This window comes from Perca fluviatilis, chromosome 8, assembly GCF_010015445.1.
Source record: "Perca fluviatilis chromosome 8, GENO_Pfluv_1.0, whole genome shotgun sequence".
Classification (NCBI taxonomy): Eukaryota; Metazoa; Chordata; class Actinopteri; order Perciformes; family Percidae; genus Perca; species Perca fluviatilis.
In genome coordinates, this window is record NC_053119.1 from 15,081,760 (window position 1) to 15,658,475 (window position 576,716).

A 576,716-nucleotide genomic window follows, 5' to 3' on the forward strand; every position below is an offset into this window, starting at 1 on the left:
AAGTGCACGCACACTCAGCCCTTTAATTAAGGCCTAAAGCCACCTCCACATAGAGAGCATTCTTTTAATCAGGTTCAGACTCTGAGCTTCTCATCTGTGTCCTTCACAAAAGAGAATAGTTGTCGTTATAAATGGAAAGCTAGGAGAACAGGATCCCTGCAACGAAAGCGGAGCCAGATTACCTATCTTTATCTTTTTTTTTTACTTCTTTGGACGTTTGCAAATCAAGGGACATCATGACAATTATAGCCTGGCTGGCTGTGCTGAACAGGGTTACACAATTAAAATTATGTATCTGCACACTTTAATGTCTGATCGTATGCCAGTAGTCAGGTTAAAGCTTTGGGTCCCAACCTTTTTGCCATATTGAAGCAAAGTCATCTCACAGCCCCCTTGTCATAGGTTGCATACTTCAATGGGCTGTGAGCATTTCAAGCAAAGACTTACGTTTTTATTAAAGACTATTTAGAGGCCTACACAGGTAAAACAATCCCAGTATTTCACAGGAAAAAAAGCTAAGATAAGAGACATAATTCCACAAAAAAATGTAATGCCACGACTCCTTAGATTAATCTACTAACTCATTTTGTGGGTGATCTTAACCCCCAGGTTGGGAGCAGGTTAAAGATTGTATAGTCCCTGTAATCCACATCTGACATCTAGGACGGCAGATACACACTACTGGACCAATATACGTATATATTAATAATAACATATACTGCAGAGTGCCCGGAGGTTAACGAGATTGAATCTTGTGTTGGGTTGTAAAGATAAATGTCAGTTTTGCAGTTAACTTTACAAATGTCACAAGAATATATTCTGCTCAGGAGGCATATAATTTAAAAGGGCACATGGGCATAAATACATAGACTGTCAAAGCTGGCCAACAGTCTTTAATGCCAGAAACAGTTTTTCAGTTTCCATTCAATCATCCGAACACTTCAAGGTCTCACTAATACCTGCAGGCTTTCATTTTTAAACCTCTGCCATAGCACTATATAGGCCTAATATTCCAGGTTGGATTTTTGTCTTGTTTAGCACTTTTTAAAATGTCCTTACCCAACATGCATGGTATTTTATGATCCAGCGTTTCCCCTAGTGTATTGCAAGCCTGGTGGCCCATCGGGCTTAAGTTGCCCCCCACCAGGCATACGCTACTGGGAATTATTTTTTGAATTATTATTATTTATTTTTTAAGATTTTGGTCCATGATTCTATCATCACAGCAACTATTGGGCTCTACAGCCGGGCCCTCAAAAAAAAAAAAGACAGTTGCCACCAGGCTAAACAACTTTTCTGGTGGAAACCCTGTGATCTACAACTGGTTCTCAGCTTGTCTCTACATGATAGGCTATATAGCCTATATAAAGTTATGTTACTGTAAATTAAACATGACCATATTGAATATAACACATACCGTGTGTTAATGATGGGTTCAGCAGTTCATTTCGGGGGTCTTTGTCAGTTCACTGTGGCCACAAATAAAAGTCCACTTTGTAAAAAGAAACAAAATTAAGGTCAACATCACCTCGCATTAAACACCCCCAAAAAAAAAAACAATTAAGGCGAAATGCTACTTTACCCCTATAACCAAGATTAAGAGCTCTTGCGGTTCATAGAGGACAGGCAATGAGCCTTCCTCTTCCCTCCTCCCCTATCCTCGTCCTCATCTTCCTCCTCCTTCAATCAGGCTTTAAATTAGAGAACTCAGGACTTGAGTTGCTCCCGATGTGAGCCCCAATGAGCTCCTGAGTTTTCACGTCTCTTTTCAGCGGATTTTCTCATTCAAAGCGAGAAGGCCAGTGTGTAGAGATGCTTCAGCAGACAAGCCTGATGATGCTGTCACTCATTCATACGGGACAATTTACTTCTTAAAAAATAACCCTAAAGTTCGACAACTACGAAAGAGTTTTCACTGGATTTTCTTTTCCGTCTAAATTATAATATTTTGGTCTTCTGAGATCCGCCTTCCCCCGGACAGTTCGTCTCCACTGCGCCGCCATGTGTGCGCTGTTGCCGGCGTGGCTGTGCCTGCTGCTCGGCCTCCTGCCGCTGGAGATCCAGTCCCGGGCTTTGACTCTGCAGAACCTCACTCACAGTCACAGACATAGGTAGGCTACCACCGCCTAACTCAACATTTACTCACGTAACGAAACGACTGTTAAAGATGTAGCCTAATGTCGCTCGCTTTGGCAAAGTGTGATTTAGGGAGGTTATTTTCTACAGTGAAACAGAAATTAAACTGAAATGTTTTTATCTTTGGTTATTATGCAATGAATGGATGGAATTATATAAGGAAAAAATGTCCAACAAAATATCAAGATATTGCTATTTTAAACCCATTAGACACTTCTAGTAAATATATATGTCACCTAATGGTAAGTAATAACAACTTTAACTTATTAGTTCTATTACTTTATTGTCCCTCAGTGGCCCATTCATAGCCATACAACAGGCCCTAGATTATTGTTTTGCTATGTTCCAAAAACATATTTTTCAATTTTTTTTTGTAATTAAAGAAAATGTGAAGCAATGTTAAACGTTTAAGTAATAGAAAATCAAGCCAAATCAATTTCATTTTTTAAATATCATATAGCCCCAAATCACATATTTGTCTGCTTTTACAATCTGAATTACATCCTCCTTAAACCTTCTATTATGAGTAGCAAAACCTCCACCAAATCATTAAGCCTTTATTTCACAACATATTTTTTATCTGTTTAGTGCTGAAACAATTAGTTAATTAATCAATTATTCAATCAACACAAACAATTTTGATAAGTCATTCATCAAAGCAAAAACACAAAACCTCTTCAATGTAACGATTCACTTTTATGTTATTGTAAATTGAGTGTCTTTGGGTTTTGGACTTTTGGTCGAACAAAACAAGACACAGAATAGGCTATGGAAACTTGCAATAGGCATTTGTCACTATTTTTAGACTAAATTATCAATCGATTACTTAATCAAGACAAAAAATGAACAGGTTCATCAATTATAAAAAGAACAAAAAAACATTTAACATCTGTGTCTTGCCTTCTGGCAGTCATTAATGTGAGAAAAAATGAGGCAATTCCTCTCAGCAGCAGGAGGTGAGACAAAGGTGAGGGTGATTTAGTGGGACAAGGACACATGTAGGCTATACTGAGGGGCCAAACAGCCAACAAGCCACACTCTGAGTAAGGTAAACTAGAACAACACACTCAACAGCAGTTTGTAGGTTGTGACAGTTGTGGTTGTCTTCTTGTGACCTATTAGTGCTTTAAGTAATCCCGGGCTAAAGAGGAGAGGGGATCTCAGTGATTCCACACTGATACTGATAACATAATACTGTGGCTGGCACTTAACAAAATGTCTTGTGAGAAAAAAGATAAAAGGGCAGAGAAAGAAAAAGGAAAGGATCCTGTTTTAGTTTAGAAAAGACAGAGAGAAAAAGACGAGGAATAAATAATGAGTAGAACCAGTAACAATAACTGTTAGTGAAACAGTAGGGATCTGGGAGGGACAAAACTTTTTCCTTGCGCAAAGTATTTTGGAGGAGTTACGTGTGTGTGTGTGTGTGTGTGTGTGTTTGTGCGTGTGTGTGTGTGTGTGTGTGTGTGTGTTGTGTGTGTGTGTGTGTGTGTGTGTGTGTGTGTGTGTGTGTGTGTGTGTGTGTGCATGTGTGTTCAGTTCCTCTGTGAAGAACCCCATGCTGCGCTCTAACTTGGGAGGAATGTGGGAGAAGCTCCTTTTGCCCTCAGACTCTCTACAGGTTCATAACCTGGACCACCATATAACACACAAGAGAGAGAAAAAGTACAGATAGAAAAGTACAGAAACAAATGCCTGTTCACCTGAACTCACACAGTACTGTTATCATGCAGTGTTGTGACAAATGTATAACCTCAAACCTTAAAACAGACATTTTCTAGCCATGCTAGCTGCGTGTTTCTATTGATGCCAACGTTGGCCACTTTGGTGCCAACGGCCTTTCCCTCTAGGGACAACTGTGTTTTAAACCTCACCACAGGTGGCATTTAAACCATGAATGTGTGTAGGAGAGAGATAAAGACAGCGGAAAGTGCACCTTAATTTCATTTGTTGCCAGGCAGTTACGTCTGCCCGTGTGTGCCTACTAATGCCCTACCAACCAACCAACATTATGCCTGTGTGTGTGTGTGTGTGCACGCACACCTGTGTGACTTTTGTCCAGTACTGCCAGAATTCAGCATTCATTAGAGACAATTCAAAGTTAATAGAGTTGGGCGATCTCAGAGGTTTCCAGTCACTGGTATAACACAACAGTGAGTTGGTCAGGGAGTGTTTGAATGAACAAATGAGTCTTTGTGTGTGTGTGTGTGTGTGTGTATGTGTGTGTGTGTGTGTGTGTGTGTGTGTGTGTGTGTGTGTGTGTGTGTGTGTGTGTGTGTCTGTGTGTGTGTGTGTGTCTGTGTGTGTGTGTGTGTGTAGTGAAAGCCCAAGGTGTCCGGCCAGAAGAGTGATCAGAATACCAGTCAGGATTACTTACAGGATAAAGATCATATGTTATTCTGGCCCACTTTTCACACCAAACAAACACAAACATTATCCGTCCCTCTCCCTTTATTCTTCACTGGATGGGGAAGTGTGTGTGTGTGTGTGTGTGTGTGTGTGTGTGTGTGTGTGTGTGTGTGTGTGTGTGTGTGTGTGTGTGTGTGTGTGTGTGTGGCGTGCGCACACACAATATGTTTCCATCCAAATGCCACTTATATTTCAAACAAACCCTTTAACATTACCAAAAACTTCAACAGCAGGGTTTCTGCAGGGTTCACCAAGTTAACTTTGCAGTACTTTCTAAGATCTTTTTAATTCCATGTAGAATGTAGTTTAATACCTGATTATTTATTATTATGTCACATTTTTCAGTATTTCCCAGTTTCTAATTATATAAATAATCAAATGAATGCAATCCAGATACGCTGCCATTTAAGTAGAAGAAGAAGCAGAAACTGAATTCAGTGCTTTTCAAGACTTGACATGACCTTCAAATACTACATATGTAACTACATTCCTAACACAGTTGTGGTAAACTTGTTTTTATTATTTATTTATTTATTTTTATTTTTGTTTTGCAAAAACAGTGTAAAGATATTTCATACATAAATCTTGTTATTCATATTTCAGATCCTTCACACTAGGACAAAACAGACAAGAAATGCCAAAAACATAAACATAAATAAAAATAAAACAAAAATAAAGACACAAAACTACAAAACAAACAAATCAAACAACATAGTAAATGCACTCAGATAACACTTTTGTCGTAATCCCCAACATTAATGTAAAAATTTATAAAATCGAATTTGAGACTGCCATATCTTCAAAAAGTCTTTAGTCTTATAATAAATGCTGTCCATAACATAGTAGCTTGAGAGTTCATTCCACATCAAAGCAAGCTCTATGTGCATACTTTCTTATTTATTCCACTTGTCAGACATATTCATTCCCAAAAGACATAAACGAGATGAAAGGGGAACAGATACATTTAAACACAGAGATATCAGCTTGGTAACAAATTTCCAAAATAACGAAAGTTGTTCACATGAACAAAGCACATGAAAAAAAGTACTTTTATATTTCTTACAATGCCAGCAGAGGAATGATATTTCACTGTTAATTTTATTTAATTTCTCTGGGGTATAATAAACCCTGTGCATAATCTTAAATAGTGCTAATTTATGCTTTAAATTATAAGCGCATTTATGTACTTTCCTGCAAATAAAAGACCAATCTTCTTGCTATATTTCCATATGAAGATCTTGTTTTTGTCTTAGATAGGTAAGCTATTGTTTACAGAAGTTTTATGTCCTTAGGTATGCCCCGAATTCCTGTGTTGATTCAACCACTTATTTCTGTCAGCATTGAAAAAGGGCAACAGAGTGAACAGATTACTGCATTATAATTCTGGCTTTTTATACAATCCTACACTAGGTGAAAGCTGAGCACCAAGTGCTCTTTGTCTCATGCTACTTTACATGATTTGTACTAAGTATTGCGTAATTTCTGATCGGTCACATACAACAGACCGGCTCTCTCTAGCAGCTGAACTCTTGAACGTCTGAGAAAGAGCGAGGAATGAATGAAAAAGAAAAAAAGGTATTGTGATGACGTGAGACAAAAACACTCAAGAGGAGTGGTGGTGTAGGAGCCTCTTACCACCATCTACATTGTGCTCTGTCGTTTTTCACTTTCTTGCACTCACCCTTCCCCTGTTGTAAGATTTGTCAGCTCAGATACTGTTACATATTATCTTTTAGGGGGCATTTTAGACTGTTGGTCTAACACTTCAATGATTGACTAAGAGACATGTAAAAGAAATAGCTCGTCGCTCTTTAACTGTATTTGCGGGTGAAGATGAGTAAGCAGTACTTAGTTGTCGCAAGTGTTTAAAGGAACACTTACAAGTGACGATTTAGGAGCTATGCTTGTACTCAGATGAGAGGATCAACGTCAATTTTATCAGTGTGTTGGTATAATATTCTTAAGCTCATTGCTGGCCCTGAGTCACACATAACACTGGCCCTCATGGTGGCAAAGTCTCATATTAATGTCTGTTTTTTTAATGTAATGTTGTTGTTTTTTATCGAAGCAAATTAATATTATTGATGAAAAAGACGCTTTTGTTTTTCCAGGTACACTTTAACAGTATTAACGGATACACAACATGATGTTCACGAAAATGCTTCATTTAAGCTGAGTGTTTTAAATATACCATATTAGCTTTCTGTAGATATGTATCCCCAAATAGGCACTAAAAGGTCACATATAGGCAATAAGACCATAAGTGAAATGAGAAGAAGAAGGTACACTTTATAAATCCTGCAAAGGGAAATTAAATGTCTACACTCTGTTGTATGTATATATATATATATATATATATATATATATATATATATATATATATATATATATATATCACACAGGCCCAAATACACATATGCACAAACAGGAACTGTACACATGCATTATGTATTATGGAGAGATGCTAAGCAGTTGGGGGTTGTGCCTTGTTCAAGGGCACCTCAGCAATGCCTAGGAGGCAAACTTCTCCAGCTACCAGTCCACACTCTGTACTTAGTCCATGCAGGGATTTGAACCAGCGACCCAAGCCATCTCCCCACAGACTGAGCTACTGCCGCCCCAGATACAGAGGTCGTGCGGCTGGATAAGCGAGCTATAGAAGTTGACTTCCACCTGTTCACCACCCTCTGTCAATCTCTCCTTCTATCTTTCCTTCTCACTTTCTCTTTCAACCCACTCTTTCTCTGTTTCATTCCTTGAAAAAAAGAGACCACAGGTTGAGGACATTCCTACACTACAAGCCTGACTTCCTGTGAGGCATTTCATCTTGTTGAAGCGATTCAGTTTCAGTCAGAAACACAAGCAGGCGATATGCGCATGACTGCCCAGCACCATATGTAAACATGCTGTGTGGCTGTGTGTGTGTGTGTGTGTGTGTGTTGTGCTGTACTGCTTTTGTATTGCATCTAAACATGTTCTCTCTGTTTCTCTGTATCTCAGGTTGAGTTTACCCAGAACCGCTAAATACCCAAAGTCTTCTAACACCGCCATCATGCCTACTGTGTCTGATCTCTCTGTTGCTGTTGACAACCACATCACAGAGGGAGACAGACATATCATCTGGAGGGCCCTGCTGCACAAAGAGCCCCCACCGAGGTTGGCTGACCCGTTGCCTGACCAGAGAGACAGTGTGCTATGGGAAGCGCCGGTGTGGCAGCGTGGGTCACGGGGTCGTCGTCATGCCAACAGTGGCGGTGGAAGGGGTCACAGCCATCTGATGAGGGTGGGGTGTGTCCTTGGCACCTGTCAAGTTCAGAACCTCAGCCACCGTCTCTACCAGCTGATTGGACAAAGCGGGAGGGAAGACTCCTCCCCCATTAACCCTCACAGTCCTCACAGCTACGGCTAACACCACACCTGGAGGTTACCGCTAAGTTAGCCAGGTCCTTTGTTGCATTAGTGACACAATTAGGGCCCATAATAAGCCTTTGATGTCAGTCTTTGCAACCATGTCTCATAGAAATTACCTCTGCATAATCCTACTAAATTGTTTTTCTAATATATATATAAATTGTTGTGATGAAAAACGTAATCTGTGCAGCAGTGTTTTTCTCCCAAAACATATTTGCTGTTCAAAATTAGGAATACATGCAGGTCATTTCAAGGAGACAGGGTTAGTCCTTGATGTATCATCTAAACTCAGCTGCTTAGTAGCAAAAATGGCCATTATGGTTTATTCATATCATTTATGGTCTTATTTTTGTAGTTTTGACCATCACTCTCATCGGTACTAATAACATTGCACCAATCAAATACACTGCTGAGATCTGGGAATGTGGCAACATTACTAAAAAGAAGTCGCCACAGTTTATAGGCCAACTTCCTGGTTCAATATTTTTTTATTATCACCACCATTTCAGGTGTGCTCACTTTTGGGTTTACGAGCAAATAAAGTAGTTTAGAGAATCTGGCTATATTTTTTGTTCGTTTGATTATTTGACTGAGAAAGAACATTGAGTTTCTTGCCCCATTAGACTCAGATGTAGTGATGTTACCATGTTCCCAGATCTAAGCATTTATTCTGGTGAGTACGATGTTGTTATAAGCCAGCGCAGACGGGAGATTTCCAGCGTTATCGGCCATTACCGCCAGTTTACTGCAGTGAAGCTAGAGTCCTAGGTGTTTTGGCATGTAGGCTATACAAAAACAACCATGTAGAGCAGTGGTGTCAAACTAATTTTAGTTCATGAGCCACATAACCCTAATTTGATCTAAGTGGGCCAGACCAGTAAACCACTCCAGAAAGATCAGAAACTTTTTTGCCACAGTTTCTTGTCAGCTTGATGATGGCAAATGCAAGTTGCTTCTGCTACAACAGCGTTCTAAGGCCATTGTAGGAAAAAATAATTTTGTGGACCCAGGAGAGAGGGGTAATATTCAGAGAAAAAAACTCAGAATTTCTAAGATTAAAGTCGTAAATTTACGGAAAAAGAACTCAGATATTCTCTGAGATTAAAGTGGTACATTTGGAATTGGAATTAATTACTTCTCTGCGATTTTCACACTTTGCAAAGTCATACAGTCGGCCTGATTGGACCCTTTGGCAGGCCGGTTCTGGCCCACGGGCGGTATGTTTGACACCCCTGATGTAGACACTATCTATGTGCAAAACTGTGAATGAGAGAAGCCTCTTTCAAACTGGCCTTACTGACTAATGTCTACTATCGTCATCAGTGGTGATCCTGCTGATCTTAATTTACTTGAGCTCAGAGCTAATCCACCTTGTCTCTCAAAAGCACCTTCATGTCCTCAGCAAACAAGTAGCTTTACTTCAGTGAGAACAGAAACCAAGAATAACCTCGAATCAGACCTCGTTAACCCTTCACCCAAAAACCCAAATAGCCAAAATAACCACAAACCCTAATCTATGATCTGTTGTGACGCTTCTTGACAAATAGCTTGTGTCTTAACAAGGATAACTATACTGTAGTGTGTTTTTAACTGTAAACTGTAAATCAACGATGCATAATTTTGATTTTTGTCACTATAAAGTCTGTTTTTGAGCCTTAACTGCTTTAATTTTTTGTAAAGGCCTTGTAATGTTTCGCCTTTCACTTTCACCAAATTAAGCATCACTGTGAATGTTGACTATCAAAGTGTTATTTAAAGCTTTATAGTCTTCTGTTTTTCTATGTGTGTCAGCATAACAGTGTCAGTAGTTCCATTTTAGAAAAAAGCATGAGAGCACTTTATTCATCTTTACATTCAGTATGACTTGTGTAAAAATGTGTTATTTAACTTAAACTCAATGAGACCGTTTTGCTGTAAATATCCCACTTCACCAAATCTAAATGTTCAAGTGTCCTTTTGTAAACCATCTGTGTTGGTTCCAGCTAATACTTTGTTTTTACAATAGCATCAATGTGTAATAAAACTCCAGTCAAACCTGCACGTGTATTTTTGTGCAAGTGTGGCTTTTTTTTTAAATGTTAATACCCATTTTTTGGTTTATGATTGAAAGATATGTGTCACACCATGTTAGTGATGATGAGCACACACACACACACACACACACACATATTAGAAAGAGAGTGCATGGATAGGGAAAATAAAAAGTCCAAACCACTGCCACTGAAGAGTGGATCAAGTATCGTTATATAACGCCCCTCGTCATGAACAGGTGGCACTCATCAGGATCACATATTATCAGAATCAGGTTCATGGCATCACAAAGGAGACAGATTTAAAAAAGAATCAAAGCAGTAGAGGCCAGGATATCGGATCTCTTAGTCCCTAGTATGGGACAAGCTCCAAAAACACTGGATCCTGTATTTCCCATAATGCAACTTGATAGCATTTTTCATTAAATCCAACTCCCTTGTGAATGCCCACATATTTCAAACTCCACACCTGCAGTTTGTTTCACAGGCTTTTCTGTTATAAATGGCTGCGTTTCAGTAGTCGTTCAACATGCCCTCGTTCACTTCCCCTCGGGGAATCCCTGCTGCCATCAGAAGTGTCGTACCGTTTGTCAGAAAACTGAAGTGAACTTTGTGAGCTCAACCCTCGGAGGGCTGAGGGAGTGAGTGAAAGATGGTTCACTCCAGAAGTATGTATCACCCACAATGCATTGGAATTTTGCATTTGTTGCAAGAATATACATCCATGGTTGTGGCAGTAATGTACAACCGGTAAAACTCAGGATGCTGACCACCAAAGAAGAAGATACATAAATTGAATGAATAAATCTGGGTTTGTTAGCAGATAGTTTCTTTAGAAAACCTAATTGACAGCTTGATATTTTACTAAAAAATGTAATGTCAGTTATTATATATATATATATATATATAAATAAAACAAGTAGAAAATGTAGGTAAACACAGAAGTAATGTAAGTACTACATATATACCTAGTATTCTAGGTAGAGCTCATTGTAAATGATCTGACATGTTATAGAACACTTTTTCGATGACACTATAAGTTTGTGAGAGGGACTGATGCCAAACAGCGCGTCTGGTAGCTACGACTGGCAGGAATCAACAAATTGTGCGTACTGACTGTCGACTGAGGCTTATTTGAACACTCAGGTCAACTTTACCTCGGGTACAACAAACAGAACAGATGTCTTCCTAATCAGTCACAACCACTGCAGAGGTCTATGTGTTTGGTCTAACTTACGCAGAACCAGGACATTTGATACTGAGAAATAATTACCATCACGGTCAGACCCTGTTGTCTGTGTTATGTAATGTGATCAATAACCAGAAATAAAAATGTATCAATGGAAGCTTATTTGGTTTCTTCTTTCTGTGTGTAGATACAGGTATAGATGACAGATGTACTGTATAAACTGCCACAAGAATGCAGGTTTTGGGAAAGAAAATAGATCTGTAAATTTCGGTAAATGTGCTTTCTTTTAAATAATAAATATATTATATGATTAGAGATAAACAACTTAACTGCGGAACAAAGAACTACTGAGTCATGCTTCATCAGTCCAAACAGGTAATCTGCTGAGTATCGAAAAACTCTTCCTGGGATGGACACACATACATGCACATACAAACAAAGACATACGCACACAAGGCCAAGGTTCAACACAGGGTAGCCCATTAGATGAGGTTTGGTTAAAGTGTGACTGGACATTGGTGTACACTTTATGCTGACTTACAGTGCAGGTTGAAAGCATTACCTTTAAAACCGGTAGCATATATACAGGCAGGAGGAACGAAACACCACAACACAGACATTCATCTGTCAGCCATGCGTGTCATCAACATCGTACGTGTGGCCTTAATAAATACCGTGGCTATGCTTTCAATATTATCCTTTTTACTTTCTTTTAATCTATTTTAACTACTTTTAATACATAATTTTATTTTGAAAGCACATATGTTATTTATCTTTGTCAAACCTAAAAGTGTTGTCTGCAATGTCTGTTATTGCAAATGCAGGGTCCAGACCCGTCTCTGGCATATCGGCCAAATTTGGAGACGGATAAAACCAAAGAAAAGGAAGACTACAGAAACTTCAAGGTAAGCATTCAAAGCTCTCCTTCTGATGATGACACTTATTTATTGCTGCATTCATTTATGGCCAGAGGGGGGAATTCAGAGGTGAGAAATGCATGGTGTTACATGTATGGAAGGGTTATAATTATGCAAAAACACTATTGGCCACATATGTAATAGAAAAATAAAAAATAAAATCTCATTTAGAAGTGTTTGAGAAAATTGGTAAAATGTTCCTGATATCTGGACTAGAGACTGACCGATAGGCTATATCTTCTGCTAAGGAGAGGAAAGAATGAAGGAAGGAAGGAAGGAAGGAAGGAAGGAAGGAAGGAATCTAATTTACAATTAAATGCAGTATATAAATAAGTTTCTCAAAAACGGTGCATCTCAGGAGGTGATCTATGATTACTTCTCCCAATTCTCTCAGTCATAATGAGGGTTAGAGCAGGGGTGCAAAGCTGTGTCTGTTTCAATCAGCAGAGCGTTATCTCCTATTTGCCCTGTAGTGCTCTCTCTATTATAAGTAAACACCAGTAACATAGATTACTAAATCTCCGTGCTCTCTCTATTATAAGTAAACACCAGTACTAGATTACTAAATCTCTCATTTTCACTGATTATGTATTCTGTTGTGGATTTTTTTTAACATCCGGTTTTCCTTCATTCCTATTATAGTTTGTAGTAATAAAATATATGAAAATCCAATTTGTATTTACAAATCTTATGGACTGCTTTTCTGCAAATTATCTGCAAATGGGCTAAACTATTGGTGTGTCAGTGTAAATGCTACCAGTATGAAAAGTTTACATTTGTTGCTATGTAGCAACTGAAATCTTCACATTGTTTCATGCTCTGTGATATAAAAAAAAAAAAAAGTCACAAGGATATACTTTAAACCATAGAGGTCATTGCCAAAATACATTTCTGCCATTAAAGATTTCATGCAGTTACTCATTAGCATTTTATTAACCTGAGATGCTGTAAATGTATTGTTGTGTTGCATACGTGTGTTTCAGAGTGGAAGTCTAATTGACCGTGTGTTCAACACATACAAGCTGATGCACACCAATCAGACGCTGGACTTTGTGAAAAAAAAGGTGAGTAAATACAGGGGGACATGTGGTGGACTTGGTGAACTTGTCTTGCACTAAATCAAGGGTGTCAAACATGCGGTCCGTGGGCCAGAACCGGCCCGCCAAAGGGTCCAATCAGGCCCACTGGATGACTTGTGTGCAAATTTCAAAGAATTAATTCATTACAATTCCAAATTTAACACTTTAATCTCAGAAAATATATCAGAGTTCTTTTTCCGTAAATTTACGACTTTAATCTTAGAAATTCTGTAGTTTTTTCTCAGAATATTACCCCTCTCTCCCGTGTCTGTAACATTATTTTTTTTACTACAATGGCCTTAGAATGCTGTCGTAGCAGAAGCAACTTGTGTTTGCCAACATTAAACTGGCAAAACACTCTGTGTCAGATACAGTTTCTGATCTTTCTGGATTGGTTTACTAGTGTGGCCCACTTGAGATCAAATAAGGGATGTGTGGCCCATGAACTGAAATGAGTTTGACACCACTATACTGAATCGTACTGATTTTGTACTTTCTTTGAATTTTGTGAATGTCTGTTTTGCTCTGGATGACCAAGTCGTCATGTCCGACTGAGCAAACACACCAAAGGCAAAGAGCCACAAGATGTTGTTTGGACTAAAGGTTGTTTGATTAACCTCATTTCCACTTATCCAAAGGTAACACACAGACACTGTCCTGATTTATGTATGTGACCCAGCTACAGAAGCTTTCCATGACACTGCAAATTAATTGCAGACAAACCTGGTCCCTTTATGGCTGAAAATTCAACAAGACAGCAATATTTCAAAAAGTTGTTTTGCCCAGAGGTGTTTAGGGGCTTTTTTAGCAAGTTTGAGAAAGAAAGCCTCCTCAGTAATGCTATGACTCGTACCTTCCTGCAGCACTCTGTATGGGCCGGCTGCAACCATGACCATAAGAGGATGATGGACGCCATCATGTCTCTAGACCAGCTGGTGGACGAGTCCGATCCTGATGTGGACTTCCCCAATTCCTTCCACGCCTTCCAGACTGCTGAGGGCATCCGCCAAGCACACCCAGACAAAGGTACCATACAAGGAGAGAGACAGAAATACACACACTGTGTACAAGTACGCATAAATAAATATCTGTATTCACTATCTCTCCTAAGACTGGTTCCAGTTGGTGGGTCTGATCCATGATGTTGGGAAGACAATGGCTCTTTGGGATGAACCCCAGGTACGACACATTGTCTGGTATTACAGTTCCATCAAGGTTGCTAAACTTTGAACTGGGTTCAATTTCCTACCTTAAAGTGACTATATGTAACTTATAATGTTTCTGAAGCTCTGTCATTTTTCATACAATGGTCTTAAATGACCTGTAACAGCAAACGACACTAACAGTGAAAAGAACGCCATTTTTATATAGTTTTTAGTATTTTTTTTTTGCAGGGTGGTAAGGGAAGACTCATGAATATTCATTAGGGATCTCATCCCTGATTGACTAACCTAACCACACATTATTATTTTTATTATAAAAAAAAAAAATCTTCTTTTCTTTCTTAAAAAAAAAAAAAAAAAAAAAAAAAAAAAAAATAATATTAAAAAAAAAAAAAAATTTTTTTCTTTATAAAAAAAAAAAAAAAAAAAAAAAAAAAAAAAAAAATTAAAAAAAAAAAAAAAAAAAAAAAAAAAAAAAAAAAAAAAAAAAAAAAAAAAAAAAAAAAAAAAAAAAAAAAAAAAAAAAAAAAAATAAAAAAAAAAAAAAAAAAAAAAAAAAAAAAAAAAAAAAAAAAAAAAAAAAAAAAAAAAAAAAAAAAAAAAAAAAAAAAAAAAAAAAAAAAAAAAAAAAAAAAAAAAAAAAAAAAAAAAAAAAAAAAAAAAAAAAAAAAAAAAAAAAAAAAAAAAAAAAAAAAAAAAAAAAAAAAAAAAAAATAAAAAAAACACTTTTTTTTTTATTTTGTGTTCTTCCCAGTTTTTGTTTTTGTCTTTCCAATACTGCTATTGCTATTTCTATGACCCCTCTTCAATCCTTTTTGTCTTTTCATTCAAGGCATGCTTGAACTGTGTTTGATAAGAGATTATCATTATTACAAGAATAACTTGACATCTTTCATTTTATAAAATATATATGAAGCGAAATAATTCATTCTTATAGCAGGCTTTGTGTGTGTGTGTGTGTGTTTGCTCCCAGTGGGCTGTAGTAGGTGACACCTTCCCAGTGGGCTGCAAGTTTCAAAACTCCATTGTGTTCAGAGACAATACCTTTATGGATAACCCAGATGAGAAAACTACCAGCTACAAGTTGGTATTTTCATGTTACATTAACAAAGTATGTGATTGAAGGTCTACCCCTAACCCTAAAGAGATGTACTTCAGGTTTTCCACAAGTTCCACACTTTTTCTGTGTCAGTTTTTTTGCCATCTACAATGTAAATATACCTATGAATTGTTTGCATTTAAAACATTTAAATTGTCCTCTCAGTATGTGTAGTCCACAGTCCATCACTTTTAATAAATGAAACAAAAATACAATGCAATTACCATTTAAAATACTCTGCTCTACTATCCCGGTTTATTTCAGCACTACAATTATCAACACATTTAGGGTAGTTGTTTGATGTACAGGGAATTTGTCCCATTACATAATTAGTTTTTTTTTGGCTCTTTAGTACAGAATACGGGATCTATGAATCAAACTGTGGACTCGACAAAGTCCTCATGTCCTGGGGCCATGACGGTAAGAGACGTCATCACATTCAGCCACACACAAAGTACCTGTTTATCTGCGGTACTGTACCTGACCGCTTTCCTCGTTGTCTTCAGAGTATCTCTACAGAGTTATGAAGTTTAACAACTGCTCCATCCCAGAGCAGGTCAGTAAATGAGTACATTAAATGATTGTTTAAGTTATGTTTTGGGCAATTACGAAAATTGGAGCAAAAGCAGAAAGTGTGCAATGATTTTCTCTCCTCACCTGCTCAGTTCTGGATCTACTCTTTTTCTGTCCGTCTGTCTTCAGGGGTTGTACATGATTCGCTTTCATTCGTTCTACCCCTGGCACTCCCACGGAGACTACATGCACCTGTGCAATGACAAAGACCTGCGCATGCTGCCCTGGGTCCAAGAGTTCAAGTGAGCATCTTCCTCTCTTCATGTGCACTTTATCCCACTCGATGCTTTGACCTGAAGCTGCATCTTCCATCCTGTCCACAGCAAATTTGACCTGTACACAAAGAGCACCGAGCTCCCCGACGTCGACAAGCTGAAGCCGTACTACCAGTCTCTGATCGACAAGTACTGTCCTGGAATACTGAAGTGGTGAAACAAACAACGTTGAATTCAACTTCAACACTATATAATAGAGGGTGATTACATTTGTGGATAAATATAGAATGATTTGTCATGTTGCTCTATAATAACACTAAAGCTGGATTTAGTATCTCCTGTACACACATATTTCTTATATGTATTGATCTATACTGACAATTCAAATTACATTTATACTGTATAACTCACAATTTTTACACATTTTCAGATTAAAATGTACAGAAAAGTGTTTATTTCATTGTATTTTATTATATGAAAAAAAAAACATTTTAAAAATACATTGTGTGATGTTTCATTTCTAACACAAACAAAAGTGCACTTGTTTTAGTTCAGTAGATACAGCAAGAGGCAGACCACAGTAATGGAACACATATACACACACGCACGTCGTCTTATATTTTAAATTCATATTTCTCTTTTTTTTCCTTTTTTTTAAACATCTGATAAGATGTGGTGAATTAAGCGATTGGTTTCTGATGTAGACAACTGATTTATGAAATATATACTGCAGTGAGGTGTGGCTTGGAGAAGGCAAATAAAGTTATAATTGGCTGATCCAAAATTACAACTATGCACAGAACAACTTCTTTGGTCATTTTGGTGACATTATATAAAAGGCAGGTGGTGATAACAGTCTATAACGGGATTACCTTCATCTTTTTCAAAACTTATCATTCCTGTCTCCCTCCTCCTCTTTTACCTAGTCCTCTTCGTCGTCACAGGCATCTTCTTTCTCCTCTCCTCCGCCCTCCTCCACCTCATCTTCACTGTCCTGTCCATCTTCTTTCTTCTCCTCCTCCTCCGCTGTCTGTTGTTCATCCGACTTCCCACAATGGTCTGAAGAGTCGTCAGGTACATTATCTCTGTGATCGTTCCCAGCGGCCATATAAGTGAGTGGGGTCCTTTCGGTGTGTTTATTCCTGTTTTGCAATCCCTGGAGCAGACAGAGGGTGACGCTGGAGGCAATGAGAGTCCAGATAAGTATGTGGGTAGGAACACCTCTGACCTGAGAGCGCACCCACCTCACCGTCTGGGCAACAGTGGTGTTGGGCATACGACGTGGAGGCGATTTGTCCTACAAATATAGATGAATATCAATAAATATTCAACAGAAGAATGAAAAGACATTTCCTACCCACATCCGTCTCTTGTTTTCCATCATTTCTAATATTATGTTTTTACATTAAATTTACCTTGAGTCCATGCTGATTGAGCATGCTCTCCAGGAAAGTGCTGCCCAGGTGCACTGTGGGATAAAATTCCTCATCATAGACCCTCCTCCACCAACGCTTTGGGTAGGAACTGCCAACAAAAAACAGCCAAACAGTAAATATCCTGATGTTTTGAGGACATGGTTGCACAGGAAAAATTAAGTGAACTTCTAAATGCCTACCTTAAACTCGCTTAACTAAAAATCGTTGTATAAACATGATAAATAAATCATGTTTATTGTTGTTGTAATGTTATTAGCTGTTTATTGAGTTTGAATTTGGCAGTAAGGTTTCAACGTGATCTAAGTGACATCTTTCAGTGCACACAGGTTACCTTAAAGCCAAGAACAATCAGATTTCTTTACACACACACACAGAGAGAGAGAGAGAGAGAGAGAGAGAGAGAGAGAGAGAGAGAGAGAGAGAGAGAGAGAGAGAGAGAGAGAGAGAGAGAGAGAGAGAGAGAGAGAGAGACAGAGAGAGAGAGACAGAGAGAGAGAGAACTGACCCGTCAGCCTTCGGTTCAGTAAACCAGTATCTGTAGCGGTGGGCACGGAGGTAGGTGGGAGGCTGCTGGTAGAACGGATACTGTGATACATCGGTCTGGATCAACTCTATCACTGCAGGACATAAAACAAAGCTTTCAGAGATCTGCTCGTTCTTATAAAAACAAACACTGCCTTCTTTTAATAATTTAACATTGAAACATTTTCTCTTCTGTGCTCTATGGGTTCGAAACATTTAGGTACATGTAGCCCTGGTCCAAGAACAGTTTGTTCTGTGTCCCAAACTAACACCCCGACAGAGATACCGTAAGTTGTTTTCATCAAAGTAAAGACGGCGCAGCAGTGTTTTGATAGTACCACTTGGGGGCACCAAATAGATGCTTTTAAATTCTACACATAGTGGCTTTTACAAACAGTGAGAAACATGTATTTAAAAACAACTCTGACCAGACATTAGTGTGAGCACCGCTGCAATGATCTGGGACTGGATTCATTTCTTATCACAACTCAGTCAGTGAGTAGTCACATAAAGGAAACACAGCTGGAAAATAAATTGTTGACACTCTTGAGGATGCATACCATCTCTTTTGCCCTGCAGCAGGCTGTATATGAGGCTGGTGAACCATGGAGCCTGCGTTTGATCCCCGAGGGCAGCAAACCACATTTGCCAGTCCAACCTGGGCTGGTGGGGTGTCAGCACAGCAGGTGCTGCACTTAGGTTGCCTGGCTTATACATGAACTCAATCTCCTAAAAGAAGAAAAAAGAAACGTACTGATAGGAATAACTTATTACAGTGTAGCAGGACAGTCAGTCTGCAAAATTATTAATAATGAAATTGTTCAGTAGCGCCTCCACGGTATTAGTGTACAGTTACAGACGTGCCTGGTGGAATTTAGGGGTTTATACAGCATGTTTAAAGAACATTAGCATAGCACGCCCGTCATCATTAACAGGCATATTTAGATCCGGTTCAAACCATCGTCCATGATAACTCTTTTCTCTCACCGTCCACGAGACTCCATCGTTGCTTCCCTCGATGACAACCTCTGGCCGCCCACTGACCCCGGTCATCCTTCTGAACAGGCCGTATGAGTTGACCAGTTGGTAGCGATCCACCATATCATAGGCCTGACGCACTCCCGGCCACAACCTGGCATGAGAGTCAAACTCTATATAGCTGAATGGCACCTGGAACAGGAAAAAAAACATAGTCAACATAAAGAGTGATAGCAACCAGGTTTGAAGAAATATTTCTGATCAATTATAACGTTAAACTACATGACACATTAGCTTTATAATATGAAGTTCAATCATTACTGTATTTCTAACAGCACCTACCAGACTTATAGTGAACATAGCGACAGTGGCAGCAGCAAACACAGTCCACTGGAGAGTTCCCCAAAACCTCTTCAGGAAACCGGAGACACATGCACACCTAGAGAAACCCATTACGTACGTTGTTTGTACAACATGCAATACAGAAAATGAACCATAATCAAGCACACACACTCTCTCTCTCTCTCTCTCTCACTCTCACACACACACACACACACAGTCACACCAACCTGAACATGGCTGTGACCATCTCCCAGGTGAGAGAGAGGACACCAATCCAGATCGAGGGGATAGTGACTGTCTTCAGAAACTGGTTAAACTGGTGGAATGTGAATGCTGCAAGGACAAAATTGTATATTAAAAAAAAGGAACTGCAATATGCAGTTGGTCCTATGGAAATACATGTACACACACACACACACACACACCTGTCCTGGAGGAGATGCTGTTCTTCGTTGTATCCAGCTTCAGGTCAAAGCATACAACTGATCCAAAGATCATGAGAGACCAGACTGCCAGCTCCAGCAGGTAACACAGCCACGACCGCAACTTGGAGTCTGACCACATCCAAGAGAGAGCAGGATGATACTCTGGTAAGTAAACTTTGGCATAATGGACAGACCACTCTGGTCCAAATTTAAGCTTTCACCGTGTGTTACTCTGTAGGCAGGATTCAGGGTTTTTTTAAGTTTAAAAATGAAAAACTTTTTCCAATCACACGTCAACTGATTTTGAAGGTGATGGTGGGTTTTTAATATGCTGGCGTACGCTGATGACAGCATATGACAAAAATATTGTCTGAGAAACAACACTGAGCCTATAGCTGTGCAAAGCTACTTATCAAATGTGTATCTGGATGATTACCTGCATACTTTATTATTCAAGCTGATTTTTAGACTTCATAAAGTATAGCCTGCATACGTATGCTGCAGTTATGTTTTTATCATACCATTGTTGCTGATCTTGTCGGCCTTGCGTAGCCAGAAGTGTACATGCTGATCGTCCAGAAGCGACAGACACAGGGCCAAAGTCAGCAGGTTGAAGAAATTGTAGTTGCCAGTCAAAATGATGAGCACTTGAAGCAACACCTACACAAGACAAACAAAAACTAATTAACCAATAATTTCTTCTATTGCACAAACCAAGCAGCTACTTGAGAGGGGTGAAAGTTTTTTTTTTTTTAACTAAAGCAAAGGGATTTACATGCACACCCTTGCTATTATATTTGCTAATTGTAGATCTCTGAGCCAGTTTGTGGAGATCACTTGAATTTCTACCCACCTGCAAGTAAAAAGCCCCAAGCCGGAGTCTGCGCAGTGGGCTAAAGAAAAGCAGGGGTGCAGCGATCTCTATTACGAAGGTCCCCACCACACTCAACTTATGCCACCAAACCGGCAACTGTAGGGCAAACCAGGCCAGCGGGGTGGGGATACACTGAGTCTCATAGTGATACGTCAGAGCTGTAACACACCGTAAAAAAAAGAATGTATTCAACTGAAAAATAGGACAAGATCCTGACAAAAGTTAATACAAAACCGTTACTTTAAATGCGCTGATGTCAGTTACAGCGGCTGAGATGTCACAAAAGTCAAATTGCAGTTTTCAAATTGTAGTGATGTCCTTTCTTAAGGGACGTACACCCTCAACTAAGGCTAGGATATTACATCGATATTGTGATAAAATATTTGATATCGTCTTAGATTTTGGATATCGTAATATGGCAAAAGTCTTTTCTTTTCATGGTTTTACAGGCTGCGTTACAGTAAATTGATATCATTTTCTAAACTTACCAGACTGTTCTAGCTGTTTTGCCTTTACCCACTTATTCATCATATCCACAGTACTGAGGGTTATTTGTCAAAAATCGAATTGGGTTAATATTTTGTGAAAGCACCAATACTCAACTCTAAAGTATTGTTGGGACATTGAGGTCAACATATACACACTACAATACACTTTAAAAAGGCACAACCTGCAGACTCTGAAACATACCTGTAAGGCCCCACCATGTGGGACAACGAGATGTGAGTTTCACCACACCAGAGGCAAACATGAGCCTAAAGAGCAACCAGCGGATCAGCCAGAAGGTCACGCGATCATGCGCTCTTACCCCTCGCGACCCTCGGATTAAGGTCAGTGGGGCAACAAGGATACAGAGGAACCCTGTCTCCAGAAGCAAGTTGTCCCTGGACAGTAGTAAGTAGAAAGAGCAACACGAAACAATGAAATGAATGGAAAGATTTGCAAGTAAGGGACAGACAGAGAGGACAAGAGGACCAGGGTTGTCATTCTAGTTTGTTGATGTATATGGTGTTGTTGCACAGCAGCAGAGACAAACATTACTATGTTACAAACAGTGGACTGAGGATGACATAAACCTATGGGCCAACCACCAAAACTATCTTGGGATCCTTTAACCACCTGCTATCCATAACACTACTGTGTTAATTACAAAACATTAAATATAAAAATCCACAGATCATTACTCACCATTGGAAGTAGAGAAAAACCTGGCCCACCTGAAACGTGAAACAAAAATGGCCAGTGAGAGAAGAGACACCATGACAGCAACCTGTGAAAGAAAACCAAGTGCAGTTGACACTGTAGACTCACCTGGTACATGGACAGGTACAAGGCCCACAGGCAGAAAAACACCACGCTGTCTCGCAGAGCCTCTACCAGCGTGGCAGCGAGGCTCAGGGCAGCACCTATGAGACACAGCAGCTCCATAGCGGTGTGCGTGTCCAAGCCGAGCCGAGGTCCCAGCCACAGCAGGGTGGGAGAGGACAGCAGCTGTTCCCCTAGTGACTTACCGCTGTAACGCAGCTGCCAACGAGCAGGCAACAGCCCATCATTACCATAGAGACCTAGAAATAGACATGGGCAGCAACAACGTGAATCAACATAAACAGCATTGTGTTTTATACACATCAAACAATAAGTGATCATTTGTGCACTGTATGGGAACATCTGCATTTGGCAATTTATTTATTTGTTTAATTCTTCATGTGCCGTATCCGTCAGTGGATCTATCACTACTATAGAGCACTGGTTCCCAACCTGGGGTGCTGACCCCCACTCAGAGTCGCCAAGGCCTTCTTGAGTATGCTTCTTTTTTTATTTATTTTTTAAATACACAGCTGGCCTTTATCTCAGCATTTCAATCATTTCTGTGAAAAAAAAAAACATTTTTAAAGTTTGGATTATCATGTTATTATATTATTATTTATATAACAGGATACGGGCACAGTCAAGCCCTGAACACTGAAGCTATATTCACAGAGCCTTCCCATCTGGCTAAACAGTCTCGTCATGCATTAAAAAAGTATGCAGTAAAATACCTAAAGAGATATTGCCAATGAACAATTGCCAAGCGTTAAGGGAGAAGAAGACAAAAGTCAAAAAGAAGCATATTAAAAAAGGCTTTATTGAAAAAACACAATACAGAGAATTGTATTAAAAGTTCATCTCGGATGCATTATTTACAGAAAGAAAAGTCTGCTCAAAATGTATGCAAATCGCTCGTTTTATTAACTAACTATGTGGGTTAATTAAAGAGTTTATCAGTTGTTCTGTATGGTTATTGTTATGCATTGAATATAACGAAACATCCATGAATTAGTCAGGGGTTGTCAGTTTACTCAATGATAGAAAAGGCCGGGGTCCCTGAAGGAAAAAGGTTGGAAGCCACCACTGCTAATAGAGTATGAATGTAATAAAGCAGACATACAATGTGTTTCAACATGTACGGTCTATTTTAAAAAGTGTGTTTGCGCGTCATAGCTTGATGTGATCTAGTTTCTGTATTTGCATTTAATTCAATATACTCTGAATATGCCATTCATTGGCAAATACATATTCCAAGTTTAAAAAGGTCTATAAACATTTTTTTTTGTTTAAAAAAAAAAACAAAAAAAACCATTACATTGTGGAAACCATGTACTGGAAATTGCTGTTGGCACTGTGACGTCGCGTGGGCGAGGTCTTTTAGACTTCTGCTGGGCGCCTAAAATAAAGCGTCGTTAACGTTATCTGTCCTGCGTGCAGCTTTACAACAGATTGGGTCTCTCTCCGCAGCTGTTCGTCAAGTTAGACAGGAGCATGTACACCTTTCTGCTGAAGCCCACATAAACTTCTTCTTCACCGCGGAAAGACAGAGCGCCAAGTTCCCAGCTAGTAGTAAGAGAAGTTAGCTAGCTTCCATAGAGTTAGCAGAGTTGTGGTCTCACCTGGTATCTGCATATAGAGGGACACAAAAGCAGCAAGATAGATGACCGCCATGCTCCAGAGGAACATGCGCCGTGGCAGGATGATTTCCCTCATGTCTGGGCCGAGCTGCTGGATGGGACAGTCGGTGCTTTCACTGCCGAGTTGCCGCTGTCTGCTCCTGTAGCGGCCGGGGAAGCGGACAGGATGGATTTAACTTAGCCTGGGGACGGGCCACGTCACGTAGCGATGAGTGGTTGATGAGAAGTTCCCCCAAACGGCCTCAAGATGTCACTGCAGTTGGTTTGAACGTTATGCTGCATTCAGGTAGCATCGGATAAAACATAGTACTGTAAACATACAACATACAGTACATGTATGTGTTAAATGCTGGTTGCCTTGATTAAGTCCGCTTACTGTAACACATATTGGGTTAATTTAGGGTGTATTGGTGTAAGTTTCCATTGCATATTCCCGTGGTTCAAATACAGCTGACAAAACCTAAACTGGGCATTGAATAGCAGTGGGCCTACAGTATTCTATCAATTTCTACTTTATTCCCGAAAGAAGAGTATGCTCACTTATCAAAGATGATGATCAAACACATGCATCTTGGTTTGACGGAGTTTATTTTGCAAGACATACCCGACATGCATACAGATTCATAGCCATAAAAACTGGGTCTGCATGCTGCTAGTCAGAAAGAAAAAGCATCTATGTACATTCAAGTTTTCGACACAAATATATTAAACTGATCACAAACAGATTAGAGTACCACTAATTCTCAGACACAGTGAGTCAAAATATCAGGAATCCATTGCACAGGCAAAATGAGCAGGTTCCATACATTTTATGTTACAAAAATACTAAAATCTGATTTTAAAGAACATTTATACAGTGTTTCTTTCCAGCATTGGACATGAATGTCAAGATGGACAGATCAGTAGCAAGATTAATATTCAGAACACGAGTGCCAAAGCAAAAGTGATGAAGCTTGACAATGGTATGTGAAATCTGACACTGACAGCAAGAAGCATCAACAAGAGGAACTGATCCTAGAGCTGCAAGTGAAGCAAGAGTTGCTTCAGTACACACTGCAAATTCAGTCAGAAGGAGCCCAAATACTTTATCCTCTGAAACATCCCTGGTGTTAGACCCCAAAGGGTCACATTATAACAATCACAGTAAATAAAAAGGCATACACATGATTTTGCTATTGCTGATTTGACCATTTTAAGATGAAGCAATACAAATTCTAATAGTTTCAATTTATAAAATATTCACTGGAATATAGGGTAATCACTGTTCTGAAAGGAAAATTCTTCTCCTACAAAAATACGTGCATAAACCAGTAATCCTGGCCTGTTTTGTTTTTTTATTATAGATGAAACATTATTTATTCTTATATCATTATTTTACACTTTATGAAGAAATTTGATTATCTATAGGAAACTGATTGTGAGCAATACTGTGACAGTAATTAGGAAAATAAAAAAATCTAATTTTGACATAAAACTGGACACCAACTAACATGATTTAAACAAAATGGCATCACAGGATTGTTTAGATTCTAGTTTCAAAATTTCCATTCTAATGAGAATTTTCTATTTTGAGGAAGAGCACCAGCTTTTGAAATTGTAATACTTCTGCAGTCATTATGTGGCCACTCTGAAATGAGCAGGCGGGCCTTTAATCTGCAAGTTACTCACAACAGAGCTTAACACTGAATGAGAATCTGACTGTTTATAAATTATTTGATGGTATACAACTGTGTCCCTTTTTGCTTGGCCATTTAATGAGCTGAGCTGTGAGCTATGGATGGAAAAATTAGTCATAACTGCCTCAAGCATCACTTGTGCCCACACAAAGGAATGGCCAATATACTGTAGCTCTGGGTGACCCCAAATATGGACGGATGTAACACATAGGCAAAAGTTAGATGCAGAGGGGTCCTTTGACGTTGAGCTACATTAGTATCTCCAGCACAAATGCTCTCTTTAAACATAGAAAAACACAGAGACACATCCTGTACTTCCATATTAATCCAGACTGCATGCTTTTGAGTGTGTGAGTACTTGTTCTTTATTACCTGTGTCCAAACCTTTGGATCTTTTACAGTTTTAAGGCAGACATAAATGACTCAAATTTGGACGGCTAGACTTAGCGAGCATATTTACTTAGATAGTGTGTCCTGCAGACAAAGTGAAGCTCTGTGTTACACTGTCATGTAGCCCCATCTATTCCGCTAGCGCAGGTCTGTCCGATATTTGTCATTGAGGGATTGGGCTCCTGGTCCGTTTCCCTGACACAGATGACGGCATCACCACTCACATTAATGAGACACTGAGCCTTGAGGAGGAACAAAGACAAGAAGATTAAACCATAAGGACATTAACTGTAAAGGTCTAAGGATGCAGAGGGTAATTCATTGTGCTTTCATGTAAAAATGGACTGTAACAGGTAAATACTTCAAGTGTGTGTGTGACTACCTGGTTCTTGTTTGGATTTTCCATTAACATACACTCTTTCATGCTGTAGGACACCACTGCATTGCCACCCAGGGCTGCTACATGGGCTCGAACCATCGCAAACACCTCTGCTATGAATGTATGGAGGAAGCCACTGACACCACCTTCCTGCAGAGGACAAACACATTTCATGTGTACAGGTATGTCTACACTTTGCCTAAAATCCTGGGGCCTATGCTTGTGTTCTTGCTGTCGTACCTCCCGTAATGAGGTTGTCTCTCTGATAAAAAACATGTTGATGATCCCAAGGTATTTAATGATGCGTGTCCCGGGGAGGAAGGAGAGCGGCGTCATCTTCACCACGGTGACTGGACTGCCCCTGAACGAGCGGTTGGAGCGCAACGAGCGGGAACGTCCCTCAGGCAGCGGACTGCAGTGCTCCAAAGATGAGACTGCAGGTTCAGAGAGAGCAAGTGGAGGTCCAAAAGAGCGAGACATGAAAAGAAAACAAGAGGAGGGGAGGTGGAAAAAAGACAAAAGGGAATGGAAATACCAGAAAACACTCAAAAATAGTGGAAAAATAAAAGCAGATATGAACTTTAAAGCAGAAAGAAATGTGAATGTGAAATGTACGTGCAAAAAAATGCAACCCTGATAGTGTTTTTACAGCAGGAGTTAACACGTGTGTGCTCTTATCTGCGAGTATGTCAGTTTTCTGTGTGTGTGTTAGAAACATGTGTGACTTGACATGCCGTGGTGTGGATGTGTGGTGCCAAGACAATCACTTGGAAAGCGTGCGCTGCCATGCATATCATGCAGTTGAAGCAAACAGACAAGACAGTTAAACAGTGTCTGCAGACAGACAGACAGACCTGGGCACAGCTGTGTATGTTTACAAGTGTGAATACATTATTTGCAGTACAGTGAAGTACATGAGAGAATATTGATTGGTTGAATCAGTTTGCATTTGTGAAAGAGGCTTGAGAAATGGAGACGGACAGAGACAGCTATGAGCTGAGCTGCGCACATGTACACGAGCCAGAGTGTGAAAGATGCTCCATTATCGTCTGCAAATTTACCTGATGTGGCTTACATCCATCAAACCAGGAACCTTCAGAGCCATACATTAGATTGTAGTTTACTATTATTGTGCACAGGACTGAAAATCACACCAGATCTAGCAGAAAAGCATTGCCCCCCGCCCACCCCACCTTGATTTGTATGTCTATCTTAATTTTGTATGTGTACAGAACATCCTCAAATCATGGGATGTCTTCTCAGCTTAAGAACATTCACGATTGCAAACGCAGAGAAAAAAAATCAAAGGAATTCTTACAGTAATTGTCATCAAATTACTGCAACATAAATCGCAACCTTATCAGATCATAGAAAGTACAAGCACACAATATATTTTTTTTTTTTTTCTTTTTTATTTTTTTTTTTTTTGGTTTGGGGGAGGGGTTTCAAAGCCAAGCTGCTGAGTGTGGATCCCTCTGAGGGGCGGGGCTTCAACGTTCACACTCTAGCTAAAAAGCTGGTGCTTGATTTAAGATGCTCCGCCCCCCAGCGGCATGCATGGAGGGGTGTGTGAGCGTATGCGAGCACAGGTGTGTGTGTGTGTGTGTGTGTGTGTGTGTGTGTGTGTGTGTGTGTGTGAGATCGCTTGTGAAACTGTGTTCTGTATTATTTGTGGGTATGATCACCAGAGTGTATTAGAGACTGTGTCCTCCTACTTGTCTTAACTGATCCTCGTCTTATGGTGTGAGCTTTCAGCCTAAGCAGCTCTAGCCAGGTGCTGCATCTGTCTGCAAAGGAACCGTAATCAACGGAGGCAGCTGGAGAGAACACACACACACACACACACACACACACACACACACACACAGACAGACAGACAGAGCCCACACCCGAACATACACAAACGCAGCAACAACAACAAGAAAAAAAAAAAAAAAAAAGTACACAAAAAATGAACAAACGAACAGAAAAGAACAAAAGTGGGTGAGGTTTGGAAGTGGTGCAGGATAACTGTCCGCGACAAAAGGATGGAAAGTCAAAACAGGGCAGTGTAGTAGTTTTGGGAGCAGGGAGAGATGGTTGAGGGGAAGGGGGCTCACCTCTGGATGAGACGTTGGTACTCTCTGGGACACCTGTCACACACATACAGACACAAGTCTACCTTTGTACTTGGCAGGGAGCGAAAAGGGTTCATGATCAATCCCTTGCCACAAGGCTTACACAGCATGTGTTACTTAGGTTTCACCTCCCAATCTAAATGTTTTTTACATCAAAATGCTATCCATCTATAGTCAGAACTTGATACAGATGGAGCTAGCTGCTTGCTCTTGTTATGGTGTTCATTTCATGTGAACGAAAAGTAAGCCACGCTACTTTAGGAGCTTGACATCTCATCTAGACATCACACGGTCATCTAGTCTCAAGTTCACATCAAAACAGAACACACTGGGCTATGACACATCACTGTTTATTTACCTGGTGAAAGAACCACAACCAGCTGATTTTGGCAGAGTTTTGCAGCTGGTGTGAGTAAAGAGACTGTACCTAAAGTTGTTAGTGGAGGAGATGGGCAATGCCTTTTAGTGAAGCAGAGAAGAGGAGGAGGTCAGGGAGCAATTAAAAAAAAGGTTAAAAGCTACCTGAGATTTTGGATGATGGCTGAGTGTTGGCGGATGACGCATCTGCACATAACTCCATGGGAAACTGCAGCTGCTCTTCAGTCTCACTTCCTCCTGAAAAGAAGCACATAGAATCACTCAGGGACTTTAGACTGATCTCAAATACAAAACACAACATTAAGTGTTATTTCTTAAATGTGTTACACTGTTTAGAGTACTGTGGTCTTTAAAAGGGATAGTTCTGTTCTCCTACTTCACTGCTACTGAGACAAACTCTTAAAATCCTTTTTATGTTTCTGAAAGCAGTTCATTAGCCTATCTTAGCTCAGAAGCTACATGACTGAAGGATCAAGTAGCAGCTCTGCTCAAAGATACAGCTTTAAATGTGTCCAAAGAGACAGTAGATGGCTTGTCTAATTAAACTAGATTTTGTAAATGACACATCACTCAAATTTGACTAGCAACAAATACAACACATTGCTTAAAAAAGCTGTTAACATTAGACTAACAAGTTTAATATAATAAAACCTCAGTGCTGTCAAATATGGGATTCCCTACATTTGAGCAGAGCTGCAACTGAAGCCACAGATCCAGAAATTGAGCAAAGCTATGGTGATGTAATAATGAGCTTCTGACTTTGGGTCAGTAGAATAATTGCCAAAAAGCATAAATAATCTCCTTTAACCAAACAGACCTTTGGTGGTGGGCTTGTCCGCTGGCTTTTCCTGAGCCTGGTCTTTGTCAAACGTCATGGCAACTGCTGTCACAGCAACCTGAGAGGCAGACAGGCAGAGATACAGTAGTAGATATGAGAAACTTTTTCATTTGACTCATCAATTCTGTTTTGTTTGCAGCGTCACAAATCAGAGCTGGCCCAAAACCTCTCACCTGTATAAGTTCTTCTTCTGGCACTGCTACAGTGAAGTTGAGCTGACACAGACAGCAGGGGATCATAGAGCGCAACTTGAAGTAGAAACTCTGAAACAAACACAATGAATGAACTCCTTTAAAACACAACCACTGCAAGAACCATTATAAACAGTGTGTAACATTCCCATTACAAAGGATAAGCATTGCAACACATAAGGTGTAATTACCAACTGTAGTGTATGCACTCTATAATGGCTTCTTACCTTTAGCAGATTCTCACATAGGTCAGTGAAGATCTTGTTCAAGCCTTGGTTAGTAAGACTGGCATTACTCAACCTAAAGACCCTCACCGATGTAAACATCTGCAAGACAGTAACAGAAACACATAGCATAAACAAACAAAAAAGGGGCTTAAAAGGTACTCTAAGCGATGTCACACGTTTTTTAGGCTACAACATTTTTTGTCACATACAGCAAACCTCTCCTCACTATCCGCAAGCTGCCGGTCCCCTGAACACACTGTAAAAAAAATAAACGCGGTCTCTGTAGACAGCCTAGGGTCCACACACACCAACAAAAACAAAGTGACCAAACTGGACCACAAAAACATAACCAACCGTGTCCCAGCGTTCAGCCAATAACGGACAAGAAGGATTTGGGGTGGGGGTTGGAGGTTGGGGGGGGGGAGGTTATTTCGCTTAACTATCTAACGGAAGGGAGGGGGATGGGACGGGATGAGGAGGAGCGAGGGGCGAGCTTGTCTCGTTTTGTTTGAAAATACTTTGAACGTCAACAAGAATAACGTCACCCAACATCGCTTAGAGCACCTTTAATTTCTTCCTTACTGGCAGATTTTTCGATATTTATGTTCAAATTGTAGTTATGCTGAAAATGTAGATGCCTCTACTGGTTAAAAAATACCATGTATGCACAGTGGCACAAAGGAGATGCATGAAAAAGACACCCCGAAATTGTGTTTGGTGAAGAAAACGGAAGGTTTGCTGTAAACTGTGAAGGAAGGAACACTGTATTATGAAGAGTAACCTGAACTCCTGACGTCCAGCTGTAAATCCCAGGCATGATCTCAGTGTTGCAGCTGTAGAAACCTGAAGATATGAAAGTGGAAATGGCAACACGGATGATGAAGCAGAGACATAATGACATCTGTAAGAGCCTCGACCCAATCAGGAGATAACTGACTGAGCATGTGCAGTGCATAATCATTGCTGTGGAGTGAGTAGATAGAGTATACCTGTGGGGGTAGGGGCATCAGTGAGGAGGGAGTGAATGTCCTCCACAGCATCAGTATCATCAATCTATGGAAATGACAGCAAATGGTTACACTTGTCCATGGAAATAGTTGCATATAAATGGGTTTCTTTTTATAGATACACACCTCCAGGACAAAGGCATCCTTCTTGCCATGGGAGAGGTCCAGTTCTGACAGCTCATCTGAGCTTTCTGAGTGGGAGCGGAAAAGTCTGGATCGTTGCCTTGGCTCAGGAATCGGAGAACCCACCACTTCCTCTGTCAGCTCCTGCAAGCAAATGGACACAAGACCTGAGCAGACGGGATGTCAAAGTGCACACCAGAACACCACAGCAGCCCACATCTGCATCTCACATGTACCCAGACTACAGCCAGTAGAAAGTCTATGTTAATAACACAACACATGCTCACACTCACTCAAGTACCCAATGAGTCGCAGCATCACACACACACACACACACACACACACACACACACACACACACACACACACACACACACACACACACACACACACACACACACACACACACACACACACACACACACACACACACACACACACACACACGGCTGATGTTAATTTGAATATGGATCTGAAGGGTAAGGAGTGGGCGAAAACACACACACACCATCAAAACATACACAGGTGAGTGTGAATGGGCAGGGTAGATGGCCATAATAAGAGCACATTAACACAGATACAATGAGTCTACAGTGGGTTGCCCTCGAGAGGTGACTCTGGAGTGGGTTACACATCCACCTGCTCCCAAACGTCCCCAGTTAAGAGCAGTTATACAGTTATAGTAAAAGTGGTGTAATATTGTGATTAATATAGTGAAATATTTGTCATGCTTTGCTGTGTCTCACAGCTAAAAGTTGCCGTGCTCAGTACCATGTTTATGCCGCAGAACACCTCAGGGTCCAGGGCAAATAATTTCTTTATGACCAGAGAGAGACAAGAGGGGTAAATTTATCATCATTCACAAGAACAGACTATATATAATGTATGATTACGTACATGATATTAACACTGCATGTGCCAGGCACAATTTTTAAGTATTTAATGACCATAAACTTATTCTGACATCTGACATCAAAGCCTTAAAAACAAATACAATTGACCTAAAATACAGGTAAATTAATTAATTCCAACACATCTGAACACTATTTTAAACTTTTTGGTTGAAACACATTCCCAAAGCTTTCTATTTACTTTTGTGTTAAAGGTTTTCACATTGACTATGCCATGGGCTGTAGGCTACCACCCATATGACACCCTGGCTACTGTAGTGTTGAAATTAAACACTAGTCCCCTACTAGGGGATCATTTGCAGACATAACCACAAAGCTGGTCTTTGATGGATTCATTTACGGTCCATGCATGTGTTGTGTATCTCACCACAGGGTTTATTTGATAGAGCTCTTTGTTCTTGGCTATTGTGTCATTAATCCTTTTCTGGATGGTGAGGATGTGGTGCTCATTGCTCAGGTCACCAGTAGTCTTCCCCGCAATCTGGATGCCCCCTGGTGCCGGCAAGGCTGTAAGGTACACTCCTGTAGCAGACTGAACACACACACACACACACACACATTTTAAGGAGTTGAAGCAAGCACATGTATGGTTGATTAAGCCTTTAACCTAAAATGTCAACGTACAGCCAGACCCAGGAGCATGTTCTCTCCGACACTGATCTGTATGTGTAAGCCAAACAGAGCGTTCATGCTCCGCAGCTTCAGCTTGTTCATCAGCTGAGTGTGCAGCTCGTACTCCATGAAAGGCAGCAGGTTGGAGATGGCCGTCGCATTCACTTCACCCTGGGCCTTCTTTTTTAGACGACACAGCCTAGAAGACATTTAACACTTGCATTAACTGACTTTGATCAATGTCTTTGATGTGAGGCTCCATTTTGGTACGTGTGTTGGTTTAGCCTACTGTACATGCTGCCACTGGGGAAATATTTTCAGATAACACGGATGTGATTGCTGAATCAGAGGGATTTAAGTTTACGTTTTAAGTACTCCAGCTTTTTTTTTTAAATCTCCCCTTTGCTATACATTTCACTGCCCTAAATCTTACCTATATTATTGTATAAATCCTGTTACTGTTGAAATGCCTCTGTTGCTATTGAACTTAGAGCTACATTTCTTTATGATCTGATTTAGCTTGATTTGCTGTGTTTCTTCTCAGTGTTGGCAATCATTTGAAAAGGACTTGAAGCCATTTAACTGTGAGGTGTTTTACCTGGCCTGGATAAGGCAGCCCTTCCCTGTGACAGCTGCTTCTTGTGGAAGGTTGATTGTTGTGAACAGCACATCAGGAACCTTGAAAAAACACAACAATTATTATGATAAATTCATACTAAACTGCATTCATACTTTTGGACAACCAAATGTATGTTTAACATGTAGGAGCAGTGTTTCCTCTATGTTGATTTGACCTTGGCAGCCCCCCACGGCAACATTTCTGCCTCCCACGGTATCAGAAATAGGGCTGCACTGTTGGAGTGCATGTCGGAGAATAGCACGGACACGCGCGTCACACCGCGAGTGGGCACACGAGTCACTCAGCAGAAAAAGGGAGAAAGGAAAAAGAGACGCTGTCCGGATGATAAGCCAGTTGAGATTGTGTGTGTACGTCCTTGAGAACTGTAAGTCGTATAACTTATATTGTCAGTTCATTTAAGCCTGGTCTTGCAAACTTAAGTTAACTGGTGATTTTCGTTGTTTGTATTCTTCACCTGCTAGCTAAATTGGACGTGGCTGTTGATTCGATATACAGTGCCTTGCGAAAGTATTCGGCCCCCTTGAACGTTTCGACCTTTTGCCACATTTCAGGCCTCAAACATAAAGATATAAAACTGTAATTTTTTGTGAAGAATCAACAACAAGTGGGTCCCAATTATGAAGTGGAACGAAATTCATTGGTTATTTCAAACTTTTTTAACAAATAAAAAACTGAAAAAGTGGGCGTGCAAAATTATTCAGCCCCTTTACTTTCGGTGCAGCAAACTCTCTCCGGAAGTTCAGTGAGGATCTCTGAGTGATCCAATGTTGACCTAAATGACTAATGATGATAAATAGAATCCAGCTGTGTGTAATCAAGTCTCCGTTATAAATGCACCTGCTCTGTGATAGTCTCAGAGGTCCGTGTAAAGCGCAGAGAGCATCATGAAGAACAAGGAACACACCAGGCAGGTCCGAGATACTGCTGTGGAGAAGTTTAAAGCGGTTGGATACAAAAAGATTTCCCAAGCTTTAAACATCCCAAGGAGCACTGTGCAAGCGATAATATTGAAATGGAAGGAGTGTCATACCACTGCAAATCTACGAAGACCGGCCATCCCTCTAAACTTTCAGCTCATACAATGAGAAGACTGATCAGAGATGCAGCCAAGAGGCCCATGATCACTCTGGATGAACTGCAGAGATCTACAGCTGAGGTGGGAGACTCTGTCCATAGGACAACAATCAGTGCGTATACTGCACAAATCTGGCCTTTATGGAAGAGTGGCAAGAAGAAAGCCATTTCTTAAAGATATCCATAAAAAGTGTTGTTTAAAGTTTGCCAAAAGCCACCTGGGAGACACACAAAACATGTGGAAGAAGGTGCTGTGGTCAGATGAAACCAAAATCGAACTTTTTGGCAACAATGCAAAACGTTATGTTTGGCGTAAAAAAGCAACACAGCTCATCACCCTGAACACACCATCCCCACTGTCAAACATGGTGGTGGCAGCATCATGGTTTGGGCCTGCTTTTCTTCAGCAGGGACAGGGAAGATGGTTAAAATTGATGGGAAGATGGATGGAGCCAAATACAGGACCATTCTGGAAGAAAACCTGATGGAGTCTGCAAAAGACCTGAGACTGGGACGAAGATTTGTCTTCCAACAAGACAATGATCCAAAACATAAAGCAAAATCTACAATGGAATGGTTCACAAATAAACATATCCAGGTGTTAGAATGGCCAAGTCAAAGTCCAGACCTGAATCCAATCGAGAATCTGTGGAAAGAACTGAAAACTGCTGTTCACAAACGCTCTCCATCCAACCTCACTGAGCTCGAGCTGTTTTGCAAGGAGGAATGGGCAAAAATGTCAGTCTCTCGATGTGCAAAACTGATAGAGACATACCCCAAGCGACTTACAGCTGTAATCGCAGCAAAAGGTGGCGCTACAAAGTATTAACTTAAGGGGGCTGAATAATTTTGCACGCCCAATATTTCAGTTTTTTATTTGTTTAAAAGGTTTGAAATATCCAATAAATTTCGTTCCACTTCATGATTGTGTCCCACTTGTTGTTGATTCTTCACAAAAAATTACAGTTTTATATCTTCATGTTTGAGGCCTGAAATGTGGCAAAAGGTCGAAAAGTTCAAGGGGGCCGAATACTTTCGCAAGGCACTGTAATAGCCATTGCTCAACGCCCTTGCTCACGTTTGTATTTGAGGTGCATTATTTACATGCTGAAGTAGTTAAACTGCATTAAGATAATGTAATTAATAGTGGGTTTATTGTTATGTGCTACAGAATGCTTAGCCTATATGTCAAGATCAAAGTTGGCCTATATTGAACTGTATTTTTTGAGTTACTATATATAGTAACTCAAAAAATACAGTTCAATCACAACTGAAAAAATGCCTCATTGTGTGTGTGAACAGAGGTGAATAAATATATTTGTTTGTGTTGCAGCGAAGTGTCAGCTCCGTTTGTGTGTGTGTGTGTGTGTGTGTGTGTGTGTGTGTGTGTGTGTGTGTGTGTGTGTGTGTGTGTGTGTGTGTGTGTGTGGGGGGGGGGGGGAGGAGTCTTTGATTTAGGCAAACAAGAACACATATATGAAACCTTTTGTCGCCTGCAGTGGTAACAGTAGGTGAGCTGGGCCGGAAAGGGCATGTTGAGCTCATCATACGGGATGTGGCAGAAGCCGCAGCTCGGGGGAGATGGCTCCTCGAACCTGGCGAACAACACACACCATCTGGTATCAGCCTCCATAGCTCAATCTAATCCGTGCTGACATAAACTGTACACATACAAGGATTTACAATCAGTTTGCTCAGTCTCTGAATCATAACAACCTGTGGTCTGAGATTCCGATGTCTAGGCAGCCTTCACGCATATACCGAGGATTCAGGATGGCTGCTGTGCCTGATGCTGACAGGATACACACCTCCTCACTGGGTTGAGGGGAGATGGACAGATCAAGGGAGAAAGGAAGGGGAGAGGACGAGATCAGGACGTGAAACCTTATGTTTATGAACATAAACATGGCATTTATGGCAGTTGGCAGGCAAAAAAAGATAAAAGGGTCATATTTTACCATGTGTGTATGTCCTACTACATACCAGATGCTAGTGCTCTCGCTGTACCCCACAACACCATGGCAACCAAGAGCTTTGGCATGAGATTTGATCTCCTGGCGAATCTCCTCCCACCAGGCGTCGCGAGTCTCTGGCTCATCTGGAAAACACAAAATTCTGAATCGGACAGCTTTCGCAAAAAAAATTCGAACTGGTTAAGTTATTTATCAAAACCCTCACTGAACACTGAAGTCTAGCTAATGATGAGTTAATGCTAACCCTAACAAACTGTTGTCAACGTAGTTAGATTTAAAAAAAAAAAATGAAATCTGGTAAATTTGTATCTAATCTGATTGCTTTCATTTACCAGAAAACAAACAGACATCAAACTGTACACTTTGTATTTGCGGATGATACATGAATTAAATGGTGTATCAAAGCAAGCCAAAACCAACTATCAGTTTGTGAAACAAAGTGACAATTAGAATGATGAAATGAGAGTTTGAGGATGATGATGAAGGCAAAGTCAATGGTTAGGTTAATTGTGTGTGTTCTCACTGGCATTCCTTCAATGCACATTATATAAAACATATTGTCTCTCTTCTTTATGTCTCCTTTCAGTCAGCCACACCAACAGAAAGGACACAGGTGAGAGATCCGGTCACCAGCTGTTAGGTATGTTTTGGCTGTGAAGGTTATAGAGAGAAAATCTTGCTGGCTGGTAAAAGAGTAATTACATAGAAGACCCTGAGCCTGATGTGTGTCCTACCCTGGTGACAAAGGTTTTAAATTCAAAGGGATTGAGCCTTCATCATACTTACTGTAGGCTAAACCATGGGTGTGTTTCAATAGTCTCATGAGTCATTGCTGCAATACCACGTTTTATTAACATTGTTCATGAGAGCCTAATCGCTGTCAGTTGTGAGTTTATTTCTCACTCATTTCTGGATCACTGAGCAAAGAACACGTGAAGGAAGCTACATTAGAGTATTGAGCCGCACCCCATGACTCCTTAAGAGGGCCACATGCTGATGGAAGCCCCCAAAAAATAGAAAAGAAACTGAGCTTCTGGGTGAGACAGGGGAATGGATGAGGGGAAAATAATGGGAGATCAACTGAAGAGATGAAGAATAATGACTGATGGCCAGGCATCAGGGCCACGAGGTTGGTTCCTTTAAACCAGAAGCAGTATGTCACACAGGCACAGGCTCACCACGTGCACGCTCATGACCATGTGCACGCTCATGGGCAGAGAAGGGCCATATTCATTCAACAGAGTCCATCAAATCTAGTCTAGTTTTTAAGTAAGAGAATACTGAGTGATATCAAACTTCTTCCATTCCCCAAGCTCATATCTTTCCTTCCATCCCTATTATCCATCCCAAATCCATTTATTTAATTTTCCTCAACTGCCACCCATCAAATCAACCTGCCTTCCATGCATCCATTCATCCATCCCTCCTTCTCTCTCTCTCTCTCTCTCTCTCTCAGTATGAATACGGCCCAGTGAGTCAGGGATGCACATGCCAGGTCAATGGCTCTTTGTCACACAGTAAACCTCCTAAACCTCCTCTGGTCTAGACAGGTTTGACCACGATGCTGATTCAGGAAGCGTTAGAACAGCGCTGGGCAGGGTTTACGATAGCCGGCATATGCCAGCTTTTACTTTCACATCTTACTCCGTGAATTAAGGATATATTTCAGCCAAAAAGATGTGGTGATTGTTGGAAAAGCGGGTGAGTTTTATTTGAGTTTAACTGAAGTGTGATTTACCATTAGTTAACAAGGCTTAGTTCGGTGAGTTCTGGGTGCATTCACACCAGTTGTTAGAGCTGTCCACTTGTAATCATATCACACAGATTGGATTTTAATACCAGGTGAAAACAGGGCTATAGAAACTTGAATTCAGAAGGTGTAAAGTTACGGTTGTATTTTTCTGTTTCATAAGGAAAATAGGTGTAGGAATATATGGTTTCTTGGCAGGTTGTGAATTTATAGACTCAAAAAAGGGTTGTCGATGCCGCCATCGCCACACACACACCTGATCAAATATATCAGCAGTCCCGGCTGCTGGGCTGACGGTGGCCAGTTGAAAAAATTAACATATCACCCAAACCTAATAGCAAGTCTATTTTTTTTATTTTATTGTTTAACAGTAGCCTATATACTCAATGCACAAAGTTTGTGAAGAGATAATTCTGCTGATTTCTTAAAATACACTTGTAGTTGGAACTTGGATCATATAGGGTTTGTATTTTTAGTGTGTTATTGATGTTTAAATGTAGTATATGGCTATTTAAAAAGTGTCCGGTATTTGTTCTATATGGCATATATTGGCTATAGACTATATTGGCTGTCCAAAAAAAATTAAAAAAGTCTAGCGTAAACCCTGGCGCTGGGACAATGTTAGGGAAGAGCTGTAGCTCTTCTGTGCAGCGGGATGAGCTGGGTGGGGTCAGGCCAGGCTGGATGGGGTGGGGTGGGGACACAGCGCATGCTCAACTCAGCTCAGCACACACTCACACAGATTAGAGAGGAGGAGAATGGCAGCTCACCGAATTGATCAATTTTCAGCAATACACTATCCAGCTAATGTTGAATTTGTTTGTGGATATTTAGGCTAGCTGGTCTATGTTAGTTTAATGTCAGTGTTGGGTGCATGCTAAGAGAGCACAGGTTTAACTTCACTGAGCTGCCATCACTCCTGTGGGTGAGAGCAGTAAAAGGGGGGAAATACCTGCAGTGACACTATTCCAGTCTAGCAGTTTGTATGAGCGTGTGTTACCCAAGGCTGGGCCAGAACACAACGTTAGTACAGGAAAGAGAGAAAAAGAAAAGAAGAGACAGTCTAACAAACAAGCACAGCACAACAGCAGCACTCCGCAGTCACTATGCAAAGACAGACAGCACTTCACAGTCGCTATGCAAAGACAAACTATATTCAGGCCTACTAACACAATCTCGAAAGACGAAGACTGACGAGGAAAAAAGAAGAATAGAGATGAGTAAAAGCTACAGATTGAGCCAAAAATTTTAAAAAGATTTAAGAAGAAGAGAAGCTATAAAAATACAAAAAGGGGCATGCAGTTGAAGTCTAATATTGTATACTTTCTACATTTAAAAAGGTGCCCTGTGGAGTTTTCTTTTAAACGACGGAGTTGTGTGTCCAGTAGGTCTAACACACCTTCTTCATAAAAGCCTTAAAAGTTTTAACATTTTAAATTGTTGCACGTTACTGCCACCAATGGTCAATGTATCGCATTTTCCGCATGCTAGCGCATGTGCGCCATTGTCCACAATATAAACAGAACATGGACAAACTTGTAAAAAACATTGCTCCACAGTGCTACTTGGGGTCAAAAGCTCCACACGGTACCTTTAATGTTTCTCTGTAGTTGATATAGTCAAGGCATAGCAACAGTGAACAGCGCTCTTTTCAGAATGGTTTTCCAAATTAAACCTGCAATTTGGATCAGGGAAAACAATGTGAAAATGATTCCATTTACACTAGTTTAGACATGAATTTTAATCATTGCATGTCTAGACTTTTTTGCAGGTTACTATAATAATTTTTGGGGTCTTATATTGGTTCCCCTGTCCATCTCTGAAAAGAACCCTGCTTATCCTAACACAGCCGACATTCATCAGCACTCCCCTCTCCCTAAATTCTCAGACATCCTTGAGTCAGAGCGGTCAAAGGGCAAAATGACTGAGGCTGCAGAGTGGACTCAGATAGTCCAACACCTTTAAACGACAGGTACTCGTTTAAAGAGCAAATGTCTTATTGTCATCAATATAAATCTCATTAAATAAAGTTTACAAAAGGAAATAAAACATAAAGGATTTCAACCCAGAGATGGAAGAAGCCTTTTTGGAAACTCAAGAGTATATATGAAACACCCCAGTACCTCACCACAGCAGCGCCACCTGCAGCCAAAAACACCAGACAACAGAAGCAGCAGGCAACAGACTGGAGCCATGCAACACTATTGCACCTCACCTCCAGGGAGCAGCACACAATTACACAGCGACTAGGGCACACGCACACACGCACGCACGCACGGCACAGACCATACATTACACAAAGCTAGTCAGTCAAACCACAAGGTGAAAGTTGCCCCTATCCATGAAACGTTTTGACATAACTGATCATAGCCTATGCTAACTTTATTTCCATCAAAAGGCTACAAAGCTGCAATCTATAAGTGTATCCAGGAACAGCTTTCACCTGCTTTAGGATTTTGTACATTACTAAAGTCTTTCAACATGATTTCTCTAAACAATCAAACAGGTTGGGACCATACATGGGAAAACTGTTCAACACAAATGCATAATGGGCAGCATTAACTAACAGCCAGTTTCAACAAGACCGGACACCCGCACAACATTGTAAGTCAATAGAGGAGCTCACTTATATCGTTCCACAGGACAATGAGCAAGCTACATTAGGACACTGTGTGTGTTTGTGTGCGCTGCACTCACCAGGGTTGTGTATACGGTCCAGTAGTTTGACAGAGCGGGCGCTGACCACTCCACCGACATGAAGCAGAAAACCAGGTGGGAAAGACGTCAAGGTGAAGAAGGGGAACTCCTGCCGGTAGAAAACAGCCAGGTCAATTACAGTAAGGAAAAACACTTTTCCAATGTATTTATGCTAATCATATTAAGTGGCCTCTCAATGATTCCAGCATTTTATTAGATTTTATGGTATTTTTCTTGACCTAAGGTCTAACGTCAGTGTTGACCGTTTCTATTGTCCCATGTCCTGTTTTGGCTAGGTGGAAAACATTTTACAAAATATTATTTTAGGAACTACATATCAGTACTTTGTATTACAGGACAATATTTTTTATATGGCTTCAAAAACAACAACTAATTATATGTAAAAACAGAGAAGTCAAATTTTTTGTAACAGCAGCTACAGGCACAATAATTAATATCTTCAAAACATATTAAAAACTGCACACTTTAGATTTAAGTATCTCTCTCTGGGCATATTGTAAAAATGTATTGATTAAAGACACCTGTTTTTCTATGTACATGTACTGTATCTCTAACTGACATGTGCAGACTTGAGTTATAATACTACTACAGTTTTACTTTGGAAAAGTGGCAGCATGCAGCAAGGATTGACTGTGATGGTGTCCCCCCCATGCAAAGTTAACCCCTGGCATTCCAGCCTACACTTGTAGACACAAACGTGAGAGCATTTCAAATAGATCTGGAAGTGATTGGGAAAATGTGTTTTCAGGAAAGCCTACATATTTTCACTGATTTAGTGATTCATTCAATCCTTACAAATCTATACAAATGCATTAATTAGGTTTGGAGTTGAAAGTGAAGAACAAACATACACACACAAGGCCCCGGCTGAGGATCAGGCCTCTGTTTTACATGCTTTTCTGTCAACTAACGTAATAGCTGGTCCTCTGCTTCCAGTCAAAAACTGTGAATGCAAATTCATGCAGTCACTCACAAGAGGAGCTGGAAATAATTGGACTACCTGTTAGCATCTTGATATTCATCCTTGGATGAAGTGATGACTACCCTACAGAAAATCTGAAGGGACGTTGTGATTTCCAACCATGCAGGTATATGTGATGAATGGCTTTCGTGGGGGGAAAAAATAAATCCGGTGGGACTACTGATACGTTTCTTTCTTGTCAAGTACTCCAGCAAGAAAGATAGCTACTAATTTGACTGACAGCTCCTCCCATTCGGAGCAAGGAGGCAAGAATGAGGTGATGAGGTGAGCGTGCTCATTCCAGTTCCAAATCAGACTCAGGAAAAGAAGTCAGAAAGGAGGGAGGTGTTTGACATGAGTATCCAGATGGCATACACACGCACAGTCACGCACCCCTTCAAACTTGAAGGGAACACAACTCCTAGCCTCCAGCCCTCTGCCTAACATGTCTGAACCTTTTAGAGTGCGGTGGGTGCCAAGCAAACACACAGCAGGGGTTACACAAGGACCCACTGCCATGTTGCTCAGCCCAGCCTGCCCCACTGAAATCTACAAACAGCAGAGGAGGGACTGGTTAGGAGTTGATTCAGACTTAGTGGTGGCCATCAGCTGGTCAGGATGTTAGGGGAAAGGTGGAAAAAAAAAAAAAAAAAAAAAAAAAAAAAAAAAAAAAAAGAGAGAGAGAGAGAGAGAGAGACTGATGGGACATACCCTGGCGTTTAATAATAACCCAGAGGAGGACGCTCCCTGAGTAGCAAAAATGGTCAAGAGGACAGAGAAAGGAACATTACTTGCTCTTACAAAGACCCACTCCCCATTAAACACTTATGTGTAAATTAGTGATCTTTCACAAAGAATGCAGCTGTGTGAATAGTATGCGACACAGAGTAACTGTCTGACCCTATGTGCAGACATCTGAGGCTGATATGCTGCTTGGACTTGTGTTGCCGCTTGAGGGTTTAAAAAAAAAAAAAAAAAAAAACTTTTGCAGTTATGCAGCAAGTCAGTTAGGGCCAGCCTGAAACAAAACACCATGTATGTGTATGTGAAATTCAGTGAAACTGCCCACTTTGACTTGTGTTTTGCAGTGCATTTCAGTCTCAAAGGTCTGCATATAGTGTGAGTAGGGAAACACATTTATAAGCATATGTGAGCGCTGAGTCATCGTACCCTCTGCTCGAGAGCCGTCTGCGTCTGCTGTCTGAGCAGGGTCTTCAGAGGCCCTGCCTCCTTCCCGACGCTGCCCCCACTGCCCATTCCTGACCACAGAAGAGAGTTTTGTCACTTTCAACACACAGGTCAATGGACTAAAGAGCCAGTCAAACAGTCAGTTGATTATTACATTGCAGTATTAATGTTATTATGACAAACCAAGTGAAAGCAACAGCTGGAATTGCACACAACACCTTAGATTGAGAACTGTCAATAAACCTGCTTTATCCTCATGCTAAGACTAGCCTACTCTTAACATGTTCTCTTATTCAGGCATAAATACTGGACCTATAATAAGGTTTGAGCATGCCTGATAAACAAACCACATGCTGGACTCAGGACTATCAGTCAGTACTGTTGCCTCATAATGAGCTCTGGGCAGATGCACCATGCATGTTGAGTTATTTGTTTCAGATAACACCAGTCAAGTCAATCTGAACAGTCCTGCTGTTGACCCAATATACAAGAAAGGCGCCAACACTATACTATTGGAAGGTTCTGTTACTTGATGACACAGCAGGCCTACTATACCAGAGGCTGCCAGCAGCAGGTCCTCAGTGAAGGACACGCTCTTTCTCAGCAAGACAGTGTCTGAGGGAATGGAGGAGGGAGGGGTGGGGTGGTGGCTCTAGGGGCAGAGCCATGACCACAGCCCACTGAGCCAGAGCCAACAAGGGACAGAGTGTCCGTGGAGAGGGTGGGGGAGCTGGGGCAGAGGAAGATCCCACGCGTGCTTCTCACTGTCTCCACTATCCAGCAGAAAAAAAGATGAAGGGTGCAAAGAGAAACACAGATATAGTGAGAATGGACAGGCAGTGAAATGAGGAGAGTGGTCAGAAGCACAACGACCAAGCAGGGGAAGAAGGATGTGACGGGGAGAAAGTGGACAGTAGCGTAGAGAGAAAGACTGAATTGCCATATTGTTTCACTTCATTCATTAAGCACGACACGGTGTTCATGTTAGCCGTTATGTTGTTGATGTTTTGTTTTGCTTTAACCGCTCACTCTGCAACGATTGTCGGCATTTATCATGGATTTAGCTAGCAAGCTTACAAAGTTCTGATTGGGTGACTGCTTCTCCAACTAGTGGGCAAATATCATCAGTGGGCACAACACCAGACTCATTTCAATCGCAGAACAAATCGGAGATGTAGGAGGCCATTCAGAGGTCTGGAAACCGAGCTACAGAAAGGAGGTATGCAAAGGATAAGGATAGGCAAGTTAACACAAATGAGGATATTGTAGGCAAAATGAGGGGCATGAAAAATGGAGAGAATATGAGAATAGATGAGAGAGAAGAGGAAATATGAAAAAGAAAAGTAGAGGAGTGGATGCAAAGAGGAGTGAGGCTGGCTTGGGGGCCTGCTGGTTCCCTCCTGAGGGGTCAAGGGAGCAGCAGGTTCTTCGTGCTATTCAGTTTTTATAGCTGAACTGCGTTAAAATGTGCTCAAGTTGTCCTTCAGGCAAAGTTTGACTAAACTTACCGTTTCCTCAATGATTAACGGCGATTAACGATAATGGCTGCTAATGAAGAAGTGACCTTAGATCAACAACAGCACCCTTATGAGACACAATGCTTCTATTAAAGACCACAACAACAGGGGGGCAAAACTAATACAGAGATCTGGTGTGTCTTCACACAATTAAGTACATTTCATACAAACTAAAGGCTCTCTTGAATATCTTTTTATAATAGTGTGAAAAATGAAGACACACCAGGCCACTGAGGACAAAGAGGAGGATGGGACACAGCAAAAAAATAAAATAAAAGATATATTTACAACATAATTTATAATAATGTTAAACTCAATGAAAAGAATTTATTAAATAAATGATCAAAAATTCAAAAACCACCACCAGAGTAGCACCACAATGAGGTGAGGGAGAAGGGAGGGATGAGAATGGCAGAAGGGGATGGGGCCAAGTGTTCTTACCCGTCTTGGGCGTCAAACTGAGGTCTGTGTCTGATGATGAGGACTGGCGGCTGCATGGCTTGGAGGGAGAGAAGGGGGGAGGAGAGGAGGAGGTGGTGGGAAGGGCTCTGAAAGGGGTTGGCGGGCCGGAGGACGAGGTCAGGTCCTCACCAAATACCGGCCTGCCAGGAGAACAGGACACACACACACACACACACACACACACACACGCACACACGTCAGTCGCCACCTCTGAGTGTGTGTGTGTGTCTTGTGTGTGTGTGTGTGTGTGTGTGTGTGTGTGTGTGTGTGTGTGTGTGTGTGTGTGTGTGTGTGCATATGTCGGAGTTGGTTAGCGATGCCTGCCATTGAGTGGGAAGGGGCTTGTTTTAATGTGCGATTTCTTAGCTTTGGGTGAGGTGCGTTTGAGGTGATACGGATGGCTGGAGAACAACAGAGCAAGAGTGGAAAGCAAAAATCAGATAAACACAAATGAAATGTACACACACACACACAAACACGCACACTAAACTGAATAAAGCAACATGCCAAAACACAAGGAGGTCAGATTCAACTGAGGATGACAAGCAGAAGCATGTGTCCCACTAGAGTGAAGCAAAGGTCAGAGGACTGTAGAGAGACCACAGGCCCTTGCAGAAGGATGCAACTGGGAACCTGACTGCCCAACCACTATTGTTGGAAAAGCATGACAGGTGGAGGGATTTGAGGCTAGTATCAACGTTGGATCTTTCTCTAACAAAGGTATAAGGGTCTGCCGTCCTTCTTTGTTTTGATGCCTCTGTCTACATAATGGCTTTATTGCTAATACATGGCTGTCAACCAACCAGACTCCAGCTGAAGTATATTCACTTTTCTCGTTCCATATAATCACTCTATACTTCTTTTCTTTCTCTTGTATCTATTTCCTTCCCTGCCTCTGCGTACCAGTGAAGATGAGTGTGGGAACAGAGACAGAGAAGTTCTGGGACAGTCTCTGGGAGCTGCAGGCCAAATGCACTGGGCTGTTGTGGGTGGAGCGGCATCCGTGGGTAAGGGGGGACCTGGGCCAGTCAGCACGCAGAGGGAAGAAGACAGACGACCGTTTGGACACAAGAAGTGAGAAACAATCCGAATGTAGCCAGAGAGCCAGAGAGGGAGAAAGACACGCACACAAGAACCAACACTACAACATTGCAATAGAGTGTAAAAGTATACAAAAAAGGAAAAAGTAGTTTGTTTTACACTCTCTATATGCCCCTGTTTTCCATTTAAAGGCATGTGAAAGCAGCAGGAAACTCATGCATAGCTCTCAGCTAAAGAGCTCAGTCTCACACAAACATGCACAACAGCAATGAAAAACAAGATAAAGACCTAAACAGGCACAGGGACAAGCTAACCTCTAGAGACATTTTTTAAAATGTATCTGAACAATAACCATCGACAGAAAGATGTGGTGGAGGAGGAGGAACCATTACAAAAATCACAAAAAAAGCACACGCACTGACACACAGATACACTGCATAAATGCAAAAAAAAGAGGCACACATGCAAATTGCTTCCAGTATTTGGATGAAATCACAAGCTAAACACTCAATAGCCAGGGTGGGGACAACAGAACAAAGTGAAGGAGCACACTTTTAGAGGCCGAGCAGAATGTGTGCTAGATATTCACTAAAAGACGCAGCACTAAAACATGCAGAGGCAGAACAGAAAGCCATGCAAGAGCGGTCTAAAAGAGCAGACAAGGGAGGACGGGGATTGAGGATGGCTGTGTGTGTACTGTACATGTGTGTGTCTCAGGATATGTTGTGTGCGGTTAGTTTTATGATGCAATACAAGTGACATAATAGACACAAACTACAAAAGGGGGAATCAAAGATTCTGAGACACACACAGGAGTAACTGCTAGACTACACACAGACTAACATTCAGTACATTTGGTCCAGACACTCGCCCTCTCATGGGCACACTGATCATCTTTCCCCATTCTCACATACTACAGTAGATTTGCAAGTGAAACTTGCACAGAAAAAGAGGCAGGGTCCATGCTTGTGTTGTTGGCTCATACTTACTCCTTTCCATCCTTAGAAGGGGAATTGCAGGCATTGGAAGCAGGGGCTGTGTTAGGGTGCATATGTGTGTTGGAGTTGGGGGCGCTTCCAGAGCTGAGTTTGTCCAGTGTGCAGGCAGTACCTATGGCCCGGACCACCAGGCCCGACTCTCCCTCCAGGTCAAAACACTGCAAGTAGCCCACCACCGCATTCCCACCCATCTCCAGTACCTTAAGCCCTATTTTCCTCTGCAGCTCTCCTAAATAGGGGATAACACACAGCCACATGAACAAGAGAGGTGGAGAACACGGAGGACTAAATTCCTCTTCCTCCACAATGACATGAAAAGAGGATCACCGTGAGTTTTCTTACCAGACATGAGAGAGATGAGCCTCTGACGGGCCTCATTGGAGGCCCGAGGACTTCTTATTCGGTCGATCCACTGGTACTCTGGATCTTCATTCACCACAAGTTCCTCCACAAACCCGTGCACCATTGCTGCCCTGTAGCACCGTGGAATGGATGTGGCTAACATACACAATTAGACAAACATCATCACAGAGTGAAAGGATTTTAGATTAAATGGGAACATTTTCTTCTAAACCTCTCTTCAGCTGTTATTCCATTTTAAGCACATATCCTTAAGTGACAATTCCTTGTTTACCGATCGCAGACACAATCGGCACTGACGCAGCTTGTAATCTTATTGATCTTGAAAATGACACATTTTCTGTTGGTGCACATAAGACTGAACAAGAGCAAGACCTTTGCGCCTAAAACATCAACATTATTATGTCCTCAAATTAAACATCATTCATGCATTGCTTCATAAGTAATTGCCCTATATACTGTCGATCTGCATTTTATGCACACAAATTGTGTCTTGTGATGGATGTTTAATCTGCAAACAAACTGTGAACCAAAAGTCAAGTCAGACGTACTGCAGAAGAACTTGACCCCACAGGAGGACTGTCTGAAGCGGTTCAAATCGTTGAAAAGCTCCACTTTGACTAGGACATTGATCTCCCCTCGAATACCTAACAAATAACAGAGAGAGAAATACATAATAATAAGGAATGGTACATAACAAGGGGGAAGTGCAATTATCATGGTCAGATTAGTTTATTCTTGTACCATGGATGGTATCATAGATGGGAAACCAGCCAGAGATGACAGAGGCAGCCTCACTGCACAGCAGCGGGTCAATGTCAATGTAAACTTTCCCTATGGCATCGTTAGCACTGTAAGTGTCGTGGTCCAACACGGTGACCTGCAATGGCTCATCCTGCAAGTCCTCATCATCAACCTACACAGCAAGAGCAGAGGGCAAGATGACAAAAGAGGGCAGAGACAAGAATGTAAGAAAGGTTGGGAATACTAAAATTCAATTAATTCACATTGTGCGATGTATTAAAACAATACTTCCACTGCCTGCCATGTTTAAAGAGAAGCTCACAGGCATTTTACCTCAAATTTGAACCATTCTGAGTTCCACTGTGGATTGAGGGATTTGGGAAAGACATCAGTTTTGAAAGTTGTGTTTCCAAACTTAACCTGGGAAATAAAAAAGGCACAAGACACATCTTTTAAATGCCTCATTTACTATTTTGAGTAATAATGATGTACCAACCATACTGAAACCACATGTAAAATGTATGTTGTAGATGTGAAGAAAGACTTGCTTTTCAAGCTTCACTCACCTCTACAAAAGCATCAGTAAGGTCACTGGCTCTGTCCATCACAGGCAAGTGGCGCCCTGCCACAATTTTTACCTTAAGTTTCCCAGGCATGATTCACTTTTAGGATGATCTGTGAACAAATTAATAACGATAATAAATGTATCAATGGCTTTTAAACGGACACCTGCTGTAATCAGTGAAGCAGTGAAGACTGAAGAGTGGGCCACTTAACGTTAACTACATGGGCATATGTTGTTGACAGTGTGGAGAGCCCCCTCCCTTATATAACTTACGTTACATGTTCATTACCGTTAGCTATTATGCTAGCTTCCCTCAGCTAAACTAGAATGTAGCTAACGCTTCTAGCTTAACTATAAATAGCCTATCGCCTTGGTTCAAAGTTATGGTTTAGCTATGTACACGACAGCAACTGTCAGTTAGCTAGATTATGTTAGCAAAGCAAGTCTAGAAAGAAAAGCCACTTAGGTTAACTGCATTGCAGTCAATCTCCTTAGCTCTACCTGATCGGCCATGTTTTTACAATTATAATGCAAAGCCAACGCCTATGTAACAACAATATCATTTTGCTGCTTCCAGTGCAAAAAGCATCATCCTTACCACTGCTACAATATCAACAAACAGCTGTCAAAGCGGCAGCGGGACACTAACGTTTCTACGTTACTGTTGAGTCGACAGCCCACCGCTCGTCTGACCTCCGTGTATCTCCCATAACACGATACGTTAACGTTGGTTTCCAGTACACCAGGCAGGAAAATGTCGTTCAGTTTAGAAATTTTCATCAGCTGATATTACGGCTAAATAGATACGGCTGTTCGAGTGACGTTAGGACAGACACATGTCACTGTTTAGCGCGTAAAGCTAACGGCTAGCCTGACTGATACAGTCAGTTCATGATGAATGAGTTTTCACGGGTTAGTATGTGCTGCCTTCAAGTAAACCTAGTAAAGTCGTTCTTCCATGTGAAACTCTACACTAACACTAATGGTCATGTCAGAAATAAAAGAAAATTAAAAATAAACCTTTTAACAACTACCCTCACTGGAAACATTAAAACAATATATACATATGAATAAAATAAGACCTGAGAGAAGATTTTGATCTCTTTCTCTGTATCTTACGTATCTACGTACACACAAAAATACAGTATTCCGAAATTAACTAAAGGCAGCATTCGGGTTTGTCTTCGACATGCGCAACGTTAACAACCTCTTCCAGGTGACACTGGTCGGAGGAAGCAAGTAGCCTACTCACCTTTTGTTATAAATATAATGTCTCTATGTTATGTTATGTTATGTAAAGTGTTATTGGTCAATAATATTATTGTTTACCTTTTGTTTCAATTTACTTTTTATTTACACTGTAACAGAAATGAATAAGTATGATGTTGTTGTTGTTTTACATTTTCCTTATCTTCATAAAATCCCACAATGCACTTATATTGTTTCAGTGCTTTCTAATGAGGTGCTGGCTGAGGCTTATTTGTCATGAAATACTCCAATGCTGAGCTATGCACCAGGTGGATTTGTATGAATTAAATCACAAAGCAAACAGCTTGTCACCTCTGTCCAGTGAGGGAAGTCAGGCCATAGGTTGGTATTTTTGGTCTATAAGCTATGAAGACAATGTCAAGTGTCATCCCCGTAACTATTAAGAGAGGGAGCCATCGCTCAAGATTAGGTTATAGGTTACATTAATGTATGACCATATGTGTTAATATAATGATGTCCTCTCACCTGGACACATTTTAAAAGTTAGAATTTTCCTTAAATAGCAAAATTACTAGCCCCTTGTTCGTTACAATATGTGAAATACTTAGAGAGGGTCAGGAGGATGGCAATGGAGTTGTGTTCCAAAAATAGATGCAAAGAAGTTGTGTTGCATGCTGTCTCATGCACCAGGAGACTACACTGAACCTGCCTCTATTTAAAACACGAAATGCTTTTGTTCATGTAGGCCCACAAAACATCATCACTCCCATAAAAGAGAAGCATGCCAGAGGAGGTTGACACCAACAAGGTCAACACTTTCCAACCCTTAAAGGATGGTAACAGCTATGTGCCATAAAGACGAAAGAAAGATACAATAAACATCGAACCAATAGTTTATTTTTGCATTATATTCAAACTATATTCAAATCATGTCACAAACACACACACACACACACACACACACACACACACACACACACACACACACACACACACACACACACACACACACACAAGCTATGGCCCAAAGTGATTTAGCCCTATGCAAACCCAAGAGATAGAAATGAAAATGTGTCCATCCTCTTAGAAATAAGAGAAATATTGGTTACATGGTCAGCACTGTCACTTTACATAAAAGAAATGTCCTTGGTTTGAATCTCAGCTGTGGTGTTTGTTTATGTTTGTTCCTACAATCCAAATGCATACATAAGTCAGGTGATCTGGGCCATAGTGCCTGCCTGTGTGCATGCTGGGACTCCAACATGTGACCCTGAAAAACAATTTGTGTGAATGTTGCAGGTTGAACCTTTGATGTTGTCGCTCAAGTCTGTGCAGTGGTCGTATTACACAGCTAGTGTACTTGTCCCAGTAGTAATTCATTTAGACACAACTGAAGCAGTGCTCTTCACAGTATCTCTTGTTGACTCTTACTCTTCTTGGCCTGAATTTTAGCAGATTGTATGTCAGATACACACATATTTAAATACTTATTACAATTTGTGACACTTCTATTAACACCAATCAAAGAGGATACAGGCGTTTCAAAAACATGGTCATCAGATGGGACACTAGCATCTTAAAGTTTTCACTCATCCTATTAAATATCGTAACATCTACTGGATGGATTGACACCCAATTTGGTACATACATTCATGGTTCCCAGATGCGTGCACTATGCTTGATGGGAACTTTTCTTTGCACCCTGGGCCTCTTACAGGAAGTGTTTCATAGTGACTGAGTGGTTGCACCACATTGTGTGGATGACGGACATAGCAGCACCAGAACGGTTACTGAATATAGCAACGTGACCTCTGCTTTGGAGCAACACAAACAAAAAAGAACAATCAAGCTATTTAAGTATAGAGCTATAGGGACTCATGTTGCCTAGACCCTGAAGCATACAAACATTACCACACAATTACAATGAGAAGCATACTCAAATACACTGTGAATATTGTATAAAAAGAAGTGTTTTGTTATTGTTATTTCTCTCACAGTCCAGGATTTGAATGACTAGGCAAATGTTTTATTTTAGTTTAAAACTAAGGAAATCACAGTTTCTAAAAGAGGTGATAATCTTGTCAGTCAGTACAGTTGTTGAGTTAACAAAGTTAATCGCGGCGACCGACCAATAAATCCTGACTGAGAGGTGGGCCGTGCCACAAGGCCAGATATTAGAGTAGTTAGAGCAGACATCTCACTTCGTCCTTATTTCAAGGCACCACAAATGTCTTCGTGACAAGATAACCGCTCCTGACTAGAGTCTTCTAGAGTCTAGTGTGTAACAAATATTGACATTCAGAGTACAAGTTGTATTTTTGTGAAGAACAGGATTTTATGATTATTATTTTTAAATCCAAACCAGATTTTTATGTAAGCAGAATGTGACTGTGCTGTTACACTCACTGTGTTATGGAAGTGGATAAGGAAGTGTTGACTTGAGGGAAAAAGTCCGAAGAAGATCTGAAAAGCTGCAAAGAGACAAGAAGCTGGATGTCAGTCATTTTCAATAGAAACCCATGGAGACCTGATACACAAAGAGGGAGCTATCATCTTTCTTTTTTCTTTTTAACCAGAAGATTTAGTGGGGTGATTCTTCTTGTTAATAGAAGATCTTTGGTGCAGGCCGACATATAACAACCAACTGCTGTTAAAGACCATTCTGATTTCTAACTATTGATGCATCTTCTGTTACTGGAGGCGTCATTTTCATTTTTTTCACTGGACTATTTTTTTCTTTTTCAAATCTAACAGCATCTTAATTGTTTCTTTCTCAAAGGTGCAACAATGTCTGATGAGTAAGTTCTGTCATCACACATTTTGAAAGTACATTTTACAGAGTGTTTATTGGCCTATGAAGCATTTTTGTCTCAGAATAATAACATTGTCTCTTGTTTGCTTGTGTATCTCTGATTTCTCTGGTCCAACACATTCCACATGGTCATCACAGTGATGTAAGTTAAAGACTGCATGTTGTACTATGCTTTCTAACAGTGTTTATTGTTTAATGTAGTTTAAACCCCTTGTCTTTATTCCTTTTCTCCTCAGCACACGCCAGCCCTCATGCCCCCCCAGGCAGTGGCAAAGGTAGTAATACCTAATTTAACTAACAAGGTGTTTATGAATAATAGTTCCTTTGTGCCAACCTGTCAAGTAGTTATGAGTTTGCATGTTTGAATGACTGAATCTTTCACTCGGTTTAACAGCTTCCCTGGAAGATAACAATATTACAAAGCAAATGGGTTACGATAAGATTGGATAAAAAAGTTTAAAAACACAAGTTAAATTGTATATAATCATGTTAACTATGATATGTACTGTATCATATTGGCACTGACTCATAAATTACAATTTCATTCTTTCCAAAGATCAGTAATACAAAGAAACAATGATACTAATGATTCAACTTTGACCTCTTGAATGATTTCATGGTGTATGGAGCATCGACTGAACAACTCTCTTGCTCATTCAATTTTAATTGTTGATGTGTTGCTTTCTTTGTGATCTTTTAAGGAACATACGATTAAATACTGTAGCCTAAATGTCAAGTAAACTAAAGGTTTGTAGTGATGTTTTGTCCAGTGTCATGGGCAAATGTATTTATGCATTTACAGGTTAAGGAGACATTGTTGATGACATAACATAGAGGCAGCATACATTTATACATTTTCATAGCTAAATACTGGGCATTGTAAGCTGCTGTTGTTAGTGAGATGCCAAGGTACGTAGTCAGTCAAAGTCACATTGTCAAGTCACATAAGTAAGTGAGCAGCTACTCCAAAAAGAGGTACCAATACTTGCACCAAACAAGGAACCTATATTAACTATTGCAGGTAAGGAATTTGCAATCTGACAAAATGTATAATATTTAAGTTTAAGTACAAGATAAGTTGTAATATGTCATATGTCATTATTTTAAAATTATTTTCAGCCCAAATGCAAGATTTCAGCCTCCCGCAAGCTATCATTGAAGGTAAATGTGTTAACTCATTCCTTTACACTATACACTCTACACCAATCTATTAATATGAGAGAGCATTTTTTTTCATGATGTAACAACTAAAAGGAAAAGGATAAGCCCTGATTATGCACCACAATTTGACGTTCTTCTTTCCATATTGACTTTGACTGGTCCAGATTCTCTTGCTGGCTCGTGCAACAGAAGAGCTGGAGGCAGAGAAGGCTGCAAAAGAGGAAGAAAAGGTCCGCTACCTGGGAGAGAAACTTCCACCGCTGCAGCTCATTGGTTTAAACATGGATGAACTGCAGGTGAGAGGGCTTATGTCCCTAAGACAAACAATGCAAGAATGATTATGCAAAAACAATAAGCATGTGTCTCACTTAAATATAGTGTGGATATTTGTTTGCTGTTGTTTTGTAGAAACTCTGTAAGCAGATGCATGAAAAGGTTGATATGGTGGATGAGGAGCGCTACGACTGTGAGGCCAAAGTCATCAAGAACAACAAAGATGTATGTCATGCGCTATGACACACCAGATTCACATGATAAACATTGAAGTAGAAGTACATCAAAAAAAAGAGTTATGTCTTTATTAAAGGTGCGCCTTGATACAACACGTATTTTTTTATTTTTTTTAAAAATTTAAAAAAAAAAAAAAGGAACTCTCAAAAATTTTTTGAAAAAAAAAATTTGTTTTGTTTTTTCAATTATTTAAGCCAATTCTAGCGTGGTATAGAAAGCCTGCAGGAAGACTCAGCTTGACTTCTGCCATTTCGTATTAATATTCAACGAGCTAAGCTGCTTGACTCTGATTGGCCAATGAGAGCCTGGCTATCAGTATCCTTTACCCAGCGCAACTGGGCGAGCTCATGAGGAGTAATGAGCTCAGGTAACACCACGTCAGGCTGACCAGCTTTTGTAATTGGCCTGATTTCTCCGCTTATTTCTTTTCAGTGGCTAGAGCTGACAGAGGAGGTAGCAGTTCATTTTCACATTCACGACGTAACACAAACACATATGGACCTAACATATTTTAAAAAATACAAGTAAAAACAGTTTTGTGTGGCAGGGCACCTTTAACAAAAAGTCACCAGCTAAGCTTTTCACCATCACCAGATCAACGAATTGAATCTGAAGATTCAGGACCTCGGAGGGAAGTTCAAGAAGCCAGCACTGAGGAAAGTGAGAGTGTCAGCAGATGAGATGCTGAAAGCTCTCTTTGGATCCAAAAACAAGGGCTCCATGGACCTAAGGGCAAATCTCAAGTCTGTAAAAAAAGAGGACATCAAGCAAGAGAAGGTACGGCTCCTCAAGCAGACATAGAGATATCCCCAAAAATTTGAATGATAAAAAGAAACTGCAAAAAACTTAAGGATCTGTGTGTGTGTGTGTGTGTGTGTGTGTGTGTGTGTGTGTGTGTGTGTGTGTGTGTGTGTGTGTGTGTGTGTGTGTGTGTGTGTGTGTGTGTGTGTGTGTGTGTGTTTGTTTTGATACCTTATAGGAGCTGACCATGGAGGTGGGTGACTGGCGTAAGAAACTGGAGGGTATGTCTGGTATGGAGGGCAGGAAGAAGATGTTTGATGCATGATGTTAGGGAGTAAGAACAGAACGAAAATGGGTATAATAAATAAAAATGAATACATAATGTTACAAAGAAATGCTGCCACTGTTTTGGCAAAAGTGTAATCATACATATGACTTTCAGGTCACTGTAGTTCTGATTCTGTTATCAAGTACACCATTTGTAAAATAACATTGTGAATACACAGTATGTTACTGCCTGATAATGCTGTAAAATAATACAATAAATCTGTACATATTGCCTCTCCTTTGTTTCCCTTACACAGAAAGTAAATGTAGCCTCTGCTCTAATACTGCAGCACAGAACATTTATGCAGCCAGTTGTTTTTAAATATTGTAAATAATCTTCGGGTACAATATTGAATTTCATTTGTAATTGTAATAGGCTTGACAAAGTGCTTTGACACAGTTATGAAAAGGGTATTGTAGCTGTTTTTCATGTACAGTGTCTCTGCTAAGCTATGCCAAGCTACAGTAAGATATATTTTATGTCAGAGCCGGGATATACTTAGCCTTTCCTCTTGACTGGAATGAATTCCTCTACAATAATAAAAGTAAACACCGTTATGCATGCTGTCCTTGGACCGAGAGTGTCAGCAAGATGATGGAGGGGTGACTGAATGGAGTCGACAGCTTCTGAGGAATTTATGAGCACTCGTGAGCGTCTGAAAATGCAGTATGTGCCTGTGTGGACGCCAGTGTACAGTACAGTCAGACTATTATTCCCACTGTCCTATAGAAAAAGATTAAATGGTCCTTGTGCACCACAGCTGTAGTCTCTCTCCTCAGACTTGTGTTTCTCTTAACGTGTCTTGTTGAGATAGAGATAATGCAGGTGTCCATTTTTCTTATCACACTCCTGATTGGAAGGTGGTACTTGTGTATGCTAAAGATGTGTTAGCGTATTCATCCCTAACACACCTTTAGGGAGGCAAATTATCTGCCATACATCAACTTAACACACCTTCCTTTAACTTTGACAACATCTACAACGACCTTCAGCTAATACCCAAGTGAAGAGAGAACACAACAACAACAACAACAACAACAACCTATTTTTACTATGATATTGTTATTGAGATGTTATTTTATTGTTTTTACTTTTTCATTTATCTGCTCTCACTGTCTTGTGAAGCACTTTGTAACATCTGTTTTGAAAAGTTATATATAAATACATGTATTTAAGGTCCAATATGTAATATATTTAATGTAATAAATCCAAAAATGACCCTCTTAGGTTTTATCCCAAAGATACTTCAATCACAAGGACTCTCACACTCGCCTGCTTACTTTCTCACTCTCTCGCAGTGTGTGAGCGCGCGTAAAACACCTTGGAATCCTGAGATGTGGTTGCTTGCTTGACTTTTAACTGGATTGGTTAATAGGATAGGAAGTACTTTACTCTCCTGCCCTCCCTCTCACCCCTCTCTTTTTGTGTGAGTGAGGATGGTGATGGAGTGGCTGGACACTATATTGCTTTAGAATTCTTAATTTTAAATTTTTTTATGTTTTTTTATTTATCTGCAAGGCACCATGATGAATGCCATCCAATTTCATTGTATCCTGTACAATGACTGAACAATGAATAAATAATTCTATTCTATTCTAATGGAAACGCATCACCTGACCGCTCATTTACCGCGAAACCCGGAGCGCAGGCCCGAGCCCGTGTAAAATGATAGAAATTAAGACCGAACCCAACCGAACCTGACCAAACCCGAAACCGAATCCTGGATTCGGTGCCAGGATTCAGCCGAATATTGGGGCCGAATCTCCTATTCCCTCTGTCATTAGTCAGAGATAATGTTGCATCTCAGTCGGCTCTGTCCGTTTCTTCCCTCCACAGCTGCAGTCTCATCTGAGGGATCAGACACTCTTTTATCCCAAAGATACTTCAATCACAAGGACTCTCACCCTCACCTGCTCACTTTCTCACTCTCTCGCACTGTGTGTGTGTGCGCGTGCGTGTGTCTGAGTAATAGATGGAAGTGGAGTTTAGTTTATCTGTGCTATCAGGGCCCTGCCTTTACACGCTCAAAATATTATAACATATAACACCTTGGAATCCTGATATGTGGTTGCTTGCTTGACTTTGTGCTTCCAAGGTGTTTTACTAATATTTTGATCTGATAGCACAGATAAACTAAACTCAACTTCCATCTATCACACACACACCATTCCTGATCATTACACACATTTTGATGTATTTTGTGTGCCTGTGTTGGCAACGCTCCGTGACTAGTAGAGGGACATGAGTATGAGTATGGGGGGAGTCATTGTGCCGAATGCTGCTATTGCATGCTACATCGGCACGCTGAACTATTATAAAGAACGCATAATGTAATGGAAATGAAGGCAAGAGAGATTTATTCTTTAGATTTTCAAGGCAGTGTTGAATGGAAAAAAAACTCGAGAGAAGGTACAGAAGCGAACAATAAGGCAGAGGTTAACTCCCAGCACAAAGAGAGGGATGAGGTATATCTAAAAACAACAAAGTAAGAGATGACAGAGTAGTATAAGAGGAAACACCAAACATTCTGGCCAAACCAAAAAAACACATTTACAAAGCTTCAATACTTTGTACAAACAAAAGAAAATGGGGGAGGGCGACATCACACATTTCTTGGCAGTGTTACAAATCAAAACCACCAGCAAAGTCTGGCATCAGACCAGAATTGTGTTGGGTTTATAGTGCCCTGAACGACAAGTGAAACAATTCAACATGTATTAATTTCAAAAGGCTAAGAAATGCACAACTTTGTTAAACCGGAATGTGAACAATCAGAAAAAAAAGCTGCCATTAGTCTTGTCTTAAATAACAATAAAACAATATGATATTAAAAATAAATAAAAAATAACACTATGATAAATAAAGATAATTCTCCAACCACTGCGTTTCCTATCATCCCACTGTTCGAATGGAAAGCTTCATAGACTGAGCCCAAAACAGGTTTTGAGATTTATCATAACAATTATTCTTCTGGAAAAACTATTCAATTCAGCAGGTAGAACAAGAAAAATGAGAGCTGTCTGCCCAGACATTCTTGACTAAAATGGCCCTTAATGCTATACTGTAGCATACATTTACACACACATTTTCAATAGCTTGTCATGTCAAAAACAAACCCTGTTTTTTCAACTTTTCTACACAGGAATAATGTAGAAGTCATTCTACTCAACTTTCAACTATTATCTTTGGTAAGAGGCAGTGTCAGAATAGGCAGAAATTCTCACAATAATGTGTCGTTTCAGTTTTCTGATATTTGATTATTAATTCATATGCCAAACTATCTGTGATGCAAAACACAAACATACCTGTCCGACCTAAATATAACTGACTGACCTTTTCTGACAAAACTACAGGATACAATCAAGAAAATCATTTTAATATACAATTATCTTTCCAGTTTAAGGCTTTTCCTGACTGTGTAAAAACAGCACTATGCGGCCCCAGCACCTGAATAACCGTCACAACAGAAGGCACATTTAATATTTAATACAACAAATAGGGAAGGGCACTCAACTGAGGTACATTTTCTGAAATCTCATCATCTCTAGAAATGACATTGAACTCAAATGAAAAAGAAATCCTACAAAACATTGATAAAATAAATATAAAGTTTTTCATAACTTACGTGACAAATAAGGCTGTGTTTTCCATATACACAATCTGCAGTGAAACACATATTGTATACTGTCACAAACAAAACAAACAATTATTTTTTTTCCCAGTTAGGACTCATGTGCAAGACTTGTGATCTTTATGATATATTAGGACACTTGTGTGTATACATCCTTGGAGTGTGTCAATAAATGTATGTTTTGTCTTTGGATCAGGTCAGGTCCTTGCAGCCAGTAGTGCAGAACATCAGTGACATGGTGCACAGCTGTATCTTCATTTGTAATATCATTTGTCAATGACACTCATTGACCAGTACCCTCACAGTAGTCAACAGTACATCCAGTGAAATAAACTCTGAGCATATCAGTAGTATCTCCTTAGCAACGATCGCCAATTCTGTCACTTTTTCTTCTTCAGAGAGCTGACGTGAATGAAGACAGTATCCAATCATATGTTACTGCCTCTGTCAGTCAGCAGGTATTACGGTTATGTAGCAGGAATCAGGCCCGGACCTTAAAGTGCTCTGGTTGCCATGGTTGTGACCGTGGCGTCCGTGGTCATGTTGCAGCGGGCAGGTGACAAGGTCAACTGTGGCTGTGCCTCACCTGCCGGTTCCACATGCCACGTTTGGAGTGATAGTGGTGGAAGAAGTTCCTTAAGTAGATCCTCTCCACTTCCAGTCCCGCCTGGAGAATCCTGGAGCAGAGAGCAGAGGAGAGTTTGTTTACTTACATTTCATTTTGTTGTGGTCACAAATATCGATACTAAATGAAACAATAATCCTACTCTCAATCAGAACTAATCAATTACAAAATAAGTATGCTACTTTGTTAAATGTATTTCTTTTTTTCTGTAACAGAGTAACAGCATATTTAACAGCTTCAGTTTCTACTTAATTTCTGGTTTTGAAATAACTGAAAGTGCACTATAAAAATGCAGGTGATGTAAAAGTTGAGTAAATGTAGGGACACATTGTGAAAAATGGGCAGTCACCTAAATGTACTGTAAAACAAATGGTAGGCTAATAAATCTTGCTGCATCATTCGTTATCATTAAGGTACCCAATTCGGAATCCACTTCTTAAGCGAAATAAAAAAATTAAAAACCCAAGTATACTCTCACATTAAGCATCATCTGTCTGCCTTCCAGAGCTTATTTTGTAATGTCTCCATCTGCTACAGTCAGTGTTTACCCACGCTTCCCAGAGTTATTTTAAACAATCAGGAACATGCATGAACTTGTTACACTCGGTCCATGCAAGTGGAGAGACCATTATCACATGTCAGTAACAGCAACATACTGAGTAGCAACAGCTACTTTAAAATGTTTGTAAAACTTTTTTTAATAAAATATAATGAAATTGCAAATAGAGGAAATAGACAAAAAAAACTGAGGAACAAACAAGTCTATCCATTGAGTAACATTTCGGAAGGGAGGACAAACCTGTCGAGGAGCTCCCAGTCTTCTCCTCCCCAGCGGTCCGTGAATTCCCTGGTGTTCATTCCTCCCACTGCGTCCAGATCGGACTTGTAGATCCCCAGCAGGCCAAAGCCATTGACCTCCCAGTAACCTGCAACACAGATGGTTATGGCCACATTTTCATTAAAATGTAATGTCGCTTACATCCACACTTCTCCTGAAAATGCAAAAAGTGCTTCAATTTAAGGGTTTACCATGATCAATGCCTTTGTTTTAATATATCAATGTCAGAAAAACATGACTTTTTATAAATCTACATCTGCCACTCGTTACAACCTGGTAAATCTGAGTGTGTGTGGCTGTAGGCAATAAACTGTTAATCCAACATGTCAATGCAAGAATGAAGACATGAGCTTGAAGGTTTCTGCGTAGATTCCCCCTATGGCTGGGGTCACATATCTTGCTCTTCTAACGACTGAATCTCCGAATTGACAAAGAAGCAGTGGAAGAGTGAGCTTCCTAAGACGGGTCAGTAGTAACACAAAGAAAAAGAAGGGGAGCCTTGATGCAGGAAAGTGAGAAAATGTGCAATAATCATCATTTATAATCAGCATAAATAGGCATGTGCAGGCAAAAACAACACAAAAAGGCTTGCAATGGCTACTAACTGGTTAAACCAAACCAACCATTGAATGGCTCTTTTCCTTTTTACTTTGTTTAAGACTAAATGCCAGAGCTGTCTTCTGTCGTGTGTCTTCACTGTCTGTCACCCCTTTTGCTGTACATCTAACAGGGATCCTACACTCCTACATGCTACACAAGAATTTCTCACTGATTTAACATCTTCTTAGTCATGTTACAGAACTCAAAATTGGGGTATTTGAGTAAATTACAACATTGTTCTAAGCTTCAAACTACTTCTATAAAAACACTCCATTAAAAGACTTCTGATAAATATGACTCAAGGATTAAAGTTTTAGCGCTACAACAAAAATGTTTATAGGGTACCCTAACCCTATAAACATTTTTGTTGTTACTAACCCTATAGTAACAACCTTCAAAAAGGAACTATGTTCACAAATAAAATAGAACTAAAGATGGGTGTATCTGCGCCTACCTCTGGCATCTAATGGCGTAGCCCCGCAGTCCAACCTCAGGACTATTGGAGCAAAGGCCATGTATCCCTCCACGCAGTGCTTCCTGATTGAATCGATGATAGAGGGAGGGAAGTGGATGTGGAGATCACAAAGAAACACAATGCTGTGGTCATCCTGAGGGAGAATAAGGAGGGAAAAGTATAAAAGAGATGTACGGTATTATTACTGTCTTTTCACATATCTGTCACTTCATCTTAAAGCTTTATTGCCAAGTGATGTAGCAATACTCACATTTATAAGGTTGATACCTGCTTGCAGACCGGCAGAGCGCTCAAAGTTTCCGCTTAGCTTTACATACTGGTACCTGATAAATTTCACAGGCATAATTATAGTACATAAATATCCTGTGTGATGAGCTTTAATAACCTCAGATTCAGTGTAAAAGTGAAACACACACACACACACACACACACACACCTGGGGAGTGAGGATTTCTGTAGAGCCTTCCTCACATCCATGTCAGTGCTGTTGAAGTCAGCGATGATGAGATTGAAGTTGGCGTCTCCAGTTTTTCTGAACAGTTGCTCCATGTCTACAATCAGCTGCTGCACCCACCGAGCCTGGTTTTTCACTGAGAATTGTGCAGACAAATGATCAGTTATTAAGGTAATGCATAAATAGACAAAAGGGGAATGGATGCTCCAAAAAAAAAAAAAAGATTTACTAAAAGTAGAACTATGACATTTTAACATTACAGATTAATCAACTAAATCAATGTGCAGACACATTTTTTCTTAATACAATTGTAAAAAAACATTTCACATTTTAAGATCGTGTCCCAGGAGGACTTTACTTGTTCCTAAAACATTTCAGGGACTGGCTGATTTGGATCCTTCCCAAAAAGTGTTTTTCAAAAAGTCCACTGAGATCTGAGTCTTTATAAAGCTCTGAATCTGACACAGATGGTTACATAACGGGACAAAAAAAAAAAAAAACATATCGGAGGCCTTTCTTTCTTTGATTAATGATGAAATACTGACTCTGTGGTTGAGAAGTGCCTATTGATGTCAATATTACACCTTCTACAGGAGAGTTGAAGAAGTAAATGCTGACATATTAATGTCGTCTGTCATCAATTATGGTGAAATGTTACACCTGAGTACATTGATAATGAATGTTTTTGTGAATAGCAATAATCCAACACACAAAAAGAAGCCCAGCATAGGACAAAGGAACCACATGAGTTGGTGAATGTAATGGCTGTGATGAGCTAGGTTAAAGGTGGATGTACCCGGTACTATGAAGTGGACAGTGGCAACAGGATTCCAGCGGAAGCCCACCGGGTTACACAGCACCAGCTGAGGTTTCGGCCGTTGGAAATTCAAGTCCTTGCTGCGTTGCCTGCTGTGGCGATTCAGAGTGTAGATGTAGTATGACAGGCGCAGCAGCTGGCCGTCCACATCTTTCAGCTCCAGCTCCAGAAGGTAGCGGCTGCCTTGGAACCCGTCCATGCGCTTCACCACGTTAACCACACGGGACAATGTAAACCGCCTGCAGGACAGAGAAAATCAAAAAACACAGTGAAATGTGCTTCAAAACAATTATGCAATCTATGCATATGAATGTACTTGCAAATAAAATATACTGGAAGTGTTATTGATTCCAAGATGTGACATACTCAATCAATAACTAGTGCCAAATGTTCATGACTGACATGCCGGCATTCATTTTTCAGTTAGGTCAGAGGTTTTCAACCTATTGGTCGGGCCCCGCCAAGCAGTTCCAAGATAAATTAAAGCCTTTGCAAGATGATAAACAGGAAAGGAGTTAGGGAAAAACATGTAATATGTGTATATTCTAAGGCTTCTCACTAAACTTTGTGTCTTTTCTAGACCTCTTTAGGTCAGTAAAATTATTCAAATTTATCAATTTGAGAAGGCCAGCTCACAGGATAACCAGAGAACTATGTTTTACTTTTTACCCATTTTAGATATTATGAAGAAAAAAAAAACTTGTGTTAAAATTAGGCTGATTCCTGCCATAAACGCATTTCATGATTCAGGTGATAAGTCACGGATGCATATATAAATACAGTACTTACCCGTGGTGCTTTTCATTGAGCTGGTCCATAAAAGCGTTGACCACGGGCAGAGCGTCACTGGAGTGGAGAAGCAGGTTGCCCGAGATGTTGCAGCGCAGGTCGATCCAGTCGGATCGACGTGCTTGAAAGTCCAAGTGGCTGACCTGGAAGGTCTGGCTCCAGTTGACCTCGGGGTCAAACACCGGCGCAGGGGTAAGGTCCTCGTCATCCGCACCTTCAAAGTCAACTCCTGGTCCCCACAGAGAGTCTCTTGCATCCTTGCGCCTGTAATGAACCTTGCCTTCTTCCCTCGCTTGGTCCTCCACTTCTTTCATATCCGACTGCTTTATGTCCATTTTGCCCTTAGCGCTCAACTTTTCTCTGTGGATACCATTTCCTAGATCCTGTAGAGGCATTTTCATCCCTATCTCATCATCCCTGAGGCGTTTTCGGGTACCTGGGTCCCTCTGATTTAGCCTCCCTACTGGGTGGCTCATGCCTCTCTTGGGAGTGGCAAAACGCTTGGTGGTGGCTGGCTGGAGCTCTCTGATTACAAAACTCCGCTGCTTGGCAACTGTGGGGTCTTCAGGCAAAGCAGCATTCCTCTCTAGAGGTTGACGCTTTGAGTGTTTGAGTCTCTGGATTTGGGTACGGTTAATTCCACGGGACCTCTGGATATAATGCTGTTTAGAATTGAGCTGCTCTGACAGGACTGCTGGTCGTTCTTTTGCTTTAAGCTGCTCTCTGTCCACTGGTCTCACAGCGGCCTCTAACGATTTGGGCTTTTGTCTCTTTGCTGGTCTTAACTTTCCTTTTGGTTTTATCTGTTCTGCTTCTTTAACCAGACCCTCTAGCTTCACCTCTGTCCGGTTTTGTTGCGGGGGCGGGTGATGGTTTGAGACTTGTGCTGACTGCGGAGGCTCAGCTGGTTTCTGTGGCTTTGGCTGAGGCTGAGGCACACTGTCTTTCCCTTGCCTCCTCTGCAACTCACCTGTGTGAGGCTGCAACTCATTTATGTGCAGTCTTGTGTCAGAGGTGTTCTTCAGCGTGTTATTAGTTTCTTGCGCGACTATGGAGAAGAGTTTGCGCCTGCGTCTCTGAGCATAATCATCATAATCATCACCATAGTCTGGGAAAAGGGCGTTGTGCACTTGGCCCGGCCTGGCTTCCTTTTCTCTTTGATAGGCTTCATTGTCAAACTCATCCTCCTCATCGAGCACAGATTTCCTCCTCTCGAAACCAAAATCTAACAGAAAAGGAGAGTGTTATGGAATGACTATACAAGTGACTTAATTTATTATTTATTTATAATTATTTTTAAAGAAAAGAAAAGCACAAAATACCTCGTCCAGTGTTTCCTATTCCCTGCATATCAGGACGGTCTAATCTCATGTATCTAGAGAAACCGAACCTGAAGGACAAAACACAATTATTAATTATGCAGAAGATTTAGAAGAAGTTAATTAGACTGATGTTACATTAATATCACAAATCAGTTTTCAGATGGGACTCTCACTCAAAAATAAAAAAACAAAACATTTTCATCTTCTGCTGTGAAAAGCTTCTCAGTAGATTGAAGGATACAGCTCCCTCTGATGGTAGTACTGTAAACATACTTCTAATTCTAGTCTGGCCTACTGTATGCAATTTCATTTAGTAGAGAATGTCACAATAAGTGTTAGGACATATGGACCTATAATTTATTTGTTTATCCCTGGTGTCTTACATCTTCATGTAGTAGGGGCTTTCGGGGTAGAAGCAGCTGCTCTCCGTCTCCATGTGTGTAAGTCGGGTGTAGTCATTGGGGTGGATGAAGGACATGTGGACCTGGGGAGATGAAATGAAACGCTGGTAAAGCTACAAGAGCTTGCTGATGAATCATGAGACCTTGTATAATATCCGACCCCCGTGCACAGGGATCCAACAGGTGTGTGCAGAGCTGAGATAAAAAGTGAACATCATGCATGTTTTTAGTTGGATGTATACCAGATTTCAGAATTGATGTGAAGTAAGATGAATATTAAAATAATTACAGCCTACTACCTTAGCTTAACAGGTACAAACAGCTAGCCTGGCTGTGTCCAAAGGTAGAAAAATCTTCTAACTATCTTCTAAAGGTCACTAATTAACACTTTTGGGGTTATTTAATCTGCACAAAAAACAATGTGTAAAAAACAATATGTTGTTTGTTGTTTTTTTTTGGGGGGGGGGGGGTTATGTGCAGACATGTGCGACATCCTGGAGTTTTGTTGTCACTAGGACGTTGCTGGGAAACCAACACTTCAGGAAGTCAGCACAAAGTTACAAATAATGAAACTGAGATTGTAGATTTAACTGAGTGAAATCAGAAGCTGTGCTACTAAATGTTTACTACATTGGCGCAGAATGTCTTGATCCTCTTTAAATTGTTCCTCAGAGGACATTATGTATGCTGGAATAATTTAGATTCTTGCTGATTAGAACACTGCTCAGCACAACAGGCCCAAATTTAAAAACAAAATAATAGAGGTCCATGAAAGATGGAAAAGCTTCCTGTGTCACTCTGGAGCAACATAAACAAGAACAATTGCTTATCCCAACACTGTATTCAGAGCCTGTTTTGTGTGAATGATGAGCTCTGAAGAATAATGTGGGTTGGAGCTCAACCAGCAGAAATGTAAGTGAAATAAACAAACTGCATAAATGCATACAAACTGAAGTCCTTGGTAGCGGAGGAGAGGAAAGTCTTTTATTGTGTAGCTGGGTTTGTACGAGCAGTCAGGCAGGACATCTTGTAGGAACTTGCTGTTTATCAAAGGCACTGCAAACAAAAACAACACACAGATGTGAGATAAGATTACATGTGCATTGAGTAGAAGGAAATAAGTTTCACAATACTTGCAGACGATGGTAGGAAACAGAGGATGAGGTGATTCATCTGCTGTGTTACAAAGAAATAGGGCAACAGAGAGAGGTCTCTCACCTTGGTAGAGCGTGTCTCGCGGGTCTTCCCTCAGCATGTCTGCTGCGACATTCTGCCGTTTTGTGGGGGTGTGCTGGTGGCTTGCAGCCGTCTGTGGTATGTGGGCTACGTCACTCATTAACAAAGCCGACTCGTCTGTGGGACAAAGCCACAGGACATTAGTAATGCAGTGCTCTGTATTTATTGTTCAACAAAACCACTGACTTGATATGCATATTTGAGCATCTTTGCAGAAAAATAACAGCAAACCATTTTGGATTATGGAACACTGTGATGGAGATTCACCCTGAACTCTAGACTAATAAAGACTCACTGAGTGATGTATTTTTTGAAGCAGCAGGAACAATGTGCGGGTTTTTGTGTACTTACTAACATAGAGGGAGATGTGATTGGATTCAATAACCCGGAAACTAAAGCCTTGGTCCAGGAGCTGCCACTGTGTGAAAACCAACACGAAGAACAGCATGTCTCTTCCACTTTATTACTCACATTGCACATGAACACGAGCACAGACCGGACATGAGAGTTGGAACCAATGAAGTGAGACAAAGAATGCAGAAGGGGACTTGTCTATGACGGCTGAGTCCAACTACTTACTGCCACCTCCACATGGTCAGTCCCTCTGCCGTTTTGCTTGTGGATGACTTCAAAAAAGTACCTCCTCTGAGCAGACAGCCTGTCAGACAGTAAAGGTTCATCAGTACTACATTATACTCACATCAGACAAAACCTAAACTGTTTCGCCAGAGAAATACAAACATGTGGCTTTAAGCACAGAATCTGTGTAGGTCCTGACTTGCTTCACTGCTCTTCCATTTTTCCCCCGTTAAACGTTTTTATTTGGTGGAGTTTTTCCTTATCTAAATCAAATTTGTGATATTGAGCTATTTAAATAAAATTTACTTGACCACATACAGTATAGGCTGCAGCAGCTCCCACGGTCAGCTAAAGATCTGTGCATCAGTCTCTTTGTTCTTAATTAAAAAAAATTAAATAACAATGCTTGCAACCTCAAAAGGTCCCCTCTTGAGGTTGATCAAGCAGATAGGTTATTATTTTTTATTATTAGGTTCATTGTTGGTAATATATAGTTTTTTTTATCTGACTATATTCCTGCAAATGTTGACTCATTTCATTGAAACCGAAACTACTGGCAACATACAACATTTCAACAACTATTCAAACGCACTTTTTAAAATCCAAATAAATCAGTACAATCTAGGTCAACAGACATGTACATAGACTAAGCGTTGATCATAATTGCTGATATTTACATTTTCTCGTGTTCATGTCAACTCTGGTCTACATTATGTAGCCAGCAAAACTTCCTGCCCAGTTACAGTAAACCATAGCCCACACATATTTGTATAGCTAGAAATGGTAGTCTAATTTTTTCCAGCAGTGTCATAAGGGAACGGTTGAGATTTACCGTCAACAACATATACATTTTTACATAGAAATGCTCATGCTTGGGTTCTTAGATTAGACCTTCCTACGTTTATGCATTGGTTTCATGTGATTAAAAGGGTACTCCTGCAATTAAGTTGTGCACTTCTATAAAAAGTAGGGGACTTGCAAGAGACAGATTAAAAAAAGAATTGACAATAATGGTGCAGCAGAGGTTGTGATATCCTGACTTTTAGTTCCTTGTATGAATCATTTTTGTTGTTGCTAAAGTTAGGACAGTTTGGGTTATTTTGACTGAGAGATGTTGCTCTGTTTTGTTTCATATGCGCTCCGTTCTTGGGTTTGAAGTGTAGGACAAAGGTGACATCCCATATAATGGTGCACCGATCAGAATTTCAACAGTCAATTTTCTTTTTGTTTATTTTGCTGAGGCAGATGCCACAGGCAGTTAAATCTGATCAAACCACACACACACACACACACACACACACACACACACACACACACACACACACACACACACACACACACACACACACACACACACACACACACACACACACACACACACACACACACACACACACACACACACACACACACACACACACACAGTCCTGATGTAGCATTGATGTTACAGAGAAATACTTAAGACTTTCAAGTTGGTCCAACAACTGAGTTTTTTCCGTCAGGCAAAGAGACAGTCTGAGAGCTAGGTTAATTACTGAACTATACTCAGTAAGATTTAATATTTATTTATTTGGCCAATGCACATTAATCAACATGTCTGTAAATGTGCCAGTGTTAGCCAGTCGGCTAATTGTCAACTGTACGATACTGTATGTTACTAATAACATCCAGTATACTGTATATATACTATATGTCTACCCACATTATTGACAGTAGATGTTAACTCACCAAACGGGTTTAGAGGTCTGACTGGCATACTTCTCAAACTCGCCCGGGGCTGTCCATTCTGTGCCAGTCTAGAAAAAGAAAGCCCACATGCAAACAAATATTACAGAGTATTAGGTATAAGGTCATGCAACTTGAGAAGATGACAGATGTGCGAACCTTTCCAACCCATGCCAATAACTGCAAGTTAAGGGGAGAGTCATCTGTGCTGAGCCACAATTCAGAGTTGTCATCAGAGCTCAAAGCAAACACAAACTCTCCTGAGAGACAAGAAGAAAAAAGGAGACAAGGAGATAAAGAGACCGATTGAGGGAGATGTATTGCATGCGTGCACTCAGTAACAGACAGGTAAAAAGTATTTGCTGTACCGTCAGCATATGGATGTAGATAACCAAATATCCTGAGCCCGTAGTTTGTCCACTGAGGAGAGACGGCCAGCTTCTGCACTGTAGTCCTGGACTGAAAGAGCGAGGAAAGGGAAACACTAAGAATCAGTTACAATGTTTACTCAAAGTGAGACTACAGCTTGAGCCCAAGGACATGAGGATCTAGCACTTGGATGTAGAATGCACCTCTGAGTGACAAACCGAGTGTGTGTGTGTGTGTGTGTGTGTGTGTGTGTGTGTGTGTGTGTGTGTGTGTGTGTGTGTGTGTGTGTGTGTTTGACTGTGGTTGTGTCAGAGTGTGTGCTGGGATGTCTTTGCACCATGAATGCCTGTACAACATTTCACAGTAATCCATCCAATAGTTGCTTGGAAAAGAAATGGTGGACCAAACCAACATTACCATTCCTAGAGCCATCAATTAACCATGATTAAATGGAAGCTTAGTGAACTGAGAACATAAGTGTTTGACTCACATGAGGATACAACGGGTAGTGCAGGTTCTTGCAGAGGTCAGCTGTAGAACTGCCACACCAGTCCTCAAAGACGTGCAGATTGGCCTGTCCCTTATACTGCAGGAAGTAAAGCGAGAGTGAGGACGATGTTAAGAACACACTGGTGTTTTTGCCGCAGTCAGTCAGCAGTGGGACAATTAACCATCTGGCCTCAGTACTTTGCAACCTAAAACCAACAAATACAGACCTCCTTAAATACCACTTGACAATACAATGGCAGGACTACTGGTTTCAACTGTCACCCGATTCCAAATATCCACCCCACTTCCTGTGTACAGACAAGTCTTATTTAAAAAGTCGGTTCACCAAAATTACAAAACATTACCTCTAGTGGTATCTAGCCAGGCACCTAGTTTTGGTTTTATTTATTTGCTCAGGTTTTAAAATACCCGGCTCCAAGATTTCTGGCCTTCTCCCAGTTCTATGGAGGTGAATGGAATTTCGTTTGTGGTGCTCAAAGCACAAAGTTACAATTCACTTCACAGAAATCCATTATTCTGGAATAATCCACAAATTTGATTGTGAAGGAATTTTATTAATGTCATTTTTCAGTTTGTTTGAATTAGGGTGGTGACAAAAACCTCAAATATCTCACAATCTCTGCAAATGATGAAACCCAAACTATTTGCAGAGCTGGAAACCACTAGAGGTTAAAGGAAATATGAGATATGAGACATATCACGCTCATTGTAAGATTCATACTTTCTCATCAATTCTCATGTTTGTCTGTCAGAATATACCTGTATTCACCTTCTGTCTGAAACGCTCCGTTTTAGCGTCTGTCTCCCTCCCGAAAAACCTCAATCTGCTCTGATTGATTTGCGAGAAAAATATGGCGCACCTTTGCAAAGATAGTTCTCAAGCGCTGGGTGGAGATACTCAGATGGGGGGGCGGTATATTCTAATGAGCCTGCATGTGACATAAGAAAAGGGAACCAAATCTGAATGGCTTGCTGAATCCCATGTCTTCCGATCTAGGTATCAGACAAAAAACTGACTGGAAAAACTGGAATGTCTTATTTCACAGTTTGTGGGTTGGAAGGCACTCCAGATACCCAAATGTATGTGCAAAAGCACTGAAAAAGAGAGTTTTTCATGATATGTCCCCTTTAATTGAGTAATTATGTTCCATTTGTTGTTATTTTGGTAAGTTGATCTTTTAAGTACGATATATGTATACAGAGGTAAAGGGGTGGATCACAGGAATTGTTTGACAATGGAAATAGCTGTGAAATTGCTTTTCCCCCCGCCTCCAATTGCTTCGATGAAAGTCTGCAGGAAACACACGCACGTAAAAGAAGGAGCAGTCGAGTTTCAGCAGGGGCCCAGATGTCCTGTAAACATACACCTCTGTGACATCTGTCAGAGAGCCATGTTATCGGATCTGTGTGTACCGATTGCAGCACGGGGGCAGAATAATGCAGGTACTGTAAGAGCCAAAGCCTCGGTATTACCAGTCCAATAGTTCATCAAATTTTGTTAGTGGTAAAGCTAAACACTCTGCTGTCATCAGCACAGTTAGTTAAAGGTTAGCGAGACCCAGGCTGTAAAATAATCACCCAAAGGCGCTTCACAGGCTCAGCGCTGCAATCATTCAACAAGCCTCTTTGCCTCTGTTTTCCCGTCTGTGATCAGAGGCCACTTGACTAAGAGTCCGAGGAGCCCATATGCTGTCAAGGTAAAAAAAAAAAAAAAATTAATTAATTAATTAATTAATTAATTAATTAAATAAATAATAATAAAAAAAAAAATATATATATATATATATATATATATATATATATATATATTTTTTTTTTTTTATATATAATTTCAACCATGGCTAGGCTGCACCCTTTTCTCTTACCTTCCCTTCCAAACAGCAGTTAAAGTTGAAGGTTAAAGTTGTGACATGTAATGGTCTTTTAAACTGTTATTGTTGTACCCCGTGGTTACAGCTTCACAGTTGTGAGGAATTTGAGCTTTTCTTTTTAAACTGAATATCTTTAGGTTTGGATTTGGACATTTGAAGACTTTTGAAAAACTGTGACGGTATTTCCACTACGTTTTTCAGCAGATGAATCAATAATGGCAGAACAACTATTCTGGAAATGAAAGTGAAAAAAACATTTATAGTAGAGCCAGACACAGCAAGAGCTTTCCCCAAACATGAAACATCAGGTGCAAGCAACTGGCCAAAGCACAGCGCTGCTTAATATAGTGGAAACGTGATGACAGAGCAATGGAGAAGCTGCAGACGCAGACTCTGCTGCAGGAAACATACTGTACACACAGCTAAATGAACAAGAGGTGGGAGGGAATTGGGCAGGCCTTGGCAGGTATAAAAAAGTTCAAAAGAGGTGGGACAGAGTGTTTAGGCATATGGGCACTGTGAACACACACAAACACACCTCTGCTTTCCAGGTTTGTGGAGTGAAGCTGGCCCTCCAAGCAACTGAATCCTCCACTGGGTTTGGTTGATGGTCCCTTCTGACCTGGAAAACGGAGTCTTATTATGGTGCACTACCTGCACAACCACACACACCCTTGTACCACCATGTAGCGTCCTTACCCTTTCGTCAAATATGGCTCTCCTCCAGCTGCTACCGTCAGCGTCAGGATTCATACCTGAGGAAGTAGGTGAAAACAAATCAGCTGACAGGCAAATATGCCTCAAATGTGCACAGATGTGGCAACAGTCACAAGGGCGATTTAAAGAGATGGATCAGCGTGTTTGAACACAACAAAACGCAGCTTCATAAATGATCACAGATGCTGTGTGGTGTTGCCAAGACAATTTTTCATGATGTTGGACAATAAAGTTGGTAATATTTGAAATTACACAAAAGTACTAGCCTATTTATTGCAGGAATGTTGTGTTGCATTACAATTTAATTATTTTTGCACTGATTGTATGTTGAATTCCATAAAGAAGAATATTTTTAGATAACTGTCAATATAATATGAAGTACCACAGATGTTCTGTGTAAATCTCTGTGTGAGCATTATCAGCAATATATTTACGTCTTTACATCTTACTTTTACTTTCCATGAATCATGCTGAATGCATTTGCACTGGAAACATGAGCCTACAGCAGGTGAGACAACAGGTCGATTTAAAGAGATAGATCAGTGTGTGTGTGTTTGAAAGAGAGTGTGGGGGGGGGGGAGAGATGGGGAGGTCAGATTGTAGTTTTACACTCAGAAGGAAGCCCCGTCTCACACTGGGTAATCAAACTTCCTGCCCTTATTTATTTACACCTCAGCTTACCTACCTTCTGTTGCATTGCACTCACACCCAAGTATAACATGGAAAGAAATCTCAACTAGGTGGAACAGGTTGTAAATCCAGCCCTGGCTTTCTACTTACTTTGCAATTCAAATGTATTTTAATACAGTAATAGCATGTGGCTCAACCACTTGATAACAGGTCACGTACTTTGGGTGTTACAAGAGTTCCAGATTTTCTTATACATGCCGTTTTATCCATTTATTGTGGGCTTGTGTTGCACGAACAATGGAGCCCAGTGTCCCAACGGAGTCCAACCCACTACCTGTTCCAATTCAATGCTGATGATCACTGAATGTAACTTATCTTACTTACAGCCTTCAATGCTATGGCACTCGTGTGTTGGCAAACTGTCTCTGGCACTCTGGCAGAGTAGAAGCAGACATTTTATTCCTTCTAACCTCTTCTGTCATCTTTCAAATTATAGGGTAGTGTCAGTGTGTATTTTAAAGGAGGAGTGTATATATTTTTTTTTATGAGCTTGTGGTGTCAGCGAGTGAATTAGGATTATAGTCCCTGTGGACTCTGCATCTGTCATTATCACCAGGGTGGAGCTTTCCAAACACACACCCTTGAGACATGTGGGCCAATTTTGGCAACACACGTAATTCTAGAGTGGTGGTTAAGAAAAGCAAGAGAGGAATATTTTTATCTTCATCTGCACTCATCCAGTCTTCCTACCTTCCCTTCTTCTTCTGTTGTTGCCTTTTTGTCACAATATTCACCACCGCATTTGTTTAATTCATTTGTTTTCTTATTCTGTCATCAAATTCAATCATTTCAAAATGAGTCAGTGCTTTGTCTGGTGAAATTCAAAGCTGAGATGTTTCAGTTGATAGAAAGAAAATTGCTGCAGGGCTTTACAGGCTTTCAGCCTTCAAAAGGGGGAAACAATGCCATTCTAAACAATGAAGAGACTGACGTTTCTTCCTGTGGCTATTGTATTTATGTGACATTTTGGTTTATTCTGTCTATTTTGGCACAGCTAATCTCCTGAAGTAGTCACATATATATTTCTACTGGACAATTTGTTAGAAGTTAGAGTTAGAAGGATTTTAGACAAACACTGTTGCACTTGTATGTAGAGTTCAGGGGAAGTAGCATACTGCAGACAGTGTAATGCCAAAGGTTTTTCACAGTAAGCATTAGAGACAGGCTGGTGTAAAGTACTTATTAACATTAACTCAACTACTACAGTTTCTTCTATAACAAAGGATTATTCAAAAATGTGGGAGAAGTGCCCAATAGAAGGGATCACCACATAAAAATATAACCTGCCCACACATGCAGCCATTTCTCCATTGGGACATTTATTAACTACAGCTCTTCATACGTTATCTATGTTCTTAAGTGCCTGTGTGGCCTACATGTGGGAAAAACAAGCCGTCCCTTAAAGGCCCATCTGCAGAGCCGAGCCTAACAGCACTCCTGTGGTAACCTGTAGCGACAGTCTTAATGTTTCAGATTCTTCTCTGCAGTTTGTAGGTGATGAACAGGTTTCTGCTCTGCGGCACAGGAGGAAACGGGAACAACTGGACTCACTGAGCCCAAGAGAACAGAATAAAGACTAGGAATTTTGTTCTTTTTTATACTGTAGTTTTATGACGAACCAATGGATTTACTTTCACTCCCTTTTATGCTCCTTTTGAGTTTTGTGTCTCATGGTTATATAAAAAGGTTCACACAGGCTAACTGTAGGATACTGGTGTGTGTGCACAAGGTACAGTAGAACAATGAGCTAGTGTTTAGTGTTTAGACCAGTGGTGAAAGTTAAAAGATGATGAAAGGATGATGCACTTAAGAAGAGTAATGCGTAAAACTGGGGTAGACAGGTTTTGTTTTGGCGTCACTTGGCAAAAATTCCATAAAAAAAAAACTTTCAGCATATTTTAATTCAAGTGGTCTGAGAGAAAACTAGACTTCTGCACCTCCTCTTGGTTTCCATGTTTTAGAAAATCTAGCCCGTGACCGGAGACTTGGGGCAATTACAGGTCATTTCAGAAAGAGGGCGTTCCTATTGGCTGTTCTACAAAAGTGAAGGGAATTTCAATCGAGGCAGTTCAAAACTGAAGCAACACTGCATGGTATCCTTTTAAAATAATATTATTAAAAAGAAGCTTATGTCACCTTACTGATACTTACTTGATATACAAACACTTCTGGTGCACTTTTTTCACACATTTGTCACCACAAACACTTGGAACATGCTGACTGCATATTCTTACGTGTCCAATCTGTCATACTTCTATTACACATTTAGATCTTGACATTGCTCTTTCAGCTCTGTGTGAAGGCTATATGGGGTTCTTCCCTTGACAGAAGTCCCACTGTGTTGAGGGGGCTACAGCCCAGGAATGTGTAGATAGACGAGCCCTGTAATGTAGGTCTCTTTAGGCATGCGTTTACACGTCAGGATTTGTTCAAAGTGTGTGTATTTTCATGTGTTGTTACTTCTCTCTCATAGCCAGACACGAACCTGACTATTTTCACTGTTTTCATCTCCATCCACGGCAGGGTGGTGACACCCTGATGTTATACTTGGGTGTGAGTGCAATGCAACAGAAGGTAGGTAAGCTGAGGTGTAAATAACGCAAAGGGCAGGAAGTTTGATTACCCAGTGTGAGACGGGGCTTCCTTCTGAGTGTAAAACTACAATCTGACCTCCCCATCTCTCCCCCCCCCCCACACTCTCTTTCAAACACACACACTGATCTATCTCTTTAAATCGACCTGTTGTCTCACCTGCTGTAGGCTCATGTTTCCAGTGCAAATGCATTCAGCATGATTCATGGAAAGTAAAAGTAAGATGTAAAGACGTAACTATATTGCTGATAATGCTCACACAGAGATTTAAACAGAACATCTGTGGTACTTCATATTACATTGACAGTTATCTAAAAATATTCTACTTTATGGAATTCAACATACAATCAGTGAAAAAATAATTAAATTGTAATGCAACACAACATTCCTGCAATAAATAGGCTAGTACTTTTGTGTAATTTCAAATTTTACCAACTTTATTGTCTAACATAATGGAAAATTGTCTTGGCAACACCACACAGCATCTGTGATCATTTATGAAGCTGCGTTTTGTTGTGTGGAAATTACCTGCATTTTTGTAGGATATTTTTGTTTTAATCGGTGCTCCTCTATATTTAGAAATGTAGTGGACAAATATAAGAAAACAGCTTTGTAAATGCAGTCCACAACACCACTATAAAAGTACAGCTTCAAAAGAGGTAATAAGATAAAAAGGAAATGAGTGAAAACAAAGCTGTCTCAATAAGTGAACATCTTAAGTAACATAAGGAAGTTATTGTTACACAGATTATTTGGATGTTGCACAAGTTTTACCTATAGTTGTGTGACTGCAGCCTAATCCTTCTGCATTCATCATGCTTTGTACTTGCTCACATTACATGTTGTTTATTAAATCTAAGTACACAGTCTAAAAATCTAAATGATGCATTACTTAAACAAATGTTTAACAGTGTGTACCACTGTCCGGACTGGCAACCGCATACTCACTGGTATCACTGCTCCATGCTTTTGCAGCAACCATCTCATGATAGACGGCCACTACTCCGACCAGCAGAATCGCCGCGAACAGAAGATATTTGCTGTTGCGCCTCAGTTTCTTCAAGGGAAAAAACGCCGCGATCATCTTGGCTCTGGGGCGAAAGCTCCTGCCGAGTAATTCATCGGTCGGGTCACCCGCTTTGTCATCAGGAGGGGACCGACCCTACCGCGAGCCCGTCCGTCCGCCACCCACCGCTGCTCCCAGTGGGTGTGCACTACCGGCGCCCTGGATATAATCCCCAGTGCGCGCGGCCCCTGGTGGCTCTCATGCCGTGAAAAATCCCACCATGACTTGAGGTAGCCGGTAATCTACACTGAGCACTCTCGATCATCTAAAAACATTCAAGAGGACTTCGTGCAGCTTCTTCTTACGTAGCGCTGCCGTCCTGAGTCTCCTGACCTCTGTTCCGGCTAGTTCAGCAATCAGAGTACATGAAGCCGCACAGACAACGAAGTGAACAGTGAAATCTCACACCAACTTTGCTCCACACAACTTCATGAGGGCAGACAAAAGATGCGTGAAAAGATCGGAAGAGAGACCGTTTTGCCTTCAAAATAAAAGCATGATTGTGTTATAGTGGCGAAAAAGAAATCATTTATGCGTGCACGCGCGTATAGTCATGATGAAATGTCATCAGTTCACTGTATATTACCGATACTACATATTATATTATATATTGTTTAGTTCACTGTTGAACACCTTTGCTTGTCCCTGGTGGTTTATTTTGAAATATGATACCGGAAACACTTTTTGTTTGTAGATAGCTTGCCACCACTCGCTTTGAGAGAGGAGTGAACATGCACTGCCAGCACCCATCGTTTATCATTGGATTTACCTGTGCCAGGTAGTAGTCACATTTACAAATACTTCCTTTAGTGATTTTTCCTTTAAGGTTTTTACCAACACGTTATATATATATATATATATATATATATATATATATATATATATATATATATATATATATATATATATATATATATATATATATATATATAATGCAGCCTTACATTCGTTCAAGTTTTATTCGTCATGCGTAACACAAAATAAAAACACTACGTTACATTTATGGAAATGAGGATTGTGTGTGAAAGGAAGAGGCAAGTTTATTCCACAGTAGCCTATTGCACAAATATCATGAGAAAAAGAATAAGATTGGGATGTGAGATATTGGAGTGAGATACATAGATACAGTATTAATTTATATAGGGCACAGGTGTCAAACTCAAGGCCCGCGGGCCAAATCCGGCCCCTTGCAGATTTAGATCCGGCCCGCACATCAATTTGGGTTCACAATGCATTTTGGCCCGCCTAGTTGTGCACCAAACCAAAAACACAGGAAAGTGTTTTTTAAACTGCAATTACCTGACATTCAGAGCAGAATTTGGCAGATTTGCCACCTCTGAGACTCAGAAATTCCACCAGAAGCAGCAGAGAGTTTTCATATTCAGGCTGTGAAACAGGTTGTATAATTGTTTTTGCTTGATTTAGGCCTACTAAATTCTGTGATGGCTAAGGAACTTTTGATGACTTTTGTAGGGCTTCATGTCAACAAAAGTGTCAGAAAAAGCAACAAATTTACAAAATGGTGACAAATGTCCGAGAAAGCCACAAATAAGTCAGAACATAAATAACAAAAATTAGGAAAAAAAGCTACCAAAATGTTTTTAAAAAAGTGACACGCAGTAACAAAAGCATGTCAATAAACTCTACATGTCTGGCCCTCAGTGTGATTCTCTTTTTCCAGTGTGGCTCTCTGCGTAAATGACTTTGACACCCGATATAGGGCAATGGAGGAATTGGGAGCTTCATTTGGATGATGTGCGCCGGCCCGTGCTCTTGCCTTTGATTCCCCATGTCAACTGCGCAGTCGTTGGACGAAGCGGGGGGAATCATCGAGATAACTTTCTGCATGAAAAAGAGGATTGTGCGTGGCCCAATAGCAGCAGTCATGTGGATAGCACATTTAAAGTAAACAGTAGCCTAAACAGCAGGTAAGCGGATATGTGATGTGGAGGCCAGGAGAGTTGCCAGTAATGAGCTGGGCTGCCTTCATCACTCTCTGTTGTGAGTTGTTGTTGTTGTGGGCAGAACAGTTTCCGTACCAGACCGTGATGCAGCCCATCAGCAAGCTCTATGTGGTGCACCTGCTGGTGTTCATGCCAAACTTCCTCAGTTTTCTCAGCAAATAGAGCCACTGGCGAGCTTTCTTGGGCACTGTGTGTGTGTGTGTGTGTGTATGTGTGTGTGTATGGTGTCCAGGAGAGCTCCTTGGTGATGTGCACACCGAGGAACTTGAAGCTGCTGACTCTTTTAACCTCTGCATCACCAATGTGGATGGGGAGGAGTACACCCCCCTGCTGTCTCCTGTAGTCCCCAATCATCTCTTTAGTTTTACTGACGTTGAGAGAGAGGTTGTTGTGCTGGCACCAGCTGTTTAGTGTCTTCATCTCCTTACTGTAGGCCATCTCATCGCTATCCGGAATGAGGCCCAGGATGGTCGTGTCATCAGCAAACTTAAAGACAGCATTTGAGCTGTCCTTAGCAGCACAGTTATAAGTGGAAAGGGAATACAAGAGGGGGCTGAGCACACAGCCCTGTGGTGTGCCTGTGTTGAGGATCAGCAAGGAGGAGTTGTGGCTGCCAAGTTTTTACCACCTTGGGCCTGCCCTTCAGGAATGGCAATATCCAGCTGCAGATGAAGGTATCCAGTCCAAGATCAAGTTTTGAGGGAATGATGGAGTTAAATGCTGAGCTGTATTCAATGTATTCAATTGTAAGTCGCTTTGGATAAAAGCGTCAGCTAATGTAATGTAAAAGAGCATTCTGACATATTTGCTATGTCCAGATGGGTAAGCGCAGTGTGTGTCACCAAAGTGATGGCATCATCCCTGGCCCTGTTTGGTTTATGCAAAGATTATTATATTAGATTTCCTCTCAAGCACTTTGTCCACTGGGCTGCTGTATTACTAGTTAATTTTATTAGCTAACTAGAATTACCGCCTTTAAGTTGTATGCCTCTGCCAACCAGTCAAGTTGTTTACATCCATGTCTGTCCAGACTAATATAACAGTGAAGACTTTGAAGGAATTTCATAAAAGGCATGAAGAGTAATTTTGGGGGAAAACTTGAATGCTTAACACACATCTTTAACCCGGCAGCACAGAAGATCTATACAATCAGTTTCAAGGTGGGCACTCAAGATTAGTGTCACTAATTTAGTATCCAAACAAATGTGAAATTTGGTCACAACCGTCCCTTCTGTTCCTGAGTTAAGGCGTTGACTAATGGCCAGAAAAGCATTTTGCAGAACATTATGATGTCACAGTGAAGTTGACCTTTGGGATATGAAATGTCATCCCTTCATAATTTTATCCTATAAGACATTTGTGTAAAATGTTGTCATAATTAGCGCAAGAATTCTTGAGTTATGGCCAAAAATGTGTTTTGTGAGGTCACAATGACCTTTGTTCACCAAAATCTAATCAGTTAATCGTGGAGTCCATGTGGACGTTTTTGCCACATTTGAAGAAATTCCCTCCAAAGGTTCCTGTGATATTGCTTTCACAAGACTGGGACGAACAGATGGACAACCTGAAAACATAACATCCATATGATTAAATAATTAGGCAATTAAATAATCAGACCAGATGGCCCACAAATAAACTCTAAAGGAATATAATGGTTATTTGTTGGCAGTTGTTTAAACCTGTTGGGTACCTCAATAGAAATCCCATTTTGTTGTTTTTTTCCATAATAACTGAAACATCTCTAATAAAAATGCCATTGTGGATTCACCTTTTAAGGATTGTGCGTTCACTCTACTCTCTTGTGGTGTATTCATCTACTGTCACGAAAGCAAACAAAGAACAAAGATGGCTCCTGCTGCTCTGGGGCAAAAAATAAAAAAAACAGACTCTCCCAGGTGAGTCCTCCCTTTCTAGTTAATAGTGTCTGTGTCACAAAACAAAATATAGAAGCACCAAAAGTAAGTTATTCCAAAAAGCAAACGTCTAGCCTACAATGAATCAAATACTGTAAATAGAAAATAAATAGCTCCTTCACTTTGTTTTATCATTTACCTGTAGAGAACAAGTGGTGCTGGGCAGTAATCGCACCGGAGATTACATCCGTAAACTGACACCGGCGTCCCTGTGAGAGAGCTGGAGGATCAGATCAGATGCTGTCTGTCCTTGGAACAGAAGGCTGTGACATCCTGACTGCTGCAGGTACACACTGGGTCGAATACTAATTAATACATTGTGCGAAAACCCATTTCACACTAGTGTCATTTTCAAAACGCACAAAAGCCTCTAAAATATAAATCCTTACATTACGATGCCATTTACTTTGTCCAAACAACAGTGCTTGAAACATTTCATTTTCAAAATTGTTATTGAATACATTTCTGTTGATCGACTAATCAATTAATCATTAACTAATTGTTCAAGCGGTCAACCTATCCAAAATGTATAAAATAAGTCATACAGTAAAATATGTAAAATATTACAATTTCAGGCTGTGCTTATACTCTAGATTCATTATATTATTACTTCATTATTTTAACCAGCAATCAAAACAAGTGCACAACCATGTGTATGAATAATAGGGTTGGGCATCGTTTAGATTTTAACGATTCTGATTCCAATCCCGATTCTTCCTTTCGATTCCGGTTCGTATCGATTCTCGATTCTTTGAGTGGTGGAGTTGAAACGTGTCACATGCTTATTTCACAAATAAGAGGAACGTTTTATTTTGACTCAAAGGTGGGTTGCAGTTTGACGGGGCTTTTTCAATGTAAAATAAAGCTACACTAGAGCACCGCTTACTGTGCTCCACGGCTGCAACACAACAAGCGCCTGGTCGCTACGGAAACCAAAACTTGGGCATGTTAAATTTGGAACCCATGATCAGATTTGAAACCAAATCCTCCAAACGATTCCGATGGAATCATAATTTTCTCGATGCCCATCCCTAATGAATAAGTTCCATATCATGGAGTAAAAGTTCAGCTGAATTATTTGCTCCTGTGAAATACCATCAGCTGGTTACTTATTATATTTGCCAAGTTCCCACAGTTCATCATAAGCAATGAAACATTTTTGTCCTCAGCACATTTGATTTATGAGCAGACGACAGGACAGGGGTAAAAAAATAAGTACTGCATGGTAACTGGAAACTGTGGAGAACAGAAGTAACAGTCACACACCATCAAGTTGTAGCTAGGTTTATTAGATCCCTCTGTAAGGGCAGACTAAGCAGTGACCCTTCCAAAAGACAAAGAAACTCAACACACAGCTCCGTTTTAAATTAGCCCCCTAGTTAAGTTTCTGCCCCTCTACAGGTGCCGTTGACTGACAATGTACAAGGCTCACATTCTGGCGTACCGTCTTGAACAGACAATCTGATGAGCCATATATGCACATGTTCATACATGTACTTTTTACAGTAAATTAAGACTAAAATGTAATTGTAACTTGAGTGTCTCCAGGAGAAGCTCATTAATGTCCTTTCTAGCTGCTTAAAAATGCACATATTCCAGTTAAGTAATTGGTTGTATTCATCATTTTGAGAATAATACAAGTCACAAGCACAACACTGAAGAAAAAAAACATAAAAAGTACAAAGTCAATATTTCCAAAGTAAAAGAAGAACAGTCCTGTACCCTGGGGGCTAGTGGGGAGCTCCATCTTAAGATGGAGAGAGAAACTCAAAGTTTGACAGCTATTCCAGGCTAAGGTCTTATTACTTCACCTATCCAGTGCTGCTACATACGTACTTTGGGACACAGTCACTCTAACATTCAGACACATATCTATGCACACAACCATCACAAATCCAGAAATTGATCAGTAGGCCCATGAGGAGTGTAAGATGGATAGCATGAAACATGAGGAGGGGTAGAGGACAGAGGGTAGTGCAAGGTGAATGGTCTAGCCCTTGACTGGTGAAATTCTGCACTTAACACTTGGATGCACTTTTTTTTCCCTACCCAAAACGCTGTGAAAAAATACATGCACAGTTCAAAGCTGTGGGTTGAAAGGGTTCAGGGGTGGGGTTGGTTGTGGCACACAACTCATTTATTAAAACCACGTCCCACAGTGCCGTCAGCTGGAGAAGTCCCACCCGCTCGGGTAGCTGCCACAGCAAAAAGCCCAGACACAAAGAAAGCCAGCGAAGACGCTCCCAAAGTCAGTGCTCTCATTGACACGCTCGGTCTCACATACACACACACACACCTTAAACACAAATGGCTGAAGTTACAAAAGTCTAAAGTTCAGATGATTTATCTATGCCTTTGCTTCGCACGCAACTTCCTTTTCTCCGTTCTCAACTTCCATCTCACCATCGCCGTTCTCCTTGCTCTCACTCTTCACCTTCTTTGCTTCTTTCTGTTGATGAGGAGAGAAAAACAACAAATCAGCATTTTTCCCTTCTCAGTTGGTCTCTTTGACAATCTAAAAGCATGCATAGCCTCCCCTCTTGTGGCGGTTTTAGAAAACACAATCCTTCACCTTTGAATCCCTCTCTGCAAATTTCTGGAACATGTTGGCGTAAATGCGTTTGTCCTTCTCATGCTGCTCCTTAATACGTTTCTGACAAAGACCCACCTGACAGAACAGAACGAAGGAGAGGTCAGACAACCATTTTTTCAGATATGGCACAGGTACAGACACAATATACAATACAATATAATACATGTCTTTAGATTTTTACTGCACTTTTACTGACCATATATATCATAGAGGTGGGCGATATGACCTAAGATTTAATCACGGTATTAGAAAATAAAAAAGGGAAATTCCACGCAATAAAGAATATTTGGATGTTTTTTTACGTTTACTGTTTTATTATTTCAAAGTTCCACCCCCATCTGAAATAAAGGTGCCACTTCTTTTGTGATCTGACTAAAATGTACCAGCCAAACTGGGAATTACATTACACTTAAAGAATATACATCTTCGAAGAAACCCAAAGCTGACATAACCTTTTACATCTTAACCCACATGAGGAAAATAACACTTTTCTTTTCGATATTTTGTCTTGCTGATGCAACTATAGGCTATACCACTGGATTCACACAGGAGAAGTATACACTACCGGTCAAAAGTTTTAGAACACCCCAATTTTTCTAGTTTATTGAAATTTTAGCAGTTCAAGTCCAATGAATAGCTTGAAATGGTACAAAGGTAAGTGGTGAACTGCCTGAGGTTTAAAAAAAAAAAAAAAAAAAAAAAAAGTAAGGTTACCCAAAACTGAAAAATGTACATTTCAGAATTTTACAAAAAGGCCTTTTTCAGGGAACAAGAAATGGGTAAACAATGTAAAGCTGTTCTGCAGCAATGGAGGTTGATCAAGCTTTGAAAGTTGGTGCTACCAATTCCCACAGGTGTTCCAACTTGTCTGGATTACTTACAACCCCCTCTGTTTGTAGTATTGTTGGAACACACTGTGGTACCATACCCTCGTGAGCATTATTTGAACAGTATTGTACTGCAGAAAGTAGTGTGTTGCCATACAAATGGCGGGAAAAAGGCAATTAACAATGGAAGAGAGACAGACCATCATAACACTTAAGAATGTTGGTCTTTCCTACAGAGAAATTGCGAAGAAAGAAACTGACAGGAAGAGGTCTGGCAGACCCAAAGCCACAACAGAATCAGAAGACAAGTTTCTGAGAGCCAACAGCTTGCGTGATAGGCGGCTCACAGGACAACAGCTTCAAGCACAGCTTAATAGTGGTCGTAATAAGCAAGTCTGTTTCAACTGTAAAGCGAAGACTTCGAGCTGCAGGTTCAATAGGTCGAGTTGCAGCAAGAAAGCCATTGCTAAGACGTCAGAATAAGAAAAAGAGGCTTGCCTGGGCCAAGAAACATCGTCAGTGGACTACTGAAGACTGGAAGAAGGTGTTATGGACTGATGAATCAAAATTTGAAATCTTCAGTTCATCACGCAGGATTTTTGTACGCTGTCGAGTAGGCGAAAGGATGTTTCCTCAGTGTGTGACATCAACTGTCAAACATGGAGGAGGAAGCGTGATGGTCTGGGGCTGTTTTGCTGGATCCAGGGCCAGTGATTTGTACAGAGTGAAAGGCACCCTGAACCAAAACGGCTACCACAGCATTTTGCAGCGCCATACAGTACCCTCTGGTATGCGCCTAGTTGGTCAGGGGTTCATCCTACAGCAAGATAATGACCCAAAACATAAGTCCAAGCTATGCCAGAACTACATTAGCAAAAAAGAACAAGATGGTAAGCTTAAAAACATGGAGTGGCCAGCACAGTCACCAGACTTAAACCCCATTGAGCTGGTTTGGGATGAACTGGACAGAAGAATGAAAGCAAAGCAACCTACAAGTGCCACACATTTATGGGAACTTCTGCAACAGAGTTGGGAAGAACTTTCTGAAGAATATTTGATTTCCATTGTAGAAAGAATGCCACGAGTGTGTTCAGCTGTTATTCCTGCCAAAGGGGGCTACTTTGAGGAGTCAAAAATTTAGAATACATTTTGGTTTATAAATTGATTCCATGATTTCTTTTTTAACTTAAATTGTTCATTTGTTCTATTCTTTCATTTCAGAGTACAATAAGACATAGAACTGCATGAATTTCAATAAAAACCTGGAAAAATTGCGGTGTTCTAAAACCTTTGACCAGTAGTGTATATGTCAATTATTGTGTGTCTGTTCACAATCTAATTATATAATTATTCAAAAACCAATAAAAGGTTAACTAGGAATAGTTTCACACTGGCCTTTGTTACTGTATAGAATGTTCCCACCTACTTAGTAATTATGAGTGGTAGTTTCACGCCCAGCAAATGAATGCAGCAGCAGTTTATTTGCCAGTTTTTGCAGTTTTTACATATGAACTTCTGACAATGTCATTCTCAAACCACATAAAGCATAAGTAATATTTGTAAAATAGACAATTCAGCATAAATTTTGCAGAGCTGACGGAGACGTATATGGTGAGGTCTGTGCCTTCTAGAACAATATGGGCTCAATCTGAGATTACATAATCTGAGATCACACATCAGTCTTTGTACTAGGGAGCTGGCACGCCGTTTGATGTCCGATCCAACTGATTCGGACATTTGCGTTCTCAAATACAGCTCTGCCAGGTAATGTCTAGATAATTACAGGTTTGCAGTGCATGTGTGAAAGGGGCTTAAGACAGCAACATGTGCCTGTTTCATTGTTGATGATAGCACAATAAATAAAGCTAGATCTCACAGCAAAATGAGTCCTGACTGTATTAAAAAAAAAAAAAAAAAAGAAAAAAAAAAAAGGACATTCATTTCTGTATTAACCTTTTTAGGATTTGTAACAAATTCGTCATGAAAGTAGTTGAAATCTTCCTTTAAGACACATACCTGGCTCTTGGCAGCCTTGTTGGCAGGATACAGCTGAACGACCTGCTGGAAGTCATCTCTTGCTCTGTCATATTCCTTCATACCAAACAGTGCCTCTCCCCTTCTGAACAAAGCCTTCTCATTAGACGGATCCAACTCCAGAGCCTATAATTAAGAACAGAGTATAGTAAAAGGTTTACAGTATGGCATGCAAACTCAGCAGGGGTGAAAAATGTTTGGGTTTTTGAAAATTGTTCTCCAAGTCTTGGCAATCACGGGGAAACAAAAATGAACAATGTTACTAACACCAGTGTTGCCACAGTTACTTTGAAAAAGTAACTTAATTACTTTACAGAGTACTTGATTTTAAAAGTAACGAAGTTAGATTACAAGTTACTTTATTAGTTACATTCAGCAACTGCCAACACCCCTACAGCCTCAACATAAAAATGACAACCGGTTTACTGTGAGGCGTTGCCAGTAGTAGGGATCTGGTTTATTATGGCACGAAAGAGAGCGAGTCAACCGTGTTTAAGGGCAGCATTTCCGCTACAACATAGGCCCAACCAACTTCTTCCAACTCTCCCCCACTTACTGGTTTTGCACCGAAGTCCAGCTTTTGTTGTTTGGGTGGTGGGGGGCCTCCTTCTCTCTGCTTCGCACCACCTGGTGGGACTTGCTCTGTAAGTTTGACTGCAGTGCTGCGACTCCAAATGTTTCTTCAAATTTGATGTAGTGTTTTTGTAGCTAGATAGCACTTTGTTGCCACCAGCACAGAGTGTACAACGAACCTTAATATTGCCGTCTTTAGCTGACACAAACTCCAAATAGTGACTGTATTTCCAGCTAGAAAGCGCGCATCTCTCTCCTCCCTCCATTGTTGTTTACGTTTGTGTCGCTGCGTGGTACACGTGACCTGTCCACATGATGAAAACGCGACTTGTCGCATACGTGACTTCACTCCCCGGAAGCAAGAAGAAAGCTAAAATATATATTTTTACTAAGGAAAATGACAAAAATAGTAACGCACAGTGACTTGGATAAGTAACTTTAATCTGATTACTGGTTTGGAAATAGTAACGAGTTAGTTACTATTTCCAAACCAGTAATCAGATTACTGAAAAAAGTGGTCAGATTAGAGTAACGCGTTATAAGTGGCATCGTTACCATACAAGTAACGCGTTACGTGGCATCACTGACTAACAATTAAAAACTACACCTCCTTCAATACTACCCAAATGCGCAAATAAGAATCTACGCATTATGTATTACATTTAGGCTGTTATATCATTATTTTGGCTCGTTCTTTCACGTTTAGCATATGTAGTAGAGAAGTAACAGTCAGGAAAGTAGCAGCATCTGCAACGTTGCGGATGCTGGCTGCCATAAAATACCAAAGAAGAAGAAGATAGTCAGGAAAGACAGCCTCTGATTTGTGGACACGCTCACCCCACAACATTCTGGGAGTCAAGATGACCGGGGCTAAAAGTAAAAAGATACCTTTTCATACAAAAAGATGAATAAATAACCGTTCAGTTGTGGATTTATTGTTCTGGAATTATTGTGCAAAGTCTCAGAAAAGACACTGCAGTTGCAGGCTGGATTACAAAGCTTCTGGAAGGCCTATGATCACACAGAAGCCCTTTGGAAAGGCTCAGATGTTCGCTTTCATGCAAAACAAACGGAACGATGCTACGTTGTTGTTAGGACAGCATTTGCCTTGCTAATATTGTCTTAGCATAAAGAAAATGGAACCATCAGGGGATAACTTTAACGGTAGTTAGTTGGCCAAAGAGCTCAATGTTGTAATCAATGGCAAAATGGTAACGTTAAACAAGTCCATGGAAATAACGTTAACACCTAACGTTAATGGGTAAGGCTAATAAGTATGAATTGAAAGATAGACAGAGACTCCTTACATTTTGGTTAGATGTGTAAAAAACAGATAGTAAATACCTTGTCACAATTTTCTAGGGCTTGGCTTGGCTCCTGTAGCTTAATGAAGCACATGGCCAAGTTCAGATGAGCCGCTAGCCGCAATGCTTTTGCGTTCTTCGTCGTTCCTGTGTACAGATTCATGTTCAGCCCGACAACAAACTTTATGTACTCATATAAAAGCTCTGGTCTTAAAAATTCTCTTTATAGCTATGTGCTTTATCAATACCCCACTGCTCACCTTAAAATACTGTGTTCCCTTCTCTTTGACCAGGCTGCTCTGTTCCAGCTTCTCGATCGTGTTCATCTCCCACGATTCCTTAGCCTAAAGAAAACAAAAACACACAATCACTTCTTAGAGGGGAAAATGTTGCTTAACACAACTGACATGTAATTGGCCAAATAAAACCAGGTTGTGTTAGCAACTCAGCAAGATTTGTTTACCTTCTCAAAGGCTGTCAGTTTGATTTTGTATTGCAGTGTTGCTCCGGCAGGAATGTTATACTTTGCAATGCCTGCATTCCCAAAGCCATATCTACAAATCAAAGATGCATAACATTAATAATCTCAGGTGTGGTATAAATGCTGTATTATTGGTTGCAGTTTATCTTAAAACAGCATTGGAGTGTGATGTAATATTTTCTCGAAGAGATTGGAGGATTGTGTAGCGGAAGTTATTACATTTTTTGTCATATCACAGTGTAGAACTTTTGTAGCGGATCGTGCTGGCCAAATTTCAGTCAATGAGTCCGAACACTGCAATTGTTATTGCCCAATTAAATTCAACACAACAGTTTGAGAGATGATCTGATAATGATCTGATAAAAGAAAAACGTAAAAAAAAACAAAAAAACACTGACTATCACAACACAAAACTGTAAGTATTGGTCTCAGTAGATGTCATCATACTTAGGCTTAATATTGAAGAGTGCCTCCTCTCCCTGCTCCATAGCCATAATAGCTTTCTCCACTCCAACTGGCAAGCCAAGACCCTCTCCATCTCCAATCTCAAACTTCAATTCTCTCTCGTCAAATACACGTCCCTCACAGATACCCTCCATAGTTACTGAAAGGGGTTGAAAAATGCTGGGGTTAGCTTGTGTTACAAATCAGACTCTTCATTTAGCCACAAACGTGTTAGCATGCATTAGATAGACAGTTGTAGGAAAGTGACAGCTGAGGACAAGCGATGCAATTTCAAATCTATTTTATATTGAAATCATTATTATAAATGCTGCATCATCAAGCAGGTACATTTCTTCAATGTTAGCAAAGAAAAAGCTGTGTCTGGATGTGTTACCGTCAACAGTAGCTCCTTCATTAGGCTTGGAATATCCCTGCCCTTTAGTGATAATGCGACGGATGATTCCTCCATCCTCTTCCTCAGTTATGTCCTCACCTCGAAATTCAAACAGTTCCACCTACAAGTGTGCAGATGTGTAAATTAATATGTTAATTTACACGGATCAGGGAATATAGTTTAAAGTACCGGTTATCACTGATGCTTACCTCAAAAACAAGAGTGGCATTGGGGGGTATCTTGGGTGGACTGCCTGCAGATCCATAAGCATACTCCGGCTTACAGATGAGCTGGCACAACTCCCCCACTTTCATTGTGGCTACGCCAATGTCCCATGCCTTTATTACTTGACCTAAACACAAAGAAGACTGATTACCAACACTGGCTGTGGAACTATGACAGGTGAATGTTCATGTGTCTGCTAGATATGAAACCAACCTTTGCCCAACTCAAAAGAAAACTTCTCTCCTCTGTCTCTGCTTGAGTCAAAATGAGTACCATCAAGAAGTGTGCCCACATAATGTACAAACACTTTGTCACCGGTCATAGGCAACTCTGTGCCTGTGCCTTCCCTTTTCACCAGCTGGAAGAAAACACAGCATGAAGGAGAGGAGAATTTATCAAAAAACAGTAGGGGATTAAAAAAAAAAGTAATCTTAGCAAAAGACATGCAAAGCTATAGATTTCTGCAGTCTGGTACTTTGCATCATAAGATGTAATCAAAGCTGTCAAATATTTCTGAAATAAGGTGAGGTAAACCCCTGTGAGTGTTTGAGTGACAGTGTGTGTGTGTGTGTGTGTGTGTGTGTGTGTGTGTATGTATCCATGGTTCCAGAGCCTTCTAGAAATGTGGACGGTTGAAATGGCTAATTATCCATGTTGTTGACACCCTAGCAAGAAGTTAACGTTAGCTATGAAACCAATGGTAGGAACAAGATAAATAGCGTTACGGGGTTGTCAACACGCTGTTTTTATTAACAGTGAACGCGACAGACTAGCTAACAACAGCTAACGTTAGCCTATCCGAATGCGTAGATAAACAACACGCAGCCAGCTAACCACTCAGCTAGCTGGATTAATATAGCTACAGTACCAAAACATAACTTAACGTTACCTTTAAAACACCCCCTTCTTTCTTTGGTGTGATGTCCTCTCCCTCCATTGGGATGGTGTGTTGTCCTTCACCTGTCTGCTCCTCTGCAGTCATTGTCACGTAGCAGATATCAGCTCCTACTCTTCTGAACTGCACCACAATTCCAACGAACACTGGCTAATAGTAGTGGTGGCTAAAGCTAACTAAGTACTTCTCAAACCACGCAAAGTGCAGCAAGAACGCTAGCTGGCTAACTAACGCTGGTTAAAGCTCTTCGTTAGCCGTACTTAACGTTATCTGTGAATGCTACTGAAAATAAAATACACGTTAACTTCACAGCTTCCAATTAGCTGAGACCGTGCTACCGTTGTGCACTAGACACACTTGTATATGAGCAAAATATGAGCTTTCGGTTGGGTTACTTCAAGTCCACGTTGTCTTGCAGTCTGGCATCTGACAAGCGCTTAAAGAAGGGCAGAGAATTTTCCAGACATTGAGGAGGAACCAGGGGATGAACCCGCGTTGATGGCGCTAGTTATAAGAAATACGCATCTCCCGGAAAGGCGGTGCACTTACAAAGAGCAGAGCAAATGCATAATTTACGACAGTGTGCCGTCACGTAGATAATTAATAGTTTACTTAGTTCAAATATTCTGTAATAACATAATAGTCCAGTTAAAGACAAAAACATGCAATATTTGTACATAGCCCCGTCCACGCAACCACATCATTATAGTAAAACAAGCACTCTTTGTTTTTTCTTGCTCGCTATTGGTCAGATTAGGTCCCTGCTGTCTGTTGGCGCGGTTGTTGAATAGCCAGGAGTTGAACGTAAAATCTCCTTTTTGAGGAGATCTGCGGGTAAGAAGCTGTTATATATCGATCATATCTTTAAATATTTCGATCAGCATGCAGTAGCTATAGGACTTCAACTAATAAGGAGGTTATAGTTAGCTAGCTACACATTTGAGACAGCTAACGTTAGCGATAAAGTTTTCGTTTCAAGATATGCAGTGACAACCTTTAATGTTAGCTAGATGCTTGACATAACATGTAGCTATAGATATAGACGAATTGGAAAAGCTCTAAGTGAAATGATGAATTACTCGTTGTGGTAAATTGAGGTAACGTTAATGTAATAAAATGAGGCCAACTGAATCAGAAATTCGTCAGGACTTTGATAAGATTGATTGATCATTCTGCACAAAAGCAGAATCCAATCATAAAGCAGAATTTGGCGCCTGTCTGGGTGCTTATTGTTAGACACAACATCACTATCAGGAGTTAAGGCTTGTAGCTAAAGTTAATACAATCCAGTCTAAACACACTGTGTGGGCTGCTCAGTTGATGCTCACGATGAACATACCTGAACTGAAATGTTTTATTGAGTTAACCCTGTGTCATCTTCCAGGAGAGGTTCACGAGCATGGAGAATGGCAGGGCCCAATTTCCATTTCCCTACCAACCCTATAACATCCAGGAGCAGTTTATGCAAGCCTTGTACAGTGCACTTGACCAGGGCAAAGTTGGAATCTTTGAAAGTCCTACTGGAACGGTGTGTATGCATAAGAGAAAGTACAGCAGAAGCCATTTGATTTTATTGCTAATTTTGTGTATATGCTTTAATCCAGGGTAAGTCTCTGAGTCTGATTTGTGGAGCGCTGAGCTGGCTCACAGACTATGAGGAGAAGAGGAGACAGGAGGCAGCTGCTCTGCTGCATGATGGAGAAGCAGTTCTTTCCACTTCTACTGCTCAGTCCTCCACCAGCAGCTCCTCAGCAGAGCCTGACTGGATCACTGATTTTGTTCAAAAAAAGGCAGAACGTGATTTGGTGTCAAAGTTAAAGGTAAGAATGTCAATGTATTTCAGATGTGACCTTGGCGTGGATCTCTGGGAATTTTGGCTTCGCACTTGCTCTGGCTTTGAATATTATTGGATGTTTTTTGTGTGTCAGGAGGAGGAATCGAAAAGAAAGAAGAGGGAAGAACGATTAGAAATGATCAGAAACAACGTTCAACTAAAGTATGCAATGAAAAGAAAAGTAAGTGATCTTACACAGGTATCAGAAATGTACGAAAAATTTACAATCACTGTAAGTCAAGTCTACAACTCAGTATATGAAAGTCTTTGTGTGTGTGTGTCTCCTGTAGAGCTGTGAAGATGAAGAGGCATTCAAATTACTCCAGCTCAGTAAAGAGGAACAAACAGACGCACAAGGAGATCAAGAGGATGAGGAGCTTATCATCGCAGAATATGAGAGTGATGACGAGTCAAAGACCAGGAGCAGGTGAGGGCAGCCATTGATTGGTTACCAATCATATCAAATGATACATCACAGTAGAGCTGGGCGATATGGAGAAAAATCAAATATCACAATTTTTTTGACCAAATACATCGCTATCAATATTGCGGGTTGACTATTGGTGCTTTCACAAAATATTTACACAATGACATATTAGATAAATAATCATCAATAAAGTGGATATAATGACTAAGTAGGTAAAGGCAAATAATAGAACAGCTAGAACAGTCTGGTAAATTTAGAAAATATGATCTTTTAAAACCAGGAAAAGACAACACTTGTGTCATTTTGGATATTACGATATCCAAAATGTAAGATGATATCTAGCCTCATATATTGATATCGATATATTGCCCAGCCCTACATCACAGTGACAGACAATGACAGAAGGGTGCGTTTGCTCTCATGCTCAGATTTTGTGCTGAAGATGACTCAGACGACGACCTGGTTGAAGAACATGTTACTAAGGTGTGTACTAAGAGTAGGGCTGGGTCCGAATTCAATACTTTTTAGGCAACAACTGAATTGCCTCTGATGTATTGAATATCGAGAAATGCCTTGTCATCCAATACCCAATTTCAATACCTAAGGAGTAAGTCTCATCAGCGTCATTTAGCCAATAAGCACACAGCATGCTTCTACCAAGATCTAATAATGTTTGGGATTGGCTGTCTAACGTTACATGTCCTAGAGACACGCAGGAAAAACTCTACGTTACACACAGAGGCTTACGTAGTAGGTGCTGGACAATAAATACAAAGATTTGTGCTGTAATGTTGTAATTTCTTTTTGTTTTATAAATTTTGTATCGAACAAAGTATCGTTTAGGAACCGATATCGAAGTCACGGTATTGGTATTGGTATCGGTACCGGTATCAAATACTTTTGAACGATACCCAGCCCTAACTAAGAGAAACATTTCACATTGTAACTGTAAGGATGAGTGTCCCACTGATATAAAACATAATAATAATGAGTGTCACACATTACCCTGAAGTGAGGCTTTACACTGTACATATACATGTTCTCAGATTTACTACTGCAGTCGCACTCACTCCCAGCTAGCCCAATTTGTCCATGAGGTTCAAAAGAGTCCCTTCAGCAAGGACATCAGTCTGGTCACCCTTGGCTCACGGCAGGTATGTGCACACACACACACACACACGGCTCAAGATTTTAATTAAAATGCTAAAATACAGGATGTTCAAAAACAGTACATTACATATAAATTTAGATCCACCTTACACAAGGCTTGGCATTAAACAGGAAGTGTTACTTGTATTCAGTCAGAAAAAACATGATAATTAAACATGACATCTGACAGTATAACATAACATAAAACTGTACTTTCCAGAATCTGTGTGTCAACGAGGAGGTGCGTCGCTTGGGCAGCATCCAGCGCATTAACGACCGCTGCATTGAGATGCAGAAAAACAAACATGGTGAGAGCCCCTCCCACACTAGCTCCAGAACTACTGATCTTACAGAATAAAATTTCCAGATAACTTCAAGCTTGTAAGAGATTTGCCACTTTCAAAATTTCATGTAACCTTTATTTGAATTAGGAAAGCTTCATCAATTAAAAACCTTTTTCAGGAGTGTGCTGATCCAAGATAGGCAGCAATAAAAATGTGTTACAGGCAGACAACATTAGGCAGACAACACAAAACATGCCACAAATCAGAATTAAACAGAAATGCCATTATAGAATTATGAATCATATTTCTATAAGATAATTCAAAAGCTGTCTAAAAACATAAAAATAAATAAGACCAGTTTTGCTTACAACGCTGCCTTTTCTGCCATTTTGTAGAAAAGCCGCATCATGAAGAGGGTGTCAAACGTAAGCGAGGCCAAGCAAAGAGTGTGTGTCCCTATTATAAAGCTTCAGCACTGCAGCAGATGAGGGACGATGTTCTGGGGACAGTCCACGATATAGAACAGATGTTGAAGCTGGGCAGAGAGACACATTCATGTCCTTACTATGCCACACGCCTCGCTGTTCCCTCCGCACAGGTAACACTGCCCTCTTTGTACTCAGTTCATCCATTCCTGTGTCTCATGACTCTGGAGAACATTTTTTCCTAAATTTCTTTAAAGTATTTTTATTTTGTCATTAACTTTTTATAAGCCGATTCACGTTTAAGTGTTAATCTGTATGGCCTATGTTTATTGTGTCTGCATAGTTGGTGGTGTTGCCCTATCAGATGTTGCTTCATGAAGCTACAAGGAAGGCAGCAGGGGTCCAGCTGAAGGGTCAGGTACTGTAGGATTAGATGTTATTTTTGATTCTATCTTTGTTTTTTCTGTTCAGCAATTGTCAGTATTATCATGGAAATCTGAAAACTGAGCGATGCATAAACACACTGTGACGCGCTCGACATTGTATTGCAATGATTTATTCCTCCACATGTAAAATACCGCTAGTACTGCAGTTACCAAATTTAAAGTTACTTTGTGAGTCGAAATAAGTGCGTTAGTGCGACGGCCAACAGAAAGTGTTCGCTCCCAGGCTTTACCCCCTCTCTGTCAAAGCCCCCAAAAAATATGTTATCACTTCCACTCAAACCGCGATGAAAACGCCCACCACCTACAATATAAGTGCACAATATAATAATCAATACATCATTTAAATGAGACCATAAACAACATACAATATGTGGCTCCTATAGCCCTAGTAATTTAATTATTATTATTATCATTTATTTTTTTTAAGATTATTTTTTGGCCATTTGTAGGCCTTTATTTGGATAGGACAGCTTAGACATGAAAGGGGAGAGAGAAGGGGAATGACCTGCAGCAAAGGGCCGCAGGTCGGAGTTGAACCTGCGGCCGCTGCGTCGAGGAGTATACCTCTATATATGGGTGCCCGCTCTACCAGGTGAGCTAACCAGGGGCCCAATTTAATTATTGAAAAAAAAAAAATGTCATGAGTAGTTTAACCTCTTTAACCCCTGGCACACAGCAATAATATTTCTGAACAAAAATGTAAATGATGATTGTGTGGTCAGTTTCAACAACTTGAAGTGAATTGATTTGTCATATTACTGATAGCAGAAATTTTATATATATATATATATATATATATATATAATTTTTTTTTTTACAGGTGGTGATCATAGATGAAGCTCACAATCTTAGTGACACACTTTCCTGTATACACAGTGCAGAGCTCAATGGAGCTCAGGTAAACCGATTCATACACATCATGTACAAAATGTAGGTTTAAACTACGCATGTTCTCTGCAATATACTGAGTTGTGAATCTTCTACAGCTTTGCCGTGTCCACTCGCAGCTCACCCAGTATGCTGACCGCTATAAGTGAGTATATACGCAGGGTCACACAATGCACTCATTCAGAAATTCAATATTGTCCTCCACCCTCCTGACTCTTGTTGTTTATGTTTTCACAACATCAGGAGCCGACTGAAGGCAAAGAACCTGATGTACATCAAACAGATTCTGTTTGTGATTGAGGGGCTTGTCCGGGTGCTGGGAGGTGAGTGTGTTCAGTTTTTGATTATTATTGCCAATCTGCAAGATGGGTAGGAGGGGAAATTGCTGGACAATTCCAATTATGATGTAAATGTTATCCTTGCAGGAAAGGTGGGGCAGAATCCACAGAGCCAGACTACACAAACAGGTTAGTGAATACAGTAATACACACACATAAACACACACTAATACACATCTAAGAAAACATTGTTTCTCTATCTTTAGGAACTGAAATGCTCTCCATCAACAACTTCCTCTTCAAGGCTCAGATCGACAATATCAACTTGTTTAAGGTAGTTGAAAGTATTAAAATTGCTTCTAAACACCATATCCATCCTGCAAACTCTGATTTTTTTCAATGTCATTTCACGTTAGTTACAAAGATACTTTGAGAAGAGCCTGATCAGCAGAAAAGTAAGCATTTAATATATATGTATTGATTTATGCCTCATATAAATATTGAGTGATCCGCTGTAAAATCTAATAAATCTCCCACGTGTATTCACTCTGCAGCTGGGTGGCTTCGTGGAGAAGTACGCAGGATCAGGTGTGAGTTTGCACACTCCGAGCAGTTCCAACAAGGAGAACCGACGCACTGAGGGCTTAAACCGCTACCTTCAAACGCTGCAGAGCAACCAGAGCCCTTTGCCAGGTCAGAGGGCTGTATTGCCACCCACATATTAAAATCATCATTGCAGACATGTGACATTACGGTAGCAACATGCCATCATTTATTGAAAGAAATGGGATCCTATTCAGAAAAAAAAACTTAATATCAGAAGAATTTGGTTATAATGGAACTACATGGTGGGGATGTGTGGAAATTCTCTTTCCCCTGAATAGACATTTTACTACTTTACACAGACTAAGCACTTTTGCAGACAGTACCCACAATATAACTACTACCATAAACATCTCCCTCATTCCCTTGATTGTAAAGTGCACAGGCAAGAGAATAGATGTCATGTATGTTGTTATCAAACTGGAAAACTAGCATGTTCAGAGTGTTTATGGTTAAGCTGGATCTAAGTTACATGTGCAGCTATGATTGTTCTTTTCAAACCATACCCCTCACATCCAGCCATTTCTTACACTCTGGCATTTTGCAATCAACACACACTGAACAATGTAGCATCCCTCTGGTTTTTTACCATGATTGATCTCTTCCGTAATGCTCCCATGTGTGCAGTTTCTTCAGCAGACCAGCAGGGGTCAGAGGCAGAGAAAGTGCTGTCTGCATCTCCCATGATGCAGGTGGAAGGTTTCTTCATGGCTCTCACCAACAGCAACACTGACGGCAGAGTGGTGGTGCACAGACAAGGTACCGTTTAAAAAAATAAATAAAACACAACTCCAAATAAAGAACAGTATGGAAATAAAAGCGATAGAAAATACCCCTTCTGTTTTAATGTCCAGGTACTTTGTCAGAGAGCAGTGTCAAGTTCCTGCTGTTGAATCCAGCGGTGCACTTTGCCCAGGTGCTGAAGCAGTGCAGAGCAGTCATCATCGCAGGAGGAACCATGCAGCCGGTAAGTTATATTAAATCCACTAAAAACAAACTAAGCCTTTGTTGTGGAAGAGTTGTATCATTCTGAAAGATGTAATATGTAGGTTTCAGACTTCAAACAAGAGCTACTGTTTTCTGCTGGAGTGGGAGAGGAGCGCATCACTGAGTTCTCCTGTGGTGAGTGGCCCATTTTTTTTTTTTTTTTTGTGGAGTTTCTCTTTTTGTGCTTTTTATAACGCACTCTCATTATTTTTTATCACTATTTCTCTCTGTGAATAATTTTTTGATGAATAATATACGTCTTGACAAAAACTCAAGTAACAGATTTTTAGCATGTGTGCTAATTTTCTCTTGGGTTATGCATGCAGATTGACTAGATATAAGAATTGTGTCAATGAACTCGCACCTGTTTCAAGTGATTGAGGTGACAGATTATTTCAGAACTGATGCAAATGATGCTACGTTGTGAACTAAGCCATGAATTAATTGTCCGTCCACTGTATACAAGCATTAAATCCTATATTAAGGATCAGTTGAACATTACATTTGCTGCCTGTTATCGCACAAGCTGTATTTTTGCTTATTGAACTAGGAAGATTGTTGTATCATAAGCCACCTGAACAACACTGTCTGGCACACAAAATGAAAGACCTGTACTATTAATTTGTTCTCAGATTTACAAGATCTGTGAAATTTGAACACAACTCAAATGATTGATGATGATGTTCCAATGTTCACTCTTTTTTATGCATAGACAAGAAAGTCTTAGTTATGTTGCATACTGCATAATGTGCTGTCAGAACAGAACTGTATTGTATATGAAATATTGTTTTTATTTGACCATGTAAAATAATTTTACATGATCAAATAGTTTTGTTATATTTAAATCAATATAACAACTTTTTCCCCGGTAACTTTGTCTGTAGGTCATGTTATTCCTCCCGAGAACATTCTTCCCCTCGTCTTGTGCAGCGGTCCATCCGGTCAGGAGCTTGATTTTACTTTCCAAAACAGAGACTCTCCACGCATGGTAACCGACTCACACATGCTGTTCTGTTAGGTTCTTGCTGTATTATCTTTGAATGTAGCTGCAAGCACTCCTGCTATTGTGTGCCTGTTGACAGATGGACGAGACAGGGCGCATTCTCTCCAACATTTGTAACGTGGTCCCAGGCGGGGTTGTGTGCTTCTTCCCTTCGTATGAGTACTCGAGGCGGATTGTTTCTCACTGGGAGGCCAGCGGTGCGCTGGCTCGTCTGGCCAACAAAAAGAAGGTACATCATCACACTAAAAAGCTGTCTTTATCCCACCTTAACTCAAGGGTGGCACAATATGTCAAGGGAATCATTCTTAAAGTGAATTTTCCGGACTGTCTCTAAGCTATCGCAATTACTTTCTCAGATCTTCCAGGAGCCAAAGAAAGCCAACCAGGTTGAGCAGGTGCTGAGCGAGTTCTCCCGCTGTATCCAGGTAAGATTCAGTGCTCAAACATCAGCCCTCATCACCAACATCAATAATACGTTCATTATGAGTGACTGCCTCTCCGAATGACACTCACGTGTTACTATTTGCATGTCTCTTCCTTTTGTCAGAGGTGTGCTGTGGACGCCGGCGGGCTCTCAGGAGCGTTGCTGTTCTCTGTGGTCGGAGGAAAAATGAGTGAGGGCATCAATTTCTCCGATGACCTGGGCAGGTGTGTGTAATTTGTGAGCACATTGACAGCCAGCAGTTGCATATCATATGGGTAGCGTATCGTCACTGTCAGGCGAAAACCTTGTTTGTACAAAACCGTAGCTTTTCAGGAAATGACAAAAGGCTTATTTGAAAACGTATCATCGAGCTAAAAAAACCACAGACAGATATGTTAGGGTGACCACTAGCATTGATTTATGAGGTTTTTGCCTGCCCAGTAAAGATATGGTACTAAATTCTTGTTTCTGTGTGCATGTGGTGGCAGGTGTGTGGTGATGGTGGGAATGCCATATCCCAACATCAAATCGCCAGAGCTGCAGGAAAAGATGTCCTATCTGGACAAACACCTGGTGAGAATCCTAACTGTCCACATAGCCACAAACCTGGCAAAACAAATACAAGGTCACAGGAGTGCTGAGATGAAGCTCATCGTCAATCTCGTCACATTTCTGTTTGTTTGTTAGATTCACAGTGGAGGGAGGAGCCCTGGCCAAGCACTAATAGAAAACCTCTGCATGAAGGCTGTCAATCAATCCATAGGTAATGATGCAATATTCTTGACTACAGATATGATAAAAAAAAAAATCAATTATTGATTTCATAGCAAGTAAGATAGTATAATCGTTGTTAATATATATTTGACTTAATTTTCCCAAAGGAAGAGCTATCCGTCACCGTGGCGACTATTCCTCCATTGTGCTGTGTGACAGACGTTACTCTCGACCTGCTACGCTCTCTAAACTTCCCGCGTGGATCAAAGATTGCACCACCACACACACAACTTTTGGCCCCGCTTTTGCTGCCTTACGGAAGGTGAGAAGCAAGTACACTCATGTACCCACACTCAAACCACTGTATCATGACTAAATCATATTTCATCTGTTGTCTGTATATTCTTCTTTCCTAGTTCTTCCTGGAGAAGAAGCAGAAGCAGGTGTAGTGTCGCTTGCAATGGGCTCAACGGACATTTCCCACGACAGAGGTTAGAAAGAACTTCGGGGCAAACCCAGTGCAACAGCGGCCACTGTGAAAGTGTAATGTGTTCTAATGACAAAATATTACTGAAAAATCATTAGAATGCCTCTGTAATACGTTCCTTATCACAAGAACGCTGCAGCCCTTTATATGCTGCTTTTGTGTTTACATTTTGAAGCCATCAAACCTCTGACTGCTCCTGGCTGGAGTTCAACGGTCAACCAGGGAGCCAGTTTTTCTTTTCTCTGTACGTTATTTTACATTTCAACTTGCCTATTTCTTTCTGTTCTGTGTTCTGTTTTGGCTTGCAAATCTCTCTGGTTTAGAGAAGTGAAGATGAATTAGAGAATAATGAATGCATAATGTATACGATGGCACACTGCAGACAAAGGCCAAAGGGGCATTTATCAGATTGACTCAGATGGATCAGTCCTGCAATGTCTTAGAATTCAGTCTGGAACCTGTTATAGATTTTTAAATTCAGTATGTTGAGATGAATTACTAAAGCAGAAACTACAAAGATATCAGACGCAGCACCATCTTAGGAATTTATGTGACTGATTTACCCTTGAAGAAGATATTAAATATTTAAAGCATTCAATGTTAAGTGTTATGTAATTCAAAAATTACTTTTATTTAATGGAAAGTGGTTAGTGAAATGGTTCCACAATTGTTAGAGTGTTCTAATATTATGAAAATATGTTTTACAATGAATATGATTATCAATAAATTGTTTGATTATTGGAGTTTTAGTGAGGTTTTGTTTAACTACAAACTAATGCACTTCTCATTATGAAGCCAATTATTGGCCATTTTACACTGCAAGAGAACTTATCACTTTTTATAATATTGTGAAGTGATTGGAGGAAAATGTAAGTCCTTTGTACACAAAACTATCGAAGGCTTTCATTATCAATGCTTTAAGTGTTCATTGTCCATGTTATGCCTCCCAGTCATCATCGTCTGTTGTCGCATGTGGCACAGGAAGTGGTGGGATGACATCTGATATCCTGGCAAATGCACCGCTGGTACCAGCGGGAGGATCACCCGACTCCCCCCCCGCTGGACCCTTACCAGATATGCCTACAACAAGGGAACAGGACACATCATTTTCTGTATGCAGTTGCAACCACCTGCTTCCGTATTTTCAATCTCATCTGACAAAAGGTTTTCCTCACCTTTCCTTCGCATGGCAAGTTTATTGAAGAGATCAGACATAAAGTCTCCACCAGTAGACGCTGCTCCCACTGCTGTGAGACAAACGACAGTTACTAAATAATCATACAATCTGTATTTTTATTTAATTAGTAATGGGAGCAGTGAAACGGTTTCACTCATTCCCAGTGCTGCGCTTCGAAATGGAGCACACAATTACAACAAGACTTGTTATCTAGTAAGTCAGGATAAGCAGCTCTCCAAATATGAAATGTTAGGTTGTGACCTGGCCAGCCAACCAGAAATGAAGGCAAAGATATGCCGACTGATATTAGGTCAGACAATTTAAAATATAATTAACCAAGTCAACCTTTTAATGAGAATGGTGTTTATAAAGCGAAGGTAACAAAGCCATGGACTGTGATGACAACCATATGAGATATATACACAAACCCTGACATGCAGTGTGATGCACTGTATAAACTCATGGGTGAATGCTAACTAGGGACTGGTGACGCTGAGCTTTGATTGCGTGACTTTCTCATCATTTTTAAAGCTGCATTGTGTAACAGTTTATAAAACACGAGGAGAACTGCATCCCCACTCAAACAATCTGGCACCTTGCTCTTGCTCCTTCTGTTTCTTCTTCTCCATCTTGCGTTTTTTAACGTTGCGTAACTTTGCTTTGCCGATGCCTCCGGCGTTGCGGATGGACTCCAGGAGGCTGGCACGGCCGTCTGACGGCTCAACCACCTTGTTGGGAGTACCAGACACAGGACCTGCAGACAGAGGAGACAGTCAGCGGTGGCAGGGCAATTTGGGTTTAAGCCCATTAATGTCAATCTTCAAGGTAGGAGCAGGTTTTCACCACTTTAATACACTGTCAAGCTCGATCATATTCCTCCAGTCTATAGTGTGTAGACAGTACTAGATTTGAGTTGCACACATGCCACAAACCTGAACTTGGCAACCGAGAGACTTCTGTGGGGCTGTCAACAGGAGGAGGTGGTGGAGGAGGGGGAGGAGGGGGAGCTCCTGCAGGAATGGTGGGAGTGAGGGCAGGCTCAGGAGGAGGAGGAGGAGGTGGTGGTGGAGGAGGTGAAATGTTAGGTTGGAGCGGAGATCCTGAAAGAGAAAGAGATGAAAAGTCTACAAACAGCTTCCAACACACCACAATGAGATTGTGAGGTGTGTGTGTGTGTGTGTGTGTACCATGTGCGTTGCTCTCCTCAGAGAAGGACGGCAGATCAGGGATGTTGTGTGTGGGTCCTGACGGGGCGAAGCCGGGCCCGAGGTCTGCACTGTAGGACAGGTCATCTGCGATGCCTGGCAGGTCAGGCAGGAAAGATGGCACATCTATCTCCGGTACCTGACCCAGGTCTGGCACATAGAAATAAGACTCTGCCGTCTGTTAGAGAGAAAACATTAGAGACAACCAATCATATAAAATAGTCAAATTAACAATGTTTTTTGGTTGGAAAACGGTGTTTGAGGTACCTGTCTGTCTAGTTGCTCTCTCTTCGTGATGGACAATGGTGCGTCAAACGGCTTCTCTTCTTTTTCGGTCTCTAGTGTTGTGTGTGTTTTTGTCACTGCTCCCGCCAGAGGATCAAGGAACACGTACTTCTTATATCTTTAAAAGCACACAAATCCAAAGATATTAAGAAAAGACTGAAATCCTAATCACAGCTATCCTCTGTGTCTATTTGTGTGTGGACTCACAGGTTCTCTGTAGTATTAAAGAGCAACAGGGAGCTGACAGATGAGATGTTGCGTGGCAGACTGCCCAGCCCCTCCTCTGTCTCATCCTCAGATTTCTTCTTCTTGCTCACACACACTGGGAAATACATTAACTTCTCCTGAAAGAAAGACATACAGACATAGAGTGAGAGGCAGATCTGTTAAATGTCAACTAAATCTTGAATAACGCAATTCACAAATGTCACCAAAGCGCTCCTGCACGCAGATACACAGGCGCGCACACACTACTACAATACCAAATTATATGGCTGGGGACATTGCTTCTGAGGGATATTGAATAATGCATTTCTGCACCAGAGAAAACTGCCAGCAGTGTTTTCATTTCTCCCTGTTCACCCTTTCTGACAAATACACACACAAAAAAACAACACATTTGCAAGACCAAGCAGACGCAGCAGAAAATATGCCGGTTTTCGTACATTTTCCTAAGATGGTAATGGACAAACTGTGGTGTTCACTATAAGTAATGCAGGAGCCTGTGCTGAGCCACACACACACACACACACACACACACACACACACACACACACACACACACACACACACACACACACACACACACACACACACACACACACACACACACACACACACACAACTTTTCATTAAGTAGTTGTCAGTTGGTTATTTAAATCGTAGGTGTGAAAGATTGAGACTGAAATGGGTGAAAGCTTATCAGTGCTGGTGGAGTGATGAATGACTTTTAATATGGATGCTGCTAATCCTGAGAAAACAGCTGTTCATGTAAGAAAATGATTAGTTAGAATAACAACAATATAGTAGAACATTTGGCATGCAGATAGGGACACAAACATGTGAAGCATACTTTATAACAGGCTTGTGTTATATTTTTTCCACAAAAAAATGTTTATCCAGACCAGGCCAAATAATTATTTGAAATACCAGTTTTAGTTTTTGTCAATCTGGAGGTCCGATGGGGAGGATTTACCAGTTTTTTTTTTAAGCCAGGCAGGTATTTATTTACATTCATATGTTTTAAAAAAAATATTCAGACATTATCAGATCAGAAGAACCTGGCCCGTTGATAATTATTATGGTGCAACCAAAACCTGTCTCTCAAAGCATGTGTGTGAATTCTGTGCAGTTTAGGGTAAAATTTGGTTGAAAAAGATTTTTTTTTTTTTTTTTTTTTTTTTTAAAGAGCCATCAATCTTTCTCCACTAATCCAAGTTTGGGTCTAGGCTAAGCAAAACAGCCTAGATGTCCTTCCCTGCCTCCCTGAAGGATCCTGAGGTGGTTCCATATCAGACAGGATATATAATACCTCCTCAGGGAGGTGTCCAGGGGACATCAAATTCTCCAATTACTTCAACTGGCTCCTTTCCAAAATGAAGGAGAAGCCCTTCCTATTCTCCTTCTGGATATCTGAGCTTTTAACCTTGCCCCTAAGGGTGAGCCCAGGCAGGCACCCTGCGAGGAGTCATGTAGGCTACCTCTATCAGTAATTTCATTCTTTTGGTCATTACTCAGGATCATAGGTAAGGGTTTGGATGTAGATTCAGTGACAGTGATTCTGGATTCTGGAGGAGCAAAGTGGACTCTGTCCTGGTCATGGGACAGAAGACAGAATGATGGGGTCATGGGAGTTTGCTCCTACAGTATATGGAGGGGTCGAGACTTAAGCTCCAAGTCCTCCTTTCCTCGTATGACCGGGGTGAGAGTTGTGTCATAATAATCAGCAGTAAGATTTTTGATTTGATTTGATTTATTTAATTGTAAGAGAGTGCCTTACACATGATAAAAGGACATCAAATACAATCGAGGATAAAAACACAATAAAGTCCAAGACTTATTTCCATTGTGGTCCTCAACACACATCAGGACAAGACAAGATACTCAATGACATAACATAAAAACATTTTTCTTAAATAAATAAAAATAGCAACTTGCCCTTTAATCTATTCCGCAACCCTCTCTAGTAACCAGACCTTGATGCTCTTTTTAAAAGAGTTCAGGCTGGAAATGACTTGAATATGACGATCTAACTTGTTCCACTGAACTGCCCCCATATAGGCAAATGTTCCTTTCCCTAACACTGTCTTAAATGTATAAGGACACAGGTCGGATATGCTGCCACGAGTATTAATATTGTGTGTGTCCTTTACCTTAGTGATAAGACACAACAAAAAAATTGGGACACTACCAAATAATATTTTCTGAATCATGGTCAGTCTTAACATAGTAACACGAGACTCCACAGGGAGCCAGTTGAGCTCAACAAATTGTGACCTACCTATGTGAGACCTATGGCCCAAATTCAGAATTACTCTTATTAATTTATTCTGTGCTGTTTGCAGCCTCCCTTTGAGTCTATTTGTTAGGCCTTCAAACCAGGAGGTACATGCAAATTCAAAGTGATTTAAAATGAAGGCATTAGCTAAGATGATCATTGTTGACCGTTCTAAAAATTTAGAATTTCTGGCTAAAAACTTTGTGAGCCCCGTGACTTTACTCAAAACCTTGATGGCCATATTCCTGCGATCCAAGTTGTTTTCTAGGATGCAACCCAGGTATTTTACTGACGTTTTTGCACTGATCACAACATTATGCAAATTGACCCTAAATTCCGAGCATCTATTCAATCTGTATTTTGAACCGAACAAGATGGCCTCTGTCTTACGAAAATGTAGTGACAGCATATTGTCAATCAGCCAGTTGTTTACAGAAGATAGCTCTGAGCTCAGGGTACTCTCTAGTGTAGATTGTTGTTTATGAGACATTAAGATAAAAGCTATGTAAATGGAAATTGATAATGCCTCTATTTATCCCTGTTTTGAACCTACAGTTTTAGCAGTGTCAGCTGTATAAAGCGGCCCTAACACTATCAGGCTAGCACACACTTTCTTCTCTTTTACATTAGTTATAGAACTATAGCTTGTGGGCTTCAAAACATCAGTTGTCCAACAATTTGTGAAACCATGGCACTCTTGAAAAGTCCCATTTCTTACTGTTGCATTAATTCCTTGTATAATCAGCATATTAATGTATTTATCTCACCTGCAAGGCCTTCTCATCAAAGGGTCGAAGTTTATTCTGTATCCTGTGTCGGGGGCGGGTTTGTGAGGAGGGGTCTGTAGCCTCAATAAAGATAGATGAGTAATCCCGAAGTCGATCTGGGGCCGGGTACTTAGCACTGGAGAAAACCTATTGACACAGAAAAGAGCTGATATAACTGACAGACACAGGACACATTATTGCTTTCAATGATTTTGTCACCTTTATTGTGACTCTATTGTGTATCATGGGTTCAACAATATAAAGCTGCCTGCCGAAGTGGAGGTGCTGCGTTACCTTGGTGGCCTTCTTACTGCCTTTGATCTTGTCGACACGGGCCTGAGCTAGTCTAATCCGGTCAGTGACGCTCTGCAGCTGGCTGCGGTTCTTCTCTACACTGTCAGACACCCTGGAAGCAACGCACACATACATACATACCAACATGAAAATGGACGTACACACATCCACACACAGAGGAAAACAAGTCTGAGACTGTATTACACACTTCAATATAGAGGAGTGACACCCTATTCCACATTTCCTTATATGCACTCTGCAGGGAGCTGAGTTTCTGGGGCGGGTTCTGGGCTTGCCTTCTGAAAATATCTGTAGAAATGGTCTCCAAGTAGAGTAATGCATCTGCTATCTGATGGACAGCCTCCTCTCTCCTCAAGTCTGGCTGGATGAGAGGCACAGAGTACACCTGGCCCTCCAGGCAGTGCTTCTGGGTCATCCTATAAGAAAAAAGTTTATAAATCAAAAACAAGGCTGATGATAGAGAAACTGGAAGGGAACGTCTGTTCATTTTGATAGTCAAAGGTTCAGTCAACTCTTTCAAAGCGATGCTTGTTGTTGGATCCAACACCATAAAACTGTCATAAAGTTATTTAGAGCCAGTATTGTGAACTAAAGCCTTAGCTCTTTACCAAACAACACTCCCTGGACCTCTTTTTTAATTAAATCTACAACATTTCAGACACATATTTGTTATAATGATACAGAGAAACAAGAATATGACCTTAAAAAATAAAATTCAAATTGTGTTAATAAAAAATCTAAACTGGGGATTAATAAACTTCAATAATACAAAGTTATATATAAGAGACAAAAACACATTATTCTTAAAAGAGTTCACCTTACAGTTAAACAGTTTTGTAAAACTCATCATTGCAAAAATGTGTTTTTATATTTGGAGAAATGTAGATTTGTAGGATATATACTGTGTAAAATGTTAACATGTACTTCCTTTAACTTATTGGTGATACAGAATTGATTTGGTAATAGCCATGCCCTCTGCCAATCAGTATGGTTAAAAATGTTTTCCCAAAAATGTTTTCCTCTAGAAGTAATTTTCCTCCTTTCATATAATGTATTACATGTATTGTTGGATTTAGTTTTCAAAATGTCAATAGCATTGATCATCAAAAAGATTCTATCCTCAGTGGTTCTTGAAATTGCAGATGACTTCTCATTATGGGACAGACCGTTAGGTAAGTTCTAACTTTAATTACAAAATTAAATCACCTGCTTGTTACAGAAAAGGATTTAGCAAAAAGGAATCGTCCATATAACAATCCTCGACCTCATCTGACTCTCACATGACGAGGCTGGAAACGTATGTAGGTTTTGGTTTCAATGTGTAAATTGGCTAAGTTGACCCCTAGCTGTACCGTTATATGGTCACATTAACATCTAAAAGCTAATAAACCCTCACTAAAGCTGTTTACAACAAAGATCTTCTAAATAAATAATCTGTATAGTGTGACGTTAACTTGACAGTCAAAAGAAAGACGCCGCTGTGTCCATGCTAAAGATAGAATCGCCGTGAGCCTTAAACCGAACAACACACATTTAATAATATGTAATACTGAAAAATGTAGTCTTATTAAAATGTTAGTCTCACCTGACCATGGGTGTTGTTTGCTTGGTAACGGTTACCGAGAATAATTCGCTAGGCTATCTTCCATAGACAGTATATAAGAAGCTATCTTCTGATTAGCAAAACAACAACGGTTCTGTACTTCCGCATCTCTGTGCGACACGCACGTGGCACGTGACCACGCCGAAGTTAGTGTTGCCTTCAAGTTCTCTCAGAAAGGTCTGGATGAACTGAGGTATTGGTATTGGTATGCACTGAGTGATAGTAGTCTTAGTAACATTGATATTCCACTTGAAGCTATTTTGTGTGACAACTTAAATTGTAAGAGTCACAAACATCATAGTCAAATAGTTATCATGTATGACAAAATTGTGAACTGTTTAATGAATGTCAGTAAATTATTCATCCAGGACAAAAGGAAGCTTAATATTAGACCTGGATGGAACGAATATGTGTCTGAACTTCATGTGGATGCTAAGGAAGCTTTTTGGAGCTGGGTGTCATCTGGAAAAGCTAGGTATGGCCCAGAGTTTGAACATAAGAAAAAGGCAAATGCCAGGTTTAAATATGCTGTACGGTTTATCAAAAGTAATGAGCAGATGATGAGGGCAAATTCTATGGCCAGAGAGTTTCAGCAGAATAATTTGTATGATTTCTGGAAGGAAGTAAAGGTTATCAATAATAGCAAGATGCCTTTGCCATCCAGTATTGATGGGATCTCTGGGGATGAAAATGTTGCGGAGCTGTGGGGGAAACATTTTAGAGAGATTTTTAACTGTGTTGAGAGTGTTGAATATCATGTTGATGATGTCATTAATAATGATGGCGTGGTTATTAGACGTGATGAAGTATGCCATGCTATTGAGAAATTGAACAAAGCGTGTGGTCTTGACCAAATAACAGCTGAACACCTGAAGTATGCAAGCCATAGAATCTCAGTGTTACTTGCTATATGTTTTTCTGGATTATTAGCGCATGGCATATTACCTGACTCTATGTTACCTGTACTGTTAGTGCCAGTTATTAAGGACAAAACCTGTAAGGTATCTAGCATAGAAAACTACAGGCCAATCGCTCTGGCGAGTGTACTCTCTAAAGTATTAGAACAAATTCTATTTGATAGACTACAAGAATATATAACAACCACTGACAATCAATTTGGTTTTAAAAAGAAACATGGCACAGATTTGTGCATATATGCACTGAAAGAACTTGTTTCCAAGTACAAAAGCCATGGATCAACAATGTTTTTATGTTTCCTTGATGCATCCAAAGCTTTTGACCGTGTTAATCACGGTAAACTGTTTATTAAATTACAAGAGCGAGGGGTCCCCCCGTACCTAATACGTATCTTGCATTATTGGTACTCCCATCAAACAATGCAAGCTAGATGGGGTAAGATTACATCAGATCCTTTCCCAGTTACCAATGGGGTTAGACAAGGTGGAATATTGTCGCCTGTTCTTTTTAATTTGTATATGGATGATCTTTCTAGGACATTAGAAGTGTGTAAAACTGGTTGTATGGTAGGAGATAGGCGTATTAATCATCTGATGTATGCAGATGATTTAATTGTTATGTCTCCTTATAGTGCTGGCCTACAACAACTGCTTAGTGTCTGTTCAAACTACGGACTACAGTATGACATCAAATTCAATGCAAAAAAGAGTGTTGTAATGATTGTCAGAACTAAGGAGGACAGGAAGCTTTCCGTCTTTTTATTTGACAGGGCAAGAGTTAAACGTAGTTACTAAAACAAAATACTTGGGTCACATTATTAGGGATGATTTTTGTGACGATGATGACATACAGCGCCAGTGCTGCAAATTATATGGACAGGCAAATATGTTGGCACGTAAATTTCATATGTGTACTGAAGAAGTTAAAACGTCTCTTTTTAGAGCATACTGTACTTCACTTTATACAGCTCACCTATGGTGCAGCTATAGTAAAGCAAAGATAAATAAGATAAAGGTGGCATACAATGATGCATTTAGAATTTTGTTGAAGTGTCCAAGATGGACCAGTGCTAGTCATTTGTTTGTGACGAGTAATGTTCCCACCTTCCATGCTGTGCTGAGGAATTTTATGTACAAATTTAGGTGCCGATTAACAGAGTCAAAGAATACAATTTGATCTGCCTTAACTAACCCTGTACTTAGTGATACCAGATTTACTTCCAAACTCTGGAAACACTGGCACAAGCATTTGCATATGTTTTAAGTATTGTGTGTCTTTATATGTATGTAGGTACTATGTATGTTTTGTATGTTCCTTCTATGTACTATGTGATAGACAGTATGTCTGTATGTTTTTATGGTGTGTGTATCCTTCTTGTAATATGTTATGTGTACTTTTATATCTGGACCTTGAGTCTGTAAATAAAGTTATATATATTGGCTAACGTTAACTTTAAAAAAATATATTATACAGTCAGATGCTCAATTGTCATTGAATTGTAGAAGTCAACAACTTAGTAACTGCCTGAGGAAGATCGTGCGACATGATCTAAACGATGATCAAATTCAATTTCAAATTATAATTGCTCTTTAAAATTGTAATTTTTTTTTTTTATCTCATTACAGATAGCCTAATACATGTCCTATTTTACTCCATTTAATGTAAAGCCTGAACTGCATCTTAGGTGAAAGGTGCTATAGAAATGTTTATTAATATTTTATTACGATTTTTATTATTAGCGTATCTAGGCTTTATAACTAGCCTATACACATGCTAGCCTATATCAATACAAACATCTACACTTGGTGGCCTATAATACACTACTATACAATAAGTCAGCTATCCCCAGAAAATAAAAAATACACTATTGTCAGATTTGTTTAATTTGCATCTGCAGATATGATGTAGAGTTAGTACCAGGCACAGGAGAGTGGAGTGGCTCAGATGTTGAACCTCCTTGTACCGCCTATAGGGTGTATGCTTGCGCTGTAGTTTTCACATTCATGTGCGTAATGACGCATCCGTCCTCTAGCGCCTCTTCCCCCCGTCTGTCACATCTGGATCTGGCTCCTCTCATCAGCACCACTCAGCGCAGTGGGTGAGAGAAAGAGAGAGAGAGAGAGAGGGAGGGAGGGAGGGAAACGACCGGAGAAGCGGAGGGTAGCTCGGTCGGTGCAGCTTCATCCACAACCGAGCAGAATCAAGGAGAGGAGAGCGAGAGCACATCTCACCTTCTCATCCGCATTCACGGATATTTTAGCATCTCCTCTTGTCCTCCATCCGTCAGTCCAGCTTCTTTTTTTTCTTCTGCTTGTCTTCCCTCCTCTTCTTGGGTATGATGATGAGCTCCAGCCTGCTGGAAAACCCGGTGCAGGCGATTCTGTACCTGCGGGAGCTCACCACCATCGTCCAGAACCAGCAGAGTCTCATTCAGACTCAGCGCTCCCGGATAGAGGAGCTGGACAGGCGGGTGGACGAGCTCATCGGCGAGAACAGGCACCTGCGGGACATCAGGGTACAACAGCAGCTTCCTTACCATCACCACCTTCACCATCACCCCGACCCCAGCTGCTTTCATCAACACCACCCCCCTCAGGACCCCCAGCTCAAGACTAGTGCAGGATCTCTGCCAGACCATGCGGCTGCACCAGCACAGGTCGACGCGGCTCCGGAGGTTCAGTCGTTGCCTCCCCAACCTATGGACCCGGGTGACATGCAGCTGGTTCCGGCAGACCCGTCTACTGTTTCCCCGGTTGAAAGTGACCCAGAAAACAGCGGAAGTTGCCAAAGCTGCCGCTCTTTGGTTCCGATGACCCCCACAACCCTTTGCCGATCCCTGGCTAAGAAATCAGAGTGAGTAGAGGTTATGTGGTTGTTTGCATATTTGTGGTGTCTGTCCTAAAATAGCCCTAGAAATAGAGAATATATATGGTAGGTTATTCAAGAGGGTTGGTATTTGCCCATTTTTAAAACCTTCTGATTTTTCTGCAGTAGCCTATCGATCTAGCGTAAATTAATTTCCTACCTTGGTTACAGTAGCCTAGCTGTCTTGAATCCTTCATATATAGTGTGTAGCATCCGTCAATGCAACTGTATAATTTGGGGCGTGCACGCGTGCGTGTGCGGGTCCTGCAGATTGAGAGGCGTTTAATTAATGAAGGCGCTTGCAAATTTCCAATTTTCAGCTGTGTGTCGGCTAAGGACTGTGCCAGAAGAGGAAGAGGTGGATTATTTAAATGAGAAACTGGATCACGATCACTGGATCATTACATAACAAACAGCTGTGGGCCTATATGTGTGTGTGTGTGTGTGTGTGTGTGTGTGTGTGTGTGTGTGTGTGTGTGAAAACACTACGTCACAGCTCGAGACAAGAGCAGCGATGATGACACACCGCGAGTCGCTGTCCGTGGTGCTGCTGGTTTCTCTATTAATTACTGCAGGGGATCTGTGAACTCTCCCGGGACCTCTGGGCCTCTGATGTTGCTGTGTTAGATGAGACACACGTGCACATACACACACACACACACACACACACACACACACACACACACACACACACACACACACACACACACACACACACACACACACACAAGTAGAAGACACACACCAGCACCCCCTGCTTGGCACCAGAACCTCATAGTACATCAGCACATCACCTAATGAGAGAAAACCCATCTTTCTCTATTTCTCCTCCTGTGTGTGTGTGTGTGTGTGTGTGTGTGCGTGTGTAGTTCCTAAGTCATATCCCCGCAGGAGTCCTGATTGGTCTCTCTGGGACTCCACACCCACTGATGGGAGCAACTCAGAACAGAGGAGGAGTTGAGAGGAGCAGAGGAGTGCAAAAGGGGCTACATGTATATTAAAAAAAGAGTTGTTGATATTGATCCAACAGTGAATGATTCGACTACCTTACCTAGCCTTACCTGGAACATGAGTTGTACCTTCTGGAGAGTTTACCCTGTGGCAACTGGAGTATTTGTTATTATTTAAAAGGAATCAGTGTAACACCACTATTTCGTAATTTAAATTAGTTTAACTGGTGAGAAAGAAATTACAATAAAGTAATTGTTATTATTTTATTGTAAGCCATCCAGTTGATCAGAGTTATTGTAATAAATGCTCTTCCTGCAGTTGCTGATTGTGTGTCCTTTAATACAACCTTACATCCTCACCTGGCCATTGATTATTAAGTCGCTCTGGATAAGACCAGTAGCTTAACACCTAATTTATAGTTTGCTTCTGGCAGGCCAGGCAAGTGAAGGGGAGATCAGGCAGTTTTCTTTGACCTGCAGATCAAGGCTACTTTTGGGCTACGTACGGTTGGATGTGAGTATGTTTGTGTGTCTTTCTTTGCATTGTTATCAGTGTTGTCACTGCACATGTATGTGTCCTATGACAGGAAAGGCAGGCTCCTCTCCTCTGCTCATTCTCTGTCTCTCTCCAGCTGAGGCTTCTATCTGTCCCACTTAGCCCATGGAGCGAACAGTAATCAGCCATTCTCAGGAGAGAGAAAGGCAGAGAGATGGAAAGTGGGAGAGATGCACGCTCAGTCGTTGTCTTTGATGGATCCCTTGGAGGTGTCTAGAGGAAGGAGCTTGAGGCTGACATAGGAGTGGACCACTGAAAGAGAAGGAGGCTGAGAGAGATGGGGGCAGAGAAAGTGGTGAAAAAAGAAAAGGGGGGATTTCAGTACACAGAGTGAGACAGGTACAGGGAGAGACCAAAACAGAGATGATAATAAGGGTGCATTTTGGGTAACTGGATCCTCAGTTTCTATCTTGCTGGCAGACAAATAGATAGGTTGGACATCAGAGGGACAGGCTGTGGCATCCTGTGGCGCAGTGGAAGGTGCACGCAATGTACTGGCAACGTTTTGAGTCCAAATGGAGCTGATCTTGTTTCATGTCAACCCTCTTTCCTTACTCTCTCTACTGGATACTGACTGATGAAAAGCACTGCGTTTAAAGTACTCTTACAAAACAGGAGAGAAGAGAGGGGTGGTGTGAGGAAGGACGGGGCACAGGGAGAGCGAATATGGGCCGACAGCAGGAGGCATGTACTGTTGAAATATTCACCTGTTCTCTTTGTAAGCGTTGTTGGAGCTTCTGTGTATGTCTTGTACACAGATGGATGGACCCACTAAGTGTGTGTGTGTGTGTGTGTGTGTGTGTGTGTGTGTGTGTGTGTGTGTGTGTGTGTGTGTGTGTGTGTGTGTGTGTGTGTGCGCGCGCTCAGGGACCGAAGCAACCTGGCCTTTTCCTCAGGGCTGAACTCTTTTGTATCAGCCTGACAAACAAAATTCAGATCTTATACAGGTGGTGTATTTCATTTTATTTGTTATCTGGCTCTGGTCCTGGTGTTTGAGAACTGGAGAAGGAAAGCAGGTACTGCACTCAACACCCCACTTGGGGCTCCAAGAAGGCTCTCAAAGTTCTAACACCAGGGTCAAGAACCACAGCAGAAGTGCTGCTAAATGGAGAACAAATGATTCATGTTCGAGGATGGATACCCGAATCGAGTCCCGACAGGACCCGACGGTACCCGACGGTACCTGACGGTACCTGACGGACCGGGCTGGGTTCGGACAGATATTTAGAAATGATGTTCGGGTTCGGGTCGGGCTCGGTCACATCAGCGCATTTTGAACATTTTAAATTTCAAAAAGCTTATTATGTAGGTGCGGCGCGCGCCTATGCTAACGTGCGCTTGTTGCCCTGTGTGCGCTGATGCCCTCATCTGTTGACATTTCCGAATTCCTACAGTTGCTTAATAAGAGCGGGCTTTCCACACAAACAAACGTATGTGTCATATGAGAAAAAAAAACGAGATTTTTAACTGTATGCTCGGACTCGGTCCCAACCTTCACGGGCCGGGCTCAGACAGAAAAATGCGGCCGATCCGCACTGTAATTCATGTATGTAGCCTACAGTATGTATGCGTATGTCAGTAGGCCTATAAGAGGTGTCAGTGGTTGGGTAGGTGTTACAGATGGACGAGTATCATTCATAGAAACCAACTGTGAGGAGTATTGATCAGAGATAATACAAACAAACAAAAAATCAATAAAATAACATCAGCGTCCCTTTAAGTCTGTGGAAGTTGCGGTGAAAAAATAGCTTTTTATAGCCCAGACTGTCACACCAAGCCTCGCACTGACTCTGACTGCCTGTCACTGTGGGTCTGTGTCATGAGCAATATGCTGAGCCCAGGTCAGAAGACTTGCTGTAGCGTAGCCATGAAAATTCACTGTCAACTGAATGCTTGCAGCCCATTGTGAAAGGATCTAAAGTGACCTGCACTCACACCCACTAAAATAAAAAATACCTCGAAGATATTCTTTAAAGTCATGATCATGCTTATTTTTATGTCTCTGGTGGTGAAAGGTGTCCTGCATCCAGAAGATCAAAGGGTCCATCACTGCAACAACTTAAACATGATGTGATGTTTTTGTTCTTTTCACTCTAAATTGCTTCAGATAAAAGCACCAGCTAAATGCCTAAAATATGAATGTAAATGTAAAATGTATGAGAGAGAAATGAGAGAGATGAACTTAAGAAGAGACAGAGCAGGAAACAGAGCTGGTGTAACCATCTGTCCAGATTGGGTTTGGGAATTCTGCGCAGTCACTACAGATCTGATGAGTTGGAGGTGAGGAGGCATGAACAAGCACATCCGGACACGCAAAAATATACTTTAAATACTCACACTAAATCTAAATGTTTTTCAGTCTTGAATTGACCTACATAGGGTATTTACCCCGGGATCAGTGCCAAATTGTAAACAGAACCCATGGAAATAATCCAGAATAAGTGTAATGGGAGTCTTTTCAGGGTCTTTTGGGTTGTTGGACTAAGATTAAACATAAGGAGGAATATGGAAACAAGGCAAACATCCAGCAACGGCCAATAATAACTGAATGACATGCTGTCCTTCCAATTCTGTCTGCTTCTCCTCTTTCCTCCCCCCGTTTGCTTACCTCTACTCCTCTCTTGTCTGCCCTTCAGGAGCGAGACCGTGCTGCATCAGTTTTGCTGCCCCGCCCCTGAACATCCAGAGGCTGACACCACTGGCTCATCCGGGTAAGACGAGTCACACACCAATCACAGACACTTTTAGTCCCACAATTTTTGTCTCTGCAGTTTTTGCTCCTACTGCTCCTAAAGTGTGCTCCTTCAACCATTGAAAACTTCCTGTCTCTGTATGCACACACACACACACACACACACACACACACACACACACACACACACACACACACACACACACACACACACACACACACACACACACACACACACACACACACACACACACACACTATCTGTACATGTGTGTCATCTAACTGAGTCATGTCCACACCCAGGCTTTTAATCATGCTCGTTAGTGCATGTACAGTTACTGTATGCCAGTGTGAATTGGGGTATTTATGGACATGTGAAGCCTGGAGTTACAGTGAGAGAGTTGAATGCTCCTTAACAACCTATAGATCTTCCAGCCTCAGGGGTGATTCACATATAGAGAGACAGAGAGAGGGGGTGAACTGATTTGCCACTGTAAAAGAGCCCATGGCAACCCAGTAATGATGCAAGGGCTGCCACTACCATAGTAACTGGAGAATAGAACTTTGAGGATCTAACTGTTTCCACTTTTTCCATCTGTTTCTGTGTGGGCAGCTTGTCTGTTTGTTGTATGTGTTTGTTCATAATTCTTTTTTGTGTGGGGTGTGTGAAGGCATAACTTTTTACTTGGGGATGTTTGTATGAGCAAAGCTCTGTTGTAAAAAATGTTTCTCAATGATTACTTTTTTCCCTCTGTCCTCTGAAATTTCTCCCATCGTTTAATCCTCTGTTCTGTTTCTAAATCCAGTCTTTCCCAGTTATGTCTACTTCTACTGTGTCTTCATCTACTGTTGTAGCTTTACCCCCTTGTGTTGTTTGTTTTTGTATGCATCACCACTTATTATCTATCTGTCTGTTTATTTCTCATCCCTCCTCATCAAGTCTCTCATACAGTGTTTATTAATATCACCATCTGTCTGTGTGGAATCCCTCTCTTTTCTCTGATCTGATGATTTAACTATCATCATCTACACCCACATAGTCCTGATTGGATGAGCTAATGGCACAGCAGCAGCAGACAACCACCTGAGATGATGAGATGTAGAGGAGCCGTGTAACACCGTAGCTCATTATTATTGTGTGTGCCTGACGGCTGCAAACCCGCCCCACCTCTAACTGTCATCCACTGAATCCGTCAGAGCACGCAAAACTCCCAGAGATGTCACGAGAACTGCCTCTAGTCTAACCTGCCGTGCCTTTTCTCGCCTGTGTGTGTGTGTGTGTGTGTGTGTGTGTGTGTGTGTGTGTGTGTGTGTGTGTGTGTATGTGTTGTCTGGCTGTACAGTACTATAAGTCTCTTAGGGACCTTGAGAAATGCGATTTGACAGATGTTCATTTATCTTCCACATGACGTCACACATGCTGGCAGAGCAGGAGTGTGTGCTTGGTATGTTTGTTGCCGCCCCGTATGTGAGCATGTGTGGGGGATGTTTGTGTGAAATAGAGAGAGAGAGAGAGAGAGAGAGAGAGAGAGAGAGAGAGAGAGAGAGAGCGAGAGAGAGAGAAAGGGTAAAGCGACCATATCATTATGGAGGCTTTTGCTGTCCAGATGCATTTATAGCTCAACTCTTGCTTTTAAATCCTCTAATGTATTCTAATGTACTCTAATGTATTCTGATGCCGTGCAGGGGCTTGGCAGTGTTTTCATAGAGTTTTTGATCGAGACAGCCTCCAGCATGCACACATCAACACAGTCTCTGTACTGTATATCTTCCTGTTTCCTCTCTGTTTCTTTCTCAGCCTCTGGTTCCCCTCTCTTCCCCTTTTTTTTCCTCTGTCTATTTTCTCTAACATTATCTCATGTAAAGACACGACCAAGCTTCTCTAGCCTTATCTCTGATTTTTTGCTGGGGAACGCAGAATATTTGCTCAAATCAAAGAAAACAAAGAGGAACTTTAGTGATGCACTCATTATTTAACCATGAACAGGCTTTTTAGTCCCCCCAGTCCTGTTTAGCACTAGTCCCCTTCGTGTAAAAAATGATTTGAGTAAGCATTATCTGGTAGGAGAAAGATTGCACAAGCACACAACATCACACACACACACACACACACACACACACACACACACACACACACACACACACACACACACACACACACACACACACACACACACACACACACACTCTCATAATTGCACACCATTATGAACCTTTTAGGGTGTAATCATACCTCAATGCTTATGTCAGTCTAGTCTGGCTATATAAAAGGTGCTGAATGGCAGTGTTTTGTATCTTTTAGAAGCAGTGTGATGCCACGATGTTGGCCACTACACTTTTTTATACACCAAAATAAACAAAGCTTAAGTTGTCCACAACAGATCTTTGGTAGTAATTTGCTAAAGTACGCCTTACATGGCATTCACAAATAATTATGTAATGTAATAGAATATTGTTCTCTCTGTGGACAGTACCTGGGATTATAAGTGAAGGATGGGATGCTCTGCCAGGGGCGTTGGGCACTGGGAGATAGCCTCCACAGTTGGTTTTGTTTTGAGTCAGATTCAGGCCGGATTCAAACATATCTTTTCTTTTTTTGCTTCCAGCTGCTCTAGAAATGATCGAAATCGAAATGATTTATTAAACATATGTTGAGTAAGATTTGTTTGATTTATTACCCTACATTTTCTGCAAGCCATGTATGACTTTGAGGATATGATAGTCTGTCTGTTATTGTCTCGCTTTGCTGCAAGTGTTACTGACTTATTCTCCTTTTATACTGTAATGATCCTAGCAGTAGAACATAGAAAATGGTATAAAACAGTATTCCATTTCTAAGTAGGAAACTCAAAGTTATACATTTCCACTGAAATGTTCACCATGGAAACATCCCGCTTAGTTGATGACCTGACACTGCGATAACAGCAGCGTTTTGAAGGTTAGGGGGAGGGCTGATAGCTTTCTGTTCTTATTTCCGTGGCAGTGGACAGATGCTGAGCCTGGAGGATGGGACGTCCTCTGGTGGTGGACAGAAAGTGGAGGGCACCAAGAGAGAGGGACCCAGTGAGTATGAGATCACCCTGGAGAATAAGAACAAACAGGTATGTCTTTTATTTTCCAAAATGTTGTGTGTGGGCCCGTAATTAGGCACATAGTGTGGGGTGGAGTAAATGCTGACTCTTCTACCTGTGTAAGCATGAGGAGGTTTGTAAAGGATGATCATTTGACGTTGTGTCTTGCATGACAAAAAAGATTCCCATTCAGATCTATTTCTGTCTGTGTTGACATGAAAAACAACACCAGCAATTTCACTGCCACAGCAACAGGAAAGTGAAAGATGCTAGGTTGTCATGGTAACAGCTAATAACTGCTTTTGGCGGCTGGAGATGTCTTTATTTCTCATACTAAATTGCGAGTGTGAGAGTGTGTGTTTTCTCCATATGTGTGTGTGTGTGTGTTTTCTCCGTGTGTGTGTGTGTGTGTGTGTGTGTGTGTGTGTGTGTGTGTGTACATGCACTTTTTGTGGGCGTGCTTGTGTGAGCACACACACACATACATACCCAGGCACATGTGTGGCTGTCCTCCTTTTTCTCCATCTCTGTCTCTTCTTCCCTCATCTTCCACTCCCCCTCCTTCGTCTCCCTTTTGCTGAAAATATAGGAGGGCAACATTTTGGAGAGACTGAGATTTTGGGATGAGCTGCTTTGCCAACAAACAGAAATAGGCTTGTGCGGGTGTTTACTTTCTATTCATTTTCTCAAAATCACCTTTGTCACAGTCCATCAATCCTCCTTACCATGGCCCTTCAGCCAGTATTAGCAGTTGAATGATGATAGATGATGTTTACTTTGGTTCTAATGCCATAAACCCTCACCGGTTTTAAAAGAGTGGACAGACAAGTAAAAAGGATACTTCTAAGGGAAAAAGTGTGAGTGTGCATTTCATGACTCAGACAATGCTCAAATTCTTTTAATCTTTTGTAGACATCGGCACAAAATGGCATCATGATATTTGCCTGCTGGATGAATAAATATTTTTCAATGGCTGCTGTGTGCTTTGCAATATGACTCTTGCAGTGTCTTCAGTGAGTTTGAGAGCCTTGTAAACATGTTTGATATTTAAACTCACTCCCCCTCACTCTCTTCCTATGCCCAGATAGAAGAGTTGGAGCAAAAATATGGAGGCCATCTCATAGCGAGGCGGGCAGCCCGTCGTATCCAGACGGCCTTCCGTCAGTACCAGCTCAGCAAAAACTTCCAGAAGATCCGTAACTCTCTGTCGGAGAGCAAGTTGCCCCGGCGGATCTCCCTGCGCCATCCCAGCCCTTCAGGCCGAAACCGGAACACAGCCCAGAGACACAGCTACAGTCTGCATCCTGGAGGAGGACAGATACCTTTACGCTCTAAAACTCCTCCTCCTCCCCCGTGTCGCTCCACCTCTCTGCCACCTTCTCCTGCGTCTGCCCCAGCAGCTGGTCGCTCTCCTGCCCCAGGTCCAGCCCCACCTCAAGCCCCTGGTCAAACACTCACACAGCTGGAGGACTGCTTCTCTGAACAGGTGAGTGTTTTTATTTCATGTTAAAGCTCCCATAAGTTGATATTAAGTAGGGATGCAAAATGGTCAAATCAAGAAATAGGGTTTCATTAACTTCATATAGTTTTTAGCCAAGCTAGCAGCATGGCTCTCAAAATGGCAAAGTCAGTCAGTTGTCCCACCCACCATTGTGGTCCAGACTGAAAAATCTTCCAAGAGAAAATAGAAGTTTGCTGTTTTTGAACTGAGAAGCACCTTGTTCAGCTGCACACTGAGGAAGATGCATGGTTTTAAGTAATCAGTGGATTGCCATGAAATTCTGTTCAGGCGTTCATGGTGCCCAGAGGACAAATCTTAATAAAATTGGTGATCTCTGCTGTTTCACCTAGTGCCATCGTCAGGTCACAATTTAAATTTGTCCACTCATACCATCACCCAGGCAAATACTTAGCAGCGTGACCTGGCCTTGTATCTACATTTAGACTGCACTACATTGGCTGCCCCCACTGGCTTGCTAGAAAGCCATGGTCTTCATACGATATGCAGCATGGGCCAGGGGTCAGACGCAGGCAGCTGCTAAGGTCTCAGCCTTGTACATGTGGTGCAAGCTCTACCAGGTGAGCTACTGGGACGCCCCTGTTAAAGTGTAATTTTTTCATCATCATATTTGTAGCTTCATTCCTTGGCCCAGTCAATTGATGATGCCCTTCATGGTTGGAGCTTGTCGGAAGGTGGAGACGGGAAGGGACTACTTATGGACCCCGGGGCCCTTTGTGCAGCTGCTGAGAGCGCTTGTCTGCCCCGCAGTGCCAGCTCACTGCTCATGGCCTTCAGGGATGTCACTGTTCACATTGACAGCAATAGCTCCTACACCATCTCCACCGCTACCACCACAACCACCACCTCTCTGGGCAATGCAGGCGGGGGAGAGCTGGGCAGCAGGAAGACTTCTGTGAGCGGGATGGCTGGGGGAGGAGATGGCCAGTTAGCAGAGGAGCCAGAGTTTCCTGCACCTCCTCCCAGTGAGGAGCTGGAAATGGCTGATCAAGGATCCAGGAGGGGCTCAGCAGTGACAGCTCTAGGAGGAGGAATGGAGGGGGAGAGCAGCTCAGACAGACTGGGGTCCACATCCACTTCTACCTCCACCTCAGCGCAGTCGAACCAGCAACCTGCTCAAATTTACACCCAGTACCAGCAGTACCATTACACTCATCCTCAGCAGATCCCTGGGGGGCCGAGCCCCGAGGCCCTGCAGGCTCTTGTCGTCTCTCTGCCCAGGGACCGCTGCCAGGATCCAGCCTCTTGCCGCTCGCCAACTCTATCCACAGACACACACCGCAAACGCCTCTACCGTATAGGACTCAACCTCTTCAATGTGTGAGTAGGCCAGCAGCACAACACACACACACACACACACACACACACACACACACAAAAGCACGCATACTGACACACACAGAAACTTGTAAAATATTTCTGCACCCTCTGGCTCAGGGTCCAAAGAGCACTGATTCCTGTTCATGTCTAACAAATCTTCAACAGCCCTGAAAAACTGCTCTAAGCAGCTGCTCATTAGTGTTTGTGATTGTTGGGAGGAGATGCATGTTCAGTGCCATCTTGTGATGTCAATGAAGAAAAAAAATAGATAGAGAGACGGGAGGGGGGACGAAGAAAGGAAGAGACAGAGAGATAGGAAAGAGGGAAAATGCAGTTGAAGAGTAGAGGCAGTCAAGGAGGTCATGAACAGTGAGAGCCTCTCAATTTCTATAAATAGAGCCCACGGTCGGCCTGCACTTATTATTAGTTAATACAAATTAAAGCAAATTAATTCATATGCATCAGTGACAAGTGGGTCTGATCCAGAAGTCCAGAGCTAACAGCTTTTGCGCATGAATGCACTTTTCCTTTCCCTCTTTCTCTTTGTGCACCCTCTTACACACACACACACACACACACACACACACACACACACACACACACACACACACACACACACACACACACACACACACACACACACACACACACACACACACTTTCTCTTGAATGCAGTGTTACAAATTTTTTTTCTCACTCAGGCCCCCACACCTATCTGCTTGAACGCACAAACACATCACACAAGCACTGTTTAACTCTTAACACTAAGTCTAACTCTGTTGGATATCTGCGAGCAGGAACCCAGAGAGAGGCATCCACTTCCTGATCACGCGTGGTTTCGTCCCGGACACGGCCATTGGAGTGGCTCACTTCCTGCTGCAGAGGAAGGGCCTGAGCAGACAGATGATTGGAGAGTTCTTGGGGAACAGCAAGCTGCAATTCAACAGAGATGTCCTTGAGTGAGTCCTCATTATTTATATATCCCGAAATATACGCATCACATATACACATGTTTGGGTTTCCTGTAATAAATCCAGTCATTGAATTTAAATCCCTTTGAATTCCCTATTGAATCTTTTCAGGTTTTACAAAATAATCTTTAATCAAGGTGCACTTGCTGTTTTAAAACTCAGGCTTTCTATCATAACTTCATAGTTTCCAAGCTCATGCTGCGATGAAATCATCAGGGTTATTCTCTCAGACTTTAGAAAGCTTCTCCAGAGCCACAGAAGTCATTATACAAGACATTTTCCCAGGCTGACTGGTAGTCCTCAGGACAAGTAAACTCTCCTTAATGTTTAAAATTGGTGGAGTGCCCCTTTAATAACTTTTGGGTTGCCAGATAATGAAAAATCCCTCCTCCTGTATGACACCCTGTAGTTCATCATGTAGACTCTATTTGACCACATCTGGACCAAAATCAATCTTATTAACATTTATAACTGTAGACTTGATTGATTCTAGTATCTTTATTAATTACCTTTATTTGATTAAAAATGAGAAACTTTATTTGCAGATTTAAAACCAGTTCTGTGTCATCTTTGTGTGGGCAGTGTGTTAAAATGAACAGTGTTTGGCTTCCCTCCGTGGTGCCAGTGCTTGAAGGAGCAGATCTCGGCAGACCGCACTGCCCACACAAAGATGACACAGAGCTGGATTCAAATCAACAAAGTATCCCTTTAACTTCATGACTCCCTAGACTTGACTTAGCAATCTCACCTCGAGGTCCATTTAGTCACTGTTGACATGACATGGTCCTCATCAGCTGAGAGCTGAGAGCAGAGTTTGCTTCATTGCCAGATATGTTCCTATAGGACATCTCATCAATGTTGACTTTAAAGTTAATGATCAAACTTTCTTCATGACCTTGGAAACAGCAGTTGAGAAAACAATCCTACCTCAAGGTTAATTTTATAGTGGTTCTGGATATTATATATATAAGTCTGTACCAAGGTCAGACATAAACTTTTAATGGATGTTTTGTATGTTGCTCTTTACTATTAAAAAAGAGAGTATATAAAAGATTAAATAAGAGATTAGCTATTGGAACCTAATCCCTCATTTACACATACTAAAAGACACACCTACACATAACACACACACACACACACACACACACACACACACACACACACACACACACACACACACACACACACACACACACACACACACACACACACACACACACACACACACAAACTCACGACATGTAGCACTTGCATACATAAATGCAACACATCCATGACAACATGCATTTACTTAATGCCTTAACACAAACCCTTTTTGCATCCAACCAGTTTAGACAGAGATCCAGGATAGAGGGGCTTTTTGCTGAGGTTGTTGCAGAGACTGTAGAAATAGGTCACTGCACACAAGCACAAGCACACACCCTTGCTTTCTTTCACTCAGAGACATAGACACACATGCATGAACACAAATATGCACACACACTTCTTCCATTGCTACAGCCTGCCCTCAGCCTTTCATGTACCTCTCTCTTGCCCCCTCGCTCTGTGCATTTCATTATTTCGCCCTCTCATCCCTCTCTTTCCTTTCCTCTTATCTTCCACTGTCATCAAACCCTGTCTTCCCCATTGATGTTTGCACAAAAGTGTGTGTGTGTGTGTGTGTGTGTGTGTGTGTGTGTGTGTGTGTGTGTGTGTGTGTGTGTGTGTGTGTGTGTGTGTGTGAGTGTGGAAACATGTTGTCTTTATGTGCGTCTTCCAGGTCAGTGGTTCCGTAATGGAGGTATGACTGTAAGAGGAAGATTTGCCATCAGCACTCGGGTACTCATAGTTTGCTGCACATGCACTCGCACGCATTTGCCACACACTCGCGCACACTCGCAACTCACCTTCTCATTACAGTGACACACTACAACTAAACCCAGTCTCTCTCTCTCTCTCTCTCTCTCTCTCTCTCTCTCTCTCTCTCTCTCTCTCTCTCTCTCTCTCTCTCTCTCCTTTCTCTTTTGCTTTCTTTTCTCTGTCCCTTAATAGTTGTGTTGTGGATGAGATGGATTTCTCAGGCATGGAGCTTGACGAAGCCCTAAGAAAGTTCCAGGCTCATGTTCGTGTTCAGGGAGAAGCACAGAAAGTGGAGAGACTCATCGAAGCTTTTAGGTGAGACTGTCAACTCACTCACAACCAGGCCTCACTGACTTAACAGGCTCTGGCTTCACTTTTTAACACAATTCAACACAAGAGTCCATCACATGACTGAGCAGGGCTGGTAAGAACTTTTTGAAATAAATAGACCTTTTGCCTGCAGCCAGCCGGCCACCTATGCAAAAATAAATAAATAAATATTTTGCAGTAACGTAGAAAAGTACTTTCTGATCTCATCTCGCAGCCTCGGGTTAGCAGACATATCCAGAATGGCATACTAATAGGGAGACTGTATAGTGTTGAACTGGTTCTGTCTACTCACTGTGACAGGCTCTGATGAAACCAAAGCTGTGTATCATTAATAGATTACACTGATTGCCTGTAACCTTTGACTAAACTCAGCAGTGTTTGATTGTCAGCCATTCACAGCGGTGATCTGAGCTGCAGGCAATCAGTGTGCATTCCATCGGGACAAAAGTAGATGCTCTATTTCACAACTTTCTTCCCCGGATGACACTTTCTGGCCAAATCTTCAGCTTCTCTTGGCCGTTTGTATGCGCATGACAGTTGGGTGTCCATTTCCATCCAAAATTACACATGAATATGTAAAAGTGCATGTTTGGTACTCATGAGGTTTTAGCCTGAGCTGGTTTTCTGCTTATTTTATCAGTGCTGCCTCTTGCCCTACAGTCACTAAAATGTATGAGCATATCTGCTAAAAAACCAAGAGGACCTTGAGATATCTACTGTAGCTTGCACACTCCCTTTGCAGCCCCTTTTGTGCCTTTAAGTGGACTGTCTAGCTTTGCCTCTAACAAACTCTTAAACAGAGAAATAGAAACTGCAATTGGTGCCTTATCCCCTGGCTGGCTCTGTCCTTGAAATGTCCAGGTAATATCCAAAGATTGCTCCCAGGACTAAAAATGCAATAAAAATGGCCATTATTGCTTTTTATTTCAGAGTGATTGGTTGCATTGCTGTGTACACTTAATCTCCCACTGCTGATAGGTCTGCTCTTTGCCCCAGGATGACCAACAATGTCACCACCATGAGTTGAGCCACTTTGAGCTCAACAACCAAGATGTCCTTCTGAATTAAACTAAGTTGCTTGTATAATTTAATGTTAGGGGAGTGAAATCACCATAGACAATGTACTGCATATTAATTGTCCTCCAACACATATCTGCATCTACAATGTGTGGCCTTTGTGTGTCTGAGCTTTGTCTGAGCCTCTGAGACTTTGATTTCAGACTGGCATTATTTTTGGTGAACAAATCCCATGAAAAAAACAAAGCCAGCAATATGTAAGCCCGTTTCTTTTGTACTTTCCAAATGTCTTCCACTGTCTAGTTTGGGACTAATTTCAGCCGCAGATTAATATACATTTTGTGCTCTAGTGAGTATTTACAGCAGCAGGACAGATTATGTAGGGTTGACTCAAAATTAACTCCAGGCCCATCATAATGTGTATCATTATAAAGGCAACACGTCACTCAATGCAAACATGTGGCTCACTGATGTGTTTTTATAGCTAAATATATAGACTGTCACCAGCCTTATCCATTACGTAAGGATGTGTGTGTGTGTGTGTTATTACTCCAAGCAAAAAATGTTGAGAGAAGAGCGGAAAAGGAGCAGTCATCATGACACTTCCCCTCTCTGCTTCTGATTTGATGGCCAATCAGAACACCCACTGCGGTCATCAGTTAATCACATCTCACTCAATCATACGTGCTGAGCCCCTGGGTGCAGATTACAAATTCATCAGCGATCAGAGACAACGCTCTCTCTATCTGAAGCTGCGAGTATAGGTCAGAAACCAGTGGGCTTTTATTGGGACAGCCAGACATCCGATGCCACGTCTGTTACGTAACAGTTGTTATGTCATCTGTTTGAAGCGTGTTGTACTCTTGTCATGAGTAGTTTTTTTATACGAAGCGGTATTTGTGCCAGCTGGCATGCAATTTTCATATGCAGATATGAAGATAAGAGATCAGGAGCTAGTGTTTAAATAAACTGGTTACATAAGACGGAGATCCACGCTTGAAAATGTGTGAATGAAGCACAAACACACACACACACACACACACACACACACATTCACTCAGCTGTTGGCTCACATATGCACAATCCATGCACATGTTCACATACACATTCACATACAGTAGATCTTGCCTTGCTTTCAGTCTTTGATGAATTTGCCGCAGAATTACATCAAGATGGCAAATCAGGAGGCTCATTTGTGCCTCTGTGTGTCTATGTGAGTGCATGTGCACATTAGATCTGTAGCACTGTGTTTGTGCTGAGCAGGATCTTTTCTCCCTCAAACAAAGGCATTGCTACTGAACTGGGCTGCAGTCGATTGATACCCTATGAGTACTCTGGCCTTAGATCTTGTGTGGGGTCTGGGAAAAGACTTTCTGGTTGTGCAGGTCTCAGATGTGGCCTCTCGCTTGCATATGCTCTGACAAGTACATAGTCCTCCGAAGCAGAGTAGCCCTCTGCATGTTTGCATCCTGCCTGGCTGCAGATAAAAGCCTCCCACCAATGAAATGGCCCACTTTGTAAGTGTAAGTGACAGTAAGAAAGATAGGGAGGGAGCTAAGGGGGAAGGCGGGTGGAAGGAAGAGTTTGTGAAGCCTGTGGGCAGCGATGGAGCAAAGCAAGTCCAAATGCGGCATCTCTGGTTCCAAAGCAGACTGGGCAGCCTTACCTCACGTAGGGCAGAGCCATTCTTTTCAAATGTCTCTTGTCTCCTGTCAGTCTCATATATGGTTGAGTGACTGCTCCTCACATGTGAGTAGAAATTACAGTCAGTCAGTCTTTGAGAAAGTCAGGAAATGGTGTAGCTCATATGCTGAGATATCAGCATTAAAATAAGTCTGAATGTGTCCATCTAACAGCAGGAATAAGCAACTTTTTAAAGGTCATTCTCTTAATTGCTTTTTTATAACTAATGGTTTGTACTGATCTCTTGTTACGATGCACCCTCTGATTTTGTTAGTTCGAGCTGAGAGGACATGCTTTGGGTTTTGGTATTGGTTCTGTGAGCCTGAAGACACAAGGCTGTTAAGAGGTATTTCTAATATTCAAGATGCCCTCATTGATTATAAATGTGGTGGACATAATATTAGAAACACCTCTTAGTAAAAAGCAGTATAATTTAACAGTATATTAGATAATATTAACATTTAAAGTTTCACAAAGGTATACTTTATTTTAGGACTGTATTAGACTGCATTAGTTTTAGCTGGTGTAGCCTACTTGAAAAACTGACAACTAAATGTGTTATGTCAATATGTCAGTCCAGCAGTAAAATCCAAATGTTTTTTTTTTTTTAAATCACGGTCCTCAGTTTATTAACATATTCACTCAGATCATGTTCATTTATTTTTGTGTTGCTGGAAATTTTCCCCACACAAGTCTGTGTGTACTGAATATGGGTCCTAATAATAACAGAATCCGGCTCGATTGGTTGTGATGATTTTGTAATAGTACAATGTACGTTGTTCTATTCAGTGTAGTGTGTAGATAAGGCCAAACAATATGATTAGTCAAGAATGCATTAAATTCACAACCTGGCCTGTGGTAAGTAACCTGGCAAATACTTTGCTATCTTATTTAGTTTGTGACATATTTTATTTCTTTGTATCACTCAAGTAAACCTTTTAGCTCGTACATGTGCTGTTATCATGTAAAAGCAATAAAACGCCTCAGGATATGTGGCTGGGTTGGCTCAGTGGGTAGAGCAGGCGCACATATACTCAGAGGTTTATCCCTCGCAGAGGTCCAGGGTTTGAATCTGACCTGTGACGATTTCCTGCATGTCTTCCCCCTCTCTATCCCCTTTCTCACTTACAGCAGTAGCTGTCCTATCAAATAAAGATGGAAAAGCCCAAAAAAATAATCTTTAAAAAAAACTCCTCAGGATATGAATGATATTTGAAAATTTCAATGATTGGGATTTTAATGCTGCTGATGTTACTTGCCAACAGCATATTTTTCCTTTGTCTATAATAGTGGTATAATGGCCAAGAATCCAGACCAATATTGAAAAGTAATAAAGAAATGTCGCACTTATGATATATATCTCTGATGTCCTATTTTTCCTTCACAGCCAGAGGTACTGTATGTGTAATCCTGATGTGGTGCAGCAGTTTCACAACCCAGACACCATCTTTATCCTGGCCTTCGCTGTGGTCCTCCTCAACACTGACATGTACTCGCCCAACATCAAACCCCAGCGCAAAATGGGCCTTGATGACTTCATACGCAACCTACGAGGTTAGTGTGTCCAAAAACATGTATGAGCATGTACAGTATGAGAGAGATAGAGAATGTGTGTTTTTATAGAGGCTGTATGCATGTGCCATCTCAGGGAACGTGAACTGACCCTGTGGACAGAGGTGGTATAATGTCTTGCAGACATTCAACATTTTTGGCAAGTGGTTTCATGAGCAGAGGATTTGAACATTGGTTATACATAGCAGCCACATGTACACACACATTTCCAACCTTGTACTGCAGATCATGAGGAGATCCATCAGAGAGATATACTAGAATGATAAGGAGGATGAAAAAGAGAGCAGAGGGGAGGGAAAGTCAAAGTTTTACAACAAGCACTCTCTTATCAATCTCACTTTAACCTCACTATCTTTCTCAACCCTCACTGTCTTTTGAGTGACAGCTTCTTGAAGTGAAGTAAATTACACAAAAGGCGGCAGCGGGTGCTTGCTTCCACTCACTACCATCAAGAAAACCATCAGCTGTGCAGGAGGAGATTTCTGATATCCTTGACTCAGAGCTCTGCTCCAGAGACCGTGGCATTGACCCATTTAATTGAGGCTCACTTTAGCATTAGATTTAATGATATGAGCTCAGGTTTCTCATCACCTGAGGCTCTCAACAAAGTCTCTGTCCAGCGGTTGAACAGATACATACATTTACTCCAACCAGAGCTTAAAGAATATAAGTTTGCCTTTTATTTGCACCTTCAGTTAATAGAGAAAAAAAACCCTACCATAAAATAAATTTCAATATCTTTTTTCATATGATATCAGACAAGTCTGTTGTAATTTGTGAGCTGAATAGGTTTCTCCTTAAGCTGAACTGCAGGGACAGACTGCAGTTAGGATGTCCGTGTGTTGCTCCACAGTGACACAATGACAGCACACATACTGAGATAAAAGCACATTTTCTCATTTACAGCTGCAAAACCTACACTGAAATAAAACTAATTTGGCTATAACATCTTCAATAAAAATTATATGAGCCTGCAAAGTCAGTTTATAGTTTGGATACCCAACTTCCACTGTGGCTTTTGCTGAGGATCCGCACAGTAAAATTATATATTTGACAATCAACATGTGAATAATAAGCATTCATAAAATGGGGGCAGGGCTTACCTTTATAATGACCACTCCTACTTTTTCTGACCCTTGTTCCCTCAGGTGTGGATGACGGAGCAGACATCCCAAGAGAGATGGTCGCAGGCATTTATGAAAGGATCCAACAAAGAGAGCTCCGCTCCAACGAAGACCACGTCACCTATGTGAGCCGTGTGGAGCAGTCCATCCTGGGCCTGAAAACTGTGAGTGATATTCGCCTTTATGTGCAAGTCATTCCCTTACATCTACTTTCAGTGAGCTGTACTTGTTTGTACTGTCTCCCTTTCTCTTGTGTCATGTATTTCTTCGCTGCAGTCTGTCCTCTGTACTATCTGTCATCTCCATCTCTTTAATCTCGCCTCTGTAGATCCTCGCTGTGCCCCACAGACGTCTTGTTTGCTGCTGTCGTCTGTTTGAGGTGCCTGACGCTAACAAGCCTCATAAACAGAAACTGTCCCAGCTCCAGAGAGAGGTCTTCCTCTTCAATGACCTGCTGCTGGTGAGGAACCTCTATTGTGACTCAATACTCAATGGGGGAACTCAATGGGGGTGGCAGTACGGACCAAAGTACAGCACCAAACCCCCAACCATCCATGGGCAGCCACTCTTACATCTCTCCATTAGTGCATGTATGGATCCTGAGCATGTGTGTAATGTGTGTAAAAAAAAAACTGTACCAACAGAGCAAAAAAAAGAAGTGAATTCCCTCTTGCGGGTAAAGGCATGTCTAATACAGTAGGCTACTCCAAATATGCAACTGCAACCACATTTTATTGCCATTTCATACATAATCATATATATATGTTAATTCATCCATGTACTGTGTTATGTGTCCCTACTGTAGATCCTGAAGCTGTGTCCCAAGAAGAAAAGCTCAGCCTCATACACCTTCTGTAAAGCTATGGGTCTTCTGGGAATGCAGTTCCACCTCTTCAGCAATGAATGTGAGATGCTATTTAGCTCCGCTGCAGTTTATTCTCAGTACAGTTCCACACTGGCGCTGGAAAAATGTTGAGCTAACTGTCAGAGCCATCAGCAGCATTGTTGTCTGTCAAGCCTTGATCAAGACACAGACTTTGAATGAATTGCTAAGGGGGTCACCAGTGAAACAAAATAAACACACCATTGTCAATTTATAGTTTCAGGAAAGTTGCTTGCTTGCACGGATTATAGGAAGTATTACTTTAAAAAGAAAGCATATTGAATCATTCTTTGAGCCGTCGTCTATGGTAAAAGAATATTCTAATGTAACTGACCCTGCAATGGGCACCAAACTTGAGTCAAAAGAATAAAGTATAAATAAAGAAATCAATAGAGCTTACAAATGTGGAGGACCTTGTATACTATATCTTCCATCTGTATTCAGGCATAGTGGTGGTTTGAGGGAAATGCTAACATCAGCGTGCTAGCATGCTTACAATACCAATGCTAACAAAATGATGTTTTGCAGGTATAATGTTAACCATGTTTAGCATGTTAGCATGCCAACATTTGGTAACAAGTGTGGCTGAGACTGATAAGAATATAGTAATGTCATTAGTTTTGCAGGTCTTAAATCAAAGTATTGGACACATACAAAGTTTGACCTCATGGTAAGGAGATTGCCCAACATTTTACAATTCATGTTGAGGGGAACATAAATGTCTTTAAGTTAGTACATTTCTTTTCCTTTTCTTTCTTTTTTAAGATGATTTTTTGGGAATTTTAAGCTTTAAGCTTCCTGATATTTCTGCAAAAAAAGTAGCAAGCTTCAAGAAGAAGCCATTGCTGCCAACAGAAACACATTTGGTCATTAACCTAAAAACAAAAGTTTTTGCAAGTATTCTTAGCAGCAATATGTTGTGAAGTAAAAACTGAAGTAAAAGTTGCAACACTCAAGTGCTTTGAAAAATCCTGCATCCGTTTTTAGAATCAAAGTCATGGTGAAAGCGCTTTCTTTTTCTCTTTGACACGTCGGGGTTTCTCATCAGACTACGCCCATGGCATAACCATGCTGAGCCCGTTTACCTCAGAGAAGAAGCAGCTGGTGAGTTTCTGCTCCCCGAGCGGAGAAGAGCTCAGGAAGTTTGGAGAGGAGCTCCGAGAGGCTATCACAGAGGTCAACGAGATGGAGCAGATACACATCCAGTGTAAGTGAAGCACACACACTTCAACATCATGCAAATTCAAACAAACACACACTGTACCTTATATGGCTGGTTGCAAATTTTTTTTGTATTGTAGGGGAATTGGAGAGGCAACAAGGCATTCAGCCACACGGCATACACACCAATGGCGGGCAAGTGGACACACACACAGGACACGGATCTCCCTCAGGTGCTGGTTTTGTTCATGCAGCATAAAATGAATAATACAGCATACATTAACTCATAACAATGCATACATTACTCAAGGCAATGTAGAAAATAGGACAACTTCATGGAAGAGGGATGCATGAAAAAGCCCACAACAGTGAATAAGAAAATAAAAAAAGGAGTGGATGATGATCAGAGGGCTTAAGGTTTCTGTAATTGTCAGGTTTTTATTATTAATGGGTTAGTTAGTTCTAGCAAGTATCTTCCCCTAAAACCACAAATTATAGTTTTGGAGTTTCTCCATGTGCCCAGGTTAAAGGTTTTTGTATGAAGTAAACACACAAGACACATGTCAAATAGTCAGCTTTAAAGTGCTCATATTGTGCTTTTTGGCTTTTTCCCTTTCTTTTATTGTGTTACATCTTTTTTGTGCATGTTATAGGTTCACAAACTGCTCCAAACAGCTCTATTGTAGTCCAGCCTTTACTTCCGTGACAAACGTGCGTCACTTTGTAACACACGTTATAATGCTCGCCTAGCTGCTAGCGTGGCACGCCCTCATACTCTTCTTCTGACTGGCTGGTAGTCCTTACCTAGGTACTGCGCATGTGCGACTCCCAACAAAGATGGAATAGAAGTGCGATGCCTCACTCTGTAGCTAAAACGCACAGGGTGAAAAGAGGAGCTGCAGCAATGTGCAGTACAACAACAATATGGTGTTTTTTGAAAATGAAACCATGTAAACCTCTTCTGATATAACCTCTAAATACAATTATGAACCTGAAAATGAGCATTATATGAGCACGTTAAAGGTGGTAGTAGGTGGATTTTGTAACCCTTTGGCCAGAGCCAGGGTAGCTATCAATTAGCATCTTACTTTCAGAAAAAAAGCAAATAAGCCAATCCCCAAATGCTGAATATTCATTTAAACAAATGACAGTCCCCTGTGAAGAACTGATACTGTTTTTAAGATTATGTATATGAAGCCTAAATCTTCCTGTTGACTTACAAATAGACCTGTTTCTCCCCACAGGCCAACAGGATGTGTACGATAAAACCGGCAACAACAACACACTAGAGGTAAGTGCAAAACCCACTCTTGCCTCCCTCAGGTAAGTGCTTGCATCTCCTGCTTTGTGGGTGTGGTTTTGTATGTGAGTGTGTGTGTGTGCGGTTAGATAGGGACTGTGCCTCATGCGGAAAATAAAGTTTGCTTTATGCTTTGCTTAAAAAGAGCTCTGCCTTAGGCACATCCCCACTTTGCAGCCAAGGATACAAAGGCCGCATAGAGGGGTCTGCTGTAGTGGCGCTACAAACAGTCTCTTTCTATGCCTCATGAGTGGATCAGCAGCCACTATGCTCGCCATTCAGCATCCTTCTTTTATCAGCTGCTGCTTGCCAGCTGCACTGTATAAGCCTTTGCAAGCCACCATAAGCCTGGCTGGCTCCTAGAATACCATCTACAAAGCCAGATAAGCTTGATACTGTTAACAGTCTGTAGAGTGTGTGTGGGTGGGTGTGCGTCTGTAAAACTAGCCCTTCCTTTAACTAAGCATAGATGATAGAGTCTGTTTTCCCCCTTTCCAGTTTTCTCTGTTTTATTCCTTTACCCATTATTTTCCCTCTCTCCTGCCTCTCAGTAAGTCCTTCAGAGTTGTAAATAAGTGTGTTAGGGAGACACCACGCCCTCGGTGTCACTTCTCTCCTCTCCTGACACTCCCTTTAACTTTTAGCTTCTCATTCTGACAATTATTGACCATGTTTGCACGTGCGCACACATAAAATCCAAAACGTTCCCACCATGATCTCTGACCAAAATCTTTTCTTATTCCACTATCCTTTTCTCTTTCTGGGCTGGTGTGTGTAAAAACATGATTGAAAGTGTAAATCATGTAAAAACGTGATTGAGAGAAAAAGAGAGAGAGAGTGTGTGTATTTTGCATGCGCTCGCTCTGCATACTACCTACCTGCATGCCTGCATGCCCATGTGCGTAACACACCAGAGGGCTGCGTAGAGGCTGCGTTCAGGCTGGTAACTCCTCATGCGTTCTCTGACTGTTCCTAAACTAGGTGTCAATTCACAACAGGCTGCAGACCTATCAACTGAGCCAGCCCAGCATTGAGTCAACGCCTCTGGCCCTGGCTGCGCCACCCGCCCTGCTCAGTCCCATCCAGCCCGGAGAGCTTCGCCCAGAAACACTCATCCAATGCCAGCAGATCGTCAAGGTGATTGTCGTGGACCAGAGCGGTCGAGGGCGGATGGAGGCCTTCCTCAGCCAAGGCCCTGCTACGCATCAGCTTATCCAGTCGGCCATGTCCACACCTGTGCGCGTCAGAGAGGGGGACGGTCCTCAGCCTCCTCTACCGCCTCCCCCTCCACCTTACAACCACCCCCACCAGTTTTGTCCCCCTGACTCACCCATGCCCCTCCACCACACCATGCCTCTCACCCGCAGGCGCAACTCCAGCGGCTCCCGCAGCATCGTCTGAGTCGTCGGCTACTCTAAGAACCCTGGGCGCCAGACATAAGCCTCACATTCACACACAGCAAAACACACATGCTGGAGTAGTAGACGACTCACTTTGAATGGTGAGATTGAAGCATCGCTAAAAAAAAATAGTGAGGAATATACTGTGTGAGACGAATAAAGGGACAAAGGAAAAGGAAACCAACAGGACTCTATTCATAGTCTTGACTGAGTGGTGTTGTTTTTGAACATATAGTAGTTTTGATGCCATTTCTGAAAGACAACTTTTTTCTCTTTCTTTTGTCTCCAACATGTCACCCGGTAGCTGACGGTTGTCTGTCTAGATTTCACACTCTTTAAGAGATCTTGTGATTTTTCGTCTTTCGGGATATTGATGTTAAGTTCACACCTCTTTGTTTGATCCAGGGTTTATAGTATTAGATACCGCATTCAGTGAGGAATCATTTTAGCAGAGCTTCTCCTCACTGCAATCTATTTTGTCCTCATCGCTGCATAATGTGAAGAAACAATTGTAGCAGCTCATTTGTTTCCTTCATTTTCTAGGGAACAGATTATCAGTATGTGAGGAAGAAGGCCACGAAAAAGGTAAAAGGCTCTAGGATCTTTACCCTGTCATGTACAGTATAGTGCAGTAAGCAAGGACGTTGCTACTCACTAAACTAACCTATTCCCACCTCCTGACGACAATCATATTTTTTTGTGCTTCATTGTTGTGTGTTTTGCTAAACTTGTGTGAGCAGATATCTTCACAGTAGTGTGTGACTGGCGTTTTGCTCTCACAGAGCTCAGGAAAGGATTTGCTGCACTGTAACATATATCTGAGTTGTACTGAGAGCAGCGGGCTTGTGTAATGTGTGTTCAGTCTGCTTACTCATGAGCAGCAGGGAGTTGGGCCGGTAATCCAAAACAAGGCTAAAACAGCCAGATGGAGCCTTTCTCTTCCTGTACATTTACTCCTAATGGGTTACCTAGTGTGACTATTGTTTTTACCTTTAGATTTAGGCAACATCTGTTCCCAGAAAACTCTTAGCTTTAGATTAAAAATGAATATAAATTGCTCGGCACAGGGTAGACCAAGGTCACCTCACACAAACATCACTCCCCTCTCACCAATTATATTTTTCCTTGCACACTGAAAATTCTATAAGCAGAGAAGCATTCCTATACTGAATGTTAATCAGGGGGAAACTGAAGTTGCCATGGATAATTATTGATTTCATCATCGCGTAGTCGATGGTTCGAGCTTGAGCCTGTTTGTACAGCAGATCGCAAATCATCCGACTGAGACACACCGAACAAGTCTTGTACCTTTTGCACCACAGAATATATTGGATATATTGTAAATAGATTATATAGATTTATTCTGAAAAAGTGATTGGTTTGCTCAGTGTGTGTAGCTACGTATGTATTTGTACAGAGAAGAATCTAGTTTAAAAAAAAGAAAGGAAATTATAGTTATTATAGCTATTATTATTATTATATCAGGGGGTGTTCTAAATCCTACTGCTACGAGAGACAGGAAACAGGCAGCTTTTATAGAATACACTCCAGTTACCATGGTAACACACACTGATATTAATACAGATCTACATTCTTCATGAAATTATACCATGTCATATTATCATAGGATTATTAAGAGATGGCTGTGTCACCTGTTAAGGTGTGTAAAGGGCTATGCTGTATTGGTGAATACGTGCATTAAATCACAGGTCATGCACACACACACACACACACACACACACACACGCACACATTGCATACATAACCACACACACTGACATGCACATAGCTGCCAAAGCAACAACAAATCCAGCTTAGATTCCCCTTAGAAACTGCTTGATTTCTCAAGTCAGCAACCTCACTTTGTTTACTGTAAACTCTGACTGACTTGTACTCTACAGCATGATATAGTTTTGTTTTTTTCATTTACAGTACACGGGGGTGAGGGGGGGGGCGGAGTTTGATTATATGTTTGTATCATTATTGCCAGGGCATGTTGGGTTGATTGATGTCATTTTCTCCCCTCTCTCTACTTCCTCCCTCCTTTCTGCCCGACCCCTTACCCCCCCTCTGCCTTCTCCATGGTTGTCATGGAGACGCACCAATCTGCATCCTCACTGTGGAGCACTGTCATTAATCTTTGCACCCTCACCATATTTCTATAAGGGAGATTTCTTAAAGATCAACATGTTTACTAATGGAATATTTCTAATTTTTTTTTCTGTTCGAAGAGAATGAAAGAATAAAGTAGTTTTTACTCTCGGTCCTGGACTGTATGTCGGTGTGCGTTGACGCCAGAATCGTCTCCACAATGTCTGCGTCTGTAGCACTCCCAGCCTCTCTAATGAATGAATGTGCTCCAGGTGTGTGAGGAGGACGGTGGAATGAAGGAGCTTATGGGAAATCAGTCATAGGTGTTCCTGTGTCCTCCCAGCCCAGCCGGTCTGAACTCATTCATTAATGGACGAAAAAACAATATTGAATCTGACTTGTACTTGTGGAATGTCAAGTTGTGTTGTAGTGAGTCTGCACGTGTGTGTGTGTGTGTGCGCGCGCACGCATGATTAAGAGTACCTAATTTTCCGTGGGTGCTGACTGAGTCTATCCTCTAAATAATGAAAGGAGCAAGTTGATAATTTCCAATTTCATATTGCAACGACAAAATGGCTACATTTGATGCAAGAGTCTCATAGGAAAGTGTTTTAGCTTTAAGTGTTAAGGCCAGAAAAAATGCAAGTTGCTTTTATTTTGCAAATCACTCTTGAAGAAAGGATAAACAAAAAGGAAATGCTGTCAACACTTCGACATAGTCAGAATTACAAAGAGACTGAAAGAAAAAAAAACAACATTTTGGCCGAATAAATTATCTTACAAAAACATAAATGATATCAACGTAATACAATGAATACAATACACAGTGACATCCATTTGTGCAAAGTACCTGTAGTCTTACAGATAGGATAGAGCTCTCACAGTCAGCTCATTGCCTCGCTCTTTTCTTCCTGTTGTTTCTGAAATTCTTTCTCCCTGTCTCCCTTTTGTTTCTCTCACTCTCTTTGAAAACAAGTGGACAAGAGGTTCATTAAAGGGATGACTGTGCTGCGAAGTGGGTTGAAATGGAGCAACAAAGTCTTAGTCGACTGACAGATCGTTCAGTTCAAACTGTGCTGTTCGCTTCCTGTTTCTTCTGCTTCTCCCTCTAACCTTGTGAGGTGGAGGCAGTCCAGTCCAGACTCTGTGCACAGGTCGCCTCCCAACAAGTGTCCCTCACCACCAGGCAAAGGTGTTCCTCAGTCAGTCTTTACATAGTGGTTTCTTCCCATTCCAGCTCAACATCACCTGAAGACCAGTACAAATGTGTGTAGTCAGCACTGTGCTGTGGGGAGTGTGTTTATTTGAGTGTGTTTTATATGTTGTTGTCTACCTTCCATGGCTTCCAGGGAGTCCATCTTCTCCAGAGCAGAATAGCTAACAAACCAGATTGACTGGCTGTTGCCTTTATTGTTTAGAAGTTCCAGCGTACTTTGGTGCAGGAAGATATACTGGGCCTGAAGCACACACAAAACACACACACACACACACACACACACACACACACACACAATGAGCCCTGTTTGCTCTCTATCATCTTCTGTCTGATAAAGACAAAAAAATATAATAAAAATGGCAAATGCCAATGTTCTCTTTACAAAATAGTGGAAAAAACACGTGAAGTTTGCAATGTGGATCTCTTAAATGCAAATCAAAATGATGTCACTTGATGCAAGGCTTTTTTTTCTCACTTTCAGGGCACAAACCTATCAGAGCTGATGTGCAGATTTATTTCCAACTTGCTTGAAAAGAAGAAAACAAAAAAATAATTTGATGACTCAAACCTAGACGACATAGCGGTAGTGACATTGCAGCTGCAGCTGCCACAATCATGGATGTATTACAGTAAGAAAACTGGATACCATGTTTCAAGATAGCTTCCCGAGTCATTCAAATAAAGGTTTCTCACTGGCGCATATGCTGAAAAAGGCTTTTTTGGCCCATAAAGCATGCTCATTAGTGTGCTTCTCTGGCTGAGTGGAGAGATATGGACGCTTGAGAGTGAATGCATTCAGATGAATGCACAGCGCAACTCTTTCGATGGGACCTTGGTGGACAATAAATAATAACCTTCATCCCTGAAGGATTTTGGTTCAGTTTCTGCATCTATTTGTTAAACTAAATGAACTGAAACCAACTGAGCTCAGTGCACGGCTGTTGACTCGAGAAGAGGCCCTGAGCAGACATAACCTTGCTGGCCCAACCACGCGGTCGAGTGAGTGACATTTGCCTTTGTTTTCACTTCAACATAAGTGTTATAGGATTAAAATGTGAGCTTGTTTAAAGGTGTCTGCACTGGCACTGTGCTCCAATAGCTCATCAATAACATATGTGAGGTTATAAAATAATTGATCTGAATGATGGCCTCTTTACGCCGAGGCTCTGAACTGAACACTGCTGTCTCGAAGAATCAAGCAGCAGGAACTGCAGGCTCAAACTTTACTGCCAAAAGAAATGTACAGAATATCTAGAAATAATAAAATAATACTGAGGAGAAGAACAGGCACTAGGCAGAGGGTCCCTGCAGACACTGACACACACCATTGCTCCGTAAGTAATAATGGAATAGGGTAATTTTAGGATAGGTTCATGCTGTTTCAAGAGGGGGGGGATCCTGCTCAGCATATGTCTTTAATCCACTGCCAGATTCTTCCCTTTGTCAAAACAAGAATTTACCAAATGTTTCCTCAGGGGGATGAGATCACAGCAGAACATGAAGTAAAAAAGAAGGACTACACCGCCATTTGTGGATCTTTGATGATGATTAAGTCTACTGGAACAACTTAAGACAACCTACTGTATAATACCACTTTATTGTCTTTTATTTATTCTCTCTGGGTTGTGAAATCTAACCACAGGAATAAATGTATAAATAATGTATTTGATGTGAACTCACCAGATTCTGTACCATACACATCCTCTCGCTGCGCAGTTCAGCCACCAGACCATAAATATCCACAAAGTCATGATCTCTGATGTGCTGAATGAGGTGGTCGAGAGCGATAAACACACCTGTTCTGCCCACACCAGCACTGAGGAACAATGAGAGATGGATTTTGTTGATGAATCTCCATTTAGTCACCAAAAACAGAAGAAAGTACTTAGTGCACTTTACTTTTAAGGACCTTGCTCTAGTGTATGCAGTGTCAGTACCCCACCGCTGACGTGCCACAGTACCTGCAGTGGACCACTATAGTGGTGTTGTCGTGCCTGTGGGCTCGGACAGCTTTGACAAACTTAATGAGAGTGCTGCAGGACTCTGGGACTCCGTGCTCAGGCCACGATGTGTAGTTGAAGTGGCGAACCAGAATATAGTGCCCGTGCTACACAGAGGAATTTCAAAAAGAAAAAAAGACATTCATTTAAATATAGATAAAATGTACTCAGCAAAAGGTTTTATGTTTTCCAGAGGTGGAACATATAACTCACTACACAGCATAGTTCCTAAAGGAATAGTTCGACATTTTGAGAAAATACACTAACAGCGAGTTTAATGACAAGATTGATACCCCTCTGTGGTAGCCATCTTCTCATCTAATTCTCGATAAGAGAGCGTAAAAGTGAATTTCTCAAAATGTTACTTAAAACTACTCCTTTAAGTGGCTTGCCTGTAAAGCATCTGGTAGCCCATTTCCTTCAGAATAAAGGGCACCTACAGTAACTCACATTTTATTTGGGTTACATTATTCAGTTAGATGGAAATATGTCAAATTAGTCTTTCTGGTGTTTCACAGTGTGTGTATGTGTGTGGTGTGTGTTTGTGTGTGTGTATGAAAGTTACCTTTTCCACTTTTAGGGTTCGGACAGTCCAGTCAGGAAGGACTTCCTCTGACACTTTTGAGATGAGAATGTCGCTAAACACTGACATTGGCTTATTGTCCTCTGGCCAGTACTTGTGACACCGAATCTGAAATCACACATGCGCACACACACACACACACACACACACACACACACACACACACACACACACACACACACACACACACACACACACACACACACACACACACACACACACACACACACACACACAGATCTTTGCAGCAGATATACTGTAACCTTCCTTGTGACAGAGTTGTAAGGGAGCCCGAAATGAGCCCTCTGGACTGTCCTTTGAATGCTATTTCACAACAGTGGCAAATCTCTCATGACGCACTCTGCCTTTCTCGTAACACTGCGTGAGCATGGCGATGGTGTGCGTTCCCGTTTCCCAGATCATCCTCCAGAAGTCAGCCACTGTGCCAGGCAGAGGACCTTGGGTGGCTATGAACTCATTGGGACAAAGGTAGCCCTAGAGAACAGAAAAAGAAAGGTAGAGGTTTATATCTGCAAGCACAAAAATCACTCCAGGAACATACAGACCTGCTGAAATTATAAATCAACATTATTCACTCGCTCACAAATGAATACGCTTGCTTGTTATCTATTTATCTGACAGAATCAGAAGAGGACAGGGAAATATCTAGAACAAACTCCTCTAATTGCAACAAATGTGCCTCATGCCTGCACAGCTACTTTCACAACCTGATTATGACTCAAGTGAGCTCGACCCTCCATGTTAATGACTGGGCTTATAGCAGCTGATAGCTGGTACTCACTGAGACAAAGCTGGCGTTGATGTAGTCAGAGCCCGCAGTGCCCGGTTCTGACAGCAGTTTCACTCGGTTGTTGTTGTCTAGACATGGTTTAGTGAGAAGAGTATGGTAGAAACATGTGAAATGCAGCTGTTGCATGCAGTTGTGAAATCCATATGCAGTTAATGTTAGAGATAACATACATAGTTTTGGTATACTGTAGGTATCATAACTCTGGAAAGCTAATTTTCAGCCTGACCACTTACAAGGTTTGATGTTAGGGAAGCGGTTTTTGGATTTGTTCCAGGGCAGGTCAGCGTCTGTGGTGGCCAGGTCCTGCAGCAGTTTTGGAAGCTCCTGAAGAGACAATATGTAATACATCAGTATTCGCATAAACACACATACATGGGGTTAAGGGTCAGGAGGACCCATATTTTTAAAAATACAAACATTATGGATTTAAGTGAAATATAAAAGTAAAATGTCTGTTACACCTACTTCAAAGTTATTTATCACATTTCTTCCAACCTTAAAAATACTATTAAAATTAAGAGAGCACCAGAAGTCTCTAAGTTGGTTAAGAATAACCTGTTGGGGTCAACATCATTGGGTCATGCACCTTCTCACATGTATCTTTTATGACTATATCTCATTGGTCATGAATAATAAAAAATAAAGCAGCATGTATTATTTAGAATAGGGTAGTTTTAGCTAACTATTTACAGCCCTTGTAAGATTTTATCTCCAAATGCTTATTTGATAGGATGTTATACCTCTGTTTTGCATTTGTGAGAGGTACAAAAAAACAGGAAAAAGGTAAAAAAAAAAAGAAAACTAGCATTGATTTTGTTTGCAATCACTTTCCATGCATCTTCACTGTCTACAGTAAATTCTTCTTATCTTTTTTTTTTTCAAACAGCAGACTGTCCTTTATGCTCCAATTTTTTATTTGTCAATTCCAGGTGATTTTCTATTCTTTCATCCCAATTCATGTATTTCTACACTCTTTGAAGTTTGATAAACACAGGTCCAGTAGGCGAACACTTACAGCAAACTCCTCTTGGAACTTGGAATTGTCATTGGCACACAGATCCTCTACGTGCTGCAGAAAAGACTTTTTGTTGACAGGCCTGACAGAAAGGTAAGAAGAGAAATACACTGAATGTGAAGAACGGAGAAAAACTCTCTCCAAAACTCTCCAACAATATGCTACTTGCTGTAAGTTTATTTTAGGATAAAAACATACTAAATACTGAGCCATACAAAACATGCTGATCTATGCTGCAACTATTGTGTGTATATTCACATTATTTAGGCAGGATGACTTACTTGAGTGATTTCCTGTAGCTGAGCAGCCTGAATAAAAATAGACAGCAAACATCAACCAAAATAAACAAATGAACTAAAGAATGACAAACCACACGGTGGTATTTCTGTCCATGACAACTGAACCGATCCTCAGTTCAGAGAGTATCTTGCATTGTATGTTAAAGCAAATTAAGTTTTACCATTTTTTATCAAATTCACTTTGATTAAACACTGACTTTGATGTTTCATTCTAAAGAAATATGTGAACATCAGTAAACTTGAACTAGGCGTGTGGTTATTCCCCTGTGGCTGATGTTTCTTTGCATTACTGAAGACTTGTAGCTGTGCAGATCCATAGCTATTGATAAAGCTTACCACGTGTGCCCTCTAAGGCAGCTAAGTCTTCCAAGCAATTTGGAGATAGTGAGTGGGTAAACAAATTAAAATGGTCTCAAGAAGAGTAGTGTCGGCACAGCTCTGCAATCCCTGCCAGTGATGGAGGAGGAAAAGGAGAAGGCTGAAACGCTTATGTCACTAATTCACTCGACTGTTGACCTCCACCAAAGGTTTACCAAGCAACACGGATTAATGATTTAAACCTTAATGGTTAACATGACAATGGCGCAAGCACACATAATGGTAAATGTAAATGGCCTGTATTTATATAGCACTTTTCTAGTCTTAACGACTACTGAAAGCCCTTTAACATAATACAGGAACCATTCACACACATTCATACACTGTGGCTGAGGCTGCCATACAAGGTGCCACCTGCTCATCAGATAAACATTCATACACATTTACGCTCCGATAGCGCAGCATCGGGAGCAATTAGGGGTTCAGTGTCTTGCCCAAGGACACTTCAGCATGGAACTGCAGGACCAGGGATTGAACCACCAACCTTACGATCAGTAACCTGAGCCACAGCCGCCCCACGTAAATGAAAGGTGGAGTACAACATGCAAACAAAGCACAACACCAAAATGTGGCACACAGATCAAAACTTACTGGATCACATAAATCTCTTTCCGCCTAAAGAAGAAGGAAGAATACCTGGTGAGAGAAAAGTGCTCAGTGAGAGAAAAACAAAGCCAAGGCGAGGCAATGCAAGTGTTGTAATGCAGTCAAGGAACGCTTTTGCGTCACTTGTAAAAAAAAAAAATTAAAAAGCAAAAAACCCCCCTAAACCTTTTCCCAACATGCAACTGTGAAAAATCTAAAATCTTTGCTTTTTTTGACATCTAAAATGAGTGGACAGCAATATAAGAAAGTAAGGTGTTTAGAAAGCATATACCTAATGGTTGTTTCAATGCTGATGTCTATCTTTATTGGCAAATAAAAATATAAAAACAAGTTTGGGTACTACTCATGTTAAAAGCTTTTCTATGCTGTAGTTTCTCGCCTCATTTCAGCCATCAGTGACCTTGATATACCAAAACTAACACTGAATTTGACTTTCATTCCCACCAGCTTGCAGCACTTATTGTCTGTGCACTTGTTTGTGCCAAAGAAGAAAAACAAAAGGGCTTGACGCTGAATTTGTATGAGAGGATGGTTGGAGAGATGCAGACAGGATGACTCTGCAGAGAACTGAAGGTAAACTAAAAAGTCACAAGGATGCTGTGTTGTTTCATAGTGCTGCTGCTTCTATTTTCTGCACAAACTCTACAACACTAGAAGATTTTGCGCTGACAGGAGCGTACATCAAGTTGGCTGCAGCAAAGACATTTTGTTGACTTAAATTTAAACTCTCGTCTGGAGCAGCTAAATCAAGCCTGAACTCAATTAGTGTGCACTCTGTTTCAGCTGCCAAAAATGCGTGTTGTATTTGGTGAAGTGACACTTTGGATTAAAACTAAACACACAGACTAACCGGTTGAGCTTCTCTTGTTTCAGCTCCAGATCTGCCACAGCGATCAGCTGATCCAGTTTACACTTGGTCTCTATGATCTCCGCCTCCCTGGGTGAATAAGTCCCACCCTCCTTTTTGCGCTGATGGATCCTGACATATCAATCAAAGACATTAGTTAATAACAAGGTAAATACAGAATTAAAATGAATAAAAAAGGAAACTGATTTATTACTAATTATACAATGCAAAGTACTAACATTTAAACTGGCATTTGCACAGGGTATTTTTGTGCATTAATACTAAATTCCAATCAATGCAGAGTTTTGGTAAATGTATGAATGTTGGCAAATGATTGAGTGCCTGTTGCCATCTTACTTGACGGAGCCACAGATGATGATGATGAGCAATACAGCCAAGAAGAAGGAGAGCAGAACACCCAGAATGATTTGCTCATCTCTGGTCAACAGCCCATCCACTACAGAGAGAGGGAGAGGAGGTGACAACATTACACAAAAACAACACAAACAGGGCTATACAGGATTTATGTTTTTTATTTGATTAAAGATCCCATGACATGGTGCTGTTTGGATGCTTTTATATAGGCCTATATAAAATAAGTATAAATAAAAAATAATAAGTTTCTTTCCCGAAATTCAGCCTTGGTGCAGAATTACAGCCACTAGAGCCAGTCCCACAATGAGCTTTCCTTAGGATGTGCCATTTCTGTGTCTGTAGCTATTGAGGAGGAGAGAGGGGGCAAGGTAGAGAGTGGGGGTGTGGTCTTGACCAACTGCCACTTTGCTCGTTTGAAAGCCATGATGTCTCTCTCTCATGGGTGGGCCAAATTCTCTGGGCGGGCAAAGCAGAGAAAGGGGAGGTAACCTTGCTCCTTATGACCTCATAAGGAGCAAGATTCCAGATCGGCCCATCTGAGCTTTCATTTTCTCAAAGGCAGAGCAGGATACCCAGGGCTCGGTTTACACCTATCACCATTTCTAGCCACTGGGGGACCATAGGCAGGCTGGGGGAACGCATATTAATGTTAAAAAACCTCATAAAGTTACATTTTCATGCCATGGGACCTTTAAGAGAATATATAATATAAATACCTGCAGTTCTGACATGCTCCGAGTACTCAGAGTCTGTGTACTGGCCATTGATGTTAGTGGCTCTGAACCTAAACCTGGTAAATAAGGAACAGTCCAGTGTCAGCATTAGATTATTATAAAACATGTTACACACAAAAATGTTGAAGTTGTTCTGTGTGTGTGTGAGTGTGTGTGTGTTTGTGTGTGCGTGCGTGCGTGTGTGTGGTGCACTCACACATAGACCGTTTTTGGCTTCAGAGGTCCATTGCAGAAATGATCAGTATTGTTCTCCTTTACACAGTCATCGTTCTCTCCGATCACGTACGTAGTGTGATTTTTCCTCACCGAGGGCCAGCCACCTCTAGACACACTGCGACCACCTCTGAAATGTGCGTCTGTGGGCAACGCCCCGTCTCCCAAATCACATGACGGGTTGGGGAACCCCTTGTCCGTCAGGTAAGGGGCAGGACGATCAAAAAATGCATTCTTCCAGTTGGTCAGGTTCTGCATGTCCTTCACTGTGACAGGATGAATAAGTCAGTTAGAGGGCGAAGAGATTGCACGGGGACTGAGTCAAATTTCTGCTGACGTTAAGCCCTTTGGCTTTTGCATACATTTTGTCTTTTGTGAGCTTAGGACAGAGTGACATAGTGTAAAACAAGATTCTACTTGAGGCTTAAAGCACATACAAGACCGATACCCAAGTGTATTCTACTAAAAGTGACGGATGTCAATGTTTTTGAAGAGTCATACCCCCTGACTCGGCCACGATGACCTGAATTTTTGTGATTGGTCCATTGTCGTCACTATAGAAACAAGCAGGCATGTGGATGGTGATACTCCTGTGGGTTACCATGGCAACCCCTCCATGGCCCAGCAATGCCTGGGGTCTTTGGGTTGGCTTGGCTGGGGCTGGAATACACGCCACACACACACACACACACACACACACACACACACACACACACACACACACACACACACACACACACACACACACACACACACAGGTTGTTGTAAAGAATACAGTGTGTAAAAATTTGGTTTTAGACTGTTGCATTTACATGGCGACTACTCAGTCCTCTACATCATCAATACACAATATTGCTGAATTACATTTGCTGTGTCAGAACAGGCAATGATACTGTGCAGTGGCAATTCTCTGTCTCACATCCATCCTGCACTGCTGCAACAAGGAAAGGAAAAACACTATAGAGCAGTGCAGAGCACTCACAAAAAGAGGACCTTGTACCTTTGATCCCTGTAGTTATCTGGACATGTGGGCTGGGTGGGCTCCTACCAGCCCCGTTCTTTGCTGAAATCTACAAACCGACAAAAAGAAGAACGAAGGTGAGACAGTAGAAAGAGGGACAAGCACAGAATGAGTTAAAGAAAAGAAAAGAACGCTTTGAACAAGGTTAAACTGGTAGTTTTTTTTTAACTGTATTTATTCAGGGAAGTTTCACTGAGAGGAAGCCTCTCTTTTGCAGGAATACCCTGATCACATTCGCACAGTTACACACATTCAGACCTGCAAGCTGCCCAGTGCTCCAGTGGCCACTGAGCAGCTCCACTGGAGCGGTTGGGGTTAAGGGCCTTGCTCAAGGGCACCTCAGTGGTGGTAATGCCCTTTAGGCCACCACTGCCCCCTGTGTGTGTAATGTGTGTGTGTTCTTCACCTGTATGCTGTAGCTATGTCCTCCTTTTAGGCCCTCTATGACAGCAGTCAGCATGTCTTGGTCTCTTTGGGTAATATTAAGGCTGATGTTCTTGACCAGTTGTTCCTTTTCATAGACGTATACAAAGTATGCAGTAATGTTTCCATTGGGCTCCTCTGGAGGGAAGAAAGTCACCTTCACACGGTTCACTTCCTCTGGGATAACTGATACAACCACGTTCTTGGGAGGGTCTTTGGGCTCTGGGGACAGAGTAAATATGATACAGTGTGTAAAAAATTTGGTTTTAGACTGTTGCATTTACATGGCCACTACTCAGTCCTCTACATCTACAAGAGAGAATTGATAATATATATTTGGTTATATTTACAGGTGGGCAGCAGCTAGGTGCTCCCAATATGTACATTTCCACATACCCTCCTCCAGCGTTTGAAATTCAATAGGCCCGATGGCTTTCCCCTGGCTGGCAGCATGCTTCAATGGACCAATGAAGGCAGTGATAGTCACCAAGTAACGAGTGAAAGCAGTCAAGTTAGACACGACGACAGTCGTCAACTCTCCTGGAGCTCGGACTGTTGATATGTTCAAACCAGGACCATCCACCTGGTTCAACAGGATAGTTCAAGGACAGATTAAATGCTTGTATGTGGATGAGCAGAGTTGGAGTAATTTCACATTTTTTAATTTAGAATCGTTTCATATTTTACCACACCATTATGTTAAAAATTCGGACCAACATAACTCTTGAGAACATCTTAGTGACATGTTCATATTTTTATGTGTCTGTAAAGTCAATGAGGTGACCTGCACAAGATACGACGTCGGTCCAGAGAGAACAGCTGGAGCGTCCCATGCAATGTGAAGGCCTTTGGAGGTGGGGGTCACTTTCAGGTCACGGGGAGGGTCATCAGGGTCTGAGGAAGGAGATAAGAGAAACACAGAATGCTTACGATGTGCTACTAAATTAAAAAATCAAAAAGCCTCTTTGAATGTAAGCCTGGACCATGTTTTCACTTTTCTTTATACGTAGTCTTGTGGCCTCTAAAATGTCTTTTGCCTCTGTTTTCTGTACAGTTGTGGATGTGCTTGTACTGTTAATTAGTTGTGAAGTGATGTATTGCTGTGGACAGGGCTGGTGATCTGCAGCTTATTTTATTTTAGTATGTTTTAACTGAAATGATACATCATATAATTCCCTACTGATTTACTATCAAACCCATTCCTGTAATCTGTTTTTCCCTGTCATTCATTGCAAATTCTATAATTCTATCTATGCATTATACTGCCAGCTTTTTTATTGTAAGAATACTACTACTACTATTAATAAGAATAATAACATTGCTCAAAATGAGAAAAAGCTGTACAGTGCTATGACAATGTGAACCTCTGAAAAACTCAAAACACCAGGTTATTATATGTTCATTATTATGATGCTATAACTGGCTATAATACTATAGCATGTAAAGAAGTAAAGATTTTCTATGATAACAAGACAACAATTTAAGTTTGTTTAGGTCTTGTGAAGGAGATGCCACAGTCCAAAGACAATGAAGTCCAATGAAACAGGATTCTAGATAGGATTCAAATTAGAGCTGGGCAATATATCGATACTGTATCAATATCGTGATATGAGACTAAATATCGTCTTAGATTTTGGATATCGTAATATCGTAATATGGCATAAGTGGTGTCTTTTCCTGGTTTTAAAGGCTGCATTATAGTAAAGTTATGTAATTTTCTGAACTTACCAGACTGTTGTAAATTTGCCTTTACCCACTTAGTCATTATATCCACATTACTGATGATTATTTATCAAAAATCTCATTGTGTAAATATTTTGTGAAAGCACCAATAGTCACTACAACATCGTTGCGGTATTGATATTGAGGTATTTGGTCAAAAATATCGTGATATTTGATTTTCTCCATATCGCCCAGCCCTAATTCAAATGAGTCAGTCTGTATCATTTTTACTAGAATACCTGGGGGGAAAATCACAGATTTATTAGTTAAATATTAATCCTGAGGTCCTGACTAATTGCCAGGTCTCTCCTGGCAACACAAAAATGTCATATCGTCACTGTGACCTTCTTACTTCCAGCCAGGGTCCGTGCGTAGTTCCAGTGTGTATATTCTCCAACTCCGGCGTTGGTCACAGCAGCCACTTTGAAGCGGTAGTATCTGTACTTAGCCAGGGATTGGAGTGTGACACTGTGGTTCTTTTCAATGCCGTCCGAAGCATTCACTGACACTGTGACATTAGAGTCCACGCAGTCTGAGGTCAGTTCATCCTCTGGGGGCGGCTGTGCAGTAGTTAGTGTGTTTGGTTCACAAACAGTTGAAAGCAGCTCTGCAATGACGTGGTACTCTTTCAGCAGGCCTGGAATGGAAAGCGGTGGAGCCCACTGTAGTGTCACATTGTTAGGTGTGACCTGAGAGATGGTAAGGAAGCGAGGGGCAGCTGGGGCTGTTAAGGGAAACAAAGAGGATATAATTAAGTATTCATTCTGTATTACTGTATATTAGCAATTAGAAGCCAAAATGCGACACAATACAAGAAGACTGACTACCTGATTCAGAAAGAGTGGAAGCAGTACAATTCAGGCTGTCTCCGGATCCTGCAGAGTTGACTGCGGCCACAGTGAGGATGTACTCCTGGTCTGGAGACAGCCCAGTCACTGTGTACTCTGGTAAGTGAGCCTGGTGTGTGTAGGACTGCGAGTCTACCTTCACTAGAATCTCATAAAAAATGATCTGTCCATTGGGGTTGGCTGGCAGTTCCCAAAACAACTGAATTGAATCCCAGCTCACTCCTGAGCAAGACAGGTTCCCAACAGCATCAGCCACTGCAGACAGAGAGGCGAGACAATGGCATTGTTATACTAGCACTAGCTTTATTCTTCACTGGCCACTGCAAGTGGAAAGAACCCAATTTATTTTCAGTATTAGCCTTTGGTTATTTCATCGCACATGCTGAAAAAAAGTCTTTGCACAGGACTAAATTTCTGGAAACTACAAATGTGCAGTCTGCAGATAAACGCTACAGATTTGTCATTAGAAATCCTGGTGCATCATTTATGTGAAAGCAAAAAAATCTGCTTTATCTTAAACTTATATTTTCTTTAACTAACAACCATAACCACCTTTTTTTAAATCTATTTATTATTGGTCCAATGCCTACACAAACTAAACCTCGTTGGAATAGATCGTAAAATACTGACAATGTTTTATACAGTACTTATAATTTACAGAGAAGATATTCCGAATTTAATTGAACACATTGTACAAATCAATGTAGAACCACAAACTGTGAGCAGTGACCTAAAACAGTGTTACATCACTTGTGTGCAGACAGTTTCTACTTTACCTGACTCGTTAGTCGTGAAGGTCACAGGGCTGCTGAACTGATTCCCATGGCCCACTCTGGTGTAAGTGTAAACACTAATCTCATAGGAGCTATGAGGCCTGAAGCCCGATAGATACTCTGTGGTCGACGGACCAGAGGAATTCTACACACACACAAAAACACATGTAAAATAAGGACACATTAAATCATCCAATCCTGTTTACTGGAGTGGATAATATTTTATTGTATCCGCACACATATGTGTGCAAGTATAATGTTACTGCTGAGTGGTATCTGGAGTGTGAAATTAGAGCGACCGGAAGTGTGACAGTGTGTACTTTTACCGAGTGGGTCTCTGGAGTGTGTACGTGTGAGTGTTGTTGTTATAGTGGGGTAGCTTTCGGTGTGTGAAATTAACGGTACCCTGTGTGTGACGGTGTGTGTGATGAGGTCTCGGATCCTGAAGCCGTACTGTATCACCACTCCATTGGGCTCCAGAGGAGGCTCCCAGCTCAGAAGCACAGAGACTGCTGTGTGGTTATATATAGTCAGGTTACGGGGAGGGGACATGGGGCCTGAAACACAAAGTAAGGCAGATAGAGAAGAAGATAGACTGAAACAGACAGTAGATAAACATGCATAGTTTCATGAATAAATATCATCTAATAAGGATCTTAGAGAAATTTTAAAACTGCTTTCAAACTAACCTCCTTCATCAGTGTGCAGCTGCAGCAGCAGATAAGGCCCTGAGCCTTTACGCGTTGCAGCCGTAACAGTGAGGTTGTAAGCTGTGTATGGAAGTAGGTTGGTGAGGGTGAATGAGGTGTTGGGGGTATGAGTTGTGCTAGAGCCCCCCGGGCCAAACACAGTCAGGGTATACTCTGTTATTTCCCCGTTGGCCTCCAGAGGGCGCTGCCAGACTATTGCGATAGAGGAGGACGACAGATTCCGAGTGGACACCAGCAATGGAGCAGAACTAGGAACTAAGGAGAAGCGGTTACACAATAAATACATGAACCATACTTCATAAGTGAATGTTTGTGAAGATAAACTCACTATCATCATCCGTTCTCAGATACATTGTGCTGGTATGGTTGTAGGCTGCGCCAGCACCAGTTGCCGGGGTAACAGTCAACACATAAGGGAAATACTTCTTGAGTCTAGTGAATAGGAAGACATTGTCAGTTGTGCTACGACTGATGGTCTTGTTGACAGCTGGAGCCCCTTGGTTGGATACGTCTGGGGGGGTGCCGGCCTCCTCTAAGGTGAGCAGGTAGGTGGGACGGCCGTTTGGCTCCGTTGGAGGGTCCCAGCTGACGATGATGGCTGTGGAACTGAAGATCTGAGCCGTCAGGTTTTGGACTGAGTCACTTGGCACTGAAGAGGGAAACAAGAAGAATAGTGTTACTATTTTTGACTACCAGTGACAACACTGGTTGAAAACTGTGAGCATTTTGATGTGAGTTTACTGTACTATGAGGCAGTAAATTAGGACATCAATCAACTATACACACTCCGACACTTGAGGGAAAATGAACAGCACACCAGTCATCATCATCATCATCAACATCATTATCATCATCTGTCACAAGCACCGTCATAATCATTGGCAGCATTGTTGCAATTAACAAAATCAACAACAGCACATCAAATAGAACAATACCGCATGACATTACTTTAACAATGCAGAAACACAGCAAAGTAAAACAGCACAGTTAACAGACACAACAACAGTTTGCTACAATAATAACAGCCAATCCAGAGACATACAGAGGAATTTAAGAGAGAAACTAGCACAACTGAAACCTTGAGAAAGAAAGGGGTTGAGGAGTAAATACTCATCCTGTTCATCGTCTCCGCCCCTCCGAAAATAAAGCATGGTACACAGAGAAGAAAAAAAGGGAGATGAAGGGGAAAGGGGAGATAACACTTGAGAGATCCATAAGATGAATGAGTGGATGTGAGGGGCCAGGTGTGTGTGGGGGTCTGAGCCCAGCAGGGGGGCTTGGCTGTGCGGGAGAGACAAGGTGCCCTGGAGATCCGGTGCTTGGCTGAGAGTGGAGCGGCTAGAGCACAGGCAGAGATACAGAGTCAGTATGAGCAGTAATCATTCAGAGACAGAGAATTCTATGTTAATAAGAGAAGAAATAAAATCAGAACGTACAAATATGAACTGTATTTGACAAAGTCTGTGGCAGCTGTCTGCACCATTTTTCCGAAAATAACATAAAAACAAAGAGATCAGCTTTATTTACACTTCACTTTTATACACCGATGCTATCAAAAAGACTAAGTACAACTGAATATTATATCTAAATTTTGGTTTCCGTGGCTAAAATGCAATTATAGCAGTAGCACAAACAAACACTCTTAAAGCATGTCATCTGCCCTCTCTTTCTCTTTTATTCTCGCAACTTTCGTCGTGCTTAGCAAAAGGAAACACAAACTGGCTGTCGTCAAGGCACAGTGTCACAGGCGGACAAAAATAGAGCCAGTTTGCCAGACAGACTCTTATCCCCTTTTACTAACAGGCTGAAAGTCACATCTTCAATCGCAGAGTTTTTATGTAATTTTTTGAGCTGAAGAGTTTTGAAAAAAGTGTGCAGACTCACCCTCCAGTAAGGCTTTGAATCATTGTATGCAATAATTATCTGGCATTATGTGTAGCATTTCATGTTCATGTCTAGTTTTTTTTAACATGTATATATATATATATATATATATATATATATATATATATATATATATATATATATTAGTGTTTGTGGGATTGTGTTAGTATGACTGACCGTCCTCCGGTAAGAACAGGGTTAGTGGCTCGCTCTGAACCCCTCCGTCCCCCTGCGCTGTGCTGGAGGTCATCCACAGGGTGTAGTTTGTGCCCCCAATCAGCCGAGTCAGAGTGTAGGAGAGGGCTGAATCAGGAGAGGCAGGGGCACCTAAGTTTGAAATAGGAACCCTCTGTGGAGAAAAAAAGAACATTAGTTTTAGTTTGACACGTTGAAAAAGGCATTCAAACAAGATCAAAAGTTGTGAATATATACAGATGGGTGACAAATGAAAGGAAAGCCCACCATTAAGTGTCTTAGTCAGTTGTTGGTCCACCACAACTAATCAGGAAACATCTGCATTTATTATGTTTCTCCACTCATTTATTCAGATTTTCCCTTTAGAGCAGTGCTGTTTTTTTTTGGCCACTTGGGGGCAACAGAACAAGCTATAAACGAAACACTGATATATTATGGAAATGTAACGTTTATATTGTGCATGTCTTAGCAATTAGCTATGATTTAGTATCAGTGAGCTATATACACATCCAGCACATGTATAAATAGCTTTGGAGTCATGTTTGTGCCCTGAAGTCCAACATTCTCTCTCTTTAAGCTCTGTTTTGGTCTACACCAACTCCTGAGAGAAACATCTGTATCTTCAGCTGCTAACAGCTTCACTATGGTCACCAGCTAGTCACTTTTTCGCTGTTTGGTGCTGTGCAGGTAGCATACAGTGAGTTCAGCTGAAAACAACTGCCTGCTGCTGGAAGGTTAATGAGATCAGTGCGAGGGAACCTACAGTATGAACAGTATGTATCTCACCTGCTCAGCAACAGTGTTGTCATATGAGTAGTAAATGGTGTAGTGTACAATGATTCCATTAGGTTCAGCAGGCGGGTGCCACAGCAAGTTGACGGAGGAAGCGGTCACATTTGCAAAAGTCACATTCCGCGGGGGGTCAAATGGTTCTGAGACCCAGGGAGCATAGACACAAAGGACACACAGACAAATATTCAGAAAGAGAAACGTCTTACAAATGCATAGTAAAGATGTATTTTGTAGGAGAGGATGATAAAGTTATCCATAAAGTTATACAATCATGCAGCACCTGCATTGATGGTGTTAAAGCTGATGTAGATCAGCACTCCTCCATCTCCCAGTCTGTTCCAGCTGGAGACAGAAGCGTTGTAGCGACTCTCTGAGTCTACATTAATAACCACTGATGTCCCTGTCACATTCTGCCACAGCTCAGTCGTTTCATTCCTAACAAAGACAGCCAGGCAACCATTTATGTTGCAATGTGTTGTTTTCTTTTTAAACCTTTTTCAACAGAGAGTCAAACAGACAGAGAGAAGTAGATTAAGAAACTCACCAAACTCTGACAATGTAGTAGAGTATGTCTGAATTTGCTTCAAGTGGTGGTTGCCACGACAACTCTACCTCATAGTCTGACAACTTCTTGGCGTGGAGAAACTGAGGAGGCATGTCTGGAGCTGAGATGCAGGGGAAAGACTTTCATAACACAAACAGGAGTATGGCCTGTCATCAATACAGAAACTGATGAGTGGTACAAATATATTTGCACTGGGCAAATAAGAACCTCTAACGGCCCCTCAGGAACGTGCTAGAGAGAAACAGAATATTGCCCTGAAATTTAAAAAATGTGTTAGTTGTAATGATTCTGTTGTTTGTGCTCCTCAGTCCTGATGGGAGACACGAGTGTCACGTGGCATCAGATACCTGTGATGTAACATCATTAGCATGAACTGAAACAGAGAGATGTAACTGAGGAGGAAAAGACGAGAGGAAAGACAGATTTAATCAGATGCCCTTCGAACTCTGCCATGATGTATCCGTGCAGTGTCCTGGAACTGAAAACAAACCCTCCTCCTCTCTCCCATCCCTCTCACCATCCTCCAGTGTGGTGATGTTGAGTGGCTCGCTGCTGTAGTTTCCGGGCCCAACGCGTGTGTGTGCTTGTACCATGACGCGGTAGCGTGCATACTTCCTCAGATGCGTGATGTGGATGTTGTTGGTTGGGGAGGTGAGGTTCAGGTAATGACTGGAATTCCACAGCTCCAGGCTGTAGTGGGTGATGACCCCATTAGGCAGCAGAGGAGGCTGCCAGGTCACGTTCACCTCGCTGGGACTGACCGATTCATACGTAACGCCATACGGAGGACTGCCTGGGACTGCAGAGACAACACAAGAAGCAGCTTTACTAAAATCGGAACAGTTGATATTGTTACTAAAGGTTTTTATATGTGTGTATTCGCGTGGGTGGATGCATCCATCAACACACCGTCCTCTCCGGACAGCAGGTATAAAGCGTCTGACGTTTGGTTGCCATGACCATAACGCGTGTATGCCCTCACAGACACGGTGTAGTTGGAGAATGGCTTCAGGTTCATCAGAGTGATTGTGTTAAAGGAAGTGTTCATCAACGCAGAGAAGGACTCGTTCTCGTACAGGACCTCGTAGCGTTGGATCATCCCGTTGGCCTGTTCGGGTGCAGACCAGGCCAATGTGGTAGTGGAGGGGCTGGTGTCAACCACAGTGAGGTTCACAGGGGGGGAGTCGGGCTCTGAGGAAGAAAGTCCCAGAGTGATCTTTCATTGGATAAAATGTGATGGAATTGATAGGTCAACACAATCAAATCAAACAATCAAATAATCTAGCTGATCTAGCATCACATTAAATATTGGTCATTCAATAATTACATTGTAAATTTGATAAATAAACTCAAATGTTTAATATGACTTTGGCATTCATTTACTGACATTGAATTGTTGATAGTGTGAGGTGCATGCCACACACTGGGCACCCACATCAATTCAACATAGTGAAACAGCTGCACAAACACAACACTAGACACTTTGTCATCTTTTCTGTAGGTTGACATGTACAGTTTTAATTCCATTATTTTCAATGACAGATTCAACGTTCATTATCTAATTTGTTGTTACTTCCACCACTCATATTCAAACAAATGTTTGACCACTTGTGTTTGATTGTATTCAGTACATACCGTCCTCTAAGGTGACAACAAAGATGTCATCTTCCTCAGACAGAGAGCTCTCTCCCACAGCTGTAGATGCAGCTACACGTAGCTTATAACCAGTGTACTTGTCCAAATCTATACATTAGAACAGAGAGATTTAGCGACAGATCTGTATTATAATGCTTATAATGACTGCATAGAGCTGTTCAGAAAAGACAATGACGCTACCTGTTATCAATATGCTGGTAGCGTTAGTAACCCACTTCAGGGCTTGATTACTGTGCAGTTTGAGGCCATAGACAGTGTAATGTGTGATCCGCCCATTGGGGTTGAGTGGTGGGATCCAGCTCACTAGTATGGAGGTGGAGCTGATGTTTTGATAGGACACTTCGAGTACTGAGCTAGGGACTAAACAACACATACAGTACAAGACATTATTAGGAATAAAGATTTTTTTTTTAGGTTTTGCAGACCTTATCATTTGTAGTAACATAGTTAATTATAAATCCAAGTGACATGTAAAAAACGATTTGTCTATTTCCTATTGTCGCTAAATATAGCACTTGAAGCAGTTCAGCATATTTGATGAAGTTGATGTGCTTCCATGATTCTTGCACTTTTTAGGGTTGTATCCACATGGTTGAATTAACTCATTGTAGGTCACTTTGGATAAAAGCGTGAGCTAAATAAATGTAATGTAATGTAACGTGAGCACCCACCCTGCTCCCTGGTCTTCTCAGTGATATTTGTTGCAGGACCCTCTCCCACTGTTGTGGAAGCAGTGACCCTGAACGTGTACTCGGTGAAGGGATTCAGATCTGACACCAGGTAAGACAACTCCTCAGACAAAACGTTCATCACCTCCTCTCTCACTGTTACACCTGCGGTATGCATGCAGACACAGATGGATACACAAGAGCACAAGCACACACACAGAATATAAGCACAGATACAAATCCTTGTATTTAGCGCTGCAGGAAGTTAAGTGAAGCAGTGTTTATGGTTAGTGCCCTCCCACCTGTAGTACCAGTAGCTGTTGCACTGCGTGTTAAAAAGTGTCCTGTAACTGATGCATCATGTGTAGACATGCGGAGCTGGCCTGGGGTCAAGGGGGAGGAATCTGAGGTCATATCCCCAGCATGTGATTGCCTTGTCAGCCAGGGTGGGAGCGTAGCAGGTGGTACAGAGGTAAGAGAAAATGCAGAGGTCCCAGAGACTGCAGAATCAGAAGATTGAATACTTGTGCTGTATGAAGCAGAAATGTAGCTAGTGCTTGACTTCTCAGTGACCATGGAGTGAGCAGTCGATTGAGCATTGGTGTTAGTGATGGGGTCAGCGCTTCTTTGTCCAGAGTGTGTGAGGCTGGGAGCAGTCGCACCAGTGGGCAGTGTGCGATCAGAAATAGTGGCAGTGAAAGTCGGTGGTGAAGTAATCAGACTGAGCTCCGCAGTTCTCTTACGCCTCCCTGGATAATTACGGACATCAGGAGGAAGTGTCTTATCTTTATGCAAACCAGTTGTATTCTGAAGGAAGAAAAAGTACATTTTATAGTCTGACTGTAGTTTTTGATTTCTGGTGATTACAGTGACCATGGCTTAAAAGTTGCATATGAGTATGTTTTTTTTTAATAATAGTCCCAATGATTATAGAAATTCATCAATTTACAGAGAAACATGTAGATTGCAAATCAATTGCAATCTTTTGTAAAGCTTATAAACTTTATAAAAACTGTTGATGAAAAAATGCTATTGAAAAATATGTTTATTTATTATTGTAGAGGTGTTTTTCAATTTTGAATATGAAATGAATATATCATATAATCATGGCCGTTCTAATGGCTTGTACAGGTGTTTATAATATTATGTCTTTCCCCTGAAAACCCTGTTTTTTTCCCACTGTAAAAAAAAATTTGCTTTAACATGTACAATAAGTATATGAAAAGATTAACAGTTACATTTTATCTAACGTTTTTACTGAACAGGCTCGGGTTTTAACACTGAATCTATGGTGGTAATACATAGCTGTCACATCTGGCCTACCATTTCTGCAGTGAGGGTGATGTCCTGCAGCAGAATTTCGGCAACCAGAACCTGCAGTTTGTACTGGGTGATTGGACCGTTGGGCTGGGCAGGCATTCTCCAACTCACACGGATTGAAACTGAATCCTCAGCTTCTGCCATCAAGTCCTGCACTGCACTGGGTGCTACTCACACAAACAAACAAAAAGAGCCAGAGCGAATCAAACACAAAACACACCTCTACCATGTGAATATTTATTGAACTTTATTCTGTTATCTTGACTTTTTTGTAGTTGTGTTGTGTTTTCATGACCACCTTCTCCTCCCAAAAATAATCTAAAAACTAAATATGTATTGTTAACATTGTTTTCATAATCAGAGATTCATTTAAATGCAATGTGTTAGAACATGAGTTTATGAGTGGTTTCACCTTCGGGAGGTGTAATTATAACATCCTGCGCTGCTGGACCCACTTCTCCGGCAGCTTTGGCTCGGACGTCCACCGTGTACCTCGTGTAGGGGGTCAAACCACTCAGAGCAAACCGTGTGTCTCCTGTGCTGTTCTCAAACAAATATCCTGGGATAAGGAAGAAATAGAAAACTGTTTTAATGTCTATCAATTTAGAGATTGAATCTGTCTATGCATTCATGCAAGTGTGTTCAAGAGTTAATACAGTATTTATTGACCTGTAGGTCCATAAAGGTAGAGTACATAGGTGAATTTCCCTGTGATAATTCTGGGAGAGCTCCAGGACACGGAGATTGATCTAGACGTCATATTAAATATAAAGAAGTTCTGTGGCGGGTCTTCTGGGGCTGCCATACACAAACAAAGAGAAATAATCATTTTCATCTTCATGCAGTAAATATTTTATAGGCTAATAACAGTCTAAAAAAAGCTACGGCCTGGTTTGCTTTTTCCCCCACACCTGATTCTGGCATGCGGACCATAGTGGAGGCTATCTGCCCCTCTCCATCCGAAGTGAAGGCAGACACTTCGAATAGATATGCAGTGTAAGGTCGTAGCTGATCAACTCCTACTGATATGGGCACACTCCAGGAGGCTGCAGGGGGCACGGCAGAGAGGGTGATGGGTGAAGACGATGCTGTTATCCCCAAAGGACTGAGAGTCGCACGGGACAGGATATCGGCTGCATCCTATACATACAAAATCATATAGGACATACGCAGATTTTTATTTTTAGCCCTATGTTGTTCACACGGTCCTATACATAATCCTGATAGAAACAGTTCAGTCAAAAAGACAGAGGGTGACAGCGTAATGCAGTACATTGCAGTGAGGCAACGCGCCGGTCATGATGTCCTCTGCATTGACCTCCAGCATGCGGACCGTCTGTCCAGTCCGAGCATGTTTAGCCTTGACAGCAAATTTTGTGATAAGGCCGTTGATGCGGTGCGGCAGGAACCAAGTAACCACGACGAAGGTGTGGTTCTGGGCAAACGCTGTCAAGTTGGTCACCAGGCCAGGGGCTGCAGGAAAATGCACACAGAAATGAGTGTACACACACACATAGACATACAATACTGTATATACACATTTACCGTTTTAGATTTTGAGATGTGTGTGTGTGTGTGTGTGTGTGTGTGTGTGTGTGTGTGTGTGTGTGTGTGTGTGTGTGTGTGTGTGTGTGTGTGTGTGTGTGTGTGTGTGTGTGTGTGTGTGTGGATGAACACCCACGGGACTCAGAGGTCTTTATGTATAAAGATTTGCTGAAGGCTCCTATTCCAGCTAGAGATATGGCTGCTACCTAAAAGGACAGAGAGAGAGAGAGAGAGAGGTTGGTTACTTATAATTATTCATTCATGTTCCTGTCAATAGGGCAGTCATCAGATCCCGATTAAGTGCTAATCTTAGGCAAGGATCACAACAGGAACAACACTCAGTTAGATTCAGTGATCCCAGTAACACATGAACAACAATGATACATTATGATACACCAGGTTAACATGTTATCATTATGTAAACAGACCACAGCCTCTGGATTGCTGCATACATTTTTGATCTTCTCAAAGATTAAAACAGAATAAATTCAAATGAATAAAAAATGAATTAATTATTATGGCTGCTGGGCAGCGATGGTCAGGGTCGAGCATTTTAAACTCCCAGGGAAGGTGTCCAAAGCACAATGGTTGATTTTGTATAAGACATGGCATTGTGACCATTGAGCTTTAAACTCGCAATCTTCTGGTCAAAAGGCAAAAGCTGATCTCAGTGAGCTATTCTCTAGCTATCTGGGCTATATTTTATTCACTCAGCCTGGGTTGACTCAATAACATGACTTTCCTTAACTGGAACTGGACTGGATAAATCAAAAATGTGGATGGTAAATGTTTTTAGATTAGTCATTAGATTAGACAGGGCTTTTTTTTTTTTAATTGGCATTAAAAAAAAATCTTAATGCAAATACTTGTAGAGAATCAACCAAGAGAGGAGCATTCACAGAGAGCAAGCCCAACACCTGCATAGTACAGTCTAATGCAAAATAACAACATTGAAAACTACAGTCTAGAAAGTTCAATGCCTCTGTGAATCGGACATTTTAAAATGCACCTTTGGAGGACCACTGTAATGAATAAGATTGTTCATGATATTGTCTCTATTACCTGACATTTTTTATTGTTTTTGTCTACAACAATGACACTGTAAAAGCTGTAAATACTTAAATACAAAACAAAAAGATGCATTAATTGAGCAATTTGTTGCGTCTTACAGTATCTTTAATTTTTACCGCTCAGGTAATATTAACATGAATATAATTTTCCTAGCCTGTCAGCTCGGCTTTGTGCATGGCTTAGTGGGCCAACACACTCACAGGTGAAATGTAGTAATAAGATACATGCACGCACACACAAATGCAGTATGTGCAGGTATAATCACGATGTGTGTCAGTCTCTCAGAGAGTCCCTTTGTATGAAGGTCACTGTGGGTTAATGAATTCTGAAAACTAATAAGCATGATCACATTCAAGCTCAGTGACAACAGACAGTGGAAAGAGCCATGGTGGATCCATAGATCTGTTTACCGGATTAATAATGCAGTCAGGATCAATTACCAGTATTCAGCCAGATCAAGAGAATAGTCTGTTCCAATGGGATCTGTTCACCTGATTATATGGGAGGACAGTTTATAGGAACATGCTTGTTATGAGATACACTAAGATTGTTGGCGCTTGGGTGTGGGTCCACTAAATATACATTTAATTACATATATATCCAACAGTAATATCCATGGGATTTGGTCCTGTATGTTTAGGAAATACTTATTTTATGAAGATGATTTGTTTTCACTTGTTTCACTCTTATGTCTTGTCTTTGTGTTGTTTATGTGATATGAGTTGACCAAAGTAGATTCCCATCAGCTACACTTATTTATTGGTATCCTACCTGAATGTGGTATGTAGAACCTGAGGTGAATTCAGTGAGCAGGGTCTCTGGTACGTCCAGGTACTTGGTCACCTGTGTAAAGGTGGGGTCGGGGTAGGGACACACCTCCTTGTACCTACAAGGAGAACTCAGTTTTTAAGATCATCATCTTTCAACTAACATTATACATTTACGAACAGTCCGAGGCTGGATGAAGGACTCTGAGCAACAGTAAGAGATTTACATTCTTTTAGATTCAGGTGCAAAACCGCCAGTGGTGGAAAGAACAGTTAAGTGTAAGATAAGTTAAGAACAATTACTATTTATTGTATTGTATCTAAGCACAGTTTTAAGGTACAGTACCATTACCATTTTATGCTACTTCTACTCCATTATACTTTAATATTGTACTTTTTGCACATTTGCAGATTTTTTTCATAAAACACAGAATTATTACTGTACACAATAAGGTTTTTAGGACTGTAAGATTTCTGTTATAAAAATGAAACTAGCCAACACTTAATAGGTAAGTAAAACCTCCACCTAGACCCACTATAACAAAATGCTGCTCACATATTAATTCATCAGTGTTAATAAGACATAATGAAAGGGGCCATTTGGCATTGCAATTATTTTTGTTACTTTAAATTCATTTTGCTGATAAAAGAGATGGGGACTTGAGTCTGAGACTCGGACTCGAGCTGACTTCAGACTTGACTTGTGACTCGACCCAAAAGACTTCAGATTTGACTCGAGCTTCGAGACACATCAATAACCTGTTTTCATGCAATTATTGCTTTATAAATCTAAATTCATTCCTGTATTTCTATTTTCTTTTATTGGCGCATATACGTTGGGGAAACATATGACGAGCTGCATGTCCCCTGCCAGCAACGTAACGCATGCGCTATGCCTATGTGCCTGCACTCACATATAAAAAAAATGCATTGACGATGGCGACACCTAGTCCTCCTGGAGTTGTGCCTTTTGTCATTAGTTTTGCTTTCAATAACTTCGTAAACAGTGGCAGTAAACGAACAGCTGCATGCAAGGTGTGTGGCACCAAGATAAATGATGCCGGATCAACAACGATAGTAACGACAGTTACATATTGTAACTCCTGATTCTATGAGTATAGGCATAGCCCTCTAAGAGTTGTTGCTGTTGGGTTATCCCTCTTCATCAGGCGTCACAAAACGCACCCAGATAGGTCAGTCACTTGCTAATGTGAAAGAGACAAATTTAGCATATATCATCACAGGTAACAAGCTAACCATCGCAAAGTGTTGTGCTAATGCTGGGAACAGGCAAATTATATCTTTATAGTTGTATCCATATGATGTGACAGACTTTTTTTTTTTATTAATATTTCACCAGGTTGTTGTTTAATAACAACACAGAAAGTATCAGTTCTCACATGTTTGCACCATGGTTGGTGTATTATCTTTCAATACAGATGTTTCCCTCAAACTTTGAACACTGAAAAATATAATGCATGATGAGGTTGGGTTTTACAGCCAGTTAGTAACACAGACAAACAGATACCAAAATGTTGAAAAATACAGTTATGAAATTGAAACAGAGTTTTTAATTTGTGTTTCTTCAGATTGCATTGCAGTAGACCCCATAAAATTATCCTACAACTGATTTTGATACTGTACTGTATGGATGGTAGCTACAGGACATGCTTTGAATTCATAAGATTTAACAATACAGTGTTAGGGACAGATCAGATGGCCAGAGACTTGAGACTTGACTTGGAATCGTGGCAAAAGACTTGAGACTTGACTTGAATTTGCCCCTCAAAGACTTGAGACTTGACTTGTACTTCCAAATAATGACTTGTGAACATCTCTGGCTGATAATACTGCTGTACATTTACTTTAGATTTTGAATGTAGGACTTTAACTTGCAATGGAGTATTTTTAAATGTAGTATTGCTCAAGTAAATTCCTAAATGTACATAGAAACCAAGAGCATTTTACACTAAATGTATATTTCACAAATGTTACAGTATGATATTTAATATTTTTAAATTGATATGTATCTTTGTGGTACTTCCTCTTTCCTATGTATTGGCATTCCCTTTTTCTTAAATGTAATTTGTATATTTTGTAATTCTATATTTCATGATCTCATGATGACTCAGCACCTCAATGGCAGTTGCAAATGCAATTTTGTGTTGTCATAGAAAAAGACAACAAAGCTCTCCTGGATTGTGAATTTGACACTCACAACCTGTGTGGATCAACGCCAATAGACCAAAGTAAATCTTGAATCACAGTTTTCCAAGGAGACCTTTTACCTTATGACGTATCCGTCAATATTGCTGGTATAATGTGGCATGGTCCAGGAGAGAAGGATACCATTAGAGCCCACAGCCTCTCCTTCTAGGTTTAAAGGTGGGCCAGGAACTGGAGGAGAAGAATGGAAGTGTGTGAAGGAGAGAAAGAGAACAGAAGAGTGTCTTTTCACTTCCTATATTCACTCCATCTACTGGGTTTAATACCATCAATGCAGCAAACATCCAAATAAGACATTTTTGTAATAACAACTTCAGTATATGAGAACTCAACAGGACACAGTAAAGACCCAGAAGAATAGTGTTGTTGTCTGTGGGGGACTGATCCTACGAGTGTGTGTGTGTGTGTGTGTGTGTGTGTGTGTGTGTGTGTGACAGAGAGAGAGAGAGAGAGAGAAAAAAAAAAAAAAAAAAAAAAAAAAAAAAAAAAAAAAAGAGAGAGAGAGAGAGAGTTTTAGGCCAAACTGATGAATGAGGCCTCACACAGCAGTGGCATTTTACTGACATTCACTACAGACCCATTCATCCCATGGTTCAAAAGCCTGGGCTTAAGTTACCTACGAGGAATTATACAGGGAAGGGAGTATACTCCCCCCCCACACACACACACACACGCACAGACACACAGTCACACAGTTACTGTACTAATTCCTTTCCCTCAGTGTGTGTGTGTGTGTGTGTGTGTGTGTGTGTGTGTGTGTGTGCGTGTGCCTGCGTGTGCGTGCGTGCCTGCGTGCATGTGTGTGTGTGTGCTATACAGAGACTGAATTAAACACCAGAGGGCAGACGAGAGCCTGATGGCACTTTAACACCCCAAAACAAAACCAATCAAAAACAACAACAAACAGTGTTTGCATGTGCACGTCTTACCACTCTCATTAGTATTGATCATGCGGCTGACTCCAGGGCTGATGTTGGAGGAGGAGGCTGCTGTGACCGTTACACTGTATTGTGTCCTCGGACTGACATTCACCACATCGGCCTGTGAAAACAGAAAAACACAGAATCAGTAATATACTGTAGATCAAAGGTTCCCTATTCTATATCCTTCGCGTTCCACTTCCGGGATTGCTCCGGTGCTGCAGGAAATTCCGCTGGATGCATATATTTTCCGTTTCATTTCCGCTGTCTTTGTGTTGGAATTTTAAATTCGGTGGATTTACGAGGTCTCTTGTTGACTGCTCCTCAGATCTCTGCATGGTAAGTTGAGACAGCTAGCTAGACTATCTGTCCAATCTGAGTTTTCTCTCGCACGACTATTTTGCAGCGACCCATGACGATTCTGATTGGTTTAAAGAAATGCCATTAAACCAGAACACGTTTTCCTCCCATCCCCAAATGCTATGTGGAGTAGCCAGACCCTCCTTCAGCGCGCTTTGGTGGAGGGTCTGGCAAAGCGAGACTAGTGGTTCCCCTACAGCTGAAGTATCTCTTCATCAAAACCACCCCGTAAAGTTCCAAATGTGTTTTTGTTTAATGGATTTTAAACTGGATGTCACTTAACACTGTTTATGATAATAAAAAGTGTATATTGCTCAATAAAATATAAGAGAATAGGAAAAATGGCCTATCACAATTTTCTAAAGGTGACATCTTCTCATTACTTGTTTTGGCAATTGTCATTTGTTATTGCAGGTTTTACAGCATTCGTCTTTAATCTCCCCAAATAGAAGCCTGAATAAATCTAAATTAATTTTTAAATTCTGCATTAACCCTAAGGGCACTAATGCTTCTGGAATTGCGTTTTATTATGTAGCCTATGAAAGAATCACCACAAATCTATTTGAAGAGAAACCTTACATCCTCAGCCATCTGTATCAATATGAAGGTGGGTGGTTGTGAATGGATGACAGCTTGTTTCTGCTTGCGGTTGCACTTGTTTGTATCTTTGTTAGTTTATGTCTGCGTGATAGTAGAACAGTGTTGCAGTCTTTTTGCTTTAGTGTGTGTTGCAACCAATATTTGCACCTATGACATTAGTATTTTTCTATGGCAATGAGTAACACTAATACCTTATGTTACCTCCCAGAAATACAACCAAGCATTTTAACAGTCTAACAGTCTGTAAGTGTGAAATGTTCTGTATAACTGAGTGTAAAAAAACATCTATGTGCACAGCAATGCCAGATATTGAGTGTTGAATTCTTACCTGTGAGTGTACCTGTCCCAAGCAGAGTATGAGAAAGAAGAAGGCCATGCTGTGTAGCAGAGTTCGCTTTATATTATACGCAGCAGGTTAAAAGCCTCTCCAGTAGAGCTGCATCCAGTGTTAGTTCACAGTCTTTAGCAGTGGTCTACAGGTAATCCACTGATCTGAACAGGAATAACTCCAAGTCTAGAAGTCTGTTAGTGTCATGAGTAAAGTTCACAGGGTTAGTTGTCCAGGTATTGGATATTAACGGCTCTTGGTCTTGAGGTATTCCAAAAATGTAGTAGCTAACCAGGAAGGGGAGTGGGTCCTCTCATTAGCACGAGGCTAACGTTCTCCCTCTGGTCTCTTTCTCGAGGGAGAGCTGCTTAAGCAAATGAATGATTCAGGGTTGAGCTCATGAGGCCAACTTAATAAATAATGAGATAGATTACTCAACTCTGTGCTCTGTGTGCTCTGTGTTTGTGGTGTGTGTAAGGTTACATTTTGGGGGGTATCTGACACCTGGCAGTCGGGAAGAGACGGGATGGGGCAGGACTTGAAAGTTGAATGGGAGGAGAGATAATGCATGCGCGTGTGTGTGTGTGTGTGTGTGTGTGTATGTAGTTTGTACATTCGGTATCATAACTAGGCTGCAAGTCTAGAGCTCTACAAAGCCAGGCCTCTTCCCTTTTTACTGCTCTTCATAAAACTGCATTGATTGTATTTAGGTGAACTGTACTGTCCTGTTGTCCAAGCGTCTATAATGAGTTTATTAGGAGAAGTGTAAATTAAGAAATGCCCTTGTTATTGGATCTAATCAGTGTGTGTTTCATTGAGTATGTGTGTGTACCTGAATGTATCCGTCATGTGCAGGGTGCACTGTCACTTTTCCCTGGTTTGGTAGCAGGTTGACTTGGTAATGATCCACACACCCCGCCGCCTGCTCCCAACGCAACGAGAATGCACGTGCAGACACATTCACGACACGCACTCCGTGCACACGGGCTGGCACTCAAAAAAGCACAGGAAAGGGAGAAATGGAGTCAGAGAGGTGGAGAAAGTTCAGTTATTTAACAAAAAGTCGATCAGGGCAGGTGATAATAAGGGGGTGTTGACCGGTGCACCCCTTTTATTATGGTCTACCTGTAGTCACAGTCAGAAAGGCAGCGCTCCCTGCCGTCACTCCTCTCACTCTCTCAGCGCTCACGTTGTAGCTGCAGCCATCCACCAGCCCTGTAACCACGGCAACCCGCTCCTCCTTGGCTACGGTGAGTGTGTTTGTGACTGAGGTGTTGGCCACAGTGACTTTGTGAAAGTCAAACTCTCCAAATGCACTGTCCCAGCTCACAGAGACAGAAGAAGAGTTCATGTTGTCTAAATGAAGGCCGCATAATCCTGCTGGGCCTGGAAAACATTTTTGCAATTTTCCACCTTTAGTTTGCATCCCTTAGGCCAGAATTCAATTATTTATTTGTATGTATTACGAGTGCAGAAGACTCTTACTGCTTTTTCTATCCTGTACAGAATTTAGACCTGTGTGTTTGTGTGTGTCTCTTACGTGTGCTGAACTCTCTGTGGACTGCCTGACTGGTGTCTGAACCCAGCACACTCTGAATGCTGACACCATAGTCTGACCCCGGGATCAAATCCCTGATCTCATAACTTGCCCCTCGAACAAGCACCTCAATCCATGATTTTCTGTCCACATACCGCAGGCCAAAAACAAGCTGAGAAAAAAAAAGACATCTTCAGAGTCCTTTTCTGGGATTGACAAAAAACAATTCAAGTTTCAAAACATGACACTTTTTGGTTTGACCAATTCTGAATATCTACTAATGTCTCGCATTTATTTCTGTTGGTTTGTATTGTGCATGCATGTAATGTGCTTGGTCATTCTTCCTGGCCGTGGCTCTACGGAGGTCATACATCTTTAAAGGGGTTGGTAACCAAATCTGTGGTGTGCCGACAACGGCTGCTAAGTATCCAACAGGTGAGTACTGAACCTGATGCAAGTGGCCTTCTATGTCCGTGAAAAAATATATATTTTAGGTAATGTGTGTGTAAGACAAATGACAAGGAAGGATGCGCATCATTACGCACATCTGTCTGAAAGTTACTGTGGCGTACCAGCCAATAATGCCTGTCTCTCCTTCTGCGATTGTTACTTGGAACAGGTGCAGGAGTATACATGTCTTACCTTGTATCCCTCCACCTGTCCTGGTGGTGGTCTCCAGGTGACAAACACAGACGTCACCACTTGCTCTGAAAGAGCCACTTCCTGTGGCACCTCTGGGACTGGAGACAAGATTCCCATTAGCACGTGACACCACGTTCTCGCACATTATCATCGTCATCTGTCACTCTGGGTAATACACATGTGAATACAGCTGTGAGGTGAACTTTTAACATACTTTATAGGTTCACTTTGAACCACCAGGGGGAGATACTGGGGGTGAACTTTTAGAATAATATAAATAATTGATTTGGTATATTTATGTGGAAGTATAATATACATTATCATTGTAAAATCACTGTTCAACAGTATTAAAAGTAAAGCTTGAAGCACATCCTTTATCTTTTAGCTGGTCCATCGATGCTTCACAGCTTGTGCCCCAATTTGTATTTTGACAATGATTTATTTCAAACGGCCATCCTACTCTGGCACAATATTGTAATAAAATGTTATCAGTGAAGTGAACTAAGGCTGAAACCAGGTACAGAAATAATTTCCTTCTTTGTCTATCATGGTTTACATTGGAACCTGCACTCCTTACAGAAATATATATTTCCTTTATAATTTTACTGTCTTAATCTAATATGTATTTTGTATTTGCATATTTCTGCTCTCTTCTGACATTCCTTCTGAAATCCAACATTTTTTCTTTCTCTCTATCTCTTCCTCCCACACACATGCAAATGTTGGCACACACACAACCGATATTTGGTGCCGGCTACTGCATATGTCTTAGACTCTTGAACTTACGAGTATGGAGAATCATAGCAGCCGGTTTACTCCTTCTTTCCCCGCAGGTGCTTATCACTTCAATTGTATATTGGCTTCCATAAGCGAGGCCTTCAAAGCTGTAAGATCTGTGAACACACACACCTCTAGCAGTCAGTGTAATTACTCCATGTTGCACTTGCAAAGTTTTGATCTGGTTATTGTAATTCTAGTCTCATAAAACTGTAATAATGTGTGCACTGGCTGACAAGCGTGAGACTGACCTGGCCTCTTGAGGAGAAATTATCAGCTCTTGGCTGGATGTTCGGTTTTTGATTGACAGGATGAGTCCACTCGTAACTCCCCCGAGCATACTCCAACACATGTGTATAGATGATGTGGTTTTATTGACAAGAGACACCTCCACTGGGCTGGGAGCTGGCGTATATAAAAAACATTACATGTAGTCAGTTAGAATAGAAAGATTGAGTAGTGTGTGTACCTGTGTGTGGGCTTACCTGCAGTGATGTTGATGGTGACAGGGGAACTGTCTGTGAAGGACTCCTTCTCTGTTCGTACTGCAAAGTGGTAGCATGTGCATGGAGTCAGACTAGAAAACGTTGCACTCTGGCTGAACACCTTCTGCACCTGTAGCATACAGATGATATAACCAAAGAGCCTTATTATAATTCTTACAGTAACAGCATTAGTTAGAGGGGAAGAGGGGAGGTTCATGTTTGACAGATAAAACCATGCTAACTACTGGTCACAATGAATCTTAGGGAGGAAAACATGATTTTTTTTTCTTGTTTACCATGTGTGAATGGTCACAATTCAGGCAGATGACCTCGTAGCTGAGAGCCTGTCCTTGTGCTGGATCCCAAAGCAGCTCTATAGATGAATCTGTCACCACGCCTTCCCTCACTCTGATAGGAGGAGCCAGGTCTAAAATCACAAACCATATCCCACAACCCATACTGTCAGTATTCCTTTAACATACTGAAAATACTTATTAACTTTGGTTGGGGATATTTTAAAAACCTAGGGGTTTGGTGATGATGCCTATTCATATTTTCTTAAAGATCTGAATCATTGCAGTAATAATGAAATGAATTTGTCTACACGTTTTACAAAGAATGCAAACTCATTAAAAGTTCTAATAACTTATAATAACACAATAGGATAATACAACATGTATATAATTTTGTTTAAAACAAATGATTTTAATTCTGCTCTCTAGGCCACCTGTCTTATTTTAATTTAGGAGCATAAACAGAAGAAAATGTGGCTCATAACAACATATAATATCTATCATACAATATAACATCTGTCTTTTAGTATGAGGCCTGACCTAAATGGTGTTGATTTTTGTGATCACTAAATGTTGAGTTATCAAGAAAAATCTTTAAACAAATACCAAAAGGGTAACCGGTAAAGTGATGGCAATATTAGGGTGGATGCATTTAATCTCATTTATCTATTAATCCAAAAAACTATGTGAAAAAGTACTTTTAATTGATGCCAAATGAGGACAGCTACAGTAGTGCAATTGTGAAGAGAAAAAGTGAGGAAAGACCATCTCTAGGTTACAATACAATAACAGGACCCACTATGTTGTGAGATCATTGTGTGCATTAGTACGGGCTAGTATTAGCAGACGTAACGCACTTGTTCTAACGGGGTGGGTGTAGTAAGGTGGTCCTATCTTCTCCCGGCTTGTGCTGTACACTCTGAGCTGGTGCTCTGATCCTGGACTGAGGTTGCTAATGGTTATGATATGAACACCAGCAGGGAGGGAGTACCAGTCACATGTGTTCCCACACAATCCCTCACACAAACTGTCACACATTCCTGGACAAACACACACTTTCACCCCATCAACCAAACCGAGCTGTGGTTGCTGGATGTACAGTTGTGCAGAGTTTGTGCCCACTGAAAGAGAGACTGCCACCTGAACTGGCATTGGATCTACACATACAGAGGGAGAAACCGAGACAAAGATAGTTTACTAAATGACTAGTATGGTAGAAATGACAATGTCTACATTATTAAAGGGTAGGTTCACAATGTTCACACATAACAATAGTCAGGCACCCATAAGAACAATGAAACATGTTTTGCTTACAGTATGAAGCTTTAGCTTTCCAAATTAGTCAAAGTTAAAGCCTTTTAGTAAAAATCATCCCACCACAACTTAACAGGGAAACACAAAGAGGGAATTTTATTTTGATAATGCTGCAACTTTTTTTTTTCAAAACTTTATTTATTGAGTTTTTGGTAATTATTAATAAACAATACACAATGAACAAATAATAACATAAAATCCCCTCCCTCCCTCCCTTAAGCAACAATCCTCTCTGAGGAAAATAAATAAGTAAGTAAATAAGATAAAAGAAGGATAAAAAATATACGGTTAAAAAAAAGTAAATAAATAAAAAAAAAATCGCACATCTTTAAGTACATTAAATGGAAACAAACAAGGGGATAATAATAACAACAATAATAATAAACAATAGCTTGACAATAAAAATGCTGATAATGATGATGATGATAATATTAATGATAATAATAATAATAAATAATAATAATAATAATAATAATAATAACAATAAGGTGGTTTAAAGCAGATTTATGAAACTTGGTCACCATCCTATTCTTTCCCCCGATTCATAACCAACAGTGCCAGTGCTTATCCGTTTCCAGGCATTTGTATACCGGTATTCATGTTGTTCATAAAATTTAAGAAAGCCATCCATATCTTATAAAAATCCTCAACTTTCCCTCTTGCTATGTAGGTCAGTTTTTCTAGTGCCAGGCTGCAAGACATCTCCTTAACCCACTGCATAGAATCAGGTCTCTGAGTATCCTTCCAGGTCAAGGCAATTACATGTTTGGCTTGCAACAAACAGAAATTGATTAGCTTGCGTTTCTTTGCGTTTACTGGGAAATCTCCAGGGTATATGTGTAGTAAACACATTTTAGCTTCAATGGGAACAACAATATCTGTCAATTTAGAAGTCAGCCCTAGAACCTCTTTCCAGAATACCTGGAGTTTTCGGCATTCCCACATACAATGATAGAGAGTGCCAATTTCTTCAGTGCACTTACTACATGTATCAGGGATCTCAGGATTAAAATTATGTAATTTAACCGGAGTAATATAAGTCCTGAGCAACCACTTATACTGCAACAGTTTAAATCTGGTATTTATAGTTTGGGTTTGGGCGTGAAGACATGCCTTCTCCCAGTCCCCTATAGAGATGTTTACCTGAAGATCATTCTTCCATGCACCTAAATACGATATGGAGTTCTCCTTGGAGCCTGCTAATAGAATATCATAAAGCTTTGACAACTGACCTCTGGCCTGTAAATGGCTTACCGTGAATTTTTCGAGAGTAGATAATGTAGGTTCTACGGTAGTCTTAATTTGGGAGTATACAAAGCTTCGAATTTGCAAATACTTAAAAAAGTGTTTCTTGGGAAGGTTGTGTTTATCCATTAATTGTTGGAATGACATTAGAGTCCCTTCATTATACAAGTCTTTTATTTTGCTTAGTCCTTTTTCTATCCAGTGTTTGAATCCCATATCGCATCTCCCTGCTCTGAAGTTTTCATTTCCCCAAATAGGTGTGAAACATGAGAGTTTGGAGCTTTATTTAAAAATGTGTGGGCCTCGTGCCAGATCGATATAGTATTGTTGAGGAAGGGATTATGTGCACACTGTTTGAGTATTTTGGTTGGTGCCGAGTAAAGGTACAGGTTCAGTGGCAGTTCTAATGTGTTATTTTTGTAGTTTTGTAGTTTTAGTCCCCCACGTTCATATGGTAGGTGTAACAGGGAGAGTCGCAGTCTAGGACGCTTACTATTCCATATAAAGCAGGTGACGTTTTTGTTAAGTGTGGAGAAGAAAGAGGTGGGCAGAGGGAGTGGGATGGACTGAAAAAGATATAACAATTTGGGCAGGATAGACATAATATAATATTTATACGTCCTATCATAGAAATAGGCATTGAACTCCATTTCTCCAGAGATTCTCCTACTTCTTTCAGCAGAGGGTCATAATTGAGTAATATAATATTTTCAATGTCAGGGGTTATTTTAATTCCTAAATAAGTAAATCCTTCTGGGGCATTAGCAAACTGTGCATGGCTCGGGGGGACTCTCTTTCTTCTCTATTTAGTAATAGTAAAGCACTTTTGCTGTTGTTGACCAAACTCCTTCAGAAGCAGGCTAAGTGCATTAATTGAGGTTCCCAGATTTGTTAAAAACACAACAATATCGTCTGCGAATAGAGACAAACGATGCTCCGTCTCACCTATAGTCATACATGTGATTTCAGACGATTGACGGATAGACATGGCCAAGGGTTCGATGGCAAATAAAAACAATAGAGGGGACATGGGACAGCCTTGTCGTGTTGATCTATAGAGATTAAAGAGCTTTGTTTTCATTTCTGCTAATGGTTCAGTATATAATAATTGAATCCATTAAGGCATGTTTCCCCTAAACCAAAGATAATGCTGCAAAGTTTTGAATACATTTGTGCACAAAGTGAAGACTGTGGATTTTGTCCCTCAACACTTACATTTAAAAAACATTTGGAGGGGATATTTTACTGGTCAATATGAACAGGAAGAATGATTACAGCAACCAAACTTCTATCAATGTTCATATGGGAACCTGACAATTGTTTTAAGACAGACTTTAGAACATTGTGAACCTAACTTTTAAAGGCAGAATTGTTGTTTCTCTTACCTGTGGTGTGTATAACACTTGTCCCCTTGCTCCTGTCTTTTCCCCTTAGAGAGGCCACTCCAACTTCATATGTCTGACCTGGAGTAAATGTGCCCAAATTAACACACACAGACTCATTTACCCAGTGTGCACCAGGACTGGACTGGTTTATCCACAGTGAGGTTGGAGTGGGGTTGATGAGTGGATGGGATGTGATATAATAACCATCTGGTGGGTCATCAGGTGAACTGGTCCAGCAGACTGTCAGATTTCCTGTCGTGCTCAACACCTCCAGACCACGAGGGGCCTTCACCGCTAAGAGGCACAAAAGAAGAACGTTATTTAGTTGTCAGCTACTGTAACGTGGGTCAAAGCAAAGTGATCTGCATAACACAATTATGCATGCTTTTTGTTTGGACAATTACTGAGATCAAACTGTACATTTAAACATCTCCAATTTATCTACTTTGGTTGACAAAATAGATCAGCAAAGTTCCATATACTCACAATAGACACAATGCAAAAAAACCTAAAAAGGGAAATGTTATCCTCTCAATAACGGTGAGACAAATAAGTGTGTAATTAACGCTTTTGATCACAAATGTATCGAGCAAAATGCCCATTACAGCAAGGATCAAGCAAATAAAACCAAATGAGTTGATTTGATCACATCCGGACAATTTACTAAGTAAAAGACAGCTCTACTAAACCCACTGACTGGACCTTTGGGGTGAAGTTTAAAGGTCCCATGACATGGTGCTCTTTGGATGCTTTTATAGGCCTTAGTGGTCCCCTAATACTGTATCTGAAGTCTCTTTCCCGAAATTCAGCCTTGGTGCAGAATTACAGCCACTAGAGCCAGTCCCACAATGAGCTTTCCTTAGTATGTGCCATTTCTGTGTCTGTAGCTATTGAGGAGGAGAGGGGGGGGGGGGGGTGTGTGGCCTTGATCAACTGACACTCTGCTCATTTGAAAGCCATGATGTCTCTCTCTCATGGGTGGGCCAAATTCTCTGGGCGGGCAAAGCAGAGAAAGGGGAGGTAACCATTCCCCTTATGACGTCATAAGGAGGAGATCCCAGATTGGCCCATCTGAGCTTTCATTTTCTCAAAGGCAGAGCAGGATACCCAGGGCTCGGTTTACACCTATCGCCATTTCTAGCCACTGGGGGACCATAGGCAGGCTGAGGGAACGCATATTAATGTTAAACAACCTCATAAAGTGAAATTTTCATGCCATGGGACCTTTAAGATGTTTAGCTTCTTACCCAAATCACAAATTCCAATTACAGTAAATCCGCAGTGTTTATCTTGAGTGGATGCCACCTCACTTTTGGCATGTTGTAATAAGGTGGCATTGCCACCCAGAATTGAAGATACTAGTCAGATTAACAGCAAAATAGCCTCACAACATTTTTAGATTTTGCCTTAATTTTCAAACAATACCTTTCTAGATGTCCCAGAAATTTAAATTAATCATTAACATTTTGACATGAACGGGTAGGAATATCACAGGTGTAAATAATAATAGTAATAACAGCTAAATGTAATTTAATTTCCTGTTTCGGTATTGTTCATACATGACTCACTGTCACACTTTCATGGCTGCTGTGAAAAAGGCCTGTTACTGTACATGCTTACCCGTCAGTACAGTCACAGGTGCCTGTCCACAGCTCTCTATCCCATGCTGGGTGACTGTGTAAACTTCAACCCTGTATTTCCTGTAAGACTCCAGCCCTCCAATTACAGCGGCGTATGACTGCAGCCCACCAGTCTCAGATAACCTGGAGATATTAGTCATTCCAACTATTCTCTCTTGTCTTGAAGACATGTCCACATAGCGCACAACAAATGTCCATCCAACCCTGAACTGTGCAGCCATCATCATCCAGTGGACACTAATCTGACTGATGCTAACAGAGCCAACAGTGATATTTTGAGGAGGAAGAGGTCCTGAAAGAAAGAGAACATAAACATTTCAATTTATATCCGTTAGCATTAGATGTTGCTTGTGTGTAACTTATGTGTGTCATAGGATGTCAGCAGACTCACTAGTGTACGCTGTCCGTGTTTGTCCCAAGCTCCAGGCGGAGCCAGCAGGATGAGAGGCTCGAAGGGTGAAGGTGTAGATGCTCCCCTGAGACAGACCTGCCACAGTTACCCCTCTGGAGGAGAGGAAAATGGAAACCCTGACAATTTTTTTAATACTGCTCTGGCTCTGTGTCCTCTTTTTGTCCTTTCTGTCACTATCTTCTTCACCCTGCCCTGACTCTCCATTTGCCTCCTCCTGGTACTGGAGGAATATCTCAAAAGATGAAAGATTAAGTGAGTTCAAGAGTGAGAGGTCACTCCATTGAAGGTCTACGTGTTGCTCTGTCACCTGAACCAGGTCAAAGGAGAATGAGGCAGGGGCTGGAGGGGCTGTGAAAGAGGGAGAAACTGAGTAAAAATCATAGCAACTTGAGAAGGAATGAGGGAAAGAAGTGCTAACAAGTTATATGGTTTAGGTTAACTAGTAAGTATTTTGCATTAGTTATTTACCCTGAGATTGAGCAATATCATGGGTAAAGGGCTGTGATGTTGCAGAAAGTGCGTTGATCATTTTAACAAGTGACATTTTAAGGATAACTCCTCAAAATGGTCAAACAATGCGTGTGCAGTAAATGCTGTGGTTAATAAAGGTATATTACACAAGTTATTTACTCTGGCAATGGCAGATGAAGGGTAAGGGGATGTTACAGAAGAATGGAGTGAGAAAGTATCCTGGCCCTGTGGCATTCCTCTGAAGGGCAAAACAGTCTGTCTGATTGGCTGGCAGTAATGACATCATAGCGTTCGTCAGGTTATAGACTGAGCCATCAGACCAGAGAGGTTTTCCCTCCTCCTGTGGGGCGACAGAAGAGAGATATTATGCACTGTGCTGTATACATGTGACAGACATCACCAGCTCACTGTCATTAAAGTATCAAAAACAAAACTCCTCTTCAGGGAGTAAATGCTGCCATGGAGCTTTTTCTGTTAAAAAAGTAAACTACTTTTCCCAGATATACTTTAACATGTGAGGCCCTTACTGCAGGCTTTGGTCAAGACAGCCCAAGGGAAAACTGTCATATTGTCAGTTTGTCTTAGATAGGCTGGCGTTTTAGTAATTTGTATCTATAACATATGTATTTTCTTAACCTATTCTACTCAATCATAAAAAGAACTCCTACAAAGAGTATTAACATTTTAAGCCTCATTTTCGAAGTATATTCACGATACATAAAACTATTTGGGCCATTTTCTTAAAACGTCTTAAAACAAAGACATCATTTTCTTTGTCATTTCCTTTGTATAGGTTCCTTTACACAAAATGTATCTAAAAAAATATATATTTTCTTTCGATGTGCACACTACAGAAGTGTTCTTTAGTGTTGACGAAATGTTGTGCAGGGAAGTTTAATTATACTGAAGGATATTTTAAAATCTACTGTCCTGCAGTTAACTTTCCACATATTGCTCCAAAACCAAAATCTGCAGGACTGAATAACTGCTGAATTCCTACAGGGTATAAAAAAGCCTGCACTGTTTTGTTAATACTTAATCACAAGGTTTTCTTGACAAATCCCTATTTAAATTACTAGCTACAAAGTTATTCATAAACATTGTCAAATGTGATCCGTTGTGAGGAAAGGTAATTAAATAATACATTATGCACATTTTCAAAGACACATTAGCTATTCTGACAATGGAAATGGAAAGTCACAGTACTAAGTAATTATTTATTATGGTTCAAAAAAGCACTTAAATATATATATTTCTGTAATAAGGCTACCTGCTGGTCATTGAGTCCGGTCCATAGCAGCAGCAGGTTGTTGTGGCTCCGCAGGTGAGAAGAAATGAAAAGCAGATCTTCCAGGGTCTTCAGGTCGGCCAGGTGACTTCCAGCTGCCAGGCCTCTGCAGCGGTGCTGGGCATCGCTCCAGGTCAAACCCGTCCTTCTCACAGTGTAGCAGCTTCTCCCATCGGCCAACCAGTCAGGGGGGCACTGAGCTGGAGACAGAAATATTATCATCAACTGATACAATCATTTTTAAGGCAAATTGTGGTCATATGATGGATTGATTATTGTAAAGCAAATATGTACCTGTTTCCATGCCACTGCTGAGACTCTGCTTTAAGGTCATATTAAGGTGTTTAAGGAATGTAGTCACCACAACTTTGGCCTTGAAGCGTGTGCCAGGCTGGAGACCTTTCACTGTGTACCAAGAGTTTGCCTCTGACGAGTTTACGTTGAAGATGTGCGTGACAGATTGTGTTTGAGTGTTGTATAGACTCAAGGTGGATAAGCTTTGTTGTCTGTGAAGTCTCCAAGTCAGGAGAGCAGTAGTCGTTGTGCTGTATACATGAAGGGAGGACGGGGAGGCTGGAACTGAACACACATATAAAAGAGGAGTAGAGACAAGATGAAAGATGTTAACATCAATAAGCATTATACAGTACCAAACATAAATCAATAAACATTGTACAGTACCAAACACTAATCAAGTATGTTATTTTTCTCCATCCGCACTGTGGTATTCAGAGTTCACAGACACTTACTGAAGTGAAACGTCTTTGCCTCGAGAGTAGCATCATTTCTGCTGGCTCTCAGGGTGATGTTATATCCTCCAGGGTCGTCAACCAATCGCAGTGACATTTTGCAGTCAGGGGAGCATGCTGAATGTTTAAAGGGCTCCACATACACCTGCAGAGACGTGGCAATTAATTTAGTTTCAAAACCAGAGTATATGATCTGCATTATCCCCTGTAGCCTACTAGTGTTCTTACCAGCTGGTTACTTGCAGTCCTGCAGGTGACTGTGTAGGTGTCTGCATCTTTAGTGGAAGGGAAGGACTGAAATACAACTTCTACCTCAACAGGGTTTAAATGCTGCTCACAGGTCAGCAGGACCACCTGAGGAGGAGGAAAGTAGTGTCACAGGAAGCCAAAAATCCTATGTAGCCTACCTTCAATACAATTCCAATCCATCTGGCAAGATAGATAAGCATGATGGATAGGCCTATTGAATATAAACTGCTTTATACAGGACTGAAAGTTGTGCAGGCCTTTCTCTTACCTGGCATAAACTCGCAAGTAACCACAGACGCTCTGTTCCACCCATTGGAAATGTCACTCATCTCACCGAGCAGTCCTTCCAGCAGTCACTGATCCACGTGGATACACACGCTCACTTCCAAGGCGAGAGACAGCGGATCATGGCTGTGCTTTCAGTCATCGGTCGGCTCATAAATAAACCCGAGACACTTCCCCTGTGCGTAAACATCGCTTGTGGAAAGTCCCAAACTATTTGGCTCGCTGACGTACAACTCAGCTGAGCGTCAAAAAGTTAACTGTTTGTAACTTTTTAAGACTCGAAAATTAAATTACATAATCCTAGCTATCTCAAATAATGGGGGAAGCTCTACTTGTTTGGACCTTAGTTTAAAGTAGAGCCTGAACTTTGAATTTAGCGCGTACTAAAAGTCAGCGTTCAGTGGCTGTTTCCTCGAGAAGCAAACCCTTATGTGAAGGAGACAGTCTGCGTGTGTGTATGGAGAGAGAGAGAGAGAGAGAGAGAGAGAGAGAGAGAGAGAGAGCGCTTGTTGATGTATGACTACAACCCAATTTGTTCTGGCTCTTTGTTGGGATAAGAGCAGTTCACCATGGCAACCACGGGCACACTCCAGAGCTATAGGCTCCTGAGGAGAGAGGTGGGGGAGGCTGGGGATGTGGGGCATACTGAGGGGATAAGAGATGTGGTGGGGCTTTGTGGCAAAATTGAGATGTGCTCAGTGGGCAAAGCCACCAGCCTTATGCCCCCTGTATGACCAACCGTCAGTCACAGCAGACATGTCTAAGATTATCTTTCCAAAACCTCTAAAATAAGCATGTGCTCCACATTTTTCATAACAACGCAGTGGTGAGAATGGTTTGGCTCGGACCTGGGATGTGGTGAAAGTGCTGGCTCATGTGGAATGACAGGAATGTGAAAGGGAGAAATGATTGACGGACAGAGAGCTGAGTCCACTGAGGGGTTCTGTTATGAAGAGGTGACTCCCACACAGCAATAAGCTCTCTGAGGTGAAACACAAACACATGTCAGCACTGCAGATGCTGAGTGTGTGTGTGCGTTTAATAAGGGTTTGAGAAGAAACTGGAAGGGTGTGTGAAAAGGTCACATTTCAGGTTATGAGGTCAGTCTTGCAATAATTCCGACAAAGACACTGTTACATCTTTTATTCCCCTAATTTACTTCAAAATACGGAAACTACAAAGAGCCCAAAATGTCACATTTTAGAAACTCAAACTTTTTGAAGGAAACAAAGCTTTGCATTACACTTATTTGTACAGAGGCCAAATGTATCTCCTAAGACAAACCAAAATATCCCAACAGCGCATATAAAATTTGCAACAACTTTTGTGTCAACATAATCAATTGTTAATATACAGTAGGATAAGAGGCTAACGGCATTGTACCATCACTTGAAAGCACTAGAAAGCTGACTGGGTTGGCACAGCAGGTCTTGAAGAAAATAAAGACTAATGTGAAAACAGAACTACTTGAAAACAATCGCCCACTTCATCAGTTTTTTCCAGTTACAACTACGGTCTACGACAAATAAAATGAAACATGGCTGGTTTTCATGCTCTGCCTGGACCCTGAATTGTACCTTATATGATTAAATGTGACAAATCAAATGAATCGATCAATAGATTGATTTAGTTCCATTGGCAGGAACAGTCCAGAGGCTCTTGAAAGTTGTACTCCACGACTGTGGCGTTGCGAGAGCAGTAGAGTGTGACGGAGCGGGTTTGTAGTCCACTCTCGCGGCAGCACTTACAGAACCGGGCGTGACTGTTGATGTTAAAGTTGAATATGGTGGCAGACGGGCATTTCCCATCACAAGAATAGACTGTTACCTGTAAGAGGGGGGAGACAGGATGATGACAGAAGGAGGCATAAGGCAAGGCATACTTTTTTTTTTTTTTCATAATACTAATAATAATTTTGTTTCAGCCTCCTCAGTTAGTTAGCATGTCTCTCTTCTCTCACCGGTGCATTGCTCCTGCAGTCATCTTTTCTAATGGTAGTCCGAATGGCCACACGTTTGCATGTCTTACCATCCTCTTTACCTACACACACGTTCACACAGACATCAGATGCATACACAGAGTAACACCAGAAGTAACTCCAGAGACACAGTACTGTCTGAGCAATAACAACTGACACAGCATACCGTTTAACAGTAGAAAACATGAAGTAGTTCAAACATACAAAAAGAAATGTGCGCGCGCACACACGCAAACACACACACACACACACAGACACACACACACTGGTAAACATATGCTCACGCAAACACACAAACACACTCTTTGATCATTTTACCGCAGAGATCTGTCACTCATACAACCTTCAAAGGCCTATTGAGCTGGGCTCTTTGTTGCCCAGCAGTAGGAGATTGCTTTGATTGACAGTTGGGTGACAGGGGGGGGGGCACAGTTCTCACAGCAGAGATCTGGCTCTCCTATTGGCTACTGACCTAAATTTAACATTACTTTAAAGCCAATCAAAGGATTCTGTCTAGGGCTGGAATGTATGAACTCCAGCTTGTTCTTAATGGATGACACTGTAACACTGGAGCTTGTTTCAGAACTGGCATTAACACTTTGATATAACAAAGCCTTTTCTATTATACAGTATTTAACATTGCATATTGTCTGATGAAGGGTTTTGCACTAGAGATTTATGCAAGGTTAGATTTTGTTAATGTTGTATTAACCAGTGAGTGGAAAAAAATGAAAAGACAAGACACACAAACAAACATAAAAATAGACTCACACCGCACACATTCACACAAGGCTTAAAAGTGCAAGTGAATGAGTCACTGAGTGTCAGGATGCCAAAGAATCATTGTAAGTGGGATAGTGCAAGATGGTGGTACCTGTGTCACAGTTAGTACTACCAGTGGGGGTTATGGGATTAACGGTAAATGGTAAAACACCCACTCCAGAACCTGGGAGCATCGTCAGGATCGCAGCCATCGGGTTCAAAGAACGTTGTGAGAACACACACAAGGTTACGTTTGGTTCAGAATACACAATTAAGCGTCACACAGAAACACACAGAGGATGGAATCAGTGCAGCTGGCATGCACATGGATTTCTTCTTTTTTGGGCCGCTCCAGGCACCCAGCCAAGGAACTCATTTAATGTACTACAAAAAGCAGCTCAGCAGGGCAAACTCTAACCCCTGCACCATCTCGCATCCTCATTGGTAAAACGCTCACCATGGAGCACCCTGATTGGCCAAACGGCAAGGTCACTGCAAAAGCAGGCAAGCGGGCGAGGCTGCAATGCCGAATCCACAGAGAGCGAAAATGTCACCACTGCATGTTTATTTAAGCTTTAATCCACACAATTTAGAAATGTCTTATTACATAATGTCATTTTGTAAAGTAGACATCAAGGACAGTTAACAGGTCTTGAAAGCACAAGTTCAGGAAGTTGTATTTTGACTTAGTAATTATATTAAATGTCATATTTCATCATTCTATTTACATTATTATTATTATTATTATTTTCTTGAGTTTTCCAACCAAATATCTCTTCTATCTGAGCTGTGCTGGCTCTTGAATATGTCAACAGAAGATTTGAGGACAAACTGGTAAAGCCAGGGATTGTGGGAAATGTAGTAATACGGCCAACAACAGGCTTTATCTCCACCCTCTACAACAGGCCACACCCCCAACCACTCAGCCAATAAGCCCATCCACTGCCAGGCAACAAGGCGCTCACCCCTCTGATTGACAGCTCAAAGCATTACCAGAAGCATCAAATAAATTTGGAGACTCACATGTCTTGCAGCAACCGTCCACATAGCTCTGAACCACCCCGCCATTCTGCAAGAGAGTACGAGACGCAAAACCAGAGTTAATGGGAAACACACTTCAAAGGACACCAAAGAGACCAAAATAAACATTTTAATACATAATATGGGTGCATCCATCAATTAGCCTCCAGTAATAATTGGTAGATAGTTGAAAGCTGATATATAAGTACTTGTCAACTGCTCCATCAAAGAAAAGACTATGATTGTAATGTATGTTACATAATAAAGTGTGAGCAGTGATTGAGTTTAACCTTAAATTCAGATATATAGTACATTTAGAGGTCCTGACCTGAATACACTCTGTGTCATTGAAAGGCGGGCAAATCACTCCAGAGGCAAGTATCACCGCTCCCACTGCTGTTTCCATGCAGTCGTAACGTGTACAGTTCTCCACCCAGGAACTCCCTGCCTGCACACGCACAATTAGAATCAGTACTGCTCAAAAAGCAGCGCATTGAGCACATGCGGATGTGTTTGTCCTTACAGCGAAAAGCTCTGTTGTCCCGTTTTCGTTGGTAAAGGTACAGGAGACATTTTTACAGGAGCCGCAGCACACCTGAGGGTCTATAGAGGTTACATACACCTGGTGCTAAAAAGATGAGACAAACACAGAAGTGAAGGATGAGTACAAGATGCAGAAGGTAAGAGAAGTGGATGAGGCATATTGTTAAAGCTATATAAGAAGAAGAGTTGAAATCAGAAAAATGCTTCTCACAATGATTATGTGATCTATCAAAATGTGCTAAAGATACATACTGGCCCACATTTTTGGGAGCAGTTGACAGACGTAATTTCCATTGCGTAGAAGCCAGAGTCTGGATCTCTTTGATGCAGGCAGTGGACAGTGTAACACAGCTCTCCTTCAAAGTACTGAACCAGAGACTGGCCTGGGCTCAGCACTGTTACCCCTTGGAAAAGACACACCTCTGCCTTCTCTAAACACACACACACACACACACACACACACACACACACACACACACACACACACACACACAAAACCATAGGATAAATAAATCATACCATCCATACAAAACCTTTTTTCATGGTAAATATGGCAAGGCAGCCTGGAAGTCGAAGCAGTGCGAAGCAGTGGATGAAACAATGTCTACAGCATGTCAATTGCCACCCTAGTGTCAGGTGTGTGTCTGTGAGCTGTCACGCTTGCGTTACACATACGGCATGTATGCTGAGGACAGTCACAGTTGGTGCTGCTGTCTGGAACCACGACCATCACTTCCCCCTGAGAGAAAAACAGAGTGCTGACTTGACTGAATTTGCTTACTTTTTCTTCCTTCTCGCAAAGAGCTGATTAGACAGGGACTTGTGATGCAGCTTTTTGCTGACTTACCACCTGGCAGATGGGGAGAGAGCTGTCCTCACATTGGCATTCTGGGAGTGACAGAGAAAGAGTTAAAGAGAGAGAGGTGTTGGGAGTTTACGCAAGTACGAGACAGGCATAATAATGTCTGAAATTAATCCAGTCATAAACTCAACACACAGCAGCAAAAAATAGGATGTATACCAGAGATGGGAGTAAGTCACACATGGGCAAGTCACAAGTCTTAACCTTCAAGTCTCAAGCAAGTCCAAGTTATTTTTTGTGACAATCAAACAAGTCAAGTCAAGTCATAGCTTTGGTCAAGCAAGTCACAAGTCAAGTAATTCAAAAGTTTATATTTTTTTACAAGCTAAAAACAGTGGTTATGAACTGCTGGAGTTTTATTTGCATTTTTTCCTACTCAATATTCAAAAGACATTGTGTCCAAGCCACAGACATCTGAACAGTTTAAATTTATACAGATAAAAAAGCACAGCCTAAAACTGATATTAGGCCATCAGCAAATCAACATACATATTTGTTCAATATGCATCAAACATTACATCAAATCATGAAATTCATTCAAACAATTCAAGTATAATGGTTTCTAAGTCAAATAATATTCTTCAAACGTGCCTCACTTTTATGGGACAGAAACACATCCTTTAACCTTTCCTTCTCTTAAAGAAGAAAAAAACATATTCTTTAAGAGTAGCTGAATCCCACCACCTTTGTGTAATTTGGAGAGATTGACTGAGTGTATTTATCACATGGAATGAATAGTGTATATTTGTCAGTGTATTTGTGAGTGAATGTGTGCGTGTTTGAGAGACAGAGTGAGTGAAAAGTTATTAATATTGGTGAGTGAATGTGTGCATGTGCATGTGTGTGAGAGTGCAGAGTGTGTTGTGTGTGTATGTGTGCCTAGCTTTATTCACATACTTACATCTGCATGTGTGTGTGTGTGTGTGTGTGTGAGAGAGAGAGAGAGAGAGGGAGAGAGAGAGAGAGAGTGCAATTTGTGTTGTGTGTGTAATATGTATGTATGTGTGTGCCTAGTTTTATTCGCTCTTACCGCCACCTTGAACAAAGAGGGGAGGGTGTGCTTATTCATGGCCCAAAACTGACGGGAGTTCTGTCCATCACAAACGTCCAAATAGTGGTTCAGCTGAATATGGGGACTGGAACCTGAATCTCTCCCAATTTGAAGTGTCTGAAGAAATTTGACATGGTGGTGGTTGACATTGGAAATGTTTGTAAGGCAGACCTTGCAAACTGTCGTTCGTTTCTTCTTTGCCTGGTCAGATGTGTAATCCTTATAGCCAAACTTTATTATTTTCGGTGCAGAGGGATCCATGACGTTAAGTTACTAGCCGTAGCCAGTCTCGTTTACTGCAGGTCTGCCGCCGCGTGCCGCGTCAACATATCAACGGGTTCCTGCGCATGCAACAGCACTAAAATCGTAAAGTTAACTCCTCCTCAATAGAGGGGGAAAATATATATATTTATTAATCAGAAAGTCAAGTCATTTCAAGTCATCTGACTCAAGTCTAAGTCAAGTCTCAAGTCATGAATATCAAGTCAAAGTCAAGTCGAGTCTTTTATGAATGTTTATCAAGCAAGTCTCAAGTCCTAAAATTTGCGACTCAAGTCTAACTTGAGTCAAGTCATGTGACTCGAGTCCCCCACGTCTGATGTATACATTATTTGAGTGTTTTTGAGTGTGTACCACAGTGGTGCTGCGGGCAGCAATGTCCGGGGACAGCAGTTTGAACCAAAGAGAGACCAGGTGTACAGGTCACAGATGATTCAGGGCACAGGTTGACATCACACACTGCAACACATTGGAGAAAGTAGAAACATTAATTTGAAGACACAGACACAAAAACACACATATACAGTACACACACTCTCACACACTTACCACAATGGTACTGTGGGCAGCAGCTGTTGGTGGAGTTTAGATCCACGGCCAGAATTTCTCCATGTGAACAAGTTGGAATGGGTTCAAGACATGACTCACACACTGCTCAGACAGAACACACAAACAACACAATCAGTTGTGTTGCTGTAATTGATGGAGGTGCCAAAGATGGAGACAAAGTAGATGACCAACCTCATGCTAAAGACTTCCGTTTTTAGTTTAGACTGACTAACCTGTGAACCACAATTAAAACGTACCACACAGGTAAGAGAAGCAGCAGGATTTCCCCCCCCTGACCTCCACTAGGAACTGATCTTCCCTGCAGTTGGGGGCAGGCACAGGAGGGCATGCCATGGGGTCACACTCTGAGGAAGACCAGTCACAGCAAAGTGTTGAGTCAAAGTAAAAGTTCAGGCCAATATATCACATTAAACAAATAATTTCCAACATGTCTAAAAACTTTGGAAAGAGTAGAGAAATTAAACAGTTTGTTTTCACCACATCTGTACTCTGGGCAGCAGGACAGAGCGCTGTAACCAATCACTAGCCGGTTCCCATTATCACAAGGTGGAGCTTCGCTGTCACAGATGGTCATGTTGCACTCTGACAAGTAGTGAAGGACCAAAAAAAGACAAGGAGGAAATATCACTTAATGCACGAGTCAAACTCAAGGCCCGCGGGCCAAATCCGGCCCCTCGCAGATTATGATCCGGCCCACATATCAATTTAGGTTCACAATACATTTCGGCCCACCTAGTTTTTGTCACTTTTTCCGAAGTTTTTGTCACTTTTTCCGACGTTTTTGTCACTTTTTGTGACATTTTTGTCACTTTATCTGATGTTTTTTGTCACTTTTTCCAACGTTTTTGTAACTTTTCCAACATTTTTTTCACTTATTCCGACATTTTGGGCACTTATTCCGAAATTTTTGGGCACTTTTTCCGACATTTTTGTCACTTTTTCCGACATTTTTGTCACTGTCAATAAACTAAACATGTCTGGCCCTTGATGTCATTATTATATTCACACCCCTGACTTAATGGGTCATATGTTCACTGAAATGATTTTTGGTCTCTGAAATTAGTAATTAGAAAGTTTTTGGGCATACTGGTGTGCTATGGAATTGGTGAACCATCATCAGCAATATAATATTACTATGAAGGGTGAGACTTAAAGGCAGAATGAAGGGAAAATATTAAACCACCATCTCTCGGATACAATCTCCAGAAGTTTGTATTTGGATCAGATGATTTGCTTAGCAAAGAAGAACCTAATCTTTAAACTCACCACATATCTTCTTCGGGCAGCAGGCTCCTTCTTCCAACACATCCAGTACGTACTCTCCTTCCCTCTCACACAGCGGTGTAGGGACAGAGTTGCAGTCTGGCTCCACAGCCACCACAGAGCCATTCTCCATACACTTGTACAGACAGCAGCCGCGAGCAGAGCCATTCCACACCTCGCCCGGGGACCGAGGGTTACCCTCATTATCTGTGCACACTGGATACATCAGGACCAAGTAAATGACCTGTATGTGAGTCTAGGAGTGATATAAAGCAGTCCAAAACTGATTCCGACTCTCTGACAGTGCAGTATTCATCACAAAGGCATGTCACACTGTCACTCACCACAGCGATCCTCAGTTACACAGTAAGGGGAGTCAGCACGGTGCAGGATGGTTCCACTGCGGCACACACACTCCTCTCTGATGAAGGAGCAGGTGGTCTCCTCGTAGTACTCTGTGTTCAGACAGGTGCGGCTGGCGCAGGTGCTCACACATGGCTGATACTCCTTACCAGGGGGACACCGCAATGCTACAGGGTGACAGGCACTTAGAAATGCATGAGCAAATGAAAAACATCAATGAGTATATCTGCGTACATGTCTTTTTTTTTTTTGCCCTTGTCTCCTTACGGCAGAAGTTGTGTCTTCTCCAGCTGATGCAGACTTGATGTGTGTAGCAGACCGCCACGTACGCCGCCAGGAAGTCACACTGGTGATCCTTGTAGTGGAGGTCCCCCGCCCACATGATGTCGCAGAACTGCTCCGGAGGGACCTGCAAACACACAACCAGCCGGCCAGAGTCTTGTAGGGCTTCAACTAATGATTATTTACATTATTGATCGGTTGATTTTTTTTTTTTTCACAGACACAATTAATGGTTTAGTTAGTTACAAGGTTGAAAATGGCAATCACAATTTCACACAGTGACGTTGTCAAATAGCTTGTTTTATCCGAGCAACATTTCAAAATCAAAGACATTGATGACAGAGAAAAACCCCAAATCCTTTCATTTGAGAAGCGGGAACCAGAGAATGTTTTTTGCTTGCTAAATTGCTTAAATGATAAATCAATTGTCAGAATTGTTGTAGATTAACTTTACTTCATTGACTTGTCTTATCTTATCTTATTTTTTCTGTACTGAAGTCATGGCAAAGCAGCTAAAGACGATCACGCTTGTAAAATGCTGTGTAAATACAGTAGCTACCTTGCTGTGGCATGGCACGAAGGCTCTCTGGCGGAGCATGGAGAGACAGGTGGAGCAGTCCTCGATGGTGCAGTTGTCTCCGACTCTGCGTGTGTGTTCGGTTTCATCAGTGGTGTGGACTCTCCAAGCCTGCAGGAAGAGCACCATGTCTCCCACCTCTCTGACCACTGTACCATTGGGCAGCTTCAGGTCGTCTTCTGGGTTGCCATCACAACAACCTGACATAATGGACAGACAGATGTTTGGTGTGTGTGTGAGAGAGTGTGAGTGTGTGTGTGTGTGAGTGTGTGTGTGTGTGTGTGTGTTATACTGCTGCATTGTCAGTGAGCAATATATATGTGGAGTGAGACAATATGTGTGTGAAGCCTAATTAAACCAAATGGCTCTCAACATCTCAAATTGTCATATCCCATAATGACTCAAATCAAAGTGATGCTGCTGTTTAGACATTAAGCCTTTAGGTGCTGATAGCTGGCACTTTCTGAAGCCAGTGCTGAGGACACTGCTGATGTAGTCAATGCTGGTGTGTGTGTGTGTGTGTGTGTGTGTGTGTGTGTGTGTGTGTGTGTGTGTGTGTGTGTGTGTGTGTGTGTGTGTGTGTGTGTGTGTGTGTGTGTGTGTGTGTGTGTGTGTGTGTGTGTGTGTGTGTGTGTGGACTCACCACACAGGCCTCGAGTGGGAACAGATGCATTATAAGTAGTGATGTACTGCAGTACCATGATGCCGGTGCTGTGATACCATTGTATGCTGACCCCGCCAGGTGTGTGGATCAGGTACATGCTGCCTGTGTCTTCCACATAAAGAGAGTGACGGGAGAATGGAAGTCTAGCAGGTCTGTAGTTTACTGTCACCTACAGACAGATGGACACATGGCCAAGGAACCACATTATTTGCCTGGAAAAAGTTGAACAACTGGCAGTAAATTAGGTAAAAGACTCACCTTGCGATCCAGTCGGTTGATAATGATTCTGTAGGAGGAGGTAGTAATGTTCAGCTTCTTAAAACACAGACCAGATGTTCCACCTGTAGGACTCTGTAAGGGAATGAAATTAGAGAATGTAATGATACAAGATCATATTTATTGAATGATTAAAAGCTTTTGATTTTGATACAAACACAATTGTAGGGAATTAAGAGACTGTACTCACAGTTCGTCTGATGGAGTTTACACTCTACAAAAAAAAAAAAAAAAACATTTTACAATAAAATATATAGTTTTCAGATCTCAGTCTTATGAGTTAATTTTTTATTCTGGATGTTACCTGACTGGTCGGACATTTCTCCACGGCGCCAATAATAGTCTCTCTGGGCAGATTAACCAGGATGTAAGAGCCGTTATCATACAGGGCCACATTGTTGCCATCGAATGTGATAACACGCAGGTCTGACATCACAGTGCAGCGACCTAGCAAAAGCAAATTGTATCAAAAACATCAAACACAGATCGTTGTGGCAAACGATGGATTCTAATAACTACACCTGCTTATACTGAATCACTGGGAAATTCAGATCTTTCAAAGTAAACAACCAAAACTTACAGGGGCACTGCCACTGTGGACAGCAGGGGTCTGTGTTGATGAGGATGGGCAGGCCCAACAGACTGCACTGGGGCTGGGTGGTGTTGTAGCGACAGTGTAGAGAGGAGTTGTGAAGCAGCAGCTCTCCATTAAAACAGATCAGCTCAGCACACTCATCGATGCGGTAGGAGTACGGAGGCTGAGGAGACAAAGACACACATTTTGTTTTACAAAGTTTGTTTGGTAACACTTTACTTGAAGGTATCGACATAATCGTGACATTACACTGTCATAACTATGACATGACACTGTCATGAATGTGTCATAAACGTTATAAACAAGTCATAAACATTTATGACTTCTGTCATTAAGTGTCATTCGGTTTTTGTCATGACAAGTTGACATTGTTTGGGTTGTCTTGATTATGACAACTTGACATTAATCAACGTGACCTTACCAGAAGATGTATTTGTCATGACAACTTGACATTAAATTTCTTTGGAGTGTCCTCATTAAGACAACTTGACATTAAACAGGATGACATTATGTTAAGTTGTCATGACCAAGACAACTTCTGCTAACGTCACGTTGATTAATGTCAAGTTGTCATAATCAAGACAACCCAAACAATGTCAACTTGTCATGACAAAAAACCGAATGACACTTAATGACAAAAGTCATAAATGTTTATGACTTGTTTATAACGTTTATGACACGTTGATGACAGTGTCATGTCATAGTTATGACAGTGTAATGTCACGATTATGTCGATACCTTCAAGTAAAGTGTTACTGTTTACATGTCACAGCAGTCCTTCATAGCCATCAGCAGACTTTTTTTGCATCACTAAACTCAAACATTTGCATTCCTATACATCTGTTCTGTCCCCAGTCTCCATATCCTCCCATTATTACATAGTACTTACCTGTATATACAGATACAGATAGATTATGGATTCATACATATCGTAATACTATGCATATTGAGAATATAAAAATGTTGCAAGTTATGCAATGTAGTGTTTCTACTAATATTTCTGTAAGTAGCACATAAAGCATTTTATGTACTACATTTCTCAGAATAGAATAGGCCCTATTTTAATGAAAAATGTAATGAATGCTGACCAAATTTCATTTAGCTGCTCAGGGCCATGCTGGCTCACAGTCACACTGTCATGGCTTACTGGGACACTTGAATAGAACCGAGGCATTGTTAATGTTATTAGTAACACCTGCACGTTTCAAGCAAGTCAAAATGCCTGCTGTGAAAAAGGCCTACAGATACAGAAATAATCACTTCAATAGTGAATTCATTCATGTAAGTAATCAATTACATAGTACACCTAGCATAACTGTTCCAATTTATCAAGTTCAATACACACATGTATCTTCAAAATGATAATGTACAGGTTTATGAAAAATGTGTTTGCGGGTGTGTACTGAACTTTAACCGTTTCACTGTTTACTTTAACAGAAAGGCTTACTGTGCAAGGAGAAGTGGGCAAGACAAAGGGATGCGTGGTTGATGCTTCCTCTGTTATCGGAGAGGTGTCAGGGCTTGGGATTATTTCTGTGGTACTTGGCTCAGTAGTGGGCTCGAAGGTTGTAGGAAATGGTGCTGTGGTTGTCACAACAACTGTTGAGGTGTCTGTTGGCGTGGTGGTCTCTATGGCGCTGGTTGTACCCGCGGGTGTAGGCTGGGGAGTGGTTGTGGTTTCGGTGGGCGTTTCAGGTACAGAGGTGGTAGAGGTGGGGGCAGTGGTGACGGCTGTGGTGGGTGGTGGCTGAGTGGAGGCGGAGGTTAGAGGAGGTGGGGTGGAAGTTGCTGGTAATGTTGGCGATGGTGTGGTAATGGTGGGGGAGGTAGGAGTGGAGGGCGAGGAGGTGGAAGAAAGAGTAGTAGGGGAAGGAGGAGAAGAAGTCGGGGTGACTGTAGTAGCCTCTGTGGATACAATGGAGGGTGTTGCTGTGCTGGTGGTTGTAGTGACCCCTGTGGTTACCGTAGTTTGAGTGGGAGTCATCTCAGTCGTGCTGAGAGTAGTTGTCTCTGGCGGGGTTGAGGGAGTGAGTGTGGTAGAAACAGTAGTGGTGGGAGGAGCAGCAGGAGTTGTAGATGAAGGAGGGGTGAGCCGAGTGGTGACACGCTCAGTGGCTGATGTTGTACTGGGAGTAGTGGGAGTGGTAGTGGGGGTTGTGGGCCTTACAGTAGTGGAGGAGGTAGTTCTTGCTCTTGTGGTAGTGGTGGATGTGGTGGTGGTGGTGGTGGTTGTGGTTCTCGGCCTTGTGGTAGTAGTAGTAGTAGTCGTAGTGGTTGTAGTTGGAGTTGTTGTTGGTGCTGTCGTAGTTCTGTTCGACTGCGTCACATATGCAAAGGGTGTCGGAGTTGGGGGAAGAGACACACCTAGTAGAGATGATTAAGTTCAAGTTCCACTTTATTTATCCTTAGAAAAGGAAATGTATTGTGCAGCAGGATGTCTAAAAACACATACACAGAAAAAGCACCACCAGATGCCAACAACATTGTAAACACAACACAGGACACACATCGACACATAAACGGAGACACTCCTTCCCCCAAAACCAATGACAGAATCCAATTGGACAGTACACAGGTAAATCTGTCATAATGAACATGGACAGGAATAAATAAATAAATAATCACAGACTGTATAAAATCTTCAAGAGATGTCAATCAAGCGAATTCAGGTTCCTTATAGCCACAGGAATAAAAGAATCCCTGGCACGTCTAGTTCTTAACATAGGTAGCCTAAAACAGTGACCTGAGGGGAGCAGATTAAACTCCCCAAAAAGTGGGCGATCAGGGCAGTTTAAAATCTGGTTAGCCTTACCCATGACCTCATATATATGTTGCAGCTGTGGTAGCTGTACCCCAATACTACAATACATATTTTGTATCGATTATAAAAAAAATACCTTCAAGTAAATATTTACAATAAATATACGTATTGCATCAAAACACTTTTCTTTGGCATTTTTAAGACAAAACACTCATCTGTTGTACTCACAGTCCTCTTTGTAGACACATCTTCGAGTGACTTCATCAAGGACCATGTTCTTGGGACAACGTGGGAAGCAGCCCTCCACACTGCAACACACAGAAACTATTTCAGCACCTGAGCTCAGCATTGATTATGTTACTTGTATACCTGCTTTTAATGAGCCAAGCCTCTTACGGAGGCAGGAAGTGGCAGCGGGTGGCATCTGGGTCACTGCACGTGTGGACACAAGGGCTGGCACAGGCCTGGTAGCGCCACTCACACATCATACGATAGGGTATCACAAAAGTGCTCTCTGCCAGAGGAGAGAAAAAACACCTGATTTGTTAGTTTTTGTGTGTGTGTGTGTAAACACACGTGTGTATGTGTGTTGGGTACATGTGTGTGTTTCTGACCCTCCAGTTTGAAGCTGCTGCTGGCTTTGAAGCCCTCTGAGGTGTCATATCTCTGAGCTCGTGCGGCAGTGCGTGTCAGTGTAAGAAAGATTCCAGGTTGGCCGACAAGCTCGAATGAGGTGCGACCTGTCAGAAACAGTCCCTGGTGCTGGATAAAGGTTGCCCTGCGATTAAACTCCGGCCCTCGACTCCAGCGCTCCAACTGAAGACGGCTGCGTCCCGACACGACAAGGAAATAATTTGGCCTCTCTGCAGACTCCAGTGACACCACAGGGACACCTGTGAAAATATGCGAACGGGGGTTAATTTACCCAAAAAACAAAGAGTGGTAATGTTTCATCGTGTGAATGTGGATGCTCACGTGATGTTCTGTCCTTCTGCAAGCCTGCTGTGATCATGAAGTTGAACAGTAAGCCTGGGGCAGGCAACTGCCCTGGTCTCTCTCTCACCAGAGGAAACACTGAGCTGCTGGTGCGATTCACTCCAAACACGGTGTCATTATAAACAGCACTCACCAAGGAAAATGGGCCGTCGCCTAGCTCTGTGGGGAAGCAAGAGAAAGGGAGGAAATTAGAGTGGTGACAAGCTAGCAGGGAATCAGAGTGTGTAAGGTTTGGAAACGAGACACGTAACAAAATATCTCTTTGAAAATGACTTACGCTCATTCATACATACCTTGATTATAGTATTCACAATCGTAGGCTGAAAGAGACCAAACAGTTCATAAGTCAGAAAGCATTTCAACAGCTCTGAGATCTGACTGAGATCCAAAATATTGGTGTTTGCAAAGAAGGACTAATAAAAGTGGGTCAAAGAGGTAAGCAGGGCTCACATCTCGAACCAACACAGAGTAGGTCTAAGCACTGTGAGCATGTGTGTGTGTACTCACGACAGACAGAGGGTGATCTCCAGTGTATTGTGACCCCCTGTTGACAGCATTTGTGTGCATATGCAGCGATGGATGTACAGAGACACTCACAGTCTCCCCCACGGTTACAATTGCAAGTGTCTGTCAGGCAGTTCCTATAGAACCAGGCCACATCCACCTGAAGGGTACGAACAGCATGGTCATACAAATACACACACAGACACATATACGCACGCACGCACACACACGCACGCACACACACACACACACACACACACACACACACACACACACACACAAACACAAACAATCATAAAGTGAAACAGGCCAATCTCACTGGGGGAAACTGTTTAGGGGGTGAGAAGTTGTCAATAATTCAGACAGCGTAGGAGTGATGAGATAACAGGACAAAGGAATGTGGGTCAACCTCGGGTGCAGAGGGGATCAGATGAGCTCTATGACACACAGACAAAATGCGTCAGCAATGAGTTGGTGTGTCCAAAGGCAAAGTTTAATCTGTATTATTATCCTTTTAAATGTGAGAAAAAGCTGAAATTGTGATTAGGTTGGGTCCTGCATCCAGAGTGGAGCAGCCAGCTTGCAATTACATACAACCATGTTGATTGTACTCTGGAGAAATTCAGACATTTAGATGTTCTTATTTTCTATATTGGTTATGAACAATCCAAAAAAACATGTTAATACAATCTGTGAAATGTGGGCAGTATCTTACTGCTTTTGATACTAATTAATCCTATCTTATACACCGTGAAAAGAAGAAAGCAAGCTTTAGAAGTGGCTTCCTTGGATGGGTGCTTTTCTCTCCAATTAGATTATGAAGAAAACTCCAGCAAAGTCACTAAAACTGGGATGGTTGGTGAACTTATCTGGTGCTTTTAAATCTTACTTACCTTACTTCTGTTTTGAAAAGAAATCTGAACAGCTAGAGTTCTTCTCTTGTCTGAATGCAAAAGGCAAAACTCTGAAAGTGTCATCTAACCATGCACTTATATATTAAGGATTTGGAGCAGCTACCTACGCGTCCGATCCACTTATTTGTGTGAAACTTCTTCACTTACAATGACCTAAGCAAAGAAACAAACTCTGCCGGGTAAAGTGCCAGATCAGTGCAGTTGCCTCTCTGTCACTCAGAATGATAAGTGCAGTACAAGGCCATGCTTTTCTCACTATACTATGAACTAATGTACCAATATTTGTTTCCGAGCTAAGTCATAAAAACGGAATGCAAAGCCACAGGATACCACAGGATTCACTTACTCTATGTTACTTTATTAACAAGGTGCTAATAAACAATGTTTTCATGTGTAATGTGTCTGTATGAACAATTAGCATCAATAATCAGATTATAAAAAGACACATTAAATGCATCACATATGAGAACAAAGGCATTGTTAAAGAAATATGCAAGGATTAGTTACTTACATGGCCATTGTGCTTATCTCTATTGAAAGTGTTAGTGACATGCACATTATTAAAAAATTTGAATAAGTATGGTTTTAATGAGGTGGCCCCTTTACATATATACATAGCACCATCTGCTGGCCACATAGAGAAATGCAATAATGTAGTTAAACATACAGGTGTGTGTCGGTGTGTGTAGCCTTGGATCTGGTGTGGTATTTGGTATTTATCTCTGAGGAACAGTGTATTCACTGGGATCAGTTAGTGGTTGTTCCCATAACCCCTCACAAACCCCTACTCCCCTGCTGCAAGCAAGATAACCTTTCTACAGCTCACTCTGTACGGACGTTTGTTTGTGTGTACGTGTATGTGTGTGCATCAGTTCAATGGCACTCACCACGTTGTGACAGGGTGCAAAGACATCGCTGTAGAGGAGAGCACACTCCCTCTTGGCGTACGGCTGTCTGCCTAAGTCGCCTTCACACGGTCGCTCAACTATGTAGTCACTTTGACACTAAAACACACAAAACACACACATAGAAGGTGATCCGAGTGTCTGATTACTCTTAAATATCACAGTGGACTCAAGGGAGACAAGCACACATAAATTACAGGAGCAACAGAGAGCTAGAGAGGAGTGAAAGAGTGAGTGAGTGGGAGATACACAAAGACAGAAAAAGGAACAAGGGTCAGGGGAGAATGGAGCTGGGCTGACTCATACCTGTCCCAGGGCCCAGCTATCACCAAAGGTCTGTGCATTATTGACTTCCATGTGGCTGGAGGTGGTCATATCATTCACTGTCACACTGTCAAAATTTCCACATAGCCCACTGAGAAGGCCCTAAATAATAAAAAAAGATACTGAGCCTGTTTTCTGATTAATTTCATAACAGTCAACATATAGTATATATGTATGTATATCTGAGGACACTAAAAACTTTCATTTGTAAAATGTACTCTTAGTCCAGACCTTCCACTGAGGTCCAGCTCTAATGTGCACAGTCGTCTTGCGGTCCCAGAGGATGGTCAGGTCCTGATTGGAGAAGTAGACCACAGTGTAGTAGCCGGCTTTCCAAAGCTCAAACTCTGACCCTCGACCTACAACAGTGGACGGACTCTGAGGCAAGACAAACAAAGTAGACTGATATTCACAGAAATCAGTGAATTTTTATTGATATATTTCACTTATATATTTTTGAGAGGAAAAGAGACACAGGTACATAGCTAGATGGGTAAAGAGAGAGTGTGATTGTGTGTGTGTGTGTGTGTGTGTGTGTGTGTGTGTGTGTGTGTGTGTGTGTGTGTGTGTGTGTGTGTGTGTGTGTGTGTGTAGTCCGTACAGGGTTGCCAGAGTTGTCTGTGAAGTAGATCTTGGTAAGTCCCACGTGAATGACCAGTATTTTCATGCACACAATGCCGCTCTCATAGCAGTCCTTGTTTTGGGCAACAATGGACACCTCGGTTTCTCCTGCACTCTGGTGAGAGGGGAAGACAAAATATTACTCCTGCGAGGGAAGGAAGTCTCGTTTAGCCTCTCATCTTTGTCCATCCACAAAACACGATGTTTTTGTTTGTTTGTTCACAATTTCCATTTTATTATAGCCACAGCAGCCAGAAATGCAATATCTGAATACCACATGATAGACCGGAAACAGTGTCATTCTGGATACATGAAAGGTGATAAGAAGAGGAAGCAATTCCAGGCTATTAAGACTGAGCTCTGACCAGCTTCCCCATTCTTTTCAGATCTACACGGTGGCCGGCAGCCTGTTAGGTTTGAATTGGAATGTCTATTCTGCTAATTCTAATTCTATATCCCTGGGAGCGTAGGGGTCCTGGGGTTTAAAATGAACACTGGTCTCTTTGTGTTGCTACAGCTTTGCACAACGTCTGCTAGCATTACCATGGTGCAAACCCACCAGCATGCACGCATGCACGCACGCACGCACGCACACACACACATACACACACACACACACACACACACACACACACACCTTAATGTGCTGCTCTAATTAAAAACCACTCTCTCTTCCAAGGTTAGAAACAAGCTTGGCTCTTCTTTAACAGATCCGAATCTGTTTTGGCCGGGAAACGAGGAGATTGCTCCTCCTTTGCACTTAAACACACCCCATCTTTCACACACACTTCTCTGATACAGTTGAGTACAAGCACTTGTACACCATCTTATTAGCATTTGTGGTAAAAAATATGTGATTTTCGATTACACATTCCATTGCCCACACTGAGTCCATACGTTTGTCAAGTCAATTACGTCATTGTACACTTTTATTTGCTTTGTAACACTGTACTTACAGAGATCCACACACACAGAATATACTCACTTTAAGCAGGTAGACCTGACAGTCAGAGTTGTAGTCATACTCGAGGCCATCGAAGGTGTGGTAGTGTCTGTCGCTGTAGACAGTACACACAGCTGGACATGGTGAGTGGCTGCAGTTAAAATAGCCACGGTGACAGACACTGAGGAGACGGACAGGTGGATGCACATGAGAAAGGTTAAGAGAAACTCATTGTACTATACATTATACAATTATATGTTCTGAGATACAGTTTGTTAGAAATCTGTTTTAATCCGACATGGAAACTTGCACATACTAAATGCAGTAAAATGTTAATTTGGAAATGATATTGTTGTATTACTGCTCAGTAAATGGAGAGTAAAGTAAAGGTGAATACCATTTGTAGCATGATGTTTCCACAGTTTCTCCAGGCAGGTATTCAAGGCCCAGCCAGGCACAGGGGCAGTTCTCTGGAAAGTAACACTCGCTGTGGTGCAGCACCAGCCTTTATAGATAAAACAGACTCAAGTTGGAGGTACAGAACTTGCAAACACCTGATTTAAAACCCATATTGCATTGTGTTAATTTCCCAATTCTGTGAGTAAAACCTATACAGTATGTGACCTGAAGTGTAGCTTTTGGATACTATTAAGACATTGTAGGTGGGGAAAGTAAATAAGATAACCCTCCACTGTATATTGTCAAGCACACACATCTTGAAATGCTCTGTCAGTCTTCCTTGAATAAATACACCTCCACAAGACTAATGATTTTGCCCATTGATTAAGGATGACTACTGACTGGCTTCTAGGCAGCCACCGGTTATAGTTGCTTTCATTACAGTATGAAAATCCACTTGCAGAATCTTGATTTTGCTTGATTTTTTCTTCCTTAAGCTACATGGTAACTGCAAGCACATTTGAATTAAATTAACAGAAAGACATGACTTCCTGGAAGGTAGGAACTCACTCAAAAACATATAGTATGTTTCGCCAAGTGGACTGGAAACATGACTTTTATGGTCTTTGAAAAACAAATACATAACAATACTGGAAAGCAGTAGATGCTTATTTTACCCAGGAGGGCAGACACAGCCAGGGATGCATGGTGTGCTGGGAGGGCAGGTAAGGTTCAACATCAGGTTACGGCAGGTCGGTGCACAGGCTACGCCTCCTCTCTGCTCGGTGCAGCTGTGGTACACTTTCCCCTCTGGACACTCCCCGACCTCTACACTATCTGGCTCTACAATGTGCGTGCACACGCACACACACACACGCACGCACACACACACACACACACGCACACACACACACACATACACACACTCAAGAAAATCAATGCCTTAGTCGCCTTAAACATCAAACGCAACAGCAAGTCATGGGAAACAAGCTCCAACCACAGACATAAGGCTCTTGATTTCAGCAAGAGGGACACAGCTTGAAACGGCACTTTGTTGTTGGAAAGAACGAGAGCAGGAACTAAAGGGAGGGGGGAGTGCGGAGAGGTTACCTTTTTCCTCTGGCACACACTCCATCTTCCCATTTCTGCACAGGCTGATGGAGGAGACAGGAAGGGAGAGAAAAAGAGGTGAGTGTTTGGGAAAGAGAGTAATGTTATCAAACACATGGTTAGTGCTCTAATGTCTCACTTAAGCTTTTATTGCTTTCTCAAACGTATCAGACGGTGTGAGGATGTTACACTGTGTGCAGTCAGTAGAGAAGCCAAAGTGAGCTTTCACTTTTCAGTGAAGGTCAAAGACCGCTGTGACTCACCAGGGGCCAGAGGCGCTGAAGCTCACCTCCCCTGGCTGTGACACACCACCCATGGAGTAACAGTGACACTGAGACCTGAGGAGAAACTCATGACATTATTCTAATTACGTTAACTAATGACCAATTGATGACTTAGTTAGGAAGATATATGTAGGTGCTGAAGTCTTACAGTTGCACGCAGCGCTGGCGCACATTGTCATGGTAACTGCCGTCTGGACAGCCACACCCCTCGGCACAGTCGTCAGGGTTACACGTCTCTGTGCTAGACAGAGCACGACAGGACCGCCCGCAAGACGACACACAAGAGTGGTACAGCATGCCTCCAAGACACACCACTCCTGTGTACAGTAAATACACAAACACACAAAGTAATACACGTTTTATATACCGTACCCATAAGTCAATATAATCTCTCAAACTCGTTGTATATGTTTTTACTCTTCTGAAACAAACACAAATACTCAATCCACACATAAAGCACAGTTATAATATGTAAAAGATTAAAGCTAAAAGGATAAAAGCAACCCCAGAAGCGAAGTACTCACCACATTCAGAGACGTGTGCTCTGAAATTAACGTCGACTCCGTGTTTGGAGCAGAGGTAAGCGTAGTGAGCCAGTGCTGTGCACAAACAGCTGCTCCCGCAACGACAGGCCTGGTAGCGGCACTGCTGCTGGTAGATGTTTGGACTGATGTAGCCATGACACGGGGCAAACACACTCCCCAAAAGCACATCGCACTGTGAGGCATAGAACACTAGAATATATATACACACACACACACACACACACACACACACACACACACACACACACAAAAACACACAACCCTGTTTAACACATTTTAAATGTTAGTCTGAACAAACTAAGATACCCTGCAACTAAAAGCTGTACAACCCCCAGTATCACAATCATATTTAGGATGTGAGGATGTACAGTGCAGTCTGTAGAGCTGCTGGCATTTAAGCCCATTAAGTTTATTCCCCTCTTGTGAGGCATTCTCTGGCTTAATTTGATTTCAGGCCACCCTTCACCCTTTCCATTTTCCTAATATTAAATCAAGATAAAAAAAAGAAATAGCAATTACACCAAAAATAATAAAATAAAAAATAGATGAAGCCATTATTACCATTGCGCTGGTTCATCTCACATGGGTCTATGATGGGCAGGTTGACTGGAGCGACACAAGCAGATGAAACCTTCCAAGCGTTGGCATGAAGCTGAGGAGTGCCCTCTATCATACCTGCTGGGGACCTACACACACAAACATAGTCAGGTAAAGTGACATTTTCAACATTGTTCTATAAGTGGGAAGTACATGCTCACAGGAAGTCATCTCGTAGATTTCCATTGAAGGTTCCACAAAGGCCCAGCGTCTGTCCACGCCACTGGCTATCCAGCTGCAGATAGACCCGCCCCCCTTGACCATCATAATGCAGCCTCAGACCAATCCCTGCCTTCAGCTGTGTAAACACAGAGGTCAGCTTCCGCACTTCTACTGCATCTATATAACCAGAAACAAACATCAAAACCCATGATCAAAGTAAATCAATAATTGTTTTTTATTACAGTACATAGAGGAATTATGTCAGAGTGATCATCTGACTGCATTTGATAATGCAATTGGTGACATAAACCTATGGTGTATCAAATAGCTTTTTTAATTCCTACCATCAACATAGGGAAGGACAGGAGCCGGGTTTACACCAATTATCACCTCCCCCTCTCTGGTCAAAGTGATTTGACGAGTCACATCTTCGTCCAACACCACTGTCACCGACTGAATGCACACCTGCTGCTGTAGGAACACAGACCACACAGAAGGGCAGGTTATATTTATGTAGAAAGGAAACTGCATGGTTGGTGAATGTGTGCTCATGTGTGTATGCAAGTAATCATGCGCGCTACCTCTGCACAGGTAGTATATTGCAGTGTGACGGTGAATCGGCTGTTGCGGCTCTTTGCCAGCACGTACTGACACGCCCCCGGCTGGAGAAACATCCTACCGTCAAATGTCGTCACAAACACGTCACCTATCACCGAACACTCCACTAGAAGGGGGAAGAGGAACAGTAATGAATCTGAATTCACAGTTTCCCCTTTAGTAACTTTCCAAAAAACGTAAACTTGCCTGTGCAGTTGTTCTCAGTGCAGTTCCACACTCCTCCCATGCACACGCTAACAAAGAACATACAGATAGGTTAACAGCAAAGCCACAGTATATGCTCACTCGTGAATACACGTTCACACTTACCAAACACTACATCCTTGTTGAAGCACGTGTCCTTGTACATATGATGTACCATGGTAAACACATGGACACTGAGAAACAGCGATACATGTTCCATTTTGTAGGATAAGACCTGTGGGAAAGAGGATTGCAAAGTTTAGAGCTAGTCTAGAGGTCAATCAACTACAACATAACTTAGGAAATTATGAAGATAATGAAATACCATCAGGGCAGTAGCAGCCATCCAGACAATGCAAGTTGGTTCCCAGACACTCTTTCTCAAATGTGCAGGTGGGTGGGCAGCAACTGATACAGTCTCTATAGACAAAACTCTCCTCACAGCCATCGTCTACATACAAACACACACACTTGAGTTTGTGGCAAAGGCAGACTACAGAACATTGAATAAATGTTGACCTAATATAAATGTAGGTAGAGCTGCAGTGGTAACTTACTACAAGAAGGGAAGCTGTCTCTCCACTCTCTTACTGGATATCCAACATGTGAGCAGGCTCGAGTGTACTCAACCAAAGCTCGACAAAATGTTTCCTCGTCATCAGATCTGGAGAAAAATTAATAAATAAATTCATTAAATGTTTCTGGGAAACGGCATTTATTTATTTATTTTAAGATTCTCCACAACTGAAGCCAATACGGGAGCTAGTGATGAAAGGTTTATTCTGTAACGGGGCTTTCACTGATAACAACACAGAGAACAGAGGGTGTAGAAAAAGTTGAATGTATCAATAATCAATAGCAAGTTATTTTGACTTACACACAGAGGTCTGACACACAGCTGGCCACAAAGGGATTTGGGTCAATGTTTTCATGACAGGACAGAAATGGGAAGAAGAGAAGTGCGCTGCATTTCTCTATGGCATCCTGCACACATTCACAATAAATACAGTATGGTATAAATGCAATGCACAGAATATAATATACAGAGAGGTACAGCAAAACAAACACTGCTGCAGTCATTTAACAACACAAGGACCATTCACTAAAAACCTCAACAGAGACGCCAATTTTTTAGGCTTAATATTTAAATTATGAAAAAGCTAACTTTACTAGTTTTATTTTCTGCCAAGCAGTAAAGACAGTTATATGGTGTTCTGTGGTGACATACAATTGAGAGTATGCCAATAGTTATGGTGCTTTTCCATTACATGGTACCTGCTCGACTTGCCTCGACTCTACTCGCCTTTTTTGGTTTTCCATTACGAAAAAAAGTACCTGGTACCTGCTAACAGGTACTTTTTTTAGTACCACCTCAGTCGAGGTTCCAAGCGAGCTGAGGCGATACCAAAAGGTGACGTGAAAGCGACAGAGGGGGGTGTCCTGAACAAACCCGCCACTTTTAAATAGTTTCGCCAGCTGTGTTTTTTTTTTTTTTTTGCTGCCTCCAGCTTCTTTTGAAACAAAATGTGTCTTCTGGCTGTGGCAACAACAACACACCTTCGACGTTCTGTGTGTGTGTCGCGTTGGGTCACGGCAGTTTACTGCGACGCCACTATGATGACCAGCCACGCCGAGGCTGTACTAAAATCTGCAATGGAAAACGGACGCACAATGCGGCGAGTCGAGGCGAGTTGAGCAGGTACCATGTAATGGAAAAACGCCGTTATACACTAAGTAGAGTGTGGTTCTTACATCCATGTCTGACTCAGAATGGCAGGGCCCATTGAAGTCGAGGTCTACTGAGGGACAGGCTCTCTCATGAGGCAGGTCCACTGCCCAGCTGTTAGCAAACAACGCAGGCTCATCTGTCCGAATGCCTAAAACACACAACCAACACGCATGCGGTGTGTATGCACACCCAGCACACAAGCCACAAGAAACATATAGAAAATGAATAGTTAAGCACATACACGTTGAAAAGATACTATACAGTTGATGGACCATTCAAACAGGTACGTAGATATTATTTGCTTCTTTATTGCCAAACACATTTGTCAATGTCAAACACATTTACATTAAACATAAAATGGAATGATGAAATATAATTACACTGGGCATTTAGAGGAGATCTGATTAAAACTGTGTGTTTGTAAATGCACTATGTCCATTTTAGCGTTATAGTCAGAGCCTTTCCACTTGTTTACGCTCTTTCTCTGAGCTCATCCTCACTCTACTGGACAGCTCTCGGCTCAAACAAGTAGGGGCCAGCAGTTCATATTACTGTTAATCTGAGGAAGGATTCTTGCTCCTTGCAGCCATTCAAATCCAAACTATCAGTTCTCCCCTATCCTTCCACTCTAGTCTCTTCAGGTCCCACCGCTACGATAATTTGCCAGAATCAGTGTTGAGTGTATAATAATAATAATTGAGGTGAGTGGGTGCTGAGAGAAGGGATAGAAGGATGGGGGGGGGGGGGTGGTCAGACCGGTCTTACCACGGGAGGTGGTGAGGTCATCGCCAGCAACGTGGTTGAAGTTTCCACATAGGCCACAGGGGGCACCCTGATGCTCCTCGCTCATCTTCAGGTAGACGCCCGAGCCTCCATCCCAGGCCAAAGAGAAGCCAAACACACTCTTCACCAGCAGGTAATCAGCCAGTCGCTCAATAAACAGACCGCTTACAGTCTGAGGCAGACTTAACCTGACATTTTAGAAACAGACACGTGTGGCAGAGGAAGTGAGCTTTTGAAAATCATGCTCAAGGTTTGTGTGGATGGTGTGGTGAGTAACTGAGTTGTTTTTTCCCCCCTTTCTGTTCTTACAGTTTTGTAGCAAGATGTTTTATTGAAACCTCTTTCTACAGCAGAAACCCCCCCCACACACACACACACACACACACACACACACACACACACACCTGCGGCCTCCCTGGTGGACCTGATATCCAGAGATGTGGATCTCCTCCTCATTTGGGAAGAACAGACTGAGAGCTCTTGGGCATGAATACACACTCCCATCACACACTCTGCTGTTGTGGACCTGAGAAGACAGGAAAAACGATGGAAGAGAAAAAAAAGAAACTTTAGGGTCACAGTGGCATCGAAAGAGGCAAGCATGGAAATTAGGGGTGTGCAAAAAAATCGATTCACATTCGAATCGCAATTCAAGCTCTACCGATTCAAAATCGATTCTTGGAATTCCAAAAATCAATTCATAGAATTCCAAAAATCAATTCATAGAATTCCAAAAATTAATTCATATTTTGTAATTATATATTATATATATTTTTTCGTCTACTGCAATCACATGTTTAATTGAAAATCGTTTTTGAATCAAAAATCGATTTTGAATCGAAAATCGATTTTGAATCGAATCTTGAGCCTGAAAATCAATATCGAATCGAATCGTGGCATTTTCTGAATCGTGCCCCCCTAACGGAAATGTATTACTGTAACTGTACTCTAGCCACGACCTGTAACCTGAGCTAGCATTCTAAAAACCACAGTCACCTGTCGGGTAATGATGCTGCCACCAACTGCCACATACTTAATTTACTTAGACTATGATTATCAAACAATGTATGACAGAGGATGTAAGGGATAGACAGAGTTAGATTTTGAAGTAACTTTATTAGCAATTAAAAACAATGTTACAAATGTTCGAATGTTGAATGCTGTTAGCATTATTTGTCAGCTTAATGGATAAAGCTGGTGAAATCCTATGCTTTTTAAAATTATTTATTATTGTTAAAAAATGGCAGAAAAAGACCAAAACCAACAATAGGTAAGTTAATCTGTTATAATAATTTCCTTAAAAAGCTTGACATTGTAGTTATTAGCAAATATTACCCAAAGTAGAGAAAATGGTGCATTTCTTGGGGACTTAAAATAAACAACAGTTCCCATTTTACGGTAGTGAAAAAGCATGTCACCCAGTGCAACAGTTTGGCTTCCTGATGTGTTTTAGGAAAACACATTATTGCACAGTATTGCACAGTGGACTAAGCTACTGTATATCAGGCTTTGACTAAACAATGCTTTTTAGTAGGACAGATTTATTGTTTTGGTCTTTTCATGGGATTTGTAGGCAACACAAATATTGAATACCACCAGAATTATCCTTTACTGTAAATGAGGTCTGGAAAGGTCATCTGTTTAATATGAGTTTTAAATGCAACATGAGATAACTAAGAGAACTCAAAAAGGCCTAAGTCTTCTGTACCCAAATTTAAATATACTGTATGCCAAATAAAGACAAACTGGTTAGTTTAAATAGTAAAATACCACTGTATTTTAGCTTCTTAATGTGACTTGTGTATTTCATATACACATATACATACAGGTTCAATTCTGGTTTAATATTAAGTGGGTAATTCCGATGCTCTTACCCACACTGTGTACTGTGGTGCAGCTGAGTGGCAGTCCTGGGCCAGAATATAAGAGCAGGTTCCAGGGAAGTAGAAGTAGATTCCATCAAATGTTTCGTAGTGGTTCTGACCCCACGACCTGCAGATGCCGTCCCTGTCCTGGCCCTGGTTAGGTACTGCGGGGGGGAATGGGCAATTCACTCAGACAACATTCCCGTAATGATGAAGTGGATCGGTTTCATGTGGTGACACAAATTAATTTCAGCAGAAATTGACACTTTGTTAAACTAAGAGGGTAAGTCATACATCCTATCTCTTTTATCATATTTATATATTTCATCATCTTTTATTTCATTAAACTTATCAGTGGAAAATGAATACCTGAATTTTCTAAAAAAGCCCTTTGTTACAGGAAATCCCCAGCTAGTGATGCCAAGATGCTGCCTAAGACCCTCCCCAAAATCTGAGGGGGTGGGGGCTGGTGGCAGTGAGTCACATCCTCTAATCTTATCAGTGAGTGGCTTGTCATGGTGATGGGAATTGGAAATTGTACATTTTGAAAATGATACTTTACATATGTTAATTACAAGACACCCATATTTCAATTAACAACATTTCCTAATCGTATTTCATATTTTTTAGAAGATGTGTTCCGTGGCATCAGCTCTGTTATCCTGATCTTCAAAATGTACATTACAGCTGGGAGGCTTGATAATATTTCTTAGATGAGGCTTTAGGGATTTTATTTTAGGAACCTTGTTTTATGTGGCCCACTTTGATGCTAAGATGTTTTACGTGATTGTACTAAATATGCATATTATTTATCTTCTTGTAAACATTTGTTGTTGTGTATTTGAAGATTTAATTTCAAGCCTTAGTTCAGTTACAGGTCCCTCAGGAACTATATTTTTTCCAACATGTGTGTCTGTCAACACTAAATACGTTTGTTGAAATGAAAAATGTCTTTACAATAATTGTGACCTCAGATCTCCTGATATACTGTATGAGGAGTCTGTTCAGAATATAGAAACCAAAAACTCCATCACTCAGCCCTTACCCTATTACCTTAGTGCAAGTGATTTTATATTTGCTGCTGTAGGGAGTAAAATCTGTCTGTGTGTGTGTGTGTGTGTGTGTGTGTGTGTGTGTGTGTGTGTGTGTGTGTGTGTGTGTGTGTGTGTGTGTGTGTGTGTGTGTGTGTGTTTGTAGGTGGATTTATTGAAGGCTGGTGGATTTGTATCTACAAAGAGAGATATAGAGAGAAAGAGAGAGAGAGAGAGATTTGGGGAAATATGATAATTAATACTGGAGTGTGTGCATTTAATTAACATTTGTTGAATGATTGGTGAGTCTGATGCGCACACACGAACAACCTCATACACATTCCTGTATAACTGAGTATGTAACTGTATACTGTATGCTGTTATTAAAAAAGGTGTAAGCCTGCTAACCAGCTAGTCTGCTGCATACCAGAAATGATGCTTGTCAATCAACAATGGGTTGCAATGTGGATGATTTTCTGACAATACTGATCTGACACCAAGGGTAGGTGTGTTGTTGTTTGTGCGTATTACTCACTGATCTGGCAGCGGTCTCCCAGTGCCTGGAATTGAGCACAGTCACACACACCGCCCTCCTGACACCAGCCACCATTGAGGCAGCCGCAATATTCTGGGAAAAAAACCCCGAACAAACTCAAGTTCACTTACCCCAGTCTATCTGGATAATGATAGTTTTAAGCTTCTGTGAATGCTCTTAGGTTCGCCTGAGAAGTAGCGTATTTACCTGAAGAGGCATCTCTGGCTGTGTAGTTGTGTAAAATGCTGCGTGACAGAGAACCCTCCGACAGCAGCGGTCTGTATGTCTTGGAAAACAATGAACAATAAACACTTAGAGTAGTTCCTTAAATAATTCTCATGGTTTAACAGCATCAGTGGCACAATGCTGTACCGTTGGTGACCTGTTGCTGTAAGTTAAAAGTTGCGTCAGGTTGAATGGGAGAAAGTGTATGTGTTAGTGAGTGTGTCTCATTTTTTACAAAGACAGCTTTGTGCCGGTTAGGGTGTTGTGCGCATGTGGGTGCCCTGACCTCCTCTGGTTCTCTTAGGTGTAGTGTACCAACCTCCTCCCCGAGGAGATCCCGTTTCCTCCGAAGTGCATTAGCCCTTCTGCACACACACACAAACATGCACATTAGTGGGAAGAAACAGTCAGAGGGGAGACTTAAGTGCACTTTACACCACTTGAATTCGGACTCTAAACTACTCTTTACCGAACCCTCACATGCACAAGTGCACATTGTCACACACATTGACAGAAAGTGCAAATGCATTCATCATTGTCAGCCTATACAATTGTATTAGATTTACCTTTAAAAAAAATCATAGAGATGATTTTCTTTTCTTTACCAAATATTACTTATATTTTGGCCACACTTTTGGACACACAATTCATTCTTTTGACTTACCTCTGTAGTCTTCCTTCTGCCACTGAAAGTCGGGTCTGAGCTCCTAAACACAAAGTTATAATTAACATTACATTTCCAAAATTGCTATCAGTTATTTATCTAGTATAAATAAATAAAATAGCTAAATGTAGATCCAGAAGTGTCCAATCAGAAACATTTTACCAATTCACATCTGTGTCACCTGTAATGATTTAGCATGCAGATAGATGCCACGTTCGGACACAACAATATGAAGGGGCAGTAAGGGAGAGTAATTTTATACAATATGCTTTAAGATATTTATAAAAGCAAATGACCTATGACGGATAATAAAGATAACAGGTTACTTAATTACTATTCCAAAATAACTTGTAATATAAGGGTAGTATGACTTAAAGAATCTTCTATGGCAGACCTATGTCCATCTGTGTTGTTAAATATAGTGCACATTCATATATGTGTAGCGATCTTTATTGCAAGACTAATATAACATTTTGGAGAAGTAAAACTGCCAGACTTACCCTCAAGTAACAGCAAGTGGGAGATTGAAAACGACATAAGAAGAAATCGTTTTACTGTCCACTTTAAGTTCATCTCAGAGTCCGAAAGGAAGTCCCACCGAAACGTTAACGGTGCATCTCAATGGTCCCGGGAGGAAAGGGTTTAGGATGGTAGCACCGGGACGATGCTTGGCCGTACCTGTTAAAACCTACCTGGTGGCGACAGCCCCCCTGAGCAGATGACGAGTAGCCTACACCTGTGTGGGCAGGTAAGCCTGCAGTGCTCTGTCACTCCAACATTCTCCTCAGGCAGCAGACAGCTTGGTTATTCGGCTCTGTGGTCTGTGAGCCCGCAGTTCTGTCGCTCCATCACGGAGGATTTCACCTCTAAAGTTACGGTTACATTTTTGGCTGACCACATGATCTGGGTGTGACACTTTTGACGTAGACACAAACGGTGGTGAACGGCGGTGCCATTGGGCAAAACAAAGGCCAGGGAAGGGAATTACCTTTTATTCGCATTTAGTGCACTTGTGATAAGTTTGGAAGAAACGTATCAACGGTGTCAAAGGTTCTTGGGACACCAACCGGAAATAACGTTAACCAGAATGCGCCAGACAGCAAAAAACAGTAAGATAACCTCAAAACTTACTGTAACGAAAACATATTGACGTTAACGTTACATGAACAACTAGCTAACGTTACAACATAGACATAGACATAGAGCTAACGATAGTTGGGCTAGCTAAAGACATATAGCATATTGTATACAGCATATGAGACAATTAATGAATAGGAATAACGAAGCATTCTAAGGAGGCGCCCAAATCTATGGAGGATATACTGTAACGTTAACATTACTGTCTCTGTCACTGGTCATTTGTCATCAGAAATTATATCAATCCTTACGAATTAAGAGACAGAACAGTCAGAGGACCTTGACAGCTTGCCACTCATTACGGTTAAAGGTCCCATGACATGGTGCTCTTTGGATGCTTTTATATAGACCTTAGTGGTCCCCTAATACTGTATCTGAAGTCTTTTTTATATAGACCTAGTGGTCCCCTAATACTGTATCTAAAGTCTCTTATATATAGACCTTAGTGGTCCCCTAATACTGTATCTGAAGTCTCTTTTATATAGACCTTAGTGGTTCCCTAATACTGTATCTGAAGTCTCTTGTATATAGACCTTAGTGGTCCCCAAATACTGTATCTGAAGTCTCTTTCCCGAAATTCAGCCTTGGTGCAGAATTACAGCCACTAGAGCCAGTCCCACAATGAGCTTTCCTTAGTATGTGCCATTTCTGTGTCTGTAGAGGAGGAGAGGGGGGGCAACCACAACGTGAAGGGTGGGGGTGTGGCCTTGACCAACTGCCACTTTGTTCGTTTAAAAGCCATGATGTCTCTCATGGGTGGGCCAAATTCTCTGGGGGCAAAGCAGAGAAAGGGGAGGTAACCTTGCTCCTTATGACCTCATAAGCAGAGGTGGGTAGTAGTCTATGGTAGGCTAGTAACGAGTTACATTTACTCCGTTACATTTACTTGAGTAAGTTTTTGAAAAAATTATACTTCTAGGAGTAGTCTTAAATCACTATACTTTTTACTTTTACTTGAGTAGATTTGTGAAGAAGAAACCTACTCTTACTCCGCTACATTAGGCTACAATGAGCTTGTTACTTTTCTTTTTACCTCTTTGGTATTTTACGCGTCAATATTTTTATCCCCCCCGCATACGTCTCATTTTAATGTTTTATTTTGACAGAGAGAGAGACTTCCGCTAAAGGCTCTATCACGTGACTGTGTTTCACCAATCAAATGTAGTTGTGCAGTCTCGTCACATGACCATACTCAATCTCAGCGGCGGGACGGGTTAGCTTTACAGTCGTAGCAAAACAAAAATGTCAGAATCAACCATCGGCAATGCAGACACAGACGAGGAGGAACACCCCTGGCCTCATATTGAAAGCATGTTTACCTTAGTAAAAGTGCGAAACAGCAGCTACATTACCTTGTTCTAGTTCTGCCTGCAGAGCCTGGTAAAAAAGTATTTAAAGGTTTGGAAATTTGTGTTTCTTGTGCTTATTTATTTTTTATTTATTATTATTTTATTGATTTTATTTTTTAAGTACTTGAATTTACCTGGATTATTTTAATTTAAGCTATTTTGTAATTAATTAATTTTAATTTATTTTATTGATTGGATGAACTATAATTTGCCTAAAGATGATTATTTTGTATTTTTGTCTGTCTGATTGAATTGACGTTACTCAACAGTTACTCAGTACTTGAGTAGTTTTTTCACCAAGCACTTTTTTACTCTTACTCAAGTAATTATTTGGGTGCCTACTTTTTACTTTTACTTGAGTCGTATTATTCTGAAGTAACAGTACTTTTACTTGAGTAAAATTTTTGGCTACTCTACCCACCTCTGCTCATAAGGAGCTAGATTCCAGATCAGCCCATCTGAGCTTTCATTTTCTCAAAGGCAGAGCAGGATACCCAGGGCTCGGTTTACACCATAGACAGTATATAAACTGGACCAACAAATCCCGTGAAGTGAAGGATATTAGAAGCACTTTTCCGGTGAGCGCTGAGCATTACTGCGCAGCGTCCAACTGAGAGAGACGACGTAAATGTGACGTGAGCAACCTGTCTGAAAGTTGTAAGTCTTCTGGTAGCTGTGCCAAGAGAAATCTCAATCATTCCGAATCTTGCAGAGACGGAGGGCATGGGTATATGTAAGGAGATAACATAGGCACAGGCTAATTATTGCTAACTAAAATGCTAGTTAACATTAGTAATTAAACTTAAACAGCTCATGTAAGTCGAAACTGCCTGCGAGCTTCTCCTGTACTATACGGTAATTCCTCTACTATTCGACAGTAAGTCGCTTGGTTATGACACAATCGTTAGCCTATTTTTACAAAAACGTCTGCTACGGAGCCATAACATGAGACACAAGGTAATGGAGCCTTTTATACATTGTCGTGTTTCTTTAGAAATAAACAATGGACAAATAGAGTCTTTAAACATTTCATATGTAAAGTTATTAGCTGTCAAAGTGACGTCAAAATGAATGTCAGTCAGTGGAATGCTAACGGGAGGTGATCGCTTTGTAGCATCAAAATGGCGCCATAGGAGGTTTGAGTTCTGAAGCGAAGCTTACCCCCTTGGCTTACACCTATTACTATTTCTAGCCACTGGGGGACCATAGGCAGGCTGGGGGAACACATATTATTGTTAAAAAACCTCATAAAGTGAAATTTTCATGCCATGGGACCTTTAACCTTACAGATGTTGGCGCCTATTATCTGGTGTTTGGCTTTAGCGCCTAGCTAAGGTTACCTACCACCTATCAGCAATTCAAACGGGTGGGTAAGGATGTTCAACCATGGTAACGTTACAGGACCTTCAGATCTAGCTAGCTACAAGCCACATAACAACTAACGTCACCCAATCAAGACCAGGTAACGTTATGCTAGCTAACGTTAACGTTATTTTCATTGTTTCATTTTTTACTTTCCTCTTTTCTTATTGTGTATTTCTTCTTAAGTTTATTTACGTTAGCTAGCTATGTTAGCTAACTGAATGCTAACGTTGGCTAATCGATGCACAACGTTACGTCCAGGTATCTAGAAAAATGAAACATAACGTTAGCCTACCTTTTTGTCTGACTGTAGCTATACTATTCTACATTTCGTGTTTTGAATCTTATTCACTGTAGTGTTTTGTGTTAATTCAGCAGTTCAATTTGACACTTAGCTAGCTAGCTACAATAAACAGCAGATGGCATGACAACCTCATGACGTCTCTTTTCTTAAAGGGGTGATAGAATGATTATATAGGGTTTTTTACACTGTTCCTTAAGGTCTCCTAAAAGGGTATGTAACAATGCTTCCAAATATGGTCTGCTCATGAATATTTAGAATGAGCTGCGCGCTGATTGGTTTGAGCAAACTACATAGAAACACATGGGAGACTCGACAGCAGGTCTCATATTTCAGACAGTGCAAAGTTATACATTGTTTGTCGGGCTATTTCGTTATTAAATTCACTTCTGAGACTTTTTTCAGACATCAACTATATAAAGCTCAAATATGGGCCGTTTTACAAAAATTGATGGCTAATTGCAAATTTGGTAAGACTGTGTGTCGGAGTTCAGTGGCCAGTGCTGGCTGTGTTGCTGCCTCGCCGCCCGGGCCTGCCTTCCTTCACAGACCTCGGCCTGCTATGAGGTACTTGGAGCTCCGTCACGGCTGGCAGTCCACAGTACTACATACCCGCGCAAAGTCACCGTTTTTGGGCTAATGGCCTACCAAATGCCGCTGCCCTGACAGAGCTCCAGGGCCTGCAGCTCCCCTCTTCCAGCTAGCTAGCTAAATGGCCCGTGTGTGAGAGTGAGAGCGCGGTCAGCGAGCTTGTTACACCAGCAATCTCTTACCACATGTTACACACATGACACGCCACTTATACAACATCTACCTAAATGTCTTATAAAGCTAACAACGGTGTCCGATTTCAAGTTAATGAATATTTGTGAAGATTAGGGGTTTCGTTAGCTGCGATTGTCCCTTCAATCCTAGCTATGTGTAGCTACAAATCACGGATAGTTAGCTTCATTTTTGGTCATAATTCGAGTAGATTTACAGTTTGAATTTCGTCACGCCACTTATACAACATCTACCTAAAGGTATTATAAAGCTAACAACGGTGTCCGATTTCAAGTTAATGAATATTTGTGAAGATTAGGGGTTTCGTTAGCTGCAACTGTCCCTTCAATCCTAGCTATGTGTAGCTACAAATCACGGATAGTTAGCTTCATTTTCGGTGTAATTCGAGTATATTTACAGTTTGAATTTCGTCACGCCACTTATACAACATCTACCTAAAGGTATTATAAAGCTAACAATGGTGTCCGATTTCAAGTTAATGAATATTTGTGAAGATTAGGGGTTTCATTAGCTGCAACTGTCCCTTCAATTTAATCAAGTCCTATCAAGTTAATGAATTTTTGTGAATTCCAGAGGAATTCTAAGAGGAGGCTAGCTAGCTCTCATTGATAGAGCTACATCCAGCCGCAGGCTCTATCAATGAGACTCACAGACAAGCGGCGTTTATTTCCCCAATCGTTCGTTTAAATAACTCAACACATTATAATTACACACATTAAAAGATTAACTGGAACCTGTGGTAAGAGATTGCTGGCGTAACAAGCTCGCTGACCACGCTCTCACTCACATACACCGGACATTTAGCTAGCAGGAAGAGGGGAGTTGCAGGCCCTGGAGCTCTGTCAGAGCAGCGGCGTTTGGTAGTCCATTAGCCCAAAAAAGAGTGACTTTGCGCGGGTATGGAGTACTGTGGGCTGCCAGCCATGACGGAGCTCCAAGTACCTCACAGCAGGCCGGGGTCTGTGAAGGAAGGCAGGCCAGGCGGCGAGGCAGCTACACAGGCAGCACCGGCCGCTTAACTCCGACACACAGTCGGACAAAATTTGCAATTAGCCATCCATTTTCATAAAGCGGCCCATATTTGAGCTTTACATAGTTGATTTCTCGCATAAAAAAGTTTCAGAAGTGAATTTGTAATGGAGTAGCAGAGATCTGCGCGACCTTGATTCAGAAGACTACCTGATCTCAGGTCAGTTGTGTAGCTTATGTAAATGTTGGGGCGTGACCGTTCTCTTAATACACCCATGGTCGTGACAAAGGTACAGGTCTTGAGATGCTTACGTAAGCAACTAGCGTTGTTGAGATTTGCCCGTTTTCAGCGGCAGTTTCAAAATATGAGATTTTCATAGTAAAGGGGTGTCAATGGGATTTTGAGCTTGTATGTCCTATTTACCCACCGAACTGTCGTTATTCAACTATGACAGGGTAAAATCGGTTTTGCATTCTATCACCCCTTTAACAAAGAAGTGTGACCACACATACTGCCTACTATTGGCGATTTTAGACCATTTTTCATCTCAGCCCCCCTAAAAATTATAATAATAAAAAACTTTTTATTTTTTAAATCAATTTTAGTGCTTCAAGTTAGAGTTTGCAAACTTGTCCATTAGTGACAGAGGACAAACAATTACAGTTTCAAAGGGCTTGAAACAGGTATATCCTGTTTCGCTGTCACCGATGCTATGCACCTCTACCCAGTCAAGGAAAAGGTTAACAGAAATGTAGTTTTGGCCAATTGGAGGTGGTTGTGCCAGACTCCCGTTTTAGGCTGAGTCTCGCTCTATCTAATCTGCCAGTGGGAGAGCAAGAGTGCAGTTGTGAAGTTTAACGTTGGTACTCCCCAGAGAAGAAGTTAGTAATTTCATGGTGCAGATTAGAACCCGAATTGTGTGAAATTGGTCGTTATTACTGTGACTTTATAAAGTGTCAGGTTTAGTTCCATCATAGTGTAAATAGTGTCATAGAACGTTAGCTGACGATGTTATTCAGTAGCTAGCTCAGAGATTATCGGCTAATGAAATTACTGATTTAGTAGAACGGGGGCGGTTTTGCAAGGCACTGTATCGGATGGGGTGATAGGATGGGTGATGCTTTACTGCTTATTTACTATACTGTATATGATTAAATAAACTTAGAAATGAAGTCATCAAATTTCATAATTCTAACAAAAAATATTTGATCATATTGTTGTTGTTGTTGATGCAGAGAAACCTGTCTATAAATGATGATGCTGCTAAGACATATTATCTTGACATTTGTCTCTCATGCTGTACTTTAACCCTATAACCAGTGTTCTCACTTACTGTAACTTACTGTGTGTACTTAGCTTTTATAAGTAACATTTCTACTGTAAGGTGTTGCAATTGAGGTAACACAGAGAGTTAGAGTGCATATGTCACAAACAAATGACAACAACCAATTGTTTCACTAGCAAAAGGCAACAGTGAATATTACGAATGTAAAGTAGAGACATAATAGCAGTCATATGAGGATCTCATTTCATTAGCCTTTTGATTGTCTCCCTCTGCAGGTTAATCATGTTTAAATATCAGGTGTAGTGTACAGTTTTTGAAGAGAGGAAACACTCAAAGGTTTGAAAAATCCTCTGGTTTAATACATTTAGTACATAGTGATACATTGTTTAAAACTCATTGTAGCAGTTTAGGTAGAAGCAGGAGGAGGGAATTACTGAAGGAAAAAGGTTTAAGAAGAGTGACTTGGATAGCGTCATGGGTAAAACAGGGTTTTATTGGGTAGATTTACTTAGTTAAGATTTTTTTCAGGGAAGAGGAACATAAATTGGAAGTACAGTAGTTGAGGTAAATGCTGCAAGGTCATAGCCCACTCAGTTTCATTTCTTGTTTGAAAGTAGCGCGTTGATTTCATCCTCTGGTTTGAGGCTATGCCATTGGGCTATTGGCCTCCGGGGGTTTGCCAGCATGTCTTCCCAATGGCGTTGCTCAGTCCCAGTACTGTTACCGCCCAGCAGCACCTTTCCAATGGCATCATTCTTCCCAATCTTATCATAGTCCAACACAGTCACTGCTATCTGCACCTTCTATAAATGAAAACACACACACACACACACACACAAATTAATGAATTTCTAACTCTGTGTGTGTGTGTGTGTGTGTGTGTGTGTGTGTGTGTGTGTGCAAATGTACCTCTAGCTGTTCACACGCCACTTCAAAGCTGAAAGACTCGTTGTAGTAAGGGTTTAAAGTGTTCTTCTTTATCGTTGTTTTCTTTTTCTTGAGTCTTTTTCCATTCTGCATTAAGTGGATCTTCACATAAGGGTCTGACAACAAGAACAGAGAAGTTTAATGTCCGAGCAACAGACCAACAGCCTGGCACAAAGGCACTGTTGCAGTAACTCCATCAGTGACAGACACCATCTATTGTAGTAGCTCCTGACAGGCCCGAATTAAAAAAAACTGCTTGAAAGTAGACACACTAAAAATAGTAGTTATAAGAATAACAGAGCTAAGAAATCTAGGCATTTAGGGTGCATCTGTCATATTATAAAAAAGTACTGAGACATATTTGTATTTCTTATTACTTATTAAAAAAAAATAGTTTAAAATGATTTAAATGGCACTGAAGTTGTCTGTACTGAAAACCCCCAGCACATTAGTAACATGGAGCTCTAACTTAAATCTGTGAATCCAGTTTGTTTTGCTGCTTGACTCGCCTGATAATCCACCCACATCCATTTTCTTCAGGTTTTTGGCCTCCAAAATCACCACCGTTAGCTTCCCTGCAGTTGGCACATACCTCAAAGACAAACATATGTCTCCAAGCCGCTCACTCTAATACAGAGAAAAAGAAGTGAGTGTGTTGTTGAGGAATTGTCTCAAAACTTAAGTATGGCTTCACAATTATAAAAAAAAACTAAAAACATTGAAGCTGAAATATCACATCAAAACAGGCTGCAGTCTTCTTCAGAGACAGAGGTGACTATTCTGTGCAGTACCCCTGGCTTTGAAATATGGTGTGAATACCAGAAGGAGAAAGTATTTGATTTTAGTCAAGCCAAAGAAACATTAAGCATCAGTAACCCTTTTTACATAAACACAAAGAAACATATCATTGAATAAAAGGAAACTCATTTTACAAATTGTTTCCCACTAAATAATTTAAAAGCAATTTTTTTTTTAATCCTGTTCGACTTTGAGCATCCCTTTTTTCAAGTTCAACTCCTCTCCTCCTCTCACAGTGTGCTCCCACCTCCTCCTTCTCTGCCTTCTGCAGATCCCTCCACTCCTGCAGAGACTGGCTGAAGTCCATACGGCTCATCGGTATCTTCACAGCTCCGATGGCATCGTGCTTTGAAAAACGGTCGAAGTCGTACACAGTCATCACCAGTGTCTTCCCACCCAGCTCAGTGTATGGTACCTACAGAACACACGTCAAAGACTATCATTTGAAACATATCCTGCACTACGTGCTGATGGTGAACTCAGTCAGGATAAATAATTGATTTATCTAGGCATTTCAGTTTACCTTAAATGTGAACGTCTCATTGAAGTTGGGTTCGAGGGTCTTCCTATGAACTTTGGTTTCAAACTTTTTCTTTTTGTCCGGAAGCAGATAGAGTTTAACATAAGGGTCAGAACTACCACCCACATCCATTGCAGGGAGTTCAGCAGCCTGCAAGATGCCGACTATGAGCTAGAATGTGATAGCAAAGGAAAGTAATAACAATAGATGAGGATCTGGCTAATTCACAGAGAGAGGAGAAGTATTAAAATTGTGACATTTTACAGTTGGCAGAAGGTGGGCAAAAATATGCCATAGTGAATAGCAGCATCTCACCGTATTATCCGTGAAGTTGTAGTCTAATGTGTAATGTAGCTTGCCCAGCTTCTCCTCCTCTTTGGGATCATTATCTGACAGCTCTGTTTCTTTATTACTTTCCTCTTTCAGTGGCTGCACGCACACAGATCAAATGCAGGTAAAAATATAGCTTTACAAGTAATCAAATGATATTTGTGCTGTGTTACAGTATATTGTATAGCATTACACAGCCAGAAGCAATGCAACAAAGATAATGTTACCATCTAAAGTTGCTTTATTGTTTAAATGTCACCTACATCCTTGAAGACAAGGTGCAATACTCCAAAAACTCATCTTAGACCTCAGCTTTTATTACAATATGAGCAACGTGCAAAACATCCATTAGTCGAAACACACACTGACAGTTTTACTAGTCCTGAGTGACCCAGGCGTCAGGACTGTGATACATTGCAAGGACAATACGTGTGTGTGTGTGTGTGTGTGTGTGTGTGTGTGTGTGTGTGTGTCCTACCTCGCTGTAACCTCCATCCATTTCAGTGTCAAAGCCTCCGTTGCTCTTCTCTTTTCCCTTTTTCTTGTCCTTTTCTTTGTCCTTGTCCTTCTTTTTCATGCACTTCTTCCACACACACACAGCACACGACAGCACCACGCACAAACTCACGATGCAAAGGGCAGCAACAGCCCATGATGGCACTGCCAATCCACACACACACACACACACACATGGACACACAGTGTGAAAACACAGTGTAATCAAAGATATAGGGAGTGAAGAATATATCAGCTGCTGATTGAAGTCTGGTCATTTTTAGGCCACATTTTGTGATGGTGTTATACTGCATTAACATATATTGTAAGGTGTTATCTCTTGATCTGAAGCATCATTGAAGCAATGTATGACTATGATATCAAGTGACATATTCAATATACAAGAGCATTTAAAGCCATAATATGTAGTAAGTATTACTGTTTGTTGGCACCTCCTCCCCGGCTCAACAGCCAGAGAGAGAGAGAGCCCAGCAGTGGTTGAGCGAGCTAGAGAGTAAAGCGAAGAGAGGGGGCGCCGAACAAAACAGTAATCATAGGGATAAAACGCTCTTTTCTGATTGTCATCGGTTGTGTTCCAAAGCACAAATAAACACACACCTCATCCTGTCAGTGTGTGTGTGCGTGTGCACCAGTTAGACTTGTACGTCGGTATTAGACGCGAGGGGCAATGCGCTAGTTGGGAATGAGACCGGCTGCACAACGTGAACGCTGTTATTGGCTGGGGGTTACACACCCACGCTGGGCCCAAAGGCTCTTTGCTGGCGCCTTAAAAACACACAAAAATAAGAAGCAAAGCACACTTATAGTGGGTCATAAGTGTTGATTGCGAAGGATTTCTTTAGTATTAGTCTATACATTATTTTTTTAAACATCCAAAAATCCGTTACCTATTAAACCTTTAACTTGCAGTTTAGATTTTTCATTTACACGCGCACAGCTCTACAAGCAGTATGCATAAACAACTTTGGCATGTCTAAACTAATGCATAACTTCCATACAAACAGATAATGCACTTCTAGCAGGGAGATAACTGTCCTTTATGCATTTTTATAACTAACCTACCTAACGTGTATATCTGTCCCATTTCAGTAATGCTTCTCTGGCATTTTCATATGCAGTGTGACCCTTCCTCGTTTAGTCACACATTGCTGAAAACACACCTGAAAGACACTTCCTGAAAGACACTCCCTGCACCTTTTACTTCCTGAGAATTAATTTGCCATCCGATTATTTTAGCTGCCTGAGCCCAGTCCTCCAATGATAACAGGAACACAGATCATTATATTCTTTAAACAAGACAGAGCTACTGCACTTATTCCCCCAAATTGCATGATTATGTACCTAACTTCGATGCTTGGATGTTATATCTTTCAAGAAGCAATTTCTAATGGCTGCACCATAACAGTACATCAGCTGATTTTATACAATGTTGGTATACCAGACCTGCCTAAAGGGCCACAGGGATGGAGAATGACTTAGGTGTCTAACTCACTGTGGATGCTGTGCAGTTCACTCATGAACTTGTTGGGACTGTGCCCTCCAGATTTTTTTTGGCCTGGAGTGGTTGTTGCATTTGGCAAGTGGGTTGGGGTAGCGGTGGTGCCCAGTGCAGCTGGGGCAACAAGGCGGTTCCCAGTCATTATTTGAGGAGTGACAACAGATCAAGAATTGAACTGGCAGAGAAACAGAGATACAGAAAAATATCATCTCAGCCCTTAAATAACAACACAGAAAGAGGAACTACAAATGTGTAAAAATCTAATTTGACAAACAAAAGGCAAAAAAAAAAAAAAGAAAAAAAATCCAAACAAATAAAAATTCATAAATGCTATTGATCAGATGTATTTGTAGCAATAATTTGTTTTAAACAAATTTTTTTGTGGGGGCCCCGGGCTTAACACTTGAACACAGGAAATGCAAGCAGCTGTGTCTGCAAAACCTGCTGACATGAGGGGAGAGGGGCACAGGAGAGGAAAGGGACAAGAAAAGTGGAAGCGCCACGCGTGGACCGCTGCTGTTCCACAGTGAGATGCCCGGAGTGAGAATCATGGGCCAAGGTCATGGTCAGTATATAAGAGAAAAGTCCCACTGCTGAGACGTGACTCTTAAGTGCAAAAATGTTTAGATTTTATTCTTTATTCTGCAGACATCACAGGTATTGAGTATCTGGGTTTGAGTCAGCAGATGTGCTCTCACACCCAAGCGGACACTGATCTCTGTTTATGTCTGTTTTGTCTGAAAAGACAGGCGCACTAAATGTATAAATTGGCTTCTTTCTCTCATGTTTGCTGCAGAGTGATAATAAATGACTCAGTATACGCACCATATGGTCCCCCAACTTCAGTTGTTAATGCAGCTAAAACTTTTTCTACAACTGATCTTAAAATGTTGCAAATTCATGACAGTATATGATATATAATGTCACTGCAACATTTCAGCTCTTTAATTAAAAACATCTTTAGAGAGCCTTGTTTTTAGCTTGACATCGAACGTTTTCTCAACCCTCAGAAGAAGCAAATATTTCAGTAAAAAGCCAAAGAAAATCACTGAAATTAGAGTTACTAGCTAATGAATCATCCATGATAATTTTGTTGTACCCCAGCCTGTATCCGGCAAACAACAGAATGACCGTCACAGACCGGGTTAATATTATTTCCCTGCGTTCATGGGTTTACACACAGTTACTTTTCACACAGCACAGTCGAGAGAGAAATACATCAAAGTACTTTTAATTGATGAAACAAAGAGAAAAAACAAAAGGACCCAGAGACATACCTGTATTCAGTCGTCCCCCCAGCAATGTCCAGACTCACAGGTACTCCTTTTCCTTACAGAGGTGGAGGAGGAGGAGAAAAGATGACAGGACCAGAGAGGGCAGGAGAGGCGGAGGAAAACAGTGAGGTAGGGAAGAGTTTTTGTATTACTAGTTCTTGGACATCAAGAAGAAGAGTGCATGTGTGTGAAAGATGGAGCAAGAGAGAGCAAGAGAGAGGGAGGGTAGAACAAGATAGGGTTGGGGTTGGTGGAAATAGCAGCTCGGTCATCTTGTGTTGCTTCCCTCTGTTTGTGTGTGTTATGTGTTCCTTGTGAATGTGTTCTTTTCTGTCCATTCAGGTCTCATGGGAGCATGGGTGCTTATTTCTGATGCCCCCCACCCCACCCCACCCTCTCGTGACCTCTGTCCCATCCCTACAGGTCACCCTCACCGGGCCACTGATGCATATTCATTAGTGTAGTGACATGGCTTTAAAAAGGCTCGTTAGCATAGTGAGAGTTCAGCAATAGAGGACATTTACATTCAGAGTGGACAGCTCTGTTGGTGTGTGTGCATCTGTACATCTGGCAGTAGCTGCAGAACTGTCTCATATTGTCTAAGTATAGATGATGTTGCCTGATTTAGAAACTTAGGATGTGGTTTCTGCAGCAACACAGAGATCAAGTTCCGGCCCCGCCCCGTTCACCTTGAGGTACCAGAGATGCACAGAGATACTGTACAGAAGGAGGGATTAGACAGAGGGAAAGAGAGGGGGTAGGGGGATGGGCAGGGGAGTGGAAGCTTGACATAACCTGTCTATGATGTGTAAAAATATACACTATTTATTTTGCTTATGACAAACATTTGAGATCAATTGTGATCTTCACTCCTATTTTATTATTTTTATGACACAGTCTGGAGGCCAGCTGAGTCAAGCCCATGTTGGAATCTTTAGCTGACATGAAGGAAATCCCTCTTTTTGGCCTTTAGCACATTTGTGTATAGAAAATTCAGCTTTATTTTTTTTTTTTTTTTGAGAATGTCCCATTGTGATAAAGATCTCTTTTACAAGGGAGACCTGAGAACAAATTACATATAAACATCACAACAGTTCAGTCAGACAAAGCAGTCATCACATATAGAGACACACTATTTTCCACAGTTGCAAATATATAAATACAAATCTGGTGTTGTGGTTATTAGCTCAACTAAGGATGTTAGATATCTATGAAAATGAATGAAAGAATGTATTGAATATAAAGTAATTTACTAAAAAATAAACTGATTTTCATTTGCAATAAAGCATAGCACATGGGATAGTGACGGTGGGTGTAAATAGTGGACATAAAGCCGCTTTGAAGACATTTGCACCGGTGTTACTAATAACATAAATGATGGCTTCGTTCTTCGAGTTTCTCAGCAAGCCATAACAATGTGACAGTTTTCCAGCATGCAAACACACCTTGAACCCTTACTCTGTGCTTTTACTGTGACATGTCAAAGGCCTTTGTGCTGCAAATATGCGTGTATGTAAATATGCTCTGTAAAGTCTTATTATCAGATTATGAAAGGACGTATGAGGTCTACAGATGAATGTAAACATCCAAACTAGCATTTAAAGTTACGTTCCCATGTGCAGTGAGCATATGTTCAGTTCTTTATAGGTTTTGTAATACTTTCGCACATGCACGTAAAAAGTGAAAATCCCAGCACAGTTAGCTAGCTACGTTTACATACTGTACAGTGTAAATCATTATATAACAGTGATCTTGGTTGTAGTAGAGCCATGTCTTTCTCTATCACTCTGGTTGTAGGGATAGAAAACAACTCATACCTCGACTCGCTAGGTGGCAATAGTCATTTCTGATCTAAATTGCATCTACGCAACAAACCACAGAAGAAGCCTCGTCTCTAGGATACAGAGAAAGCGCATTGAGAAAGCGTAGCTACCTGTTGGACTGTAACGTTAGGTGAGTTCTCTCAAATTAAAGCCTTCTTGGGAAGGAATGGGTTATTTCTGTTTTTCTGGCAGCTAGGAACTTGTGCTTTTGTGTCATTCCTAGGGTTTATAGTAAAATAAGCTCAGCCGCTGACGAGTTCATCATCGCATTGATTCAGCTAGCTAGCTAGCTAGCTGAATCAGATGCTAACGTCAACGTTACATAAGTTATCTTAGCGCTAGCTAGTTAACGTTAGTAGTAATCAGAGAAGAGTTCGCCGAGTGTATCAACGCCTACCAAGTAAACCAGGACGTCTATAAAGTGATCACTAACAAACGCTGGGTATTCACTTTTGTGAAAACGTAGCCAACATACAGTGGCCCCTTAAACATAGAAGGAGCTCTCTCTCGTTGTAGAGATGTATTCATGGTTGATGGACATGTGGTAACGTTACAGGGCAGAAGCCACCGAGTCTAAATGTTTTTGGGTCTTGTGAAGTAACGCTGTAGCTGGTTACAGGCAATCCAGCGGTTAATAAAGACATACAGGTGGTTAAATGTATACTTTACTGTACCACAGCAATTAGATACAGTCTGTGCCAAATTGTTGATCTCAAGCTAACAAAAAGTCTAACCCATCTTTCTTCATTCAGAAGATTTACATTGCACGTTTGCAAGTTTATTGGCTACATTTACACTATACTGAATAATATATTACAGTATTATAAATCACTGTTTAGGTTGTATACAGTGGATGTATATTATATTGTGAACACAGATATTAGTTAGAAGTCGTTATTAATAAATTATTATGGGTAATTCATACTCATGTGAATTGCATTTTAAAGTGAGACTATCTTAACATAATACGTAATTAATTTAACATTTAAAACAGAGAATATGAGATGTAGGCAAAGGCCCATAATTGACATCTGCCATGTGTCAAATAAAGCACAACTCTGCTGCATACATTATATTGTTTATTCTCTAACGTCCACATGTAGCATTTTGAGCCAATAATATTTGAATGTTTCTGGTATATTACCTTCTGTTGCTTTTCATGGCTGGCCAAAATAATTGTATCTGAACATTGCCTGTGATGCAAAATCAAAAGAAAAGATGTTTTAAAATTATAAATCCTGGGCCTGTTGCCTGTTTGTGAAACATGTATTTATTTTATGCAATTGATACTTGTGATTGCAAGCAATCCCTTGCCTATCCTCTTTCAAACCTCAACCTGTGTTCCTTTCAGAGTGTGGGGATGCTGCCGATGGAGCATCTTCACCTGGAACATGTTCTGCAGACTGTGTGTGTGTTGGAGTCAGTCGTCCTCCGCAGTTTTGGCCCTGAAGGAGGACAGGTGTTGTTCACCCGAGACACAGGACAGGCAATGTTGAGCCGTAGTGGGACTCGCATTCTCACTGCGCTACGTCTGGAGCATCCACTGGCCAGGTAACACACACTACTCTTTGACTATGATAGTTTGTCAAGTGACATTTTGATGTATTTGTGTTTTTTATTTTAGGATGGTGGTTGAGTGTGTCTTGAAACACAGCACTGTAACGGGCGATGGATCCAAGACCTTTATCCTACTGCTGGCGTCATTACTACGGATGATTCAAAAAACGGCTTGCAAGGAGCCTAATGTGTCTCACACCTATAACTCCAGGGAAACAGCAGAGGCTTCCACTGCCAGGCACTTGGCTGACAAAATGCTGGCATTTGCATTGGAGGAGTTGGATGATATCATTGCCATGGGAGTGGTCCCGTATGGATGCTGTCTTTCATGGGAGGATTTCACTGCAAAAACACAATTACCAACATGCCCAATCAATCACTGTGTCCAAAAGCTGCTGGCATCATTCTTTCATTCACGTCTGGGTCGCACTCACTGTGACTTTATTAGCAACCTCACCTGTGAAATGCTCACTCACTGGAAGTTCAAAAGTGACCTACCGTCCTCATTACTTCAGTTTGTAAATGACAACTTTTCTGCCTTGCATACACCTGTATCAGGCTTCCCTATTAGTTGTTCACGTTTGATTGAAGGGCAGGTCATTCACAGGGACTTTGCTACGCCCTGCCCTCAGGCTGACCACCAGCCAGTTAAAGCTGTAGTTGTCACTGGGTGCCTGCAACCAAAATTGCTCAGTGCAGGAGAGGTGCTGGTGCTGGGATCTGGAGAGCAAGGGAGGGAGGAGAATTCAAGGAAGGAGAGTAGTATTGTGCAGTTTACTGCCTGGGCAGAAAGATCACTAGAGTGTGTCATTGCAAAGCTGCAGAGTTTGGGTGTCTCTGTGCTCCTGTCTGCAGTGAAACAGTCTGCTGCTGTCCTGGCTTTAGCTGCACAGGCAGATATGTGCATTGTGGAGTGTGTCAGTGAAGATGAGCTGTCTCTCTTTGCCCAGCTAAGTGGGGCTACACCTGTCTCAGACTGCTGGATGATTGAACCAGAGCACGTTGCTGCACTGACCTTTTGCAGACCAATACTGCTGGGAGCCCATAGGTATAAGGTCTTTCTTTCTCTCTCATATACTGCACATATGCAAAGTAACACACATAGATACAAAGAATTATGAATAATGGATTACATTTACCTGTATAAGGATTTTCTTAATCTGGTTTAATTCATGGAAGTAAAAATTGAACTCTTTTTCTCTTCCACAGGTATGTCCATGTGGCTTTCCATGATTCAGAGGAAAGGATCACGGTCAAACCCTGTAGTCTGGTCATTTGTGGCCCAGGGGAAGGGCAAACTGACCAGTATGCATGTGCATTTCAAGATGCCATCCGCATGCTACTTTCAACTTGGGAGCCTATTGATATAACTGCAACTACAGCATCGAAGAAGACCTTGCAGCCAAACAAAAGCACATGTTTACATGTGGACAATCAGATCGTCAAGGCATCTCCCTTCCAGCAGTGTGTGTTGGAGCCAGGCTGTGTTATACCCGCTGGCGGGACATTTGAGTTTCTCTTAAACCATGCCCTCCTACAACATGGCAGCAGTTGCTCAATTTCTGATGACACAATTATGGGTGCCCCTGCTGTCTCCCAACTCTTTGCAAATGCTCTACTAAGCGTGCCCAGAAATATTTACTTCTACAGTCTGCGACGTTTCCTGCAGACTCAAACCAGGCTCCTGAGTTTTATTCAAAATCATTCCCACCCTTTCAGCCACGTATACAAACAAGAACACAACACAATCGTCGTACAGGGTCGGGGTAAAAGTGAATGTCCTCTAGAGGAGGGTAAACTAATAAACCATTGTTGTGGAGAAACTGACGTATCATCACAAGTTTTTATGTCGGACTCAGGCCTTGAATCTGTCTCCTGTAAATACCAGCTGCTTGTGGCCGTGCTGCAGTGTGTCTCAAGTCTTCTCCATGTGGACACCGTGCTGCACACGCACACAGCCTTACACACTCCGTCACGCAGACTTGCAGACATTTCCTGGGAGGGTACAGAGGACGAGGCTGAAGACTGAGATTGTATTGTGTCCCAAGATGAAAGCCATAAAAAAAAAAAAATTCTCAGTACTTACTCAGGTATCATTCAATAGTTGGAGGAAATCATTTGCACTTTAATGCAGATTGCATGTATGGCCACAGTATTTTATTTTTTTATTTGTCTCACCACAATATATTTGTGATGCATATATTTGTAATGAAAGCTTATACTTCCACTGAGATATTAAATTACATTTCATGACAGTACTATTGTGTGGTGCAGTTAATAGGCCAATAAAATGTTACGGTGGTTCTGTACCAACCTGTCCTGAATCAAGGCTAGGTTTGGCAATAACAGTGAAAAAGAAAACCTCAAAGAACTTAGTGTTATTCTCTGTATTGGACAGAATGTGCAGTTATCAAATAATTTAGTCTGTATCAACTGTGTTAATGTGAAGTGGTGTGAGTGAGTAAATGTTGACATTGGCTACTTTCCTCTGAGTTCTCATCACGGTTTCTTTTTTCCTGTTCCTCTTCCTTATCTCAGCTTTCCTGCCTTCTTCCCTTGGCCAGTACACGTTCTGTTACATAAAAGGCATATGTAGAACAACATGAAGACACCATCTCGCATATATATACACATTCCTTTTTATAATCAGCCTTATCTCAATAGTGGGGGTGGAGTGTCGGAGAGGGCAACACCCGGCTGTCAACAACCAAATCAAAATGTACTTCCTTTTGCTATAATCAGAGGAACACTTACTCTTTTCTCACCTCTTTTTGGTGAAATAGTGAGTCATTAGAAATAGCTTGACTGACTCACTGACATGCATAATTGTGCACCGTTTAATCAGTGTCCGCCCCTAGTTTTGATCATATATTTTCCGTAAATTAATCGTGATGGCATGACTCAGAAACAAAGACCATTCTTAACTTTGTTTGTGCTTTGGATCAAACTATGAGTCACACTTGATGGTCGCAAATATCAAAGAGGGGAGAGCTGGGAGGAGTATTCAGAATGTTTTTTTCCACTGCGCACATGGAAAAGAACCTGGATGTTGTTGTTTTTTTGTCTTATCAAGGCGCCTACACCCTTGTAACCCTTACATGCCCCCTATATCCTACACAGCTAAATCTAACATGCCGAGCAGAGTCAATTTAGTAGTGGAGAGTTTGCTATCTAGTTAATGAACTTTACTCCGTGACCATCTGAGAATATGGTTAATAAAAGAATTACAGCTGTTTTGACTTTTACTGTTAATAATATATATAATATTGCGCACTGTCACCATAATATAAAACCCTCAGACCAAACTCAGTCAGTACATTTTGGTTTATTTGGCTGTCATTATTTTTTGTCTCAGTGAAACATAGTGCATATGGTATAAATCAACCCAATCTGTAAAATGAAAAGAACATTATAAAATACATCATCAAACCACATGTACCGTACGACCACCTAAGTGTATAAATCTGTTACAAATAAAAATAGAAGACATTTACAAAACGTGCCAAAAATTAAAGGCGATTTTAGAAAGGGCAAGTTAGGAGATGGAGAAAGGAAGGAACAAATGAAATGTAACAACGAAGGAACCCGAGATGCTACTCTAATACCAAGCTGGAAAAAACTTCAATCACAGCATTTCACAGTTCGGCATTGAATTGGCTACTATTCGCCATGGTTTGACTTCGGTGTTGTAAGAAAAAGGACTGTAGAAATTCATTGGCTACTGCTGTATTGTGCTGAAGTGGTGATGGGTGCCATTTTTATGTCCCTGATCCGTGACTCTTCTCGTCGGTAGGTGACCCCAAGTAATATCAGTAGAAATGTGATCAGTATACTATAATATATAATAATAATATGATCTTTTGTTTAGATAATTAGCAGTTCACAAACACTAATTTCAATCAAATGACCACAAAATTACACATTTCTGTACTACATTGCCACTGAAGCAAAGATGACACATATTCTATAGTTGGGCCTAATAACCACATCGCGTCTATCTAGTCCAGGAAGGTGAGCCTAGTCAGCAGCACAGTTCTAACCAATGTTATGTAATAATCAGAAATATCTGCACCCAGGCTAGCTTAGATTATCCCTCTTGAACAAGCAGTGTTTATATTGGCAGTGGAGAGTCATCTGACTCTAGGAATGACATCATGCAACATTAACAAGGATTTGGTGGTGGGTGTCACACCACCTCCCGAGACTTCCTGATGGCGCAGCACAGGAGCATGCTAAAAATCATCCCAAACACCTGTAAGAAAGAGGGAAATGTATATTACTTGTGTTTGTGTTTACTTTTCTCTGCACTGAGTTCATCATCAAGGTCACCAGACAATGGAATTTGATGAGTTACAGTTAATCACACTGACCATAACAACACCGACGGTGATGCCCGCTCCTCCTATGATGTGTAGCTTGGAGTCAAACACCTCATCAATGGCGTCAGGGCAGCTCTGCAACACACAAGCATGATTCCTTTAAACCTATGCTGAACATAGCTTGTGGTATGGCACACATAACGGACAGCCTCAGAGCACGCAGGCTCCATTAAACCATTGTTGCCATAGTAACATTGCAAGGAGGCTGAGGGAATTAGTCTGCAAAGGGAAGACTGATTAACTTATGACACAAGTCAGTCCTTCAGTATGTATCTGACATACAGTAATTGCCCCAGCTCTCACAGAGCTGAAGCATGTCTGACAACTGTTGGATCTTTTTTTATCGTCTCTTGTATTGAAATAAATTTTCTTTCTTTAGCTCTTGACTGAAGTACCTTGCTGTGTTGGCAATCAATCTATGCACACATTCAGGGTAGTTTTACCTTAGTAATGAGTTCCTCGAGTGGCTCTCCCCGGGGACATGTGTCTTTGGCAGTATCTACTACACTACCAGTTGGCCCGCAACACTTCAGCTGTAAACATACACATAAGTCATACCTTTAGAGAACAAGGAATGGTGGAAGGAAAAACACGTATCTAACAATATCAATATATATATCTAAAAAGTGTTTTAAAGGATTAGTTTAACATTTTTACATTTTTAGTTCCCAAAGTCTTGTTGTCACAGTTAAGTGAGTTTCACATGAGTACTGCATGTATAAAATGCAAGAAATAGTTAAAGCACATACCTCTCTCTAAAACCTTTTTTACATAACTCTTTGTGCACAAATTAAACAAGATACAACATGTTCATTAGTAAGCTTTAGAGGTGTTGGTAGTTGTGTTGACCTTTGGAGTCTAGCTGTTTCCCCGTCCTTCCAGTCTTTATTAGCCAGGAAATCCAGACCCAAATCCGAAAGATTAAGGGTCTGGCAACGAGTAATGAAAATGGCCCAACTCGAGGGGTGGCACCAAGCATGCATTTGAAAATCTCTCTGCACGCAATTGGATAACACTGTGACCAATCACAACCACCCGTGGGTTTTCGCTAAGCCCCATACCCTTAGCTACCAGCGGAGCTAACTGGTAGATTAAACTCTTGCCGTATCCGGTCGGCAAAACAGCAAAAACGTCCTTCTTGCAAAGGAACGATTTGATTGCCGTCTTCTGTTCCTCTTTTAGATAAAAAGCCAAGTCTAACTCGTTCATTGTAGCGGCCAAAGCCGTTTCAAACAACTGGTGTTCATCCGTAGCCATCTTGCAATCTGTTTAGCTCGCCTCTGGCCCGCCTATATCAGATACACCGATGTGATTGGTGCAGCTCAGCTACAAGGGCATAGTTAATGAGCATCATTACTGAATGCCAGAGTGACTCGCTGAGCAAATTCAAATTGTGCTCTCGCAAGAACTCTGGATTTCCAGGTTAAGTCTTTATATGCTAATCACACTAACAAAAGTAAGTGAATGAGCTTATTTCCTAAAATGTGGAACTTTTCCTTTAAGGTAATTTGCTAAATGTGCAACTTCTACTGTAGTCATCTAGCATTATTGAAAATACTTGATGTGGAGAGTTTTGAAAAGTATTGCTAGGTGACAAAGACAACTTCCCATGGGAATACATTGCATTTGCTTGAAAATAATTTTTGTGCCAAATTCCTTTAAGATAAGTTCTACTGTAATTCAGTCTGAATTGGTAAAAAGCAGCAGAAATGAAGCAATGTGGCTCACCCCGGTTTGAATCACCCGCAGAGTCTCTTTGAGGCGCTCATCTCCTGTCGTCTTGAAGTTATTGTAGGTCTGCATGTAGAATGTTGTGATGTCATTCACCACCTACAACACAGCAGCAAGAGGGGAGAACATATTATATATACATGCATCACTCACTTTGTTTTTCATTGCCGTACCTTTAATTTTGTGATTTGTTTTAGGTTTTGGCTGCTGTATTTCTTTATCTATGAACAGTGCAATGTAACATTCTTTGAACTTGCACGTTACCTTGCTTTGGTTGGAAAATACCCAGATTCCAGCCGCAACCTCAATAGCAAATATGATAAGGAGGAAAAAGAAGAACTGCAAAAAGGAGAGACAAAATTAAACTCAGCTGATCATGTGAATGTGTGCCTGCATGCATGTGCGCATGTCTTTTGCGTGCATGTGTGAACATGTAAGGTCAGTGGAGATAAACCCTTTTTTACATAGGCTCCTCCTCCTGAGAGATTAGTACAAGAAGATTAGAGCCACGAGGGAGGGGGAACAAGTGCAGGGCAGTTGAAAGACTCTTCTCTGGCCTTGATACTGTTCAGTAAACAATGATAAATGAAGTCGATATTTCTCAGTGAGCCCAAGGCCAGTCACCAATCCACACTTGCTCAAGTGGAATAGGATAATAAGTCCAAGTGCTGGTGAGTGAGATCTACAAAACAGAGTCTCACTCAGACAGAGAGAAAGGAACTATTAAAGAGTCAACGTTTTATGTTAGTCAAAAGAAGCATATAAAAGTGGTACGAACCAGTCCCAGCATACAGGGGGACTCCTGGATGGCCCCACAACATCCCAGGAAACCCACCACCATCATCAGTGCTCCAGCTCCTATCAGGATATACACACCTACACACAGAATGTCAGATACATACAAGCATATTCAGGGTTTCGCAGAGCTGACATAATACAAAATTGTACTTAACCTTTGCTTTAATGATAATGGCTAATGTTCCAGCTGAAGGACTGAGTGCATCTTACCTGTGTAAAACACATATGGAGAGTCTGGTCCTTCAAACAGACCTTTGGTCTTTGGGTCTAATCTTAGCCACAGGCCTATAGCAAAGACAGCTGTGCCTGCAAGCTGAAATACAAAAACATACATACATTTTCACATACAGGACTGCAATTAGTTATAACACTAAATGCCTTGGGCACACTGCCAGTCTGGCTGTACAGCTGCAGGATAAATCTTATTATAGGGTGTAACAGGGAGAAATTAGGTTTAAACTTAATACTTTTTCGTAGGTATCATCTCCATGTTTATGCATATTTCACACTTGTCAACTCATTTAGCTGATTAAGATTACACCACACCAATTAATATCTATCTTGTTGCTGTCTGAATTTTATAACTCTTCTTTTCTCGGTTGCGTTGGTTGTCATATTTGAATTTGCACTGACAGGCCCCATCTGGAAGCCTTCTCCACGTCTCATCCTTACAGTTTTTTTCTGTTTCAGTCCAGAAAGATATTTCCACAGTCCTTCATTTTAATTTTTTAGGTTATTTTTTAGGGCATTTTAGGCCTTTATTTGATAGGACAGCTGAAGACATCGAAAGGGTGAGAGAGGGGGAATGACATGCAGCAAAGGGCCACAGGTCGGAATCAAACCCCAGGCCGCTGCCCTTGTACATGGGGTGCACGCTCAACCGGGTGAGCTACCAGGCTGCCTCAAAATGTGATGATTTAATGACGGTGCCCAATCACTGCACACTCTTTCTATACTTCCTCAAAAATTGTGCATAACTAGGAAACAAGACCAGTCTTATAATCAGAGAAGAGAGAGAAAAAACAAGGTTCTTTTTTTTTTATGTTCATACATTCCCTTCTTCATCAACATATTTATTTAATATTGTCACAAAGTAGTATGTGAAGCCATCAACACATAGCTGCCTGCACGTTATTATGCATGCATGTTCTGGTCTTCTTGTGAACAAAATAGCATACAAGCCTGCAATTTACAGTGTAAATGCCTGGCATGATGTCCTATTGTACACTACAGTGCTTATAGGGCTTTTCAGCATAGAAAGGTCAGTGAATGTTTTACTTTGAAAGCCTAACTGAAAGATAGCAATCACTTATTCAGATGGTGTGTGTGTGTGTGTGTGTGTGTGTTTCTGTTTCTGTGTATATACTACTGTGCTTTTGTTTTCCACTGTGTATACTTTGTTTGTATATATTCGTTTTAAATGTTCCATAGTATGAAGAAAATGGCAGATTAGAGCAACCACAAAAGTGCAAATGTATAAGAAAGTCTCTCCACCTCTCTATCTCTCTCTCTCTCACACACACACACACACACACACACACACACAACTACTACTACAATAAGACACAATAAAAAGGAAATCACACCTACCCAGAAGAAAAAGTTGAAAACAAACATGAGATATTTCACACACTTGATTCCCCCAGCGACAGCCATGTGGATTCAGTCTACACAATGCACCGCTATGAGTATTTAATAACTAACCTCTTCCCAAGAGGAAGTGAATTATAATGGTGTCAGTTGAAAAAGGTGGTGGAAAGAGAATGCGTTTTTGTTACCACGCCTTCAGTCACCTGATTATTCAGTTAAGGAGTGGCAAGAGAGTTGTGTTACCTGAAAAACTGACCTCCATTGCAGGTTGTGCCGGCAAAGAGGGTTTTATGAACTGGGAGGTAGCAGCACAGAGGGCTCTGTCGAGGCATGTTGACATAAAAGCTTCTTCTTTTTTTAAATACCTGCCTAGCAGCATATACGTATACTGCTCTGGTGTCTGAACTGTGTAACTACAATCAATAGACTGCTCCCACATATGACTACTTCCCATTCCTACTCCCAGAAGCTGTTTTTATTGAAAGCAAGGTCCGTGAACCTTGCTCTTGATGCACTGACACAAAGCTGCGCATGGAGTGAGATCAGATATCCGTGTCATGTAATTTGTGGCTGCATGAACAGTGTTATGACGAGTGTCACATCTTCACTTCTTCCTTAATGGGGATCATCTGCACTGTGGTCAGGCTTACAGAGTTACATTTTCACCTTCCTGCTTGCTTAAATTGTTGTTCCGCACTGACACTGTTGGTTTTCTACAAATTAAATCAACTTAGTGAGATTTTGCATCTTTGAATCTTTTGATTACCCAAAATTGGTTCGCTGCCCTTGTACATGGGGTTGCCTGGATCATTTTTGTCACACAAACACACACACACACACACACACACACACACACACACACACACACACACACACACACACACACACACACACATAAATGACAAACAAACGGACACAACAAGACACACCCTGCAGGCTTAGGAGGACACAAATAGCCTATGGGATATCCAGGAGTCACTGACACATACACACAGTCTGGCTCACCGAGATGCGCAACTTTTCACATCACGTGAGGGAGCAGAAGTCTTAATTATTATTATATCAGTCACATTCTCCACCACAATAAAGCGCCCCCTCCCCCCATTGCAAAGAATGCCGTGCGCGCAAACTCCTGAGTGTAGTCTGCTCGGTGGAACTGGGTCACTTGGCCACTGGGGATTATTCTTCCTGCCCGCTTGGTCTCCACGCGTATTGGGACACTTTGTGTTTAGTGGTGGCCAGTGCCACAAATTATTCTGGGGACTCCTTAGAATATACTGTGATAAGTAAGCGAGGCTGTGAACGCTTGGTATGATTCTGCATCTGGGACGCCGTATAATTTCATTCAGTATAGTATCCTGCTCACACACGAATGCGCATGCACGCAAAGCTCCCTCTCACTCACTCACTCACACACACACACACACACACACACACACACACACACACACACACACACACACACACACACACACACACACACACACACATATATATATGAAACATAGACAGGATGTATATTTTTCTATGAGAACAATACATTTCCTCGCTTCAAACTCACCCAGAATACCAGGTTGAAGGCAAACATCAGGTATTTGATGCACATCTCTCCTCCCGACAGTGCAGCCATGGCGGTACTTGAGCTTTAGATCTCACTATTGCTGGTATCACCTCAAACCCACGGTGGAATAGAAGACCTTCTAAATAACAGCTATGCAGAATGAGGTTATTTGCAGACGCGCCGGCGCTGATACGCGCGCCGTCCTGTGCGCGCCTGTAGTGGACCGCCCACACACATAACGGACTGCAAAGGCAAAACCTCCTGTAGATTTTTTCTTTATTTCTTACAAATTCTTACTTTATTTGGTTTCCTGTTTGCTTTCTAAAATATCTCTAAATAAAAAAAATAAAAAATATGTAGCCTGCTATTCCTGCAGGATGTGTGACACTAAGTATGCATTTTCAAGTTGTATTTCAATTAATAATATTTTTATTGTCTCCAAATAAGATTACAAATTACTTTCATTTAATGGTAGCTCTCATCGGGAACCTATCGTCTTTGCTCAGCGTGTCTTTTTCCTGCATACAACGGTACAGCAGCCTGCGGTGGGTTTTTTGACCGCGAATTCCTGCAGCACCCCGGGCTGTGCGATGACGTAATTTTGCCAGTATAAGAAAGGCGCGTTCACGGATTGAATATACTGTACATGAATGAACACGGTGCACGAGCTACTCTCTCCCAGACAGGCAGCACGCACGCACAAACACACAGGCAAACAAACACAAAGTGGCCATCTCTTATTATTCAAATTTTTTTTTGACTATTTGTAGTAGGCTATCATCTATTTTAGTATGTGTATTGTGTGCATGTTGGTTTTGCTGTCTGCATCAAGCTTTCTAACCATTACTGCTGAAGTGTAGGCTACATCACATTTTATAGTATATCCACAGACTTTCTGATAATAATACCCATAATAAAGGGTTTATAAGTTGTAACTAATAGCTTTATTAATGATGAAAACAAGATTACTTATTGATAGTTCAGGTCATTATTAAGAATTTCACTAGAAAGAACAGTCCTTTGGCCACTTATCTCCTGGAAAAGAGTTGCAGAGGATCTGGACCAAAAATCCATTATCAACAATTTATTAAAATGTACAACTGCCAACTTGATAGATTGTTGTCAATTAAAAAATGAGACTTAATACTAGAGACCATCTTTTTTTTTTAAGATTATTTTTTCGGGCATTTTAGGCCTTTATTTCCATTGGACAGATGAAGACATGAAAGGGGAGAGAGAGGGGGAATGACACGCAGCAAAGGGCCGCAGGTCAGAGTCGAACCTGCGGCCTGACCGCTACTAGAGATCATCTTGTGATGGGATCATACCAGCCATGATGCCAAATCGGGCCAACGGCGTAAAGTGGTTGGGCCAATGGCCCCTTCCCTACTTCCTACCCCCAACTTCTTCGCCCTTGCTCGGACCCCATCCATCTTCGAGCTCAGCCTTCATTTTGGTCTAAACTACACACCTGTAAAATTTCTTAACTGTATCTTCCACAGTTATCGGGCCAGGGGCCCTGGAAGTAAGGCCCTGGAAGTAAGGAGGTAGAGTAGGGAAGCCCCTTCCCTACTCTATCTCCTTACTTCCAGGGCCTTTGTTTGGACCCCACCCAACTTTGAACTCAACCTTCATTCTAATCTCAACCACACACCTGTGATGTTTCGTGACTGCATCTTGCACGGTTGTGGTGCTATTGCAGTGAGAAAATCTGGCCACAGACAGACAAAGAAACACCTTTCAGTACTCAAAACCGCCTCTGTGGTAGTCCTGCTACAGTAGGTGTCTCTAGGAACACGCTGTTCCATGATGACACACACAGACTCACCAGGTAAAAACAATACCAGTGTCACTGTCACTGGAAAAAAAATGACTGTGTTCTAATTAGGTGAGCTAGTTCCAGGGTTCTTGTATCGTGCGTACTGGCTCTCTGGCATCTGCTGCTGGAACTGAGCCATCGTCACCTTTTCTTTTCTTTCTATGACAAGTCAAATGTCTGCCGTGAAAAAGGTCTACAAGGCTTTTCATAGAAGATATCCTGACATGTCACAGTAGGAAAACTGCTGAATTCATATACGTACATAGCTGCTTCAGTTCCAGGGTCCTGGTATTGTGCATACTGACTCGCTGTCAAACTGTCATGGTTTAATGGGACACTTGAATAAAACAGAGCCATTGTTACTGTTATTAATAACACCTACACACCAAGTCCATTTCCAGCACAGCTGCTGCACCCAACATCAACATCAACCTGAAGAAAGGTCTAATGAAAACACCTGTGAGGGCATACAGGGCTTTAAAAACATTTTAACAGAGCTAAAACAGTGTTGCAAAGTGGTCCCAGCATTGGATAGGCATACTGTATTTAGACACAGAATACTGTCTTTTTGCCAGATAATAGGGGAAGTTTGCACCTGGGAGTGTTGATCCATACACGTTCCCAGAGTGTGTGTATGTGTGTGTGTGTGTGTGTATGTGTCTGTGTGTGTGTGTGTGTGTGTGTGTGTGTGTGTGTGTGTGTGTGTGTGTGTGTGTGTGTGTGTGTGTGTGTGTGTGTGTGTGTGTGTGTAATTTGGGGCAGCTTAGTCATGTGTTATTGCGTGAGATATCTCCAGTAAGTGTGTTTTCCACAAAAGTTGTTTGGGTTGGCGCCGATACAGATACGTCTGTGTACACCAATCACTCAGCCAGGCGATCAGTGGGCATATCCTGGTATTGTCCTGCTGAGTGTGTTTGATGGTGTTAGTCTGCAGGCACTGAGCTTTGGACAGAGTGATATTCTTTCGTTTTTGACATAACCTGGCGAGGGGAGGGGTCTCAAAGACAAGCCAGTGGCAGCTAGGCAGGGGGTACGTTCTTTGCTATAAAATAGATTCCAGGGTGGTTGAGCCTTTGACCAACTTCTCAGTTGAGCCTAGGTTTGACACAGACCATCACGCTGCATCATTATGCCTTGATTGTGTGAGGTCTAAAAGTGCAACGTTTGGATTTTCTGATTTTGGATTGTGTTTGCCTTTTCCTTGCAACTCTGTGGATTAACTGGAGCCATGGAGGTAGGACTAACTGGAGTTTGAGAACTAAAGAAAGATTAGTTTTTTAAACAGGCGGTGCACAGCACACAGTAATGTGATAGTTAGATATGAGAGGATAATGCTAGTATAGGTGATGGTGATGATAATGGAGGGCATATTAATCTGTGTTTCAGGTGTGTACGTGGAGGTACTTGCGAGAAATTTGGGTTCTCCTGCATCTGACAGGTAAGTGTGACATCAGAGGATGTGCAAATTCTTTTTAGTACTCAAAAGTGGCACTTTGTCTTATAGACAATTAATTAACATGCAAAATGGTTTGCATATGATCCCCACTTGTCCTTCTACAGTCTGTTCTTATAAGTGTATTATGCGTGTGTCCAGCTTGCGTGGCAGGTATGAGCGGGAGATGCAGTCTGTTCGGACGACACCACGTCCACACGTTTGACGGTGTTTTGTATGAGTTTCCTGGAGACTGCAGCTACCTGCTGGCTGGAGACTGCAGCCATCGCTCCTTCACACTGCTGGGTGAGTCACACTCAGACAGTTCTATAGAGAAACAAACAGATTTGAATTCTAATGACATCTGATGCTCATCCAGTGCAGCTCAGTGGCTTGTGCATAGCCACTGCCCTTGGTTTGATTTAAAACAGTGTACGTACTTCCAGTGACATTTGAAATAGCTTACTCATTTATCCTCCCTTTTCATTTTCTTAAGAATCAAAGATCATTATTGTTAATTCAGACATAATTGTCAGTATAAGATTTGATAATTAAATAAATGTGTGTTTCTATCCCCAGGTGATTTTGTCAATGGCAAAAGAACTGGAGTCACTCTGTTTCTGGGGGACGCCTTTGAGCTGCACCTGTCTGTAGACGGACGGCTTTCACAAGGAGGAAAAAGGTTGAGTAATACAATTAAGATGGCATGCAATAATCATAATGTATGTGTGTATTAATGTTGCCTTATTGCAGAATAGCTCACCTGGTTTGATTATGATTATGGGGAGGCTTGATGTGTATCTCCTTTTTTGCAGACTATCTGTTCCCTATGCATCTCATGCTGTGTTTGTGGGCTCAGAGCTTGGCTTTTATAAGCTCTGGAGTGAGGAGTTTGGCTTCACTGTTACCATTGATAATGGCGCCAACATTGCCTTGACACTGACCAAACACCATGCCAACCGCACATGTGGCCTCTGTGGCAACTTCAACTCTGTATCAGCTGATGAATATACTGCTCAAGAGGGTAAGATCAGACTGGCAAATGGTGTCAAAGTCTATAACTGTGTGCGTACGTGGGATATGTGAATGTTGGAGAGTGAAACAAGGGAGAGTTCATTATTAGTGGAATCTAGGAAATGATTTGAGTCAGCAGCACTCAGCAACAGGAAGTGTAGCAGGTCAGTACAGGAAAAGATAACAAGGTGAAAGAAAGCAAGAGGAACAGTAGTGGTAGGATGAGATTAAGGAGAAACCCTCCAACTCGTTTATGTGTGTTTTTTCAGGATTTCCAACAGAGGACAGTTATGATTTTGCGAATTCGTGGGCAGTGAAGGGAGCTGATCAGTCATGTCGACGTGTCTCAAGTCCCAGCCAGTCCTGTAACAGCACAAAAGAGACCACAGCGGTAAGAGGACAATTTACACACACGTACTCATGCTCACATACATGTGTAAGGACATCTGTAAGGATTTCATGGGCGTGGCCCCGGGCTAAGGTGCCAAACTATGGACCACAACGTCCCCGGTTCACACATCACATCACCTTGAATATCATTACCCATCTCTCTCTCCTCATTTCTTTCACCTCTCTTCTTTTATCTAAAAAAAATAAAGGCATAAGATGCCCCCAAAAATCTCATAATTGTGTCATACATGTTACTTATTATCTTATAATCATGACTATGCAATTTTTATTTATTCTTAGAAACTTATTTTTATCATTCATAATTTTCGTCCTGGTGCCAATGTGCATATACAGTATGAATGTTTCATTAAAAAGAAACAGCTGGTAACAAACAGATCTGACAGGTCTGAGTGCAGTACTGTAACATGTATATTATAGTTGTTTGCCTAACTCAGTGGTTACGTTTTCTGCAGGGCCCCCCTTTTGTAGATACAAATATTTTTAATCATGATCATTAATCATTAATCATCACACTAGTAGCTCATCTTAAAACCCACCCAGTGTCATTGTTAGAACCCATTGCCCCTTATTTACTGCTGACAAGACACAACAGCTCATGCATGACAAGACAAGAATACTAAGTTTTTCACTCACAAAGAACTGGGGCCCTGGAATTCCCCTTTATTTAACCACATCACTCCTTAATCTTGCATGTGTGTGTGTGTGTGTGTGTGTGTGTGTGTGTGTGTGTGTGTGTGTGTGTGTGTGTGTGTGTGTGTGTGTGTGTGTGTGTGTGTGTGTGTTTTTGTTTTTTGGTGGGTGCCGCCGTGGTTGGTGTGTGTGTGTGTGTGTGTGTGTGGGTGTGTGTGTGTCTTTAGACGTCTAGCGTGTTTCTGCACTGTGCCCACCTGGTCTCTCCTGAGGCGTTCCTTTTGCTGTGTCAGGAGGAGGCATGTCACTGTGACCAGAGGGAGGAGGAGGACTGTTATTGTCCGTTCCTGTTGGAGTACGCTCGCACGTGCCACGCCCACGGCATACTCCTTCGTGGCTGGCTGGAGGAGAGCCAGTGCTGTAAGTTTTTGTCAGGACAGCACAACTCATTTCACATACGTGAAGAAGGTTCGGGAGACTTTGATGAATTACACAGGAGCATATAAAGAATTCTCAATTGAGGAGAGTTTATGATTACACAGTACAGTGTAGGTGCCATGCCATCTTCAACATCTTCCTGAAGGTGTATTTTTATTTATTTTTTAGATTATGTTTTGGGCATTTTTAGGCCTTTATTTGACATGATAGCTGAAGCCATGAAAGGGGAGAGAGAGGGAGGAATGACATGCAGCAAAGGACCACAGGTCGGAGTCGAACCCTGGCCCGCTGTGTTGAGGAGTAAACCTCTGTATATGGGTGCCCTCTCTACCAACTGAGCTATCCAGGCGCCCCCTGAAGGTGTATTTAAACTCATGCTGGAGGCATTACATTTAGCTGAACCTTCAATGTAAACAAAGATATTTCAAGCGCCTAAAACACAGATGCTAAAGCCTAGTTTAGTCTACCTCTCTCTCTTATGGAAGTATCCAAAAGTGTGGCAGTCCCACCGACATCCGAAAGGAGACCTGAAACAAAACATTAATTTATCATTTATGAATCTATGGAGTCACAAAGTTGAAGTACTCTTCTGCCTAGAAAGGTTATGATATTATATGTTGGATATTGACCTGAATGAGACCTGGGGTACCACTGTCTCAATTTACATAGCATGAGTTCGTAAGCTGGAAATCCCACCACAAGAAAGTAGTTGCAAGCTATGAAGTCACATTAATGATTTCAATGTGTGTGTTTGTGTGTTCAGTCCCCAGGTGTCCAATTGGGATGCAGTACAGTGAATGCACCAAGTCCTGCTCTACAACCTGCCATAGTCTCAACATCCAGGAGGTCTGCAAGGAAGAGTGTGTGGATGGCTGTACATGCCCTGGTAACCTCCCACTCACTGTATCTCCTTCTTTCACTCTCTGTGGCTCTGTTACTAGTAGTTGTAACATGGTGTGTGTTTGTTTCTCAGTGGTTTTGATGGTATTGCTGTGTGGATATCTCAGTTCCTTTCTGAATTTACTAGTAGTTGTAACATGGTGTGTGTTTGTTTCTCATGGTAGTTTTGATGTATCGTGTGGATATCCAGTTTCCTGTGTGCAGGGACTTCCCACCAGGATCCACTATCTCTCAGGACTGCAACACCTGGTGAGGGAGCAATATGCATGCTGGAACATGTATACAGTAATTACACTAATACAGAAATACTGCTATATAAAAAATATAAGGCTTCCTGACTAAATTGTCTCTTTCCTGCAGTGTGTGCCGTCACGGTTCCTGGGAATGCACCAATGAAGGCTGCCCTGGTGAGAGAGATGTACAGTAGCAGTCAATGCACTGACTTACACATTCTACTGGTAAATAAAGTCCCGGGTTGCTAATTTCTGGTGTTATGTCTTCATTGTCTGTGCGTAGGTGAGTGCTTGGTGGTGGGCCAGTCTCACTTCAAGACCTTTGACAACAAGTTCTTCACTTTCACTGGTCACTGTCAGTATCTGCTGGCAAGAGATTGCACAGATAACGGGTTTTCTGTCATTATTGAGAACATACAGGTAATGGATGTTTGGGATTTTTTTTGTGTCACTTTCATGCCTCTAGCTGCTTATAATCTACAGTATTTGGGTTGTTGGTATTGTGTTTCAGTGTGCAGATGATCAGGATGCTGTGTGCACACGCTCGGTGACGCTCAGCCTGTCCTCTCTGGAGGACATGACAGTGAAGCTGAAGCATGGAGGAATTGTCTCTGTCAACAGCATGGACATCCAGACCCCAATGCATCATGGTATGCTGCTTTGGCACAATAGTGGATAAGATCCACTTTTTATAGACCATTTAAGCATATTATTCTGTATATGGTGTCATACTTATAATAAGGCCTGAAGTAGCTTAGAGAAAGTACTGAAAATATTGCACTTTAACCTGTTATATTCTGAAGAGGACAAAACATTGGCTCAAAGATGCAACAAAAACTACAATTTCCATTCTGGAGACATCCAGAATGGACATCCAATCAACACCAGCATATAAACATCAAATAACAATGAATGCACCTATGTCGACCTGATTTATTATCAGCAAAATAATTTTAAGTTATTGAAAGGATTGTTAATTGTTTATCATCATATTGATTTCAACTAGTCAGGTCTCTGTGTGTGCAATTTTACAGGCCGCCTGCATATCCAGAGATCTGTGCAGTCTTCTGTGCGTGTAACGTTTGGAGATGACCTTCATCTGGACTGGGATGGGCGAGGCCGTGTGCTTTTAAAGGTAGAGCAATCATTTTTTTGATAATGGTACATGTGGAACAAAAAGATTAGCAAACAACTTAACTGAATTCTGTCCACCTCCCCCCCAGCTGGGACCCCGATGGCAAGGGCAGACTTGCGGTCTCTGTGGTAACTTTAATGGTAACCAAGGTGATGACTTCTTGTCTGGATCTGGTCTAGTCGAGGCGGGTCCTCAGGCGTTTGGCCAGTCATGGAGGATCAACGGAGACTGTGAATCTACCCACAAACATGAGACTGATCCATGTGCCATTAACCCCAAAAGAGGTATACACTTCCGTATAGATACACACATCAGCACAAAAAACACAAAATCATTAACCTCTACTCCCTCCTGCACCTTTTAGTGCGTTTTGCAGAAGAGGCATGTTCGGTGATGATGTCAGACGTGTTCAGTCCGTGCCACTATCTGGTGAACCCGGGTCCGTTCCAGCGGTTCTGTCGGTATGATGTGTGTGCGTGTGTGAACAGTGAGGAGTGCCTCTGCTCTGCTCTGTCTGCCTACGCAGCTGCCTGCACTTCCAGAGGAGTGCTGCTCAACTGGAGGTCTCCTTCACTCTGTGGTAACTCTCACGCTGAACCCATTTACAGCTCATCATTCATATGCACAAACACTAGTAACCATACAAACACTTCATTCCATTTTTAGACAGAAAACAGCATTGTAGAGCAAAAGCCATAGTACAATAATGATCTGGGTTAGCCACAGCTCTACGTAGGTGAAGATCAGGATGTAAGCACCACATTTGAATATTTGCATCATCAAGAGTACTGCAACAATCATCACAAATAACAAAGATCTATTATAATTCTGGCAACGGAAAAGTTGGGTACACTATTTCTTAGAGATAAAAACAGTTTAACGGAGACTAGATCCCTAACCCTACCCGGATTTGATGTTGTCAGAGCTGGAGTGCACTGGAGGCCAGGTATATGAGGCCTGTGGGAGTTTGTGCGACCGGACGTGCCGTGCTCTGTCTGGCGCTGAGGCTGGATGTGAGGGGGAGAGGGTATGTGAGGAGGGCTGCTTTTGTCCTGTTGGAAAGTACCTGAGCGACTCCGGAGAATGTGTGACAGCTGACCTGTGCACCTGCCTGCATGATGGACAGCTTTACCAGCCTAGTGATGTGTACGCGGATCACAGCAGCATCTGGTCAGTGACTGTCAATGTGTGTATTCACAGACTATGCCAATTATGATGTGCTAATGATTATTGTGGTTAATAGATACATGTTCACTTTTTGTGTTGTTCTCGTGTGCCTGTGTGTGTAGCTACTGTGAGAATGGCACCATGCGCTGTAGCTCCCCTGAAATGAGTACTTCACTGTCTGACCTCTTCTATGATGATGACACGGCACCATCCAGAGGTACAATTTCAATATTTTACAGGAGCTCTGTACAATGTCCATGTGTTTGGTGACTTGTATAATTCACTATCAATATGGTGTCTTTGATTTGACCATTTGTTTTTACCATGAGACTTTGCCGCCCTTAAATGCAACGAACAACTGGGCCAATATGGTCTGATCACTGTAAATAATCCTGTTAGTTTTACTTGGCAATTAAAGTTAAACTGCTTTATTATCTTTCCTGAGTTCCTTATCCATTTTACATTTTACTAAACTGATCTGTAACATTGGTGTTTGTTTTTGTGTTTGTTTTTGTGTATGCAGAGCGCCGGTCAGCCCAGTGCCATCCTCCCTTAGTCCATACAGAGTGTGATGCAGGAAAAAAAGGCCTTGAGTGTGCCAGAACATGCCAGAATCTGGATCTGCCTTGTGTCAGCCTCGCCTGCATCCCTGGTTGCCTCTGTCCTCCCGGCACAGTAGGTGGTGGTGTCTGATCTTCGTGTGTGTGTGTTTTCGATAAAGCACCAAACCTCTAAAATAGAACATGCTGATTGATAAGCGTATTGATTTCAGGTACGTCACCGCAGAGACTGCATTGCACCGGAACAGTGTCCCTGTTACCATAACAACAGGCCATATGCATCAGGACAGGCAATCTCCGTGGACTGCAACACCTGGTATAATACTTGTTGCATACATGGTTATGAAGGAGAACACCTGCAATGTGCTTGCTTAACAGGCCTTCTTGTTTACAGTGTGTGTGAGAACAGGAAGTGGCGCTGCACAGAGAAGGCGTGCAATGGTGTGTGCCGCACTGTGGGGGAAGGGCATTACATTACTTTTGATGGCTTCAAATACTCTTTTCCCGGCCTCTGCCAATATGTCCTAGTCCAGGTAAGAGACAGATATTAAAAAATAACTCCAGGGTTGATTGAACAATAGACTGGTGTCAAAACAGGAAAATGCAACATGCATTTATTTCATTTAATCTCTCTATCCTTTCCCTACTTTTGTCTTTTTCTACTTTCACTAACAATAGGATATGTGTAACGGAGAAGAGGGTTCATTCAGAGTGCTCGTGGAGAATGAGGCCTGTGGAATTGTGGGACATCGCTGTGCAAAAGCTATCACGATATTCTACCAGGGAGGGTTGATCGTAATGCAACATGGAGAGGTAACACACTCACAAACACACATACCCATACTAACTCACATTTTCTCCTCAGGGAGAGCATTACACCTGCCTGTTTCGATCGCCCTGTTGTTGTTTTTCATGAAACGATATGTTTATAATTTAGGTTTGTATATGTACTATGCATGCATAGTAGCCATGCACCTATGAGCATGTGTGCAACTTGAACTAGGTATCTGATTAGTCACTTAAAAGCAATGAGCATATAAGATTAATATAGAGAAAAGTGTTTACAGAAGTAGTTAAAAAAACAATGTAGTGTAATGGTTATTCACTCTAATGCAGGGACAAGCATGGTGCCTTTTGTTTTACATTTTGATATAAACCATAAAAAAATTGTAAATTTACAATGTGTAAAGCAGCCAACTTTATCAGACACAACCAAATATCAGATGTCTGATACATTCATAACTTATATTCAGCTTTACTCAGTCTTGCAACCAAACTTTTTAGATGCGACCTGTGAGTATATACATCCATGGCTGGAATCTTCCCTCTTATAGGTGAAGATGAAGAGGCCGGTGCTACAGAGCTCACAGGTGGAGATTTTGCAATCTGGTCAGTTTTACACCGTTCTGCTGGGGAAACACATTTCCCTCAGCTGGGACAAGGGAACTCGCCTCCTGGTTCACATCTCAGCCACATACAGGGTACGTATGTATTATAACACTACTTTCGACTGATTGGACCTTGTTGGTTTTATTCACATTTGTTTTTATATTAAACATGTTCTTTTTGTTATACATACATTTTATTGCGTGTAGGGCCGGGTGTGCGGCCTGTGTGGTAACTTTGATGGGAACGTCAACAACGACTTGGTGAGCAGTAACAACCAGCTGGAGGTGGACTCCTCACACTTTGGGAACTCGTGGAAGGTTATTCCTAGCTGTGCCGATGTAACAGAGGTAAAGTCTGGTCTTAGATTAAAGGGTCAGTTCACTCAAATTACAAAATAAGATATTTCCTCTCTAGCTTTGGTTTCAGAACAATTTAGGGCCAGCTCTTTTAATATGACTGGCTGCGAGTGCTGCGAGAACAGGACCATGTATGGAACCTTATTGTATACAACAATAACAGTTCCATACATGGTCCTGTTCTCGCAGCCAGATCCGGGGCACTTTAGGACCATGGAATTTTGTTGTTTGTATATGTATATAGTATAAGTATACCAGATGGGCTGTCAATGGGCAGACTACATGTTTACCGTGATGGATGATTTACCTCAGGCAAGTCTGTGCGAGTTGAGTTTTGTACCATACTGACTGACTAAAATGTAATGGTTGCCTGGAAGATTTGAAATCAACCTTAAAATGTAAATTATACTTTGGAAATAGGTTTGCCATCACGTAAAGTATGCATGATTTGTAGTTAATGTTGTGAAAAATACGAAAACACTAGTTTGATTCTTAAATGACTACCTATTACATTTCTGGTATAGGATGAGATGTAGATACTGTCGTACTAAATTTGTGTGTTCGTCTGTGTATAGATACCCGCGCCTTGCAGCGACAACATTGTCAAACTGGTAACAGTGGAGCAGTCATGTCGTGTGATCACTGGTCCTCTCTTCAGAGAATGTAACAGCCAGGTGAGTATATTTACTGACACACTAGATATCCCACGACACCACATGCATTGTTCGGTTCATGCACTTGGTCTTTCTTAACATGTGTATTGTGTATATGTGTTTCTAGGTGGATGCAGAGCCCTATGTAGAGATGTGTGTGGAGGCAGCATGCTCTTGTCCCTCAGTGGGCGACTGTGCGTGTTTCTGTGATGTCATCGCGGCCTACACTCAGGCCTGTTCAGAGAGGGGTGTATCAATCAGCTGGAGATCCAATGATCTTTGCCGTGAGTGTGAAGAATTTCTCCATTGCTCCAGACATTTGTCATTTCCATCAGTTATTTTCTGTCTGAATTATACTTTGTTGTCAGGAAAATACATCATGGCTGCTCGATCAAGCTAAACCAATTTGCAGTGTCTTCTAAGCTGTCAAAATTAAGTGGCAGAAAACCAAAACAAAATAATAATTAAAGAATTCTGTCAGAGGCACAAGTTAACTCCCATGCAGCTCTTCTCCTTTTTTAGATCAACTTAACAACATACCACAGTCACAACACCACTACTTTTCAGTACAGCTATTGTTCCCCCACATAACACCTTTTGTGTTATTAATTAGAGTTAACACTTTTGTAGTTATTTTCTGAATTTCTTTAGGAATTTCTTCAGATAAGGATTGTTTTTCTACATTACCGAATACTTTATTATACAGGTCAGAGATCATATTTATCTTGAAGATAGAGACCTATGTAGTTAGGAATGGTCAAAAGCAGAGGCCACATTGTGTCGCATGGTTAATAAAACTATAATTTAAATTTTGTCACCTTAGCCATGAGCTGTGAGGAGCTGAACCCCAAGAGCCCTGGTGTAGCGGAGGAGTTATGCCAGTGGAGGTATAACACTTGTGGCCCTGCCTGTCCAATCACCTGCCAGCACCCAGATCCCCTGCACTGTTCACTCTCATGTGTGGAAGGTTGCCATGCCTACTGCCCCCCAGGTGCCAAAAATACTCACTGGACATACAACTCTTACAAATGCAAATACTGTATATTTTAAGCATGCAAAATGTTAATACAATATACAAATAATTGGATATATTCTTGTACAAATATGCAAATAGTGTAGGTGAGTTTCAGCCTTTTTTCTTGTTAGGCCAACTACTGGATGAGGTGGCCATGCGTTGTGTAGATCCCTCTCAGTGTCAGGTGTGTATCCATGAGGGTCAGAGAATTTCCCACGGCAACAAGGTCATCCTGAACCACAATGACCCCGACCACTGCAAGATATGGTAATCCCGCATTAGAAGACTCTGCAACAAGTCTGCATATTTTCTGGTAATTATTGCTTTGTAATTTGATTATTTGCACATATTAAGATGCTTTGTTTTTCTTTTCTAAAGTCACTGTGACAACAACACGCTGAGCTGTGAAGTTTGTCCCTCATCTGCCATGTTCACGACTCCCACTCCAACACCTGCCTATGCCACCTTCACGACCCTGCCCTTCACCACCTTGATGCCCGAGGGCACGTGTGACCGCGCCATGGATCTGGCATTCCTATTGGATGGTTCAGAAGCCCTGAGTGAAGACGAATTTCAGGCAACCAAAGAGTTTATACTGGGAGTGGTTGAGCGATTCCGCATGGGCTCAGCTCACACCCGAGCTACAGTGCTGCTATACCACTCTGGAGTCAAAACATATGACCTGCAGGTAGATAAACATACATTGGACATATGTGACACAGCAAAACAGTGTATAGCTGCACAAATATTCAGTGCTGGATTAAGAATTCTGTGGAATAACAATTCGTTGGTCATTCAAATTTTGCCCAGAAATCAGCTGCTTTGCTGACTCACGTAAACGGAATGTCATCATAATTGTCCACGCCTGGTTGCTTGATCTTCCTGTTTTTTTTTTTTTTTCATTTATGCCCATAGGTTCAGAAGTGGCTGTTTAAGAAGACTGTGCATGATCTGCATTACACAGGTGGCGATGCAGCCTTCTTGGATGAGGCTGTCAAGTATCTAGTTATCAACATCTATGACAAAAACAAGCGTGACAATGCTGGCCGCATTGCCATCATCTTGACTGCTAGTGCCAACCCTCGCCCCGTCCGTGCCATGGTCAAGATGCTCCGCAGGAAAGCCATCACCACCTTGACAGTGGCGCTGGGTCCTGGGGTAAACATGGGGCAGATTAATGACATCACCAAGGCCAACCCAGAAAACAGGGCCTATGTGCTGAGTAGCACAGGTGAGCTGCCTGATCGTCTGTTAGAGCTGAATGATTACCTCTGCACCTTGGGGATGGAGCCTGAGGTGGAGAAACCTCCAACGCCAAAGTCCACTTCGGGTAAAGCTCGGCAGGGCACAACCACCACAACCCTGGCTCCTCGCCTGGAGCCCAACCCCACACAACATCTCCCCAACACTCCTACATCCACCTCCCCCTCTGGCCTGTCTCCCCTCACCACATTGCCATCTTCCATCTCTCCAGCCAAAGATGTGACTTTCATCCTGGAAGGTTCTGATGCAGTCGGCGAGGTCAACTTTACCAAGTCGCTCCTCTTCCTGGAGGAAGTTATCTCACAGCTGACGGAGGAGGAGGAGGAGGTCATTCGTATCACTGTGATCCAGTACTCAGTAACGGTCACTGTGGAGATCCATCGCTGGGAGTTGAGGGGACAGAGGACCCTGCTGCGGCAACGACTGAGGGAGATCCGTTGGAAGGGTGGAAGTAAGACGAACACAGGCGCAGCTGTCGCTACGACTTTTCAAGAAATGGCTACGGTCCAGCCTTCACGCGGCCCCACCCCTCCTCAGCTGGTCTTCCTTGTGACAGAAAACCCGCCAACTGACACAGTAACTCGCCCGCCATCTACGAGCACCCACACACAAGTGTATCCAATTGGTGTTGGATCAAAAATACGTGAGATTGACTTGCTACCATTAAGCTTCCCTCAACGCCCGCTGATTGTTGATGACTACGACCGTCTGACGACCCTGGTACATCGTGTAGTCAATATCACACGCACCACAGTCAGGCCCCGCTCTCCTACACTGCCACCTTTGGTCCTTCCAACACTCTCTAGCCTTCCAACCTCAGGTACAGAAGACACATTTGTTTCAATCATTCACTCCACAAGGAGTCCTTAGCTTGTGTTAATTTGTGAGCATATCTTTACACAGTGCCATGTAAGAAGCCTGTGGATGTGTTGTTCCTGTTGAAGGCTGGAGAGCAGTTTGAGGACATGAAGACATTTGTCAAAGCTTTCATCAATAATGCTGACATAGGTAAGTGTGACCCAGCCCCCAAATACCCTACTACATTTTTTATGTAATGTGCACTGCATTTCACTGATGTGTAGTTTTGTTATTACTTCTACCTGTCTTCAATTTGTCTGTCTTTCACAATGATATTTCAAAATCTTGCAAGTTTTCATGACATTTAGGGGGCAGATAAGCTTTGGGAAAAGTTTAAATTTGGATCATTTTTAAGTGTTTTGTGGTCACCCAGTGTTTTCTAGTCATTTATTAAGATACTGGCTAACCAATGAGGGACACAGAGAAGAGGAGACATGTTAATATGGTTTAACATGTTTCATAGGTGTGCACTTGAGAACATTTTGAGGACTTCTATAACACTATAACTAACCCTTAAGGTACATGTCAATCACTAATGTGTATTTAAGTAACCAGGTTGTAGATCTCCCTCCAGTGCATTTCTACATTGATTTAATTTGTTTATTTATGCAGGGCTGAATGGCACTCAGGTGAGTGTGGTTCAGTATGGAGACACCAACACAGCAGATCTCACTTGGAAGGATGAACAGAGCAAATCCCACCTGATGAACCTGGTGGAGAGCATACCAAGCAGGACCACCGCTGCCCCCACACTAGGTATTTTATATATAAACTAATATGTGCACACACATTAAAGCAGACACACGCTGACTGCTCTGTCTATATACAGGGTCTGCACTGCGATTCGCTGTGCAGACGGCCATCTCGCCAGTCAGCGGTGGAAGAGTCGGCGTAGCCAAGGCTGTGGTGATGCTAGTGACTGACAAATCCGCTGATGATGTCAAAGAAGCAGCTAACGAGGCACTGGCAGCAGGTAACTAAATCACTGTTTCCTCTGTCACTGATCTGGTTTAGTTTCACTGATCAGAGTCTCTTCCCTCAGGTGTGTCAGTGTTCCCCATCGGGGTGGGACCAGGCTATGACAGGAGTGAGCTTAGCGTGCTTGGTCACCATGGCAACCAAGACAACACTCTGCACTTGAACAGCATGGATCAATTACTGATGTTGCTGACTCTAGATCATGGTTACACAGAGAGAATCTGCAGAGGTGCTTACACACACAACACACACACACAGTTTAATTTTTTCCAGGTAAAAATTATTACTACCTAATACTAAAGAACAGTGATAGTTTTAATAATAATACATTATAATGATGGTGATAATTGATCATAATGATGATATTGGTTATTTTCTTTGGTTCTCAGCTGGTCCACCAGGACTGTGTGTTGATGATAATGGAAATGAGAGAAAGGTGAGTAGTGTCTGCTGAGGTTGAATATAAATTAGAACAGTACAGCGACCTTTTACAGCCATTACAGCACTACTAATAATGAATTGTTCATGTGTTTCAGCCTGGTGAGTCATGGCTGCTGGAGGACGGCTGCCACTCTCTCCTGTGTCACCCCAGCGGAGCAGTGACAGTACAAAACCACAAAGTCAGCTGTGACAGACTGGAGCCGCCGGCCTGCAGAAACAACATGCCACCTGTCCGAGTCCAGGAGACCTGTGGCTGCCACTGGGAATGCCCTTGTATGTGCATCACATTTAACCCATCTATATAAAGTGCTCTTCATTTCCCACATGGGCTGTTAACAATGAGTGCTGGAGACTTGCATTCCAGTCTATTTATACTGACTGTTAAAGGATCACGTTTCTGGCTCCCGTACAATAACTCTCTTCCTCCTGCCTGTGTGTGTGTGTGTGTGTGTGTGTGTGTGTGTGTGTGTGTGTGTGTGTGTGTGTGTGTGTGTGTGTGTGTGTGTGTGTGTGTGCGTGCGTGCGTGCGTGTTGACAGGCATGTGTATGGGCAGCTCCACCAATCATGTGGTTAGGTTTGACGGCTTTGCGCTGAGGCTCGATGGGGAGGGTTTGTGCTCCTATACACTTCTCACTGTCAGCAGAGGCACCAAGGAAGGGTCAGAGGTCAAACTCCACACTGGGCCTTGTCAAGACTCAGCGAATTACAACCAGGTCTGCATGAAAGCCATGGAGGTTAACCACGGAGCGCATAAAGTGCTGCTGAAGGATGACATGACTGTAAGCTATGTGATTGTCGCCTCCACTCTGAAATTGATGATTATATGTGAGTCTATGAAGGGTTATTTATTAACTATGTGTTTGTTCGAGCAGGCAGTGATCGATAGGGAAGAACTTGCACTGCCGTGGCGGTTCGCTGGCCTAGAGCTGGTGCGTTATGGAGGAGTGATGCTGCAGCTTAAGTCAGACCACGGCTACGTCCTGACTTTTACTCCTCAGAGCAACGAGTTTACCATCAGCCTGCTCAGCTCCACCACCACAGGCCACACCGCTGGACTCTGCGGTAACATAAATTTATTCAAAAGTGTAAAAAAAAGTCAGCCCTGTTTGTCTCTCTTTATTAGCTTTTACCACATTGCTCTGACCTCCATTTTCTCTCTGTATAGGTGCCTGTGGAGAGGAAAAGTTTAACGTCCTATCTTTGCGTAATGGCAGCTCAACCGCTGACCAGCCAGCATTCATCTCCGACTGGACTGTGGCTGTAGATGACGGCGTGTGTCTGCCAAAGCGGAAGGCAGTGTGTGTGTCTGGAGCAGCGATGGGATGTCAGGCCCTACGTTCTGAGGTGTTTGAACCGTGCCATGGGCATATTCCTGTCCAGGTCTTCCTTGCCAAGTGTGAGGAGCAGGCATGTGAGGAGTCAGATGTGTGTGAGCTCATTTCTGCCTATGCACGCCTCTGTAGACAGAGAGGTGTGTGTGTGGACTGGAGGAGCCCCCACCTCTGCCGTAAGTTAGTTTTTGATATGTGGAAGTGTACACGTTTCAATATAGAGGATGAAGTTTAACACCCAGTCTGAGCCTTAGCCTAAACTTCAGCTTGATCTGTGTGTTACAGCATTACAGTGTCCCAGCTCCATGGAGTATGATGCATGTCGGACAGGGTGTGTAGAGGATTGTGGTAGCACAAAGATGTTGCGAGGCGACTGGTCGGTTTCCAGGGGTAACGAGTCATCCTGTATGGACACACCTACTGAGGGCTGTTTCTGTACTGGAGGGACAGTTTTGAATCACGGACGGTGTGTATCACCAGAAGCATGCGGTCAGTGTGTTGACCATCATGGACACACGTATACGGTAAGACACATGGGAAGATAAGAAAAATATGAGTAAATGTGTGAGGGAATGATGCAAAACCCAGTTTAACTTCTCAATTACAGAAACACATACTGATAGAATTGGATGGGGCAAACATTGGAGTATTCACCAATCAAGTATTCTGTGGGCGCCCTCTAGTGTTTATTTCTGATACAACCAATACAAATTAACATTTTGATTTGTTTGTACAGTACATGCAGAGTTGGGTACCAGATGAGAACCCATGTTTGATTTGCATGTGTTTGGACCAACAACACATCAACTGCACTGCCCGGCCCTGCAATGACGTCAAAGGCAAGCACCCCTTCTGTTACTGCGGCTTATGCTTATACAGTAGTATCTGGTTTTGCTAAAAATATATATATGTATTATATATATATATATATATATATATATATATATATATATATATATATATATATATATATGTATATATATATATATTACCAGTAGTGCATGGCTGGTTTAGATGTAACACTTTAATAATGATTCATCTGTATGTGTGTGTAGCTCCAGTATGTGGCCCCTGTGAGATCCTGAGAGAGAAGAGAGAGTCTAAGTGCTGTCCAGAGTACGAGTGTGGTATGTTAAAAACATGTAGCATAACGTTTCTATTTCGAGATCCAATATTATAGTAGCCTCATCAAATGAGAGTGGGCAGAACCGACTTGTCTATGTTTAATATAATATAATATGTATGTATGAAACTAGGTCTGATTTGCACCTAAAAGAGATATTGGAAGGTTGGTGCCAAACGCCAGAATATATTGCTCATACAGCGGAGCCCTAATGCAACAGCATTGAGTTCAATGTAATTTGTTGCGACAAACGAATACACCTCTACCACCTTTATGTTAAAAGCTAATAAAATAAACATCTTAAATCATTAATTCAAATTTGGCTAGACATTTTGTCTTTATTTATCAGGCACTTGCATTTCAGAGTGTATATCTCGCCCGACTTTAACAGACTGCCTCACTCTGTGACTTTTCAGTGTGTGACCTGGTGACTTGCGACCTGCCTGAAGTGCCCCGCTGTGAGGATGGTCAGACTGTGGTTCTGAAAAATCCCGGGGAATGTCAACCTATTCACGAGTGTGGTATGTCACGTACACATTCTCTGTTATGTTCAAGCTCAAGAGCACACATCCATATGATCTCTTTTACATGTTTCTCTTAATCTCTTTTCCCCGTCACAGTCTGCAAAAAGGAAGAGTGTGGTCTTCAAGCTCCCCCCGCTTGTCCCTCACATCGCCAACTGTCAGCGAAAGACACAAAGTGCTGCGACGTGTTTGAATGTGTGTGCAACTGCCACAACTCCACCCACACCTGCCCTGCTGGATTCATCACATCATCCTCTACCAACGACTGTGGTTGCACAGAAACCAACTGCCTGCCAGACAAGGTGTGTACGGAATATGTGTTTGTTTAAATGCGTCAGTTTCCATTTCTGTGAGTGTTTAAACTATCCTGTTTTAATATTGTGTGTCCCTCCAGGTGTGTGTGGTCGGTGGCGTGGTTCACCCAGTGGGGAGTGAATGGGAGGAAAGATGCGAGAAGTGCAGTTGCACCCAGCTACAGGACAAAGACACATCACTGCACATTGCTCAGTGTACACCGCCTGTGTGTGATCGAACCTGTCCTCAGGTGGGACACACACACACACACACACACACACACACACACACACACACACACCAAACATACATGTTTGCATTATGCTTCTATAACCATTAATCTATATATATTTATTATTATATATTTCAGGGCTCCTCATACACTCCATCAAAAGGAGAGTGCTGTGGAAAGTGCACACCGAACAGCTGTGTGGAATCAACAGGAGAGATGCGCGGGGACACACTGATTAGAGGAAACCTCAGACGTGTATGTGTGCAGAGAAATCATACATGCCTGAACAATATAGACAACAAATTCTTAGCAATTATTCTTTTCCTGTGATCATCAATAGCACTCTTTGTAGGGTATAAAGTGTAGAATTTCATATACAGCATAATGTCTTTTTTTTTTTATAACCCCTTGCTTAGGAAATACATTTCTGGCTGTATGTACAGAAAAAAGTGTATATTGTTGATGCAGCTCTTTATCTCCTCTCCTATATGATTTTAATCTAATATCTGTGTCTGTTTATAGGTGGGAGAGGTATGGCAGTCTCCACATGATAAATGTGTCTTAAATCAGTGTGTGAAAGTGAAAGACGAGGTGTTCATCTCTGCAACAAACGTAAGCTGCTCTGTTATGGACACTCCATCCTGCCCGCTGGGAACCGAGTTACGCTGCAACACCCAGGATTGCTGCCCACGCTGCCACTGCGGTAAACGCACATTCATACGCAATTACACACTTAGGAAAACATCAACATAGACACCATTTGGTACAGCAGGGTGACATTATGAGTTAGGAGACCGCCCTTCAACTAGCAGGCATGATTTTAAATGCTTGAATTATCAAGCTTTCACCCTACTAACAGTACATACTAAGTTGCAGTCGCAGAGTCTGTCCAGCAGATGGCTCTCTCACATTGGTGTCCTCCCAGAGCCAGTAATCCTCACCGGACCTTACTCAAAGACCTCTGTTTAATGGATGCCAATTACTTTTTTTGTGCTTTTCTCTCCACAGCTCCGATGGATGCCTGTGTCCTCAACAACACTGTGATAGGAGTAAGTCGTGCAGAAAAGTAGCACTCTTCTATCATATTAGAATGTTTTGAATAGTTCCTTCAGTGCTCCATCTGTGTGTGCTTGTGCAGGCAGGGGAGAGGCTGATGGTGGACGTGTGTACACACTGTGAGTGTATGGTGGAGGACGGTGCCGTGAGGAAATACAGACTGTCCTGCAGGAGAATCACCTGCCCCACTTGCCCGAGGGTAACTGTCATCCCTTCATTATTATTTTTTTATTATACCATTATCATTTGTCATCATTATCATCATCATCATCATGACTAACCAATAACTTCCAACGTCCATCATTTTCATCAAAGACCAACAAAGATTTTCTAATCCACTGACCACATTCCATCCCTACTCATTAAATTGTGGCCACATCATTTTCTGTGATTCACTCCGTTCACAGAGGTAAGCACAAGGTTATTTGCACAAAAGGGTCCAGGCAAATTAATGTCTTCGAAGTACTGTCCTTCTGATGTTTTCCTAAATGAACTAACATGCAGTACTATTAACCACAATGTTTTCAGGGATACACTTTGCAGAAGGAGGAAGATGCTTGCTGTGGTCGATGTGTTCCCACTGCCTGCTTTATGCAAAGGCCAGATGGAAAACTGATCAGTCTGCAGGTAGGTGCTTAGCAGAAAAGACAATGCTTAGCTCATGAACCCTGTCACACACACATTTGCTGTTGCAAAGAAACTTAGTAATGATTATTTTTATATATTTTGACTTTTTTATATACTATTTTATACTATACTATAAAATACTGTTCCATGTAATGATGTGCTATGCTATACCAAACAAATAAAGTCTACTTTACTCAACTGTACTCATCAATTATCAATTCTGTATCAATTCTTACTCCTCTGTATATAGAAGAGGTGTTTTTAGTGTACATATGACTATTATTACTTTTATTCTTATTTTTCTGTTCCTATTATATTTTTACTATATTATAACATACCTTACTATACTACTATACTAAACTTAAGTATATTATGCTATGTTATATCACACTATAATATACAATTTTATCCTATACTCTACTATAGTGTGCCAAAATAAAAAAAAAACAGTCTAATAAAGTTTGTCTATATTAGAAATGCAAATGTTCATTTGTTTACTTCAGTACATTTTTATGGAGAGAACAGTTTTTTTAGCAGCATAAACACTGTATGTACGTGTGTGCCTCTCTCCCTCCAGGTGAACACCACTAGCGAGGATGGTTGCAACCTGTATACCTGTGGTGTAAACAGTAAAGGGGATCTTGTCCTGCAAACCAAAGTGACCACCTGCCCTCCTTTTAACCGCCAAACTTGCCTGGACCAGGGGGTACGACTCCTACACAAGCTGCCCTTCATCCATCTCCCAGTATTCCCACTCCTGTGTCTGCCATAAATTTGTATTGAATGTTTCTCTCCTGATTGCTTTCAGGGGAAAGTCAGCCAGATTGGAAAAACCTGCTGTGAGATGTGTAAGTAGAGCTGTGCCACTTGCAAGACTGTTACACTATTTTGAAAAATTTGGATGCTCTGATTTTAATAAGAGTGCGTACATGTGTGAAGGTACGGAGCCAGAATGTCGGAGGACAGTAGGAACGCTTAACTTCATCAAAGTGGATGATTGCCAATCAGAAAACCAGATAGAATTGCACTACTGTGAGGTAAGAGACCACACACACACACACACACACACATACAGGATGATTAATACTTTTCCTTCCTAGGATTAGCCTGCAAAGTTCAATGAAATCCTACTGTAACACCGTCCCTCACCATTCCAACCTTTCTGTCTCTCCCTGTGGTGCTGTCCATCTGTCTGTCTGTCTGTATGTCTGTCTGTCAGGGCAAATGTCGCAGTAAGTCCATGTACTCCCTGGAGAGGGATGCTGTGGAGCAGGAGTGTGTGTGCTGTGCGGCTGTGGAGACGGAGCCTCTCAGTGTTCCCATCCTGTGTGCCAACGGCACTCGTAGCCACCAGACTGTCCTGTCTGTCACTGCATGTGACTGTCTGTCCAAACACTGTACCTAGAGAACAAGAGAGAGTGAGAGAGAACGAGAGAGTTTATAAATGTAGACAGTATGTGTGTATTCAAGTAAAATGTACCCATTTAAAAAATAACAACACAAATAACAATAAAACAAACCTGCCAGTTTCTGTAAGCCCTACTTTTTTATCTGCGTTTTGTTGTAATCTGAATATTCTTATTGAAATGTATGGGTTTGTCGAGATTTATGTTTGTTAACTGTTTGAATATTTTAAAAGTGATAACTGATTTTCTTCAGGTTTTTGAGCTTGGCTAACAATTTTAAAAATAAAAAAGTTGATCAATTTTGAATCAATTTATCACATTTTTATCAAGTAAACTAAACAAAATACCAGTGGTGGAACGTAACTAAGTACAGTTTCTCAAACATTAGTACAACTTTAAAGTACATGTACTTGAGTATTTTCATTTCATAGTACTTTTTTTACTTCCAGTCCACTACAATTCAGGAGGGAAATGTACCTTTAGCCGACATTTTGCTACTATGTAATACATTGGCTATTTTAGACCCTTTTTAGCATTAAAGATTTTTTTTTTTAAATCAATTTTAGTGCTTCAAGTTAGAGTTTACAAACAAGTCTGTTAGTGACAGAGGACAAACAATTACAGTTTCAAAGAGCTTGAAACAGGTTTAATATCCTGTGTCACCGATGCTATGCACCTGTTACCAAGTCAAGGAAAAGGTTAACAGAAATGTAGTTTTGGCCAATTGGAGGTGGTTGTGCCAGACTCCCGTTTTAGGCTGAGTCTCGCTCTATCTAATCTGCCAGTGGGAGAGCAAGAGTGCAGTTTAATGTTGGTAGTCCCCAGAGAAGAAGTTAGTAATTTCATGGTGCAGATTAGAACCCGAATTGAAACGTAAGCAACAAAAATTGCTGAATGTTAGAACGTTGTGTCAAATTGGTCGTTATTACTGTGACTTATAAAGTGTCAGGTTTAGTTCCATCATGGTGTAAATAGTTTCAAAAAACGTTAGCTGACATTGTTCAGTTAGCTAGCTCAGAGATTATCGGCTAATGAAATTACTGATTTAGCAGGGCACTGTATCCATGTCACATTCTCATAAGGGGCTGAGTCCCCCCTAAGTCTGATCCTAGAATCGCCCCTGATGTAATAACTACTTATTAGACTACATTTTCACAGTTGCACAGACGCAAAGGGTTGCTGATACAAGTTGCTTTTCTCCATTTCAAGTAATTATAATTAAAAGCTTTGTTGTTGTTTTTTGCTGTCATCTGAGATGCGTGCCTGCAGAGGTTTGGCGAGGTTTAATATCACGTCTAGTCACCTGCCTAGTCTCACACACACACACACACACACACACACACACACACACACACACACACACACACACACACACACACACACACACACACACACACACTACACACACACCTTTCATCGGTAATGCCTCACAGCTTCTTTCCCTCCCGTACTAAACGGTCAGGGAATTAGCTGCCCTATGTGCGCGCACGTGTTAAGCCATGGGTTCCGGGAACGCGCGCGGATTGTCCACCATCTCAGCCCATAGTCAGGCTGTGCACCTCGCGCGTCTTATCATCCACTTCCATAGCGAAGCTTTGATCCTCCACGAGCACTGGTGAGTCCACTTTTTCACTTTTTTTTGTGAAGTGTGATAAGTAGTGCGCACTTGGCCTTCGTCATTTTAACTGTCATTTATATACCCTGCTGTCGGCTTTGACAGGGTCTGTTTAAAAAAATAAATACAAAAAACACTCACTCATTTGTTTGAACTCTAGCTAGCTGCTTGTGTGTAAAGTACCTACTCCATAAACAAAGCTTGACCTGAACTACTGTGTTTAGCATTTCAATCCCCCTGTGCCAAGGTGCTTTTTCTCTCTCCATCTGACCATCTGGGTGCCAACTGTTGCGTCCATGAGCGTTTCATTAAATACATTTGTCGAATAAGCAGCTCCTGACAACTGCTCGTGGATTAATTAGTCAAAATGGAAATGAATTAGTTTGATGTATTGTAGGCTACTCTGCATCACAGCTCCTTTAGGTGTAGCCTACTGGTTAAAGTGAAAGTTTGATGCAAGAACATTTTGCCCTTCGATTCATCACATCATTTCAAGCTAAAGTCTTTGCTTGAGTTGTTGTTGCATTAGAAAGGAGGCAAGCAGCTGTTAAATTTAGCAAATTGTAATCTGCTGTATTACAGGAGAGACAGTATTAAACCGCTCCCCTGTTGCTCTTTGCCACATTAGTATGAGGGTGCAGCTGACTCTCTTGCCTCTGCTGTTGAGCTGTCGGAGAGCTTACAGGCCTTTAAGCCCCGCGCAGAGACGCACACTTGGATGCATTTGCGCGTTCCTCTTGTAGGCTACTTTCTCCAGAGTGAACAGGCAGGAAGGATATACAAAATACCATGATTTAGGCCTTAAAATAAAAGTAGGTAAGGTAGGACATCTAAGTAAAAATTATAACAAGAAAATATAATAAAACAATGTGGTCTATTTATTACCACAGACTAATATTGGACCTCTAGTAAACTTCTATTTACAAGGGAGCCAGTTTGGCAGCATTGAATGGAAAAACTATCATATCTGAGTCTTGCCATGCAAACTCTTTCCCTTCACATAATGACTACATTGCAGAATTTGTTTTGGGCAGAGGTTATGTGCACTTTAACTATCATTTTCTCCTTTATTATGAAAAATATGTCCACTAAAAGTAACAGAAAATAGAAACATTCTTGTAAGCTGCAAGATTGGGAGAACATGTATCATGACTAATACCTCAGTGACTAATGACCACACATGTAGCATGTGGCTAACAGCATATGAGATAAACAAACTCAGACCAATCAATGTTTCTCCAAAAACAACCACAGTTGCACTTATGCACTTACCTGTATAGAACTGTAAAACTTTAAATCACATCTATAACGCTGTCATCTTGGGATGAAAGATAAATCTGAGCGATCATATGAGAGATAAGAAACAAAAACGCATCATTTTGTGTGCACAAAATAATTTTATTTTATTTTTATGTGTAAAATAATTGCTACTTTTACCACCTCAGGTCTTTAAAAATATTCAAATCAAACAATCTGATAATCACTAATTCTTTGGTTGAATTGTTTAAAAATTATGTCCATATTAAGTCCATAACATGTGAAGATGGATTGCAAGTAGACCTCACTTTGTTTTACAAGGGATATAAGACAAAAAGTTTGGAACCACCAATCTAAGTGTCCTAATGGATTTATTACTTAACATCTTTTTGACCTGCTGAACTCTGAGAGACATATTCTCCATTTCCGTCTTAGCTCCGTGTTTACTAACACACAGTAAAACTGGGATTATCCTGATGTGCCTGTGCATATGTAAGGGGATTGATGATTGAAGCCCGCTGTATGTGTGTATGTGTACCCTGTGCATTTTCATGTCTCATTGCTTTCCCTGTGGTGTCTTGGGCGGCTAAAATATGTAGTTTAAACTGTCTTGAAACCACTGCTGAATGCATTCCACTTTCTCTTTCACCTGGAATAACACGGAATGTTGAAATCTGTATGGCCCCTTTACTTTGGTTTATTAAGATAACTGGTAGGCTATATGCGCTAAATAAGGTCAAATAGTGTAGTTTTCACTTCTTACCACCTGATCCCAAGTGACTCAGACCTCAAACTGTATGATTACAGCTAAGAGTAAGATTGACAACACTGCATACATTAATACTGTAATTCAAACATAGCAGCATACATTCCCACTACTTGTTTCAAATCAAAAAAAATTAACAGCATTAAAGCTATAGTGCGTAGTTTCTGTCTCCCCCATGAGGAATTCTAAGTAATGATGACCACACTGTCGGGGCGTCCACATGATACAAGCCTTCTGCGATCGCGCACAAGCCTCCACCCCTCCTCCATGCAGTTGCTAGTATGCAAGGAGGACACGGAGGATTAAAAAAACTTGATGGACTCTTCAGAAGAGGTATTTATCTTCACTCAAGCTTCTGCGTGGGAAAGTCACAGAATGATACAATCTTCTGAACATAGCTAAGAAATATAGAGAGAGTTGTGTGGAGCTGATAGTCTTAATTAGCTTTGTAGGAATTCATTTGGCAATGGCTTGAATGTAACAGACGTTCGTTAATATCAAAAAGTGACGCACTAAAGCTGTAACAGTCAAAGGTGAGAGGTGTGAAATCTGAAGTAATAGTAACAATGTCAGTGTCACTGATGACAACCTGTGACAACCATTAGATGATCTCACAATACGTGAATGTATGTGTCATTAGAGGAAATATGCAGCCTTTGAATGACTGAGGGTCAATCAAAACATGTCACAAAGCTCTCCCACATCAAATGGGACTGACACATGTCCAAGTAATGGTAGGGACAGAAAACACACAGGTAGTGCACCAACCTATCAGGGCTCTATGTAACTTGTAATCATCACTATGCATACGGGTAACAGTATTCTTATCAATTTTGTTGTTTCTGAGCTCGAGGAACAGTTGAGAAACTGAAATGCACATTTTAGGAAGATAATCTGTGTTATTTTGTGCACTTTAAATACGTCTTCCATATTTTATGTCTGTGGATTCAAGCCTGCGGATGTGCTTCTATTCGTGTGAGACTTAACTACTCGGTTTCCTCTTAACACTTCCTTCTTTATCTCCAAAGAATGAGCCCTGTGACAAAATTACCCCAACAGATTGTAAACTGTGCCGCTTGGATTGCAGTGTGAGCTTAATCTGAGCCTACAGCTTCAATTGGGTAAAAAAGAGATGAGACAGCTTAACTTTGGCTCTCAGTCAGTCAGTCTTAAACAGCTACTACTGTGTGTTTTCAATACACGATATTTGAAAGTAAAATTAAAATAAAATTGTATACCCCTAAAATGTATATCGCTGGCTTGAAATATCTAAAAAAAAAATATATATATATTTATATATCTTATCAACACTTCAAAATGAAAGAAAACCTGTTAATTCTAAGAAAAGTGCATCTTATAGGCTATATTAGTGGTTCAAACAAATGGAAGCACATGTATGCTACTAGAAAACATACTTATGAGTTAATAAGTTATAGTTATCTTGATGATAAAAATGCTTAGTAATAAGAAAAAATGTAGGTTGTCCATTTTTTCCCAAGTGGAATAAATGGACTTCTACTAACAGGAAATTCTGTTAATTTTTTTCAGACTTTGCTCTACTGTTTGTTTCTTGAGAATAATTGGGTTGGTTTACATTTAATTCACTTTTCAATGGTCGCAATAAGACATCGCTTAGCTTTAAAGGGTCACAAAAAGATTGGGGACCAATGTTATGATCCTTCTTGGAGCAATGGAAAGTAGCATCTTCTTGGAACTCTGTCTAACCCCTCCCGCTGCCCTTGGGGGCTTCATCCAACCTCTCCCCCTTGCCATCAGGGCTTCATCCAACCCCTCCCCCTGCCCTCTGGGCTCCATCCAACCCCTCCCCCTGCCCTCGGGGCTCCGATACCAAGGGGATAAGCATCTGTCAACATCCCGTAGCTTCTATGGTGTCATTTTGATGCTACCATACCATCACCTCCCGTTAGCATTCCATTGACTGCCATTCATTTTGGCGCCACTTTGACAGCGAATAACTTTACATCTGAAGCATTTAAAGACTCTATTTGTCCATTGTTTATTTCTAAAGAAACACGATTGTGTCATAACCATGGGACTTACTGTCGCACAGTAGAGAAATTACCGTACAGTACAGGAGAAGCTCGCAGGCAGTTTCGACTCACATTAGCTGTTTAGGTTTAATTATTAATGTTAACTAGCATTTTAGTTAGCAATAATTAGCCTGTGCCCATGTTATCTTCTTACATATACCTACACTCTCTGTCTCTGCAAGATTCGGAATGATTGAGATTTCTCTTGGCACAGCTACCAGAAGACTTACAACTTTCAGACAGGTTGCTCACGTCACATCTACGTCGTCTCTCTCAGTTTGCAGCAGCGCAGTAACGCTCAGCCATCACCGGAAAAGTGCTTCTAATATCCTTCACTGGTCTCCGTCCAGAGCAACGGGATCTGTTGGTCCATTTTATATATGTCTATGTCCGATACACACAGAGACGTGCACGAGCACCGCTGCACTGCAATTTTACTTTATGTCTCATTCACCGGTAAGCAAACGCCTAATATTATCATACCAAATGTTTAAAACAAACATGACTACTTTTAGCAATGCGGCAACAACACGCATTAGACTCAGGCTGGAACACAGGAGGGGTAGAGTATGCGCACCAGAGCAAGAAGGCATTTCATTGGTTCTTTCCAAGTGGGCCGCAAAGCAGTGATTGGTGGGCATTTTTACAGTATTATAGCAGCTACAGATGAAATATCTTGGGGTTGTAAAGGGCATTTCAAACAATATATGAGAAAGTGTACCTGTATATTGGAAATAGTACCAACTCTGTCTCTAATGGAACATTTCATTTTTTTTTCAATTACAGCCAGAGCTGCCAGGTCATCCCAACTTATAAATACTGAACTCTTGTTTTTCTTTTCATGTACCAACAGTGATGAAACGGAAAAGAACGTATGCCTGTCACCAAAGAAATGAGTGAGTCGTCGTCCTTTCACTCAGCGACGCTTGTGTCATTGGCCCGATCGCTGTCCGGGCTTGGGCTTGATGCTGCCAATGGAGGCCCTATCACCCCTCTTGACAATGATGAGCCCCCTCCTCCGGTAATGGTTTCCTCAGAATGCTAACACTCACATCCTGAAGCCCTAACAACCTGCAGCAATATGTCAGCTCACGTTTTCACTCCCTGAGCTGACACACAGCATTACCTAGTTGTTATGCTCTTAAAGGGTCAGTGTAACGCTTATCAGTTAAATTTTCTAAGCACAAACGGACATTTGGAAAAACAGAAAAATGGGTTCAAATATCCAATTTGTCATTTTTTTCTACCTTGACAAATTAAAAAATTGGATCTTTAACCTGTTTTTCCAATTTTCTGTTTTTATTCAGAGGATCAGAAATTTAGAAAATTACAAAATTGCGTCTGGGCTCTAATTATTCAATACTGCAATGGTATTCTCTCCCTCTACTTTGCGGAATATGCAGGTCATTAACTGCATATGGACCAAAAAAAACTAAAAACTGATAGACTTTGGGGTCAGAGGTGCTTGCAACTGATGGTTTTGAGTGGGGGGGGGGGCGTAGCTAGGCAGAACGAGGGAGAGAATACCATGGCAGCATTGAATAATTGGAGCTCAGACGCAATTTTATAATTTTCTAAATTTCTGATCCTCTGAAGAAAAACTGAAAATTGGAAAAACAGTTTAAAGATCAATTTTTTTAATTTGTCAAGGCGGAAAAATATAAAAAAATGGATATTGGAAACCATTTTTCTGTTTTTCCAAATGTCCATTTGTGCTTAGAAAATTTAACTGATAAGTGTTACACTGACCTTAAAGGTCCCATGGTTTTTTAACATTAATATGCCTTTCCCCAGCCTGCCTATGGTCCCCCAGTGGCTAGAAATGGCGATAGGTGTAAACCGAGCCCTGGGTATCCTGCTCTGCCTTTGAGAAAATGAAAGCTCAGATGGGCTGATCTGGAATCTTGCTCCTTATGAGGTCATAAGGAGCAAGGTTACCTCCCCTTTCTCTGCTTTGCCCGCCCAGAGAATTTGGCCCACCCATGAGAGAGAGACATCATGGCTTTCAAACGAGCAAAGTGGCAGTTGGTCAAGGCCACACCCCGACCCTCCACCTTACCCCCCTTCCCCTTCCCCTTCGTCCACCTCAATAGCTACAGACAAAGAAATTGCACATCCTAAGGAAAGCTCATTGTGGGACTGGCTCTAGTGGCTGTAATTTTGCACCAATGCTGAATTTCGGGAAAGAGACTTCAGATACAGTATTAGGGGAACACTGAGGTCTATATAAAAGCATCCAAAGAGCACCATGTCATGGGACCTTTAAATTATAGTACTCCCGAAATTCCCTACTTGTAACCCTCATCACTCACCTCATTAATTACCTGTATTTGCTTTTGTGTGTTTGTGTAGGAGTCTGGCATCGATCTAGGCCCTGGGCTTTTTTTTGCCGATGGGAAGAGAAAAGTGGACTACGTCCTCTGCTACAAATACAAAAAAAGGCGGGCATCCAAGGCACGCCTTTCCATTGCATCCAATGGAAGTATACCCTTTTCGATGCCAGGCCGTTGTGAAACGGAAGTAGAGTCTGGGGAGGCAGGTGCACCTGCAGGAGATGAGGAGTCAAAGCTGTCTGAGGAGGAAAAGGCTATAATGAGGGAGGAGTTTGAAGCGGGTCTACTGGAAGCTGGACTACAGCTAGAGCGTGATAAAATGGTGTGTATCTGCTTTTACACTGCTTTCACAATGATTATTTTCCTGCTGTACAGTCCTATAGACATTTATGAGTCAGAGCTGTCCTTAAGTGATTTTGCTGACCACAAATCCTGTGATTGGACGGCTGCCAAACAGGTTAAGGATAAGACTCAGCCATGGACCCCTTAACTGAAAGAGAGATTTTATAATAAATCATGTTTTAATGTTAAACATTGAATTGAAAGCACAGTGAATTCTTAGGATGAACTGTATCTGTGGGTGGCTACCTTAGTGACTACCTTACCTATAGGCCAGTAAGCCTATCATCAATGTGTTTTTTTTTTCATAGATAGGCTGATATATATTTGCTAATAATATGTTGGATTCATGTGAAGTTGAAAAAAGGTTTATAATATGGAGGCCCCCCTGCAGTAACTCTGAGGACCCCCTAAGGGTCCTGAACCCCCTGTTGAAGATCTCTAATGTACAGTATAGTATGCAAGTGTGTTTCTTTTGTTTGTATTCTATATGAGTGTGCACATGCATGTTTGTGTGTGTATGTCTGTGCGTTAAATCAGCTGCTGTTTTGGTGGAGGATTAAGAACGCTGACAGTTAGTGTGAAGCCAAAGGCCAGATTATAGAGCCGTATTAGAGAGTGATCCATTACTCAGTGGTGTCATAACTGTTCCAGTATGTCAAACAATCAAATACGATTCAGAAACTGGACAGTGAAGGATTCATTTGATTACAGTATTTAGCGTTGTGTATCAAGGTATGAATAGGCCCTGTTGTGTTGCTTGTTTGGGCTACAACGTGGGTAAATTGAGTGAGTACAGTTACTTTAAAACATATATGTTTATTTTGTATAATCTCATGTTGAAGCCAAACTGTGGAAATCATCTTCTTTATAGAGGTAAAACTCTGCATCTTTTAATCAAAATTCATCTCCTCAAGGATCTTGATCTGATTTTGTTTTTATTTATATTTTCCTTACCTTTAACATTTTAATAACTTCTGATCAGAATAAGAGTAGCTTGACAGTAGTACAAAGTCTGGTGATAGATTTTAATGCTACCACCAGAAAATTCATATTATCATTAGAGGTGTAGCAGTTATTGTTTTAGCCCGTGCATTTGTATCTGCCTTCCACAAAAGTCATTACACTAATTGTAATGGGCAGGTTGTAATTTAGTGGTTCAGAAGCTCGGTGATAGCTTGTCACTTTTCACATGATCAAAATTGATGACATCAGGTACCATTCCCAACATAATCTGTACTAAGTTTCAATACTTTGGAGGATTGGGAGGTTCTGGACTTGAAATAATGGGATTCCCTACAAAACAGCCTCATTATAACACAAAGTAGCATACTTACAGGTTTAGGAAAGGCTCATCTGGCTGCCTCAGGACAAGTACCAGGAGCACTTGCATGCAAAGACAAATGGAAGTGAAGAAGACAGATACAAAGTTTAACTATCCATAGAGGCCTGTAATCCAAATCTAATTTGGCAGGTTATGTTATGAAGTTATGGATATAGGGTTTTTTCTGTTAAAATTTCACATTAATCTGTGTGTTTATGTGCAGAGGGCAAATTGCATATGGGTTATTCGGCTGCACATCCCATGGCCAACACTCAGTCGAGAAGCAGAGCTTCAGAAGATCAAAGTTGCTGTGAAAAAGGTCAGCAGTAATATACACACCCTGGTCCTTAATATTCTAGTTTTATGTAACATGTTTGCAGAAGATTAATTTGGGTGCACATCACAATCCCAAAGTCTAAGGAGTTCTACAGAAAGCTGTATAACGTGACAGGATAGGTGGGTAGTGATATGACAGACATGTGTAAGGTGTTGGATACAACATAGTGTATTGCATTACATCTGACTGTTTCCATGTATGTTTCCATCAAACAGAAGTGTGAATTGCGGAAACGGATGGGCATTGCTGGGATGTGGGATTCCATTATTGGCAAATTCAACATACCGTTTCAACCAGACGTCCCTGACTTTGACATCCACAGAGACTCACAGACACGCGTCCACTTCAAAACCCTCAAACACCATTTTATCAGAGACAAGCTCCACCTGTGAGTACCCGGACTGTCACGCTCACATGCATAGTGGAATGGTATCAAAACACTAACCCACTTTAGAAGTTGCCCTTGGCTGGGGACACACGCCTTTCAGTTCAGACATGGTCAGTGATTTAGATAACACCCTACTATCTAAATCACCTGCAGGCTGTCTGCTTTCATCATCCTTATCATAACATGGTGGAGCTTTCACATTAATTACATTTTTACTGTTTACACTACTGAAATGTTACTGGGACACAACAACAAGTGACAAGATAAGCGTAACAGTAACAGTAACTTCTTTAGCATGGCCGAATTATTTGATTAGACAAACAAAAAAACACTTTAATTTTGGAAATGTGAAATCCATAATTTTGGTGAACAAGTCTATTGTTAATATTAAGTCTGTGACTGCTTCTTGTCATTTACTGCAGGTACGACATCAAGTCAACAGACACTGTATTCGACAACGCAACACGCAGCAGAATAGTGAGTCCAGAATCTTATATTATATAATATAATTTTCTATTATGAGGAATATTTAGGATATGTATTTGAGCTCACACACAATTTGGACTGTGCTTTGTTTGTGTCTAGGTGGCTGAGATTATTTCACGCACTACCTGCAGACAAACTTGCCAAACCACTGGTGAGGTCTAACTTTTGCATTGGTTTTATGCTCCTTTTTCATACCGTTCATAAGCTTGCTGTTAGTCAAATTTCATGCTGCCGGTTTCCGTATGCTATCAGTCACAAAACTCTATGTGTCCATGACACTGTGTTGTACTTTGTGTCATAAGGCATCAGCTCATTATTGGCTCGGGGTGTCTACGACTCTGCCTTCCCTCTGCATGATGTGAGTATTACAGAAATAACACTGGACAATGTGAAAATATATTTGTGTGTGCTACATCTACTGTACACAAAGGACTTTATTGTGTCGTCCAGGACAGGTTAGTCAATATATTTACAGTATGAACGTTTATGGAAGTGCGGAAAAAGGGACAATCTGAACAATTTTATTGGAAAAATACTTTTCCAAGCCCTAAACTGCCATTATGATTATGCATAAAATGTGGCATACTGTTAGGCAGTGTATCTCTATAGAAAGAGATGTTAACTTTTTTTTCTTTAGGGGTCATTCACAAGGAGAGGACGAAAGGATCAGCGAAATGACAGACAGGTGAGTTGAGTTGCCTATAATGGGTCTTTGACAAAGTGTTTGCAAACTTCCTAGCAGTTAGGTCACGACTGCTCTGTATTTCATGACCTTTAATTTGTCATCTACTAGCTTGATCTTTGTGAGTTGATTCTGAAAGCAGTGACGAGCGCTCTGACACGAAGCAGGGTTCAGTTCAAAAATGTTCTGAAGTTTAATGAAACACACAAGAGTGTATATTGTCAGTCACATATTGCTCCAGTCATTTTGATGACGTGAGAGTAGATAAATAAGAAAGCATCACCGGAGCAAAGGAGGATGGTTCAAGGTTGGGTTCACACAGTTCAATTGTGCCAGGTAGTGAAGCAGGTGCTACTAATCATGAGACAAGGTCAGATGAAAAAGGCTAGTTTCAGAGAGTACATCATCTTGTAGTATATGTGATGGTTATGGATTCAAATCTCTGGCATGACAGTTGAGCCTTAGGACGGTTACACACTGCCTGCGTGGCGTGAGCGTGGCGTTTCTGTTGCATGTCAGCTGCGTGTCAGCTGCGTGGATTTTTCTGTGTCTTTACACACCAGAAACGTGTATGACACGGTGCTGCTGCTGCTGCTAGCCTTGTCTGGACACATGTATGCGTGTTTCCCATTGATAAAGTGAAATATCATGTTAAACATAAATAGATACTGTTTTGATTACAGCAAAGACAACGTCGGCAGTATTGACGGCAAAATAGGCTACAGAATATTTTGTTCTGTATTGACAGGTGCAATATTAGAAAATACAAATTTTTTTAATTACATTTATATCTGCATTTATATCAAAACCTAGAGATTTTCAAACATCAACATGTCATTTATTAATATGTATTCGTGTCTAAACAACATATAAACATCTTTTCCTATTCTATTTTGCCTGGAAATGCTTCCAACACGCTTGCGTGTCGCGTGAAAAAATAGGCGTCGGTTCTATTTCTAGCAGGCACGCATTTTCAGCGCGGCTCGAGCCTTGCCTGAGACGCGCGTGTCAGGCAGGCAGTGTGTAAGCTCTAACCTGTTAACATGGGAGCCGAAATATAAACGGACACGCCACGCAGCTGACACGCTCGCGCGACGCATCCAGTGTGTAACCGGCCTTAGACCTGTCAGACCTCCCTCAGTCCCATGGGAAGTGTAATCTGCAAACGTAAGGGAGTACTACTACATTTGTGAAAAAAGTTGTATAAAGCCTTTTGTGGCTCCTGAGGGAGTTGCTGAAAATCTGAAGAAATTGCCTCAAGTGATTCACTTGGGGGAAAAAATCTGATTGTGCATTGTCAAATTAAATGTAATTGTAGAACTGGTGTACATTTATGTGAATAAATCAGCCTATTTCCTACAGTATATTAATAATCTAAAGTACCTGTCATTAACTTGTGTTACTCTTGTGGCGTGTGCTCGGATGTCTTCCAGCTCCTCCATGAAGAATGGGCTAACTATGGAGTCATGCATAAATACCAGCCTGTGGACCTGATCAGGTAGAGCAGTTAGTGACAACACAAATAAAAGTCTAGTTATAGCTATAGTTTGAGACTGCAATGTTCATTACAGCCACTAACACCAAACTGACCAGACTGAACAAATATACTGATGATTTTGCTTTTCGTACCAGTGTGGCTAAATACATAAAGATTCTCCTAACGGTGATGCCAGAGAAAATGCTATGGTGTTGTTAAAACACTTTGGCCTGAGAGTAGTTAAAGATGAAAGCTTATAGAGGGTCTACAATAGAAAGGATCCACAAGTCACTATTTGGCAAGGCCCTATAATGGACTAAAAAGTTGGTTAGGTGAAGGTTTTGACATGATGGTGACACTAGACTTCATGTGGCCTGTAGCTGGGAAGATAGTGCACCAGAGCGGCTAGTGGGGTAAAAATGTAAATCTGTAAACCTGCAAACCCAGGCAGCTAGTTGATACATTGGAATTTTCTTAACAGGAAGTACTTTGGAGAGCAGATTGGGTTGTATTTTGCCTGGCTGGGTGTTTACACTCAGCTCCTCATCCCTCCCTCAGTACTGGGCATCATTGTCTTCCTGTACGGCATATTCACTGTGGATGACAATGTGCCAAGGTAGGCAGATACAAAAAACTCTTCAAACTTATATATGCTCATTAAAAGCACATTATAGTATTACCATACATGTGCTTTTCTTTGTGTTGTTCAGCCAGGAGACATGTGATGACAACCTGAACATCACCATGTGTCCACTGTGTGATGTAGTGTGTGACTACTGGCGTCTGAGTACAGTGTGCTCACTGGCCCGAGCGTCATACCTGTTCGACAATGGAGCCACTGTCCTCTTTGCCATTTTCATGTCTCTGTGGGGTAGGTATACATTCTAATGTGCTTTTCTGATCACGTTACGGCAGGTTTATGTCAGTAGACAGTCAGTGTTTATTTTTTTATTTTTTTAAAGCCAATTATTTTAGGAATATTTCAATATTCCTTCTGTGTGTCTTGTAGCTGCTTGTTTCCTTGAGCACTGGAAAAGGCGACAGATGTGTCTGAAACATATGTGGGACCTGACGAGCTTGGAGGATGAGGAGGTACAAAAATACATTCAAGAATTCTGTACTGTGCAATAAACATACATTATTATAGAATGGACTCAGTCAGATCCTTTTACTGATTTGCCACTATGAGTATGAATCTTTGAGTCTATCTTTTAAACTTTCTGTTTTCATAACTCCCGTGTGTTAAAGTGCCAAGTCAATAAGGATGAAGGTGTTAGCCTCGTGACCCAGGTCAAACATGACGACAGTTGTGGTTTGCCTTGCAGATTATCGTTTGTGTCAGAACAGTGTCCTCCCCCTAACACACACATGCACATATACACATGGCCACCAATGCATCAACGCCACTCTTTACCCTGTAAAAGGCTGTAATGGGATTGGTCTCTTCTTAAAACAGTGCACTTGCTGATGACACAGCAGGGAAACAACACAATCACGTAACTCTCTCTCTCCCCTCTCTCTCTCTCTCTCTCTCTTTCATGTATTTCTGTCTCTGCTGCCTGAAGGAGCGAGTCCAGGTGGGCAAGTTTCTATGCCTATTAAACGTACCCACAATCTGGTTTAAGAAGCTGTATTATTAATGTCTTTCATTTCATAAATTCAAAAAATGTTAGGCTATTTATTGGAATATATATAAGCAGTTGAAAATCAGATACATTCTGTAGCTGTAACTGCTGTCTGAAGCTACCGTACTGTAAAGTTGTGATATAAGGATTTCTGTCTCGGCGGTTGTGATCCGTTACTTTTGTTGCTGTCCCATGTGTTTTAACGTGTGCATGTGTGTGCTGCAGGAGGAGCTGAGGCCTGAATATGAAGAAGCTGTACAGGAGAAAAAAGATAAGGTTAAAGCAACGTCTAAGAAGAAGGTATTGTACCTGAGTGTGTGTTTTTGTGTGTTTCAGGTACAATTTCTATGACTAAATTGACAAGTTTTTAATGACAAATGTTTCTTATTTTGTTTGTTTTTTACTCTGTTGCAGTTAATTCATGCTGGGGAGGGCATAGATGGAGAAAAAGACCAGATGCTGGCCTCGCAGGTAGGTTTCACTGCATCAACACATCCTCATACCTACTGAAAGAACATTATGTGGACAGAGTTGATTGGAGGAGAGGGCGGGGCTGTTATACTGAGGTGATTTACACTTGCTTCATCCTGAATGCTAACACAGATCTCACTTATTCGATTCCATTACACTCAGTGAAGGTAAACAACGTTGTCAATACAAGCAAATATTACTGCCCGTCTAAGTTTTTCATCTCCAGTAATGTTATTACAAACTAACTCTGTATGAGTTTATGTCGATGCACAAAAAGGAAACTCCCTTCAACTACAGTGGGTGGTTGAGTCCAAAGCTGCTTACCTGCCTGAGATTAGCCCAGATTACTGTTGGAGAGAAAAAAGGGAGGAGGGAGAGGAAGAAGGGGAGGGGAGGAGATTTCTGCACCTGCCAGACAGAAAACATAAAGTGTGTGTGCAGAACATGTATTACTGCATATCACATACTGTACATGCATTAAAGCTTATATCAAATATGTGTGTGTATGTATGTGTGTGTGTGTGTGTGTGTGTGTGTGTGTGTGTGTGTGTGTGTGTGTGTGTGTGTGTGTGTGTTTACACATGTAATATGCATGTTTTTCTTGACAGCAGGAACCAGACTCCCTGGATATTGAGGATCACCTGTCGGGTTATCTCATCAATGTGTCTACCTTACTACTACTGGTACTGCTTTCACATCACACAGTATTCTATGATCACTGTCCATTTTTGTGAGGCATCAGGCATTTAACAGAAATCAGCAGTTTTATCCTTCCAGCAAAATGTTTGTGAATTTATCTACATAAATTCTTCCCTGTTTGCCATATTATATCCATTCATGTCTCATTCATTTAGTGTCAACAGTACTGACCCTAAATTTGTGCTAAGCAACGTTTTTTATTATTTAAACAATTCACTTTACTCCAGATATTACATACCAAAATAAAAATAACAGAAAGATAAAACAATCATAAGAGAGAAAGGAGGAAGAAAAAGATAAATAAATATGTGCCAAATCTTAAAAAAGACACTGTCACGATAAAGAATTGTCATGAAAGAAAACAAATATTCTTCAATACCAGAGTCTTGTCATCTAACTTTTTAACGTTGTGGGTGTGTGTGTTGTGTGTGTTCAGATCTTCGTAACCTTCTCGGCAGTGTTTGGGGTGGCAGTTTATCGCATCTGCATGTTAAGTGTGTGGTCCATGAACCCTGATCCTGAAGCCAAGGCCAGCGTGAGGATGACCGTCACCACCACAGGCATCATTCTAAATATGCTGGTCGTTCTGGTGTTGGAAGAAGTCTATGGAGCGATCGCTGTGTGGCTGACTGAACTGGGTATTAAAATATAATGCTGTTACAGAGTAAAGGGTTAAATAGGGAAGCCTTACAACTCACAGTTAGCTTAGCTCTGCTGTGTTATATCTGAACAAACAAACATTTGTAAAGTAAAGAAAGTAAAAAGATTTCAGCTTGAAAGGCCATGTTACTGATTTAGAAAGCACGCTTACTGCGATTGAAAAATAGTATTATGAGCAAGTGTGCCTAACATGATGTGTTTACATTGTTTCTCCTATCCAATAGAACTTCCTAAGACAAAGGAAGAGTTTGAAGAGAAGCTGATCTTTAAGTCTTTCTTCCTCAAGTCCATGAATGCCTTTGCACCTATTTTCTATGTGGCCTTCTTTAAGGGCAGGTGTGTGTATCATAAAATCTTACTTCTCTCACTTACCATTGTCCTTCTTTACTCCTTATCATGTGACTTGGTCCTCTCTTTATGCAGGTTTGGTGGGCGGCCTGGCGATTATGTTTACGTCTTTGGAGACTATCGCATGGAGGAGGTATGTTCAGTTATACACAATGAGTTGTTAGGGTTCATTTGTATGTTATGTACAGTAAATGTGTATCTGTGACTTGAGTAAATGTGTGTTTTTTTTCCACAGTGCGCTCCACCAGGCTGCCTCATCGAATTGTGCATCCAGCTAAGCATGATCATGCTTGGAAAGCAGCTTATCCAAAACAATGTGTTCGAGGTTCTCATACCGTATGTATATACAGAGATTTTTTACTTCTGCATACATACATTTCTCGCACAAGTGCTTCATTGACTGAATTTCTAATCTTTCCTCTGACTTTATCCTCTGTTTTCTTTTGCAGTAAGCTAAAAAAGATGTACAGAACAATACAGGAAGAAAAAGTAAAAAAGAGAGCAGCAGAAAATGAAGAGAATGACACGGAAGAGAAGAGACCAAAGCAACAATATGACAAAGATTACACCCTTGAACCCTTTGAAGGCGTGACCCCAGAGTACATGGAAATGAGTGAGTCTCTTGCTCGCTCTTTTAATCATTGAATCACTCACTACTGCAAACACAATATAATGATTTAACTGTGTGTGTGTGTGTGTGTGTGTGTGTGTGTGTGTGTGTGTGTGTGTGTGTGTGTGTGTGTGTGTGTGTGTTAATATTTACAGTAATCCAGTATGGGTTTGTGTCTCTGTTCGTTGCCTCCTTCCCGCTGGCGCCAGCGTTCGCTCTGCTTAACAACGTCATAGAGATTCGCCTCGATGCTGCAAAATTTGTCACTGAGATTCGACGGCCTGATGCTGTGAGGTGTAAAGACATAGGTACAGATGATGAATGAGAGCATGTCCACTCTGTCAGGCTCTGTGTGAATGTGAAACAAGCTATCCTGGAACTTTTAATCACTTTATTTTCCTTTACTCCATTCTGCCCCTCTGTCTGTCTGTCTGTCTGTCTGTCTGTCTGTCTGTCTGTCTGTCTGTCTGTCTGTCTGTCACTTTTACACAATAACACACACCATACACACACACAAACATGCACGTGCACACACACACACACACACACTTACTTTTACCTATTTGTCTCTTTTCATGCACATGCTATCTCCAGGGATTTGGTACAACATTCTCTGTGGAATCAGCAAGTTCTCTGTCATTACCAATGTAAGTGTGTGTGTATATGTGTGTATGTGTGTGTGTGTGTGTGTGTGTGTGTGTGTGTGTGTGTGTGTGTGTGTGTGTCTGTGTGTGTGTGTCTGTGTGTGTCTATGTCTACTGTGCCCATAACCTTTGACCTCTGGCAGAGAGTGTCTTACTAAAGTAAACTACATACTAAAGTGATGTGCACAACAATTTACTTTAAGTCTTAAACACTGACATCTCTGTAAGTTTGATGTTTCAAGTTAAAAGTTTTTCTGTGAAATGTACTTTTATTTCATGTGTTAATGTGTTTTTTGTTCAAAAAACAAAATGTTTACAATCACTGTTTCTCACCAAAACACAGTGTGTGTATCATAACAAATGTGGTAAATGCATTTACCTTATCATAAAACATTTGCAAAGCAGCTTTTTGAATAGTTTGCGTGAGTGAATTTATGTTTTTCTATTGGCCCTTTTGGCTGAGCCAAACCATGCCGAAGTGATTTGTGTTTCCATTACTAGTTTTAGCGTGTCAAGCCACACCTGAGATGGACCTTCTCGGAGTTCCAAAACTCGCCCGACTCAGAAAACACACCTGCGGGTGGCCCTGTTGTAATGGTAATGCAAATCCCAGCCGTGCTGTGCTGATGCACCGAGCCAAGTCAAGCAAAGCCAAGCTAAGCTAGCACATGTGTATAGAAAACCTGTTTCTTTCATGTTTGCTAGCTGGCAGTCTTCTTCTCCCTTGCCTTTGTTGGTTCATTGCTACACTTCTTTATACATTACCACCGCCAACTGTCTATCAGTGGAGTAGTGTACCTACCGGTGGGAGCAACGTGTATCGCATCACAAAACTGGGACTACTCGTTAAAACATTTCTCTATAGCGCTACTAGTGGTCAGAAATTGCATAGGGTAGCTTTAAAGATGCAGTAGGTAAGACTTTTAAAACTAACTTTCTGTCATATTTGCTGAAACTGACCCTATGTTCGAGTATAACTACATGAAGCAGGTAATTAAAAAAGAAATCTTGCTCCTCTGGCACCACCTACAGCCTGTAGTGTGATTTGCAAAAATCCACAGCTCCCTGTTCAGATGCTCCAATTAGGGCCAAGGGGGAGGGGATGTCTAACTGTGTGTCAATCACTGCTCATGCATTCATTCTCCCTTGTGGGGGGAGGGGCTTAGGAGACCGTTTTGGGCTTTAGCAGAAAGCGGGGAGGGACTGAGAAGTTGTTGATGTTCAAACTTTTTGGCTAAGTCCTGGATCTTCACAATCCTACCTACAGCACCTGTCTGAGTCTGCCTCAATGATTCTGGGTACTGGGTTGAGGCAGTGAGCTGTTTCCTGTTGTACAAAACAGGTCTTTTGGTTTGATCTCTCAGTTGTACTGTAACATTAATGTAGGTGTTGTGGGTAGATAATATCATTGATGTAAAAATATTTGTATGAATGGAAGTTTTAATCTATACAGTTGAACATAGGTGATAACCAGTCGATGTGCCAGCAGTAACTGGTACATGATGACATATCATAATACGGTATTGTCATTTCCACTCCTTTGTCTTCTCAGGCATTTGTCATCTCCTTCACGTCAGAGTTTGTTCCACGAATGGTTTACCAGTACATGTACAGTGTAAATGGCACCATGAATGGCTACACAGAGCACTCACTGTCCTACTTTAATGTCAGCAACTTCTCACCGGGCAGTGCACCCACCACCACCCTGATCACCGGAGTCTCTATGTGCAGGTTAGACTCTTTTAACCTTGACCTTTAAATCCTTGAGCCCAGCAGCTTAATGCTTACTTTACCTAAATCCCAAACTTGACTTGAGTTTTCAGAAACTGTAAACTCTGGGGTTTATAGCAGGGATTTTACTGAGGCAAATTTCTTTCACAATTACCAGATATTTTTCTCTTATTGTTAACGCTATCACGTTCCTCTACTCATGTTGCTCAAAATATTTTTAAATCTGTGTTTTCGTTTCTGGCCAACTGGCCTACAGAACCTTTATCTTCCAGGTATGAATTTTTTTTTTACAATTGTGCTTATGTTAATGTCAGTCTACATAGTAGTGTCTGACCTTCAAGTCTTTCTTTCTCAAATCCATTAACACCATTGCACCTTATAGCAGATGCCTTTTTTCTTGCTTCACTCATTTTTCACCATTGTCTTGTCTTTAGTGCTGGCACATACTTAATATTATAGATAATTAGCGATATGCCAAACCAACTTTTCTCTCCTCATACTGATTCTGATACGTCAACTACTGTAAGAACTCATTGGGAACATTTTTATCAGGTAACATGAGGCCAGAGATAGCTATGGTGCTAGTCTGAAGCCCACTGGTACTGAATCTAATCATCTGATTTTACCCGATACCAAGCCAGCGGAGCAGCCTCTATGGGTAGATTGGCGGATTGTAAAGACCATGGACTTTCTTTATGCAGTAAATTAAACCTAGAAAACCTAGAAATATTTTATAATAAAAAAAGATGGATGATCGTTTAACTATAGCAGCATTAACTCCAAGCGTACTCTTTCGATGTAATTATACATTGCAAGAAAAAAAAATTCTTGTCTTTTCCCCAACAGAACTTTGCCATGTTCCTCAGCATGTTGGTGGCTTGGATGATCCCAGATGTACCGCGATCTCTGCGGGAACAGCTGAAGAAAGAGAACATGATGCTGATGGAGTTTCTGCTAAATCAAGACCAAGAAGCACGTACCAAATCTAACCCCTCAAAACGCTCCAATTCCTGCTTCCCCGCCATTGTTGTGATGGAGGCCCCACAGGAAGAACAAGAGATGAAGCAAATAGAGGAGGAGGAAGAAAGAGTTAAGATCGATCTGGATGAACCAAGAAGGAGCAGTGACAGTGATCCGGAGCTTGGGAAGTCATTTGAGGAAGTTGAAGAAAATAGACAGTTAGAGCGAGGAGGTGAAGAAGAAGATGAGGGTGGAGAGGTAGAAGAGGGAGAAAAGGAAAAAGATGTAGAAGTGAATGAAGAGGTTGGAATGGGGGATAATGAGCAAGAGGTAGGAGAAGAAAAAGATGAAGCAGAACAAATAAAAGAAGAAGAAAAGAAAGTTGAAGAGAAGGCAGTTGAGAAGGAAAACTTTACTGTTGATCTGGATGCCTTCATGAGCGAGCTGGGCCTGTTAGGTGAGAGGAGAAAACGTAATGTATACGTCGTCTACTTTTCTGTTTTGGGCTTTGAATCTTCAATTTGCACTACATGTTTTATCATGTTTCATCTTTCCTCCAAGTAAAGTAATGTTATCTTGTTTGTGTTATGTGATACATTTTTCTGTTTCTTGTCACGTAGATGAGGAACCCTCATCGTGCACAGCTAGAGATACAGAGCTTCCCCGCTCGGAGTCCGAACAGGAGTACCAGAAAGACCAAGAGCCTCAGTCTCGTCGATCATCTAAAGGAGGCTCATCCCAGAGTCTGAAGGGCTCCAGAGCAGAAATGACAACGTCAGATATTGACACTAGGCCCTTCTCACTAATCGCTCCTCCACCCAGAGAGCCAGGCTCAAGGGCGAAGGCCCGCTGCTCCACCCTGCCTTCTCGCCACAAAGGGGCTGAGGCTTGTTACAGTCTGCCACGGCCCAGCCACTCCACCAGCCTCACCAGGTTCCAGCAGGCAGCCACACTTATTCCCCTGCTTCCACTGGGCTCCTCATTATCAGCCTCATCCAATCCACTCTCTGCCCCTCTCACACCTGTGTCACCATCATCTCCGCATCCCACAGAGTTCCCATCAGCCCAAGAGCCCAAAGCCCCCAGTGAACTATTCGTGCTGAAAGGCCCTCCGGCTCAACAGCCCCGCTCCAGGGTCAAAGCCCGGAGCTCCACGCTGCCTCCACGACAAAGAGCCCCTGGTCCTGAAGAGCACTCCACCAAGCCTAGCTATTCCACCAGCTTTACTAAGCTGGAGGATGGCATCCCCCCTTCCCCCAGTGAACTGAAGCGCAACATGCCAATATGAGAAGAGCTAGGTGGCAAGGGAAAGGGACAGAGGTTGGCAGAGGGAGGGGGAGGACTATCCAGATTAGCCTCTCCCGTCTGTGCCTGGAGCCTCACCTCCATCTGTCCTCCCTTTCTGGATACATAATACCTGGGGTCTGAAGGAGACCATCCAGATAAACGGAATGTCCTTTTTATCCTCTTAATCTTCATTGTTTTTACCACTCGGGTTTAGGCCTGACCCTGACAAGGCGAGTGCTGGACAATTCAGAGAAAGACTGCTCTGAAACTCTCCCTGCCATGCCTGTAAACAATACCACAGGAACTTTAACTCTTTCTATTCCATATTTTTTTGTTTTTTTGTTGGTTTGTTTTCACAGCTCAATAGCCCCTGCTCCTTTGTTATTTTTAGTCCCACACATGTACATGTATATACAGCACAGCTAGTATCAACACTAGTATCAACATTTATGCTTGTAGATCTACTGTTTATTTTTAGAGGTTTTGATATATATATATATAAATGATTTATTTATATTTAAAATAAATTATAATAAAAGAAGGACATACTTTTGATTTCTGTTTTTTCCTTCTGAATTCTCAAAGGTTGTTTTATGTTGCATTTCAGTCTTGTTATCTTTGCCACAAGGGCTACGATTACTGACAGCAAAGGTGACAATTGTATTATATTATATTAATTGTATTGGGTATTATATTTAAACTATACTATTATAGTTTATGTGAAGAAATGACCCATATTCAGCTTATATAAGAGATGTCAGATAACATCATCTCTTTTTTAGAGATGGCAAGCTGAACAAAGTTGTTAACACGAGACTAAAACACACAACACAACAGTCATAACTTGTCACTAGTAAATCCTAATTGGGAGATGATGACAGTATCAACACTGATAGGCCTATTGTGTTGTCTCTGTTGCTCCCTCTCTGGTGTATGATGAAACACTGAGAAAATATTCAGTGTATTGTATTTTAATATGGATACTCAAAGATGTGTTGCTTTACTTTCATAGCCCTCTGAAACCTGACATTTGTAATGTTCTGCTGCAAAAGTATAAAAAAATTGGAAATTCCAATTTTCCTTATAGAAAATGAGCAGGGAAAAAGTTAATTGTAAGGTCTTTTAATTTGTATTGATATATTTGTTATTAACACAGGCAGCTATTTATGCAGAGTGATGTTTTACTCTCTTTCTTTGTGTGTGAAAGTTCCTTTTTAACCTGCACTGGCTCCTCCTCGTCTGCCCCACCACTGAATAGAGCTTTTGTGGGGGCTTTGCAGCATTCCACGGGAATTCTTGCAGGTGAGGGTACGCAAACTATTTCACACTGAAATGACTGCTGCAGGTTAACATTTACAGCTGAAAATACAAAATGCTTCATAGGCAAGTTAGGGGTGTCCAGTGCTGAGCTAACCTTACCTTAAAGGACTTGCTGCAACTTCCAGGGTGTGATAACAAGAGCAGACAGAGTGGGAGGGAAGGATCCCATTGTTTCTATCCAGGTGAGAGACTACACGCATGCTCAAAAAAAATAAAAATAAAAAAAAAGCTCACCAGAGCCTTGTCGTCCCACACACAATGAGGTGCATTGTACAGATTTTTTACTTTTTATGCTGTCTTTGAAGAATGGCTCCACAAAGAGTGAACATATAGGATCTATTTAAGCCTGTTATCTGATGTGGATAAGTGCAGTACACAAACCTTATTAGTAACAGACTGGCTTCACACAGACAGGTCTCTGCACTTCAACAGTGGTCATACTGAAGGTTAGAGAGTGTGTGTGTGTGTGTGTGTGTGTGTGTGTGTGTGTGTGTGTGTGTGTGTGTGTGTGTGTGTGTGTGTGTGTGTAGGTGTGTGCATTTAATGGATGTATTCTGTAAAGATGCAACAAAGGACTGAATATGCAATCTCTTTGTAGGCATGGAAATGGAGATTTTTGAAGTCGGTTTCGGTTTCACACAATATTTTACTTTATTGGACTTTGTCACACACACTCCTGTGTCTTTCTGTATCCACTTTCTGCCTCAGCTTCCCCCTCTTCTGTTGGTAAGACAAAACTGCCTGCAGGTACAGTATGTACGCTTGTTTTGCCATGCTGACTTATTAACTAACATTGAGGTTCAGGCCAGCGACACTAATGTGAGTTATACTGTGTCCCAGTGCGTAAATCAGGTCGCCACAGAATATATTTATAATTATTTATGACCTTAATTTCACATTACGTAGGTAGTTTTTTAACTGCTTAAAGATAAAAAATGTTTTTCCAGTATATTATATATGATTTGGCTGCTACAGAATTACAGTGAATGCGCACAACTTTAGCCAGCTGACATTGTTTTGTGCTATAATTAATCCCATAGTCTTAATGAAAATAAAAAAGAGTCTAAAATGAGTCTTAAAATCAAACATTTGTTAAAGGCAAATGAAAAATGTTTACAGAAATGCACTTTGTTTGTGTAAAGTGTCAAATTGAATTTTTTTGATATCAGTGAACTCATGTTCGGCTTTGGAAACAAGTAGACTCTGCTTACTTTCAGAATTTTAGATTCAAGAAAAAACCTGAATATGAAACTAAATGTTTTGCATCATGGTTGTAAAAACGTTTTTTTCATGGATGTATTCTGTGTTTCCCAGCAGCATGTTGCAGACAGTCAGTGAGTGGCTGTGGTGGGAGCGTCTGTGGCTGCCAGCCAATGTCTCCTGGTCCGATCTGGAGGACAGTGATGGTCGTGTCTATGCTAAAGCCTCTCAACTTTACACTGCTCTGCCCTGCGCCCTGGGCCTGCTCCTCGTCAGATACTTGTTTGAGAGGTGAGAATATTCAATCGTCTGTTTTACTGTAAGAATACTGACATTATGTTGCACAAGCTGTGTGGAGCAACGTTATATATGGAGCCCACTTTTGTTTAGAAAGAAGAAAGCTGTGCTGTGCCAGATAATGTGTTACACAGTATGATATACTGACACACATTTACTGTAATGTTGCTTGTGTGCTGTTGCAGGTTCCTGGCCACACCACTGGCTAACGTTTGGGGAGTCAGGAACAGTGTACGTCTCACTGCAGAACAAAGCCCCATCCTAGAAAACTACTTCTGCAGCCAAGCACGGGCTCCATCACAGGTACTGTATGTTAAAATGGGATTTTCACTGAAAGACAAAGGTGATTGTTGTTCACTTATAGTAATCTCAGTCAACAGTCACACATATGGCATATAAACGTAATTTAGAGAGCTTTCATCCTGGGGTGGAAAGAGTGTAACAATATGATTGTTTCCTTTGTGTCTCAGGCTGATGTGAGGTCTCTGTGTAAGAAGACCAGCTGGCCAGAAAGGAGAGTTCAAGTGTGGTTCAAGAGGAGGAGGAATCAGGAGCGTCCAGGGCTTCGCAAGAGGTTCTGCGAGGCCAGGTGTTGTGTGTGTGTGTGTGTGTGTGTGTGTGTGTTTGTGAATATGCACTGATGTAAGAACGAGTGCACATTTAAATATGTGACATTACTGTTACTTGTCTGTCAACAGTTGGAGATGTGTGTTTTATTTTTTTGCATTTGTCTGCGGAGTCCTAGCTCTCTACGATGTAAGTAGCTTTGGCTTGTTGGCATGTTTTATCACTGTTTTTAATACAGGATTTATCTCTTGTGTCAGTTTATTTTTCCATTGCACAAATGTGCTCTTCTGCATGCTGTGGGGCATTTCTCTTGCCTTATTTTCTCTTTCTCTCTCTCTCTCTCTCTCTGTCTCCCTATTTGGGTGTACCACTCTGATTTCACTGCAATATGCTGTATGTGTAGCATGTTTGGGTTTGTCACACACTCATGCAATTGACATGGCAGACAAGCATAAATGAGCTTGTTGGCCAACATTTCACACACACACACACACACACACACACACACACACACACACACACACACACACACACACACACACACACACACACACACACACACACACACACACACACACACACACACACTCCTCTCCCTCTCTGTTTTTGTTGGCTGTAGAAACCATGGCTTTATAATATGAAGGAGGTTTGGGCAGGCTTCCCTAAACAGGTAAGTCTTTTTGCCATTGCTATCAGGAAGTCTTGTACAATATTACAGTATGCAGTATGATATACATCTGTATGTGTGCTATGTGCCCATGCAGTCCATGCTGTCATCTCAGTACTGGTATTACCTCTTGGAAATGGGCTTCTACCTTTCTCTGCTCCTCAGCCTCACATTTGATGTAAAACGGAAGGTGAGTGTGCTGATGTGTGCAGATGTATAAAATCAAAGTTTTCCAACATTAATTTTAAAACATAACCTGTATTTTCCCTTTGTGTTATAAAGATGGAATATATTGGACATGTCTTTGTGTCGTATACACACACCTGTCATGTGTATATGTGTAGGACTTCAAAGAGCAGGTGATTCATCACATAGCCACACTGACTCTTCTAAGTTTCTCCTGGATTTCAAACTACATCCGTATCGGAACCCTGGTGATGGCAGTCCATGACTCCGCTGACATACTGCTAGAGGTCATCGCCGTTTTTTTACATCAGTGCATGTACAAGCTAATCTACATGATACCTATTGTCATACTGTACCGTGTTAGCAGATAACTGTGTATTGCATTGTCACAGTTCTGCAGCAACAGACTGACTTAAAGGTCCCAAATGTAAAAAGTGAGATACCATGTCTTTTTATTATTATTATTACTATTATTATTATTATTATTATTATTATTATTATTATTATTATTATTATTATTATTATTATTATAAAGCAGGTTGAGGTGTCAACCTCCCATATAAGCATAGGAAAAAATATCCCTCTTATATGGGAAATATTACATGATTCAAACTAATTATCAAAAGCAAACATGCTTGCAGCCAGCAACTTTATGACGGACTATGAACTATTCCTTAAAAAAAGAAAAAGTGATTGTTTTCTCTGTTTTTATCTCACAGGGTGCAAAGGTATTCAACTACGCAAAGTGGCACCAGACTGCTAAAGTCATGTTTGTGGTGTTCACAGTTCTCTTTATGCTGACAAGACTTGTCATTTTTCCTTTCTGGTAAGTGTGTAAAGTGGAAGGAGGCAGCATGATGCATGATGCAGATCTTGCTGTAATGTGGGGTAAAAATATTATGAGTCCATATCTTCTACAGGTTGATTCACTGTACATGGGTGTATCCAGTGGAGAAGTTTGCTCCCTTCTTTGGCTACTACTTCTTCAATGTGATGTTATTGGTTCTTCAGATACTCCACCTCTACTGGGCTGTTCTCATATCACGAATGGTTTGCAAGGTTATCTTCAGCGAGGTGTGTTTGCAGGTGTTTCTATGTGTACATTCTTTTAGGTGATGGAAAGAAATGTATGCAAACTATGCAAATTCTAAAAGTTTTGAGTCTTTGGGTCACCCTCATTTTCTACCTCTTCTCTTGGGCTCAATTTTCATCCTGCAGCTGGAAGGCGACGACCGGAGCGATGAAGAGGAAAATGACAGTGACTCGCCAGAGGAAAGATACCACAAATTGAGTCGCACAAACAGCTCTGGAGCCAGAGGCCGGGCCAATGGCCACTGACACATAGACATACAGAAACAGAGACACAGTAGCCTAACACATGCCGCCTGAATTGCTGAATCTTATTACATTTTTTTTTTTTTATAAAAAGAGTAAATACAAATGACTATTTTAGGCTACAAAAACTGATTGAAGCTGCAGGGTTTTTGGAATTCACTAAATTCAGAACTTTTAACAACTCATCATATACTACTACTCCTAATTAAAAATAGAGGAAGACTACTTTAATATGTTGTTTTTGTATTTTTGTATGTTGTGAATAATTATGATGATAATGACATGTTAATCCCACATGTATGGGTATGTGCTTCTGTGTGTGTGCTTGGTGGGGCACATCAATGCAAAGCTAAAGCACAACAGGACATGTGTTTAGACTGTGACGCTCCTGTATGTGTGTTGTATTTAAAAATGTATGCGTCAGTATTTTTTTATGAGCTCGTCCTGCACGCGTGGGAGGCAGAATAAGCAGATATATCACGAGATCTGACTGACTCTGGATATCAGTAGTCTCCGGCCAGACAGATCGAGGAGTCTTGGACAGATCGGGGCTGAACTTGTACCAGAACGCCCTCTCGCGACAATCAGCTGACAGAAGTGTATATATCCAACATGGCATCATGACAGAAGAGGAGCCGTCAGTTGGTCCGTCACCATCAGTTACCATAGAAACCACCAAACAAGCCACGCTAGCTACGTTTAACAGGTCACCGTCAAAAGTAAGATAACGTATTATATTATTAGTAGCTAGCTACACTTTGGCAGTATTATTGCCAGAATGGCTCATACGAAAACTTATCGCACAAATGTGAGAATCGGAAACTGGAATGAGGACCTGCACTTAGAGGAGGTTTGTTTCAAAATTATAAAGCTCTCAACTTTTATCGTTAGCTAGCTAGCTAATTTATAACGTTAGCATAGCTAGCTAGCGTTAATGGCTAAACACAAGTTTACAAGTGAATGTGTTTGCACATGCTTACACCTATTAGCTAGCTAGCTAGCTAGCTAGCTAGATGATGACTGCAAAGGGTTTACCCATCGCAGTTATTAAAACACTAAAAAAGCAGGTTGGCTAGCGTTACTGGCTATAAAGGTTATCATTAACGTTAAGTTTCACTAGCTAGCTAGGAAGAATAGACAACAATAGAAGGGGTGATAATAAGGCTGGTTAATATTTAACTGCAAACTGTTTTTGTTTGGCATAATTTTTTTTAGGAACAGTTAACAGGAAGAGAAGTGTCGCCAAAGGCCAACTGTAGTCTAGTTTACATCGTTAAAATAATAACAGTAATATATAGTTTTGACTTGAAATAAAGTTGGTTCATTCAAAAAATAAAAATAACTTTAATAGAAAACTATTTTTGCTGTGTTTCTCTAGTTAGCTTGCTACATGTCTCTGGGGGGTAGCTCTAGTGTAGTGAAGCATAATTTAATGTACAATAAATGGTAGCTTAGTTCACTCACTAGCTAGCTGGCTACACTTTCCAAGTAGCTTGCCTTACAATGCTTACACACACTGGTTTACTCCATGTGTTTGTACTACTTTGTTTTTGTGAAGAAAGCGCCATCTCATGGTGAAACCCTGCAAGTGTGTGTGTGTGTGTGTGTGTGTGTGTGTGTGTGTGTGTGTGTGTGTGTGTGTGTGTGTGTGTGTGTGTGTGTGTGTGTGTGTGTGTGCGTGCGTGCGTGCGTGCGTGCGTGCGTGTGTGTGAGTGTGTGTGTGTTTTCGGTGCCTGGAAGTTGGCTGGAGATTGGTAGGGGAAATTCTAGGTGGCTTTATCTGTAAATTGTAAATTTCTATTTACACATGCAATAAACAAGACGAAAGAAGATTCTGTGTTTATCATACTGCTATTTAAGGAGTTTAGAGCAAGAACGTTGACTGAAAATTAACCTAATTATGATACCATGACATTGTTAACATTCCTTTTAAAGATCCAGCCGTGTCCCCCTTTTATGTTTTAAGGTTGAAAATGTATTCTTATTTCACATTGTCTGACATCATATAGATTCTGTATTGGCTTGTTCCAACTCTTTATTGAAGATATGTTTTACTTATAACCAGCAGTGGTTTGGTCGTGGGGACGTATTCAAGAATAAAGATTGTATCTGTTGATGTTTTTTCAGGATGCAATGAAAGAGTATCTGGAGAAAAAAGAGAGGGGTGAGCTTACTGCCCAGAAAGTAGACTTCCTCAAACAGAACATTTTGACACCGGTAAAAAGAGTTTAAGCAAATTAATAACACCATTAATAACAACAATAATATCACAATGATGATGGGGATGGCAATAATAATGATGATGGTGTTTTGTTACCATTGTGTAGGTGAATCTCACTGTGACAAATGATGGAATATTGCACTTTGGGGATGTTGTGATGTTGGTGAACGTGGGAGGAAAAAAGAGGAAGTGCAGTGCACTGAGCATTAACGCAGACATCAACAGTTTGACGAGGATTCCTGCGCCTAGCATTCAAGCCCCATGTGGAGTCAGTGCAGGAAAAGGCATTCAGGCCTGCAAGCGCACTGCCTTCATCATTACCAGGTACATACACAAACACGCTTAACTACATCAACATACACCTCAACACACATGGTAACACTCCCAGATTTAAAAGTGTAATGCTGCTTGCTTGACTACAGTGTAGATGGCAGTCCTGAAGGATCAACTCTGCATTTTGAGCAGAGTTTTGCCCTGAAAACAACAAGTGGCATTGCTGGGGGAGTAAGTAAACTAACACACACACACACACACACACTATAAATACATATATATGGAGGTGAGTTTGTATGTGTTTGTTGAGTGCTACGCAGCCAGTGAAAACATTTGTGAAACATCCTGAGGGGATTTTTTTTTAAGTTTAAGACAATATCCCTAATTATGAAACTTGTTATCATGGATCAAGGTTTTCTCTGTTCTGGGCTTGGAGGCTATGCTAGTTTATTGAACACGTATTCTATTCATTCAGTCAAACACAACAAGCTGGCATGATTCTGTGAGATAGTGTTTTTTAAACAGCAGGTTTACTTTACATTGTGCCTTTCTTACGTCTGAAAAAAAACATAAATCTCATCTTTAGTGTGTTGACATTTTTTCTCTTTGTTTCTTTCCTCAGCTTTACTTGACAAGTGACCTGCGAAGTTTTCAAAAGGTAGATCCAGTTTTAACATTAATTATTTATTAGATATTAAGACCATCAATACATTATACAGAACAACCACCAACAGACTTTAAACAAAGTGACCCGATTATTTTGTTACTTAATGACGACTCTAAATTACACCTACTTGGGAGACAGAAGAAAGTTTGGCTAGCCGGCTCGACAGCAACCAAGAAAATGATAGCTCAACGCTGCCCCCCCCCCCACTCGCTTTGTATAAAACAGTGGTTGGCATATTTTCTAGACATAATCATGCTTGAGCTCTCTACAGCAAGGATTAACAAAGCCAAATCATCGACTCTAGACCTGTGGAAAAGCGCAGCAGCACGGGTATCAGTTCTGGTGACCTCGGCGTCCCAAGAATTAGAGGAGAGTGACTAGGCAAGGTGTGATTTTTTTTTTTTTTTTTTTTCCCTCAAGGCCGCAGGGTGGGGGGTGGGAGAGAGTTTTTGTTCTTGTTCAGTTGTATTTGTCTGTTCAGTATGTTACAAATAAAAACAAAGCGGAGTTGCAGAAATCTTCCATGCATAGCTTAATAAAATGCAGAATGCAGCAGTTATGTTTGTCCTTTTCACTGAATTTCACTTGAATTGTCAGTCTCATATTATTGTGACTTCATTTGAAGTGTGCGAAGATGTCCCGGTTACAAGAAGTAAACTTGGATGACGGCGGTTCCTTCCTGTCATGGTGGAAGATAGTTCACTTTGACCCCCAGGAGAGGCTTGAATATGAGGGTCAGCCTGTCCCTGTAAGTCTGTACCGGATCTTCATGGTTAACTATTACATCACAACATCAGTATTTTCTGTGTTCTTTTAAATCTGTAACTGTAACTTCTTTTTTTGTTACAGGCTAATGTGAGCGTGTTGATAATACACTGCAAGACAAACCAGGCTCTTGCTGTTCTGGGTGATCACGTCCTTTGGTATTTTCCATTTTCCTTTTTAAAGTAACCACAAACCATAAGCGGCTGTGTTAAATGCAATATTAAGGCTTTTCATTTTAATGTCTGATGTCAACTTTGAGGTCCACTGCAGAGTTGGCACAAATAATAGCCAAATATGTGATAAACAAAAAGAGATATATCAAAAGAAGAAAACTGCAATGTGGATTTAAGTGAGCTAACTATAAGTAAAAGCGAACAGCCTGATAAGGCTTTCTTTTTTGACAGTGACATGAAAAACCCATCTCTACTCCCACTCATCTCCGAGGCAACTGTGAGTTTTAGCTTGAGACAAATCAGCTTTCCCAACCCTAAAAGATCTGATGTATCTCAAAAAAAATAATCCTGTCCTGTCAAAATGTCGCAGAAATACACCATGTAGATTCACTTCTGTTGACACAGTCAAGTTGCAGTCAGCTCCTTACAGCCACTCAAAAGATAAGGGACTGCAATATGGCAGCTAAAAGTCATGTTACAATGCCTGCATGCATTGCTGTTGTTCTAACAGTTGTGTCCCTGCAGGACCACTTATGGCAAAGAGTATGAGATGACGGCTCACACCTTCCTGGACTCCCACAAAGCTGAGCAGGACAACAACCACTGGATACTGTGCACCTGTGACCCTGCAGGCAACGGGCTCGTACTTCCCAACCAACCACAGTCAGCATCCAACAACAAGGAGCACACACAGGCAAACCCTGGCATCTAAATCTAACACTATCCTCTCTCATGCTGTAACATGTACAATTAGGGCAGAAAGATACCACATCATTTTTTTTTTTTAAATAAAGGTTGTTTTTTGTTCTGTTTGGGTCACTGAGTTTTTCTTCTTGTGCAAAGAGTGGTGGTGTTGTGTATTGTTTAGGCTACTTGCCACCACGAGACAAATCGGCATTGCAAATTGAACATGTAGCTCAACTTGAATAGCCTTCTTTTGACTGAAAGTGCTGCCAAACAACACTTTTTCTGCTCATGAGTTCCATTTTCACTTTCTCACAGCCTACTGCATTGAACGGTCCACCTACGTAAACACCTTCCTGTAATCAATGGCAGAAAGATACCACATCATTTACAACACCTAACCTTTTTTTCTAAATCTTTTTTTTTTTTTAAATAAAGGTTGTTTTTTGTTCTGTTTGGGTCACTGAGTTTTTCTTCTTGTGCAAAGAGATTCCAGGATGGACTCCAGTGAGGGTGTTAAGGTTGTATGATATAGCCAGCCAAGCCACCAGGAGGCTCTGTAGAAAGAAACATTTGATATATTTCTCCAAACAACACTTCCATTGTTTTAGTTGGGCAATAGCATAACAAACAGACTGTGATATTGGATAGTTGGATGATTTGGGCCAATTTCCCTTGCATTTGGAAATTTCCCTGAAATAAATTTGAGAGAGATATTGATGAGATAAGAGGATAAAGTAGGTCTCTCTCATGAAAGGAGCAATACATTCAAGAAAATAGGCTCATACAGTCCTTACAATCAAATGACTTGGTGCAACCCTTTCAACGTTTTAGTATGTTAAAAAACACTAAAAAGGGTGAAAGGATAGATGTTTCTCTACTTGTGCCACATCATGTCACATGTAGACTATTCTATGGTTTGATTATGAAAGTAAGACAGGAAGGGAGCACATGGCACATCACTATAAAACATGTTTGATGTTTCCTGCTTGTGGTCCCATGCTGTCTTACCCTTTTCACAGTAAAACATTCACTCCATCCAGCCTGCATGGTTGCACAGCGCTGGTAGTGTGACCTTACTGGCACCATGTTTCTGCATCCTAGTAAACAAATATCTTCACTTGTAGGGTTTAATGGACTGAGGATGGGAGTAGGATTCGGTTTGGGATTCGGCAGAATCTTAACCAGTGGATTCGGTATTCGGCCGAACCCCAAAAATCTGGATTCGGTGCATCCCTAATATGATGAAGGCATGTTGTGTGGGTGAAATTAGAAAGCTAACGTTAGCTAACGAGCAGCAGCTGGCTGTTCGGTCGCTCCGCTCCCACTGCAGGAAGACTCATTTGCCGAGAGAACAGCTGACACTGTCTGGTTAACACAAGTTTTTAGCTGTGACTGTCCTTCCTTTGCCGTACCTGAAGTTGCTGCGTTTTGGCTGCTGTCTGTAGATTCCGAATCCTGGCACCGAATCCATATATACATATATCGAATCCTGGATTCGGTGCCAGAATTCAGCTTCGGATTCGGTCGAATATTGGGCTTTTTGACAGGGTTCGGTTTCTACCGAACCTTAGAATTTTTTTTGTGTGTGTGTGTCTGTGTCTGTGTGTGTGTGTATCTCACCTTTGGCTCCCTGGAGTACAAAGCCAAAGCCCTCATTTTCTTTCTTCTGTAAAACAGCTTTCTTCTCCTATATGATATAGTCACTGTAAAGAAGAGGGCAGAGGGACAGCAAGTATGAATCCAACACCATCCTCACTCACACAAAGAGAGAGGGCTGAGAGGGAGGGCAGGAGAGTAAAGTACTTCCTATCCTATTAACCAATCCAGTTAAAAGTCAAGCAAGCAACCACATCTCAGGATTCCAAGGTGTTTTACTGATATTTTGAGCGTGTAAAGGCAGGGCCCTGATAGCATAGATAAACTACACTCCACTTCCATCTATCACTCACACACACACACACACACACACAGTGCGAGAGAGTGAGAAAGTGAGCAGGCGAGGGTGAGAGTCCTTGTGATTGAAGTATCTTTGGGATAAAAGAGTGTCTGATCCCTCAGATGAGACTGCAGCTGTGGAGGGAAGAAACTGACAGAGCCGACTGAGATGCAACATTATCTCTGACTAATGACAGAGGGAATAGGAGATTCGGCCCCAATATTCGGCTGAATCCGAATCCAGGATTCAGCCGAATATTGGGCTTTTTGACAGGGTTCGGTTTCTGTCGAACCTTAGAATTTTTTTCCACCGAACCCTACGCTTGCACTACGCTGGTCAGCGCAATGGCGCCACCGTTGATTACGGGAAGGTGTCTACGTAGGTGGACCGTTCAATGCAGTAGGCTGTGAGAAAGTGAAAATGGAACTCGTGAGCAGAAAAAGTGTTGTTTTGGCAGTACTTTCAGTCAAAAGAAGGCTATTCAAGTCAAGTTACATGTTCAATTTGCAATGTCGATTTGTCTCGTGGTGGCATGGAGCCTAAACAATACACAACATCGCCGCTGTTAAAACATTTGCATATGAAACATCCGAAAGAATACGTGTTGTGCATGAAGGAATCTACAGACAGCAGCCAAAACGCAGCAACTTCAGGTACCACAAAGGAAGGACAGTTGATTGATTGATTGATTGATTGATTGATTGATTGATTGATTGATTGATTGATTTTATTTGACCACTTACATATAAAAACATATATGAAACAGCACTCTGCATCATACATTAAAAATACATAAATAGTCAGGGATAACACAATAAAGCCCAAAGACTTATTTCCATTGTGGTCCCTATAAGGGCAGGGGGAGAGGACAAGTAGCAGCAGGTCACACATCAATCATTCAACATACATTAATCAATTTCATCCATATTATACAGACAATTTAACAATAAAAATAAACTATGATATGATAATCACTACAATTGGCACCTAAGCCATACTTTCAAACCCTGTTTAAAACTGCCAATGCTTTGGACTGTCTTAAGTGTAGTCACAGTCACGGCTAAAAACTTGTGTTAACCAGACAGTGTCAGCCGTTCTCTCGGCAAAGGAGTCTCCCTACAGTGGGAGCGGAGCGACCGAACGGCCGGCTGCTGCTCGTTAGCTAACGTTAGTTTTGTAATTTCACCCTCCAAACATGTCTTCATCATACACTGGTTAGCGGAAATTTGACAAACAAAATTGTCACTCATCTGGCGATAGCGATGTGCTTTCTTGCGATGTGAAAAGAGTGTGTGAATTCAACATTAAGTCGTTACATTTAACTATTTTAGAGACTGTGGACGTTGTTTACTTCATTAATGTGTTTACTTTGTTAATGGACTGAGGATGGGAGTAGGATTCGGTATTCGGTTTCGGCAGAATCTTAACCGGTGGATTCGGTATTCGGCCGAACCCAAAAAATTCGGATTCGGTGCATCCCTATTTAAGTGTATAATCATTGTCGTACTTTGAGATGTTTTGCCTCTTTGCATTTATTAAGCACTGATATTAGCAATGCTATTGAAATGCAATACCTGAGAAGCTTTTTTGCATTATTTTATGTTTTAAAGGGATCATCATTGAAGATCATCAAGATATAGAATTATAACGGCTATTTTTTTTTTTGATGATTTGTGATTGCAAGTGTTCATGAAAAATGAAATCTTATTTGTTAATGGTCAGTGTAACGCTTATCAGTTAAATTTTCTAAGCACAAACGGACATTTGGAAAAACAGAAAAATGGGTTAAAATATCCAATTTTTCATTTTTGTCCACCTTGACAAATTAAAACATTGGATCTTTAACCTGTTTTTCCAATTTTCTGTTTTTTATTCAGAGGATCAGAAATTTAAAAAATTACAAAATTGCGTCTGAGCTCCAATTATTCAATACTGCAATGATATTCTCTCCCTCTACTTTGCGGAATATGCAAGTCATTAATTGCATATGGACCAAATAAAACAAAAACTGATAGACTTTGGGGTCAGAGGTGCTTGCAACTGATGGTTTTGAGTGGGGGCGGGGCGTAGCTAGGCGGAACGAGGGAGAGAATACCATTGCAGTATTGAATAATTGGAGCTCAGACGCAATTTTGTAATTCTCTAAATTTCTGATCCTCTGAATAAAAACAGAAAATTAGAAAAACAGTTTAAAGATCCAAATTTGTCAAGGCGGAAAAAATGAAAAATTAGATATTGGAACCCATTTTTCTGTTTTTCCAAATGTCCGTTTGTGTTTAGAAAATTGAACTGATAAGCGTTACACTGACCGATAATTATCTTTGCATCTGATGGAATCTATGTCTTTTGATGTGTATTTGTGTGTGAAAGAGAGAAGAAAAACTCAAACACAAGCTACTTGCTCTGAGTGTTAATGTAGAGATTACTGTACACAGGGGTAGAGAGTGGCACAACGTTTGCTATGTCACCTTCAAATGATAATGCACCTTTTGTCACCTTCAACATTGAATTACACCCCGTAACAGTATTTGCCTTTAGAGGACTGATATTTGACTGTACAGTATGTTCCAGCAGCGTTTGACATTTGCTCAAACTACAATACAACTGCAATGCCACTGTCGTAGCAGCAGAGGGCGACACCTACACACTGAAAATAACCTAACCAAACGGCGCTTCCCAAAAAAACAAATCCCCCAAAACTGAGTTTTACAAAAAGGAAAAAGCCATTTGGTTCAGTGCCACTTATCGTGGTGGCACGTGCAGCATTTACGTCCTTTTTTTTTTCTTCTTTTTTACATCGAGGGGATATTTAATTTGTTTCTTACACTTTCACCACTCACTTCACCTCAACAACATATAGCCTCTCTATCAGGAGACTTTCCAGCACATGCTCGCTGTTTTATGACTTTATAAAGCAAATGTATTACCGAACCCAACGTAAACTAAAATTATTTTATTTTCACCAATGATGTCTCAAGTATCGGATATTCGTTCCTCCCACACGCTACTTCCGTCTTTGCACAAAGTATTTATTAGATTTAGTATCAAAAGCGTTATACTGTAGCCTATGAAGTAGGCTATTATAATGTTGTTTTTTAAAAATATATTTTCTGGTAATATTTTAAACGAAAGTAATACGAGAAACTAACACATCTCAACATTTCTTATTAAATGTTTTTAAATTAATTAATTTACTAATATAGAGAAGGTTAGGAGTATTCACCAAGTGATTCGTTTCTTTTAAATGCTGGAATATTTATTATTATTATTATTAATATTATTACTATTATTTTTATTATTTTAAACGGCCATTAAAGAATTCCTCATTGTCTCGAAATGCACCTTCATGCCAGCTGATTTTTGATCGACATTACAAACCTGCATCCAGGATCAAACGTACTTCGGAATGAGTACAGCGACGCCCATCGCACACCGTGTCCTCACTGCTGCATGTAGGCTATAGGATGAATGAAGGATCCAAACAGTGGGTAGGCTACAGTCCTCTCTTGAATGAGGGCTCCATGTCAGATTTTGCTTTGGACCTGTAACGATGATGTGCACTGTAACCTGTGGTACAGCTCCAATGCACAAAATACGCACCTCATGGTACTAAAGGTTTGAACTTAGTCCTGTTCGCTCCAGAGTCAAGAAGTCCAATAATTTAAAACACTAACTAAAAGGACAGCTTTTCTTTAAATTGATAAAAGAAATTCTCCTCTGTGGAATAAAAACAACACAATCACTCAGCTATACACTGAAAGAATAAATAAGGAGGGAACAATTCATACAAATCTTTGTGGTTGTTGTGTCGATGCATAGTCTACCCAACCAGTCCTAAGCTTAGATGATGTAAACACTGATTTCCTAATCCCATGCTTATTCAAGTTGAAGGCTATTCATGATTTGTAACAAGACACGTTTATTGTTAAAGTAATGTTAAAGACCCACTTCTCACACATTTTGTGTGAAAAATCAAAATAGATGCTGCAACCGTGCTGTTGCCCCAGAAACATACACATGACATACACATACAGTATGAAATACAAATTGCCATCATCACCTGAAACCAACTTTTTTCTCTTTTACAAAACAAATTCAACTATGGTCAATGATGATTATTCAGTCCAAACCACACTGGTACTGTAGAATTGATTCCCCTGAGAACCACCAGAGGTAAATATTAGTTCACTTCCTACAACAATAAAAAAAGATACATGCTGTAACAGTCTTTATTCTTTCAAAGGATTCATTCACCACCCCCTTTTGTCGCCTCTTCACCTCTATGGTCAGTTATCTGCATAAAGTCTCATCAAATATTGTCATATACCACACTTCTTTTCAAATTTAACTTTAACCTTGCACATGATTCTTTTGACAAAAAAAGTTAATAAAACTAGGCTCATTTGAATGAGTAAAACTGTACGTGGACAACAAATCAAGCAGAAAGTAAAACTCTCCCTTTCATTGGGAACAATGTAATCATTTACCTCTCTCAGACACAAAGTTATTCAGTCAGCAGTTATGGCGTTATACATGTGCCTCATTCCTGAGCAAGTAATTGTATGTTTTGAGTACAGAGAGCTGTATTTTGCAAGCACATTACATTACATTTTGAACATAAATTATACACTCGCAAAAAAAATGATTGTGTTTCAGCAAACAAAAACCTTTTCCGTGCTCAATAAATGTATTTGCATGTTTGCTAGATAGCATGGTCTGGACACAGTTGATGCATTTCCCAACAGGGTTATATTTTAACTCAACGAACATTGCTACAGCAGGACAGGATGTATCATCTTCCCATCTTTTTTTTTTTTTTTTTAAGATTAAGATTGTTTTTTGGGGGGCTTTTCCCTTTTTTACCTAGAGACAGTGGCTAGACATGAAAGGGGGAGAGAGATGGGGGATGACACGCAGCAATGGGGCAGTTTCTAAGACAGTTTTGAAAGACCACGGACAATCAATGCAGGTTTGCTGAATGTCAGTGACTGGTGGATGCTTTAATGAACACAAATCTATTTTTACAGTGTGGTATCAGTACTTTTACTTAAGTAGAGGATCTGAATACTTCTTCCACCACTGACTCCAAAGCAACGTCTATTCAAAAGCCCTCAGTATTATACCGTAAATTGAAGTGCATAGACTGGTTATCTATAATAGGTAACCAGTCTATGCACTTCAATTTAGAAGTTATTTTTCTTTCTCAGACTGTGAAGTGTGAATATGTAGTTGAACAAAGTTTGAACAAACTAACAGAATTTTCTGTAGCAGAATCTGCTGGAGTGGGTGTATATAAAGTATTGAAAGTTCTACAACTTGGAATAAAGCTACACCCGCATATCCTACACCCCTATGTGTTGAAAAGTAACTTCATTTACTCAAGCATTGTACTTTAATACAATTTTGAGGTTCTTGTAGCCTACTTTACTAGAGTATTCATTATACATTGAACTTATACAAGTCAGAGGCAAATATTATACTTTTTTAAATCCACATTAATTTCATAACTTAAATTACTAGTTTATTATTCAGATTAGTAATACAAAATATAATCAACATATGCATTCTGATATAACACTTTATTGATCTTCAGAGGGAAATTCACAAGCTACCAAGCAGTATATATATATATATATATATATATATATATATATATATATATATATATATATATATATATATATATATATAATATAGAAATACATTCAAATTTACCAGCTGCAATATTAAATGACATAGCCTAGCCTACTCATCAATAATCATAGTGTAGACTACATTATTCTGAAATGGGCTATTCTGCTATGTAAATGAGTACTTTTGGTACTTTAAGTATTTTTGATGCAAATAAGCCTACATTTAATGAAGTAAACTTTTAATGCATGACTCAGGCTATACTAACAGAGTATTTCTACACTGTGGTATCGCTAAATGAAAATACCTGAGTACTTCTCCCACCACTGCCCGGAGACACCCAGCTGTGTCTTGTTTTGGGGTGTAGAGTGGTATTTAGGGAAATCCCTGGGTCCTAATCCAGCCCGGTTTTTCCGCCCTGCTCCCGGCCACCTTATGCGTAGCACTAGTGTTTCTGTGTGAGAGAAGCCGACTCTTGTTTACAGCAGAGATTCCACGGAGCAGCGGAGACCCACAGCCTACGTTAACCGAGGGCGAACCGTAGGATTTCAGCCTCTGGATCAACGTGTTTTCTCCCTTTTATGAGGATAAAGGCTAAACACGAAACACTCGCAAAGGGCAACTCCTTGTGGACACATTCTCCCTCCCACCCGAGCCGAGGTCGTCTAGCTGGAGACCCATTCTCTTGCGTGGCACAAGTCTGGTATTTTCTTTCAGCTGCAAATCCCGACAGACGACAGAGATAAGTCCGACCCGAGGAGCTGGAAAATCGGTTTAAAAAGCGACTTTCTCACCGCGGGCCAGGACTGCTTGGTGGCGGGATCGAGAACCTGTGCGGGTTGAATGGCATAAGCGAAAGAAGGTTTTTCATTCATTTTTCAACCTCGCAGCCACCACCCCTGTGTATCTGGACGTGTTTTCTGCCCCACTCCTCCCCTCATACACAGGCATTCACACGGGGGTTCTTGTCAGCAACACTGGCGTTAATTTATTATGATGGTGAAGGCTTCTAACAACACTATTTAGTCTGATGTTTTTTTCATATTGTTATTGCCAGGCCTGATCACACTGTACGCGCACTGCTGTTTTCAAGAGATGGAGACTGAAGATGGGGATTACCATCATTTATCCGGTAAAATCGCTGGCTTGTGTGCCATACCAGCCGACGTCAAAGTATCCTGTGATTGGCAAAAATAGCAGACTGTTTTAATTTTTTTTTCTTCAAAGGAATTCCCTGTTATAACGATTTGTACACATTTATTTATATATATTTTTTAGAGCAAATCCTGGAAGCCACGCAGGCTACAGAGTAGCGTTTTTTTGGGGGGGCTACAGACACATTCATTCACCCCTCCCCTCTTTTCATATTCTTCTATGAGGAGCTGGTGTGTGCAACCTTCATAATTTTATTTCAATTTTTATCCCTGCCTTAAGGGTTTTTGAGAGGGGAATAATGTTAAGGAACATGAGATCTGGCACACGGATGGGTAGCCCGACCTTGTTTTGGGGTCTGATGCTGTCTGTCTCCACTATCTGCATCTGGTCCACACATGGAGAGAGTAAGTATTTTTTTGTATTAATAATATTTTGTTCAAGTTGTTTTTGGTTAAATAGTGGATGGCCTTAATACATAGGCTACTTTTTGTAGCCAATTTAACCTATTGTAAATCAGTAGATGCTAAATGGTGGGATACAAATGTGTTAAAATGTAGGCTATTGATGAAAAAGAAAATAAGGGGAATACATTTTATATTAGGACTTGGTCGATACAACAAACCTAGTGAGCGTATAGCTCACCGAGGTGTGCCTTTTGCTTACATAGGGCTATTAGCTGTGGACCATGTGGTAGGATAGCTGCCCGTCAGTAGGTGAACATATTTAAGCAGAATCCTCTGCTTTGTTTTGTGCGCAGTGATCACCACCTTTTAATGAAGCGGTTGTGTTCATTTAGAAACCGGCAGAGCCATTAGTACACGTAGCCATAATCTTCACGCAAGACATCCAGAGAGCACAGGATGAATCTAGGGACCAGAGCTGAAGGTTACTACGACAATGTGGCCATTTTGCATTTCGTGGTGTGGCGTCGCTGCGCATGGAAAACCTAAATCAGACACAAACCGTTGTTTCTTAAAAGACTATACAGCAAAAAAAAAAAAAAAACACACTTACAGAATGACATACTTCAGCCCACTACCTTTTTTATAAACAGTCATGATGGAAAAAAAAGAAAAAAGATTGTCGGAAGTATCATGTTTTTATCTCCAGACCCCATTCTCGGCTGCCTAAACTACTCTGTATAAAGCTATGTAGTGTTAATTAACGCAAGCCTTAACATAGAGGAGCACCTGAGCTCAGACCCGTTAACACCAGGCTTCCACACTGATGGAACACTACAGATGATGGATGGCACTTTGTAAACATTTTAGTCTGGGAACATTTGAAAAAAATATATTAAACTCATTGGAAAACCCCCACTGAGGAGTAGCCTAGGTGAAGTTTTTTTGTTATTTTCAATTTTAAAAGTAGTATTTTCTCTGTGCTGTCATTTTGGGTGCTTTAGCAACGAATAAGATGGAGTCGTGGAGTTACCTTAAAATGTAGGCACTTTTCATAGTAGCCTACTCACTGTCATGTAAAATGTATTGAGCTGAACCCATTTCAGGGCCCTTGCTGCGATTTCAGTGTTTTGTTTTGTGGTTTGAAATTTAGAATGCACACTGCTTTGGTGAGGATATTGTTACATTTTCTCATCTAATCTAAAGTAATCTTATCTATGTTCTTTATATAGCAGCTGGAGTCCAGGCTGATTTTTGCAAATGCTATAATAATACAACTGGGAATTAATGAGGGTCAATGAGGGTTGCTTGTCTTTTTATTGCTCAGTGTGTATATATATATATATATATATATACTGCTGTTGTTAGAATAATTTTCTGTAACTGCTTGCTGATGACACACTATTATGCTTTTCAGTGAAATCTCTTTAATGTTGGGCAAAGATAATACCTAATCTGTCTAAAATTATCTTTTTGCCAAAACTAACGATAATAGAGACGATTTAGCCAACTCCGTTAGAAATAGCTATTTTGTTTGTGAAAATGGTAGAAAAAAAAATGCAATAAGTTATTTTAAGTTTAAGACTTTAAACCGGGACAAGTGTGTGATTTTTTTTGTAACTAAAAAAGTGAGTTAAAAAACATATTCGTGCTTTCTCTGGTTGCATTTCTGTCAATCAACATTTTTAACAAAACTTTATTATTATTTGTCACATACAATTGACAGTATAATGTAGTGAAATTCAATTACTGCATTTAACCCATCCTAAGCATTAGGAGCTGTGGACAGCTATACATACAGCATCCGGGGAGCAACTTGGGGTTCAGTGTCTTGCTCAGGGACACTTTTGACATGTGGCCGGAGGAGCATGGGATCGAACAGCCAATCTTGTGGTTGAGGGGCAAACACTCTACCCTTACCACTCTACGCGTAAAAAAAAAATTGTGTGTGTTTATATCCCTTCCGTACAAATTTGTCTGTTTCCTGAGAGGATATGTGGGATGGTGGCGAAAACTTGTCAAGGGAAGGAGACATGTAGGCTGACCTCGATTAGCATTCATATAGAATAGAAACACTTTTTTAGTCTTATTGACTAGTGATTCGACCACAGCCGCATGGGGGCGTGTTTCTGTGCACCCTCATGAGCCAGTGAGACACCCATGAACGCAGCAGGGGGCTGGGAGACAAGTGGTTGCTCTCAGATCTTGACGCTCTGTGGTGTATAATACATCAGGCCTTCCAGAACAAATCGTTCAGAGACAAAGACTGTGGTGAATATCAAAACAGGGATGGATCTTAGCAGTTTATTGCTCAGGGATGATGTTTACTTCACTGGGCTGCAGATGGTCAGAATTTCCAGCTTCTATCATCACTTAGTGGAAAATCACAGATATCCCAGAGCTCCATTAGGGGTTACAAACATTTTTTTTTTTTTTTTTTTTTTTTTTTTTTCTCTGTTCGTTTTGATAATCTGTCCACACCAATAAATGTAATTAAGATCCCTTTGAACTCTCACCACAGTAAACTTTCCATGCAATGGTATCCAAGTATGCAGCAAACAAGTCTCTAAAAGGGAGAGCGAGCGTGAGGGAGATAGAGACTCGGCGTTTGGAAATAGAGTGTGCAAAAATACACTTGCAGGAGAAACAGACTTGGTTTTGTTGATTGGAAGAGTAGAGAGTTTGTGAACAGTTTTATTGGCGTTTGCTGTTCACACGGAGTGGTCCCCTGTATAGACCAATGCGCTTAACTTCATCACTTGGCACCACTACTATTAGAGATTATAAAAAAGGCCCCCCTCCCCTTCGCACCTTTAGATTTGACGCACCCATCCAAATTACACACTCTCCCCCCCCCCCCCCCCCCCTTTGGGGTATGTTGGAGTGCAGCTCTACTTGTCGTGACGAGGCAAGTGGCTCAGATATGACTGCTGCCACTCTACTCCAAGGTGCCCCACTCCATCTTGTGATCTGTGCTACATGGTTACATACACTCCCCCCACTCCTCCACCATATGTTCCCTTCCCCCACTCTTGGCTTGGCTGGATGCAGGAATGCCTTGTCCCGACCCCCGCGAGAAGGTGTAGTGAGTGTTCATAGCCCCACGGTGTGTGTACGAGTGTGTTTGTGTGCATGCATGTGAGTTTATTCTTAAGCTCTTTGTGTGTACTGCAGCAGGACTCAGCGTGACAGCCTGAGTCAGTGGCGCTCCCCTGTGTAAGGATGTGAAAGTGTGTCACTGGGCTAGTTTGTGAGAGTGCAGTCAAATGCTGTCCTGCAGATCCTCCAGGCTGCCAGCTGAGGTTTACAATGCTTAATTAAACACTTTATTTCAAGTGGCCTGCCATTGGATTTTCTCAAACGCAGTCTCTGGCCAACCGCACATACATCATCATGGGCTGCCGGTTTAATGGCCCGTGGAGTATTGTACAATTTGTGAGATGATTGCAAATGTTAGCTCTTCTAATTGATGACAGTCGCTGTATCAGTTGAAAACTGTTCATCAAGAACATCAGCCGAAGATTATTCTCAGAGGTGTTTTCAGAATCTTAGTGAGAAACCTTTTTCATTGTTTCATGTTAATTGTTACTACTGATTGTTGTAATGAAGAAAAAGGTAGCTGTAATCACTGAGGTGCAAGTTGTATATGCATGTGACTTTACAGCACAGGTGCATAAAAACCGTCATAAAAAGGCTACAGCTTCAGATTAAATCTGATGTTAAGCTCACAATCAGTGCAGTAGAACACCTACACCTAACACCTAATTATGCTTGATTATTCACTTTACTTTGTTTCTTTTATGGATTTTTTTTCATATACACCAGAGAGACCATGGAGTGAACCTGATAGAAACTTGTGTTTCTATTCACAGCTGCATCTCAAGCAGTGGTATGAAAAAATCTTTTTGGGTGACTCCAAAAAAAATCCTACAACATATGAATGAAAGTAAGAAAGAACTTATTTTGTAAGTTTCCTGCAGGTTACCACACATCCTCACAGACGTTTACCCTTAATAAAAATCACCGAAAAAAAAACATATTTTACTACAATCCATCAGTAAATTAAATGTGGTTGTTTATGATCAGGTTGTAGTCATCAGGTTAAAGTGTGCATGTAAACAGAGTATTTTACCTCCTGCCCTGTCTCCTCATTTTGGACGAGGGTCTTTGTGCAAAAGTTGTTATGATGGAGGGTTTAGTGTTACTGTTTGGGCTTTTGGTGAAATCTGAGCCACAGTGTTTGAAGTAAGGTCCACTGAGGGGAAGTGGCCCAACGGACTGCTGGTCAGATGACTTCCAGTATGCTGGGGATTAGGGCCAGTTGATGTGGCAGGTGTGAGGGGATATGACACAGTAACCAGCTCCCTCCCTGCATGAATTACAACAGAATTTTAGTGGGAAAATGTTGATGCTGGTTGTTATGGTGCAGTGCATCAGTGGAGTTCATTCTTTGCTGTGTAACATTTGTTAATGCCGTTGTATCTATATGCACCTCTAATAAGTAAAAGCAGATTCTTTGTGATTGCCTATGAACTAGAGCTAAATGTTAAACAGAAAAAATCCAATCAAATTTAATATTAATAAAAACAATGTATATATATTTTGACACTTTTATTGTGCATATAATAATCATAATGGCTCAATATTAAGCACTGACCTTGATATATTGTTTTAAGGAGGATGATACCAAAACCCAATAGGCCTATATGACATTTTAACACTTCCTTTTTTACAAGTTGTATACTTTCACACAAGATACATATCTACAATAATCCTAAACAAGAAATTGTCCATCTTGGGTCAATTTTCAGTCAAGCTGAAGGAAAATTAGTTTGATATGTTTTTAATTGAATAAAAATGGTTAAAACCTAGCACATTTTGAATATATACATATGGGCGGAGCTCTCTCAGTGCTTCAGAATACAACTATAACACGCTCAAATTTAGTGCTAAACATATTACAAATAATAGTGGTTTTGCTAATTTGTAAAATAAATAGTGTGATATTTTATTTTTTTTCTAATCAAAAATGAATATAATTGCCGTCCTGCTTATTGTAGATTCACATAACCCTTCTTCAGATGAATCTTCCTAATTACCTTCCTGAAGTTTACAGCTGGATATCTGGAAAAAGACACAGTTATGTGCTTTTCCCATAATGAATGTCTGTGGCCTTTTGATAAACAGCACAACATGTGGTCTGAAAGTCATGTTTCTGTTAGCCAAAACTAAGATTAAGTTTATTTACAAATATATATAGGGTGTGTTTACTGAATCTGAATCACAGTTTACTTGAAGGTAAGATAAACAGTGACTAGTGATTAGATTTGGCCTAATTTGACTGACTTAAAAAGGTTCGTGTTCAAGTGTGTGTGCGCGCGCAAGTATGAGTGTGCATGTTTGTGTGCTGACATTTTTATGGAGGGCCAGGGCAAGGTTTATCAATCATAAACATGAGCCGATGGAGATAGTTGTGTTTACTCAGCAGTGTGAAGAGCAAAGAAAGACAAGAGGGAGAGACAGACATGTACGCAGGCTTATCCCTCTCTGTGGACACTGGTGCTAAAATATCCACATCACTCTGAGGTCATTTTTATGTCCCGTCCCGCCCCCCACACACACACACACACACACACTTCTTACTGTTTTTGTAAAAAGGGTTTGGTATCCACTTTTTATCTAAGTGTTGTTGTCCACACAACACATGGATTGACTGGCAAGAATAAGAGAAGCCTGGAGGCTTAGTTTGAGGCAACATCCTACTCAATCCTTTTCCAAGGAAATGATTGGAATTCCTTGTACTTAACATGCCAAATGAGTACAACAAGAGAATCACAAAGAGGAGGTTTTTCTATCATTCTGCATTCTTTTCTTTCTATTCTTCTCTCTATCTATTCAGCATTTCTTTTAATATAAATCGATTTGAGGTAATGATAAAAGAATATATGACCCCCCCAGAAATACATTTAATGCATTTAGCGGCTTCTGCCAGTCGTGATTTTACACCAGTAGGATAGCCTCCTATAGCTACGCATGGCTGGATCCTTATCTCTTCTTGGTCACAGTATCTCTTCACTCCCCCTCCCATTCTCTGGCCAGATGCCCCCTGGTTTTATTAATGCCCTCATCAGGAAGTGGGGCCTAGAGTTTCTCTTTACTAACAAACAAATTAGTCTTTGTATTTGAGTGGCTCCACCCCTCCTCCCCCTCTCTCTCTCTGGCTGCTGGAGAAGCTGGAAGAAAATTCTCAATGAAACAAAGAAGACATGCAGCTCGATGGCTCACAAGTGGAGCCCAGGGGCATTGGTGATGATTGGAGAAAGCAAATACTATTTTCTTGTGGAGTAATCGTTTCCGTTCAAAATTTTGAGAAGTGAAACACTGACAGGAACAAATATAGCCCATTCATCCCCATAAACAATGTGGCTTCTATTTTTGGCAGACTAGTTTGAACAAAGAACATCAAACATGGCCTTTTTGTCTCTACTGGAGTGAAGTGAATTTACTCAGAGGGACATTTTGAGAGCATGTCCACATCATATGGTTGAATATATATGCCAAGTAGAGGTCTCATAAGTAATTTCTGAATGATTTCTACAACCATTTTAGAAAGGCAATCTGGTGACACCGTGATTATTTTGGGACTAGAAACAGTTTAGCTTGATGCGTTATCCCGAGTGTTTTGATAAGGATCAAAGACTCTTATTGAAAACATGCCTGTTTGTTTCTTTGGACAGGCGCTGTGACATTGTCCCACACATTGTCCTAAGCCTCTGTAAGAACATAACAGGTTTAACCAAGGAGCTCATATGTCAAGGCATTTCCTGTGCTGACTGTTGAACCTTATTTTAAGACAGTTCAAAATATTATGCAACCTGTTAGCTGCAGTATGTGCCAATTCTGTAATGATTGTTTCATAAACATTTAACTCATTGTATTGTAAGAGAGTTTTGAGGTTGTTTTACAAAATAACTTTTCAGCTTTTGGGCTGTGGCATTAGAGCAATGATTCCCAAGCAGGAGTACCTGCACATCAGGTGGTATTTCTGCAGTTGCTTTGAGGTATTTGGAAAGATTGTGGAGCAGCCAAACTAATATACTAACTAACTAGAAATTACTAATTGATAAATATATCCACACATTGAGTCACCTGTAACACCTGTTTCAATTGAGAGCGTAAAAATAGTTCGCAACCAAGCAAGCAGGAAAGTCTAAACAGTTAGCTAAAATGATTGGATAAATGGTTACAATAGTTGGCTTACGCTAAAGGTAATGATGGTTGTAACATCTAAATGTAGTGGGTAAATGGTTTAAAGCTTTAGTGCGTAACCTTTTTATAATAATGGACGTCCAGTGCATTCAAGCCATTGCTACAAATGAATTGCCACATAGCTAATTAAGACTATCAGATCCACACAACTCTCTCTGTATTTCTCAGTATGGCTGTGTTTAGGAAATGGTGTAGTCCGGCGACTTTCGCGCGCAGAAACTCAAGTGAAGATAATTAGATAAAAAGATAATCTTCTGAAGAGTCCATCATGTTGTCAGTTATGGCTGGGTGGGGGTGGTGCGTGGTCACGGAAGGCTTGCGCCATGTGAATGCAACGACTGTGTTGTTGTCATTACTTAGAATTCCTCGTGGGGGAGACAGAAACTATGCACTATAGCTTTAAATTGTTAGTAGATAGCTAAATGGTTGAAAGAGATATTTAAAAGTATTGATGTATTTTTTTAATTGCCAAAAGTATGGATTAAAATTGTTAATGTTAGCCAAGAGTAATGGACAAATAGTTAGCTAAAAGTAACATAATGGTTAAATAGCTCAAAGTAAATAGCCTAGCTAAAAATGAATGGCTAAATGTTTAAAATGGTGAGCTAAAAGTAATAGATAAACTTCAAAACTGGAAACTTCAAACTTCTACCACTCCAAGTAGTCAAACGCAAACTTGACCGGAGCGACCCAAACATTGTTCTTTCAATTGCATGAAAAGGGTTATATAGTGTAAAATAAGTTTGAAATCAATTTACTGTATATAAACACATTTGGAACATGACAGGTGGTGTCGATAAAGGCACACTTGAGCTCATTTTGACAGGGCTGTGAGTACATGAGGTAAATAAGGTAATGAAACCACTGCATCACAGCACAATAACATTATGAGAATATCATCTACCATCAAGTCCCAGATGTAGTAACTCATAGGCATGATTAAAGGGAGAGCTGATTGTCATCAATAATAAAGTGTGTGTGTGTGTGTGTGTGTGTGTGTGTGTGTGTGTGTGTGTGTGTGTGTGTGTGTGTGTGTGTGTGTGTGTGTGTGTGTGTGTGTGTGTGTGTGTGTGTGTGTGTGTGTGTGTGTGTGTGTGTGTGTGTGTGTGTGTGTGTGTGTGTGTGTGTGTGTGTGTGTGTGTGTGTGTGTGTGTGTGTGTGTAGGCATTGTGGTTTCAAGTGTTTTCCGAGCACAGAGGTATGGCTTATTCTAACGCTGGGGTTATCTGAGGTGACAGGAAATTGTTAGCGTCCCATATAATGGATACAGAAGGTGTATCAACACACTGTCTTTTTTCAGAGCTCTGTATTATTTGTATGTATGACATGTTGCCAGCAAAGTACCAGCCCTACCATCATGACTAACAGGATTATACAGTCTGCTTTAAGAAGTCTTTTGGCAAAAGTAATCTACATGCTAATCTATATGTAGCATTGCTGTATTCCACACCAAACACTTCTGTTACATTCATTTCTGATACAAAAGAAAATCTGTAATACTCTCTATTGAACATGCATTCTTGATGACATTTCTTGGTTAAGAGAATAAAGATGCGCCTTCATGTGTCGTCTCTCTTATGTCTTCCAGTCTGTGGTCCGAGTATCGACATCCGAAATGAGATTGGCGAGTTCAAGCGGCTGGAAAACTGTACGGTGGTGGAGGGCTACCTGCGGATCCTCCTCATCAACGACAAGACCAACAACTTCCACCAGGAGGCCTTCCGCTCCCTCAGCTTCCCAAAGCTGACCATCATCACCGACTACCTGCTGCTGTTCCGCGTCTCGGGCCTGGACAGCCTCAGCTTGCTCTTCCCTAACCTGAGTGTCATCCGGGGCCACAATCTCTTCTACAACTACGCCCTTGTGATCTACGAGATGACCAGCCTGAAGGACATCGGCCTGTACAACCTGAGGAACATCACCCGCGGAGCCGTGCGGATTGAAAAGAACCCTGAGCTCTGCTACCTGGACTCGGTAGACTGGTCTCTTATTATGGATGCTGGAACCAACAACATTATCAATGGGAATAAGAAGCCAAAGGAGTGTGACAATGTCTGCCCAGGAATCATGGAGGATAACCCTCTTTGTCAGCGGACGTTGTTAAAAGACAAGTACAACTACCGCTGTTGGACCTCCAACCAGTGCCAGAAAGGTAACCTGAATTCTATGGTGTTTTTATTTGTTATACTTTATCCGAGCAAATAATGTCGAGAAAGAATAAAGCCGCTTTAGACGGAAAGTTGGCTATATAAGTTTTGATAACGGCAGTGTGCAACATTTCGTGATAAAAGTACAGTAAATGCGGATGTGACTTTGATCTATGTAGGAGGTTTCCCGTCTTATAAACATTCTGAAATTGTGCATTCTTTAACCAGCGAACAAATCCCATGAATCTATGCAGTGTTTTTCCTTCATTTCCGTCAGGCTGCAGGATTGTCCACGGGCCAGTGCAAACATTTCCTCTCTGTTCATTATAGAGACCTTGTCTTTAGATCAGGCTATTTGTGGAGTGAAGGATGGCTGCAATATAGAGCACCAGGTATTAGAAAGGCATGCTCAGTTGAGGTTAAAGTTGCTCTGCCAAGAAATGAGCTAGTCTACCTGTCTGGACCATGTCAGTTAAATATTTGCCTTAGGGATTTTTTGTAATTTATGAAAAGGGGTATATTGAAGAATTTGGTGGAGTTAACTTCAGCCCCGCAGTAGGGTCATGCATTTTTAAAAACAGTTCAGAGGAGGGTCATAATATATACAGTACAGGCCAAAAGTTTGGACACACCTTCTCATTCAATGCATTTCCTTTTTTATTTTCATGACTATTTAAATTGTAGATTCTCACTGAAGGCATCAAAACTATGAATGAACACATATGGAATTATGTACTTAACAAAAAAGTGTGAAATAACTGAAAACATGTCTTATATTTTAGATTCTTCAAAGTAGTCACCCTTTGCTTTTTTATTAATAAGGGGAAAAATTCCACTAATTAATCCTGACAAAGCACACCTGTGAAGTGAAAACCATTTCAGGTGACTACCTCATGAAGCTCATTGAGAGAACACCAAGGGTTTGCAGAGTTATCAAAAAAAGCAAAGGGTGGCTACTTTGAAGATTCTAAAATATAAGACATGTTTTCAGTTATTTCACACTTTTTTTGTAAAGTACATAATTCCATATGTGTTCATTCATAGTTTTGATGCCTTCAGTGAGAATCTACAATGTAAATAGTCATGAAAATAAAGAAACACATTGAATGAGAAGGTGTGTCCAAACTTTTGAGATATATATATATATATATATATATATATATATATATATATATATATAAATAAATAAATAAATAAATAAATAAATAAATAAATAAATAAACATTTCTCTCAATCTGCAGGTTTGAATTAATTCAGTTATGTGTATTTGCTCTCAAGGGTGTAGCAGCTTGTAGCAACGTTGCATATCTTCACCTCTTTTTCTCTCTCCGATTTCACAGTGAGAGACAGCTTGTGCTTTTTTGATTAGAAATTGGGACAACCAGATTAGCTGTCTCATGCCTCTTCAAAACTACTGTAAAAGACAGTTCAAGCCTTTGTAATATACTCCTGCACCTGTCTGACACAGACAGACTAAGTTGAGCTGTTGATGAAATGTTCCGTTCTTTCTCACATAAAATCAGATTTTTTTCATATCATGTTTCTTGCTTGTACTGCTTTAATGCAGTTATTTTTAAGATATAAAGCTCCTAGTTGTTTCCTTTGGCCATCTATGCTTTTATTTTTAAAACATTTATCCAAGGGTGCAGAGGGTTTGCAGAGGTTGTTTTCATCAGAGGTTGGAATTCCTTCACAGACTGAACTCAAGAATAACACACAATTCCCTATCTCAACAGTTGAAATGGTAATCACAAAATTATTATTATTGTATGATGTGTAGACATTTTCAGACAAATAATAGGAAAAGTTATGGCCTTCCATTTTTCTTCTGCTTTGCTTTGATAGAAGATGTTGTTTATGTGTGGTTTAGAGGGTATAGCAATGCCACAGCTTTGGTGTTGTTGTGTACTATTTCCCTTTTTATTTGTTTATTTTGCATAGACTATTAACACGTTCGTACTTGAGGGAAGACTGGCCACTGGTATTTCCCTCTCTCTGGAGACTGAATACCCATACTGTACAGTGGAGTAAGTAAAAGATATACAGATAAATGTTTAGTTCTTGGTGAAAAGGATTATGTCCAACTTGACTTTTGTTTTGCCATAAAAAAAAAAGAAAACTTGTCAGACTTCTGCTCTGTGCTATTTCCTCTGTCCTCTCATCTGTGTGAAATAATGGTGGGAAATTTCCTCCAGGCCTTTTCTTTTGAAGACCTGTGTACAGCTCCCATGGTAAGTTGGGAGTCTCAGACACCACCCTCCTTCACCCCCGGAGACCCTCCAGAACAAATAGTGGAAATCAAGCGTGCGTCCTTTCCCTAGTGACCACGTCTGTCTCTATAGAAAAGCTATGGCGTTTATTGTTGTGCCTCTGTTTACTCTTGCATGCACTTTCCTGTCGGAGCTCCCTGCATGTTGTTATCCATTCCATAATCCATATACAGTTGGCTATGTGAATTGAAATGAATTAAAATAGTTTTTGGTTTTATTTGCATATCTTTGTTCAAAAAAACAAAAGAAAACCCTCTTAAATTTGCTTTATTTACAAAATGCTACATTGCGAATGACCTTCAAGTCACCTCTGCTCTTCCCACAGTAGATACTGTATAGTGTTGTTGTGGTGAAACTCCCTTTTGTTCTCTCATGTCAGACTTGAGAGGCAGAGCAGGAGTATTGTTTCAACCAGTTCACTTCTCTGTGAGGCCCAGGCCGAGGTCAGGGTAAATGCATTCATCTAGAGGGCCCTGAGGTCTCAAGGCTGCAGAGAAAGGCTCCGGGGAGCTACACAGTGGGGAAAAAGGAGGAGTAACTGAAGCAATAATAGGACAGAATAAAAAGCTAGAGCAGGTCTGTGAGGTCTGTTAATATTCCAGGCTTCATGCACAGATAACATTTCTCACTGTCTTTTTAGACAGTGAGAGGCTTGATGTGTCTACCTCTCTCCTTCCTGCTTAAGATTCCTCTCTCCTCCCTCCACCCCTCCTCATAATTGTCTTGTTTTTCTCCAGTACAGATGTTCCTTCAAGGGCATTCAGTGGTTTTGTAGTCAATATGGCCCGGTCTCCTCTTTAATTACACTACATGCCTAGCACACTACTTTAGCCTCTGGGCCTTCTAGTGCTTTACAGAGCAACAACAAAAACTCCTCTTTCCACATGTTTGTCCACCTACCAGATACTGTTTCCCACAGCAGTTTGGGGCGTATTAAAGTGCTGTTCATAAGTATTTGAACCCCTGCTACAGTTGACTAAAAAGAGGAATAAAAAAATAATCTTTTGGAAATTGATCTTAATGCCTTAATTGAAAAAATTAGGAAAAATCCAACCTTTGAGAACACCAATTTTCTTTGTGAATGAATAATGTTTGGCATGGTTTTATTTCAGTTAGCCTAATAGCTGATTTGATTTGCATTGAGAGATGATTTTATGGAAAGTACCCCATGCCAATCTCTAGGTATGGTGAAGGGCATGTGATGATGTGGGGCTATTTTAATTCCAAAGGCCAAGGGAACTTTATCAGGATGCATAGTATCCTGGATCCATGAAATAACTGGCCTTTAAAAATACAAATCTCCCTGCCTCTATGGGAATTTAACATAGGACTGTACTTACTTATGCCCCTTGTATTTTAAGGAAGAACGTTTATTTATTTACGATACATTATTCATTCACAAAGAAAATGTGTGTTCTCAAAGTTTGGATTTTTCCAATTTTTTTCAATTAACGCATTAAGATCAATTTCCAAAAGATGATTTTTTTTTTTATTCCTCTTTTTAGTCGACTGTAGCAGGGGTTCCAATAATCATGAGCAGCACTGTAGATGAGAGGTGAATGTGTATATATGATGCTTGGCAGAATCAGCCAGGTTACTGTACTGTTGTACTTGGGGCTGGATGGAAGGGAGTGGGAGCAGAGGTTCAGGGTGCTTTTTAGTGGCCGGCAGCAATGCGTAGAGAGGTGGAGGGGCGCTGAGGGGAAATGTCAGACAAATGTCAAGTATACAAGCTCAACAGCAAGCTCTCGCTAAAGCGCAGTGCTTGGAGGGTTGAAAAATGGTTGTCCCTCCTTCATACCCCCAACCCACCTCCCCCCCCATGCTTCCTCGTAAATCCTCCCTGCCTTCCCTGGTGCTGCTTTCCCCTCTTCGTACATGCTGTCTGTCCGTTTTTTTGCCGTTTTAGCGTTCCCCAATTCGCTTAGCCTCAGCCTGGCTCTCATCTCAGATTTTCCTTGTCAGTTGTTCTGCTGGAGTTTTCATCCTCTATTTTCACCTCACTCTTTTCTGCAGGGCTTATCAGAGGGCTGTTAACAGCTATGGCTGTCAGATATCTCTCCGCTGTTTACTTGTCGGGAGACATTCTCTCATCACTGCAGTGGTCACAGCCAACCGGCTTGTTTGGCCAGGCCCTGAGTCCTTTGACAACACACGCTGTTTGCTTTGAGTTTTAGTGGATCCTGTGACTGAAAACTGTCTGGCCTGCTCCAAGTAGCCTCCTCAGGTCTCTGTGCTTGCGGCAGACAGGCCTTCCTTCTGCCCCTGAATCTGAGCAAAGCCAGATAGACAAGAGGTTTTTAAAATTAGGCAGATTACCAAGAAAACATGCTGCTGTGTCCATGCCCCGTCTGAGGGCAGGTTAGTCTTCATTGCTCCACAGGGAGGCACACCCTCTCTCACTCACTAGCCCTCATATACCATATTGTCTTTTGTCTGTCAGTATGTACTGTATGTATGTTTGTGATTTATGTTTTTTTCTTGAGGTCACCTCGAAAACGAGATGGCACATCTCAAGGGGCTTTCCTCTTAATAAATATACATCACTAATTCTTTATTTAATAGAATATTAACTTACAGCGTGCTGTCTGATTTTAAGGAAAATCATCATGAAACATCATGTACTGAATGTTTCATTTTGATATTAATAGACAATTGTCAAGTATGCCTGTCAATGTTTAATGAATCAAAATGTCCACATACTGAAAATACTTTGTTTTTTGAGAAAGCATACTGAGATGTATTTGGTTGAAAGTGGTGCAGTGTCAGTTTGCATTTTAGCTATCGTGGTGTACGGTGAAATTTGACATAAGGAGACCCGCTGTCCTGTTATGCCGCAGACAGTCTGTGCTCTGTGTCCTTGTACTGAACCCAGAAGTAACGCAACAGAGCGAAAGCATTTTGGAGGCTTGGCAGTTGGGAGAGCTCTCCACCGGCCCGGGAGACTTTTGCATTTGATAATGTTTACTCCCTCCTTGCCAGAGACCCACTTGATATCTCTGGTCTGAGTGCTCTGACCTAAGGCCACTCCACAGTGGAAAACAGTTTCTTTTAGAGGATGTAGGGTAAGCAGGTTCAGACTTTTTTCTTTTTTTTTTTTCTCAGTTTTTTGTGTGCGATTTTTACAGTTTGATATCTTTTGATAGAGTTGATAGAGCAATATTCTGTGATTTTCTTATTGTCCGCAAATCCAATGAAAGAACCAAAACCAACAATCTGTCTCTTGATGCTTTCTGACTTCCCTTCACTGTCTGTGAGACTGTAGCCCCAAGCCCATTGGTTCCAACTAAAAATGTGAATCTTCCCAAATAAATAGTGTCATTTCCAAAAAATAATAAATACTTTTCTTTTAAAGTTAGGCACTGTAGGTTTTTAGCAAACATTACTCAAACAAGAGGAAGTTGTACATTTTTATGATGTGTTTTTAATGTGTTTTCTGGACAGCATGCCACTTAGGAATAAGCTACTAGATACAATCAATTGTTGGTTTTGGTCTTTGAGATTGGAAATTATTGACAATAAGAGACCTACACAATATCACAAGGCTTATCTTTTAAAAGAGTTCCATCCAACTGATTGTTAACAGATATTTTTCTTTGTTTCTCTTTTCACTTGTTGGTGGTTTGATTTTCTTGCTCTCTGTGCTAATACATTTAATCAAAACATTATTGACAAGAAAATATAAATTAGTCAGAGAGAAAACAGAATGCAAATCCTCCTTATCCCTCAGAGGCTTTTGTAAATTGATTTCTGGAGCTACTACATAACTCATACTTGTTGTCCAGATTAGTTGCAGAAATATCGAACTGAGCAGAAATTATGCTCGGTTTGTGCTGGCTAAGAGATAGATTAATTGATACTTTAGGCTTTAGGCATGTATGTTGGGTCGAATGAGTCTGCCCCTTTAAGTATATAAGGTAGAAATTCCTGCTGGCTTACTCATTGCAGTTGTGAGGGGATAAAGAGGGGGAAATACACAGCACAGGCTGTATGTGCAGACTACATGTGCAGGGCCATACAGAGACTATTTGTTGGCAGTGAGAAGGAGCTAATCTGATCTTGGTGATGATATTGATGTAGGTCTATTTTGTGTTTGAGGGTGTTGTGCGCCAAGGCGGGCCGAGTTCTTATGTTCAGCCTGTCAGTGGTTTTTGTTTAGCCAACATCCAACAGCAGATACAAGGAAGCTTTTAAATATTTAATGAGTTTTCTGAAGCTTGTCGAAGTCCTGCGGTTATAAGGACAGGATGCAGAAAAGGGCTCAAATTCCCAGTCTTGACAGTTTGGTGCTTTCCTGGGGGCACACTCAGCACTATGACTCAGTACCCATACATCTGATGTTTCCACCAGGCTACTCGCCTGCGCTCTGCTCCATTTTGTACAAAGCTTAGGCAGCGTGCCAGTGTTAGTGCCAAAGAGATGGCACTCATGTCGATCGGACTCATTCATTCCTGACCTCTCACAACCACCAGACTAAATATGGAAAAATCAGATCCATCATGTTCTCCACTAGCATGCTCTAAATTTTCTCTCTGTTCACCAGGTCACCACAGCGTCCTGGTGGAAGGGGTGTAACTTGGCCTGTGCTGGGTAAATACCCAGCATTTCAACACATTAGTGTAGATGGCCCTTGTAGGTAACTTCAGGAGGATGTATTAAACACTTGAGACATTCGTCCTGTTCAGTTAACTCTGGCCCTGCTGGCACTGTTGGTGTGCGCGTCTGCCCTTGTCTTTATTATTTCCACGGAGGAGTGGGGACCTGTTGATTCACGGGGTTACAACTCCATGGTGTCATTGAAATAAATACATTACAGAAAGCAGACAAAGCTCCCTTCACGGCAGCCCTCAGTTCTCTTTGTGTTCTTAGGCGCTTACGTCTTTTGAAACAGTGGTACAAGGGCAAGAGAAGCGACAACAGGCTGTAAATAGGGTTGTGTGTGTGTGTGTTTATGTTTACGTGTGTGTCGGAGAGAGAGCCCGGACACAACAGCTTCTTTTGTTATTCCTTTACTGCTGCTCCTTCAGCTGTGGTATGTACTAGGGGTGGTACGGTTCACAAAACCTACGGTTCGGTTCGTATCACGGTTTTAGGGTCACGGTTTTCGGTTCTGTACGGTTCTTGTTATTTTTTCTTTTAATATTTAACACTCCAGAAATATACTTCAGCATATAATATTTAGCTTAATTACCCACAATGTAGGATACAGTATTAAATAATTATATTGTTATATCATGTAATCATGCGCAAACTGAATTTGACTTGACTTTAAGCACATTATTGGGACCATCTCTGAGGAAAGCTAGGTGAGATTTTGATACAGCAAGAGGGAAGAAACTGATGATTTCAACAAGCTTTTCATTTATTTGGCAAAAAAAGCAGAATGTTTATTGTCATCTACAGGAACTTATGTGCCTTTTTAGCACATGAAGATTAAAATATTACAGAATATCAATTGAAATAACTTGCATTTATCAAACTGCCAACTTCAGTGTAGCTCTTACAAAAATGTATCCTTTAAAAGATAAAGAGAGGAACTCTTAAAGGTCTGTCTTTTGAATAAGTCAGAATACATTAAACATAAAAAAAAGTTTACATTGTTAGTTAATTTCCTATTCTGGCCTGGGACACACATTCATACGGTTTGATAAAGTACTTATTGGACTTTAACTTATCATTGCACTTACAATAACGAGCGTAGCTGTCAGGTCCTCCTGTACGTCTCATCTCCGTTTTTTCCTGCATTGTGTGTGTGTGTGTGTGTGTGTGTGTGTGTGTGTGTGTGTGTGTGTGTGTGTGTGTGTGTTTGTGTGTTTTTTTTTTTTTTTTTTGTGTGTGTGTGTGTGTGTGTGTGTGTGTGTGTGTGTGTGTGTGTGTGTGTGTGTGTGTGTGTGTGTGTGTGTGTGTGTGTGTGTGTGTGTGTGTGTGTGTGTGTGTGTGTGTGTGTGTGTGTGTTCCGAACCGGGACAACTGAACGGTTCGGAACCGTACCACCCCTAGTATGTACTGTACCTCCATGGGAAAATCTCTGACTTGAAACATCTTATCTTTTTTTAAGATTATTTTTTTGGGGCTTTTTTCCCTTTATTTCAGAGTGACAGTGGATAGACAGGAAAGGTGGGAGAGAGATGGTGGATGACACGCAGCAAAGGGCCGCAGGTTGTATTTGAACCCAGGCCGCTGCAAAGCGGCCTCAGCCTACATGGGGCGCACGCTCTTACTGGGTGGGCTAGAGGTTGCCCCAAATCATCTTATCTTTCGATCAGTTATTGATTGCCACAATATCGCCCACACGTGTTGATATCCAGATTGAAGCCAGTTAGTGTATCAGTAAATGAATAAGTGGAAAGTAAGAACAACTTTGCTACTATAATTAAAATGAGCAAATTTGAGTTATAGTAGCAAATCTTACATTGTGTAGATATTTTAGCAAACAGGCTGTAATGCTAGTGTTATAGCTATATTAGCAAATCATATTAACAATTTTTATAAGAATAGATAAATATTTTAGGAAATCTTGCAGAGATTTGTCTGTACAGAATCTCATGTACATTAAATATGAAGCTACAACATTTCAACACAATATGAAACTACAGTTCAGTTTTTGTTCTGATTAAACAAACATAATTTAGAGGTTCTGGTTGTTACATTTGGACAGAGCCCAGCTAGCTGTTCCCTCCAGTCTTTATTCTATGCTAAGCTAAGCTAAGCTAACTGGCTGCTGGCTGTAGCTAGTACAAGTAGTACTCATCTCAACTAGAGTTTAAGGGGTTTTATAGTTGATAGTCATGTCAGCAAATTCTAGTTGTATTAACATACAGTACACTGTTTTAATGTTAACAGAAAATAGTGTGTGTGTGTGTGTGTGTGTGTGTGTGTGTGTGTGTGTGTGTGTGTGTGTGTTTTCTGTCTCAGTACATTCCATCTACATCCCTGTACCCTCCCTCCCCCCTTCTCCTTCCTTCTCCTGGCCTTTGCCACATTTTCTCCCATCTAGGTCACATTCATAAATGTCATTCTTGGGAAGTGTTACCAGCCGATGTTAGTACATTCACCCAAAACAGAGACCTTCTTCTCTGAGTACCAAGAACCTGAGCCCTCTTAAAGAAAGTGGAAAAACCCTGTTTGGTTACAAATAGTTTTTCTGCTCAATTGGTTTTATTGGTTGCCTTTGGACTTCTGAGAGGCCTGGAGCACGAGTGGCGAGTGTGATTGGTCAGAATGGAATCCTTTTTGCCTCACGCGTTAATTTGTTTTGAGTTCCTCCCAAACACAAAATTGTAACATACTGTATATTTGCCTCACTGCTTGAGCAAAATGTGGTGAAACTCATGAAAAGCCACAGACACGTGCCGACTGCTATTGCTTACTTTTAATTTCAACAACAGTGTCTTTCCCTGCATTTCAATTTGCTTATTGTAAGTTAACAAAGTTCATTGATGATGACTTGGTTAGACAGTGTGTTATTGTCCATGTATGAACAGCAGGGCTTATTGTCCATTGATGGCCGGCGCTGTGAGTTTATCCGACTCCTGTCCTCTGTGGCTTACAGAGGACTCCTCTCAAAGCACTGACAGATTGACCTCTTTTCCTAGGTTTCCTCTCATATACTTGATTGGCCAAAATAGGACCTTTGTGTCATGCTGCAAGCCACACTTGCACATAAACACACAGGTACTCATGCACACACACACATACACATACATTCCATCTCCTCTCTCACGTGCCATCCCTCTTCGTTTACACATTTTCCTCTTCTTTGTGCCCAGGTTGCGTGTGCCTACTGTGACTGCGCCTGCGGTGTTCATCGATGTCTGTGTGTGTGTTTGTAAATGTGTGTGTCACCCCAGAGTAAAGTGTGTGGTTCTAGCCCGTTTGATGCCTATTTGAGCCACCCAGTGCCTCTGGTGATAGGCTGCTTGCTGCCTTCTGGTTGTACAGTTCGGAAGCTGTGACTCATCCTTTGCTCTCTCACCACTCATTCATAAATCTGCGTGAATAGTATAACTTCCTCTCACAGAGCCGTGGGGCCCCCCTGGCTCTGTGGTAGGTTCCCTTCACTCCCGCTCTAAATGGCAGGAAGGATGAGGGTTATCTCGGCCTTTTATTGACGCCTCTCAGAGAGGTGAGAGAGATGTTTGCCCCACGCCTGCTGCCTGTGCCTGCTGCCTGTGCCTGTGCCTGCCTTTAGCGCCTGAGCCGCGCCTCTGTCTGCAGCATGCCTCGGCTCTATCCCTCCATATAGTGCAGGCCAGACCAGCCATTTACTCACTGCTGGGCTGGCTTGGCAGTGCTTCCTGGGAGATAATGCGCCATGCCTGCAAGTAAGCTCTGAGAGCACGGATTAATTCCACAGCGGGGGGAAAAAAAAAAAAAAAAAATCTCCTGCTGACAAATCTCTCCTGCAGAGGTGAGGATGTACGCTGGCATACAGCAGAAAGAGGAGAGTAACCTCCTTTGCCAGAATAGTTAGTCAGGATCACTGAGGTCACAGAAACACTGCTCCTCTATTTTCTTCCCGTGTGTGTGTGTGTGTGTGTGTGTGTGTGTGTGTGTGTGTGTGTGTGTGTGTGTGTGTGTGTGTGTGTGTGTGTGTGTGTGTGTGTGTGTGTGTGTGTGTGTGTGTGTGTGTGTGTGTGTGTGTGTGTGTGTGTGTGTGTGTGTGTGTGTGTGTGTGTGTGTGTGTGTGTGTGTGTGGCAGTGTTGTAGTCGAGTCACCAACTGTCGAGTCCCCAGCGTTCGAGTCCGAGTCACCAAAGAAGAGTCCGAGTCGAGTCACCATTAACGGAGTTCAAGTCCGAGTCGAGTCATCAAGGTTGAGTTTGTGTTGAAGACTCCAATCTGGCAACTTTTAAAGCGCTGATATACTAAAAAAAAAAGAGGCTCTACATTAAGCAAAAATGACACCACTGTCACAATTGTAAAAAGAGTTTATTTACTGACTTTTTTTCTAAACAACATTTAGCGGCACTCAAAATCCAAGTAGGCGAACTTCACGATCTGAGGCGCATCTCTGCATTTTCCAAATGTGAACATGTAGTAGGGAGCCCGCGAATCATGCACTACAGTTGCATATATAGATATCAACTCCTTTGTTACGAGAGTAGTGAAAGTAGCGAGAATGCAGCGTTAAGTGAGCGACATTAGTGAGTGTGTTGTCAAGCAAGGAGAGAGCAAGGTAGCGGTGTCCAACTGAGAAGCGTATGTGTGACTGTGAGGAAGAAGCGAGAGGAAAAAAAGAGATCCCAAAGACGATGTAAAGTGAGTTAACCGTTAACAATAAACAAGAAGCTTCTCAAGACATGGTGGCTTCATCTTTTGTTAATACTGTCGGTGTTAGCCCCAAAAGAACATCAACCCTGGATGGAACGTCTCCCCAGCTGCTTCCCGGCCGGTCTTCGAGCCCGAAACAGGAAAAGTGTAACCTTTTATATCATATTTTTAAAACCTATTTTAAAAAAATAAAATAGGTTTATAAAATAGGTTTATAAAACCTATTTCGTCAGAAACTTCATCCAACGTCCGAGTCCTTTTTCATGAATGCTCAGTCTGATTTTATATATCTTAGAGTCCGACTCAAAGTACAAGACTTCAGTCCAAGTCAAGTCACGAGTCCAGAGAATAGAGTCTCGAGTTGGACTCGAGTCCGAGTCCAGGACTCGAGTCCTCCTTCACTGGTGTGTGGTAAGGAGGCGAGGGGGTGGTGGATCTGATCTACTCTCTCTACCTTTCCCTCCACATGACTGAAATGTGTGTCTTTCTTTGAAAACAGATCCAAGGGCATGTCCATGTGGGTCGTGTCTTGTTTTAAAGCTTTGCGACCAAATAGCTTTGGTACTAAAGAAGCTGGCACAAAGTTTGAATAGAGATACATCTTATAATCACATCTAGAATAAGTGAATGTAGAATGAGTAAAGAATAGTTTTTACATCCTGCAGCAGCTTAGCTCACGATGAGTTGTGTGTGTGTGTGTGTGTGTGTGTGTGTGTGTGTGTGTGTGTGTGTGTGTGTGTGTGTGTGTGTGTGTGTGTGTGTGTGTGTGTGTGTGTGTGTGTGTGTGTGTGTGTGTGTGTGTGTGTGTGTGTGTGTGTGTGTGTGTGTGTGTGTGTGTGTGTGTGTGTGTGTGTGTACTATCTATAAAGGAGATAAAGCAGGCCTCAGCGTGCCAGCCGTGTTTTGCCGTCTGTTCTTTTTTGGAGCATGTGCACAATGAGGAGATGAAAGAACATAAAATTACAGGACAATCACATTACAAGAAAATCTCATGAATTACAGAGCCAAATAAAATGCCTGTGACAACAACACACTTCCCCTCAAACCCTTTCTTCAAGTTCCCCGTTAGTCAGCAGAAGGATTGACTTTATATTGGCTCCAAACAAAGTTTTGATCATGTCAGCTCCTTACTTACAAATCTTCCCCCATGTATCTTTTAATGTCAACAATCCATAAAGCAGCCTGGCTTTTCTAATGTCATTAGTCTACTTTCTCTCAATGACTGAAAAATAACCTTGAAAGATAACTTTGACCCTATCTGTTGCCTCCCCTTCCTCTCTCTCCTTAGCTTGTTTGGGTGGGATCCCCAGGGCCTAGTGCAGTTGTCAGCACGCAGCCTAATAGGCACAGGTGGCTGGGGCTCCTCTGCCTTCTCCAGCCCTCTTGGCATGAAATTCTTGGCAGAACGGCAGCTCCTTGGCCGGCCGCCTCAATGGGCCACTCCAACACAGCAATCACCAGTTAGTGCTTTGTCAGCATCGGGGTGGCCCAGGATGAAATATGGCTCACAACTTTGAAATATGGCTCCTCCTGTAGAGAAATCCAGCAGTGTGAAGTGCCGCCATTGAGCTATACAGTGTCAGAATTCTGTGTATTTCTTCTTCCCGTAGACATGGATGTAAATGCGATTTTATTCATGAAGACTCTCGAAGTGATGACATGTTGCTGGGTCATCCCTGGTTCCCTCGTCACTGGTCACAGTGGAACAGAGTCAAAAGAAGGATAGGGCGGGTGGGGGGGGGGGTTTGGTTGAAGAGAAACTGTACAGCTGGTGTACTGCACCACGCAGCAGTCAGACAGCGGTTTGTTACTGTGTCAGATAAATATAGAGGTCTCTGGAGCTCCCCACTGCAGCTTTTTCTCTGCTTGGAGGGAGGGAAAGGCCGCGTCACCTGGGAGCTGCCACTATCCTCATTCATCCTCGCTAAATTGGCCTTAGACTCACAGGACATTAAAGATTATTGTGACTCTATAATGGCAAATGGGGTAAGGTGACAGGAAAATGTTGTCGCTGTTTTTCCTGTAACCCCACAGGACACCAGCAAGATAACACAGTGCCGACCCATAATGAGATAATCGGATAGATTTCTCTGTAGGCTAGGGCCGGGGGATGTGGTTAAAATATGTGTATATATCACAATATAGCAACTGTATGCAAAGTGACATTTACAATAACATAATAATGAATAAAATAAAATGTTCTAAATGTCTTTTTTTTCTTTTTCTTTTTTTTTAAAAGCTGTGAGCACCACAAACAAAATTCCATTCACCTAAATTGTATTGGAGTGGTCAGAACCCCGAGTAAGAAAATATGTTTTTTTTAAAAGCACGAAAGTTGAATCCCACATTGGTCCATTTACTGGCTTTTTCAGACCTTTAGCTGTATCACAAAACCGTTATAATCAAATGGAGTTAGCTCATTTGTCATGGAGATGAATCTGTTGACATGCAATCTTAGTAGCCGTTATGATTTCATCCATAACGCTTTTAGGACTTCCTATCCTTGTTGGCTTAAAAGTTAAGCATCAGAGTTTTTTTTTTTTTTTTTTCTGTAAGGCTTTCAATCATATTGCATGGTCATTATCAGCCAGAAAATACTAGTAAGGGGACTTAAAGTTGGGGTGAACCCACCCTTTAACTGCAATTTTCTTGGTATAATTCATTTTGGCAATAGACGTTTTCAAAACAATAACACAACATAAACCTATCATATGATAAAAGATAATATTAAATAAAATAAATAAATTTAAGCTTGCTGAATGTATGTCTGACCTTCCCTGTTGAGGGATCTGCTGTTCAATGATTAGCTTGCTCACAGACTTTAAGAACTCATTGACCCCCACTGCCTGTGTGTGTTTTGATACTATCCATCCTCCTCTGGCAGCCTGGCTCCTCAGGTCTGCTGCTGATAGAGCAGAATGGATGCTCGATGGGGGTGGAGGTGGAGGTGCATTAGCACGCCTTTCATCTGTTCTGTCCTGTTGTGTCCGATGAGAGCGCATTTGTTGAAGCTTCCAGCAGGCCTTTTGAAGTCCCAGTCTGGACTCGTCCCCCTTTGGTTCCAACACCATCCCCCCCCCCCACCACCCACTCCTATTAGTGCATCAATTACAGAGACAAGGCTTGCGGGGCTTGTTTGCACTTGAGTGTGCGTCAGGAATCACCTCTCTCTCTCTGTGGCTGTGTGATAAACATGACAGACACTAGCCCACAGCCTGCATGTAAACGCCGCCCATTCTACTTCATATTTTATTACTCACACATCAGCGTAGGCTTTCCTTGCAATGGTCGCCAGCTTGCTTTAGCTTTTGTTCTGGTATACCTCACTGTTTAATTTTGATGTGGTTTGAAAATGCCCGGACTTCCTGATGATGAGTAAGTCAAAATCCGTCATCCCACCATGATACGGTAAAAAATACACTTGTGTATTTGCTGGGCTGTGCTCCGTGTCTCAGCCCTTCCCAGCAGTGAGACAATGTTCTGACTTATATGTAGTGTTGTGAGCACTTTTCCAGACCAGACATGTACTTGCTTGTAAAAAGCTTGTTTTTGCATTCCACCTACCTCCCTGCATAATATATGGTATTATCTTCCAACCCTTCCTTTTTCTCTCCTTCTCCCTTCCTTCGCCTGTGTGTGGGGTAATGACACCAATGCTCCTATTTAGGAAAACCCCTCAAACTTCATCCTGCTTTGACTTTCTCGGGTTGTTTTCTCAGCCAGTAACAGTGGGACCGCAACATTTTTGTTTATCTGCTGTTTATGCTCGTAGCTACAGTATGGATGCATCAAAAATATCAGTTTTTTGGTGGAAAGGAATTATGCCTTGTGGTATTGAGGCAGAAACATAGAACAAAGATGCATGGTTCAATTAAAATACATACTGTAAATGTTGTTTTTTCTGTACATGGAAATGGCCTCATGTAAAATAGAGAGACACATTTCTTTTCATATATCAAAATGCTACATTAGTGGAAGCCCGTCTCTTGTTTTCTTCCGTTACAGTAAACAAGTAGCAGTCGTGCTATTTTTTTCTTCTTCTTCGTCTCCTTTTCAATGCAGCAATGTAACTATTTGTTTATGAATAATACAATAGCTGAATCTGAATGTTTTTTTTTTTTTTGTTGAAACATTTACATTCCAGACATGCTTTTGACATTTTTCTGTTTATAAAGCTTTATCCAAATCGGATTGGAGGTCACATAACTCCGGTTTTCACCATGTTGCCACGCAACTTTTTAAGAGTCTTTAATTAACTCAATAAACTCAGCGTCAACTCATGTGTTTAAATGTATATGTATTTAAAATCCAACTCCAAATGTGTGTCATCCTGAAAATGAATCAGCAGGGAGGTGTGTGTGAGAAGGGTTGTGTGTCACTGTCTCCTGGCATGCGGGTGGCATGTGCTCTATGTACTGTATGTATGTGTGTGTAGCCAGACACATACATACAGCCATGTAGCCAACTCAGGCACAAAGTAGCTTTTGTTCAAGGAACTGTAGCATTGTGATGTTTTTGCTCTGCTTATGCGAGTCATTCATCTGCACTGCAGAGTATCGTTTCCTCAGGCTCAAATGTATGCATTTGAGCCTCCGCATTTGAGCCTCCGTCCCCCCCCTGTTTTGTTCTGCTCCATGCCATTTTTCAAATAAGTGGCTAATTTTGTTTACATCCGAATAATCAAGAAGTGTGATCCGGGCCAGTGGTCCAAAGACTGCATTGTCTCACACACACACACACACACACACACACACACACACACACACACACACACCACCCCCCCCCCACACACACACACACACACACACACACACACACACACACACACACACACACACACACACACACACACACACACACACACACACACACAGTCTATAACACTTGAATAGCATGCTTGGTGGAAGGTGATCCAGTTGTGATGGGTAATTTCTGCTCATTCACAGTAAGTGTGAATCATTTTTTTTATAATGAGATTTATTTGTTTACCTGGCGCAAAAGAAAACGACAAACATTGGCATCGGTATTGACATTGGCCAAATGAAAATTCTACACATCAGTATTGGCTGGGAAATTTGTAATCTACTCCATTCTAATATTAAATGCACCTCCAGATGTGTTCATTTAGTGGCATACATGCATTCACTTGTAGTCACACTAGGAGCAGGCAGAGAGTAAACTAAGTAAAAATTAAGCAATATAAAATATACTTAACATAACATGAATACACCACCTTAAGCAATTTACTTGACCATTTTCAGGTTACGCTCTAGCTGTCCAAAAATGTTGACAAATCTGACATCCTGTATACACTGTAGCGAATGAAGCCAAATGTCTTTTTTTGGTCTCAATTCCGCCATTTCGTCTACACGCCAAATTTGCTCTCATTTGGAGCATGCTGCCAGGTTTACTCTTTCATCTGAACCTCAACCGGCCGTAGCCTGCTTCTCTTACACACTATGACTTTGTATGTGCATGAGCAATAGAAAGAGAGAGTGTGGGGAGTGAAGAGAGCATAAGACAGACTTCATTTTATCACTAAGGTGTGGAAAGGTCTGTGAATTGCAACATTAGCACTGGAGAATCCATAACTCATCTTCAAGTACGGCGGTGAGAGAGGTGGGTTCAATGGGAGCGCTTCTTTGTATCATTATGGATTATGGCTGACGGTGTGAACTCTGGCTGGCAGATTCAGGTGATTTCAGAGGCAGGACTCCTCTACATGTGCTTAAGGACAGTCCTGGGTGTGCGGCCTGTGTGTACGAGTCAGATTGTGAGCCATTAGGTTGGCACCAGTGGCATGACTGGCACGTAGAAAAACAGTTAGATATGCTGGACTCAGGCCTACTCCCTGCAGCCGTGGTATTATTATCATTCTGTGCCTCTGGAGGCCTCCTGGTCATAAAAAACACTCCAGCTGAGGTACCATGTAGAATCACAAACCTGGAAGTTTTTACACCTTCTGGTATACTTACCAATGTTTTAATTAAGTGAAAGCCTAAAATGGCCGGCGTAATTACCCAAACCAGATGGCCTAAGTAAAGGAAATATATCAGACCACCAGTGATGCTTTTGAGACTGTGACCTTTTCTATGCACTGCCTCCACTGCTACTTGAGTTTAAGCATTAATAACATTTTTGATGTTTTTTTTGCTTATTTTGTGTAGAATCTAACCTAAAAGCTCTTTTAATGCAACACAGTCACAATCTGTGGCCAAATGTTACAAATCTTAACACTGTATATTAAAATCAACTAAGTGTTCCTACTACAGTATTTGTTTTTATTCAAGCCACATAGCAGCACACACTAGCCTTTTGTGATCTTTCATCGGACTGTATGTAAATATCAAAGGAGGTTGCTACTTTCTAGCATGCAAGTACGTGCTCTGCCCAATGTGCTCTTTGGTGCTGCCATGAAGGCAGACACCTCTGCATTTGGCGCGTCACTTTGTGCCTGCGGGTGTCAAAAAAATGCTGCACACAAGCATGTGTTTAAACTCTTGGCTCCGGTGCAGTGGGAGGAAGCGGCCTCTCAGGGTAGAGCAAAGAAAGGCAGTGCAGTGGTCCCTTTTTTAAGTGCAGCGACAGAGACGCGGCTCCTGATTTATGAAGTGAGTATGAGCTGGGTGGGTCATGTCCTGCCGGGGAGGCCGGCTACTGGAGGAAGAGAAGGAGTCGAGAGTGAAAAATGATTGAGATTAAAAGAGTAAGGCGGAGGTTCTCATATCCTCACACAGCAGTGAGGTCACATCCACATTGACATCTATTTAAGACAAAGTCAAGATCAAACATGTCTGTCGCCCTCATAGTCCCGGAAATACCCCCCACAGCTCTGATCTATTACCAGGCCAAATGGAAAAGATTCCCCTCAACTAATCACCACCAGCCTTGGCTGCTACAACATTGAGCGGAGAAGAAACTGAATCTAACTACCAGCCAGGAAATGTGAAAATCTGTCCTTCAGTCGGCTGTATTGTTGGCGTTGTATTTTATTGTATATTTTTGTGTTTGACTGACTGAACTGTGGAATAGGACCGTTGTGTGAGGTGGTCACATAGAGACGCCAATGAAATGAGCATCTCTGTCTCTGTAGTGTGTCTGTAATTGCAACGGAAGCATTGTGCTAGGAAGTGTGTTTGTCTGTGACATTATTTCTGTGGCTCTCCTTTCATTTTTTTCTGTCAACTAAGTGACACACCCATTCCAGGAATCTCTGGTGGTTTTACTGACTTTAACTTTCTCATGTAAATACTTATCATACTGCAGATTGATTCAGGATATTGGCGACAGGCCACTGTGGGGATGGTCTGCAGCGTGGCATTTTTCTGACATAGCTCAATGGAGGTCTTGCATGTCTGCCTTTGTGGTGGAGAATAGTTGTGTGTGTGTGTGTGTGTGTGTGTGTGTGTGTGTGTGTGTGTGTGTGTGTGTGTTAGGAGGTGGAGTGGGGGGAGGTGGGGCTTAAAGAAACAACAGTGACTGCTCTTGGGTCTGTCGCCTGTTCCCTGCCTCTTGGCAGTAAACTTGATCAGCGAAGAAAAATACACGCTCTGCCTTTACAATGCAGGCCTTTGTCTCTGGTCGGCATCGGAACTGTCAACCATTTTGAAAATAGTTTCCAGCTTATTAAAATGCTTCCAGACTGTGACTGTTGAACCAGTGAGTTTTCCAGTTAATTGCTTGGCATCCTTCCCCATCTTAGGTCTGTCCTAGGCATCCTCAGAGAGTAAAGGCTTTTCTGATTGGAATAACAATGCAGAGGCTGGTGTTTTCATCTCTTCACATGGAGCAGGGCATCTCTAATCTTAGACAACCGAAACACATGTGCTTTATTGTTTCAAAATTCTCTACCTTTCAGTTTTCTCTCCTCCTTATGTCTCAATCCTCCTGCCCGCATGACTTTGATGAACTGTGAAGATCCGTTAGTTAAAGTGTGGCCTCATACCCCTATCAGTGTCCAGTGTCATTGTTCTATCTGACTAAGCTGAACTACTCAGCGGAAGTGAATAAGCCATTTTGTGCCAATGGCCTCTTACAAATGGCCATTTATGGTCTGTTAGTTTAGTTCGGACTCTTTATCTAAGTCAGTTAAATGACCGACTCTATTAGGCAATGCAGTGATTCTAGAGTCATTGCACTTGCAGTTAGTATTGGATACTCAGCATCTGACACATGGCTACTCGGATTAACACTAAAGCGAAGATAGCTCGTCATTGTTTCCTAAATTGACAGTGGAATTGGGGTTACATCGAGAAAGAAATTAGATTTCTGTGTTAGAATATTGGCCCAGTCGTGTTTTATTTAATCTGAGTATCAGTTATCATTGCTGCTATCACTTCTGAATTGATCCCTTAGAGGTAATAGGTGCACGGCCCCTGTGTTATTTTATCCAGTGCCTAACATTGCTTATCTGGGCAGCTTTTACTCGCCGTTAACTGCTCTTCTCTCTTGTCTCGACAACTGTGTGCCTGTGACCATGCGGGCTGAAGGATCATAAATCTGCTAATTGAGTTTCCTAAAGTGTGCTGGTCGATGGAAGAAAAATATCTCGGCCAGGAATAAACAAGAGCATGTGGATGTTATTGAAAAGAAAAGCCTCTCTTGATTTCATAGGGCTACTTTCTTTCTGCCCAGAGAAATATTCAGAGCTCTCACTGGTCACTAGTGGCTTCTGATGCCCTGCAGTCTGTGTCTTTAGCAGTATCTCTGACTTACAGCGTCAGAAGCTACCTCAAGCAATTATCGTAGATAAAGAAAAATCTACTTAATGTGTAAAAAAAACAAAAACATTTTTGGCAGGACGACTCTTGAGCTTCACCGTATCTATGTTTTTGTCTGCCCTGTAACATTTTACCTCCTCAGCCAGGGGTACTTAGGTTCTGTCTTGTGGCTGGTCTCACTGCTGGCATTCTTGTTGCATACTGAAGATTCCTCTGTCTAAGAGGGAGATAAGGAGAGGAGAAACGACAATAATAAAGAATGGGGGATGCCAAATAGGGCAGACAATGTGCAGATTCTGTTAAATGAGCCAATTGGTATTGACTCAGGCTTACTGCATGTTACATATTGTCACAGTGTTGGTATTATTCCCTCGGTGATGTCATGTCTGCCTCATGAAATTGTCTGTTGTTCTTAATGCCCGGTATACGCCTTAGTTAAAGCTTGTGTAACACAGACAGTGCTTTGCTTTAAATGCTTTTGTAAGGCACAGCATGTGGGGGGTTGTTCTTTTCACTGTCTGACCCTCACCGAGAGAACTGGAAGAATGCCTATTGTTTCCTCATCACTTGCTTTGTCTGATAAACTCTAGGCCAACTCTGTAGCTGAAAGCTGTCGACACTCAATCACCAACTCTCCTCCCCGTGTTGTCACCCATCTCCCATACACTTTCCTACTCCTTTGCCCTTCTCCTTCCTGGTCTCTTCCTCCTCCTCCTCCTCCTCCTCATCCTCCTGCTGATCTTCACCCGAACAGCTGCTGAGCTGGAAGACCTCCTCTCAGCCTGTGGGCACTGTTGGCCTGCTTACCCAGGATAAACAAAATGCCTTGGTCTGGACAGGGATTACATAAAAGACTACTGTCTTTGCTGTCAGTACAGCTCATTTCCACGGTTACAAAAGGAGAACACCCAGTGCCTTAATGTAATGTCACAGACAGAAAGAGGTCATAACCCCTGTCCTTTTTAAAATTTCATTTCTCAATCCACTACCTCTCAGCGTGTTCAGGCCTGTGGCAGCTCAACTGCGTAACTTTCCTCCATGTAACCCCCATTCACTGGATCAGTATGGTTAAACAATGTAATCCAGCATGCCTAATGGGTGACTCATTACTTTTTCCTTGGGTCATTTTTCTCCAGTATACCATCAAGTGGAAAACATGGATGAGTCCTCGAAGGCTATCATGTTGAGTTTTCTTTGTAGACACCAGAGCTTTGTGAGACTTTGTAACAGCGAGTATCTGGCATTTACCACCATGCACCAGACCAGCGAGAGAATCAAAGGTAAAACAGCTTTTGTTTAGGTCTAGCACCACTTTACCCCCATATCCCTCAGCATGCTTTTAGGAGGTTACTTAAGGCAATCAAAAGGCACACAGCTCAAATAAAGAATGCATGATGGTAAGTGATCCGCTGAAACGTCACTTGCAATCAACTCTGCTTCTCCAGAATGCAGTTTTTAGCCTCTAAAACCCCAACAAATCAGGGTATTTTTGTTTAGAAAATTCCACTCCTTCTTATTCCTCTTAATAGTGATTAGCCATTGACGACACAGCTATTATTTTTCTCTACTTAGGCCGTATTATTGAGCTTTATTGTAAAAGGCCAGGTTAGGTTGCCACACAGACAGTGCACAATCTGCATGGGCACGCTGTTCATTGGTGTCACTTTTCCTCTAAATTAAATGTTGTCTTTTCTCATATTCACCGCTGACGTCGCATTGCCTCAATTTTGGACTGGGTCCAATTCAGTATGTCAGGCATAGTGTGCGTGGGCTTGGCTTAGAGCTATATAGGCTGCTGATGTTTTCTATATGAAGTCGAGCAGTGGGAATGGTCCAGCTTTATTGCCTTTGTTACTCTTGGCATGGTCACCTACATCTTCCCTAACCCCAGAGTTATATGAGCATGTTCTTTGGATGTAATGCCACTACGGGATCTTCTTCTAGGCTACTTACCGCCTCACACAGTCAGTGCCAGGTTGCCTCTCTTTATGCTCTTTCCCCCAGTGTAAATCAGAATTAGTAGATGCGGATTTCTCTGTCTTGCACATGCCTCACACTCCAGGTTTAATTGTTGTGTCTGTTTCTTCACAGGTTTTGATTAATGGGCTGGAATTCAGGTCTACTTGCAGGTCAGGCGCAATTAAGTATGTTGAATTCCACACATTTTCACAAAGGTTTCAGACTGTTGAACTCTCTGCAGGGTTGACAAGAAGTTTTTCTGTTCTCCTTGTGACACATGGATAAGTGGGATGGATGCCTTGGAACCATTTCCCTTGTTTAAATCTGTAACTGGATTAGAGGTACCCTCTGGAGAAAGGTTCCATAATGATACAGCACTGCTGCACAACAACACATGCAGACAAACCCTGCCTGCATAGCTCTCCCACACCGTCTGAAGGCTGATGTTTTTTGGGCGACAGAGAATCTTCCAGATGTGTGGGTAAGGCAATGCATTATGGCTGGACACCTGTGGCTGCTTTGACACAGGTGTTCATTGCAACACACTCCTGCTGCGTGTTGTGACCACTTCACAGCCTTACCCCCCATGGAGAGAAGAAGACAGAGAGGTAAATGTGTGTGTGTGTCCAACAGAGAGAGAGCGAGAGAGATTGAGAGACAGAGAGAAAGGCAGAGAGGTGTCTCTTCAGTGAGCTCAGAGTCCTTTGGGCCTTCCCTGACAGCTGCAGCGATCTAAGAGCTTGAGGGAGAGATTGTGGTTGCCTGACATGGGGGCTCACCTCTGGAGAGAGGGGAGAGCACGTGACCAGACGCAGCCATGTGTCCATCTGACAAAGTGGGGTTAAGAGCCCACTGTCATGTTCCATTATGAGCTTCATTTAGAGCAGCAGACGGTGGGGACACAGGGACGAATCACTCATCAAGCATGGTCCAAACTTAGCATTTTTTAGTTGTTTCCATTAACGTGCATGCAAGCACATTTACACACAAGCACAGGCACTTACACAGTTGTACAAAATGACCCTGCCCAACACACATTGTTCCCTCCTGTGCACAAAGCATATCCCTGAGCTATCAAAGACAATTAACGTAGTCATTCATCTTGCAACGCTATCTGGTTAACACCAGAGGAAATGTAGGCCGGTGGAGGAGGGAGAGCATGGGAGGGGGGCAGATAGTATACTGATGAGGGAGGTCTAACAAACTCTATCCCACTGAGTGAACCTGCTCTTTGCCAACCTTAAATGACAAGAGTGCTGAGGCAACACACACACACACACACACACACACACACACACACACACACACACACACACACACACACACACACACACACACACACACACACACACACAAACACACTCTTTGCCGATAGCTTCTGTCTGTCACACCTCAGTGCTGCAGTGTAGGAACATAGTCAATGTAATACTGTGATCATGTTTTAAAGTTTAGTGAGTGCTTCTTGATTTGATTTATTAAGGGGTCTGCAAGACACTGCATTCAAGGGATAACATGTTAAAATGAAACACGTTATTTCTATGGCCCCAAAATGTTAAAATCAAGACCAATAAAAACACATAAGAGTTCAACAAAATACAACAATACAGTAAGAAACTAATGACTCGGGAACCTTTGTAGCTCAGGTAAACTTGCACCATAGATGTGTGATGAGGAAAAATGTGTGTGTTTTGATTCCCTAAGGTTTTAAGGAGGGAAAGCCAAGCACAGGTTCTTTGCTGTTGTTGTGATTTGATTTTGGCGGTTGGTGCAGCAGATGGGAGGGGTGACTGGAAGTAGGAGTGCATTTGGTGCTCCCTCCCTTTAAGTGGGTGGGTGTGTGCATGCAAGGTGCTCTCTAGTCTGTCTTTAGGCAGACAGACAGCTGGTCAAACAGGCTTAGGGGAGCGGTGGGCAGTCTGCACTCTGACTTAAGCCCATTAGGCCCTCTTTACTCCTCATTGGTCAACAGCCCCAAGTTCAAAACTGTTTTGATAGTATTGTGGCGGGGGTGCCAGGTTTCATGTTCATTTGTCCAAACGGTGGATCGAAATCTATCTGTGATGCGTTAAGGCAACAGATACTCCAAAGAGATCAGAATGCAATCACGGTTTCATGTTCTGCTCTGTGCCAAAGTGTTTTAATGTCCATGTGTGTGTGTTGCAATTGAGTGTGACAGGGTGAGCTGTGAGGGTAGGGGCCCCCCTGTCTGCCCCTCTGTGTGTGCAGTTGTGTAGCACGTAGGCTTGTGGAATGCCGGACCGTTCTCCTGTTTCCCCCGTGGCGGGTGAAGCCAGCAGAATGGGTACCAGGAGGGTGCAGGGGCGACACAGGGATCAATGGAATGTGCTCTGGAGTCAGCTTTGTGCATCTGTGTTTGTAAGAAAGAGAAAGATTTAATTTCATGGGCAAACCTACTTTTATTTTTTATTTATTTATTTTTTTTACCTTTTAAGACATTCCTCCCAGCACATTTTAGTCCAGCCAAACATACAGCTCAGTTAGCTCAGCATCAGGATGTCATTTATTAGCTAATGTAATACAGCACCGACCATGGCTGTCTTTGTTACCCTGCACTAGACAGAGAAATACAAAACACAAGCTTGTATTACACAAGAAAGAGAGGAGAATATTGACTTACACAAAGGTCTGATTTTATTCCAAGAAAACCTGTTTATCCATTCTAACATGGCACTAAAGTACTCAGAACTGGTGAAATGATTTACTCTAATTGCTGTCTCCTTTGCCATCTGTATCACTTCTCTTTAAATACAAGCCAGCAGCCGCTGGTCAACCAGATAGTGCTGTTTTATTTGAACACTGGCCTTACTGTGGGCACCAGGAATGCCTCAGAGTTATTTGAGAGCAGACACATAATTATACCATTACACTGACAGTGATGCTCGCTGTGTAATACTGGTGATTAATTTTGCTTGCTCTAATCAAAGCTGATCTCAATTTCCGTTCTGGGGGGCTGCAAACTGCCGTGACATCCGGATCATGCTCTCCTTCCTTCCCATCCTTTTCTCCTCCCTCTGCATCAAACCGACTTATTCAGGCGCCTGGTCAAAGCACACATGTGCTGACGTCACGCGGGCTGCTTGTGGGCTGTGGTGTTCAGACTCGAGCCGTATCAGAGGGGCGAATGGGCCCCGGTCAGTGTAGCACTGTACACAATGGCTCCTGTTCAGACCTCATGTCCCACAACCGCAAACAGCACTTGTGTGCGTGTGCACATATCTGCGCTTGCATCAACTATCTCAAGCCAGACATATCTAATGCAACAGATCAAGGGATCAGTATGTAATTTCTGAGAATACCCTTCCCTATCTGTATCCATTCACTGTGGAAGAGGCATATGTGTGGGATGATAGAGCCAGATTAGCATCTGTCTCCAGCCTCTGTTGTCTGCCACGTCATGTCCAGTGGCTGTAAGAGCCTGACTTAGACAGAAGGACAACAATCAGTCATAGTGAGAGAAGCAAAGGGGCTGTAAACTGATGGACAGAAGGACAAATTCCTCTGCCATTCAAACTTATTTTAGGGAAAGAAACAAGGGCCTTCTTCCCTATCTTCCCTCGCCTAGCCTCCACCTTTACATCTGCAGGAGCTCAGCCTAGGGATTGATGATGTATCATTGAATTCTCTAGTGGATCAATGGACTCGTAGCCCACTGGGGGCCAGCCACTGGCAATCCATCACTAGGGGTCACAACACATTTAGCCCTGTCTCACAAGCACTCATTGTCATTCAAGTACCATGGTCAAGCAGGGTGGAGGAGGAGAGCAGTGTTAAGTTATGTTAGTTGGCTGCCTGGGAGTTATGTGATTTCATATTTGAAACGTCTGATGGGGCTGCGACCATAGCTTGTCAGAAGAATGCTTTCTGTCTTAACCATTTCATCCCATGACTCACCCACGCAGATTGACCTAGGTTGATGAAATATGTATGTAAAAAATAGTTCTAGAAACAGATTCAATCACCACAGTTCTTTTATTTGAACTAGATTTTTTTTTTTTTTTTTTAAAGAAACATTTTTGGGGGCTTTTCCCTTTATTTGAAAGTGGATAGATATGAAAGAGGGAGAGAGATGGGGGATGACGCAGCAAAGGGCAGCAGGTCGGATTCAAACCCTGCGCCGCTGCAGGACCCAGCCAACATGGGGCGAACGCTCTTACTGGGTGAGCTAGAGGCCGCCGCTGTGTGAATTAATAAACTTTTTTTTTTTTTTTTTTTTTTTTTTTTTACATCTAAAGGAACAAAATGATAAATTACTTGCCATGTTGTTCCACTACAAAGGTGAATGTAAACGTGTCCTTGTCATAGTGGAGTAAAATAGCTGGCTCCTAAATGACAACATAGTAGCTCTGCAGTAGCAGAACCTCCGCTGGGTCCAGGCTGCCACCTTTCAGTCGGGCTGCTGTCTGTCCTTCCTCTCACATCTGGATCCAATAGGAGCGGCTTCCTTCTCTGAAGGAGGGACACATAAATAGCCAGGCAGCCGTAACCACACTATGCAGCACAGCCTGGATGTTGGTTCATTCGTTTGCTGCTGTCTCTCTTTTGCACTGCCAGCTCAGATATGGCGTATGATGTCGCCACCCCCCTGCACGTACCACCACCCCCATGTCCCTTAACTCTACCTCTGATCCTCCGATCCCTGGGCTGGGGTGTGACTGACGCACTGAATGCTTAACGCACTGAATGCTTAACTCACGTCCACCCAGCTCTGTGCCCATCTGTGGAAAGTTTGAGTGGAGTGGGGCCAGGATTGAAACACAGGCAGGCAGAGGGTGGGTGGTGGGTGGGCTGAAGGTGGCCTGCGTGGGCTGAAGCCTGTGGGCTGAGGAGGGGAAATGCAATATCCTGGTTATAGTCAAACAACTAAATGCGCTGCCTTTATGAGATGCAAGGCACAGTAACAGTTCCATTACTAGTATATAGAGATTATATAACCGGATCATACATTTTCTTTTACAGATATTTATATATAGTTAAGCCTGGTGTCCTCATTTAGATTGCGATGTAGTAGTATGATGTAGAAACAAGAGTCATTTGACATGTCATTTGAGAGGAGCTGTATGCAGCAAAGAATAAATTGTGTGGTTGACTCTTTCTCTCTTATCCCAAGACTGACCCTTGTCACTATGTCTGCCTTAAGTGTGTATGTGTGTGTATGTGTGTGTGCATGCATGCCATTGACTAAACACATGCCCCTTTTGTGTGGCACATGTGCATGTCCTACCACAGAAGCCCAGCCCCACCCTCCCAAATTAAAACTAATTCCAGCAAGAGGTGGGTCTGTTCAGCTTCACTGCAGCCCCTCGATCCTTCCTTCCTTCCTTGTCCCCTCATCTGCTTGGGGCTGCAGCAGCATGAGAGGAGAGGGGAGGAGGAGAGGAATGGATGAAGACGCTTGAGTGAGTTTTAATTTGTGTGCTTACAGCAGAAGACGCTGCAGAGTGGCGTAGTAGAGGGAACAGATGCATTAGTGCTCATGCACTCATTCACCTCAGACTAGATACACACACCTCTATACAAATACACACACACACACACACACACAGTGACACTTATTATTGCCCCTTGTTTTGTTGTCTGAATGGTTCTGGCACTGAAGTCTTTGTTTTCTCTCCTGAACCAAAGCCTGTTGTGCAGTCACTGTCTGATTGATCGGTTTATAAAACTCTGTGGCAGACTGGAATGAGCTGCTCAGGGACACAATATATTTGCTCTGCCTCATGTTGTCGCTTCTTTAACATAGATCGCCTGTCCTGCACAAATACCACCTTGCAAAATGCTCTAGATATAAAAAGACAAAAAAACTCCTATTTCTGGACTACAAAGAGAGAGAGGGAGAGAGGAAAAAAAAGGAAACCGTATAGCAATGATTCTCATGTTGCTTTGAAAGCCTCGATAGTCTGCATGTGTGTGCGTGTGATGTGGTAAAACTGCAGAAACATGGAGGATGTGTTCCAAGGATGGAACTTGAGAATGCCGTTCCCCTCTCGCTGGCCTCTGAGGAGGAGCCACCAGCGCTTGCTCCTGCCCCCGCTCTGCTCTGCGCCTGCCTTCCCCTACCAGACGCATCGCTTCAGTTTCCCTCCCAGGCCATGAGGGTATCAGGTTTGTTTTGGAGAGGAGGGGAGGGGGCAGGAGGAAGGGGACAGGGATGAGGAAGGCTGGCACATGTGATGAGGAGAATTAGGCGGACAAATCTCTCCGTTGGTGCGGGATGGAAACGGTTAGCCAGACCGAGAAAGTCCCATGAGATAGAACAAACAAGTCCCTCCTGGCCCGTTGCTGCCCCTGAACCCTCATCCTTAAATTCCGTGCCAGCAACTGGAGTTGTGAAGCGGCCATTTAATGAATGAGGGTGGGAAGGAGAGAGCAAGAAACAGGGAGGAATAAGGAAGGAGAGAGAGCGAGAGGGGCGGCGGGTCAGGTTGTGTGTTGTGTGTGTGTATGTGTGTGTGTGGGTGGGTGAGACGCGGCTCAGAGGCGCTTGTGGTGGAGTTGGTTATGTGTATGCGTGTGTGTGTGTGACTGTTCAGGCTAAGGAGGAGCCTGGGGTAGGCCCACACACATACACTCTTGCCTCTTCACAGGCTTTGTGTGTTTGTGTTTTGTTCATGCCTCTGCTGAGACACTGTGCAGTCTGGAACAAAGGCCCAATTTGGGCTGTGCTTCCGCCTGAGGCTGCTCGCTTGGCAGCCACAGCAGATCAGTCATCAGAATAAGGAATAACAGGGACACCTCAACACTTCCATAAAGTCTTCAACGGCTTCAGATAAGGGAGACTTCCTGTTTTTTGGAGTTGGATTTGTTTATCTGTGAGGTGTGTAAACATCATTTTTATGCTCCCCCCGTTGTCCCAGTCACACCATAAAATCTACCCCGCTGTTTGTGTTTCCAGGGGCTCACCAGGCAAGTGCACACTGGTTTATTTGCACGATTATTTCATTTAAGTCTTCCAGTAAATACAAACAACAGTTTTTCTCTTCCAGGGTGTTTTCTTCCCTTGGAGGGGGTATACACATTTATTCACATATTTATTTCCAAAACAGTTTTGAGAGACCTTCTTTCTCTAGGTAGCAGAGACCGTATTAGTTTTAATTGTGTGGTGAAACAATCTTGAGTCCATTTTTTTCTTTCCAGTTTCTTCCTTTCGGTTTGTGTTCTGTTATTATTCTAAATCTTGAAGAAAACTGTATCCAAGCCAGCACAGATAATTTTCTTTTTGAGGGACTGTCACATTCTTCGTTTTGTTGTCTTTGAGGTAATGGGGAGTGTTCTCCCTTTCTGAGGCAGTAAATTACATGGATGCTCGTGACATGAGGCATTGAGCTGCCAAGATGTATTGATCCCTCGCTCCCATCGCTAGCTGACTTGTGTCTACCCTTAAACCGCCGGCACAATGCTGGCACGACCCTCCTCGAGTCTCTGTGGAGAGTTGGGGGTGTGCAGCTCTGTTTGATGCATGATGGGACCAAGGGGGGCGGGGGAGGGGGGGGGGGGTCTTGTGTCAAGGGAGCGGGGTTGAACATTCAGGCCTGCTCCACCCTTTCATTTGTATTTCCCGTAGCGCCGTAGTGCTATCCAAATAACTTATGGCTGTTGGTGAATAAGCCGACAGGACTTTTTGTGAAGGCAGTGAGGCAGACAAGAATTGCCACAGGGACACCGGCTGTGGGATGAGATGAAAGTTTGGTTTAGCTTGTCCCCATATTGGCATTCATTTTGTTTAGTTTTCTTGTTTGGTGGCTAATCAAAGCATGCCCCTTTTTATTTCTGCTTTATAAATTATGAATATATATGACTTTGCTGTCATCTATACAGCTGTAGGTAGCAGGTGCCATTAGCCAGTCAGTCACTTCATCAGTCAGTCAGTGCTGGCCATGTAGTGCTGTAGGTAATGAGAGCTGACACAGAGTGACAATGCAGACAGGAGGACATGCTGTCACTGCAGCTCAGGGACAAGAGGACGTCCTCTGGTGTTGTTTACTCCTCACTGTTTACATTCATTCTGCTGATCCCTGCCTGTGACGCGGGCCACCTTTTCCTGCTTTTTCTTCTGCTTCTTCTCTCCTCCCCCCTGAGGCTCCAGAAAAGGAGCAGCTCAGCCTGGAGATGACTCCGAACTCTGTTTATGTGTTGGACGTGCTCTGCGTCCAAGACACATGGGGAACACAGTGTTAGAGCTCAGTTGCTCTCAGGACAACTCGTGAACTCGTGTTTTTCCCCCTTGAGGACAGGCGATGCAGTAATAACTTGCTTCAGGTGTCCATGGCGTTGCCTACATGTAGCAGGAATGTGCTCCTTTTGGCAGATTGAGGCTGGGAAGAAATGGTGGAAATGTGCGTTTCATCCGGAGGCACTGACTCTCTGCAGCTGTTCTGACATGTTTTGTCAATTATTTGTGTAATTAGAGCGACAATAACATGAATCAACAATTTTAATCAATTCATATTTTAAGTCATTTATAAAGCAATTGATTGGAAGTGTAGCAATTGAACATTGTCTCTGTTTTCCCTATAATTAGTGTACTACAAATTATAGAGTCCTTACTGGAAAACCTTTTGAGAGTTATTGTAAACTTATTTAACTTAAATTATTGTGAAATTATGGACATTACCAAAGACGGTAATTGCTAATGATAGATCACTAGAATCACAGCATCCTTACTCTGATGTATTCTGTTCACCTGCTCACTCTCCCCATCCTTCCTTCAGATACCAAATAGACAACAGAGGTGTGCTATTACATGATTTACTGCTGCCTCCTTACCAGCCTTTTCACAACCCCTTGCCAGCTGAGAGCTCAGCGGAGTACAGTGAGGCCCTGCAGCAGTGGGCTAGTTAGGATAGCAACAGACACACAACTCCTCTGAGAGGGGTCAGGGCGAAGTAATAGTAGCTCTAATAAAACCACCACAAGACAAAGCAATGCTTAGGAATCTGGCCATGGAAAAGGGCCTGGAGCCAGAGCCAGCACTTTGATGGCTTTCTTTTGAGTAGCTAAAGGATATGGTCTCCTGTTTCCTGTGTTTCCTCCGTCTCGCTGTTTGTGTGTGTGTGTGTGTTAGATTGATGGCTCATTGATTGAGCCAGCGTGCTCCCATTCCCTCTCTCAGCCAGCTCAGCGTCCCCTGGCCGTCTGTAGCCAGCCGGCCCAGCACCGGCTGTTCGAAAGTATGCAAGTGTGTGCACATTCATGTTTGTCTAAGTGCATTCTGGAGGAAATCACTGATCTAGCAGGTGTGGATCCTCTCTCACGCTGGCCACTTGTCAGTGACTCAGTGTTTCAAAGTAAGGACTAGGTAATGTTTAACTCAGAGCACATTCAGGCTCAGGCAATATTTAACACCAGTTCATGTCACGTAGTTAAGATAACAATGTATTAAGAATTTGAATGTTACAAAAGGGTCTTTGTATCATCATCCTCATGGCTTTTGGTGCAGTTAAACACTAGAATTGCAAGTATACTCGTGTAGTTACTAGGCATAGTGATTTTTCTCTGAATCAGTTCCAGAGCTGCAGCAGTGCTACCGTGGAAGAGTAAATATAGCCTCAGGCCTTCCATTTGTTACAGTTTATGGTGTGCAATTTGGCGGCTTTCAGACCAATAATAGTTAACTAGACATTTATGAAATAACTGCAACAAATTACTGCTTCTGGGAATACAGTAGTTCTCAAGTAAATATAGAACCGGGGATGCAGTTGGTGCAGTGTCCTCTTTCTGCAGGTTCCCACACGTATATCAGAGAAACAGAGTGATCTCTTCAGAATGCCATAAAACGGATGTGAAGTAATTTGTTTGGGTAATCCCTCAGGCTGAATCAAACTGAGCTGGAGCAATGATAATACGCCTGAAATATTTTTATGAGCAAAATATGAGACTGTGAGTTGTTTGTAGTACTTTGGGGCACATATGCTGCATTTTAGATGTCTTTTCTGTCTGTGTTGAATAGAAGAAGTCTTTGCATTCTGCTATGTCAATCTATGTATTGCTGTACTTATCAATTTTAAGACTGACATTGCTCACATTGATTATCTATCAACAGTTTACGAGATAGATTGTGGGTCATGACAAGAAAAACAAAAAAGGCTCCCCAGACTTGTGTTTACGCTCTCAGTGGATGTGTCTGCAGTTCAGCGTGCCTTTCTCCCATGGCTAAGGCCCCCTGTTGGTGCTCTAAACTGTTGCAGCCCGGTCCGTTGAGCTGTGTGAGGTCTGTAACGGCAGGAAGACAAAGACATATTTTTCTGAGCGGGGGGGCTGCAGTATTGCGTGGCCCCCGTCTATGTCCCAACTGAAGGAGAAAGTTGTCTGTGGCCTTGAGAGGAGGGGGAATAAAGCCCATTATTTTAAAACTGTGTCTTTATGTCTCCCCTGACTGTGAGTGTGCCACAGCATTTCACAATGGAGGCCATTGTTTGTTTGGGGGAGAAAGCGTGGGTATTTTGTTTCAATCATTTCTTGAAGTCTTATGTTTGACACGGTGGGGGCTTAGCACTTCCTGTGGTTGGAGGCAGGCTTGTTCTCTGTGCCCACTTCCCTGCCTCTCTACTGGCATCTGTCATCTCTGCCCTCTGTGTCATCCTTTTGAATAATCCAGTTTACTGAATGTTCACACTTGTGGAGTTTTTTTTTTTTAGAGATGAGGCTGCAACCTTTTGGGGAATGGAGTTTAGAGCTGTTGAGCTCTGTCATGGTGGCCTGGGCTGAATGTGGTTTCATTTCTAGTCTTTGTTGAGTAGAGCAGTACAGAGCAGAGCCTTCTCCATCTGCCTCAGTGCTAGCAAACCCCCCTGCCCCATCCATACTCCCCACTGCAGCCCCTTGATTCCTCCTGCGGTGCTATGTGGACACTTCACCTCTCCTTAATGCACTGACTCCTCCTTAATCCGACTAAGAGCTAATCTCTCATGGTGGGATGTGATCCTGGAATGAACACTGCGTCTGATTGTGGCAGAGCAGAATAATGCACACGTCTGTCAACCTCCCTCCATCCTTCGCCTCCACCCTCATCAGACATAGAACACCTGTCTGACACAGGGATCGATCCCTGTGATTAAGACCTCCCCCAACAGTCGCTACATGTCTGTTTTAATACACTGGATAAAGAGATGGTCGGATTTCTCTTTTTCTTCCAGTACATCTTTTATATATTAAGCAATTATTTCTCAATGTATCTCTTCCTAGGGTCTTTTTCTCTCCGTGTGTCTTTCTCTCCTTCCCTGTGAGCATCCTTTTGTTTCATTATTGGAGACATATCACAGTGCAGCCCAGCTGGTAATTTAGTGAGCTGTCTGCTTGTGAAAATGTCAAACCTAGACTTTCACAATAATAGCAAGATGTGCCAACCAAAACTCCTCACTTGGCTTGTGTTAATTAAGAAAGGCCTGCTTGAGTTTTAGAGCCTGAAAGAAATGACAGCATATGTGCAGTGTGTTTATATTTATTTGTGTGTGTGAGCGCATGGCTGTCTAATTTTTCTTTCGTTCTTTCTTTTTTTTTTCCTTGCTCCTTCCTTCCCTCTCTCCTCACTCCTCATGTACAAGAGTGGCCATGTAAGCTGCTGAGGTCCCTAAAAGGGGCACATGAAGAGGAGTGTTAGAGAGAGAGAGAGAGAGAGAGAGAGAGAGAGAGAGAGAGAGAGAGAGAGAGAGACTGGTTGAGGAGGAGGAAGGACTGAACTCTCTGCCCACCCTGAAAGGAGGAGGTGAAACATGGTGATAGAGCAATGATGTCACTGGCAGCCAATAGCAAGTGTGGGCTGGGGACTGTTTATTAAGGCCTGTCAGCTGTCCTGCTCCATCCACATCGGCTGCCCTGTTCTGCTGTTGGTACAGTAATGCCAGGGACGGTTTATCTGTAGTCTGCCCCATCTCTGGCCTTTAGCCTCTGACCTCTGACCCACGTGCCTGTCCTGGGCCCATATAGCCAAACACTCTACTCCCAGCCCCCCTATGCCCTTGAGCCCAGCTCTCTGCAGTTGATACTGTAGCTGATTTGCCACCCAAACCCTGTCCCTAAACTAAATATGGTAAAGATTAGATAGGGGAGTGCAGTTTGTCATTCCTATGGTTCCCACTGTATCATGACTGTACAGCTTGTGTTTGAGATCAAAAGTGAATGTTAGACTTGCGTCATGGTAAAATCTGATTAACACAGAAAATTAGGTTGAAACTAAGGAGCTGTGTCTGTACTGAGCCTGTGCGTGAAACTTACTGAGGGTGATGTAACCCTCAATTTGTTCAGACTTGTAAACAGTGACATTTTTTACTGCACAGGCTTTGTGCAGCTGCCATATTTGGTGCTGTTGTTGCCCAATTGCTAATGAGGAGTTTTACTGTTTACTGCACTGTAATGGCTTTGCAGTGTAATTGGTGCCTTACACTTACATGGTAACCCACACCGTGCTGTTTGATTGTCACCTTCAACCACTTGGAATAAAGGAGATGTTTAAGGCAATATAGCCCTTACTTTTGGTATTCAAGCACACTCTTTGATGTAAAAGGATGAAGTGAAAACCATTGCATTGTTAAATGCTGCAAAACATTTCCCATCATTGGTCCTCTTTGGTCTTATCAGTGTGCAAACATGACATAAAGTGAGCATTAAGTGCCTTTATTCTTCAGTGTTCAGCAGTCCATGAACTACCTGCACGCTGCAAGCTTTTAACTCCCTTTGCAGATAGGACATATGCAAAACAAGCATGAAGTTAGTGTATTTATAAGGAAAAGCTAAAGCCCTGACAGGCCTCTTTCATGTGAAATGAAGCTTTGTATACAGCAGCTACTGGATCAATACAATGCTGTTTTACTGTGATACCATCTGGGACTGTGATATCTTATCAGACCATTACACTTGAAAGGACTGGCCTAAAATCTCAGCGCAGGCTCTCCAGTTGGAGAGAATAGTCTCAGTGTCCCGTCATAACAGATGTTAACTCTGGGCACAACTGTCCCTGCTGAACCCGCAGCTTGTCCTTTTTAAAGAACGAGTGCAGCCTCACAAAAAGGACACTGTGTCTACCCTCAAGAAACTCACTGTGAAAATTAAATTAAGTGGAGGAAAAAGGAAACCCTAAATCCAGATGTCATATTTGAAGTGTCTAATAGGACTGTACAGAATGTCAGGCTCCACTGAGGTGGCAGACACTGAGGCGTATATCCCAAAGAGAAGAGGGAGATGCACTGGAGAAACAGGCTGAGCAACGGCATTTCACCGCAGTCTGTCTGCGTGGGCCAACAACCAGCCACTGTCATCTGAAAGACAAGACTGCAGTAAGACATACAGACAGAGACTGCAATGAAAGCTATGCATACATTTTGGTTACATGGTCCTAAATATGACCTCCCCCTTGCAAACAACCCCACCAATCTTCCACACACACACACACACACACACACACACACACACACACACACACACACACACACACACACACACACACACACACACACACACACACACACACACACACACACACACACACACTGTTACCAAACTGAACTGTACAGGATTTACAGTCCACTGGCTATCAGCTCGGTAATCGACTAATGGCCTTCTCAGTGTTTGCAAAGCACTCCATTCTAACCTGGTAGGAATGCTGGCAATGAACACAAACTTATCCCCATCAGCTTTTTAGCTCAAGGCAAATGTTGGTATGCTTAATCAGGATTAGGGCCTCCTTAAAGTCGCTGTGAAATAAAGATGTGTCATTTTGAATCCAGACGTCGTGCCAGCAGGGAGAATGTATGCCGGACGGCGTGCCAGGACGAAGTCTGGGCACCGTGTGCCGCAAAGCTGCAGATGGTCATCTACAGAAATAGGCCTTGGCATCAGAACCACTACTATTCTGATTCTCTGATGATGGTAGGCTGAACCAAGTTTGATAGAGTAAAAATGTTACATAAAGTACTGCACATGCTCGCCTGCAACATTTCAGAGTCCCATTTATTTTAAAAACCTAGGCGTATTGAAGTGCTGTGGAGTTTGAATGTGTCAAGAATCAACATTGGCCCATATGGTGCTGGTGGTTCTCTCTGGGTAGCTGCCTATCTAGGGACAGGTGGGTACACAGCCACGTGTTAGACTGTGCGTGCAAACATCCAGCACAATCCAGCTAAATGAAGCAGTAAATCGTTCATTTTATATGTACAGTTTGTCATGTTTTGCTCCAGTGTTTGATGGATGGCATTTACAGTTTATATAAGTAACCAAGCATACGTATTGAGTGATGGTCTTCATGGGTGTCTCCTCTACATTCACAAGAGAGAATAGAGTGTGAAGAGTGATGTGTACGAGGCTGAAGGGATGTGAGGGCTTGACACGCTCTCACTAACCCCAACCAGTCACGCAGCTAGCAAAACAGACAACACATCTCGCCAGCCAGCCAGCACAGCACTGCCAGGAAACACACTGTATTTAATGAAGCTGATCTGGGAAGTCAGGTATTTTTAGAAGCCACTTTTAGTGAGAGGAAACACCTCAGAATCTGTGGAAAAAAAGCAATAAAAAGAAAACATTGTCTGAGTTCTCCCTGAAGTTGCTTTTCCCATACTGATACCTATCTTAGCATCTTTCCTAGCTATGCAGCTTGTCACCTTCAGTGCCTGCAACTGAATTCTGTCAATGTCATTGAGCTCAACCAGAGGGGTGAAAACAAAAACATTAAATTGGCAGTATTTTGATTTGCCCCTGCTGAATGGATTGAAAGTCACACAGATTTTGTTTTCTTCAAATGACAATGCCATTCATTGGGTAATAAGAGTCACAGAGCAGGCATCTCTATTATTTATATGTGTTGTTCAAAGTGGAGCTGAAATGATTCTGTGCCGTAAATTTGTATTATGGTTTAGTGGGCCCATTTAAAAAAAAAAATAATTAAAATAAAATCCCTACAGGGATTCAGAAGTTCCAACTTATCAGTTCACCACACAAACATTTGGATTCCCTGTGAAGTAGCTCTTTTTCAAATGGACTCTTTCTATACATTAATTTAGAACATTTGTTTTTGTTATTAATTCATCTGCAGATTAATTTCTCGACTGTTTTGCCTATAAAATTTCAGAAAATGGTGAAACATGCCCACTGCAATTTCTCATAGACCAAGGCAGCATTTTTAAATTGCTTGTTTTATCCGACCAACACTTCAAAGCCCTTCAAAGATATTTACTCTATTTTGATATATGACAAAGAAAAGCATCAAATCCTTAATTTTGAGAAATTGGAAAATATTTAACATTTTTGCCTGAAAAAGTACATCATATTGGTAATGGAATTAGAATATTCTATCAATCATCTGATTAAACAATCAACCAATCCTTTTACTATACATGAATTGCCTCAAGGGTTACTAGAATAAGATAATAGGATATGGTGTTTAGATTAGAGATGCTCCGATACTGCCTAAAACCATAGATTGTATATAAGAATGCACTTTTCTGGTGAGCGCTAGCGTTACTGCGCAGCCTCCAACTGAGAGAGACAAAGTAAATGTGACGTGAGCAACGTGTCTGAAAGTTGTAAGTGTTCTGGTAGCTGTACCAAGAGAAATCTCAATCATTTCCAATCTTGCAGAGACGGAGAGCGTAGGTATATGTAAGGAGATAACATTGGCACAGGCTAATTATTGCTAACTAACTGCTAGTTAACATTAGTAATTAAACCTAAACAGCTCATGTAAGTCGAAACTGCCTGCAAGCTTCTCCTGTACTATACGGTAATTCCTCTACTATTTACAAAGAGTTTAACCTGAGCCAGACAGACAACAAAGATAGAAATAATATCACATCAATACAGGGATAGTAGTATACAGTTGTTAAAACATAATAAAATATATGACACACTGGTATCTGATCGGTACTCTGTATCGGCCGATAAGTTCAGGTATCGGAATCGGTATCAGGAAGCAAAAAATGGTATCGGGCCATCTCTAGTTTAGATACCTCAGTAGTGTGGCTAATATTAGTGCTTCCCTACCAATCATGTTACATTTTCTATTAACCAGAATGTGAGTCTATGACAGCTAATACTTTATTACTTTCAATAAATTATGCCAATTAGCATCATAATATTCATGGACATTGTATTCATCATTGTTTGGAAAGTGTCTTTAATAGCTTTCAGACCATTCTCTACCTCTTTAGTGATAAAAACACAAAGTGTTTTCACATGTGACTGTGCTGCATACCTGTAAGTGTAATTAACAACAACAAAAACAACAACAACAGCAGCTGCAAAGTGGGCCGAGGCTTAAGGGTAGAAGGAAGGTGTGTGTGTGTGTGTGTGTGTGTGTGTGTGTGTGTGTGTGTGTGTGTGTGTGTGTGTGTGTGTGTGTGTGTGTGTGTGTGTGTGTGTGTGTGTGTGTGTGTGTGTGTGTGTGTGTGTGTGTGTGTGTGTGTGTGGTGTGACTGAATGCGAGTGAGGGGAAATGCCACGCATGCCTGAACACACAGACCAGCACATAGTTGTGTGAAAAACACATTGCTGGTCTTTAGTGGGCACGGGAGTGGAAGAGACCCAGAAACACTGGGACGGGGAGGAATGGGCTCACACACGCACCTTTGTGCGCAGGACTGAAGAGAGATTTAGCCAAGCTTTCCTGAGCCAGCTGTCTGCATGAGAAAATCACATCATGACGCTGTGCAGTGTTCCCCTTCTGGAAAAAACCCCTCTGATCAGCAGAAAGATCGATCTTGCCGAACATGCACAGCCAGGCACACTCTGTCTGAAAAGGTGAAAAACACCACTTTAGATTAGATCAGTCCGGCACTCGAGACTCTATTGCTGTAGCGGTAAGACAGCACAGGAATCTCTGATGCGGTTTGCCTTTGGCTGTGAGTGGAGGAAGCATCCTCTCTCTGGCCGTCTGGGCTGATGTGGTTTAAACAAGTGTCTGTAGTGATCCACTGGGGGCTCCCAGGGAGGATTGGGTTGCCGGATGAGGATGTGGCCTGATGGAGCTCAGGGAGCTGGGGGCTCGGCCTGCGTTCCGGGCTGTAGCAGCCCCTGATAGGCCTTCCGTCTGCTACTGTGCTCCTGTTCCGCTACCTTACTGTCTGCTACTGCTCTCATCGTTGGTAACCTGAGCTCACCGGCCCTGACTCTGCACAGAGTGGGACGCTTTTCATCCCCACAGTGTAGTGTGCAGTAGAGTGAATACTTCTGTAAATGGAGGTGATTCAGATATAAATGTAATCATGTCCTAATGGAGCTATGGCCCCATTTACATTGTGGAGCAAGGACAGGTGGTGTGATTGACACTTAACTTGCAGCTACTACAGTGACCTCCTTCAAAAGCATGCAGTCACAGCAAAGGATTGTGGCGGTTATGTTCTAATTTTATGGGGCAAAATTCTAAAAATGCACAATTTTATCTTTACTATATTATTTTGCATTTAACTCTTTTAAAAAAAATCTAACTCCGTTAAAATGTATTACTTCCTGCAGAATACATAACTTTTTCATCCCAGCTTCCGAGCCATGTTTTGTTATTTAGCTGACGTTTCAGTTAAGGGTCAGGGACAGGAATAATCTTACCAAGGCTTTGTTGTTGAGTAAGCTAAGTCTATTCTGGTTTTTCCTTAACTTATGGTTTCTCTGAAACGGTAAAGCGGAAAAGCCATGGCTTATCACTATGGTTACGACTCCCCCTCCGAATGCCTGCTCAAGAGAGGACTTGTTTACCATCTCTGCTTCAGACTCAATAACATGTCAATCATCAGGATTAGAACCTCCCCTGCTCACCTGCTATTGGTCCAGCAGATAGCTCCCAGTTTAACCCCCTCCCTCCTCTTTCCAGACACCCTCCTCCCTGTCGTCCCTCCCCTCGAGCTACACTGTGAATAATGAATGATTTCCCAACTGTCTGTCACGCTTCCTACTTATCTTCAATGACGCAGGGAAAACATACTGCGCAGTCATATGAAGAATGATTATTAGATGATTTTTATGTTTCACTATGGCTGACTCCTATGTTTGGTTTGGGAAAATTACACCAGTTTACCAAATTCCTTATATTTTCACACCATACAACATCTTCAGAGGCAGCAGTGTCCTGCTGGCAGTGAAAGTGTCATCAGCATCCCGATGTAAACAGTGTAGTAGTTACTTACACAGCGTGCTCTCTAGCAAACGGGACATGACTTGCATTCAGATAAGCAGCATTGCTGCGCCGCAATCCTCTTCCTCTCAAGCACCGACGTACTTATTCAATGAACCCCCTCATACACACACACACACACACACACACACACACACACACACACACACACACACACACACACACACACACAGACAGTGTTGAAATCTAGCCATCTTGTTATCAGATTGAAGCGTTTTTTTTGTGTGGATACAGACTGGGGAAAGAGGAGGGGTAAGGCATGGTTGTCGGGTTCTGGGTCACATAACCCTGAGCCTTCCTTGCATGCTGCGCTTTAAGAAGGCAAGGCCTGCCTGACGAAGGAATTCATTTGATGCTTGCCACCTCTTTTGCTCTACTGCAGTCTTTTTTTTTTTTTGGTCCGAAAATTATACTTACATCCTTATGTATGTTATTTTTTACCGTAAGCTATATGTTCCTCTTTTCTTATCTCACATTTAACCCCCATGATCATGTTTGTTGCCAAAATAGCCTCCCCATCTCAGGTTTCTGCAGCAATTCCTGAAGTTGTCATTGTGTTGTTGCAGCGGAACAAGAAATTAACATTCTCCCCCCTCTGCGGCCTGAAACATTCTGCAGATTGTTCACATAGTCCAGCGACTGGAGGACACCTTTAGAACAAAAATCAAACGGTGCACAGTGCTTGTCTGTCTTTCAGTGGTTGGTGATGCCTCTTCCCCACACTGCTGCTGTATTTAATGGCGGTTGTAAGGATGCACAAGCTGCTCAGAAGGAAACTCCTCAGTGCCTAATGTTGCCTTGTCTACTGTTGACGAAATGGACCCGGCCACTCCATGTGTCGCAGTGCTCTGACAAACAGCAGGGGCAGGCTGCCGGTTGGCTATGGTGTCTGACCTGACTGCTCAGGGAAAGAGCAGGAGAGAGGGAGGGGGGGTTGTATAACTACTGTATGAGAGGAACATCATAAACCTCCCTACCCCCATTCCCAGCAGTTTGACTTATTTGGCTCTGCAGTCTCAGATCATTGTCAAAGTTTTTGTTTCTACAGTTTGCTTTCTGCAACAGTTGCTTAATGTGATACAGTGTGTACTTAAATAGGGTCAAATATCACCCTGCTGATGCTTCTAATTTATTCCTGCTCATATTTAACATCCACTCAGGGGACTACAAGGATGATAAGAGGAGCCCCTTGTTAGGTAGTCCCTTTCCTTTGAAGTAGTGGAACCCCTCAATGCCCTGCATAGCTATGTGTAGAGAGCAACAGCGTGAAAATAGGGCCGCATTAAGAGCGTCTATAAATAGAGGATTGTATCCTTGATACCATGGGTTGTTTGGTCACACAGTGAAACCGGGTCGACTTATATGGATTTAAGGCAGCAACTCCCCCTCCCTCCTTTTTCTTCTGGTGGAAGGTATGCATGTTTGGAATTTCTCTTCATTGAGGAATCTGTTAAAATGATGCAGAAAGGAAGGGACCTCCTCCAATGAGGCTCATTAGAGTTTGCCTTGGCTGCCCCCTTTTGGTCGGATTCCAAGAAAAATGAAGCCTACCTGATGTTTCTCTCTTTTTGTTTTTCTCACTCTCCAAATGTGCAACACTAATCTGCCCGCTTTAAACACTCATTTCAGCATCATGTTTCCAAGCTGTCATGCAAGAACCTGTGTGTGTTGGCCTTTGATACTGTAGTTTGAAAACAAAAATTGCCATTTGTTTTGGACCAGATCCAGAATAGTTAGATACACTATTTATGAAGTACCACAGAGCCAGTCAACTCCTGGTGTAGCAGAGAATGTGAGTATGCGTGTGAGTGGGAAGCTATAGATAGCACAGGAAAGGGCCGTATGGCTAAATACTCTACTTACTCATGCCATCATGAAAATACTCTTACTGCAATAACTGCTGTGTAATTTCAAGGTCTGGCTTATCAGAAGACAATTATTAGAAATTCTGCAGTGTATTGAACAATAAAGATATTGTATCAGGTCTACTGAATAAGATTGCATTTTTTTTAGGAAATAGTCAGAGATGTCTTGGATTTTTCTTTTGTCATAGAATCCTGAAGGAATTTTCCAAACAGACCATTTCACCTCTTCTGCACTTATTAGATTTGACTGAATGTGAGAAAGAATGGCACACATTTAAGAAACTGTCAGGAGTGAGAATGATCATTCTCCTTCCCTTGTGAAGCGAAACTGGATTTGGCACTTTGTGTTTGCTCTGCAGCATTACTGTAGTACACCGTCACATTCTTAACCTACACAGATGTTTTTGTAAAGAAACATGAAATAGTCATCAAGAGATTAGCTCAGCAGCCAGCTTCATTTTCTTGACTGATTAACAAAGTGAACCAACGATTCTCCGACACCCGCATTTAATTTAAAAGCAAATAAACAAGCAGAGCTCCTTTTTCCTCTTCGCTCTCTGGCACACACACATTTTCACATAACAACATGCACACGCATTCTTCATCATGTGTACTCCTGTAAAAGTATCCGTTATGGGGGTGGCTGAAATAATGACTATCATGACGATGAAGTAAAATGTGTAGTGTCACAGTCTTGCAAATTATGATAACACACATGAAAGATTGTGGTGAAATGTGTGTTTTAGTATACTTTTGTGTGTGTGTGTGTGTGTGTGTGTGTGTGTGTGTGTGTGTGTGTGTGTGTGTGTGTGTGTGTGTGTGTGTGTGTGTGTGTGTGTGTGTGTGTGTGTGTGTGTGTGTGTGTGTGTGTGTGTGTGTGTGTGTGTGTGTGTGTGTGCATGCACGCACAATTCCTTCCAGTTTGGCTTTGCACCAGGAGGCGGTTGCTAAGGAACCAGGAGTGCTCTGCCTCTTATTTCAGTTCAGTTTGGCTTTATTGCTGAAATTAAATTTGTCTTGTAGGAATAACATTTTTTTTACATTTATTGCCCTAACACAGAAACAACACAAGGGGCCGATTTTTTATTTTTTATTTTTATAAATGATCATAGATTCCTTATCTGTTTGACTTTTCCCCAAAGAAACCTAAACCTTTTGACTCAGTCTTTCCCAGAGACTCCTTTACAGTGAACAATCATTAGCAGAAAGCTAATTGTCACCAGGCCTTTCACAATCATACACACACACACACTCTTTCTAGGTGCTTTTTTATGAAATGGACCTGCAACTAGGACACCGCTGCCTGGCCTGCAGTGTCTCCAGATTAGTTAGCAGTGGGAATCATCTGCTTTCTACCCGTTACATCTGCTTTTCCAGAAGTGCTTCTCTAAAAATAGGCTACAGTAAAAATGTTTTTGAACATTGTAAACAGATGCCTTACATGTGCCATTTTCATCTCTGTCACTGTTAATTGAAGTGTAAAGCCGATTTAGATTATCATGAGTAGTTGGTAAATCTACAAACAAGCACTGACCTCATTTTTGCCTATTACTTGAATGAGTAACTTTACTTTTCTGTGTCAAAGTTTGGATTTTGAAAGACGTATTCTCTAGAGTTGAAGGCTGATATATTATTGGTCATTATGTAAGCACTGTCCAATAAATCTGACAAACTGTAAGGAGGATGCACAATCCGTCTGTCTGTCCCAAGCAATGTGAAAATGCTATGTGTTATTGATAACATATTGTTATGGGTTTTGGTTGCTCAGCAAACAGTGAGGAGCTTCCATTATTCATGTTGCTCAAGCTTAATTTGAAACACCCCACACAATCATTTTTCTGTCGATTTCTCTCAGCCTGGAAGGACGTACAGCCGTTCTTTCTTCGAAGCTGTAGTGAAAGTGGGAGTAAAAGCTTTGTTTGAGGTGCAAATGTCTTTTCTTCCATTATAGAAGAATATTAATGAAAATATAATATACTGTGTTATTTGTCTACACAATACACTGGTAAACTTTGATTGCAGAAACAATTTGGTTTAAAAACAAGAGGCAAGCATCCATATTCTCCCAGGAATTTGTTTTTCAAATTGCTGTCAAAGAATAGATGATACTATGGACACATTAGATGCGACCATATTACTGTAAGTGAGGCAAGCTCTGTGTTTTACTAGAACATTTCTCTCCAGTTTCTCCACTCTCCAGTTTCTCTGTGATGGAGCTCTCCTGCTGGCCTTATACCAGCCCTGTCATGCAAACAAATTCCACATTTAAGCATTTGAAAACACATGCATATTTACAAGTTCATACATATAAACACTCAGTTGCCAGTGTATTCGGTACACCTAACTAATGCAGTCTATTACAACTGCCCTGCAATAAATGACGGTTATAATGTTAGAGATGTGTTGATTCAACTTAATGGTCATTTTGGAGGATGCAGTTTGTGGTACTGTTGAATTGTATTGTGTTGTACTGACAGGTGTTGTATTTTGTCCACCCAATTTATATTATTCAAGATAGGTTAAACAACAAAATCACCTCTCTGTATAGTAAATCAACCCCCTCTCTATAACATTTTCAACAAAAACTGAACATTATAACCTTCATGAAAGTAGGATTTATTGCAATATGGTTGTTTTAGATTGCATTAATATTAGCTATGTGTACTTACAGTAATAAACTGGCAACTGACTGTATATATACAGTGCTAAGCATAAGTGAATACACCCATGCTAAAGTTGACTAAAAAGAGGACTAAAAAAATCATCTTTTGGAAATTGATTTTAATGCCTTTAATTAAAAAAAGTTTTGGAAAAATCCAACCTTTAAGGACACCAATTTTCTTTGTGAATGAATAATGTATCGTAAATAAATATTGGCATGGTTTTATTTCAGTTAGCCTAATAGCTGGTTTGATTTGCAGTGAGAGATGATTTTATGGAAAGTACCCCATGCCAATCTCTAGGTCTGGTGAAGGGTATGTGATGATGGGGGGCTATTTTAATTCCAAAGGCCAAGGGAACTTTATCAGGATGCATAGTATCCTGGATCCATGAAATAACTGGCCTCTAAAAATAAAAATCTGCCTGCCTTTATGGGAATTTAACATAGGGGTGTCTATACTTATTTTAAAGAACATTTATTTATTTACGATACATTATTCATTCACAAAGAAAATTGGTGTCCTTAAAGGTTGGATTTTTTTTTAATTAAGGCATTAAGATCAATTTCCAAAAGATGATTTTTTTATTCCTCTTTTTAGTCAGCTTTAGCATGGGTGTATTCACTTATGCTTAGCACTGTATACAAGTATTGTGTATGCACACTGACTCCATACTCCTCTTTAACCTATTTATTTGCTTTCTGGCCTGTAATAACACAAACGCATCTTAACAATCATACATTCTGAAGCTATTCTACATTTGTACATGCCATTTAAATCACAATCAGTTTCTCTTATAAGCATTAGTTTTGTATTTTGTTTACCTTTTATGATCGTTGACTTTGTTGTAATAGTGCTTATCAGTACAGACCGTTTACACCAACCTAAAACTGTTCTCTTCCCCACCTTTCTCTGTCTCCTCCAGTATGCCCAGAACACTGCAAGTTTTCCTGTACAGACAAGGGAGAGTGTTGCCACAGCCAGTGCCTGGGAAGCTGTACTGAACCCAACAACGACATGGCCTGCGCCGGCTGCCTCCACTACTACCACGAGGGTCACTGTGTGCCAGACTGTCCCCGAGACACTTACAAGTTTGAGGGCTGGCGCTGCATCACCATGGACCTTTGCTCCCAAGTGCACCTGCCCGGCGACACTCACTTTGTCATCCACGGGGGAGAATGTATGCCCGACTGCCCCTCTGGCTTCACACGCAACGAGACTAATCGGTAAAGACGTACCCTTCACTTCTAGTTTTCCTGATGATTTGGAAATGCTGTGCCAGGTGAAACTCTGCATGTACAAAATATTAGGAAGAGCTCCTTAAAACATTTTACATCATGTCTCAGATCTTTCAAGTATTTTTTGTTTAATGTTCTGTATTTTAATTTTTACAGAATCACAACCTGATCTTTTTCGCAGAGACAGCAAGAGGTCTTAGTATTATTTACTGGCTACTTTTTCAGTGAATAGCAGTGGGGTTTCTCGTCAGTATTCCAAGACACTAAAGGCGCTCGTGTGTATATATTGCATAATTTATTTATTTGCATTAAAAAAACAAACATCCTTAAGATAAATTTCACCTTCTTCCATTCTCAAAGTAGGACTCAAAGCTGGAAGTTTGAAAGGTTAAGAGCGTGTTAATGATTCAAGTTTAGACTTCCCAGACTGACGGAGTGAAAGGTATTCAACATAGTGCCTTGTTTTCAACACTCGCCACTACTAGATTTTACAGATTAATACTTAAAGTTTTGTTTTTAGAAGAGACTCCGCTGAAATGTCCACTTGACATTTCCCTTATTTGACATTCACTAAGAACAAGAACATTTCTTTGTATGCAACTTTCCTCCCTGTTTTTTGGCCATATCACTGATGTTTAATCTCTGAGGTCAATACAGTGAGTCACTCTCTCACGAAACGGAGTTCAGACGAGGGCCCATAAAAGATTAAACTGTCCGTGTGAGGGGTGACCTTGTATCATGCAGTAAATGTATTTGCCTGAATCCTTTTGGAATGCTTGGGAGTGGACAAATGATTTCAGGGTGAGGTAGAAAAGTTCACATAGGATTTTGCTCATTCTCTGACTGTTTTTCTCCCTCATGTTTCTTTCTTGTCATTCACTCCTTCCCTCTTCTTCTGCTGTAAACAGTATGTTATGCAATGCCTGCAATGGCCCGTGTGATAAGCCCTGCTCATCCCCTGTCATCGACTCTGTTGATGCTGCCCAGTCCCTGAAGGACTGCACTGTCATCGAAGGCAACCTGGACATCAACATCCGCCGTGGAAGTGAGTGCAGCTATGCAGAAGTACTGTGATTTTGACACCATATGTGTAAATGTTACAGTTTAACTAAGCTTAGTAGACCATACTATGCTACACTAGCCACCACTACATAGGATATTTATTTGGCTGTCGTATAATATGCTATATCAATCCTTTACTGACTACAGTATATAACTTTACTACACTATGTTGCACTTGACTGCCCAGCAAATATTATGATTACTGAGACAGATAAAGTTGGTGGTCTAAGCTGCTGGGATTCAACAGTGAGGTCCACAAAATCAACATTACATCCGCTTCCTGCACTCTAACCCAATTATCACATTATATTTTAATGCTGTTTATTTGCTCAGTTGACTGGCCGGCTGACAAGCTAATCTCCACATATGATAAAGCTTATACAATTTAGGACTCATTGGGAAATTTGCATTAAGAGCTTCCCTGTGGAATTTAATGTGGCTTCCATATTGTGTGTGTGTGTGTGTGTGTGTGTGTGTGTGTGTGTGTGTGTGTGTGTGTGTGTGTGTGTGTGTGTGTGTGTGTGTGTGTGTGTGTGTGTGTGTGTGTGTGTGTGTGTGTGTGTGTGTGTGTGTGTGTGTTCATCTCCTGTCCCCAGATAACATAGCGTCTGAGCTGGAGAGCTTCATGGGATTGATTCAGAAAGTGACGGGCTATGTAAAGATTCGACACTCCCACGCACTTGGCTCGCTGTCCTTCCTCAAAAGCCTGCGTTACATCAATGGGCAAGAACTCATCGACAAGTATGTCTGCGCTGTCTGTCTGCACTTGCTGTCTGTGAATGTGTGCATGCTTGTGTGCGGTGACTGAGGGCATGAGCAGTGAATTTACATAAATGTCAGAGTGACTTCTTGTTAAAGGAATGTCTGCCCTGGATGGTGCATGTGAACATTGAAGTGCTCATATTATGCTTTTTGGCTTTTTTTGTGTTATATATCTTTTTTGTGCATGTAATAGGCTTCCAAAGTGAAAAAGCCCAAAGTCCACCCCAAAGGGACTTACCATCTCCAACAGAAAACACTGTTCACAAACTGCTCCAAGCAGCTCTATTGTAGTCCAGCCTTTACTTCAGAGACAAACGTTCGTCACTTTGTAATACACGTTATAATGCTCGCCTAGCTGCTAGCGTGACACACCCTCATACTCTGCTTCTGACTGGTTGGTAGTCCTTACCTAGGTACTGCACGTGTGCGACTTCCAACAAAGATGGTACAGAAGTGAGATGCCTCACTTGGTAGCTAAAACAGAGAGCTCAACACACAGGCTCAAAAGAGGAACTGCAGCAATGTGCAGTACAACAAAAATATGTTTTTTTTTTTGTCATTATTTTTAAATAAACCATGTAAACGACAATTATGAACCTGAAAATGAGCATAATATGAACACTTTAATGTACATTTATAAATATCATGTCATGTAGAAAGGCCAGATGAGTGAGTGTGGCGACATAGCTAAATGAAAAGTCTCATCATCATCCATCAGACTGTGATATCAGCTGCAGTCTTATATATGAGGGAAAGCTTTTTTGGTAATGGCCAAAGGGGTCATGGGAAGTCCTGTCGTCTTCTTGTTGTCATTTCTCCCAGGGTAAAGTTTCACTCAGAGGAATGCTGTTGAGGATGGCAGACATTCCTTTCGCTCTGGAGGTGTTCTACGTAACTGCCTGCTAGAGTTTCTGTTTCATGTCCTCTTCTGTACAAACCCAGACATACACACAAACCTTACCTCATGTGTCATCCAACTATTTTAGTGCTTAACGCTGCCACCAGGTGGCTCTTTTATTCACAACTCTTGACAACTTCAGCTTTCATGAAACATGTAAACAATAAAAACACTTTTTGTTGAGCTATAGGAGATGGTTTTAACATTTCTTGCTCTCTTTTCATTACCAGCATGTATTCGTTCTCTGCCATCAACAACCAGCACCTCCAGTACCTTTGGGACTGGAGTCAGCACAACCTGACTATTGGGAATGGACGTCTCTTCTTCCGTCAAAACCCCAAACTCTGCATGTCTGAGATCCACAAGATGTGGGAGAAGACGGGCATTGCTGTGAAGCCAGAGGAGGGAGATTTCCGTAACAACGGTGAAAGAGCCAGCTGTAAGTATATTCACTTAAACTTTGACAGATTGAGCTACATTCTTGTTGCGAGTGATCTTAAAAAAAGACACAATCTGTGATTTTGTTTTGCAGTCATACAATGTGTGGGGACATTAACAAAAGGCAATGTTATGCCATTTTAATATTGTATGTGTCTCATTACGGGTCGTGCTCTGTCGCAACAGGTGAAAGCCATATCTTGAAGTTCAAGTCTAACATTACATCAAGTCATACGATCAGGCTGACATGGGAGCGCTACCGGCCGCCGGACTACAGCGACCTTATCAGCTTCATAGTCTACTACAAGGAGTCGTGAGTAAACAACTAATTATCCTCTATATCATATTATAGAATAATTCTACAGTGAAGCAGAGTGGGTATGGATGAAGTTTTTTTTAATGCAAAAACATATTTTATTTTGGACATTCAAGTCAGAACTTAATGTTTCAAGATTCATCTCAAAAGCACAGCTATTTTATGGAAAAACTAAATCTTAGATGATCATATCTGTCTGGTTTTGCACATTTTACCCCAATTGTTACTTACTGTGTGCAGTTCACATTACTGACAACCATTTCCCAAAGACACAATTGAGCTTTTGGATTGATTTACTGCAACAATGCAATACAAACAACCAAATTTATAACATCATATTCACAACATCCGTGTCTGCTTATTGTTTGAGATCTGGGTTTGATTACGTCGAACTTTGTACAAAGTGAAACAAATGGCTTCCTTGAAGGCAGGTAATCCATCAAATAAAAAATATGTAAAACCATTGGCAAAGATGAATCATATATTCAAACATGACCTAGATTTTGTTTTACTTTCATACCAACAATGAAATTTGATGTAACGTTTTGTAAATGAATATGTCATGTTTAAGTGAAGTCCTTTTGGTCAATGCACAGCCATGTTTTGTTTTTTTCCCAGCCCTTTCCAGAACATCACAGAGTTTGACGGGCAGGATGGCTGTGGCTCAAACAGCTGGCACATGGTGGATGTTGATTTCCCTCAGGATAAAAACAATGACCCAAACGTCAGTCTTCAACACCTCAAGCCCTGGACCCAGTATGCTATTTTTGTGAAGGCCATTACCCTGCAGGTGAAGGACAAACACATTGCCGGAGCAAAGAGTGGTATAATCTATGTTCGCACACGCCCATCGCGTAAGTCTGACCAGTCTGTTTGCACCAATACTGTAGTGATTGTAATGCAACCATCTCTGTAATGACTGTAGACTATTTTTTATGTAACATACCATGACTTTGTCTCTACTGCAGCGCCGTCTATGCCCAAAGATGCCCGTGCATATGCCAACTCTTCAACCAGGCTCATGGTGAAGTGGTCACCTCCAGCCTTTCCCAACGGCAATCTGACCTACTACCTGGTCCGCTGGCAGCAGCAGCCTGAGGACAGGGAGCTCTACCAACATAACTACTGCTCCAAAGGTGTGCATAACTTATTCTACCAAACAATAACCATATTTTTTATTGTGTGAGCTCTCCTACTGATAAGTTCTTCCCCGTCAATAAAAAAAAAGACGATTGATACCAATCTAATATGTGCCCCTTAAATAATTATGCAGCTACAGCCAGTGGCTAGTAAGCTTAGCTTAGCACAAAGACTAGAAACGCTTGGATTTTTGTACAGATTAAACAAACAATATATAATATAAGTGAGCTAAGCTAACAAGCTGCTGGCTGTAGCTTCATATTAACGTACAGACATGAGAGTGGGATCAATCTTCTCATTTTCTCTCAGCACAAATGTGAATATGTCTACTTCCCTAAAATGTTAAACTATTTATTTAATGTGGAAAAATAACTGTGCAGGAAATGTGTCAAAAAAACATTATAAGCAGCTGCTGTGTTAATGCATCCCATTGCTAAACACTCTTGGTTTCTCCTAAAACAGAGTTGAAGATTCCGATCCGTATCCCAGCCACAGCGTTCACGGACATGGAAGAGAACACCAAGCCCACCAAGTCAGACCTGGCAGGCGCAGAGAAGGGCACATGCTGTGCTTGCCAGAAGACGCCTGAGGAGAAAGACCAGGAGAAGGATGACCGGGTCTTTTTTAAAATGTTCGAGAACTTCCTTCACAATGTCATCTTTCTGCCGAGGTATAGTAAAGCACAGATAGTGGAGTTATAATACCAGCCTCACAGTGACCTTGTTAAACAGTTTACAGCTCCTGTTCTGTGCCTCCTTTCATTCTGTGGAGATGGCTCTCAAAAAGCTGAACTTGTTTGTCTTGCTGGGTCAAAATGAGGAATGAGGTGGCGGCCGCGAAATGGCTCCTCTGTGGAGCTGACAGGATCCAAGCACAGGGGCGTAGATGGACCTGACGGGGGCTGAGCCGGCCCGCTGGGCTCAGTCCTTTTGTCAGGCGGTGCAGATGAGGAGACATGCTGAGTAGGATCCAAAGCCTTCTTAGCGCTCTTGTGGCTTTATGTTGCCTTGGCAACGGTGCCACGGGGGATGTTAGGACCTAGCAGGCAGCAATTTAGGCAGCACAAACAAACCCAGGAGAGAGATGTGATTAACGAGTCTGAAGGGCCTAGTTTGGCTGCACACTCATAGCTGCTTAGGCTTTTGTTCCTCACAATAGAGACTGACATCTGTGTTGTGTTATCATTTAACTTGCTCGTGGCTAAGGATGTTTCACTGTTTCAAAGACTCCCGCTCTGTCCTCCTCCCACACTCTTTTATTCTTATATGGACAGCCACACGCAATCTATGCATTTGTGATTTGCCTTAACACTCCATCTCCAACATCCATCACCGTAAAATATGGAGACCTTTTGATATACTTGTTGCTTCCCACTAAGAACACTCAGCAGGTATTCTTATAAATCCATAGCTTTAAACGGTGCCTCTTGAGTCTCCAAAGTTTATTCATTCAAACAGCGTTACGGTATCCTTCTTTTTTTCCTTCACAACGCTCTTGTGGAATTGGATCGATATGTCTTTGGAGGAAGAATAATAAAGCACGGCTTTCTGTTGTAATTGAACTCATACCCCCCTACTCCCCTCCCTTCTCTCTTCTCTCTCTGGCTGTGTTGATTTGTTATAGTATAGCTGTCTAGGAAACAAGTGGATGGCAGTCCCAGGGCTCAGTCTGTATATGCACAGACTCCACTTTAACAGAGCCAGCATTATTACAAACCACTCCAGGGAAAGGGCGCAAAATCTGGGAGTTTTTTTCAAAAGTTCAGGGTTTAGAACCAGGGTGAGGGGAAAGAGGGATGGGGGTGAAAACAGAAACAAAAAGAAGAGGAAATGTTTTCCATTTTGTCCCCTCCACTTGGCACTCCACTCTCCTCCTCCCCTTGCACGCTCTCTTTGTCCGGGACTCGTTTTATTTTTTTTCTGGAGCAAGACAGCTGCCAGGAAATGTACAGTGAATCCATCTGGAATTTAAATGAATGCGGGAAGAGCCCCATCAGCGATAGAGGACAAACAGAAAGTAAGGAAGGCAGACTGATTTAGTGAAAGAGAGGGAGGATGGCTGCACAAAGAGGATGGCTGCCAGTGTGGTTCGATCCAAAACCTGTTATCAGCTGACTGGAGCATGTATTCACTGTAATCGTCTGCTGTTGGTTGAAACTTCTGATGAATACATACAAGATACATTGATAAGGACTCCCTGACAGTTATCTCTTCTTCTGTCAGATCCAGAGATTTTGAGCCTGCCGTATGTGTTGCTGCCGTTAAGGCCTAGCGCTAATAATGTACCCTACTGGCCACAGACTGAATGTGTAGTTACAGCTTTCCTCTCTGGATTCCATTGCATGAAGCTAGATCTTTTTTTAGGGGGCGAGGTCAGGACACTAACTGTAGTAACTCACTAGTTATAAGGTCTTGCTTCAGTCAGCTGGGGAGCCTTCTCACAGTGTTAGGACTGCCCTACCTAACCCTGACTCTCATTGCACATACAGAAATTGAATCCTCAAGTGTTCTTATCTGGCCTCTCAGTGGGTCTATCCATCTCTCTTCCTCTTTTTCTATCGCTTTTGATACAGGATAGATCAAGATTTACTCTGCAATTAAATCCAGTTTTCATATATGTTTGATGTATTTTTCAGTAGTATCAGGAGCCGTTTTTGAGTGCTAGACTTTGGATTGCACAGTTATAACTGTCAGAGAGGAATGCTGACATGTCAGTGCGACTGGTCTTTCCCACGGATCTGTCTGTGTCTCCTTGTGTAGGTGTTTGTCTGCGAAGACACAAACGATGCTTGACTGTAGCTTGGCTCAGTTAGGTCTCTGAGTTTAGCATTTTATTACGCCTGGTGGAGCTGAAACGATTAGTTGATCAACAGAAAAATAATCAGCAGCTATTTTAATAATTAAATTATAATTTTAAGCAATTTTTAAAGAAAAAACAAGAATTCTCAGCTTACAGCTTCTTAATTGTGATAATTTGCAGCTTGTCTTTGTCTTATTTGATAGTAATTTTTGGGGTTTTGAAGTGTTGCCGGACAAAACAAACACTGTTTAGTCTTCACCTTGGGCTTTAGGAAATTGTGATAGGCCTTATTTTAGATACATACATGGACTAAACAATGAATCGATTGAGGACAAAATCGTCATCAATAATGAAAATAATTTTTAGTTGCGGCCCTAATTCCCAGTATAGAGTTTAAATGATGTCTGAGCTGTTTCATGTGATGTAATAAAAACCGAGCCACCTGTTCATGCTGTCCTCTCTTTGCAAGACCTCTGTAAATGCTCCATATAGCTGTTGTCACCTGCTGTCAATACAGCTTTCATTTTCCAACTCAATCAGGACTCTTTCCTTTGTCCGTCTGCCTCAGCTGACTGCCCTGTAGGCGTCACAGGTAACTACTGTAGGCAAGGTGCCCTGTGGCGTCTGTTGATCCTCTGCTGCTGCTACAGTCACAGCTGTCAGTGCCTGCTTGCCCTCAATAATGACGATGTCCAGCTCTAGGCGGCTCCACAGCTTATCATCTGCACTATGAGACCACGTGTCTGTTCACCGCAAATGCCCTCAGTTTGGCCGCTGAAAATTGCAACAGACAGACAACAAACTGTTTGGTTCAGAATGTCAGCGTCACAAAAGTCTAAGCCACATTTTCTGTCGTGTCAGCTTTTCTTCCCTTTTAGACTTTTTAATTGTTGATTGGGATCAATGGACAGAGAGGATTTTGTTTTTCTAACTGTGGAAAAATCACTTTGTGTCTGTCTTTTTCTCTTTCTCCGTCTGTCCCCCTCGCTATGATCTGTCTGACCTCATCCTTCGACACATCTCCGCAGGGAGTAGTATGCAGCATCTGGACACATGGCGCGCGCACACCACACACACACACACACACACACACACACACACACACACACACACTCAAATACGCACTCACTCCACCCGGTTCAGTGAGATGCTTCAGCTTTGTGTAAAATGCTTTTGGGGGTTATAAACCTACAATTCTTTGTTACGATAGGATTTCCAGGACATACTGTATACCTTTTCATCTTTTATTACAATAACAGCACTCACTATACTTAAATCTACTTTCTTACAGCTATTGTATTCTCTGTTTTTCAGACCTCCAGATCGTCGACGTAGAGATGTTTTTGGTGTGGCTAACAACACACTGCTGCGTGAGGGTGTTGGTAGGGGAAACACCACCCTTGGCCCGTGGGATAACAGTACAGATGGCATTCCTCCTATCAAGGAGTACCCCTTCTCAGATGACAAGAGCACAGCAGAATATTTAGAGATCCCCAACCTGCGGCCCTTCACTGTCTACCGCATTGACATCCATGCATGCAACGAGGAGGTGGGGCGCTGCAGCGCTGGAGCCTTCGTCTTCTCCAGGACCAAACCTGCAGGTTAGAAAGGGGCCTGGATACAATACAGCACAGTATGCTGTAACATCTTCTCTTACAGTGCATTGTAGACACGTGCTTGTTGTAATGTTTTGTAATTGTGCGTGTTTGCCAGTCAAAGCAGATGACATCCCTGGAAAGGTGATCTCTGAGAGGAGTGAGGAGGTTGTAGGTTGTGTGTTGCTGCACTGGCCAGAACCCGTCATGCCAAACGGACTCATCCTGATGTATGAGATCAAGTTCGGTCTGGGGACTGAGGTGAGTCAGGCAGGGTATAACTAAAGATCCCCTCAGACATGTTTTTAAGAAGTATCAGAATACAAAAGATCACAGCACACGAGCACAAAGATACTTTCCGCATTCAGCAGATGAGTGTGAAAATGGCCTTCTAGTGTCAAACTGTGCGCATACAACATTCTGCACAGAAAAGCTCACACATCCAAGTGAACTAACAACAGGCAAAACACATTTTTCAGCAGAGTGAGATTTTAAAAGTGATAGATCTCATGGTCCTCATACTGGCTCAAACATATATATTTTTTTAAAACAGAATGCACAGTACACAGTTTTACCCTCCTTACCTGACCCTGATTGATCATTGTCCGTGATTTAAACAGTAACCACCATGTGTTTGTGTTTTCTTTCAGCCTGAGAAACACGAGTGTGTGTCGCGGCAGCAGTACCGGGAGCACAGAGGAGCTCGGCTGACCAACCTGGGCTCAGGGAATTACTCTGCTCGCGTGCGCGCCACTTCGCTAGCGGGGAACGGCTCCTGGACAGAGAGCGTGTCCTTCTATGTGCCTCCGCCCATACGTAATGCAACTATCCTCACACATTAAATACTGTGTATTGAAAACAGCTGTTGACTGATTTTAAAGTAGATAAGGAACAACACCTTTAGTCAGTGCTGACCACTTCTATTTCCCTGTTCTGTCTGGCAGCAGGCGATGATGTTACGTTCTACTTGGTCATCATAATTCCCATCATTGTGATACTTTTCATCGCCAGCCTCACCACGATTCTCTACTTTGTGAACAAAAAGAGGTAAGCGTCTTCATGAACATGCTTTCCACATTGCCAGACAACGTCTCTTGATAATGTTGTTCTACCTTGCTCTGCTAATGAAACTTAATGACCAGTGTAATGTTAATTAGAGTTAATAGGTGTTGTTTTCATTAATATTCCCCTGTGGTAAAGAGTAGAGTTCTTATAGAGAATTACACATCCCATCCACAATCAGAGCTGCCTGCTGACTAACTTAGCTGTCGATGTGTCAACAGGAACAGCGACAGATTGGGGAATGGAGTCCTTTATGCGTCTGTCAACCCCGAGTATTTCAGTGCTGCTGAGAGTAAGAATATGCAATATCTTGTCAATTATTTCACAGTTATGTTTCGGTTATGTTTTCGCTATGTTGACCTGCTATTTGTGTTGTGCCAGTGTACGTCCCAGATGAGTGGGAGGTGGCCAGGGAGAAGATCACAATACACAAGGAGCTAGGCCAGGGCTCTTTCGGCATGGTGTACGAAGGCATCGCCAAGGGAGTGGTGAAGGATGAACCCGAGACACGAGTGGCCATCAAGACGGTCAATGAGTCGGCCAGCATGAGGGAGCGCATTGAGTTCTTGAACGAAGCCTCTGTCATGAAGGAGTTTAACTGTCACCATGTGGTAAGAGGGACACAGCCTAAAATGGTTACAATTAGGCAGCTGAGTGAAAAAAAAGCCTGGAATAAATGCAGATAAACCATCACAATATGGCTTAAAATAAACCAGCATATTGTTGTACTGAACCCAGTTGCAAGAAAGTGCTCCGAATTATCATCATTTCCTAATAATCTGCATAGACGCAGAGAGAAAGGTGACAGCAGGTCACAAGCACTGAGTACACTGTGCTTGTCTTTACTCGGGCAGCTCCAGCCTGAGGCAGGGTTTGTCTTCCTGGAGATTGTGTAGATTCTCTCATCAGCGTGATCACAGCCTCATTAACTACGTTAAATGAATGTGTTAAAGATTTTCCATTTGTAAAGCTGCTGTTACAACCTTTTTATCAAGTCTGGCTGCTAAAAAGCCAAACACTCAATTATAAAATCCAATTTGTATGATTTAAAGTAAATGCATTTTTTTTACAGTCTTTAAAGCAAGTTAATGAGAAACCGTTTTTTTCTATTATGAATATAAGATGTGAAATATGAACAGTTGAACAATTTTTGCTTGTAAGCTAAGAGTGCTTCTGAGGGAAGGTAAAGTAGATGGCTTACCTTACTATGCAATCATTTTATACATTAAACTATATACCAAGCTTTGTTTTTTTTGCATTTAGAATAGTAAAAATCAACCGTTTTATACTCACAGGAAATTATACAATTCATGTGCCATCAGACATCAATCAAAATGACTTTAGACTTCTAGTTAATTTTCACTTCTAATGTTTTCCAAATGCTGTTATAGTCATTTTTTGTTTTCTGAGGTATTCCTGGAGCTGTTTCACTGCCATCTGTTAAATATGTCCCAGCTGTGAGCAGCTACTACATTTCCTTTGTGCATTCCATTGTAGGAGAATCATGTCCATCAACTTAACATAATTAACTTAACTTAACATCACTTAAAAATGTTTTAGTATGATTACTGACTGTTTTGAGTATACTTTATCATTTCCCGTATGAACACACTACATATTCCCATAACTTGCTTAGATTTAAGGTGTAGTATGGATTTGGGACTTTTGACTTGATCATATCTAATCTGTGCTGTATTGTGATTGGTGTAGGTGCGGCTGCTGGGCGTGGTCTCACAGGGACAGCCTACCTTGGTGATTATGGAGCTGATGACCCGTGGAGATCTCAAGAGCTACCTGCGCTCTCTGCGCAAAGAAGTAAGCAGCTTTTACACACACACACACACACACACACACACACACACACACACACACACACACTCGCTCGCTCGCTCGCTCGCTCGCTCACTCACTTCACTCACTCACTCACTCACTCACACAGATGCTGTCTCTCTCTAATAAGATGTAATCTCTCTAGAAAATGAGAATTGTCACATACACACTAATGTGTGAACACATACATAAATCCTGTCCCCATTTTTTCTTTCTCCAACACCCATGTGCACATTTCCACACATAGCATCCATCCCTCACTTTGTAATGCTGAACTGTAACCAGTGTCCAGCATTGTGGCTGACTGAACAGTGTTTTTTCATGCTCTTTACTCTCTCTCCTTGTCCACAGAACAGCAACAGCCAGGTCCTACCCCCACTCAAAAAGATGATCCAGATGGCAGGGGAAATCGCTGACGGCATGTCGTACCTAAATGCCAACAAATTTGTCCACAGAGATCTGGCTGCCAGGAACTGCATGGTAGCTGAGGACTTCACTGTGAAGATTGGAGGTAAGTCAAGTTAATACGATGCCTTCAGCCTTCCCTGGTTGCTCAGTGCTAAACCCACTCTACCGGCCTCGAAAATAAGTGTTTGGATTTCAGTGAGTGCCTGAGGCAGTGGAGTCTTAATGTAAATGGCCAGAGGGAGGGAGGAGGTGAGGGAATGGATGAGCTCTCAGGAGCTTCCTCTCCCACACAGAATGAGTGATATTTAGTGGCTTACCCAACCTCTGTTTTCATTTTTTTCTTCAGATTTTGGCATGACCAGAGATATATATGAGACGGATTACTACCGAAAAGGAGGAAAGGGCCTGCTGCCTGTCCGCTGGATGTCTCCAGAGTCGCTGAAAGATGGCGTGTTCACTACAACGTCTGATGTCTGGTATGAGAACACACCACTTCTTACTTCTTACATCACTTCTTACACTCTTACACACACTCCCAAGCCTGCATAGTGCATGTATAAATCTGCCCTAATCCAGGGGGCTTGCAAAGTATTCCAGAAATGTCTACATATTTGTGTGTGTGGATACGCTAAAATATTTCATGCTGTGGAGTCAAAACTATAAAAACATATACATATATCACTTCAAGGCCAACATTCTGTACTTAACAGTTCGAACATGCATTTCCTGTCCTCCATCCTCACTGTGTATGCTATGACAGCTAGTACTTCCAAAACCATCACAATCTTTTGGTTTCCAGCTGGCTCTCTGGAAATTCCTCTCTCCATGACGGAGGAGTTTAGAACAAGATACATCTTTATTTTTATTTTTTTTACTGACACCTTTTTTATGCCAGCCCGCAGTAAAATCTCAGTTTAGAGTTTGGCCACATTTTTCTATCTGGAGCGATATTGTTGTAGAGAAATACAAGTGTTTACCAGCTTCCTTGCAAGTTTTTGTTTCCCAACTCAAATGTCCCACGGGTCAGTCCTTAAGTGTGGGCTTAAACTGCTCCAGATGTTCTCAAATGAGAGGTTGCAGGTCCAGCACAAACCCACCTCCACATTTGCGTTCTCTTTCTTACCTCTTTGATGTTGTAGAGATGAAGTTTAGTTAGTTAGCGCAAGACAAACCCATTATGGGCTCCTTAGGAATCCACGAGTAGGTGACTTTTATTTTGTTGATCGAGAAAAGCTGTCTGAATATGGCTTTGTCTGTCAGCCACATATATGCAGTGTTGTAATAAGGCTGTTTAAAAGACTGTTGAATGTATTCTCTGAACTTATGCCAGTTGTGAAATTATGACCAGCAAGACTGAACAAAAAATGTGGTCTTTGTTAGTCAAGTTAAGAAGTTTCTTAATGAATAGTTTCATAGTAATCTCAGTGCAAGGCAGCTTGAGGTTAAACTGAGGTGATGTTTACTGTACTGTACATACTTTAACTGAGGCTGGTGCTGCAGTAATGACATCATTGTAATTCACTGACTGGTACACTGTTACACAGCTAGCTTACATTACTCGTAATACTCAGGCTGCCAGATTTTAGGTTTAACATGATTTAGATGCCTCTTCTCTCATATGGTTCTCCTACATCCTCTGATCAGTGAATGTTGTCAGGTTATTCTTGTTGTGACCATTACATTTTAAGTAACAGGTTACTTATACTCTAGATAATGTAGGTATTTCAAGTTGCAGTATTAAAAGCAGCATTTTTGGCCACTTAGGGGGCAGAAATCTATAACAAGCTGAACATTAAACATACAATACATCTATTCATATATTATAATTTAACACAAGTTTAGAATATTGTTAACATAAGAGGTGGATTCTTTGTGCGGTTCGTCACTACGAGCGTCACCTAACAATACAAAGTCAGTTTGATCCAATGACAATATAAAAATATTATAGCGCCGCTTTAAAGGTTCATACAGTGTTTTTGTCGCTTGCTTCAGCATATAGTCTGCTTGATTTTTGCTTTTCATTAGTTAATTAACTGCAAATAACGCATACGTTTTCACTTAAAGTTGCATTACCACACAACTATAATGGAGAATTTACAACAAACATTATAAAAACAAATATTATAGTCACTGTAATGGCAAATAAGCAGATTTTTTGTAAAGCAAATGCACTGTAATAGACACATTCTAATTAAAAAATACTAGTCTGGTCCTTTAAATAAGAATGATTTATTTAGAAGTAATAAAACAAAAAAAACTGCTGTGCTTGATGGCCTTAACTACAGCAGCCTTAACCTTTTTCTGCGGTTTTACAAAATGTATGCAGCACTGATCAGCATCAGATAAGAGGCAAAAATGTAAATCATTTTCACAAGATTGCTTTTCTCACTGCAGGTCATTTGGTGTCGTGCTGTGGGAGATCGCCACCTTAGCAGAACAGCCTTACCAGGGCATGTCCAATGAACAAGTGCTGCGCTTTGTCATGGAGGGAGGACTCTTGGACAAACCTGACAACTGCCCTGACATGCTGTAAGCCTCCTCCTATCTGTGATTAATAACTGTAATTTTCAAACCTTTTAGGCCTTTCATGTTATGTTACAATACCCTTGAAGGATGTATTGTTTTTTTTTTATCCTCTGCTGCCTCGCACAACCTTCTGTCTCATTAATATTTTGCCCAGCGTCTATTTTAAGTTGTGGTTTGAAGTGTGTAGGATATCATGTGGTGTGGTGCATGCTTAGGTAAGGCCAAGATGAGGCCTGACATTAACGTCACAGGTTAAATGTGGTCCGTTGACGACATGGCCCCTGTGGTCAGCTGGCAGTGAGAAGCCTCCTCACCCGTCCGCCTCGGCCCATAGAAGGGATGCCATGACCCGTGTGTGAAAGATGTCCCTCATTCCTGCCGCTGACAACGGGCATAATTCATTTATAACTCATTAATGAACCACCCCTGCTGGAAGAGAAGAGAAATCACAGCACAGCCTGCTTTTCAGCATGCAGCGCTGCATATATGCACCTCTCCTGTACCACTCTGACCTCAATAAGAAGGCATTCTGCTCTCTCCCCTCCCACTCTCCATGGCTGACCTCACCTTAGAACAAGAGTGCGAGAGTAGAAACAAAGAGGGCCGAGTGTTGTGCAGACACAAACCTCTCGTTTCTATGGCAGCCTGACTGTTGTGTCCTGATTACAGGAGTGTGTGGATTGTGTTACAGAGGTGGTGGTGGTGGAGGGTTAGCCTCTTGGTCTGTGAGCAACATACAGTGAAGTTAGGCCTTTTGACCCTGGTCGCCTCTAGTGCAGTGACTTAATGGAGATTTCCAGAAGACTGCTGAAGTGGGGTGAAGCCAGAAGTCCATACAAAGGCTGAATAGAAAGATGCAAGAATAGAAAGCCAGCAGGATAACAGACAGAGGGATGAGTCATATTTGGAGAGCCTCGGATGTCTCCTCCTTGCTCCGTCTTTCCCATGGTCAGGTAGCACTGGGACGCTGATTGGATTTCCCATGTTTCTGTCTTGAGTTTCCTATAGACAAAAGTGCATTCTCTCTCACAGGGTTGGACGAAAAACGAAACGCAGACTCCACAATTATATTAAACAACATAATTTCTTGTGGAATGTGCAGTATCACTCACGGTGCTATTATACATCAAGGTTTCACCACGCTGGGGATGTTGCATGTGTGAAGTTTTGCAGTTCTGTTGGAAGAGATTCCCGTTCAGGTTCATTAAACATTTACCATAGATGTTTGAAGACTGTGCTGCACTCACACTTGGCCTGAAAGTGTGTCTGTTTTTGATTTTATCTGAGTGTTTCAAGGTTCTTTTTGTCCATTTTATTTAGTCTGCTGAAGTTTTGGCCATGTCTAGACTGGTGCAGATTCTTTTATAAAAGCCTGACTGCGCAAAGAACTGAGGCAGCCATGTTGGTCACCAAGGTTGCTTACAAGTTAAAGGTGCAGTAGGTAAGACTTATAAAACTAACTTTCTGTCATATTTGCTGAAACTGACCCTATGTTCGAGTAGAACTACATGAAGCAGGTAATTACAAAATAAAGAATCCGGCTCCTCTGGCACCACCTACAGCCTGTAGTGGGATTTGCAAAAATCCACAGCTCCCTGTTTAGATGCACCAATCAGGGCCAGGGGGGTGGCTAACTGTGTCAATCACTGCTCATGCACACGCATTCATTCTCCCTTGTGGGGGGAGGGGTTTAGGAGACCGTTTTGGGCTTTAGCCAAGTCCTGGATCTTCACAATTCTACCTACTGCACCTTTAAAGCTCAGTCAGTAATACTTTATTTATACAACACATTTGGTTTGTTAAAATGGAACTGAATGTACCAAAAGTGCATGAACAGGTAAACAAAAAACTGGTAGCAATATACAAATAAGAAGTGACAAAGACGTTTGTTGACTTTGAGTAGCTCTTTCATGCCAGCTGAAGAATAAGCACATATACAGCTCGTGCACTGTGAGCTTGCATAGGTTGCCAACGTCACTGGTGACAGGTCAAATATAAGTTCATTTAGCTTAATGCCAATAGCATGTGTCTGGCCCTGCCATGATTGGCAGGATGCCGACAAGAAGTCAGGATTTACTGCAGTGTTTGTTTTCTAAATTTGCATCAACAAGCTTCGTGCGCAGCAACAGATGGTGGGGGGAAGAGTTTTCAGCAGGCAGGATTACGCAGACAGGTTACCCCGAGCACCGGCCCGGCTTCAAGCATTACACGTCTTTTAAATGGGAGGTCTCGACTGCCTTGGTTTTGACATTTGAAAGTCAACTTTTAAGACACGTGCTGCACTGCTGAAAAACAAGCAAGAGCCATCCCTCCTGCTGCTTTAGAGTATAAAGCAAGGCGGGTGCTTTGGAAAAGTTTTACCCATAATTCCTCTGTACAGAGAGGAGCAGGCACCCAGCTGCAGAGGCTGTTGTAGACTGCAGAGACCACTGGAAGAGAAAGAAAACAAGAGCGAGGGAACAGCAAGCGCTGAGGAGAGATGACTGAGGTGTTTATGTCAGCGGGCCTTCGAGAGTATTCTTAGCTTGTTTGTGTATAATTGAAGTTGTGGTGTGTGTTGAAGCGCCACACAAAACTGTAATAATTCTCCCTTTTTATGATGTTGTTTTGACATTCCCAAAGCTCGGCTGCTGGCCTGGCACAGTAACCTTGCGTATGATTTACTGTGCTGCTGAGTACATACTACATTACTGATCTTACTGTACAGTATGTGTTGTAATGTAGCAATAAATAAAACATATCCAAAATTTAAATATCTCATTTGAACTGGCATGTTCACTAAGAGCACCTGTCCACAACAAACCTGTATGAAATTAATCAGCAGGCCCAAGAGATAAGGGTAGGTATGAGTGATTTCACATATCCTTTTTAGTGTTTTTGAGCTGTTGCCTTCAGGCTAAAGCTACATACAGTACATAACATTCACACCAACTAATATAGGAATACAAACAAAATGTGAAAGACAAAAAGCTGGGCCTGTTTATGTGAATGTAACACTTTTATTTTGTGTCCATTTTAATGTTATGAAAGGCACAGAATGAATTTCCAAAAAGACAACAGAAAAACAGTAATCAGAGCATCTTAGTACAGTATATTGGGATAGTTTACAGTACTATATTAATGTACTGTATACATAGTTTTTTTTTTTCCAAGATCAGTATAGTGAAACTTCGTGCCAGCGAGTATTAACATTGGCTTTAACTTTGGTGTCTCCTGCCACCTGCTGGTGAGAAACGCAAAGTCTTCCCACTCTAAAGTTTTAAAGGATAGGTTCACATCTTTTCAAGTACACAATACTCACATGCCCGTGTGTACATTGAAAGAGTTGTCCGCTGCTGTAATCATTCCTCATGTTCTCCTGGCTCTGAAGTGGCACAATTACACAAAATCCATAGTTCTCTTTTTGTCAAAACTTATGAGGCTTCAGCAAGTCAAAGTCAAATTACCTTGGTGTCTTCCAAATGTATCTGTTAAGTACAAAATGTATAGTACAAATGCATATGTGAATATTGAATTAGACCTAAAAAAAACTGAACCTAATGCTTTTAATGACAAAAAAATAAATAAAAATAAATCTACTGTGCATTACTAACCCTTTTTACCTCGCGTCACTTGCAGGTTTGAGCTGATGAGGATGTGCTGGCAGTATAATCCCAAGATGCGTCCGTCCTTCCTCGAGATCATCAGCAGCATCAAAGAAGATCTGGATCCTCCCTTCAGGGAAGTGAGCTTCTTCTACAGCGAGGAGAACAAGCCGCCGGACACCGAGGAGCTGGACATGGAGGTAGAAAACATGGAAAACATTCCACTGGACCCTGCATCCACCAGGCAGCCCTCTGCTACTGTCGCCGCCCCCTCATCGGGGTGTACAGGAAGCACGCCGCCTCCTTCTACCCAGCAGTTATCCCCCATGCAAGGCCCGAGTACTCCGTTACTGGGACTTGTGTCTCCCTCCTCCCCGGGCCCAGTTGCGTCAGCGTCTCCAGGCCAAGCCTTGGACAAGCACTCAGGACATGTTTCGGCCAACGGGCCTGTGGTGGTACTCCGGCCCAACTTTGACGAGATACAACCCTATGCACACATGAATGGGGGCAGAAAGAACGAACGGGCGTTACCACTGCCCCAGTCGTCGGCCTGCTGATATCAGACCAGCCCCTCCTCCTCCTCCTCTAACACAGGGTAACACAAACCTTTCCTCCATCTCTTAAGGAGGGATGGATGAGGTAAGGAATGACTTTCTTCTACTGTGTGCCAGTAGATTGTCTCTCCACTTCTTAAAAGGTCAAACATAAAGTCTAAAAACTGACAAAAAGTACAGAAACCTGCTAAAGAATATGGAGTTTGGTGGCTCAGACTCTGGGGAACTCCTTTGTGTGCTGCCTGTATTTCAGTTGTTGTTACATAAGGAAAACAATACAGGCACGCATCTTGACATGAACTTAAAGAAAAAACTTTTTTTTAGCATATCTGCCAGCAAATCCAACAGAAGAGCACTTTTTTTCCTGATGATTTCAGAGAGGATGTTGTGGATATCGGAGTGTGTATTTAAACACATGATCCTCTCTGTAATATGGCATAGCCCCATTTCTAAATGACTTTGTTTGCATGAGCAGACCCACTCATGTCACATGAGGATGCCTCAATTAGAATGTTTGGACTAAGATCATTGTTTCATTTTCCTGTTGATATTTCTATGATCCCGTCAGCAGCGGGTCAAAATGGAAGAGGAGGGCCTATTGTGTATCTGCCAAACTATTGCCAAATCAAGCTTTTTCTTCAGTTTCATACAGGTCTCCCTTATTGTTTAAGGCTGTGATTCAGAGTTAAGATAAGTCTGTCTAGGGAACAATACCAACATTGTTTGGTGGTTTTGATTCAGACGTCATGCTTATCTTTAGTACTAAGTGTGTGTGTGTGTGTGTGTGTGTGTGTGTGTGTGTGTGTGTGTGTGTGTGTATTTATCACAGGACAGAATACAGTGTTACTGTTGAGAATAGCTGCATTCACACCTGCAGGAAAAAGTTTTCAGAGTCTGCATTGGGGCTTTAATCAAATTTAAAGTTAATGTTTTTTTCATATCAATTGACATAATAGCGGTAATAATTAATTTTAAGATGATTATCAAACCCAAACAAAGACTTTATCAAAATAACTTTGAAATGTCATATTTTCATTAAGTTGAATCATAATCTGCAACTAATTAAAGTCGATTAAAGTAATAAAAAAAAAGCCCAAATTGAATTGGTTCTCCAGTTCCTAACCTCTGTGTGAGGATTTGCTGCTTGCTGTCTTAAGTGATAGTAAACTGGATATGTTTGGGTTTTTTTTTTTACAAGCAATTGGCAGATTAGTTAAAAATGAAAATAATCATTAATTGCAGCCCTATCTTTTCATATAATCACATTTGAAAAGCCAGCATGCTGTTTGCCTTACCAAAATGTTGTGTTTCAAGTCCATTCAGATCTAACTAAACAGACTAATGAAAATGTTCCCCTTCATCACGTGTACATATGGGGAACATACACACTGAGTCAGCCAACTCTGAATCACAGCCTCAGTCTTTCTTTGTTTAAATAAAGAACAAAAATCTAAACAAAGAATGATAAGTCTCACACAGCAAATAACTGAACTTCGCAATCAAGGGATACGACTTTGCCTCCCCTTTCATAAATCCAAATAAAGTGTGCATTTCATGTGGGAGGTGAAAATCGTTCTCTCTGATACTGCTGTTCAAATTAAATGGCACCAAATACACCACAACAGACAGACAGAGTGTAAGACCTGAGACAGAAAACGAGAAGGCGTTGGATGGGATTTTAGTAGCCTAGAGACAACTTTTAAATCACAGCAGGTCTCTTTTAAAATAGTCATTAGTTTCTCTACATTTCAAACACATATAAAGTTCTTACAGTTGTATTTCAGACTGCAGGATCGATTTTATACACATCATTGGTTTTGTCACTTTTTTAAACCTTTTTACGGTTCAAAATGTTTGCCTCTATGTCTGTACAGAACAAAGCTGCTATTTTATTCTTTTTCTCTTTTGGATGTTGGATATATATATATATATATATATATATATATATATATATATATATATATATATATATATATATATATATATATATAAAGAATTCTTCAGGTTTGATATTTTATGGTCTCCACTACAGTCCATTTCTTATATCTTCAAACTCTGCTTAAAAAAAAAATAAAAAAAATAAATAAGATGATTTAGATATGAATTTTTTTTTCTTCTGTTACCCCAAAAGGATTTCTGTAAGACTATATTCTGTTCATTGCCTTTTATTTTTATGAAATCTTTCCTCCTGTATTTGTTTCGTGGATGTCTATAATATTATTATTATTATTATTATTAATATTATTTGGAATGGACACCTTAGCTCGATGTGTGAGTGTGTACTTTCTGCACCCTTTTTGTACTTGTTGTCTAGCACTGCGCCTAGCATTGCCCTCTAGGTGCAACTCAATCTCAGGTCAAAGTAAAGGCTTTGCTTTCTCCGCACATTCTCATGATCGTCCTCTACTTGTGTCAGCTTGTACCTCCCCCTTTCCTCCCCCATCATGTTTTGTTGAGTCCAGTAGCGCCGTCTCTCCTCCCCCATGGCCCCTCACTGACCTCTACAACATACTGTACCTGTCTCCCCCTTTTGAAGTCTGTGTACGAGATATTTACTTTATACCAGATCTGGTATTTTAACCCATCCATTGCTTGCCTCTTCTTGAATCTATAGGGCTAATTGGATTGTCTTGTAAACCATTCAAAATCAGATTCTTTTTTTTTTCTTTCTCTTTTTTATTTCTTCAACACTCACGCACAATGTAACGCCACTTCTGCTAATGTTACTTCTTCAAAGTGAAAACAGTTCTTATTGTTTGTCTTCATAATCACTGCTTCTGAAAACCAAATAAAGGATGGGTTAAAGTCCAGGGAAGGGAACACATTTCAATGTCATGAATGGTAAAAGGTCTTAAAATGGAGGCTGAATAGTGAAAGTGTTTGAAGGATTTCTCCTCATCTTTTGGAAATGTTGCCTGGTGATCCACACCCCTCCCCTCCCACCTCCCCTTTTGAAGTTTTTATTTTATTTTCTGTAGGAGTGTTATTTATTTATTTTTTTTATTTTCCTTTTGTGACATCAGTTTAAATCACTGTATAAATGCCCCATGATTCAGTATAAAGTTGGATTTTTTTTCTGTATGTATTTTCTTTGGTGTCATGACTGGGGGGACTTTGTTTTCTTTCCTTCAAGTATATATCTACCTCACTCTTTTGAAATATATATGTATGCGTATGGAAAACAAGTACATCTTACTCTCTCATCAGTTTGTATAGAAACCTCATCTGGATAAACCAGGATCTAGATAAACCTCACAAAGGAGATGGAATATCTGTGTTGCAAGTACAGCCCAATGATTGATTGAAAAGTAAGTTTATACCTCTGATAATACAAAGGAGAGGACTTCAGGACAACGTGCTTTCGTTCTCTGCAGAATCGGTTTAAATTGTTGTCAGGTATTTAGATGAGAAACTATTAGATAATTATGTCAACCTACACTTCGATTTGACTGGATACAGTGTAGCGAGGCTTAGAGCAGGTGCAGTAGAAGTCTAAGGTCAAGACCAGAGACGGGGGCTCAACATCAACATCAGATATCCCATCTCCACTGACTCCCAACATATTGTCACAACCTTAAATCCTCAAAAAGACTAAACCTTCATTTTTTCATCTAAAATGCATTTATATAGAAGTCTGAACAGTTATCCTGGGGAATATTTAAAAAAAAAAAGGGAAAAAAAATGTTTTATTGACCTCCAAGAAAAATTGCATTTGCTGTTTACCTGTAGCCTGTAATGCTGCAATGTTACAGCACAACCCAAAAATCCAGATGCCATTCACAATCATTTGTCAGTCAATGTTGGCTTTTTTTTTTTTTTTTTACCCCGTAAACTGAGTGTTTACGTGAACGCCATCACTTCCTCTGTCCAAATCTACCTGCTGAATGCCATGACGTTCTAGCCCTAGTGATAGCTAATTTTCACCTTTTTCTGTCTTTTCGATCATTTGGAAGTAAACTCAGCACGACTTTTTCTGGCCTATTTGTACTGCTACATACACTAATGCTGCTGGTTAAAACCGTCACCTCAGTGGATCTTCTCAGAAAAACTTCCGTTCTTCTACTCACAGCGGCTACTTGGAGAGTGCTGTCTCAGTGCAAGGGCTTCTGAGCTGGATGCGTACAACTATTTGAAAATTCATTTTGAAATTAATACCCAAAAGCAATAAGAAATAAATGGGATTATGAATAGGCCACTGGGTAACTTCTAATGTGAAATCCGGGTGCTCAATTTTCATCTTAAACATTTTCTCTGTGCAGAATATAAGCGAATCAAAGAGTGAACGATTGTTTTTTGGTTGAAAAACAGTCTGATTGCTGCTGAATGTCACATCGGTACAGAAATCACCACTGACAAGCAAACAGCTTGTGTAGTTACTTTACATATCTGTGCATTTATGTTTTGTTTTTTTCTGTTTGGATGCATGTAATAATAAGATACAAACTTTTCAGTTTTGGGAGTAGACATTACATTGACCTGTCGTGAGGTGAATTACTAGTTACCATTAGATCACGAACCTGTCACAACTACAACATTTAAATAAACACGTGGACATGTATAGGACAGGGATATTGCGTAGATTACGGGTAGTCATGGTAAAGAGTAAACGACATGATTAGAAAAGATCATAGGCCGACGTTTACAGCTTCACACTAGTTGCTTTTTTCCATAACCAGATTTCAGCGTAAACATACAGTAACTAACTAAAAAAAAAAAAACATTCAACTTAGTCATCTTTATCATTTTCTTTCTTCTGAATGTTCTTCATGCAAACCTCAGGTTTATGGAGGATGCGTCAGTGCATTCAAACTGCAATAATAAGTTTGAGGTTTATCATTATCATGCCTCTGTTTTTATGATTTGCATTCCTATTACCTTCTGAGGGGGCCTTGGTTTACTGCTGTTGTTTTATAAGAATACTTTCACAAAATCTCTGTTCATTACCTGATTGGTGGAAAGAAATAATCAAAAACCTTCACTAGACTGTTTTTTTTTTTCTTTCAAGCTCTGTATCTGAGGCCTCAAAGTTTTTTCACACCTATAACTGAGATGGTGTATTTTTGACATGCCATCTCCAAATGTGTATCTGAACATTTCTTGTATTTTCTTTTTCCTGAAATTTTGAATAATAAATGAATGAGAACTTCTACTGTTTTCTCTATTTAATTCCCTCCGAGGCCACACTTTCTAATCCACGGCGTCACCAGTGATCTCTTTGTGTCTTGTGAAATGTCTTCATTAGAAGATCTACCTCGCTGTGACAGCTGGCTTGGAGAAGTCCTCTTTCATCATCTCCTCAAGCGGTTTCGGAAGGGTCCTCCAGCTGGTCCAGCATGGTTTGAATGAGGCTCTGCAGCAGAGGTACCAGTCTGTCAGCTGATGTCAGGCTGCCAGATGACGGTACATGGATGAGGGCTGCTCTCCTCTGACCGTGATACAGCGAGAAGTAATACGCAAAATCACACAGGTACCTGAGGAGGACAGAAAGCATTATATCATACTGTTGAGTGTCTGTTATCAACATGGCAGGAACAGATGCCTACCTGCCAGCATCTCTTGAATAAATGACACCCGTCCCTGCTTGTTTGAACTCTTTCGCGACAGCCCTCATGTTAACGACTGAGTCCAGTTTCTCTGGTCCTCCTTCCACACAGCACTGACTTTCAGGACAGAAGCCACACACATCTTTGTCTCTGTATCCACTGTTCTTTCCTGTTTGCTCCAAAAAGACGACACTGGAACCTCTGGCTACGCCCAGATGTACAGCAAACTGGGACACGCACAAACAAAGAGCAAAGTGAGATATTCACCTTCTCATACCATAATCAGCTTTTAAGCTCTTAATTATGTGTTTCAACATTCAGTATGTCCACCATGGCCATAACTACCATTCAGGATACTGAGGCATCTGACCTCTGTAGTTGACCTGTTAAGTTTTATGTTTTTGTTTTTGCAACCGCTTACACTCTACAAATAAAACAGGTGGTGGGTATTTATGGTTTGAATTGAATTCAAATTCAAGTTTGAATTGTTTTGGACAAATTATATCCAAATGAGACTGGTTTTAGGCTAATAGGGGGAAAAGGGATTTAAATAAATAAAAAAAAATAATATATATTTTTTTTATCCAAATATAGTTTGACACTATTTTTGGTATCTGCTCATGTTTTCCTGGGTCAGAGGGACTTCCTACCTCAGTATTTCTACAAATCAAATGGCTCTGGCCCTGGTCTTGACTTCTGAAGACTATATTTTTACCTTCGGGTGAAGAGTTTGCCAAATCTCAGCAATGACTTGCTGAGTTTTAACATAACTCACTGGCACCTCCCTGATGTAAATATCAGTCCGCTCTCCAAATCCGACCAACTTCAAGCCCTTCAATAAAGAAATATTAGACATGTTTAAGTCTTTATGTCTCACAATAGGCATGTAACACTGACCAATATCTTGTTTCCCCATTACCTGGGCTGCTTTCCAACTGGGGTTCACTAAGAACTGTCGAAAAGGTCCGAAGCCTAATAGACGGGATTACAAATGTAAATGAACGCCAGTTTGAAGAGTTTGTGTATGAGCAAACACTTCCCACTTTACCTGTAACCACCACGACTTCGCCTCCATTCATAACGCAGTCAAGTTGACACAGTCAATAGGAAGGCTAGTTGTTACGCACTTTCATATCAGGACACTGAAAAACAACCAGGCTTATTTTAGCTCCTGCAGCTCACGTTTTGTCCACTTGGAAGAGCTGTTCCCCGGCAAATAAAAGCTGAAAAGCCCATGTGGAAGTGATTCATTCAGGTGCCTCCGGGAAATTCTGACATCCAATTTAGAGGTCTAAAAGGTGTAAAACAAGTCACACATTTAATTAGCCTGATAATAAGACTAAAGGTTTCGTTTTCACGCCATTTAAAAAAAACCTTTTTACTAATTTACTCATATTTACTTTATACTTAATAGTCAATACTAATACTTTATAGGCTATATTTAATTATTATAATAATAATAATTTTAAAATAGGTCGTTTTTATTTTTTACAATGTAACAAAATGCAGTTTCAAAACTAAATATGAATAAAAGAGGCAAAACAGATACAAAAAATATTTTATTATATTATATTTATATGACATTTCAGTAAACGTAGCAACAAACAACAAATATAGACTAGCATACAAGACCATCATGTCGACCCATTAACGTTTTAATTTAATTCGTATAATTACGCACTTCGTTTTTTTTCCTCATTTTAAAATGTATTTTACTGCATTTTCAGCATCTAGCTTTAGTTTATAATTTAGAGTCTCACAGTTGTTTTCCCTGTGAGATTAGGGGGATAATATTTCAGACAGCACTTAAACGCAGCATCACATCTGCCAGGGACGCGCTTGGGGCGATCCTGTGAGGCAGGAGCCGCCCTCCTCCTGCTGCACTTGTCAAAGGGCACTGATCGCAAATTACATCCCAGTCGTGGCAACAGACGCACACACGCAAATAACACCGGGACACCCTGTCTCCTAGAGTATAGCTAATATACAGACAGGACATTTTTTACACTCACTTTTTCTAATTAGATGCCACTATGTTGCCTTTCAAGAGAACTTTTGAAAGCGAGAAACACCAGCTGCAGGAGCTCAACGGCAGACTTGTCCAGTATCTTTCCAGAACCAAGCAGCTGGAGCAGGAAAATGCGCATCTTATTACTGAAATAAATAAACTCAGACAAGCGAAGACGGCGGAATGGGAGCCGAAGTACATGGGCGAGATGCGGGATCTGAGGAGAATGGTGGAGCAGCTGTCGTTTGAAAAGTCCCAGGCGGAGATGGAGAGGGAGAAGCTATGGCGGGAGTTGCAGATGATCCAGTCTCTGTGCAGCGAGCAGACGGGGGTGTGCAGGGACATCAGTGGCGAGCTAAAGAGCTACGAGAAGGAGCTTCACCACGCTCACAAGACCAACGGTGAACTCCAGCAGCGTTTATTTCAACTAGAGAACGAGCGTAAACGCTTAGATGATGCGCACAAACGAGAAAAGGAGCATCTCCGGCGCCAGGTGGAGTCCCGGATGGTACCCATCATCACGCAAACTTATCGCGGGCCTCCGGCGGCCACCATGGAAGAGGTGCAAGAGTATGCCCGCGGTCTGTCCGAAGGATGGATTGAGACCTTTGAAATGTACCAGCTGAAGGTGGAAGAGATGGAGCAGTCGATTAAAGCGGACCAGGCGAGGTTGAGTGATCTGCAGAGGGAGAAGATGATGTATGCCTCAGAGTTGGACAAATTACGCGCAGACGCGGAAAAACAAGGTCAGATTCAATTCCGCCTTGAAGAACAACTGATGCAGATGCAGGAGACATATCGGGTGGACTTCAGTGAATATCAGGTGAGGAAAAGTCCATTATAGGCCAACAAGAGTAGGACAGCCCCGATATATACTTCAGAGAGACTGAAGGGAAGCCAGATATAACGAGATGTATTTTTATTTAAGAAGTCCCAAAATACATATTGTAAATATAACATTTTCAAAATATACAGGCAGAATAATATCCCCTTTATCACACTATAAGCCATGAGAGAGGGGGGAGGCTACTCCCGCTTGTCCCTGCCACACCCACTCTACTTAAAGGCACTGATGCAGCTGTCAGAGGCTGCTACAAATGATTAAACTAAATGATTATTATATCATCATCACAATCTAGGCTGACATTTCTAACAGGATTATATATGTAAAACATACACATGCAATAGATGTTGGTTCTGAAATTAATGTAACTAGCCTACATAATGACATTACCGTCATAAAGTGGTGCCTGACATGTTTGTGTTCCCTTAACTGTCAAAACCACAGGATCTTGCTTGCAAGATTTGACCTCAGTGTAAAAGGATTGAATAGCTTGAGTAGCTAAAATACGTTCTACCTCTCCAGTACTTTATAGCTGCTAGATTACACCAGCCACTTAAACCAATTAGCTGTCGGACTGACAAATCCTTATTAGCCTCCTAAAGATGGAGCCCGAAGCAGGTCAGTCCATTACTAATGACTACACTGTAGGGATGTTCACAGTAGGGATGTTCACAATAACACATTTCTCACAGTTACAGTAACATTTAGAAGTGAGCATGACATCTGTTGAAGGATGTCAGATGTTATTGGAACAGGTTCATGCACAAATGACAGAAGCAGTCAGGGTCAGGATTAAGTGGTCCACACGATTAGTGCAGTCTGTTAGTGGGATCAGACTGGATTTTGACAAGTGTTCAGCCAGTTGGCCATCTTTCTGCATTAGAAGTCAACAAAAATAAGAGGTGGGGATTCAAAACAGGAAAAAAACAACAACACAGATTTGCAAAGTAAAACAACCCTAAAGGCTGCAGTGAAATAAAATGTGGTCACACACTTTGGTGGTTAACAAGAATTATTACAGTATGTTCAGTTAAATTGCAGGGATGAACAAAAAATATATATAATACCCAATGGACATATTGCAGACTTATCTAATTAAACTCTGTGCAAAGTGAAAACTTGTTTTTTTTTGTGCTTGCTTTTTTCCCCTCCAGATGATTATTCAGAAGCTGGAGCACGATAGGAATATGATGGCTGATGCTATTGCAGATAAGATGCGAGAGCATCAGCACCTTCTCCAGGTTAAGATGAATCTGGGCAATGAGGTGGCTGCATACAGGTGATGAGCTTATTTATTTTGTCAGCTGTCCAATCAAAACAGATTTTCTTTTCTTTGATTAAAATAGACCTTTTCACAGGAGACATTTTGACCTGTCATAGTACGAAATCACAGGTGTTACTAATAATATTAGGGATGGCTGCATTTCATTCAAGTGTCCCAGTAAGCCATGGCAGTGTGACAGGATCCTGAAACAGAAACAGCTAAATGGAATTCAATCCTCTTAATTCTTTCATTTAATTATTTACTCCTGTTTACTCCTACTGTGGCATGTCCAAATGTATTTAGTGGAGACAGAAAAAAAAACACAATTTTTTCTACACTTTTTGTGTAGGTTATTTAATTGTTACTCTGGTTCGAGAAGTATGAACTTCTCAAACTGGTGATGAAATATAAGTACGAGTACATATAATAATACAGCCAGTACACTCAGATTTTTCTGGCGCTTTTTGTGAATGAAGAAAGTCGGCTAAAATTTAAAAAGGTACATCCTCTCTTTTCAGTGATATTTCCAAGCTTTCAAGATGAGATTACTGTTCACACCAGCCCCCCACTGCCTGAAGCTTTCATATCCTGTAATAATAACATGGCATGTCTAGTCTTTACACAGGGTCACATTCTAACAGACTATTTTTACTCAAAGTTATTTATAAAGCACTTAATAAACATACTGTATTTTCATGTTTGAAGGTACAATATCCAGTTTTCTTTTCAGCTATCCTTGTAACATCATAACCTCTTACCTCATATCCCAGGACATCTTTACGGTCTTCAACACTTGAAGTTTTTGAGAGATACTAAAATTGTATTAAACCAATTCCCAGGAAGTCTGTGTGTCTCTATATGGCACATTATCTGCTGGCACCTCTGGTTTGTTTTGAATTTTTGGAATAGACAGAATGTTTTCCCAGAGACGTGGCAGCGGCATGTGTTATTGTGTGTCATGAGTCAGCTTTTGCTTTGAGATTCGTAGGGAAGCGTGGACCGCCCTGCGTTGTAACTTTTATTTTTAGGTCAGTCTTTGGGAAGATAGTCTCCGGAGAGGTTGTTCCTTTTTGAGGCACGTTGGGTTGCTGTTGTATGTTTGTTGAAGCATGGCCAAGGAAAGGTGAGCTGCTAAAGCTAAATATTACGAGGTCTTTATTACATGACACTGGCTTGTTATGTTTTGATTATTACCACCCTATATGGCCAGGTCCTGGGTCTAACCATCTTGTAAGCCTGTTGCGTTTAGTTCGAGGGGGTTGAGATGGCAGAGCTGAATAATGTTCACCGTCTTGTGAGGTATTGGTCTTTGCTCTTTTTTTTTCTATATATGGTAAAAATAATTATGTTGAAATAGGAGGATAACCAGTGATTTATAATGACTTATTTGCCCTGGTCTCAAATATATTTTGTCTCCTGTTTGTTCAGGGCTCTCCTGGAAGGTGAGAGAGTGGATCTGCAAGATGCTCATAGGAGGGGGACTCAACAGCAAAGAGAAAGAATAATAGGTACTGTGTTGAAATTTTTTTTTTTTTAGTGAAATTATTTAATTAAGCTTAGCGTTAGTTCATGCAGGACATGGAAGTCATGCGCCCACTGATTGAATTATCATTCCTATCAGACACACACCAATCACAGCCTTTCTCACATTAAGGCGGCCCTTTTAAATACGACTCCCTCCTCACTGGTCCCTGTTACACTGACGCTGCTTCACTCACTGCTGCTGGCAACCTTTTGCCTCCACCTTCTTTGTTCAGAGTCCTAACATGACTCAAAGTTTAAAATGGTTTTCAATGTTTTCTTTCTTTTGGCTCACTCTTTTTTTTTTTTTTTGCCCAGGGTGGTTTCTGCATGGTGCTCCCTGTTTCAGCTTAGCATGCTGCTTGGCTGGTCCAGGGAGCATTATCAAGCATAACTGTATTTCCATTTGTTGCGATAAATGGTTAAATCTATGACGAGAGTGTTCCTGACTGAACTGTTATTACATGTTGATCACTAGAGTACATTGTAAAATTGAAATTTTGGCAAATATGCTTATTTGCTTTCTTGTCAAGAGTTAGATGAGAAGATCGATGTGAGTGGTATCAATATATTAATTCTCTGTCTCAGATATAAGGTTGCCTGCCCAGCCCTACACTCCAAGAGCTCCCACCCTAACCACCAGAAAACATATGGATATCAGGTACATGCCGCTGACTTCAAACCTGAGAAGATCCCCTGTGCCTCCCTCTGGGTCCATAAGTCCCTCTAGGATCATTCCTATTTCAGTTGCAGGCAGAGCTCGGCATCAGAGTCCTGCATCCAGAAGGGACATGATCTCATTCTCCAAAGCTCAGGCTGCCGCCTCTGCCCCTGCTACCACCACCACCACCACTGCCACTGCCAAAGCTAAACAAACCGGCCAGAGTGAATACCAAATAAGACAACATGTACAGAAAATAGCAGCAGATGAGAAAACTGTGAAAATCAAACCGGTTTCTCAGGTAGAGAACCAAGTCAGTCCCATCGAGTCCTCCACTGCTGAGACTAAAGCAGTGAGAGTGGTGTCGCCACCAATGATGAGCCTGAGCAGGAAAACTGAGACCGAAAGCAAAAAGCAAGTGTCCGATGAAAAAGAGAATGATAATGTTTATGGAGAGGAGTTCAAAGAAAAAGAGAAAACAGAGCACGCATTGGCCCCATGTGAGAATAAGATGTTAGACTCTGTGTCTGTAGACGATATCATCGAGAAAGCGATGAGACCAGCAGGTTTGGGAGCTAAGGTTTGCTCCTCGGGAGAATCGAAGGTAAGGTATCACGTGGAGAAAACTGAGCAGGAGGATGGAACGACTAAGACGCAGATTGTGTTGGAGTCCAAAGTGGAGGAAGAGCTGGATTTTTCGGACGACTCTGCACTGGATGAACTACTGAGTCAAGGGGTTAAGAAGGTGTCACTGCAAGACATCGAGGACACAGCAACAGGGACCATGATCAAGACCCTGCTAAGTGGCCTGCAGGGAAGCGAGAACTTTGAAAATAAGTCTGTCAATGTGGAAATCATTGAGGAACCGATGGAGTCTTACAGTGATGAGGAACTTGAGGTTGAGCAGAAGTCCAGATCTAGTTTTTATGAGCCCTGTTTCCAAATTGAGGAGCTAGAAAATGTCCCTGATGGTGCTCAAGTTCAGATGAGTGACGGTGATGCCGTGAAAACCTCCATGACAGATACAGATCATTGCAAGGGTGGATCTGTACGAGTTCAAGAGGTTTCGAGAGAGAGTGAATCTTCATATTTCTCCCATGACCAAGAGCCTGACGAGTATTTTGTCTCCACTCCAGATGATAATCTTTCTGAACCCGAGGAGGGTGGTGGCATCACCTCATATGGCCATTATGGTATCGTAGATGACCTGTCAGATGAGAGGTATTATCAAGATGAAGGTCTTCTCTCGAAAAGAGTGATTGTAGAGGAAAGCGACGAATACAAGTTTATGTCAGGGGATCACTCGTTTGTAAAGGAGAGTTTCCCAGAGTGCATCATTGAAGAAGAGGTTCGCGTCTCCCCTATAGTGCAGGAGTCAATGCTCGAGTTCCTGAGAGAGGACTCTTTGGAGCCCAAAGAGCAGCTGAAGGGAGCTCTAGAGAAGCTACAAAGCTCAGTGTCGGGTCCACTGAGGGAGGAGTTGTCTTTCCTCACAAAAATGGGTAGCGAAGGTTCACCGAATATGGCTGTCAATGTAAAAAAAATGCAACATACAAGTGACAACGGCACCATGACTATAGTTGCAGAGATGAACGTCTCTCAAAGTCTGGAAGACTCTGGGCTGCTGGAGGCAGGAGATGAACTATCAGAAGAGCAGATCATGGCATCTCTCAGATCATCTAACCTAGGGCTGGAGAAAGCCTTCCAGGGTGGGGCAGGAGGGGGATACAGCTTCAGAGTCACCAAAGAAGAGGATACTGCGTATGGTGAAGAGTTTGAAGGCCTCACTGACGAAGGAGTGTTTGAAATCACAGAGAAAGACGTAAAACTGGGGCCATCAGAAAAGTCCGTCACCTTCCAGATGGACGTACAGGGCAGCCATGCTGAGGCCTCAGAGCAAGAGCTTCAGTCTCACAGCTTGGAAGCCCCGGTGAAGATTTCTCAAGAGAAAAGAGTTGCAACAGTTTACCTTGAAAGCCCGACAGATTAAGAAAGAATTTGGTCAGAAATATTTCAAACTGAGTGCTTGCTTACTTGTTGAAGTGCACATAACAGAGGTTGTTCTGACGCAGCAGTCCACACACACGGCATTAACGCTGTTTGACAATGTAATAATGCTAAAAGCTTTGCAGTAAAACATCATATATGTAAATGATTTTGGTGCTTTCTTTTACTGTACCTACTTAAAGGTGCAGTTGGTAAGACTTATAAAACTAACTTTCTGTCATATTTGCTGAAACTGACCCTATGTTCGAGTAGAACTACATAAAGCAGGTAATACAAATAAAAATACAGCTCCTCTGGCACCACCTGCAGCCTGTAGTGCAATTTGCAAAAATCCACAGCTCCTTGTTCAGATGCATCAATCAGGGCCAGGTACCTACTGCACCTTTAAGAGCGTGTCACCTAAAACGTGGTGTACCTTGCATGATTCAAGCAAAATTCAGTTATTTAGTTAAAATTACCAGATTAAACACATAATAAGATAATGTATTAATTGTGGCAGTTCTACTATTAGAAATACTGAGGGCTAACTTAATATGGGCTAGTTTAAGTTTAGGATTGTAACATCTACATATTGTAGTAAAATTGTATGTGTTAACCTTTTTACAGCTTGCAGTTAATCTTTAAATAGGTTTGTTTATTCCTTCTAGATTTCTCTATTTTTGTACTAACCTGTGGTGTTCATCTTAAACAGGCCATTCTGCAGTTTACAACACCCCATCACATCATGTGTCTGCCATGTTGTTGAATATATTGCAAGCCAACATATAACAGTTAAGAGTTATGAGGTGCTGTGAACTGTTTGCAGATTGGGGCTTTACTTTTTCTTTTGACTTGGGCACTGCTGCCAAATGGAATGGTTTTAGTACATACTGCATTGTGGAACACAATTTAGTTTATTTAAAGCAGTAGTCAGTGATGTGTACAGAATATAGTGAAGCTTGGATCTGAGGACAGTATAGTGAGAGTGGAAAAAAAGATGGTAAGTGGTCTTAAGAAACTTTGCAAGTTTTGAATGCTAAAATTAAAGTGTAGTGCAAGTGTAGCACTTAAAAGTGGTTAGGTAATTTACAAAATTTTCAGATTTGACTTTTACTAACTAGATTTCACAACTAATGCCATATAACACATTCTGATTAATTAGAAAAAAAGAATTGCCTGGTATACAACCAAAGCCAGGTTACATGGTCAATATAATGTTTGTAAAATGTTTATCTTTACCATAGGTTTCTAACTTCCTAATAGCAACATTATAATCTGACCATTTGAGTAAAAAGCTGAGTATTCAAAATGGTAAATTATAGCACTTAGAACACCAAAAAGGGGTTGTAAGTAAGATGAAAGAATGAAAACAAGAACAAGAATGTTAATGAATTAAAAAGGATTCAGTGATAATGTTGCTAAAGAAAATATAATCACATCTAGTTTTGATGTACAGTATTTCTTGTCTGGATAATTGTTGCTTGTAGACATTTGTTGGTTATCACAGTGTTGGCTTGAAGGATTCACCTTTGCTCTCAAACATGAGTGTGTCCATGACAGTGACTATTTTTGGATCATCAGCTTAGTGGCACTGACTGTTCATTAGGGTTTGTTGTGTTGTGTACACGTTGCAGAGGCTGAAATGGTCCACTATGATTACAGTCTGGTTACACGTCTTGCACATTTTGTCTAAGTGGGTGCAAAATTTACACTATGTAACTATTAAGTAATGTCTTCACAGATTGGCTCCTTGGCATTATCATGTTAAAGAAATATTTAGAAATGCAATGTTTAGCGTGAATGCCATGCTTTTATAAATACGTTCATTCTTGAAAATCTACTAAATGAAACTTCAATTAAAAAGTCTTGTTGCTTTTAAGTGCCCAGATTCGGCATATTTTCATACATTCGTATCTGCAAACTGCAGCTAAACTATTACATCAGTGCATTAAAATGTATCTTAATAAGGAATATTTGTTACTGTATATGTACGTACACAGTACGTACACAGTGTCATAGCATAAAAACAAATGTGTACATCAGCATACAAAAATATATTGATGTAAAAAGAATGTTTTATGAGTCAAATGTTCAATAAGTGTTGAGATAAGATAGTCCAACACCATTGCTTTTATTGACATAATGATTTATATTGAACACATGGCATTATTGCTTTGGATACAAAAAAAAAGTTCCAGCCCTTATTTGGAAACTGATTCATATCTTAACACAATTAAAACCTATTGTTGGTATGTTTTCTGAGTGTGAGTATTTCTTCAAAGTGACACACATACATGTAATGCCAGTGGACATGACTAATGCGATTTAAGCTAATTTTCAGCAGTGGTAGCTGCCTGTATTATCTAACAGACAGACAAACTTCTTAAAAAAAACAAACATATGTCAGTATTTCTTGGTACAAACCTGCAAGATTATTGTACTGACAAAACATTTTAAGAGTCAGACATTGAGTTTCCATAATTGCTACTGGATGGTACAACTGAAAGTGTGTGACGTTTTGTTTTCCTTATACCTTGCCTCTGTTGTCTCTCAGCTACCTCTGGTGCCCTGCAAAACATACATTACATGGTCTCATTACTGATTTTATCACCAGGAGAATCAAATGTCTTAATATAATATAAAGTACAGTTTAATTAGTTAAGCAGATTTACCGGGCCAGCATGTCCACAGCTTTTTGTGTAGCTTTTGTCGTCTTGTGCTGAGGACCGTACAACAAACTCTGGATCTCCAGGCACTAAAATTTAAAATAAATAAAAAAAATAACAGCAGAGTTAGTGCTCAGTGGAAGATGAGAGGTGCAACCTATACTCAAAGGGGAATAAACACTTCCTAGCAACATGTGAATGCACTAAACATCCCAAAATAACCACTGTTGCAAACCAAGGTTTAGATAACACCTGTGCTGACCACTCGGAGTGTCAGGTCAACAAGGGGGATTCTGCTAGATTTATTACGAGCACTCCAAATCAACAACCCAGGAATCTGAGGTAGTTAACGCAACACATTTAAGATGCAGCCTGAGTCATTTTCCACTCTATATTTAGTTTGGTCCAATCAAATGAGAGGAATGAGCAAAGACTGCTTAGCTATATGACATATCATGATAAACCGAAACAAATGTCTAAACTTTTAACCAAAAACACATGTTTATGACAACACAGCGTGCAAACACATACAGTTATGCAATAGACATGATAAAAGCCTGTCTGCTCATTTCTGCAAGCGCCATAAATAAGATGTGGAGAACTTTGTTAAAAGTCGAGAAAGAGGGAGCGAAAAGTTTCCCTCTTCACCAGGGAAAGTAAAACGCTCGGTAATCTGGAACAGATCCATTTGGCGTCCTGGATGTTTTCACTGTTGCTAAGGTTGATGTAATGGAAGGCCTTCTTTTTCAGCAACACTACAGAAGAAGGGGGAAAGTGGCAAGTCTGTGTGTGCCATTGTTCTCCATGTTTTTTTTAGTAGATCATATGTTCTGTATCTACTGTCATGAGCCAGGTTTCCTTTGGAAAAAGTTCCTCAATCAGAGTGCAGATGGTGTCACGCTGACAGGAAGAAAAAAAAATATCCTGACATATCTTCTCTGTGTCAGGGTACTTCAGAAAGGTTACTAGTGGGACGTGCTGTAGAGAGAGAGTGCCCTGATGTACTCTGTCAGTTCAGAGGGGGACTTGGACCCCCTCTGCCCTTAGATGTCATAACAAACAACATAGCAACCGGGCTTCTTTACTTACAGGCATGTCATTACTAGTATAAAGAAACCCCCATGTACTGGTGTATTTTAGTATGTTTGATGGGTGGCAGAACAGAGCTCATACAGCAATGTGCAGTCATACTGTATGTGTATAACAAAAAAACTCATTACATAAGGAAATAAGTAAAACAGTAACAGCTATAGAGGAGGAACATGGTCAAAATACTTAAAAGGCTGCTATTTATTCAAAGCATGTGTGCTGAAAGACATAGGAATGTCACTTTTGCTTCAAAGGACATAATGGCATGCCTCACTAATTGGGGTCGGTGTCCCTTTAATTGACAGCAGTTAGCACACTGCCATTCTCCTTCCAAAGTTGTGTTGCCCATCTGTCAGGCTCCGTCCAGACTGAGGAAACACAAAGTCACTCTCTGTGATAGTTTACACCAGGGAGGGCAGCTCTGCACACTGCGCCCTTCCAAGATTAGCATGCAACTCTGATAGCACTGAGCTTTAGGGAGGATGGTGGAAATAGCTCATCTCAATATGTCAGGGACTCTTTGTGTGTATATTTTGAACTGGCCTCTCAATGGTGTAGATGGACCCCTGGCCTTTTATTAAACCCTCCCAAATACTTTGGCAGAGACAATGACATTTTATGATACGTATATACAGATTGTAGCCAAGACAAACATTAGTTGTCCTGTTTGTGTTCTGTAACTTGTTATTACCTTTGTCATGGTCCTGTGGGCCTGCTTCACCCTGCCCTCACTCATCTCCATACTTCCTATCAGCTGAAGGGTGTCTGCTACCTCAGCACTCAGGTCACCGAAAGTAGAACTCTTAGTTGCGAGAGAAGCTCTCTGGATTTCCACACATCTCTGCAATGGTACATTGAAAATAGGTAAATCATATTTTGCCTTCAGTAGTGAGAGCCATACCCGGGTTAGCAGGTGGAATAAATGACAATCACAAACTCTGAGGGTGTTTCCATGGAGCAAAAATATGATGTCTAAGATACTCTGGAAGAAATCACTGTAGTGGCATTGTCTCACTATTATTACAGGTGTATTTGTATTTGTAAGTGTGTGTGTGTGTGTGTGTGTGTAACCTCTTTGTGGCCACTGAGGAGGAGGAAACGACAGAAATCATCCTGGGCCGCGAGAAAAGCTGGATCCTGTGGACCTACAGAGTTTTTGTATGCACTCAGACTCTGCTCAAAGTAGTGACCTGCAGAGTCTACACCAGCATGGGGAAAACACATACATGACGCATGTTATCTATCACTGCTATTGCTTAAACGTAGTATACTGCTGCTGAATTATTATGGAATACAGTCATACTCATTTTCGTAGTTTTCATAGCTACCATGGAGCATACATTTGCCTTGAGATAGTTGACATGGGTGAATCATACTGACATGACTGAACTTGAATGTCTTCAAAGAGACTACTATAAGTCTGGTTTCCATAACTCAATCTTAAAGAATTTCACATGTAGAAAGACAATGGGAGATTCAAACCCTAATTAACCCCTTGTTGCATACCGCTCAGGCCTAGCCTGTGACTGAATAAACTCACCATTGTGATGGGGCTCTGCTGCAGCAGAAAGGATGAGGGCCAGGCTGTGGGAGATCTGAGCCCCCTCTAGCTCCTCTGGGCTGTGACTCATAGCAATGGCATGAGCCTAGCAGAAACACCCACGTGAAATAAGACAGATCACATATCACCAAATAAGAGGTGCGGGAACATTACCTAACAACAAAGCCTGGCACCTTCTCAAGAAGCCCTCATGTGTTTATAAACAGTACGTTGTGCAGTGTGAGTGATATGCCCCTTGCCTTGGAGAGATGCTCTATGGCTTGGTCCAAATGACCTCTGTCCTGTTCAATGGCGGCCATGTCCCTATAGACCGAAGAGGTCTTCTCTGGCTTACCACAGTCCTTCAGCCGTTGCAGAGACTTCTCACACTGGCTTAAGGCCTCCTCTGGTCTGTTCTGTCTCCTATAGACCCTAAAGAGCAGAAAGGACAGACAAATGGAGAGACTGTCAGAGACGGAAAGACAAACACAAAGACAGCAACCAGTTCAGCCCACTATATAAAGCATCAAAGCAGAGTAATGATTAGAGAGCGTACACTTCAAGTAGTTTGTCTGCATCCCTCTGTTTGCTCTGCTGAAGTACATTTAAGCAATGCACTGCAACAAAAATGCTATAGAATACTCTTCATTTAGAGTATTAATAGAGTACAGTATATACCCATAAGCCTGCTACGTTTTACATTACAGAAGTAACTGCTTGGTCTCTAGCCAAACCCTGACCCTGCAGAGTGGTGAAGGCTTTTGGCTGATGGCTGCAGTTGTAGTGCAGACTATAATAGGGAAAGCTTGCACATTGCCCTTTTAATTGTTTTTGGTTGCATCCTTTCCTTTTTAACGAAGGTTAACACTGCTCCTAACCCCTCTCACTTTAACCACAGCCTCTCAGGCTCTGATGAATAACTCCTGCAGTGTGTTCAAACTCTCATTCTAAAAGGTGTCTAAATAAGGGGGTTGCTCTTGCAGTCTCAGTATAAATCCCCATAGCAAGGATGAATATCTACCTCAGAGTTCTATATTTATAACAATTTGTCAACCATCTGTACATGTGTTGTTGGCTACCAAGTGCTTCATGTTTTTCTCATGCACACAACAGTCGGTCTTTGCGCTTTTAAAAGACAGTCAATTCCTTTCATACCGTACTATGGGGTTGCTTGGGCTTCTACAGAGCAACAGGGTGGGAGAGTGGGGGATGAGACGATGGCTGCAATAACCACTGCAAGGACTCTGGATCCCATCAGGATACTCTGCTAACAGCTCCAAACCATCTAATGGACTCTCAATTGAATTCAGCTGTCCAGCTAAGGGGGTGGCCTTTCTCAGAAGGCGCACCACTCACTGCTATACAATCTACAGTATATCTACATTGTTGTCAGAGAGCAGAACAGGAATCCCCTTCTCACATCCACACTGTGCAGAGTATAGTTGTATGTGGTTATCTGAATGACAATTCACTTACCTACAGAACGCTGTAGGTTTGATTTAAGGTTTTATCCGACATGCCTTCCAGTACATACAGTATACTTTAGCTGGGACAGCCTGTGTGGGAACCTAAAGTCTAAGCTAGACAGTATTATGTCATGCTCACATCCCAGGACCATATGAATCTGGGTATTCATTGCTCATTGGTTAAATGTCAGCAGTACAGGTTACAAAAACACTGTGATTTTTCATTACTTTGAATTTTCCCATGAATCCAAGATTATCCTAACATACCGTGATGGATAGTAAGAGTGCAATAAGTGTTCATGAGGCAGGACTTCAGGTCCTTTTAGGGCATGGCTGAAGCAGAGCTACATTCCAGCATGGCTTGAGTCCTGCCATTCTGCCTGCATGGACAAACAGAGACAATACCCCTCTATCCTCTCATTCACTCTGCATCCTTACGCGCTTCCTGGCAGGACGGTAATATGCCACATCCCACTGAAATCAACTAAGAGTCCGCAGGGCAGGGAATTAATATAATTAAGGATTTGTAGATGTGTTGCCAAGCAAGCCACATAGCCCTCTTTTGTAAACGTTTCCAGAACATAGTTGACGTAAGTTTGCTTTGGGCTTTCACTCGGAAAACGATACAGTAAGGCCAAGCCAAAGTGAAAACAGAGGGGCAGAAACACAACAGCTCGCTCCAGCAAATCTGTGTGGTGCTTTAAACTGACGGCATTGTGATTGATGAGGCTTTTTATTGTGCCTCAGGTAGATGTGGGTCAAAGACTCAACACTCAACTACCTGTTCTTCGGGTAGTGACTCTCAATCATGGCCATTTACAACTAAATCCCTGCCGGTTTTAATTCACCCAACTAATCAGAGACAATTTTACATCTGGAATAAGAGCTACCATTTTGGAAGGAATATGAGCAGACACTGGATCCCAAGCATTAGAATACCTCTGGAGTTTGGCCAACAGTTGCCATGCTGTGTGTTTAAGCTATGTCCAGTCAATAGCCTACATATACAATAAGGATAAGTTAACAGGGCCATTGATTACCTCAACAGCACATATTCAAGAGAATATTTGCACATTGGTGAATTAAATGTATTTTTTTTTTATTAATATGATACATGAACATGATAATTAAGGGTGGAGAGATTGTGGAAGAGTTTCCATTAATTCATCATTCAACTGGAGGAAAGTTATGAAATACATTCTAAAATGTTTTAATTAAATAAAATCTGCCAACTAAGATGTAGATTTATGACAGCAACAGTTATAAAGAAGTGAAGAAAATAAACTATCATAGCAGCCATGGCCAAGTCTGAGAATATGAGAACACACACAAAACTGATTTATTGACCTAACAACAAATATCCATCTAGCTGATCATTAGTAATTTAATATGTAATTATGTATGCTTTCCCTTGTTTTTGTCATAACTTTGAGCTGGTTCATGACAACACCTTGAGTGGGAATCTAAAACCGGGCAGAATTTTTGGACCAGGATCTATAAGAGAGCTGAGCTTACTTTATTGTTGCAGGTTTTGGTGGGAACATTCCCCTCCATCACAACAGTGCTGACTGACAGAGCTTTAGAAGCATGCCAAATTCTTAGTCATCACCTAACAAAAGAGATTTAGCAAGCTTACACACCAGCCAGAGTCTGCACATTTTTTCAATTACACACATCATGTCAACAAACTCTGACTCTCTAAAACAGACCAAGATGGCGTCACTTACAAATACCTATCAGTGTAGCTCACCTCAGCTGCTGATAAGGCTTCTTTACTGTAGATGCGGCACGAGTATTGCTCGTATTTACCCTGCAACAGGATTTTTAAAACATTGGGTCCTACTTTTATTTACCTTAGATTACCTGTAAGATGGGGTCCCATGTTAAAACATTGTCACCCAACTACCATCTTTGCTTAAATACTCATGTTTCCTCACTAAAACTAAGAAAAACGTTTAAAGAAGTGATCCAAGGGCGCCTGGGTAGCTCACCTGGTAGAGCGCGCCCATATAAAGAGGCTTATTCCTCGACGCAGCAGCCACGGGTTCAACTCCGACCTGCGGCCCTTTGCTGCATGTCATTCCTACTCTCTCTCCCCTTTCAAGTCTAAACTGTCCTGTCGAAAATAAAGGCCTAAAATACCTAAAAAAAACCTGATCCAAATTATGACAGTATAGGTCAGCTTTGTAACACAAACATTGTGAGGTTGTCAAATGTTTTTATGGAGACGAGCCTGTATTTTTTATTTTTTTTTTTTTTTTGACAAAATGTATATGCTACAAGCACTCATGTGGAAATTATACATTTCACATACAAGGATTAACAGGATCCAAATTAACATAAATACATTAGTGGGGTGATCTCAACCCAGGTAAGACTATACTTTATTTCCTGGTTGTGCTTCTAATTTCACCCACAGTGATCTAAACTATGAGAAGCGGCTGCTATTTTTATATTGCCAGGCCACACAGTTCCCTTAACAGACTATCTGACTCTCCTACACCTGATGTCTGTGCTTGGTGTCTCCACCATGATCCACTAAGTCTTTAATCTTTTCCTGAGCATATAGTACTGCCCTCTGTTGTCAATACCACCACCAGGTTAAACATGCACATTGTAAAATGGTAGACACAAATCAATAATATGGAAATAGTACTCTGTGTGACGTAAACAAAGCAGCTGACACTTTACAGAGAATTAAAGAACTTTACAATATCTCAAGGACCAGACTGCAAAGGCAATTACTTACTGTGGTATGTGGTGAGGGGAGTTTATAATTAAGGAGGGAGTCAAAGCTAGAGAAAAAAAGGGAAACATGCAGAACGCATATGGAGAAAAGGGAGAAATGCTTTTAAAAAAAGAGGAGAAAAGCCTCTCTCCCATCTGTGCCTCTGCTTGAGCAGTGACTGTATGAGTGGACATGCAGAAACCCCACCCAGCAGGTCTGTAAGCATTATTACAGCACACCCACGCCGAGTGCTGAGTGGACTGGACAACCACAGGGGGGAAATCCTGATTTGTTAAGCTGTTGTTTGTAAGAGAACATGAAATAATGGTGTTTTTACTGGCAAAACCAAGTTAGCAAAAAACCCTCCACTCAGAAAAACATGTGAAAGGTAGGGTTAGGGTTAGATTTTATGTGAATTTGCTAGAATATATCGCCATCTTGTGGCCAAACTTAAACGCAAGGTAGCCTACTGCTTTTGAAATTAATAGAGTTTGAGAAAAAATAATTGTTATAATAACAATAGCTGAAAATGTAAAATTCAGGCTATACTCTGAATCTCCTCTAGAAAGACCTGACACCTTTTAATCGGCAATAGCGCAAAAACTTATTTGGCTCAGCTGCTATTACTATAGGCTGCAAATATTTATATATTTCTTACAATATATCTGCTATGTACTGCTGCTGCTAAAAACATTGTTTTTGCACTACTGAACCTGGATAGACCAGTGGAGATTTCCAGCGCAGTCTTCATCTTCTCTTCCTGGTTGATGCCACCATGTTGATGAAGCTCCTCAAGAACAAGTTCTGCCTCCAGAAAAGAGGATTCGGCCTCCTCAAGAGTTTAAAAGAGTCAAGGAATTGTACAGCTTGTTATTTGAGTGGATTTCAGTTCTTGTTCAATCCCATACATTATTGCAAAATATATCATTGCAAGGATATTTGGATGTAAGCAGTGAAGCGCCTCCCTGTGTGAGGTGTACGTTCAGTAGACACATGAGAACCTCGAGATTTTCACCTCTGGAGGAAGAGATGGAGGGGCAGAAAGGCAGCACTTCTCTGGCCAGAGCCGAGTGCTCCTGGGCCTGCAGTCCCCAGCCTGAGGCGACAAAGAACAATCACTGAGAGTGTAAATTAAACAGTATGCTAACTCTAAAAATCTGAACATCATCTCAACCTTATCCTCAATTAATATTTTCCCTAGGTGGCCATTATTGGGGCAAAGAGCAAAGTAAAACCACATAAAAAATGATTACTGTAGTAGCTAATCACTGTAAAGCATGGGCAGCTACATGGATTGATCTTACACTTTTTTTAACACCTCTTCCAAGAGGTAAAACAGTAGGTTCCTAAATTGTAGGTGCATCACTCAAAGACTGCCATATGGATTGTGGAGGCCCATCTGTTTTAAGTGACAACTTTTTGAAAATCAATTTCATAATATGCAGTTAAAAATTACAATGTACTCACAGTATTTTATTTCTTTTTAAAATTACCTTTGAACTTAAAATATGCTTTAGCCAGTCTGGCATGTGCCTGGGCTAGTTTCAGATGTCCATCCCCATGCACCAGCCTAGTCAGAGCCACACAACGCACCAGGTCCTGGATGCAAGCATCAAACTGAGCAGATACAGTAAACAACTGTCAGTATCATCTTGATTGCCCACTGTACCATGCACACACATCAATAATACCTCTGTGTTACAGCTTAGATTCACTCATTTCAATCATTCACCTGCCTGGGTGTCAAGCTTAGTGAAAACATTATGTTCAAACTTGAGAATACAGGTTTATCTCTAATGTGAGTTGTGTGTGTGTACAGCTGAAACGATGAGTCAATTTATTGATTAACCAACCAACGTAAAATAAATTAGCTACAAATTTGATTACAATTGATTGTTTCATAAGTCATTTACCAAGTAGAAATGGCAAGCATTCACTGGTTCCAGCTTCTTGGGTTTGATGATTTACTGCTTGTCTATGTTATATATCACTGTCACGTTAATATCTTTTGGGTTTTCCCTGTTGGACAGATAAAACAAGTTACCTGAAGAAATCATTTTTGACTACTGGAATTTGTGATGGACATTTTTCACTATTCTCTGACATTTTACAGACATAATCGATTTGTTGAAAAAATATTCAAGACTTATCAATTAAGTGCCTTTATTTGCACATAAGTATCCTAGTTTGGGTTTTTTTGAGTATCCGGTTACATGTTGCACATAAATATAATATATATAATAATAATAAATATAAATATCTTTTCCTGGTTTCAGAAACCGGATACTGTAAGACCTTATCCTGGGTTTGAGAAATTTGGATATGCTACCTGGAGTAAGCTACTCAGATAGAAACCTGGATACTGTGCTGGTAAAGAAAGTAGGGACTGAGATGCTGGAGAATCAAAACACACCTGCACACAGATAATCAGAAACACCCAGATGCTGTTATGATCATGTATAAAGGGATGAGTAATCAGGTCTCTCTTGTTCCATGTAAACAGCATATCCCGAATACGATCCAAACCAGGATAAGACTCAAAACCAGAATGCCAGGATGTTGTCATTAATAATTATTTGTTGCAACCATTGCGTGCATTCCGCTTGTATAAAATATGGTATAGATTAATGAATATCTGCCCTGTAAAACGTCTCCAGGAAAAGTTGTGAAAGCATATCTTCTGTGCACAACTAACTGAAAAAAGAATGTAATATGAATGTGTTAGTGCAACCCTATACTGTACCCACCTCTTTGATGTCTTCACGGGCCTGAGCCTGGCTGTCAAAATGTTTGAGCTTTTCTTTAGGTGCCATCCTCATAAATTCCTTTTTAGCATATCCGGTTTGTGAGGGACTCAACACTTCTGAGGAACAGGGAGGAGATGCATTCATTCCCCTGTTGGTGCATCCCATGATTTCAGGGGATCTACAAGTTTGGTCAAAAAAAGATATGTCAACACATTTTTGGAAAGGTGAATGTACATTTGAAGAAAAAAACTTTGCAACGTTGTCTGGACTGCTAGCTACCTGAAAACCTAAACGTTTGATTTAACAGATTAGCCAAGACACAGTTAATATGGAAGTTAATACTTTCTTCATTCTAATGTTCTGTTCGGTGGGATAACCACCAACATCTAGCTAGGTAGCTAGTGTTAAGTTACCTTTACTGGTCCACGGGTTAAATAAATGTTAGTAACGTTAGCTAGCTAAGAATAAATCACTTACTCAGCCGGCGGAGACTCGGAGGAACTGGGTTGTGTTTTTGTCATTGCGAGTTCATCAGCCATTCTCTTTAGCTAGCTAGCTAATTTTACAAACCATCAATGACAGCTTGTGGATGTAACTTTAACCACGCCATAAGCGTTTGTGTTCTTTACGTTTTTGTTTCCGTGGTTACACTGCGCTAGTGCGCTTGCTAGCGTCTGGTGATGCTGTTTCAGATGGTTGTGCTTACCTTACGCTATGGTACCTAAAATGCAACTCTAAAACTAAAAGCACGTCACTTACAGCCATAGATATATGACAGTGGGCTGTCGTTACGGGACTGAACTAGCTAGAGTATCCATAACTATAAAAGCACAGAGAACATAGAAAAGCCTTTCCTGGAGGAACACTGGTACATTCGCAGGAAGGAAGTGGGGTGCATTCAAGAACTGCGCTGTTCTTAAAAAAACAACAACAATTTAGATGGCTTTAAAGTGTGATTAATGACTATGACAACAAATGTTCGACTTAAACCGTGACAAAAGCTGAAAATACGCCTATTATTTTTAGGTAGGTAACGTTAGACACACTAGGCGTAAAGTTAACTGCGTAACTGCTCCTCCTGGCCTCATGGGCTGGGCTGGCCCCACAATTTGGGATCACAAAAGCGCCAGGCACTATTTCTAGCTATGTGTTAACTTACAATGGTTGTTTTGTTTTGTTTTTAGTATATGGTTTTGCCTGATACATTTTCTTAAGACAGGGTGGTTTTGCTCAAATCAGTTTGATTGACAGCCTTATATCTCCTGTTAGTGTTGTGGCATCTGTTAAGGCAGGACTATTATTTAGCTAGCCTACAAAGTTAGCATGATCTTTTTTTGTTTTTCATACATTTATCTTTGTTATGTGTGCCCAGAGTAATTTAGAATCTAAATAAAAACACGTTAGAAAAAAGATGACTTGACTTGACATGTGACCCCTTAACGTGTGACACCCTTTTATATATGTCAATGGTGACACCCTTAAAGGGGTGATAGAATGAATATATGGTGTATTTCACACTGTTCCTTATGGTCTCCTAATGGGGTATGTAACATTGGTTGTTGATTTTTAAAGTTTTTGTTCCCATATGTTGTGAATTTCTTAATTAATTTGTGTTGATTAAATTACTGCATAGTATACCTGGTAGTATTCCATAATGCACAGGGTTAACATGGGCTCATTTAATGGGCTCGCTTATTATTTGCCCCAGTGGCCACTAGCAGGTTGACTTGCCATGTAATCTAAAGTCTTTAACAGCGGATAGAAATATCCTTGAAGTTAGAAAATTTTATAAGAGTATTGTACAAATGTAAGAACTTTTAACACGTTTTTAACCTATTAATTGTAGTATTCTAATCTCTCCACAAGATGTCACTATAGTAGCACGATAGTAACAGTCCCAGATATACTGTATGTTTAACAGTTGTGCTCAAGAGAGTATTATAATATTGTTGTGCTCTTTTAAGAAGTAATGGCTGGGATTTTGGCCTCTCCTAAGGGCATTCACACTTTAAAGTGTTGAACTGGCCATATTTAATCCCAGGGCTATTATTCTTTTTTTCAGTATTATCCAAACCATTTATTTAATGTTTTATCAGACCTCTCAGGATGTTGCTTATTTTTAGCTAACCATAATTTTTTCACCTACACATGCCACAACAGTCTGGAAAATAGTAAAAGATGAACGTCATTTTTCCTGGCAAGTATTTTATGATGCCATATAATCAAAAGCATCATCATGAATAGAAGAAAGACATGCATCACTGTCAGTCAGTCAAAACCATCTTGGATAGAATCTAGGACAATACATTATCTGTATCCTTATTGGTCAATATACTGTATGGTAGTGATAACACTGATCTTAAAATTGTTCAAAGTCAGCTGCTAATAGCTCATTAGATTTAATGGGGGGGTGGGGGGGGATGCTAAATGGACTGAAGTCATGGCAGCGCACGGGTGGAGAGGTGCCACTCAGACGAAATGGTAAACAATGAACCTGAAAGATGTTCCTCTATGTTTTGCAGCCTTTTGGAAAGCAGCACATTGTTTTCTAATTGGTTTTTGTTCACACTGCCATAAGAGCTATTTGCTGACGGGCTCTGTATCTATCCAAATCTCCTGCAAATAAACAGATTACATCTTCTTCATAGCAACATGCTTTCCCCTCTATTTACTTATTTATTATATGACAATTTATAATGTGCATGCAATTTTGTAGGATTATAGATCTGAAGGGTTAGGTTTAGGGTTTAAAAATACATATAAGGAATACCTGTGTTCCACATTATTCTGTACTTGTATATACATACATGCTATATGTCAATAGTGAGAAGAGGAAATGTACATTTCCTTGTGAAAATATCCTTTCTTACATCAGCGCCCAAAAGCCATGCCAAATAAACAAGAAGTAACGTATCTGTGGCTGCTTTGAGAAATTGGTCTCCGGAGAGAGCTTTCTAGGTGAATTTATTCTGTATCGGGCTGGCAGTATGTGTACTGTCACCACTTTTAAACTCGGGGCAGGGCACATTTTGTGTGCACGACTGCCTAAGATAACTTATTCTGGCTCCTTGGGATGGCTGCTGCCGGTTGATTCTGGCAGGCCATGAGACAACCCATTTATTTGTTTGTTTGTCCCGTGAGTTTTTGGCTGGCTGTTCAGGGCTCTGTTTGGCCCCGGTCCCTGTTGGGCTTCTATTTCTGAAACCCAAGTGGCTCTTAATGAAGTTGGTAGGGTTGGCATGGGCCCTCTGCAAACCCAGGCCTGATCAGACCCTTCTTCTTCTGCCTTGGCAGCCACACTCCATTTGCTCCCTCTGGCTTCCTAATTTAGTAACGGTGGGTAAAAATATGTGCTAACGAACAAGGTCTGGTATGTCAGGCTGGCGTCCAGAGAAGAGGGAGACAGGGGAGGGGGGTGAGGAGAGGAGGCTGCATGTGTGTGTGTGTGTGTGTGTGTGTGTGTGTGTGTGTGTGTGTGTGTGTGTGTGTGTGTGTGTTCACGCGCTGTTTTCACAGCAGGCATCTAGTGACAGGCGTAGAGTCACTCAGACCCCTCTGACATCTGTGTGTTTGCGTGTCTGTGTAGACATTCGAGGGAGCGAGTGGGGTTGGAGGGTGAGCACTTAACATTTCTCACCCTTGCCAAACTCCATTCAAACACTTCTAATCATTCTTCTGTTTTATTCCAACCACACTGTACGGCTGCAAGATAAACCTATGGTATACAGTGCAAATGGACAAATTATTGAAAGAGTTGCATTTCATCAAGTTACTATCTGATGATGTTTTACCATAGACTGTATAATATTAATGGACAGAGCACGTGTGACGTCACCCACTGGTTTGTGGAGATCTGCTATGAGCCAACGAGTTTGCCGTTACGGGCGCAGCCATCCTGGTTGCGGATGTGATGATTTTAGACGAGAGGGAGGAGTGAGGGAGGAGCCCTTACGCTCTACGTTACGTTACACACTTTCACTGACAATCACATCATAGCCACGCCCTAAAACACCCCCTGCTTTATCGCCGATTTTAAAATCAATGAATTCAAAAATTCTGACATGCTGAAAATGGGCGAATCTCAACAAAGCTTAAAGTTGACATCAACTTCTCAACTCCTCCTCATCTGGCTCTAGTCTCTAGTTTTGTCACGCCCCAACATTTACATAGGCTACACAACTGACCTGAGGTCAGCTTCTTCTGAATCTAGGTCACGCAGATCTCTGAAACTGTATACACTGCTATTTTACCACTTTTTTATGCGAGAAATCAACTATGTAAAGCTCAAATATGGGCCGTTTCATGAGAATTGATGGCTAATTGCAAATTTGGTAGGACAGTATCGGACTTCACAAGCTCCACAATCTGCCGGGACAGGCGGTGGCTGCCGGCCGGGTTTGCTGCCTTCCCTGTCGGCCTCTCCCCCTTCACAGACCCGCTGAGCTGGAGCTCTGTCAGGATCTCACACACAAGCTGCGCTATGTAGGACTTTAGAAAGAACAAAGTATGGAAGTTTTTCAAGGATATTGAAAATGAACCACGGTCGTAAATGCAGTGTTCCAGACTGTACAACGGAATAGCCTACTGGCCCAGAGAAAAGTGTTGAGAATGAGTATATCGGACAATGGAGCGGGAGTTGTGGATCTAACGCAGCGCTGCAGAGGACATTGCAGGGGTTCACTCTCCGCTCCCCGCGCTTACTAGCTATTAGGTGAGTTGTGATTCTTTGGTGGAGGTTTTTTATGTCCCAAGGGTAACGTTACAACTACACTAGTTATAATGAAAGTGTCGAAACATTTTGTCTGGGCTACAGCCGCTGCAGCCGGCTCCCGCCCGGGCATGTCTGGGCATGTGTTGTGTGTGTGTGTGTGTGTGTGTGTGTGCATGTGTGTGCATGTGTGTGTGTGTGTGTGTGTGTGTGTGTGTAATATGAGAATCCAATGTATGCGTATGTGGGTTGCTCAACCAATCAGCGCGCATCTCATCTAAATATTCATGAGCATACCATATTTGGAAGAAAATCACTTGTTCAAAATAGGGCCATATTCACAGGGTAGTTAAGGGCCCACAGAAAATCACTTGGGCCATTTTCAGCCCAACCAATGTTACATACCCTATTAGGAGACCTTAAGGAACAGTGTGAAATACCCTATATAATCATTCTATCACCCCTTTAAAACTAGCGATTGAGACCATAAACTCATTATGAAAATGTTTAAATCAAGTGAGAAGTGGGTCACTTTCTCATAGAATACTACAGAAACTGACCTCTGCACGTGTCGCCCCCTGCTGGAATTCAGATATAATGCAGGTTTAAGGCACTTCCGCATTTACATTACTTTGCCGAACCGGATGCTTTGTCCATTAATATTATACAGTCTGTGTGTTCTGTAGTTTTTGCTTAAGGAGGCTAGCACCTGTAAGCAATGGAGTCACATCTGTTACTTTTAATACAGTTTTTGAATTAGGCATACTAAAATGTATAAAAGGTTAACAATTATAGATCAGTAATATGCCATTTGGTAGACAAACGTTTGGTTTGCTGTGTTGTTACATATTTGGACATTTTACCATTATGTAGAATGGGCAGACATAAACTGAGCAAAAATGTTGAAACTTTTAAATCAACTGTTGCTTTTAGAGTGAATTTTGGCTGGTGTATATCCTCCTCCAGTGTAACTTGCTTTGTCTTTGTCTCTCATTTTATTCACCAGGATGTTCCCTCCAGTTTATGACCCCTCTGCTACTTACTTTTAGGAAAAGAGCTGCAGAGAATCCAGACCATAATCCACATATAAACTATGACACATCAGTGAACATTTTGAGTTTTATGCATATGGTTTTGAGCTTATGTATTGCTCCCTGCAGTTATTTCTGTTCTGTTAAGCATCTTTTACATGTGAGCTACAGAGCTTCCTGGTTCAACTCTATGTATGCTGTACGTTTAGCTACAAACCATGCAGGCAGCGGAAGAAAAACATGTTTTTAATGTTATGTTTACCCTATACACCTCAGACTTTCAAAGTTCTCCATTTTCCATGGACCTGTTCCAACAAACATTAACAGTGAATAACTTTGTTGAGGCCATTTCAGTGAAAGACACGGGAGAAGTCGTGCCAGTAAACTGTCTTATAATCATATAATGGCTCAAAATATTTTATTCAGAAAAATGTTTGCTTCCTAAAATGCTTATTTGTTTGTTTATTTGTATTATCCTTATTTGAAATTATACCAAAGAGTAAGCCCTTAAAAAAACAATGCAATGTGATGGTAATAAGAGCTTTTAATTCTTTGTTTCTTAGATTAGAGCACCCACTGCCAGAGCCTTTCCTTGCAATTACTCCATTTTCATCTGTCAAGACACTCGACCATAGAAATCTGCCCTTAAGCACTTTAGCACTTGCCCTTTTCTGTTCACAGTTTAAGAGGCTTGTGGCAACCTTGTCAACTCCACTTGTAAACCCAAAGCATTAGATGAAAACAGAAAATGTCTGTCCATGTCCATGTCTGTTGGAAGGCAGCAGCAGCAGAAACTCTATTTACCAACAGGATAACAGCTGCTCTTACTGTACCTTTTCATTGAATTATCACAAAAAAAGTAATCACATGATTAGTCACAAAAACTGTGTCTTGCAACTACTTGCACACATAGTTTGGTGCTGAACTTTTAGCACACAATTGTGTGGTCACAGACAGGCTAGGTAACAAACCATACTGTGCCCAGCTGTGTTATCGACATGAAGCATGATCCTCGTGGCTAGATTTGTGTCATCGAGCTGAATCAGAAATGAAAAGATCCGCACAGCACAATTAACATTTTTCGTCTTTGATCTAATCGTCATGCATCATTATTTTTCATCATCATGAGTTTAAAGCCATATACATAATGTGTTCATTTTGTTTTAGTTTCAATATGAGTATCAATAATATAATAGAAAATACATTTGTGAAACAGTCTCTTTGGAACTATTATAGCAGTTTCATAAAGAGATAATTTGTTTGTTTGATTGTTCCCACTTAGTAGTAGGCAAACAAGGCAGTAGAGACCAGATATTATTATGTCTTAATGAACAACTCTACCCAGCAAAGTGCTTTACCTGTCAACACAGGAACATGTTTGAGTCTTGCATAACAAGAAAATAATTTATGGATCCACTTCTCAGATAAACAAACAAGCGCTGCCCCTTTTTGGAGTAGTTTTTGCTTGTTAGATATGTCACAGTTATTGTTAAAACCACAAACTAGCACCTCCTTTATACAGCTGTCCCCACTTCCTGTTAACCCACAGACACCTACCCTCAGCAATGAACATCAGCCCCTGTCATAACAAATAGGCTAGTAGGAACTGATAGAGTAGACGGTACAGGCCTGTAGCCAGCCTAGTGGAAGGGGTGGAGGGTTCTTTTTTTTACCTCAATTTGTATTTAATAATGAGGTTTAAATACTTCATTTTGATGTCCTTGGCCTAACAGATTTTGCACTGAGTGCATAAAGTTAGTTGCATGGGTTGTTGATACATTAAACGTTAGATTGTTAGATGTCGCGTGCCACTTAACACATTCACAGAAGTGGTGCTTTTAACAAGATTAGGGCTTCAGTTTACTTTTTATTTGGGGGGGGGAGTCGAATTATTGGCCCTCATTATTCAAAAAGACACCTATTTATTACAATAACAAAAACGGACTTAAACTATGGACCTTTGGCGATGGGGGAGGGGGGGTCTTTTGAACCATCTGAACCCCCCCTGTCTACAGGCCTGCAGTATTTCATGTGATATATTTTTTTATATAGTTTATTATTATTAAAAAAAAAAAAAAAAGCTTCTTATCCCAGGAGTTAATAAAGTATGAGGCTCTCTGATATTCCTGTTTTATCTTTGAGAACAATATAGTGCATTTATTTTTGACTGAAACCTGAAATTTGGTAAAAACTGGCACAATTCTATAGCTGTTAACTTGCATGAGTGGTTTACCACTTTAACAGAGTTATCCTATTCTGACTCATAGCAAATATGCCAATGTCTTCACAGCTGCTACATTTCAGATAAAGCATGTTATTCACACATAGAATATGAAATGTGTCTCAGTACCGTAATCAAAGTATTTGTGCAAGTAATGCCGCTGTAAATAAGTAGAAACAAAGCCAGGCACTTAAGCCAGGCACCCCTTCCTTTGAAACTGACTGAAGCTGTCCACAGCAAAGACATGATAGTCGCAGTACGATAAGATAAGCTCTCCTTCCATGCAGCAGCATCGTTCCATGCCAGTGCTTTGTTTAACAATAGTTTTGTATTCAAATGTGGATTGTTCTCTGCTATGGCAGAGACTTAGAATGGCTTAAACTTGTGTTTATCCTTACCCAAACCTTGGCCTAATTTAAAGCATATGCAGAAAACAAATCTACTATTGTTTCACCACTAAATCTTCTTCTCTACTTTCTATTCAATGTCAAAATCAAAGATTACAGAGAGGAGGTTATATTGCCATTCTTTGTTTAGACAATGGTGCACTAAACCAATAACTGTGTTTTGTGTGCTGACAGCGTGTACGTCCCTTCATAATTGCAGTTTTAGCAGCACTGTGACAGGGAGATATGTGTATGGGTGAGTTTCATCTTCTTCCATTGGCCCTGCAACTGTTCGCCAGATTTTTCCAAAATGATGAAGAGGGGTTTGTCTGCATCTCTGCCCCCTCAAAACCAAAACACTCACACACACGAAGATAGCGTTGCCAACGACATCCCTCCAAATGATGTGGATGGTGCGGCTCCTTGTTTTTGATACACTGTGGTCTAGAGATGGTCCGATACAATTTTTTGCTTCCCGATACCGATTCCGATACCTGAACTTGCGTATCGGCCAATACCGAGTACTGATCCGATACCAGTGTGTCATATATTTTATTATTATTATAACAACTGTATACTACTATCCCTGTATGGATGTGATATGATTTCTATCTTTGTTGTCGGTCTGGCTCAGGTTAAACTCTTTGTGAAACATGAACAAACACAAACAATGAATGCCACAGAACTTTCTTTTATTATCCAGTTTGACAGTTAGACAGTTTTTGTCAGTTATAACGGAAAAAGAAAAAGAAATAAACTACTTTAACGTAGATTTTCTTTAGGGCTTTATTCAGATCCGTGCATAAACTCCAGTACCTCCCGATACCGATACTAGCGTTTTAGGCAGTATCGGAGCATCTCTGCTGTGGTCCAGCCTTGTACCCCCTATCACCTTGTTGGTAACCAGGGCGAAAAATCATTTGCTCACTCAGAGTGCTGCAAATCCCAATTAATTGTGCTTATGCTACAGAGGGGTTCAGCATTAACATGTTTGACCTGCTTCTCCAACTACATGTGTAAAACGTGCGCCAACTGTCCAGGAAAAAAGAAGAGAGAAACAGAGAACCTCTCTATCCAAAAGAATGTCAGTTTTTGCAGTTATATGAACTTTAGATATTTTTCTATCTCACTTTATGTAACATAATCTGTGATGCACATTTAATGTCCAATGAGTCAGCCAGTAATATTTCAGAGGACTTTTTCTGATATCATAATAATGAGAAAACTTTGTGAATATGGCACTTTGATGCAGTCACTTTGAACAGGATGCTGACTGCTAAAGAAACTGATGCCTTCTGCTTTAAAACTGAAATGAATTTCTCACACTTAAGACTCAACCAAATCACACATTTGACCCCCACCCACATGAATATGCATCCAAAATGAATGGTAGCAATATGAATACCAATACAGATTTATCAAAAGAAGAGACTGTCCTCCCCTGAAAAAACGCTCCCGTAGGTTGTTTGTTCAAGCAGCAATTACCGCTCATATTAATGTTTCTAGTGGTGGTGCCCTCTAGCGGCCTCCCATAATTAATACTGGAGCGAAGCAGGAAGTAAGGTAATGAAGATGATGAAATTCCGCATAAGGAGGTAGGTTGGGGTGATGGATTGGTCAAACCAACACACCTGCTCTACGGGCCGCCCAATGCAGAAGCACTGCCGATCATCCAGGTAATTGTTGGTTTCATGAAGGCTTCATGCGGCACTGAGCAACTCTTATAGGAAGGAATGAGGCTCCGCCTCGAAAGCTGATGCCCAAACCACAATCTTTTTCTGAACCTAACTAAGTAGTTTCGGTGCCTAAACGTAACCAAACTGCAAACGTTGGACAGAAAACGCTGCTGTGGGTTGTATTTCCTGTCACCGCTAGGGTATCTGATACAACAGGCGCTAAATTATAAAACACTCCTGTGGGTTCTCTAGGGTAGGAATAAACTTATATCGTCGCATGGTTTGGAGGACTTGCTGCAAAAGGGGTGTTTTGTCACTTACCTTTGACTATGAATGTGAATGAGAGGCTAAATGTCTGCCTGTGGTTCTCTGACCTTTGTGGCTCCTGTGCTGACTTGGTTCAGGTAAGTGCAGGTTGTGTGATGCAGTGGTATCAATAATGGAAGAAAGGCAACCCCCTACCTCTGGCTGCTATGTGGGTCAGAGGAGGCTCTCGGTGGATGGGAGAGATTGATGAAGAGCACCAGGGAGAGCGTTGGAGCGCCTACCTCACAGCGGTGCAACCCAAGCCGCTCCCCCCTGTACTTGTTCGGAGGCCCCCCTCCTGAGCTGCACTGCCTGACGCTCTTTAAATGACCTTCAAATTAGCCTTATTTTTCAGGGCTCCAAACCCTTCAGGGTCCTTCCTGGAAGAATGGTGGGTCTTGTTCTCACTCTCTTTCTCTGCTTTTTCTTTTGTTATCCTCCTGTTGACCGCAGATGGAGTAAAAAACAACAGAGGAGCTTGTGTTGCAGAGGTGACTGATTTTCACTCCTGTTGTGTCTCTGATGTAATCAGACAAGTGAGCTGTTATGTGTTCCTGATTATGCAATTACAACACACACACACACACACACACACACACACACACACACACACACACACACACACACACACACACACACATCTAAGCACACAGAATTTTTTACCCTTTCAAATATAATTCCTTTGTCACACATCCTCATTTAAGCATCTGCACACAATGATACATGTGGGGTTTTGAGAGGTTTGGGTGTGTGATGGTGGATGGGAGTCACAGTGGGATCCTTCTTCCACTACATCACAGAACAACACTCTGTCAAGCCTGCCATCCATCACTACAGCTGGGGTTTATGTACACACAGCAGGTCATGCTGGTCCTCTGTCCAGACCTGATGCAGAGCTCTTGATTATCCCTGTTGCATTAAGAGAAACACCGCACTCTAATAGAACCAAATTATGCAATTTATAAGATTATGCTTTACTTTTGATGGAATTTGCAAGGCTTTGATTTATAAACTTTTTCAGCAATTTTCTGGATGATTTGCTTTATTATGGTAAAACAAATTCCCCAATCTCATCTCTCTACACCTGTGACAAAATATGGAGGGGGAAGAAGCTCCTCGCAAACTCACCTCACCATTCGACAACAATCTACAGCAAATGATAGAAACAAACACTTGTGTAATCACTTAGGCTTTGAAACTGTAAGTCGATGCTTAGCCAATGATTTAAATGTACCTCTTAGCTGTGTGCACACTGTAGCATAACGGCCTTAAAGGTGACCTTATACAGTACAGGCATATGTTGCACCCTGTTGGGAAAAGCTTTGACTTTTGTTTCATTTTTATTACACTGGGGTGAAGCCTTACCCCCCAAAAGACAATACACCTCCACACAGTACTGTCACATTTGTCACATAGAGCTTTTTAACATCCTCTCCTTTTTTAACTGACCTTCTGCAGAATAGTACATGGAAAGTTTTAACACGCCAGGTGAAGATAAAGTAGTGATTGCACAACAATTATGCTCTCATCCGAAACCTCTCTGGAGGTATTAAAAAACAGATACATTGAAAATTCAAAGCAGTCTCTCCAGGTTCCCTCTGCTTGCTTTTGATACTCTGCCAAACATTTGGAGTTAATTCTCCTATCGTGATGGAAAATCAACAGACAGGATTGTAACTCACAGGCAGCGAGAGAGTTAGAGAGCAAACATCAAGGGGAATCAAGTTAGAAAACATAATAAGTCATCGTGTTAGCTGTGTGAAGTGAAAGAGATGGTGTGAAAATAGGCAAGAGGACAGCCAGAGGTGGGGCATGACTGATGGCTGGGTAGGATGGGGGCTTGTTGCTCCAGAAGGGCAAACCTGGCCTGATTGATTGGCTAGTATTTCAGAGAGGCCCCAATGCCTATTTACTTATGAATGCTTTGGTAGTATTCTGTAGAAGTAAAGACAAATGATGGAAAGCAGCCAATATAACATGTAAAAAATATTGAGTGTTGTGTTGTGTGAGTGGATTATGACGGTATTTATATAGTTTAAGATGAATGAGTGCTGTTTAACATTGCTGTCTTTTTATGCTAGTCAAGGTGCTGATGTTTCATGGGTAAATTCAACCAATTTCTTTTGATTGTTTTGGCACTTTCAGGGACATAATTCACATACGGTAAATGAAAGTTATATTCGTCACAGAGGGGGCAATAATATAATTGAAACTAATATAATAATTTAATTCAAATTTGAAAGTATCTATATCAGGAGACGTTACAGACTAGGACTAAGAGTCTACAGTCATGCTTGCAGTTCTGCCTGTACTTAAAGGTACTCTAAGCGATGTCACACGTTTTTTAGGCTACAACATTTTTTGTCACATACAGCAAACCTCTCCTCACTATCCGCGAGCTACCGGTCCCCTAAACACACTGTAAAAAAACGCATTCTCTGTAGACAGCCTAGGGTCCACACACGCCAACAAAAACAAAGTGATCCAACCTGGACCATGCAAACATACACAAACCATGTTCCAGTGTTCAGCCAATAACGGACAAGAAGGATTTGGGGGGGTAGTGCGCTGAAGCACAGAAGGGAGGGAACGGGATGAGGAGGAGGGAGGAGTGAGCTAGTCTTCGTTTTGTTTGAAAATACTTTGAACGTCAACAAGAAGTAACGTCATCCAACATCGCTTAGAGCACCTTTAAGGGATCAAAGTTATTACAATTTATTCTGAGGGGGACATGACCAAAGTCAGTAGGATTATCTTCAGGGGACAATGAATGTCTGTACATGTGAATCCATCCATCCATGATATGTTTCAGTCTGGACCAAAGTGGTCGACTGACCGGCCAATAGACAGACATACTGACATTTCTATCCTTCGAGCCATGCCGCTAACATGGCTAAAAACCATGATTTTTGGTTTATTAAGCTTTCCATTTATCTTGTCTGCTTAGTTTTTCTCGAGCAGCACTCCTTCATTACAGTAGTATAATGAGAGGCTCATGTACTTCGAGGGGTTTATTGCATTAAACTTCATATCTAATCTCTCCAGTCTCTCCTAAACAGTGAATGGCTCTGTTCCATGAACTACAACAGAAAGAAACACTTACTTTTGGAATGTGCTTCACTGAAGAGCTTTTCTCCATCTGGATAGTGGGATTGCTGTTTCCTGACTATCTAATATCTAGCCAGAGAGGTTATTACAGAGAGAGGGATATCATGGTGCATTATCCACAGACATGGTATAAAAGCAATCATGGAAATGTACTGAGCACTTTGTAAGAACACGGCCAGCTGTTTGGCTGTTTAAAAGAAGGAAAGAGGATACATGCCGCTTCCACGTTGCACTTTTACTCTTCTTTTGCCTCTTTGAACTTACTTCAAACATTAGTCAGTGTGTGTTTAGTGTCATGCCAGCCATGTGGATGGCATATGTTAACACTGCAATTGGGCTAGCTGGTTAAAGGTGTGTGCGGGGACCAGTAGCTCTTGGTTGTGTCCCTGAGGTGTAACTTTGATGTGAGGTGGTGGATGCCAGTGATTGAAGGGTGGTGACTGAGGTAAATGTGTGTATGGGAACAATCCAGATGCAGTGTACAACAGTAGCCACATGTAAGGGCCCCTTGTGGGGCTCTGCTACCTTACAGATGGTCAGCTTCCCTCGTCCATTAAATAATAACAGTGCTCCGATCTCTCTCGGGCCAGATGTGCTGAAGCTATGATGCTAAATGGAAACAAATCAGCCAGGCTTTACTCTTTAATTGAGCACTGGAGTGTTTACTTTCTTGAGACTGTCATAATAGACTCCAAAATTCCCATAAAACTCAACTGTGAGGGCAGATTAGCCCATTTAGCACCTCTAGACAGTATTTTCCACATGAGACTTAGTCTTAAGTGCAGTTCTGCTGGTGGCAAGACTTCCACACGGGACTGGTCACATCTTTAGTCACTCCTTATTTCTGCTCTGTGATCTTGCACTTAGAGGCACCCTTTGTAAAAAGCAGCAGTCGCGGGGAGGTCGCCCTGACATCTTTATCATAATTGCCCTAAATACCCCCATTAGAGAAGCTAGCCAGTATCCTCAATACCACTAGTCATACCCTGGTAGCACTGGTGCATCTAATTGCCTGGGCCTTTTTTGAAAGATTGCCTGACATCAGCACGGCTCCCTGTGGGCTGGCCCTCTTCATTCTCTGCCCAGCAAAGCATATCGTTATCGCAGCCAGCAAAGAGACCCGGCCTCCCTGCTCCTGGATAATTAACTGTCTGGCTTAACTGCATAATGGAAAAAAGGAACATTGGAGGTATGGTAGTTATTCAAGCAGGCCTTAGAGATGAGAAGTATAAGACAACACTGGGGTCATCCATGCTCACCATTTTTCAGTGGGATGGGTGATAATGTAGAAGGATAGGAAGTCATATTGTAGGCTGGTTATGGAGGATTGGTTTCATATGATAATTAGGCCCATATGCTAATTGCTGAGGAAGCTTAATGAATTCCTTCAGCCCGGCTCTCCACTCCAGTGCTGGCTCTCCTATCAGCTGTCCCCAACGTCCCCCACTCAAAGGCTCAAATCAACTTTACATAGCACTACATTCACTCTGTCTCTTTCTGTTTCATAACAACAAAGGTCCCTATCGGTCTATATCCCCCCTACAAAAAAAACAAAAAAAACAAAGAGAAGAGCAGCAACAACAGGAGGGGGAAGTAAAGGGGTGTCTGCCGTTGTTTGACATTTACAAGTCTCTTAGTGAAATGCATGATGCACATCCCTGTGAGTGTGTGCGTGCAAGTGTAATTAGAACACGGCAGGCATGTGTTTGTCTTTGTGTTGTTGTATGGTGGAGTTATCAAGGACAAGTGCATTAATGAGCACCTGGAGAGGAACAGCTTGTGTCTCCTGGTTAGTGTGACCGCGAGCAGGGCGCAGACTCCTTCACTGACTCAGATGACGTGACTGATGGAGGGGGAGGTTTCTGTCAGATCTGGGGCACTCCCAGGAGCGGCAGTTTGTCTCGGCTGACAACAGCGCTCACCAAAGGGGCCCCCATCCCACACCTCAGCTGGAAAGGCGAGAGAAGATGTTGTCCTTCCCTTTGTACTTGGAGTCCTACATCTCCTCCTTTACAGCACAACATATTTATATTTTCTTTGATATAAGCGTCTTCTCTTAATATCCTTTAATTCCCTGAAGGTACAACATGTATAGCTAAAATAGCAAAATGTCAAACATACAGTTGTATTCAGAATAATAGCAGTCCAACATCACTAACCTCGTAAATCAAATTTGTTGGTAGAAGTGATATTTCTACATGGCAAATAATTTACTAGTAAGTGTTGTAGAGTCATAGAAAACCAACAGACCCAACAGTCATGCCATGCATGCTGCTCATTCTGTGTAATTGAATCTGTAATTGAAAGGGGCTTGTTCAAAATAATAGCAGTGTTGTGTTCACTTAGTGAGGTGATTGATTCTGTGAAGAAACAGGTGTCAATTATGGCCCATATTTAAGGAAGGAATGAAGCAAATGTTGTGCATGCTGGTTATATAGTGCATTTCACACTGAAATACTCAGCAAAATGGGTCTTTCCAGTCATTGCTCTGAGGAACAGCGGACTTTGATTAAAAAGTTGATTGGAGAGGGGAAAACATAAAGAAGTGCAGAAAATTATAGGCTACTCAGCCAAAATAATTTCAAATGCCAAAAGCAAGAAAAAAAAAAAAAAAAAAAAAAAAAAAAAAAAAAAAAAAAAAAAAAAAAAAAAAAAAAAAAAAAAAAAAAAAAATATGAAATGATCAGTCCAAAGCCGAAGAGAGAAAAAATAATCAAAAAGTAGCAGTCAATATCATTGCTGAAAAAGAGACATGTACTGAATAGGTTGAAATTTGCCAAAGGACACATTGACTGGCCAAAGGAGAATGCTGTGGACTGATGAGAGCAAAATTGTTCTTTTCAGGTCTAGGGGCCGCAGACAGTTTGTCCGACGACCCCCATGCACGGAATTCAAGCCACAGTACTGTGAAGACAGTAAAGCATGGTGGTGCAAAAATCATGTTTTCTTTTGTTTTTTTTAAGTTTATTTATCAAGGACAATGCAGCGCACATTATTACATACAATTATCATAGTCAATCCATAACAATGTGAGTAGATGTGTTGCATAAAAAGGTTTCTAGCCAATTGGCTAATTTGCAACCCCAGTCCATGGTCAGGCCTTTCTAAAAAATGTATCCAAATATAATTTTTTTTAAAACTACATAGTGTGAGTTACACAATCATGCAGCTAATAAGTTGTATACTAATACCCCATGTTATGGGGATGTTTCTCATACTGTGGTGTTTGGCCTATTTATCGCATATCAGGGATCATATATCAGTTTCAATACATCAAAATACTTGAAGAGGTCATGTTGCCTTATGCTGAAGAGGAGATGCCTCTGAAATGGGTCTTTCAACAAGACAATGACCCAAAACACACCAGTAAGCGAGCAAAGTCTTGGTTCCAGATGAACAAGATTGATGTTATAGAGTGGCCAGCCCAATCCCCAGACCTCAATCCCATAGGTGACATCAAAAATGCTGTTTCTGAGGCAAAACCCAGTAATGCAGAGGAATGGTGGACATTCCAGTGCAATCGTCCTGGGCTGGAATACCTGTTCACAGGTGCCAGAAGTTGGTCGACTCCATGCATTACAGATGTGAAGCAGTTCTCAGAAATAATGGTTATGCAACTAAATATTAGTGCAGTGATTCAAAGTAAAGCAAACCCTTGAGACATTTTTCAGTTTATACAGTAAATGTTTTTAGTTTGTAAAGAAAAATGCAAATACTGCTATTTTTTTGAACAGCCTAATATTCCTTTTTCTTCACTTTCTGCAAAGGTATAACACAAACGTTATCAATTTTGGTTATGTTTTGATTTAGAATTGAATGTGCAGTGTTCCGAATGCATTGATATTATGGAATTAAAAGCATTCAAAGGATTTTGAGCATTATTCACTTTTTTAAATCACACTGCTATTATTTTGAACACAACTGTAAATGCATATAATGTGCTATGTGATGTTTTATGCAGTAAAAATTATCTAATCAACACACTTTTAAATCTAGATTATCAAAATCTTAGCTCACATGACACAGTTTGGTATCTGCACAACACATGGATGATGCCCATAAACTGCTCTATTCACAGACAGATGCATAGATTAGATGTTTGTTCTGTATTCTAAATCCTCCACATTTGAAATACAACTTTTGTTTGTCTCCAGCAGTAAAAGTCAAACCATATCATGATGATACATTTGGTTAGATAAGAAATAAATATCCCTCAAATGTCCTATTGATATTTTGTGAATGGCAAAAGAACAAAAAGACAGAGAGTCATATCCTCAGTTATATATGGATTGAACAGGATGCATATGGAACCAGAGATATGTGAAAGCAGCTGGATTTTGGAGTTTGGCATTGCTTGAAAGTGTGCTGAGATACTGAGTCAAGCCCATGATAATAATTTAAAAATATAAATAAAAGCACATACGGAGTATTCCATGCCACTTAACAATCATAACACTGCATTTGTGCTGTGACATTGATACTTACTGTCTTATTAGCTTTGGTCTGTGGTATTACATTGCACTACTAATAGAATTACATTTGGACTGCTAATAGCATTACATTCACTTAAGTATCTCACATCCTTATCAATGCATATCACAACAATGCCTTGTCTTGTTCTCTGCAGTAGCTCTGACATAAAATACAAAAATGTACAAGCATGCGGAACAATAGGTAAACACTGAAACAGATGGCTTTAGCCTGGATTTGTTACATTCCATGTCTCATTTAGAGCCCTCACTAGTGCTACAACTATCTCTCATTCAACTAAGATGTTTGATTCAGCAAAGTTCGTTATTGCCCTGGGAACAGCAGTTGACACAATAGCTGTTCTGGAGCTTTTGATCACATCACATGATCTTTAAACTTTTGTACACAGCACAACGTAGTGTGACCTCTGTATTTAACCCATCCTAAGCATTAGGAGCAGTGGGCCACTGTAAAGCGCCCGAGGAGCAACTTGGGATGCTCAGGGACACTTCAGCATGCGAAGAGGAGGAACCGGGTTTCGAATCGTCAACCTTGTGGTTAAAGGACTACCGCTCTCCCTCCTTTTCAGTCTATAGACGATCAAATCTTTTGGCTCAAATAATGGGAGGTGGCATAAAAAATAATAACAGACGTGACAAATACTTTACTGTACACATGTTGACAAGTTGTAGTAAGTGATGTGTTTTCCAGGTCCCAGTCTGCTGGTGACAGAGCTCCTGGTTTTATAGCTTGAATGTTCCCTCTACAACAGCTTTATACACATGAAACTCATTAAAGTAGAGTAGATCTCCTCAATTGAAAAATTAAGCTTGGAAATTGGAGCAGCATACCACATAGTCCTCCTCTTCTCTGTGACTTCTTATTTCCTGCTTGTATTCTGCACACTTGGCTTTGGTGAACTAAACAGCAAGAAAAGGATCTAAGTGTTGAGATATCGTTGTTTAACACGAGCAAGGCCTTTTGAAGTAAGTTTTTCATCCGGTCTGACTTACTTAGAGGTTGGATCCACTTTGCCTGCACTGTGTTGGTAATATGGTCTTTCAAATTTGCAAAACTGAATCTGCAAGCATTATTCTGAATGCTAAGAATGTCCAGACTTGATAAGGTTATCGATGCAGTGCCTCCTCCTAGCAGTTTCTCCCACGGGGACATTTGTGCTTATGTTACAGCTGCCTATGTTTACCATCCTCCACTTCAGGCTCTTTCCACTGAGAGAAAGATGCTCGCTATGGTGCAACTCTGCAAATCCCACCTGGATGTGGCATTTGTGACAAACAACCTAGGGGCATGGCTGCCACCCTTTCTCTTTTCACTCCTGGGCCCTGGCGCTCCTCCTCAAGCCCCTTCAACACTGTTCTTAAGCTCCCCAAACAACCTCCAATTTGTGTCTTGATTAGTGCCGTATAAATTGTGGCGTGTCGTCTCCCAAGTAACTCTAAAATGTGACATGGCTGTTTCACTGCATGCTCTCTTTTTCTCTCTTTCACACACATGCACACTCTTCATCGCCATGATAGCACATGAGGGGGAAGATATAGTTATTCAGGGAATTATCTGCCTCATTGGTGCCATATCTCATCCCATGCTTTTTTCTGCCAAATGGCCGTGTTTCCATGGAGCCTGCCTGTGTTTACTGTGACGTGCCATGGCAGAGCCCTTTCTGTTACAGAGGGACTTAGCACACAGCAGTGGAGGGTATTTCAGTCCCTGTTTGGAGTTTTGGGGCTTACTTCTCCAGCTCTCCCCTCTCCTCCCACCTGCTCTCCTTGCTGTTCCTTCACTGGGTGCCTGTGTGACTGTGTGCTGGTGCTCCTGGCCCTGTTCTTAGACAGACAAGGCTAATTGAAAGGGAAGGCTGCTCTGTGCTGATCAGCTCTGACAGCAGTGTCTTGCCAGAGGTGGGTGTGCCACCCCATGCTGAGAGTTTTCACAGCAAAATAACAGTGCTGTCGTGAAAAACACAGGCCGTGCCACAATTACCCGGGCAGCTTGCCAAAGAAGCCAGATGAATTTTGCGGACAGAAGAAAGAGGGGAAGCCCACTTTGTCTGCTTTATGATTTTAGGGAGGAGAGCTGTGCCAGCATTTGGTGAAAAATCTAACAGGCATTCACCCATTTCATTTAGGGTTAGAATGAAATGAAACCACATCATTTTGGGGGGCTTTTTGGCCTTTATTTGATTAGACTGGAAAGCGGGTAGAGATGGAGGGCAACATGCAGCAAAGGGCAGCGGGTTGGAATTGAACCTGGGCCGCTGCGATAAGGACTGAGCCTTAGTACATGGGGCGCACGCTCAACCAGGTGAGCTATCAGGGCGCCCCAAACCACATCTTTTTTTTAAAGAATAAAACAATTAATGATGGTGTTTGATCACAGATGTACAGTCTGTCATTTAGTGTTGCTTTCCATTGTCACAGAATAAAAAGGAATTGTTCACCTGAAATTTTGTATTCCGTAGTTAACATCTCGCCCCCTTGCCATCAAAACTCACCAGAGTTAGAACAAAAAATAAATGCAGGAAGTTTCTGAGCTTTCTCCTAAACTATTGAGGATAACAGAGATAACTAGAAGGCCACTCAGAGAGGGCAGATCTCCGCCAAGGACAACAGTCTAGTCTTCTATGATATGCAAATTTGCAACCGCAACCGCTATGTCTGGATATATTTCCAAAACTAAGAGAACCAGCAGTCAGGATCACTATGAAACTTAGGTTGCAACCACTATTAAACTTATTGCATAATGCACAATTTGAGGGTGATGTTGTGTAATCTAATACTATAAAATATAATGTGATAATCAATCACACAAACTGAAACTTAGCATCTAAACGTCGCTGCTAAGTGTCTGTCTGTGACATCCTGGGGTGCAGTTTGCCAATTTATTTAGCCCCCTCTTCCCATCCTTAGCATAACGTGGTACTAATGGATTCCTCAGGTCATCTAGTTTTATATGATACTGATACCATGACTATAGCTTTGCAGCTGAGCACAGGGCAGCATGTTATAGACGATATTGACGGCTGAGATCGCCGGCGGTCCCATCGGGTCTCAGAGGGTTAAAGTTATGTTGTGACCACTATTTAGCGATTTACCAGAAGAACTATAAGTCAGGACCACTATTAAACTTATAGCATAATACACAATTTAAGGGTGACGCTGTGCTAATACTATAAAAATAACATGGTGATCAATCACACAAACTCAAACTCCCCATCTAAACGTTGCCGCTGAGTGTATGTCTGTGGCATCCCGGGTCGCAGCTGCAAACATAACGCAGACGACCGAAATACACAGAACTACCTATAAAGCTGTAGCCCCACCTAGTGGAAAAGTCATGCCATACCACTGGTTACTTATGCCCGTAAAAAATAAATTGTGTTTCCCGCCTTGTGATTTGGATCCACACCAACCAACCAACCAACAAACATAATTTTGCATGGGTCAAAAGTCCAATATATAATTCCTTTTATTTTTATGCATATCTAATGACAAGGTGCAGGATTTATGGGAATGTTAAAAGTAACTGGAATAGATAAAGGCTGAACAATGATTTAGCATCCATAGAAACTGATATTGATATATCATAACTAAGTTTAAATTTTTAGGAGGAAAATATTCCTTTAAGTCAGACTTCAGTCCCCTCATCTAGCAGATAATTTTCATTTGCTTCAGGTTCTTGGATAAACAGAACCTCTTTTAAACTTTAGTGTGTTACCCCGCTTGCAGGGTCTTCCCACTGCCCATATCAGAGGTGCCATGATCCAGTGTGACTTGATGAACCAGGACAGGCTGGGACCCCTCAGCAGGCCCACAGTGGACAGCTTTGATTACTGCTGACAATAATTTATGGTCCCCTCTGATTGAAAACACGAGAGCTGGAGATAGAAAGGCTGGTGTGGAATCAAGGCACCACCTTAAGATATAAAACTGAGGCCAGCTGCTGTCAGAAGCAGGACTCCTGCTAAACTCTGCAGGCCTTCTGCCCATCCAGACAAACACAAGCTCTCATTTTGCTCTCTTATCTCTTCCTTTATATTTTCCTTCCTCTGTTTCTTTGCCTGGTTATAGTCCTCTCTCTCATTATTACTTATATACTTTGCTAACACTTCTCTTATGTTTTATTCTCTATTTTCAACTTCATCCAATGTCAACCTACGTGTCCATCGTAATATGGAGGTACACTGCTTGTAATAATTGTCTGTAATGAAAAAGGCACACATACTTATCCACTCTGGCTGATCAGGTGTATTTACAGTGAGCTTTTCCAGCCCTGAGATTATTGTGCTAATCCTAACAATAGCATGTGCTGGTTTGAACAACTATCTACACCATTGTTTATGTTGTCATCCCTGCTGGATCGCACGCATGAGGAGTAACCATTTTAATGGATTTGCATGTACTATTTCAATGCCATATCCACGGATGATGATCTCTTCCTCTGAAATGATGTATGTTCTGGGTATTATGTTCTATTTCTAAAAGAGGCCTTGAACTAAAGAGAAGGGGTAGCAAAGCTCTTGTGGATATAAAACTGAAATTATAAAATCCCTAGATTAAATTGAAATGGAATCAGATATAATGAAATCTCAAATACACTTGAGTAAAAAGATTTGCTTTTAAAACAGGTTATCTCATATTCTCTCTTTGATTTTTGATTATGCTAAAAAGAAAATTAATTGTATGTTTAATACATGTTCATATGCATTCAGTTCTACTTCTGGTCTACATCCCTAACCCTAAGCACTAAGTTTGAATTGATTTCTAGTTATATAACAATTCTAAATAGTTTGAGTTTTACAAATAGGTTCTAGTAAAGACGCATTCAACTTATCACACTAAATCTCCCCACAACTGTTGACCACCTGTAAAAAATAGCACCTCAATCTAAGGACAGAATATGTTTCCTCTTGGAGCACAATGGTTTGCAACAGCCTCAGAGTTATGTCAACAAGAGAGGGAATGGAATCCCCCCAAAATTCAAGGCACACTACTACTTTGTTGTTGTTCAAAGCAAATGTCTTTATTCACATGACTAGGCTACATGATATAAAACAAATATGTATTGACTGCATGAAGGTAATAAAAAACAGCCACATCCTATTAATAGAATAATGTAACAATTACTCTCACTTTCGTTCAATGTGTGGGTCAGACTTCAACCTCCGACGAGCCTGAACGGGATGGATGGGTGACAGAGAGAGACACAGACAGTGGATCTCACCATCATAAAATTCATTAAAAATGGAAAGAAAGACATTTTCATTGTAAGGAAAGGATATATGCCAGTTTGTGACCTCAGACAAAAAAAAAATCATTGGAGCTTAAACTTAATAATACAATATATGTTGCATTGACTCATGTAGTTGGCCCATTGACAGGAGCATAGAAAACTGTTGTAGTAAGTAATGGTAATCCATCACTATGAATGAAGCACTGAATTGTAGTATAGTTTGTAAAAAATATTCTTTGTGTTGGAAAATATAGTACACAAACGCATAAAATACTCACAATTAATGTGCCTGTGTGAATGTGATAATGTATGTGAATATGAATATAGTATATATTGGGTATATAATAATCCATGTGAATATTTTTCTACCCGGGCTAACAGACATCATGAAAAAAGAATATTAAGAGTAGGCTTCTTTCAAAGAGAGTACACTTGAGATATGAGTCATTTTAAATGCTGTTTACACATGTTTGCTAAATTAATGTGCCGTGTTATGAAACACTATTTCCTCAGTGTTTAATTGAGAAATATGCCCTACCAGAATGGCTGCTGATATGTAAGTGCTATCCACATGCACCTGATTACAGGGTCAAACGTTGCACCTTCTATGCCTGAAGATATTTTTTCTTAATCTCATATGATTACCCTTTGCCACTAGGTAGTGGTCATTTATTCTTCCTCCTATAGTGACTGACAATAAATTCCAGCACTTTGTCCTAGAGACAGCACAACCATTCATCACTTTGTCACCTCTCACAAGGGACTCAATGGTTTCCATTTATCCACTGGAAAAACATACTAGCATCCATGACCATGTATGAGAAACTAAGGAAAAAGCAGCAAATGAAAACCCCACAGAAAGTGTAACATGTTACATTTGACATGTTAAAATGTTGCAAGATCACTTATTAATGATATTTAAAATATCGATTATACAATTAGAGGAAAATATGCTGAAAGTGAAGACAACATTATGGCAGGGTTTGCAGTTTTTTTTCATGGTGGTTGTTACAAGTTGCTTGATGTTTTATAGCTCACAGAGGGCTGATACTATCAGACTTGCTATCTCTTTTCCCCTCTCTCTTTCTCTCTCCCCCTCCGCCTTCCTCGCTGACATTCACTCTCTGCCACCTGCACACACCATACGCACATCGATGACATAAAAAGCCAGCTTTCTGATGAATAAATTTGTATATTTTGGAACTTTTAAGCGTTTCAGCAAGTATTCTCCAGAGGCCCTGCCTTCTCCTCTCCTGAGTTCCCCTGCAACCCAGTGGAGTCATTAGTCTGCTTGCAGTGTTGAACTCTTTAATCATCTGTGTGTTACATAAAAAGACGACTATTCCTCAGTGACACACAACGGCATGCTCGGCTTGGTTGGGGCTTGCTTTGATGTGTATAGGCTGTTGTGTTGTGTCTGTACTATAGGCTTCTTCAGGCTCAGTTTTTCCATTTCTCTGTGGAGGTGAGATAAGATGTCAGTCTTCCTCTTGTTGCAGTAAAACATGTGACTGTGAGTGTATAGTTTGCTACCAAATGGAAGCATTGGGCCTTTGTAGATATACATCCTACTACAGTGTAGTCCCAGGTTTGTTCCTCTGCTTATGGTGCCTGGATCATGTTATGTTTTCCCTGTGTGATAGTGAACTATTTGCATGGTTCTGGTTGCCAAAAGCTCCTGATTATAATTCACATATTTACAACACTTTATATACAATTTTCTTCTGGTTAAGTTATAATCACACGTTTTACAATTCAATTAAAACTTAATACACACACACACACACACACACACACACACACACATGCACGCACACTCACGTGCACATACAGTATACATTCTGCATCAGTGTTCCACAGGGACAGAGGCAGGCGCCTGCTGCCATGGTATCAGGTTGCAGGTCTGTCAGACACAATGGTGAGGAGTTGCCCCGCGGCTCGGCCTGAGAGGGCAGAACAATGGAGCCGCAGTGCAGACGGAGCAGCAGAGGGCACGACGAGCCGATCTGTCAGCCTGGCAGAGCTGCATAGGCTACTCCAGCCCCAGACCCTCTATTTGCACATACAATGGAGAGTGGGAGGTCAAGAACATGAGGAAATGGAGGGGAATTCCCAGCATGCTATAATAAAATGGAGTCCTCTATTTTGGTGACTGAAGCAATAGGACACAGTTAGGCTACACCCAGAATACAACATAACTTTCAGCGATTACAGTGAAGTCATTTCAGCGGGTCAGCGTGCAGCTGGAGATAATCAATTCATGGGTCAGTGGTTCACTCTCTTGGACCACTGCTCATTACTTTTGCATAAAAGTAAATGGCTTGTCTGTCTGACAGCTGAACTTGTACCATGAGACCATTACCATGCTCTCGTCATGGTTATCAGAACTTGTTACTGTAAAATCTGGTTATAAATGACATCCTGAGCGGAGAAAAAGGTTTTTAAATACAAGTCACATTCTAAATTGTATTGGAATAATGTGAAGCATTTTGTGGCGCACATTTAAATAGGCAGTTCAATATGTTGCAAAAAATTAAATTGAATCACATCAAGCCGTGAGATCCAATAAAGCTGAGTGTGTCTGATCTCCTACACCAGTTACAGTAAGAGGCATATCACTTTAGACCAATTTTTAAGTTTAAGCAGTGCAGCCATAATATCTCCATTCTCGCCTTTTATCTGTCGAGCACATGTATCCTGCTTCGATCTGTTTAGGGGGACTAGGCGTTTTAGATGGGGCTGTGTACAAACCGAGGTCCTAAAGACTGCTGCCCTCAGAGTGGTGACTAAGGGGGGCTAGTGAAAGCCAGATTTTGTTAAAGCTCTTAATAAGGCACAGTGTGATATATAAGCCCGCAGGCGGCAAAGCTCTGTGTGCAAACACTTCAACAACTCGTGTGATAGGGCAATCTGTGTATGGAACAGCGGATGGCCTAACAACTCTGTTATTTTACACACGACCCTATTTGGCCTCTCTGATATCCTTAATTTGGGAGCTGAATTTGATATAGTGCAGCAAATATTTGCTTAGGCACACGTTAACTCTGTTTGCCTGGTATGTTACGATAAACAAACCGCAATGGTGTACTGAATGTAATAAATGTTAAACAGTGCATGCAATTATATACTTTACATATCTGGCCCTCCACACTGAAAGCACACTTTGTGGACCTGGGCTCTATTTTGACAGATCGTTATTCCCCTTCCTGACCACCTAGGGTTACGTTTAGAAATGAACTGTTTATGAGATGCCTAGGGAAGATGGCAAATTTAGTCCATATATCAGTGTGAGGAAAATAAAGATTTTGACATGAAAATTTCACAGTTTCAGGGAGCAGAGAATACATTAAAATGCACGGAGAAAGATTCATGCAGATTTTCATTTAGATCAGAGTATGTACGGTATAACTAGGTTGTTTTGTGTTTTGCTCTGCTTTCTGCTTTGCATTCTTTTCCAGACTTCTTCTTACCTTCTGTCCTTTTTGTGCTATCTGTGGTCTTTCTATGCCTTTACCACTACTGTATATAGTGGCTAATCCATTCCAAAATAGTAATAGAATAGCTGTTTTAACACACCTTTGTTCCCTTGTTGTCAATCCAAGCACTGTGGGTTCATTGTTTGAAAATTATAAACATACTCAAATGTTGTACCAAAACGTTGAAGCCCAATGCAATGTGTTTGTGTGTGTGTGTGTGTGTGTCTGTGTGTGTGTGTATGAGGGAAAATATATGATACTCATAGATTCTTAAATGAGATGAAAAGCCTATGTTGTCAACTAAAGCTAGGAATCCAAACTTTCCCTCGTGTTTACAACTTCCATTTACTAATTATATCACACCAGTCATTACTAGCCAATCAGTGGCCTAGCTGTCAGTCAAAATAAGTGAATCAGAATTTCAACCAAGAAATATGGGAAGTCTTGAAATAACTAACAAACAAAACAAAACAAACAAAAAACTGCTATTTTGGCTCCTACACTGTACACCATGACAAATTTGATCTCCTTTGTGTATTTTTCCACCTCTCTGGTCTCATAAACTCTTTTCTTCCTGCCACAGTATCGCTAATTATTCCTCTTATGTCCATGAAAAAAGGGAGGCTTTTGTTTTAGACAAGGTTTGATAGGCTTTTGCTATAAGACATCCAACTTTGAGGATCATGGAGAGTATTCAGGTATAGTTTACATCTCACTCGCAATTAACACAAATCTAGTTGTTTGTTTTGAAGAGCTGCACTTTCCCATTATTCTCATGGAAGTTGAATGCACATACTGTATGTTGCTTTGGGCTAAAAGATCAGCCACATGTATGCAATGTGATGTGATCACAATGTTTTTTCTTGAAGTTCAGATATGAGTCAAGAATCATCTAATCACCCTCATATATGATCTCTAATTTAACGCTACTGCTGTGATTAGATTACCGTAAACTCAAGAAACGAATGGAAGGAGTGTGTGTGTGTGTGTGTGTGTGTGTGTGTGTGTGTGTGTGTGTGTGTGTGTGTGTGTGTGTGTGTGTGTGTGAGATCAGTCGAAAGTGGGGCATCAGCGGTCAGCTGTATTTGGATTATAAGTCAACATGCTTTTAGCTGTGCTGCTTGCTGAATCAGCTGTTTCTTCGTAAGGATAGTGAATGATCTTAATCCTGTATATCCAGGTGGCCTTCTCTGAAGGAGGAAGAGTAGAAGAATTGTACAGACATTATAGTAAGTCTAAGTCATATAGTAATGTCTAGACAAAGACCACAACATGCAACTACTCATACATGAGTTTAGGATTTTTTTGTTTTTTATAGCTTTTCTCCCTTCAGTGACTGGTGGCATGCAACAGCTGCCATACTGTGAAGAGGAAAATTAGTAAGCCGTCCCATTTTAGTGTTGCAACTTTATACCTTTCTCTGTGGGAATACATATATACCCTGTAGTTTCAGAAAGGCACTAGCTGTTTCTCTTACTTCTTGATGGTTGTTCTGAAGTAAGCTTTTCTCAGGATGGTGACAGCTTGCAGAACTGGTGTGAGAGGAGGAGAAGACAAAGCACTCTGTACTCCGAGGCTGTGTGTGATTAATGACAGAGGTGTGTGTTGCAGTGGGCACCCTCGGAGCAGCTACAGATCAGTCTTCCTGTAAGACAAATCTGACACTCACCAACCCACCGCCCCACCTGCTACCCCCTCACCACCATCAAACCCTCAGCTCCTCACAGCCAAGTGCACCCAGCACGACATCGCACTCATAAATCATCCCAAACAAAGCATGTTTAATCTGTGACGCGCAGGCCTGAGACGCAAATTTATTACCTGTTGTAGGAAAACTGCATGTGCCCCACTGAGTCAAGCCTCTATTTACCTTTGAGAAAGCAGTAAAATACTGGAACGACAAAGTCTGCAACAAAGAAAGCTGATGATGGCAGTGTCTTTCAGGCTGAATTCAGGAGACAAAGCCCTGCTTTACTCAACCAGCCCGCTGCCTTTTCATGGCGGATGACATGCTTGCACGACTTTCTCGACTGCACTTGCCAAAAAGATTTAGGGATTTTTCTCAAGCACATTTGTAAAACATGAATACCAAATTATCTCTCGTGGATTACAGTTGGATAGCTGCTCTGTGCGCTGGTATGAGTCATAATGCTTAGTGGGAACTGGGCACCTACTACCTACAATTGTGCGATAGGGTAGGTTTTTAGAAATCAACCGAGCTGTAATAGAGCATTGTGAGCGAATATGCATGTAATATTGTGCTTATGTTCAAAGGCAGCAGTGAAGAAGCAATTCAGAAAATATGATAAAAGTTAATATGATGAAATATGTATATATATATATATATGTGTGTGTGTGTGTGTGTGTGTGTGTGTGTGTGTGTGTGTGTGTGTGTGTGTGTGTGTGTTTCAAAAAAATGTGGACCTACAGTAGATATCAGGCCTCATCAGTGTGCCACCTATCAGTTAAAAAGGTCTTTTGTTAAAAAAGAAAACAGCATTTGGAGTGGAGTGGAGAACACTGTGTCTTCTCTAAATGCTGCCTACAGGTAAACAGTGACAGTATACTTAGATATCTTTAGCTTTCTTGCTATACAGTCTGACACACTGAATTACAGTAGCATTAGCTTGATGAGGAATCGTAGCTAAAATGCCAAAAAGAATTGGCTGAAGGGCAGAAATTACAAAGTGGTGTCTCCCACACATTCTCTCTGGCAGTCTCCCTTGATCCTGTTCGTCCTCAACATGTCTTTACACTGTAAATGGTGGGAATGAGAAGTGATGGCACCTGCTGACTGGCTTTGGCGATGTCAGAAACTCACACGTACACACACACACACACACACACACACACACACGCAACAAGGTTTTTGCTTATGATGCAATCATCAAGTCAGAAAATCTGTGAAATTAGCCAACAGTGAAATGCTTAAGTACATAATGATCGTTATGCCTCGTAGAACATCAAAGTTTTATCGCCTAAAAGCCAGAGAAGCCATCATGAATGTTGTTTTTCTTTTCATAATATGTGTAATTACAGACATTTACAGATGGCTCTTACTTTAAAAAAAAAAAGGAAGAAATTAGTGTCTTGTTCCATTTCGCAGACAAAATGTACGCCTATGTTTGTAAGGAGGAAAACCGCTAATATCTCCCAGCAACTTATGACATTGTGAATTATTTGAGTCATTGCAGGTGATTAATTAAATAATACTTGAAATTAGGGACAAAATGAGTAATGGTAAGAGCAGTTTCATTCCTGACCTTGTTCAATTTTTAATGAGCTCAGTACGACAGAGACTACATTTTTATAAATGGAGCTATAAGCTCATGTGAATATTGGAGATAATTAAAGAGCTTGTGTTATTATCTGGATCTCTGTACAGCTGCAGGAAAATAAAGGGGACCCATCAGGCAAACTACTCCACCTTGCAGTTGATAGATTCAGCGGTGTGATAAACAGAGAAGAATACTTTAAGAAACCCAAGAGACTGGTAACCTCAAGGGGGATCATCAGCTCATCATAGGGACCTTTGTATGCTGTCGTTCTCTGCCTCAGGAAGAGCACAGGCACTCCACAAAACCTACTGCAGAGTGTCAAAGTTGTACAGAAGTGAGGTATAAACAAGACGAAAAACATCACAAGACGCTTGAGAAGTCGTCCCTATCGATAAACCTGTACAGTATAACAAATAGTCTTGATTTGCAAAAGAACTGCAGTTGACCACAAAACCTAACTGGACACTTCTCTACTGACCCACATTCACTGGAGATCTCTGCTCCACTTTCCTCAGCAAATTGATATCATGAGGGTTTTCATTTCAAGTGTCATTCCCTCACATTAACAGTTTTGTGCTATTCTATGCTATTTGGAGCCGGCAGGCCTTGGTTACTTTTAATTACAGTGGGTAATAGGAGAAGACATCCAAACGGTGAGACATGGGGTATTTTTAGATCTTGATCTTGATTATCTAACACATCGCTGCCTCAGATAACAACTCTGTTGGAAGAGTTTTGTGCCATCAATATGCTCCTAATCACTGTGGATGGACAGTTTTAACACCTTGAAACCATCAATTAAATCATTCAACACATTTTTAAGTACTTTTTTTTTTTTTTTACTTCTGTACTTTCAACTTAAATAACTGTAACAACTACTTGCAGATGTGTTTAATAAACCCAACTAGTTATGTAAGGAACTCTCACTGCAGTAACTTTATATTTCAGAGTCGTTATCTCAGAAGTCACTGAAACCGCAGTATGGCATTTGTTGGCAGTGTTTGTCCCATGACTGTAGTGTGCAGCGAGTGGAGGACCAGGGATTGCTTAGGGGTGTTGAGGGCTTTTCAGAAAGGCTGTTTTAATGAGCTTTAGATAATGAAATGTTATTTCAGAGCTTGGTGGTCAGATTGCTGTCTCAGAAAATTGGGTGACTCAGTGATCTGTTTGTGCTTTTCTCATTTACAAAATAAACATCTATTTCTTTCCTCGCTATCGTATTGTAGATCAAACTTGACTTATATAGCCTAATAAAGCTCGCTGCATGAGACGCGTGTTTTAGTCCTTTTTATAATTGGAGAGAAAGAGTGTCTGGGTCTATTTGTGGTCTGGTGCAATGTTGGAAATGCCAGCTGTCGCGCATCAGAGCCCTGCTGGAACAAACCGCTATTTGGCATGTATCTGCAATTTGTTGAAAACCATCACATACTTTGTCACAAAAAAATATGTTTTCCCCTTAATTTAAAAAGGCAAACTACCTCACATGGACATTTGGTAAATAAAGTTTATAAAACATGTTGTACTATGAAGACTTATTTTATCTTAAACCAAGAAGCATCACACATACACTATTAGCATTTTCTCTTTAAGACTGTTCACTATGTTGTAGAAAATTACATTTTTACATACCTCCCAGCCTTCTGTGGGAGATAGGAAAAATCTTTAACACCTTCTAGAGTTAGGACTGACAGCTGTGGCTGGTCCAGAGAGCCCAGAGCCAAGCCCTGTCACATAACGCATGCCTGACATGTCTATGTCTATCTGGGGTTCTACCTTTCAAACCACTTCCCCCCTTGCTCTCTGTCGGCAGAAAGACCAAGGGACAAGAGGAGGAACAGCGTGTGAAGACGGGCCTCTTAGGGCTCTGAGGGAAGCATCCAAAGCCAGCTGGTCTGGCTTTGAGGTAAATCAATGGGCAGAGTGAAACAAAGGCAGCAGAAAGAAGAGGAAGTGTTGTAGACAGAAAGAAAGGAAGAGATAAAGAAAGCCAAACCTTGTAGGGGGGGAGTGGAGCTTGGAACAGCAGGTTCTGTGAAGGTGTTTGTGCAACAACGACAAACAGGTGAGACACAGGTGTCAGGACAGGTCTTGACTCCTTGCACATGATGTGATGCCAATTAACACTAATGTAATTTCAAGATTGATTAGTTTTGTTTTTTTACTGAATCCATTACAAGATTGTATCTTTTGTGTGATTATGTGGATTTGAGAAATGATCTTACCACATATACTGTAGCATCATGTTGAGGTGAAACTTAATGAGCTGATGTAAATCACTACCTTAGTGTTGTTTGTATTTTTGCTAGCATCACTGTTCTTTGTTGCTGGCATCACTTTGGTAAGATGGGAGGGGAGCATGTTGACACAAAAGTGCTGCTAAAGGAGATGCTGAGAGCAATTTGGAGCCACACTGTTGTCAGTTGGCATCAGCCTGAACTCACTAAACCACTGCACAGCAGAAACTTCACTGATTGAAAACACTCCAAGAAAACAGCTGGGGATGGCTTCTCTAATTCTTTTTTTGTTGTGACTATGGTTACTCACATGCAGAGGAAAGAGCAGAATAATATGTGAGATGATAAAAACTGCAGTCAGTTGTTTTTGTTACAAATAATCGTCACGCTGTACCACTTTTAAATAATAAAATATTGCTAATAGGCTTTTCGATTTTGTACCAAATACTTTAAGACGCTACATAATTTACAAATGTTGCTTAATTATTAGAAAAAGCCAATTCTATCCAAGTATCCCACAGAGATACCGGTACCAACAGTTCTCTAGGTTGATACATTTTACAAAATCTGTATTTTTTTTGTGGTAGTTCATTTAGTACCATGTGAACACTTTTGGGTGCCACTGAATGCAATTTGAGCCACCCACATAACAGAGGAAATTAATTTGTCATAATTGTATCACATTGTAATTACCATATGGATTACAGATTATGATTAAAAATGTGCCTCCATATTCTTAATGAAAACTTGCTAAAACTCTCCTTTGTTACTGTTAAATACACCGTACATTGGAAAAACAGGGCAACAAGTATAATTCAAAAGTTACCCAATAAACAAATAAAAAGCTGTGCAGTGCCCTACAATGTAGCTGCAATCTTATTGCACAATATAAAGGACTGGTGTGGGTGTGAGAAGCACAAGGGAGTACTACAAATCAAGCATCACTGTGGTCACCATAAGAACAATAGCAGTTCACTTCTGGTTTGTATTTCGTCTACACGTTTTTTCTTTCACTTTGAATGGGCATGCACGTGTGATGCACACATTCATTTACATGTAATGTGCAGTTATCCTCAACTGGCAGATATTATAATGGACAAAGTGACTCTTATATCGCTACTGGCTTGGCGGGGGTTTTTTTTACTTTTGGAGCCTGATTTTGCACAGTAAAGCAAAAGTGGACCAAGGCTTGAGCAAACTGCAGGAAGAGTCAGCCCACATCGCCTCATGTGGCCATAAAGCATGCCCTCTTTTAACCTGAACATACACATACACATAGCCAAGAGTCAAGAGCAGGATCATGCAGACTAAAAATGAAATAAACTTCAAGCAATCAATTTTTAAACTAGAGTTTGTTGTGAAATTACACACACACACACACACACACACACACACATATATATATATATATATATATATATATATATATATAGTGTGTGGTTAGTAATGCGGGAACTGTGTTGAATGGGCATTAAAAGCCATTTAGGACAGTTGTGACTCCTTGGCTTTGAGCCCCGAGGAAACAGGAGAGATGAGGAAGACTAGACATGGCCTTTTCCTTTGGGACTGGGACTAACTGGTGAAAAAGGTAGCACAATACACTAGGGACCCAGCTATACTAGACTAATACAAACGAGCTACATACAGCAGTAGCCATGCTTTGTGAAAACCCCTCCCCTTCATTAGTGAGCATGCAGTGTAATAAAACAGGATGCCATTAGAGGAGGATGCCAAAATAATCAGGCAGTTTTACTATGTAGCTGTGGCAATGGTGCCATCAAATCACTGATTACGTTTGCAGAGACACCAGATTGCTTTGACTGCTATTTCTAAAACATAGAAAAAGAGATGCAAGTATATTTAAACTTACTCTTTTTTTTTAGTCTTGTGACCTAAAGGATGAAGCAGTCATTCAAAAGCAACATGACATGCTTTCACCACGAGATTAGGAGCAGCCTAATGTGTGAAGCTTTTTTGCAATTTATAGGATTTAATTCCTCTGAGTCCCATGTGATATCAGGTAAACTTGGTTTGCAAGCTGTTGTGGAAGCCGAGGATCCAGATAATTTACTTATAGGTCCCATGGCATGAACATTTCACTTTATAAGGTTTTTTAACACTAATATGTGTTCCCCCAGCCGGCCTATGGTCCCCCAGTGGCTAGAAATGGTGATAGGTGTAAACCGTGCCCTGGGTATCCTTCTCTGCCTTTGAGAAAATGAAAGCTCAGATGGGCCGATCTGGAATCTTGCTCCTTATGACGTCATAAGGAGCAAGGTTACCTCCCCTTTCTCTGCTTTTCCCGCCCAGAGAATTTGGCCCACCCATGAGAGAGAGACATCATGGCTTTCAAACGAGCAAAGTGGCAGTTGGTCAAGGCCACACCCCCACCCTCCACCTTGCCCCCCACTCTCCTCCTCAATAGCTACAGACACAGAAATGGCACAAACTAAGGAAAGCTCATGGTGGGACTGGCTCTAGTGGCTGTAATTCTGCACCAAGGCTAAATTTCTGGAAAGAGACTTCAGATACAGTATTAGGGTACCACTAATGTCTATATAAAAGCATCCAAAGAGCACCATGTCATGGGACCTTTAAGTAAAGGTAGAAATATCCCAATGTGAAGATACTTCACTATGAGTAAAGGTCCTGCTTTTAGAATTTTACTTTAGAAAACATAAGAATTATCTGTAAAATGAATTTTTTTAAGTACTGATTATGGAAGCAAAATTACCCCTTTTTATGTGTTATATTATTAGATCATTTTTACTGATACAATAGTAGATTTGTACTAAATCAATGGAATCTAAGATTAAGATTCTATAATAATTATACATCAAATCTTATTCTAAGATTTTATAAACAATACATAAATGAATACAATTTTAATCTGCAGTAACTGCGTTAGAAATAAGTACAATATTTCCCGATACAATGTAGTGGAGTAGAAGTATAAAGTAGCAGAAAATGAAGTAAATGTACCTTGTTACTTCCCAACACAGCATTCAAGCCCTATATGTGAAACAGCTAGCACTATCAACTTGACATTAATTTAAACTGCAAAATGTCTTTATAAAATGTGCCGATGTGCATGTTGTTACTCTATCTAAATCAGGCCACACGTTCGTCCCATTCTTAATAAATACATGATTGAAACAGTAGATCATAATTGTGCTTAATTTCTATCGCACCTGCTTCCAAACGCCAGTAGTAACAGCCCAGTTGGCCGAGAGTGGGCCAGGCAGGCACCACACCTCCTCTGAGCCTGCACGTACACGTGACATGCTCACATGCAAGTCCACCAGGTCCCGCCTTCCTCTTCTAATTGGCTGCTCAACAGACGCTGCATATTCTCATTGACTGTGGAAAGTGCCCTTTAAACCAAATTCCATTGCTGTTGTCTTAGAAATATGACGTCAAATGTATCTAATGTGATGAGGCCGAGCCAAGTAATATGGGAAAGTAGTTGTCCAAAAGTAGTTAGTCTTGAAGAAAACCGATTGTAGCAAATTAGTATAATTGATTCAGATAGTTGTTCGCTTTCACAAGTTCAGTCTGTTTTAAATGCTGTAACTGACTCATTCTAAGGGCTATTTGAAACAAAGTTGTTTTTAATTTAATACGAGTGAAACAACAGCAATATAGCCTACATTAACGACCGATGTATATATATAACAGTAATAATCAGTAAACTATGGCACAATACATTCAGATTAACTTTCACTGTATTTGCGTTTTTCAGTTTACGAAGTAAACAGGGAGTTTCCTACTACTTTTCTAATGTTTTGACGGCGGTGTGTGTGTGTGAGAGAGAGAGAGAGAGAGAGAGAGAGAGAGAGAGAGAGAGAGAGGAGGGAGGGAGGGAGGCAGTTTGTCAGATAAGGGGAGGAGTCTCTCGCTGACAAGAGGGACACTGGCTTTTTCTGAGTTTGTCAGCTCCCCCTAAAATAGCAGTCAGCGTGTATATGTGAACTGAAATAACGTTTATCCACTGGAGCCACCGATATAGAGTGTCTATACACGGCGACTGACTTGGGAGTAAAGGTGAGTAACGGAAATAGAAACAATGTTGCGAAGTGTGGCAGCGGTACTGTAGCTACAGTGAGTGAGAGTAGAAAAGCGCAAGAGGGAGACGTAGAGAGGATTTGGGAGACGGAGACATTTACTGTACATCTGTCTGTCTATTTATCCGTCTTCTCTGGGGTTCGCGCAGAATTAGAGATGTAAAAGCTGTGTCGTGTCATAAAACATCAGTCATGTTGAATTATCAGTTAGGGTTTTAATACCGTAAAAAACAACAACAACCAAGTGTGTGTTTAAAGGGTGCAGTCAGACGCGCGCGCGCTGTTGATATCAGTCAATTGCGAGAAACTTTTACTGGATTCATCGTCAACAGTAATACGCCGGTTTATGTCGATCCTTCAAGATGGTCCATATGTGAATAATGAGTCTCAAAACTGCCTCACAGTTAATCCTGGGATCAAATGAGTGAAAGGTCAAACTGTACTTTGTAAAACAGGCGCGATGCTCTTGCATCGTTTGGGCAAAATAGTAATGTGTATATAATAACACAGTTGAGCCATCACAACAACTGCAGGCTACCGTTCACACAGGGAATAACCCGGTGATAGAAGTTGAGGTCTGATATGAAGTTTACAGCAAATTGTATGTTTGCACATTATCACAACTAGAAAAATAAGTAAACCCTTGCCACCTACTTTAACTTTAAATACGGTAAATTAGGTTTTAATATATTTAGTTTTAGTTTTTGCATTTTGGCGCTAAAGCTTGCCAGTTTTGATAAGAGCTGTCAGTGGTGGTAAAATCTAGATGGTGCTGGTGCACGGTGACATCACACTTGCTTATTGCCAGTGTTGTCTGTATATCTGCAACACTCAATTCAACAAGAAGAGACAAGTTGCATGACATCATGCATTTTTATTATTTAATGTGACAGGCTATGGGACGATGCGTAGCACATTTCGGAGAAGCCGTATGGGCAGTTTGGTAACAGAGTTTGTGAGAGAGGATCTTTGCCGTCTGGTGGTTCTTTGAATCTGTAGGACTCTTGTGACCTTAACCCCTCGCCAGCGTGGGCAACGGCCAACAGTAAGCTGACCTTCTCAAATGTTTTCAAGCGTATGCCTTCACCATGCAAGTCTCATTAATATTGTACCAGAAGGAGTAGATTTTAATTTAATTGTAGCAGAAAATACAACTAGCATAACCTCAATTTGTGCTCTATTCACTTCTCTTTTTACAAGTTAATATTGGTATGAATCTAGAAATGTTTGGTTGTCCGACATGTTGCAACTTGTAAAGTGTGTTTTGTGTTATTGCATAGATAAAAGCCAGCATATTTTGTAGACTGGCAAATTCAAATTGTGTATCAGCATCCATAGAAGCTGTGTATTCAGTGTATTGCATATATTTAAAAAATGTTTTACCCAAGTAGTTGTAAATATTTTAGTACATTTTACTACTTAATGTATATCCCTCAGTTTCCAGGGTGAACCAATGACACATTTTATTGTTCAAGTAATTCTTCAGGGACATGAGTTGTTGCAGCAGTATTAAAGCATACTTGTATTTTTCACTGTCCATTTAATGTTATCGCTGTTCTGACGACATGTAGGCCTACATTACCAAACCAGCTGGTTGTCAGTGATTTCTAAAGCAAAGCAGTAAAGCACCCTTCAATCTGCAGTCATTAGCTTCTGTGCTGCCCCGGGCCTCGCCAGTAATGGGCCTTGTTGCTCATGATCCACATCACGTGAGCTCTTATGTCTAATGTGTGGATGAAGGATTCTTTCAACGCTGCTGAAATGAATATAATTTTAACAATTTATGTGGTGTGTTAGTCAAAGGAATGAATATGATGTCTGTGAAGGCACAGATAGAGCCATCACAAATGTTTCTCTCATGCATGTGGTGAACTGTTGCTCTCACCTCAGAGACCCCAAATGTTCTTCTTTTGCCATTACGCAAACACGTACAGAGAGGTTTGATAATATGTCTATTAGATTCCACCCTGTATCATTTAATCAACGATATGGTGATCAAGTAAATAGATGGATGGTTTTCTATGATGACTACCACTGTTTATTAAATGTTTTAGCCTTGTTACATGATATGTTTGTGTGCCCCTGCACATCACTGTATATGTGAGTAAGTGCGTGTTAGCGTTTTAGCACAAGTTCTCAGTGGAAAGGGAGAAATGAGAGGTGGTGACGGTGTGAGGAACGGGCAGCTGCAGCATCTTTTACTGCACTCCTCATCCCACTTCAATCTCAGTGTCTCAGCTTCTCCTTCCAGGAGAAATGTGGAGTGTGTGGGCGAGTCGGATCTGCAATTAACGCTGGTTGTCAGAAAGAGAATGCTGGCGTTTACACGATGCCTCTGAATCACTGAGTGAAAGTCTTTCTCCTCCACTCTCCTACTCCCAGGACATTTTTTCCAAGGAGGACAAAAAACACCAGAAAGCTGAAATCCAAGGATGTATCGAGTGAAAAATAAGAGATAGAAGGTGAACATCCTTGGTCCAATAAAGAGGATAGTGTTTCTTTGATTGTGTTGGTAAGCCAAGATGTTCTTTTATACTGCAAATGTAGCTCTAACATTACAGTGATAATGGATTTTAGTGTTGTTTTAGGATTGTTTCTATATTTCTTAATTTGTGACGTGATTGTGAATCTATTTTTTTTTCAATCTTCTGGCTTTATTTAAATAATTTGTTTTGCAACATTAAAATGGCATCTATATAGGGCTGGTTGTTATATGAAATTGAGCTTTAAGTACTGTTGAGATTTCTGGTGAAGAGTGGACAGTTTCTTGGTTGGTTTGGCTGATGAAACTTGCTATAATAAGGTACTGAAATCAGATAGTCCGGACAAGTTCACAGGCAAATGCATTGAGGTGATTGGAGACACTTTTTTTTCTCTTAAATGAATAACTGTCATTAATTTTTCTTTGTGCAGTTAATTTTAATTTTAAGATTCTTCTTGAAGATCACTCAAAAAAAGTGACCTGATAATAATCAGTGTCACATTGTAACTATTCAGCATTCTCTTTGACTAATAAAAACATCTTAGTAACATGATTCATTGTTTATTGGAGCTCTATCATCAATATGGAGATTCCAGCGTTTTCCTGTGAGACCTGGAGGTTGGATGCAGAATCTTGAGCCTGGCAGATAATGTTTGAGTCTGCAATACTGTAGACCGTCCCCTGTAGACTAAGAGAAAAGACTTTTGCAAACAAATAGCTGGCCATTGGTGTACAGAAAACCAATAATCAGACCTAAACTGAACATTTAGAGCAGAACATTTTACATAATTTGATTTGAAGTCAAGAGACACATATTTTTCTTAATGTTTTTCTAATGGGTTTGGTTACTGTTATATAGGTCACAGGGCATTTGGTTAGTACCGGTACCTCACTGCAAGGAGGTCCTGGGTTCAGTTCCTGGCCCCCTCTCTCTGTTTGTGGTGTTTGCATGTCCTGCCTGTATCAGGCAAGGTCTTCATGTGCTGTGATCATGAGCCATAGGTCTGGGTGTGAACTAGCACAGTGTGTCAGACAACAGCAACATGCTAAATACTACTTGCCGTTTTACATGGAGGGGTTGAGTCAAAGTTAAAGGAATTTTCATTTAAACTTTACTAAACTTCAAACTACAGTGCATATACTTCTATACCTTTTTTAAATATAATTGAGTCAATTGATAGAATTCATACTAAGGTTATGCTTATCTAAATATGTATATGTTTTTACTTTCCAAATGTCTATAATTAATAAATGCCCTAGTTATTGCTATAAAAAAAATCATATAACTCTAAATAACAAAATATCACTGGTTTTAGAAACTCTCCAGTAAACTCTCCAGTATTGTTGAGTCCCTCTAATAGCCTGAGGGAAGCTCAGGGGGTGAATGTATTACTCGCTGAGGCACTGTTTGTATAGCAAGCCAGCCAGCAGTGACCTTTCACCTGTCCTGGCCTTGACTGAGACCTCTGGTGGTAAGCCACCCCATTTGGCTCACTCAGCACATGTGCTGCTTAGCAGGGCAGAGAGCTTAAGGCCGCACCGTCTTTTCCTGTCTCCCCTGCTCTTCCAAACGAGGCCTGACTGGAGGTCTCTTCGCCTCTACACCCTGGACCACACAGGAGAAGCAGCAGGACGATCCTCAAGCTCTAAATCTGCTACTGATCTGCTTTTGCCACTATGATCCCAGCCTGTCTCTCACTCCACGTCCATACTGGTCTGTGACTGTGAATACAAACACCCAAACGTGTGGTGTTATATAGCCACTGTAGCCACAGTAGTGTCCCAAAAATAACATCCTTGTGTTTTCTATGGCTGGGTATCGCCAATGATTTCCCAAATTGATCCAAATCTGATTCGCAAGGTCCCGATACGATTACAGTTCTGATTTGTTTCGATATCAATTAGGTTAGGGAAATTTCTGTTAGAACACCAATTATACTTGGATATTAAAGAGATTCTCAGAGAACTTTTGCTGTAAATTGCACAAGCAAGAAGCAACCCTCAAATATGTTTACAATGCACCAGGTTAATGTTTACATGAAGAATTGACCCCCACAAAGTTTGTGGTGAGTCATACATCCATGGTGAAAAGGCATATATTAAAAGATCGATTACTGAATTAAGTTGATTTCAGATCACTCAAACAAAGATTTATTTTAATTGGAGAATCGATTATTTTAACTCAGCCCTGGTATTTTCGAATTATTTTGTTTTTAGCCTCTATTATGTAAAGCACCGTGCATCATGTCTTCTGAGTTCCATCAGTTGCTGGCCACATTCTCTAATGAAAAGAAAGACTAGCACATGCACACTATGTGGTTTGGGAGGGTAGACTGTGGAAGCATGTGGTGGAGCAAAGGTGATGACTTTGAGAAGTCAAGTCATTTAGCACCTTTTTAAGATGCCTCATCGTCCTCTGGCTTTCTGGAGTGCAAGAAAAACCACAGCGTCGCACTGTGCATCATCTCAAAAATGAGTGGGCCGCACTCATATAGCATATAACCCAAAATGCGTGTGTCCTGTGGTTTGTTTAGTCATGTTTTGTTTAGGTTGTTTTCTTATTGTTGTTTACATGAAACATGAAGCCTAAATGGAGACGTATTAATAGTGAGTGACTTTGTTGCTAATCAGTACTGTGGTGATATGAAGTTGAATCATGTACAGAGCTGTAGTTTTACTGATAGTTGAAAAGGAAGTTAAGAAAGACATCTCTTTGCTGAGTTGCATTTAAACTGAATTTTAATGAGCTTCTGAAAAAAAAACATAAATCAAAGGAATATATTATAATCTAATTTACTAGATCAAAAGATCTCCCATGATTGCTAATATACCCCACTGTATTGAATTCCTGATGTTCTACTGTAGATCTTAAAAAGCATCTCTCACTGGAGATCTAACTTCCCTGGCTTTGTACAGAGTCGATTAGGTAGAAGCATCAGGAAAAGAGAAACAATAGAATTGTGTGCAAAGTAAACTTTCTTCAAAGTCTGGTAAGCTCTGTGTGATAAAGCTGATTACACCGTTGTTACGGGGTGCTAAATTAGGTGATTTGAAAACATTTAATCTAGCCTCCTATTATGTTAGCCAAGATAACAAGAAGTCTCAATGGAAGTCCATGGAAAAGTGTTTATCAATGGCCGGTGTAGTAAATACAGCTGTGAGACCTGGTTGTCACATCTCCTACCGCAAGTGTGATGACTTAAAGTCCAGTAGCTGCTGGAAGGAAGAGTTGGATCTAACGCAGCTGGACTGGCTCTGTGGCCTCCTAAGCTGCAGGAAGGAGGTCTGGCCCACAATATCGTTGTTTTTCTGTTTGTCTGAGAAGCTTGAACCAGGACAGCTGGGGGGATGTGATTCCTCCCATTATTCTGCAGCCCACATCAGCCATATGAACAGGGGAAGGGAAGTGACACAGCCCCCACCGCTCTCTGGAAGCCCACCACAGGGCTCTGACTTGTAGTTCAAAGTTGTCTTCCTTTCTGCTGTTAGGGCTTAGCTCTAGCAGCGTGAACACTGCAGCGCCTCATGTATGTTCTTTTTTAGCTAGGGCAGCAGTTTCTGAACTGTTATGCATTAGAACGAGGTACAGTTTGTTGGGTTTATGTTGTGTGTGCGGATTCAGGATGATAAGATTTTTTTTTACCCTGCCCACTTTAGGGGCCAAGTATCACTTTTACAAACAATGATATCATTTCTAGGCTTGTAACAGTTCTGACGGCATGCTAAATGATAAACATTACTCCTCTTTACTCTTTAAGTGGACACAATTTCAAAATCTTTGCACTTGGAATTTTTTATTTACATTCAATTAAAACTAGTCTTTTAATATCAAGGACATTCAGAAAAGGATTTTCATTGCATCTCCAGTATCTAGATCCCAGCTCTAGAGTGTGACTGTGATTGTGAGTAAGGTGTTATGTATGCCCGCTGTTAGTGCGTCTGCCCGTCTGTCCTCTCCCCCTTTCTCCCAGTCCACTTTCCATCTGTGTGCTGTGCGCTGCAAATGTAGTTGAAAATGGTGTAGTGTTTCCACCAGTGAGCTGTTGCCAGCCTGTATTCATGTCAGACTGTGTTGTTCTTGATTTTGTTTCCCTCTGCCCCACAACCTCTGTCACTGGTCCAACTGCCAGAGGTGCTCAGAAAGTATATAAGGGTTGAGCAGGGAGGAGCAGCGGGGGGGTGGGGGGCATCCATCACCAGCCGCTGGCCCTGGGACTCAGGACCAGAGGCTATCAATAGTTTGACTGAGAAGATTCCTGGAGAGGCGAGCAGTAGCAGGGCCTGTGGAGGTCTTTCTCTCTTTCTCTCTCTTTTCCTTTCTTTGTCTGACTCCCTCTATCTCTATCACACTGTTTGCACACAGTGTTCATGTGACAGCTAGCACACATCATCTGATTTGGGAGAAACTGTGGGCTGTAGAAATGCCCCTAAGATTATTTGCTCGGTGAATGCCGTTCATTGATGTCAATAGATTTTTCAAATTGAGATAGACAGGAGGAAAAATCTTTCAGATTCAAGTCAGTTTTCCAACTTGTATCAGTCATAAAGACTGATGATATGTCGCACAATGTTGGACATTTCTTGTACCTTTCGCTCTGTGAAGTGCTTTCAGGGATAGTCTGCTATTGAAACCGCTGTTTACTGTTAAAACATCATCGCTCACAAAGCAGACTAATTATTCAAAATGAAAACTGTCTCTCAGTGTGACAGTACAGAAACCTTATAATATAAAAACCCATGACAAACATTCACAAACCCAGATTTTAAACACTTTCCATGTTGTATGTGTCATACTGTACACACCTTTTTCAGAAATAGATGAGTAGTGGCTTTATTTGAAATGTTTTACATGAAATGAAATGTGTGAATAACAGGCCTGTGTGAGATCATTAACAGACTAATTCTATAACATGAAATTGTAAGAAAAAAAAATCAATGCTACTTTAGCTAGCCCCTTTCAATGTTGTTGTGAGTCATGGCCATCCTCACTGCTCAGATTGCATAAACCTTTTATGTAATGGAACACTGTGGGAAAGAGGCATTGAGTGGAAGATAAAAATGGGGAGAGAAAATCAAATATTTATTCTGAGCTTTTCAATTTTTTTCCCCATTAAAAGCAGACATTCTCTGAAGTCAAGCAGTAACTATAACCCTAAACAATATGGACATGTATGTATACCAAAAACTGTTGTCTTTCTGCGGCGCTCACTATTTATTTAGTTAAATCTGCTGGCTGATCATCAAACACTGGGGGTTTGAGTTGACTATCTAGAATCTCAGTGTCTAATTTGGATCCACAGTGTTTCCAAAGATGTGTTGAGATCGGGTAAATGTGCTGCTGCTGAGACACATTATGCATGACGTCCCTAATATCCTTACACTGTGGATTCCCCCTGGAGGAAGATCTTGGTTCATCTTTGCTGTTTACCATTTCTGAGTTGCGGTCTGCGCAACATCAAAAGACTGCCATGGCACTTAACACAGCTCGCAGGGTTTCCTGGGAGGGTGGGGGACTGTTGTTCCCTATGGTGTTGGCATTACTATTGTTCCCTGGTGAGAAGTCCATCTGATGATAGACAACCATGCAAATGGACTCATGCCATCGAACCACATCAGACAACAGCACCACACTGTAATGCTATGCAAATTTATAAACCTCTAGGATCATGCACGCATTAGTTTTATTTGTGCATGTGTGTTTATGTGTCTGTGTGCAAGTGTTAGACAAACAGAACGGGCTCCAAGATTTTCTTTTAAATATTTGCTCTACCAGTTTACAGCAAGTTATCTCTCAGAAACAAAAGTAATGAAATACTAAAAGTGTGACACGGGAAATGTTCATCCATAAAGTGTTCTGAATACTGATACTGTGCCATGTCAAGACATTGACTTGTTAAAGTGGCATTCTGTCATAAGGACTGTTGGTGATGGAGGGCTTTTGCTCAGAGACATAGTTTGTTGAACCAATGGCATTAATATGAAGTGAGTAGTCAGCTATTAGTCTCTCAATTGCATTGTACCAATATAGCATGACTTACTGTAGATTGGCTTATTAGAAATTATGTCTAAGGTTCAGGAGGTTAACATAATAGGGAAGTTCTGAGAAATACTGTAGCCTTAACAGTTTGAAACTCTGGCAGGACACTAGCCCCAGATTGTGTCTCTCGTGTATCACCATAACATTCAAGTCACAGAGCTGAGCTTCCAAGTTTTCCAGAAAATAAATTCTAGTAAGCTAGTAAGTCTGTCAACGGCTCTGGAGCTAGTAAATCAACACATAGGAGAATGTAAAGTCGCACGTCAACTATAAAATAGCAAGGTGACCAGTAAAACTACAGCAGACGACTACACCTGGCTAATTAAAAAAAAAAAACTTACTTTAAGATGCTTCTTCAGGTTGGAGGTGGAGTAATTTGGACGCTAAAAGGAGGTTGGTTGCTGGCAAGCAGAGGTTGCACTGCACAGTTATATTTCGTTCTCCCTGTTCGTTATTTAATGTGAAATGCTGTTTGAATTTCCAAGATAGAAACGCATTCCTGCCCTGGCTCTGTTGTGCCAGTTCCGACTCCATTGTGACTGATCACGCTAATTTTTTCATTTTCGTCTTCTGGGAAATGCATAGTTGCCTTTTATTTTATTTAGAGAGTGAATAAACTCATGAAACAGAGAAGTATCGTCATGTAATCCATTGATTTCAACAATGTAACTGTATTGTAAATACCAACTATTTAAATTGTAACTGTAACGGAATACAGTTACTCATAATTTGTATTCTGAATACGTAACGCCGTTACATGTTTTCCGTTACTCCCCAACGCTGCTTATAGTTGTTCTGAAGGTATTTTCAGAATCCTCAAAGACTCTTCGATCCATCTGGATAGAAATATGTTCAGTCCGCTGCACTGTAAAAAAACAACCCTTTTCATCACACAGAGCTTTGCAACTGTATTTCCTAATCCAGGAAACCAGAAATGACATACATCTTTGCTCTATTTGTAAAATACAAGCAAACTATAAATGCAATATTTTGTATGAAAGCGAGTAAATATGTCATTTCCAGCTATCATCTTTATTTGGATTAGATTAAAAAAGATGAAACAGGTTAAACATTATTTTTTAAGTGGGGTGAAAGGAATGTGTTTTTCATCCAGATGGTTAGAAGAATGGCGTCAATTGTTAATTGTTAAACAACCTTCAGGTTTTTCAAAGATAGCTGTGTAATTATTTTTCGGAAACTCGGATGCTTAGCTCTGTGACTCCAATTTAACGGTAATACTAGACGCATAAACTAGGGCTAGTAGGACACTATAGCAACTGTACCGTAACGTCTATGATTTCTCAGATGTCAAGAGCGTTCATTTTTAATGAGAGATAATTCATCACCCTACTCTTGCATCAAGGAAGTTATCATCATTTTCTTTGTTCATAAAAGTTTCACTCAAATATGCATCAAGGGATTTACCTTGAGGAGGAGAGGAGCTTTTCTACATGAAATGGATATAACTGTTAGGAGAGGGTCATCTCTTTATCCTTGAGAAACTAAGAATCCATTCATTGGCTGGGCTCGAGAACCTGACTGACGCAAATGGATCATTGGGAATAGAAGTGTCCCAGCAGTAATTATGTTACAACGCCGCTGCCGCACACTTCCACTGAGGTGGGATGGGATGGGCGCGGGGTGCTTCTTTTAGTCTTGTTTCCCTTACATCTTTCCACATGGTTAACACAGTCATACTGTCCTCACTCTCCCACTCTGTCTGACTCTCCCTCCCTTCCTCTCTTGTTTTCTTTCTGTCTCTTTTTCATACACACACCTGCTATCAAACCCAAACACACGCACGAAGTGCAGTGGAAAGTTTCTAACGTTTATCCTGCTCTTTTTACCGAATGCCTCCTCCCTCTGTTTAACGACTCTTAAAGTAAGGAAAAAGTTGCTAGCTGATCATGCCACCTATATGTCACTGTTGTCTTCCTGGCCTCTGGATCCAAGCTGCCTGCGCCTTGAAGCTGAAGCAAAAATGTCTGTTTCATTTTTTTTCCTTGGTAACCAGGGCTCTGTGGCACTAAGTCAGTTAAAAAAGAGACATGAAATTAATGTAATGTCAAAGGCGTTTTCTCATGAAACCCCAAGGCACTTAGTCAAAGTCACCTTGCATAGTCCTCTTGACAGTACTGTGAGAGTGAGACGGAGGATGTCTGTCTGGTAATGCTGTCAGCACATGATGTCCTTTGGTTATTGGTTGTTATATCCACTCATCGTCATTCTGGTTTTTTAGATTGGATACATGTCCAGTATTTATTTGAAGAGCGACATAATTTTCCATTCAGTTGGCTGTGTAACGTGGCCCAAAGTGAAACATTTTCTCAGTGAGAGCAGTTTCATCCTGTGGGGTTTTCTTTCCTTTTGATGTCATTTTGGAGGTGATAAGTAGCTTCCCGTCTCCTGGTCCCTGTCTTGCAGCACCATCCCCCCAGCCCAAGCAAGGTGCTAGCAGCATGGAGGATTGTTTGAACTTGCATCGATCCAACGTGGGATTACAGCTGGGTCATTGGAGAGTTGGACTCAGCTACCAGTCATCAGGGCAGATTAACCACTCGCTGTCTGCTTGGCTGCCATTTCAGTGCAGGCTCTCACTGCTCTCATTGTGACTGTCCCTGTGCAGGTCACTGTCTCCTTTTGAACAGTGCTTTTTCATATCTTACTCGATTGAGTTTAGGTTCAGACTGATTTAATATTCAGAAGAAACGTTTTGCTTAATAAAATAAGATAAGAACGATCCTTGACGACCTTCTTACATGTCTTTAAATCTGTAAGCTATCATTGAAACATTTGCCTTAGTCTTAATTTTACAATCTCAACATTTTGGCCTGCAGGGTTTCTATTGTGCCAACCATGTGTATGTTTGATTTTCTCTCAACACCTTCAGGGTATTCATATCATAATCATTTAACCCTTTCCTTTAAATATTATTTAAATCATTCTCCGGTACGAGAAATGTCACCTCAAGCAATGCTTTACAGAGGAAAGGGAAGGGCTGCAGAAGGTCCATGTTTCGCAGACTGCCTCACCTCTCTCTCTACATTTCTCAAAGCCTCCTTTTTCACTTTTTTGTTCGCATGCCCTTGCGATAGCTCTTATTAATTATATCTCATTAGTTGCCTTGGAAACTGAGGTGAGGGAACGTATAACATGAGTTCAAAGAAAGAGAGAAAAAAGAAAGCGAAGACATGAGAAAACGCAAGAAAGAAAGGAGGGGGAGGGATGAAAAGAGGGGATGGAGAAAGTGGTTGTTGAGGGATCAGCCGTGTGTCAGATTAGCATCAGGAGACATTAACACTAGTGATGCTGCTGGGGCCACAATCCTGCCTTTCACTGCTGGAAAGGGAGATAAGCGCGCTCTCACAAAAGGGAGAGCGTGAGAGGGCTGGCTTGGCTCCACTCCCCTCAGGCCAACAGCCCCATTTACAGGTACAGCACCTCCTGATGAAAGCGAGAACAAAGAGGTGGATGTTCATTTCCTACTGCGCTGGTGTCAAAGCTCCATTGAAGCAAATCGGTAAAACTGTGGATTTAGGCTGCTTCGCTTTATGTCTCCAGTCTGCCAGAAGCTAAGAACAACCGAGCCACAGTGTTGACACTTTGAGTTCGATACACTTAAGAACGTTGTCATGGATTATTTCACAGAATCCCCGTATCAATGCACATCAGATTACTGCGTGAGGCTGTTGCATCCTATCAGAAATGTAGTTCTGTCATAATCATGTTGTTTCAATGTATATTTACTAGTATTGTGAGAGCTGTGATTCATTCTTATGTAACCGGTTGAGTGTTTGAATAACAAGGAAAGGTCTCTGCCTACTAATTGTAAAGTGAGTGGCTGAGAGCTGGGAGCAGCATGTTCACGTAGTCCAGCCTGTGTAATGATCCTTCCAGTAAACATAATAAGCACACAGAGAGAAGCCACAGGAGATGAGCCTCTGTTGTTGTTTAGTCTCAGACTCAAAGTCAGGATGGTAATAGGGGGAAAGATCAGAAAGAGGTCCCTCCCTTTCTTTCTCCTCTCCATCTCCTACCGGCTCCCTCTGACTCCCCCGCAGAGGGCATGTAGAAGGGTCCTGAATAACAGGAAGTGGAGGGGCAGGAAGTTGAGTCTTGTCTGCCCACGGCCTGTGGTAGGATACTGAGGCTAACGCTGCCTTGCACAGGAAACGCAACTGTCACGGCTATGCTCAAGACTTTGGCTGGTGTCCATCACCTTCAAAGAAGTGGAGGCACGCCTGCAGCACATAGTGGGGGCTCCTTTAACGCAAGTCAGATAGGATGAATTTATCAAATAACCTTTATTTGAGATGTAGATCAGAAAGGATTATAGTGGTGTGGTTGATAAACGTAAAGAATAACACTGGCCTCGTTTTTTTTGTTCAATAGGCAAAATCTGCAACATAAATCTACTATGTAATGTTACGGTACATTTTATATAGGACAACAGTTAAGGGAGTAACGCCTCAACTTTGTGTGGAGTGAACACAGGCTTACAAGCGGGGAGGGAGGTGGATGTGCTGGATCCAGTATAATTACACTGGGAATTGAGCATGTTTTATTGATTGTGAAAGGGCCAGGCCTGTCACCAAGCCTCCCAGTGTCTCCATGGTCAGTCTTAAGGGAGGAGGAGGCAGAATGGCCCACCTGTCACTTGACCAGTGTCACACCTGGTTATGGAGGATCAAATTGGCTCTGGTCAGAAACAATTGTAATAGTAACTTCCAAAGATACAGCGTGCATGTGTATTTAACAGAAGGTAGAGTAAGGCATGGACTCGTTCTGTTCGACATGTCATATTGACCTTCTGTCAAGCTGATGTGGTCGTTCCTATGGCGACGTATTCTCTGCACATTGATTTATGTGTTACAAATGTTTGGTAAGCAACTTTCAGAAGTGCTGGACTGGTTTATATCAAAGTGGACCAGGTGTATTATATCAAGGTCTTTTAAAAGACGATATGATAAGATGCTGTTATACATTGTGCGTGTGCACAAACCAGGCATGCACAAATGTCTGCCCTGACAACAATTCCAATCCGATTTTGTTGAAAAGGTTTTTCAAGTTTTGTCTAGTAGATGTAACACAAACACACACACAGTTTGTGCTATAGGATTACTGGTGTTGTGAATAGATAGAGACCTTACAACTCGCTCTAAGCTGCTGTGAGCAGAGGTGTTCAGATCTGATGCTGCACTCGCTGTCCCCTTAGTATAATTACATGGTGCTCCGTCTGTTTTCCCAGACCAAAACTGACCTGTTAGACATCGTAATTAATCCATTACTGTTTGTTTTTTTAAACTCCAGTTTCTGAAGGTTCGATAATAATATGCTCAAAAAGTTCAGAAAATGTCTGTAATGTGTTGGAAAAACTACAGTATATGGAGTAAATCATTTCTAATTCATTTTAATTAACGTTCCCAACATTTCTCACGTTAGCTAACCATGTAAGTTTCTTCTGATTTCACAGAAATGGCCGGCCACTGCCTTCACATGTTGTGTTACAGTGGTAGCTTTAAGCATGCTAACTTACTGCTGCAAATGAATCGAGTACAAGTAGCAATCATGTGGCTGTGCATATTTATGTCCTAATAGTCTTGTGTTGTCCTGTCCCTGCTTCCAGGCTCAGTTTGCTTTTTCCTTTTCTCTTTTTGTTTATCTATTTGTCTCTGTTTCACACACACACACACACACACACACACACACACACACACACACACACACACACACACACACACACACACACACACACACACAAAGGGCACATGATTTAAGCCATAAACAGATACTCTGTCCCCTCCGAACATGTAAGAAAAGTCAGTGTCACGCACAAACATGTACTCTGCTACAGTGCAGACATTGTTCTCCTTTGTAATCTGACAATCTTCTGAAATGTCTATCTGGGAAGTAGTGCCAGCCAAAATTTCTTTTTTGAATTTGCGTTGTTTGACCTAATATGAAGTATGTAATGATATGATAAACCACAGCATTAGATAGAGTGATCATTCAAATTCTGAAAAGGAGGTTTTGTTAGCAAGATCTTTTAGCTTTCGACTAACTTTTGATGAATGTGGACACACTAAGTTGAGAGCATGGCACACCTGCAGTCTGAAGGCCCTCCCAGCTTGTCATATTGTATCTGTGTAAGAGAAATGTCATGACACAGTCTATTATGCCTCTAGACTTGAAATGTCCTGCTGTGACAGCTCCTCTGCATGTGAGAGAGCTCAGGTTACATTGATGAACACATCAATGAACTCGCAAACAGAACTTGCTGTGGTTAATTCAGACCAGCCTCAACAGATGATTACAGATTAGTCCACCTCAGATAAGTTCCTCTAAACTAGCACAAGTTCACAAGAAGGCGCACGGATACTGTAGAATACCGTAAGCTAATACATTGAAATTCAAAGGCAACAAATACAACTTTATTTACAACGACTGATAGAAAGCAAGCAGTACAAACCCTCTCAATCAATACAGATCACATACAGTACTGTACAAACACAGAGTGAGAAAGAGATTATTTCCTTAGTTCTACGCAGTTAAAATACACCACAGTGGTCAGTTGTCTGTCGAGTGCATCACTTGCCTGCTCGGCAAAAAGCATTGAACTTCTTTGTAAATCCAAAAAGTTTGTTTTGACACTGTGTCATGTAATCTGATGTAATGAATCTCCATTACCCAAAATGAAAGAATCAACATCGCTGGAGAAATCCAGATTTCTGTCATTAAAATAACTTTTTTTTACAGTAAGTAATTCACCAGCATGCATCCCATTCCAGTAAATTCACTGAGGGTTTCAATATTATACAAACACAATGAAAGGTAATGAAATCACTTTTTGCAACTTGAATTACTATTGCTTTCAGGGTGGCTCAGGTATGTCTTTGGGGGAGCTGAACACCCCCAATCTTCCTCTTCTCCGAACACCACTCGTGTGTGTTTGAAATGGTGAATGAACATCATCATTCTCCCTGGCCTGTTGTGATGTGGTTTGGGGAAATTCTTCGTGAGGGTTCAGGCGGTTACTTTCCTGGCTCAGACAGCCATGCGTGGGTAGTTAGCGAGGTGATCTCAGTCAAGTTTGCCTACAGTGGAGCCCCGATTCAGACAGCCAGACACCATAATGCCAGTCCATCTGTAACCTATAATGACTGTGTGCCACTGGAACCGGTCATTTTCATTTTCACTGCCAATTCGGCCCCTGGCTTCCTCGCCTCACAACTGCTGACTGCATCTAATGGCCTGAGTTGTTAACCTTTCTACATTTGTAGTCATAGGGGAAATGTAGTTGTTTAGACATTTTCTATTTGCTGGGTGTAAGTGATGGATCTGCCTCCAGGGAGGGGGCTATATCTCTTCTTGCAGAGAAGCAGAGACAGGACAGAGTTAGATGTCCCCTGGCGAACAGTAGGATCTGAACCACTGGCCAGGTTACAAGCTCATGTGGGAATATAACCCCCACTCTCCTCACCCCCAATGGCTTCTCCTCCAGCCCAGGAGATTTCAACTACTGTCAACGCCAGACTGGGTGTTCTCTTAATCATCTTAAGAGCAAAGCTGGGAAGGGATGAGAATGGGCCAGCTGAGGAAAAGCAAGGAAATGTGACTGATCTGTTTCTGCAGGCAGGGGAATATAGTCAAACTATTTCTATTAAGGTGAACATAGCTTTGTAAAACTTTATAAAAAGAAATAGACTTAGAATTAATCTAGTTTCAGTAGTTGAAGCGAAACATGTCTGTACGGTGAAAATGAAACTACAGCCAGCAGTCAGTTAGCTTATCTTAGCACAGAGTCTGGAAAACAAAGGGACACATATTGTGTTACTGTTGTAGAGAGTCAGGCTTGCTGTTTTCCCTTTTTACCACTCTTTATGCTAAGCTAAGCTAACCTGATGCTTTCTGTAGCCTCGCATTTAACTGACTTATGAAAGTGGTATCAATCGCTCAGCTAACTCTCCAGAAAGCAAATAAGCGTATTTCCCAAAATGTCAAACTATACCTTTAAAATATTAGCCTCTAACATAGCCTTTAGAATTATCAAGTTACTTGTCATTACTGGTTCCAACCAGTGGTGAAAGTATTTTGATGTGCTCTTTTTGCCATTGTCTGAATGTATACATTCAACAAGTGTATACAATTTACAAGTGAGTCTTGTACAGTGTGAAGCTGTCTTTCAGTGACTTCAGCTGTGGTTCAAGTGCAACAGCAGAGGAGATAAGGGGACACCATGTGGGTCTCATACTTTCTGAATGTGCTTGAGAACAGAAAGCAGAGCCCTCCGGTGCTTTGAAGTGCTTAAGGAGACATTGTTGAGTGTCAAGTTAACTTTCTTCCCCCCTCCCCTCTCTTTCTCTGTCTTTCTCTTTCTGTCCTCTTGCAGATTGTGGTGTGGTCTGTCGAAGAGCGCATTGCGAAGACAGAAGAAAGAGTGTATACAAGAAGAGAGACTGTTGCACGATGTGCTAGGAGAGTGCGGGAAGAAATCGTGTTGTTTTTCTGATATTGTTGAGGTGTCAGAGAGACTGGAAAGGACGCAGCCATGGGGCGGAAGAAGATACAGATCACCAGGATCATGGATGAGAGGAACAGGCAGGTGAGTGTCAGAATTTCTATCTATCTGGAGCACTTATTTAAAGGTTCAAATACATTTTACGTACAATAATGTAAATATTATAATCAAATTGACTGCTACTGCATCCTTCCTTTGTGTCTCAGAAGACAGTCTGCTCTGTACCTGTTTGAAGGTTACAGTCTTTGTCTATTTTCCTTCCTGCCTTGGACCTGAGTTCAGCAGCTGTCATAGTGTGCATGGATCTAAACAGACATACCTCCCTCCCTAAAGTCCCGGCCAGCTGAACAGGGACCATGACATTTCTTTGTCAGTGCGGTCGTATTTACAGACATGATTCCCCTGCCACCCTGCAATTTCAGCCAGAGAAGTTGATGAGGCAGCAGGAGCGCTGGGCTGAAGCGGGGGCCTCATGGCGTGGGAGTGAACTGAGGGTAGCAAGGAGCACAGCGAGCCGCCTGTGGCCTCCCCACACTGTAGGGCTTGTCCCCTGGCCTGGCAGTATGGCTGGGCCCCTTTGCTGTAGCCCTATGTGTTTGCAGCTGTTTGGTAGTAATTAGGAGCAGCCACTGCACCACAGCACCCTCTCATTTGCAGGGTGGGTCAGCAGGACACACAGCACCCTTCTCTGCCTCGGCTACACTGGTCTCAGCTAGCCGCAGAGAAGCAGAGAGCTGGAATTCACTCTGTCTGCTCATGTTAAATATAAACTCCTAAACAGCAAAACACTGTACAAAACAGCCTAGGTCTGTTTGAAAGAAGAATAACAGGCTTGGATATCTATAGCAGGAAGGCTGGGTCCATTTCTTTTTTAGCTACGCTCTCTTTGATTTACAGAGCTAAGTTGAGGGAGCGTGAGCACAGTTTTTGACGAATTACACCAATTAACGAAGATGCGTAGGTTTCCCATAGCCAAATAGAACGCATCTTGTTAACGCCCCCTCCAAATATAATTTGCATTCCTTCACAGGTGGAACAACTTTTTGCTGTTTACACAGAAATATAACAGAGCAACAGTGGTGCATCCTCTCCTGAGGGTATTAACATGGTACGGTACCAGCCAATCGGTACTCTGACCCTGTCTTTGTCTGTTCCTCTGAGGCTAGCAGTTCAGCCAAGTGCAAAACAAAAATCTACACCGTGGGCCAATTATCAGTATAACACCTGGCTCTATGTTGGATCCAAGCAGGAGAGCAGGACAGTAATCACCCCTGGCTCGTTGCTGGTATCTACACCGTATACAATGACCTGTGACATCAGGTAAAAAAGGAAGAGAGAAAATTACATGAAAACAGGTTGTCAACTGTTCGCTAGGTGAGCAAGTTAACCCTTCTGACAATCCTTTCTTCACAATGCATGTATGAAGGGATTGAGGGAAGACACTTAGCTGTATTGTTTCACAGAAAAGTGGAACCGCAGAGAGAGACGTTGCTTATTATTAATGTGTCTCCCAAAGTCGAGTATTTGCTTCAGATTTTAAATGTCTCACTGTATAATTTGTGAGAAAGTTTATCAGCAGAACACAGGCATTTCAGTTTGCATTTAGTTGTTTTTAGCTGGCTCAGCAGAGAATCTGCTGTGACAATAGGTCGCGGTGCAAAAATAAAGCTTTTCTATAAAGTGATGTATGCATGTGTATCTTTTTCTCTGTTATTTTTTTTTTTCGTGGGCAATGAAGCACACAGTGCCATCTCCCTGGGGCGTGCTCCTAACCAAGGGGGAATAACCATTAGCATATGGTCCCCATTGTCGGGAGACAATTTGAATCTTTATCTACGCCACTCTGCTGCTAGCTATCCATACTCTTAGCATTAAAATGAAAGAATTCCTTAAGTGGGCTACTTTGATAGTATTGCTATATAGGATGTTGTGTGGGGACAACGGGGGCTCCCTTGCATTATCACTGCAAGTGCTTTAAGAGAGTTGTTAACCTTTTAGGATTTATAACACAGAGGATGGCAAAGGCTGAGAAGGTCTGTAATTGCACAATCCATTAGGAATTGTAAGTGTAGAGTTGAGACAGGCAGTGAACTTAGCTGATATTTTGCTTCAAGTCATTACCTATAGTGTATAATGACATAAGTCAGAGTAATGAAGTGTATTGTGCAAAAATGGCAAGTATGAATGATAATTAAAATATTGCACAGTTGCTGCATGCATCATGTGTGAGGTAGAGCTTTTTATGCAGCTTTATGTTCACACAAAAGTGTGTGTCTATGTCTGCTGCAGAGGTGTACAGATTAGAATGAGACATGAAGGCAGCAGAGGTCCTATCATGCATACTGTAGGATGGTAAAAAGCCGGTTGCCTGAGCCATTCCCTGCATAAGTGATGGCCCTACAACACAGCGGCACTCATCAGCCAGACTGACACGCTGATTGCAAATGAATGCTAGATAACAACCATCACAAACACTAGCACCGCCCTGGTTGATTCTCCTCATTTACAGTATTCACAGCAATTATTACAGTTTGAGTCACAGACAGATAGGCTCGCATTTATTATACCCTATTATCGAACATTCACATCTCTCTCTGTTTCTATTAGAGGAGTATCTGTTGTGTTTTGACTTGACAGGTTTGTGGCACTCAATGAGCATTTTTAGGGTCTTTTACCTTCTTCTCAGCAGCTGTCGTGGTGTGCGTGGATCTGCAGGGGGGATGATGGTGGAGAATGGAGGGTACACATTAGTCTTGTAAGTTAGTGTAGGGAAGAGGCTGGTGTAGTGAGCTGTGTTCTAGTGACGTCCTATGGATGCCATTAAGCAGGCTCACTGGGGGTAATTGCCCAAGTCATTAAAAGTTTGATGATTTTGCTGCTGGGTGGAGGGTTGCCTGCCCTTGCTGTGGCTCATTTTGGATTGTACTCTGGCACTTCAGATGCCTGTAGGCACAGAGTAGCTTTCTCTCTCTCTCTCTCTCTCTCTCTCTCACTTTCTCTCCTGGGAGCAACACAGCGCATACCTCCCATTTTTCAGCCTTCACCCATTCCTGAAGTTCTGAGCGGTCGTCATTATTCTTTTGACAGGTAAAGAGCTTGTTGATAGACCATGGACTGAACAGAGGAACACTGTAAAATGTGACAGCCAGCGCATAAATTATCATTGTTCAAGATGATATGTAGTTTCCATAAAACTGCGCTGAAGCGGTAAAACACGAAGTCGGGTGATGGTGATCGTATTTTTGCTGTCGAGTTTTCACCATGTAATACATCACTAAAATGCTCATAGATGATGCACAATTATTTACAATTTTATTAACACAGCACACTGTCTCTTATAACAATGGTAGTTTTCAATAAATCAAATAAGCCAATTGTCTTCAAACTGGATCATTCTGTTTATTGATTAGAGATACTTCTAGGAAACCTACTTACGTTTAGTTAACTAGCATGTCATCCTCTCCAACTGGATCAGTCGCGGCTACTGTAGGTTTCAAGGTCAATCCCACCCAGTAGACGAGGCCTTTGTGCCCTCAGTTGTCCACATGGGGATCCTGGGGCAGTCCTCTCTCCCAGAGAGAGCTGATCCAGGCAGACAGTCGCAGTGGCCCTGGCCTGTCTCCCAGGTCTGCACACTCTGGCACTGCATAGCCAGGGCAGCAGCCACAGGGCCTGGGTCACTCTGCCAGCTGGTGCCAGACCTCTCTGACTCTCAAGCCCACTCTCATGTCTGCCATGGGGGCCGTCAGAGGTGACATGAGGTTCTAATAAGGCTGCTAGCTCGTCACCCCTCTGAAGGTGTTAGTGATCCAGGCATCTCCTGCCATGCCCCAGTCACAGCTGCACTCTGAGTCCCAGATGTCTTGTTTGTCATCTTGGTACCCCTGCCCGAAGACAGACATTGATAGACCTTTTGATTGACACATCAACTCTATGTGGATGTGTTTGTCAAGGTTTGTTGTAGCATATGTTGTTATATTCTATACAGTTTTCTGCGGCGGAGTCTGTCTTGTGGAGGATGAAAACGATACAACTGAATATAGCAGTAAAAGAATTGGTGACAGGCACATATGCTCGTGCTATAGATTTCAGATTTGTTTCCTGAAACATTTGTTTCAGGAATTTTACAAATAGATAAATGGTTACATTTGGCACATCCAGTTATTGGAATTCATTTGTGATTTTCTTTTTTTTTTTAAAGCGACTAGAGCTAGTGAGCCTAGTTTCTCCAGAAGGCAAATTAATTTATTCATGTATCTGTAATTGTATCTGTAATTTCCACTTTGGTTTCATTTAGTCAGTTCCTGTGACTTATGATTTAAGTGACCTCTCCAAAATTTTATTTTGGCATATAGGGTGAATCTTGAACCCTGTCTATTATTTCTGTCTACATATCTACGATTTCTGCGGCAGCACCGCTCTGTGATTGTGACCAATATGATTTGTGGATTTTCATAGTGCACCTTAAAACACTTTTTTAGAGCTTTGCTAGCTTGCACGTAAAACTCATACCCAGTAAGTATAAAAAGAACTGAATTACCAAGCTAAATTAAAGTTCAGTAAAAACTGTTGATGATGGGGCACTTGGAGAGAAGTTGGTAGTGCCGAAAGTGTAAATTGAGAGCAGAATTACCACTTCATCTTGACAGCGTGAGAGCTTCTTAAAAGGTCAGGGTGTTTTAGCCTGGCACAGTCTAAATGAAATGCTACAGTCACTGATCTATCTGGTATTGTGTGAGCTGCTGTAATGACCTTATCAAAAGCAGAGAAAGTTGGAATCACTCCAGTACATTGGAAGTTTAAATGTGGCCTCCCTTCTCTTTTGCCCTGACATTTGATTTCTTAGAACATGGTACAACTCAACTTTACAGCACTGAGGCTAATCCTAGTCATTGTAAATTACATGAATTAGTCAGGGAGCTAGACTACATGTGTACCACATCTTACTATAGGAGCGACTCAAATTTTTAAAACCACATTGAGTGTCTATGTGGGTGTCTTTGACTTGGTAAACCATAGGAAAGCTCCGCCAGTGAACCTCCCACTTGACCTCAAGGATGTCTGTGGGTTTCCACTGCCTCACCAGTCACCCCAAAGAAGATGTGGGTGGATGAAGGTTATATTTGTGTATGTTGATTTTTATGCTCAGAGCTGTTTTGTGTCATGTCATAACTTATCAAATTAAGCTGGTCATACTATAACAAAAGGAGAAAAATAGTGCAAAACTGTACTTTCCGTATTAAAGGTAACTGTGTGAGTATAGAAGAGTAATGTGATTGTCACCTTTAATGGCAGTGTGAGCAGCAGCTGACTTTTGTAGAGTTACTGTGTTTGGGGCTGGGGCAAGGACCAAGTCTCGGTGCTGCTGCTGAGGTTGAAATGAAGCGGTGCCTGGGTCAGCAGCCCTGCACTCAGCACTCTGCCAAGCATCCAGGTGGAACAAAGTCCTCGCTCAGCGTCTCATCCTGGGCTTCCTGCTGAAAGGTGACATCTCCATGGCTTAACAGCCACATTCATCTGCTAAAGAGCATACAATTTGTTAATCATTTTCCCACATGACAGTCCCTGCTTTCCAGTTGGATAGGCGAACAAACAAATATGCAAGCAGGCAAATGAGCGGGTGGGTGGGAAGCCCTGCTGTTTAGTCAGAGGGAGTCTGCCATTGCCAGACCTGTCTCCACAGCGCTGTGTCAGCAGCGGTGCAGCAACGGTACCCTTGCAAAATACTGTAGATAGCGGAAGGGGAGGGACATCCTGTGCGTGAGAAATGCGGCAGATGTCAGGCTGTATCACAGCAATGTACATTCGTTGAGCCAGACTAAGTCAGAGGAGGATAGTCTCAGCTGCTTAGAACTTCAGTTGCTCTCAGTGGGTAGAAACTGAAAAAATCATCAGAATGACAAAACCACACAATGTTTTCACATTGTGTCTCACTTAAAGGCTTTATGTGTCTGATATTTGCAAGGACACATGTCATTTGATGCAGCTTGTATTTTAAACCTTTCAAGAAATGTCATATCAGAATTTGGTCATATGAGCTTGACTAACATCAGTGCATTGAATAGAAAATGACACAAGGACAGGCTCCTCCATGTCTAGAGCGGGTAGAATGGCCCTGTGTAATTACCTGTAGTGTGGAAGATTTGAAATTCATTCATCACAGCTGGAGTGACCCCACTGCCTGAGCATTACATAGACACTATGCAACACATAGGATTATACTGCTTTATACCAGTTAACATGAGGGTATAGCTGCAAGCTGTGACCAATTAAAGTTGAACAAAGCCAGCTCATCTGCTCAACTCCTCTCTTAGTAGGTCAGTGAAACTGATGGAGAATACAGACACATGCACTCCTCTGTGGCTCCGAGCACAGCTTTCACGAGTACATTCACAAGCCACGTTGTATAACACATTTGACAAGACACATGTACTAAAGAAAAACATAAATCTGAAGTCATGATTTGAAATATACACATTTTAAAACTATTTTCTGCAAACAACCATTACAAAACCAAAGGAGAAAACAGCTGCATTTATAGCTTCCCTCCTTGAGAACGATGTTTTTAGCTTGCGAAATGACTGTAGCATACTGTAAAGAGGTGGTGTAACATAATGACATGTGTGTGTGGGTCTGAAGAGACCACAGAGACAGAGCTGCAGAGATACAGGACATAAAGTCACTTTGCAGAGAGGGTTGCGTTACCATTGGAGTGATGTATGACCCAAAGTCCCAACTGAGGGCTCATGTTACAAGGCTTATGCTGCACTACAGAGATAGCTTTCCGTATATGGAGTCAGGGGCTACAGTAATGTATGGACCCCTGTGTTTGCCAAAGCTCTGAGTAAGCTCGCTGACTCGTGCCTCTAACCCTGACCTCTGTCCTGATAACTAGACATTTCAGACATGTACTATGTCATTGCAATCATTCCTAAAGGATGAATGATCTTGTTATCTGTCACCTTGGTTACAGTAACATTGTTGTAATATAATGAGACTGTTAACACTGTCATTTCCCTGGCTTAGCCTATATACCTGTTAAAATGTAGCAGAACTCTTTACTTAGAGATTTCATACTAATTTGAAAAACATTTTTTTTTTACATAAAGCACCCCATAGTATTACTGCAGGTTGCCACCACAAAGTACATACATTTACTCCATAATTGTACTTTTGCAAAATTTTTAGGTACCTGTAATTGGAGTATTTTCCATTTTATGCTACTTTTTTACATTTCAGAGTAAAGTATTGTATTTTTCTGCTTTAGTAATTCGAATGCAGGACTTTTTCTTGTAATGGAGTACTTTTACTCTGTGGTTTTGCTACTGTTAGTTAAGTAAAATATGTGAATACTTCTTTCACCACTGACAATTGTCCAATAAACACGGAGTTGGAGAAATAAAATACTACCTTCTGTTACATAATTTAGAATCCTTGAATTAACATTTACTCTTGTGCAAATTGCGTGTAGTTGTTCAAATTTCTGTTTTGTCCACTTGACTTTGATCTCCTTTTTAATTGAGAGAAACAGTTTTTCTCTGTAATGGATGGTTTTGTTTTCTATGTTACTCCTCAGGTTACCTTCACAAAGAGGAAGTTTGGCCTGATGAAAAAGGCCTATGAGCTGAGCGTACTATGTGACTGTGAGATAGCCCTCATCATTTTCAACAGCTCTAACAAACTGTTCCAGTATGCCAGCACAGACATGGACAAAGTGTTGCTGAAATACACAGAGTACAACGAGCCCCATGAGAGCAGAACCAACTCTGACATTGTAGAGGTGAGTGTGCGTCGCCTTCCTACTTTGTGGGGAAAAAAACCTATTTCACATGATACCTTTTCCTATTCATTATATATATCATTCGTTATATACAACTAATGTTCAGATTGATCAGATTTAGGCTAAATCCATTATTTTAGCTCTGGATTCAGACTGTAACATAAATTGATGCTGTGGCTGTAGGCTAAAAAGCTCTGTAAATGCGCCAAGGGTACTGTTTTGGTACAAAGACTCAAACAAGAGTAAGAAACAAGTAACAGTTTCCTTTTAGTCACCATTCAGATAGGGCACAGGAGGTCTGCAGTCTCTGATAAGTTCAGCTTTTCTTGTGCGCATCAACTGACTTGGAAAACCTATCTCTGCACATGCATGCACACAGTAACTGCTGGCCACTATTCCTGACCCTGTTTCCCATAGATATTGTACCTGTAGGGCTCAGTTCTCTGGCTGCTCCTCATCACAGACCATCAGCTTGGCTATTGCTGTAGTGAAAATACAGTGTTTAGTACATTCCATACTGCTCTACAAAACTCAACAAGTACTTGAGTTTCCTGGCAGCTCCTGCATGCCCGGCGACTTGCGGAAGAGTAAGCCACTTGTTATGCCAGCATACAGAACTGTCAGCCAAAAGTGAAAAAGCCAAAGTAAATGAGAATGATTAGGGATACATCCTGTTCCAAACATCTTTCATTGGCACACATGTGGTTTCTCAGCTCATTCAAGATCTGTTTTAAGAGGCTGGTGTCTTCATTCTGACTAAATGAAAGCATATACAATGTATGTTAATGCCTATTGATACAATCCTGATACTGCTAATATATACAGTAGTTGCCCATTCATTTTTATAGCTCTTATTTTAAATACCCTTAAATTAGCTTTTTCCGCAGACAATGCAGACTGCTGCATCGCAATGGTGTGTTTCATACTGCCACCTGCCCACTAAAACATACAGCATTTTTGTTACTGATGCCCAATTAAAAGACATTAAGGGTTTAAGATGGGTGAGAATCCTAGCTTTTGGATAAGACTTTCACTTGGAGGAATTAGTGAAATTACTTGCAGCATAAAGGAGTCAGCTGTGGCCCATTATCTTTTATTCATGCTGCTGCTGCTGCTTGTGAATTACCTGCTTGGCAGAGCTGCAGAAGAGTGCTCTGGCATCCAGTAGACTCATGCAGTCACTCCTCCATCAGGGGCCCTCAGAGCAGAGCAGGGACTCACCTGCATAAAAAATGCATGGATACATTCCTTACTTACGTAACCAGTGACCACAAATTTGTTTTTGCCGTGACTCTGGAAGCTGTCTTATTTTTAACCAGCATCAACATCTTATACTTGGAATCCTTATGGGGCTCTTCAGTGCCTATAAGTTGGGTCATTGCCCTATATAGCACACATATCACATATATCTGTAGTCCACCAGTGTATGTTTATGTTGACAGCATGGCGTAATTGGAATGTACATTGTGCACAATGTAGCACCAGTAGTCCCATGCTGATTTCCCACTTAGCCCTTCTGGCTACTCTCAAGAAAGCTGCCCCGCTGCACAAAGGGCGAGAACAAGCCACTGTTGTCCCCGCTCACTCGGCCAGCATCTTTGCAGATATGCACAAATCTCCCTCTGCCTGCTAGCTACGTGGTCAAGGTTCAGAAGTAAGGAAGCAGAGCAGAAGTAACCAACCTAGTCTACTTCACAGCATCACCACACAACCCCACTATTCACTTGGCCAGAGAGCCAGTGTCCAAAGTGGTTGGTAATCTGGGAAATCTATGAGTTGATCGTATTTTAAAGTGCTCATATTATGCTCATTTTCAGGTTCATAATTGTATTTAGAGGTTGTACCAGAATAGGTTTACATGGTTTCATTTTCAAAAAACACCATATTTTTGTCATACTACACATTGTGTGTTGAGCTCTCTGTTTTAGCTACAGAGTGAAGCATCTCACGTCTGTTCCATCTTTGTTGGGAGTCGCACACACACAGTACCTAGGTAAGGACTACTACCCAGTCAGAAGCAGAGTATGAGGGTGTGCCACGCTAGCAGCTAGGCGAGCATTATAATTATTTAAATAATGTGTGTTACAAAGTGACGCACGTTTGTCACGGAAGTAAAGGCTGGACTACAATAGAGCTGTTTGGAGCAGTTGGTGAACAGTAGGGGTGTCACGCTTCTCCAAATTCTCGATTTGATTACATTTTCGATTCTAAGGTCATGGTTCGATTAAATTCTTGATTTTTACTTCTTTTTTTTTTAAAGCACATTTTGTACTTTTATGCAATATAATATCTGACCTTTGTTCGCAATGTACAACACTACATTGTCAAATTTAAAACATTTATTAACAACATAATGTAACAATAACTTATATCTACAGTCAATTGGAAAACAAAATAACCTGCCATCTAGTTTCTCTTTTGTAACTGCAGTCTTCTTCACAGAAGATGACATTCAAATTCACAACAAAACAAACAAAAACAATAAAACAGCCATGTCCATAGTCTTCTCTGAATAATTAAGTGTCTTAACAAACTATTTCCGAACAGTTGAACATATACCACTCCCTGTGTCCTCCATTTCTATATCAGAAGTGGCACAGAGGCAAGCGTGGTGGAATTGGACACTGACTGCGACTTGTGGCGATCGCAGCTTTTTGGTCCTTAATTTTACAGTCAATGGGTCCTATACGTCTTGATAATTATGCCGGCAATTGCAAAATAAAATGGCACTAACACTCCCCCGTGATTCTACCGGAAAACCCCAACCCCACGCTCACAGCTGTACAGTCTCCGGAGCGACGTCAGAGTATTGGCCGTAGGCAAAATTATGAATCCCACTATGGCCACGCCAAGACCCACTTGGCGTGGCCATAGTGGTCACTTGGTTGGGGTTAGGCATTTGACCTTGAGCGGTTAAGGTTAGGATAGCCGACTGGTTAGGGGATAGGACCTGAACAAATCAGGTTACTTTACCTTGTGTAAGCATGGACGCCTAGCCAATAGTAGCTATTGAAGGGCGGGTCTTGGCGTGGCCATAGTGGCGAAGAAAATACCGCTGGCCGTAGCCGGAGGTAACTCCGCTAAGGAGGTAATCAAAGATTATCAACTAAAAGCAAGAGGCTTCAATATGTTGGTTTTTGGTGTCCCACGGGGAACCTGACCTGGGTTTTTCTAGGGATCTCGAAGAGAACGGTTGTGAGAGGAAAAGGATCTGTTGAAATTTAAATTATGGGGTTTGTTTGGGCTGGGTTGTATAATACACAGGACCAGTTCACCGGCGACTTCAGTGAAAGAGGAGGGGGTTCAAGTTCTGTCGATGGGTCTCCTGCATCTGCAGTTGCCATGCTATCTTCGACTCGCAGCACTTTGTGCGTTTTTTTTCCGCTTGCCGACCGGACATGACATGAGGGCGTGGCAGCATCGACGATTCCATTTTTTAATTCGAAGTTCGAGATTGTGACTTCATTTTGGTCGATTTTGAATTAAAATCGAAATTATGACACCCTTAGCGAACAGTGTTTGTTTTTCACTTTGTAAACCTATAACATGCACAAAAAAGATATATAACACAATAAAGGAAAGGAAAAAAAGCGAACAAGCATAGGCTAATATGAGCACTTTAAGAGAAATCTCTAATCTGAACTGTTTTCCTAACTGCCTCTTTCGGCGAAGCCTTTTTTCAGCCTTTGGGCTGATGCCGTTGTTGTTGTTGTATTGATGGGAAGAATCCACCCCTCCCCCATTTATCTAGTGAAATGGGCCTCACATGAGGACACTTAGACTGGACACTTATCTAAATTTTTAAATTGTGTTAAACCAATCTTTGACATGCAAACAATCATGTGCTCATTTGTCCAGTTTGCGAGGCCACAAAAACGCTCTCCCGCTTTTCATTGGAAAGCTCGTTCCGTGTGAGAAACTAAATCAAAGGTCACATTCCTGCTCAGTAGTACCATCTGTAGATAAAGGCTGAGCTGTGCAGTGTGGGAGAACAGTCTCCATGTTTTCCACAGATGGATGCATGCCTGGGCCACAGTTTGATAACCCAGTGGAGGGCTATGGACTTTGTCTTAAAAATTGGCTCGCAGTCCAAAGCAGAGCGGTAGGCTCAGAGTGTGTGTTGGTGTGTGTGTTTGTTTGCGTCTGCATGTGTTGATGCGCTTAACCTTACTGCGGCAGCCAACACTTCAGGCGACAGGTGAACTGTCATATGAAATCTGTCTTTTTATGCATTCACCTGTGTCACTTTTTAGACATTTCTAACCCGTATTAAGGTGGAATGTTGTCGTTTGAGCTTTAGTTAGATGTCCTTATTTACTAAGTAAAAGAATCATATAGTAAAGAGTCACAGTGCTCACTATGATTTGCATGCTGCGTAAAAAAACAGCAAAACCTGCCTTTTCTACTGAAGGTAAACTGGGTAAAAATATAGTCTTTTGAGGGTCATATTTTTTATGCAGATAAGTAACACACTCCTGTCTCATACTCATCAACATACAGTAATTTCTCCTTGGAATTAATGGGGTATTTGATATGGTTGTGTTGTTGTGAGTATTCATGACTGAAGGTTTTAGGGTGTTGTTCCTATTGTGCTTCTTATTGAGTTCTGTTTATGCCACAAATCCAAATGCTGCCGTTAGTCATTACATTAATCTAATAATATTTACTCCTCCTTCCCTCTCCGCTAGTGGAGCTAATGAGATTTTGCTCATGCTCCGCTATAACCTCACACCGTTCTCCAGCACACAGAAAGATCACTGTGTCTGCAAGAGAAATCTTGAAATCCAGTTGTAACTTCACAGGCATCATTTGGCAATTATCTGTCCTCTCATTGAGCAATTCAATACAATTAAGGTATATGGTATAGATTAGGATTAATCAGGTTTGCAGGCATTAAGTAAACACCTAATTGTAATCTTGCACAATCAGGGCTGCAAATACGCTTCAACCTAATTTGAGAATGCAATTTTTGTGAAATACCATTGCCTCATAATTGTAAATAACTGGACTGCACCATATGCAAAACTTGACTTTTACACTGCACTTTTTTGAAACGTCTTTTACCCTGATGATTTGTGAGAGTAAGCAACCTATCATTCATAGGGAAATTCTGCTTATCTTCCTCATAATAAAGAGGGTGGCCATTGTTGTTGTTACAATTTTCTTTCTACTTATGAAGACTACCCCTCTCTCACAAGACCACTACAGTGAGAGGAAATGAGAATAAAATGATCAGGTCATTTCCATTCGGTTTTATCTCATGATCTCTTTCAGCTGTTATAATGGAGCCGTATTAATCATTCAATAAGAAATGTAAATTTTGACCATTACGGAATGTCAAGCCCTGTGTTTTCATCTGAATGTATTTTCTGTTAGAATTCCACGGCTGCCTTTTGCAGATTTTACAGTGACTAAAGCAATCATCACAACTAAGGGTTCAATTTATCATCATGTGCCATATTCTGTGATTTAGTTTTTTTGTTTTTTTTTACCAATAAAAACAATTTATGCATTAGGCCGCTGTGCTTCAAATGGGCATTTTCAGCGATTCACAACTTAAATAGGAAAACATTTTATTTTGGAGTTATGAAATTAATCCCTTACAGTTCTTTGGGCTGAATGGGCACCAGGAGTTTGAGACAGGGGATGTTTATGTTGTCAATCAAAGGCTGAGCAGTGATTAAGACTCATTTCTATCTTAATGAATGCAAATTGGCACATCTGCTATGGTGGGCTAGCTGTCCAGACTCTTCAATTAGCATGATTGATCAATTATCCTTCTGCTGCTGGGGAACGGATAGGGTGGGGGTAGAAGAGAGATGAAAGAGCACAAGAAGAAAAAATGAACAGAAAACTGTCCAAAACTGAATCAATCAGATGCTTTATTCGATTAGAGTCGAGAAAAATGGAATTTAATTTTACTCCAAGAGGACTCTCACTTTAACACACCATTTTTTTTTAAATAGATAGTAATAAGTATAATTAAAAAAGCTGGCATTTTATCGTTTACTTTTTTGACAAAGACAAGTACCAGGTTGGCACCTAAAAGGGCAGGTTAGAGATCTGAAGGGGATATTCCACAGATTAAAACAGACATGCATACAGTATATCACTGCAACTAACTGGTTAACAAAGTTTTTGTGGCTCTGAATGTGTAATCACTTTTTCTTTCTTTTTCTTTGTTTCTTTTTTTGTTGTTATTGTGTTTGCATTCCCATTGTGATACATCAACTTTACATGAACAAAAACACAATTTACATTTTTAAAAATGCGTCTGATTCTCCATCAGCAGATTTTCTGATCAGATATTCCCGTGAGAAATGAGCATCAACCATGCAAATATTTAGTACATCAGAACTCTTTCAACTCTGAAGTCTGTCGAGGATAGTGTGGTGTGTAGCTTGTTTGTGCTAGTTTTACCAGTAAGCAAAAATCCTTGAATATCAAAGCACACTGGTGAGACTACTCTGAGTAGCAGAGGCAGATTGTCCTGAGCGTGTATTTATAATTGTGGCACAGAAAAAAAACCGGACGGTCAAATGAGGCTCTGGCTGCCACAAAGGATAACTGCTAATACCACCATGGTCTCTAATGCAATACAGAGTATGTTATAGCTTCTTCAGCTTTGAAGGCAGTAGAGCCTATTTTTTTGTCTAAAACTTTCCAACTCATTCACCGTGTCTTTTGTACAACAATTATAGTATATAAGTAATAAAACAAAGATATTTGACAAACTGATTTTGGTATTTAAATTAACTAGTAAAGGTCACTTTATTTAGTACATTTCGCATAATAGACACATGAAGCTTACATTAGGGCTGGTGGTATTATGCAGTTTAGAGCATTCTTTTGTTGTCGGATGTACTTTTTTTACTTCATGACTTGATTATAAGTTGACCAAAGTCAAAATTATAGGGCCAACAGTCTGCAGGCACACACACATATATATATATAAAGCTGATTCTGATTCTGAAATAACTCAGTGTTTCACAATCAGAATCAGCTTTATTGGCCAGATTTGCGTAGACAAACAAGGAATTTGACTCCAGCTAATCTTTGCTCTCAACACTCACTTACCAATAAAGAATAAAAAACAGAAATGGCAGTAAGAAATATAAAAAAAATACTCAAAGGTGTCTGGTTCAACTCTAAGATAATGAATTATTCAGTCAACCTCAAACTGTTTCCTATTGGCAAATCGAAGAACACACAATAACTTTAGCAAAAAAGCTTCTCGGGCCGTAACGCATCTGTGCACCAGATTTTTGTTTACTTTTAATTTTTGCAGACTCCTAGACTGTACCACAGTGGAACCAAATATTCCTAAAAAAAATAAATAAAATAAAACTTCCAGCACTTGAAATGTAATGTATACCAAACTAAATTAATTATAAAATAAAACATTTTAAAAGAATAATCTGTTGACTCAGTATTTTAAGGATTAATCCACATCCATCAAAACAGCAAAGCAAACCAAAGGTCAGGGGGGCCCCTCAAGGGGTACAAGACAGACGACACTGTAGGGACACCACAATGCCACCAAAATAGAGGGGCATAAGCCACTGCATGATAATAAATCTATTTATATATATTCTGCCTTTCTGCCAACAGTAAGTTTTAAATCAGTGAAAAAAAAAACAGTAAAATGAAATGTATGGTTAAAAAAAAGGAAGCTAGTTTGTGATCTTATGGGCTCCATTATGGGGCCCCTTGGTGAGTTTGGGCCTTGGGCATACAAACAAAATACATAAGGAAAATCTTTGCTCTGCTTGAAAAACAGTCAACAATAATGTTTAGTTATTAGTGTAAATAGTTGGATGAATTATTGCTAATTCAATTAAATCTTAGTTGTGTGGGGCAGTTATAATGTGTTTTAATGGTGGTACATCATCATTGTTCAGATAATCTGATTAGGTTTTGTAAACAGCAGTCCACTGGCCTTTGTCTTGAATTCAGTGTTATTTTATGAACATGTTTTATTGCAATTTCATTAAATATTTTAGTTTGTTTATGTATTTAAAATGTGTTTTTAGTTCAAAGCTTGTTTAAACAATCTTAGATTTGATGAGGTCACCAGTAAACGTTTTATATTTTCACGGTTCAGTGTTTGTGCTAACCATTACAGCAGACGCCTTGAGTGGATGTCCATAATGTTGGCTGGATAAGTACAGGAATTACACTGGTGTTATTGTAACGTTGTTACAGTGTTAATGTGGTTTCATGTCTTTCTAAAGATCTTTGGTCCTGGTTCCATGTGCACAGACACTAGATGTTTTTTTGTCTCCGCGGCAGTTTTGTGCCTCTGATGCTATTTTCTGACGTTTTTGCATGTTTATTCTGAAGAAACAGACGCTGCTGTTGACAGAAACTTAAACGACATCACTTCCTATGCAGCAGATCATTGTTCTCTGGAAAGACTCAGAACCTGTTGTTGGGTCACCTTACTTTGTTTTGATGTTTATGGGCAACAGCCAAGGCTGCTGCTCAGTCCGTTTTGTCCATACGTTAAGAGAATAACAGTGTAAAAAGGTTTTGAGGAGTACGTCATCTGAGTTTAGGTTATCTCTTCCTTCGTCCCTTGACTTCTGACCTGTACATCTGATGCATTCCCCTGATCTGCACTATTATCTTCAGTTTGCAGTGAACACAGAATAAAGGGCTGCAAATGCTCATATCCACATATTTAAACAACCCACCCCCCTCTCCTCCCCCCTATTTTGTCCTAACCAACTAACTCTTGCAGTGTGTGTTATTAGTCTTTCAGGTCTTTAGAGAAACATGCTTGTGTTCTCAGTGTTTTATTTCTTCTTTTTCTCTATAAACTACTGAGCTGCCGTTTCTAGAAACATAGAGTAGCAATTTAATTAAACATTTTGTATCTGGAGAACATTACACTCGTGACAAGTGGTTATTTTAGTTGGAAATAGCCATGATTTCTTATTGTCTGACTGGTCAAATTGCTCATTGTTTGTATATAATTATCTACATCATTATCTATCATTTGCCAGTCTATTTACAGTCGCTCAGAAAGGGAGAACAGTTGTTCAAATCTAACAACAAAATCTGAATTGAGAGTTTTTTTTCTTCTTTCTTTTTAATATTTGAATCAAATATCAGATCGAAAATCTTTTAATAAATGCGGGTGTGTTCCCCTGTGTGGATGGTGTCTGCCTCACTTTAAAGGTGCAAGGTAGGCAATAAAGAACAAATCTCGCTATTTAAAAAGTTTTCACTAATTACATATACTGGTTCAGTGACTTCACCGTCAAGTCTTAATATCCACCTCCAGCTCTTTGCTATTATTTATTTACTTCGGTCTTTCTTGCCACTATGCCATCATCATATTACAATATTCTCCTCTTTGATATTTGAGCTCACAGCAGCAATGATGAGAAATCCTTTTTAAGCTAAATCAAATGTCATTGCTGTTGACATAGACTTATTGGGTTGATGTTGATTTTTCAGGGGTTTTCAATATATGGGAAATTTTCTGCCAGCTCATTTTTAATATTACAGAAAAAAAGTATGTGCACTTTTGAGTTCCAGTGATTTATTGGAGTGATATTAAAATTATTTTGTATATTATTTATTTTGACTGTGGGTCACACAAAGTATTGCAGATTATACTAAGTATGATAGTATTGCCTTAGTATGAGTATTTTTATTTAAATAAATGGATACATTAATTCCCTGCGATGCTGCTTTGTAATAAGAGGTTTCTTCTTATGTGTCTTCTGTATGTTGCCACATAAATACTAAGCCTGTCAGTCAATTTGTTGTCTCTGGAGAGGTTTCTAAAGTAACAGCATGGGCAGCCAATAATCTGTTTCTGAAATCATATTACCGCCTCTTCATTTGTGGGCTCATATAAACACACAAGTGACTTCCTGTTTCCCATGCGCACAGTGTGTTTTGTTTTGTATACCTGAGAGCAGTCATTCAACCTTTGGGCCAGTGTTTCGGGCCAGATCAGCTCCAGAGTTAACTTGTGTTGCTAGTCAAAACAAACACACTGGCTGTCCATAAAACACCAGCATCTATTTTCAGACTAGTTCAGTAGGACAAGTTAAAAATAAACCTCTCACAAATGTTATAGAAAACAGAGAGCAGGGCAATCGGAATACCTCTGATAATGTCACTGACAGTTATAGTGTGTGGTGTCACAAGCGTAAAGCCCCTGTGAGCAAAATAAATCACCCTCTGATTTATTTACATTCTGTATATGATGTGGTAATACTTTATTATGTCCTCTTTTATGAAGTTGTAAAGTTCCACTTCATTTCATTTAATTACTCTCCTCTTTACATACAGCATCTTAACATTGATATATCTCATGGAGCAGACTGGTGAGAGTTGTCTGAAAAGTCTTCTCTTGCCACAGTGAGTGAAGCAGTATTAATGGTTCTGTTTCGAGCAACATGCTGGGTTTCAAAGTGCCCCTTTTTGTAGGACAAGGACTCCTTTTCCTCTGGGCTTTTAGTGAAAAAGGGTCACCAGTACTCTTTTGTAGTTTTCTGAGTGTATGAAACACTTGTGGTAATGTTCATGCAAGTATATGACTGTTCTGTGTCCTCTGCTATGGAACAGATACACAGTAATTGTTACCTGATGGCAGAGTAATGACTTTTGATCTTTGAAAATGTAGTTTTGATTATTGAAATTAAACTTTCCATAATCAGAACTATCCCTGCTCTTTATATGGGCTTTTGTCCTGTAGGGTTATTCAACCGTTTTCATCCTTTGAATTGCTGAATGGCTCCATGATCAAGTTTTGGTTTTCTGTGCATTGTAAACCCATCATGTATTACATCTCACTGTTTTATTATGTCTCCGGTTTGTGATGCTTGTTACCAGGTTACTGCTAAGAGATTTTTGCTTTTAGCACATTTCACACTCTTCATCGACGTCAGAGCTTTTTTCCACCCTCTCAACTACGTTGTATGTCTCATTTCAAATTGAAGATCCCTCAGAGAGCATAAAATTAAGGAAGACGCAACAGCAAAATACCACAAGCCATGGTGCCCATTTCTAAAAATTGTTCTCCACTGATGCTAATGAGTTAATACTATGAGGTCTAAAATAAGATATGGTCTCTCTCAAAATCAAGAATTTAACAACACCACAATTTATTTACCAAAGAGAAACAGATCTATAAGTAATTTGTTTAAAGTCGAATTACACATTTTTCACAAGTTTTCCCCCCACCCATTTCTTATTAAAAATGTTGCTTGCTTCTTATTTAAAGTTGTTTGTGAAATATGAAACTTCTGCAAAGAGTTACTTGGAACAAGTGCTTAGTTGACAGTTGTTAAGTTTGTTTGGCAAACTACTAACACAGATTGTTTAAGGCTTTTGCCTTGTACTGAGCGTATAGGTTAACATATTTGAACCTTTCTGTAAATACATCTGTTCATTCTTAAATGACTGCAGACAGGCATGACCGAACTATATAAAACACATGTGACATTTTTTTAAATTGTGTGTTCAACATGGTGGACATAATTTCTCTTAAAGGTCCAATGTGTAGGAATTTCTCCCATCTAGCGTTGAGATCATATATCGCAATTAACTCTCTCACTCCACGCAGTTCATAGTACGTATTACAGCTACGGTAGCCTTCACGCTTCAAAAAGCCGGTCTCTTGCTCTTTTCGATATCCTTTTTCTTTTTCTGGGCGAAGAAGACTCCTGTTCCTGAAATTTGGATTTTGAATACGTGCGGTCCTCCATGTTTCCTTCTTCAAACTTGCCGGGGCCGGGAAGCTACGATACCCATTAGCAGCATTAGCAGCACCTGGGAGTTTATCATGTGACAGCGAAAACGCGAAAAGCGGAGCAGTATGTCCTGTATGTCCCTTACCGGCTAACGTATTTCAAGATGGCGCATGAATATGGAGCGTCTACCCCAGTTCATGCAAATGCAAATGTAAAATTTCAAGCCAAAAGGAATATTTGGAATTGATGGTGGTGGTAAATATTCATGAAAAAGGACAAGTTTGTGAACGGGCAACACAGATTTTGAACTAAACACGTTACACACTGGACCTTTATCTCACACCTTGGTGCAAAAACTGAACATCCATATCAAGTGGAGCACCGTTTGACCCGGCTCTCAAAGTTATTACATGCATCACTCGTCGTTGTTCATATTAACAGAAAAACCTTCTCAGTGTTTTGTAGTTAATAGTTTGCTAACTAATTGATGTTTGCGTTCAATTTATATTGACTTTTACATAAATTAGACATGATTATTCTCTGTGCTGTCCAATTGCTGTAATATTTTTCTTTGTTTTGATATTCTAAGCTAATTTTACACTATCCAGTTTACTTTTTATATGCTGTGATTGTTGCTGATCAGTGTTGATATATAACATTTTCACTTTCTTCTTTAATTTCTTCAAGGGCATAATACTTCAAATATCAATCAAATATCCCATCTTGTTGCTAATACACTAGTAACACAAACGAGTGCAAACAAACGAGGCAACAATGGTGTGTAACGCATCATGTTCAAACTTTCTTAAAATGAAGATGTTGCAGCTGTCATTGTTTCCCTTATTCCTGCAGGTGATGCGTGCTTATAGGTTTACTGTATTGATATTATAGACTGATGAACTCGAGTGACTTAGCAGAAGTGCAGGGTGTAACACAGAAGTAATGTGCTGTAAAGAGTACTGTAACTGCTAATTAAGGCATTAAGAAAAGTATGATTTTTTTACCATTCTGCAGTAAAAATGCATTATGTATAGTTTTTCAAACTGAGCTCAAATCACATACCTGTCATAAAGTGTGGCATGAACCACATGAAATAGGTCAGACATTGAGCTGACCTAATTTGGTTCGGTCTAGTTTCAGTACAGAGCAACAGTGATACCAGTTATGTTAAAGATCATTAGAACCACAAGCCGTGAGTCCACCCTCTGTGTTCTTCAATGACCTTGTGGGCTGAGCGGCTGAAATGAGACCTTGCTTTCGTGCACAGCGGCTTCTGTGAGTTAGATCGTGCAACAATCAGCTTGCCCTTGTGCCCCCCTCCTCCTACTGTGCGTGCTGTGCGGCCAACCTCTCCTGCCCAGGGGCGAGGACAGAGCAAAGCCTGCTGGGATTGGGGGGAGGGGGGGGGGGTGATGGCTGGGGGTTAGCTGGCACTGTGCCACCTTCCCCTGACTGCTTGGCCTGACTGGGGGCAAAGAGGGAGGCTGCTGTGTCTCAGATTGATGAGGACAGGTCTGTGGTCTGGGTATAGAGTGTTGCAGAACAGACGTCCTGCTGGCACATCCTGCCCTCTCCGTCGCACGCCCCCCAGCCCTCCGTACTCGCCTTATCGGAACTCCTAATTGTCCTTATGAATATTTTAGAGGCAAGCAGGAATGGGAGTTCAGGGTTGGGGGTATGGTTTCAAGGGCCCTGACAGCTAATGATCCACTCAATGACCGAGAGAGAGAGAGAGAGAGAGAGAGAGAGAGAGAGAGAGAGAGAGAGGGGAGTAAAAACGGTTCAAAAGATATTCAATAATCTGTATGTTAATGTTTTCATCTGGATTTTAATTCCTTTTGATCAGTTTGTAATGTGTGACACCTTTTCTTTATGTGGAATCGGAACAGAGAGTGTGTTCTCATTCTTTTAAATCTGTAGATAATGATGACATTGGTTTGCCTTTATCCTCAATTTGTAGTTTAATTCCCTCTTGTCTATACTGAAAATATGCAGTCCGCTGATTGAGACTGTTCCCTCTGACTGGCGGCTAATAGCTTTGTCACATCAGTCATTCACTACAGTCTCAGAGCAGAAAGCTCTGAAGGGACTGCTCACTGCACAGCAATTGCCTCTTATTCAGTAAAAGACATTATTTTTAATTGGCAATATAGTCGGTCAAATGCAGGTAATCCTTTGCAGTATACAATATAGAATATTATTAGTTTGTTCTTGTATGCATCTATCGCTGTTTTAGATTTAGTGAGCATGACTCACTTAGGATTAGTATCGCACTACCAGACTTTGAGCTACCAGTTCATTATGGTCTGTCCATTGCCGTTGTAGTGTCAGGTCTCACCAATACAGCTACTAAGACAACAATAACAAAATAAAATGCAGACGGTCGAGTTGCTCCCTCCCACTGTTCTTCCTGTCCACTGTGTAACTAGACAATGGAGCGAGCCACAGGAAGGACATGAATCCAGCCTCATATCCTCATATCAGTCAGTAATGTGTAATGGTCATGAGATTAAACAAGATATGTCTGGGAATTACAGAGGTCTCCTTATCTAATAGCCCCCTCACTCCCAACTCACAATATGTGGTGGGAAATAAAGAGAGAGAAGAAGGCTTCCTACATTACAGTAACCGAGTGCAGGGCCATGGCTAACAGTGCCTAAAGACCAACCAAAAGAAGAGGCTTTTATTCCCCTCAAGTGAAGACTACAGCACCACAGGGGAAAGGGAACATGATGGTAGTGAAAGTCTCTTAAGATGTTATATAAGAGCAGAAATATTTCTTAACAGATAAAAGCCTTCCTATCAGCCGTCTCCCCATGCTGATTTCCTAGTGCGTTCACACTCAAAGAAGCCCTTTGATAAGCACATTAGATGGAACAGCCTGGACACAATGGTGATGTCATGAGGATTAGCACGCCTTGCTTAGTGTAGCAGCGGGCACAAGGGCTAATTCACAGCACTGCAGGGCGAGAGGCTGGGAGACCCGGCTGAAATGAGGTGAGGTGAGACCGCTGCACAAAAAAAACAGTTAAAAATATGCACTTTAGGGAAGGCTGGAATAAACACAACATGCATTAAACATTCATGTTGCACTCCGCTTTTGGATCATTTTGTGTAATTTCCTGCTGTTTGGCCATTACATGACAAACTGTGTTGCTGTTAAGGGGGCCTGTAATCAGAGCAGTGGTGCACCAGCCATGGGTCAGGTGGTGCTCTACCAATAGTAAAAGCTGCTGTGATTCAGGCACAGTGGAAGAAGCAGCCTCTTCATGCCTTTCTTTCAGCCATCTCCCCCACAATTTTGAAGTTCAGCTTTTATACCGAACCACTCTCTATCTCCTTTCACCCTGCTTCTATTCACGTACAGTACTGTACAGTACATGAATAAGTTACATGCAGAAAGCTCTCTTGACACAAGAGAGGGAGAACATCAGAGTGAAATTGTTTTCCAAGACTCGCAGTAGCCGAGTACGTTGCTTGTGCCCATTTCACTGAAAGTACTTCTCAAGAAACAGGTGATGTAGGTGGCTTATGCAACGGTTTTATTTTTATTTTTAATCCACGGAATAGTGTTTGCTTCAATTTTGCAATACAAAATGTGAATATAAGGCTTTAAAGTAAATCTAAAGTCCAGAATTGAGCTGCCTAAAAATGTTTATCTTCATTGGAGTTCTTAAGGTACTCATTTGGAAGAATTACATAAAAAAATAATTCCCATTGATATCAAATCAAAGTGGTAGGCAAGTTTGCCTTTCACTGCACTATAGCTTTCTGTTGTGAACATTTACTGCAAATCTGGAGAGGCAATTACTGTGCCGAATGTTCTCCATGGTTACAGCTAGATTAATAGTCAGGGCTCAGGTGGAGATGACGGATATATGTTTTCTTCAGGATAAGGAAGCTTCAAGGCCTCCTGCAATGGAAAATGTTTTTTAAAAGAAGGTCAAGTATCACACAGCAAACTGACGTCCACACATACATGCACGCTCAGACAATGGTGCCCAGTTGGTTTGACGTCAGCCACTCAGTCTCGTTTTTATTTGAAGAGCCAAATTTCTATCAATACAGGTTTGGACTGCTGTGAGAAAATAGCAGCTGGCCTTGTTCCCACTCATCTTTGTGAGCCTCTCAGGACCTTGTGAATAGATTACACAAGTTCCCTTGTCCATACTCTCTCCAGCCCCCCCTCCCGCAATGAACAGCCTATATCTTTCTTCAGAAATGCTACTGGAAATCCCAACCTCAGCTGTATTCACATCCAGCCAACTTTACTTTCCAAAACACAAAGCCCTTAACTTGATTCACATTTTGAGGCATTATAAATTGCTTTTTACCAAACTATTCATAATTAAAGAAAAAAAGTGATCTTGTTTTTCGGCATCCAGATCGTTTAGGAAGTTTCCCCCTTTTCTAGGTCAGACCACTGTAGTGTCTGGAGCAGTTTGCAGCTTTGACATGTAAGAGAAAAGTTGATCTGGGGTCGGGGGGCCTTCAGGGCTCCATGTGGTCCCTTCTACGGACATATCTCTGCGTGGCTGCCTCTGATTGGCCAGTGTGGAGAGCCAGGTCTTGACAGGTGTTTGGAAGAGGGACACCTGTTAGGCCATGTGCTGATTTAGTGATCCATTTACTGGGAGCTGTGGGCAGCGTCTGTGGGACACCCTAAAACATGCCAAGTTATTTAACAAAGAATTACAGCCATGCTTTCCCAGGCCTTAAATGTTATATGCATTAGAACGCCACAGAGATGACCTCTTGCACACCAAATCTCCTCCATACACCTTACCTTCAGTGCACCTTTTAGAAGATAATATATATTGTACTGATTCATATAATGTATCATGGAACAGATCTGATTGCTGCCTACACTTGTCTGCTACTATCTGGTTCCTGCTCACCCACTGTGCTGCTGCAACCCCTCCCTAAATGGCTTGGGCCAGTAGGTGTGGCGTACCGAAGGCTGGCCAGGCTTGTTGTGAAAGTAGGGCAGCCCTGCCCATCATTGGCCCATCTCGCGCTGCCATGCCCGAACAGTTTGACCAAGATATTCCCATAATGAGCAGGTTGGAACCTAAATTTGCAGGTTGAGATCAGATCTTTGACTCGCTGGTGGAGAAAGTGCATAGTTTAACCCCAGTAAACACAGGCCTTTCAGGACCCTAACTAAAGAGGGTTCGTTCAGTAAACAGGAAATGAACCAGCAAGGCGTTTTCTTAGAATGAGAAGAATGTCACTGCTCTGTACCGCACCAAACAGTAATGCATCTGTGGTACAGTGCGGGTCATTCATTGCCCAAAGGGCTTCTTTCTTTCTCCCTTTTTTGCCCTCCTCTGGGCATTGTGGACACTTATGTTTGAAAAGATATGGGTGCTTTTCTGAACTTCCTTATTTCTGGGCACTGCACGTCATATTTCTGTTGATTAACATTGTTCTTGTGCCCCAAAATGTACATCCCTCAGAAATTGTATGCATACTATGAATGCATGGGGATGGAGTAAGCAGTGAGGAATCATCTGGTTTAATGATAATGATGATATGATATTATGCTCATAAAGCCATAGCACAGGTTTTAGGAAACGTCACTTACGCTGAGGTTGTGGTGAGCAGTGCTGGGTTAGCCGCATTGTCTGCACAGACCTAAACGTACGGTTACATCGCTGTCAGAGGATGTAGCAGCTGTAGAAATACCCCCCGCCCTCCCCGCACACACACACACACACACACACACACACACACACACACACACACACACACACACACACACACACACACACACACACACATTGCACCACAATCCCTCCTACACCTACAGTCTCCCCCCTTTTTTTTCTCTTTCACACACACACACACACACACACACACACACACACACACACACACACACACACACACACACACGCACGCACGCATGCACACACACATTTTCTACTTACTTGGGTGATGAGGACCAGAAACAGAGAGTAAGGTCTCATTAGTGTGTGTAGGTTCCTCTCCTCTGGCTCACACTCTGACCCCTGCATCCACAGGAGTCAGTGACCTTCCTGTAGACACGAGGCCTCCGAGGCAGCCCACAGACAGGGTTAGCGCTGCTGTGGACCTGCAGTAGTCTGATAAAGGAACCTTGAGAACCACACATAAATCATGTTTTGATGTACACTGCCTTGATATCACATGCTGTCACATGCTGTCAGCAAGTCTTGTTAACACCGCTATTCAGAGATGTAATGAGGAGCAGAGAACAGTCTGTATGAAAGTGAGCAAAAGAGCACAGCGTTGCATTTAGTTGTTTAGTTGTATGACACGTTTTTTATTTTCTCAAAGTTAGAATAGGCTCTTTATAACACCACAACACACAACGCAATGTACTTATGAGCGCTTTGCTTTTACAATAATTGCTCAATTTCATGCTCAAATAAGCATCTTTGACCACATTTGATAATCCATTTTATTCCCCACATGCATTAACTTTGATACGATCCCCTGAGTGACAACCATACTGAATTACAGCCTGGGACAGCCTTACTGTAAAGTGCTCTGCCGTAGGATCTTCTTATGCAGGGGTTTCTTCCAGCTGGGTGGTTTATGATAACTGAAACATAATGAAAAATGCAAACACACACTTGCAGTGAGGGAAGAAAGAACAGAGAAGGGTAGAGACAGGGAGAGGGGAGAAGGAGAAAGAAAGAAAGGAAAAGGGAGGAGGACAATATTTTGTTTCTCTGAACACTTCTGAAGGGGGAAAGGATACAGAGTGACATTTCAGTTTCCCCTTGGTGCAGAGCCTTGTATTGAACTACAGTTTAGCCTAGCATTGGTGTAGCGACTCAGCTGTTCATGCAGCCATATTGTACTGCAACAAAATAAATAAATTGAAGGACATTCATACAGTAGATGTGGTATTTTGTACATGTTTGATTTATATGTTTCCAGTAGAAATGTATATATTAGGTAACAAGCAGCAAAAACATTACTATATTGTTTCTTTTCAATTGTGCAATTTCCTTTCAGAAATTGAGAAACAAAGGCCATAATGACTGTGCTAGTCCTGATCCTGAAGACTGTTTTGGGCACAGCCCCCTCATGGACGACCATTTCGGCAAACTAAACGAAGAGAGTGATTTAATGTACAAGCGCTGTGGTGTAAGTACTTCCTTTGTTCCCTGCTGTTTTGTGTTGATTCCTGTCTTTATGTTGATGTTCACTACAGGCGCTAAACAAGAAAGAACACAGAGGTTGTGATAGCCCGGACCCCGATGCCTCATATGTCCTCACTCCTCACACAGAAGAAAAGTATAAAAAAATTAATGAGGAGTTTGATAATATGATGAGAAATCATAAAATCGTAAGTACTGTCAATGCAACGTTTTTGCTTGGCTTTGTGGCACAAAGGATTTTCACTCTTTTTTTTCATTTAACTTTTTCCTCTTTTTGTTACCCCCCCAGAACCTCTGTCAACTTCTTTCAGAACTACTCTATCTTAAGATTAATGCCCCCTTTACTGGGAGTGCATTTGTTTTTTTTTATGTTGATTTGTTTTGCAACTGATATTTTGGCCCACCCTGATAAGATCACATTTCATGTGAACAGGTGAAATGTTGCATGCTTCTGCTGGAAAGATTACACCCTACTATCACGGTCATGTTATCATAAATCAAAAAGCAGTTGCTATTTAAACACATCAGGAATGCACAGTAAATACGTATGAGTGTTTATCATAAAGATCTGCAGGTTCTGTGATTTAAGGTTGGGGTTTCTTTTTCCATCTCTTTTTTCACAGTTCCTTATTAATGTAATGTTTCCCTTTTAAATATTTATATTACCTCTCTCTCAATGCATTCTAGCAAAAAATATATCTTACTCCTGAACAGCTCCAGCATTAAAGTGTTCCCAGAGCACAATAACACTACACTATCATTTAGCATCTTCCCTCTCCTTCATCAAGTACCACACTGGCTCACTCTCTAAAATACCACAAATCTTTTGTGATCTTATCATGCGTGACAATATTAGAATTGTGCAAGAACATAGTGCTTACTAAGCAGTCGTTTTCTCTATGTTCCTGACATAGCAGAGCATCACTTTGCCATTAACAAACTAATGATAACACCCGACTGGCTCACTGGATAATGCTATGATGAAACGTTCTCACTGCCACCTGTGATTCTCACTTACGCTTTGCACAGTCAGCACTTTGTAGGTAAATGCAAGTGAGTCACGATTCCTGTAGTTGTGAATCCCCGCCACCCCTCTCTGCTGTGCTGAGAAACACGTGTTTCAAAAGGCAAAAGTACGTCTCTAGTGCTGACTGCTGCAATGCCAAAGTGATCACCTGAATGCATGTTTTTTTGTTTTTTCTGTGTTTTCTGTGTGTTGCGGTAGCACTGAAGAGTTGTGTGTTTCTGCATGTATCATGTTGATGATGAATACACTTTTTTTGACGGTTATACAGTATGGTGTCACTCAATAGCCCTTCCGATGTTGGGCAGAAATGTTTCAATATTTTGTTATATAGCAGGCAGCTGCCGAGTTTAAAATGCACAGTATATCCTTGTTTATTAAAGCAAACCATCAAGGGTAGCTCTCTGTTAATGATGCCATGACAACCACTGACCCATCAGACTCAGCATTAGACCTTTGAGTGGTTTTGAGTGTGTTTGTGTGTAAATCTCTGTGTGTGTTTGTCTCCCTCTTGTAGCCCACAGCATTGCCTCAGCAGAACTTCTCCATGCATGTGGCAGTGCCCGTATCCAATCCTAATGCCATGTACCAGCCGGGAGGGACTCTGGGCAGCCAGGCCCTGGCAGCAGCCGCGGCCTCTTTGAGTGACAGTGGGATGCTGTCCCCTCCACAGGCCTCTCTGCACAGGAATGTGGGCTCAAGTGGAGGACCCCAGAGGCCCACCAGTGCAGGTTGGTAGACAGCAACCCCACTTAATTGGTCAATGGTGTACAGAGGATGATCCAGACCACTCAGAGCAGGATTTATTTAGTTGATTAAAGCCCCTTTTTGTGTATTTGTATTTGATTATATCACCTTTCTAATTATTCTAAAAACATGAATGTTTTGTTTGTAGAACAATTTGACAGTTCTGGTGAGAACTGATGCTAGTCAACCAGGAGGACATTAGCCTAGCATAGCATAAAAGCTAAAGCTTTATTAATCCCGTAATGGGAAATTACATAGGAGCAGGTGGAAACGGCTAGCCTGGTTCGCTCCAATGCTAAAAACAACAACAACAACAACAACAACAACAACAACAACAACAACAATAACCACTAACTCCTCCAAAGCTCATTTAACACATTAGCATGAACACATCAACAACAACAAAATTCAATAAATATCTAACATGTACAATTTATATGTGTGCCCTGCATTTCTTTCTGAGTCTACGCTGGTTGCCTGGCAACTTCACAGTGATGGTAAAACTACGAGAGTTACTTCACCCAGCCAAGAAATAGTTAGTGTACAGGGCGTAACCCCTGCAAAACTACAACACTTTAGAAGTGATGCTAGATTTTTAAACTTTGGTTGGAGCCAGGCTAACTGTTTCCTCTTTCTTCCACTCTTTGTGCTAAGCTAGGCTTATCACTTCTTGGCTCTAGCTTCATACTTAGCAGACATGCGTTTGGTATCAATGTCGTCATCTAACTCTCTGAAAGAAAGTCAATAAGCGTACACGTTCAGGTATTCCTAAGGTGACTCCTAGGGTTTTTTGTTTGTCTCTAATGCTTATAGAGTTTTATTTAATTTTTTCAAGATGGCATTGGATGTAAGGGGCCTAAGGTCAAGCAGTCATGTCATACTAACGCCCTTTAACTGGTGTTTGTGTGTGATATATATATATATATATATATATATATATATATATATATATATATATATATATATATATATGTGTGTGTGTGTGTGTGTGTGTGTGTGGAAAGATTATGTCAGTCTAGATGTTTTTTGCAAGATTCAGCTACACTGCATACTCTAGAAGAACAGGCAACAAGGTGTGAAATGCCTCATTCAAAATTAACCATATATCAGAATTGGCTGACACCTACCCATACACAGGGGGTTTACTTAATGGTTGTTTTCACAATAACTCCTCTTTCTGATTATTCACCGCTCTATCTGTATTGTTTTTGTTTTTTTATGATTCATATTGGATCAGCATATTTCAACAGCTAAAAACATGCCCAGGCTCATTGTGTGCTTGATTTAAGTGTATCTCTTGAAAGCGTCTAACGTTTTCATTTCACTGTTAAGAGAGGCTCCAGCAGATGATTTCCATGAAAGGAATACTTGTTTGTTGCAGGTGGAATTTTGCATTCATAACAAAACACAATGCTGAACCCAGCTTAATGTTGCTCTCTTTAATCATATATTGAAAATGTTCCCACCATGAGGACCCTCGCGAGCATATGCCTCCCTATCTGTGCGCTGTGAAGATAGATCTTCATGACATTTTCGTGTCTGGTCTGGCATCTTCATCACATGCTCTGCTAGCTTGGGATGCAGATGGTTAATCATATCACATCTCATTAGGTGGCATGTTGGATACCATAGACCTTTCAGTGCCAAGTGGTGTGGGCTCCAGCCCAGCGCGTAAGTCCTCCCGGAGAGATTCATTAGCTCTCTGTAGCTCTGCCCAATAGACCTCCTGCTTAGCACGCGAGCTGGATAGTTGCGTATCCATCTGTGATTGGTTCAAGACAGTTGTCACTATCATTGACTGATAGTGCCTTTGCCCGATTATATTTTCACTGCATGCGAAGGGGAAAAAGTGTTTCTCCTCTCAACAGAGGAAATGGATAACATGCTTGTTAAATGCATGTGTGAGAGATGGGGAATGGCTCAGCAGCATTCACACAGTGTGGTTTTTGTGCTTGAAACCAACCTGAGTATATCCAGGCGAGGCATTTAGCTGTCCGACTGACTTTGGCAGGTAAATAAATGCAGCGTTTCCTTTAAACTTGTCACCTCTACGTATGTAGCCCCCACTCATCCTGTTTCCTTCCCTCTATTGACAGGTGCATCTGTTTCCCCCCACTACTCTGGTAGCCCTTATAAGGCTGGAGAGGGTCTGTAAGATGCCTAGACCAGCATAACCCTTTAGGTATTCGGGCCATGACATCCAACTAAGTCCTCAGTACACAATGACCGGACAGCCTGTCATGGCTGCAATGTGCTGTGTGAGAGGCAAAGGCAGGTGGAGTTTAACTCTTTCCTTGGCACTTAGCTCGCTGTACTCCATATATTATTTCTGACTAAATGCAGTATGCTGTTAGGAAATGGTACGATATTTAATGTTCATAGCTTGTGAACTGCCCGAGGAATATAGGCTTAAAATGGGATATTTGGCTAGGTATTGATTAGAAAGTATGAAGAGCACCTCAGATTGGTTTACAACATTATAGAGAGAGCGCTGGGTGCGTTTTAAGTTTGGGGTGTGGTACTGGGTCGGGGTAGAGTTAGGATCCTCTGCCAGGGGGTGTCAGTGTTTGGCACAGTGTGAGCATGCTGCAGCTGTTGTTTGTACCAAGTGTGTAGAACAGCAGAGACTACAGGGTGGAGAAACCTCTCCAACCCTGCTGTCAGATGACCATTCCTGACATAGCTCTGATTTTTCACAAGTAGCAGCTATGACCACAGCAGAAGGCTTTCAAAGTGAGCAGATTATATATATATATATATATATATATATATATACAGTACAACCTCTGGGTTCATGTGGGTTATGATGGCAGCTGTTTTAATTATGGGATCTGGAAGAGTTATTATTTACTTAATAGATGAAAATTGCCTTACTTGCTAACACACATATGTTTATCAAAACAGTGAATATTATTGGCAAGATTTTCCTAGCAAACACATTTCAGTTGTTCTTTCTAAAATAAGCCATCTGTTGTTGTTCATGTCTAGTCTTTGGTTCAGATAATGGCTCTGCTCAGCTCCTACACCTACAAAAGAAAAACTATTTCTTTGTCTCATTTTATACTCTGCACTTCTAAATTAGATCTTTTCTTTCAACAGCTCATACAATTACACCTAATTACAAGCTGTGGCCCTTGACTGGTGAGCATTAAGAATGAAAGTTGTGGTGAACTGGGAGGATTTAAGAGCGAGATTTCTCTTGAGCAATATGTCTGCAAGCTGTACACATCCCTTCATTTACATTGGAGCATTGCAAGCTCTTGGAACACATTTACATTAAAGCATGTTTGTAGGTTCAGCAGATCACATCAGGTAGTAGATTTATTAGTTTAATGGTGAAATGTAGTTGCACCAAGTTTGTGTTGGTGCAAATTTGACATTCAAAAAGTTATTTTCTTTTATTGCAGGTTGATTGAATGTGAAACATGTATTCAAAGTTGGAGGATGATGATGAGTCATACCCATGCTGTATAAAAAAACAAACAAGAACATGTAGTTACCTGGTTGCCATGTGCCTCTATTCATCTATCTGCGCTTAGTTTTTCTGAGACACAGTAGGACAGTGGATGGCATCTATTATTAGAGAACAATTTTGATTCACATCAGTTATATCTTTTCATTCAATAAGACATTATCTATTTCAAGACATTTTCGTTCTTTTTCTTATTTTTTTTTTTAACCTGATGCACATGGGATGTTGGGCACAATAAGTCACTGTGTTTTCTTCCCCTGAACTTAAAATGAACTGAATGTTTCAGTTGTAAACACAAGGCCTTATGTAATGCCCCTTCCCAAACTGTGTTAATAATTCAGGACAATGAACAGAAACTAAAACAGCTTTCAACACACGCAGGTTTCAGTCAGAGAGGATTTATTGGCACAACCGAGCCGTTAGAGAAGTCTGAATATGGAATGTGGGCAGACATCATAAAAGCCCACTGAAATGTCCCTGCTGAAAGGCTGGGTCTTAACTTGTGGCTGTTACCTTGGCTCAAAATTAACTTTGTGGTCTGAGTATTTGTTCAGACATGTGTTCCCTTCTTGGCAATTATTTGAAAGAAGTGTGGGATTTATTCATCATCAGAAGTCATAATCAGAGGCAGATTCCAAAGATATGCGAGTCAGATAGGTTAATCCAAGTCTAAATTAGCCAGTGAATACAGCACTCAGTGTCTGTCTTTGCTCGGTGATGCACTGGCAACGCGTCCAGTGTGTCGTACGTATCAGCCCAGCAAATGTTGGTATAGAAGTGAACACAGAATATGACTGAAATTTTATAGAAACAGGATGAGTACATTCTTGTTTCAGTCATGTTGTATAATGCAAAATGCACCATTTATTTTTTTATATTACAACAGCAACAGCTTTACGCACAATTAAATTAGGTGGATTGATGCTTCAGACATGCGCTGTGGAGGGCCACATGAGACATTTATTATTCTTTGCTCTATTATAGTTACTTGATTATATTTCTTACTAAAACACCAAAAAGGACAATGTACAAGGCTTGCTATGGACTTACCTGAGAGTCTGAAATAAAAACCTTAAAGGTCCCGTGACATGCTGCTTTTTGGATGCTTTTATATAGACCTTAGTGGTCCCCTAATACTGTATCTGAAGTCTCTTTTATATAGACCTTAGTGGTCCCCTAATACTGTATCTGAAGTCTTTTTTATATAGACCTTAGTGGTCCCCTAATACTGTATCTGAAGTCTCTTTTATATAGACCTTAGTGGTCCCCTAATACTGTATCTGAAGTCTCTTTTATATAGACCTTAGTGGTCCCCTAATACTGTATCTGAAGTCTCTTTCTGGAAATTCAGCCTTGGTGCCGAATTACAGCCACTAGAGCCAGTCCCACAATGAGCTTTCCATAGGATGTGCCATTTCTATGTCTGTAGCTTTAAATGCTATTGAGGAGGAGAGAAATTCTCTGGGCGGGCAAAGCAGAGAAAGGGGAGGTAACCTTTCCCCTTATGACGTCATAAGGGCAAGATTCCAGATTGGCCCATCTGAGCTTTCATTTTCTCAAAGGCAGAGCAGGATACCCAGGGCTCGGTTTACACCTATCACCATTTCTAGCCACTGGGGGACCATAGGCAGGCTGGGGGAACGCATATTAATGTTAAATGTTAAAACATCATAAAGTGAAATTTTCATGACATGGGACTTTTAATATAAATACATATAATGTTGCAGAAAAAGCACTGATGTAATTCATAACAACTACAGCTGTATTAAATTCAAGTTTACCAGTTCTAGTGTATTGTGCATGCTGGCTTACTGGTGTGGCTTACTGTAGTACATATTGAGATGCAACCATGGTTAATGATGTTAGTTAAACCCCTGCTACAGTATGACAAATGTTTTATGTTTTGGGCAGAATTCTGATAAAGTACAGATTGTTATCAGAACATCTTAACTTGCCATATTGCCAAGCTGCAACTAATTCCTTTACACTAACATCTCATTCCCACGAAATGACATCTTCACTGCTTTTAATCAGGTTTTCTATTTTTAGGGCCTCGGACATTTACTCTGCTAATTCTGTAAACATTGTTTTCTTGCAGCAGCCAAGTCTCGTATGATCAAAGCCAGAACCAACGGCGATTGCTGCTTGTATATACTGTTGATTCAGCTGTGAGATACTATTGTCGGCTTCATAACTGTTTATTTGACCGTGAATTGTTGCTGTCCTTATCTGTAGTCAGATGGGCTATTGTTTCATTATGTTCCTACGCAAGAGCCTGCTCATTGTGCACACACTTTGTGTTTTACTGGGATACTCTGAACACAATGGAGAAGTCAGCAACTTGTTGAAGTGTTAGTGATCTGTTGATGCAGTGCTAGACGCCATTCGTTTTTTCTTTCCCTTGTTTTTTAGGATTTTAACATGTATATATTGTAAAAGTAAAGTGTTTTTATACTTGGGCTTACATCAAGTAAACTTATTTTTTCCCATAACAAGGCACTGCTCCATTTTTATTCGTGTGGATTTGGTGGAATCTGCAAAATCAGAAGTCATACAATATTTTGCAATTGCAAACAAGAAAAATGTATCTTTTTCTGAAACCTGTTTTTAAAAATAAATTGAAATACTAGGTGAAGGCAGTTTACAGTGCTCTAGCAATGTGTAAGGGATCATTTTTGGCACTGTAGTTTTGCTTCAGAATGCCATGCTTAAGTCACAAATATATACTCATAACACATAGATACTACTATAAAACATACTTTTTCTTGGGGCTGGTATTTCAAAAAATCGATTGTATAGCATATTAAATTATTGTATACAATATGGCACAGTATCTAAAAACTGTACCATGAATCTATGCAAGACATTTACTGTAAGTGTTACAGACTGTACCGCCTATATGTAACACTGTGTAAATGTCTTTGGATTTCTTGAATTATGTGTCAAAGAGAATTTCTTCTGTCAGCTCCACACCCACTGATAGTATTGAGCCTTTGCATGGGACAGTTGTCCAGCGTTAGAGTGGGAGTGAGATGGATGGGAGTTCTCAAAACAAGTTGGTGGGGACTCATCGCTTTTCGAAAAAAGGAAATGACTAATGACGATGACATGAAACATCAAAGTGTGAATGTGGATTGAAGAGTCTCACACTTTGCTATTGTTTGTGTGCACAGTGTAAAAACAACATCAAGAGATCTTTTACCATTTTTATTCCACTGTAATGGCTTCAGCTATTTCTTTTAAGCAGTCACAGTACATTTGTCAGTGAACTGCTCCTGCTCCCAAGATGCAAAGAATTTACTTTGATGTAATCATTCACAATAAAAATAAAAGGCTCATCAATTTTGAAATGGACATTTTATTTTTGTAAATGTGCAGGATAATTATCAACGTCTATTAAAACTTCCCTGAGGGTTGGAAACACTTAGCGCTGCGTGCTGCTGCAAGCTGGAAAACAACGCTGTGTGAGAGCTTTGCTTGATGACTGGGAGTGTTGTCAGTCACAGTCCATGGTTTGATGATGTTTTTCTGTTGCTGTGTACCTCGCAGGGAACGGTTTTGTTAACCCCAGGGGCTCTCCGGGCGTCCTCAGCACACCCAGCGGCAATGGCCTGGGTAAAGTCATGCCCACCAAGTCTCCACCACCCCCTGGAGGGAACATGGGAATGGGAGGCCGCAAGCCAGACCTAAGGGTTGTTATCCCTCCATCTAGCAAAGGGATGATGCCCCCACTGGTGAGTACAGAGCACACCACTGCACACAAGCATCACCAGCTCAAGTACCTTTAAGTACCTCTGCTGCAGGGCGGACCAGAGCTTTGTTTAGTGTCATCGAGACTTTCATAGCAGAATGTTCGTCGGGATTTTGCCACGACCGTTTTTGATATTATCACATCAATGCAGCGAGCAAAGGACTGTTTAAATGTTTATCTGCCAAGTGGGACTCTCTCACAGTGTGCAGGCCACACCTGAGCAGCGTTCTTCTTGTGCTGCATTCTTCTTTTATCGCCTCTGTTAACATGTGGGCAGAGGCAAGAATCTGCAGCCCAGTTGTCATAACTCGCACTCTAGTATTCACATTTAAATGAGAGGCTTTCTCTAATTACAATAATGAACGTGCAGAGCGCTCTGACCACAGCAAACACCTGAGGCTAAACTAGTCTCCCCTGGCCATAAATCAACATTCGGAAAAAAAACTACAAGTGTGGGACTTTCAGACAGCGGCCAGCAAATATTCTATTTCCAACTTTGTGTGTTGCTAGTGTTGCCAGCAACAGGAGCCACTCCAGGAAAATGATTGTGTTTGGTAAATAAACCTTGTGTTACTGTGGGTGCTCCTCCTTTGCAGAGCTTCAACTAGCCTGGAGCAGTTTTTAAACAACTGTGTGTTACCATGTCGGCATGTGGAATCGGTAGAGCAGGACAGGTTGTGTAGTAAGAGGTCTGAAACAGGTTAGGCAGGTAGGTTCTTTTGGACTGGTGGAGGCTGTGGAGGGCGCTAGCTGTGGCAGGTCTGCAGACAGCCTGTCATTAGGCCATAATGGTATTAAATTAATCACATCTCAGTGTGACAGAGTGTAGATGAAGACTTAATCAGGGGCCCAGGGTGTGAGCCAGATAATATCTTGTCGCCCTTGTCGTGTCTTCCTGCCGCTATTGATTGAGTGTGGGTATTAAGACAGCCCTGGCCTGGTCACAGTATGTCCCACAGCACAGAAAAGATGGAAGATGGGCTTCTGGTTCCTCTTTCAGCACAGGGAGGATTTGAAATACTCTTACTAAGTACTATGCAGTCATTGTTGGTACCAGTAAAGAAACTTCATATGTAATTTCTGTTGACTACGAGATGATTGCAGTGTTATTTAGAATCAGATGAGTGTTAGTCAGTATCCAGGATAATTCTGTACTTGCTGTTCCTAACTTCACCGGCATTTGTCCAGGATTTGACTGCTTCTTCTTCGTCATTTACAAGATAAAGACAAGTTAATTGGGTTCCCATGCTTTGGACAGATTGGTTCATGAGTATAACAACAGACTAAAGACGTAAAATTAGTGTGATTTCACAATGACTGCAGAAGTCATCCACGCTTATACAGGGCGATTTACAGGCGTTTTTGCTTCTTTTCTGTAACCCTGCCTCTCTTCTTCTCTTCTGTTGAGGGCAGTCGGAGGAGGAGGAAATGGATTTGGTGAGTTTTGACAGATGCCTGGGCAAATGGCTAAAATGTGAACATGCTTCTGGTAATCACACATGCAAGACTAAAGGCAGTGCTCAAACCGGAGATTGGCTCTCTTAGAACTGCCAGCAATAATACATTTGGAAAAAATAAAAACGTTTTGTCACTGCATGTTTTGGGTTTGGCCTGTGAAAATTGCCTCAGCCTGTTAAATTGGCTCCTCCATACTCAACACGTCAATGTTAGTCATATACCACCAGGAGTGTGTGTGTGTGTGTCAGAGAGAGAGAGAGAGAGAGAGAGAGAGAGAGAGAGAGAGAGAGAGAGAGAGAGAGAGGGAAAGCTACGCGCTAATTAATGTTATATTTTTTTAAACCATTATCTTGTTATCACAGTCTGAAAAGTTTAGGAATTAAAAAAGTGCTGGGTAGAAATCTAAATAATTTGTATTTTTTCTAAGTAAGAGGAGATTACATCATTTTAAATGACATCATGCTGTGAGATACTTGGGGTTTGGTGAAGTCATCTGGCTGGAGAGTGTTGGAACAATGCAAGGAAGCCATCAACTAGATCATGATGCAACGCTGCTTCAGACGTAACCGCTGGCAGCTGCGCATATGTTTATTCCATTGTACTCTGGAGATCTGTTACAGTATTGTTCTAAACTGTCTGCATTTGATTAGTGGAGTTGGAGTGTGTGCATTTGTAGCTCACAGCATAGTTTGCTGCATGACCACACCGTGCTGTGTAGGTGTGTGTTTGTGTGGACTGCATGCCGGTCACTGCACTAAAAACCACTCGAGCTTTACTGTACGTCACTCTGGGATTATTCCTTTGCACTCTCTCAGTTAAGAATTGTTTATTTGATTGCAAAACTGATCACTAGACTCCCTTTGATTTGTCACACTCTAAATGTTCAGGCAATAGATGCTGTGGAAGGCGTTTCTAACCTGCACTATCCCTATAACAGTGTTCTTTTTCATGTCTAACAAAGTAAACTTGTTAAGCAGATTGTAGTAAATCTGATTAATAATTTGTTGTGCCTGTAGCTGCGTGTCGGTTCTTGTGATGATGACTACATCTGTCAGTTAAAGTCCACTTAAAATATATTTATTGTGATTACTGAAATCTTTTAATATTGTACACTTTGAAAGCCCATGGTAACCATAAATTTGTATATATATATATATATATATATATATATATATATATATATATATATATATATATATATATATATATATATAAATAAGTATATCTGCAGTGTGTTGTATACATACCCATATATTTAGTGAACAATATCTGGATGAATATCAGAAAATCCCTATATTTAAAAGTTATTGAATATTTCTTTCTGTGTATTTATCCTATTTTTTACATTTAAAAAAAAAATCCTAAAGCTAACAATGAATCAGAATATTGACTTCCATGAAGCTACACCGCCACCTAGTGGCCGCGCTTATTATTACACTCATATCACAAAATGTATAGTAAATCCCAAATTAAAATGTGTAGGCTCTAAATTAAATGTCTTAAATATAAGAAAATGTGTCCATTGCACAATATTAGAGCGTGATGTTTTAAGCGTTACAATTTGGTCTTATGCGTTTTCTTTGTTTGTTTTTTTGTGTCTTGCAGAACACCCAGAGGATAAGCAGCTCCCAGTCCACCCAGTCGCTGGCCACTCCAGTAGTTTCTGTAACCACCCCCAGCTTACCCCCACAGGGCCTGGTCTACTCGGGCATGCCCACCTCCTACAACCCTGCTGGTGAGTCTGGCCTAGCTCTCCCCTCGGACTGAAAACAACCGCCTGTTTGTACTTCACGTTGTTGGTTCTTGCTCTTTTCTCAGTGGTACATGCATGGTGTTGTAGCTGAAATGAGTTCTCACTGTGTGTGGCTGCTTTTGTTTTTTACAGAGTTCTCCCTGAGCAGTGCAGAGATCTCTTCCCTACAGGGCTTCAGCTCTCCTGGGCTCTCACTGGGCTCCATGTCGGCATGGCAACAGCATCAACTGGGCCAGGCAGCTCTTAATTCTTTGGTGTGAGTTACACACCTCCAAACAAAGGCACACTCGCCAGACGCCCTCACATAAAAGCAACACCCACTGTGCTCTGTGATATCATGCTGAATCACACATCTACATATTCCTGACTTTTTCTTCACATTTCTGCACCTTGCATTTGTTGTCTCATTTTTTCGACTGAACACAAAATATCATGCTTATCTTCTCTGCAGTGGTGGAGGTCACCTACCTCAGGGCTCCAACCTCTCCATCAACACCAGCCAGAGCATAAACATCAAGTCTGAGCCCATTTCGCCGCCACGGGAGCGTGTCACCCCATCTGGCTTCCCTCCTCAGCAACCGCAGCAAGGGTCCAGCCGACAGGACGTTCTGGGACGTTCACCTGCAGACAGCCTCAGCTCCTCCTGTAGCTCTTACGACGGCAGCGATCGTGAGGACCACCGGCCAGACTTCCACTCCCCGCTGGGACTGGGCAGACCCCCTCCTGGCTCTGAGGACAGAGAGAGCCCCTCGGTCAAGCGCTTGCGCATGGACACATGGGTGACATAAAGAGCCCCTATCAAGCCTCCAGTCACCAGCCAGTCAGAGAGGGGGAGGGGTTAGACATGGAGATACAAGAAAGAGCAAGGGTCCTTAGAGCTATCATTATTATACTATTATTCAACTCCATTTCAATTTGTAAGACTGAGTGGCAAATGTTATAAGACGTGTTAGGACATATCAAAAGTAAATTCTCAAACTGACACTGAGTAAGATTCAAAAACAAATCTGTTAGCTGGACTGAATTATATGCACAAGCAGGTGGTATCAGGTACTCGGTGCAATTCAGATGAGGTTTGCAGAAGAGAGATGTTCAAAGGATATTGTTAAACAATAGGCGGTAGATTATTCTATTATTATAGTCACTGGTCTAGTCAGACACTTACATGTAGTTGCTGTATTGCTGTTGTGCTCGCAAATTGCAAACAATCAGAGAAAGTCGTGTTGCTTTCAGGCTGAGGACCCTTACATATGATGTTCACTGCAAGAACTATCTTTTAAAATCATGCTGTAACCACACAAGACCTTTATCTCAAGTGGCCTCTTGTAATTTATTGATTCATTCGATCAGGAGATACAGAGAACACAGAGTTAATTAAGACTATACAGTCATTTTGATTACACAGTAAATAATTGCAACAGTTGAGACAACTTTAGTGAATAAATGAAACAACACTGCTGGAGGTAAAAACAAAATAGCAACAGAATTTATTGCAATAATGACATACTATTCATTTTATAATTTAAAAGAGTGGGATATATACATGTGCAATTAAAATAATGCGAACCTGTCCAGTTGAACTGGTGAGAAAATCAACATGTTCACATTTGTGTAACAGTTCATCAGTAATATAAGCCAAAGCTGTTCTTTTGTGTCGTTTTGTACAGTTGCTACGGTTTCCTAACAATTCACTCAAACGCACCATTTCTTTCATCATAGTTTTATTTTTATTGTGCTTTATTGCAAACAGTGTAAAGTCGTGTGAACCAGATCTTGAATCAATATCTAAAGCCATGAAAATTTGCTGTTCTGTTTGTTATAATTGATAATTTGAGCCAAACAGTTTCTTGTGTTGTGTAAATAGCGACTTTAATATATATCACCAGGGGGTGAGTACATACTGAAAGTACTGTACAACCACCGTTTTCAAGAAAAGTATATTTTTGTGGATTACAGCCAAGTTTACAAGAGTAGACCCTTAAAAAGTAGATCATTCACTGGTCAATATTTGCTATTTTGTTCATTTTACTGTAATCTCTTCTAAATTGAATTATCAACATAACCTCCCATGTGTTTTACTTCCAGATAGTCAATTTGTTTTCTCTCTCTTTATAAGTGATGACCTGTTATGTCCTGAAGACATTGTAATAACAATGCTGTGAGGTTGAGGTTACACTATTTTCAAATTTGTGAAGGATAGCCACAAGGCTAGGGGAAATAGGGTTTCTTCCCTCCTATTGTAGTTGTATACCAGCAGCTGCTGAATACACTGCCAGCATTCAAACCCAAGGTCCCAGCCCCATAATGAAGAATAATCTATTGTTATTGCATGTAGCTCAACTGAAAAGACATGCAAGCTATCAAGCTCTTTCCACTATCCTGTTATTGGTTCATTGAATCACAGCATACATAAACGTGGTAGAATGGGCTGCTGAGCCTCACACAAAACTAATCGTGCCTCTGCTCATATGTGGTTGTAAATATCACAGTCAGTCATAATTATGTATAAAAATACTCATGTGTTTCCTTAATTGGCCCCAGACATTTTATCTTATATCAATTCCCTATTACTAGTCAGACTACTATATGCCTAGGAACCTTAGGAGCCAGAAAAGTGAAAATCTGAAGGCGTTGAAGTCATGTGACGCGGAAAGTGTTGCGACGATGTTATCACACCGTGCAGAGAGCGGGGGGGGGGTGGGCTGTGACTTTTTTTCTTCTCCATCATCACAGAAGCAAATAATTCAGCAGCTAATTTATTACAACAACAACACAATGTCATTGTCAATGACTTCAATCTCACTGCTGGATTGCACACATTTGTATGAGTTGTTTGCTGAAAGGCATCGCTCTGCATTCGCCGTGGCATATCTTGTGTGTGCTTCTGAGATTTCTCCGCCCCATTATCAGCTCCATGGTAGTTTTCACTATACAACCGCAATGATCTATGCAGTTTTTGCTCCAATTCACACAACATATATATATATTCAGAATATGATGTCATTACAGGTGACATTTAGTCCACAAAGCTTCAGGAAGAAGAGCATCTGAGGATTGACTGTTATCCTGAAGTGCCACAGCTGGAGGTTGCTGAACTACAAGTTACATATAAAACATTTTATTAAACAATTAATTTGAATACCCCGGAGCAATCTCTTCATGTTCAAATACATTGGTCGATATACTTTACATAATGTATAGTAATCCATAATGTAATCCAGTTTAACACAGCAGGTGAAAATAGCAATAATAAATGACTACAACTAAAATAGCCTGCCTGTAATGGCAGCACCACCTCATAGTTGAGCACATACTTTAGCACTTGATAACATATCAGGGAATTTTGTAGTTTGTCTATCTATATGCACGGTTAGGAAATGCCTTATCCCAAAGAAAAATTATATATACCATTTTATTTTATTTTCTCTCGGTAAAAAAAAAAAAGACAATGCAGATATTACTCAAACTTGACCAGACCTGCCTCTTCTCAGAAAAGACCCACACAAGAACATGCACGGTGAATGCACTGTGATACACTTTGCTCTTTTGGTCCATGTCCAAATTGTGCACAACTGATGAATGTGAAAGGAAAGGGTAATCAATGAACCTTTGTATAGGACTTTCTTCACTTTGCTGTGTAAAAGTACACTGCTTTGCTTCATGGCTTTTATAAACAGAACTACGTGTTTGGTAAGTGTTTGTAGTTGATAGTTCACTTAACTAAAGAAGCTGTTTCCGGTTTGAATGCTCAGACCGTTTGGCGGCACAAGCTGGACTTTGTTGCCAATAATGAAATTATTTGTTTCAAAATCGAAAGAGATTTTAAGTTCATCTACATTTTCTTTCCCTTGAATGTGTTTTATTTTCATCAGACAATAAATATTCAAGTGAACTTTTTATTAAACAATTAAGATACTATGCTAGATATTGTTGTACAAAATTTGTATTCTTAACAAAAGTACAAATATTGGCTTTCAATGTGTAATTTAGATTATCTCTCTTATTCTGTATAAAATGAAGTAAACAACTCTTACATAGAATTTGTTCTCCTGTGAAGTCCCAAACAGTAGAAACTGTCAACTTTATTAAACACCTCAGTGTATGCTCAATCTGAACTCAATGTCTATTCATCTTTGAAGTTTGCCTAGAATTGGCATTTTATTTACTGCACGCATCAGCTAGCCTACACTGCCATTGTCCATCACACAGTGTTACAAACTGCAATATGGTGTTAAATATGTAAAAGTAGTAGTAGTAGTACTAGGCTACTACAGTGTTAAAACTTTTCATTACAAGCAAAAGTCCTGCATCTAAAATCTTACTAAAGTAAAAGTCCAAATGTAAAAAGTAAGAGTTCTCATTATGAGTGTATCAGATTATATTGTTGGATGATTTACATGTAAGCATCTTTTTGATGTAGTTGGTCACGGTGGAGATCATTTTAACTGATATGGTTGGGTAGTTTCAGATGTTTTAAATGAACATCAGGATCTGCAAAGTAATTATAACTGTAGGCTATAATAAAAATAACAATATTCACAGCTAAACTAGTGTAGGTCTACTTAAAATATGAAGTACCATAAAATGGAAATAGGCTACTTTTACTTTAGTACTTCAAAATTGTATTTACTACAATGTTTTAGTAAATATATTTAGTTACTTTTCACCAATGGTGACAGCAGCACTTGTCTAAAGCTACAAGATATAGGCTTTTGTAATTTAGAAGTTAGCCTTTAGCTGATTCCGATAATAATTTGAAGACCGTCGAATCAGTATTTCTTAGCTTCTTTTTGGACTGCACATAATATGGATGCGTATACAGATCAAATGCAAGCAAGATGGTCCGTGTTTCACAGGTGACATCTAGTGATATTTCCCTATTAGAACAGTTTTGCAAGACGACTTCGTGTATGTCCACAATATCGCCAGCAGGAGGCACTCTAATATTATACAATGCATCAACACCAATGACAATCAACACAGAATGAGTACTGTAGGTTGCTGTTGATATCATGGATGTGGTTGTGATACCTTGTTAGCTGAGGTAAAGGTAAGTTGGGAAACCACTAGTATCGCATTGCCAGTAAAGCTAACGACTCCCAACAACTGGAGAGAATTCAGTTGCCTTTACAGTGTCAAATCATAACAGACGTTATCTCAGGACACTTTACAGATAGAGTAGGTCTTGGTCTAACGTTAGAATAGCTACACTATAACGTTAGAACATTAGCTAAAAAAAACTAACCTTCAGGTACTGTAGCGTAGCTAGCAGGTTATTTTAATGGTTTAACCTGTTAGTCGATCTTTCTAAAGAAAATAATGTGTTTTAAATATGAAAAGGGTAAGTTTAATCATTTAAAAAACAAAACAATGTACGGCGAGTAACAGCAACATGGTAAAATGTGCATTAAATTCTAAGGTAAGAAACATTGTGAATGCGTAATGAAATATGATGCATTGCTAACTTATGCGAGCTATGTTATACAAAGTTAAAGCACTTCTTGTGTAAAAGTAGATTTGACTACCGGTACTTACAGTTGTTTGCTGAAGTTCAATTTTGAATGCTGAATAAGTTAATTGCATTTTCTATATTACTGTATACGTATTACTGACCTAACGTTAGGCTACTTATATTTAAACTCAATAAAATTTAGTGGCAAAACATACACTGTGAGACCAACAGGAGCTTTAGGTTAGCTGACAACCTCAGTCTTTCATGGTTGTTTTCAGTGTAAAGGCTTGCATGTGCATCACTCAGTATATTTGTCCCAAAGTGCATGTTCTTGGCTTCCTGACCATCAGACCAGCTGTGCTGCAGGCTGGCACAGGTCCAGTGTGCATGTGTAGAGTAACTATGTGAGGGTTTGGGCTTTTTGAGTTGTGTGAGAAGGAGGGCGACAGGCCACCTGCCATAGAGGATTGCCCTGTTTGGATCCCCAGCCCTGCCTTTTAACTGGGAGCCAAGTTGAGGTTCTTTCATGTGGGCCTGATCTCCTTAAGACATCAGCAAATATTGAACAAGACTCAGTCCAGACACATCTGTTGTCATATAGTCTCCACTGTTAGGCACAGACAAGGAGAGAGAGTGCGAACACCAGTGGGTCTGTTGCATTAGCTTCGATGTGTGGACAGAAAGCTATAGTTTATACTTTGCAAACACAAATGCTAACTTTTTACGAGCTTAGGCTAAACCATGTTCCACTGTAAACAAATATGGGGCTGTGTGAAAGAAATGGAGTTTGGTATGACAAGGCAGCCACTGACTGCCAGATTTGGGCTGAAGATCAGAAATGAGATAAGACGAACAGATAGCCAACATTTAATATCCCTCAGTCATGTTGTAGAATCAGTCAGCAGTATTTTGGGACCGTTTTGGACAGATAAGAAGGACAGTTGTATTTTAGAATTAGGATAGATTATGGAATTAAGTACTTTTCTCAAATACTTGGAGCTATAAGAGAACGCATATTAGAGGAAGTGTAATGCATGCAAAACTTAAAACAGACAAAAAGCCTCACAAATGCAAATACATATTCTTGAATCAACAGTAAACAGACTGATTGGCACACAATAAACAGGCTGTTTAACTTGCTGTACTGTGAGCTGAACTGTTTCATCATAGTTTTGGTGTGTCAGTGTGCATTTAATATCCTGCAACTGTGTCTTAATATACTTTATATTTGTTGTCAGATTTTCAGGTTTTTCTGATCCCACATAACTGAAGTCATACAGCTCCATCCATCACAAAAAAACTTGGGTAGGAATTGGGTTGAGTCAACACTCACAGCATTCTCATAGTCGTTGAAACTCACCTTGTGCGACTGGTATAGCTAGTTACACCCAGTCCTGCCTGCCCACCAATCACCTGCCTTAAAAGTTGTCTTGAAGCAGGAAAGGGCACTAACTACATATTGTGTTGCCTGCAACCCTTCCTCATTGACATCATAGTTAGGATGGTTGAGCTGCCTCTGAAATTTACTGGTACTCTCGGTGGAGACTGATTTAGTCTGTGGCTTTGTCAAGCTGTTCGGTGGAGGTCAACTGGACAGGTATAGTATCATGTTTTTGTTGTCTAAATTATAGTAGAACAATCCAGGAGGTAATGCCATGTAGAATTATTTAGGTAAAGTAGTTTATTGAGAAATGTTTGTGTGATCAGATATTAGGCCTTAGTATGATAATGATAATGACTGTAATGAATGTAGCCTGCCAACTACACTTGGTTTTGCTGATTTAATGTAGTTATAGGTAGGCATTGTTTGTGTTTTATTACAATATGTTAAGGCAGAGAATTGGCCTAAGTACACTTTCAGATAGCAGACAAAGAATATAGATGTCTTTACTTTTGTCTGTGTATGGTGAAAAATCCTCCGAAGCGCTTAATCTGCCACTGTGTTACTACTTTTTGACCTACTGTAGAGTAATACATTGCTTTTACAATTATTTTTTGAGTCAGGTGTCAGACAGGGAATCTAATGTACTAGGACACAATAGGAAAATATGATTTAATCCTTGATCAATGGCCACCTTGAATACATTTTAAATTTGGCTTTTGTAGTTGATATCATTTCCATGGACTGAGTCTACTGCAGATAGGACACCTTGGTGTATTGTCTTAGGCCTGTACACATCTAACACAAGGGATCTTAATCGCACAGTTTTTTTTTATGTGAAAGTTATCACTCAAGATGGATGTCAAGAAAAAGACCTTCTTGGAGAACTTGCGTCTCAAAACTAAGTTGGTCAACCTGAAGAAGCCAGGGAAGAAGGCCTTTGGAAAGCGTGGAAAGAAGCTGGCTCATCGGCGCAGTATTTCTGTACCAGACCTAAGGTTTGTGCCAGCTGAAGGATTTTCTACAAACAGTGCCACTCCTTCTGATGCCTTCTCCTTCAGCAACTCCCGTGGTGAGAGTGATACTGATTCCGTTGCCAGTGGCTCCGTCGTCGATGGACTCCTTTTCACAGACAAACTGAACGATTCATTCCCAGAAAGTAGACTCAAAGTTCCCATAGATCGCACAGCTGCTGCTTTGAATAGAATAAGTTCACCAGTGGGGACACCAAGACTTCATGAGGAAATTGAAAATACGATAAATCCAGGCTCACAGAAAACAATGAACTTGACTCGAGAAGGGCTAAGAGCCATGGGGAATGCACCTATATTTACTTTTGACCCTATTCCTAAACCAAGAAGTGTTTTTACCAATGCACTTCCACCAAGACCAGACATTGTAGGGAAAGAGAATCTCTCTGGTGAAGACACCCCAACAGCCATAGTGCCTTCAAGTGCTGTTGCTGCAGTATTGGCAAGAGCAAGCTCAATGGGAGAACAAATGAAGCCTTACACAGAAAAGAGGACCACAGCATTTGAGTATAGAGAGTCATCATCTGAAAAAGGAACTCCACCAGCAACCAGAGCAAATGCTCAGGGTACACCTTTGGAGAGTGCAGATGGTACCTCTTCACCTCCTTCCTGTGGTAGTCCCAGTGAGGAGCGAGTCAACATGCCCTGGACGACAGACTCGGATGATCTTGACCGTGAACTTTGCTCTTACGTTTTGACGGAAGAGGCTCCGCTAGAAGAAGCCCAGCCTGAGGAGGAGCTAGAAGAAACGACAGAGGTCAGTTTCATTACAACTGTATTTTACTACATGTATAATAAGACAATCCTATTCTTCTTTGAAATCTGCATGTAATGTAATGTTATTTACAATTTGTATTCAGATGTCAAATTAGTGATTTCCTATCACAGGGATTAATCAAACAGATGGAAATCCAAACTAATCCAGTCTTGTGCATATACTGTTAGAGCCCCTACTGTTGTAGAAACTTAGAAGTGTTAGTCTGATAGGAATTGGATAAAAGTTTGCAAGCTCCAGCGCTGTAGTCAATAGCATGTTATATATTCTTACATCGGTCATATTTACATACTTTTATTTCACTTTCAAATAGTTTGGTTTTTCACACACTTCAGCTGTTATGCTGAGAGTTATCTTCAGCCTCTTATATGGTGAATGCCATGAAATCGATATTCCTTTTCTAAACCTGAGCTTAGGTTTGTGGTTTTATTACACTTAATCCCTATAGCACTGCCATATAGACATAGTGTATATTCTATATCCCATTGTGACGGTAACTATTCGTTCTACTGGTGCTACATATCAAAAAGATCCTCTGATGGTTGGTGTTAAATGTAAAGTGACCACATGGGATTTGACTTTATACAGCCCTTGGGTATAGCTGAAACTACGACCATTGTGTCCTCTATTGTCGAGATGCTTCCAGTAGAAAACCTGTGTTACTAGTTAGAGACACAATGTACCGTGGAGTGCTCAACAAAAAGTAAACAAAAAGACTGATGATATCTCAATATGCCTAACATTGTTTACTGCTGTAAAAACCTTTTTTTTTTTATTAAAGCCGTACACACATAGACATATCAGCTTGACTCTACTATATTCAGTTTTTGCATTCTGATGGTTCATAAAATGTCATTACAACCTTTTTCTATGTAGGTGTCCCGTGGACCAAGTTATTTCTTTGACGAAAACATGCAAGATCCTCTAGAAAACTCTGTGAGTACTCCCTGGACTGCCCATTTAAGTAAGCCAAGCATCTGGTATAAGAATGCATATAAATGTGAGTGGTTCTCCACAGCAGTTTATGACAACAGGGCCTGACGTCCAAGCAATTGACCCATCCCAGAGATACCTCCTGAACATCAACCTAAAGCAGGGAAGGAACCTGGTCACCCGAGACAAGCGCTCCGGTAGGTCAACACCCTGCAGGTGATCCATAATAATACACTAACTCTTTATAAGCTAACATCAAACGGTTCTTTCAAATGTGATTAAAAAAAAAAACACTTGGTCGGATCAGTACAGATCAAGAGATTCCCTATCAGATTTCTTTTACATCCTATAAAAATGCAGTTTCTTGTGTGTTGGCTTTTTGGCCACAGTGAGCCCTCTATGAAACTGCACATAAATACGGTGCTTATACATCTTGTTAATCTTGCTGTGTTTATAAACCAGTCAGACAGTGAAAAGTTTTGAATGGGAAAGGTTTCTTTGTGTAAGATGGGCTGTGTTCAGTTAACGCATGTGTTTACTAGTGAGGATGACGTGTCTTGTCAAGTGGTGCAAAAAACACTAGAGAAGTATGCAGTCAGACCAGTATGACAAAAAACAGACTGGGATAAAGAAATCATGTTGTGTCCTGAGAACACATGATTTGTACATTAAACCACTGGTATTGCAACTTTTTCTATTTTGAAATGGTATTCCAGGTGTTATGGTAGTGGAATCTTTTGTACATTTAATTGACATTCAGATGGTCATAATTCTTCCCCTCATGGCTCATGGGCTTTCTCAAAACATAGCCTGTGACTTGTATTTTTTTAAAGAGGAAGAGTTATCGTATCAAAAATCACAAATTACCATGTATTAAAAGATTTTTTTACAGGCCACACCATTTTTTCTTTTAAATTATTTTGTTGGTGTCTTTAGGTTTGATGTTGGAAATTAGTCTTTTGATTTTCTATGGGAGCATTAAACTTGTATGATATTTTGTTAATGTAATCATCCTAATGTAGTGCATTTGAATCTGTAATTTGGTTGCAATTATTAATTGTCATATCCAGGTATAAACATCAAGCATCAACTTAGAAAGATAGTTTAGATTTTAACAAATTTAATTTCAAACAAATTTTCATAACAGGATGATCTTTTGAGAATTGATTAATGATGTAGATCTATGAAAGAGGACAGAGGGACACAATTGTGTAATACATTGCCACTCATCTTGACTCCTCCCTGACGCCCAGGCCCAGTAGAGTTTGCTTAGGGAGAGCAACGACCTCAGGTGGCCAGAAGAGGAAATACAACATGAGAAAATTCATGTGTGGTCTTTATAAGTGTGGCTATTTACTGACACATTTTTTGGAATTTTTTTTACGTTAGTTTTACTCTAAGTGAAAACGATAGTTAAAACTGGCCATTTCAGATTAATAGGTGCATTCCATAATTGACAATTGATATGATAGTATTTCAAAGCTACATCAATCTTATGTATTTGAAAATGTAAACCTGACCCCGGATAAGCGGATAAAGATGGATGGATGGATATATTGTTGTAGCTCCCGTAGCTTTGGGAAATCACCTTACAGCGAAATAGTGAAAGGACTTCCTTCTTGGAATGATGCTTAACTGTTTTTTTTTTTGTGCCTGGTGGCAGAAGACCCTCCAAGCCCAGTGCCCTACTCCCTGCTAGTTGAGACCTTACTTTCCCTGACAAGATGGCACCATGATGATGCAATCCCCACACGCCCCCTGTCTCTCCACTGTTTGCCCAACAATCAACACCGTGCCAAAGGCTCACCAATGGCATACATTGTCATTACATATTCTGAAAGGACCCACGCCACCAGCCCCCACTCCTTGGTTTTTGTTCTCCCCTTTTTCCCATTAATTTCCATCGTCACCGTTCTCAGTCATGCCAGAGCTTTTCTCCTTGCTAGCTGCCACATTCTCCTCCTGTCAAGTTGCCTGGAGGTTTCCCTGTCACAGGCTGGCAGGGTGGAGCTGCTGTGGGTCCTGCCTTCCTTTGCGAGATGTTCATTTGGAGTGGGGAGCTGACAGGCCTGACAGCCCATCCCCACAGGGCCTTTGTCATGTGATTCAAGCCTCCCTGCAGGCTCTCTCAAGCACCCCTTTATCCCCTATACAAATGAAGGCATGGGACTGGCTTTCATTTTTTGGCCAATCTGCATGCAATCGCAGAAACAAAGAAGTCCCATACCCCAACCCCACTCGCAGACAGACTTTCTTAACAGGCTTGGGAGATTAACACTGGTTGCTTTTAGATTTTGGTTTATGGTTGCCTCACGCTGGCGAGTGTTTCTACTCTTTCACAATTAAACAGCTACATCCCTCTGTTTTTGCTATGTGTGGGGTGCACCTCCTCCTCACATATTTCAGTCTCTCACACAACCAGTATGGGGGAAGGGTGTGTATGTGTGTGGTCATGTGTGTGTTTTCATACACAATGTAGATTTTTACAGGTGTTACATATGTTCCACACAAAGTAAACATAGTTTGCATGAAATTACTCACTTTCACCATAGATTGCTATGTAAACCATGTAACTTAACACTTGAAGGTATTTACCACATAGCATTATCTTTCTGATTTGCTCTTTCTTGTATTTAATTTTAGGGACCATTGATCCTTATGTGAAGTTCAAACTTGAAGGAAAACAGTTTTATAAGTGCAAAGTGGTTTATAAAAGCCTGAATCCACGGTGGAATGAGTCCTTCTCCCATCCTCTTCGAGACAGAGAGCATGTCGTGGAAGTTCGGGTAGGCGAATAGAAGTGCACTATTTTACAGTGTTAGAGTTGTCTTGTATCATAGCACAATTTCTATTAATAATCTTAATTATGTTTCTAATGTTGTTGCAGGTCTACGATAAAAATCGGACCGCTGATGAGTTCATGGGTTCCAGCACTATTTCCCTAAAGCATCTTCAATTGTACAAGTGAGGGATACATTTTAATATTATATTTTAGGTAAACGATTATCATAAGGATATACATAAGTGGTCATCAGTTCATCATGTCCTTTCTGTATCTACACAGAACCTATGAAATGGAGTTGCATCTTGATGATCCGAAAAGTAAAGAAGATGACATGGGAGTTATTCTTGTTGATGTCTGCTTAATGTTTAGAGATGCCACCATCAAAAGAAGCCCTGTAAGAATATTTCTGATATAAGTATTTGTTGATGCAGTTCTCTGTCCCCAGTCTTCCCTGAATTGTCTTTTATCATGTATTTTTTTCTTTCCATAGAGATGGCGACCAAGGAAGAATAAGGTATGGATTTGTATACCATTACATTTTTTATTTTAACATAACTTAATCAATTCCAAATATCCAGAATGCCATCCTGAGTTCAACTTTGTCATGTACATGGTAATGCTCAGGGTTACCCTGATATAAGACACTAGGGGGCAGTAGCTGACTGTACTATGGTGCAACAAAGAATGAGGTGTATGCTCTCAACTCAGGCTTTTGTGTGTAACCTTGGTTTCAGCACAGCCTATTTCTTTTGAGGTTTTATAGTGAACCTGTTTTGCAATGCTTATTATTATTATCAGTGGTAGCATTTGCTGTGAAAAAATTATGGTACAATATTACATTCTGATCAAAACCAAAATAATTTTCAGTGAATACGTTTTCATGAAAGAGCCCTTAAATGAATATTATAGAGCAGTTTTTGGTTTTGTAGTAAACAAAGTTCCTTCTCATCTCAAGTGGTTTTCAATATATTGCAGCTGTAATTAGATTCAGAGTGAAATAGGAGGGTTGCTGTTTGGGACTCACACTGCAGCAAGTGGGTTTATATTCACACCTATGTAGTCACTATATCTGCCACTGTTCAGTCTCTTGATGGTCCAGTAGACAATCTCAATTTGAAATTAGATGACAAAGGAATGAAGCCATTTTCATACACATTGTAGGTTATCCGCTACAGATGGTTAAAGATACTCAAAGGGAGACAGAAATGTGTGATGGGACTCTTCACAATGTTCTGCTGCCTAAATCACAGTGCTAATTTAACAATGTAACAATGCCATTTTTTTCCCATTTCATTTTTGACAAACATACAATATCTTATTGCATTTAACACCTATCCTGGAAGTGCTGAATACCCAGCTCTTACAGCTTCACTCCCCCTCTTCCAGAACATCGTTTTCTCCCTCTGTGTTACCACCACAGAGACAGGGAATGGCAAGTGCCTAAGTAAAACTCTGCTGTGTGATAGTGTTTCAAACAGGAGGGGGGCGTATGGGAGAAGTGGGAGAGGGGCTCTGCTGTTCGAGGCATGTTGCCAGTGTGGGATGCCTAAGATCGGCAATGCTGATAATTCCCAGGCATAGCGGGCAATAACCCAGATGTTAGGATGTAATATCACAGCTGTGGATGGACAGCGCTGAGGTACCAGCCAAATGGACCTGGGTCTGAGCTCATCGTGCTTGTCCCCATGCTGTCCAACCATATGGAAGCAATCGCACAGCCCTTTTAGGACCAGGAATAGATTCTCTTTAGGGGCCACTTACAGTTAAGTGGAATTGTTTTATTGGCCGCTGAGATAGAAATGTGTCCAAGATAAACACTTGGGATGACTTGGCTGAGGCCTGTTTTATATCGCTCCTCCACTCCCTCTGTTCCTCTTCTTTTGAAAGGGCTGATATTTATAGGGCTGCGCCTGTGGTATTCCATGTTAATTCAGGTCCCTGAGATATGCTTTGATCCCCTCCGGATTGGGTGGCAATGTGGGTTGTGACCCCGTAGTGAAGAGGAGGGGCCGGAGTGGCAGGGGAGTTGTAGTGGGGCTGTTTGAAGCAGCGTCGCTGGGGCAGTCGAAGGAGCTGGGCAATCAAAGAGGCTAGAGCAGATTACGGGCATGCTCTTTAATTACAGTCAGCCCTACACAACCTCTCTGCTGTTTGTTTTTACAGCCCTGGCCTATCACCGCATGGCCTCAAGGGAACTCTAAGATGGAAACATATCAAGGCCTCTCTCTCTCAGTCTCTCTGTGAGACACGGCAGGAGAAGTGGATTATTTGCTTTGCTTGTCCTTGATTTCTAAAGAATCCTTAAATGCACAACATCTATGTTAGTTCCCTCGATTCACTTAAGTAGAAAGTATTGGTTATTTTGCTGGTTAAATAAATATTGGATGAATTTGTCAACATGCAGTAAACTGGTGCTGGCCATACATACTGGATGTATGCATAATTTGCTGATGAGAGAGCTGTGCGGTTTGCATCATTACTCACTGCTGCCTGCTGTCTCTTGTGCAGTATGCCAAGTGTCCTGCCTCCCCACACTCAGTCTGGAAGCCAGTGATGAGTGGGACTGTCACAGCCAGGGACATCTGGCTTCTCGCTGACGTCCCTCTCTTCCTCGCTCTCCAGGAGCCTCCATGGTGTGGCTTACCTGTCAGTAGAGATGTGCTAATGTGCACCAACAGAGATGTGCTGTATAGTGTGGACCTTTGTCCTACTTTCACGCACTCTTTGAACATGATGAGGTGCCAGGCTGAGGCAGGGGCAGGAAAACATCGGGGAGAGCACAGAGCTTCCACACATGGAGCTTTAAAAAAAAAAAACTGTCACTGTCTGTGTGTATCTTTGCCCTGCAGCAGAACCAGGCCGCACTATCCACACGGCCAGCTGAGACACAGAGGAATCAGCTGAAGAACCAGATGTGGACTGGGGTGCTTGGTATCACCTTAGTGGAGGGACAGGACCTGCCACAGCATGGCCGTGGGGACATTTACGTCCGCTTTCGCCTTGGTGATCAGAAGTACAAGAGCAAGGTTGGACTTGCTTTTTAAAAAGTCTTTCTCTTTTCCAACTTCTCCTACACTCCCTTTTCTCATGCTACTCTGTCTTTTTAATGTCTGCTCTTTATACTTCAAGTCTTTCTTCCCAGCCCCTATTTCTTACTTCCCCCGCTTCTCTCACAGCAGGTGCCTGTCAGTGACTCACCTCCACCTTGGCTCACTGGGCCATGGCAGAGGCAGCTCATTAGACTGGGCAAGGCTGCCACTCACTTTTCCCTGTGTTTCGGGTGCTGGGCTTCATTGCTTTCATTTGCATACCCAGCATGCCCTGTTCATCTACCTGTACTTGTTGGCCTCCCCCCTGATGATTCCATGGTGCACTTGTCTTGTGTTGTCGTGTCATTTCTTTGTAAACCTCTCTGCTTTCCTCTCTGCTTGTTTGTTTGTTGGACAAAGCTGATTCTAATTGGAAGCTGTCAGTGTTTACAATCCCAGAGTGGCTACTGAGGTGTACACATACAAGCACACACAAATAGAGGCACATACACACAACACACCTCTTTTTCTCCTCTCCTGCCTCGTTCTGGTTGGACTGAATAAAGACTTTATCCACATGTCATGCAGGAGCTGCTCAGTCTGATAATGCATTATACCTGACATTGCGTCAAAGTGTGTGTGTGTGTGTGTGTGTGTGTGTGTGTGTGTGTGTGTGTGTGTGTGTGTGTGTGTGTGTGTGTGTATGTGTGTGTGTGTGTGTGTGTGTGTGAGTGCGTGTGTGTGTGTCCATGTTACTGTATGTGCTGAATCTGTCTTTTCTGCCCTCAGAACCTTTGCATTCAGGCCAATCCCCAGTGGAGAGAGCAGTTTGACTTCAATCAGTTTGAAGATAACCAGGAACCTCTGCAGGTGGAGGTGTACTCAAAGAGGGGAAGGAAGTGTGAGGAATCATGGGGGTTGTGAGTATTTCCTAGTGGTTCGTGTTAATTTTGCTCACATTGGCTCCTCCACAGAATGAGTTGGCCTTATGTGTTTCGATGGAACTATTTTCCTTTTCTCTCTCAGGTTTGAGATTGACCTATCGAGACTTGCACTTAATGAGAGGCAGCTCTACACTCATGTGCTGGACCCAGGAAAGGGCAGGCTGGTGTTTCTGGTCACCCTGAGACCCTGCTGGGGAGTCTCCATCTCTGACATTGAAACAGCTGCCTTGGAGAACCCTGATGAGAGAGACACAGTAGTGGAGAGATTTGTAAGTTATTTCTTGTTATGGATTATTTTTTATCTAAAAAGAGAGTCCACACATATTGGTATAACATCCTGCTGCCATTTAGAGTTTAGTCATGTCATCTGATTCAGTAAGAAATACAAATATGTCATAAGAATTTTATCAAGTGCTGGTGGGCACATTTTCAATAACATGAATATAATTCTGTTACTTGCCAGGTGTTAAGAATCCAATTTCATGTGCTACATTTATTAACCATGCTCAGAAAAGGTGTTTTGATTAAGATGTTTTTAATATTATTTTTTTCAGAGCTTAAAGAACTCACACAAGTGTGGGGGGGAGGTTGGCTTACTTCAGGTCAAAATTGTAAAGGCAAATGATCTTCCTGCCACAGACCTCAATGGTAATCCGTAACAACAATTTACTTCTTTGTTTTCTACCCTCATGGTAGTGGCTTTTTTTTTAATTTACATTAAATAATAACATTTCTTTGTCATTTGTAGGAAAAAGCAACCCTTTCTGTGTTGTTGAGCTTGGTAACAGCAAACTTCAAACTCACACAATCTACAAGACCCTCAATCCGGATTGGAACAAAGCCTTTACGTTGTAAGTAAGACATCTGGAAAAAAACAGAACATCTGTCTTATTCTGTTGTGTATTGTTGTATATTTTAATGTGAATAACATGTTTCTTAACTCTTGTATTACAGCCCAATAAAGGACATTCATGATGTGATAGAGTTAACTGTCCTTGATGAAAATGGAGACAAAGCTCCAAACTTTTTGGGGAAATTAGCAATTCCATTACTTACTGTAAGTTTGTGTATGATCAGCAACTACATTACTACTGTGACAGGATTTAGCGTGTCTTACATATTAATACCTGATATACAAAATATATATTTTTTAATTCTTAAAGGTTCAGAATGGCCAGGAGATATGTTTGTTTTTGAAGAAAGAAGACTTGGGAGGTACATCAAAAGGAACCATCACACTCGTGCTGGAGGTTATCTATAACAAAGTAAGGATCAAACTAAACATGTTCAAGCTTGTTCAAAATGTGATAATGTTCCATATCATATAGCGGGAAGTAAAACAGTTGTTAAATTGCAGTGTTTATTTTGTTCTTTTTGTGTCCCAGGTCAGAGCTGGAATCAGAACCTTTCAACCGAAAGATATGAGATTAATGGAGGAAAACGTGAAGTTCTCCAAAAAGGTTATCGCTATTGATGTTTTTAGCAGATGGAAAAAAAAGACTTGCCAGTATGTTCCTCTCACATCCCAATAATATAGTAGCCGCGACAAAGCTACACAAGGTCGCAGTGTGGATCGGACATAGTCAAACTAATTTATTTAATTGGCTTCAAACATCTAACTTCATTGCAAAGTCATAAACATTATGTCCAGCATCAAATGATACTAACCGGTGTTTTGTTCCAATTATTTTCTATTAGGTTCTTGCCCGGAATATTTATCGGGTTCGAAAAATCAGCACAGCAGTTCTGTACACGTTACAGTACATTAAAAGCTGTTTTCAGTGGGAGAGCACGCAACGGAGTCTAATAGCCTTTCTGGTAAGTCATTGCCTCACGTTAATGAACTCTCTTTAAGCCTCAGGGCAAACAAGTTTTGTCCCATTTCACTGCAGCCCAGTTTTAACTCTTTCACTTTATTTGAATTAGATGTTGGGGAGAATCTTTGGTTTAGTCATTTTCTCTCTCGCTAGTCTTTTTCCCATGAAACACAATGGCTGCCTTCTGTTTTTATCCCATGCGTATGTGATGGATGTGCTTTATCCTTTAAATCAAACCCCACTTGGCTTTCCTTCAGTTCTGATGACATTAGAGTATATTTGAAGGGGTGGGGTTTGGGCGTTTGTACATCTGACTTCTTAGCAAAGCCTCCTAGCCCGGGGGACGGTGTAAGGAGGATCACAGTCTCAGCTTCCTTGGGTGGAGGAGTGACAGTCTGCCTCCAAGATTTGAACCTTGTTTAAATGTCTCTGTTTAGCTGTTTTTAATGAGGGTATGTGATCTAAGGTCCTAAGCTTAAATAATCTTAAATCACCCTGTGAATCCCCCTCAGTACAGCACATGTAATGTCATGATTAAGAGTGTACACTTGCCATGAAAGCCCTGCCAGCGCCGTGTCAGGGTGAGGAAGCGGTCACAGACAGGGTGTGTGAAGAAGTCTCTTTTTCACCGCCTTTCTTCTGTCTGCTCTGTCTCAGAATGACATGCAATTCATACCTGGTGTATTCTGTAAGCCCTTCTCACTGATCCAAAGGTGCAAATCCCCCCAGGCAATGGCCAGGCTCAGTGTATCACAGCCTTTAGAACAGCAAGGCACACAGACAGGCAGGCGGACACACAGACAGGAAGACAGAGAACAATGCGGGCGATTGTATAAGGATAGAGTGGGAGGCAGGCTACTATCTGGGAAAGAAAGTTAGAGCACAGAAAGAGGAAGACAGTTGGGTAAGAGTGTGCTCTACGAAGGCAGATAGCGAGAGACTTGGAAGTAGGTATATGGGCAGGAGAGCAGGAGGATAGGCAGGCTGACAGGTGACAGGTCAGCGGGATGGGGCCATCTTCTTCCACCTATAATTAGATCCTCCTCAGGCGATGGGAGTGTGTGGTGGCACACTCTAATCTTTCATTTCCACTTTTACTCCACCTGCTGTTTAGAAGTGCAGCACACAAATAGAAATCTTAGAATAAAGGAAAAAGGCTCACACACTTAGTATTTCCATCAGGGTCATCATTGTTACCGTAGTACAGTGCTTCCCAATTCATATTTTTGTCAGCTGCGTGTGTCATCTGCTCCCTACCAGTGAGAATGGTAATTCTTGTGACATTGACTGTAGCTGCTTTGTCCTTTTTATTTGAAACAATTTCTCTGTTTTCGGACATGAACATCCGCGCACTGGTTGATATTTTTAAAAGCAGACAGTAACAGAGTAGTCAGTGTATGGCTTTGTCCTCGACGAGGTGTGCTTGAAATAGTAGTGTCGAAGGTGCATGGTGAGAATTGCCCAAACAGAGTGAATCTGCCACTGTGTATTCATCACCCACTCATCAGCAGACTGAGAGTTCAACAAGTGAAACGTTCTTCTTTTCTTCAATGAGTTATTATATTCTCAACAAGTAACAAGCACAGTGAAACATGCAAATCACATGTAAATATTGCACGTAATGGATAGTAACTGGAAAAACTCTGAACTTCAGTCAGTGAGGGCAACAACAAGGTCTTGACTGACTGTCATTACAAGCCTAGTGCCCCTAGTGCCATGCCGCTGTCCACGGTAGTGCCCCTACCCATTTCAAGGGTAGCTGTACAGCCACTCCTCCTCCTCCAAGTCATCATTTGCAATTAAGTTAGTGTTTGGAGCTGTCTAAAGCAGCATGCCACCATGTGCCTTAATGAAACCAGCTCCCACTCCTATCTTTATATCTTTAGGCAGTGGTAATAAGGTAACTGATTCAGACATTGACAGATGGCCTCTGCTTGCCTCTCAGATGTGCATAATTATACCACTAGTGTCTGCTCTTTTCCACAGTGGCAGGCAGCGCAGGGCTTCTCAGGGTATGCCGGTAGGAAACGCTGCAGTGGTGGGTCTAGCTTTAATATACATTACAATACATTATTTATCAAGCAGGCAGACCGGGTCTACCCTTTTACACCATATACATCCTGTAATGCATTACCGCTGTTGTGGTTTCTACTGGGACTGCGGGATGCTCGCTAGTGCTTTACCAGGAATACTTAGCCATTATATCACTCAGTCCCACAGGCCAATTTTCTGACCTCCACACAGCATGCAGTCTACATTTGTATCCTGTTTATGTAGATTCATGTATGCATTATGAAGTGGTTGTTGGTGTGTGGTGTGGAAGATATTCAAATTTTGCATACAGGATCACTGCTTTGGTTCACGTTAACAAAGTGACTGGGAATGTGAAAAAAATGATTGAGTTTTTTGTCTTTTTTGTTTTTCTTTGGAGAAGTCTTCTTTGTTCATATTAAGATAACTTTTCCCTTTGAGTGGCAATCAGAAAGCTGCACACCCACATATACATTTTGCATTTACAGATTGATGGTTTATTTGGTTTTATGCTGCTGTTATTGTTTGAGGAAATGAGATAGTGTTCACACTACTTGCAGTATTGTCACTGTTTGCGAGTGCAGGAGGTTACTTGTTTTGATTGTGCAATCTCATCAGCAGAGTCCATACCGTTTGAAGTCTCCATCAATTTTCCACCAATGTGTAGCAGTTTAAAATAGAATTTCTCTAATTAGGTAATGTAACAAAAAAAGAAGAAAAACTCTTTCTCACACATTTAAACAAACTTTTGGCAAATCCTCATAAACATTTTCATCAGTGAACGGAAATACAAACAAGAAATTTAGATTTTTTTTCCTCCCTCTTCTTGTTTATGCTACGGTAATGAGCCTAGGATCCGCACTTTTCAAGAGTTTGACAACAGCATGCTCCTTTCTCTGAGAGAGAGGAAATGTGACAGCTAAAATCTTCATAAAATAATGTCCTTTAGATGTGCTTTTCACTAAGACTGAGCGAGATGAACGTGCTATACATCAGCAGTGACTGCAGAGGGGTCACCCAGAGTTCTTTGCTGCACACAAGAATGGGACCTGTAGATGGAGCTACAGCACTGCTGGAAACCTAAATGGAGGCACTTAGGAGATCAGTTACTTTTCCCAACAGGACCCATTCGTGGGAACAACTTGGAGTGAAATCCTCCATTCTGTGCATTTTACACCCAGGAACACAAGTTTCTTTCACAAAAAAAGAAAAGAAAAAATAACTAAATTAGCATGTATTAGCCAGCCAAATTAATCTGTTTCAGAAGTTTAAAGTTGGGAACAATTTTGATTTAGATGAAATGGATGAAAGTTAAAAAAAAAAAGAAAAAGGATCATTTACACTTGAAAGCTGATTTTGAGCTTTGCTGTCATTAGACCGCTTTAAGTATTTAAGTAGAATTAATATTTTAACACATGAGCTACCTCATCTGTCAGGAGTTAGACTAGAAAGAAACCTGTATACCTTATGTGAGTATTTGAACCGTTTTCTTTTTGTTACTGCCAGGTAGCAACCGCTTTAGACATCATTTGACAGCCTGTGAAATGCTGATTGCCTCACATCACACACTGTAAAGATGGCATTTGATGAATGTTTGATGCGATGCAGCTGTAAACACACTTGGCAGCTGCAATGGGCACTTTTTTGGGGGGCTGATAGAATCATCGTCTCCCCAGATGAGGGCAGGATAGGGTCAGATCTGGCTCCAAAGGTCTCGGGAGACCAGCTGTGTAGAGCCACAGCAGTCGGGGCCATTAACAAGAACACCAGCCCGGCCGAGATCAAAGCCATAATCAGAGTTGTCATAATTGGTCTTGTTAACACTGTCCCTGAAAATGAGATGCTTTGTGAGTCTTGGATCTGCCTATTTGTGGTTTACTGCATTGCAGTGTGGCCGAGCTTTTGTGAGAACAGCGAGAGGACTGTGCACGCCTGTGAATTGTCTCCTTGTTTCTGTTCTGCATCTGTTTTATTCTCTGTTTGAAAAAGTTGGAGGCCTTATGAGTGGGTTTCTTCAGTCTCATGGGGGTTACACTCGCCATCTCCATGGCTGACGGAGTTCTCACAGACTGTGTAGTGGGAATGTGTCTAGTAGGAGAGAAAAAAAGGTGACAGTGATGGCGATTTGTGTATTCATGGCTTTGAGCCTGAGATCTATTAATTATTAAATGATAGGCTATGACTACTTGCAAACTGCTCAGTAGTGTCTCCTGATTGAACACAGTATTATTATTTAGCTGCCCTGAACGTGTCAGTTGATAGATCTGGAGGATGGCTGAATGCAGTGTGTGACCTTGAAACATGTCCCCTTATTAGTGGGATTAATACGCTTTCTTTGCTTATATTCACTTCATTAGATCTGTAAAATTGTTCCTACTTTTATATGTTTTAGGACATACATTTCAGTCTTGAGAAGAAATTTGATTCAATTTAAACATACTAAATTCATCATTATTATTTAGTAATAAGTAATTTTTAAGTAAAAAAAGTGTCCTCAAGTGTCCTAATTATAGCTGACTGCACTGAATAAATATGTAGAGCTTCATCTGTCGTACTTGGTCGTTTTATATTATGTGTGTTTTCATGTATGCTTTGTGTTTAACCCCATTGTGTGTGCCATATCATAATGACTGCCTTTAACATACTCGCCACCTTCCGAGTCACAGAGGACACTTCTCCCCAGGCAGCCAAGGCGGCGACCTGCCGGCCCCTGTGTGTGGCTGTTCCGGTGCCGGTCTTGGCCCCGGCGCGTTAACGTGCGTGTGAGCTGAGCTGACAGGGAGAGAGAGTCCATGCCACTCCCTCCCCACCTCCTCAGGGGAAAAGGCTCACATGGCAGATCTGTCACCCAGGAGGTCGCTCAGTGTTAACGCTCCCGACACGGATTAAACACTAGTGGCCAGTGCCGGAGTGCAGGGTCAGTGTAGCCATCACTGACAGGCACCACGGGGCCCCCGTTGACTGCCCTGCTCCAGCCTCGTACTGGCGCTACTCGAGCCCTGGCATGTGTCAGACAGGCGGGGAGACAACGGCCAGAGCTGGCCCTGTGAGCAAATGATAATGCTTTGCCTTGCACGGCTGCTCTTCCTCCGTGCTTTGATAAGAGCTGCTGTCACCAATTTTAAAGATTTATTTTTAGTTTTGAATTTACCCAAAGAATGTAATTGTTTCTGCTTATATTTAGCTGTGGCTTTATTACTAAAATGTGCACTCTTGTTACTTTTTTTAACTAAGCTTTTATAGAGCAATATATTAGTAATAGTAGTAGTAGTAATAGTAATAATTGTAAACAAAGTGGTAAAACTAACCACTTAACTTAAGTAACACAAATACAGTAAATATCAATGTTACAATACTCTATTAGATTTAAAAATTGAATTGTGAATTGCTTCACACTCCAGAACTGTTGGAGCTGATTTCATCCCGCCGAAGAGGGACATGAGATTCCACATTTTATTGCTCTCACTCATATGTAGCCTCTCTTCCTCCCCTCCCCTCTTCCTCTGTGTCTCTCTCCCTCTCCCCAGTTGATAAGACTTGAGCTGAGCCTATGTGAAATATTTATTCACCGTTAGCTCAAAGCACCATGACTGCCCACACACTCTACCTGCCCCGAAGAGAAATCTTATCTGTGCTTCCTCTGCCTCCGACACCCCCTGAAAGCCTGTCCCCACACTGGCCCAAGCTCAACACAAATTACATGTCTCATTGCTCTGCGTTTACAGCTACTTTAAAGCCTGCCGCTCCTGTCCCAAACATAAGCCCCTCAGCCAGACTCTGTTTCAGCCGGGCTGAAAAAAAAAGACCTGCGTGAGCTGAGCCGCTACTTGTGCCTTTGATTCATTATTAATCTCTTTTTTAATAAAATTATATTTTAATTGAGGAAGTAATGTAGATAAATTTTACTGCCCTTGATTTCACCCAGAAAATGAACATCTCTATCAAAGTAAAGACTATTCCAGGTTTTGTAGAGGATCCTATTTGTTTGTTTTTTAAATAATAATAATGGTATTTCTATATTCCATTTTTGCACATAGTCACATGCACAGACTGGCCTTTTTCTGTCCGTTACACACACAAAAAACACACATACACAGAGACAACCATATACATACATACACAAACCCTGCAGCCTGTTGTCAGTTTTGTTAAACTCTTTCAGTATATGTTCACGTAATCTGGCATCCATCCACAGCCCCCATGACTGACCCTCATAATGCTGGCTGCCGCTATCCTCGCTTTGTTTAGCTTCCAAGTGGAGTGCAACTGAAGAGAGTAGGGAAGATACAGCCAAGATTAAATCTTCCGTCTTTCTGGATGATGGTACATAGTCTTAAAAATAAGGGTATTTTTTAAATGTACCATGTTAATTATGTTGTTTTTAGTTAGCTGTTTTTTTTACAGCAACAGTAATGATATTGTATGGCCCCATGTGCTCTGACATTACTCCAATTAACAGTATTATGTGTGTTATACTGATGTGACGCCTATATTTATAGCCTGTTATCTGCCATAGTGTATAAGGACAGCATTTGGCACCCTTGCAGTCTGATAGTACGTCTGCCAGTCAGTAGTTTGGGTTGGTAGACTGGGCAACCCCCTCCTCTGTTAATCAATTTACAGGATGGTAGAAACTCTTATAGAGGGTGTCTTTGTCCCTTTGTTCCTGCTACGATCCCTTCTCCCTCTCCTGGGAGAGTGTGGGTGGTGGGAGTTGCCATGCTTGCTCAGCTTTAAGTTATTTTATTCACACTTTTAATCGCTGAGTGCTTTATTATTAGGTACTGGATTCTGCTGGCCAGGGGATCTGCATGAGAAGGCGCAGAATGCATTTAGTGGAATCATATTAATGGCACTATAAAACAAATCTGTCAGGCCGTTCTTAACCCTGCTGGCAGAATTGCTCTGCCCGGGGTTGCCCCCTTCTCCAAGCGCTTACAGGTGGCTAAGGAGAGTGCATCTCCATCATCTACTCCACTGTGTGCTAATAATTTTATTAATTCATTATTTTTTTCTCCCTAGGCACCCTGTGCATAATCATACACACATTTTTCAGCTAAATGGTGTTTGTCAAGGGAGGTTTCCTACATTAGAGACACTCCTCCCAGACATGCATACCAACACTTGTTCAATTACAAGTCGTTTGTTATCCAATTCTGCTGTGTGTAAACCTAAATGCTCAGGTATATCATTAATTATTACCTCCCTTGCTTTTGTTTGTTGCTTTATGGCATTTTTAGTTAAATAAATGACTGTTGTACCACTCGTGCAAGATATTATTAGCATTGTCGTGTTTAAAAAGTTCAAGGTTTTACTTGTCATGCGTAATTTGTTGACAGGTGAAAAAATACGCAGTCAGGCCCTTAAGACTGAAATGGAGCCTCTTTGATGGCAATTAAAATGTGTATTATTTTTTTTATAGAAATTTACACTTGCGTCTGAAAGGTTGCACTTTGTCCAACATGTCCTTTAATCACTCAGCTGCTTGCTAATAAAACATAAACCACTTAGTGGGGAATTAGTTCTGTCTCCATTTCACAGAAACTCTGGAGAATGTGGGGAGACAAGGGGAAGGTTTAGTCCTGCCTCTGCTCATTACTGTGGGATGTCTGACGGCAAAGTCTCAGTCTGTGCACCTGAGTAAAGGAATCCAAGAGCTTTTCCCAGATGTTTCTCTGGATCGTTTTTATTAGTGTTAAAAAAAGCATGTAAATCCTGAACACATGGGCTGACATACCATGAGGGAGGAATTGAGAAGATATTCCTGACAGTTTTGGTTTATACCCTCATTTAAGCACTCAGTTTAGACACAAGGCATTGTATTTCTGTAGGCTTTTATCTTGTCCACTGAGCCAGAACACGGTGAGCAGAAATTTGCATTAGTGGGCGATTATGAATACCTGTGACAGATTCTCTCTGCCGGCTCCCTGGGCGGAAATGAATTGGCTCCCTCTGTTGACTTGCACAGGAAGACAGAGACCAAGCAATTAGACTTTAGTGGTTAATGTAGCAGCTTTTGCAGGGAGGGCAAGGAGGTTCAACATTCCTGCTGGGCTCATGTCAGTTTCCAGGCACATTTCACCCCCCCCTTTCCTTTTCCTTTTTTATGAGAATACTGGGAATATGACAAGCTACCTGTCTGCCAGCCAGCTGAATTCCTCTGGGGTGAGAGTAGCTTCGCTTTAGAATTGCCTCATGGGAACTGAGGTGACAACACATGACTTAGGTTATTCATAACAGAGAGAAGATGTACTGCAGCTACCTCTGCACATCATGCATATTCATTGTTTACCTTCTTTTTTTTTTAATCCCCCACCAGCTCTAGTTTGTTGCTGTATACGTCAAATAGGCTCTTACAAAAAATAACAATAAAATATTGTTTGTTTCTTTTATACCTTGGTCATCCAGCTGTGTTTCTGCATGATGCTTCGGCTCACCTACTATCTCCCAGGTTGTATTGAGGGATAATAAGCAGTACAGTGGTAAAGCCTAGGGCAGTTTGGCCACAGTGTTGTCTGCATTACTCATGGTTCACGTTTCCCTGGTGGCCGTTTGAACCTAGGCCTGGTGTGGCAGTAGGTAGACTGGCCCCCAGAGCAACATACACGGGCTCTGTATGGTTGCTATGACAGGAGCAGTCTGCTGTTTACAGGCCTGCTATTGAGGCCCGAAGGCCCCAGTGGTTCACATCCTGTCTCGGGCTTAACTCGAACATATTGTTCATAGTTTAAGCAGCCTCCAGCTCTTTGAGTCAGACTGCACAGTGTTACCATCGTGTGGGTCCAGCTTCGCAGTTATACTTAACGTTTTGAAATAAACTTTGTAAAAAAAAAAAGAAATTGTTAAGAAAGTCAGATGAATGTAACCGTTGGAAAATGATGCATTAATTATAGAAAAAATATACAAAGAATGAGGAAAAATTGACATCGTTAAAGATGTCGGTGGGAAATAGAAGTGGACCATATGTTGGATACATTGGCACATAATCACACTATAATAGATTTCAAGATTCATCTTGCTGTGGGGGACATTTTTATTTCATCCCTGTCAACCGGTTGGTGTGATCCTCCTCACACATTCCTGATAATTTCAGCTGGAGACAGACTCATTAGGCTGTCACTAAATGGGTTTAAATGCAGCCGTCCAATTAGTGCTCTGCTGTGAAATGCAGTGGGTGTTGTGCAACGTGCTTAGCACCACTCCTTTACAGAATTATGAGGGATTACTCATTCAGTGTGATCCATCTTATTTCTGCTAGGGGTCTTGGCTTTTCTCAGTATCATCGCCACGGAGGGGGTAAATGTTGCAAATGCTTCTCCAGTTGCCATATGTGCCTCGTCACAGAGCCTCGCTGCCTCCGAATATAAGCGGATTTGATGTGCTAGTTAAAAGACAGCGTACCATGCCTATCCATGTCATACTTTCTGTTCTGCAGTAAGGCACTCTGCCAGCGCAGTGTTATTGGTGCATTTAAATAGGATTTCAAGATATTAAAAGTTGTCCCTGAATGTCTGTTACTTTCAAACCACTAAGAGTAAAATCTCTTGCCATCGGCTGTAAATCTCAGAGGCTTTACAGTCTGTAGTGCTTTTCATGAGATTTAGAACGTGGTTAAATCCATTATATATTTTGTTTTGGAAACAGGCTTGCTGAGATTTCAAAGCTGGGTCCCTGCTATGGTGTGATGGGCTTTGCGTTATACTGTCATGTCCTGTCTTCTCAGATCTTCCTTGTGACGGTGTGGCACTGGGAGCTCTTCATGCTGCCCCTCTTCCTGCTTCTGCTCCTTGGCTGGCAGTACTTCCAGCTCACTGGGGGGAAGGACAGCACAAACCTGGACCTGGTGAGTGACACTGACGAGGACTGTGAACACTTTAGTATTCATCCATACACATCTGTAGATGCATGCTGTTACAGTGCAAATTCAATCTATATGTTAACCCAACTCTGGTCAAACCCTGATGGAATGAAATCCTAGGGCAGTTTTACAGTGGACAAATTGCAGTTTTACAGTAATCTCAATTAACAACTCTTACACTTGCATGTACACTTTATAATATAGGAGCTGGTCTATAAAATGCACCTCACAGTAAGCCAGTTGTAGGAGCATTCCACATGTTTTATAGCTGGTTAAACTAGTTTCTACATTTTCTCCAGAGGTCCAATAAAACACCAAGCAGTAAGAAGCCACTAAAATCAAATCACTGCAAATGTATGTGTAGCCTATAGTTTGTTGATTTAGTCTCATCGTTGATTTAGTCTCATCACATCTGTAAATGCCGGACTGTGGTTCGCTCCAAAACATACTACTATTTCCTCTCTATCTACTGTTATGGAAATTATGTTTGCCCTACACATGTCTGTGAAGGTTAATGCTGTTCACACTTCTGACTGCCCTCCAATTTCACTGTGTTGTAAGCCTTCACACCGGCCAGCCAGGGGCCTGGCCTGCTCACACACACCCTCCCCAAAGCAACATCCCCGGTCCGGTGATTGTGTTTATGGCTGCTGGCAAAGATGCCGTCCCTGGGCAATGTTAAAGCCCAGGCTCACCCTCATATCCAGTGTTGAGACACTGCCACCCCTCTGTGACCCTCTGGCCGGCAATGACACAGCTCTGTTCTCAGGCAATGTCACAGTGTGCACCACATTGGGGTCAGGGATGACTTGATATAAAGTGATCTAGGCAACAGCATCCAAATTAAATGTGTTTTTTTTTCCTCTTTCTGTTTTTCTGTGTGCTTATGTTGTGGAGAAATGAGATTGCTTTGGTGTGACAGTGCTTCTGTGAGGAAGGCCCTCTTTCACCTCTCCTTTTGTGTGAGGTCACCCCTGTGATGCAGTCTCTATGGAAACAAGCCTCTCCCAATAGGGGTGAATGTACTCAAAGAAAATTTCATTACTAGGTGTTTGTTAAAAATGCTCCAGTGCCCACATGTCCCGTTCGTTTGAAATCACCCTCTACCCTTTATTTTCTCTTAGGTGAACATGAGCATGGGTGACGACGAAGAGGAAGACGGGAAGGTATTTTATCTTGTCTCTTTCTAACAATATAAGGGATAATATGTTTTGGTGGAATGTTATCGCTTCTCAGTTTTCACTATAAACATAAATCTTTTTAGGTCACCATAAACACCGACTGTTTTAACATTTCATCCTGACATTACTCAGTGGCATGTGTAAAAATCATTTTTGAACCTATCAGAAGGGTAAACCCTGCTAATATTTATTTCTGAATATCCAAGGTTAAATCAAAAACATAACAATGTTTGCATTGCCTCTGATGGGTACAAATTCCTGGTTCGGCAAATAGCTCTTATTCTTATACAAATGAACATTTGCTTCTTAGAAAATAGAAAATATTTTACCAAAGAGCCATACAGGTTCTAGTCTGTATTTTAGCATAGTCACATTGACAGTTGATTCTCAGAAGCTCTTTTCTAACTAAGAATAGACATATTTTCATGCATCCCAAATGAGGGCAACATCTATGAAACAGTTGTAGCATGTAATCTCTATTCTGTTCCTCTGAGTATTCAGTGTCACTCTACACTGCAGCCCTTTGAAAATATATAAATCAAATTTAAACAGCGCTGTCAATTAGATTTTGCACAGATTTTGCCCTGCTTTTTGGAGATAAAATCAGTAGATTTCTTTTTTGTATCATCATTTTCTAAATGGGATAGTTGTGTTGAGAATGACCTTTTACTACCAGAACAAATGAACAAAGTAGAATAACACAGCAGTAATCTTATACTTTGCCCCAAAAGGTTATCATCAGTCATTTTCACTTGTTTGTTTTTGAGAAATCATAAAGGATAATGTTTATTAATGTATCTCTCTAGTGTCTCTTGAAAAACAAAACAACAGGAAATCTTTAAGTAGCCTGAAAATTATACTTCCCCACAGCACATAATATTCAATTACACTCATCCTGCTGTTTTCTGTAAAGAAGGAAGAGTTAACAGGGATGTGTATTATTGCTTTATGGCAATGAAGTGTGGAAATAACGCAAAGCCTTCAAGCAATGACCCTTGTGCTGCGTGTCTAGGCCCAGGATTCATATCCATAATGCGCTCAATATATTCTGTTGTGATGACCTGGGGCTATGAAAAAAAAGCCAGCTTCTTTTAAAAACACAGGCACATCCACCAAATCCTGTCTGAAAGGATGGGCTAATTCACAGATGAAACTCGCATGATATGTCTGCACACACAAAGTGAGAAACTGCACTTGCTATCATTGCTAGAAACAGGCAAACTGGTGCTTAAACAAACTGCAGTGACACTGAAAATTCTGTGTATTTATGAATATTGAATTGAGCAGGATTGCCTTTATGCACTGAATTTAAAGCCATTGCTATATAGAATGATTATTACATGTGTCTTTACCTTGACACCTCAAGATATAATAAAGTGTGTTTACTTTTTTAGTTTAGGAAATGGCAGCGATTTTAGAAAGGTTTAAGATTCTCTCAATATGCTGCGTGTGTTTCCGAACTCTTCAAGCTTTTTGAAAGGTTTTCCAAGAGCCTCCCTAAGCCCTTTCACACTCAGAGGAAATTAAATATCTCCTTTCATTTACTAATTAAGCAGTCACCCATGTTTGTTTTAAGCTGTCAGCTTTAATTTAAAGTGCCTTTTTTGAAAGTCTTGTTATGGTCTTGCTGTCACTTGAATGTGATATCATGCAGTTAGATCAAGCAGTGTAGCTTTACACCTCCTATCAAAGTCGTCTTTAGAAATATTTGGGGTTAAAGAGTGATCAGTGTTAAATTTGATGACTTCAAAGCCTTTGCTTTTTTCCCCTAGTCTTTCCTCTAACATGTGAATAAAGGCTTTTCCCTCTGAGAAGGTTATGATTACCACTCAAATATGTTTTTATCCCCCTTTTTCCCCCTTGAGGAAGGAAATATTTAAACCTCAGACAGAGCAACAAGAATGTGAAGGCATGACGTTAAAGAGAGACGAAAGGCAAGGCAGTGTTACAGCAGGATAATACAGAACAGATTCTCTGCCTGTGAACAAATCTGTCCTCAGGGAAAGAGACAGCTTACAAATTATGTGTGGGCAAAGTGACTTCCCTTTGGCCTTAGGTATCAATTGTGCAGATAGACAATATTTAATCATAACATAAAGAAACAGAGAGGCAAAACAAGTCCATAGATCTCCAATAGAAATGAAAAGGGAGGATGAAACAGCCCTTTCATTGCCCCCTGGCTGGCAGTGCTGGTCTGGGGTTGACTTGTTCCCAGAGCCTAGCCCAGGGGAGATGGGGGCAGGGGGAGGATCTGGTTGTGGGGGTGCTAGACTCGGCTGGGGGGGTTACTCCATCTCTCACCCGATAGTCCACAGTCACCGCTGGGTCTCCTTGAGCACACCAGTCAGACAGACTGCCCATGTCACGATCTGTGGCATGCATTACGACCACCACATGAAAGCCTATCAAAGCTTTTTTTGTGTTTAATCCCAGCAAAGTTTTTTGGGGGGTTTATTGTAGCTCCATGTGAGATAATTTGCCTGGAACACAGGTGTTTTTCATTTAGATGCACTTCTTATCTTTGTCAAAAATATTCAGTCTGAGAATTCAAATTTGGCACCGTTTATTCTAATTAGAATGATGCTAAATGAGCTTTTTCCAGCCTTTGATAACACCCCACATGTCTGTGAGAGTATGTTTACCTTTGTGCAGGAGATCAAATTGGTTCTCCATTAACACACCTTAAAAGGAAGCTTTTACAATTTTATCTGAAATGAGAATATGATTTCACACAGGTTTTCTAATCAGTAGACATTTAGGATTCATTTAGTCCATCCCCAGTTTACCCATCCTTTTCCATTTCAGATGGAGATCTTTTATTTATTTTTGTTTTCTCTGCACTCATGTACATGCCGAAAGAGAAATGAACAAAGATAAAGAATATCATCAGATGATTAACATAGGAAGGACTTCAGTTTTGGTCGCTAAGGAGATGAAGGATTTCAAGAATCTTAAAGCATATGAATAATGATAATCATGAGAGCTCTGCCTCTCGATCCACACTTCAGAGTACATGTATTTGTCTGTTTTTCCTGTTAGAAATGAAAGCCATTTGGTTTCTTTTCCTTTTTGCCGGAGCTGTATTTCTGGCTAAATTTACCTTGAATGTTTATCCGGTGCAGTTACTGTAAATAATGTTTCATAGCTCTTATTAGATTTAAATTCTAAATCATGGAATTGAGCCAATCTGATGAGGCTCCACATTGAGTGAGCTATCATTTCTTAATGCAGACACAGATTCTAATGGCTTTTAGCAGACTATAACAGTGTTCATCGCTTTCAAAATAAACTTAGGCTAAAGAGCTCAATTAACACCTGATGTGGAGTAAAGGACAGGACAAACATGGAGGTTTGCTCGCCTCCCCCCAATGCATTAGAGTAGAGTAAGATGACGCATAAACACAGATAGTCCTCTTTCCCCATGATGAGACCATGAGATGGTAATCTCAAAGAAAGCATATTTGTGATAGTTTTCCCTTTTTTGGACAGTGCTGAGCCTCCAGTGTCTGTCCAGTCCAGAGCCCAGTGGGGGAGGCTCTGCTAGTGTGGGAATTGCTCTCTTCCTGCGCCTTTCGTGGAGAAGAGTGGGCCTGACAGTGGGGAGTCTCTGTGTGCTGGCAGACAGTGTGTTCCCAGGGGCTGCCTCGTGAAGCTCTGATAAAGGCATTTTGTCTGGACCCTGTCAATGCACACAGGCTGCGGCTTCGGCTGACTTGTAACATAAACATATAGACATCCCCAAGCCTCCTGCTAGGGTCCATCAGAGCGCCCTCCCCCAACACTCTTACTCCCCTTCTCCCTCTCACTCTTCCTCTCCCGCCCTTTGTCATCATACCTGTCATTATTTCCTCCTTTTGATGTGAGGCTTCTCAGCCCTCTTTAGCTTGTGTAACTTGTGTTATCTTTAGTCACTGCTCTGCCTCTGGAAGGCTTCACACTCATTGTTATTTCCATCCTTGATGTGATTGCATTTACTGTATTTCATTTTGAGAGCCTCCAACCCCCTCATGTGTTGACGCATTGCTTTGCGAGACCCCGTCATCAGTGCATTGAAAATGAAATAATGCTTTATGTGCAGTGTTAGTTGTGACAAGAATCATACGAGTGAAAGAGTGAACACATTCAACCGGTGTTCTAAGCAGGGTGAAGTGTTTTTCTCATACAGAGAAAGTGTTAGGAAAGGTTAGAAAGCCTGGCCTGACAGATTTGTAAAAACATGTTCAAACTTGTCCTGTGCAGGCTGCTGGAAAGGAATCTTTCCTAAGTTGTGAGGCCCCTGCACTCCTTGTCTAGGTTGTCTAGTCTGCCTGATTGCGGATGGCCATTTTGTGTACTTTTCATCTATCTCGAGAGTCTTGATTGTGCTGCACTTGTGCAACAGCTCTATTGTGTGTGGCGGACAAAAGCTGAAATCTCTCAGCCATCCACATAACAGCCTCTGAGCACTGAGTCTGTCTCATCTTCAAAAGCATAGTCTGAAGATGTACAGTGTTTGCTCATTATGGGCCATTCAATAGATAAATCACACATAATAGCACAGCAGAGATAAACTGCTCTTTGTCTACCCTGCCCAACAATTGACTTACAGTGTACCTCATCAGTGTCTGTGCATTTTTTATTTTTTGTTAGGAATCCGGGAAAAAGGGTTTGATGGATAAGATACATATGGTGCAGGAAGTAGTGCTGGTTGTCCAGAATGTTTTGGAGGAAATCGCAAACATTGGAGAGCGAATCAAGAAGTAATTTGAAAATTTTATATCTATCCCACAAAATATCCAATTTTTTTAATTAATTAACGGTAATAGTTTTTTTTTATAGAACTTCACATTAATCTGACAAAATTATTCTTTTATAGCATATTCAACTGGTCCGTCCCATTTATGTCGTGCCTGGCCTGCTTGGTGCTGTTTGTGGCAACAGCGCTGTTATATTTTATCCCACCACGATATATTGTGCTGATATGGGGTAAGTTCTACATCTGTTAATTCTTAAAATACTACAGTAAATAAAAGAAAAAACATTTTTTCATAGCTAAAAGTGTATTGGAAAAATATCTAAAGTTTCTTGCTAGATCCTTCATTACTGTGACCAAAACATTCAACACAGATTGTATTAAAAATTCAACGCCCAAAACACTGTTGCAAAACACAACTGTTATTCAATCTTCCGAACTGCATATCCACAATTTAATGAAGTACAGTAATTTGAGAACTCTGCCATGCCTACACCTCTGCAGATGCACAGAGATCAGACAGCTGCAGAGGTTTGCTCTGCTCAGTGTGGGCTGATGTAGCAGAGCCTAGCAGAGGCGAGGCCTAAGGTTTGTGTGAAAACAAAGCAGAGGTAGAGTAGCAAGCTGTATATAATACATGATGTCCTTGGGCAGTCTGTAGGCTCCTGGTCTAGCCTCTCATTATCTGCTGTAGTCATACAGAATAGACAGTCATCTTAGTGGTCAGGGAGATATGCTGCCCTTAACAGGCTCTCCTCCTCCAGCTGTAAGCCCACAACCACTGTACTTCCACACTGCCTTCAACACAATCAATACCAAAAAACCATCATATCAAACAAAACACACACAGTCTGAGACACTCCTCTGCCTCCCCAGTTAACCCCCATCTCTGTGGTTGCAAGGCAAGCCTTTCAAGTTGCTTGCACATATTTAAGTCCTTAGGTTCTTTGTCTGCATGTTGAGGTACAGGCAGTACCAAGCTGTGAATATAATGGTCCCATTACATGACCCCAGAGATATATATTTTCTTCTCTGTGGTAAGCAGCCATGTGCAAAGTAAATATAGATCTGCTAGAAATAATCTGATTGAAGCAAACAAAAGTGAGGAAAAGTTGTCATAAATGGGTGCCTTTTTCATTATTCATTATCATTATTCATCTTCTTTAATTGATTCAGTATCACTTTATTCATACTTGTCTCCATTATATTGGTCTGGCTTGAATTCATTTTGGCTGAAAGGGATCAATTGAAACTGCATCATATAATGCAGTTACTGATACACCGGTGGGAACTCTATACTGTACAGTACATAGATAGGGTTACGCAACTCTGTTTCTTATTAGTATTATTATTGACACTGGAAAATATGCTGGTTGGTATTAATGTGTTCTTGTTTTCACAGGCGTTAACAAATTTACCAAGAAGCTGCGCAACCCATATACCATTGACAATAATGAAACACTGGATTTCCTCAAGAGGGTGCCTTCTGATGTTCAAAAGGTAAGGGTCCAATTTTACATACAGATAGGGAAGGAATTCCCTGAAGATTTCTGCATTATTTGCTGTACCAGAATTCCCAAGTGTTGCAGAAATATATCCTCTGGCTTTGTTTGATTATTAATGGACTCGCGGCTCTAAAGCAGCCCTGGCCCAATTATTCCTCAGTGCAGCTCCATGTAGTCGCCTGAGTAAGGAGATGCTCAGATCTGTCCTCAGCCATATTGCTGCAGCCTCGTCTGTTATTAGCAATTTTGTCTGTCTGATTGAAGCGCTGTGACATTAAAGTTGGTGATTGGCCGAGGGCCGGCGGAGGGCTCCTGACGTCTCTGGCTGTTGTGTCAGCAGAGAAACTCTGATGTGGCCTCAGTCACTTCAGTGTGGTAGAGTCAATTAATGTAGTCGTGAGCCCCAGTCGTCTTGCTGGGTGCCATATGTGATTACATATTAGCCATGGCTGATATGTCATTTGCATTTACATCACAGAGCTGAGGAGAGCTGTCAGAGTGTTGTAAGTGGTACTGGGTGCCTCGTCGTTCTCTGACTGAGAATTTTGCTCGGCCAGGAAATGAAGTGCCACACAGTGCCTTCATCTCCCAGGTTCCTCGCCAGACTGAATTCAGCAAGAAATCCTGACAGTCTGGATCTGGGAAGACACTCTCACCCCAGTCTGTTTCTCTGCTGCACCCTTGATGTCCTCCTGCAGCAAGCCATTGCTGACTTCTCTGTGATGTTGGAGGTAGCCTGTGTTGTTTGAGATTTGGCTGGCTGAGTTGGCAAAACAAGGTGGTGAATACATTTTGATTCCGAATCCTTTGTATGTCTTCTTCCCCATTGGGATACAATGTTTGAGCTTTGAAAATGACTCACTTTCAAATCTTAAGGAAACAATACTTTTTAGCCTGGTTTAAAAGAGAAACTACATCTTGAAAATAGCTCCAATCATAAAAAACAAAACGCCCTTAAGATTCATCATAAGTATGTTTCATTATGTGCTGTGAAAAAAAACCTTAACATGATATACACAGGAGACCCAAGACAATAGACCACATATTTTGTTTTTGTTGACTTAGAACTTCAATCCTCAGATAGGTGTGGACACAAAAACACCACAAAGGCTGAAAATTGACTCCTGTCTTTCTTGCAAATGTGACTTGGCAATTAGTGCCTGTGCACATCTACAAAGTCTGCCTCAAACGGGGACTTCTGACAACACTGTGTCTGTCCTGAAATAAGAAGCATCTGTCAGTTCTGAGAACAGTTTCATGTTCTGATGCAGAAGGCAGTCACTTTGTTCCCACATTCCATCTCCCATTCTAATAATGGAGACCAGCTAATTAGCATAGAGTTCTTACCTTTATTCAACAGATTCACCGTATTGTTTGAGCTCAGCAAGCATGCTTCAAAAGCAAGTTTTCAAATTCCAGCTCTTCTCCCTTTCAGTTTACCATATGATCAGTCCTCTTTGGATTATGGTGGCAGTTTTGGGAAGAAAAAAATCCGGACAATTGAATCAAATTTGTTGAATGTCAAAGAGAACATGATTCTATAACATACATTTATTTTGTAAATCAAGGAATTTCTGGAAAAAGAAATAGTGAAACATGAGTGAATCTATCTTGAGCTTAATTCTACAGTCAAACAAGGTCGTTAAGTTCAAATGTCACATCTCAGGTCTTGTTTTCCCTGAAGAAAGAAAAGTCACACCAAAGGTCTGTAAAGCCGCAAAGAAAGTAACGCATCAACTGATGTCGGTAACTTAAACAACTTACACTCGCTTTATACTTTTCTCAGACTTGAATAAAGTTTTTCTTTAAGAAACAAATCTTAAGAGTGAGTGATTATGCAGTTTGCAACTCCCTCACTGGCCTGGCAGGTCATCTCAACAGTTGATGTCTGTTTCTAATATTGTGATTGTGGTGCAGAATGAGGGGGGGGGGGGCGTACACTGGTACGGAACCCTTGACTCTTCAAATCCTTCCTCCCTGTGATTAATCCCCTCTGCTCCTGTGTTTAAAAAATGATTCATTACAGGCGAGCCCGCCTCGCTTTCCCCTGCACCAGCTCTCCTCAGGGGAGCCATTACCGTGCGCTCCACTGAGCTCGGATTACCTGCCTCTGACCAAACTCCTGTTTGTTTTTACAGGTGCAGCACAGCGCGCTGAGAGCGCCCACCAGCCAGAACCAGCCGCGGAAGAAAAGGTAAGCGCCGCGGACACGCTGGATGAAAGGCTGGTCTCCCTTTGAATATGGTACGACGCAGTCCACCTGACAACAATGCTCCAGTGCCAGCAGAGCCCATGACCCTGTGCACCCCCACCATACCACCCTAACTCTGCCTCCTGCTGCTGAGGGGCAGCCAGCCGCTCTCTGGCTTGTGTGTTTGCCACCCCCCTGACAGAGGCTGTGAACTGCAGCAGCTAGGAGGGCAGCACATGGCGCTGTCAATCACAAGCCTGGAGGTAAAGAAAAGAGAGCGCTGCAAGGCTCAGCCTTCATCTTTGGAAATAATTTAGAAAAGGAATGAAAAGCGTCGGGTTTGGCTTACCTTAGACCTCCACGGCTTTGCTTTTCTTTTCTTTTTTGACTTTGGTGAAGCTAAGAAATTTGACTTCAGGTTAAGTTAATACAAGCAGTTTACGGAAAACAAACCATCGCAATCTTTTTTTTCTATATCCATGTGTTAATATAAATAAAGGTTATATATCGCAATATTTTTTTAATATTTAAAATAATATGTTTTGACACACATTACAAATATTGGCACAGAGTACTGAATGTTACTATTCTTTTTGTGGTAAGGATCTACTGAATATAATGCTCTCAGCTTTCCTAGTTTTATCCCAGCAACAAAAATAGATGTATGTACTGCACGTGTATTATTTCCAGTTGACTTTATTTGTTACTGTATGTTAGACTGATTAATTTGAGAGTTTTATTTGTACTCACTATCTTGTCTGTATCATCAAATAGAGAATTTGCAGGAATCCTGAATAAAGAGTCTTGATCAGTTTGAGCTCTTGTTTTTGGCCATGTTTTTTCAATAACTGCACTCTAGTGAGGATGGATTACACCACTTCTTTACTTGAATACACAGTAAACACATCTGATTACACAACACAGCCATTGGAACAGAGCTCACACACCGGCCACCGCTGCGCCTTGGTTACCGAGCTCACATCAAAGCTGTGTGGCTCCAGTGTGCTTCCTAATGCATTGCTTTGTTGCCTTCTCACAATAACAGGGTCCAGATGAGAGAGAAAGAGCTCATCTCACAGAGAGTACTTTCTCCATCCTCAGCACTTAGTGCTTTACATTTCCACTAAAATCACCTGGTCTATCTAATGGTTACACACACACATTTTTCCATCTGTCTCCCCAAATAGTTTTTTCCAAGAAGAGGGATGTAATATATCCTCTATCAATTTTCTCATCCATATTTAGTTTACATACAAGAAAATAATAATTATGGACACATTTGGCCATTTTTGACAAACATTTGAGACTTTTTGATTATTCTCACATTAATACCCTACTGAGAGAAAGAAAGTTCCTTCAAAATATTTACAGTTCAAACTGCACTGATTCAATATATTAGCTAGTCTACATAAGAGGCAGTTCACCATTCTAATACATGTTTGCATGAAAACATTTGTTTCCTCCATTACCTGCTTCTTGTCTTTCTGATAGTAGACAAATGACAAAGCACTCTTTTTCCTTTTAAATATACATAGTTAGAAATGACGTTGGGCTGAACTGAGGCTTGGACCCCACCATTGGGAGTTTGTTCTAACTGATTGGGGGACTGAGCATCGCGGCCGGGTGCTCCCCTCCTCAGCAGTAGCACGCTGGTGAAAGAGCATCCATCTGTGCTTTGTGAGGAGTTTGATTGGCTCAGGGGGACCTGGTGGAGCCCCGGGCTATCTCTTTAGACAGGCTGATAGAGACATCACTGGGCTCTCCCAGGAGCTGCCACCAGGGGTCCATTTCAAAGTAAGAGGGTGTGGAGGTGACCCTGAGCTTCTGACGAGCTAAATCCCACACACTGGCTGAAACCCTCCGACATTCTTGGCTCCATCGGGGCTGGGGGGCTGGTTTTGGCTGTGCTGGGAGGAGGGCAGAGCTGGGGAAGGAGGTGTGGACGGTACAAGGAGATCACTGGCAAGAGCCGATGAAGTGTCCCCAAGAGGTGAAACCAATTAAGCAATACTCCCAGGGTACTTTTAATCGAAATTTCAGCAAACATCCAAATTGTAGCACCAGGACATCTAAATCTCTGACAGAACATGTGCAATTAAGAACCTGGCACTTTAGCTAAATTTAAATAAAAAAGAAAAAAATCTCACTTTGGTAAAAAGCAAATTTTTAAGTTACAATAATATTGTGTCATGGGCAGATATATCATTGAGCCAAATGCTGCCATTGACATTACGAGAGGTATATGGGAATACGGTTGCCTGCCTCCGAGCTGTCATATCTTTGGATCTGTGGCACTGAGGATGTGGACTTGGATATTCCCTGTATCATTCATAGTCAATGGATTATACAGAAGAGTCTGACAGGGTTACAACAATTGTTGATTCGGCTCTGCATGCACTAGTGCACACTCGTGCTACCTACTCGTACACACATACAGTGTGCACACACAAACACATACGATTCTCTTCAAAGAGGTGTAATCATATTTAAGGAATTATTCATCAATGTATTTTCTCCTGGGAAGGCTACGAATCTCAGCAGAGGAACGCACTGTGCAATATGGTCCCTGGATGCAGTGGGGAAAATCCCTGGATGTTTTACAAGCTTGCTAATGAACATTTTGAGCCACACAGCAGTTAACATTGTCTGATCACATTTTTTCTCCAGTAGTTGTTGTTGTTGTTGTTGTGCACGGTGTGGCAGTGATGTCTTCATCAGGCTGTCAAAAAGGAAGTGCCTGCAGCTGTGGCGGATCCCCCCAGAGCCTGTCACACTCCTTGTTTCCATGGCAGTCCTTCAGGCAGCACCACAGGCAGGCTGTGTGCAAGGACCCATACAACCTGTTTTTTCAGCAGCCGCTCCTCTGATGTTCAGCCCCGGAGCGGGCGTCAAACTACCAAGTGCAGAGAGAGAGAACACTGCACCCTTTCTCTGCGCTGCTATACAAGGAAATGCATAGTAAAAAAAACTCATTTGAATAAGCCACTATTCCCAGCACCTCCTTAGTAATTGTTACATGTGCAATGTCGTTAAGGTTCTCTGACCTCCTCTCTGAGACACATAATGCGCACAGTAGGACAAAGTAAGAGAAGCACGATTCATCGTTGACTTACATGTGTTAAAGCATTTGTGCATGTGTTATTTGGTTTGCTTGTACCACCTGAGAAGCAGGTTATGGAGATCAGTGGCTGCGCTCCAAGTCCCAACTGGCCTAAATTAAAGGTGCAGAGGTTACAGTCTGCCTCCAGACAGAACCCTTACACCAATAAAGAGCAGAATTGCCGGGGCATCAACTCAGCGACAACACAATTCAAATGACAGAACAGACTGAGTTTGCTACAGTTAGGTTGTTTGCCTATACTGCAGTGCCCGTTAAAAACGTGCCTGTTCGAAACAGGCTCATTGCTTGGCCTTCGGTATTGCTGCTTTCAGCTTTCTCGAGAACCGCTCATCCAAACACTCAACACTGCGTTTCTTTGGGTCCTGAGCAATACACCTGCCATGCCAGAGTTGCGTCTCCTCGCAATGCTAGCGTATACAGGTTATTTGCTAACAGCTACTGTTGCTATTTGGGACCAGGCTATTTCCGGGAACAAGAGCGGTTATTACGAAAAGTTTGAATTTGCTACAATGTAACATCTCTGGTCTTTCTTTCTTCATCTGTTCTTAAATGTACTTTAACAAGCAACAGAGAGCGTACATACGTACTACTAATAAATATGTCCCATAGATCTCAAGAGCTCACATTCAACACCGCACTTCCTTGGGTCCTCAGCAATACACTTACCAAGTGTAAAGTTGATCGGATGAACTGTTGTTGAGAAAAACAAAAGACAGACAGACCGAGACGTCTTCCGTAAACACATCTAATACATGAGGAGGCTGCATGGGGAGTGTTTGTTTCAGATTGTAACTTAACCAATCGGCACATTGCTTTAGTCTCTCCCGATGATAGAATATATTAATCATGGTAACCAGGATTGATGTTGTCTCTGGGAAAAGGCGTGGGAATATGACTGAGATAACAACAGAGAGAGAAATGGTCGCTAATAGCAGCTGTTTTCAGTAGCTCCAGTTTACTAATAATTCATTTTGTGACCCACAGTACACACTGGTGTTAAGACATGGCAAAAGCCATAATTCTTTATAGCATCAAGAATAGAAGATGGCCTTTTAGAGCTGAAATTAAATCATTGGCCTTTAAAAGCATCTCTCCAAGGGGCAAGCTGCATTAATAAATTCAACTGATTCTGCTTTAATATTATTCAGAGTGCATTAAAATGAAGACAACAGCTGGGATCATGCCCAGTCTCGGGAGTATTGCTCGGGCCAATGAGTGCTGGCGAGATGCAAAGCATGTCTGAGCACAACCCTGCGTTGTGGACGGGGGGAGACACAAGGTCTCAGTGTTACAGGTGCAGGCCTGACAGTTGCTGTTCCCGGATCAGAGGTTGTTGGGTACTGACACCGGCCACAGGACAGGTACCGCTTGCCTCAAAAACAATGTCACATGGGAACAGACACCTGGCCACCCAGCCAATCAGGCCAGCTACTGCCACGATCATGACAGTACTGCTTATGGGAACTACAAGAACCTTCAAACAATTAAATACTTTGGTTTATTGCCACTGTATAGAATAGTTATGGTCTCCCTTTGTTATGTTAAAACTGCACTGGCTTTGAAAAAAGGAGAGGAAAGAAAGTGTTAAGCTTTCTAACATTTGGTGTTTCCGTACATCAGTGCTCTATAGTTAGCACGAGCACATGCGTCAGGAAACAATACAAAGAATAATTGAACTGCATATTTCATTCTAATTAACGGTGATATAACACAATGTGACTCTCAGCCTCCTGAGGAAAGAGCACCATATTTTGTTTGATGAATCTGCTAAAGCCACAGCTAGTCTCGCCACTAACCCCTGGGGAATCAGGTATCATTAGAGATATGAACAGATCTGCTTTTTGTCTCGCTGAAAGAAGGGGAAAACGCATTTCCTCCATGCTGGCACATGGGTGAACGTGAAAGTGTTCAATATTAATAGCCTTTCATCAAGGACACAATTAGGACACCTCTATTTGACACATTCTATAGGTTCTGAATGAATATGGATATATGCTCCCAAGGAAGGAGCCACTGGCTGAATAACAAAGTGAAATCTCCGGCAAACCCAGCAGAATGAAGAATGCGCAACATGACAATTGGGGATCTGATGTATTATGATCCAATGTGAATTAAAAGAAGCAAGAGACTGAAAAGTGTATTATTATTAGCCCGATTTATAATTCACGGCCAAAGGCAAGTTATATATTTATCCAAATTAGCATACATGCTGCTATACAAACACACAAATGCAGCACACATATTAAACAGGCCACATTTCTTTCATCTGGTACACTTGAAGTATTACTCTTTATACTTGGAAATCACATAGACACTACTGTGTTTTTCAGTATCTCTTTTCCTTTCAAGAGAATAAAAAAACGATTAAACCTTAACACTGGTCATGGATCAGTCAGAGGTTCACAAAGAGCCGATTTGATTAGTGAGTGCGTTTTTGGATATGTAATTTTCTACACCAGAGGTTTGTGATGCTGACTGCAAAGCTAAGGTGTGAAGAGGGCTGTGGTGAAGTGAGGAGACTAATCACATGTGTTTCACCCGTGAGCACCGTCTCCTCCAAGCTCTGCCACATTATGACACCAGAGAGTCATGTAGCACACGAGCACAGTTAGGCCCATTAACCAGAGCGGCTAATTACCGGCTCCTACAAGGTCTTCAAGCTCTCAGGCAATGCATGCTCTCATTTCTGATTAAAAACATAAATGCATGCAGAAAAGAGAGGATCAATTACAACGAGGCAGAATAGATAACAGCCCCATACCAGAGGAATTATGCTGGGTGTTTCATCGGAGCCGATTGCTCTGTGATGAAGGTTTAAAGAGTGTGAAAAACTGTGTTTGTTTTATTTATGATGCTGCAGTGTCACCCACTGGGGCCCAATTAGCCTGCGACTGATGCCTTGGAAAGCATCTCGCTGCGCCTCTTTGACAGGAAATGAAAGCTGTACTTGCTTCTGTCCTTCTAGTGACCCGTGGGCTTCAACCTGTTGAGGGCAGACTGGCCAACAGCAACATGCCATCACAACCTCCTTCCTTCTTTCAGGCCATTTGCCAGTATATTTCATACCATTTAACTTTGTCAACAGAGGACATCATGGGGATAAAGTGCCAGTTTCGGAAGTATTTAGGCTATAGATTCACTTCCATGCCACTTTCTCCTGGCTGCTTTGATAGTGATGCTCTGTAATGTATGCATCCTTCTCAGCCTTCTTACCCACATGAGGGAGCACCACCATAAGGAATGAACCTGATTGCAATGTTGGCTTGAGCTCTTACACCAGCTTCAAACCGTTTGTCAAAGTAATTTTCTTAATTAACTGCGTTGTGCTCTGATTAAAATAATATTTGCCAATTTACATCATATCAGGCAGCACTGGGTTTAAATTGGCTTTTCATGGACGTAATGCATATGTTTTACGACAAGAGAGAGAAATAAAGCAGTAAATGATCTAGTCAAGCTTTGATATGGTATTATAAATACTCTCCGATTTTTTGAAGGACATGCTAATTTTAGCGAGCAGCTTCTTTTGCAGTCTTGATAACAATAACTGTATATAAACCACTGTAATAGCAGTCCTTCACACCTTCCTCTTTTCTCCATTAGACGTACACAGTGCTTCATGTAATCCTTGAATTATCACACACACACACACACTCACACACACACACACACACACACACACCACACACAAACACAGAGAGACAGTTTATTAGTTTCAATAGGCAAATGAAAAAGAAAGTCTATGGTCCTTTAAGCAACCAGCAAGAGACCAATTAGCAAGTATCTCTATTCACTTTCTCCATATATCTACTTAGTGAGTGTGAGGGAGAGAGAGGACTGGGGGGGAGGAGGAGGAGTTTGAGCGGCACAGACAGGAAGAGAGAAAACAAAGCCATCATCTCCCAGTGCTTGCCCTCCTCTCCCCTCTCCTCTGCAGCTCCAATTACTGGCTTCTCTCCCTGCCATCAGTATGCAGCAGGGCCGCTCTTCTCCTCCACTCGCCCCAGGCCATTGAATACGTTACCTCCGCTATGGGGCTCGGGGCTCAGGGGCACTGCGCCCCCTAACCCCCTGGATAATTTGGGATTCCTGCTCCTGCCTTGGAGAGCTGAAAACAAATAAAACACCTAGATAAATAAAGAAATAAGGTTGCCTCACAAATATCCAGAGATCTACTGATTTATTGATTTGTTCATTCCTCTACTTATTATTTGTAAATCATTACTGATCCGCAGCCACCCACACCTCCATCCTAAACCTACGTGAGAGAGAATGAGAATGCACTTTACTCAAAGTTTTGAGCAGCTGAGGCAGATGGAATATAGTTTTTAAAAGTTTATTTCTTCTTCTAACCAAAATGAATGAATATAGAGTAATGTAGTGCCATTGTTTTGTAGATATTCAAAGTGAAATGTATTATTTCAATAAACATATTTTTCTTTTTTTATGTTCTAAATTACAATTTACATTTAAAAAAAAACAATTTACCAACTTTGTAACATCCGATTTTTGTTTGACATTTGACATGCTGATTTTCTATCTCCTCAGTCATCACTTTGTTTCCCACAGAATGAAAACAACCATCTCAAATCTCCTTTACTTGAAGCATTCTGCAAAAACACAACCCTTTTTTGTTTTAAGCGAAGACCGTTGTCAGGTGAGAATAACCATTTCCATTCTTTTGCACCCCAAAATCTGCACAACACACTCGAGGCAAGTCTATAAAGCTGTTCAAACTAGACTGCCTTTGGCTCAGATTTCTTTTCAATCTCCCTGTCTTTGTCCAAGGTTTAAGGTTTAAGATAGCTCACAGCTACAGACCATACAATTCTTATGAACTCACTTCAGGTTTCATGCACAATACAGAAAGGTATGTTTTAAAAATCCTTTTTTGAAAAACGGACAAAAAATACGTTATGGAGAACTAAAAAAGCCCCATAATCTATCCCCCCTACATACTTGTATCGGTATCCAGTGCTTAAGTGGAGCTGAATGTACTGAAAACGCATGCAATCATGAGGTGGAATGAATAACAAAAGAGTGCTTCGCTGCGGATCTAAAATTGTGAAAGAGCATCTCCGTCTGTCTCGAGCCTTTTACGTTGATAAACACCTACACTGTAGTTCTCATGCAGTGGTCTGTGTCCACAGCTGCTCTTCCCACTCGCCTGCGAGGAGATGCACGCTTCGCTCTTTTTGGTCTCATGACTAACTGAATTGTTTTGGAGATAGGGATAACAATGAAATACAAAGAAATAGGGTGGAAATGGTGGCGTGAAAAAGGGAGATCTTCCACTTCATTGTACAGCTCGAGGAGGTAACTGAGAGCAAAACCCCAACGTGGGCCGTCCAAGTCAGATAGCACTCACATCGCACCCAAACCACTCCATTCTACTCATAGTGACATTCATGCCTGTTTAATATGCTTCTGTTTCTCCAAAAAAACAGTTGGTGTAAATGATTACTAGATTACTTAATGTAGCGCTGAATCAATTCTCAAATGTGTCTGTCCCTGCTATACAGAGCAGGCGGGCAGTGGGAGCGGAGAGAGACAGTGAGTATGATAGAGCCATAGGGGGAATTATGAGACTATTATTTTGTTACTCTTGGCTTCTTACAGATTTTTTTCAGTGGATGTATCTCTATTTTCATAGTTGGCAGCAACTGGTCAGCCGATGTTAAATCTGCTGGCCACATGATTTTATTTTGTGATATTGTCAAGTAATGTGTTCACAAATTCAACCATGATGTAATGTTCGGTGAGGTAATCCACTTACAATGATTAAGAGGCCCCGTTTGTTTTTTTCTTCCATCACCAGCATATTCCAGTTTCAACTTCAAGGCTTGTTGACCGTAATGAAGAGCTGCTCCATAATGGACCATATGCAGAAAATTCAACATTTGAAACAAACCACATACAAGGTGGAATTTGACAAGCTCATAAAGTATCATCTGCTTAAATACCTTATGACAATGTAAGATTAATGACGGTCCATTCAGTGCTATAAGCAGCAGAGGTAGAAGAGGCACCTGCTCCTCAAAGGCCAGCTCTAATCATTCTCATCTGGACTCCCCGCTGACATACTAACCTGCTGCTCCTAAGGAAAGGAGATCTGCCTCCCAGATCCTCAAACACTTTTCTGGGCCCGCCGTATTACTTTCCTAATTCAGCCCAGATGTGACGTCCCCACTCTGCCATCCTGTTTTTTCCCCCACGCTCTGCTTCATCTCATTCCCACCTGCTAGCTGACCTGGGGACCCAAGGCCCAGACTCTCATTTGGTTTGCCTCTCTCAAAGTAAAGTCCTGTTCTTTGAATTGCAGCAATCTTTTCTTTTTTTTTTTGCCTCAGCCTGGAGGGTCTGTAGTGAAGTGTGCGTACTATAGAGAGTACTGGAATCTTCCTACTGTCACATCCTCGCATGTCTTCTGTTGTCTTAATAAGAATTCCCTTGTTCATCGCAGAGTGGTCAGCTATGCATGCTGATGGTGTACAACTGGTTTGGACTCCAGTCTGTTAGGCTGCATGCATTCTGCAACATCACTACAGCTATTCTTCTATACCAACTAATCTTATGAAGTGTAATAAATGTGTTTTTGACCATTTCGGTCAAATTCTGTTCTTGATACAAATGAATGATCCTGCATACTTTACAACTAAAAATAAGCCCTTTAAAGGATTTGAATCAAAAACTATTACAGCAATGTCATTGTTGGATGATGAACACCACTGGTTAGCACTGACCGCCTAAAAGATCTCTACTTTAATTGGATTGCTTGGCTTCCCCAAGCTGATGGACATGCTTGTCTCTCAGGACCACTGAGCGTCTGTCTCCACTGGATGGGCCCCAGTAAATAATCTCTCTCCCTTAAACGCTTACCGTTAATTGTGTTTTTTTTCCTTCTTCTTCTTGAGATGTGGTGGAGGGTGGGTTGGGGAGGGGGATAATTAAGACAATGCCTTTGCGCTTCACTTTGGAGCGGGGATCCCACTAGGGCTGAGGCAGGTGCCTCTTACTGGAAGATACTTACTGACAAGGCCTGCCAATCAAGCCCACAGAGCTCTCCATTTCTTGAGCTCTTAGGTGCTCTATTCCCTTTAGTCCGTTTATTCCAAACACAGTTTTAAAATGCTGGGGATTAAGCAGGTAGCAAACAGGCCCAGTCTGTCAGAGGGAATCAGTTTTCCCCAGCCAACAAGTACATCGTCTGTCTCGGCCCGTCTACAGCTGCACTCATGGTGGAAGGTTTGTATCTTGCAATTGATTAGAGAGATCATACTTTAGAAGCGGAATTGTTACACTGAAATAAAAACACTGCAACAACATCTCTGCGTTTTGATAAAAGTTACTGGGAATATGGATATCATATGGCAGTACAATGTCTTTTTTTATTTCTTTTAATTTCAGTGTGTTTGGCCATGGGTAGGAACCAAATAAACTCCTTGGTTCTAATGCCAAACATTGTTCTTACATTTTCTTTGTTTCTTAATTCCTGCTGAGCATTTGCATGGAGAGTAGTACAACTATACAATAATAATTTCAGCAACACAGAAGGAGACTCCATTTTGTTATTCTTATACCTGGCCTTGAGGCCATTGTCAAACTGTGCAGAACTGTGCGGACATAGCAAATAGCATAATAACATAATCAAGGCAAAAACATAATGGTTGTGAAAAAAAAGAAGTATCTCTTTAAACTTGGTCCTCATCTAGTAGACAGGCTGGAGAGAGGTGCCAGCAGCTATTCACGACGAAGCGGGAAAGCAGGTCATGGAGTCACGGCCACTAAGAGCCACTGTGCTATAGAGTGCCACTGACAGGCTTGTACAAGGCCAGGGCCTCATCTGGCTGCAATGCCAAAATTCAAGGCAGTGAATATGGCCTACTGTTGAGATATAGAAAAGATATCCTTGCACAAATGAAAAAGAATATTCATATCCATCCAGAATATTTGCACATGTTGAAAATTAATAAAGGTTTCATAAACAGAAGAAGAAAAAACATGAGAAAACCAGGACTAGCATGTTTAACTCACATATGTTTCGTTTGATTCTCATGTACCATATTTTTATTTTTCAAAAATGGGCAGCCTCTCATATTGTGCTAAATGTGATATGGGAGTTAAGTGAATGGGAGAGTGGGTCTGAATTCCCCAGCAACCATAGCCACTCGTCACACACAGACAGGAAATGGACAGCCACTTTGGGGAAATTCAATTCAGTTGTCGTCCACTGTGAAAAAGATTGAATCATGTAGACATTTGAGGTGATTTAATGGTGTTAACATACGCACAGTGGAGCTCCATGACTTAAGCTGCACAGGCTTTGGATTATTGAGTTCAGTGTAAAATCAGTCACTTCTCCAGAGTCCATTTGACTGGGAGAAATGGATGGACATTAGCAGGAATTCTGAAAGTGATCCACTTTTTGGGAGGATAAACTAGTGATGGATTTTACCTCAGGCGCTGTTTTTACAGTTGCTTGAAATTCACTGGATCAAACTTCTACTTTGTCTTTTTTTACAAATGTATTTGTGTAACGTCAGAATTGGACTTTTTTTTATCATTTGTCAGATATGTTGTAATAGAATATAGCGGGGGGTTGGGCTCGTTGGGTTGAAGCTGCTTTTGTCTTTTCTTGATGAAGAGTCAGAAGTTCTGGTGCATTGGTGAGTCTGGCCAATGAACAACAGACCTTTTTTTTGGTAAATTGTAAGCTTTGTGAGAGACCATTTGTTAAATCAGAACTCATAAAAAGAAGGGCTCTCTGAAAGATGGAAGTACAGTATAGTGGCAGCGTTTTCACAATAAACGGACAGAAGCCCCCCCCCCCAAAAAAAAGAAATTGGTCACACCACATAAAAACAATGTAAATCATGATACTCATGATGTATGCTGTACTTTATATTATGCTATGTTTTTGTACTTGCTACAAAGCACGATGGACCAAAAATAGTCAATGATGTCATCGAGGACTTTGACGTTCTTTATGGACATAATGCATTTTCTGTTTTCCCCTGCCAACCTTTCTCCATTAACTGTTGTTATGTATCTTTGCTAGAAAAAATATGGCCCAAGGTTCCTTGGCTTTATAGTAGGCCAGATGATAAATTCTCCTGTGATGAGTGCAGCATTTCTTCTGCCACTCAACCAATGTTTGAATAAATATTTGGCATACAGTAGCTGTAACCCTAGGGTAGATAAATTTGCTTTGGTCCGGCTGGTCACCTCAAGTATTTCAAAGAATTGAAACGTCTGTTGATTATCAGCACTTTGGTCATGTAGTGTGTGAGAAAGATGGCCTCTACTATAGGTGGTGCCAGCAGGGAGTTTCCACTTGTGCTGCGTCCAAAATTGTTCACTCATTCACTATTTATCTATAAACTATAGTGTGTAAATTGTCAAAATTATAAAGCCATACCAAACGATTTTGCAGTTTATTTTGTTACTACTTGTTCACGCTACGGGGCTGCAGGGCTGTTGGTGCAATGCATGATGTCAGGCTAGTTAGCATCAGTTTTGTGGCCATTACATGCACATTGCTGTTTACACAGTCAAGTATTTATATAGCCCAAAATCACAAACAACAAATTTGCCTCAGAGGGCTTTACAATCTGTACAGCATAAGACACCCTATTTCTTTAGATTCTTGATGAGGAAAAATGTCCTCAACGGGGGAAAAAAACAGGATAAATACTGGTATAAATAAACTTCATAAGCCATTGTCTAGTGGAATGGTTTGAGTCCACTCTTTACACACATACATAAGACATAAGATCTAATGTAACTATTATTTAATAGAATTTCCCCTTGCGAGGTTAATATACCTTCTTCTTTTTGTTGTTCTCCTAACTATTTAAATTTCGTATTACGTTTCAGTCTCATTTAGTCAAAAAAATCAATTTAAAATTCTTAAAATATAATTTTGTTATTTTTGTAATTTTGTTAATTAAGTATTCTCTTTCTTTCAAAAAAAGGTCTTTAAAAGAGAACGTATCAACATCAACTCGCACTTTATATACCGTGTAATGTCTTTAAGACTCCCACCGAATTTTTCTGAAGAACAAACTGACCAACAGGCTTGACCTTAAGCTTCACTTTGTACACTTGCAATAAATAAACATTATTATAAGAGGAATGAACTCGTTCTCTCCTGTCTCTACGTCTTATTGTGAGTTTAAGTTTGCCTAGTGTTGAACGTTCACAGTTTTGTCCTCCTCACCAGCAGAGATACGAACAATGTCCGTTTCTAAAGACTTCCTCATCAGCTGCACAGAGCGTGGGAGTTCTGGTATCTGGAAACAAGCTTTAGTTGACTTTTTTTCAGACTACAACAACATCCTCCTCCCTGTGCTCCATGCACATGTCCTCTCACTCCATGCATTATAACCCTGATGAGCTGACCACATCCTTGGAACACTTCACAAGATAAATAATTGAACCCTCAATAGCCCTTGATGGACAAAAATTGCTCCTCCAGCTGCCACTTCTTCTTTTGCTTTGTTCTCAAGAGCAACAACAAGAAATGGGCCTTTGCAGAATCCCACACTAAGAAAACACATTTCACAATGATAACACATTAGAGCTGGGGTTACATTACTATCCTGCTCAGATGATTTGTGCCATTAGAGGTAGCCTATGTGTTGTACAAATAGTAATAAAGAAGCCTTCAAAAGAGATATGTGATCTTAAAAGAGTGTTTTATCCCAGCACATGACTGATGTCACCATCATCAGTTATCTGTTACCAGCTAACTTGTCTTTTCAGCAATCAAGAGAGAAGGCAGACAAAGGTTTCAGAGCAAGACATGAGGACTTTGAACAATAGGTGGCAGTGTGCTACCACAGAAGGCGGCTACAGTATCTGCAAGTTGTTTGAATCCAGTCTTGGCAGAGGAAGGCTTGAGGCTGTTCTGCGGATTTAATTAGACAGAAACAGATACTCACATGTTCATTTCTCAGCTGCCTCCCATCCATTTCTTTACAGTCTGTTGGGGAAAAACGCTTTATGGTCCAATTGTAACTTTAACTGTGAGCACAGAAAGAACCACACATTCATAGTGAAAAGCCAAGTGTTAAGACCTTGTTTCACACCTCCTAGAGGCGACCATTACAGCAGGTAGAGCTGTCAGAATCACAGGCCAACTGTTAAAATACACAAAAGAGAGGGCAGACTTTTTTTTCCATGCACAAAGAAAGTATTTAAAAAAAAAAAAGTATTGAGGTATCCTTCTGGCTGAAGACCACACCCATGCTACTCAAACAAAGACGTATAGAAGCCTTTGTATTTGTAAAGACAGAAATACTCATAATTCGTAAAGTTATAATGATATCAAGACACTACACATTGTCTTTCTTCTGAGGCAAGCTTGTTTAACTTCACATGACTTTTTTTGAAATATATATTTCAATGTCATATGTATTCATTATATTTCATGAACCGTTTGCTACAATATAATGTTCTGGTTATCCATCACATTACTCGTAACCAAGCAAATCCGTACAGTCAAAGTTTTATTCCTTGTGGCAGTGGGGTATGCTAACACCATGTATGCTAACATACATGACGAATGCCAGCAGACGAATAAAGCATAAAAAAGGGAAAATGTGGCGGTGTTAGTGACAGTAGGGGGACAGGGAGCTGGACGAACAATAATTAGAGCAATGGTAGTTGAGAAAGTGGCTTGGCCTACTACTAACCTTCACATCCATATTAAAAGCAAGGTGTCGTTGCATGCAAATTAGAAGTAGCCGGGTAAAGCACCGTTAATGAACCCAGCCATTGAACTCCGTGCAGCAGGCTTGTCGTTAGATAGGTGCACCATAAATAGTCCATTTGGCCGAGAGCCAGAGGGAGAGGCTAAGGCAGAGTTACCAGCAGTAGGATAGGGCCTTTATTGTGTTATGACAGACAGAGGGGACGATCAGACAGGATAGAGATATGGGCTTTCCTTTCCAGATTAATTAAAGAAAGGATCAATTAACAGTGATGAAAACCATGGCGGCATACTGACTAGCTGATAGGCCAATCAAGCCTTGAAATGCAGAGTAGTTGGCATGTTTTATCTCTCCAAACTTAATTGCAATTTTCCAGAGGGAATGACGTGATCAAAATGGCGGGGTGAAATTAGCTCCACATGAATAAAGTATTTATTTGATGCATTTGTAAGTCTGTATTATATTTATATAGGGGACACTTTTTTCTTTTTTTTGCGGTGCCATACACACAGAAGTTCCTAATTTCACAATTTATTCTTCCCCTGCTCACCTTTATCATGGTAATTGTGAACACGGTTCCACTCCTCGACATTAGCTTTTGCTGAGTAGCAAAATGCCTTGGCTGAGGACAATTTTTCCCACACTGCCCAATCATGCCAGATGCATGCGGTTATACAATATGGAGCATTCATGAATTAATTTGCATATTAGGACATGAATTTTGTACCCCCTCACCGCTGCTGCTCTACAGCACATTGGAGGCAATAATGACCTTACAACAGATGAAAAGAACAACGATTTGACAGCTCACTTGTGGGGGTAAAATGAATGCACTATGTGCAAAGAATTAAAGGAGCGAAAATCATGCATACAAGAATGTGAAGAGGAAGTTTACTTGAGGAGTAGGAGTTTGTGTAAGTAATGTAGCAATGACCTTTAACCCAAGAAAACAGAGGTTATAGCTTATATCTATCTAACCCCCCACACAAGGCTCACATTTGGGCAGTAAAGGAACCTCCACTGTACTGTTGAAAGTAAAATAATACAACAAATTCAAGTTGCACTGGTGGACTTCAGAATGTTACCATTTGCTTGTTTTTAATAATTTATCCAGTTATTATAACAATATTAGCTAAGATTAAACACACACACACATTGCTCATTGCCTTGGGAACACAGCCCACCAAAAGCTCATTTCCTGTTGAGGAAGACTGCCTAACCCCGATTGACCCTCAGATATTCCCATTACCATGGGCCAATGTTTAAGGGAAAGCTTATTGAGCTACCTCAGCTGGAACACCCGCCACTGATTTATGTGCTGGAGACTACTCTGCTTTTAATGATTATCTGTTTATTTTTTTCCCCCACAAATCATATCAGAAACAAGGAAACGGGAAGTATTATTCAAATGTGCCAAAAAGGAATCAAAGGAATGACAATATTGGAGTCTTCTCTTGTTGAGAAAAATCTTAAGTGCAAAAATAAGATGTATGAAAAGAGAATTTATTCTAAAATGCCCCCTCGAGGAGGGGGGATATTTTAAAGTGAATTCCTAATTTGGTTTAATTTCTATTTTGTATTAGTGTTTTATTTATGCATGTGAAGTCAGTAATAAAGACATGTCAATGTACCTGTCCGCCTATATAGTCTATGACTAATTAATCTAATCCCTGTCAGTCTTTGAACAGCATCCCGGTGGAATATATTCAGTCCACCTACGTTTCTCTGACACCTTTCATTACAAGAACAAGGTCTAAACTGTAGATGCCGTAACCTCCCTGCTTTTCCTGCCGGTGTATGACCATAATGCACAACAAGAATCCTGAGATCTATCCATGTCAGTAATACTGCTAGATGGAGGAGAAGCTTAAGTGAGTCTGTCATGGTAATTATGGTGGATAGTTGAGGACTATCAGGTCCTCAGCTCGCTCACTGCCGTCTGATCTATCCTGAGCATAAAGAGTCTCCTGTGAGCTTGGGGGAAATTGAAAAGATGCACTTATCTACCTAATGGCAATAGGCAAATCTCATGCATTTCATGGCTAGGAATAACTGTATTTGAGGTATGGTATCAGCGTGTGCCCCTGGCCATATTCAGCTGCTATGTTTGATTATCCATCAGGCTGTGTCAGAATGTGAGTGAATGCCACTGTAACCAGCCAACTGGTTAAAGCAAATGCAATGTCACAGAATTGTCATTCATTTTATAATTTGCTTATTAACAATCCATTCAGTCTTTGACAGAAAGAGTGTCTGAAAGCAGCAGCCAACATTGAAAATTGACTTACTTTTTCCTGTAATAGTAGAGGGATCAATGGATTCTGCACTGACTGCTTCCACGCTATTGCCGTGTGTAGTTAAGAAATGTTTTTTTAATCTACAGTGATGGTACTGTAGCACATTATCTCAAGTATAAGTTACTTAAATGAGACAGCCGGACTCTATGAAACCAGAGTAAGCCAGTATATGTAATGTGTTTGTGCATGGACATCAATGGTGAGGCAGAGCCGTTTTGCAGTCATTTGTCTGAAAATGGCAACATAATGTAATAACATTTGGGAAGTAACTGTTTTGATTGGGATGGGATAGTCTGCCGAGCTGCAGTTACATGCTGAAAACACAATATTAGTGTCCATCATTTGAGGTAACTAACAGGGTTTCAGTTTCAGGGTTTTTGGGAAATCAAATTAGTCTGCCAGACATCCAATTTGTGTTTTGGTTTAGTCAAATGTGGCTGCTGCATAATATGCTGGAGGCCACAAGACAAGAGGAAAGTGGCTCATTTGTGTTACATAACACAAAAATGTGATGCTCTTTAAGTGAAATGGCAACTTTTATTTTGCTCAGCAAAGAAATGACCTACACTTGATGTACTGAGGACCTTGTAATCAAAAGGTTCTCACACAGCGAGACGCTCTGCAAATCCAATGTGAATAATACATTTCCATTAAAAAAGGCTCATTAAAATAATTGTTGGTCAATAAACCAGTGGGAGTAGAAGTTAGCCTCCAAACGGTCGGTGGGATTGTCAAGCTTCTATGGTGAGCACACAGTTCTTCCACAGCTAAATCATATCAGATGGATTATTGACAGCATCCTGTCAATAGCTGAGCCCTTGGAGGGTTAGCTATTTGCACATTGACTGATTGACTGCTTCTTAATAGACACATAATTGGTGACAAAGACCTTCCAATGAAGTGTCATTTGCCAGAGCATTTGTGATAATTCACAGCCTGTCCCATTTTGTGTTGGACACAGTCCCACAGTAGGGGCTGTGATGAGAAACATGATCCACTACACACTGACAAGAGAAAATGTACAGTATTGGTAGCATGGTGAAATAGCTCAGCAGTCATCACAATGAATACAAGACAAACAAACCAGATAGCCGGTATGGAATCTATAGCTGGAAACATGGAGGATGCAATATGGAGCAGCTCAAACTTTGACCTGCTATAACATTATTCATTGCCAGTAATATTACAAGCTATTTCCTCTCATTCCAGACTGTGGACAATGTTGATGGATAGTAATTTTCACATGGCACTTTTGTTTACCTTATTTATCTGCCCTGGCGTCTGCCATAACCATCAGTGCCTTCATCAGGGAAACAAAGCATTTACAGCCGGCTGCTGTGATTGCAATGTAGTGCAGACATTTAAAGTGGAAGAAAGAAAAGAAGAAGAAAAAAAAAAGAAGAAAAAAAAGAAGAAAACAAAATACGCCCCCGTGATCCTGCCGCATTTCATGAATGCACTGCTTTTCAAACCAGTTGCTTGGAGGATTTTTAACATCTATTAATGCAGAATTACTCCAATTACAAGCCTTCTTTGCACCAAGGCCCCTCTTCCGCTGCCTGCGTTAGATAGTGCACACCTCTGGGAGCCAATCACAGCCTTCACAGCCACTGGCAGCAGATGTAAGCAATTTACTTCTGATTTCTTCATATTCAGTGTGAGACAAGCTCCTGGTGACCCACGACCCTGGAGCCTGCAGGATTCTAACCATATCAAATTAAAGCTCTCTGCTCACTTATTCCCTAGCGCTCCTCTGGTGCTAAGCAGCCATCTCGCTGCATAGCAACGCCGGTCGGGCGTGCTCGCTCATACGCCCTGCCTCATCAGCTGCTATTAGGGAAAATATACAGTGCTCTAATTGGATGAGATTCAGCTAAGGAAGTGCAGTTAAAGGTCATTTTCCACCGTGTGCCTCCTGCTCTTCAGAATAATTTCTGTGTCCTCTGTCTTTGGAAGCTATTAAACAAAAGGGCCAAAGTTACAATCCTTTCTCTCTTTCCCTGACAGAGTGCCACATGCCGTGATGAGCAGCGAGTCCGGTGAATCATGTAAACAACATAGCCTGGTCTTGACTGATGTGCTTTGTGTCAACTGCACATCTCCTACACTGCTTTCCTTCAAAGTGTCCTGTTGCCTATGTCGTAACCTTGTTGTTAGCCAATTTCATAAATTTGCAAAAGGTTAGAGAAGACCAACTACTATTCTAATCAGTAGTCATTTTGCTGTATTTTCTCTTCATGGTGTCCGTTTAAAGGTTGCTTTGCCATATGTTTTCTCTAACAATGGATATAGAAGTAGTAAAAGAGATAAACAAACATTTACAGTGTGCTTTCTCAGAGCTAATATGATGCTTTAAGATGTTTAACAATTAAAGCAATATGCCACGATTACCATAGGCAATTTAAACCTACCGAAAGTATTCATTACTAGCTGAAACAATCATTCAACATCATCAACAACAATTAAATTGTCAAATACTTGATATAATATAATCTTCAAAAACATGCAACCATACTGTACTTACATTTTGTCTAAATACAGTCACATGGAAAAGACAATTTCATGGCCATCAGAATTTTTAAGAACATTTAAATAATCCATCAGCATTCTTGATTTAGCTTTTCAATCTCTATTTTAAAGGCACGTTCAAGTGTCAAATAACGTGTAAACAGCAGAGTACTGGTGTGAATTGTAGAGCACCACAAGAGTCTGATGTTAAAGTTAGTGTCACTTACTATTACATGGGTTCATGGGACCTTGAAGGATCTATGAAGCTACGTTTAACGCTTTGTAATGATGACCTGTTACTTAGTTTAAATGCACATCAGTTATTTTATCTTATAGTGGGTACTGTAAATCCCTCATAAGATCCATGATCCTCTTAAGTCACGGGCCACTTCATAAATAAATGATATTCTCCACTCTCCAGTTTAGTTCAGTTCACCAGCTTGTGATGCAATAATGATGAATGCAGACCTCCAGCACTTTCACTTAGTGCTCTTGTGTACAGTATAGAGACTAACAACACGAGGGTCACTAGACTGAAGCAATGTTCAAGTAGCAAATGGTGCATATAGACACAATCAAACATTTTTCTTGTTTTTTTTTATTTTTACTGAAAACTAATAGTGTGTAGTGATATGCATTGTAGTGTGTGTGATACTGGAATTATTATGTAAAGCAGGTTGTTGTCTAACCAAAACTTTGACTGAGAAATACTCAAATATCAATTGTTTGCTTTTTAATTATAGTAATTACTCATTTACTGATTGAAGAATTTGAGTTAATAATCACTTATCAAAATTATATATTTCTTCATCTCTACACAGTACTGTCATTTCCTCAAGTAATGTACAGCACATGCCAAATCCATTAGCACAAACAAGAGTGTTGATGCAAAACATCAATTCAAAGCACAAGGTGTTAAATAAGAGTACATTCTAAACTACTATAACCTCTATGAAATTGTGACATATTCTTTTTTGTATAAAAAATACCTGTTACTAATCATAATTCATAGTTTTAACAATAACTGTAAATAACAACCCATTCAGTATAAAATGTAGTAGGGTGGATGTAATATGGGTGTATATTTCTTTCATGTCTAACAATACCGCCATCCATTTCATTCACTATTATGGAAGCACAATAGATTACATAAACCATATGTGTACATGCACTGCTACTCGCAATAAAAGTGTGGAAAATATGTTGTTTCTGTTCCCTACCACTGTCTGATATGGGCTGTGCTGAAGCCTGGTTGGCTCCTTCAGAGTAAATGCTGCAGTTTTGTGTGGACTCACAGTAGTAGGGGATTTTAGAGGCTCCCTGTCTGCCAATTTTACAGCTGGAAGGGCAAAGGCCTTTTGAGCTCCACTGGAAAACTGAGAGACATTCACCGAAGGAGAGGGCCCGGGCCCTGAGTCCCACAGCTTCCACCACCTTTTGTCCTGCCTGAAAGGCCTCACTGCCTGAAACGCATCAGTTGACGCCCAGTGTTTGCTGTTGGGAAAACTGATTAAAGGAGGCGAGACGTACACATACACAGTCTAAGCCTATCAATGACTCTCACAACCCCCCCAAGATACTGTATTTGTCCTTGCAGCTTGGGTGCTCAGAGTGAATGCTGCCGTCCATTGATCTTTGTATGATAAAGCCGCTGGCGTGGTGTGCATGGTGCCTTATGGGCTTCATTCCACTCAGGCGAGTCCATTTCAGTGAGCTGTGGTTGAGCTAATGTGGGACACGCTGCGCCAGTCACGGCCTTTGGGATTTGGCCTAAGTGCTTTGCGTTGTGATGCTTTGCTCTGAAATTCTCAAGCACAGGCAGCCTTGAAAGTCTTTTACACTTCTTTAACAATTCCTTCCAGTTTCTCACAAACATCTCGGAGAGTGAAAGCAAGGCTAAAGTCAATGGCAGATTGATTACTGTGCAAGATTTATTATTTTTAACAGCTATTTTATTACTGTTTGAATAACTGGCCTTTTTACAAATGGTAGCTATCGTACAGTATCAAATGGCATTAGATAAAATCTTTTCATCCACAAATTGTGTGTCTTTAAAAGAATGCCGTCTGATTGCTGAGCAAACACTCCTGTCGAAGACATCTGATAGATGCTCTTTGAGTTCTATTGGCTTAGATCCTGCTGCCTGTCACCTTTCACATCTCAATGGGCCCAGACGTGACCCCTCTGTTGTCTCGGAGCTCCATACGTTATTGGCCCTAACACAATCAAATGCACGTTCAGCATTTGGGGGTCGAAGCAGTGGCAGCCACCAAGGTGCCCTCGCGCACAGAGAGGGTCAACTCCTGTGACCTATTGCACCTAAACCATGACCCTCATTTACAAGCAGGTCACCTCTGCAACAAATGCATTTTACGCAGGGTCAGCAACAAGATCTCTGTACACCAAAAAGCTCTTAAAAGCAGACAGATCTTAATCATATAGTGTTGCCTAAGAGTGGATACACGACCAGCAGCGTAAGAGAAAAGGGTCACAGCTGAAACTGGCATCGAAAGAAATTCTGCTGCAAAAAAGAAAAAAAAACACATGCACACACATACTCATGGGCCTACGGACAATTATCATCACAGGTGTTGAAGTGAGTATTTTTCTAAGCCTCACATTTTAGGTCAAAGGTGTTACATGTAGTGGGTGGAACAATGTCACATTGCAACATCAAGAATGAAGCTAGTTTATATATCCTCACATCACACAATTTCTTAATGTCTTGATCTCCATATAAATGAATGCGAACTCTGTGATGAAATCTTGTTCACAGTGTAGGTATGTAATAAACTGAAACTAATGCCAGTCAAATTAGCACATTAACACATTTTTGCAAAACAATTTGTAAATCTAGTTTGTCAGTACCATGAGCTAACCATTTCAGCCATGAGCCAAAACCTCTTTTCCTGTGCAGCAAAGTCTGAAATGTGATGGCACAGAGACATTCATTGTTGCTGATTGGCCTGTCTTGGCATACAGCTGTGTTGAAACAGTGCCCTTATTGCTGAGACATCTCAATAAAAGTAAAAAAGGGGTCCTTTGGCTCTGACCTTCTGGCAGCTCTAAATCGCATAAATAGGGATGACATAATGCACGGTTTTATGGTTAATCAAATTCCCACAAAGCGGGAATCAGAAGCGCAGCTTTACAGTTGACAGATGTAGTCGGATATTGTTCATCTGCCTTAGATTTATAAAAATATTCATTGACTATCATTATTAAGACAAGACTCATCTACAAAAGTTATACCTTACAGTTCTTATAATTTATTTCTCTGTCTGAATAAAGAAGGAATTTCATTTGATTCATATTCTGCTTAATGCTCCACACACAGTAAGATTCACCTGTCATCTGCTTCTCTCTCATAACACATTTATAGAGAGACGGACAAAAGGGAGCGAAAGCAAAGAAGAGGATATGGAGGGAGAGAGAAAGGAAATAAATTGAGAGAGGGGGAGAGAGAGGGAGGTCATAGCGACCGTGTGATGGTCGCTGACACAGGAGTTCAGCCTGCGGTCAAGGGAAGCAGTTGAAGATGAAGCAGACACACAGGCAAGGCTCTGTGAGCAGGTGCCCCCTCGCTGCCCTGCTCGCTTTCATCCCCCATCCACTCCCACATTGCCCCGCCAGCCCCGCCTGCTATCCACCAATCAGGGCACAGGGGGGCGGCGGCACAGTGGGGACACATCAAAGCGTTCTCTCGGTGAGAGGCTCAGGGCTGATGCTGGCACAACACAGAGGAGCACAGAAGAAAGCAGGGACGGCCAGTTAGAAAAAAAGGAGTCCAAATGGAATGGAAAAAAGGAGTGTAACCAGAACAAAACATTTCATTCTCTTGACAAACCAGCATTATGCCAGCCGTGCATCCAAAAACCCAGACACATTTTTCTCACTGCCTTGAGCCAATGGCCCCCTTGAGTATGTGAACAAGGGGGATAATTTAATTAAGAAAATCCAATCTTCCAGTTTGAGGGAACAAAGTTAGATTTGAATGAGCGCAATATGTTCCCCCCTTTCTTTTTTCAAATTAAAATTTCATAGCTGAAATCAAAGCATTGCTGAGGTGCCCCCATCTCTTTTGAGTGTATGCTTTCAGAACAGACGTGATGATGGGAAAAACTGCTAGTTTTTCTGTGTCCTTGAATCTAATTAAAATTGTTTATAACATTTTGCTTCTCCAAAAAGAATGCAATGGTCTGTAAGTGAACAAAATATTGAAAACGTGTTCTCAGTGCTAGACAGAAAAAAGAATGCAAGGTTATACCTTATATCTTTGAACAAAAAAAATGGATAAACCCTGAATATATTTAAAATTAATAATGTCCAGCTCAAACTCATACCAAGACATATTAATGTCATCTCTCTGATGTATGACCCTTCATGTTCACTCAAAACTTATAATGACTTTCTTCGTGAAAGCCCTCAGACTGAGGAGAGCTTTCTAAATGAGAAGCACCCCTACAATAATGCTGAGCAGCCTGCAAAGAAGTACGAGCCTCATAACACGAGTGTGTCAAGTCCCTTAGTGAGTATGATGCACAATCCAGCAAGCTTTTGCATATGTTAAGAAGGATAATAGGTTCCTATGGGAGAAGAGGCTAAGGCCCAAAAGTGAGCATGACTGTAAAAGTGCTGGGGAGGGGATACACACTACATGGAGAAGTGTTGGAGCCATGCTGAACAAACACCACTTTGAATTACGAACTACATCGAGGAAATAAAGCAGCACTTGTATATACAATGATAACAGTTTAAAGACTTAGCATCACCTTCCCCAAGGCACTGTCAGTAATTTGAACAAAATGTCACTCAAAATACAAAGGAAGGGGAAAAAGAGAAGAAAGCATGCGGTACCCTTGCTTAAAAGAAGATCTTTTGATTTACTAAATGCTCTCTTTTCTCATCTTTTCCCCAATGGAGTCCGAACATGAAGCGCAACATTAAGATCAATACTTTACAAAAACAACAGCAACAAAACAACACCCCGGTGACTTTGTTGGATCGAGCTGCAAAGGAAACGCTACTGCTGTTACTAGCTCCACATCGCTTGTGTTCTTAGGCCTGTCAATAAGACGAGCAATGCCTCAAATTCCAAATGTTTATATTCAACTGCTCTCTGGTGAACTATGAGGGGAAAAAAATAAAAACATTAAAAAACATCGGGTCATTAGACACGTTACACCACCTTGATGACTGGAGGCGCAGGATGAAGACAATGCTTTCATCATCACCTGCCCTGGGAAGAAACTATCATAGTGTATTGACTGAGAGCAACCCCTGGTTAATCATTACAAGTGTGAGGACATACAGGTGTGGAAGCATGAAGTCTTATTGATGGAAATATCGAAGCTACAGACAGGCACTGTTGACCCTTTCATGATGTCAACGCTCAACTCTTGCTGCTGGGCACTGTTTAAGTGATAATATAGACATGGCATCTCAACGTAATGAAAACGTATTGATGCCCTGTGATGCTGTAATGATGAAATTGACTGAACGCACCAAGCTATTATTTGTATTATTCAGGGCGTTTGACATGTGTCAATGTCCCAGAAGAAAAGGGAAGGTTTTATCTGACTGGTGTCAATCACTTTAAAGCACATTATACACAGTTTGAAGACAGCAGCGGCATACACGTCTGAACAATGAAAAATGTGGCAGTTGGGACAAATCTCAGGATTTATCACTGAACAATAAAACAGAGCTGCTCAGCAGGAAATGGGACACACTGAACACATGTTCCATGGTGTGTGCAATCTCATGTAAAGACCCAGCTGACATTCTGGCAGCGTCCTCCTTTCTGTTTTCACTTGCCGTTCTCTGCTCCTGTGCCAGCTTATCCTGTGTGTGGTCTTTGCTGTGACTTGGCACTGTACCTCCGCAGCTCAGATTACCACATTCACATTAATTTTATTGAACGAGCTCCGCAGTAGCTTTTTGGGTGGAGAGAGGGCAAACGCAGCAACATGGACGACATGGGCAAGGTCGGATCTAAAAGTGCAGATTTTTAGTAAAGTGAGCGGTGTCACTGTGGTACTGTGGCCACGTGGCTTGCCAGCATGTATTTGGGATGACCTTCCCATTGTTTGTGAGCAGAGGCTGCCCTGCCCCTGGTCTGGGCTGGGTCTGTGCCCGCGGCCAACCTCATCAGACACTCAGCTACTACCTATCCATCTTCCCTCATTGTGCGCAGAGGTGACAGCTGGCATTCAGCTGTTTGTAAAAGGCCTTTAAAAAACATGCGGGGCCTCCATACTCGGCTACATTAAAGTAATTAGCTGCCAAGCTAGTAGAAAGCACCCCCCACCAAGTGCCAGCAAGACTGCGGATTGAAGTCGGCATCCTGTTTGACACATCTGGGCAAGGGAGAGTAATGAAAACAGCTGCTTCTGCCCATATGGCATCCAAAGGCTGGCAGCGTGGCAGTGTGCTGTGCCAACCTTAGGCAAATTATCCATCATTAATCCCGGGATCTGACCAGCATACGAGTTGCTGCTAATCAAAACATCTGGGGATGGTAGCAGAAGAAGGGGGGAGGTCTCACTTGAAAGGGACGTATTTTGTAAGTGGAGTCAATGCAAGGCGACTGTTCAACAAAGAGCCCTGGGTAGATTACAGGTGTGATATCTGCAAACAAATAGTAGACAAATAAAGCACCAGGGATCTAAATCATTTTTAAAATCTCAAAGAAAAGATGCAGCATTATAGGCAGAATGTTTCCCTTCATGTTTTTTTCACACATTTTCTCTATAAATAGTAAATTAAAAGTAAATTTGACCATCAACGTTTGGAATTTAACAAGAGCCCAACATGACTTTTAAATGTTGTTGTTTTATGAAATCCTTGCACTACAAACACTCACCCAGAAAAAAATCAATTCCCAACTGTTCTTTGATTAGCTGTAAATTGCCCTCACATTTGTTTCTGCTTTTGTCTATTGTGTGTCCTTTTCGTTCATAGGCTGGCCTGTTCAAAACCACGCTTCAAATTCCCTCAGAAAGTCAGTGACATTAAAATGTCCTTTGATGTGCCTTCCCCAAGCAGGGGGCACTAACAGTAATAGTGATTCTGTCACTTAATGCTTTTCCGGGGATCAATAGCTCTTAAATGCTAAAGTGGGACAATTAAAAATAAATAGGAGGTTGCTCTAGTCTAAATCAGATTATACATTGCTGCCCCTAGCAGGTCCTCAAAAGCACAGTATGCCTCCTCAGTGAGTCATCTGCACAGCACCCTGGTTTGAGACTGATGCATATGTAAGTGAGGATGAATTGGAAACACACAGCTCGTTTTTTTCTTTTCCTGCCAGAGGCTCCTTCAGTCAGTCAATACAACAATCTCAGAGAGGAATCTAAAATATGTGTTAAAAATGGTACACTACTCATACTTACATACTGTATTTATTTAATAAAGATTAATACCATGCAATTTAAATCAGAGAAAACCCCCAAATGGCAGAATAATGACTGAGCCTTATATTGGCTTTTAAGGGTTCCATCAACCTGAGCCATGGCTGTGAGGTCGCAGGTTGGCTCCAGCTCCCCTGTGGCTGCTGCTGTAATGTCAACTCTGGCAGTAATACAGCTGTAACTGGAGGCAGAGCGTGATGGGAACCCGCTCCTGACAGACATGACCAAACCCAACACAATTAGCTAGTGACAGCAGGTGCTGCCTAACTCTGTTGCGTTAACATGTCTCAGGTTTCCTTGTAATGGCCACAAAGTGATCCTAACTTTCAATTAACACATCCCCTGCTTCCACCACCCCGGCCAGCCACTCATTTCCACATCCCCGCCATTAGCTGCGTGGGAAGCATTGCTTTGGCACAGGCGAGATCTGTGCATGCTGACTGTGAGAGGCAACAGTTTTCACAAACAAAGACACTTGTGTACTCACAGTTTCTCTCTTTTTCTCTCTCTCTCTCTCTCTCTCTCTCTCTACACACACACAGACACAAAAACACACACACACACACACACACACACACACACACACACACACACACACACACACACACACACACACAAACCCCACTCAAGTCTTCTAAATTTTAGACCACAGATTTGTAGCAAAATCCACTAAGGCTGTACAAAGCTGAATATCAGTCTCTGTCCAGCACAAAGGGGAAGTACTGATGTTACCACTCCAGACTAAATCAGGATAAATGGCCGGACCCTCCAGGAGAAGACAAGGAGGAGGCAGCACTGCTGAGTGCACAAACACACATAGTGCAGACACCTTCTCACGCACAGGAAGAGGTTCATCTTCATTCAATAGTGCACTATCCATCACTTCATGTGACTCCACAACAAAGGCCCTGAAAAACACACAGCAGTCTGGGAAGCATCTCTGTGACACACTGCCAGGGGAATTACATGGCACAAATGATTGCTCAGGTAGGGAGCGGGTTGCTGTCGAACAACAGTCTTGTCTTTAACTTGCTCTCCCCTCTCCATCAGAGCAGAATGAAGAAGTGTTCAGCTCTGTCATTTGAGTCTATTGACCTTTGCTGATTCACTGGCAGGCTATAACTGAAACAACAGACAAGAGGTGAAGGGTTTGGGCCTAACATACGCACCAGCATACATCACGCACTCTCATGAGTGACGCATCTCTATAAAGTGTCATTTACCTTGTCAGCTGGCAGATACACCATCCATATGGATGGACACACATCCTCTCTATGTCACACATGCTCAGCCTGCAGACGGAATAGCAAATGACCGTTTGGGGCGCAAGTTCACTTTCTGTGATGGATGTCATTTGTCTATCATTGTCTATACCAACATCTTTATACAGTGTATTTTGTAGAAATTATGCATATGATACCTCAAACTCACTTTACCTTGTGATGGGTTGGTGGTAAAATCGTGGTACATCGGAGGAGCCATGTATAAAATAATCTCATATCACATCATATGATATGTTCATTTTAGAGAAAATATTTGATCTTACACTTTAATTGATACACATTTGCCATACACAACAGTGGATGTATGGTGCATAGCACAATGAGCCAAGCCTTGTCTCAGAGGTACAGCACACAGTAACACTTGTCATGCTGGCTCTATCACAGTTTTGACCTTGTTTGAGGGGCAATGAGAGTCGTCAGGAGCTCCCCTAACTTCCCAGGGACTCAGTAAAAATGACAGGTCCCTGCAGAGTCTGAATAAACATGTGCTTTAGTGAAAGTTGTGTGTAATTTGCTCTTTGCCATCTTAACTGTAGTTATTACTATTTTAAATGGCTACATCTGTCTATGTAAAGTCTTTCATTACCTCCACTCATTACCAGCACATCACAGTGCTCCCCAAGGGCATGCCTTTTACGTGCTCATCCGCTGAAATCCACTTTAATGTTCTGAATTTGACGCTTGTCTCAAAACAAATTTGTCTGAAGCAATTAAAAAGTATCACCTCGCAAGCAGCCCCTCCTAAATGGTATGTTTCACATCAGCTTTTCTCCTTTCTGGTAAACATGTGTAGCGCTACATGTTTGACCTCTCTTTAATCAGCATATCTGACATGAATAGATTAAAATAAGGTACACTTTTCATATGGAAAATGTGTGAAGCTCAAAAACCATATTTTGATTTGTGTGCATCCATTATTTGTGTATTGCCTTATCATTTAGTAAATACATTTTACAATATACGGCAAAGCAAGACTACAGGAATATAAACTTATCCCAATTTGCAACTTGCCAATTTACCATCCATATGGTATTGAAAATACAAGTACAAAAGTAAAGATTCCCGAAAATTGTGCGTGCATGCACAAGGACTTTAAAGCTGGATTTATACTTCTGCGTGAAGGGGTTAAGCTGTATCTAAAGCGACTACATGGGTAGGCTGTGCTGTGATTTTATATAGTAGGTAAAGATGAAAGGAGTTGGAAACACAGACCCGTGAGAACTCAATCTATGAATGTTGATGGGCCAAAATGAATAGGTCACAGTCAAAGACACTGTGTAGGTGCAGATCTTAAAGTGGAGATATCCACACTTTTTGCAATCACAGCTGAAAGTCTTCTAACCTGAATGCTTTACCCCACCATGACATCAGACGTCTAAACAGCGTGCCTCAGACACTCTGCCATGCTCAATAAAATCCAGGTCAACATAATACCAGTTGAAACTAAAAGTAGCGAGATAGGTCTTGACTGGTGCAAGTGGACAGAAATATGAGCCTCCTAGGAATGTAAGCGTTTTAGAAGTCATGAAAAAATGCAGCTGTTGCTGATGAAATCAGTTGGTTCCAGACCTCATTTAAAGGTCAGAGCTGGACCAAAATGACAATTGCATAGCATGGGCCTGTGATTCAACATGTGCCTGCACTTAACATAATTACATTTTGAATGTGGCTTTTAGTTCATATTTATTTTTGAGAGTGTTACGTGAGTACAGTCCAAAGTACCAAATGGCTGTGTTTAAAACTATGAGAGCATGCTGGGTCACAGGGCGGAGGTTCAGTTGCAAGCAATTCACTCCTTGTGTCTTCATCCCCACCTTGCCCTTGATTTCTGGGTGAATTACTGGCTTCCTTTTAAAAATATTTCCCAGTTTGTTTAATATTGTTTATACAGCTGTAATACTCAGCTGCACATATCTGCTGGCAAACTGGTTTCCCGTCTCCTCTAATCCAGTGTCTCATGGAAGTCATTGGCTGTGACACAGCTTTGATCCAAAATGTAGGACTGTGAATGTGCACCATTCAGAGGGTAGAATGGGGTTGCTGTAGCTTATGGGTGGATGTAGGCTAAGTATTCATGGTATAACAAGTTAAATTTTATTCAGAATTTGTTACGCAATTTGATGACAATAATACAGTCACTAGGGTATCCTTAGGAGTCTAACAACTGCAATATATGTTTTAATGGCAATTTACAGTCTAGTTCAATTCTGATTGTTTTTTATTGCCCAGATTGTAATGTAGGCCTTAATAATTACTAACAGTAGGCTAGTTAGTTACAGCCACTCCAAATCGTTCACATCCATGTCACATATTCTGTAGTTAACATAGAAATAGAAAATGGGACATTATGGTTTAAAAAGTAGACAGCCTACGTTTTGTAGGTATTTATTGACAACAACAGCTAGTTTAACGTGACTGCATACAGCTCTCCAAGAGCCCTCTCACAGTGAAGCTGCTTGTTTATTCACACACCTTCCAACTATTTTTAAATGAAGGCGTAGGCTACCAGTGGCTAACGTTAGCAAGCCAGCTAGGAACGCACAACATATTGTAACGGCCGGCAGGATGCTGTAGTGTTGACTGTTCTGCGCTGCAGTGCAAAGGATCATGGGACTATGTTATTAACGGTTCCTGTCCTAGTTTAAGTGCGTAAATGATGTTCTGTTAGTGTTTTCGTTAAGCACTTATGTTACCTGGGTTTTAGTCTTGATTTAGTGGTCATGTTTATTTACATTTGTTGGGTTACCATGACTGAGACACTGGGGTAGGTTGATGACCTGTGTGTATCAACTACCTTAGATCTCAGTAGTACTGGCTCTTTGACTTTCTCCACGCAGCCAGCTATAATATTTACGACGATGACAAGCACCTGTCAAACCTGCGCTAAATCATTGAAGTATGGCGGATCAGTCAGTCATACTGGCAACCCTAAAATGTTCGACATAACAGAACATTACTGGGTTTAATAACTGTTATGTAATCTCAGAATTTTGAATTGTTATCCCTTACACTACTCATTACTGAAAAAAGTTACCACATTACATTACATTAGTGGTTACAGTACATTATTATGTTAAAGGTTAGGCTTACATTCATATCTAAATTTATCGTAAGGCTAAATTTTTATTTCATACAAAGTACACATTTCCTGTGAGATAAGGCTTGAATATAAGGTATCAGTTAGACCTCTTGCACATGAATTCTGATTTTACCTCAAAGTTTTTTGTTAGCTTATTTCCTTGCTATTCTTTTGTCTTTCTGGAGTAAGCTACACTTTCATTAGCAACATATTTATGCAGAATGAACTTGTGGGTGTTATGACATATCCACCAATAACCTTATGCTGTCAGGCAATTGCACCTCATTGGGAAAAGCCTGATGAAATAAATGCTGGCTGCTGACTCCTCCAATTTCATGGTACTCCTCATTGTCACCCAGAGTGCCTTTCACCAGATTGAGATATTTGCAAACTGTCATCTCCCATAAATAGCTGTCTGGTCTGATGCTGCCGGTGCCCCCCTGACTCTGATTCTGAGATGCTTTGGTGCACCATTTCCACATCCTCATTGGTTAGACTATTAAAAGTCAGAACTGCAGCAAAAAACAAAACAAAGCAGTGACAATGGCTGACGATTGATGGAGCAAAAACCATTTTAAACAACACACAAGCACTCACATAGCTATGTACATACCCTACCTCACTTCATACCTAGTGTTGTCACTCATTTCCCATGACTCCTTATCTGACATGCTGCAATCTTTGAACTCCATCAGTGGAAGCAAATCCCTCTCCCTGTCTTTGGGATAAAATGGGCTTTGGCATAGTTCCATGCTGAGATTAAAAGTTGTCATGTCTTGTGTGGCCACAGAGGTTTCCATGGCTCTTTAGGCTGTTATCTGGCAGCTCATTATTTCATGCACATTCCCATCAGTATCAGATAGAAAAAAAGATAAGCATGAACTAATTTTATATTTTTTCTGGATTACGATGTCATAAAAACTTAACTATGAACGATTTAAAAAAGATTTTCTCCAATTTTCCATTCCTTATCATTGAGTAGTTTTTGCTTCCATTCTTCAAATGACAAATGGAAATATTTTTATAAGGCCAATGCTTTAATTTTATTACTCTATTAAAGAGAACATAGGCCACTTACAGCATAATTTGTAATCATATGCTTGAATAAATGCCATATTATATTGTACTGTTTATCCTCTGATGGTAACACCTACGTTTATTGGCAACAGTTCTGGAAACATAATAGCCCACATGGAATTATTGAGAAGACGTGGCAAGGTAAATGTATAGCAGCCAATAACGAATGTACTCAATTTGCCACAGGAATCCATACATGCAAACATTGTGAGGCTATTTGAACAATACAAAAGGCTTGAAGAGTGTAAACCCTAAAACACATTTATTTGGGAATACACATTTTTTTCTGAGGGCCTCATTAGTAATGACACTATTGATGCTGAGCAGGAATACAATACTTTTAAATATGGCGGTGGAAGTTAAAATGAATTTAATGAGAGGTTTAAAAAAGCACCATAGAGCCATGAAAAATAAACCGTAAAAAGCTGCTTTTGCAGCCATTAAAATGGTTGTTCTTTCCTGCTTTTCCAGCCAGTGTCTCACTGTTACAACAGGAAATGCAGACAGGCTGTTAGGCAGTAACACAGGCCTTTATGAGCTTAGTTATTACCACTGCTGGCCCACTTTTAATAGCCATATGATCCACCCAGCACACAATGGGCTGTGCCTCATAATATCATAACCAAGTATTTACCATGGAGCCGTTTAAGATTTCCCAGATAAAGCTGAAACACTAGAGCTGCAAATTTGTTAATATCATTAAAAGATGTTACCAGTAACTGAAGCTGAGAGAATATGATCCCTCAAGGCCTCAGTCTGTGGAAATAATTTATAATGTAACAGCTATAAAACATGTACAAGTTATCAGGTTCAAGACCTGTCCCAGTATCTGAAGGCTCCTGTTACACATGGCACTGCCTTTAATACAAGTGGTAAAACAATTAAGGGAAATGGATTTTCCACTGTCTCTATGTCAGAAATCAGCCTCCCAAGTCTGTCATAAATGCTTCAATCAGAGTAGGTATAAGTAGTCGTAGAGCGCAAGTCATAAAAACTTATATCACTTTTGAGCATGTTCTGTGGATCATGGTAGAGAACGTATGTTTTCTTGTAGATTTACCACATGTACTATTATACAAAAGGTGTCATCCATGCAAACATATTACATTTACAATGTCCCTTAAAACTAAAATGTATGATAAGTGGTGAAAAGCATCATGTTCAATGCAACATTTAACCTAATCCCACAATAACGTAACAAAGCGCTTCTGTCACAAATAGCTTAAACCCTGCCATGAATTAACTGCATATCTACACTATCTCCATATGAATAATGTCTATCTACTTTGTCTAAGGTGTCAGTTGTGTGCAACTAATTAACTATGGCAAATGGGGCATAATGGCCCTGCAGAAGAAAGAAGAAATGGATGGTCATTGAAGCTGCCATAGTGTTTAGTATCTCCTTTATTGTATTCACAGTGGTAATGTGATATGTCACACTGTTGCTAATACACTTCTGTACGCTGTCATCTGGCTGTAATGCTTATCAGGCCTGTGTTGATGATTTGCCCTCTTGTCAGGGCCAATTATGCTTGGATGTGTCATGGTGGCAGGCTGTGCGACTGCTATTACTGGTGTAGAGGGATGACGTAAGGCAGTCGCAAACTGCCTTGCCTCCCCATCCACCCAACCCCAGGTTAGCAGGTGCTGCACTCAATCTTCCCCACTGTAGGTCAATGTAGGGCGAGAACCTATTTTCAGGTTAAACTTACCATGGGTTGTTGAATGAGTAAAAATTTTACCTATTTGTCATGTGATTGGTTGAATGCTGGACAATTTTAAGCATCAATATTTGATCTATTGGCTGTTCTTAGTCCACATTATCTTTCCTCCAAGGTAAAGATATGAAAGAAAAAGAAACAGACGAAACAAACCAAATAAGCACAGCTGGTTATTTAAAGCCTTTGAATTGATTGTAAAAGCAAAGAAATTTCCATTAAAGCAGTTACAAGGAGTTTTTAACTGGTTATGAAACTGTCTATATTTAATACTGCTGCCTCCATATGACATACATAAGCAAATTAGATGAGAAAACTGCTATTTCTATGTAGTTGTTCTTAATGCTTGTCCCTGGGTCCGATTCACGAAAACAAAACAACACGAAACAATGACCGTTAGTTGCTTTAAGCTTTAAATAGGTATACATGCACATTCTCATTGGAAAAGCTCATCATATTTGAGACCTTAAAAAGCATGTGAATTACACCATAGTTCTTTTTTATTTCATGTTTGATTGAAGCTACACCAGTATGCAACTTTTGCCCTTGGCTTTGATTAGTCGGTCACTAGAAAATATCTAAATACATCCAATACAATGCATGCATTTCAAAAAGGTAAGTAATTCTGTTGCCAAATTATATTGCCATCTTAATAATTCCTGCAGTAAGGGCGAAGATATAGGACATAAGCTGTCAAATCTACGTCGGAACTTTGAAGGTGTTGAATTGCCTTTAGACCACGATAGTCAATCCCTGGACTAGGACTTTGTAGTGTTTCCCTTTAAGCTTTGTTTGGTTCAGAAACAAGACAGTTTCCCAAAATAAAACTCCTCTCAGTGACCTTCCCTTTCCACTGAGTAGTGCAAATCCCCATTCTCTCTGCCAACAAGGACTCATTACTCCCTGTTTTAAAGAGAGCTTTCTGGTCCAGGAGGCCTCATTACAGCTGAGAAAGACACCCATGGGACATGCAAGGAAAACAGTGAAGACCCCCCCTTGAGTAATAAGCCTGCAAACTTCTACACAAGACTCAGTGAAGAACTTACAAACTGTAAAGCGAGCAGCCCCCTGCTGTTCCATAGGAAAGGTGTCTTTGAGGTGTGCAGATTGTATGGCTCAGTAGTCAGGAGAAGTTCCAAATGCTCACAAACTGATTAGCGTTGCACAACGGTTCAAGACAGCAACGCAGATACTTTGACACAACTGATACCTTCACTGTCAAATACTGCTAAGAAGAACGTACTTTGAAGCTTTCCTTCTAGCCAAATGTCACCGCTAATATGTTGTTTCTGTCCCATCCAATTGTCAGAATAAATTAAGAACTCATTAACTTAGCTTCATTAGTCAAATAATCTCCCCAGTGAAAACAAAGACTGATTTCTTTGATAACAAATAACTACATGTGAAACAAGCACCATCTGAAACTACAACAATTGTTGCAACAAGGAATTTTAGAAGGAGTTATTTTTAGTTGGTATCTATTGAGTGACCTTGTGGGCAGGGCTGAAAACACAGCTGCTCAATTCTTTGAACAAAAATGTTATCTGAACTAATAAACTTTGGACGGCAGTTTACTTTAAGAGAAACATTAAGGGACCAAAAACTCACAATTGAATTTTCCCACAAAGTCTTGCAGACGTTTTTGTTTCAATATTGCTGCAAGCTGTGATTCCCACGTGAAAGGCATCAGCGAGCTGCCTCCTCCTGTCACTCACTGCTAAGGACAGAGAGCCTGGTACGTTAATGTCATGACCCCACGCTCCAGGCAAGTGTATCCACCCACAATCTACTCCATAGTGTCAGTTACACTGTCTGGACTTGATCACCATGCTATATCTACCTCTTCTACTTTGGGCTGCAGAACAAAAAAAAACAACATGTCAAATGTACTTGCAGCATGAGGGAGGAAGTTGACAATTCTTTCCGTATTTCTTGTAAATAACTTCTGTATTTTACTCCAAAACGGTAAAAGCTGCAGAAAGAACGATTTTACATGTGTATACAGAAACATGCTGGCAGTAGTATTGTGTTTTACGACTGGCACTTTTTCACAGGTGTGTCACAGGAAAATTAAGATTTCTAAAAGAAAAAGAAAAAGAAGGAACCTGTTTTAAACCATAAGTCAATGTGTCTGCCTTTCAGGATCTGATCAGTTTTGGATGACTTCAGTGCCTTCAGAGGTCAGCATTCCCAACAGTTAACACAGTGGCAGATGGCATCTCCATAAGATTTAGTAACACATGTCAACTGAGGCTCCCTTAAGGGAGTTACCCGGCCCATTTATAGCATCAACTTCAATCTCATCTGTAACAACAGAGAGGTGACTACATCTCGCGCTCCTCATGCAAATGCAAGGTTCCTTTTTTGTCTTAACTCTAATTGCAACTGTTATTTCTAGACCTTTTCATATTTTACAGTATACATTTAGTGATGAATCGTTTGTACCTTATGTATGGAAATATAAACCATGCGATCATATTCTGCTGTATACTCCAGCAACAGAGGATGTCTTGTTCTGTTTGACCACCAATACGAGTTTTGTCTTCTGTCCTTTATAAACGAGGGCAAGTTAGCACAGAAGGGTAGAAGGAGATGAAAAAATATTGTTTTGATATTTATTTATTTAGCAGAGACAGTGCACATTAATCAACATTTCAGTTTCCACCTCAATATAAATGTGCAAGCTAATGAGCTTATTTTCGTCTCTTGTCCCTGGGCAGGTTATTACGAATGGACTGTTAGCATACTACAGTACAACACAATACGATACAATACACATATACAGTACGTAAAAACAATGAGTCAGTGGCAGGTAGTATGATTACTCATAATTACAAGTTTGGTTTGCTTTAAGACATATCTTAAGCTCATGTTTAAAGGTTAGGTAGATGGTGCTCTCTATTCATTTAATAGAAAGACTTTTCCAGTAGTGGGTGGCTCTGACTGAGGAGATTGTTTGCCCAAACTTGCTAGTCTGTATTGAACAACACAGTCCCCTCTGGTAGTTGCCCTATTCCCTGCCGCTCCTATCCTTCTGCATTATGAACTGACTCAGTGTGGGAGGTACAACCCATGTAAAACCTTAAAGATGAGGCAAGCATCTGCAAAATGTTTAACTATTGAAATTAAATAAGTTGTACTTTTGTACTATGTGGCAATGGTGATAGCTATTGGCTTTCGGTCAAGTGTTTTTAGTGTCTGTTTTTAAAAAACTTAATTGGTTTCAGAGTTGTCATGCTTGCTTGTGACAAGCTTGCAAAACAGTATGTTATGTGGGAGAAGGTCATAGCACGCGTAAAGATGCTGGCTGCCTCTGTTGTTATGGTCTTATATGCCTAAAATTAGCCAGGTTGAATTTGATGGTACTGGTCACCTTTTAAACATGCTTTTGCAAACGACAGATGTACATCTAGAATGATTGACTTAAGAATGATGTTGGTGTACAGAGGGCATGTACAGCCTTAAAGTACAGTCCTTTACATAATGATCTCCAGTAGATCATCCTTGAATTGTTAAAAATAACCACAGCAGTTTATTTACATTTCTGGTTGTTATCTGAATAAGTATAATTAGTATAAATATAATTTCTCAAAAAGATACATATAAAACTAATTCAATGCCACTTTTACATTTAAAACTTTAACCAATCCCTGACTACAGTACAAATGTGGTTTGTTTTCGCTGGTTAATGAATATGTTTATGACATCGAGGTGCATTGACTGGAAGCAAGTGACTCTGCACATGAGCCCAATCCACACACTTCAAGAGGTAGTGTAGAGTCATAGGGGACTGTTTATTGACGGGCCTTTAAATGTTCAAGTCGTTTTAATTGATCAGCCCCCGAGCTTGCGGGCTGCGAGTCAGAGGGTGCAGGGGAGCTGTAGGGCAGGGGAACTTAAGAGCTATTAGGCACAAGTGAGTGCACAATCGTTGATGTGAACAGATTATTGTGGCTGGTCAAGCCTTAAAGAACACTGATCGCAGTGATTATCTTTTCACCGGGAGCACTCAAAGTGCACTGACACTAGCAAAACATTTAAGAGATGTCCAGGATGAAGTGCAACTGGAGAGGGTTTTTCTCACCAGTACGGATCAATGTGCCACGGCCTTCCAGGGTAAGTGGCTTGCTGTTGACAGAAGGTCATCTTCATTTTCCTAAACTTATTAACCCGTAGGTTGTGATGCCTACTGCTGGCATGACAATACATGTGCCTGCTCAGTGTTGCATCAATTATCTGCTTTTATTTCTGCTAACAGGTAAGCTCCAAATGTTAAAATAATCTATCATGTAACAGAAGGTTCATTGGTTAAATCCCTGCAGCATATTGCATGTCCAATCCGTCATCAGCCTCCTGATATGTTGCATACTTTATTAAGATGCCCAACTCTTATCTACTCACTCTCTGTAAGGCAGTATAGATAAGAATGTTACCTAAAGGCAAAAAATTAAGTGAGGATTTCTACCGTTGGCCATCCTTAAAGTGAGATGACTTTCTTTTACAGTGTAGGATATCACCACGGTCAAACGCACACTATTGCAAGTTGAATCTAAAATACTATAAGTTGATGCATGTAACACATTGCTTTTTGCTGCACCTATCTTTTTAAGTCCAGATGCTCTGATGGAAGGCAATGTGAGTTATTTCTGTAATAAAAAGCAGCTCTTTGTTTGCTGTGCTGTCAGACTTTTTGTTTATCGATACCCATAGCAAATTCTGGTTGAGTGACAGAACATTGCAAAATGCCAAAGTTACAGAGAGCTTTCAAGTGGAGGGAAATTGAGTATGCAAGACTGACACTGACTGATTTAGCAAATGTCAAGCAGTTATCTTGAGCAACAAGAGCCACAATCATAATCGGAGAGGCTCACTTTCAAGTAGCTGTTGAAAGAGGAGATATTTAAAAAAAAAAGGGAGATGTTTCATCTACTCTCCTGTTCCGCTCAAGTCCATAATTCTGAAGATTTCTGCACTACTGTTTTCATAATGATAGATATAACCTTGATATTCCAGATTCCTTGAATCACATAGATGGGAAAAATATCTCCACAAACTTTGGATGCCGCTGAGAAAAATGTGCATGAAACCATTTTCAGTGTATTTGAGCTGTCACTGAGTTGTCAGAGTACAGTGATGCTGACAATTGATTCATGTGCAAATGTCTCCGCTCCCCGGATGGCAGTCAGAGTATATAAAACTCACTTTTCCCTCTGTGAGAATGACAGGATGCAGTGAGTCAAGACAACAAAGCTGTCACAAACAGCTGTCTGCACTGACAATTATCAGATTTATTTATTGACAACGATCGGGCAGAACCGCTTCATGAAAAGCATCGTCTGAAGACAGGGACATCCTCTCCTGTTAGACAGGATGGACAACTATGATAATACACTGCACACTTACACTGATAGGATGTTGTCAATCACCTCCTCTTTGAAAGGCTGCAGACTGATGGCTGAAAAATTCTTTGAGGCACTCGTTCATTACCTTTCACCATCCTCTTAGAGGAAAGAGCTCCCAGTCAAGTCAGAGTGAAGTACCAGATATTGAACTCGGTCACGGGAAAAATAATGTTCAACTAAATGAATTTGGTGGAAAAAAATAGCCATGATAATGAAAATCTACTGTGTTAAGCACATAATGATCAAAAGGCTAACACTATTACAGACCCAGGCTCACCTCAATGTCATACTGGCTCTCTGAGGACAGCTATATCTGATCTCAAGAAACACAGGGTGTAGGCCACCGCCCTCGAGTAGCTTATGTACTTCTGGCCACAAATGCAGTGCCCTGTGGTTAATTTAATGATCTTTCTATCCAAAACCCCTCTGAAAGGTGAGAGTAATAATACTTGTAACCCTACTTGTTTGGCGGAGAGCAGGGCACGCATGTGACTTGGCTGTGGGGGACATGTTTTAATCCTAGTGGCCCTGATAGCACCAGAGGCAATGGCCCTTCATGTCTCATCATTTCTTTGCTGTGCCCCACTGCTACCCATTACATAAAGAGGCTGCACTGTTTGTTCACTGCTGTAAGTGTCAGACCTATCTGAAGAAGTTCATTTGTATTAGCGGATGCACACAGCATGCTCTGGCACTCACCCCTTATGGGATGGATGTATACTGAGGGGCCACCAGCTGATTTGGGTAACAAGGTTTTCCAAAGAGCAAATATTTGGATTTGAGGTGGCTTCCAAGTGGTGCTGAATAAGAAGTATCTAATGAGTAGTATGGTATTAGGTGTTTGGCTTTGTGTCATGATGGCAAATCCTACTTGTCCAGATGTCAAACATTGTAATATATCCAATGCTGAATATTTGCAGCCAAAGATAGAACATGTACTGAATCCAAATACCTGTTAACCATCGCTCCTAATTCCTTTTTTAATATAATAATTTATAAAGGGTTTAATCATGTTTTTGCTGATCAAAGTACCACTCCTACCTACCACTTGATAATTTACTCTCATGTGCCAAATGTTCCTTGGTAATGTAGTACAAATACTTTCTAAAATTAGAGGTCAAATTATTAAAATTTGTGTCATCATATTCTGTCCTAGACTAAATACTAGTCAAACAAATGGGGAACAAAGACAAAGATGTGGGATTTAATTTCGTTATTCAAATCAGAAGGTATGGTCGAAATGGCTGTTCTTCCCCTGAAAACCTTTTCATTAGTAATCATTATTGAAAATACAAGAAACACCCACACATGGAGTCTAAACACAAAACAACTTCTGTTAAAAAATAATATTTGTTCAAAAGCAGAAGAAATAAATGCATTGTTAGATAGCCCAACATGTATTACCATACTTTCTTTACAGAGTGAAGACTGACTTGCATGAGCAAATGTCAGGAATGAAGTGTGCTATAATGTAGAACATCAGCCACAGATATAATGTCTCCCCCCTGGATGTCATTTGTCATACACTATCTACTAGGTTACATTTTTACTTGAGGCTGTTATTCTCACGAGTGCAGATAACTTACCACAGAGCTGATACAGAGTGCTGGCAAACTTTTAAATGTTATGCTATCTCCTGCTCAGCTTAAGTGCACCAGTTATGTCTAACTGGCATTAGAGGATACAGTAATGCTTTGAAGCCCACATACAATATGAGCAGAAATTATGCCTGTGGTCTGTATATGGGCCATTTTGTGTCTGAATAATCTTGGGTGCTCTGAATGCTAATTTACAGTGTTGGAAGTCTAACTTACATTTTTAATGCATATTACTAGATCACAAGCAGCTGATCCATCCTTATTGTCAACCACATATTCATCTCTTTGAATCTCTCCGTTTCAATATTCACAGCCTGAGATGGAAAGAGCTGCTTTCAAGGCAGAACTTGTACATCATTTTTATGACAGGAAAGTTCAGTGCAAATTTGTCCTGCAATTACCACTGTTAAGCAAAGCTATATAGGCTTGCTTCTGTGTTAATAATCAAAGCACAGATTATACTAATAACATTAAAGGTCCAATATGTAATATATTTACTGTAATAAATAAAAAAATGACCCCAAAACGCCATCAGATATTCAGGAAACATGCTAAGTTGAAATACTATCTTTTCTGACAACAACAGCTAATGCCAGTATTTTCTCCTTTTGAAATCTCCGTTCCGTGACGGAATTTCTGTTTCTGTTTTGGCCTGTGTGTTGTTATCAACTGCCCAGTTTGACAGCCAGGCTGGGTTGCCAGATGTACTTAAAAACGTAAACCTAGCGTGCTACAGCTGTAACTTGAGTACAGCCGTAAAAGCAGCAAACAAACGAACAGGATCAACGGAGATAAATTCTACCCGACCTAAAAACAACGGCATGTTTCTAACAGTTGCCTGACCAGAGACGTTACAAACCCTGGGTAAATGTTGGAAATGTATTTGAAAGATGTATTTATCACAACTACAAGGGACGGGCATTTTATGTAATTTCAACATTCGTGTATTCACATTGAATTATATAGCTAGAGTATTAACAATTGTAGTAACAGTAATAGTAACAAATTGAGACACAGCCAGTAAAGTGATCCCGACTGGTCCTGGCTAACGCCGCCATGCTAACCCTGCTAACGTTACCAGAGGACCAGGCAAGCGGGCCACAGCTGTTTACAACATGTAGCCTGTTCAGCGGCTGTAGCAGACAACGTTGAGTTATTTTAAGCCAAGAGAGGGGGGCTGTAAATTGGGAAGAGAGGACCGTGAGTTTGCAGTGTGTTTAGCGATTGTTGCCGTAATTCTCAGCCAATAAAGTGTGTTCAGTCGGGTGGAGAGGACGGCAAGGAAGTGTTATTTTTAGCGGTTCCTACCGTAATTCTAAGCCGAGGAAGTTTGTCTGTCAGTTGGGTACAGAGTTCCACGTGAGCACGGGGTTCTAAGACTGTCAATATAGCCAGCATCTAACGTTAGCTACTCCGCTGTGCTGTGAAGTAATGTCTGGCTATGTGAGACAAGTGTCTAGCAACATTGTTGTGGATGCTCCTTCAGCGTGCTTTGGAGGAGGGTCTGGCAAAGCGAGACTGTGGATGCTGCGGTCTCAGCCTGGCAACCTCCGTGAACTTCGAGTCTGTGGAGGAGGGGGCGGGGGAGACGACTCTCTCCAATATTTTAAATTTGTACTGCAGTAACTATTTTAAACACTAGCTGTCAGTATTACATATTGCACCTTTAATGATGGCTCTGTTTTAATCAAGTGTCTCATTAAGCCATGGCAGTGTGACATTGAGCCAGCATGCACAATACCAGGATGCTGAAACTGAAGCAGCTAAATAGATTACAAACATCTTTGACTTTGTTATTTATACCTGTGCGTTTTATGCTGTGCCATATCTGTTGTTTCTTTTCCTTTGGACATCAGTGCATGATGATTTCTAGTGTTCTCTGAAAGGTTTGCATTTGAGGGTGACTTAGTCAGGATAAAGGATGTATTGCCAAGTCTGAGGATAGGATTCTCTCCCATGGGTGATTTTTTTTTTTTACTAATATGCAGATGGAAAGTACTACAAATAAACACCTCCAGGACATTCAATAAGTGTACTTATCGTGCACCTTTTTCACTCCAGACTTTTTACCTTTTACCTTTACTAGGAATGTCAAACAGCACTGTAGTTCATACACTGAAGAAAGTTTGTAGTGGCAAAGAAAGGACTTAGTACATTTAATACATTGCACTTCAGTGACTTTCGTCTACAGCTATATGGATTAGTAAACAAATCATTCTCAAATTATGCCGGGATGGCTCATTTTCTTATTGAGTCCCAGGTGCCGCTATTTTAATCATTACCTAATTGTCTGGCTGCTCAATCGACAGCATAGAGGCCTCCCACTCTGATTCTGCTGACTCTGGCAGGGCCTCCAAGATCTGGGTTAACCTTTCGATGTCCATTGACGCTCCACAGGCTGATGATGATTGATCGAGGTGGCCCTTGCTGTTAGATAATACCTAATCAGCGTTCAGAGTAATTTGTGTAAATGAGACCTCATTATTGATGGTAGGCAACTTTAGGAGCTTTCATGCACGCTGAATCTAAACAGGGATTGGATCAGCAATAAAACTTTGCTTTGTGCCTCCTGCATCTCCTGCTTGAGATTGAGGGCAGGCAGGCTGGTTGAACTGTTGAATGGCAAATAAGTGGGAGGAGATGAGTTGACAGAGTGCACATGGAGAATGAGAAATGAACTGCATACTATAATGTGGACCTACTACAAGGCTATGATATGTTGAATAGGTTGACTATTGTCGCTATTTAATTTTGTCAATAAGATTGCCATGCAAAACAATAATAGAAATATCCTAATTAGGCAAATATTGCTCCTCTGCGCTGCCTGGAGTTTTCTTTTACATTTACATATTCCTCATAGTGCAACTTAGATTTGTTCCTTCTTATCTTAATTGAGCTATCTGTGATGAACCAAGGGAAAATTATTTTCCTCTCCATAAGACGGCTTACGCTCAGAAACTATTCCGTCAGCACCCTGGTGAAATAAGTCCAGGCAGAGTATTAAAATGATAATAGAGCGTGTGGGTGCTTGACAAACCGTCCATGGTGGCGATTATAAAAACTATTATATTCAGCTCTTTACAAATTTCAACTCTAGTGGAAATGACAGACAAAAGTCAGCATTTGGACAGCAGTGTCCATGGATAATAAGCCTGCATTGGATATACAGCATTATAATCATATACAGTACCAGCAATTACCTTTTGATTAAAAAAAAACATCTGTCCCATAATTTGGTTGATGTAGCTCTAATTTTATCATTAGGTGCTGGTCATAGAAATATTTTAAAATCAAAGTGAGTGCTTCAGGTGCTGCTGTTTCTGAGATGTTGATGTTGGCGGATGGATGGTTGCCCCAAGGACATGGCCAAGTCCTGGCCCCTGTAGATGGAGCTCTGCCCCGCCAGTCACAGCACAAGGCCTGGGCTCTGACATGACGACACTGGGCCTTGATGATGATTGATCATGTTGTTTTCTTCATTACTTTAAACCCAATCAGTGCTTGCTGTAATTTGAGTGATGATGGCTCATTATTGGCAATTGCAGGGTTTAAGGGCTTCTTTATTTTACCCCCACCAGTGGACCCTTTGTGATAGCATTAAAGGATCAATGATTTTCCTCTTTCTGCATACACATTGCTGGCTTGGAAATCCCCATTTCAACTGTGAAGTTCAAATGAATGGCCTGTAGGATGGCTTTGTCATTTCACAGCACTTAAAACACGTAAAAGACACTGGTGGTACTGAAAATGGTATCAATCATGAAAATAAAACATAATTTACTGCAGTTAAATGAAAGAGCAGAGGGCAATCTTCTCCTTGATGTCATCAATACATTATGAATGAGATATAATGGTGCAAACATACCAGAAGATAAAGATGCATATTTTTAATATAATTTCAATATAATTAAGGTAAAAGGGCACTAACTAAATATGAAAATACAGAATAACTCGTACGGGGCACTTTATTTCAGAGCCCTTAATGAGCTCTCATTAACCATACAACACTTCAATTATACTGATTACTTTTAATAATTAAATTAATTATAGAGTTGTTTACGATCATACAAAACATGGTTGCAACCTAATGTCATCAATTATGAGAATATAAATACATTTCTAAAATCACTTTGAACATACAGTACAGGCCAAAAGTTTGGACACACCTTCTCATTCAATGTGTTTTTTTATTTTCATGACTATTTACATTGTAGATTTTCACTGAAGGCATCAAAACTATGAATGAACACATGTGGAATTATGTACTTAAAGCGCCCATATTATGCTCATTTTCAGGTTCATAACTGTATTTTAAGGTTCTACCAGAATAGGTTTACATGGTTTAATTTTCAAAAAACACCATATTTTTGTTGTACTGCACAGCTCTCTCTCACTGCTGCAGATCCTCTTTTCACCTGGTTTCTGTTTTAGCTACAGAGTGAGACCTCTTTTCATCTTCTTCTTCT

The 576,716-nt window shown here is 41.2% G+C and overlaps 27 protein-coding genes and 2 long non-coding RNA genes across 55 annotated transcripts; 15 read left to right on the forward strand and 14 right to left on the reverse strand.

The window, feature by feature from the left end:
* Positions 1-1,681: 1,681 nt before the first annotated feature.
* On the forward strand, positions 1,682-9,999 carry adm2b (adrenomedullin 2b). The gene is made up of 2 exons (XM_039807882.1): positions 1,682-2,111; positions 7,543-9,999. The coding sequence occupies exons 1-2, from the start codon at positions 2,002-2,004 to the stop codon at positions 7,949-7,951; spliced, it is 519 nt and encodes a 172-aa protein (XP_039663816.1). The 5' UTR covers positions 1,682-2,001; the 3' UTR covers positions 7,952-9,999.
* Positions 10,000-11,674: 1,675 nt separating this feature from the next.
* Positions 11,675-16,628, forward strand: miox (myo-inositol oxygenase). The gene is made up of 10 exons (XM_039809929.1): positions 11,675-11,823; positions 11,997-12,077; positions 13,073-13,153; positions 14,032-14,194; positions 14,280-14,347; positions 15,305-15,414; positions 15,783-15,850; positions 15,937-15,986; positions 16,133-16,245; positions 16,327-16,628. Exons 1-10 carry the CDS (start codon positions 11,806-11,808, stop codon positions 16,433-16,435), a joined length of 861 nt encoding a protein of 286 aa, XP_039665863.1. The 5' UTR covers positions 11,675-11,805; the 3' UTR covers positions 16,436-16,628.
* A 238-nt stretch (positions 16,629-16,866) lies between these two features.
* lmf2a (lipase maturation factor 2a) lies at positions 16,867-23,983 on the reverse strand. The gene is made up of 14 exons (XM_039809927.1): positions 23,723-23,983; positions 22,107-22,360; positions 21,984-22,012; positions 21,486-21,679; positions 20,775-20,953; positions 20,443-20,581; positions 19,922-20,050; positions 19,724-19,829; positions 19,497-19,593; positions 19,164-19,346; positions 18,737-18,905; positions 18,160-18,271; positions 17,634-17,742; positions 16,867-17,515 (listed from the first exon to the last, which is right to left on the reverse strand). The coding sequence occupies exons 1-14, from the start codon at positions 23,814-23,816 to the stop codon at positions 17,141-17,143; spliced, it is 2,169 nt and encodes a 722-aa protein (XP_039665861.1). The 5' UTR covers positions 23,817-23,983; the 3' UTR covers positions 16,867-17,140.
* A 328-nt stretch (positions 23,984-24,311) lies between these two features.
* Positions 24,312-49,505, reverse strand: c2cd5 (C2 calcium dependent domain containing 5). Its single transcript, XM_039809926.1, is given in 29 exon segments — positions 24,312-26,048; positions 26,189-26,335; positions 26,426-26,619; positions 28,825-28,917; positions 29,498-29,576; positions 29,692-29,781; positions 29,937-30,035; positions 30,718-30,779; positions 30,926-30,989; positions 31,070-31,210; positions 32,345-32,509; positions 32,602-32,788; positions 33,188-33,267; positions 35,787-35,898; positions 36,020-36,118; positions 36,287-36,401; positions 38,979-39,032; positions 40,724-40,832; positions 42,876-42,964; positions 43,449-43,530; positions 43,533-43,666; positions 44,852-45,012; positions 46,903-47,140; positions 47,254-47,409; positions 47,823-47,918; positions 48,016-48,187; positions 48,349-48,435; positions 48,582-48,690; positions 49,230-49,505. Coding segments are annotated over 28 exon segments (3,321 nt in total). The 5' UTR covers positions 48,672-48,690; positions 49,230-49,505; the 3' UTR covers positions 24,312-25,922.
* A 3,339-nt stretch (positions 49,506-52,844) lies between these two features.
* tnni1c (troponin I, skeletal, slow c) lies at positions 52,845-55,574 on the forward strand. Its single transcript, XM_039809930.1, has 6 exons — positions 52,845-52,876; positions 53,721-53,762; positions 53,927-54,058; positions 54,171-54,260; positions 54,867-55,049; positions 55,252-55,574. The coding sequence occupies exons 1-6, from the start codon at positions 52,853-52,855 to the stop codon at positions 55,336-55,338; spliced, it is 558 nt and encodes a 185-aa protein (XP_039665864.1). The 5' UTR covers positions 52,845-52,852; the 3' UTR covers positions 55,339-55,574.
* A 2,107-nt stretch (positions 55,575-57,681) lies between these two features.
* On the reverse strand, positions 57,682-77,065 carry b4galnt3b (beta-1,4-N-acetyl-galactosaminyl transferase 3b). Of its 2 annotated transcripts, XM_039809931.1 has the most exons (20): positions 76,531-77,065; positions 72,283-72,338; positions 72,122-72,205; positions 69,693-69,788; positions 69,202-69,292; positions 68,993-69,093; positions 68,837-68,904; positions 67,109-67,187; positions 66,881-66,947; positions 66,512-66,646; positions 66,240-66,349; positions 65,276-65,376; positions 64,893-64,960; positions 63,571-64,795; positions 62,761-63,020; positions 61,947-62,100; positions 61,761-61,833; positions 61,490-61,643; positions 60,397-60,523; positions 57,682-59,649 (listed from the first exon to the last, which is right to left on the reverse strand). In XM_039809931.1, the coding sequence occupies exons 1-20, from the start codon at positions 76,664-76,666 to the stop codon at positions 59,538-59,540; spliced, it is 3,297 nt and encodes a 1,098-aa protein (XP_039665865.1). In that variant the 5' UTR covers positions 76,667-77,065; the 3' UTR covers positions 57,682-59,537. The 2 variants fall into 2 exon arrangements, with proteins under 2 accessions (XP_039665865.1, XP_039665866.1); XM_039809932.1 differs by lacking the exon at positions 72,122-72,205.
* A 4,728-nt stretch (positions 77,066-81,793) lies between these two features.
* fkbp4 (FKBP prolyl isomerase 4) lies at positions 81,794-90,444 on the reverse strand. Its single transcript, XM_039808567.1, has 11 exons — positions 90,290-90,444; positions 89,614-89,758; positions 89,385-89,527; positions 89,176-89,296; positions 88,785-88,941; positions 88,320-88,410; positions 88,110-88,200; positions 87,897-88,075; positions 85,962-86,105; positions 83,098-83,193; positions 81,794-82,974 (listed from the first exon to the last, which is right to left on the reverse strand). Exons 1-11 carry the CDS (start codon positions 90,380-90,382, stop codon positions 82,873-82,875), a joined length of 1,362 nt encoding a protein of 453 aa, XP_039664501.1. The 5' UTR covers positions 90,383-90,444; the 3' UTR covers positions 81,794-82,872.
* A 559-nt stretch (positions 90,445-91,003) lies between these two features.
* ddx11 (DEAD/H (Asp-Glu-Ala-Asp/His) box helicase 11) lies at positions 91,004-100,834 on the forward strand. Its single transcript, XM_039808564.1, has 28 exons — positions 91,004-91,129; positions 91,680-91,823; positions 91,900-92,115; positions 92,224-92,310; positions 92,420-92,556; positions 92,985-93,039; positions 93,603-93,710; positions 93,926-94,013; positions 94,385-94,587; positions 94,758-94,832; positions 95,681-95,758; positions 95,847-95,893; positions 95,992-96,071; positions 96,174-96,215; positions 96,293-96,360; positions 96,443-96,481; positions 96,581-96,719; positions 97,257-97,388; positions 97,484-97,596; positions 97,679-97,751; positions 98,501-98,604; positions 98,699-98,848; positions 98,976-99,044; positions 99,167-99,267; positions 99,532-99,616; positions 99,731-99,806; positions 99,925-100,079; positions 100,174-100,834. Exons 2-28 carry the CDS (start codon positions 91,695-91,697, stop codon positions 100,204-100,206), a joined length of 2,682 nt encoding a protein of 893 aa, XP_039664498.1. The 5' UTR covers positions 91,004-91,129; positions 91,680-91,694; the 3' UTR covers positions 100,207-100,834.
* Positions 100,835-100,849: 15 nt separating this feature from the next.
* wash1 (WAS protein family homolog 1) lies at positions 100,850-108,227 on the reverse strand. Of its 2 annotated transcripts, none has more exons than XM_039808566.1 (11): positions 108,076-108,227; positions 106,766-106,906; positions 106,470-106,581; positions 106,176-106,322; positions 103,119-103,255; positions 102,894-103,029; positions 102,609-102,804; positions 102,354-102,521; positions 102,017-102,175; positions 101,420-101,488; positions 100,850-101,324 (listed from the first exon to the last, which is right to left on the reverse strand). In XM_039808566.1, exons 1-11 carry the CDS (start codon positions 108,081-108,083, stop codon positions 101,182-101,184), a joined length of 1,416 nt encoding a protein of 471 aa, XP_039664500.1. In that variant the 5' UTR covers positions 108,084-108,227; the 3' UTR covers positions 100,850-101,181. The 2 variants fall into 2 exon arrangements, with proteins under 2 accessions (XP_039664500.1, XP_039664499.1); XM_039808565.1 differs by having other exon boundaries at positions 101,420-101,491.
* Positions 108,228-111,149: 2,922 nt separating this feature from the next.
* Positions 111,150-137,535, forward strand: iqsec3b (IQ motif and Sec7 domain ArfGEF 3b). 2 transcript variants are annotated; one of them, XM_039808525.1, is made up of 15 exons: positions 111,150-111,864; positions 116,019-116,093; positions 119,058-119,175; positions 120,230-120,631; positions 121,281-121,984; positions 122,782-122,943; positions 124,987-125,109; positions 129,212-129,378; positions 130,545-130,684; positions 130,849-130,980; positions 131,326-131,425; positions 132,452-132,610; positions 132,705-132,797; positions 133,809-133,855; positions 134,846-137,535. In XM_039808525.1, exons 1-15 carry the CDS (start codon positions 111,347-111,349, stop codon positions 135,263-135,265), a joined length of 3,360 nt encoding a protein of 1,119 aa, XP_039664459.1. In that variant the 5' UTR covers positions 111,150-111,346; the 3' UTR covers positions 135,266-137,535. The 2 variants fall into 2 exon arrangements, with proteins under 2 accessions (XP_039664459.1, XP_039664460.1); XM_039808526.1 differs by having other exon boundaries at positions 134,863-135,032.
* Positions 137,536-137,990: 455 nt separating this feature from the next.
* Positions 137,991-180,054, reverse strand: ptprq (protein tyrosine phosphatase receptor type Q). 3 transcript variants are annotated; one of them, XM_039808522.1, is made up of 59 exons: positions 179,582-180,054; positions 179,293-179,418; positions 179,065-179,209; positions 178,610-178,894; positions 178,298-178,515; positions 177,187-177,367; positions 176,536-176,904; positions 176,125-176,436; positions 174,505-174,798; positions 171,418-171,717; positions 170,564-170,694; positions 170,268-170,397; positions 170,034-170,187; positions 169,792-169,898; positions 169,006-169,103; positions 168,367-168,535; positions 167,952-168,212; positions 167,659-167,819; positions 165,548-165,659; positions 164,681-164,789; positions 162,397-162,511; positions 160,691-160,760; positions 160,283-160,482; positions 159,921-160,149; positions 159,679-159,807; positions 159,422-159,568; positions 159,013-159,176; positions 157,992-158,496; positions 157,693-157,854; positions 157,202-157,381; positions 157,001-157,108; positions 156,275-156,556; positions 155,883-156,164; positions 152,258-152,578; positions 151,909-152,184; positions 151,625-151,776; positions 151,223-151,364; positions 150,426-150,701; positions 149,951-150,322; positions 148,661-148,770; positions 148,273-148,459; positions 147,860-148,098; positions 147,433-147,502; positions 146,934-147,092; positions 146,416-146,698; positions 146,202-146,275; positions 145,468-145,567; positions 145,114-145,242; positions 144,249-144,293; positions 143,262-143,288; positions 142,981-143,062; positions 142,199-142,289; positions 141,957-142,033; positions 141,515-141,649; positions 141,137-141,262; positions 140,533-140,678; positions 140,252-140,387; positions 138,689-138,812; positions 137,991-138,603 (listed from the first exon to the last, which is right to left on the reverse strand). In XM_039808522.1, exons 1-59 carry the CDS (start codon positions 179,624-179,626, stop codon positions 138,566-138,568), a joined length of 10,197 nt encoding a protein of 3,398 aa, XP_039664456.1. In that variant the 5' UTR covers positions 179,627-180,054; the 3' UTR covers positions 137,991-138,565. The 3 variants fall into 3 exon arrangements, with proteins under 3 accessions (XP_039664456.1, XP_039664458.1, XP_039664457.1); XM_039808524.1 differs by having other exon boundaries at positions 158,433-158,496; positions 179,582-180,053; XM_039808523.1 differs by lacking the exon at positions 144,249-144,293.
* LOC120563965 (phosphatidylinositol phosphatase PTPRQ-like) lies at positions 152,573-155,857 on the reverse strand. Its single transcript, XM_039808527.1, has 5 exons — positions 155,345-155,857; positions 155,081-155,235; positions 154,795-154,940; positions 153,991-154,162; positions 152,573-153,267 (listed from the first exon to the last, which is right to left on the reverse strand). Exons 1-5 carry the CDS (start codon positions 155,455-155,457, stop codon positions 152,879-152,881), a joined length of 975 nt encoding a protein of 324 aa, XP_039664461.1. The 5' UTR covers positions 155,458-155,857; the 3' UTR covers positions 152,573-152,878.
* A 672-nt stretch (positions 180,055-180,726) lies between the features above and the next one.
* otogl (otogelin-like) lies at positions 180,727-210,203 on the reverse strand. Of its 2 annotated transcripts, XM_039808612.1 has the most exons (58): positions 209,882-210,203; positions 209,382-209,424; positions 209,037-209,082; positions 208,700-208,778; positions 208,493-208,585; positions 206,936-207,090; positions 205,466-205,587; positions 205,044-205,249; positions 204,302-204,426; positions 203,427-203,533; positions 203,107-203,213; positions 202,875-203,000; positions 202,676-202,784; positions 202,553-202,599; positions 202,330-202,472; positions 202,093-202,219; positions 201,748-201,925; positions 201,551-201,675; positions 200,969-201,178; positions 200,593-200,761; positions 200,424-200,498; positions 200,161-200,204; positions 199,728-199,893; positions 199,049-199,156; positions 198,694-198,832; positions 197,689-197,823; positions 197,319-197,465; positions 197,070-197,189; positions 196,746-196,862; positions 194,948-195,104; positions 194,734-194,760; positions 194,420-194,599; positions 194,059-194,337; positions 193,841-193,958; positions 193,673-193,752; positions 192,131-193,047; positions 190,669-190,846; positions 190,393-190,535; positions 190,279-190,302; positions 190,071-190,163; positions 189,792-189,981; positions 189,131-189,348; positions 188,557-188,698; positions 188,271-188,456; positions 187,930-188,142; positions 187,141-187,245; positions 186,900-187,007; positions 186,643-186,744; positions 186,448-186,552; positions 184,749-184,789; positions 184,577-184,640; positions 184,154-184,332; positions 183,882-183,986; positions 183,687-183,806; positions 183,362-183,407; positions 182,451-182,522; positions 181,559-181,638; positions 180,727-181,425 (listed from the first exon to the last, which is right to left on the reverse strand). In XM_039808612.1, exons 1-58 carry the CDS (start codon positions 209,952-209,954, stop codon positions 181,225-181,227), a joined length of 7,914 nt encoding a protein of 2,637 aa, XP_039664546.1. In that variant the 5' UTR covers positions 209,955-210,203; the 3' UTR covers positions 180,727-181,224. The 2 variants fall into 2 exon arrangements, with proteins under 2 accessions (XP_039664546.1, XP_039664547.1); XM_039808613.1 differs by lacking the exon at positions 182,451-182,522.
* A 6,724-nt stretch (positions 210,204-216,927) lies between these two features.
* Positions 216,928-222,521, reverse strand: syt1b (synaptotagmin Ib). Its single transcript, XM_039808619.1, has 9 exons — positions 222,435-222,521; positions 221,152-221,332; positions 219,622-219,803; positions 219,129-219,242; positions 218,817-218,984; positions 218,541-218,708; positions 218,005-218,122; positions 217,478-217,611; positions 216,928-217,371 (listed from the first exon to the last, which is right to left on the reverse strand). Exons 2-9 carry the CDS (start codon positions 221,297-221,299, stop codon positions 217,165-217,167), a joined length of 1,239 nt encoding a protein of 412 aa, XP_039664553.1. The 5' UTR covers positions 221,300-221,332; positions 222,435-222,521; the 3' UTR covers positions 216,928-217,164.
* Positions 222,444-228,297, forward strand: bbs10 (Bardet-Biedl syndrome 10). 2 transcript variants are annotated; one of them, XM_039808614.1, is made up of 4 exons: positions 222,444-222,560; positions 225,606-225,805; positions 225,879-226,859; positions 227,021-228,297. In XM_039808614.1, exons 1-4 carry the CDS (start codon positions 222,459-222,461, stop codon positions 227,838-227,840), a joined length of 2,103 nt encoding a protein of 700 aa, XP_039664548.1. In that variant the 5' UTR covers positions 222,444-222,458; the 3' UTR covers positions 227,841-228,297. The 2 variants fall into 2 exon arrangements, with proteins under 2 accessions (XP_039664548.1, XP_039664549.1); XM_039808615.1 differs by lacking the exon at positions 222,444-222,560 and adding an exon at positions 223,734-224,384.
* An 820-nt stretch (positions 228,298-229,117) lies between these two features.
* cd9a (CD9 molecule a) lies at positions 229,118-236,086 on the reverse strand. Of its 2 annotated transcripts, none has more exons than XM_039808617.1 (8): positions 235,871-236,086; positions 232,930-233,032; positions 232,700-232,797; positions 232,186-232,260; positions 231,919-232,020; positions 230,634-230,723; positions 230,182-230,265; positions 229,118-230,063 (listed from the first exon to the last, which is right to left on the reverse strand). In XM_039808617.1, the coding sequence occupies exons 1-8, from the start codon at positions 235,937-235,939 to the stop codon at positions 229,998-230,000; spliced, it is 687 nt and encodes a 228-aa protein (XP_039664551.1). In that variant the 5' UTR covers positions 235,940-236,086; the 3' UTR covers positions 229,118-229,997. The 2 variants fall into 2 exon arrangements, with proteins under 2 accessions (XP_039664551.1, XP_039664552.1); XM_039808618.1 differs by lacking the exon at positions 235,871-236,086 and adding an exon at positions 234,310-234,627.
* Positions 236,087-238,661: 2,575 nt separating this feature from the next.
* On the forward strand, positions 238,662-259,292 carry vwf (von Willebrand factor). Its single transcript, XM_039809250.1, has 53 exons — positions 238,662-238,923; positions 239,076-239,127; positions 239,284-239,427; positions 239,701-239,803; positions 239,937-240,145; positions 240,405-240,571; positions 241,404-241,596; positions 242,378-242,547; positions 242,705-242,763; positions 242,875-242,921; positions 243,031-243,167; positions 243,259-243,397; positions 243,782-243,882; positions 243,971-244,166; positions 244,247-244,462; positions 244,806-245,052; positions 245,172-245,266; positions 245,573-245,724; positions 245,822-245,925; positions 246,004-246,142; positions 246,288-246,422; positions 246,944-247,090; positions 247,205-247,345; positions 247,930-248,028; positions 248,135-248,291; positions 248,831-248,998; positions 249,154-249,289; positions 249,401-249,710; positions 249,938-251,105; positions 251,189-251,293; positions 251,756-251,899; positions 251,973-252,116; positions 252,186-252,350; positions 252,511-252,557; positions 252,658-252,835; positions 253,101-253,342; positions 253,436-253,625; positions 253,729-254,070; positions 254,180-254,418; positions 254,631-254,733; positions 254,950-255,021; positions 255,434-255,538; positions 255,638-255,843; positions 255,936-256,085; positions 256,206-256,322; positions 256,590-256,770; positions 257,076-257,116; positions 257,206-257,322; positions 257,652-257,750; positions 258,328-258,456; positions 258,559-258,598; positions 258,690-258,787; positions 258,970-259,292. Exons 1-53 carry the CDS (start codon positions 238,918-238,920, stop codon positions 259,153-259,155), a joined length of 8,577 nt encoding a protein of 2,858 aa, XP_039665184.1. The 5' UTR covers positions 238,662-238,917; the 3' UTR covers positions 259,156-259,292.
* Positions 259,293-260,637: 1,345 nt separating this feature from the next.
* Positions 260,638-279,111, forward strand: LOC120564592 (anoctamin-2-like). 2 transcript variants are annotated; one of them, XM_039809722.1, is made up of 25 exons: positions 260,638-260,771; positions 265,699-265,866; positions 267,198-267,500; positions 269,065-269,160; positions 269,394-269,566; positions 269,989-270,043; positions 270,152-270,203; positions 270,355-270,410; positions 270,690-270,737; positions 272,168-272,232; positions 272,693-272,827; positions 272,922-273,082; positions 273,221-273,303; positions 273,777-273,788; positions 274,062-274,136; positions 274,251-274,307; positions 274,916-274,990; positions 275,443-275,644; positions 275,891-276,002; positions 276,090-276,147; positions 276,250-276,350; positions 276,464-276,627; positions 276,780-276,932; positions 277,219-277,271; positions 278,821-279,111. In XM_039809722.1, exons 2-25 carry the CDS (start codon positions 265,720-265,722, stop codon positions 279,025-279,027), a joined length of 2,643 nt encoding a protein of 880 aa, XP_039665656.1. In that variant the 5' UTR covers positions 260,638-260,771; positions 265,699-265,719; the 3' UTR covers positions 279,028-279,111. The 2 variants fall into 2 exon arrangements, with proteins under 2 accessions (XP_039665656.1, XP_039665657.1); XM_039809723.1 differs by having other exon boundaries at positions 274,919-274,990.
* A 283-nt stretch (positions 279,112-279,394) lies between these two features.
* On the forward strand, positions 279,395-281,726 carry LOC120564593 (uncharacterized protein DDB_G0284459-like). The gene is made up of 2 exons (XM_039809724.1): positions 279,395-280,416; positions 280,580-281,726. The coding sequence occupies exons 1-2, from the start codon at positions 279,855-279,857 to the stop codon at positions 281,245-281,247; spliced, it is 1,230 nt and encodes a 409-aa protein (XP_039665658.1). The 5' UTR covers positions 279,395-279,854; the 3' UTR covers positions 281,248-281,726.
* A 2,158-nt stretch (positions 281,727-283,884) lies between these two features.
* cers3b (ceramide synthase 3b) lies at positions 283,885-287,022 on the forward strand. The gene is made up of 10 exons (XM_039807522.1): positions 283,885-284,057; positions 284,249-284,366; positions 284,534-284,652; positions 284,762-284,819; positions 285,250-285,300; positions 285,395-285,487; positions 285,642-285,770; positions 286,203-286,309; positions 286,404-286,557; positions 286,702-287,022. The coding sequence occupies exons 1-10, from the start codon at positions 283,885-283,887 to the stop codon at positions 286,819-286,821; spliced, it is 1,122 nt and encodes a 373-aa protein (XP_039663456.1). The 3' UTR covers positions 286,822-287,022.
* Positions 287,023-287,174: 152 nt separating this feature from the next.
* On the forward strand, positions 287,175-291,725 carry cfap161 (cilia and flagella associated protein 161). Of its 2 annotated transcripts, none has more exons than XM_039807523.1 (8): positions 287,175-287,537; positions 288,946-289,035; positions 289,146-289,363; positions 289,462-289,543; positions 289,935-289,970; positions 290,605-290,727; positions 290,829-290,902; positions 291,443-291,725. In XM_039807523.1, the coding sequence occupies exons 1-8, from the start codon at positions 287,439-287,441 to the stop codon at positions 291,627-291,629; spliced, it is 909 nt and encodes a 302-aa protein (XP_039663457.1). In that variant the 5' UTR covers positions 287,175-287,438; the 3' UTR covers positions 291,630-291,725. The 2 variants fall into 2 exon arrangements, with proteins under 2 accessions (XP_039663457.1, XP_039663458.1); XM_039807524.1 differs by having other exon boundaries at positions 287,438-287,668.
* A 7,891-nt stretch (positions 291,726-299,616) lies between these two features.
* On the forward strand, positions 299,617-377,149 carry igf1ra (insulin-like growth factor 1a receptor). 2 transcript variants are annotated; one of them, XM_039807892.1, is made up of 21 exons: positions 299,617-300,730; positions 309,585-310,148; positions 355,949-356,249; positions 357,170-357,306; positions 357,920-358,064; positions 359,214-359,422; positions 359,608-359,734; positions 360,356-360,591; positions 360,706-360,873; positions 361,340-361,547; positions 364,991-365,277; positions 365,390-365,532; positions 365,922-366,087; positions 366,216-366,318; positions 366,555-366,625; positions 366,715-366,944; positions 368,044-368,148; positions 368,515-368,674; positions 368,918-369,047; positions 370,966-371,100; positions 374,716-377,149. In XM_039807892.1, the coding sequence occupies exons 1-21, from the start codon at positions 300,625-300,627 to the stop codon at positions 375,236-375,238; spliced, it is 4,254 nt and encodes a 1,417-aa protein (XP_039663826.1). In that variant the 5' UTR covers positions 299,617-300,624; the 3' UTR covers positions 375,239-377,149. The 2 variants fall into 2 exon arrangements, with proteins under 2 accessions (XP_039663826.1, XP_039663827.1); XM_039807893.1 differs by having other exon boundaries at positions 366,219-366,318.
* On the reverse strand, positions 371,450-373,755 carry LOC120563611. The gene is made up of 3 exons (XR_005639985.1): positions 373,459-373,755; positions 372,210-372,272; positions 371,450-372,099 (listed from the first exon to the last, which is right to left on the reverse strand). It is a non-coding gene; the product is annotated as an uncharacterized LOC120563611 (long non-coding RNA).
* Positions 374,081-374,795, reverse strand: LOC120563610. Its single transcript, XR_005639984.1, has 2 exons — positions 374,691-374,795; positions 374,081-374,564 (listed from the first exon to the last, which is right to left on the reverse strand). It is a non-coding gene; the product is annotated as an uncharacterized LOC120563610 (long non-coding RNA).
* Positions 375,048-381,955, reverse strand: pgpep1l (pyroglutamyl-peptidase I like). 2 transcript variants are annotated; one of them, XM_039807895.1, is made up of 6 exons: positions 381,827-381,955; positions 381,698-381,750; positions 381,494-381,610; positions 380,779-381,005; positions 380,487-380,706; positions 375,048-375,168 (listed from the first exon to the last, which is right to left on the reverse strand). In XM_039807895.1, the coding sequence occupies exons 1-5, from the start codon at positions 381,855-381,857 to the stop codon at positions 380,532-380,534; spliced, it is 603 nt and encodes a 200-aa protein (XP_039663829.1). In that variant the 5' UTR covers positions 381,858-381,955; the 3' UTR covers positions 375,048-375,168; positions 380,487-380,531. The 2 variants fall into 2 exon arrangements, with proteins under 2 accessions (XP_039663829.1, XP_039663828.1); XM_039807894.1 differs by lacking the exon at positions 375,048-375,168 and having other exon boundaries at positions 379,041-380,706.
* A 663-nt stretch (positions 381,956-382,618) lies between these two features.
* Positions 382,619-391,314, forward strand: synm (synemin, intermediate filament protein). The gene is made up of 4 exons (XM_039808555.1): positions 382,619-383,609; positions 384,785-384,909; positions 386,323-386,402; positions 387,004-391,314. The coding sequence occupies exons 1-4, from the start codon at positions 382,812-382,814 to the stop codon at positions 389,064-389,066; spliced, it is 3,066 nt and encodes a 1,021-aa protein (XP_039664489.1). The 5' UTR covers positions 382,619-382,811; the 3' UTR covers positions 389,067-391,314.
* Positions 391,175-402,386, reverse strand: ttc23 (tetratricopeptide repeat domain 23). Its single transcript, XM_039808556.1, has 11 exons — positions 401,776-402,386; positions 401,299-401,476; positions 400,045-400,168; positions 399,491-399,647; positions 399,265-399,390; positions 394,618-394,789; positions 394,358-394,463; positions 393,889-394,016; positions 393,509-393,658; positions 391,735-391,817; positions 391,175-391,630 (listed from the first exon to the last, which is right to left on the reverse strand). Exons 1-11 carry the CDS (start codon positions 401,835-401,837, stop codon positions 391,516-391,518), a joined length of 1,401 nt encoding a protein of 466 aa, XP_039664490.1. The 5' UTR covers positions 401,838-402,386; the 3' UTR covers positions 391,175-391,515.
* A 30,618-nt stretch (positions 402,387-433,004) lies between these two features.
* Positions 433,005-497,511, forward strand: mef2aa (myocyte enhancer factor 2aa). 9 transcript variants are annotated; one of them, XM_039808406.1, is made up of 12 exons: positions 433,005-433,270; positions 454,415-454,627; positions 462,120-462,323; positions 481,046-481,147; positions 481,245-481,379; positions 482,733-482,946; positions 486,062-486,103; positions 489,984-490,168; positions 491,599-491,622; positions 493,249-493,378; positions 493,529-493,652; positions 493,848-497,511. In XM_039808406.1, the coding sequence occupies exons 2-12, from the start codon at positions 454,574-454,576 to the stop codon at positions 494,182-494,184; spliced, it is 1,551 nt and encodes a 516-aa protein (XP_039664340.1). In that variant the 5' UTR covers positions 433,005-433,270; positions 454,415-454,573; the 3' UTR covers positions 494,185-497,511. The 9 variants fall into 9 exon arrangements, with proteins under 9 accessions (XP_039664340.1, XP_039664339.1, XP_039664345.1 ...); XM_039808405.1 differs by lacking the exon at positions 433,005-433,270 and adding an exon at positions 437,331-437,486; XM_039808407.1 differs by lacking the exon at positions 433,005-433,270 and adding an exon at positions 439,916-440,018.
* An 838-nt stretch (positions 497,512-498,349) lies between these two features.
* On the forward strand, positions 498,350-531,858 carry mctp2a (multiple C2 domains, transmembrane 2a). 7 transcript variants are annotated; one of them, XM_039809631.1, is made up of 23 exons: positions 498,350-498,446; positions 500,087-502,017; positions 502,912-502,971; positions 503,054-503,165; positions 505,612-505,754; positions 505,856-505,932; positions 506,033-506,147; positions 506,244-506,267; positions 508,603-508,779; positions 509,572-509,702; positions 509,809-509,995; positions 510,281-510,374; positions 510,475-510,577; positions 510,681-510,783; positions 510,890-510,991; positions 511,112-511,186; positions 511,425-511,544; positions 521,298-521,417; positions 522,557-522,598; positions 527,243-527,352; positions 527,469-527,578; positions 528,748-528,845; positions 530,989-531,858. In XM_039809631.1, the coding sequence occupies exons 2-23, from the start codon at positions 501,085-501,087 to the stop codon at positions 531,046-531,048; spliced, it is 3,096 nt and encodes a 1,031-aa protein (XP_039665565.1). In that variant the 5' UTR covers positions 498,350-498,446; positions 500,087-501,084; the 3' UTR covers positions 531,049-531,858. The 7 variants fall into 7 exon arrangements, with proteins under 7 accessions (XP_039665565.1, XP_039665569.1, XP_039665571.1 ...); XM_039809635.1 differs by having other exon boundaries at positions 498,429-498,446; positions 501,073-502,017; XM_039809634.1 differs by lacking the exon at positions 498,350-498,446 and having other exon boundaries at positions 498,458-500,445; positions 501,055-502,017.
* The last annotated feature ends 44,858 nt before the right edge of the window (positions 531,859-576,716 follow it).

What these genes read in the sequence shown, in the direction of transcription:
- otogl (XM_039808612.1), bottom strand. Translation starts at nt 209,954, where the DNA reads ATGAACTTAAAGTGGACAGTAAAACGATTTCTTCTTATGTCGTTTTCA. An exon ending in ATGTGTCTACAAAGAGGACT is followed by an intron (nt 193,048 to 193,672) that starts GTGAGTACAACA and finishes CATCTCTACTAG; the next exon opens with GTGTGTCTCTTCCCCCAACT. An exon ending in ATGACACAGAGTGTATTCAG is followed by an intron (nt 183,408 to 183,686) that starts GTCAGGACCTCT and finishes ACTCTCTTGCAG; the next exon opens with AATGGCGGGGTGGTTCAGAG.
- LOC120564592 (XM_039809722.1), top strand. Translation starts at nt 265,720, where the DNA reads ATGCCTGTCACCAAAGAAATGAGTGAGTCGTCGTCCTTTCACTCAGCG. An exon ending in ATGATGAGCCCCCTCCTCCG is followed by an intron (nt 265,867 to 267,197) that starts GTAATGGTTTCC and finishes GTGTTTGTGTAG; the next exon opens with GAGTCTGGCATCGATCTAGG. An exon ending in ATCAGAGACAAGCTCCACCT is followed by an intron (nt 269,567 to 269,988) that starts GTGAGTACCCGG and finishes CATTTACTGCAG; the next exon opens with GTACGACATCAAGTCAACAG.
- LOC120563965 (XM_039808527.1), bottom strand. Translation starts at nt 155,457, where the DNA reads ATGCCTCCTCAGTTTCTCCACGCCAAGAAGTTGTCAGACTATGAGGTA. An exon ending in TACTACATTGTCAGAGTTTG is followed by an intron (nt 155,236 to 155,344) that starts GTGAGTTTCTTA and finishes TGTCTTTGTTAG; the next exon opens with GAATGAAACGACTGAGCTGT. An exon ending in CTTTAACACCATCAATGCAG is followed by an intron (nt 154,941 to 155,080) that starts GTGCTGCATGAT and finishes CCTGGGTCTCAG; the next exon opens with AACCATTTGACCCCCCGCGG.
- lmf2a (XM_039809927.1), bottom strand. Translation starts at nt 23,816, where the DNA reads ATGAGGGAAATCATCCTGCCACGGCGCATGTTCCTCTGGAGCATGGCG. An exon ending in TGTACCTGTCCATGTACCAG is followed by an intron (nt 22,013 to 22,106) that starts GTGAGTCTACAG and finishes TTCACGTTTCAG; the next exon opens with GTGGGCCAGGTTTTTCTCTA. An exon ending in GCTGCAGGGCAAAAGAGATG is followed by an intron (nt 18,272 to 18,736) that starts GTATGCATCCTC and finishes TATGTCCTGCAG; the next exon opens with TGATAGAGTTGATCCAGACC.
- b4galnt3b (XM_039809931.1), bottom strand. Translation starts at nt 76,666, where the DNA reads ATGATCGCGGCGTTTTTTCCCTTGAAGAAACTGAGGCGCAACAGCAAA. An exon ending in TCTACATCCATATGCTGACG is followed by an intron (nt 69,094 to 69,201) that starts GTACAGCAAATA and finishes CTTGTCTCTCAG; the next exon opens with GAGAGTTTGTGTTTGCTTTG. An exon ending in CTGACCATGTGGAGGTGGCA is followed by an intron (nt 66,948 to 67,108) that starts GTAAGTAGTTGG and finishes GTTTTCACACAG; the next exon opens with TGGCAGCTCCTGGACCAAGG.
- ddx11 (XM_039808564.1), top strand. Translation starts at nt 91,695, where the DNA reads ATGGAGAATGGCAGGGCCCAATTTCCATTTCCCTACCAACCCTATAAC. An exon ending in GCTTGTCCGGGTGCTGGGAG is followed by an intron (nt 96,072 to 96,173) that starts GTGAGTGTGTTC and finishes TTATCCTTGCAG; the next exon opens with GAAAGGTGGGGCAGAATCCA. An exon ending in CAACCAGAGCCCTTTGCCAG is followed by an intron (nt 96,720 to 97,256) that starts GTCAGAGGGCTG and finishes CCATGTGTGCAG; the next exon opens with TTTCTTCAGCAGACCAGCAG.
- ptprq (XM_039808522.1), bottom strand. Translation starts at nt 179,626, where the DNA reads ATGGGTGGAACAGAGCGTCTGTGGTTACTTGCGAGTTTATGCCAG. An exon ending in CCACAGAGAGTTCAGCACAC is followed by an intron (nt 168,213 to 168,366) that starts GTAAGAGACACA and finishes AATGTTTTCCAG; the next exon opens with GCCCAGCAGGATTATGCGGC. An exon ending in AAACAAGAGAAGCTCAACCG is followed by an intron (nt 144,294 to 145,113) that starts GTTAGTCTGTGT and finishes TTCTCTCACCAG; the next exon opens with GTATTCTTCCTTCTTCTTTA.
- igf1ra (XM_039807892.1), top strand. Translation starts at nt 300,625, where the DNA reads ATGTTAAGGAACATGAGATCTGGCACACGGATGGGTAGCCCGACCTTG. An exon ending in CTATGTGCCTCCGCCCATAC is followed by an intron (nt 366,088 to 366,215) that starts GTAATGCAACTA and finishes TCTGTCTGGCAG; the next exon opens with CAGGCGATGATGTTACGTTC. An exon ending in GTATTTCAGTGCTGCTGAGA is followed by an intron (nt 366,626 to 366,714) that starts GTAAGAATATGC and finishes GTGTTGTGCCAG; the next exon opens with TGTACGTCCCAGATGAGTGG.
- bbs10 (XM_039808614.1), top strand. Translation starts at nt 222,459, where the DNA reads ATGTCCAGACTCACAGGTACTCCTTTTCCTTACAGAGGTGGAGGAGGA. An exon ending in AGGCGGAGGAAAACAGTGAG is followed by an intron (nt 222,561 to 225,605) that starts GTAGGGAAGAGT and finishes TGTTCCTTTCAG; the next exon opens with AGTGTGGGGATGCTGCCGAT. An exon ending in CTGGAGCATCCACTGGCCAG is followed by an intron (nt 225,806 to 225,878) that starts GTAACACACACT and finishes TTTTTATTTTAG; the next exon opens with GATGGTGGTTGAGTGTGTCT.
- wash1 (XM_039808565.1), bottom strand. An exon ending in CTCTCGGTTGCCAAGTTCAG is followed by an intron (nt 102,176 to 102,353) that starts GTTTGTGGCATG and finishes CTCTGTCTGCAG; the next exon opens with GTCCTGTGTCTGGTACTCCC. An exon ending in ACTTGCCATGCGAAGGAAAG is followed by an intron (nt 101,325 to 101,419) that starts GTGAGGAAAACC and finishes CCCTTGTTGTAG; the next exon opens with GCATATCTGGTAAGGGTCCA.
- miox (XM_039809929.1), top strand. An exon ending in AAGACTACAGAAACTTCAAG is followed by an intron (nt 12,078 to 13,072) that starts GTAAGCATTCAA and finishes CGTGTGTTTCAG; the next exon opens with AGTGGAAGTCTAATTGACCG. An exon ending in ACTGCTCCATCCCAGAGCAG is followed by an intron (nt 15,987 to 16,132) that starts GTCAGTAAATGA and finishes GTCTGTCTTCAG; the next exon opens with GGGTTGTACATGATTCGCTT.
- mctp2a (XM_039809631.1), top strand. Translation starts at nt 501,085, where the DNA reads ATGGATGTCAAGAAAAAGACCTTCTTGGAGAACTTGCGTCTCAAAACT. An exon ending in GGCGACCAAGGAAGAATAAG is followed by an intron (nt 506,268 to 508,602) that starts GTATGGATTTGT and finishes TTTGCCCTGCAG; the next exon opens with CAGAACCAGGCCGCACTATC. An exon ending in TGCCTTCTGATGTTCAAAAG is followed by an intron (nt 528,846 to 530,988) that starts GTAAGGGTCCAA and finishes TTGTTTTTACAG; the next exon opens with GTGCAGCACAGCGCGCTGAG.
- syt1b (XM_039808619.1), bottom strand. Translation starts at nt 221,299, where the DNA reads ATGACTGGGAACCGCCTTGTTGCCCCAGCTGCACTGGGCACCACCGCT. An exon ending in TGAACTGCACAGCATCCACA is followed by an intron (nt 219,804 to 221,151) that starts GTGAGTTAGACA and finishes GTGGATTGGCAG; the next exon opens with TGCCATCATGGGCTGTTGCT. An exon ending in ATGAGACGTTCACATTTAAG is followed by an intron (nt 218,709 to 218,816) that starts GTAAACTGAAAT and finishes TGTGTTCTGTAG; the next exon opens with GTACCATACACTGAGCTGGG.
- cd9a (XM_039808617.1), bottom strand. Translation starts at nt 235,939, where the DNA reads ATGGCTGCACTGTCGGGAGGAGAGATGTGCATCAAATACCTGATGTTT. An exon ending in CCCCCTGTATGCTGGGACTG is followed by an intron (nt 232,261 to 232,699) that starts GTTCGTACCACT and finishes TCCTTTTTGCAG; the next exon opens with TTCTTCTTTTTCCTCCTTAT. An exon ending in TATTTTCCAACCAAAGCAAG is followed by an intron (nt 232,021 to 232,185) that starts GTAACGTGCAAG and finishes GCTGTGTTGTAG; the next exon opens with GTGGTGAATGACATCACAAC.
- LOC120564593 (XM_039809724.1), top strand. Translation starts at nt 279,855, where the DNA reads ATGTTCCTCAGCATGTTGGTGGCTTGGATGATCCCAGATGTACCGCGA. An exon ending in GAGCGAGCTGGGCCTGTTAG is followed by an intron (nt 280,417 to 280,579) that starts GTGAGAGGAGAA and finishes CTTGTCACGTAG; the next exon opens with ATGAGGAACCCTCATCGTGC.
- synm (XM_039808555.1), top strand. Translation starts at nt 382,812, where the DNA reads ATGTTGCCTTTCAAGAGAACTTTTGAAAGCGAGAAACACCAGCTGCAG. An exon ending in TGGACTTCAGTGAATATCAG is followed by an intron (nt 383,610 to 384,784) that starts GTGAGGAAAAGT and finishes TTTCCCCTCCAG; the next exon opens with ATGATTATTCAGAAGCTGGA. An exon ending in AATGAGGTGGCTGCATACAG is followed by an intron (nt 384,910 to 386,322) that starts GTGATGAGCTTA and finishes CTGTTTGTTCAG; the next exon opens with GGCTCTCCTGGAAGGTGAGA.
- ttc23 (XM_039808556.1), bottom strand. Translation starts at nt 401,837, where the DNA reads ATGGCTGATGAACTCGCAATGACAAAAACACAACCCAGTTCCTCCGAG. An exon ending in CCCGTGAAGACATCAAAGAG is followed by an intron (nt 400,169 to 401,298) that starts GTGGGTACAGTA and finishes GTATCTGCTCAG; the next exon opens with TTTGATGCTTGCATCCAGGA. An exon ending in TCCTCAGTGGCCACAAAGAG is followed by an intron (nt 393,659 to 393,888) that starts GTTACACACACA and finishes GTACCATTGCAG; the next exon opens with AGATGTGTGGAAATCCAGAG.
- iqsec3b (XM_039808525.1), top strand. Translation starts at nt 111,347, where the DNA reads ATGATGATGAGCTCCAGCCTGCTGGAAAACCCGGTGCAGGCGATTCTG. An exon ending in TCCCTGGCTAAGAAATCAGA is followed by an intron (nt 111,865 to 116,018) that starts GTGAGTAGAGGT and finishes TCTGCCCTTCAG; the next exon opens with GAGCGAGACCGTGCTGCATC. An exon ending in AGACTCATCGAAGCTTTTAG is followed by an intron (nt 125,110 to 129,211) that starts GTGAGACTGTCA and finishes TTTCCTTCACAG; the next exon opens with CCAGAGGTACTGTATGTGTA.
- cfap161 (XM_039807523.1), top strand. Translation starts at nt 287,439, where the DNA reads ATGACAGAAGAGGAGCCGTCAGTTGGTCCGTCACCATCAGTTACCATA. An exon ending in AACAGAACATTTTGACACCG is followed by an intron (nt 289,036 to 289,145) that starts GTAAAAAGAGTT and finishes ACCATTGTGTAG; the next exon opens with GTGAATCTCACTGTGACAAA. An exon ending in CAAGTGGCATTGCTGGGGGA is followed by an intron (nt 289,544 to 289,934) that starts GTAAGTAAACTA and finishes TTCTTTCCTCAG; the next exon opens with CTTTACTTGACAAGTGACCT.
- tnni1c (XM_039809930.1), top strand. Translation starts at nt 52,853, where the DNA reads ATGCCCCCCCAGGCAGTGGCAAAG. An exon ending in CCCCCCAGGCAGTGGCAAAG is followed by an intron (nt 52,877 to 53,720) that starts GTAGTAATACCT and finishes AATTATTTTCAG; the next exon opens with CCCAAATGCAAGATTTCAGC. An exon ending in TCATCAAGAACAACAAAGAT is followed by an intron (nt 54,261 to 54,866) that starts GTATGTCATGCG and finishes CACCATCACCAG; the next exon opens with ATCAACGAATTGAATCTGAA.
- pgpep1l (XM_039807895.1), bottom strand. Translation starts at nt 381,857, where the DNA reads ATGAATGGAGGCGAAGTCGTGGTGGTTACAG. An exon ending in CCAGTTGGAAAGCAGCCCAG is followed by an intron (nt 381,611 to 381,697) that starts GTAATGGGGAAA and finishes TCTTTATTGAAG; the next exon opens with GGCTTGAAGTTGGTCGGATT. An exon ending in GGCAAACTCTTCACCCGAAG is followed by an intron (nt 381,006 to 381,493) that starts GTAAAAATATAG and finishes TGCGTGTCCCAG; the next exon opens with TTTGCTGTACATCTGGGCGT.
- cers3b (XM_039807522.1), top strand. Translation starts at nt 283,885, where the DNA reads ATGTTGCAGACAGTCAGTGAGTGGCTGTGGTGGGAGCGTCTGTGGCTG. An exon ending in CCGCTGACATACTGCTAGAG is followed by an intron (nt 285,771 to 286,202) that starts GTCATCGCCGTT and finishes TTTATCTCACAG; the next exon opens with GGTGCAAAGGTATTCAACTA. An exon ending in CTTGTCATTTTTCCTTTCTG is followed by an intron (nt 286,310 to 286,403) that starts GTAAGTGTGTAA and finishes TATCTTCTACAG; the next exon opens with GTTGATTCACTGTACATGGG.
- vwf (XM_039809250.1), top strand. An exon ending in GAGGTCTCCTTCACTCTGTG is followed by an intron (nt 244,463 to 244,805) that starts GTAACTCTCACG and finishes TGATGTTGTCAG; the next exon opens with AGCTGGAGTGCACTGGAGGC. An exon ending in AAACTTGCCTGGACCAGGGG is followed by an intron (nt 258,457 to 258,558) that starts GTACGACTCCTA and finishes GATTGCTTTCAG; the next exon opens with GGGAAAGTCAGCCAGATTGG.
- fkbp4 (XM_039808567.1), bottom strand. Translation starts at nt 90,382, where the DNA reads ATGACTGCAGAGGAGCAGACAGGTGAAGGACAACACACCATCCCAATG. An exon ending in CTCTTCAATATTAAGCCTAA is followed by an intron (nt 88,411 to 88,784) that starts GTATGATGACAT and finishes TTTGATTTGTAG; the next exon opens with ATATGGCTTTGGGAATGCAG. An exon ending in CCCTAGAAAATTGTGACAAG is followed by an intron (nt 86,106 to 87,896) that starts GTATTTACTATC and finishes TCTTAATTATAG; the next exon opens with GCTCTGGAGTTGGATCCGTC.
- mef2aa (XM_039808406.1), top strand. Translation starts at nt 454,574, where the DNA reads ATGGGGCGGAAGAAGATACAGATCACCAGGATCATGGATGAGAGGAAC. An exon ending in AGGAGGAGGAAATGGATTTG is followed by an intron (nt 491,623 to 493,248) that starts GTGAGTTTTGAC and finishes TGTGTCTTGCAG; the next exon opens with AACACCCAGAGGATAAGCAG. An exon ending in CACCTCCTACAACCCTGCTG is followed by an intron (nt 493,379 to 493,528) that starts GTGAGTCTGGCC and finishes TGTTTTTTACAG; the next exon opens with AGTTCTCCCTGAGCAGTGCA.
- adm2b (XM_039807882.1), top strand. Translation starts at nt 2,002, where the DNA reads ATGTGTGCGCTGTTGCCGGCGTGGCTGTGCCTGCTGCTCGGCCTCCTG. An exon ending in ACTCACAGTCACAGACATAG is followed by an intron (nt 2,112 to 7,542) that starts GTAGGCTACCAC and finishes TCTGTATCTCAG; the next exon opens with GTTGAGTTTACCCAGAACCG.